Source organism: Schistocerca piceifrons, chromosome 9 (assembly GCF_021461385.2).
Source record: "Schistocerca piceifrons isolate TAMUIC-IGC-003096 chromosome 9, iqSchPice1.1, whole genome shotgun sequence".
In the NCBI taxonomy this organism is placed as follows: domain Eukaryota; kingdom Metazoa; phylum Arthropoda; class Insecta; order Orthoptera; family Acrididae; genus Schistocerca; species Schistocerca piceifrons.
This window is the reverse complement of record NC_060146.1, coordinates 158,289,393-158,866,108: the sequence shown is the minus strand read 5'-3', so window position 1 is coordinate 158,866,108 and position 576,716 is coordinate 158,289,393. Positions and strand designations below refer to the sequence as shown.

General features: G+C 42.1%; 3 protein-coding genes across 6 annotated transcripts in view; 1 reads left to right on the top strand and 2 right to left on the bottom strand.

Moving 5' to 3' along the window:
- Nucleotides 1–231,633: 231,633 nt before the first annotated feature.
- On the bottom strand, nt 231,634–453,822 carry LOC124716796 (thyroid adenoma-associated protein homolog). Its single transcript, XM_047243345.1, is given in 29 exon segments — nt 231,634–231,938; nt 236,808–236,982; nt 241,117–241,364; nt 249,554–249,704; nt 250,892–251,176; nt 261,034–261,215; nt 294,654–295,008; nt 299,721–299,912; nt 306,630–306,716; nt 306,780–306,962; nt 315,348–315,584; nt 317,057–317,326; nt 323,374–323,552; nt 332,475–332,611; nt 339,716–339,884; nt 341,523–341,706; nt 348,449–348,616; nt 358,737–358,931; nt 365,068–365,223; nt 373,753–374,139; nt 379,920–380,104; nt 395,508–395,773; nt 413,610–413,785; nt 427,981–428,154; nt 433,777–433,954; nt 434,035–434,256; nt 438,530–438,654; nt 443,116–443,213; nt 453,498–453,822. Coding segments are annotated over 29 exon segments (5,685 nt in total). The 5' UTR covers nt 453,613–453,822; the 3' UTR covers nt 231,634–231,732.
- Nucleotides 453,823–454,127: 305 nt separating this feature from the next.
- Nucleotides 454,128–518,976, top strand: LOC124717350 (DNA repair protein XRCC1-like). Of its 2 annotated transcripts, XM_047244178.1 has the most exons (14): nt 454,128–454,409; nt 454,515–454,712; nt 454,804–454,935; nt 459,833–460,082; nt 466,028–466,172; nt 476,850–477,025; nt 479,821–480,049; nt 484,450–484,563; nt 485,324–485,386; nt 487,049–487,138; nt 487,218–487,304; nt 496,057–496,317; nt 509,217–509,283; nt 518,679–518,976. In XM_047244178.1, the coding sequence occupies exons 1-14, from the start codon at nt 454,359–454,361 to the stop codon at nt 518,781–518,783; spliced, it is 1,968 nt and encodes a 655-aa protein (XP_047100134.1). In that variant the 5' UTR covers nt 454,128–454,358; the 3' UTR covers nt 518,784–518,976. The 2 variants fall into 2 exon arrangements, with proteins under 2 accessions (XP_047100134.1, XP_047100135.1); XM_047244179.1 differs by lacking the exon at nt 454,128–454,409 and having other exon boundaries at nt 454,586–454,712; nt 454,785–454,935.
- Nucleotides 518,977–539,591: 20,615 nt separating this feature from the next.
- Nucleotides 539,592–576,716, bottom strand: part of LOC124717125 (histone deacetylase 8-like) — a 71,496-nt gene continuing 34,371 nt past the window's right edge. For all 3 annotated transcript variants that reach the window (XM_047243858.1, XM_047243860.1, XM_047243859.1), the window contains 5 exons: nt 571,190–571,382; nt 568,868–569,043; nt 557,753–557,847; nt 553,209–553,314; nt 539,592–539,991 (listed from right to left, as the gene is read on the bottom strand). In XM_047243858.1, coding sequence (XP_047099814.1) covers nt 539,936–539,991; nt 553,209–553,314; nt 557,753–557,847; nt 568,868–569,043; nt 571,190–571,382 — 626 coding nt within the window. In that variant the 3' untranslated portion in view covers nt 539,592–539,935. The remainder of the gene's footprint in view (nt 539,992–553,208; nt 553,315–557,752; nt 557,848–568,867; nt 569,044–571,189; nt 571,383–576,716) is intronic.

Sequence of the window (576,716 nt, the reverse complement as noted above, 5' to 3'; positions counted from 1 at the left end):
TCAAAAATATCACTTAGTCATACCAGCAGCAATAAATCTTTGGTTTTTAGATAAACCGTTTTTTATAAAAAGGTTGAGTTTTATTCGTAAAATTTCCATCGCTTTGAAACATTGTGTTACAATAGAAAACGGGATAAGCGATCAGCGCTATTTTAATAACAATGCCGACAGAAACGACCAACAACCACGTGGTACAAGAAATGGTACAGCGACGCCGAGACAATACCGTAACTGTTACCATGTGGCCCGGTCTACTACACTGAAGAGCCAAAGAAAATGACACACCTACCTAATATCGTGTAGGGCCCCCGCAAACACGCAGAAGTGCCGCAACATGACGTGGTCTGGACTCCACTTCTGTCTGAAGTACTGCCGGAGGGAACTGACACCATTAATCCTGCAGGGCTGTCCATAAATCCGTAACAGTACGAGGGAGTGGAACTCTCTTCTGAACAGCACGTTGCAAGGCATCCCAGGTATGCTCAATAATGTTCATGTCTGGGAAGTCTGTTGGCCAGCAGAAGTGTTTAAAATCAGAAGAGTGTTCCTGGAGACACTCTGTAGCAATTCTACACGTGTAGGGTGTGGCAGTGCCCGGCTGCAGTTCTCCAAGTCCGTCTGAATGCACAATGGACATGAATGGATGCAGGTGATCAGACATGATGCTTACGTCCGTGTCACCTGTCAGAGACGTATCTAGACGTATCAGGGGTCCCACATCACAGCAACTGCACACGCCGCACACCATTACAAAGTCTTCACCAGCTTGTTTCAAATGGCTCTGAGCACTATGGGACTTAACATCTATGGTCATCAGTCCCTAGAACTTAGAACTACTTAAACCTAACTAACCTAAGGACAGCACGCAACACCCAGCCATCACGAGGCAGAGAAAATCCCTGACCCCGCCGGGAATCGAACCCGGGAACCCGGGCGTGGGAAGCGAGAACGCTACCGCACGACCACGAGATACGGGCTTCACCAGCTTGAACAGTCCTTTGCTGATATGCAGGGTACATGGACTCATGAGGCTCTCTCCGCACTCGTACACAATTTGAAACGAGACTCGTCCGACCAGGCAACATGTTTCCACTCATCAACAGTCCAATGTCGGTGTCGACGGGCACAGGCGAGGCGTAAAGCTTTGTGCACTGCACCCACACCACGTTCAAACTCACTTAAATTTTGATAACCTGCAGTAGCTAAGCTAACAACTGCGCCAGACACTTGTTACTCATATAGGCGTCGCATACAGCAGCGCCGTATACTGGCTGTTTACATACGTCTGTATTTGAATACGCATGGCTATACCAGTATCTTTGGCGCTTCAGTGTAGATGGTACTGCCGGCTGGAGTGGCCGAGCGCTTCTAGGCGCTACAGTCTGGAACCGCGCGACGGCTACCGTCGCAGGCTCGAATCCTGCCTCGAGCATGGATGTGTGTGATGTTCTTAGGTTAGTTAGGTTTAAGTAATTCTAACTTCTAGGGGACTGATGACCTCAGAAGTCCCATAGTCCCATATTGTTCAGAGCCATTTGAGCAGAATTTTTTTTTTTTTTTTTTTACGAAAAGAATACAAAATGGCTTATCTGCTGTCTGTGTCTATATAATACACCTTTATCTGCTTGTAGCCCTTGAAAACGGACACGTCATCAGCTCGAGAAAACGGGTCCTACACACTCACTTCTCACTATTTCGCACTGATTGCTCTTAATGCCCAAATAATTGTATGTTCCTCGATTACATCATATCTGAGCAGAATTTCAAAAAAATTTGAATCAATCGGAGAATACAATTTTTTTTATATATACAGCCACTTATGACGTTTCGAGAAAAGCATGAAATGGTGCACCAAGAATTTTTTTTACGAGGGTTGGAACTTACGTACTGTCAGCTATTTATCCTCAACCGATACAAAAAGAGTTTCATTTTTGCAGCTGTTACTGTCCTTCAGAGTAGCCACCAGCGTTGTGTAGAATCCGTTGCCAGTTCTGTTGATGCTGCGAATGGAGCTGTCTACCACCTGTCGAATCTCTGGAACAGTTCTGAAGCGAATACCACGAAGTGGTTCCTTCGTCTTCGGAATCAAATCAAAGTCACAAGGACTTACGCCGTATTACTGTTCGTTTTTGGAGCATCACCTGCGACCAGCTTTGCGAAAGAAGCGGCGACACTTTCTGCGCAACACACCCATCATTTTTCAGGACTATGCGCGGGCGCATACAGCGCAAGCTGTAGCTGCTCTGTTCGGTCGATGGGACTGGGAAGTACTGTACCATCTACCATACTCCCCGGACTTAAGTCCTTGTGACTTTGATTTGATTCCGAAGATGAAGGAACCATTTCGTGGCATTCGCTTCAGAACTGTTCCAAAGATTAGATTCGACAGGCAGAACAGGCTCTGATAACGGTATACTACGCCTTCCACATAGCTGGCAAGGGGATCTACACAACGCTGGTGACTACTTTGAAGGACAGTAACAGGTGCAAACATGTAACTCTTTTGTATCGGTTGTGAATAAATAGTTGCCACTATTTAAGTTCCAACCCTCGTTTTCGACTGTTTAATTTGATAGTTTGAGTCATTGTATCTTGATGCTGAGGGAGACAAAATTTTTCAATTTTTGTTCGATTTCTACATTTATTACGGGAAATACTAGAAACAAGCTACCGAAAATCGGTTATTTCAGAAACCGGTTATTTTGAGAGGTTTCAAGAGTCAGGTTAGATTGGCGTTGAAGAAAACCGAATCAACCGAAAAGCGGTTGTTTCAACGACACCCGCCATCCCTAGTGTGTAGCGCTGCCGTGCCAGCCGCCCAATAAAAGTTCGTCTTTTAACAGTGCGCGAAAGATTAAGTGCTGTTCTAACGCACGTGACAGAGATTCTGGAGAAATTTAAAGACTGTAGATGTTTGTGGGTCACATCGTGTAGGCAAAATAGGAATAGAGACTGCAAGAAATTACGCCCTTGTTTCATTTTTGAAATGAAACCGTAATGTTTTTGTGTAGCACATAAAGAGAGTAAAACACACATATTTTATGAATAAAATATCAGCCAACCTTCTGTATTTCGGTTTATGGTTTTATTTAAAATCCGAAATACAGATAGATTACCTTTTAGATTTTATTTCCAGTATGTATCGGAACTGGAAGCTAAAAACCGAAATATAGACAGTAAATGGTTTATTGTTCAGAAAATATATACTTGCTTCATTGTTAAGTGTTAAAAAACCCAGCCTACATCCTAGCCTTCTGGTATAAAGAAATATAGGCCTTTTCTTAGAGCTCATTATTAGCTACTCATGGCTCATACCATATACGAAACCGAGCGAGGTGGCGCAGTGGTTAGCACACTGGACTCGCATTCGGGAGGACGACGGTTCAATCCCGCGTCCAGACATCCTGATTTAGGTTTTCCGTGATTTCCCTAAGTCGCTGCACACAAATGCCGGGATGCTTCCTTTGAAAGGGCACAGCCGACTTCCATCCCCGTCCTTCCCTAAACCGATGAGACCGATGACCTCGCTGTCTGGTTTCCTCCACCGCAACCCAAATACGAGTATTTTAGCGATGCCACTCTATTTTACTGACTCTTTAGCAAACATAATTTGTGGCTTTCAAGCTTAACAAATTTACATTTGTATTAACAAACGTGCTATACTTCTCCTGTTGAGCCTTTGTACATTTCTTTTAAACTTATTTATTTTATGTATGCATTTTTTGCCAATCCTTTGTAGGACACTACCGATTCTTGTTTTGACGTTGGCTTACCGGTGATTTGAATGTTTTTCACTTCTGAAGTGAAAGTGAAGTGAGCGTATGGCATCGCTGGCCAGGAGTCCCCCATTCGGGGAAGTTCTGCCGCCAAGTGCAAGTCTTATTTGAGTCGACGCCACATTGGGCAACTTGCGCGTCGGAGAGGGGGAGCAAACGATGGTGAGGACAACACAACACCCAGTCCCTGAGCGGAGAAAATCTCAAACCCGGCCGGGAATCGAACCTGGGCCCGCTTGAATGGGAGGTGAGTACGTTACCACCCAGCTAAGCAGGCGGACTTCACTTCTGAAGATGGCAGTTTAAACTGCTGAAGCCAGTAAAGTGAACCAAATAAAGCTTTGCTCGCGCAGCTGACGATTGACTTCTTTGCCTTTTTCTAAATATCCTGGAACTGCTTAGGTACCGTCGTGAACAAAATCCTAAAATTATTAATTTTGCTGTCTGGGAAGCAAAATAAATGACAGTGGCCATAATGGAGAGGACATAAAATGCAGACTGGTAGCAGCTAGGAAAGCGTTCCTGAAAAGGAGAAGTTAACATCGAATAAAAATTTGTGTCCGGAATTCTTTTCTGAAGGCAATTTTCGGGAGTGTGGCCTTGCACGGAATTGAAACGAAGACGGCAGGCAGCTCACGTGCACCCCTAGACTGCGAGGTCGCAAGTTCAATCTATAGTAAGGCTCTTTAGAAAGGGTTGTGTTAACAGTTGCGACAGGAAAAATATTAGCTGCTAATGACTCGCAGTGTGCAAAAGGAGGGTGGCAGAAAATGGGTGTCCAGGAGGTGCAGGGACCAACCTTCTATGGGATGTACGTATTACACTTCACGAAATGGATGTCGATATTCAAAATATATTCAAAACAAACCATTAATTTGCACCAGGAGCACCGAATGACTATAAAGGTTCGCCCTATCGAGATCGAAGGAGAACTCGGGAGTTATAAACAGTGCAGGACGTTCAGCTAAGTTCAATGATAGTTAAATCAAGACCCTACGCTGTCGACAGGCGTTGATATACATCAACAGGGATAGTTGAAAATGTGTGCCCCGACTGGGACTAGAACCCGGGATCTCCTGCTTAAATGGCAGACGCTCTATCCGTCTGAGCGATCGAGGGCACAGACGATAGTGCGACTGCAGGGACTTATCCCTTGCACGCTTCTCGTGAGACCCACATTCCCAACTTAATGTCCACACACTACATTCGTAGTGCCCCTGCCCATTACACACATTACTGGCGGCGGAGAATCTTACCGAGTCCCGTAAGAGTTCGGGCAATGCGTGTGCATCCAGCACAGAAGAAGAAGGTCAATGGCCGGTTAGCCTTAACTATATGAAGATGGTATCTGTTCTTTCGGACATGTCCGAAAGAACAGATACCATCTTCACATAGTTCAGCTAAGTATTCACTCTTAAAGAATGGATATGCAATCATACTGGCGTAAAAATAAACGAGCGGGGGAGAAAAGCAGAAGCATTTCGGAAGAGTGTCAGAATCCTGATATGGAGCAAGGATGTACCCCATATCAGTAAAAAGGTTATATACGGGTCATACTATGACCCATTCCTGACATATGCATCAGAAACGTGGGTTATGAAAGGAAGAGAGAAAAGCAAAGTACAAGCTAGAAGCTGAAATTCTTGAGAAACAGTATTGGAGTGACAAAGATAGACAGGTTAAGAAATGAGGGGATCAGAGAGTTAATGAAGTTGGAACCATTACAGAAGGAGATAGAGAAATGAAGCCTGAGATGGTATGAACACGTTAAGAGAATGGAGGAGAAGAGGGTATCCAGGAGGATACACGAGATGAAACTGGAAGGAAAGAGACCAAGAGGAAGACCGAGAGACAGATGGCTGAAAGGAGTGGAGGAATGCGTCCAGAAGAAAGGAGAAGACTGGACCAAGGTGAAGACGGAGAGATAGTGGCAAGACAGAAGACGACGGAGAGGCCTATGTTCCATACAGACCCGGCCAGAGGCTGGAAACTGTCCAATGATGACTGGTGTAACGGGGTGATCAGAAATGATGGATCGTGATGGCATGCAACCGAATGTGAAACAGTCTGCTGTGGAGCCATCGTGAAACTGGCTGTGCTTCAAGACGTAGCTGCAGTCAGTGCGATAATATGTTTTACAGGCACGGAAGAAAACAATCATCGAGAGGCTGAATTTGTCCAGTGGTTCCAGGTGGTATCAACAGCAATGTTACAGACTTTTCAGGAGTAATAGTTTGCTCCAAAGGAGGATGATTTCTATACGCAGACTGGAATCAAGCCCAAGAAAGTTATTTTGACCAACTATTGGCTAAAGGCAGTGCTCATACCATAGCTCCAGTTCTCTTACGCCCATTATCCCACTCTTCGTTGCTGTGACGTAAATATTCCCTACTGCTCCAGTAAGATCACGAACACGAGAAATAATCATACGGGACAGAGCACCTCCAACTTCTCGGAGCACAATATAAAGCTTTCCAACCAGTTTACCGTCCAGATTAACAGTTGGCATACTTGTACACTAATGCGTTAAGGCATTGACAGTAATTGATTTTAATACTACACTGTGGGTGCCTCTAATTTCCGGGGTTCCTTTGATTTGCATTTCTGCTTCAAATCCCGATTGGTCGCAGTCGAAAACAAATTCCTTCCTGTGCATCACCAAGTTGACGCTTTGTTTGAAATTTCATTATCTTACTTCTTCAAAATCCTGTAGCACTATTTGAAGTTATCGAACCGTCGACTGCTTCTCCTGAAACCACTGTATTCTATGTTGCGCGCAGTTTCATGTCCATAACGTAGTAGGTCACTATTATTTATTCGAAATCTGTCTATAATCGTTTTTTTTTTACTATGGTGCGGCTGATCTTGGTTCAAATGGCTCAGAGCACTATGGGACTGAGGTCATCAGTCCCCTAGAACTTAGAATTACTTAAACCTAACTAACCTAAGGACATCACACAGATACATGCGCGAGGCAGGATTTGAACCTGCGACCGTAGCGGTCACGCGGTTCCAGACTGAAGTGGCTAGAACCGCTCGGCCACACTGGCCGGCTGCGGCTGATCTTCCACACACGTAATTATGTGTAGTACCCGCTATTTAGACAACGACTGTCCTTTACTACGTTTCATTGCAGACGCGATCTGTCGCTCCCTGTCCAACAAAGATAATGAAATACATCTCTCGACAACAGTTTCAGTACCACTTTCACTTGTTAATCACGTGTCGTCATCGTTGTTCTCCTCATGTACAATGTCCTCACAGTCGAGCGTATACGACACCACACATTCCACTGACTCATCTTGCAGAAACGCTAATATTTCATGTGCCGCCTTTTTCTGACGCAGCTAAATTCCTTGGTTTCCTACGTGACGAAACGTCAACTTCGGTAACTGTTGTAGATATAATGCTATGTTTGGTTTGTTTACTGCTGCCTTCGCTCTGCTTTGTATTAACACCGCTAGCATTGTAGCACTGTTGTGAGTTACTCGTTGACTATAAGCTGCTCAAATACACTCCGTATCTCATGCTGTGTTCACCAGTGGATACCTCCAGTGCCGCCTTCTATTGTGGTTGCATGGCAGACCATATGTGTGCCGTCGAATGTCTTTTGCGAGCCGGCGCTCAAGGGGCTCCTTGTCAGACAAAAAGAGTACAACAGTGACTAACTTTTGACAATACAGCGAAACAATTTCATTTTTTGCTTGAGCGTAAACTCGGTCTTGCCCGTAATTCAAAAGTAATCTTAGAAGAATGCAGTTACGGGAACATTACTTCCAGTAATAGAATCTACGAATCTTACTTATTAACAGTTTCAGACAGAGGTATATTTGACAATAAGGTGGACGTAGGAGTTTTAAAGAGTAACAGATTCTACGCTCTCGGTTATGACCCATAAATGGTCGATGGGATTCATGACAGGTGATCTGGGAGACCAAACCACTCGCTGAATTTTCCTGAATGTTCCTCAAACCAAACGAACCACGTACACTTGTGACCACGGAACATGGCGCATCGTTGTTTGGGAACATGAAATCCATGAATGGCTGCAAATAGTCTCCAGGTAGACGAACCGAACCGTTTAGAGACAACGATCGTTTCCGTTGGACGAGAGGATCCACTCCATTCCATGTAAACACAGGTCGCAGAATTATGGAAACACCACCAGTTTGTACAGTGCCATGTTGACAACTTAGGTTCATGGCTTTCTCGGGTCTGCGCCACATTCGAACTCTAGTATGAGCTCTTACCAATTGAAATCAGGATTCGTTTGACCAGGTCACGGTTTTCCAGTCGTCTTGGGCCCAAACGATATGGTCACGAGCCCAGGAGAGGCGCTGCAGTCGATGTCTCGCAGTTAAAGAAACTCGCGACGGGCGGCTGCTACCATAGCCCATTAACGCTTAACTTCGCCGCACTTTACTAACGGACATGTTCGTCGTACATTCCACATCGATTTCTGAGGTTATTTAACGCAGTGTTGCTTGTCTGTTAGCACTGACAACTCTACGCAAACGCCGCTGCTCTCGGTCGATAAATGAAGACCGTCGGCCACTGCGTTAATTGTGTTGAGAGGTAATGCCTGAAATGTGCTATTCTCGGCACACTCTTGGCACTGTGGATCCTGCAATATTGAATTCCCCTAACGATTTCCGAAACAGAATGTCCCAAGCGTCTAGGTGTGTCTACTATTCCGCGTTCAAACTCCGTTAATTCGCATCGTGCGGCCATAACCACGTCAGAAACCTTTTGACATGAATCACCTGAGTACAAATGACAGCTTCTCCCATTCATTGCCGTTTTATACCTTGTGTACGCGATGTTACCGCCATCTTTATATGTGCATATCACTATACTATAAGTTTTATCAGCTCAGTGTATGTCTCTTATGTAACAAGTGTTGGAAGAAAAAAATGTATGCTCGCTGGACAGTATGCTCGCTGGGCAGCTAATCTGACTTTATTTGTCAATTTTGAAAACTGCTGCAACTAAAATAAACATTTCTGCTCACTGTCGTGACGCCGTGGTCTTCATTTTCCTGTGGCCAACGAGGTATCTGTTGTTTACAACAGTCAGGAATTTCATTTGTTGAAGAACCGCACGGTGCTTTAATATACACCCTCCAGCACACTCTTCGACCTTTCCTCATTCACTTTTTTCAGGTTTTGTGGAAATTCGTTCGGAGTGAATTTAATTTCCCTCGGTCGTGGCAGGAAATGCCGTTTATTGTGCAGTGGTGCCCTCAGACGGTACAACAGCGCGCAATATATTGACTGAGTGTCAATATTTTTAAAGCTCTGGAGTCTCCTTCCATATTTTCATAAACAGCCAATACTGCTCGCGGACTGTCAATATTTATTGTGCAATTCTCAGCTTACCGCTCTCTGCGCACTTGCGGCATTCAATCGCTCGGAGTTGGCGTAGATGCGTGTCGCCCCGCTCACCCTCCAAGATGGCTTACCTGGAACAAAAAGAAATACAAATTAGGAACAACTTATTGGCAGCCCTTAAGTCGAGAGAGAGAGAGACATTCGTCTTCCGCACAGCATTATATTATTAGCGTATTATGCAAGGTGGGAATTTCAGACCAGCTGTGTGACTCCAGTGAAGGGTTGCTAGGACACAGAACACATCACGTTGTTGTCAAAGGACAGAAATCTTCAGACGCAGAAGTAACTTCGGGTGTACTCTAATGGAGCGTGGTAGGACTATCACTTTTCACAATACGCTCTATATATAGGACGTTTCACTGAATGTGTTTGCCTCTGTAAGTTACGAAGTAATAGGCGACGGAAATATTTATTGCGGTAGTCACCCTAAGAAACGTTACACTGTCTGCGGAGCTATGAACATAGTTTATTGTGTTATTATCCAAAGAGTTACAGCAAAAAGATACAATTTTTAAATAGAACAATACTTGTTTCTATTATGCACTGGAGTCAGTAACACCAGAATGCCATACTGTAGGGCGTATTATGATAAACGTCAGTACTTATCAGACTGATAACTGTTGATGTCTATCATAATACGTCCTGTACTATGACATTCGTCTGCAGCATGATATATGAAATGTAAATGTCGTATTGCTTTTTTTATATTCCCTGGATGATGGTTGGAAACGGAAGCCACTCGGAATAAATGTGTAAAATTCAATATCGTACCGTTAAAATACATTTCTCAAAACAGTTATTGTACTGAAATGATTATACTCACACTACCAAAATAGTTAAAACATATCAGATTCACTGACCTTTTATTGTTTCTTTAAACAGTTTTATGAAAGTAGATACTTCAATACTTACAGCAACATTATTGTTACTATTGTTAATTATATACATACGTTATGCCCATATGATTCGTTTACAAGCTGACTAACTCGAAAACTACTCAAACGTACCATCAATGCCATCAACATAATCCACAATGTCAGCGTCTGAAGTTAAATTTTCATAAAGGTGTCTGGCATCCCCTGGAATGAGATGCATTATCGATTATATGGCCCGCAACTTCGGTAGTGATACATACGGCTTTACGATTTGGCCATAAACGTACCAAGAATGGTGTTAGGTCTGGCGAAGGCTTAGCGCGGCCTGCAGTACGCCTCTGAATATTTACTTCAACGACATTCTCATCGAAGTTCTTGTTCATGAACATTGACTAAGGTTTGTCCTCATTTATCTTTATTTAACAAACTTCCAAACAATTATCTTTGTATATAAACATGGTATCTGTTCTTGCAGCTCTCGAAGAATGAAATTATAATGAAATCCAGACTTTTAGCTGCTTACAGGCGTTGATAAATAACAACGGGGACAGCTGAAAATGTGTGTCCCGACCGGGACTCGAACCCCGGATCTCCTGCGTACATGGCAGACGCTCTACCTGACTGACCCACCGCGGACACAAAGAACAGTGCGACTGCAGGGACTTATTTCCAGCACACTCCTCGTGAGACCCAGACTTCCAACTTCCTGTCCACACACAACATTTGCAGTGCCACTGCTCACTATACTAATTACTCGCAGCAGTGCATCTACCGATTCCCGTAAGAGTTTGGGCAATGTGAGTGCATCCGCACTGAAGAACATCATTGGCCGGTGGCCTTATCTATATGAAGATGGTATCTGTTCTTTAAGGTACAACATGGGCATACTAACTTCAAAACTACTGCTTTCAATATTTTCTGTCGAACACGAAGACACCAAGGGCTTCCTGTGGAAATCTCTATGACAACAGCAAACAATAACACACAAGAAAACATACTCCTCGTAATTACCAGTTAATTAATTCCAGTTAATTAATTCCAGTACGTAAACAAGCAAAACATGTGACATTCTTACATGAATTTCTTTCCATGTTGCACTCCATTGTAGTTGGTTGAGACCTTTCCAGACAGCAACACATTATGAAATGGAGTTGGTTCTCTTTTGCATGACATACTACACATATTACATCACAGTCTGCAGCTGAGAACCAGAAATCTGAAAAATGGTAGTTGGTCTCCAATTGCATGACTACGTCCAATTGTCTGTTTCATTGGTCTGCTTCTGTGTTCTAAAGCAGAACACAGCAGAACGCCTGGAAATATTTGGAACAGCAGTGATTAAAGTAGAACGCTGTGGAACAAACCAAAGTAGGCACTGGGTACAAAATATCCCGGGCCATTGGGCATCTTTGATGGCTCCTGTTATTTAGCTTTATAAATTTCAAGGTCTTCTAACAAGCTGAAAATACGACCTTCTTGCACCCTATGGATAATACGCGTATTATTCTCAGTGCTCCCTACAGAATGACCAGCTTCTGATAAATGCAATCCCAAGGTTCGTTACGTGGCTGTGAACGCTACTTAAACTGAGCGTTAAAAGGGCGTCCGGTGTCGCCGATGTAATATTTATCATAGCTGAGCCACAAGATTTGTCATACGGCCTTTTCAGTTTATGTTTTACTGGCAATTTTAAGATGTTGTTAATTTCAAAGCCATATCTAACATCAGATTTTCTGAAACATTTCTCTACTTGCTGTGACATTTTGCCGTTAAATTTCATAGGAATGGTTCTCGTTCTTCCTTTATTGGCTGTAGTTTCTGGGTGAGTGTGCGTCTGCAAGCTGTTTATTATTTGTTTCTCTAGCCTGCTGTTAAGTTCGCGTGACATCATTTGCAGAAAAACCATTAGTTACTGCAGTTTTCTATACACTACTAAAATCTTTACGTACTTCGGCTTCGGGTAAAGGTAGACGATGGTGCCGGTGAATCACTGAAGTGAGGAAGGCTTTTTTTATATATCATGGAGGATAGCGTGAACTACGTCTATCTGTACAGGTAGGTTTTCTGAAAATAGAGAATTTATGTTTGTTGTCAACTTTCTTAACAGTAAGGTCAAGGTGTGTGGAGTTCTCTTTAACAACTTCCAAAGTAAAAATTTATTTTGGGTGCTGCCTGTTGCTTGGGCAAACGCGTTAACTTCACTAGTGTCACCCTCTATCAGCGATAAAATATAGTCAGCATACCGTTTATAATAAATCATTTTTTTCTTTTAACTGTGGAAACTTGTTAAAAAATTTACATTCTAAATCGTTCACAAAAATATCCGTTGAAGTACCAGCTAGACTATTACCCATCCCAAGCCCATGTTTTTGATAATATATCTTGTCAATGAAGGTGAAAAAATGTAAGCTAAAAGAAAATTAAATTAGTTCTGTAGACTCTGCAGTATTTATCTTGTTATGGCTTAGCAGATTACGTCTAATAATTTCAGTACTTTCTTTCACCGGGAAATTACTGTAGAGGACTTTTACATCCAAAGACGCTAATGTCGCATTATTTGCTATATCAACAATGGACAGTCAAAGAAACTGATACACCAGCCTAATATCGTGTAGGGCCCTGGCGAGCACCCAGAAGTGCCGCAACACGACGTGGCATGGACTCGACTAATGTCTGAAGTATTGCTGGAGGGAACTGACACTATGAATCCTGCAGGGCTGTTCATAAATCCGTAAAAGTACGACGGGGTGGAGATCTCCTCTAAACAGCACGTTGCAAGGCATCCCAGATATGCTCAATAATTTTCATGTCTGGTGAGTTTGGTGTCCAGCGGAAGTGTTCCTGCAGCCACTCTGTAGCAATTCTGCACGTGTGGAGTGTCGCATTATCCTGCTGCAATTGGCCAAGTCCGTCGGAATGCACAATGGACCTCAACGGATGCAGGTGGTCAAACAGGATGCTGACGTACGTGTCACTTGTCATAGTCGTATCTAGACGTAACAGCGGTCCCATGTCACTCCAACTACACACACCCCACACCATTACAGAGCCTCCACCAGCTTGAACAGCCTCCTGCTGAAGTGCACGGTCCATGGATTTATGAGGTTCTCTCCATACCCGTACACGTCCATACGCTCGATTCAATTTGAAACGAGACTCGTCCGATGAGGCAACATGTTTCCAGTCATCAACAGTCCACTGTCGTGCTGTCATCAAGGGTACACGAGTAGGCGTTCGGCTCCGAAAGCCCGTATCGATGATGTTTCCTTGAATGGTTCGCTCGCTGAGACTCTGAAATCTGTAGCAGTTTTCGGAAGGGTTGCACTTCTGTCACGTCGAACGATTCTCTTCAGTCGTCGTTGCTTCCGTTCTTGCTGTTTTACAAGGTTCCTGATATTCACGGTACACTCGTGAAATGGTCGTAAGAGAAAATCGCCACTTCATCTCTACCTCGGAGTTACTGTATCCGATCGCTCGTGCGCCGACTATAACACCACGTTCAAAATCACTTAAATCTTGATAACCTGCCACTGTAGAAGCAGTAAACGGTCTAACAACTTCGCCAGACACTTGTCCTATATAGGTGTTGCCGACCGCAGCGTCGTATTCTGCCTATTTATACATCTCTGTATGTGAATACGCATGCCTGTTTGTTTGGCGCTTCAGTGTACATCCGTGATTAATATTTAATTTTAATTTTTAACTTTTTTATTTTTTATTGTAATTTTTTATTTTTTTAATTTAATTTTTAATTTTAATTTAATTAATTAATATTCATTTTTTCTGCGTTGCGCGCATGTGCAAGTAGACCTGAGAGGTAAACCGCCCTCAACTAGCAATACGTGGCGCTCCATAGGGGCCGTTTAAGTTGGCATTTGCCTCACTGTTCTTCATTGTATAAAAAATCCGCTCCCGGTAGCTGAGTGGTCAGCACGGCAGAATGTCAATCCTAATGGCCCGGGTTCGATTCCCGGATGGGTCGGAGATTTTCTCCGCTCAGGGACTGGGTGTTGTGTTGTCCTTACTATCATTTCATCCCCATCGACGCGCAAGTCGCCGAAGTGGCGTCAAATCGAAAGACTTGCACCAGGCGAGCGGTCTACCCGACGGGAGGCCTTAGTCACACGGCATTTAGTGTAAGAAGACCAGCGAATAGGAGATATATACATGAGTGTGTTTTGTGGGAAAGTGAAGTCAGCCAGTCAGCAGCTAACAGCTCCCCCCCCCCCCCTCCTTCTCCCCCCCCCCCCCTCGCACCCCGGTGATGCAGGGCGCCACAGAAGCGGGTAGTAAGTACCGCTGCGCCAGCCCTTTGCGTCTGTCTGCACCGCCGACCGCAGACGACGTTCGTTGGTCTTGGACCCATTCCCAGTGTTTACCCGCAGCTGTTTACCTTCCCACGCGTTTTTATTCCACAAAAATGGAAACATCTCCGGGCACTGCTGCTCCCGCAGCGGTAGAGAAAAGCAGAACGCGTGTCACGGCATCCTCCACTCTCAAATCCAGCGGTTAGAGGAACTGTGTGAATCTATTAGACAAGGCCGTAGCCGGCCGCTGTGGCCAAGCTGTTCTAGGCGCTTCAGTGCGGAACCGCGCTGCTGCTACAGTAGCAGGTTCGAATCCTGCCTCGGGCATGGATGTGTGTGATGTCCTTAGGTTAGTTAACAATAAGTAGTTAACAATAAGTATAGGGGACTGATGACCTCAGATGTTAAGTCCCATAGTGCTTAGAGCCACTTGAACCATTTTTGAACCAATCTGGCTTCCGGAAAAATCTTAGCACGACGACAGCTCTTATAAAAGTGACTGACGAACTGAAACAAGCTATGGACAAATAAGAGGCAACTATTATGTGCTTTTTTTATTTCAGCTAAGCTACAGACACTTTCAACTTTGGTATTCAATGCTACCCTCAAAACTCAAAACTTTTCTTCAAATACTGTACAGTGATTTCACTTATACCTTAAATACTGTCAACAGTGTGCAATGATCGGAACAAAGAGGGCACAAAGCGAGAATGTAGTATCAGGGATCCCGCAAGGTTAAGTATTTGGTCCACTACTTTTGTAAGATGAGCACGTCATTCTGATTTTTGTAAGTTATCGACGTGCGTGTCAGAGAGAGCTGGTTATGTTCCTGTTAAACAATCTTTGGTCTCGTTGTAATACAGCCTTTGCCCCTGAGCAGTGTGACACATTCTTAGTTGAAATGATGGACTATTCAATGGTGCTGTGTTGACTTGTGATTGTATCTATTAGATGAAAAAAGATTTATTGTAAAGGGCAGCAAGGATGAATATTGGAAGGCGAAAAGAATATAAATTTTGAATGACTTTATCATTACCGAAGAAAATAAGTTTGAGGTAAGACTGCAGCACTTCTCAGCTAATTTTTTTAGAATGATTATGGCTAGTTAACTTGCTCAGAGCTGAGATAGACCACCCCACTTCCCAGAATCATGCACTGAGAGTTTAGGTGATTAAGCTGCTCGGTTTTTTATAGAAATGCTCTGTTACCATTGAACCCTTTTCAAATCACTGTTTACTTTTTTTAAACATAGTATTGTTCAGACCAATGTTATGTGTGAAGATCACGTGATATTTTATTCTGTCTTTTTCAATAGGACTTCATTCTAAAAGCGTTGTCTTGGAATTCCATTTCATAGGAATAGTTACTCTCTCCGTTCCACTGTTTAAAGAAGATTTACATTACGCATTACGAAATTGCACCATGTGGTATGCAACAGGTACAATGTTGTTTGTAACTTTGATTTAAAAATAGAAATGGAGCTTAGCCGCTGCCTGATTGCTGTTGTGCTTTCGAGAAATTTGCAACAATGTTGTCAAGATGCCAGATAAGTGGAAATTTTGATTAGGGCCAGATAATTGCTTTACTTCAGCTGTGCATTTAATATAAAGACAAGTTGTATTCAGACCAGTTACAGTTCAATTCAAATTATGTTCTGTTTAGTCAATGGTTAGCATACGAATTTAAGATGGGTAACAGTTTGTGGGTACATAGTTTTGGTAGTATGTAGACTTTTATAGAGTGGGAGGTAAATTTGTGATAAATTTCATACAGAAATATATAGTGGTGGAGGGCCTTACTCTTTTGTCACTATATGTTAGTGATGGGTCGACTATTATCTGCTGTTGCAAATATCATTTATACGCTGATTACCTTCAGCTATATCTAAGTACAAGCCCAACAAATCTGAGTACAGCCATCCAGAAAGTTAATGTTGACTTACTTGCGTTATCAGAATGGGAGCAGAAAAGAGGTTTGAAAGATAATCCATCTAAAATGCAAGCAATCTCAGCCGCTCACAAAATATGTATTACTCCTCGGATCAAAGAATCTTTTTCATCCTTAATCTTAAAGAGCACGGAAATCATCTTCTCTTCTGCTGCAAAGAATCTGAAATAATTCTGGACTATCACCTAGATTGGACTCAAAACTCAATTGCAATCCGTAAGATGTCAGCATCACTTAATTCATTACAGACATACAAAAAAGTATTTCCTCTCTCCCAATCATTGATTGTGGTCATCCTATTCTCCAAGGACTTTCGTATGAGAGCTCACGTCGGCTTAAACTGGCGATGATCGCCTGTGTGTGATACATTTGTGATGTACGTTATTTCGACAGTATCACTCCCGCCTATGATCAATTATCACGCCGATAAGTGTAGAGATTATTATTATTCCCTGTGTTTGCTATATCGTCTTCTCAAACAATGCACTCCTATTTAACTTCAATACTTACACTGCCATCTGAACAACACAACGGAAATACTCGTCCCCAACAAAATAAAATTCTCTCTGCACTATTATACAATACTGATACGTTCTCTAAGCCATATTCTATATCAGCGATCCGACTTTGAAACAATCTCCCTATAAATATTAGAGGCATTAAAATCCTTTCAATCCTCACAAGACAGCTAAAGGCTCACCTTATATTACAACAGCTCTCTCTTCTTTCAGCAGCTCACTCTCGTCCAACCTCCCCCACCCATCACTCTCCCCCCCCCCCTTTTCTACGGAGTTCTCTATTGAAATTCTCTTCTTCAATATCAGCCAATGTCACTTTCAATCCAATCCTCTCCTCTTTCATTATCCCTTCCACTTCGACTAATACCAAACAAGGCTTCAATAGTTTTGAACTAATCAATGTAATTCTCAATACCTGCATTATTATTATTAATATTGCAAATTATTACTTTGTCAATAATGCAAATTATTGAGTTTTACGTAATAATTAATTAATATCATTCTTAATTTCTCCACTACTTCATCATAATCAACATTATCATTATCATCAGCAGCAGCAGCATTAGCATCATTATTATCATTATTGTTATTATTATTCCTATTTTTATTTTATTAATAACGCAAATTATTATTATTGTGATTGTTACGTAATATTTTTGCAAGTGTTCTTTAAATTATTATTATTATTGTGATTGTTATATAATACACTGAAGCTAAAAACAACTGGTACAGTCACGCGTATTCAAATACAGAGATATGCAAACAGGCAGAATACGGCGCTGCGGTCGGCAACGCCAATATAACAAGTGTATGGTGCAGTTGTTAGATCGGTAACTGCGGCTACAGTTATCAAGATTTAAGTGAGTTTTAACATGGTATTATAGTCGGCGCACGAATGATGGGACACAGCATCTCCGAGATAGCGACGAAGTAGAGATTTACCCGTACGACCATTTCGTGAGTGTATCGTGAATATCAGGAATCTGGTGAAACATCAAATTTCCGACATCGCTGCGGCTGGAAAAAAATCCTGCAAGAACGGGACCAACATCGACCGAAGAGAATCGTTCAACGTGACAGAAGTGCAGCCTTTCGGCACATTACTGTAGATTTAAGTGCTGGACCATCAACAAGTGTCAGAGTGCGCACCATTCAACAAAACATCATCGATATGAGCTTTCGGAGCCGAAAGCCCACTCGTGTACCCTTGATGACTGCACGACGCAAAGCTTTACGTCTCGCCTGGGCCCGTGAACACCGACATTGGACTTTTGATGACTGGAAACATGCTGCCTGGCAGGACGAGTCTCGCTTCAAATTGAATCGAGAGGATGAACATGTAGGGGTATGGAGACAACCTCATGAATCCATGGACCCTGCATGCCAGCAGAGGACTGTTCAAGCTGGTGGAGGCTCTATAATGGTGCGGGGCGTGTGCAGTTGGAGTGATATTTAAACAACGTTCCAAGGGGCTTTTCTGACAGTTTCACACGATGATATGAATTTTCTGCGCGTTGTACTCAAGTGATGAGTGTGTTGGCGGTGTTACTGTCAGTAACATCTGAAACATCAAAATCACCGTTTTAACTTTTTTGCATTTTTTATTAATGGTGTCTCGAAATGTTTCGTACAGAAAGGGCATATAGGGTGTTCCACAATTTATGTTACACACTTCTAGAGGTTGTAGAGGGGACTTAGATAAAGTTTTGCATAGGAACCCACGTCCGGAAACGGTTCGTTTCCACATTACAAGGAAAACAAGATTTACATTTTCATTCCTTTGCTGTGATATTACAATGGCTGTCCGATACGACGACCACGAATTTCCCATAAACCGTGACCAGCATATGTGGTATATGATTAATCACTTCTGCTACGGCCATGATCCGTGCAACCAGGTCTTCCTCCAACCGGAGAGGGGTCTCCTAAACAAGACTCTTCATGTGACCCCACAAGAAAAAGTCCAAAGGTATTAAATCTGGGGTTGTCGGTGGCCAAGCACCTCGACCGATCCACTTGTCTCTGTAGTCTAATTTCACATGATTTCGGGCGCGAACTGCAAAACGTACTGCCACAATTCACGCCGAATGTCCACTGGCACATCTTCCAAGAACTCGCCCACCACTTGATGCAGGAAAATCAGGTCCCTCCTCGCACTCATGAAAGGGCGGAGGGGGGGGGGGGGGGGAGGGTGTACAGCCCAATCCCATTGCAGATACTTGCCCAGACATTAACGCTGAGGGTGTGTTTAAATCTTCGTGTACTCGTGGCTTTGAGGTTTTCTTTATCCTAAATACGGCTATTTCAAGCGTTCAAAACTCCTTGCCCCTTGAAATGCGCTTCGTCGTTGAACAAAATTCGCCTTGGAAATTAAGGAAAATCCACACAACGGTTCAAAAACCAAGTACGGAAATTGACACGTGGAGCCTCTGTTCGTGCAGAAGAGCCAAACAGATGAGTGAGACACATGCGAGTCCCGTGCCATACTCGTCGATGGATTCTTTTCAAGTTGATGAAGTACTTCCTCTTCTATTGCGGTAATGCGCCGCCGTCTTTTAGCACCACAGTTTGCAGTATCGCTTTCTCGCAGCCGTTATTGTTTTCTGGCAAACACGGGAGGAGATGAAGTCACACCATTTGGAAAGTACTCCTAGTGCAGACATTGAGCTTCTCTTCCATTACGGTAAGCTTCACCGCAAATTAACAGCACACGGGTGTAGGCTGATCTGCGAACGTGTACTCAGCCATTTTGTTGCTGCAGTACTGGTCATCGTAACGTCACCAGGAAGCACGGAAATGAGGCAGACAGGAACAGAGGGCATCACGTGACATCACCTTATCGTTCCATCCACGAGTGTGCATAGCCTACCATAAGAGGCGAACTCCGTAGGAAATACCTAGCGCGCTATTGAGAAGCTCTTGTTTCCCTTGTAACATGGAAACGAAACGTTGCCGGAATGGGTTCCTATGTAAACTTGATCTACTAACTCGCCTCTAGAATCCGTAGATGAGTGTAACATGAATTGTGAAACACCCACACTCATGCTCATAAGTTAAGGATAATGCTGATACATAGCGAATCAACGCTCTGGTGGGCGGTTTGCAGGTTAAAATCACCTCGGGGTATGACTATGCGGTGCATTTGACCTGCGGTCGTCGCAGGGTGGCGCTGGCAGCAGTCCACATACGCAGAGGTGTGTTTGTGCATGTCAGAGTACGGTGCAGCGAGTAAGTGTGCACACGTTTTCAGACGTGCTAATAGTAACTGTGTGTTTAAAATGGCTCAAAGAACACATACTGATGACGTTATGAGGGGTAGAATACTAGGGCGACTGGAGGCTGGTCAAACACAGCAGGTCGTAGCACGGGCCCTCCGTGTGCCACAAAGTGCGATCTCAAGATTATGGCAACGATTCAGGCAGACAGGAAACGTGTCCAGGCGTTACAGTACGGGACGTCCACAGTGTACAACAACGCAAGAAGACCGATATCTCACCATCAGTGCCCGCAGACGGCCACGGAGTACTGCAGGTAGCCTCGCTCGGGACCTTGCCGCAGGCACTGGAACAGTTGTCTCCAGACACACAGTCTACAGACGACTGAACAGACGTGGTTTATTCGCCAGGAGACCTTCAAGGTGCATTCCACTGACCCCTGGTCACAGGGGAGCCTGTAAAGCCTGGTGTCATTGGAACAGTGGTCCCAGGTTATGTTCACGGACGAGTCCAAGTATAGTCTGAACAGTGATTCTCGCCGGGTTTTCATCTGGCGTGAACCAGGAACCAGATACCAACCCCTTAATGTCCTTGAAAGGGACCTGTATGGGGGTCGTGGTTTGATGGTGTGGGGTGGGATTAAGATTGGTGCACTACACCCCTGCATGTTGTAAGACGTGTATATTTCTATTGTCAAACCACAATTTATGAAAGATGTTTATATTTTATTAATAGGATTAAGTAGGAATAATTAATATTTGTCATGTTGGAAATAATTGTGCTAGTATGGAATGTGTGCACCAAAGTATTGTTAGCAAGAGAGACCGCAATTTAAAAAGGACGGGAGAGACCGCGTATGGATACATTTGAAGAAAAGAGCGGGAAAGACCGCGCATTCATACATTTTGTAATCGTCTGCACCAGAAAGCATTGTATGCAGGAGAGACCGCACTTTAGCGTTCGTAGGAAGTCAGTAGTAAGCGAGATGTGAAGCGAGTTGGTAGCAGGTCTGAAGCGAGAGGTTGAGAGGAGTAGTGTACCTGCCAGCCACCAGTTATGGTTTACAAGCGATTATAAACGGATGTACAGAGACATCAACTAACTATTATCATAAGTGGAACTAATATTATTGAATTATTTTCTTTGCGAAACTCAAGACTACTGAAGGTATGTTTGCGCATTGCTAGTTGTAAGATTATTGTAAAATCATTTCATTCAGAATATAATTAATTTTTGCCAGGAATATTGCAGTACTGATTGTAATCCATCTCAAAAATCATCAACGTAAAACTTCGCAAAATTTTATTGTTGTCAAGAAAAAGTTTAACTGTGAATTACGTAACTTCAGTCAAATTAATTAAAGAATAACGTCAGCTTTGCTATTAAAGAAAAATGTCAGCTTTGATAATAAATACAGCCACTTATTAAGACAGCCCAGCAGTAGCTAATGGAGTATAGTAAAACAGAGTAAGTATATTCATGTCGCAGTTCGATGTAGCAGTCAGATGGCGATCCAGTAACAGTAAAAAAGGTAAGGAACAGTTTTGGGTTATTGCAGGTAACGTCTGAGGGCCACGACGACGACACATTCTATGTTTCGTCGAAATAATCAGAAAATAACTTTTAATAAGCAGCATTTAAATTTGTATGCGAAGATTGAGAAAGAGAATTAATTTCAAAGGGAAGATTTCATTTGTTATTATTAAGCAAGAGGTAGAAATCCTAAGGGAAGGTTTCATAGGTTATTGTAAAAAGGAAGGTTGCGTAACAAAAGAGATATAGAGGAGACGGGAAGGTTTCAATATCTTTGACAGAGGAACTGTAGCCGGTCAGGTGTATCGGGACGTCATTTTGCACCAGTATGTCCGCCTTTTCAGTGGTGCAATGGGTCCCACCTTCCTCCTGATAGATGATAATGCACGGCCCCACCGAGCTGCCGTCGTGGAGGAGTACCTTGAAACAGAAGATATCAGGCGAATGGAGTGGCCTGCCTGTTCTCCAGACCTAAATCCCATCGAGCACGTCTGGAATGCTCTCGGTCGACGTATCGCTGCACGTCTTCAAACCCCTACGACACTTCAGGACCTCCGACAGGCACTGGTGCAAGAATGGGAGGCTATACCCCAGCAGCTGCTCGACCACCTGATCCAGAGTATGCCAACCCGTTGTGCGGCCTGTGTACATGTGCATGGTGATCATGTCCCATACTGATGTCGGGGTACATGTGCAGGAAACAGTGGCGTTTTGTAGCACATGTGTTTCGGGACGGTTTTCTCGACTTATCACTAATATCGTGGACTTACAGATCTGTGTCGTGTGTGTTCCCTATGTGCCTATGCTATTAGCGCCAGTTTTGTGTAGTGCCAAGCTTTGTGGCACCACATTCTGCAATTATCCTTAATTTATGAGCATGAGTAGATAGCATTATGAAAGTGTATTTTTGAACCGCTGTCATGCAGACGCGGACTCCTGCCGTTTTGCTTTACATCGGCCTAGGAGCTTCAGTTTACAACGAGCGTTCATTCTAGAAATTTATTTTCCGCTAAAGCAGACGGACTGGCAACGCCAAGACCTGCTCGTTCACCGTCAGCTGGAGTGTAATGAAGCGAGAGCAGCAGTCGCCGGAACAAAGCCGTTTTGTGCACAGCGGAAACACGCGCTGCCTGGTCCGAGGGGCGGGGAGCTAATTACGGAACCTGGGAATCTCGGAAAATTAATCGCGCTTAATGAGACGAAATTAATCTGACGACGGAACTCTAGAGCCCAAGGCGAAAGAAGAGGTCTCGTTAATTAAGTCAGGACTTGGCAGCAGGTACACATGTGTGTATACATAGCAATACCACTCTCCCTGCGGATAAACTTACAGCAGAGTGTATATGTACAGAAATTTATACAAACAATCACAACCACGTGGCAAACAGAGAAACTTCCTGACGACTGGAAATGTGCCCTTACCCATCCACTGCACAAGAAAGGAAATAGGGCGAACGTGAACAACTACAGAGTAGTCTCCCTATTACAAGTCACCTACAAAATTTTTTCTGCGTGCTTGCCCCAGAGAACGCAAGAACAGTTAGAACACAAAATTGGTGAGTAGCAAGCAGGCTTCCGCTCCAGTCGTTCACGCACAGAACAAATCTGCTTTCTGAAAACAATTTGAAAATACATCGCTATCAGGAATACTCCAATCATTTGCACTTTCACAGATTTTAAGAAAGTATACGATTCTGTTGACAGTCCTTGTTCAACATCTTAGAAGAACAGAGACTCAACCCAATAACACTGCGAATATTCAAACAGACATTGCCTGGCACAAAAATTGAAAGTTAAATTCATGGGTGAAGTCTCTCACCCCGTCACTATAAAAACTGGAGTACGCTAAGGCGACTTATTATCAGCACTATTGTTCAACCTAGTCACGGGCAAAGAAATGAGGGAATGGGGAAAACAACTGTAAATCCAGGGACACTGAGAACCAACACGACTAGGACTATCCCGGAACGGGACAGAAATCTCAAACCTAGCTTTCGCACACGACCTGGCCGTATCTCTGATAACAAAGCAACAGCAGCCACACAAATAGAAATATTATGAGAATGCGCAGATAAAGTTTGCCTGCAAATCTGTTTTCAGTAGTCTGCATACTTCTGCTCAAAATTAATTATTCAAAAATTACACACAAAATATGGCTAGATAAGCAGAGTTAAACGTTTGTAATATCTTGTTGAAACGCTCGAAGCCACAGGAGGAAAAAAATCCACAGAAGAGTCGACTAGAAACAATGAAGAGAGCTTGCGGCAGAACACAAGACACATACAGTAAGAGACGCATGTTCATTCAAACAAGGGATCAGTGTACAGGTGCTGGCAGATTGAGTACGGGAGTCCTTTCTTTTCAATAAAAGAAAAGGGAATTTTTTCCTAAATGCGTGAGCTATGGATGGCAATGGGTCTTCACAAAGCCGTGCACGGGCCCTGGGTTGGCGACACATCAGATTTTTCCAGTACGTGCCGCTATCCCACGGCTTGTTCACGTGCTCGACGAACAAACAACCTTTCTGCCGACGGGGTGACGCTTAGGGAAGCGTCGCTTGCCTAGGCAGAGCTCCTACAGCAGCCAATCAGAAAGGTCCAGGAGATCACGTGTGAGCGTCCACCGCGCCGAGCTGCGTGGACGAGGCGTGTGGATCGCTCTCTTTTACTGACAGGCCCCCGACGAGATCAGACGCATTGGCCGGTTGCCTCCGTGCACAATCTGTTTGCGCCTTAGGGCCGCTAAACTCACATAATGTACCCCGGCTAGGTCAATTAGTTTTTTCAATAAACGGGAGGCATTTTGCCGACCGGAGTTGAAAAATTAACACTTGTTCTTTTTTAGACCCCACTTCCACCTCAGCCACATCCTGATGTGTACATCAGACACTACAACACAGTAATCAAGCCTGAAATACTGTATGCAGGCGAGACACTAACACTCCATACGAAAAGCGACACAGAAAGCATACTGAACGAAGAACGCAAAATCATAAGAAAAATTCTCGGCCCAAAGATGACAGGAGAGAGATACAGAAATCCACAGAGAAGATGTCAAACGTAGCAGATGTCAGAAGAAGAAGGTCAAACTTCTATGGGCACATCAGCAGGCTATCACCAAAAAGACTCACCAACTGAAATCTAACTTACATATACGGGGCCAAGTCAACAGACCATGGATCACATAAGTCAAACTTGACCCATAAAAAGTACAAATCGATCCAATAGAACATCAAGACAGAAACATATACAGAGGCAAGACATACAAATGCAATGTTAGGTCAGACACTGAAGTCCCAAAGAAACCAGGGACAAATTGGACTGTGGACAGAAAGAGACTCCATGGAGAATTATGAAGGAATAGTGGAAAATCAGAAAGAATGTTCATACGAGGCAGAATACGTCGCGTGATCCTACAGGGTCTCAACGTAAATAATAAGAAAATGAGCAGCACAAAGGAAAACAAACAGAAATGGCATGGGGCTGGTCGAATTCTGCAGAAACCATGCCATGGAATCAAAGTCGACGTACAACAAGAGAAGACCAAGTGAGCTCAAAACTTGGAAACATCCTGACTGGAAAAAAGGAGATTGGCAACTGGATCATGTCTGTATGGATAAAAGTCACCACATGGAAATCTATAATGTGAGTTTTCTAAGAGGGACAGGTACTGGATCAGATCATTACCTGATAAAAATAAAAATTAATGTCAGTCTGTTGACAAAGAAAAAATCCAACCCCAAGAAGAAGACAACCTACGACGCTCATAAATTGATAAATAACAAGGAATACGAAGGACAAACTAGGAATATAAAAAAACATATGATCTGGAGGAAATAATTTTCCAGTTGAAACTAACAGCAGAACAGGTAGCTCTAATAATCCATGGAAAAACCACCATGGTTGAACGAAGAACGTGATAAAAGAGTGGTAGATATAAACCAAGCGTGGTTAAAATTTCAATCATAAAACAAGAATCACAGTTGAAATTCACAGAGCAAGGAAAGAAAACTCAAAAAATAATAAGAAGAGTTAAACGGCAATATCAAAAAGATATACTTCTAATGATAGAAACAAATAGCGAGAATACAAACTCATCGTTAAGGAGGGACGTTCATATAACTAGAACGCTTGGACAATAGGTTTCTACAGTACCAATGATGAAATCGCATCGCAAGTACCTGAAAAATAATTAAATGTGTGACGCGATTTTCCTGCCACGCCCACTTTTTGAAGTAACATTTCCATATTACCTCAGTGAACAACGATTTCGTGGATTATATTGCAAAGGAGAGGCTTCCAAATTGTATCCTGGATGTTGTCAAGAGATAGATAATTTGGCAATGGAAGGGTTTGTGAGAGGGGTTCAAATGGCTCTGAGCACGATGGGACTTAACTGCTGTGGTCATCAGTCCCCTAGAACTTAGAACTACTTAAACCTAACTAACCTAAGAATATCACACACATCCATGCCCGAGGCAGGATTCGAACCTGCGACCAACGCGGTAGCGCGGTTCCAGACTGTAGCGCCTAGAACCTTTCGGCCTCATCGGCCGGCAGGCAGGAATTAACAGAGTTTGAGCACGACATGATAGTTGGAGGCAAAAGCATGGGACATTCCATTTCGGAATCGTTAGGGAATTCAATATTCCGAGATCCACAGTGTGCCGAGAATACCAAACTTGAGGCATCACCTCACACCACAGATAACGCAGTGGGAGACGGCCTTCACTTAACGACCGAGAGCAGCGGCGTTTGTGTAGAGATGTCACTGCTAACAGACAAGCAACACTATGTGAAATAACCACAGATATCAATATGGGACGTACGACCAACGTGTACGTTAGGACAGTGAAATTTGGCCTCAATGGGCTATGGCAGCAGACGACCGACTTGAGTGCCTTTGCTAACAGCGCGACATCGCCTGCAGCGCCTCTGTTGGGCTCGTGATTATACTCGTTGGAGCCCCAACGACTGAGAAACCGTGGCCTGATCGAGTCTCGATTTCAGTTGGTAGTGTTTTCCTTTGACGCTTATTTCGTGAGATATTTGGCCCGGTCACGATCACTGGACCACCCTGTATAATTAAAATATGGCTATCCGGCCACTGACCTTCTTGTGTGAGCGCACACGCTATGCCCCAACTCGTACGGGACTTGGTAGATTAATCTGCCACGAGTAATGAATGTGATGCGCAAACATCTATTAGGCGCACTGCGAATGTAGTGGTGTGGACAAGTTGGGAATGTGGGTCTCCAGGGGAACTTCCAAGGTATAAGTCCCTGCAGGCGCACTATCCTCTGTGCCCTCGGTGGCCCAGATGGATGTCCGCCTCCGGTAGCTGAGTGGTCTGCGCGACAGAATGTCAATCCTAAGGGCCCGGTTTCGATTCCCGGCTGGGTCGGAGACTTTCTCTGCTCGGGGACTGGGTGTTGTGTTGTTCTAATCATCATCATTTCATCCTCATCAACGCGCAAGTCGCCGAAGTGGCGTCAAATCGAAAGACTTGCACGCGGCGAACGGCGAATGGTCTATCCGACGGGAGGCCCTAGTCATACGACATTTACACTTTCACGGTAGCTCATCGTGTTCGGTCAGAGGGTTAGCTGCCCACTGTAATAATAAAAAGGAAAACTGACTGAGTTAAGCGATCAACGACGAACTTAAACTGGTGTCTTACGACGTCCGCCCCGAGCAGATACAAGGAACGAAAGCGAAAAAATTATATATATATTTTAAATTGATAGAGCGCCTGCCATGTAAGCAGGAGATCCCGGGTTTGAATCCTGGTCGGGCACACATTTTCAACATGTCTCCGATGATGTATATCAACGCCTGTTTGCAGCTAGGGTGTCGATTTAATTATCATTTCAAACTAAATTTAAGTTTCGACAAAAGTGGAGGAAAGTGTTTTTGTTACGTTGCATTGAAGCACCTTCAGTTCAAAACTTCTTCAGGTTGAAAATTATTAATCACAAACATTACAAATGACACCACGACAGTAGCTATGGATTTTCAATGCTTAGCAGGATCTTTTCAGTCTACATTTCAGTGTTGTTTTACATAAAAGTTTCTCAAGTTTAAAATAGATTTATTCTGTACTGAAGGAAGTATGCCGGCCGGAGTGGCCGAGCGGTTCTAGGCGCTACAGTCTCGAACCCCGCGACCGCTACGGTCGCAGGTTCGAATCCTGCCTCGGGTACGGATGTGTGTGATGTCCTTAGGTTAGTTAGGTTTAAATAGGTCTAAGTTCTAGGGGACTGATGACCTCAGAAGTTAAGTCCCACAGTGCTCAGAGCCATTTGAACCATTTGAAGAAAGTGTGTCTTGCTGCGGTAACGGAAGTAATACATTCGTAGGATCCATATTGTCCATATGCAGTGTATGTCGCTATTTCAAATTGGTTATGACTTCTATTGTGTGCTCTCCTCCCCCTTGTTTGCTTGACAACTTACTATATCGGTTCCAGTTATTCAAAATTAAACACTTTGTGGTAAGAGCTTAGCTCTGCAGTGCTCAGTGAAATCAGCACTGGACTTACTGCACGAGAGTGTCCGTAGCAGCAACTAGCTGAACAATTTGAAACATCACGCCGCCCAGAGTAAGCTGCACACGACTTCCGACAACTGCAAATGGCGAAGTGAATGAGGTGGGACGAAGAATGGAGAATTGCGAATACATATTTATATACACAAATGAGTTTTAATTGTCAGGGCCAGCTCTGAAGATTATGTGACAAACGCCGACCACTAAGTCTACAACACCCGAAACAGCGCAGCCGTCCAAATACAGCGAGCAAAGGGAACTGGCAGACAATGGAATGTGGGCGGCAGCGGTACCGATCTCTGCAAAGAGTTGCCATCCGAGACGAGGAGGCTAGAAGGAGAAAATGAGTTTAAAACAGAATCTGAAAAAGTTATGTTTCTGCAATGTTTTCACTCTGTACGTGATTTTGTCAGCTCATGTTACATAGAGTCAATCGCGTAGAACATGCCCCGCAAATATTCCGCAAATGGAAAGTGTTATTGTTGTACGGTTTTTACAGACTGGGTTGATAGACAGGCGTTCGTAACGTTAGCCAATACACAGTGTCTAACAATACACTGAAGACACAAATAAACTTGTGGACCTGCCTAAAATCGTTTAGGGCACCCACGAGCACGGATAAGTGCCGCAACACGACGTGGCATTGGCTCGACTAATGTGTGAAGTAGTGCTGGAGGGAACTGACACCGTGAAACCTGCAAGGCTTTCCATAAACCCCGTAAGAGTAAGTGGTGGTTGAGATCTGTTCTGAACAGCACGAGCCGGCTAGAGTGGCCGAGCGGTTCTAGGCGCTACAGTCTGGAACTGCGCGACCGCTACGCTCGCAGGTTCGAATCCTGCCTCGGGCATGGATGTGTGTGATGTCCTTAGGTTAGTTAGGTTTAAGTAGTTCTAAGTTCTAGGGGACTGACGACCGCAGTAGTTAAGTCCCATAGTGTTCAGAGCCATTTGAACCATTTGAACAGCCCGTTGCAAGACATCCCATATTGTTCATGTCTGTGGAATTTGGTGGCCAGCGGAAGTGTTTAAACTCAGAAGAGTGTTCCTGCACCCACTCTGTAGGAATTCTGGGTGTGTGGGATGTCACATTGTCCTGCTGGAATTGCCCAAGTCCGTCGGAATGCACAATCGACATGAATGGATGCAGGTGATCAGACAGAATGCTTACGCACGTGTCACTTATCGAGTCGTTTCTAGACATATCAGGGGTCCTATATCACTCCAATTGCCCACGCCTCACACCATTACATAGCCACCACCAGCTTGAACAGTCCCCTGCTGATATGGAGGGTCAATGGATTCGTGAAGTTGTCTTCATCCGCTCGATACAATTTGAAACGAGACTCGTCTGACCAGGCAACATGTTTCCGGTCATCAACAGTCCAGTGTCGGTGTTGACAGGCCCAGGCGAGGAGTAAAACGTAAGTCTCGTGAAGTCAACAAGGGTACACGGGTGGGCCTTCGGCTCCCAAAGCCCATTTCGATGATGTTTCGTTGAATGGTTCCCACGCTGACACTTGTCGATGGCCCAGCACTGAAATCTGCAGCAATTTGCGGAAGGGCTGCACATCTGTCACGCTGAACGATTCTCTTCAGTCGTCGTTGGTCCCGTTCTTGCAGGATCTTTTTCCGGCCGCAACGACGTCGGAGATTTGATGTTTCACCGGATTCCTGATATTCACGGTACACTCGTGAAATTGTCGTACGGAAAAATCCCCACTTCATCGCTACCTCGGAGATGCTGTGTCCCATTGCTCGTGCGCCGACTGGAACCCAACGTTCAAACTCACTTAAATCTTGCTTACCTGTCATTGTAGCAGCAATAACCGTACTAACAAATGCGCCAGACACTTGTCTTATATAGGCGTTGCCGACCGCAGCGCCGTATTGTCCCTGTTTACATATCTCTGTATTTGAATACGCATTCCTATACCAGTTTCTTTGGCGCTTCAGTGTACTTAGTAGGTGTATTTTTTGTGCAAACATCCACTTTTTTTAATGCCTATTGACATTAACAGACTAAAAGTAGGGTGAATTAGAATGTCAGTGGTGTTTATTGGAAGAGTCTAGTGAGAGTCGTTTATGAGATATCGTACTGTGCAAAGTTTCCACACTGACACTTGTTTCTGCCATTCGACCTGTGTATTTGCTAGCTGCCGTGTTGTTATGTTTGCCTACAGTGTGCTTGTGTCTTCCTTGAGTGCACTGCGACTTGGTAGTCAAAAAAAAAAAAATGGTTCAAATGGCTCTGAGCACTATGGGACTTAACATCTGAGGTCATCAGTCCCCTACACTTAGAACTACTTGAACGTAACTAACCTAATGACATCACACACATCCATGCCCGAGGCAGGATTCGAACCCGCGATCGTAGCAGCCGCGTGGTTCCGGACTGAAGCGCCTAGAACCACTCGGCCACACCGGCCGGCACTTGGTAGTCAGTTATGTAACAGTCCAAGCACTATGTTGCGAGAGGACGGTGGGATTTACCAGCGCAGAAAAATCCGACATGCTCATGGTGTACGGAAAGTGTAGGAAGAATGTAGTTCGTTCGTCTACGGTGCGTGACGCAAGTTTTCGTAACAGACCTCAGCCATCTCGGTAATTACTTATGAACCTCTACAACCAGTTAGGTGGAAGTGGTAATGTAACGGTCCGCAGCTCGTGGTCGTGCGGTAGCGTTCTCGCTTCCCGCGTCCGGGTTCCCGGGTTCGATTCCCGGCGGGGTCAGGGATTTTCTCTGCCTCGTGATGACTGGGTGTTGTGTGATGTTCTTAGGTTAGTTAGGTTTAGGTAGTTCAAAGTTCTAGGGGACTGATGACCATAGATGTTAAGTCCCATAGTGCTCAGAGCCATTTGAACCTTTTTTTTGTTTTATTTTTATTTTTTTTGTAGTGTAACGCCAAGACAGGGTAAGAGAAGGAAAGAAGTGACTATAGAAGAGGGGGCAATTAATGTTGTTGCTGATGTTACAGTTGGGCTGCACGTTAACTCCCGCGCAATCGCAGGAGTAAGTGGCATCAGTCAAGCAAGTGTTCTACGCATTCTCCATAGGCATATGTTCCAACCCCACCACATCTCTCCATCAAGAGGTGCAGGGAAACAATTATGAGAATCGTGTTAAATTCTGTACATGGGCATTAAGACAGGATGATCCAGACATGTCATATATCTTGGATAGCGATGAAGCTATATTTACCTATCATGACGAAGTAAACCGCCGAAACATGTACTATTGTACTGCTTGTGATCATGTTTCCAAGTTACTGCTATGTTAGTGACAATTTGTGAACAGTGACCAGGAGAGGGACGGAATTGGAGGCACCACAAGGCATCACTATGAGACTGCCACGCCAGAAGAAAAAAGTGAGTGGCCGTTAAAAAACATTTTCGTGCAAACATCAGTCCAGCTTCCTAAGTGACAGCTCCCCTTACTAAGTTTCCTCTTCTTCCACAGGACGACCACAGAATTTACGAAAAGACTGTGTCCTTAGAGTCCTTAGAAAATGTAGTCCATCAACAAAGGAGGTGGCTTACAAAACACTCGTTCGACCTATACTTGAGTATTGCTCATCAGTGTGGGATCCGTACCAGGTTGGGTTGACAGAGGAGATAGAAAAGATCCAATGAAGAGCGGCGCGTTTCGTCACAGGGTTATTTGGTAAGCGTGATAGCGTTACGGAGATGTTTAGCAAACTCAAGTGGCAGACTCTGCAAGAGAGGCGCTCTGCATCGCGGTGAAGCTTGCTGTCCAGTTTTCGAGAGGGTGCGTTTCTGGATGAGGTATCGAATATATTGCTTCCCCCTACTTATACCTCCCGAGGAGACCAACAGTGTAAAATTAGAGAGATTCGAGCGCGCACGGAGGCTTTCCGGCAGTCGTTCTTCCCGCGAACCATACGCGACTGGAACAGGAAAGGGAGGTAATGACAGTGGCACGTAAAGTGCCCTCCACCACGCACCGTTGGGTGGCTTGTGGAGTATAAATGTAGATGTAGAACATCAGTATGGCCTTATTTTAAAGTTGTTTTCGTAATGCCATTTAGCCTGAAGCTGAGGTTTACCTCGAAACATGTCGCTAAATAAATAATACAATAGTTGACGAAGTTTGTGACTGGTAGAGGTAATTTAAAAACACCTCTACATATTTCTTGAGACAGTGACGGTCAAAAAATAGTCAAAATGGCTTCTAATACTATTGGTCTGTTGACAATGCGCGTTGTCTTTTTCAGGTGGCACTTCAGCATCTGTGGAGTGTAAACGTGTGGTGGGGGATAGCGAACCATCAGCTCATAGGCCCGTTTTTCATACAGAGAACAATGAACCTTCACAAGTGTTGCAGCATGCGAACAGACCATCTTCCACGGATGCTAAAAGTCGTTCCTCTGCAGACTAGGACAAACATGATGGTTGTCCAGTCCACAGTGCAGAAGTACTACGGCATGTCTTCAGGAATTGGTTCCAAGCATTGGATGTATAGGACCTTTACTTTGGCCGGCCAGTTCTCCGTATTTGACACCTGTGGACTTTTCTCTATGAGGAGAGCTGGAAGACGCTGTCTACAAGGACACAGCAACTACGCTCAATGTGCAACGACGTATTACTGCAGCATGCTCGGACATCCCGGCTGGTATGCTGCCACGTGGGCAGCAGTCGTTCCATTCCTGACCGAAAGTGTGTACTGTCGCCGGCGGTGCTCATTTGAACACAACCTGTGATGGTCAGTTGTCCGGTTACTGGTCAGAAATCACATAACAGTTGTATCCACATGTGCTGTTCTTTAGTGTGTGCTACCATAGGTACTATACTAGTGTCGGTGGGAGAACTTCTCAGAATACGATACCCCGTAAACGACTCGCACTAGAATGCTACGCCGCGCGGGGAAGCCGCGCGGTGTTAGGCGTCTTGTCACGGTCGGCGCGGCTGCCCCCATCGGAGGTTCCAGTCCTTCCTAGGGCATGGGTGTGTGTCTCGTCCATAGCGTAAGTTAGTTTAAGTACTGTGTAAGCTTAGGGACCGATGACCTATGCAGTTTGGTCCCATGAAACCTTGTTGTTGTTGTTGTCTTCAGTCCTGAGACGGGTTTGATGCAGCTCTCCATGCTACTCTATCCTGTGCAAGCTTCTTCATCTCCCAGTACTTACTGCAACCTACATCCTTCTGAATCTGCCTAGTGTATTCATCTCTTGGACTCCCTCTACGATTTTTACCCTCCACGCTGCCCTCCAACGCTAAATTTGTGATCCCTTGATGCCTCACAACATGTCCTACCAACCGGACCCTTCTTCTTGTCAAGTTGTGCCACAAACTTCTCTTCTCCCCAATTCTATTCAATACCTCCTCATTAGTTATGTGATCTACCCATCTAATCTTCAGCATTCTTCTGCAGCACTACATTTCGAAAGCTTCTATTCTCTTCTTGTCCAAACTATTTATCGTCCATGTTTCACTTCCGTACATGGCTACACTCCAAACAAATACTTTCAGAGCCAACTTCCTGACACTTACATCTATACTCGATGTTAACAAATTTCTCTTCTTCAGAAACGCATTCGTTGCCATTTCCAGTCTACATTTTATATCCTCTCTACTTCGACCACCATTAGTTATTTTGCTCCCCAAATAGCAAAACTCCTTTACTACTTTAAATGTCTCATTTCCTAATCTAATTCCCTCAGAATCACCCGACTTAATTCGACTACATTCCATTATCCTCGTTTTGCTTTTGTTGATGTTCATCTTATATCCTCCTGTCCATTCCGTTCAACTGCTCTTCCAAGTCCTTTGCTGGTTCTGACGGAATTACAATGTCATCGGCGAACCTCAAAGTTTTTATTTCTTCTCCATGGATTTTAATACGTACTCCGAACTTTTCTTTTGTTTCCTTCACTGCTTGCTCAATATACAGATTGAATAACATCGGGGAGAGGCTACAACCCTGTCTCACTCCCTTCCCAATCACTGCTTCCCTTTCATGCCCTCGACTCTTATAACTGCCATCTGGTTTCTTCTGTACAAATTCTAAGTAGCCTTTCGCTCCCTGTATTTTACCCATGCCACCTTTAGAATTTGAAAGAGAGTATTCCAATCAACATTGTCAAAAGCTTTCTGTAAGTCGACAAATGCTACAAACGTAGGTTTGCCTTTCCTTAATCTGTTTCCTAAGATAAGTCGTAGGATCAGTATTGCCTCACGTGTTCCAACATTTCTGCGGAATCCAAACTGATCCTCGCCGAGGTCGGCTTCTACCAGTTTTTCCAGTCGTCTGTAAAGAATTCGCGTTAGTATTTTGCAGCTGTGACTTATTAAACTGATAGTTCGGTAATTTTCACTTCTGTCAACACCTGCTTTCTTTGGGATTGGAATTATTATATTCTTCTTGAAGTCTGTGGGTATTTCGCCTGTCTCATACATCTTGCTCACCAGATGGTAGAGTTTTGTCATGACTGGCTCTCCCGAGGCCGTCAGTAGTTCTAATGGAATGTTGTCTACTCCCGGGGCTTTGTTTCGACTCAGGTCTCTCAGTGCTCTGTCAATCTCTTCACGCAGTATCTTATCTCCCATTTCATATTCATCTACATCCTCTTCCATTTCCATAATATTGTCCGCAAGTACATCGCCCTTGTATAGACCCTCTATATACTCCTTCCACCTTTCTGCTTTCCCTTCTTTGCTTAGAACTGGGTTTCCATCTGAGCTCCTGATATTCATACAAGTGGCTCTCTTTTCTCCAAAGGTCTCTTTAATTTTGCTGTAGGCAGTATTTATCTTACCCCTAGTGAGATAAGCCTCTACATCCTTACATTTGTGTTCTAGCCATCCCTGCTTAGCCAATTTGCACTTCCTGTCAATCTCATTTTTGAGACGTTTGTATTCCTTTTTGCCTGCTTCACATACTGCATTTTTATACGTTCTCCTTTCATCAATTAAACTCAATATTTCATCTGTTACCCAAGGAGTTCTACTAGCCCTCGTCTTTTTACCTACTTGATCCTCTGCTGCCTTCACTACTTCATCCCTCAGAGCTACCCATTCTTCTTCTACTGTATTTCTTTCCCCCATTTCTGTCAATTGTTCCCCTATGCTGTCCCTGAAACTCTGTACAACCTCTGGTTTAGTCAGTTTATCCAGGTCCCATCTCCTTAAATTCCCACCTTTTTGCAGTTTCTTCAGTTTTAATCTACAGTTCATAACCAATAGATTGTGGTCAGAGTCCACATCTGCCCCTGGAAATGTCTTACAGTTTAAAACCTTGTTCCTAAATCTCTCTTTTACCATTATATAATCTATCTGATACCTTCTAGTATCTCCAGGATTCTTCCATGTATACAACCTTCTTTTATGATTCTTGAACCAAGTGTTAACTATGATTAAGTTATGCTCTGTGCAAAATTCTACCAGACGGCTTCCTCTTTCATTTCTCTCCCCCAATCCATATTCACCCACTATGTTTCCTTCTCTCCCTTTTCCTACTCTCGAATTCCAGTCACCCATGACTATTAAATTTTCGTCTCCCTTCACTACCTGAATAATTTCTTTTATGTCATCATACATTTCATCAATTTCTTCATCATGTGCAGAGCTAGTTGGCATATAAACTTGTACTACTGTAGTAGGCATGGGCTTCGTGTCTATCTTGGCCACAATAATGCGCTCACTATGCTGTTGGTAGTAGCTTACCCGCACTAGTATTTTTTTATTCATTATTAAACCTACTCTTGCATTACCCCTATTTGATTTTGTATTTATGACCTTACCACAAATTAATCAAATTAAGAATCCTGCCACAAACACCACTGACGTTCTACTTCACCCTACTTTTAGTTAATGTCAATAGGCATTGTTCCATTTTAGAAAGTGTTTGCACAAAAATACACTTTGCTTGCATTATTACAGTCTGTTGATTGGCTAACAATACAAGCCCGGTTTCATTCTGTGAAAGCCGCACATCAATAGCGCTTTCCATTTCCGCAATATCTGCGGTGCAGGTTTTAGGTAATTCACCGTGTGTAGAGGCTGTTTCGGACTGAACAGCTTCTCTGTAATGTACAACGTAATAAGAGAAAGTAATACTTGCTTAAATAGATACACGTAAGTAACGTTACGCTTTCTGCGGAGTTACAGTCTGTGACTTACAGGCATAGCTTATTTAGTTATTTTCCAGAAAGTTATAGCATCGAACTACAATTCTTTTCAATATAATATCATAGGTAAAACGTTTGAGCAACGTGAAACTAGACTACCTTTAAATTACACAGCCGTAATTTTTCTGAATTTTCACAGCCAAAACAAAGAGTGGATAACGGACAAATAGAGTACCACATTTACCACCGTGACGCCTAGTTTTTAAAAATAAACCTTTAATAGCTTGAAAGTAATCACGGTAGTTAATAAAAACGTAGTTACTGATTTGAGAGTAAACTGAAATATTTCACCTACAGCTGCAGCTAAAAAGTAATGCTTCCGAATTTTTTCCGTGTAAACTCTTAAAGCTGATTAAATAAAACAAACGCTGTTAACATTCTAGATCTTTATTCTTCATGACTACATATTTATTCCTCAACGAAGGCACCCTGGCGACAAACACATTTTTCCTAACGAGAGACCAGTTTATCGATACTGTCACAGTAGAATGTTTGACTTTGTTGACGGAACCACGGCCTCCCCTCTGCGTGCGCCACTTCATCGCTACCAAACTGGAGTCCTCGAAGATGTTCTCAAAGTTTTGGAAATGGATGAAAATCGGATGGGACCGTATGGACGATGATCGATGGCAGTGAACCCAAGATGTCGCATTGCTGCAGATGTCTCAACGCTCGTGCTTCGTCTGGCATAGCCATTCTGAAGGAGAGGGTGCTCCACGTGTCGAAGAATACTTCGACTTCGACACTCGACTACAGCACTCTGTCTCTCACACACTGCCATAGTTACTTCTCACATCGCTGTGTTACACACTACAATCCGGAGCCCTCTAGCGGCAGAGGGCAACGTGTATGTAGGCATGAAGCATAAAGATGCAGAATATTAATAACGTTTGTTCTTTTTTAAAAAAATTCAGGCTTTTCACTTAAAAGATTCGGAGGTACTACTTTTTATGGTCCGCAGCTCGTGGTCTCGCGGTAGCGTTCTCGCTTCCTGCGCACGGGGTCCCGGCTTCGATTTCCGGCCCGGTCAGGGATTTTTCCTGCCTCGAGATGACTGGATGTTGTTGTGTCGCCTTCATCATCATCATTCATCCCCGTTAGGATCGGAGGAAGGCAATGACAAACCACCTCCACCAGGACCTTGCTTTGTACGGCGGTGCGGGTCTCCCGCATCGTCCCCTACGCTCCTCGGATATGGGACCTCATCATGATCACTTTTCAGGACGCCCAAGTACGTAAATGAAGTGTCAGAAAGTTAACTCTTTAAGGCTTAGCCAATTTGCACATAAAAAGTTGCATTGCTATGGTATTTCACTGTGAAAAATATTTCCTCCCAATAAAGAACAAAATCTAATTTACGAGAAATTGGCTCTGAGCACTATGGGACTTAGCATCCGAGGTCATCAGTCCCCTAAACTGACAACTACTTAAACCTAACTAACCTAAGGACATCACACACATACATGCCCGAGGCAGGATTCGAACCTGCGATCGTAGCAGCAGCGCGGTTCCGGACTGAAGCGCCTAGAATCGCTCGGCTACATGACTTCGAGCATCATTCAGAGCCGCACTGTATGTTTTTCTTATCTACACTGGCGGAAAAAAATCGCAGCACCAAAAGCAAATTAATTAAATTTTGGAAATACATTTGTCTAGGTAACATACGTAAGTGATTAACTCTACAAGATCACAGGTTAACGTAGGCGCGAGGCAAGTCATTACGAATGTGAAATACTGGTCCAGCAATAACCGGTTAAACCACCAGAATGTTGTGTGCAAACGTGCATGCGTTGCATTGTAATGGTGCTGGATGTCAGTTTAGGGGCTGGAGTTTCCTACCTGTTGCACTTGATCGGTCAATACAGAGACGGTTATTGCTGGCTGTGGATGGCGCAGGAGTTGTCCGATGACGTCCCACATGTACCCGATTGGAGACAGATCTGGTGATCGAACAGGCCAGGGCAACATGTCGACACTCTGTTGGGTTACAACAGTGATACATGGGCGAGCGTTATCCTGTTGGAAACCACCCCCTGGAATGCTACACTACTGGCCCTTAAAATTGCTACACCGCGAAGATGACGTGCGACAGAAGCGAAATTTAACCGACAGGAAGAACGTGCCGTGATATGCAGATGATTAGCTTTTCAGAGCATTCACACAAGGTTGGCGCCGGTGGCGACACCTACAACGCACTGAAATGACGAAAGTTTCCAACCGATTTCGGATACACAAACAGCAGTTCACCGGCGTTGCCTGGTGAAGCGTTGTTTTGATACCTCTTTTAAGGAGGGGAAATGTGTACCATCACGTTTCCGACTTTGATAAAGGTCGGACTGTAGCCTATCGCGATTGCGGTTTATCGTATCGCGACATTACTGCTCGCGTTGGTCGAGATCCAATGACTGTTAGCAGAATATGGAATCGGTGGGTTCAGGAGGGTAAAACGGTACGCCGTGCTGGATCCATACGGCCCCGTGTGACTACCAGTCGCGATGACAGGAATCTTATCCGCATGGCTGTAACGGATCGTGCAGCCACGTCTCGATCCCTGAGTCAACAAATGGGGACGTTTGCAGGACAACAACCATCTGCACGAACAGTTCGACGACGTTTGCAGCAGCATGGACTATCAGTTCGGAGACCGTGGCTGCGGTTGCCCTTGACGCTCCATCACAGACAGGAGCGCCTGCGATGGTGTACTCAACGTCGAACCTGTGTGCACGAATGGCAAAACGTCATTTTTTTCCAGGCTCGGTTTACAGCATCATGATGGTCGCATCCGTGTTTGGCGACATCGCGGTGATCGCACATTGGAAGCGTGTATTCGTCATCGCCATACTGGCCTATCACCCGGCGTGATGGTATGGGGTGCCATTGGTTACATGTCTCGGTCACCTTTTGTTCGCATTGACGGTACTTTGAACAGTGGACGTTACATTTCAGATGTGTTACGACCCGTGACTCCACCTTTCATTCGATCCCTGCGAAACCCTACGTTTCAGCTGGATAATGCACGACCGCATGTTGCAGGTCCTGTACGGGCCTTTCCGGATACAGAAAATGTTCGACTGCTGGCCTGGCCAGCACACTCTCCAGATGTCTCACCAACTGAAAACGTGTGGTCAATGGTGGGCGAGCAACTGGCTGGTCACAACACGCCAGTCACTACTCTCGATGAACTGTGGTATCGTGTTGAAGCTGCATGGGCAGCTGTACCTGTACACGCCATCCAAGCTCTGTTTGACTCAATGCCCAGGCGTATCAAGGCCATTATTACGGCCAGAGGTGATTGTTCTGGGTACTGATTTCTCGAGATCTATGCACCCAAACTGCGTGAAAATGTAATCACATGTCAGTTCTAGTATAATATATTTGTCCAATGAATACCCGTTTATCATCTGCATTTCTTCTTGGTGTAGCAATTTTAATGGCCAGTAGTGTATAAATATTCATATTTTATAGCTGCATAACCTTTTTCTCCCAGCGTTTGAGATCGAGCTATGGAGTACGGTGCGGAATGGAACTGTCGGAACGGCGCCGCAGTCTGCGACAGCCTGGTGTGTGTGTGTGTGTGTGTGTGTGTGTGTGTGTGTGTGTGTGTGTGTGTGTGTGTGTGCGTGCGTGTGTGCGGTCGCCGCTATCCAAGCAGACAAACACTGCCTCGCCCCTCACCGCCTCGCCAGCCGAAATGCAACGCAAATATTTACGAGCGCAGCGCCGGCGCCGAACTCAGCCCTGAGCTGTGGATGCGCCCAGATGCCCTGCGGACCAGTAGGGAATGCAGGCCCGCTACCCCCGCTGCAATTCGTCCAGCGGCAGAGCACCGTAGGAGCCAAACACCGGCCTCCACGGTCCTCGCTACTGCGTTACTTTCCTCCCCCGCGCACTGCTGTACTGCCTGTGCTCCATTGCAGCACGCGCTGTCACACCGTGGCACTCCACGTCAGCTAATTCCCATGGTGGGCGTCATGTAGTGTAACACACCGTGTTGCCAACCCCATCCTCCCGAGGACGTGACCAGCGTGCGGGCGGCAGCGCAAGGCCGGAACAAAGGATGAGTCGATAATGAATCAGAAATCTGAGGTATTCCCCATTCGGAATACTTCCACAAGATCACATGTAGACGTTGTTTATTTGACCAAGTAAACATCGAAACGAACAATCTGCTATTTCCGATTCATATATATATATATATATATATATATATATATATATATATATACTCCGTCTACAGGCCACAAGTGGCCTATCGGGACCATCCGACCGCCGTGTCATCCTCCGAGGAGGATGCGGACAGAAGGGGCACGGGGTCAGCACACCGCTCTCCCGGTCGTTTTGATGGTATTCTTGACCGAAGACGCTACTATTCGGTCGAGTAGCTCCTCAATTGGTATCACGGGGCTGAGTGCACCCCGAAAAATGGCAACAGCGCATGGCGGCCTGGATGGTCACCCATCCAAGTGCCCACCACGCCCAACAGCGCTTAACTTCGGTGATCTCACGGGAACCGGTGTATCTACTGCGTCAATGCCGTTGCCTTCCGATTCAGTATAGCAAAAGAAAATAAACGTTCTCCAGAAATGTCCTCTTAGTATTGTGAAGGAGAAGTTCAACGAAACGAAAATACACTCCTGGAAATGGAAAAAAGAACACATTGACACCGGTGTGTCAGACCCACCATACTTGCTCCGGACACTGCGAGAGGGCTGTACAAGCAATGATCACACGCACGGCACAGCGGACACACCAGGAACCGCGGTGTTGGCCGTCGAATGGCGCTAGCTGCGCAGCATTTGTGCACCGCCGCCGTCAGTGTCAGCCAGTTTGCCGTGGCATACGGAGCTCCATCGCAGTCTTTAACACTGGTAGCATGCCGCGACAGCGTGGACGTGAACCGTATGTGCAGTTGACGGACTTTGAGCGAGGGCGTATAGTGGGCATGCGGGAGGCCGGGTGGACGTACCGCCGAATTGCTCAACACGTGGGGCGTGAGGTCTCCACAGTACATCGATGTTGTCGCCAGTGGTCGGCGGAAGGTGCACGTGCCAGTCGACCTGGGACCGGACCGCAGCGACGCACGGATGCACGCCAAGACCGTAGGATCCTACGCAGTGCCGTAGGGGACCGCACCGCCACTTCCCAGCAAATTAGGGACACTGTTGCTCCTCGGGTATCGGCGAGGACCATTCGCAACCGTCTCCATGAAGCTGGGCTACGGTCCCGCACACCGTTAGGCCGTCTTCCGCTCACGCCCCAACATCGTGCAGCCCGCCTCCAGTGGTGTCGCGACAGGCGTGAATGGAGGGACGAATGGAGACGTGTCGTCTTCAGCGATGAGAGTCGCTTCTGCCTTGGTGCCAATTATGGTCGTATGCGTGTTTGGCGCCGTGCAGGTGAGCGCCACAATCAGGACTGCATACGACCGAGGCACACAGGGCCAACACCCGGCATCATGGTGTGGGGAGCGATCTCCTACACTGGCCGTACACCACTGGTGATCGTCGAGGGGACACTGAATAGTGCACGGTACATCCGAACCGTCATCGAACCCATCGTTCTACCATTCCTAGACCGGCAAGGGAACTTGCTGTTCCAACAGGACAACGCACGTCCGCATGTATCCCGTGCCACCCAACGTGCTCTAGAAGGTGTAAGTCAACTACCCTGGCCAGCAAGATCTCCGGATCTGTCCCCCATTGAGCATGTTTGGGACTGGATGAAGCGTCGTCTCACGCGGTCTGCACGTCCAGCACGAACGCTGGTCCAACTGAGGCGCCAGGTGGAAATGGCATGGCAAGCCGTTCCACAGGACTACATCCAGCATCTCTACGATCGTCTCCATGGGAGAATAGCAGCCTGCATCGCTGCGAAAGGTGGATATACACTGTACTAGTGCCGACATTGTGCATGCTCTGTTGCCAGTGTCTATGTGCCTGTGGTTCTGTCAGTGTGATCATGTGATGTATCTGACCCCAGGAATGTGTCAATAAAGTTTCCCCTTCCTGGGACAATGAATTCACGCTGTTCTTATTTCAATTTCCAGGAGTGTACATGGTGTAGCAAACGGAAACATCCGATTTGGCACGTCTGTATTTCCGAATCTAGTAAACATAGAGAATGAGATTTTCACTCTGCAGTGGAGTGTTCGGTGATATGAGACCTCCTGGCAGATTAAAACTGTGTGCCGGACTGAGACTGCAACTTGCCTTTCGCTGGCATGTGCTCTACCAACTGAGCTACCCAAGCACGACTCACGAACCGTTTTCACAGCTTCAATTCTGCCAGTACCTCGTCTCCTACCTTCCAAATATCACAGAAGCTCTCCTGCGAACCCCGCAGAACTAGCACTCCCGGAAGAAAGGATACTGCGGAGACATGGCTTAGCCGCAGCCTGGGGGATGTTTCCAGAATGAGATTTTCACTCTGCAGCGGAGTGTGCGCTGATATGAAACCTCCTGGCTGATTAAAACTGTGCGCCGGACCGAGACTCGAACTCGGGAACTTTGCCTTTCACACGCAAGTGCTCTAATTAACATATACAACGAATTTTGTTTTTCGATGAACGGGAAACTCAATGAGTTCTTTTTCATACCTTCTCAAAGGCGTTCAATATGCTCCCCTTGAGTTGCATGGCATATGTCAGTACGGTATTCAGATTGTTCCCACACTGCAGCGAGCATGTCTTGATTTACAGCTTCCACAGCTGCTGTTATGCAAGGTCCCAGGAAAAACATGCTGCACTGCAAAATTACTCGAATTCGGAGTAACAAACAAACAGTCAAGAACACCAACCAGACACAACCAAGGACCCCCAGCTGAACACCGTCAATCACGTAAACTACGGAAACTTAGAAGCTAACCTACGGCTTAGCAGACTAGAAAACAAGAATATATTTCAAACAGTTCCTCGCTATGTAATGCGAACTGAGCATGAAAACGGGGATAAAATCTGCTTCCCAACTACAGAACAAACTGACAGGATGATCCTAAGAGTTGAAAATCTGCCAACGAACCCCAAAGAACTACGACGGTAATCCCAAAAGTAAGGTCTCCTATTTTTTTATAAGTACAGAACTCTGTTTGTGTGGCAGTTGGTCACACTGTTATGAAGATTGCTTCACGTGATGTGTGTAAACATGCGCACACCGCGCTGAGGCGCTCAGTCTTGGCTTGGCAGCCGTTGAGAATGGAGCTCCCGTTGGATGTTACCGCCAAGTGCGAATTGTGCGCAGTTATTCGGTTTTTGAACGCAAAGGGCACTGCGCCGATTGAAATCCACCGCCAATTTACGGACGTGATTGATCAGTCGTGGATGGATGTCAAAAATGTTCGTAAGTGGTGTAGAGAGTTTGCAGCTGGTCGTACCGAAATTCACGACGAACAAAGGAGCGGGAGACCGTCAATTTCTGGGGAGACAGTGTTGAAGGTTGAGCGAAGCATGCCTGAAGATCGGCGGATCACCCTGTATGATCTCTGCACGTTGCTTCCTGAGGTTTCCCGAAGCACCGCCCACAGAGTTTTAACGGAAACATTGAACTACCGGAAGGCGTGCCCAAGATGGCTGCCACGCATGCTGACTGAGGACCATATGCGGCAAAGAGTTCCCGGGCATTTCTTTACCGCCTTGCAGCCGAACAGGACAACTTTCTGGACTCAATTGTCACAGGTGACGAAACCTGGGCATACCACTTTGCACCTGAGACCAAGCAACCATCACACCAGTGGCGGCATCCTTCTTCGCCAAAGCCGCGGAAATTCAAACAAACACAGTCTGCCGGTAAAGTCATGACAACCGCTTTTAGGATCGGAAAAGGGTATTGTTGGTCGAATTTATGCCCACTGGGACCACAATTAACGCTGACAGGTACTGTGAGACTCAGAAAAAACTCGAACGGGCAATTCAGAACCGGAGAAGAGGAATGTTGAGCAAGCGCGTACACATTCTCCATGACAACGCTCGCCCACCCATCGCTCGGCAAACCGTTGCTGTCCCGCAACATTGTCAGTGGAACATAATCAGCCAACCACCCTATAGTCCTGACTTGGCGCCCAGTTACTATCACCTGTTCCCTAAGTTAAAAGAATGTTTGGCCGGAAAGCGATTCAGCTCCGACGACGAGGTGAAAGAAGAGGTTCGTAACTTTCTGAACAGCATGGCGGCGACCTGGTACGACATGGGCATACAAAAACTGCCACAACGTCTACAAAAATGCATCGACAGAAATGGTGACTATGTCGAAAAATAGCTAAATGTTGAAGGTGTAAACTGGTGTAAACCATTGTAGAAATAAACAGGTCTATGTACTTACAAAAATAGGAGACCTTGCTTTTGGGATTACGCTCGTATGTAAGCTTCTAGGGGAGGCATGTGCGCGAATGGGAGAGGGCCTACACCTAGGGAAAATATACAAGGACTTCGTGAGAGCACATGGACGTGTGTTTCTGGATTTTAAAGAAACCACACCCAAGTGTTTTTCCTTCACTAGATATGCCTTATGCAGGTAATACAGCCTAACTGCCAGGGCAGACCCTAGTAAACATGGAACTGGGTAAGCTCTTAGAAGAAACAAAAGCAGACATCGCCTGCGTTCAGAAACCTTTTCTGCGAGGCGGGAAGATTTCAGGGCTCCCCTTACATTACATCACAATAGCAGGAACACCAAACGCGAAAGCCACGATAATGGTAGTCAGTTTTGCTCTGAACACATCACCACTGCAGAAATAACAGATTGACAGGATGTATGGCTCATGTCGTCTATTTACGCTCAGTACTCGCACGATATAGATCCTTTCTTATACAAAATAAAAGACATTGCACGACACTCAGAAAGAAAAAGGCTCCTCTTTTTAACCGATATCAACGCAAAATCCCCCTAGTGGAAATCAGATAGAACTGACGACAGTGGACAACTAGTGGTTGACGTTGTAAATGAATGCAACCTCTTCATACTGAATGGGAAGGGTCAGTCACGTACCTACCGCGGAGAGGCCGATGGTGTAAGTAACATAGACATTTCTCTAAGGAACGCAAAATCTGTTCCACTAGTCAACACATGGAGGGTACTGGATAGAGCCACACACAGCGACCACAACGCAGTCATCATAACCACAGACAGATGTGTCCATACACATAACATGGACCATGAACAACAGCATTTACTCATAGGAAGAGCAGACTGGCAAAAAGTTCGAGGTATTGTTCAGGCGTCGTCACCAAACACTGTTAAAGGCAGTATAGATTACAAAATGCATGTATTGACAGCGGTCCTACAAAGAGCACAGGAAGCAGCTATACCAGGGCAAAATCTGTATGGGGGCAGAAATAACCGTGGTTGACAGAAGTGGCAAGATTAAGGAAGGATTCACGGGGCAAAAGAAAGTACTACCAACAAGTAAAGACAGCTCCTGAAAGGCAGATAAGACTTGATCTGTAATGCGACGCTAAACAGAAATACCAAAAACAACTAAAGAAAACAAGGCAAGGCTACAAAACCAAGCTACAGAACGACATCTGGGGTCAACATTTCAAAACAGAAACAGAAGATGGTCGGTTGGTTGGTTTAAAAGAGGGGGGGAAGGGACCACACTGCTAGGTCATCGGCCCCTTGTTCCGAATAAAACAATGCCACAAGGGTGAGAATAAAACAAGTGAGACCGATGACACAAAACGGAGAGAAAGGAAAAACCACAAGAACGACGGAAGGGCAACAAAGACTTAAATGGACAAAAGGGGAAAAGAAAACCACAGAAATGCAAGAAACGGGTAGAAGAGATTAAAACGACAAAACAGATTACCATGGCTGGCTGACCATGAGAATAAAAAGGAGAAGCCAGCCACTCTGCAAGACATTAAAAGCTCCACCCTAAAAGCACTAGGGTGGAGGACACAGAGGGACAAAGGATATGCGCTAAAATTTAGATCAAATGATAAAACCCACCCTCACGAATAAAACGTAAAACTAAATCAGCCAATGAGGCGCTGTCACATAAAACTAGCGGCAACGAATTCGGTAACCGAAGATTTCGTCGCACGGCAGTCAGAGTGGGACAGTGCACCAGAATGTGGGCCACTGTCAACCGGGCGCCGCACCGACACTGAGGCGGGTCTTCACGGCGCAGGAGGCAGCCGTGTGTCACCCAAGCGCGGCCAGTGCGGAGCCGGCAGAGAACCACAGACTCCCTGCGAGAGGCCCGCATGGAGGACTTCCACACATTCGTGGTCCCCTTAATGACACACAGTTTGTTGTGCGTACTGAGACTATGCCATTCCGTCTCCCAAAGCTGAAAAACGTGGCGGTGCAAAAACGAACGCAGTCAGCTATGGGAATGACTTCCTCCTTAAGTGGTTTCCGTGTAGCCTGTTTGTCCAGCCTGTCAGCAAGTTCGTTGTCTGGGAATCCGACGTGTCCTGGAGTGCACACAAACCTACTGAACGATCGGACCGTTCCAGGGCATAGATGGACTCCTGGAAGGTCGCTACCAAAGGATGGCGAGGGTAGCACTGGTAGATAGCTTGTAGGCTGCTCAAGGAGTCAGTACTCAGAAGAAACGACTCCCCAGGGCATGAACGGATGTGCTCGAGAGCACGAGATACAGCCAGCAGCTCTGTAGTAAAAAAACACTGCAGCCATCAGGCGAGGAATGCTGTTTAATAAAGCCGACGTGACCATCAGCCACTGACGGCTCGGAGCCGTCAGTGTAAATCACTTCATGGCCACGGTGCATGTCAAAAATCGAGAGGAAGTGACAGCGGAGAGCTGCGGGGTGAACTGAGTACTTAGGAACATGTGAAAGGTCCAGGCGAAGCCGCGGCCTAGGTGAACACCATGGAGGTGTACGCGAATGGACCTCGGGTATAGGTGGTAAAGGCAAGGACTCCAGTTCAGAAAGAAGGTATCGGACGCGAACTGAAATTGTAAGCCCTGACCTGGGTCGCCGATGCGGAACACCGACAGTTCTGTCAACACTAAAATAAACTGACGGCACAGTGACCAGAGCATGGAGAAGCACAGCAGAATATCTTCTGAACAGGCTCCTCCCAGATGACGACCCTACACAAGACGAGCGACACCACGCTGACCTAAGAGACAGCATGAGGCAACCATAGATCAGTGACAGTGTAACCACGCCATTCTCACAAGCGGAAGTCGCGACGGCATTCAGCAGGCTTAAAAACCGAAAAGCACCCGGCCCAGACAAAACACTTTCAGAAACATTAAAACAAAAAGTAACACAAATCACACCTTTTCTTACTAACATGTTCAACGAGGTACTATTAACAGGCAGAATTCCAAACCTCTGGAAAACTGCTACTGTAGGAAATCACAAGACAAAGAGCCAGCAGACCCCAAAACGTACCGACTGATCTGCCTCTTAAACACTCTCGCCAAAGTACAGGAAAGGCTGCCGTGTGACCGCTTACAAACGCACAGAAGCCTCCTCAGGTTAACGCCCCATCAATTCGGCTTCAGGGAAGGTAGATCAATAGAAGACGCCGTCAGACAAGCTTTGGCAGTTACAAATAGCATCAGTGACAAATACGGGTCGTCATACAAATCGCTTTTGACAATCTGTGGCGGCCGTCCCTCTTCGCCAGGTTAAGGGAAATGAGGCTATCAGCTTCCCTCTACAATAGCCTCCTCGACTACTGCAGAGGCAGAGTGGAGGGCTGGTACACGCAAGGTTGTCAAGAGAATAACGAAGGGATGCCCACAGGGCTCCAGCTGCGGACCAATCTTCTGGGATATCGCAATAGAGCCTTTGCTGAACACCCTGGACGGTGACGACAGGGTAACAGGTGTGGTGGCGCACGCAGATGGCCTGCTCGTAGTGGTCTCAGCCAACTCGAGAGCAGCACTAGAGACAAAAGGCACGCAACTGCTTCAGAAACTTAACAATTGGTGCCAAGAAAATAAAAATCGCTCCCAACAAAACTATATATTTACGGCTCGGAGGAACACTACAGAGGAATCCAATTCTAAAATTAGACAATAGAAGCATACACAGGAAGCAAGCCACACGTTATCTAGGACTGCATATTGACGAAAAACAGACTTTTAACTATCATATCGACAATTGTCAAAGCCTCCAAGACTATGCACAAAGTAGCAAGACTAAACAAAATTCAGTAAAAATTACCTATTAAGACGATAAGGACCTATCACACTGCGATATTTGAATCCATCGCATGCTTCGCCACAAGTGCGTAGGCTCACAGATTGAACATACAGACTAACGAGACAATTGCAAGACGAGGTCAATGTAGTGTACTTTTGAGAATAGGCGGAGCCTTCAGCACCACATCACTAGAGGCACTTTGCGTTGTGATGGAGATCTGTCCTATAGACATAATAATACGGTATAGAGCTGCACTTTACTGGCTTAAGAGGGACAGGCTGGATAAAGTCACCGAAATTACTGGAACCAACACTATGAATAAAACACAAATGAAACAATGGCGGATTGAAACATGACAGAGAGAGTGGGACGCATCCGACAAGGGTCGCCGACGTACGCGAAAGATTACAACTGAAACATATCGACCCAAGACGGGTAATGGTCCTTTTCCTGACAGGCCACGATCCTTATCCGGTACATTTAAGGCGCATGGGACCAACTAACGATAAAGTGCGCTTGCGGAGAAGCTGGGACACCAGAACATGTCACACTGCTATGCAATCCGCTGGCACGACAGTGGCATCGCCAGAATAATACGTAATCCCGATGACTGGAACACAATAAAGAGCGTAGCAGATATTGTATCGAACATACTGCATGAAGAATATAAGCGCAAAAATCCATATGGAAGGAAGCGTAGATAAGCACAAACCACACAACAAACAACATGGGAGATCACAAGCACGGCCACAGGTTCCGAAGCCGAGGAAGGAACCAACGCAAAAAATGGTTCAAATGGCTCTGAGCACTATGGGACTCAACTGCTGAGGTCATTAGTCCCCTAGAACTTAGAACTAGTTAAACCTAACTAACCTAAGGACGTCACAAACATTCATGCCCGAGGCAGGATTCGAACCTGCGACCGTAGCGGTCTTGCGGTTCCAGACTGCAGCGCCTTTAACCGCACGGCCACTTCGGCCGAACCAACGCACTAAGTGAACATGACTCAGAGGGGATCAACACGTAAGGGACCCAAATCAAGAACGCATGACACTGCATGCCACAACACAGTCACAAACAACAGAAAAGGCAGTAACAATCATAAAACAAACAAACACCGACACCACATACTACGACTCTAGTTATAACGTAACGTCGCTTGGAAGGCGACGGCTCGAATACCTTTTATTTCGAGGCTCCTACTCCCTAACGACATACTGCATAGTGTTTAAGGTATACTGCACACAAGCAATAATGTATTGTTCGTCTTATTATGTGTAGACAGAAGTATATTCTGTTCTCTATTTAAAGCTACAATGAATTAATTTTATACATCAGATGTATTTTCTGTATAAAGTATGTATAAAACTAAAAAAAGAAATGTATTAAGTTACTTAAGAAATAATGCATTCAAGTAGCAATGAAATGCATTCTACTAACAAATATACAAACAGAAGTGTATTTCTCACGTAAAGCTAAAATTCATGTATTCCACGTATCAAATGCTCAGTCAGTATTTAATTTGTATAATACCAGGCGTGCGTATATAAGTTATCACATAGAATATACCGCAACTACCAATAATAGGACAAACAAACAGCTGCTGAATATCATGTAGTGTACTGACTTGCAACACTCACAATAATATACCAATACACGTAGACACAGTAAACATGCATAAGCACACACCATTTCAGATGAGAATAGCTCGAGGTTCTATAGAGACCTCTTCTCATCTGAAATAGGTAGAAATAGGCCATTCCCAACCAACATGCTACACTATTTGATCAAAAGTATCCAGACATCCCCACAAACATCGTTTCTCACATTAGGTAGATTGTGCTGCCACCTACTGCCAAGTACTCAATATCGGCGACCTCAGTAGTCATTAGACATAGTGAGAGAGCGGAATGGGGCGCTCCGCGCAACTCATGGACTTCGAACGTGGTTGGGTGATTGGGTGTCACTTGTGTCATACGTCTGTATGCGAGACTTCCACGCTCCTAAAGATCCCTAGGTCCACTGATGTGATAGTGGAGTGGAAACGTGAAGGGACACGTACAGCACAAAAGCGTACAGGCCGACCTCATCTGTTGACTGACAGAGACCACTGACAGTTGAAGAGGGTCATAATGTGTAATAGGCAGACATCTATCCAGACTATCACACAGGAATTCCAAACTGCATCAGGACCTACTGCAAGTACTGTGACAGTTAGGCGGGAGTGAGAAAACTTGGATTTCATGGTCGAGCGGCTGGTCATAAGCCACACAACACGTAAATGCCAAACGATGCCTCGATTGGTGTAAGGAGCGTAAACACTGGACGATTTAACAGTGGAAAAACGTTGTGTGGAGTGACGAATCCCATGGCAGAGTGTGGGTATGGCGAATGCCCGGTGAACGTCATCTGCCATCGTGTGTAGTGCCAACAGTAAAATGCGGAGGCGGTGGTGTTATGGTGTGGCCATGTTTTTCATGGAGTAGGCTTGCACCCCTTGTTGTTTTGCGTGGCATTATCACAGTACAGGCCTACATTGATGTTCTGAGCACTAAGCACCTTCTTGCTTCCCACTGTTGAAGAGCAGTTCGAGGATGGCGATTGCATCTTTCAACACGATCGAGCACCTGTTCATAATGCACGGCCTGTGGTGGAGTGGTTAGACGATAATAACATCCCTGTAATGGGCTGGCCTGCACAAAATCCTGACCTGAATCCTATAGAACACCTTAAGAATGTTTTGGAACGCCGGCTTCCCGCCAGGAGTCACCGACCCACATCAATACCTCTACTCCATGAAGAATGGGCTGCCATTCCCCAAGAAACCTTCCAGCACCTGATTGAACGTATGCCTGCGAGAGTGGAAGCTGTCATCGAGGCAAAGGGTGGGCCAACACCATATTGAATTCCAGCATTACTGACGCAGGGCGCCACGAACTTGTAAGTCATTTTCAGCCAGGTGTCCGGATACTTTTGATCACACAGTGTACATAGGCTATATTACACAAGCAGATACAGTATATCACTTCCCTCTACATATTGCACATTATTTTCACCACACTCATTGTATTACATTTTTCTTTTTACTTTTCTTTGACATTTGTATTGTATAAATTATATTCTTATCAACTAGGCAGAAACAAATGATATAGAACCATTTTAACAATTTTTAGCACTCAATTCGCTGTAACTTTAGAGAAATTTTTATATATTTTGTTCTTTATATTATTTAAAAAAGCCTTAACAACTGTCTACCAATAACATTGTAATAATGAGAAGTGTTTGTTACTGAATTTAGAAGCATCCGACCCACCTTACATTTCAAGGTGGTGGGTTAATCTGTACTGTTAATGAAGTAAATAAATAAAGTCCCAGTTCATGCATTGTTGTTGGTAACTGAGCCACATAAACAGAGTCTTTTGTAAAGCCCCACAAGAAATCACATACAGTCAGGTCCGGTGACCTTCGAGGGAAGTAATGTGAGGCTGAATCATTTGGTCCAGTGCAACCGATCCATCGTTCAGTAATCCTTTGATATAAAAACTCCAGCAGTTCCAGATGTCAGTGTGGCTGTGGCCCAAACCTGTTGGTAAATGAAGTCGTTCGAATCAGACTGAAACTGTGGGAAAACAAAGTTCTCAGGCATATCGAGATATGTGCTTCCTGTAACAGTGTTCTCGGCAAACAGAAACGGACAATACATTTTTCCCGTGCAACTGCAAAAAATACATTAAATTTTGGATAGTCCCTCTCATGTTGTGAACTTCTTGTGGTTGTTCCGTACCCCACACTCCCACATTTATAACGGTTCACCTTTCCATTTAAATGGTATGTTGCCTCGTCACGAAACACTAAGCGTGGAAGGAAACTGCCGTCCTCCATCTCGCCGAGAACTAAATTACAAGACTCCACACGTTGTTGTTTCTCACCTTCACGAACAGCTTGCAAGAGCTGAATTTTGTACGGTTTTGTGTGTAAACGTCAACGCACGCCACACAGCCAATGGGGCATATTGAGCTGTCGAGCTGCACGGCGAACGGATTTCTATGGACTCCTTGTGAAACTATGGCGGATGCGTTCGACGTCTGTGTCAGACACTAGGGGACGGTCCGGCGATTTTCCTTTCGACAAACAACCTGTTTCTCGGAATTGTTCGTGCCATCGTCTAATTCTCTGTGCTGTAGGAGGATCCACGCCATACCCAGTACGAAAGTCACGCTGAACAGTTATTACTGACCCGCACTGCGCAAAACGTAGAACACGAAACACTTTCTGTTGTCCCGACTCCATTTTTACTAGAACTGAAGTGGACACACACTGCTACTACCCATGCAAAACTCGAGAGTTTGCTCTTTCCAATAGTACGTTGTACACGCACATATCTCAAATAGCATAATAGTTTGTTTTTTTTTAAATCGGATGACTCTTATGTACCTGTAGGTTCTTGAGAGAGTAGATTACGTTTTCTTGATTAATGAAAAGTCTGTCTTCAAAACTAAGTAAGTATTCAAAGTTCTATCTCACGAGCAGCGCCATTTGTCCACGGCGCAGAACACGAAGACCCGGAGCAGAGATCGCGGCAGCCGTCATGGCGGCGAAGGCGACGGCCGATCCGAGGCGGCGTCCAGACGGTGATGGTACATCAGTCGCTGGCTGGCCAAGAGGGAACTGGCTCTAGCACAGCCTTTCTGTTTGTTCTGTTGTAATGGATTGTCACCGGACTGTGCCCGACCGACTTCAGAATCCGCTGGGTGTTCAAGAAAGCGAGGGTTTGGAGTGTGTGTGTGTGTGTGTGTGTTTTTGAAAGTGTTTGCGCTGTGTGTGTGTGTGTGTCCCTGAATTGGCGCGTGAGTGTTAATTTTGGATGTTTATATGAAAATTCAGGAGGTTCACGGCTAAATTTTGGGTTAGGTAGTGGGACGATTTTTGTTATTTTTCAAAAAGTTTGATGGTTTGTCCTTTATGAGGGGGTTGTCCTATGAATTCTCTGATTTGTGTGTTGTGAACGTATCTGTCAGCACCTGTAATGACTTAGGAAATTGCCAGCCGCTGTGGTCGAACGGTTCTAGGCACTTCAGTCCGGAACCACACTGCTGCTACAGTCGAAGGTTCGTATCCTGCCTCGGGCATGGATGTGTGTGATGTCCTTAATTAGGTTTAAGTAGTTCTAAGTCTAGGGGACTGGTGACCTCAGATGCTAAGTACCATAGTGCTTAGAGCCATTTGAACCATCTAATAAGAACAGCTCTAGCAGTGAACTGTTCACAGTAAGTGACTCTGTGGCCTACCTTTCCATTCATAACGAGTCCTACTCCTGTTACACCATTTTGTGCTTCTGTTGATATTTGCCTACACTCATCTGACCATAAATCCTTGTCTTCTTTCCGTTTCACTTCACTGACCCTCACTGTAACTAGACTGAGCCTTAACATTTCCCTTTTCAGGAACTGTAGCTTCCCTAGCACGTTCAAACTTCTGACATTCCACGTCCTGAATCGTAGAATGCTACGGTCGCAGGTTCGAATCCTGCCTCGGGCATCGATGTATGTGATGTCCTTAGGTTAGTCAAGTTTAAGTAGTTCTAAGGCTAGGGGACTGATGACCTCAGATGCTAAGTCCCATAGTGCTTAGAGCCATTTGAACCATCTGCACTCGGAAAATTTTGTTCTGTGACCGTTGTAGACGCATGAGGGGGCTGTCTGGAGGCCATCGACCATACTTCCGAGCCACACAAATGAACGGAAGTACGGTTGGCGCTAGAGGCGCATGTTGCAATTCAATGTTAACCCTTCACCCTTGAGAAGGTGGTACAGTTGTGATAAGAGCGCGCAACTTTTGTTATCTGTTTACGTTACGTGCTGTTGCCATGCAGGGCGCCCGATCTCCGGGCCGAGGTAGGAAAGGCTCTAGCCGGCTCCGCGCTGGCATAAATAGTGGCGCGACGGGACTTTTTTTTTTTCCTCCTTTATTGTGATTTCACGCCTCAGCTTAGGCCGGTCGGCGGCGGCATACAAACGCCGCTCTTCGGCCAAAAGACACAACATAAATACATGGAAGGCATAGAAAAAAAAAAAAAATGGTAAACACAAGATGAACACTGCACAAGAAATCAGAAGTCGTTCGACGGAAGACACTGTAATGAAGGGTGGCACCAGTTGAAAAACAGATGAAGACGTCCAGGTGGAGACATGAACGTAGTAGAAAACACTGAAGAAAATACTGTACACAAACGGAGACACTGACGCACAGAAAACAATGGCGACGATCATCGGCGAAGCACTTACACTGACGAAAAGGGGGAGGGGGGCTGCCTCCAGATCAAAGGGTGAGGTAGGAGGGCGGGAAGGGGGGTGGAGCCAGTGGGAGAAAGAGGGAGAGTGGGTTGAGGAGAGAGGGGGAAGTTTGAAGCCCGGGGAGAGGGGTGGAAGTGGGAGACGTGGGGGAGAGCAGGGGGAAAAGGAAGGTGAGGAGGGAGAGAGGGAGCCCTGGGGGAAAAAGAGGGGTAACAGGAGGGGAGAGTCAGAGGTGGTAGCAGGGGAACATGGAAGGGACAAGGACATCTTCAGGGAGGGGGAGTTGGCTGAAGCCAGCTTAGGAAAGGGTATGAAGGGTGTGAAGATGGAGAGCAGGTGGGATGCAAGAATACAGGCACGGCAGCGGGCGGGAATGGGCGAGGATGGGAGAGACAAGCGGGTGTGGGGGATCGAGCTTGTTGGAGGCGTAAATGATCCGTATCCGTTCGAGGAAAAGGAGAAGGTGCGGGTAGGGAATCAAGTCGTATAGGATCCACGTCAAGGATGGGAGACAGGTGTGATAGGCAAGGCGGGGCGCGTGGTGTTCAAGGATTTGGAGGGACTAATAGTAGGTGGGAGGAGCAGAGATCCAGGCCAGATGGGCATAGCAGAGGATGGGGCGGATGAGGGATTTATAAGTGTGGAGGATCGTGGAGGGGTCCAGACCTCATGTGCAGCCAGAAAGGAGTTTGAGGAGGCGGAGTCGGGAACGTGCCTCAGCTTGGATCGTCCAGAGATGGGGGTTCTAGGAAAGGCCACAATCAAGAGTGACACCAAGGTACTTGAGGGTTGGGGTTAGGTGAATGGGACGGCCATAGATGGACACATAAAAATCAAGGAGGCGGAAGGAAGGGGTGGTTTTGCCTACAATGATTGCCTGGGTTTTGGAAGGATTTACCTTGAGCAGCCACTGGCTACACCAAGTGGTGAACCGGTCAATATGGGATTGAAGAAGGTGCTGGGGGCATTGCAGGGTGGGGGCGAGGGCAAGGAAGGCAGTGTCATCGGCGTACTGGAGAAGGTGGATGGGGGGTGAAGGCGGCGGCATGTCTGCCGTATATAGACGTAGAGAAGAGGGGAGAGGACGGAACCTTGGGGCACACCGGCGGAGGGATAGAAGGTGTACGAATCCATGTTATGGATGGTGACATAGGAAAGACGGTGTGAAAGAAAGGAGGCGATGAAACGGACGTAGTGAATAGGAAGGCCTTAGGTTTGGAGCTTGAAGAGGAGGAGACGGAAGGTTACAATTTTCCTATTGGCTGTCGAAGTTGCGGCGGATGGCGCAAGAGCTGCACGTGTGAAGCGGCCCCTGTTCCTCTCTTCTGCGCCCTCTGGTTGGTTACCGAGAGGCCCTCTGGAGGCTGACTAGGACGCAGCGGAATGTAGCCTGAGCGCAGGGGCTGAGCTGACGATAACCCGCTAAGTATAGATGCGTTGCGGGTTAGCGGCGTCCAAGGCGAAGTCCAGAAACATCTCAAAATCAGGTGACAATTTCAGAACGTTTTGACGAGGAGCAAACCGCCACTCTAATCATAATTTGCATATAAGTTTCATTTTAAGTATCTAAAGATTCAACGGTGAACCGTGATTTATTTTCAAAGAGTATTCTTAAGAATTTATTTTTTTTACTAGCGATTCATCAAGAACATTAACACATTTAATCACACTATGTAAGCATGGAGGTAGTTGCCAGGGAGTAACTGATGAAATCATAACCAAATTCCTTTTAACAATTGGGAATTTTATTCACCTTAGTAGTCCCTAAAAGCATTGTTTTTAAAGAAGCATTTAAAATTATAATCAGAAAGCATCCTCTACATATCAAAGTTGCAATTTATTCAGAGGCAGAAGGAAACAAGTTTTGACTGTATGAGCTTTCGGGAAGAGAACCTTGCCGCTCCATTTTGACACGGCCGTAACTACGACCGATCACAACAGCCTCTGAAAGACTACACTGGTGCAAATCTGCAACAAACCAGATATCTTTAAACTAAGAGTTTTAACAATTTACAAACGCACACAAACTATGCACCCCCAGTAGGAGGGATGGGAATGGTACAAAACACTAACAATTAAAATATTAACCTTGCCACCGAAGGTGCAACTTGATTTTAACTTCTAAGAAAAGTCTTACGGTGAAAGGGTGGCAACTTTATATACTAAAATGATCATTTAAATAAAAGCCCATGAAATGCAATCTTATATAAAATTCTACAAGGTTGGCCAAACACTAGTTAAGATGCTCTACAGTACGCAGATACCGCCTCTCAAGATCATAGGCAATAAAATCAAAGTTTCCAAAGATCAAAACATATTTCAGGTATTAGGCCGTTACACTCCAAGCAATAAATTCGTTAACACACCAAATCCGACAAACATGGCAGAGGCAGCTAAAAAATGGTTCAAATGGCTCTGAGCACTATGGGACTTAACTTCTGAGGTCATCAGTCCCCTAGAACTTAGAACTACTTAAACCTAACTAACCTAAGGAGATCACACACATCCAAGCCCGAGGCAGGATTCGAACCTGCGACCGTAGCGGTCGCGCGGTTCCAGACCGTAGCGCCTAGAACCGCTCGGCCACACTGGCCGGCAGAGGCAGCTATTAACGTACGGTAGATTGATAGGGAGATTACCGAACAATCCGAACCGCAGGTTGCTCTAACCCGCCCCTACTCCACAATGGAAAAACGGACCACCCAATTTATAAACAAACACCATCCCGCGGGTGGGTAAACGGAGAAGAATAGTGGGACGACTCCAAAGCGAAACGGCTGGTGACCTCACCAAGAAAACAAGTAGAATTTAAGAAGAGTAACTCAAACAATATATCACCAATCACTTAACTTCTAATAAACTGAGATTTCTCGAGAAGACCTGGCGCAGCACCCCCAAATAGCTCTCCCGAACCGTCCGCTGCCAGCCGCTTCAACGGACGCAGGAAGGCGCGCCGATCTACCGTCTCACGACGTCGCGGCTCGCACCGGCCAGACCGATGTCGTGGGTTGACTCCTGTTGCTCTCGTGTCGACCGCGAAGTCACTACCCCTCGCTATACGCCGCGGCCCACTGGACTCAAGTGGCGACCTCACATGCGCCGACGCTCAGGACGGACAAGTCATCTTGTGTCTCAGTGCGCGACCGACCAACCGATCGATCCAACCGCCAATGACCCTTGCCCTTAGCAAACTCGAGCAGACTGGCGGCCTAACGCACAGACTCAGATGCAGGAACTAAGCCCCGACCGGGTGACCACTCGCTGAGTTCTCTTCTGGCGGAGTGGAAAGATTCTCATTTGCCGGCCTTAAAGGTTGATCCGAACGACAGACATACTAGCACTCCGAACGACAGACAGACACTAACTGCCTAACAAAAGCGGACGAGAGACAGACTAGCAAGCTGGGGACGAGAGTCTGACCCAGACTGACCGACTGGCGAGCTCATAGCGCCCCTTAAATGCACGTGAACAGGCAACCTTTCCCTTTCCCACCAGAGGGAGACACCAAAGCTGCGATTGCCACAGCGGCGCCACCGCCAGAAACGGAGGGCGACTACTTCACACTACGTGCAGCGGCGCACTCTTCAAAACAGCAATTTTTGCCATGGCTCAAACAGCGAATCAAAGAATCTAAATAATCACATAAACGAAAGAAGCTTTGTAATAATAAATCACTACATACGGAGGAACCGAAATGTGTAAACAGATCCTGGTTGCCGTTATTTTTAGCGGAATTAAGAAATTGTTCAAAACGGAGGCGGCTGTTAAAAAGATTCAAGTTAAAGCGCAGCGTCTTGAGGAGCGCATGAGAACAGAACATCCCGTCGTCCCAACGGTCGAGGCTGCGCCCAACAGGCGACAGCTAGCCGCTTTACCACCCAGCAAGTTGGCACCGGAACCACTTTTTTCAGCCGTTGACGCACTAGTGTGACGTACCGACCAGCTAACAAGATTCCTGACCATCACCACTCCAGCGCAATTGTGCAACGTCTTCTTGGAAGTCCACCAGCCGCCGTCTCGCCCGCGACGTCCTACTGTTCATAGGTACGCTCCGCCATGCAACAGTAAGGCTTAACGGTTCGTCACTCGGGCACAGTCCAATAATGTTGCTCGGATTCGAGTTAATGGTCTACCTGTAGACAAACAGTAGGAACGTTAAACACGACTCTCTGAGTGTTCGGTAAGATGCATATTAACTGACGTCCCAGGGAAGCAATCGGCACAGGGTAGTGGTAGACCTACACGCCACTGGACGGTATTAAGTCACAACACAATATTTCCTGAACCACTGCATGGGGGCTTAATTAAAAAGAAAGAGGACTAATATTAATGAATAAATGCAATAAGTTTAGTACCTGTGTGACCGGTTACGAAGTCTCGTAACCGGTTGGCCCTGACTAGTATTAGAGCGCAATCTGACTGCATAAAATAAAAATAAAGAATGACAAGGAATTTCCATTAACTCAATTGATTAATTGAGTCCCCTGCAACTATAAAAGCTACGAAACAACAAAGCACTAGTGTAACTGTTCTGTGTGTGGTAGTGTGACTCAACTTACATGTATCTGGTTCGGTTCTTTCTCAATACGACAAAATATTTTAAACACCATTTACAATGAACTAATTGAAAAACCAGAAATACTATAACTGCACATAGAAACCAGAATTACGAGTCTAATAAATGAACACGAGCCAGATGCTTTGTTGACTGTACCTGTGAGCAAGATGGATTGTCATTTAAGAAAACTGTAATACCTTTTTACCTCATTATATATTGACGAAAATATTCCATTACAAAAAAAATGGTTCAAATGGCTCTGAGCACTATGGGACTTAACTTCTAAGGTCATCATCCTGGCCGTGCGGTTAAAGGCGCTGCAGTCTGGAACCGCAAGACCGCTACGGTCGCAGGTTCGAATCCTGCCTCGGGCATGGATGTTTGTGATGTCCTTAGGTTAGTTAGGTTTAACTAGTTCTAAGTTCTAGGGGACTAATGACCTCAGCAGTTGAGTCCCATAGTGCTCAGAGCCATTTGAACCATTTTTTTCTAAGGTCATCAGTCCCAAAGAACTTAGGACTATTTAAACCTAACTAACGTAAGGACATCACACACATCCATGCCCGAGGCAGGATTCGAACCTGCGACCGTAGCGGTGGGGCGGTTCCAGACTGTAGCGCCTAGAACCGTCGGCCACTCCGGCTGGCTATTCCATTACACCAGCATCGTAACTCAAAAGCCCATCTCCTTTCTCAAACATATTCTGACAACTGCAACTTATTCCATCTATACACACACCAAACGACCAGCGTCTACTCTCTCGCCCAACAGAACAACAACTGTCCTCGACATCCTCTGAACTACTACCGCCCACTGGAGGCGGCGAAATAATAATCTTTGGCGCAATCTCGGCGCTGTGACTCAGTGTAGCCACCTTTCACCACAACAGCCCAAGGATTAAAAAAAAGGTTTACTGCGCTTCACGTAAGATAAATACTCATTGGTGAAGTGTGGAGTTTAACAAGTTGTAAAGACAAAACGAAAAAAACTACACGGAAGAGCCAAAGAAACTGGTACACCTGCCTACTATCGTGTAGGGCCCCGCGATCACGCAGAAGAGCCGCAACACGACGTGGCATGGACTCTACTAATGTCTGAAGCAGTGCTGGAGAGAACTGACACCATGAATCCTGCAGGGCTGTCCACAAATCCGTAAGAGTACGAGGGGGTGGAGATCTCTCCCGAACAGCACGTTGCAAGGCATCCCAGATATGCTCAATAATGTTCATGTCTGGGGAGTTTGGTGGTCAGCGGAAGTGTTTAAACTCAGAAGAGTGTTCCTGGAGCCATTCTGTAGCAATTCTGGACGTTTGGGGTATCGCAATTTCATGCTGGAATCGCCCAAGTGTTCTGGCGCAACCACAAGCGCCGGAGCGAAGATGCGGCTTTTCGCGGATGATGCTGTAGTATACAGAGGAGTTGCAGCATTAGAAAATTGCAGCGAAATGCAGGAAGATCTGCAGCGGATAGGCACTTGGTGCAGCGAGTGGCAACTGACACTTAACATAGACAAATTTAATGTATTGCGAATACATAGAAAGAAGGATCCTTTATTGTATGATTATATGATAGCGGAACAAACACTGGTAGCAGTTACTTCTGTAAAATATCTGGGAGTATGCGGGCGGAACGATTTGAAGTGGAATGATCATATAAAATTAATTGTTGGTAAGGCGGGTGCCAGGTTGAGATTCATTGGGAGAGTCCTTAGAAAATGTAGTCCAACAAAGGAGGTGGCTTACAAAACACTCGTTCGACCTATACTTGAGTATTTCTCATCAGTATGGGATCCGTACCAGGTCGGGTTGACAGAGGAGATAGAGAAGATCCAAAGAAGAGCGGCGCGTTTCGTCACAGGGTTCTTTGGTAAGCGTGATAGCGTTACGGAGATGTTTAGCAAACTCAAGTGGCAGACTCTGCAAGCGAGGCGCTCTGCATCGCGGTGTGGCTTTCTGTCCAGGTTTCGAGACGGTGCGTTTCTGGATGAGGTATCGAATATATTGCTTCCCCCTGCTTATACCTCCCGAGGAGATCACGAATGTAAAATTAGAGAGATTCGAGCGCGCACGGAGGCTTTCCGGCAGTCGTTTTTCCCGCGAACCATACGCGACTGGAACAGGAAAGGGAGGTAACGACAGTGGCACGCGCCAAGAACGACACCTGGAAGTAGTGAATATAAGCGCCGCTCCTGGTAGCCTTGGTCGCTCAGATCGGCCCGTTCTGCAACGAACATTCGTGCTACGCCATCAGATTGTCGTGATCCGTATCAAGTGCTTACCTGGACTTCGCGTCTAGCAAGAACTTTACCGTTTCCGTGTCGCCTCTCGCTAGAGACATTTACTGTGATCAGGGTTAAGTATTGTCAATTTGCTTTCTAGAAATAAAATTGCGGATGTTATTTGTTTGAATTGTTGTATAGCATTCCGAGAATGCAACATCCTACAAGCAAAGAGTGGGCAAGACCCCACACCATGTACATCGGAATGTACAGTGGACATGAATGGATGCAGTTGATTCGGGACGCTTACGTACGTGTCACCCGTCAGAATCGCATGTAGACGATCAGAGTTCATATATCACTCCAACTGAACACGTCCCACACCATTAGAGGTCCTCCACCAGCTTGAACAATCCCCTGCTGACATGCAGGGTCCATGGATTCATAAGGTTGTCCCCATGCCCGTACACGTCCATCCGCACGATACAATTTGAAACGAGACTCGACCGACCAGGCAACATGGTTCAGTCATCAACAGTCCAATGTCGGTGTTCTCGGGCCCAGGCGAGGAGTTAAACTTTGTGTCGTGCAATCATCAGGGGTACACGTGTGGGCCTTCGGCTCCGAAGGCCCACATCAATGTCGTTTCATTGAATGGTTCGCACGCTGATGGCCCAGCATTGAACTCTGCAGAAGTCTGCGGAAGAGTTGCACTTTTGTCACGGTGAACGATTCTCTTCAGTCGTCGTTGGTCCCGTTCTTGCAGGATCTTATTCCGGCCGCAGCGATGTCGGAGATCTGATGTTTTACCGGATTCCTGATATTTACGGTGCACTCGTGAAATTGCTGATACTGTCTTACTTATGTTGAACGAGTACTATAACTGCACATGCTATTGGCTTCCAGCACACAAGACACGAGGAATTGGAGGGTGCACACTTAACACAGGCAGTAATATAGCCACATGGATGAGATATTGCACCCACATCATGGTGGAAGCAAATTTTACGCAGACGAGTTCACTGAACCACTTGCTGTTCAGATGACACTACTTTATTCAGAATGTCTGTCTTAAGTTTAATACCTAACACATTGTTTGGTGTAATTATAGCGTTTTTCCTTCGACAGATAGTATCCACAAAGTCAGTGTCCTTTACATGAATCAGAAGTATATACACTCCTGGAAATTGAAATAAGAACACCGTGAATTCATTGTCCCAGGAAGGGGAAACTTTATTGACACATTCCTGGGGTCAGATACATCACATGATCACACTGACAGAACCACAGGCACATAGACACAGGCAACAGAGCATGCACAATGTCGGCACTAGTACAGTGTATATCCACCTTTCGCAGCAATGCAGGCTGCTATTCTCCCATGGAGACGATCGTAGAGATGCTGGATGTAGTCCTGTGGAACGGCTTGCCATGCCATTTCCACCTGGCGCCTCAGTTGGACCAGCGTTCGTGTTGGACGTGCAGACCGCGTGAGACGACGCTTCATCCAGTCCCAAACATGCTCAATGGGGGACAGATCCGGAGATCTTGCTGGCCAGGGTAGTTGACTTACACCTTCTAGAGCACGTTGGGTGGCACGGGATACATGCGGACGTGCATTGTCCTGTTGGAACAGCAAGTTCCCTTGCCGGTCTAGGAATGGTAGAACGATGGGTTCGATGACGGTTTGGATGTACCGTGCACTATTCAGTGTCCCCTCGACGATCACCAGTGGTGTACGGCCAGTGTAGGAGATCGCTCCCCACACCATGATGCCGGGTGTTGGCCCTGTGTGCCTCGGTCGTATGCAGTCCTGATTGTGGCGCTCACCTGCACGGCGCCAAACACGCATACGACCATCATTGGCACCAAGGCAGAAGCGACTCTCATCGCTGAAGACGACACGTCTCCATTCGTCCCTCCATTCACGCCTGTCGCGACACCACTGGAGGCGGGCTGCACGATGTTGGGGCGTGAGCGGAAGACGGCCTAACGGTGTGCGGGACCGTAGCCCAGCTTCATGGAGACGGTTGCGAATGGTCCTCGCCGATACCCCAGGAGCAACAGTGGGAAGTGGCGGTGCGGTCCCCTACGGCACTGCGTAGGATCCTACGGTCTTGGCGTGCATCCGTGCGTCGCTGCGGTCCGGTCCCAGGTCGACGGGCACGTGCACCTTCCGCCGACCACTGGCGACAACATCGATGCACTGTGGAGACCTCACGCCCCACGTGTTGAAAGACTGCGATGGAGCTCCGTATGCCACGGCAAACTGGCTGACACTGACGGCGGCGGTGCACAAATGCTGCGCAGCTAGCGCCATTCGACGGCCAACACCGCGGTTCCTGGTGCGTCCGCTGTGCCGTGCGTGTGATCATTGCTTGTACAGTCCTCTCGCAGTGTCCGGAGCAAGTATGGTGGGTCTGACACACCGGTGTCAAGGTGTTCTTTTTTCCATTTCCAGGAGTGTATTTGGAGGCCCATAGAGTGTGTGCTGTCCGTGGGTCATTCTTCTCGTACCAGTGCTTCAAATCACCACCACAATGACAACACACTGCTTCATCAGAATTACCAGTGTAAAAGTAACCTGCTTCACTTAGCTCATCTGGTCGCTGCCTAGTAGCAAGAGGCCACTCATCGAATGACATTAATCTAGCCTCCTGCGTGCTGTATTTAGAGCACACTGGCCCTGACATGATTTCAGCAGTACTGCATTGAGTCTTTTCTTCTGGTAAAGGATTTGGATGTATGTCCGGAGTTTCCTGTGAACAGAGGTTTTAAATTCCTTTGCACAGTGCTTACTTGCTGGAGTTACACCTTGAAAATGGCAGTGTGTCGAAATGTCGGCGGTTGTCTACGGCGTCACTCGGCTGCATTCCCGTAGGTTATTTGAACACTGTATACACCGGGAGAAACTCAGGCCTCATAAACCATCAGTTGTCTAACGCAACGCAGAAAAATGCTGCCTGACACACGCAAGGCTTGAATCCTGAGCCCCATGCGCTAAAGTCGCACACGTAGGCACAGAACCACACCGACGTGAATACTAGATTTTCGTTTAGGTATAAATGGAAATGTCGTGTGGCTAGGGCCTCCCGTCGGGTAGACCGTTCGCCTGGTGCAGGTCTTTCGATTTGACGCCACTTCGGCGACCTGCGTGTCGATGGGGATGAAATGATGATGATTAGGACAACACAACACCCAGTCCCTGAGCGGAGAAAATTTCCGACCCAGCCGGGAATCGAACCCGGGCCCTTAGGATTGACAGTCTGTCACGCTGACCACTCAGCTACCGGGGCGGACTTCGTTTAGGTAATCAGTTGCGATACGCTCAACCGCTGCACATGCGGTGAGGTGTGTGTTCTGGTGGCATCAGATGCTCAACATCTGTCATCCACTTTTCGGATACTCTCCGAAATTTGCTGACCCTGTGTCGTTATCTAAGTTACTTGTGTCTCAGCGTCGTCTAAGTCGCTTCGGTAGTTAATCACGGTGTATAATATACAGTGAGGGGAAAAATTGCAAAACCAAAAAATAATTAATGTAGAGTAAAGAAATTTCTGGACTATATTTGTCTTGCTAACATGTATACGTGATTAACATTGCAAGATCACAGGTTTGCAACTGTGAAACGGTGGTATCTACATCTACATCCATACTCCGCAAGCCACCTGACGGTGTGTGGCGGAGGGTACTTTGAGTATCTCTATCGGTTCTCCCTTCTATTCCAGTCTCGTATTGCAAGATCACAGGTTTGCAACTGTGAAACGGTGGTATCTACATCTACATCCATACTCCGCAAGCCACCTGACGGTGTGTGGCGGAGGGTACTTTGAGTATCTCTATCGGTTCTCCCTTCTATTCCAGTCTCGTATTGTTCGTGGGAAGAAAGGTTGTCGATATGCCTCTGTTTGGGCTCTAATGTCTCTGACTTTATCCTCATCGCCTCTTCGCGAAATATACATAGGAGGGAGAAATATACTGCTCGACTCCTCGGTGATGTTCTTGAAACTTCAACAAAAGGCCGTACCGAGTTACTGTGCGTCTCTCTTGCAGTCTCGTATTGTTCGTGGAAAGAAAGATTGTCGATATGCCTCTGTTTGGGCTCTAATGTCTCTGACTTTATGCTCATCGTCTCTTCGCGAAATATACATATGAGGGAGCAATATACTGCTCGACTCCTCGGTGAAGGTATGTTCTTGAAACTTCAACAAAAGGCCGTACCGAGTTACTGAGCGTCTCTCTTGCAGAGTCTTCCACTGGAGTTTATCTATCATCTCCGTAACGCTTTCGCGATTACTAAATGATCCTGTAACGAAGCGCACTGCTCTCCGTTGGATCTTCTCTATCTCTTCTATCAACCCCATCTGGTACGGATCCCACACCAATGAGCAGTATTCAAGCAGTGGGCGAACTTCCTTTGGTTTCGGACTGCATTTCCTCAGGATTCTTCCAATGAATCTCAGTCTGGCATCTGCTTTACCGACGATCAACTTTATATGATCGTTGCATTTTAAATCACTCCCAATGCCTACTCCCAGATAATTTATGGAATTAACTGCTTGCAGTTGATGACCTGCTATATTGTAGCTAAATGATAAAGGGTCTTTCTTTCTATGTATTCGCAGCACATTACACTTGTCTTCATTGAGATTCAATTGCCATTCCATGAACCATCGTTGCAGATCCTCCTGCATTTCACTACAATTTTACATTGTTACAACCTCTCGATATACTACAGCATCATCCGCAAAAAGCCTCAGTGAACTTCCGTTGTTATCCACAAGGTCATTTATATATACTGCGCATAGCAACGGTCCTACGACACTCCCCTGCGGCACACCCGAAATCACTCTCACTTCGGAAGACTTCTCTCCATTGAGAATGACATTAACAACCGGTGTAACTGCCAGAATGTTAAATGCATGCGTGCATGCATTGTATGGTACAGGTGGCGGATGTCAGTTTGTGGTATGGAGTTTCATGCCTGTTGCACTGAGTCGATCAGTACAGGGACTGTTAATGCTGGCTGTGGATGGCGCTGGAGTTGTCGTCCGATTATGTCTCATATGAGCTCGATTAGAATCTGCAACTGGTGATCGAGCAGGCCTAGCCTACATGTCGACACTCGGTAGAGAACATGTTGGGTTACAACAGCGGTATGTGGACAAGCGTTATCCTGTTGGAAAACACTCCCTGGTATCGTGTTCACGAATGGCAGCACAAGTAGAATCACAAGAGTGACGCAGAATTTTGCGTACAGCGTGCGTGGGATAACCACGAGAACGCTCCTGTTGTGATACGAAATCCACCGAGGGCCATATCTTCAGGTGTGTGCCCAGAAATGGCGGTTACAGGCACTCAGCTGGCCTTCTTCTAACCAATACATGGACGTCACTTCCACCGAGGTACAACCAACACTCATCAGAAAATACAAGAGACCTCCACCCTGCCCTCCAATGAGCTGTCGGCTGACATCACTGACGTCACAAATGGTGGTTGTTTGGGGTGAGTGGAATGCACAGGGAGCCATTTCGGAACTGTCCTACAAGTAACCGAGTTGTAACAGTTTGTTGTGTCATTGTGGTGCCCACTGCTGTTGAAATTGCTGCTGCAGATGCAGTATGAGACGCCACCGCCATACGCCGAACACGATGGTCTTCCCTCTAGGTAGTAGGCCGTCCGGACCACCGCTGCCATCAATTATGGACAGTGGCTACATTCTTGCCAAGTCTTTCTGCAGTATCACAGAAGGAAACTCCAGCTTCTTGTAGCCCTGTTGCATGACCCTGTTCAAACTCAGTGACATGTTGATAATGGCGCCTTTGCCACGTTAAAAGCATTCTATACTAACAAGGGAACCTACCCATCGCACCCCCCTCAGATTTAGTTATAAGTTGGCAGAGTGGACAGGCCTTGAAAAACTGAATACAGATCAATCGAGAAAACAGGAAGAAGTTGTGTGGAACTATTAAAAAAATAATCAAAATATACAAACTGAGTAGCCCACGCGCAAGATAGGCAACATCAAGGACAGTGTGAGCTCAGTAGCGCCGTGGTCCCGTGGTTAGGGAGAGCAGCTGCTGAATGAGAAGTCCTTGGTTCAAGTCTTCCCTCGAGTGAAAAGTTTGCTTTCTTTATTTTCGCAAAGTTATGATCTGTTCGTTCGTTCATTGACGTCTCTGTTCACTGTGATAAGTTTAGTGTCTGTGTTTTGCGACCGCACCGTGTAATGGTACTTGAATTACGCAACCATTACGGCACCTCACCTAAACCTCTCGATACCAGCAGTATTCTACAGTATTTCTGTAGAGTACTTGACATATTTCTGAGACAACATTCAGATTTGATTTCATTTCTGATACATCGTTATGTTTATATTCCAATGATATTATTCTTATGTGTAATCTTTCTTTTGTCACTATGATCTTTGACGTACTTGTAACTCTGATTTTTGGGCGCGTAAGGGACAGTTAGTTAGTTGTTAACTTGTTAGAGAGTCGGACCTTGAGAAAGTCAAGTCTTGGACGTCGTGTTGGAAAGACGCGTATTGTAGTCCGCTTATAAAATGTGAACTTTAACAGTGACTGTGAGGAAGATGTTTTCAAGTATGTTTTGTATTGTGAAGTGATGTTTCTGTGTCACCTGATATTGCAATAAAAGCAATTAAAAGGAAGTGTAACTTAAATTCGGAGTGCTGATTACTTTTTTTACATCTCCATTGTCCAGCAAAAGTGTAATCTTCAAGAATGTTTTGTGAAGCGCATCTACAAAACTTTTGAATATAGCAGGATAAAACCTTGGCCTCATAACCACCTAGATTTTCAACGATTGAGCCATGATAATACGAGACCAGCGTGGGAAACACAAAAAGATTAGTGCCTAATTTTTTCATTATTACTTGAAATAACTATTAACTGTGCTCTAATGACACTTGCCACATAATATGACTGTTGTTACCCGAAAATGCAGTATTTATCAGTAACACCACAATCGTTATTAAATGCTGACCTTTGTTGTGGTAGGGTTGTTAGAATTGCGACGGTCTACACACGGAAAAATTTGAAAACGTTAAAAACATATGTTTTGACAGAGAACATGGAAAACTGTGCGACTGTGAAACTGTTGCATTCATTTGTTGCAGTTTATGTGACAAATTCTTATGTTTTCATCACTTTTTTGGGAGTGATTGTCACATCCACAAGAAAACCTAAATCGGGCAAGGTAGAAGAATCTTTTCTCCCATTCGCCAAGTGTACGAGTTAGGTGGGTAGACAACATATTCCTGTCATGTGACGCAGATGCCGTCACCAGTGTCGTATAGAATATATCAGACGTGTTTTCCTGTGGAGGAATCGGTTGACCTATGACCTTGCGATCAAATGTTTTCGGTTCCCGTTGGAGAGGCACGTCCTTTCGTTTACTAATCGCACGGTTTTGCGGTGCGGTCGCAAAACACAGACACTAAACTTATTACAGTGAAAATAAAGAAAGTAAACTTTTCACTCGAGGGAAGAGTTGAACCAAGGACGCCGGCCGCGGTGGTCTAGCGGTTCTAGGCGCTCAGTCCGGAACCGCGCGACTGCTACGGTCGCAGGTTCGAATCCTGCCTCGGGCATGGATGTGTGTGATGTCCTTAGGTTAGTTAGGTTTAAGTAGTTCTAAGTTCTAGGGGACTGATGACTACAGATGTTAAGTCCCATAGTGCTCAGAGCCTTTTGAACCATTTTTTTGAACCAAGGACCTCTGGTTCCGCAGCTGCTCACGCTATCCACGGGACGACGGCGCTCCTGATCTCACACTATCACTATGGACTACTCAGTTTGTATATTTTGCCTCTTTTTTCATATTGCACAAAACTTCTTCCTGTTTTCTCGATTGACCTGTGTTCAGTTTTTCAAGGCCTATCCACTGTGCCAACTTATAACTAAATCTGAGGAGGGTGCGATGGGGAGGTTACCTTGTAAGATCAATTGACTACGCCCAATATCAAAGGTGACTAACGCTCACGACCGTTACAGCGCGTATTTAAAGCAAACCTGATTTGCATCCACATAGTGGCGATACTTGTTTTGTAAAAAAATTACGCTAACGGAAACTGCTCAGGAATTTTGGAGATTGTGTTCATTTTCCATGTAAGAACGATCTTTTCCGATATTCTGCTCGCAAAGTGCCTCTGTGATTTCTTCCTCTTTCCTCGAATGAAGAAACGGTTGTGCAGCAGGCATTTATAGAACGACGAGCAAGTGATTTTCGAACATTTACTGACCGGCTAAAAAGCAGACTTTCGAAACCAAAGTACCCACCGAGTCATCCATTGTTAGGAAAAATTTCTTGGATCTCAGAGAGGTCACAGTTCGTGGTGATGGACGGTTAATCATCTAGAAGAACAGAACTGATATCTGGCGTTCCGCAAGGTAGTGTCATAGGCCCTCTGCTGTTCCTGATTTACATAAATGATCTAGGGGAAAATTTGAGCAGCCCCCTTAGATTGTTTGCAGATGACGCTGTGATTTACAGTATAGTAAAATCATCAGACGATCAATTCCAATTACAAAATGATCTAGAGAGAATGGTGCGAAAAGTGGCAGTTGGCACTAAACAAAGAAAAGTGCGAGGTCATCCACATGGGTACTAAAAGAAATCCGATAAATTTTGGGTATACGATAAATCGCACAAATCTAAGGGCTGTCAATTCGACAAAATACCTAGGAATTACAATTACGTGCATTTCAAATTGGAAAGACCACATAGATAATATTGTGCGGAAGGCGAAACAAAGACTGCGCTTTGTTGGCAGAACACTTAGAAGATCCGACAAACACACTAAAGAGGCTGCCTACATTACGCTTGTCCGTCCTCTGCTGGAATATTGCTGCTCGGTGTGGGATCCTTACCAGGTAGGATTGACGGAGGACATCGAAAAAGTGCAAAGAAGGGCAGCTCGTTTCGTGTTATCGCGCAGTAGGGGTGAGAGTGTCACTGATATGATAGGCGAGTTGAGGTGGCAGTCACTGAAACAAAGGCAGTTTTCTTTGCGGCGAGATCTGTTTACGGAATTTCAGTCACCAACTTTCTCTTCCGAATGCGAAAATATTTTGTTGACACCCACCTACGAAGGGAGAAATTATCATCATAATAAAATAAGAGAAACCAGAACTCGAACGGAAAGATTTAGGTGTTCCTTTTTCCCACGCGCCATTCGAGAGTGGAATGGTAGAGAAGTAGTATGAAAATGGTTCGATGAACCCTCTGCCAGACACTTAAGTGTGAATTGCAGAGTAACCAGGTAGTTGTAGATGTAGGGCGAACTTGTGGAGAAGGACCGTATCGTGAAGTCTCACTGTCGCACCTCTATCTTTTTCGAGGTAATAATCAAAAATGTGTGGAAATGGCTTTGCCACGCTGGTAACACCTGTTCTCATCAGATAGTCGAAATTAAGCGCTGTCGGGCTCGGATAGCACTTGGATGGGTGACCGCCCGAGTATCCCGAGCGCTCTTGCCAAATGGGGTGCACTCGGCCTTTCTGAGGTCGACTGAGAAGTAGCGGCTCCGGTCACGAAAGCTGACAACAGCCGGGAGAGCGATATGCTGTCCACATACCCCTGCACAACCGCATCCAGTACGCCTAACGCCTGAGGATGACACGGCGGCCATCCGAGGCCAGTTCAAGCAGGGAGGGAGGGAGGGGGAGGGAGAGAGAGGGGGAGGAGGGAGGGAGAGAGACAGAACCAAAGATGTGTCTGAGTATCCTCAAAGTTGTGTCTACGGCATTTGCAAGTTAATTAAGTTTCCCATGCTGGATGTGTATATTACTGTAAGGCCATCAAACCAGTCTCAGGACTGAAGACCACAATAACAACAACATCTGGCATATCGAACGCAAAATAAATAAAATAGGACGTGACGTACGAATGCCACGAGCAGGGTTTCACATGACGAGTGTGATGGACGTTGCGTGCTCGTTTTCGCGACTCTATTTTAGACGTGAAGTGCGCGTCTGTATCGGCTGCCATTGAGTGCGAGATAGCGTGACTATGGGTCACAGATACGGAGCCGTTAGCCTCGGACACTGACCCGCAACTAGGGGCCAGGTCGCTCAACTCGAGACCACATGCGACTGCCCACGCTCAGCTACATACTGTACGAACTCCGTACAGTGCACGGCGGAGGGTACTTCGCACCGATATTATTGATTTTGTGTCCCTTCCCGCTCACGTATTGAGCGAGGGAAAAATTACTGTCTACGCGCCTCTGTGCGTACCATACTCTCTATTTAGTACACGAGAGTTTGGATCCAGACAGGTTGCTCGATTGAGAAGGGTACTTATACATTCACTAGTTAAATAGTACAATGCTTTGAATAATGATACGAGTGTCATTCAGGAATTAAAGAGACAAATAGGTCTCCAGAAAAAGCGTTCATTTTTACAAAACAATCCTTTTTCTACTTTTCAACATAATCCCCTTCAACATTTATGCACTTGCTCCAACGGGCTACAAGATTTTTTTTACTCCGGCTGCAAAGAACTCTTTACCTTGGTGTTTGAACCAATTTCCCACAAACTTTTTCACGTCCTCGTTGTCCTGGAACCTCTTCCTAAGTAATGTCTCCTTCATTACACCAAACAAATGGAAATCACTAGGTGCTAAATCAGGACGTGCGTTGTCTTGCTGCAGAATCACATCACTCCTATGAGATCCACGACGCCTCTCTCTCATGGCTGACTTCAGCTTGTTTCAAAGCAAATCCGAATAGTATTGGCTGTTCATTGTACGCTGCTCGTCGAGATAATCACAAAAAACTGGACCTTCAGCATCCCAAAACACCGTCAACATTTTTCCTGCTCATGCTTGGGTTTTGAATTTTTCCTTGACAGGTGAGTTAGTTTGCTTCCACTCCTTGCTTTGTCTTCTTGATTCTGGCTCATAATAGTGAACCCAAGTTTTATCACAAGTTAAAATTTTGTCGACGAAGTGCTCACCTTCTCGCTCGTACTGTTCCGTTAGCTCTGTGCACACTGTCAACCATGTCTCCTTGCATAGCCGCGTCAAATTCTTTGGGACCCATCTTGCACATGTTTTGCGGTACTTCAGCTTGTTACAGGTTATGAACTGCACCAGTACTAACTTGAACCTTGTCAATTATCAATTTCACAATCACACGGCGGCCGGCGCGAATAATGTCATCAATTCGACTTTCAAGTGAGGGAGTTGAAACTGCAACTGGTCGGCCAGAACGGTGTTCGTCAGTCACTGAGTCGCGATCATTTTCAAACTGCTCTACCCACTTGTAAAAATTTGCACGATTCATACAACCTTCACCATCAACTTGAGACATTCTACACTATATATTCACTAGTTTCTCGCCTTCAGCAAGTAAAAAACGAACAACAGAGCGTTGTTAGCTAATGTGGTCGTTTCAAGCGGAGTAGTCGTCCTGAAATGTATTTTTGAGGTTATAAACAAAACACTGTTGATATATCAACTGATCAGGGCTCATCACAGTGATGCCAACTAAAAGCCATAAAAGTACTAAACTTGCCCTACTAACAGATTTTTCCTAGACCAATTTGTCTCTTTAATTATTGAATGACCCTCGTATATCGCCAACTGGCATTTTTTGTGACCTCTCCATGGCCTTTGATTGTGTGGATCTTGATACTCTCTTGGAAAAATTCAAGTTTTATGAACTGATGGCTCTACACACAGATGGTATGAATCATACTTGACAAACGGAATGCAAAAGGATGTGCTCAGTAATTCAAACAGTGTCCGAAAGGTTGAAAATTTTAGTGGCCGGGGTAAAATCACAAAGGGAGTCCCACATGGTTCAATTTTGGGTCCACTCCTATTCCTCATATACAGGGTGTACATTTTAAGTTGACAAACCAGAATAATTCGAAAAATAAGCTTCACACGAAAAAATGTGTAAAATCCAGAGTTGATTATTTTCGAGGGGGACATCTGCTGGAGCTAAAATTAGCCTGCCACCCCAGCCTTTTGGGCGTGAGGCGTGAGGTAACTTTCACATGGGAACCCCCATTTTTTATTGCAGAATCAGATTCTACATAAAAAACTACCTACATTTTGTCCTAAACATTTGTTTTGATTCTTGATAGTTGGCGTTGTTATTCACGAAAATCCATGTTCTCATTTTTGTGTGGAAAATGATCACGGATAAATGAGAAATACTTATTTACGTCGTAAATTTTGATTCGCTAAAACTAAAACTATCCCTCTCTTCCCATAGTGCGGAGTTTGAGAGGAATTAGAGTTTTACAAATGTTGACCCAAATATTCCTCTCTCTCATATGGTATAATGTGGTATAATGTTTGGCACGTCTACTCAAACCGAGCGAGTCGACGCAGCGGTTAGCCCACCGGGCTCGCATTCAGGGGGATGACGGTTCAAACCCGTACTAAGGCCATCCTGATTTAGGTTTCACGTGATTTCCCCAAATCGTTTCAGGCAGATACCGGAGTCGTTGCTTTGAAAGGGCACGGCCCATTTTCTTCCCCAACCTTCCCTAATCCGATGGCACCAATGACCTCGCCATTTGGTCTGCACCCCCAAATCAACCAATCAACCACATCCACTTAGTTGGCAGCAGACCTGGGTTCAAGTCCCGGGCCTGGCACGAATTTCAATTCATTGCTTCAGCTTGTATCCTTATCTAAGACGAAATTGAGGCTCATACGTCTCCACGAAAGTGTAATTCCATTAGAAAAATACACTACTGGCCATTAAAATTGCTACACCAAGAAGAAATGCAGATGATAAGCAGGTATTAATTGAACAAGTATATTATACTACAACTGACATGTGATTACATTTTCAAGCAATTTGGGTGCATAGATCCTGAGAAATGAGTATCCAGAACAACCACCTCTGAATGACGGCCTTGATACGCCTGGGCATTGAGTCAAACACAGCTTGGATGGCGTGTACTGGTACAGCTGCCCACGCAGCTTCAACAGGATACCACAGTTCATCAAGAGTAGTGACTGGCGTATTGTGACGAGCAAGTTGCTCGGCCACCATTGGCCAGACGTTTTCAATTGGTGAGAGATCTGGAGAATGTGCTGGCCAGGGCAGCAGTCGAACATTTTCTGTATCCAGAAAGGCCCGTACAGCAGCTGCAACATGCGGTCGTGCATTATCCTGATGAAATGTAGGGTTTCGCAGGGATCGAATGAAGGGTAGAGCCACGGGTCGAAACACATCTGAAATGTAACGAAGTGCTGTCAATGCGAACAAGAGATGACCGAGACGTGTAACCAATGGCACCCCATACCATCACGAAGGGTGATACACCAGTATGGCGATGACGAATACGCGCTTCCGATGTGCGATGTCGCCAAACACGGATGCGACCATCACGGTGCTGTAAACAGAACCTGGACTCATCCGAAAAAATGACGTTTTGCCATTCTAGCACCGAGATTCGTCGTTGAATACACCGTCGCAGGCGCTCCTGTCAGTGATGTAGCGTCAAGGGTAACCGCAGAGCTGATAGTCAATGCTGCTGCAAACGTGGTCGAACTGTTCGTGCAGATGGTTGTTGTCTTGCAAACGTCCCCACTTGTTGACTCAGGGATGGAGACGTGGCTGCACGATCGGTTACAGCCATGCGGTTAAGATGCCTGTCATCTCGACTGCTAGTGATATGAGACCGTTGGGATCCAGCACGGAGATCCGTATTACCCTCCTGAACCCACCGATTCCATATTCCGCTAACAGTCATTGGATATCGACCAACGCGAGCAGCAATGTCGCGATACGTTAAACCGCAATCGCGATAGGCTACAATTCGACCTTTATCAAAGTCGGAAACGTGATGGTACGCATTTCTCCTCCTTACACGAGGCATCACAATAATGTTTCACCACGCAACGCTGGTCAACTGCTGTTTGTGTATGAGAAATCGGTTGGAAACTTTCCTTATGTCAGCATTTTTTAGGTGTCGCCACCGGCGCCAACCTTGTGTGAATGCTCTGAAAAGCTAATCATTTGCGTACCACAGCATCTTCTTCCTGCCGGTTAAATTTCGCGTCTGTAGCACGTCATCTTCGTGGTGTATCAATTTTAATGGCCAGTAGTGTGTTCTACTTTCTTGACCGAAACACAACTGAACCCCTTTGTTTTTATCTCTCAGAAAACTTAATTTTAACCCGTGAGACACTTTGGGAACCAGTCATAAAAAGACGTAGATCTACTTTCTTGACCGAAACACAACTGAACCCCTTTGTTTTTATCTCTCAGAAAACTTAATTTTAACCCGTGCCACACTTTGGGAACCAGTCATAAAAAGACATCGCCGCGAATAGGGGCGCGCAACGTCCCGCAAGCGAACAGTTTCGAAGTGTCTGGGTGGCCCGAAACAACAGGGGCCCCTTCGCGAAGCGCTGCCGCTGCGGACAAGTTTAGTCCTCCCGCTGCCGCAGCCGTGCCAGGACCGCTGCTTCCACCGGCTCTTTGCTTTTTATTTATTCCGGGGCAGCGTGTGTGCTGGAGAAAGGGGACGCTTTGAGGGGCTAGGTGTGCGGGGTCTTCCAGCTGCCACCGCGCCTGGAGTGGCCCAGCCCTTCCCGGCTCCCCAGCTAATCGCGACCGCGGCTGCGGCTTACGGCGCCTGCCCCAAGTGCTCGCTACCCTCCCACACATACACACGCCAGTCTGCCCTTAGTTCAACCGCACACATACTCACACACACACACGTTGAGCGGTGATGAATGCGATCTTGAGGGCACTACAGCACGTAAGTTGAAATCACGCTGCCATGTTCTTCATCCGCATTGAGAACCTCAATTCCCTTCATGCTGTGCTCCTCACATTTTTTTTTCTTTGTCTTCCAAATTCCCTGTGGTTCGATGCGGACCGCCACGACTTCCTCTCCGATCCCAACCTCTTCATCTCTCAGAGTAGCACTTGCAGCCTACTACGGCAAGTGAAAGAGAGAGGAAGCGACAGGTGTTTATATGTTATGACAATCGCCTCCTCTCGAAAATTTCCTTCCTTCGTACCTCCTCTGTGTTGCCACCGATGACGTGTCTCTGATCTCATTTGTACTAAGACTGCAGTACACGTGAGGTGAACACGTGAGGTGAACACTCAAAACACAATAACCACCACCCTACAAACATGAAACAAGAAATGAAAATAACTAGACTAAACAACCATGGCAAATACCTTATAAAAATCAAGAAAACTTCCACATTCAGAAAGACATCGCGGAAAACAAACGTGTGATAAATGAGAAAACACACATCAGCACAGGCTCCCTACTACACTTAATTAAAGAAAAGACAAGATAAAATGGTCCCTCTCAGACAAACAGCCACAAAAAAAGAAGAAGCACACCAAAATAAATATTATATCACACCAAAACACACACACACACTCACACACATGGCCGGCCGCGGTGGTCTAGCGGTTCTAGGCGCGCAGTCCGGAACCGCGCGAATGCTACGGTCGCAGGTTCGAATCCTGCCTCGGGCATGGATGTGTGTGATGTCCTTAGGTTAGTTAGGTTTAAGTAGTTCTAAGTTCTAGGGGACTGATGACCACAGATGTTAAGTCCCATAGTGCTCAGAGCCATTTGAACCATTTTCACACACATGCATACACAAACAGTTCACAGATACTTCGGAAATTACTCTCGAAAGTTGACAACAACATTCGATCTTTGGCAAGAACATCGGACAGTCGGCAACACAAACCAAAACACTGCATCAAAACAAAGTGTTCAGTTCCTAGTGCTGTGAAATGTGGCACTTACAAGAAGAGGAACGGCACCAAAAACGGAACAGAAACATACTATGTAGAAAATCGTCCACGCAACCTGTAAGTAGAATTTAAAATATTACTACATTATAGCAAAAACCAGCCACCAGAACTGTTTATAATCTATAGGTACATAGCCCCAAAACCTAAACTAAATAGTAAAAATATTTACGTATTCCGGGCCACTAAAGATGCTTTGCAGAGAATAAAGCCGAAACGCGTTGGCACGAAAAGTGTGTTTCATTCAGCTGTAGTTAGACGGTCCAAAAAGTAAAAATTATCACTATACCGTGATATTACACGCAACTGAGGAAGACAGGCCTACAAAAGTTGAAGAATTATAGTCCACTTTATGAATCACAAACAGTTTCCACTCTTCACACTTTCCCAGAGAATAATGAAGTGCGTGTCTGTGTAATTACTATAAAACTAATTCTCAGTTACATGTCCAAAATCCAGAGATTGCTAATTAAATCCTTGACCAATACCGACCACAGCAGACATGACTGTCCTCTCAGACTGCTGATCGAACTCTTACATTCAATTCAAGGATTGCTAATTAAGTGTTGACCGATACCGACCACAGCAGACAACATGTCTGTCCCCCTAGACTGCCGGACAAGCTCTGATCTCACAGCCGAACCACTTCGCCCACCATCCAAGATAGGCGCGACCCGAAGATCTCCGAAATGCTTCGTCTGCCATTTCATTTACCAATTGTTTATTATTCTGCTGGCAGTTAATAATTTTGAAATAGTGGAATGATAGTGTGGTACTGAGAGACGCTTTTGTGTCAAATGCAAGTAAATTCACTGTTCATTTTTTCTACTATTAATAACAGAAGTTTACGATTTTGGCCCGCTAATTTCGAAGACAGCAGCTAGCCGCGAAGAAGGACAACAATTTAGGCGGTCTTCCTCACGATACCCATACCGAATAAACCATCTGTCACCGGTACCTCACGCCACATTACGTCATCTTCCCATTGCTGCCTTCTCAGCTGCTCTAAGAAGAGCTTCCTGTAGCTGAATATGATGGCTGTAAAGCCAGAATAATTGCATTATGTCCTCAGTTATTCGTTGCTTATATTCCAGTTTCCGTCTTCCCCTACACTTTGTACCCTCCACAGCTGCCTCTAGAATCATGAAAGTTATCCCGTGATGTCTTAACATAAGTCCTGTCATCCTGTCACGTCCTCTTGTCAATATTTTCCGCATGTCTCTTTCTTCGTCGATTCTGCAGACAAACCCACCACTCCCTTCTTTATCAGTCCACCTAACTTTCAACGTCCTTCTATAGCATCCATCATATGTTTAGCTTCTCTACTTTTCCGGTTTTCCAATTGCAGGGCTCGCTCTAGCGTTTACATAAAGACAAATTGCCGCCACTTTTATACATATGTATTTAAATTTTGATAAAAGTACGTGTTTAGAAAGAAACTTGTAATGTGTAAGCTAAACTTGATAATCAAACAGTATAAAACAGTGGATATTAATTAAGTAATATCCGTCCCTAGCCACAAATTGTTAACCGTATAATTTTTGGCGTTTTTAAAAGCCATTATTTTGAAAATAAAACAAGCTAACATCAGTTAAGCTAAAATCACAAATAAAGCACTTTTTCTTACTTTTTAGCACATTTTTTAAAATTTACTTGGTCAGCAGTTTCACGCTAAAGTGCCAAAGTGGCCAAATCATTCAGACGATTTTGTGCAGTAGTCGAATGCAAAAAGTTGATAGTTAATTCTAACTTAGAGAGCCTGCTTTCACAACTTCTGACAATTGTTGGTATCGTTAGCAATATTCTTGAAGCAATAGTAAGATCTGAGGCAAAATTTTGCTTTGTAGTTGAGCTCAGTATTCGAGACAGCGAGGCTGCAGTCCCCCGTGAAACGCAAATCCAATTAGGTTCCAGCAAACGCGGAAGAACACGTAGTGCAATGTTTCTCGTTGGTTAGGAAACCAGTTGAGGGCCTGCAACCAACCTGTGTGCTTGATAGCTTCACTGGACCTACACCTGGAGTTACGGTCTTGGGAGCGATTTCGTATGACAGCAGGAGCACCCTGACTGAATGCAAATTTGATTCGACCCGCTGTGCTGCCAACAGGATAACGCTCGCCCACTTAGCGCTGTTGTAACCTGCCATTCATCGACGGTCGAATCTCGATGGTCCCATTCCCACTGCAGTCATAACAGAGGATGTCGTTGCGTCAACACGTGAACACGTAGGGTGGTCTGCTGCGGAGCTCCATATTCAACAATGTACGGATAACGGTTTGCTCCGAAAAACTTATGCGTGCACTTATGAAATCGTGCTTCATCACTTGCGATGATTGGAATCGGTCTAAGAAACTACTGTTGATGTTATTCAACAGGCACGTGCAACAGTCTACACGTTTCTGGATGTCATCCTCGCGCAACTGCTGCACACATCTTATAACATGGGAACACCTACAGCCGAACTGTCGATGTGGTTTATTACCAGTTTCGGTGGTTCAGTACACCATCTTCAAGCCTTAACTGTGCTGATGGGGTTAACTCCAATCGTATACACGAGTCCTTCAGTGGTTACTACTAACTGACTGGTTGGTAATTGGTGGTTGGAGACGCAACATCACTGTTAAGTCCACGCAAACCAGTTCATAGATGTTGCCCACTAATGGAATCGTGTATACGATTGGAGGCAGCCCCCTCATGTCAGTTAAGGCCTGAAGATGGCGTACCTACTGAATCACCGAAACTAGTAACCGTATAATAAACAACATCGGAAGAACGGCTGTAAGTGTTCCAGTTTATTAAATAAGCAAACGGCGGAAGTCCCTCAAACTTTCAGTCAGAAGGATGGACATACAGAAATCCACACTATTTTTCAGTACCCACTGGCAGCTCCTCCTACGTACATGCGCCTCTTGGGTCAGTTTATGTGTAGATTTCTTTGGGCTCCAATTCTTCTACGAATATCTGCAATAACTTGCGGCGTGCGAACTGAAGAAATTCGTTTTACATTTTGCACTGATCCGTAGGTGCGCCAATTTTAATACCGGCTCTGTATTGCTCTCTTTGCTGGTGGTCTTCTATCCGGATACTTGGCCCCGAAAATTTAACGAGATTCCTTAATCGATTCTGGTTTCACATTGTTGTTGTTGTTGTTGTGGTCTTCAATCCTGAGACTGGTTTGATGCAGCTCTCCATGCTACAATATCTTGTGAAAGCTTCTTCATCTCCGGGTACCTACTGCAACCTACATCCTTCTGAATCTGTTTAGTGTATTCATCTCTTGGTCTCCCTTTACGATTTTTACCCTCCACGCTGCCCTCCAATACTAAATTGGTGATCCCTTGATGCCTCAGAATATGTGCTACCAACCGATCCCTTCTTCTAGTCAAGTTGTGCCACAAATTTCTCTTCTCCCCAATTCTATTCAATACCTCCTCATTAGTTATGTGATCTACCCATCTAATCTTCAGCATTCTTCTGTAGCACCACATTTCGGCCGGCCGGAGTGGCCGTGCGGTTCTAGGCGCTACAGTCTGGAACCAAGCGACCGCTACGGTCGCAGGTTCGAATCCTGCCTCGGGCATGGATGTGTGTGATGTCCTTAGGTTAGTTAGGTTTAATTAGCTCTAAGTTCTAGGCGACTGATGACCTCATAGTGCTCAGAGCAATTGAACCATTTTGAACCACATTTCGAAAGCTTCTATTCTCTTCTTGTGTAAACTATTTATCGTCCACGTTTCACTTCCATACATGGCTACACTCCATACAAATACTCTCAGAAACGACTTCCTGACATTTAAATCTACACTCGATGTTAACAAATTTCTCTTCTTCAGAAACGCTTTCCTTGCCATTGCCAGTCCACATTTTATATCCTCTCTACTTCGACCATCATCAGTTATTTTACTCCCCAAAAAGTAAAACTCATTTACTACTTTAAGCGCTTCATTTCCTAATGTAATTCCCGCAGCATCACCCGATTTAATTTGACTACATTCCATTATCCTCGTATTGCTTTTATTGATGTTCGTCTTACATTCCCCTTTCAAGACACTGTCCATTCCGTTCAGCTGCTCTTCCAGGTCCTTTGCTGTCTCTGACAGAATTACAATGTCATCGGCGAACCTCAAAGTTTTTATTTCTTCTCCATCGATTTTAATACCTACTCCGAATTTTTCTTTTGTTTCCTTTATTGCTTGCTCAATATACAGATTAAATAGCATCGGGGAAAAGCTAAAACTCTGTCTCACCCCCTTCCCAACCACTGCTTCCCTTTCATGTTCCTCGACTCTTATAACTGCCATCTGGTTTCTATACAAATTGTTAATAGCCTTTCGGTGCCACCTTCAGAATTTGAAAGAAAGTGTTCCAGTCAACATTGTCAAAAGCATTCTCTAAGTCTACAAATGCTAGAAACGTAGGTTTGCCTTTCCTCAATCTGGCTCCTAAGATAAGTCGTAGGGTCAGTATTGCCTCACGTGTTCTAGTATTTCTACGGAATCCAAACTGATCTTCCCAGAGGTCGGCTTCTACCAGTTTTTCCATTCGTCTGTAAAGAATTCGCGTTAGTATTTTGCAGCTGTGGCTTATTGAACTGATAGTTCGGTAATTTTCACATCTGTCAACACCTGCTTTCTTCATGATTGGAATTATTATATTCTTCTCGACGTCTGAGGGTATTTCGCCTGTCATACATCTTGCTCACCAGATGGTAGAGTTTTGTCAGGACTGGCTCTCCCAAGGCCGTCAGTAGTTCTAATGGAATGTTGTCTACTCCCAGGGCTTTGTTTCGACACAGGTCTTTCAGTGTTCTGTCAAACTCCTCACGCATTATCATATCTCCCATTTCATCTTCATCTACATCCTCTTCCATTTCCATAATATTGTCCTCAAGTACATCGCCCTTGTATAGACCCTCTATATACTCCTTCCACCTTTCTGCTCTCCATTCTTTGCTTGGGACTGGGTTTCCATCTGAGCTCTTGATATTCATACAAGTGGTTCTCTTTTCTCCAAAGGTCTCTTTAATTTTGCTGTAGGCAGTATCTATCTTACTCCTCGTGAGATAAACCTCTACATCCTTACATTTGTCCTCTAGCCATCCCTACTTAGCCATTTTGCACTTCCCGTCGATCTCATTTTTGAGACTTTTGAATTGCTTTTTGCCTGCTTCATTTACTGCATTTTTATATTTTCTCCTTTCATCGATTAAATTCAATATTTCATTTGTTACCCAAGGAGTTCTACTAGCCCTCGTCTTTTTACCTACTTGATCCTCTGCTGCCTTCACAACTTCATCCCTCAAAGCTACCCATTCTTCTTCTACTGTATTTCTTTCCCTCATTCCTGTCAATTGTTCCCTTATGCTCTCCCTGCAATTCTGTACAACCTCTGGTTTAGTCAGTTTATCCAGGTCCCATCTCCTTAAATTCCCACCTTTTTGCAGTTTCTTCAGTTTTAGTCTACAGTTCATAACCAATATATTGTGGTCAGAGTCCACATCTGCCCCTGGAAATGTCTTACAATTTAAAACCTCGTTCCTAAATATCTGTCTTACCATTATCCAATCTATCTGAAACCTGTCAGTATCTCCAGGCTTCTTCCATGTATACAGCCTTGTTTTATGATTCTTGGACCAAGTGTTAGCAATGATTAAGTTGTGCTCTGTGCAAAATTCTACCAGGCGGCTTCCTCTTTCATTTCTTAGCCCCAACCCATATTCACCTACTACGTTTCCTTCTCTCCCTTTTCCTACTACCGAATTCCAGTCACCCATGACTATTAAATTTTCGTCTCCCTTCACAATCTGAATAATTCATCATACATTTCTTCAATTTCTTCGTCATCTGCAGAGCAGATAAGACTGATAACAATAGATTATTGCGTAAAACTGTCCATTGTTGTAGCTGTTTACTTCAGTAGTCGAAATATTGCATTCGGATCCAGAGGGATCTTTTTAACTGCGCCACCCTGTCGAATGAAGCAGACATAACGCCTGTAAAATACCAACTTGATCCCCGAGAGTTGAGCTGCAGCTTCAAAGCTCATCGTTCCCTGACGGAAGGGCTGAATAACGCGGCAGGGGGGGGGGGGGGGGGTCTTGAGCCGGTCGTGTTGAGCCAGCCAGCCACGTTGAGCGCTCAGCGCGCCTCCGCCTGTGGTTCCCCCCCCCCCCCCCCCCCCCCAGCTCTCGAGCGTAATTAGGGCGGCATTCATCATGGCATTAGCGCGTCTGTCCCTGTCCCCCTCACACACCCACACCCCACAACGACCCACGCACCACCACAGCCAGCTGCGCGCTGTTATCGCAGCGATCCGTGGCGGCGCGGTTCACGAGGTGACTACAGTCTGGAAGAGAGTACTGCACAACTTCCTCTGCAGACATCTCGCACTTGGGTGAGTCAAAAAAAAAAATTAAAATAAGGGCGTATCCTCCATGAATGTAACGGACGCACAACATAGCGATGGAAATGATACCGCTGATGGTGTCGCTAAAGCGGAGTCACCAAATACAGTTTTCCGTAATTCCTTACCGAAAGAAGACGAACTAAACATTCCAGAATTCGAAACCAGAACAGCTGTCAACATGAGTGACATAAAAGTGGACTACTGGCCATTAAAATTGTTACACCACGTAGATGACGTGCTACAGACGCGAAATTTAACCGACGGGAAGAAGATGCTGTGATATGCAAATTATTAGCTTTTCAGAGCATTCACACAAGGTTGGCGCCGGTGCCTACACCTACAACGTGCTAACATGAGGAAAGTTTCCAACCGATTTCTCATACACAAACAGCAGTTGACCGGCGTTGTCTGGTGAAACGTTGTTGTGATGCCTCGTGTAAGGAGGTGAAATGCGTAACATCACGTTTCCGACTTTGATAAAGGTCGGATTGTAGCCTATCGCGGTTACGGTTTATCGTATCGCGACATTGCTGCCCGCGTTGGTCGAGATCCAATGACTGTTAGCAGAATATGGATCCGTGGGTTCAGTAGGGTAATACGGAACGCCGTGCTGGATCCTAACGGCCTCGTATCACTAGCAGTCGAGATGACAGCCATCTTATCCGCACGTCTCGATCCCTGAGTCAACAGATGGGGACGTTTGCAAGACCACAACCATCTGCATGAATAGTTCGACGACGTTTGCAGCAGCATGGACCATCAGCTCGGAGACCATAGCTGCGGTTACCCTTGACGCTACATCACAGACAAGAGTGCATGCGATGGTGTGCCCGACGACGAACCTGGGTGCACGATTGGCAAAACGTCATTTTTTCAGATGAATCCAGGTTCTGTTTACAGCATCGTGATGGTCGCATCCGTGTTTGGAGACATCGCGGTCAACGCACATTGGATGCGTGTATTCGTCATCGCCATACTGCCGTATCACCCGGCGTGATGTTATGGGGTGCCATTGCTTACACGTCTCGGTCACCTCTCGTTCGCATTGACTGCTTTTGAACAGTGGACGTTACATTCCAGATGTGTTACGACCTGTGGCTCTACCCTTCATTCGATCCTTGCAAAACCCTGAATTTCAGCAGGATAATGCACGACCGCATGTTGCAGGTCCACGGGCCTTTCTGAATACAGAAAATGCTCGACTGCTGCCCTGGCCAGCACATTCTCCAGATCTCTCACCAATTGAAAACGTCTGCTCAATGATGGCCGAGCACCTGGCTCGTCACAATACGCCAGTCACTACTCTTGATGAACTGTGGTATCGTGTTGAAGCTGCATGGGCAGCTGTAGCTGTACACGCCATCCAAGCTCTGTTTGACTCAATGCCCAGGCGTATCAAGGCCGTTATTACGGGCAGAGGTGGTTGTTCTGTGTACTGATTTCTCAGGATCTATGCACTCAAATTGTGTGAAAATGTAATGACATGTCAGTTCCAGTATAATATATTTGTCCAATGAATACCTGTTTATCATCTGCATTGCTTCTTGGCGTAACAATTTTAATGGCCAGTAGTGTATGTTTTCCTAGGCAGCTTTAACAATTAATGAACGTTGTTGTGATGCCTCGTGTAAGGAGGAGAAATGCGTAACATCACGTTTCCGACTTGGATAATGGTCGGATTCTAGCCTATCGCGATTGTGGTTTATCGTATCGCGACATGGCTGCTCGCGTTGGTCGAGATCCAATGACTGTTAGCAGAATATGGAATCGGTGGGTTCAGGAGTGTAATACGGAACGCCGTGCTGGATCCGAACGGCCTCGTATCACTAGCAGTTGAGATGACAGCCATCTTATCCGCATGGCTGTATCGGATCGTGCAGCCACGTCTCGATCCCTGAGTCAACAGATGGGGACGTTTGCAAGACAACGATCATATGCACGAACAGTTCAACGACGTTTGCAGCAGCATGGACTATCAGCTCGGAGACCGTGGCTGCGGTTACCCTTGACGCTGCATTACAGACAGGAGCGCCTGCGATGGTGTACTCAACGATAAATCTGGGTGCACGAATGGCAAAACGTCATTTTTTCGGATGAATCCAGGTTCTGTTTACAGCATCATGATGGTCACATTCGTGTTTAGCGACCTCGCAGTGAACGCACATTGGAAGCGTGTATTCGTCATCGCCATACTGGCGTATCACCCGGCGTGATGGTATGGGGTGCCATTGGTTACACGTCTCGGTCACCTCTTGTTCGCACTGACGGCACTTAGAAGAGTGGACGTTACATTTCAGATGTGTTTCGACCCGTGGCTCTACCCTTCATTCGATTCCTGCGAAACCCTACATTTCTGCAGGATAATGCACGACCGTATGTTGATACAGAAAAGTTCGACTGCTGCCCTGGCCAGCACATTCTCCAGATCTCTCACCAATTGAAAACGTCTGGTCAATGGTGACCGAGTAACTGGCTCGTCAAAATACGCCAGTCACTACTCTTGATGAACTGCGGTATCGTGTTGAAGCTGCATGGGCAGCTGTACCTGTACACGCCATCCAAGCTCTGTTTGACTCAATGCCCAGGCGTATCCAGGCCATTATTACGGCCAGAGTTGGTTGTTCTGGATACTGACTTCTCAGGATCTATGTCCGTTTATCATCTGCATTTCTTCTTGGTGTAGCAATTTTAATGGCCAGTAGTGTAAGTAGGCGAAGGCCTATTAGATAAGTGAATATCGTACCTCGAGTAACCAGAAGAAAATTGTCCTCCACCATTTGAGGGATTTTCTGGCAAAATGGTACGACGCGCAGTAGTGGTCTGCTTTGTCTACGGCTCCCATATTTGCCGTGTAGTCACAAATCATTGATCGCTTTTGACGCGACAATAGGGCCATGTACACGGGCCTCGCGTCCCGAAAGGATTAAAACAAACAAAGTGGCCACTAAATTCTCGGGTGTGAGCTATCAGAACTACATGAAGAGGAAAGAAGCCTGCCTTCAACGTCTTTTCTACAGTTCATAGCTGTCAAAATTAATGGCCATTTTTCGAACAGCGGTTCTAATAGCTTTTTATGTGTGGCACTAATAAGAAATGACACATGTCTTGCGCAGACAATAAGAGAGTTAAAATATTCATTGAAAATGCAACCAGAAGAGTACAATAGGTCAAAGTATTCACACAAACACGAACTTCTTCTCCTTCCAAGTACTCCTCTTGGCACTTGTAGCTGTACCAGTAACTCACACTGCCATTACGAATAAAAAATGGTTCAAATGGCTCTGAGCACCATGGAACTTAACATCTGAGGTTATCAGTCCCCTAGAACTTAAGACAACTTAAACCTAACTAACCTAAGGACATCACACACATCCATGCCCGAGGCAGGATTCGAACCTGCGACCGTAGCGGTCGCACGGCTCCAGACTGAAGCGCCTAGAACCATACGGCCACGCCGGCCGGCTTACGAATAAACACACGATGAAAACGCAACAAATACGAGGTGTGTTTTTTAAGTAAGTACCGTTTTGAGATTAAAAAAAGGCTTGCCATGATATCTCAATAATTTTATTTTTACATGAAAGCCTGCACCTTAATCTACTTTTCTACAAAATTGCCGTCAATATTGTGGCACTTGTCATAGCGTTGTACCAGTTTTTGAATACCCTCCTCATAGAAGTCTTTCGCCCGACTTGTTAACCACTGCATCACCACTGTTTTGACTTCGTCATGGAAGAACCCTGGAGATACTAAAAGGTATCAGATAGATTATATAATGGTAAGACAGAGATTTAGGAACCAGGTTTTAAATTGTAAGACATTTCCAGGGGCAGATGTGGACTCTGACCACAATCTATTGGTTATGACCTGTAGATTAAAACTGAAGAAACTGCAAAAAGGTGGGAATTTAAGGAGATGGGACCTGGATAAACTGACTAAACCAGAGGTTGTACAGAGATTCAGGGAGAGCATAAGGGAGAAATTGACAGGAATGGGGGAAATAAATACAGTAGAAGAAGAATGGGTAGCTTTGAGGGATGAAGTAGTGAAGGCAGCAGAGGATCAAGTAGGTAAAAAGACTAGGGCTAGTAGAAATCCTTGGGTAACAGAAAAAATATTGAATTTAATTGATGAAAGGAGAAAATATAAAAATGCAGTAAGTGAAACAGGCAAAAAGGAATACAAACGTCTCAAAAATGAGATCGACAGGAAGTGCAAAATGGCTAAGCAGGGATGGCTAGAAGACAAATTTAAGGATGTAGAGGCCTATCTCACTAGGGGTAAGATAGATACCGCCTACAGGAAAATTAAAGAGACCTTTGGAGATAAGAGAACGACTTGTATGAATATCAAGAGCTCAGATGGAAACCCAGTTCTAAGCAAAGAAGGGAAAGCAGAAAGGTGGAAGGAGTATATAGAGGGTCTATACAAGGGCGATGTACTTGAGGACAATATTATGGAAATGGAAGAGGATGTAGATGAAGATGAAATGGGAGATATGATACTGTGTGAAGAGTTTGACAGAGCACTGAAAGACCTGAGTCGAAACAAGACCCCCGGAGTAGACAATATTCCATTGGAACTACTGACGGCCGTGGGAGAGCCAGTCCTGACAAAACTCTACCAACTGGTGAGCAAGATGTATGAAACAGGCGAAATACCCTCAGACTTCAAGAAGAATATATTAATTCCAATCCCAAAGAAAGCAGGTGTTGACAGATGTGAAAATTACCGAACTATCAGCTTAATAAGTCACAGCTGCAAAATACTAACACGAATTCTTTACAGACGAATGGAAAAACTAGTAGAAGCCAACCTTGGGGAAGATCAGTTTGGATTCCGTAGAAACACTGGAACACGTGAGGCAATACTGACCTTACGACTTATCTTAGAGGAAAGATTAAGGAAAGGCAAACCTACGTTTCTAGCATTTGTAGACTTAGAGAAAGCTTTTGACAATGTTGACTGGAATGCTCTCTTTCAAATTCTAAAGGTGGCAGGGGTAAAATACAGGGAGCGAAAGGCTATTTACAATTTGTACAGAAACCAGATGGCTGTTATAAGAGTCGAGGGACATGAAAGGGAAGCAGTGGTTGGGAAGGGAGTAAGACAGGGTTGTAGCCTCTCCCCGATGTTGTTCAATCTGTATATTGAGCAAGCAGTAAAGGAAACAAAAGAAAAATTCGGAGTAGGTATTAAAATTCATGTAGAAGAAATAAAAGCTTTGAGGTTCGCCTATGACATTGTAATTCTGTCAGAGACAGCAAAGGACTTGGAAGAGCAGTTGAATGGAATGGACAGTGTCTTGAAAGGAGGATATAAGATGAACATCAACAAAAGCAAAACAAGGATAATGGAATGTAGTCTAATTAAGTCGGGTGATGCTGAGGGAATTAGATTAGGAAATGAGGCACTTAATGTAGTAAAGGAGTTTTGCTATTTGGGGAGCAAAATAACTGATGATGGTCGAAGTAGAGAGGATATAAAATGTAGGCTGGCAATGGCAAGGAAAGTGTTTCTGAAGAAGAGAAATTTGTTAACATCGAGAATAGATTTAAGTGTCAGGAAGTCATTTCTGAAAGTATTCGTATGGAGTGTAGCCATGTATGGAAGTGAAACATGGACGATAAATAGTTTGGACAAGAAGAGAATAGAAGCTTTCGAAATGTGGTGCTACAGAAGAATGCTGAAGATTAGATGGGTAGATCACATAACTAATGAGGAAGTATTGAATAGGATTGGGGAGAAGAGAAGTTTGTGGCACAACTTGACCAGAAGGAGGGATCGGTTGGTAGGACATGTTCTGAGGCATCAAGGGATCACCAATTTAGTATTGGAGGGCAGCGTGGAGGGTAAAAATCGTAGAGGGAGACCAAGAGATGAATACACTAAGCAGATTCAGAAGGATGTAGGTTGCAGTAGGTACTGGGAGATGAAAAAGCTTGCACAGGATAGAGTAGCATGGAGACCTGCACCAAACCAGTCTCAGGACTGAAGACCACAACAACACAACATCGTTTTGAAGACGCCTAGGTGTTTCTTCAAGTGCAGTAACAGATGGTAGTCACTGGGCGCAAGATCGGGGCTGTACGGAGGATGATCTAGAGTTTCCCATCGAAAAGATGAGATGAGATCTTTGGTCTGATTCTCCACATGCGGACGGGCATTGTCTTGCAGCAAAACGATGCCCTTGCTCAACTTCCCACGTCTTTTGTTCCGAATTGAACGCCGCAGATCGTGCAACGTCGTACAGTAAGCTGCTGCATTAATTGTCTCATTACGAGGCAGAAATTCCACAACCAATACTCCTTTAGAAATTGTTTGCTTAAACTTCATTTTTCTGGGTGAATTTGAATGTCGCCATTCCATGGACTGTTGCTTTGATTCTGATGTGACGTAGGCCAAACATGTTTCATCGCCCATAACAATTTGGCTTAAGAAATCATCACCGTCGTTGTGGTACCGCTCAAGGAAAGTCAGTGCACTGTCTAAACGTTTGGTTTTGTGCACATCCGTCAACATTTTCGGCACCCAATGTGCGCACAATTTTCGGTATAAAGTGCTCGGTCACAGTGCCATACAAAACACTATGAGAAACATTAGGAAAGTCATCCCGCAAGGAGGAAATCGTGAAGCGTCTGTTTTCTCTCACCTTATTGTCCACTTCCTGCACCAAACTTTCATTAACGACCGAAGGACGTGTAAACAAACGGCGGTCTACTGAGATCACGTGGCAATGCAAGGCGAATGTTGACAACATGCGCAGAACGCAATGCTTACTCCGGACATATTTCTACTCTATACTCCGTACTCGGCCTCTGGAGCTGGAATTAGCGCTGGAACGGTCGCGGCGACGCGGCGCAGAGGATGCGTGAGACAAAGCAGCCAGCAGTCATGAGGGAGACTTCGTCAGCCGCCCCCAGCCGCATCACCTCGCTGCTTCGCACGCTGCAGCACAAACAGAACAAAGCAGAACAGACGCCCCAGCACAGAAAGAGTTGTCCTCTTCCGCCAGTCCCAGTGGCAACAAACGGGCTGCCTCTTTGGAACAGCTAGTAACACATCGTATTACGAACACTCCCAAGAACATCACGTGCTTTGACGAGCACGTGGCCGGCCGTACAAGGCCAGAAACAAAGGATGAGTCGAGAGTAATTAATAAATATGGAACCAGGTGACAAGATTCGGAACTTTTGACGAGGAACAAACCGCTGCTCTATCCATAATATGCGATCAATTTTATTTTGAAGTATCCAAAGATTCAGTTGCGAATTAAAGCGTCTAAATAATTACAGAACCGAAAGAAACCTTGTATCAATAATTCCCTGCGTACAGAGAAACCGAAATCTGTAATCCGATCTCGGCTGCCGTCATTTTGAAAGGAATTAATATAGTACGTCGCGGGAAGATGCCATTCATTTTGATCCTACATGTAGTTATGAGGGGAATTCTGAGATTTTCAAAATGAAACTGATCACAAATTTTTGGCAAGATGTATTCATACTGAAAATGTATGTACATAATAAAAATCATAACCTTCATGGCCCGTAGTAAATATTTTTTTAATGGATGGTTTTCTAGGCATCTCACCACGAAGATCGGTGTAAGGCGACAAAATAAATTTGATATCATCAAAAATTTTATTATACATTTTATTCTCAAGTAATTTAAAATAAAAGTTTGTATTGAGTGTACCGACCGCTGTGATTGCTTCGAAACTAGTCCACTTAAGGTCCGGTTTTTCATCGTAATTTGTTTTACACACAACCCAGTTATTGTTCATTTTACTTCCTCTCCCTAGTTTCGCGGTAGCAGAACTTTTTTGTGTCAGTCCTTTTATAATGCGCTGCTTCAAGCCTTTGTAATGTTTCTTACTCTGTCAACACCAATGCAGTTTTCTTTCTCCTATTCTATGGTGGCGGCCGTTGTGGCCGAGCGATTCTAGACGCTTCAGTCTGGAACCGCGCGACCGCTACGGTCGCAGGTTCGAATCCTGCCTCGGGCATGGATGTGTATGATGTCCTTAAGTTAGTTAGGTTTAAGTGTGTAAGTAGGCTGTTTATGTTTTCTCTATGTAAGTAGGCTGTTTGTTTTCTTATTGGCAACGTTACGTAGCGCTCAAAATGAAATCACTGGCTGTGCTGTGTGCAGTCTGTGTCTGCTTTGCATTGTTGTAATACTCGCCATTGTAGTGTTGGGCAGCGGCAGCTGGCTGTGAACAGCGCGTAGCGTTGCGCAGTTGGAGGTGAGCCGCCAGCAGTGGTGGATGTGGGGAGAGAGATGGCGGGGTTTTGTAATTTTTCATGAACTGCTATATTTATATATGATGATATCAAGGTAAATACATTGTTTGTTCACTATTAATATCTTTCATTTGCTAACTATCCCTATCAGTAGTTAGTGCCTTCCATAGTTTGAATCTTTTATTTAGCTGGCAGTAGTGGCGCTCGCTGTATTGCAGTAGCTTGAGCAGCGAAGATTTTTGTGAGGTAAGTGATTTGTGAAAGGCATAGTCTAATGTTAGTCAGGGCCATTCTTTTGTAGGGAATTTTGAAAGTCAGATTGCGTTGCGCTAACAAAATATTGTGTGTCAGTTTAAGCACAGCCATGTATAAATAGTACAAAAGGGGACGTTTCATATGGAAACTCCGCCATCTCTCTCCCCACATCCACCACTGCTGGCGGCTCACCTCCAACTGCGCAACGCTACGCGCTGTTCACAGCCAGCTGCCGCTGCCCAACACTTCAATGGCGAGTATTACAACAATGCAAAGCAGACACAGACTGCACACAGCACAGCCAGTGATTTCATTTTGAGCGCTACGTAACGTTGCCAATAAGAAAACAAACAGCCTACTTACATAGAGAAAACATAAACAGCCTACTTACAAGTGGTTCTAAGTTCTAGAGGACAACATCTGTCCTCTAGTCCAATAGTGCTCAGAGCCATTTTTTTATTCTCTGGTGTTTCGGTACAATGTTTCCAAACGACGTACAGGTCCCTGCTTGAGTTGGAACACCTGCCTCAGATGTAATTTCTGTGGCTACAGATTCAGTAGGAGTGTTTAGTTCTGAGTTGCCATACCCATCCATAATGTTTGTTCCGTTAGGATGCTTGTCCGTAATTTCTAGGCATCATCTGCAGATAAATAAATTGTCAAAAAAGGTTTTACGAGTGTCCATTTTACCCCGTAGAAAATATGGCGTCTTTCCCGGTACTGGCGTTAGCTGGTACTTGAAATACGTGTCCAGTATGGCAGCAAACGGTAATTAAGTGGACGCACACAAATTCCAAAATACAGAGAAAATGATGAACAGATCGTCAGAATTTGTAATAACGTACAGAAATCACGACTATTGTTTTTAAATATTATTATAATATGCGATTATTTTACAGTGTATATTTTCAAACATACCACAGTTCTTTGGCTCCTAAACACGAAAAATATCCTTTACAACTCCACCCACTGCTAGCCCCTCAAGACTTGTATTCGAGAAAACAGTACACTCGTTGGTGCTGTACTCTCTTGACACAGTGAAGTAGCGTGAGCAAGCACGCATCACACCCCGATTACAATATTCCCCGGATGCACTCTAAATTTTTCAAAATGGCGTCGGCCTTTAAGAAAATTCAAGTTTAAACGGAGCGACCTGAAGGGCGCACGGACACAGAACACCCCGCCAACCAAACGGCCGCGGCTCCACCAGGCTAGGAACCGGCGAGATCGATGGCCCAGCAGGCGACAGCTAGCTGCTTGGTCACCCAGCAAGTTGGCATTGGAACTACTTTTTTCAGCCGTAGACACACTAGTGTGAGGTACCGAACAGCTAACAAGAATCCTGACCATCACCACTCGAGCCCGTTGTGGAACGTCTTCCTGGAAGGTCCACCAACCGCCGTCTCGTCCGCGACGGCCTACTGTCAGGTTGTGAGGTAACGGGCGAGTTGTGGCGCCCTGGAAATATTGTTGTTGTTGTTGTTGTTGTGGTCTTCAGTCCTGAGAATGGTTTGATGCAGCTCTCCATGCTACTCTATCCTGTGCAAGCTGCTTCATCTCCCAGTACGTACTGCAGCCTACATCCCTCTGAACCTGTTTAGTGTATTCATCTCTTGGTCTCCCTCTACGATTTTTACCCTCCACGCTGCCCTCCAATACTAAATTGGTGATCCCTTGATGCCTCAGACATGTCCTACCAACCGATCAATTTGTGCGACAGACTCCTCTTCTCCCCAATTCTATTCAATACTTCATCATTAGTTATGTGATCTACCCATCTAATCTTCAGCATTTTTCTGTAGCACCACATTTCGGAAGCTTCTACTCTCTTCTTGTCCAAACTATGTATCGTCCATGTTTCACTTCCATACGTGGCTACACTCCATACAAATACTTTAACAAATGACTTCCTGACACCTAAATCTATACTCGATGTTATCAAATTTCTCTTCTTCAGAAACGCTTTCCTTGCCATTGCCAGTCTACATATCAGTTATTTTGCTCCCGAAATAGCAAAACTACTTAAGTGTCTCATTTCCTAATCTAATTCTCTCAGCATCACCCGAGTTAACTCGACTACATTCCATTATCCTCGTTTTGCTTTTGTTGATGTTCATGTTATACCCTCCTTTCAAGACACTGTCCATTCCGTTCAACTGCTCTTCCAAGTCCTTTATTATATGTTCGGAATTGGGGCGGCCGCACAGGACTCTCGTCAGAGCCGGAGCCCGGCAGCAAACACGTGGTGGCAAACGTTAGCCGGACGAGAGGGGTAGCCCCAGCCCATGGTCCAGCCGCGTGGCTGGGAAATCCGCTGTGACGAGGACGGTGCTTTGTGACAATGAAGGAGGCACGCCGGGAGTGTCAAAGATGGCGGACTTTGTGAAACCTTAATGGCACACATTTCACAGTTCGTACAGAAATTAATGATAGCCACATGAATCATGATACCTCAAAAAGAAACACGTACATTACTATTATTTTCACTACGATTCTAATGGTGTAATCAATTTTCAATACCTTTATTAGTTTAAAGTTTAGTATCTGACGGTAAATTGTACAAGTAGCACCCAGCAACGAATTTCAAAAATGGCTCTGAGCACTATGGGACTTAACATCTGAGGTCATCACTCCCCTAGAACTTAGAACTACTTAAACCTAACTATCCTGAGGACATCACACACATCCATGCCCGAGGCAGGATTCGAACCTGCGACCGTAGTGGTCGAGCGGTTCCAGACTGAAGCGCCTAGAACCGCTCGGCCACACCGGCCGGCCAACGAATTTCCAAAATATAAACGCTTCACCGGAATTTGTCGATCGCCGTGCCTTTAGAAAGCTAATAGAGTAAACCTAAAATGATATGAATTACAGGCATGTAACTTGAATAGTGCACGAGTTATTGGAGGTCAAAGTGGCCGATTACTATCGATCGCCTCAGGCCATAAGTACTCCACAGTTACACGAAAAAAAGGTAGCAGCATGCTTGCAAATATATTTATTCATCTGTCTTTATTTATATCCGATATATACTATTCACGAAGAAATTGGTTAAATATTTAATGTGTTTTAGGAAGCAAGGAAACATTAGGCTACTGGCCTACCTTTTGCTACTTTTCTTTTGATATATGTCTATTTAATTTGTTTATGTATCTAATAACGTGTGTTAGAGCGTGTTTATGGTCCAGCCGTAGGAATATTTATTTAATTTCAAGTATTAAAATGTAAATCCAGTATTTCGTATGTGCTTCAATATGTGTGTGGGTGCGTTGGTTTGAAGACAGGGCGGGAGCGCTCTAGCCAGTCACAGCGATCGTTGCAAAAAGGACACGTAGAGAGGCTGTATGGAAGGGGAGAGGAGGATCGTTTCCGGGGAGGACACGAGGTAGTTGGAGAGTGTCGCACGGGACACGAGAAGGGCTGGACGCGACGACGTGGCGGACGCACGGTCGCGAGAGAGACTTGGAGGGTGGGGCGGTTTGCGCTTGGTGCCGGCAGATAGAAATGCTTGGAGTGCCGACTGATGCACTTGTGAGAGTTCCGTGGCTTCTACAGTGGAGACGTAGTGTGCGTTTAGAAATGAATATCTCGCGAGCTGTGTTGTTGTTCATAACTAATTACGTGCTGTAGCAATCTATTGTTCCCCTATTATTCAACTTATATTTTATTTTATTGCTGGACCATCGACACCAATAAGTGTTTTGCAGAAGTATACCGCATTCTCAAAAGTACTTCTACTATCGCACTCATCATTTAAAGTCGTTAAGATAGTACCTGCAGATTTTAATTAATTGCTGAAGGTTGGCAGGGGGTAAAATACAGGGAGCGAAAGGCTATTTACAATTTGTACAGAAACCAGATGGCAGTTATAAGAGTCGAGCGACATGAAAGGGAAGCAGTGGTTGGGAAGGGAGTGAGAGAGGGTTGTAGCCTCTCCCCGATGTTATTCAATCTGTATATTGAGCAAGCAGTGAAGGAAACAAAAGAAAAATTCGGAGTAGGTATTAAAGTCCATGGAGAAGAAATAAAAACGTTGAGGTTCGCCGATGACATTGTAATTCTGTCAGAGACAGCAATGGACTTGGAAGAGCAGTTGAACGGAATGGACAGTGTCTTTAAGAAGGATATAAGATGAACATCAACAAAAGCAAAACAAGGATAATGGAATGTAGTCGAATTAAATCGGGTGATCCTGAGGGTATTAGATTAGGAAAAGAGACACTTAAAGAAGTAAAGGAGTTTTGCTATTTGGGGAGCAAAATAACTGATGATGGTCGAAGTAGAGAGGATATAAAATGTAGACTGGCATGGCAAGAAAAGCGTTTCTGAAGAAGAGAAATTTGTTAACATTGAGTATAGATTTAAGTGTCAGGAAGTCGTTTCTGTAAGTATTTGTATGGAACGTAGCCGTCTATGGATGTGAAACGTGGATGATAAATAGTTTAGACAATAAGAGAATAGAAGCTTTCGAAATGTGGTGCTACAGATGAATGCTGAAGATTAGATGGGTAGATCACATAACTAATGAGGAGGTATTGAATAGGATTGGGGAGAAGTTTGTGGCACAACTTAACTAGAAGAAGGGATCGGTTGGGAGGACATGTTCTGAGACATCAAGGGCCACCAATTTAGTACTGGAGGGCAGCGTGGAGGGTAAAAATCGTAGAGAGAGACCAAGAGATGAATACACTAAGCAGATTCAGATGGATGTAGGCTGCAGTAGGTACTGGGAAATGAAGAAGCTTGCACAGGATAGAGTAGCATGGAGAGCTGCATCAAACCAGTCTCAGGAATGAAGACCACAACAACAACAACTGTAGTCTCAGCAGTATTTGGCCTGTAATGCGGCAACTACGTATCCCAACCCCTAGACAACGAAACCAGCCAAAACTTTTAATAGTGCTACGTTGAGTCGGAGGGTGCGTAGTATTAATGAAAGCCCGCAAGATACTCTCCGCCACGCGACGGTAAAGCTTAACGGTTCGTACCTTTGGGCATAGTTCAGTAATGGTGTTCGGATTCGATCGCCGTTTCGGCCGTTTCACGATCGCGAGTATTTCACGATACTATGGGACAGCAGCAGCGCCAGCTGGTCGGTGAGGTTCACCGAATTCTGCCGCCACCACTAGTTCCCATGGATCAGGATTCTCTCCTTGAAGTGTTCTCAGTTAAACTTATGCTGCTGTAGTGAATGCCATCTGTATACGTCATTCTGGACTGTGTCTGTGTCGGTGGAGGTTCCCTCGGTAAAGGATACATTATGCTGTGCTAATTGCAGAATCTATGTCTTTGCACTACGTTCTAAGTCTGTTATTTGTGTTGCAATTTCCACCACCTTCCCCCCAGTATCGATTCAAATCAGTGGCTTCCTCCAAGGTAGGGTCATAGTCTACACCTTCTGACGTTATGATTCGGTATGAATATAGGGGAGATATATTGCCTGACTGTTCATGGAATATACTTAAATTTCTTCGTGATGCACTATGTTCCTCTTGTAACGTGTGCTAATGTTGTTTGAAGAGTATCCCCGCAAACGTTCTGGCACTTACAGATAGAACTCTTGGGGGAACGTGACGTCCTTGCTTGGAGATCCTCATTCTCTTCTATTAATCCTAGCTGGTAAGGGTTTCAGCGTAACGAGCAATGCTCTTAAGAGTCGGTGGTGTCTTTTGTGAGCCCCTTTCTTCGTAGATGAATTATGTTTTCACAGAATTCTTCCAGCGATTCATATTCCGGCATCTACTCTTACTGTAACCTGTGTTATGTGATCGTTGCAATTTTGGTTGTTCCGGAAAGCTACTCCTACGTATTTAATAATTTTTATAACTGTTTCCATTGATTTAACCCCAAAAGAGTTATGGAACAGTAGGGCAAGTATCCGCCAAATTATGTGTCATACGTTACAGTTATTTATGTTCGGAGATTCGGTAAATCTTTGATAGACATTTCAACATGAGAAATATTTCTGTTGAAATATACATCACTTTTAATGAGAGAGATATAAGATGAGCTATGTGAAGAGAAAGAAGAAAACATTAGAAGCTGAGTGTTTTACTTTACTCACTGTCTACGTGTACGGGCACAGTGCGCCCGCCCCTTGTGGAAGCGTAGTGTGTTTATTATTGTTACTATAATAAAGTTCTAATTATAACGAAGTTGTAGTCTAATCTACGGAAGAAGTTACTGGTGACAGAGAGAAGCAAAACGTGAAACTGCGTTTGATGATTCAAAAGTAAGGTTAAGTTCAGAACGATATGGTTATTGAATTATGAAGCATCAGCTTTCTACTTCAGATACGTGTGTGGAGGACGGCACACTTTACTTGTCAACGACCTAAATAAAAACATGGGTAGAATAATAACATGACATCCCAGTGGACTATCGATTATCTCGCTCACCAACTGGGATGAGCTGTTATCATTTAGGCTGCCTGGGCTGCGAAAACTGTGGAAGTCAGTTCAGGTGAGGCAGTGAAAGCTCCATCTTCTGGTGCCAGTGTCGATAACACAAGATGTACAACTAGGCCTATAATAACAGTTTGGGAAAATAATACGAGTTACAGAAATTCCCAGTACTTTGATTAAAAAGACATGAATGCAGTTCTCCACCTCTACACACGCAAAGAGTAATGACGGGAATAAATGAAAGCTTCAGGAATGTGGTTGATATTGAGGGTGACGTGATGTGAACAATGAGGTTGGCTGACGGCGTTGCTGTACTCAGCGAAGGTGTGGAAGAATTACAGGCCCCACTGAATGGAATGAACTGTCTAATGAGTATGGACCTTGATGGACCCTGAAGAAAGATGAAGGTAATGAGGAGTAGATGTAATAAGATCAGTGATAAAGTTACCATCGAAATCACGATGGGCGAAGCGAGAACGTCATAAAAGGCAGACTAATGGAGGCAAAAAGGGCATTCCTGGTCACAAGAAGTGCACTAGGTGCGCCAGCATGATCCAATGGTATATGTATAATACACAGTGACATTTTAGGATATAGCAACTTATCTTATTTCAAAAGATACACAACCAAAAATAGTTTACATACAATACTGGTCATTACAATTGCTACACCAAGAAGAAATGCATATGATAAACGGGTACTCATTGGACAAATATATTATATTAGACATGTGATTAGATTTTCACGCAGTTTGGGTGCATAGACCCTGAGAAATCAGTACCCAGAACAACCACCTCTGGCCTGTAATAACGGCCTTGATACGCCTGGGCGTTGAGTCAGAGCTTGGATGCTGTCTACAGGTACAGCTGCCCATGCAGCTTCAACACGATACCACAGTTCATCAAGAGTAGTAACTGGCGTATTGTGGGGAGCCAGTTGCTTGGCCACCATTGACCAGACGATTGCAGTTGGTGAGAGATCTGGAAAATGTGGGGGCCAGAAAGGCCCGTTCAGGACTTGCAACATGCGGTCGTGCATTATCCTGCTGAAATGTAGGGTTTCGCAACGATCGAATGAAGGGTAGAGCAACGGGTAGTCACACATCTGAACTGTAACGTCCACTGTTCAAAGTGCCTTCAATGTGAACAAGAGGTGACCGAGACGTGTAACCAATGGCACCCCATATCATCATGCCGGGTGATACGCCAGTATGGCGATGACGAATACACACTTCCAATGTGCGTTCACCACGATGTCGCCAAACACGGATGCGACCATCACGATGCTGTAAACAGAACCTGGATTCATGCGACAAAATGACATTTTGCCATTCGTGTACACACGTTCGTCATTGAGTACACCTGCGCAGGCGCTGCTGTCTGTGATGCAGTGTCAAGGGTAACCGCAGCTATGGTCTCCGAACTGATAGTCCATGCTGCTGCAAACGTCGTCGAACTGTTCGTGCAGATGGTTGTTGTCTTGCAAACGTCCCCATCTGTTGACTCATGAATCGAAACGTGGCTGCACCATCCGTTACAGCCATGCGGATAAGATGCCTGTCATCTCGACTGCTAGTGATACGAGGCCGTTGGGATCCAGCACGGCGATCCGTATTACCCTCCTGAATCCACCGATTCCATATTCTACTAACAGTCATTGGATCTCGACCAACGCGGGCAGCAATGTCTCGATACGATAAACCGCAATCGCAACAGGCTACAATCCGACCTTTATCGAAGTCGGAAACGTGACGGTACGCATTTCTCCTCCTCACACGAGGCATCACAACAACGTTTCACCATGCACCGCCGGTCAACTGCTGTTTGTGTTAGAGAAATCGCTTGGAAACTTTCCTCATGTCAGCACGTTGTAGGTGTCGCCACCGGCGCCAACCTTGTGTGAATGCTCTGAAAAGCTAATCATTTGCATATCACAGCACAATCTTCATGTCGGTTAAATTTCGCGTCTGTAGCACGTCATCTTCGTGGTGTAGCAATTCTAATGGCCAGTAGTGTATTTTATGTTAGTTTTGACAGAAATTATTTATTTGTGAAAGGTAATGTCCTTTAAGTACTGGCACAAGTTCTGGAACACTCGTTGAACCTCTGCACGAAGTTTGTTATCATTCTCTCCAACGTGTTATGGAATGTAGCACGAATCTCTCGTTCAAATCAAATGGCTCTAAGCACTATCGGACTTAACATCTGAGGTCATCAGTCCCCTAGAACTTAGAACTACGTAAACCTAACTAACCTAAGGACATCACACACATCCATGCCCGAGGCAGGATTCGAACCTGCAACCGTAGCGAATAATGGAAGACGCTGATCGCAAATGCTGTTCCGCGATGAACCGGTTGACATAGGAGAGGAATTCCAATGGTAAACAAAAAATTCATCAAATAAAATAACGGTAAATACACTACTGGACATTAAAACTGCTACACCACGAAAATGACGTGCTACAGACGCGAATTTCAACCGACAGGAAGAAGATGCTGTGATATGCAAATGATTAGCTTTTCAGGGCATTCACACAAGGTTGGCGCTGGTGGCGACACCTACAACGTGCTGACATGAGGAAAGTTTCCAAACGATTTCTCATACACAAACAGCAGTTGACCGGCGTCGTCTGCTGAAACTTTGTTGTGATGACTCGTGTAAGGAGGAGAAATGCGTACCATCACGTTTCCGACGTTAATAAAGGTCGAATTGTAGCCTATCGCAATTGCGGTTTATCGTATCGCGACATTGCTGCTCGCGTTGGTCGAGATCCCAGTGAATATGGAATCAGTGCGTTCAGGAGGGTAATATGGAAACCGTGCTGCATCCCAACGGCCTCGTATCACTAGCAGGCGAGATGACAAGCATCTTATCCGCATGGCTGTAACAGACCGTGCAGCCACGGCTCGATCCCTGAGTCACCAGATGGGGACGTTTGCAAGACAACGTCCATCTGCACGAACAGTTCGACGATGTTTGCAGCAGCATGGACTAACAGCTCGGAGACCACGGCTGCGGTTACGCTTGACGCTGCATCACAGACAGGAGCACCTGCGATGGTGTACTCAACGACGAACCTGGGTGCACGAATGCAAAACGTCATTTTTTCGGATGAATCCAGGTTCTGTTTACTGCATCATGATGGTCGCATCCGCGTTTGACGACATCGCGGTGAACGCACATTGGAAGCGTGTATTTTTCATAGCCATACTGGCGTGTCACCCGGCGTGATGGTATGGGGTGCCATCAGTTATACGTCTCGGTCACCTCTTGTGCGCATTGACTGCTTTTGAACAGTGGACGTTACATTTCAGATGTGTTACGACCCGTGGCTCTACCCTTCATTCGATCCTTGCGAAATCCTACATTTCAGCAGGATAATGCACGACCGCATGTTGCACGGGCCTTTCTGGATACAGAAAATGTTCGACTGCTGCCCTGGCCAGCACATTCTCCAGATCTCTCACCAATTGAAAACGTCTGGTCAATGATGGCCGAGCACCTGGCTCATCACAATACGCCAGTCACGCTACTCGTGATGAACTGTGGTATCGTGTTGAAGCTGCATGGGCAGCTGTAGCCGTACACGCCATCCAAGCTCTGTTTGACTCAATGCCTAGGCGTATCAAGGCCGTTATTACCGACAGAGGTGGTTGCTCTGGGTACTGATTTCTATGCACCCAAATCGCGTGAAAATGTAATCGCATGTCAGTTCTAGTATAATATATTTGTCCAATGAATAACTGTTTATCATCTGCATTTCTTCTTGGTGTAGCAATTTTAATGGCCAGTAGTGTAGAATAAATAGAAGAAAGCATACGAAAGATCGTATTTGTCGGATTTGGATTTTCGAGGGGTAGCCATGAAGCTTTAATTACTACCTCGAGAAAATACATTTCCAGAATGTTGTACATTCACGGGTAGCCTCGTGGCAGACGCTGATATTCGTAATACATTAGGCTGGTGCATAAGTTCGTAGTGTTTTTGTTTTGCTTGTTGCTATTACGACTGCAATGGATTTATTTATCGATTGTAATTTGTTATTTGTAGTTCAGTGTTATTAGAATTTACTTATGGTCACTTAGTCGTTTGGAGATAGTGAATGGAGCTGTGGACGCTAGAAATGGAGTGCCATGTGAAGAAATCGGAACATTCCCAACATATTCCTCTGTTTGAGTTCAACAGAGGGGTGACAGCAGCGGAAGCAGACAGAAACATTTGCTTTGTGATGGGGATAATGCCACTGGACATAGCACGGTAAGAAAGTGGTTTTCTCGTTTTAAGAAGGATCGTTTGGAATTAATGACTCTCCACGTTCAGGAAGAACTTCGGTGTTCTATGAAGCTCTTTTAAATGCATTAACCTACAGTGATCTACTTCAGTGTACTTGAGAAATGGGAAATGTGATGATTTGTGTTTTCACCAACGAGCGACATTTGCATGTAACGAGGAAGGTTCAAAATCCGATATATGGGTATCGCATGCTCTAAGCCAAAATCACAACAATCAGCAGGTGGATATATGTGCATCTCTGCTTGCTCATCGTCAATTGTCTCGTCTACATCACCGACTATTCCTATCCTGTACTATTACTGGTGACGAGCAATACTGTCTTCATGCTAACATAAGAAAAGAAAAGAATAGTTGAGCCAAAGAAAGTAGCAACTCTTCGTACAAAGACATGCGCGCATACACGTAAGCGGCTGTTGGTAAAAGGTTGCAGATGACATGATATTCGCTAAGTAGAAAGAGCAGAAAGAAAGAGCACAGAAAATACGTCACAAACAGCGCCAATAAATAAGGTAGTATGAAAGTATCAATAGAAAACTATATTCCAAAAGATGAATTGTAAAAATGTAAAAACGTTTTAGTGTGTTTTTACAACCATGCCACTTTTCTGCACGTTTTAGATTAAAAAACCCCACTGATGATGGTGATATTTGTGCCGAAACTAGTTTGGGATAATAGAGAAATAAACGAATAACATGGTGTTTTGCATCAAGGCGGACTCAATTTCTGATATTACTGTTTTTCTATGCAAACATGAACCAAATGGAAGACTTCCAAGATAATATTATTATCATCTCCCTTGCTTATATTGTAACGTCCCCTTAGAAAAATCAATGAATTACTGTGCTGATAAACCCCTTACGTTATTTGATTTTCAAACAGTTGAGCAAAACCGAACGCGCTCAGACATTTCTCTCTTTACTTATTCTGATCATCACTAAACTGACACACAATATTTTTATCGCAACGCAATCTTACTTTCAATAATCCCTACAAAAGAATGGCCCTGACTAACAATAACCTATACCTTTCATGAATCACTTACCTCACAAAAATCTTCCTTATTCGAACTACTGCAATACAGCGAGCGCCAATACTGCCAGCTAACTAAAGGATTCTAAATACTGAAGGCACTAACTACTGATAGGCATAGTTAGCAAATGAAAGATTTTGATAAAGAACAAACAATGTATTTACCTTAATAGTGTTCAAAAGTCATAATATAGGTATACCAGTTGATGACATCCAAGCCGGCCGGAGTGACCGTGCGGTTCTAGGCGCTATAGTCTGGAGCCGCAAGACCTCTACGGTCGCAGGTTCGAATCCTGCCTCGGGCATGGATGAGTGTGATGTCCTTAGGCTAGTTAAGTTTAAGTAGTTCTAAGTTCTAGGGGACTGATGACCTCAGAAGTTGAGTCCCATAGTGCTCAGAGCCATTTGAACCATGACATCCAGTCTTACAAATTTACTGTCTCTGATGGACACACGTCCAGATCATCCGCTCTCAAAACTCCGCCATCTCTCTCCCCACATCCACCACTGCTGGCAAGCTCACCTCCAACTGCGCAACGCTACGCGCTGTTCACATCCAACTGTCCAACACTACAATAGCGACTATTCCAACAATGCCACCCAGCCACAGACTGCACACAGCGCAGCCAGTGATTTTCATTCAGAGCGCTACGTGGCGTTACCAATATAAAAACCTAAACAGCCTACTTACAATACGGTACAGGATTCTACAGCAAGTGTCCGAAGCTCGTGGTCTTGCGGTAGCGTTCTCGCTTCCCGCGCCCGGGTTCCCGGGTTCGATTCCCGGCGGGGTCAGGGATTTTCGTTGCCTCGTGATGACTGGGTGTTCTGTGATGTCCTTAGGTAAGTTAGGTTTAAGTAGTTCTAAATTCTAGGGGACTGATGACCATAGATATTAAGTCCCATAGTGCTCAGAGCCATTTTTCTACAGCAAGTGGTTCCTGTTGCCTCCTCCCCCCCCCCCCTCCTCTTGTCGGCGGACGCCTATGTGAGGAAAAGTGAAGCCAGCTACCTGCAAGCGCAGGGACTGTACGTATTAAGATGGGAAGTTGGCCCCTACTCTCATATCTCTGGCTACGGCACGGCTCTTACGAAGACTGAGCCTTGAGCAGCGGCTGAGTGGAGCCTCATCTCGCAACTCTTGTCCCCAGAGGTGTGTGTGTGTGTGTGTGTGTGTGTGTGTGTGTGAGAGAGAGAGAGAGAGAGAGAGAGAGAGAGAGAGAGAGAGACCCTTCCACTCCCCCTCCCCCCCCCCCCCTTCCCCGTCCGAGACACCAAGTTGGGCGGCGCCTCTCAGCTGCGACGAGTTTCGCCAACTTGGCGGCGAGACCGCAGCCGCGGCTCCGGCGCGGCAGCTGCTGCTCGCCTGCCCATGTCTGCCCCTCCAGATGCAAAACGTCGCGGCTCATTCCGTATTCAGCGCAAAATTCCCGCGAATAAACAGGGCGCTTGCCGCTCGCCTGCACTGCTCCTAACCTCGCGTCGCCCAGCTCAGCTCAGCTCGGAACACGGCAGCCGGCTTCCGCTCGCGTAGCCCTCCCCCGCTTACCACCCACTCCTAAAGCCTCGAGAACCTACTGTATGCATAAAGCCCGCTGCTACTGCTGCAGCCTCGCCCAGCAGCCGCAACGAACACTGTATCCACTGCGCACCTAGCTCTCCCGCAGTTGGCGATCTTCCGCCGGTGCCTGCTTTGTTGGAAGACGAAGCAGATAGGGGAGGGGGTCTTTCACAAAGATGGACGATTATTAATACAGGTGGTGCAGATGACATAGCAATAGGAAGTGAGACGGAAGAAGACGCAAAGACACAACTCGACAACGTAAGTAAGGTAGCCGTGTAAGTAGGCTGTTTAGGTTTTTATGTTGGTAACATCACGTAGCGCTCTGTATGAAAATCACTGACTGTGCTGTGTGCAGTCTGAGGCTGGTCGGCATTGTTGCAATATTTTTTATTGTAGTGTTGGGCAGCTGGATGTGAACAGCGCGTAGCGTTGCGCAGTTGGAGGTGAGCCGCTAGCAGTTGGTGGATGTGGAGAGAGAGATGGGTGTTACAGAAAGGTACGGCCAAACTTTCAGGAAACATTCCTCACACACAAATAAAGAAAAGATGTTGTGTGGACATGTGTCCGGAAATGCTTAATTTCCATGTTAGAGCTCATTTTAGTTTCGTCAGAGTCTCGATTCACCGCCAGTTGGCCCAATTGAAGGAAGGTAATGACTTCGGCCTCTGTAGGATCACAGGTAGCCCCTTCGTAGGCTGCATGTTCCTCTTCTTCTCACAGAACCTCTTCATTCTTTCTCTTCCCTCCCGCTCTTCTCCCGAGATCTTCAGTTTCCGTTTCTCCTGGCGGCTCCACTGGTAACATTCTAATCTTTTCCTGTATTTTTCTCTGTCACTGATCTCAGGCATATTGGTCGGTGTATATTTGATCCTCCAATTTTGCTTTCCTTCGACCTTGATCCCCAATTCCAACCAGTCCTTCCGAAGTTCAACAACCCACTTGGTTCCTGTCTTTCCCCTTGTTCTCCTTGTTGTTTCCCACACTCTCTTCGTGATTCTGTCCATACTCATCCTAACTACATCTCCAGCAAACCATGCCCTTTAAGTCTGATTTCCCCGGATATTGTTCTCAGGTTCCGATACAATTCTTCCCTAGGTCTTCGCATCCACCTCTCTCCACATCTTTTGGGACATAGTATTTTTCTCAGTATCTTTCTCTCTTGTTTCTCTAGTTGTTCTGCCCCATTTCTTCCTAGTGTCATCGTCTCAGCAGCATATAATACTGCATTCCTCACTGTTGCCTTGTAGTGGCTTATCTTTGCTTCTGTGGATATATTCTTTTTATTGTATATCTCTCTCGTCATGCAGAAGGCTGTCCTCATCTTATTTATCCTCTCTGTTATTCCCTCCTTGCTCCCGTTCCTTCCTGTTATAAATTCTCCCAGGTATTTAAATTTGTCCACCATGTGCATAGTGCCTTCCGGTGTTTCCCAGTCTGCAGTGGTATTTAATGTCTTTGTCTTGTTATAGACGATCCTCAGTCCCACCTTTCCGGCTGTAAGTAGGCTGCTAGGCTGTTTAGAAGACGCAAAGACACAACTCGACAACTTAAGTATGGTAGCCCTGTAAGTAGGCTAGCTCTGTATGAAAATGACTGACTGTGCTGTGTGCAGTCTGAGGCTGGTCGGCATTGTTGCAATATTTGCTATTGTAGTGTTGGACAGTTGGATGTGAACAGCGCATAGTGTTGCGCAGTTGGAGGTGAGCCGCCAGCAGTGGTGATGTGGGGAGAGAGATGGCAGAATTTTAAGAGCGGAAGATCTGGACATGTGTCCGCCAGAAAGAGTAAATTTTTAATACTGGATATCATGAACTAATAGATATATGATGACTTTGGAACATTATTAAGGTAAATACATTGTTTGTTCTCTATCAAAATCTTTCATTCATATGAAACGTCCCCTTAGAAAAATTAATGAATTACTGTGCCGGTAAACCTCTTAGATTATTTGATTTTCAAACAGCTGAGCAGAACTGAACGTATTCAGACATTTCGCTCTTTACATATTCTGATCAACACTAAAGTGACACATAATATTTTTAGCGCAACGCAATCTCACTTTCAAAAATCCGCAGTACAGAATGGCCCTGACTAACAATAAACTATACCTTTCGTGAATCACTTACCTCACAAAAATCTTCGTTACTCGAACTACTGCAATACAGCGAGCGCCATTACTGCCAGCTAAATAAAAGATTCTAACTACTGAAGGCACTAACTACTGATAGGCACAGTTAGCAAATGAAAGATTTTGATAGAGAACAAACAATGTACTTACCTTAACAGTGTTCAAAAGTCATAATATATATATCAGTTCGTGACATCCAGTCTTACAAATTTACTGTCTCTGATGGACACACGTCCAGATCATCCGCTCTCAAAACTCCGCCATCTCACTCCCCACATCCACCACTGCTGGCGGCTCACCTCCAACTCCGCAACGCCACGCGCTGTTAACATCCAACTGCCCAACACTACAACGGCGAATATACCAACAATGCCAACCAGGCAGAGACTGCACACAGCACAGCCAGTGATTTTCATACAGAGCCCTAGGTGACGTTACCAATATAAAAACCTAAACAACCTACTTACACAACGGATACATTCGTCGCTTGTCCCACATTGATTTCTGCGTTTATTTTACGCAGTGTTGCTTGTCTGTTAGCACTGAAAAAAAAGTTCAAATGTGTGTGAAATCTTATGGGACTTAACTGCTAAGCTCATCAGTCTCTAAGCTTACACACTACTTAACCTAAATTATCCTAAGGACAGACACACATACCCATGCCCGAGGGAGGACTCGAACCTCCGCTGGGACCAGCCGCACGGTCCATGACTGCAGCGCCTTAGACCACTAGTTAGCACTGACAATTCAAAGCAAACGCCGCTGCTCTCGGTCGTTAAGTGAAGCTCATCGCCCACTGCGTTGTCCGTGGTGAGAAGTAATGCCTGAACTTTGGTATTCCCGGCACACTCTTGACACTGTAGGTCTTGGAATTTTGAATTCCCTAACGATTTCCGAAATGGAAAGTCCCATGTGTAAAGCCCCAACTATCATTCCGCTTTCAGAATATGTTAATACCCGTCGTGCGGGTACACTCATCGGACACCGTTTCACATGACTCAACGTGAGTGCAAATGACACCTCCATCAATGCACTGCCCTTTTATATCTTGTGTACGCGATACTACCGCCATCTGCATCTGTACAAGTAGCTGTCACATGAATTTTGTCACCTTGGTATATGTTTCTCTCATGGTCTGTGCAGCCATTCATCCCTTTTTCGTTTTTACTTTCACTTCCCAGTAACAGCACGTTAATAACAAGATGGTTGGAAACTTGTCCTCGGATCAAAGAAACTGGTTTCTGAAGTGTTATCGGAAATGTGGAAACATGAAATAAGTGCATAGACGAAGGCGGGTAGAGTTTTATACTACACCACCTTCACGTGTACCAATAACGAAATTACGGGACAAATTTGAGAGCGAAGGAAGTATCTGTTATCTGAATGTGTGGCTGGAACGAAAGCAGTTGTGCACGAAAGAGGGTTTGAAATCCTATACGGAAAAGAAATCCTATACGGGAGGTTGCGCGTGAATCAGGTGTAAGCAAATCAAGAGGTTGCCGCATTTTAAAGCCAGCCAAGAGGAACAATACATCCCGGGTTGCTTTGCGTGATGAATGTGCACGGTCCGGATAGGCCCCTCAAATTTTGGTAATGGATTTCCAACAATGAACAACTGACTGATGTCATTGTTTGGTGTGATGAGGCGACGTTTAAATTAAATGGAACCACCAATCGCCATAGCTGTGTGTTTTGTGCATGAGATTTCAGGATATGTCGGACTGATTCCATATTTTTTAGATTTCCAGAAGGCTTTTGACACTGTTCTTCAGAAGCGACTTGTAATCAGATTGCGTGCTTATGGACTATCGTCACAGTTGTGCGACGAGATTCGTGATTTTCTGTCAGAGTGGTCACAGTCAACAGTAACTGACGGAAAGTCATCGAATGAAACAGAAGTAATATCTCACGTTCCCCAAGGAAGTGTTGTAGGCCATCGGCTGTTCCTGATCTCTGCCTAAACGATTTAGGAGACACTCTGAAGAGTACTCTTAGATTGTTCACGGATGACGCTGTCATTTACTGTCTTATAAAGTCATCAGATGCTCAAAACAAATTGGAAAACAATTCAGACAAGCTATCTTTATGGTACGAAAAGCGGCAATTGACTTTAAATAATGAAAAGTGTGAAGTCATCCACATGAGTACTGAAAGGAATCCGCTAAACATCGATTATGCGATAAACTATACAAAAATCTAAATGCTGTAAATTCAACTAAATACAATGAGCTTCTTAAAAAGAACGGCTCGCTATAATACTTCGAAAAGTTCTCGAAACACGCCACCTGGAGTTGTTAATCGACAGCAAAATTCAAACGTAAATAACTTGCAAAGTAATTGAGTTAAAAATCTCAAAGTTTCAATGAATAGTTTAAAGCTGCATTCGGTGCACATTTACTGTAAAAGAACCGAAAGAATGAATAATTTCTTCATCTTTGCCAAAATTAGTGTGGCACGGCTCCACATGTTATGCTCACTGAGAAAGCTCCCCAGCAATAATTCTTCGGTTCACCGCACTACAGCAGAAAGCCCCCACACTACGCGCGGGAACTGCTTAATTCTCACTGGCTGTCGATCTGAACGGCCAATTAGAAAAGCTCCTGTTCTCAAACACCAGCAGCAGTCCCTAGCTCATCCAGAACAGTTGCAGAAAATAAATATAAAACAACTTTATAGAACCTAATTTAAATAAGAGCAAAAGGAAATCCTAATTATTCCCAGAATACAAAAGCACGCACACTCATGGTTGCCATATCTAGCTGAGACATTGTCGAGTCACTCTGAAATTGGGGTTGTAGAAATGAACCAAAAAAATTGTTTAATATAATTACTTTTTATTTAGAACACAATTACATGGAACTTGCGGCAGAAGTAGTTGGTACACCATATTTTACAGAAGATTTCACCTTTTTCAAAAAGTCTTTTTCTCCATTTTACGTGTTATAAAACATCATGCAAGCCAGTTAGCAGTTAAATTGGCACTGTAAGATTGTGGCCGGCCAGAGTGGCCGAGCGGTTCTAGGCGCTACAGTCTTGAACCGCGCGACCGCTACGGTCGCAGGTTCGAATCCTGCCTCGGGCATGGATGTGTGTGATGTCCTTAGGTTAGTTAGGTTTAAGTAGTTCTAAGTTATAGGGGACTAGTGACCTCAGATGTTAAGTCCCATAGTGCTCAGAGCCATTTGAACCATTTTTGTAAGATTTTGTAAGCGTGTAAAGTCAGGTGCGGGCACGCCAGTCAGGAACGACAGAGCACAGAAGGCTGTGAGTAGACAACCAATCGCACGCTGACCGGACCTCGTTCCAGGACGACAACGCGACAGCAAAATGGTTCAAATGGCTCTGAGCACTATGGGACTTAACATCTGAGGTCATCAGTCCCCTAGAACTTAGAACTACGTAAACCTAACTAACCGATGGACATGACACACATCCATGCCCGAGGCAGTCGCGCGGTTTCGGACTAAGCGCTTAGAACCGCTCGGTCACCGTGGCCGGCAACGCGACAGGGGAGGCTCCTATGTGAAGAGGACATAAACGCTACGACCGACTGGTAACGGCCCAGTTCTATAGCAGCGTCAACTCTTTTCACTTCACTTGTACTCTCTATGTAGCACAGACTTGGAACTGTTATATACTGAAGAAGATTTATTATTTGGTACGTTGCTTTTTGCTTGTGACACAGCTGTGTAATTGCAAAAGTTAAGTATTGTAATTATGTATTTATATTGTGTATTAAACTGGGGACCTAGAAACGACAGAGAGGCTTTGTTCGATTGTAGTCCTCAGTAGTTTACAACCCCACAGCAGGCCACAGCAGTCCACCAGCCCCACGGGCGCCCCACACCGAACCCAGCGTTACCGTGCGCATCGGTCCCCAGTGGACTCGAACCTGCGACCGTAGCGATCGCGCGATTCGAGACTGAAGAGCCTAGAACCGCTCGGCCACAACGGCCGGCTTGTGAGTACCGCAGAATGTAAGTATTAGTAGGCATCCCTCTGGTGGAGACAGACGTATTTATGTGATCGACACGAACAGTGTAATTTGGAATAGTAAGTGTACATTGCACAGGCGGTGTTATATTTAATAATGTGACAAAGGATAAAATTCAAGAAATATACAGGCAAATCTTCATCAGTTATTTACTCATCAGGAACCCACAATGGTAATCAAAATTTCAGTCGCAAGAATGTACCTCTAGACGCAAGACTTGGAGCCGACAAGAAGAGAAAATGAAGAAAGTAAAAAGTTTTTCTTTTGTATATCTTACGCCTCTCGAAGCTTTTGAAAATAATGAAGAGACTAAGAGAAATTTAATGCTGATGTGTGGGAGGGTAATATTACAATACGCAAAAGCGAAATGAAAGTAGACAGTAAACTTCGCTCACCTGGTGCTCCACAGCTGGAACCCACAGCCGACCTGCAACACACAAAGTTTCTCGTCAGTGCGCTGTCCTCAGCATTCCGCATATACACTACAAGCTACACACCACACACTCTTATTCGCCCAGTCTTTCCATTCGCTCAGTCGTTACAAATGGAAGACAACTAAATGATCCGTACGCTCGAGTGAACTGACAACCCCCACGCCTTCGCAGTTGGGCCGCTACTAGCGTGGCTGGCAATGAGTGTTCACGGATGGACCCAAATACACTAAACTCCTCCCGCAAAGGCCATGAGGGCCCAAAGGTACCGACCGGCCGCCGTGTCATCCTCAGACCACAGGCGTCACGGGATGCAGATATGGAGGGGCATGTGTTCAGCACACCGCTCTCCCGGCCGTATGTCAGTTTCCGAGACCGGAGCCGCTACTTCTCAGCCAAGTAGCTCCTCAGTTTGCCTCACAAGGGCTCAGTGCGCCCCGCTTGCCAACAGCGCTCGGCAGACTGGATGGTCACCCATCCAAGTGCTAGCCCAGCCCTAGAGCGCTTAACTTCGGTGATCTGACGGATGGACCCATATACACTGACGAAAAAAAATCGTAGCACCAAGAAGAAGTTGAGCGACGTGAACGAAAGATGATAGGCGAGTTTCTTCATCTGAAACACGTATAATTTCGCGCCAGTCGCATAAGAGTGGCGTAGGTATAACCACTATGAAGAAGCAAATTAGATTTGATTTACCGGGTGATCAAAAAGTCAGTATAAATTTGAAAACCACGGAATAATGTAGATATAGAGGTAAAAATTGACACACATGCTTGGAATGACATGGGGATTTATTAGAACCAACAAAAATACAAAGTTCACAAAATGTCCGACAGATGGCGCTGGACAGCAAAACGTGAGTGACTGCGCATGACAATCGTGTATAAAAGAAGTTGTAGTGAGAGATGGAATCAGATGCGCCAGCAGTCGCAGCATGTTGACGTTACCTGAAAAGGCGCTTTTAGTGAAGCTGTATTATCAGAATGGGGAATGTGCTAGTTCAGCGTTACGATCCTATCGCTGTAGGAAGGGGATTCGAACGGGTCAAGGTCCGCTGACAAATGCACCTGTGGCGAGAATGATTTCGAAGTTCGAAGCCACGGGTTGTTTAGACGATGGACCCCGTAGTGGCCGACCGAGCACAAGGCGTAATGCTGCTGAGACAGTTCAGGAAGAAATGGGTTCGTCTATGCACGGGGAAGTCAGCGCTCGTGCAGTCACACGTCGCACCGGCATTCCAAACACTACTGTTTGGTTGGCACTTAGGCGTACACTCCGATGCTATCCGTACAAAATCCATCGGCATTGTGAAGCGGAGGGCATTTCCGGTGTAAGCGTTTCAAAAGATGGCGGAAGATGACGATTGGTTGAGTAACGTGTTGTGGACCGACGAAGCTCATTTCACGCTCCGAGGGTATGTCAACGCCCACAACTGCAGAATTTGGGCAACCGAAAATCCTAGAACTGTCGTGGAAACTCCATTGCACAACAAGAAAGTCACGGTATGGTTTGGATTTACCGCATCTACCGTTATCGGGCCTTTTTTCTTCAAGGAAATGCGTGGTTTTGTACCGGTAACTGCTACCGTGACGGGTGAGAGGTACACCGATATGTTACGGAATCGCATCATCCCCAGCCTGGCTGATAAACACCTGCTGGAGCGTACGATGTTTATGCAGGATGGCGCTCCACCCAATATTGCTAGACGCGTGAAAGATCTCTCTCTTTTGGTGACGATAGTGTGCTCAGCCGCCACTTCCGTCATGCTTGGCCTCCCAGGTCCCCAGACCTCAGTCCGTGCGATTATTGGCTTTGGGGTTACCTGAAGTCGCAAGTGCATCGTGACCGACCGACATCTCTCGGGATGCTGAAAGACTACATCCGACGCCAATGCCTCACCCATAACTCCGGACATGCTTTACAGTGCTGTTCACAACATTATTATTATTGTTGAGGAATGATGGTGGACATATTGAGCATTCCCTGTAAAGAACATCATCTTTGTCTTATTTTGTTATGCTAATTATTGCTATTCTGATCAGATGAAACGCCATCTGTAGGACATTTTTTGAACTATTGTAATTTTTGGTTCTAATAAAACTCCATGTCATTCCAAGCATGTGTGTCAATTCGTACCTCTCTATCTACATTATTCCGTGATTTATTCAGTTTTCAAATTTATACTGACGTTTTGATCACCCGGTATATAGACGCTCATGAGCGTTAGTTTCTTTTGAGATTCGACTTGGTGATTTGCGGTTAGTCAAGAATGCCTTTAAGGCCACAAAGACGGTATTGCCAGCACCTCGCTGAGTTTCGAACGAGGTCGTGTAAAAGGGCTACGAGAAGCTGGATGTTCCTGAAAGACTTGGCAGGAATGTAGCCACTGTAGATGATTCTTGGTAGCGGCGGTCACGAGATTCTACAGTCGCAAGAAGACTGGGCCCCAGACGGCCATGTGGCACTACTGAGAGGGAAGACCATCGCGTTCGGCGTATAGCTCTGGTGCATCGTACTGCATCTGCAGCAGCAAATTAGCATCAGTTGGCACCACAGTGACACAACGAACTGTTGCAAATCGGTTACTTCAAAGACAATTCCGAGCCAGACGGCCTCTAGCGTGAATTCCACTGGCCGCAAAACAATCACCATTTCCGACTTCAGTGGTGCCATGCGAGAGTTCATCTTAGAATACGTGATCTGCAAGTTAGCGCCAAGTATAACACTAAACCACTAGCGTTACACTCTGGGAAGATTTATACACTACTGGCAAATAAAATTGCTACAACACGAAGATGACATGCCACAGACGCGTAATTTAACCGACAGGAAGGAGATGCTGCGATATGCAAATGATTAGCTTTTCAGAGCATTCACACAAGGTTGGTGCCGGTGGCGACACCTACAACGTGCTCACATGAGGAAAGTTTCCAACCGATTTCTCATACACAAACAGCAGTTGACCAGCGGTGCCTGGTGAAACGTTGTTGTGATGCCTCGTGTAAGGAGGAGAAATGCGTACCATCACGTTTCCGACTTTGATAAAGGTCGGATTGTAGCCTATCGCGGTTGCGGTTTATCGTATCGCGACATTGCTGCTCGCGTTGGTCGAGATCCAATGACTCTTAGCAGAATATGGAATCGGTGGGTTCAGGAGGGTAATACGGAACGCCGTGTTAGATCACAACGGCCTCATATCTCTAGCAATCGAGATGACAGGCATCTTATCCGCATAGCTGTAACGGATCGTGCAGCCCACGTCTCGTTCCCTGAGTCAACAGATGGGGACGTTTGCAAGACAACAACCATCTGCACGAACAGTTCGACCACGTTTGCAGCACCACGGACTATCAGCTCGGAGGCCATGGCTGCGGTTACGTTTGACGCTGCATCACAGACAGGAGCGCCTGCGATGGTGTACTCAACGACGAACCTGGGTGCACGAATGCAAAACGTCATTTTTTCGGATGAATCCAGGTTCTGTTTACAGCATCATGATGGTCGCACCCGTGTTTGGCGACATCGCGGTGAACGCACATTGGAAGCGTGTACTCATCATCGCCATACTGGCGTATCACCCGGAGTTATGGTATGGAGTGCCATTGGTTGCACGTCTTGGTCACTTCTTGTTCGCATTGACGGCACTTTGAACAGTGGACGTTACATTTCAGATGTGTTACGACTCGTGGCTCTACCCTTCATTCAATCCCTGCGAAGCCCTACATTTCAGCAGGATAATGCACGACCGCATTTTGCAGGTCCACGGGCCTTTCTGGATACAGAAAATGGTCGACTGCTGCCCTGGCCAGCACATTCTTCAGATCTCTCACCAACTGAAAACGTCTGGTCAATCGTGGCCGAGCAACTGGCGCGTCACAATACGCCAGTCACTACTCTTGATGAACTGTGGTATCGTGTTGAAGCTGCATGGGCAGCTGTACCTTGTACACGCCATCCAAGCTCTGTTTGAGTCAATGCCCAGGCGTATCAAGGCCGTTATTACGGCCAGAAGTGGTTGTTCTGGGTACTGTTTTCTCAGGATCTATGCACCCAAATTGGGTGAAAATGTAATCACATCTCAGTTCTAGTATAATATGTTTGTCCAATGAATATCCGTTTATCAACTGCATTTCTTCTTGGTGTAGCAATTTTAATGGCCAGTAGTGTATGTTTTCCTAGGCAGCTTTAACAATTAATTCCGTCTTTAAGCGGAGTTGCAGTTCACACACCAGTCCGCGTGTTGCCACCTCGAAAATCGATCGTAGACTGCGTTGGGTTAACATAATATCGCACAAATACGTCATCTGAGGCAATTTTTCAACCTGCTGGGCCCTCTTTACATTAGATCAGATTTTATACACGAGTTCATGAGTAATTTTCTTGGAAAGCGATCGCAATGATTTGGCACAAACAACACACTATGCTGTTACGGTCCTTGTACAACAACTTCGTCAGTTCCGTTCTTACGTTATTGTCTCTGAGCACTATGGGACTTAACATCGGAGGTCATCAGTCCCCTAGAACTTAGAACTATTTAAACCTAACTAACCTACGGACAACACACACATCCATGCTCGAGGCAAGATTCGAACCTGCGACCGTAGCGGTCGTGTGGTTTGCAGACTGAAGCGCCTAGAACCGCTCGGCCACTTCGGTCGGCGTTCTTACGTTGTTGTCGAGTGTACTGTGCAAATACGTGTACTGTAGGGGCGGGAGGGCCCTAGTCAGTAGCTGCTCGCACCTTTTATGCCAGAAGGTCTGCTGGTTGGTTGCCACTGAGAGGAACAAGGCCCCGTGCCTACTCTTAGGTAGACGGGTTGGCGCATCTCCTGTGCTCTGTTGAGACTTCTCTGTGTGTCGCAGGACAAGGGATTCTCAGCTTTCCCCGTCGGTAGGGCACTTGCTGAGTCAGTACATGTTAGGATTTTGTCAGCTTGTAAACCGGATGCGCGAAGATTATATTCGTGAAAGCCTAATAATAATTCAAGAGTCAATGCCGAAGCTTCCGTAGGTATCAGGACGAATTGTACCGACCATATTTGATCGTTTGGCCAATGACTCCAATGGTCAATGAGGTAATGTGGGATCAGGTACTCTGTATAATGACTTGAAGAGCAGAAGGAGCAACCATCTCTGTTGGGGTTTAATTAACAGAGAGGAAAAGGGGAGGTAGATCTCTTAAGCCCTGGTTAGTATTCTATCTAGGAGAAGGTACTCTTGATTTAAAACAGTCCCACAGGGTAGGTGTTGTGTGGTGGGCTGGTTACCCATCCATATAAAAAAAAACCCTTAACTCATGTCTCCAAGGAATAAGATGGATAGTTCTCAAAGTCAATGACAAGGCTGTGATAAACAAAAATGACTTGGTGTTAGGTACTTGGAATATGACAGGTTTTAATACAGAGGAATTAGAGCTTACAGAAATATTCAAACAAAGAAATTTAAACATTGCTGTAATAACAGAAACAAAGAAGAAACAGAGAGGAACAAAGGATTTAAATAATTATACAAAATCCAGGGTGGAGTAATGACAGTATTATGAAAAGGATGGAGAGCTACTCTTACTTACACACACACACACACACACACACACACACACACACACACACACACACAGACATACTCGACAACCAGAGACAGTGGTCTTGTATGTGTGTTGTGTTTATGTGTGTATCTTACGTAATTTGGAAGAAGGCCATTTGGCTGAAAGCTGACTTGCCTAACAGTCTTTCTGTTTTGCCTATATGTGGCTCACCGTCCTTGATACATCATGAGTAGTGCTAAATAATTATACATTAATATACAGTGAAATTGAACAAACAAAACAAGCAATGAGTGCAGTAGGCATTCTTACAGATGAAAACTGGAAAAGAAAAATAAATTTTTATGACTACATATATGAAAGGATAGTAATTTTTAGATTCAGAACTGATAGAGGACATTTGTATGTTGTAGGAGTATATGCACCCGAAGATTCTGAAATATTTTATAAAGAGCTGCAAAAGCAAGTAAATAAATATAATAAAACTAATAATTTTAAATATTGGGAGACTTACATGCAAGAATTGCAAAAGTACTAATAGTAGATACAGTAGGCACATTTTATGAAATAACTTTAAATGAAAATGCAAGACATTAAGAGATTTTACTACATTCTGTCAGCTAAAAATTACAAATACCTTCTTCAGAAAGAAAGACATAAATAAATGTATCTGGAACACTCAATGCTCACACTCAGTAATTGACTGTGTAATAGCTATTAAAAAGTAAGCTCTCATATTCGAGAGACTCATGTTTTGCGGAAATAATATAGGCTTTTATCACTTTCTAGTTACTTTAAAGATTGAAATGTGGGCAAGATGGAGGAAACAAACAAATGTAAAGAAAATGCAAAGCCAAAACTTGAAATATAAAGTTCATCTTGCACAGGAAGAAGGCATAAGGAACTTGTATCAACAAAGACTTACACAGTAATGCTGAAAATAGCTAATGAGGCACAAGAGAAAAGTAAAGTATCAAACTGGGAAAGGGGTCTGAAAATATTGAACATAGAAATAGCTAACAATATTAAAGAAAAACAAAATGTTTAAAACACCTGTTTACAAACAAGAACAAATGAAACCTGGGAAATATATAAACAGAAAAGAAATAAAACAAAGAATTTAATAAAAAGATACCATAGAGAATACTGGGAAAGATTCATAACTAATGTTGAACATGACGTTCATGGAAGACAGAATATAGCCTTTAAACTTATGAAGCATATGAGTAAAACAGAGAAACCATTAATATAATGACAGAATATCAGTGGATACACCATCACAGAAATATGTGGTATGATGAAGATAGTGAAGGAAGTTATTCTATAAAAACTGATAGCAGCTCTGTAGATAAAATAGACATAAAAGAATCAAAAGCAGCCTTAAATGTAACAAAAAATAGAAAAGCTACTGGCCTAGAAGGCATTAATGCCGAATTAATCAGATATGGAAAAATGATTCTAGACTTCTGCTTCCTCCATTTTTTTAAATGTGTGTTTGGAGAACTGTTCTGTACCTGAAGAATGGAACACAGCTAAAGTTATTTCTATATTTAAAAAAGACAATAGGAAAGACACAGGAAATTATAGAGGAACAAGTTTACTAAATGCAGGATATAAAATTTTTGGGAAAATTCTTAAGCAAAGGCTCTCTCAGATGCAATGATCTCAGCAGAACAATCAGGGCTTAGAAAAGAGAATGGTCATGTAATGACAATATATTTATAATAAGACAAATTATTGGAAAATGTTGGGAATTTGGCTTAGAAATGAATTTAACATTTGTTGATTATGAAAAAGCCTTTGATAAGGTAAAAAGACCCCTTTTGTGGAAAATATTGGAAATAAAAGGTTTTCCAAACATCTTATTAATACCATAAAGAGTTTACACAAAAATAAAGAAGTAGTTATAAGTTCAGGTTTGGAAATGTCAGATGAAATTTTAGTAAATCAAGGTGTTCAACAACGGTGCATTCTACCACCCACTTTATTTAATTCATATAGTGATGACCTAGTTATGAAGTGGAAAGATGAAATACACTTAGGAATTAAAATTGGATCTTACTTACCATCCAATTCCCTGTTCTACTCTGATGAGCAGGTAATTATACAGAAAACAGAATATAATGAACAAAGAGCAGTATTTAGATTGAGCCAAAATACGATATATTACAATGTAACTATATCTGCAAATAAGACAGAGAATGACTTCAAAGGAAAGAATCCAATCAGATCGAAAATAATAATAAATGAGAAAGTTTTAGAACAAGTATCCCACTTCAGTTACGGTATCTTGGAAGTGATATTGGTTTTAACTATGACAGAGACATTGAGAAGAAGGTTAATAAATATCAAGCTAACTGTGAACAGCTGAAAGAACTTGGTAAAGAGAAACAAGAAAGAAACACAAATGAGATTCCACAAAGTTACGGCTGTACCTACTCTTGTATATGGTTCCGAATAATGGACAACAACAGAAAAAGAAAAAACCACGTATACAAGCAGAAGAGATGAAGTAAATGAGATATATAAGAGTCTGTGATAAAAGGGATAAAATAAGGAATGAAACAATAAGATCATATTTAAAAATCTTTTCACTTAATGATATGATGTCATTGATCTTAATGATTTTACGTGCGGCAACAAGTTGTGCCTCTGGGTAGTCACCTCCGACCACAGTTTGGCAGTGGCCATTCGTTCAGATTGATAGTTGGTTGGTGATCATACCCATGTAGAATGCTGTTCAGTAATTACATCAGAGCTGATATATGTCACAACTTCTTTCACAGATGACCCAGCCTCTAATAGGATGTGACTGGGGTTGTTTGTGGTGGGGTTTCCACTGTGGTATGACCCATGTGGCAAGAGGCTGGGAGTAGCTGTGATGTAAGGATGGACTAGGATGGTGTTTGGATTGAGTGAGCAATGAAATGCCACTTAAGGAGTGGGAAGGATTGTGGGTTGGATGTTCCCCATTCCCAGGCATGGTGACAAGTAATTGACTGATTCAATGTAGATGCCACAAATTCCTCTCTAGTGCCAAGCTCTTCACCTCAGAGTACCACTTCTCCCTAAGGGGCTCACAGTTTTTTTGTGCGTTCATGCATGGCATACATCCCAGGCTACATTTCCTTCCTCGTGCTCCTTCCTCCCTATCCTCATTCCTTTCCCTCTTTGCATCCTTCCCCCATCTTGGTGTTGTTCCTTATGTCAACCTGGCTACCCACCTGACTTTTTGGTGTTCCTTCCAGATTTTTTCCCTTGCATTTTCCTTTTCATCCTGTGTTTGTAGAATTTTCGGTCCCCTTTTCGGGTTTGAGCTCCACTTCTGAATTTTCTCTCTCTAGTTTTAACCATTTGGGGAGGAACTCACTCCAAAGCATCTCTACAGTGTGTGGCGTCCTCTTCCCCCCTACTACTTCCCCTCTTCCTTCACTGCCGGAGCCCCCAACCCCCCTGCCCCTCACCCCTCTCCCTCCCCTCTCCTTCCCCTCTTCCTTCCCTGCCATAGACCCCCCCCCGCCTCCCAACCCCTCCCTCCCCAGTAGGTCACCAGCTTGTGCAGCCAGTCCTTGTCGTTGGGTTGTTATGCATCCGTTTGGTTGAGCCCCCTGACAACACAAGGATAACACTTCTGTTACCTGAGCTGTTGCCTTCCCATGTATGTCTAGGAGTGGGTGCTTGTCATTCTGGAACATTGCAACTCTGGGCATTGGTAGCTGCACTAGATAGCCCTTGCTGTGGTGGCCTTGGGGAGAGCACCTGATTGGAGTGTATGGTATCAGGATGGATGCTTTGCAGATGAAACATATTAAGCTCAAAAAAACTGTCCGCTCTTCTACAACTGTCTCTTCACTTGGTAATGGATCATTTACTGCTGCTTCTTATGATACTGTGGCCTTCCCTTCCCTGGCTACACCCTGGCAGGAGGGCCAGGATCACCAGCTTGAGGTGAAACACTTTCACTTTCCCCACTACCTGGTGTGCACTGGGACTGATGGGGACACACACCCTGCCACCAAGCCATTATTTTTTGCGGAAAACATCAAAAGACAAGTTTGGCAAAATGGAGTCTCATTAAGCTGCAATCGGGTCTGCTGTTGATCAACTTCTTCTGCCACCCAGTCTGGAGCCCTTCATGCTTGTGACCACCTTAGCAACATCCTGGTGTCCATTACGCCTCGCCAATCTATGAGTATGGGTCAGGGGGTTAGTTTTCATAAGGACCTTATCCTTCAAATTGATGAGGAACTCTAGCCCAATTTGGAATGACGGGACATTCGTTTTGTTCAGCGTGTTCAGATAGGTCGTAAGGACGCTCACACTGAAACAGGTGCCTTTATTTTTGCATTTGAGGGAGATACTCTCCTGGAGAATGTCGAGGTTATATATTATTGGTGTGGCTGCAGCTGTACATCCCACACCCGTAAGGTGTGCATTTCGGGCACATTTCTTCCTGCTGTATGGCGGACCCAATATGCAGTGAATGTGGACACCCACTTCATGAGACAAGCCCCTGTGTTCCGCTGCCTGTGTGTGTTAATTCTTACAACCATCAACCTCTACACTCTTCAGATTGCCTGGTTTATAAGGAGAAAAAGTCCCTTCATTGTTTATCCTATACTGAGGCTCGTCAGAAATTTGACCGACTTCACCCTGTGTCGATAACATCTAACATTCCCCCTCCTTCCTCTTTTCCCAGTCTCGCCCACTCTCCTTTCCCCCTCCCCTGTTGTTTCCATGCCCTCCCCTGTGGGTATCACTCCCTCTCCCCATCCGGAGAAGTGTTTCTTTTCTTCAGTGCCTGCCAGTGATGGGTGTCTGGACACCTCACCCTAGCATCTCCCAGAATGGAGGCCTGGTGTCACAACTCGGCTGAGGGACCCACAGTCTGTGCACCTCAAGATCGCCTACTCTCTTTCAGTTCCAGATCTCTCCCTCCATTCCCTATAGAGGTCTCAGGACAAGACTGCCTCCCCCCTCTCCCCCCCCCCCCTCCCTGGTGACCCTGGAGGTGCCATCTCCCTCCTTGCAACCTGGGTGCCACCTCTTATTTATGGATGTCATTGAGTCCTTGTTGGTGATGGATGGACCAGATAGCATGATTGGCTCCACACTCCGCTGCAAAGTGAAAATCTCAATCTGGCGTCTGTATTTGTTTACATCAGGTTTATTCTCGTGATTAACAAAGTATAGCAACGAATACGTTGATAAACCAAAAACGATTTGAACTTGACAGCGCTCGGAAATCTTCTAACCCTGGGAGGTGAATTTTAAGACGGTCTTTTTTTTCTATTTGGTATTTTGCATTGCTCTGCTTTAGGAACTTGATTTCAGAGGATCTGTCTTGAGATGTAGATATGAAAGAAATGGAAGAGATACAGTACCTGAGGTAGCCGTGTCAGTGCTAAAACCAACAGGCTTGAGTTACAAAACACGGTGAAAGATTTACAAAAGAAAAGACGTGACCGCCAAAGGTAGATAAACAATCAATAGCAGCTGAGGAGAGATGCAACCGACCACGAGGGTAGAGTAAAGTGTGCACTGAGGTGAGAAAAGCGATGGGATGCCTCCTAATGTAGTGTCGGACCTCCTTTGGAACGGCGTAGTTCAGTAACTTGACGTGGCATGGACTCAACAAACCACTGGAAGTCTCCTGCAGCAATATTGAACCATCCTGCCCCTATAGCCGTGCAGAATTGCGAAAGTGTTTCTAGTGCAGGATTCTGTGCATGAACTGAACTCTCGATTATGTCCCATAGATGTTCGATGGGATTCATGTCGGGCGATCTGGGTGGCCAAATCTTCGCTTAAATCTCCCAGAATGTTCTCAGAGCAATCGCAAACAATTGTGGGCCAGTGACATGGCACACTGTTATACATAAAAGTTCCATCATTGTTTGTGAACATGAAGTTCATGACTGGCTGAAAACGGTCTGTAAGTGGCTGAGCATTCAGAGATCCCAGTCCATTCCGTGTAAACACAACCCACACCATTATGGAGCAACCACCAGCTTGCACAGTGCCATGTTGACAACTTGGGTTTACACTACAACCGAACTCCACCATCAGCTCTTTCCAACTGGACGTGGCATGGTCTCAACAAACCATTGGAAGTCTCCTGCAGAAATATTGAACCATCCTGCCTATATAGCCATCTAGAATTGCGAAAGTGTTTCTAGTGCACGATTCTGTGCATGAACTGAACCGTCGATTATGTCCCATTCATGTCGCGCGATCTGGGTGGCCAAATCATTCGCTCCAATTGCCCAGAATGTTCGTCAACCCAATCGCGAACAACTGGGGGCCAGTGACATGGTGAATTGCCATCCATAAAAGTCCATCACTGTTAGTGAACGTGAAGTCCATTACTGGCTGAAAATGGTCTGTAAGTAGCTGAACATCCAGAGGTCCCAGTTCATTCTCTGCAAATACAACGCACACCATTATGGAGCAACCAACAGCTCGCACAGTGCCATGTTGACAACTTGGGTCTGCGCTACAATCTAACTCTACCATCAGCTCTTTCCAACTGAAGTAGGGTTTCATCTGACCAGGCCACGGTTTCCCAATCGTCGCGAGTCCAACCGATATGGTCACAAGGCCAAGAGAGGCGCTGGAGGCAACGTCGTGCTGTTAGCAAAGCCACTCGCGTCTGTCGTCGGACGCAAAGGAGAAGAAATAGGTGGACTTGCTGCCTCTTATCATCCCATTCAGTGCCGTTTCCTCAAACATATTCCTCGCACTTCAAACACACATCAGGTTTGCTCAAAATGACGCTGAGTACAGAAAGCTGGCTGAAGCCAGAGATAAATTCTGCCGAAATTTTTACAAAGGTACAGACGGTGTTTAGAAAGGATAGATTGCATGCAACCGGTGGTGGAGTGTTCGTCGCCGTTAGTAGTAGTTTATCCTGTAGTGAAGTAGAAGTGGATAGTTCCTGTGAATTATTATGGGTGGAGGTTACACTCAACAACCGAACTAGGTTAGTAATTGGCTCCTTTTACCGACCTCCCGACTCAGCAGCATTAGTGGCAGAACAACTGAGAGAAAATTTGGAACACATTTCACATAAATTTTCTCAGCATGTTATAGTCTTAGGTGGAGATTTCAATTTACCAGATATAGTCTGGGACACTCAGATGTTTAGGACGGGTGGTAGGGACAGAGCATCGAGTGACATTATACTGAGTGCACTATCCGAAAATTACCTCGAGCAATTAAACAGAGAACCGACTCGTGGAGATAACATCTTGGACCTACTGATAACAAACAGACCCGAACTTTTCGAATCTGTATGTGCAGAACAGGGAATCAGTGATCATAAGGCCGTGGCAGCGTCCCTGAATATGGAAGTTAATAGGAATATAAAAAAAGGGAGGAAGGTTTATCTGTTTAGCAAGAGTAATAGACGACAGATTTCAGACTACCTAACAGATCAAAGCGAAAATTTCTGTTCCGACACTGACAATGTTGAGTGTTTATGGAAAAAGTTCAAGGCAATCGTAAAATGCGTTTTAGACAAGTACGTGCCGAGTAAAACTGTGAGGGACGGAAAAAACCCACCGTGGTACAACTACAAAGTTAGGAAACTATTGCGAAAGCAAAGAGAGCTTCACTCCAAGTTTAAACGCAGCCAAAACCTCTCAGACAAACAGAAGCTAAACGATGTCAAAGTTAGCGTAAGGAGGGCTATGCGTGAAGCGTTCAGTGAATTCGAAAGTAAAATTCTATGTACCGACTTGACAGAAAATCCTAGGAAGTTCTGGTCTTACGTTAAATCAGTAAGTGGCTCGAAACAGCATATCCAGACACTCCGGGATGATGAAGGCATTGAAACAGAGGATGACACGCGTAAAGCTGAAATACTAAACACCTTTTTCCAAAGCTGTTTCACAGAGGAAGACCGCACTGCACTTCCTTCTCTAAATCCTCGCACAAACGAAAAAATGGCTGACATCGAAATAAGTGTCCAAGGAATAGAAAAGCAACTGGAATCACTCAACAGAGGAAAGTCCACTGGTCCTGACGGGATACCAATTCGATTCTACACAGAGTACGCGAAAGAACTTGCCCCCCTTCTAACAGCCGTGTACCGCAAGTCTCTCGAGGAACGGAAAGTTCCAAATGATTGGAGAAGAGCACAGGTAGTCCCAGTCTGCAAGAAGGGTCGTCGAGCAGATGCGCAAAACTATAGACCTATATCTCTGACGTCGATCTGTTGTAGAATTTTAGAACATGTTTTTTGCTCGAGTATCATGTCGTTTTTCGAAACCCAGAATCTACTATGTAGGAATCAACATGGATTCCGGAAACAGCGATCGTGTGAGACCCAACTCGCTTTATTTGTTCATGAGACCCAGAAAATATTAGATACAGGCTCCCAGGTAGATGCTATTTTTCTTGACTTCCGGAAGGCGTTCGATACAGTTCCTCACTGTCGCCTGATAAACAAAGTAAGAGCCTACGGAATATCAGACCAGCTGTGTGGCTGGATTGAAGAGTTTTTAGCAAACAGAACACAGCATGTTGTTATCAATGGAGAAACGTCTACGGACGTTAAAGTAACCTCTGGCGTGCCACAGGGGAGTGTTATGGGACCATTGCTTTTCACAATATATATATAAATGACCTAGTAGATAGTGTCGGAAGTTCCATGCGGCTTTTCGCGGATGATGCTGTAGTATACAGAGAAGTTGCAGCATTAGAAAATTGTAGCGAAATGCAGGAAGATCTGCAGCGGATAGGCACTTGGTGCAGGGAGTGGCAACTGACCCTTAACATAGACAAATGTAATGTATTGCGAATACATAGGAAGAAGGATCCTTTATTGTATGATTATATGATAGCGGAACAAACACTGGTAGCAGTTACTTCTGTAAAATATCTGGGAGTATGCGTGCGGAACGATTTGAAGTGGAATGATCATATAAAATTAATTGTTGGTAAGGCGGGTACCAGGTTGAGATTCATTGGGAGAGTCCTTAGAAAATGTAGTCCATCAACAAAGGAGGTGGCTTACAAAACACTCATTCGACATATACTTGAGTATTGCTCATCAGTGTGGGATCCGTACCAGATCGGGTTGACGGAGGAGATACAGAAGATCCAAAGAAGAGCGGCGCGTTTCGTCACAGGGTTATTTAGTAACCGTGATAGCGTTACGGAGATGTTTAACAAATTCGAGTGGCAGACTCTGCAAGAGAGGCGCTCTGCATCGCGGTGTAGCTTGCTCGTCAGGTTTCGAGAGGATGCGTTTCTGGATGAGGTATCGAATATATTGCTTCCCCCTACTTATACCTCCCGAGGAGATCACGAATGTAAAATTAGAGAGATTAGAGCGCGCACCGAGGCTTTCAGACAGTCGTTCTACCCGCGAACCATACGCGACTGGAACAGGAAAGGGAGGTAATGACAGTGGAACGTAAAGTGCCCTCCGCCACACACCGTTGGGTGACTTGCGGAGTATAAATGTAGATGTAGTCTGAAAACAACGATGTAGTGTTCAGTGTGTGAATACGCAGGTAATTAAAACAAGAATGGATATGGAAATATTGAACATGGAACTATTCTGTGGTGTACTACTTCATTTGCAATTATCTTCAGGGGACTACTGAAGCAAGTCAATATTTTCTATTTCAGACATTGGTGCAGCCTCCAATGTTTCTTCTATTTACACTACTTTGCATGGAACATGCGAAGCACAATTGTCTGTCTCAAATTAATTGTAAATTTGTGTCTGTGAAGTTTATGGTTTTTTTTTTATTCCCATGTATCCTCATCCTCCGATATCTGAGAAACTCTCTCTCTGGTCTTGCTTCACTTGTTTTCTGCCTCGGGCATGGATGTGTGTGATGTCCTTAGGTTAGTTAGGTTTAAGTAGTTCTAAGTCTACGGGACTGATTACCTCAGATGTTAAGTCCCATAGTGCTTAGAGCCATTTGAACCAGTTGCTATCCTATCCTTTGACTTTGGTCACGTCAGTGTGATATACACAAACACACATCACAGAAGAAGGAGAGAGAAAAAGAGAGAGAGAGAGAGAGAGAGAGAGAGGGAGGGAGGGAGGGAGGGAGAGAGAGAGAGGGGGGGGAGGGAGGGAGGGAGGGAGGGAGGGGGAGGTTACGTAGAGTCGAGTGTGCTGCAGCGGCCGTTAAGAGCGCGATGATGGGCGACTGCGTTAATTGCAGCAGCAGTGCTGACCGGCAGTCGCGTAACGGTCGCGTGTCAGCCATTACGGCTAAACTGCGACGATTCGTTTTGAGTGCCCGCCACGAGGGGCCGATGTGTGCTCAGTGCAGTCTATAGCAAGCGCTGGCAGGGAAGGGGAACGAGCCAGGCTCCCGTCAGCCTAATGTCAGGTTCCTCACACACGCGCGACCCGCTATACCCAGAGGTCTTTGCTTAAACTGCATTTGGTAGAAGCACTTTTAGTCATCCGTCGATCAGTTCCACACGTCATCAGTCTGATTTTCTGCAGCTACTAACGAATCTTTTACGCTCATGCTCATAAATTAAGGATAATTGCAGAATGTGGTGCCACACAACGTGACACTACGCAAAACTGGCGCTAATAGCATAGGCACATAGGGAACACACACGAGACAGATCTGTAAAGCCACGGTATTGGTGACAAGTTGAGAAAACCTTCCCGAAACACATGTGCTACAAAACGCTACTGTTTCCTGCGGATGTACCCCGAAATCAATATGGGATATGATCACCATTCACACGTACACAGGCCGCACAACGGGTTTGCATACTCTGCATCAGGTGGTCGTGCAGCTGCTGGTGTATAGCCTCCCATTCTTGCACCAGTGCCTGTCGGAGCTCCTGAAGTGTCGTAGGGGTTTGAAGACGTGCAGCGATACGTCGACCGAGAGCATCCCAGACGTGCTCGATGGGGTTTAGGTCTGGAGAACAGGCAGGCCACTCTATTTGCCTGATATCTTCTGCTTCAAGGTACTCCTCCACTATGGCAGCTCGGTGGAGCTGTGGGTTATCATCCATCAGGAGGAAGGTGGGACCCATTGAACCCCTAAAATGGTGCAAAATGACGTCCCGATACACCTGACCTGTTACAGTTCCTCTGTCAAAGACATACAGTGGTGTGCGCGCACCAATCATAATCCCACCCCACACCATCAAACCACGACCTCCATACAGTTCCCTTTCAAGGACATTAAGGGGTTGGTATCTGGTTCCTGGTTCACGCCAGTTGAAAACCCTGCGAGAATCACTGTTCAGACTATACCTGGACTCGTCCGTGAAAGTAACCTGGGAACACTGTTCCAATGACCATGTACTGTGTTCTTGACACCAGGCTTTACGGGCTCTCTTGTGACCGGGGGTCAGTGGAATGCACGTTGCAGGTCTCCGGGCGAATAAACCATGTCTGTTCAGTCGTCTGTAGACTGTGTGTCTGGAGACAACTGTTCCAGTGGCTGCGGTAAGGTCCCGAGCAAGGCTACCTGCAGTACTCCGTGGCCGTCTGCGGGCACTGATGGTGGGATATCGGTCTTCTTGTGGTGTTGTACACTGTCGACGTCTCGTACTGTAGCGCCTGGGCAGGTTTCCTGTCTGCTGGAATCGTTGCCATAATCTTGAGATCACACTTTGTGGCACATCGAGGTCCCGTGCTACCACCTGCTGTGTTTGACCAGCCTCCAGTCGCCCTCGTAACGTCATCAATATGTGTTCTTTGACCCATTTTCAACACACAGTCACCATTAGCACGTCTGAAAACGTCTGCACACTTACTCGCTGCACCGTACCCTGACATGCACCAACACACCTCTGCATATGTGGACTGCTGCCAGCGCCACCGTGCGACGACCACAGGAATAATGCACCGCATGGTCATACCCCGAGGTGATTTAAACCCACATACCGCCCACCAGAGCGTTGTTTCACCATGTATCAGCATTATCCTTAATATATGAGCATGAGTGTACATCGTCTCTATTTCGATCATCTTCATTTACAAGGAAATTAGATAAGTTATTTTTTAATTTTTAATAATTTCTCCGTCTCGGTCGCATTTCTATAAAATTCTGACACGCTAATTCTCAAACCACACATCTAAAATTACAAAGTACATGTCTCACAATAATGTGTACATACAGGACGGATGTCCATATTACAGGTACTCATATGCTTATGGGCATACCTCAGTATTAACTGTAATTATTCATACAATATAGTGCCAAAATGCACAGCAAAATAGACACTGGGCAACAAGTATTCTCTTGATTTTAGCCCCGTTGCTACTGACTGACACGACCAAAGTGACAAATATCACTGTCGCGGATTCCAGTAGTAAGGGAGGAAATGCAGCACTACATTCAAGTTGTACACTGAACCGCCAAAGAAACTGGAATATGCATGAGTATTCAAATACAGAGCTATGTAAACAGAGAGAATACGGCGCTGTGATCGGCGACGCCTATACAGGGTGTTACAAAAAGGTACGGCCAAACTTTCAGGAAACATTCCTCACACACAAATAAAGAAAAGATGTTATGTGGACATGTGCCCGGAAACGCTTAATTTCCATGTTAGAGCTCATTTTAGTTTCGTCAGTATGTACTGTACTTCCTCGATTCACCGCCATGATTTCATACGGGATACTCTACCTGTGCTGCTAGAACATGTGCCTTTACAAGTACGACACAACATGTGGTTCATGCACGATGGAGCTCCTGCACATTTCAGTCGAAGTGTTCGTACGCTTCTCAGCAACAGATTCGGTGACCGATGGATTGGTAGAGGCGGACCAATTCCATGGCCTCCACGCTCTCCTGACCTCAACCCTCTTGACTTTCATTTATGGGGGCATTTGAAAGCTCTTGTCTACGCAACCCCGGTACCAAATGTAGAGACTCTTCGTGCTCGTATTGTGGACGGCTGTGGTACAATACGCCATTCTCCAGGGCTGCATCAGCGCGTCAGGGATTCCATGCGACGGAGGGTGGATGCATGTATCCTCGCTAACGGAGGACATTTTGAACATTTCCTGTAACAAAGTGTTTGAAGTCACGCGGGTACGTTCTGTTGCTGTGTGTATCCATTCCATGATTAATGTGATTTGAAGAGAAGTAATAAAATGAAATCTAACATGGAAAGTAAGCGTTTCCGGACACATGTCCATATAACATATTTTCTTTCTTTGTGTGTGAGGAATGTTTCCTGAAAGTTTGGCCGTACCTTTTTGTAACACTCTGTATATGAGAACAAGTGTCTGGCGCAGTTGTTAGATCGTTTACTGCTGCTAAAATGGCAGGTTATCAAGATTAGTGGTGTTATAGTCGGGCACGAGCGATGGGACACAGCATCTCCGAGGTAGCTCTAAAGTGGAGATTCCCCCGTACGACCACTTCACAAGAGTGCCGTGAATATCAGCAATCCAGTAAAACATCATATCTCCGACATCACTGCGGCCGGAAAAAGATCCTGTGAGACGGGACCAACGACGACTGAAGAGAATCGTTCAATGTAACAGAATCGTTCACTGTAACAGAACTGCAACCCTTCTGCAAATTGCTGCACTTCCATCAAGAAATGTCGGCGTGCGAACGATTCAACGAAACATCATCGACACGGGCTTTAGGAGCCGAAGGTCCACTCGTGTACCCTTGATGACTGAACGACACAAAGCTTTACGCCTCGCCCGGGCCCCTCAAGTCAATGCCGACATAGGATTGTTGATGACTGGATACATGTTGCCTGGTCGGACGAGTCTCGTTTCAAAATGTATCGAGTGCATGGACGTATACGCGTATGGAGACAACCTCATGACTCCATGGACCCTGTGTGTCAGCAGGGGCCTGTTCAAACTGGTAGAGGCTCTGTAACGGTGTGGGGCGTGCGCAATTGGAGTGATATGGGATCACTGATACGTCGAGATACGACTCTGGCAGGTGACACGTACTTAAGCATCCTGTCTGATCACCTGCACCCATTCATATCCACTTCGCATTCCGACGCACTTGGGCAATTCCAGGATCACAGTGCGACACTCCACACGTCCATAATTCCTACAGAGAGGCCCCAGGAACACTCTTCTGAGTTTAAATACTTTCGCTGGTCAGCAAAGTCCCCAGACATGAACATTATTGAGCATATCTAGGACGCCTTGCAACGTGCTGTTCAGAAGAGATGTCCAACCCGTGATACTCTTACGGATTTATGGACAGCCCTGCAGGATTCATGGTGTCACTTCCCTCCGGCACTACTTCAGACATTAGTCGCTTCCATGCCACGTCCTGTTTGGGCTCTTCTGCGTGCTCGCGAGGGGCCTACACGATATTAGGCAGGTGTACCAGTCTCTTTGGCTCTTCAGTGTAGCTAGTAGCTGTCCAGGGAACACGGCGGCAGCACTGGCGCAATCGGTTATTCAAACAGCGACAGGCTGGCGACGGACGGTACGCAGACTACGAGGTCTGTGTAAAAAATTCCGTAACATTTCTAAATTTCGATCGAGTGGTGTGTTCGAGCGAAATGCGTTTCGCATCCCTGCACACGCTCGTGTTTAATGTTAACTGCCGGAAGTTTCATTGTTGTATGTCCGTTAGTTATTGTTCAGTGCTGTACTAAGTAGAATGTTGCGTCGCAACGAAACTCAAGAAACCGGTCCAGAGACAGACCAAATGATGCGGGGAGCCCACGGTGATGAATGCTTAAGCCGTACACGGCTTTACAGATGCTTCACACGGTTTAAAAATGCCAGGACCCTCGCTCACGACGCCCTTCAACGCTTTCCGACGACGGTCATGTCAGGAACGTCAAAAAAATTGTGCATGCCAATCGAAGACTGAGATTTTAGTTGGATCATCTCGTGAAATCCTGACCAGCAGTTTGGAATGCATCGTGTTGCTGTCAAGTTCGTCCCACGGCTGATGAGTCAAGGCCCAGACCTTCGCCTCTTAATCTGTGAGGAGCTTTTGGATCGCTCAAATGAGAACTAGATGCTCCTTAAGAGAATCGTAACTGGTGGTGATGCCTGGGTCAGTGGTTATGATGATGAGGCAAAGGTTCAGTCTTCAGAATGGGCCAGGAAAGGTTCCCCAATGCCGTCAGGTTAGATCAAATGTCAAAGCCATCCTGACACTTTTCTTTGACTTTGAAGGAGTAGTTCATCCTGAATTCGTGCCGCAGGGATAAACTGTTTTAATCAATGGTATTATGGGGGCGTCTCGCGACGACTGCGAGAAGATGTGAGAAGGAAACGGCCTGGAATGAGGTGAGACAAGTCATGCCTCTTGTATCACGATAACGCAGCCGGACGTTCATCCCTGCTGGTGAGTAACTATTACACAAAAAACGAAATCACTGTGCCTCTCATCCGTACTCTCCGTCCGCCCCGGTAGCTGAGTGGTCAGCGTGACAAACTGTCAATCCTAAGGGCCCGGGTTCGATTCCCGGCTGGGTCGGAGATTTTTTCCGCTCAGGGACTGGGTGTTGTGTTGTCCTAATCATCATCATTTCATCCCCATCGACGCGCAGGTCGCCGAACTGGCGTCAAATCGAAAGACCTGCACCAGGCGAACGGTCTACCCGACGGGAGGCCCTAGCCACACGACATTTCCATTATCCGTACTCTTCAGACCTGAACGGTGCGCACTTTTTTTATTTGAAAACCCCATTGAAAGGAGGATGATTTGCAACGATGGACGAGAAAGAAGAAAATTCGAAGACGGTGCTTCGCGCGATCCAGCAAGGGGCGTGCCAAGTCTGCTTCCGGAAGTGGAATCGGCGATGGGAACGGTGCATCAATCGTGGAGGAGAGTATTTCGAAAGACACCGTGCACAGTAAGTAAAAGGTAGCGTGGACAAATTCTGTGGACGAAGTTCCGGAGTTTTTTGAACAGGCCTCGTATACACATATGAAGATGGAATACGGTCAGCAGCGTATGACCCAGGTCCCTACGGCAGCGGGTCACAGTTACACAAGTGCATCACGAGTTGCCCCAAATATAGTAGTGTACACTGCCTTGCCGGCGACGTGCTTCAGAGGGACTGTTCGGCAACTTGGTGAGTGCTAGGAACCAGAGGAGAACACGTTAGGTAGTCGTTAGGGAGGCTATCCTTGTGCCGTGCGTCGCCACACTGAGGCCTTACAATATTTAGAGCCGTGTCGGGAACGAGACTGAACTGCCTGAAGATAGTCTCAGGACCGCGAAGTAGTAAGCAGCTGATTGTTAGAGCTGAGTGAGCCGCATACAGTAGTTATCGCGCATTGAACAGATGAGTTACAGTCAGTAGTGCCAGAAGTTAACTGTCACTGAACTTTGCTATTAGGAGTTTAATCCAACCTGAGAGTCCTCAAGAATTATACAGACTTGATGGTGTCTCTGAACACCCTCTTAGCTTGTAGATTCTTTACAGTGGAGTTCTACCAGCTGCCCACGTGAAAGTCGCCCTTCGATGCCATCGATCGAGGTACGCCCTTGCAATTAAGATGTGTCCTCCTTACTCCCTCTCGGGACATGGTATTACCTGTAGTAGTCAACAGGACAGCGAGGTAGTTGTCGCCCTTATACATACGCGCATGCGCATATGGCTGCCTACTAGTTTTCTATAGTGCTGCCGCAACCACTGACATTTACAAATAACATTTTAAAAACTGAAGAAATGTCGATTTTACACTATAGGAAATGTTGACAATTTTGTTTTACAAAATAATGTAGCATCCAATTGAAAAAAATCAGTTTTACGTTACAGGTTTTTTTTTACAAAGTATGCTGCTCATTACTGTACATTATCTACATACTGATTAAAAATAAAATAAGGCGAAAGACATAAAACAGTTCAGCTTTACAATTTGTGCATTGCTCATATATACAGGGTGAGACACCTAACGTTACCGCTGGATATATTTCGTAAACCACGTAAAATGTTAATTATATCCGGAGATATTGTAACCTAAAGTTGACGCTTGACTACCACTCCTCCGCTGTTCGATCGTGTGTATCGGAGAGCACCGAATTACGTAGGGATCCAAATGGAACGGTGATGGACCTTAGGTACAGAAGAGACTGGAACAGCATATTACGTCCACATGCTAACGCCTTTTTATTGGTCTTTTTCACTGACGCACATGTACATTAGCATGAGGGGTGAGGTACACGTACATACGTGGTTTCAGTTTTCAATTACGGAGTGGAATAGAGTGTGTCCCGACATGTCAGGCCCATAGATGTTCAATGTGGTGACCATCATTTGCTGCATACAATTGCAATCTCTGGCGTAATGAATGTCGTACACGCCGCAGTACATCTGGTGTAATGTCGGCGCAGGCTGCCACAATACGTTGTTTCATATCCTCTGGAGTTGTAGGCACATCACGGTACACATTCTCCTTTAACGTACCCCACAGAAAGAAGTCCAGAGGTGTAAGATCAGGAGAACGGGCTGGCCAATTTATGCGTCCTCCACGTCCTATGAAACATCCGTCGAACATCCTGTCAAGGGTCAGCGAGTGTTAATTGCGGATTGTGCAGGTGCACCATCATACTGATACCACACACGTCGACGCGTTTCCAGTGGGACATTTTCGAGCAACGTTGGCAGATCATTCTGTAGAAACGCGATGTATGTTGCAGTGCTCTCCGATACACACGATCGAACAGCGGAGGAGTGGTAGTCAAGCGTCAACTTTAGGTTACAATATCTCCAGATGTAATTAACATTTTACAATGCAACAAACGGCACTGATTACGTATTTCTTTATATGTTCACATGTGCTAACAAAACTAACGTGGTTCCATTTTAAAAAACGTAGGTTTGTGTTAAAAAACATACTTCCGTGCATTTTTGTATGGTTTGTATTAAACAATTACACTAGCCCCTCTCCTCACGTTCGGTCTGTGGAATCGGTTCGTCAGTGTTTGATGTGGTTTACGAAATATATCCAGCGGTAACGTTAGGTGACTCACCCTGTATATAATAATCGTAGGTAAAAGTGTTACATAAAATGCCAGTATTGCATCATTAAGTAGGGCTACATTACAAAAAAGCATGTTACAAATAACAGGCGCCTTCACGAGGCCTGCAGATATTGGTCATACACATTTGAACAAGTATGTCAAACGATTATTCTCTCAATACTGAACACCTGCGGGGCTACCACACCGTGGTAGCATGACTTGAATATGCATCGTCATTTATTTTCCCGCCCGAACAGCAGAACTCATCGACTACTTTTGGTGCCTCATTTCCTAATCTAATTCCCTCAGCATCGCATGACTGAATTCGAGTACATCCCGTTACTCTTCCTGGAATTTTAGCGACATTCACCTTATAATCCATTTTCAAAACACTATCCATCTCGCTCAAAAGTTTTCTCTCTTCAAACTTCTCCTTGCTTTCCTTTACTGCTTGCTCCATGTACGTATTGAATAACACGAGAGATAGAGCACAACACTCGCTCACTCCCCTTCGTGTCCCACGTACTGCGCCCCTTTCATGTCATTCGACTACAGTAACTGCCGTCTTGTTTCTGCACTATCGCCTTACGTACTGTATACCTGCTAACTTGAGAGAGTATTGTAGAGCAGTGTAAGATGATTTGATAATCCTCACACTGCCTAGAATAATGAATTGAAAGGCTACATTGTAGTCCCACGGTCGTGGGTCAAATTAAGTAAAGTGATTAAGGGAAAATATCTCTACTGATCGGTCGATTCCGTGGCAACTAAATTGTTAAGGTCCCAACGTATTGTGACGAAGTTAACTGAAAAATCCAACGCATTTCATAGCGTCTTTAGCGCATGTTAACAGACCGTGAAGGTATAAGAGTGTGAAGAAAACTTTCAGCTTACGTCTCCTCTTGAGGCGATTTTCCGCCAGCTCAGTTTTGTTTGTAGGATTACCTCTAAAGATTAAAACGAATTGTCGTTCTGTGTGTATTTCAGTTGCAACTGTAGAGTGTCCCACATAAAGCCGACACCCATCACGTACCCGTTAGTTGAACTGCTTGTGAAGTGGCAACACTGTTTCGAAAGTTGGCTACATTGCACTCTATCGGAAAATTGGGTGCAGCTGTGTGTCAGTTGTGAGAAGCTCGTATAGTTGAGCTGTTACAGAAATGGGGCAATTTACGTTAGAACAGCGAAATGATATTGTGGAATATTAAATAAAGACAGGGTCCATGAAGGAATGTAAACAAAAGTTTCACGCGAAGTATTCTGGAACAAAAACTCCCCAGACCAGGAGTATTCAAGATCTGTACAAGGAATGGAGGACTGTACGATCCGTTCAGAATGTGCAGACAATAGGCGACCGACAATGGGAATCTCTGAAACTACAGACAGGATTCGCAAGGACATACGAGATGTCGGTAAGGAGGTTATCGCAGCTGGTCAGTGTACCTCGTACATCGTGCCATTGTGTACTGAAAGATATGAAATAAAAAGCCTATAATGTGAGCATGGCGCAAAAGTTCGAATCTGAGGATTAGGAAAAAAAAATTTATTATTCTATGTGGTTGTTAACATCAGTTGCTAACGGTTACTTGGACCCCTTGCTTTACTTCATGTCAGATGAGGCCTGGTTTGATTTCACAGGTTATGTAAACTCTCGAGATGCAGATACTGATCGCAGGACAACCCACATATTCTGCATGAAGAACCTCTCCACTCAGACAAGAAAAGTGTTTGGTGTGCGTTGTCCAGCATGCGCTTCATTTTGCCCATACTTTTTAGTTACACCTTAAGCTGTGCCAGATATCTATGACTCTTCCCATCTACATTTAACAGCTGCAGATAAGCTGTATGCAGTATTCCAACAAGATGGACGAACTGCTCACACAACCAACCAAAGTATCTCCCACATCACCGTTCACCACCTTGGCTTTGTGCGACGTCCCGTGTTCACCTTGCCCCTTATTCGCTTCCTGAAGGCATTACTCCAACCTCACTCCATCGCCATCAGTTTCACGACCTTGTATGGAACTTCGCGGTAGTACCTTTTTGTACACTGATGGCTCTCGGACTGACCGTGGTGTCGAGTGTGCCTTCGTCATTGCCACCGACGTTTCTCGGTCTCTGCTCCCGAAACACTGCTCAGTATTTACAGCAGAGGTCTTCGCCCTGTATCTAGCCATGCAGTATATCCGGCGATACAGGCTTTCCAATAGCGTCATTTGTGCCGGCTTTCTCGGTAACCCTCAAAGCCTCTGTGTGCTGTACACCATCCGTCCATTAGGGCAATAGGTCCAGGAAATCTGTCACTTGTTCACTCTTGGTGGAGTCAGCGTGATGTTTATGTGGGTCCCTGGTCATGTCGGTCTGACAGGAAGCGAGGCCACTGACGCTGCTGCCAAGGTTGCAGTCCTCATACCTCAGCCCCATAGTTCTTCCATTCCCTCCGATAATCCCTGTATTGCCATCTGTCAGCAGGTGGTGTCACTTTGGCATCACCTTCATGGGAACATGCTCCGGGTTATTAAGGCTCTCCCAGCGGCTTGGACGACCTCCTCTCCGCCATTTCCCCGTGAGAAGATCATTTTAGCTAGGTTGCATATCGGGCACTTTCTTTTTAGCCATCGTCCACTGTTAAGTGGCGTTCGCCCACTTCTTTGCGCTCATTGCGCACAGCCTTTGACGATCCGCCATTTCCTGACGGAATCAGCCTTTTTTTATGGACTTACGTTCTCGTTTGTGTTTGCCGTATGAGTTAGCGGTCGCTTTAACGAATGACACGCGAGCTGTCAACCGCGTTTTAGTTTTTAACTGTCGTAACAATATGGCGAAAAACACTTAATTTTTAGTTGAGAACCTCCGTTTCTCTTTGACGTATTTTGTCGACATTTCTCCACGTCGCTGCTTTTAGTTGTCTTCTCTTCCGTCGATAGGGATTAGCGCGTAGTCGTTTTTAACTCCTGTCTTTGTCTTCGTGTTCTGACATGGGCGTATATGGCCCTAGTTGTTTTTGCGCCCTAAAACATAACAAAATAAACAAAAGCAACATCACCAGCGTGTTCCCTGAAGAGAGACTTGTCAGCAGATGTCTCTGGCCTCCAAGGTCCCCAAACCTGACATCGTGTGAATTTTATTTATGGGACACACTGAGAAGCACAGTGTAAGCTGACAATCCTCGCACAATAGGCGATCTTAAACTGAACATCACCAGAGAAATAAACGACATCACTCCTGCAGAGTTACAGCGTATTGCTGGTTGTGTCATCAACGGACTCAGAGATGCATGGATGTCGCAGCACGCCATTTCTACTCTGAAGAGCCAAAAACCCTGGCAGACCCGCCCAATATCGCCTAGTCCCCCGTGAGCACGCAAAAATGCTGCAACTCGACGTGTCACGGATCAGACAAACGTCTGAAGTAGTGCTGGAGGGAACTGACACCATGAATCCTGCAGGGCTACTGCAATTCACGTTCTTAAATTTAAGAGCCTGTATTCTACTGCCGAAAGTATATCTTTGATGTGCGTGCTTTTCACAATCGAGCAGCTCAATTACGAGGTCAATAAGAAACGGCAGCAAAAGCAACTATGCGCAAAACAAAACTGAAAGGAAGCGTTCGATAGTGTCTCACCAGGAACCTCGAGTGCAATGTCGCAAAAGGCCACTGAAGTTTACGGCATTCGATGCCTCACATATTGTCTACGATGCAACCACAATATTGGCTGGTAATGGCAACAGGGGGCGGGACTGGTGGTATCTGACAGTGGGCACAGCATGAGGCTCCGGAGCGTAGCTGAACTGCTTAGTCGACGAGTAACTCACAACAGTGCTACAGGGCTAGTGGTGTTGATACAAAGCAGAGCAAAGGGAACAATCCATTACATCTGCAACAACAATTGCCGCAGTTGACATTTCGTCAGAAAGGAACCCGAGAAATATCGCAGAGTGAGAAAGAAGTGGAAGATGAAATAAAAAATGGTTCAAATGGCTCTGAGCACTATGGGACTCAACTTCTGAGGTCATCAGTCCCCTAGAACTTAGAAGTACTTAAACCTAACTAACCTAAGAACAGCACACACATCCATGCCCGAGGCAGGATTTGAACCTGCGACCGCAGCAGTCGCGCGGTTCCGGACTGAAGCGCCTAGAACCGCTCGGCCACCAAGGCCGGCAAAGATGAAATATTAGCGCGCAAGATGAGTCAGATGAATTTGTGGCGTCGTATACGCTCGACTGTGCTCTCAAAGTACATGAGGAATACAGGGATGATGATTTGTGATTAATAAGAGGAAGTGATGTTGAAAGCAATATGACCGTGTAGTGCATAAGAAAAAAAAAAGATATTCAAGAGAGGAAAAGGCGCAATTGCTAGAAAAACTGGTGTTTACGCGCTTCGAGGGTGATCGGTATAATTTACTGGATGCGTATGACAGTGATCTAGTACGTTATGCACATCAAACTGAGCGCGAAATAGATTGCAGCCATTTGTAGGAGAGCAGTGGATGGTTGCATAGTTTCAGACAGTGATACAGAACTGGAAGACGTAAGATAACGAAATTTCAAACAAAGCGTCAATTTAACGATGCGCAACAAACTACGGAATCGGCCCGAAAATTTGTAGATGAGATAAACCAACTTATCCCATAGTTCAGGAAGGGATTTGTTTTCAACTCTGAGTAATCGGGATTTGAAGAGGACAACATATGAAAGGAACCCTGGAAACTAGAGGTACCAAGACAGTTGTATCGAGATCAGCTAATATCACTGCCTCAACGCATTCACATACAGTTAGGCCGACTGTTAATCTAGATGATATATTGCCTGGATAGATATTTATTGTGCTGCAAGAAATGGGGGGAGGGGGGGGGGGGATGCTCTGTCCCCTACGATTCTTTTTACAAGGGCCGTAGGGAATATTTACGTCACAGCAGAGTGGGTAAATGGGGGCAAGAGAACTACAGCTATGGTATGAGCACTGCTATTGGCCAATAGCTAGTCAAAATAACATGGTTTTGCTTGATTGCTCGTCATCATCTGGATATCAGATCTCTTTAGTGCAAAATATCCTTTCTGAAAAATGTGTGACATTGCAATTCATACCATCTGGAATCACTGGACAAATTCAGCCTCTGGATATTTGTCTTTATTCCGCGCCTATGAAACATACGAGGCTTGGAACTTAAATAGTGGCAACTATTTATTCACAAGCGATACAAAAGAGTTACATGTTTGTACCTGTCACTGTCCTTCAAAGTAGTCACCATTACTTTCGCAAAGCTCTTCGCAGGTGATGCTCCAAAAAGGAATAGTAATACTGTGCATTGACGGTCTGCCGTGGAGGAACGTAATGCGTTAGGATAACACCATCAAAGTCGTACACGAGAATCACCGTAACTTAAGACCGCTCTATTCGCACCATCAACAGAACACCTTCCGCATCGCTGGCATCGGGTTCTACACAACACTGGTAACTACTTCGAAGGACAGTAACAGGTGCAAACATGTGACTCTTTTGTATCGGTTGTGAATAAATAGTTGCTACTATTTAAGTTCCAACCCTCGTATTATCGCACTATCTGCAGTTATGCCTTATAGGGTAGCCAGTTTCACGATATGCTCCACGACACACTGTTTTGCATTCAGCTGCATGCCATCACGTTACATCAGTTCTCATCACCCTGTTACACCAATATGATTGTCTATGCATTCTTTTTGAGTAGATACCTAGCTGAACATTCTGCACGGTTTGTAACTCCCAGGGATTACGCCTTGCATCTTGATGTGTGAACCTTTGCGATCACTGTGGCGCGCCATTTTTCATTCGGTGTTCATGGTGCAATTTAGTTTTTCGTTTTTAACATTTCTCGAATGTCGACAATATCCATTTTGTGAAGAGGAATACATATACCCCATAGAAGGATGATCCCTGCACCTCGGCCGACCGTTGTGGTCGAGCGGTTCTAGGCGCTTCAGTTTGGAGCCGCGCGACCGTTTCGGTCGGAGGTCCGAATCCTGTCTCGGGCATGGATGTGTGTGATGTCCTTAGGTTAGTTAGGTTTAAGTACAGTACTGCCCATTAAAATTGCTACACCACGAAGATGGCGTGCTACAGACGCGAAATTTAACCGACAGGAAGAAGAGACTGTGATATGCAAATTATTAGCTTTTCAGAGCATTCACACAAGGTTGGCGTCGGTGGCGACACCTACAATGTGCTAACATGAGGAAAGTTTCCAACCTATATCTCGTACACAAACAGCAGTTGACAGGCGTTGCCTGGTGAAATGGTTCAAATGGCTCGGAGCACTATGGGACTTAAAATCTGAGGTCATCAGTCCCCTAGAACTTAGAACTACTTAAACCTGACTAACCTAAGGGTATCACACACATCCATGCCCGAGGCAGGATTCGAACCTGCGACCGTAGCAGTCTCGCGGTTCCGGACTGAAGGCCTAGAACGGCACGGCCACCGCGGCCGGCGTTGCCAGGTGAAACGTTGTTGTGATGCCTCGTGTAAGGAGGAGAAATGCGTACAATCACGTTTCCGACTTTGATAAAGGTTGGATTGTAGCCTATCGCGGTTGCGGTTTATCATATCGCGACATTGCTGCTCGCGTTGGACGAGATCCAATGACCGGCAGCAGAATATGGAATCGGTGCGTTCAGGAGGGTAATACGGAACGCCGTGCTGGATCCCAACGGCCTCGTTTCACTAGCAGTCGAGATGACAGGCATCTTATCCGCATGGCTGTAACGGATCGTGCAGCCACGTCCCGATCCCTGAGTCAACAGATGGGGACGTTTGCAAGACAACAACCATCAGCACGAACAGTTCGAAGACATTTGCAACAGCATGGACTGTCGGCTCGGAGACCATGGCTGTGGTTATCCTTGACGCTGCATCACAGACAGGAGCGCCTGCGATGGTGTACTCAACGACGACCCTGAGTGCACGAATGGCAAAACGTCATTTTTTCGGATGAATCCAGGTTCGTTTTACAGCATCATGATGGTCGCTTCCGTGTTTGGCGACATCGCGGTGAACGCATATTGGAACCGTGAATTCGTCATCGCCATACTGGCGTATCACCCGGCGTGATGGTATGGGGTGCCATTTGTTACACGTCTCGGTCACCTCTTGTTCTCATTGACGGCACTTTGAACAGTGGACGTTACATATCAGATGTGTTACGACCCGTGGTTTTCCCTTCATTCGCTCCCTGTGAAACCCTACATTTCAGCAGAATAATGCACGACAGCATCTTGCAGGTCCTGTACGGGCCTTTCTGGATACAGAAAACATTCGACTGCTGCCCTGGACAGCACATTCTCCAGATCTCTCACCAATTGAAAGCGTCTGGTTATTGGTGGCCGAACAACTGGCTCGTTACAATACGCCAGTCACTACTCTTGATGAACTGTGGTAACGTGTTGAAGTTGCGTGGGCAGCTGTACCTGTGCACACTATCCAAGCTTTGTTGGTTGACTCAATGCCCAGGCGTATCAAGGCTGTTACTACGGTCAGAGGTGGTTGTTGTGAGTACTAATTTCTCAGGATCTATGCACCCAAATTGCGTGAAAATGTAATCACATATCAGTTCTAGTATAATATATTTGTCCAATGAATACCCGCTTATAATCTGCATTTCTTCTTGGTGTAGCAATTTTAATGGCCAGTAGTGTAGTTCTAAGTTCTAGGGGACTGATGACCTCAGATGTTAAGTCCCATAGTGCTCAGAGCCATTTGAACCTGCACGTCGCGGACACTGACTTTCTGTCGTCCTCCTGATGCACATGGAGAGTCATTAGCAGCTAATATTCTGCCTGTCATAGCTGTTAACACAACACTTTCAGATGAGCCTTACAAAAGACTGAACTGCGACCTCGCACTCAAGGGCACCCCTTTCAGTAGGCTGTATGTAACCCGGTCAGCTCTGAGCAGAGCTGCACCAGCCGCCTGCGCATTCTGAGGCGGAAGGGACACTCACAAAGCTCTCTCTTTGTAATGGAGCCCTGCTCGACAAATTGCTTAATGGCAGCGCTATTCGCCCGCGACAAAGCCTCACTCCTGTCCCCGACATTAACATTCATTGCAGCACGTTTACTGTCCGAAGTCGCGCCACAACCACCGTATCCACTTGGCCTCTTCTCCTGCAGTCATATGCTAGTCTACTTCGATGCAAACACTTTGTTTATATACGAACATGGTATCTGTTCTTTCGGAAATGTCTATGAGAATGATGGGCAGAGGCACTATGAATATAGTGCGGGACAATAAGTTGCGAATGTAGGTTCACGGGAGGCGTGCCGGAGATACGTCACTGCAGTCGCACTATCTTCTGTGTCCTCGGTGGCTCAGATCGATAGAGTGTCTGCCATGTAAGCAGGAGATCCCGGGTTCGAGTCGCGGTCGAGGCACTCCGTTTCAACTGTCACCGTTCACTTATATCAACGCCTGTATGGAGCTAAGGGTATTCATTTCATTGTAACTATATTTGTTCTCGCCAAACTGTAGTTCCATTAAAATTACTTGTTAGTTGACACTTCACGTGTTGGAGCTGGTTTCCTCCAATCAGAGCGCTCAGCGTCACGGCCGAACCGTTCGCCGTTGCCACACTGCCACAGCAATTGGTCAGTTCGCTTCCCGTTCCTTGTCCGGCATTCTTCCTTGATGTTGGAACCCGAATGCCCTTTTGTTTCGCATTCCATTACACACAATAATCACATTAGAAACACGCACTCAAACACCAATGCTACTGAAATACACACGTTCCATACGCAACAGTAACCAAACACTAGTCGATACTTCCGCAGAAGACGCGATTCAGCATCACATACAGTTTCATAATCACAGAGATCGGCTTACATTCGATGATACGCCTCGTACGGCATTGAATGAAGCCTAGTTTTTGAAGGCTGCATAGCATTGTTGCGATTCGGTCACCAGTCATAAATATAACCAGGGGCGGTGTCAAGGGGGGGGGGGGGGGAGTATCAAATTACACTGGATAAAATGACTTGAAATCAGCAAATATATTACTTCAACAGATTCAATCTTTTTTTGTAATTATATAGCGGTATGGGTTGCAATTATTACATTTCAAAACACATTTTAACCAAAGATAAGACCAGCAAATTGCTTACAATCTAAACCAATAAATATCATTTAACTCAAAATGGGCGTCTGGTTATTTGTTAATATACATTGGACGTATATTAGCCGGCCGCGGTGGTCTCGCGGTTAAGGCGCTCAGTCCGGAACCGCGCGACTGCTACGGTCGCAGGTTCGAATCCTGCCTCGGGCATGGATGTGTGTGATGTCCTTAGGTTAGTTAGATTTAAGTAGTTCTAAGTTCTAGGGCACTGATGACCACAGATGTTAAGTACCATAGTGCTCAGAGCCATTTGAACCATTTTGATGTATATTAATGAAAGGAGAGCTAAAACTATGGAAGAAAAACTGGGCTGATGAAAGTAAAAAACCTGAAACAGCAACTGAAGCTTTAAAGAACTGTGACAAGCAGTTTTTCCCAAATGTATATGTTTTACTTCAAATATTTGGGACTATTCCTGTCACCACAAGCACGTCTGAACAAAGCTTGTCTACTTTGAGAAGAATAAAGACTTACTTGCGTAACACAATGGGGCAGGTGAGACTAAACGTATTGGCTCTTGCAAATATCCATAAAGAAATAGATATGGACGTTGAAAATATCATTGACATATGCAGTAAAAAGGAACAGAGACGAATGAGCATGACAAATTGGGCAGAAGACGGAAATGTCCCGTGAATTATGTTACAGAATTTTTCTATATTCATCTAAAGTTCATGTTTTTACATTCATGCCATCTTCTCTATCTAGAAAATTAATGAAAACTTATTTCCTGTAAGTTGACCTTTTTTATAGTTTATGTAATTTATAAAATCTCCAATGTAAAAATAAATTTTTTTTTTTTACCCTGAACATCAAAACAGTTATGAAAAACTACTTTAAGGAACACCAAATTTCACCAACTTGTCTGTGGAGGACCAAAACTCTCCTTTTGTTAAGCGATATTCCATTCCCCTAAACCCCCTCCCACCCATTAGCCTTCCTCCCCCCCCTCGACCGACTTCTAGAATCGGCCCTGAGTATAACTACTCAACCCGGTGCTGGGGCGTAGCACAACGGTTAACATATAAACCTAACGAAAGTTTGAATCCCATCATATATAGCGAAACTCTTTTCAGTCCTAATTCTAAATCTAAAGACTTTGACTGTTATTTTTATTCAGTTAATCGGTTTAAATGTATTTTTTTATTTCTAATTCTCCGCCGCTCCATCATTTCCATAACTTTTGACTTTTTAAATTGCTCTTATTTTTCTTCCTAACATTCCTTTTTCGTTTTAAATCTGCCTGTATCCCTCATAATCTGCAACCAAGTGCCAACCAGTACTGCTCATCGGTTGAAGCGCCTAGAACCGCTCGGCCACACCGGCCGGCTTAATTGTTATCAAATCGCTGCATTGGATCTGCAAAGGACCAGTACCTCGGCCGGCCCGTTCCCCGGAATTGACGCCTTTAGACTTTTTTCTGTGGGAAAAGCTTAAGATGCTGTCTACAAGGACATACCAACTACATCTCGTGATATGCAACGACGTATTAAAGCAACGTGCTCGGATGTCTCCGCTGAAACGCTAGCACGTGTGCAGTAGTCGTTCCATTCTAGACTTGAATCGTGTATTGCCGCTGCTGGTGGTCATTTTGAGCACAACCTGTAGTGGTCAGTTGTCTCGTTACTGGTCAGACTCCACTTAACTAGTGTATGCACTTGTTGTATAGTGTGTGCTACCATAGGCATTGTACAAGTGTTGGTGTGGAATCTTTTCAAAATACGATATCTCGTAAACGTCTCGCTCTAGAAACCCTCAGCCGGCCGCTGTGGCCGAGCGGTTCTAGGCGCTTCAGTCCGAAACCGCGCTGCTGCTACGGTCGCAGGTTCGAATCCTGCCTCGGGCATGGATGCGTGTGATGTCCTTAGGTTAGTTAGGTTTAAGTAGTTCTAAGCCTAGGGCTTAGAGCTCAGAGCCATTTGAACCATTTAGAAACCTTCCACAAACAGCAGTGACATTCTAATTTACACTACTTTTAGTTTGTTAATGTCAACAGGCACTGCTCAATTTAAAAAGAGTGTGTTTGCTCAAAAATGCACTTTTTGAGTTTTATTACAATCTTCTCATTGGCTAATAATACGAGCCCCTGACTACCAATCCATTCCGTGAAAACTGCAATAAATACCACTTTCGATTTCCGCAATATTTGCGGTGCAAGTTTTAGGCGATCCTCCCTGTATGCCAATTTTTAAACGGTGATTCGATTAGTTTTACGCTTATGTGCAATGCAGTGCTTGCTACATTTTACACTCCTCAGGTGTCATTGCTCTGCCTTTCTGTTGTGAGCTTCTTACTCAGAATGCCATTTGCAACATGAGCGTCGGTCATTAAAGATATTCGAGTTTTACTTTACACAGCGACTGCACTCTGAAATTGCGCAATTACGGCTGTGATGTCAATATTCGACGACTCTTTAAGGACGTGCTAACTCACGGCTTGACATATGTTTACTGCGTGACGTCTTTGAAAACACGTGTGTGGATATTGTCGCAGCTAAACACTCCCCTATATTGAGCGCTGTCGTCAGCGTTTCCTGCCAATCACCTTTCCAGCACAGTCTACGGTGTTGGGTGACGCTATGGGAGGCGAGAATGTGGTTGTTTGCTGTACTCTATGCTGCTGTCTATGAGAAAGAATGGTAAACACTTGTCTACTGGCAGCCACACATGGTGTTTACAAACTCTTCGCTACTGAGCTATCTTTTCTTTATCCTCGTATCGTGTGACCAGATCACATCAGCCGACGTTAAACAGATCAGAAAATGAGACACTAGACACCGCAGGCGAGTTTTGCAACTTGGGGAGTAAAATAAAAGACAACAGCGACAATAAGACGATACAAAACGCAGACTGGCAATAACAAGAAACGAGTACCTGAAACAGAGAAATCTTATTAAACATCTACTTTGGATAAAAATGTTTGGATATCTTCTCTTAAACTATTTGTTTTGAGTGTATTATAGTCTGATATGGAACTTAAACGATGAAATGTAACAACTAGGAGCCCTTCCGCTTCTTTAACATTTACTAACACCAGATTCTCGCTCACACTGGTTACTAAAAAGCTATGGGCAAATATGCGTAATACGGATAATACTACACTTCCGGAATTTTTATGATGAAATAAATTTGTACAGAGAATTCCTTATGCCTCAGCTAGATACTGTAATTGGTAGAACTGTTTAAAACCATGCTATTTACTTAGAAACAATTGAAATATGGTTACGATCGTTAGCTGTGACACATATTACCTAATATTATTTGCAACTAAAAAACCGAATTATATTAATATATGAGTCTTACTACCTAACTGCAAAGTCTGTGTGAAATAAAATTACTGTTATTAACAGGAAGGCTACTTGAAAATATCTGAACAAACTACTTCAGCGAACTGCCAGACTGTTTTTCGAAAGATTGTTATTACTGAGCCGGCCGGAGTGGCCGAGCGGTTCTAGACGCTTCAGTCTGGAACCGCGCGACTGCTACGGTCGCAGGTTCGAATCCTGCCTCGGGCATCGATGTGTGTGATGCCCTTAGGTTAGTTAGATTTAAGTAGTTCTAAGTTCTAAAACTTATGACCTCACATGTTAAGTCCCATAGTGCTCAGAGCCATTTGAACAATTTGTTATTACTGAAATGAAGTACATTTTTACTGAAGCTAGGAAACAAGCTAGGAAAACTATATTCTATATTATTCAAGTAATCCACAAAAATACAATATGTATTTTTACATTTAAATATCTGATTATTTTCTTTGTAAGTGTGGCTGTCCTGTAACGAGATACATTTACTGTGTATTGACATTTTATTTTACGATTCGTTCTATGTCATTTTTTGTTCTGATGCATGTCAGAGTTCATTGTATTTCATTAATTTTCTGTTTTTTACAATCACCGACATTGTAGCAAAATGTAATAAGGCCCAGACGCGATCATTGTTGTAGGCCGGCACCTGGTCAAAGATCTTTAAAAGAACATTTTCATCATGCAGTATAAAAATATCTTTGTGACAAGTTACTTGGTAATATCTCGATGAACGTTACTTGACCAGCTTCTCAACATTTTGTATAAGTAATGCTTACATTCTTGATCTTATCTTTAGTACTGCTCTGTATACATTTAGAATTCGGATGTTTGCTTTTAAATTCCTGTCTCATATATGTACATTCATGGCTTGCACTACACATTTTAAGTAATGACTAACGCAATATGGTGGCTTAAACTATTTTAACCCTTGTAAGTATTCATGTTGTTTTGCACTTCTTTATTAAAAAACTGTTAACATTTCCTGCATATTAAATATAATTATTTGTATCTTTGGATAGCGTCCGTGAAGAAGTTCAAGCCGAAACCGGTAGAATTTGGGTTTAAAATGAAAATAGCTGATGGTTCAAATATGTATTTTATAAATTACTTAACGGTCCAAAAATATTTGTTTTTTCTTACGGGAAATTTTCCAATTAAACTGCAAATAGTTAAGATAACAAGGGAATGGATACTCTTGAATGTGGTTCTGCAGATGAATGTCGAATGCATGGATCAGGCGACTGATGAGGAGGTACTGAATGGAATCGGTGAGAAAATGAAATTTATGGCACAATCTAACTAGACGAAAGGACAGGCTGATGGGACACATCTTTAGCCATCAAGAGATATTAAATGAAACAACAAGTTTACTGTTACCAGTCACTGTTTATTTATCTCCACGACGCTTTTCAAAGGTTTAAACCTCTACCATCAGGTAGAGTTACATGTGTTAATATAACATTTGTGAGTGTGTTGTGTTACGATTTTTTGGAGGAACTTGTGGCACTGTCTAGTGGAGAAACAAAACACTATTTCAGAACATGGTTTTGGGTTTCTTTTCACAAAACTATATGTACAACTTCTGGCGCAAATTGCACATCCATCTGAATATTTTAAGCATTAACCAATGTATTACCGCAGTTATGTATTAGGCAGTGATTACATGTAACAGATATAATCTTAAGACCCCTTGCATAGTAAAGTTTGCTCTCATAAAATCACTCTTTCCACCCTCTCCGTCCCTCTCACTTTCTCTTTCTCTTCCTCCCCCTCTGGTTCCAGCCTTTCCTATTTATCTATGAATCCCAACCAAAACTGTTATTTGTATATAATTTTACCACTGTAGCCAATATGATTATTGTACTTAAAGTTTGTAACACTTCACATGATGGTATAAATGAGTATAAAGTTTAAGCTATTTTAACTTGTCAAAATCGGATTTACATACCACCTAAAGTATTTATTGCAACGAATGTATTCAACAACTCAAACAACACCTCCAAATCCTTTAAAAATTTATTATGTAGTAATGTCGTTAGGATGTATATTCTTTGGACTTTGTGACAATGCTTTCTCTTTTGCACCCAATAGATTCCGACGCCATATTTGTTTACAAATTATGACAGTACACATGTGATGTGTTACGACTGTGAAAGGAACCTGTGACCACTGGATGTACTTTATTTTCCTTTTTTATGTTTACCGCTAGATACACGTTTAATTTTTTGTCCAAAGAAACCCAAAACCCTGGTCCGGGAAAAGTGTTTTGTTTCTACACTAGACAGTGCCACAAGTTCCTCCAAAAAGCCGTAACACAACACACACACACAAATGTCATATTAACAAATTTAAATGCACCTGATGATGGAGGTTTAAACCTTTGAAACACGTCGTGGAGATAAATAAACAGTGATTGATACCAGTAAACTTGTTGTTTCATTTAATAACAGTCACGGTAAAGCCTAACTAATATGTTCTCATTTAAAACATCAAGAGATAGATAATTTGGCAATGGAAGGGTTTGTGAGAGGGGTTCAAATGGCTCTGAGCACTATGGGACTTAACATGTGAGGTCATCAGTCCCCTAGACTTAGAGCTACTTAAACCTAACTAACCTAACGACATCACACATATCCATGCCCGAGGCAGGATTCGAACCTGCGGCCCCCGGGGCTCAGGTACGGGCTTAGTGACCCCGGGGTCTTGAGCTGGGGACTGGTCAGCGCCGCCAGTCTCCTGTCACCGTAACCCCCGGACATGCTTCAGCGACCACCGTATGGCGCGGCGGTGGAATGTTGTGTGCTGCAGGGAATGGTAATCTTGGCTTGACCGCCTGGATTGCGAGGAAGGTAAACATCTATAAAAAAAACTCTCAATCTTACGGTGTGCTGCACGCCTGCAAGATGCATGGCTGTTGGGGTGGAACAGTCGCAAGCGGGCAACCTCTGGGGCACCTGCCGCACCCCAGTTGTATAAGGCTTACTCAGGCACGCGGGGCTCTGTCTGAGCGGATGTTTAGTTCCCTAGCTGCTCGTGGGACCGCAATGGACCCTTCGACCTCTCCGTTTCCCCCTACCAGTCGTTTGGGTGGGCCACTGGTAGGAAAACACACCCCATCGAAAAAGCGGCTTCGCGCTGCGAGTCCTCCAGCGCCTGGTGTTATTAGAGATTTATCAGACTATCGTAACAGAGCACATGCTGGTAACCAGAATGTGTTTTTGATTGTCAAACGGAAGGAGGGTAGCTTTGAGAGAGTTTCTCCCTTTTACATCCACAAGGGTCTTGAGGGAATTGCAGGAACACTGAAATCTGTGAAGCGACTGCGCAGTGGGACTCTGTTAGTTGAGACTTCTAGTTCCCGTCAAGTCGCTTCTCTTCGGAAAGCCACCTGTCTCGGACAGTACGTTATCGAGACTGAGCTCCACTCCACTTTGAACTATAGTAAGGGTGTTGTGACATGTAGGGACTTGGTGGATATCCCCACAGACGAGTTGAAATCTGAGTGGGCTGATGAAGGTATTGTTGACGTGCAGCATATTATGTATGAAACGAGTCGATGGGGACCTAGTCACATCCGACTCGTTTATTCTCACGTTCAGTTGCCCGAGACTCCCAGAGCATGTTAAAGTGGGTTTCTTACGTTTGCCAGTACGGCCATATTTCCCCAACCCAATGCGCCGTTTTCAATGTCAGCGCTTTGGGCATACTACGTTGGGGTGCAATGGGATAGCCACTTGTGGTAAATGTGGTCAGCCTGCCCATGAAGGAGCCGATTGTTCATCGCCTGTGAAGTGCGTGAATTGCTCTGGGAGTCACCCTGTCTGGAGTCGGGTCTGCCCCATCTATCTCGAGGAACGGAAGATACAGGAGATCAAAACATCCAAGCGGATCCGCTATGGTGAGGCCAAGAAGCTCTTTAAGGCCATGCAGCCGCCTGTGTTTACAACATCTCTCGCTTCCGCTCTGAAGAAACCGGTAGAGTTGGCCACTGTTGCTACGCAAACGGAGGTTGCTAGTGTCAGCACTAATACCTGCGTTTGCCAGTGCACTTCGTGGTTGCTGACATTGTGGTACTTCCTGCCCCTCCCCATATGGCGCCTTCTGCCAAGGCGAGTAAAGCTCCAACTGTTGACAACGTTCTGCATTCCAAGCCCCCCAAGAACAAAGACGCCGAAGGTGAAGGTTTTGCCACCTGAGGAGACTAGTCAGGGTCGGTCCGATGACGAGGCCATCGTACTGTCTGACATCTCCCTTGGGTCGTCAACGGAGCTGATGGACATTGATGTCGACCAGGGCCGATCTTCTCGCCCCAGGAATAAATCTCCGGCCAGTACGGGCTCTCCTCCAATGCACAGAGGCAGGGTGAAAGTTCAGCCACCCTGATCACTGGCTCCCATATTACAGTGGAACCTGAATGGGTTCAGGACGCATGTGGCCGAATTACAACTCCTTGTACAAGGGTGCCCCTTGTGCTTATGTCTCCAAGAGACACATTTTCGGGCCACTGATGCTCCTTCTTTACGGCGCTATACCGTATATCGAAAAGATGATCTGATGGGGGCAAGGGCAAAGGGTGGTGTTGTGGTTTTTGTCCGTGACATGCACCACTCATCTGAGCTCCCTCTCGTCACGGACTTGCAAGCAGTTGCAGTTGACCTTCTTGTGGGGCGGAGGCTCACAGTCTGTTCAGTTTACTTACCGCCTCAGGATGCAATAGACTCTGAGGCTCTCACAGACCTCATTAGCCAACTCCCTCGCCCATTTCTCCTTCTGGGGGACTTCAATGCTCATAATGTCTTATGCGGCTCTACGACTACTTGCCACAGGGGTCGCGTTCTGGAAAGCCTCATGATGTCCGAAGACCTGTGCATCCTCAACTCTGGTGCTCCCACTCATTTCTGTACTGCTTCTGGGTCGTCGTCAGCTATTGACCTTTCCTTTTGCTCTCCAGCACTGGCGGATTCTGCTCTGTGGGAGGTTGCTGCTGACCTACATTCTAGTGACCACTTCCCCCTTTGGATTCGCCTCCTGGATGAGGCTGTGGCATTACCAGTGCCGCCTCGGTGGCACCTCTGCATAGCTGACTCGACACTTTTCAGCCATCTGGCTGTTTTGGAACACCGTGTCAGCGTCCACGAATGGGTCGACCATGTTACAGCTGTCATCTCCCATGCTGCTGAATTGTCGATCCCACGGTCCTCAGGTCATCCCAAGAGGCGTCCTGTCCCTTGGTGGACCACTGAGTGCCGCTCAGCCATCCGAGCCCGCCGTGCAGCTCTGCGCCGCTTCAAGTGCCGTCCCTCAGCTGACAATCTTGCGGCCTTTCGGGTGGCAAGGGCCAAGGGGCGGCGAGTGATTAAAGAGAGCAAACGACAGTCATGGCAATCGTTCTTGAACTCCATCTCCCGCTCCACTAGTTCTACGAAAGTATGGGAAGCCATCAGGGGGATTTCCGGGAAACGCAGCCAACTACCTGTCACGGCATTGTTCCATCAGGGATGTCTTCTCACGGCGCCGAGAGACATTGCCCAGACACTGGCCATGTATTTTGCGGAATCTACCGCTACTATTAACTGTGATCCAATTTTCTGCCGCTACCGCACTGCCATCGAGAGGGGTCACTTGGACTTCCGGTCTCGAAATTCTGAAACCCTACAACTACCCCTTCACAATGTGGGAACTTGATTTGGCGCTGTCTGTGGCTCATGATACTGCACCCGGTCATGATCAAATCCGGTACAGCATGCTGCAGCAGTTGTTGCTGCCATCCAAGGAAGTTCTCCCGAATTGTTTTAATATGATATGGTTATCATTCCCCTCCTCAAACCGGGAAAAGACCGAATGCATCCCAGTAGTTATCGGAGTATTGCTTTGACGAGCTGTGTCGGGAAGACGTTGGAACGCATGGTCAACCGTCGCCTGGTTTGGCTGCTCGAGACCAGGCAGCTCCTTAGCCACTCTCAGTGTGGCTTTCGGAGATGTCGTTCAACTATAGACAACTTAACCCTGCTTGAGGCGGCCATCCAGCAGGCCTTCCCACGTAACCAGCATTGTCTAGGTGTATTCCTTGACATTAATAAGGCGTATGACACTACTTGGCGCCGCCTTATCCTCAATCAACTCCATCAGTGGGGCTTTCGTGGCCATCTCCCCATCTTCATTCGGTCCTTTCTTTCCCACTGCCTCTTTCGATATCGGGTTGGTAATGTGCTATCTAATTTGTACGTGCAGGAGAATGGTGTTCCTCAGGGAAGCGTTTTGCAATCGCCATTAACAGTATCACGTCCACTATCCGGAGTCTGGCCCACTGCTCCTTGTTTGTGGACGATTTTGCTGTTTTCTGTTCTTCCTCCAGTCTTGTCACTGCTAGTCGGCAGCTGCAGCTTACGATAAAGCGATTAGAGGCATGGACTTCGAAGACGAGTTTTACCTTTTCTGCAGACAAATGTGTGTGTGTTCATTTTAATCGTTCTCGACGTTTTTTTAATTCCCCTGAATTGCGTCTGACGGACACCATTCGTCCTTTTAGCGACACTGTAAGGTTGCTGGGCCTCACTTTTGATTCCAAGTTGTCGTGGTTGCCGCACCTTAAAGACCTCAAGGTGCGGGCCCTGAAGGCGCTGAATATTTTGAAGTGTCTGAGCCATCGCTCCTGGGGAACAGATCGGGCGCGTCTGCTGCAGATTTATAGGGCTTTCGTCCGGTCGCGTCTTGACTGTGGATGCACCGTATAGGGGTCAGCGAGGCCTTCTTCTCTGAAGATTCTTGACGCAGTACACTATGAGGGTATCAGGCTGGCCACTGGTGCCTTCCATACCAGTCCCATTCCCAGCCTGTGTGCTGAGGCAGGGGAACCGCCGCTCGCCATCCGGCAGAAACTCCTCATGGTGCGACGGGTGTGTCAATTCCTTGCCTGTCCTACCTCCCCTACGTACCCTACTGTTGCCCGACCGCCTACGGAACGTCTCTTTTCCAGTCGTCCCAGGGCAACGAGACCATTTGGGATTCGTGCCAAGCATTTGCTTGAGTCCCTTGGTGTGGAGCGTGTGGCAACCCAACTCCAGGGTTTTACCCGCCTGCCTCCCTGGTTGCTCCAGAGGCCCAGCGTCGTTTTAGACTTGCCAGAGTACCGGAGGAGCTGCAGTCCTGCGTTTGTTTTTACCTCCTTATTTTACGATATTTTAAACCAGCATCCCGACCATGTACCAGTATTTACGAATGGCTCTAAACAGGGGGGACTCTGTTGGTTGTGCTGTTGTTTTCCCTGATCGAATCGTCAAGTTACGGCTTCCTGCGGCGTTTACCACCTTTGATGCCGAATTGTTTGCGATCTTGCGGACATTGGAGCGGATGAGATGTGTTCCCAGTCTTAAGTTTCTCATCTGTTCTGACTCCCTGAGTGCCCTTCAGACCATGCAACACTTGTACCCAGCGGATACGGTCGTCCAGAATATCCATGATGCCCTACTCCACCTGCAACGGCAGGGGAAGGAGGTTTCTTTCTGCTGGGTGCCGGGGCACGTGGGTATTAGGGGAAACGAACTGGCGGATGTGGCTGCCAAAGGTGCATGTTCCCTCCCTCACGTTGTTGAATGTGCCGTCCCCCTCCATGCTGTTACCTCCCTTTTGCGTTTTCGTGTTATGCGTCAATGGGAAGAGGAGTGGCTGGCAGTCGGTGGAAATAAGCTGCGTCTGGTCAAGGCCACGACGCGGCCATGGCGTACGTCCTACCAGGCATGCAGGCGGGATGAGGTTCTCCTCACTCGCCTCCGCATCGGGCACAGTCCCTTAACGCATGGTTTTTTACTCTGGCGGGAGGACCCCCCAATCTGCAGTGCTTGTGGCGTCCAGACACATTTTACTTGACTGTCTTTTATTCTCTGACCAGAGAGCGGTGGTTTCCTTGCCACCTTATTTGCCCACTATTTTGCAAAATGGCTCTGAGCGCTATGTGACTTAACTTCTGAGGTCATCAGTCACCTAGAACTTAGAACTACTTAAATCTAACTAACCTAAGGACATCACACACATCCATGTCCGAGGCAGGATTCGAACCTGCGACCGTAGTGGTCACGCGGTTCCAGACTGAAGCGCCTAGAACCGCACGGCCACACCGGTCGGCTCCACTATTTTGCAGGACGACACAAAGACTGTGGTTAAGGTCTTACGGTTTTGTGTCCTGTCCAATTTGTTGCCTCGGATTTTAGTGAGAGGATTTTAATGTGCTGCTGGGTGAGTGGTTCACCCAGGTTTTAGGTAAGAGGTCCGCCAGTCACGATTACCTACTTGTTTCACTTCGATTTCTGTTCTCTTTTCCTTGTGTTTCCTTTCCTTTTTTAGTGCGTTTCTTCTCCCCTTGTTTACCCTCTGTATGTGAGGAATTGGAACTGCGTCAGGTCTGTGTCTTTTAGCCGTTCTCCTTGTTCGCTGTCCGTCTTCGTCCCTTCACCGCATGTGTTCCTGTTTCTATGCGTTTGGGCGCTGATGACCCAGCTGTTTAGCGCCCGAAAACCTCAAACCACACACACACTCGAGCCTGCGACCGTAGCGGTCGCGCGGTTGCAGACTGAAGCGCCTAGAACCGCTCGGCCATCATGGCTGGCCGTGAGAGGGGGGGAAGGGAAGAGGGGTGAGGAGTGAAAATTGTCGTGGAAATTGGCGGCTTGCCTACGGTAAGTGAGGTCCAGTGGGTGTAGGTTGCGGCAGTTCATACAGAGTTGAAGAGTCTTGCACGGGATGGACATGTATACCACCCACATGGGAAGAAAACGTCATTATATTTCTTATTCCTACTCCGTCACATTCACAATAGGATCATATTATGTACTATGCATTCTGTGGAGATGGCTCGTGAATGATCGGTGATTAAATCTCACGCAGATTATGGAACTATGGTTTCCTGCTACTATTTGTATTTACACTGAGCTGATAAAAGTCAAATGGGATACCTCATAAAATCGAGACGGGGCTTCTTTTGGCCGACGTAGTGCAGCAACCATACATGGCATGGACTCAACAAGTCGTTGGAAGTCCCCTGCAGAAATACTGAACCATGCTGCCTCTATAGCCGTCCATAATTGCGGACGTTCTGTTAGCGCAGGGTTTTGTGCACGAACTGACCTCTCCACTATGTCCTATAAATGTACAGTGGGATTCACGTTCGGCGAGGTAGGAGGCAAAATCATTTGCTCGAATTGTCTATAATGTTCTTCAGGACAATCGTGAACGATTATGGCCCGATGGCACTTTTGGGAACATCAAGTCCATGAATGACTGCAGATGGCTTCTAATTAGCCGAACGCAACCACTTCCTGTCAGCGACCGGTTCAGTTGGACCAGAGGACCCAGCCCATTCCATGTAAACACAGCCCACACCATTATGGTGTCAGCACCAGCTCGCACAATGCCTTGTTGACAACTTGGATTCATGACTTTGTGGAGTCTCCGCCACACTCGAACACTACCATCAGCTCTTACCAACTGAAATCGGGACTCATCTGACCAGGTCACGATTTCCCAATCGTCTAGGGTCCTACCGACAACGTCACAAGGCCAGGAGAGGCGCTGCAGGTGATGTCGTGCTGTTAGCAAAGACACTCGCGTCGGTCGTCTGCTGCCGTAGCCCACCAACGCCAAATTTCGCCGCTCTGTCATAACGGATACGTTCGTCGTATGTCCCACATTGATTTCTGTGGTTATTCCACGCAGTGTTGCTTGTCTGTTAGCACTGACAACTCTACACAAACGCCGCTGCTCTCGGTCGCTAAGTGAAGGCCGTCGGCCACTGCGTTGCCCATAGTGAGAGGTAACGCCTGAGTTCGTCATATGTCCCACGTTGATTTCTGTGGCTATTCCACGCAGTGTTGCTTGTCTGTTAGCACTGACAACTCTACGCAAACGCCACTGCTCTCGGTCGCTAAGTGAAGGCCGTCGGCCACTGGGTTGTCCATAGTGAGAGGAAACGCCTGAGTTCGTCATATGTCCCACGTTGATTTCTGTGGCTATTCCACGCAGTGTTGCTTGTCTGTTAGCACTGACAACTCTACGCAAACGCCGCTGCACTCGGTCGCTAAGTGAAGGCCGTCGGCCACTGGGTTGTCCATAGTGAGAGGAAACGCCTGAGTTCGTCATATGTCCCACGTTGATTTCTGTGGCTATTCCACGCAGTGTTGCTTGTCTGTTAGCACTGACAACTCTACGGAAACGCCACTGCTCTCGGTCGCTAAGTGAAGGCCGTCGGCCACTGGGTTGTCCATAGTGAGAGGTAACGCCTGAGTTCGTCATATGTCCCACGTTGATTTCTGTGGTTATTCCACGCAGTGTTGCTTGTCTGTTAGCACTGACAACTCTACACAAACGCCACTGCTCTCGGTCGCTAAGTGAAGGCCGTCGGCCACTGCGTTGCCCATAGTGAGAGGTAACGCCTGAGTTCGTCATACGTCCCACGTTGATTTCTGTGGCTATTCCACGCAGTGTTGCTTGTCTGTTAGCACTGACAACTCTACGCAAACGCCACTGCTCTCGGTCGCTAAGTGAAGGCCGTCGGCCACTGGGTTGTCCATAGTGAGAGGTAACGCCTGAGTTCGTCATATGTCCCACGTTGATTTTTGTGGCTATTCCACGCAGTGTTGCTTGTCTGTTAGCACTGACAACTCTACGCAAACGCCGCTGCTCTCGGTCGCTAAGTGAAGGCCGTCGGCCACTGGGTTGTCCATAGTGAGAGGAAACGCCTGAGTTCGTCATATGTCCCACGTTGATTTCTGTGGCTATTCCACGCAGTGTTGCTTGTCTGTTAGCACTGACAACTCTACGCAAACGCCACTGCTCTCGGTCGCTAAGTGAAGGCCGTCGGCCACTGGGTTGTCCATAGTGAGAGGTAACGCCTGAGTTCGTCATATGTCCCACGTTGATTTCTGTGGCTATTCCACGCAGTGTTGCTTGTCTGTTAGCACTGACAACTCTACGCAAACGCCGCTGCTCTCGGTCGCTAAGTGAAGGCCACCGGCCACTGGGTTGTCCATAGTGAGAGGAAACGCCTGAGTTCGTCATATGTCCCACGTTGATTTCTGTGGTTATTTCATGCAGTGTTGCTTGTCTGTTAGCACTGACAATTCTACGCAAACTCCGCTGCTCTCGGTCGCTAAGTGAAGGCCGTCGGCCACTGGGTTGTCCATAGTGAGAGGTAACGCCTGAGTTCGTCATATGTCCCACGTTGATTTCTGTGGTTATTTCATGCAGTGTTGCTTGTCTGTTAGCACTGACAATTCTACGCAAACTCCGCTGCTCTCGGTCGCTAAGTGAAGGCCGTCGGCCACTGCGTTGTCCATAGTGAGAGGTAATGCATGGAATTTGGTATTCTCGGCACTCTATAGACCCTGTGGATCTCGGACTGTTGAATTCCCTAACAATTGCCGAAATGTAATGTCCCATGCGTCTAGCTCCAACTACAGTTCCACGTTCAAAGGCTGTTAATTCCGATCGCGCAGCCATAATCACGTTGTAAACCTTTTCACATCAGTCACCTGGGTGCAAATGACGGCTCCCTCAAAGCACTGCCCTTTTATACCTTGCGTGTGCGCTAATACCACAGTCTGTATGCGTGCATTCCCCTATCCCACGACTCTTGCAACCTGAATGTATATCAGTCCTGTAATGTCATAGACACCAAAAACATGTATTTTGCGCCACCCTGTATTTTATTCGGCTGGTCCCGGGGGAGGTTCGAGTCCTCCCTCGGGCATGGGTGTGTGTGTTTGTCCTTAGGATAATTTATGTTAAGTAGTGTGTAAGCTTAGCAACTGATGACCTTAGCTGTTAAGTCCCATAAGATTTCACACACATTTAAACTTTTTTTTTGTACTTTATTAGCAAAACGCGTTCCGACAGCATTCTGCTGTCATCAGACGCATTTTCATGCGCTTCTATGTTGCCATTAATATGATGTGAGGTTATCTCACTTCATATTACTTACTAGGTGTACAACATTGCTTCCGCCGTTTCTGATAGGTGACGTCAACGGTAAGTAGCGGTCGAAAATAACAGATCGCAGACGTCAGGCAGTTAGCTTGGACCTCGGTCAACATAACCTCATTCAAACATTAGTCGATGTGTGTCTGCATCATAAAATTGTTCTTGATTGAAAATGTCAGTTTACGAGCCTAATTCTCGTCATTTGCGGGGAGGTGTTAATGTTTTGTTTCAATATGAAGGAAACAGCAGCTGAGTCTCATCGAATGCTCTCAAGTACGCATGGTAAGGACGCTAGTAGTGAAAGAACGTGTCGTGATTGGTTTCAACGCTTCAAGAACGCTGATTTTAACGTCGTAGACCGGCATATTGGTGGAAGAGAGAATGTTTTCGAAGATGCAGAATTGGAGACATTGCTGAGTGAAGACTCGTGTCAAACTAAAGAAGAATTGGCACGATTAGTGACACAGCAAGCCATTTCAAAACGTCTCAATGCTATGGGCATGATTCAGAAAGAAGGAACTTGGGTCCCGTGTGAGCTGAAACCAAGAGGCGTTGAACGGCGTTTGTGTGTTTGTGAACAGTTGCTTCAGGAGCAAAAACGGAAGGGATTTCTGCATCGCATTGTGACGGGGGACGAAAAATGTGTTCATTACGATAACCCTAAACGCAAAAAATCATGGCGATATCCCGGCCATGCTTCCATGCCAACGGCCAAACCGAATAATCACGTTTCCAAGATCATGCTCCGCATTTGGTGGGACCACTTTGGCGTCATGTACTATGAGGTGTTAAATGAAACAATCACAGGTGCTCGTTATCGAATGCAATTAATGCGAGCAGAGCATTAAAAGACAAACGGTCGCAATAAGCGAGAGACACGATAAAGTGATTTTACAGCACGACAACACTCGACCCCACGTTTCAAAAGAGGTCAAAACGTACTTGGAAACGTTAAAACGGGAAGACCTACCCCACCCGCCGTATTCTCCAGACATTGCTCGCTCTGTCACTTACTTATATCAATGGCGCATGGCCTGGCTGACAAACACTTCAGATGAAGAAGTCACAAATTGGATCGATTCGTGGATCGCTTTAAAAGATGAACAATTTTTTCGACGCGGGATTCGTACACTGCCCGAAAGATGGGAGAAAGTAGGGACAAGCGATGGAAAATACTTTGAATGATACATGTGTAACCAATTTGTTTTATTAAAACCTCAAATGTTGGGAAAAAACGGCGGAAGCAAAGTTGTACACCTTGTACAATGTAAAAGTAACTGTAAATGCACCTGATGTAGGCAGCGACATGCCGAAACATGTCGAGCTAATAAAATATTTGTAACAAGTGTCTGTTGCAATATAAATATATCATCTCCTAAAAATATTGGAATACCTTCCCAGTTTTCTGAAAACAAATTAGTCATGTTCAAATAGAGATACTTTTGTTTTTCATTCTCCACAAATGTTAGATTTGGCGCTTGGGCCGTTTTCCGTTTCCAAATCTTAAGGTACCGAACGTGTGCGGGGGCCTTATCGGGGGACCATGGATCCCGTCAGACTCACTGCGTGGGATGATGTGGGAGAGTGGATGGGAGGGTGAGTTAAGGTGAGAGGGAGGGAGTGAGAGAGAGAGGGAGAAGTTGCCCCAGAGGGGTTTAACAGCCTCAATTTTCCGGTCGGTAAAGCGGTAAGGCGTATAATATACACCTGCAGACTGCGTGCTGTGACGTAACGACTTGCCAAATCCGCCTGCAGGTCAGCCCGGACCTATCCCGACCCTCACTCAAGCTCTTTCCATTTTTGCTGGGGATGGAAGCTCCTCTCCACGTTGTTTCCGGGTCTGGAAATTAAATGCGACGTTTTAAAACTCCGCCTTCTGCTGAACGCAACATATTTTCTTCTGTTTTTTGCCCAGACCTGTTTCGAAAACAATGCGCCATCTGCAGTGTGTCTCGTTTTTTTGTAAAAAATAATATACGTACTTCGTAGTTCGTTTATTGTTTTACGCCAACACTCCATTTTTATGTTTCACTTTCTTTTGTTTGCTCACCTGAAACTACTTAAGGTTGTCTCGCATTTACGCTTTTTTGTGTTTACAGCACGTAGGCTGCAAAGTAGGCTAGAGAATTTGCTTAAATACGGCAAAAGCGTAAATACAGAACATTCACCACTAAGAATTTTTAGCACCACTGCTTCACCGAGCGAGTTGGCGCAGTGGTTAGCACACTGGACTCGCATTCCCGAAGGACGACAGTTCAATCCTGTGTCCGGCCATGCTGATTTAGGATTTCCGTGATTTCCCTAAATAACTTCAGGCAAATGCCAGGATGGTTCCTCTGAAAGGGCACAGCCGACTTCCTTCCCTAATCCGATGAGACTGATGACCTTGCAGTTTGGTCTCCTCCCCCAAATCAACCCAACCCACTAGTAATTTAGACTAGAAAACTCGTAATTCCGAAACTAAATACCGGCACGGTAGCTCAGCGTGTTCGGTCAGAGGGATACTTGCTCTACATCTACATCTACATTTATACATACTCCGCAAGCCACCCAACGGTGTGTGGCGGAGGGCACTTTACGTGCCACTGTCATTACCTCCCTTTCCTGTTCCAGTCGCGTATGGTTCGCGGGAAGAACGACTGCCGGAAAGCCTCCATGCGCACTCTCTGTAATAAAAAAAAAATTTAAAAAAATCTGTGTAAAGGAATCAACGACCAACTTCAAGTGATGTCTTGTGATGTCCGCCCAGACCAAACGCAACGAACTACATCGAAAAAAAGGGAAGAGGGGGTAGCGTCTCTGGTTCGTAGCCACAATGTCCTCAGCCCCAGGTTCGAGCCCCGCCACCGTTTAAATTTTTATTAATAATCAGCACTGGCGAGCGAAGATTTCCGGCAGAAGAAATCATCCCTCATTCTGCCAACGGCCTTGTCGAAGAGGGCGGAGGAGCGGACAGATGTTCAGGGCAATCTCTTGCCTTGATGTGGGAAACTGCTCCTAAAAGCGGAAGAATCAGCAATGATGAACGGAACGAGGATGCAGAAGGCAATGGATACCACTGCATTAAAGTCTTATGTTGTATGTCCACAGGACATATGGCCAGTAATTGAAGAAGTGTCGTCATGGTCTCTCCAATTGACAAAAGATTCCGGAATAGTCGCCCATTCGGACCTCATGGAGGGGATTGCAAGTGGGGAAGTGAATATGAGAAAAAGATTGATGAACAAACGGAGGATAATGTTCTACGAGTCGGGGCCTGGAATGGCAGGAGCTTGAACGTGCTAGGGAAGCTAGAAAATCTGAAAAAGTGAATGCTAAGGCTCAATCTAGATATTATGGGAGTCAGTGAAATGAAATGGAAAGAAGACAAGGATTTCTGGTCAGATGAGTATAGGATAATATAACTGTAGCAGACAACGGTATAACGGGCGTAGTATTCGTTATGAATAGGAAGGTAGGGCAGAGTGTGTCACTGAACAGTTCAGTGATAGCGTTGTTCTCATCAGAATCGACAGCAAACCAACGCCGGCAACGATAGTCGTAAGCTGAAGATGAAAAGAGCTATAAAATATATGAGGATACTGAAAAGCTAATGCAGTAAACAAAGGCAGACGAAAATCTAATAGTCATGGGGGACTGGTATGCGGTTGTGGGAGGAGTAGAAGAAAGAGTTCCGGTAGAATATGGGCTTGGTACTAGGAATGAGAAAGGAGAAGACAAACTGAGTTCTGTAATAGATTTCAGCTATTAATAGCCCCAGCCCATACTATGTTCAACAATCACAAGCAGAGGAAGTATACTTGGAAAAAGCTGGAAGATACGGGAAGATTTCAGTTAGATTACGTTATGGTCAGGAGAGTTGGGTTGGGTTGTTTGGGGGAAGAGACCAAACAGCGAGGTCATCGGTCTCGTCGGATTAGGGAAGGACGGGAAAGGAAGTCGGCCGTGCCCTATCAGAGGAACCATCCCGGCATTTGCCTGGAGCGATTTAGGGAAATCACGAAAAACCTAAATCAGGATGGCCGGACGTGGGATTGAACCGTCGTCCTCCCGAATCATGGTCAGGAGAGAGTCTGAAATCAGAGACTGGATTATAAGGCGCATTTAGTAGCAGACATAGACATCCAGTCTTACAAATTTCCTTTTTCTGACGGACACACGTCCAGATCGTCCGTTCTCAAAACTCTAGCACCTCTCTCCCCACATCCACCACTGCTGGCGGCTCACCTCCAACTGCATAACGCAACGTGCTGTTCACATCCAACTGCCCAACACTACATTAGCGAATATTCCAACAATGCCAACCAGCCACAGGCTGCACACAGCACAGTCAGTGATTTTCATACAGAGCGCTACGTAGCGTTACCAACATAAAAACCTAAACAGCCTACTTACAGATCCACGCGCCTTTCCTGGGCCACGTCAGTTGGACCGCAGACGACTGGAAAACCTTGGCCTTATCATATGAGTTCCGATTTCAGTTGGTAAGAACTTATGGTAGCGTTCGAGCGTGGTGCAGACCGCTCGAAGCTATGAACCTAGGTTGTCAAAAAGGCACTCTGCAAGCTGGTGGTATCTCCACAATGGCGTGGACTGTGCAGGCATCACTGACTCTAATTGGATGGTTGGTTGGATGGTTTGGGGAAGTAGACCAGACAGCGTGGTCATCGGTCTCATCGGATTAGGGAAGGATGGGGAGGGAAGTCGGCCGTGCCCTTTCAGAGGAACCATCCCGGCATTTGCCTGGAGTGATTTAGGGAAATCACGGAAAACCTAAATCAGGATGGCCGGACGCGGGATTGAACCGTCGTCCTTCCGAATGCGAGTCCAGTGTCTAACCACTGCGCCACCGCGCTCGGTCTAAATGGTTATATTCGGCTATTTGGAGACCATAGGCACCCATTCATCGATTACATGTGTCCAGAGGAGTATGGAATTTTTATTGATGACCGTGTGCCATGACGCTGGGCCACAATTTGTCACGATTGGTTTGAAGAACATTCTGGACAACTCGAGTGAATGATTTGGCCAACCAGATCGGCCGACATGAGTCCACTCGAACATTTATGGAACGTAATCGAGAGGTCAGTTCGTGCACAAATTCCTGCACCGGCAACACTTTCGCAATTATGGACGGCTATAGACGCAGCATGGCCCAGTATTTCTGCAGGGGACTTCCAACGGCTTGTTGAGTCCGTGCCACGTTGAGTTGCTTGCTCTATGCAGGGCAAAAGGAGGTCCCACAGATATTAGGAGGTATCACACGACTTTTATGATCTTGGAGTACATATGCATCCGCAATGAAGAACTGTGTGGGAAAAAGCTACACAAAAATTCAGTCAGGTCTTGTTGAGATTGCTAAGTGGTGCAAAGAGTGGCAAGCTACTTATAAATATTAAGAAATATAAAATTTCGCACTTTACATATCCAAAAACAGCATAATACCCTTAGGCTACAATATCAATGATCTGAGCTAGTATCGGTCACTCATACAAAACACTTTGTAGGAATGTGAACTACTGTGTAGCTGGTCCTGGCGGAGGCTCGAGTCCTCCCTCGGGCATGGGTGTGTGTGTTTGTCCTTAGGATAATTTAGGTTAAGTAGTGTGTAATCTTAGGATCTGATGACCTTAGTAGTTAAGTCACATAAGATTTCACACACATTTGAACATTTGAATGTGAAATATTTAGGTTCAGTCGTACAGGATATGATAGGCTTCCAGTCATTGGGAGAACATTAGGAAAATATACACAGCCGACAAAAGACGTTACTTACAAAATACTTGTGTGACTAGTTTACATCCACTATATACGTATTCAGCAAGCCACTGTAAGGTGCGTGGCGGAGGGCTACTTTCTTTCCCGTTCCATTCGCAAACAGGGCGACATCTACATCTACGTGATTACTCTGCTATTCGCAATAAAGTGCTTGGCAGAGGGTTCAATGAACGACCTTCAAGCTGTCTCTCTACGGTTCCATTCTCGAACGGCACGCGGGAAAAACGAGCACTTAAATTTTTCTGTGCGAGCTCTGATTTCCCTTATTTTATCTCCTTGTGTAGGTGGATGCCAACAGAACGTTTTCGCAATCGGAGGAGAAAACTGATGATTGAAATTTCATGAGAAGATCCCGTCACAACGAAAAACGCCTTTGTTTTAACGATTGCCACTCCAATTCACGTATCATGTCTGTGACACTATCTCCCCTATTTCGCGATAATACAAAACGAGCTGCCCTTCTTTGTACTTTTTCGATATCATCCGTCAGTCCCACCTGATGCGGATCCCACACCGCACAGCAATACTCCAGAATAGGGCGGACAAGCGTGGTGTAAGCAATCTCTTGAGTAGACCTGTTGCACCTTCTAAGTGTTCTGCCAATGAATCGCAGTCTTTGGTCTGCTCTACCCACAATATTATCTATTTGATCGTTCCAATTTAGGTTATTTATAATTGTAATCCATAAGTATTTAGTTGAATATACAGCCTTCAGATTTATGTGACATATCGCGTAATCGAAATTTAGCTGATTTCTTTTAATACCCGTCTGAATAACTTCACACTTTTCTTTATTCAGAGTCAACTGCCACTTTTCGCACCGTACAGATAGCTTATCTAAATCATTTTGCAAGAGAAATGATTGTCTCTAACCCTCCGTACGAGCCGTAATTCTTGAAAGGTGCGTGTGTAAATTTTCGTAGGAATTTTTCTTGTTTTGGGTGTCTAGAATCGTACTCATCATGTTTGAATTGCTTAGACAAGTGCGCGCAGCCGCGGCAAAGAAGGTGCGCTGCAGAAAGTAACAGTTGGCGGAGCTAGGCAAAGTTCTGAGCTCTCCTCAATACATAAAAACCACCATCAATGAGGGATGTCCAGTCTGTGTTAAAATCACGAACTGTCACCACTTTACCGATTAAAATATCCTGCTACAACACACTGGACGCTCGTAGCTTGTGCTGTCAGTTGCTACGTTTACTATTGTAAAGAAGTAAGATTGATTTCAGGTGTGCCGCCAGGGAGTGTCGTAGGACCGTTGCTATTCACAATATATATAAATGGCCTTCTGCATAACATAGGAAGTTCACTGAGGCTTTTTGCGGATGATGCTGTAGTATATCGAGAGGTTGTAACAACTGAAAATTATACTGAAATGCAGGAGGATCTGCAACGAATTGACGCATGGAGCAGGGAATGGAAATTGAATCTCAATGTAGACAAGTGTAATGTGCTGCGAATACATAGAAAGAAAGATCCTTTATCATTTAGCTACAATACAGCAGGTCAGCAACTGGAAGCAGTTAATTCCATAAATTATCTGGGAGTAGGCATTAGGAGTTATTTAAAATGGAATGACCATATAAAATTAATCGTCGGTAAAGCAGATGCCAGACTGAGATTCATTGGAAGAATGCTAAGGAAATGCAGTCCGAAAAAAGGAAGTGGGTTACAGTACACTTGTTCGCCCACTGCTTGAATACTGCTCACCGGTGTGGGACCCGTACCAGATAGGGTTGATAGAAGAGATAGAGAAGATCCAACGAAGAGAAGTGCGCTTCGTAACAGGATCATTTACTAATCGCGAAAGCGTTACGGAGATGGTAGATAAGCTCCAGTGGAAGACTCTGCAAGAGAGACGCTCAGTAACTTGGTACGGGCTTTTGTTGAAGTTTCGAGAACATACCTTCACCGAGGTATATCGCTCCATCCTACGTATATCTCGCGAAGAGACCTTGAGGATAAAATCAGAGAAATTAGAGCCCACACAGAGGCATATCGACTATCTTTCTTTCCAAGAACAATACGAGACTGGAATAGAAGGGAGAACCGATAGAGGTACTGAAGGTACGCTCCGCCACGCACCGTAAGGTTGCTTGCGGAGTATGGATATAGATGTAGATTGTGTTGGTGACGCACACACATAAGCGTGTCGGCTTACAGATCCAATACTTTCCTGGATAACACAGACATTCATCATTGATGATGGTTTGTATCAATTAAGGAGGGCTGAGAACTGCGCCCAGCCAAGTCAGCTGCTACTCTACAGCATTCTGTAACTATTTCCTGTATCATACGACATAGCAATTATATACACTAGGAGATGCAGATTAAAAGCTGCGAACCAGTTCTGTGGATCTCTAATCGACTTAAATAAATACAGCTGCAGCGGACTATTGGAAGTTCCATTCAGTTATAGTAGTTTTAATACCGGTGTTTAAACATCTATTGCACTTTATAAATTGTCAGCCAATCATGTATAACTATTTTAGCTGTTGCTGCCACAGTTTTAAAATTATCTGTAACGCTTCACCCATGGGAGAGCAACGTAGAGATGCTGAAGAAACTGAACTGGCAGACACCCCAGTTACCTCCCGAAGGCTAATTACTAAGCTTCAAGAACGAGGTTTAAGTGAGGAATTTAGCAATAAACCACCACCGCCTATGTATCGCTCCAGCAGAGATCGGGAGGACAAGACCGGCACTGTCCACAGTACGCACAGAAGCGTTTAAGCGGTGGTTCTCCCTCGTGCTCCCAAATGAAACCCTAAAATACACTACTGGCCATTAAAATTGCTACACCACGAAGATGACGTGCTACAGACGCGAGATTTAACCGACAGGAAGAAGATGCTGTGATATGCAAATGATTAGCTTTTCAGAGCATTCACACAAGGTTGGCGCCGGTGGCGACACCTACAACGTGCTGACATGAGAAAGGTTTCCAATCGATTTCTCATACACAAACAGCAGTTGTCCGACGTTGCCTGGTGAAACGTTGTTGTGATGCCTCGTGTAACAAGGAGAAATGCGTATAATCACGTTTCCAACTTTGATAAAGGTCGGATTGTAGCCTATCGCGATTGCGTTTTATCGTATCGCGACATTACTGCTCGCGTTGGTCGAGATCCAATGACTGTTAGCACAATATGTAATCGGTGGGTTCAGAAGGGTAATAGGGAACGCCGTGCTGGATCCCAACGGCCTCGTATCACTAGCAGTCGAGATGACAGGCATCTTACCCGCATGGCTGTAACGGATCGTGCAGCCACGTCTCGATCCCCGAGTCAACAGATGGGGACGTTTGCAAGACAACAACCATCTGCTCGAACAGTTCGACGACGTTTGCAGCAGCATGGACTATCAGCTCGGAGACCGTGGCTGCGGTTACCCTTGACGCCGCATCACACACAGGAGCGCCAGCGATGGTGTACTCAACGGCGAACCTGGATGCACGAATGGCAAAACGTCATTTTTTCGGATGAATCCAGGTTCTGTTTACAGCATCATGATGGCCGCATCTATGTTTGGCGACATCGCGCTGAACGCACATTGGAAGCGTGTATTCGTCATCGCCATACTGGCGTATCACCCAGCGTGTTGGTACGGGGTGTAATTGGTTACACGTCTCGGTCACCTCTTGTTCGCATTGACACTTTGAACAGTGGACGTTACGTTTCAGATGTGTTACGACCCGTGGCTCTACCCTTCATTCGATCCCAGCGAATCCCTACATTTCAGGAGGATAATGCACGACCACATGTTGCACGTCCTGTACGGGCCTTTCTGGATACAGAAAATGTTCGACTGCTGCCCTGGCGAGCACATTCTCCAGATCTCTCACCAATTGAAAACGTCTGGTCTTTGATGGCCGAACAACTGGTTTGTCACAATACGCCAGTCACTACTCTTGATGAACTGTGGTATCGTGTTGAAGCTGCATGGGCAGCTGTACCTGTACACTCCATCCAAGCTCTGTTTGACTCAATGACCAGGCGTATCAAGGCCGTTGTTAGGTCCAGAGGTGATTGTTCTGGGTACTGATTTCTCAGGATCTATGCACCAAAATTGCGTGAAAATGTAATCGCATGTCAGTCCTAGTATAATATATCTGTCCAATGAATACCCGTTTATCATCTGCATTTCTTCTTGCTGTAGCAATTTTAATGGCCCGTAGTATATTTGTGCAATGGAAAGTGCGCTCCGCCATCCACTTCACCCTGGTTTGCAGAGCACGTATGTAGATGAAGATGTTGGACTCCCCCCCACCCCTTGCCTATGACAGCAGCCAATCACGCGCGCAGCCAGCCACGAGCTAGCAGACAAGAGAGCGTCGTTGGCGGCAGGCTGTTGCCGCCGGCCCACTGGGCTGCCAACCCCATGCGCCGTCCAATTTTCTGGTAGATAAAGCGCGGCGCCCCTCGATGCTACGGCGTCGCGTCGCCTCCCCTTCCCTCCCTCCCTTCCCCCACCCAGCGCTTCCCATGAGATCCACACGGGCGGAAAGATACGGGTGGCCGCGGAGAGGTTTCTACGTTTTTTTTTTGTAGCGGCGACAGACGCGTAGCAGTGTATGTGGCGGGACGTTCGGGGACCACTGTTGCGCCTGCGTGCCTTTCGCTTCGGAGGCTGCAGTTCGAATGTAGCGGCCGGTTGATCTAGTAATTACCATTATCTGCTCACAACGTTCCAATTACAACTAGATAATAGCATCTACAAAGCCGCTAATTATTTGATTGCCTCCAGAAGGCCGTGAAGCACACCGAAGCCTGCGAAACACGAAAGCAAAACACTATGACTGCATGGACGCTCCCACCAGGACTCCATATTGCAGCTGAAAGCGTCTCCTTGGCCACAGACTTCGAGGCGGACTGAAATATTCAAATGTCAGCTGTAGGGTACGAAAAAGAGTTACACAATGTCTCTCTATATAAATAAAAATCGATTACGGACATACGAAAGATCACCACATCTTCACTTGAGAACAGCTCGTCCGATTTGGCAGATTTTTTTTGGACAAGTTTTGCATGAAAGAAAATTTTTGGAATATCCGCCGGAAAAGTCGAAAATTTGGATGATTTTTTTGTATGAAAATATCAATAAAAGAAACGCGACAGTCGGTTTGACAGTTCTGCTGTCACATGTTTTCACAACAACAAAAAAAAAAAAAGGACGTTCATTTTTACAGTTCTGCTGCCGCATGTTTTCATACAACAAATTCTACACTGTCTGTTCACTATATTTCTTCCTTCTGTCTTCAGATCATTCTGAATCACTCTTTTTAGCTATCCTGCCTTGGAATCCTTCCTTTTTCAGTACTTTTTCTCGAAAGGCTTCTCTGTTGTTTATACCTTCTATTCATGTATTGTTTGTTTCTAAATCATTTTTTACCTCGCTGACCCAGTTTGTTGTAGACTTCTTACTCCACAAATATTTGAAAATTGCATTCGAAATAGATGTCCAAAAACATGTGTCTTCTTTTTCTTATTACGTTTGAAATATTTTCTATATTTTGGAGTATTTCAGCATTACTTCGTAATTTCCAATCTTCTACTGTTTTATGGACCTAATATTTTCCTTATAATTCGCCATTCTAGTACTTCTACTTTATCTACATTATAGTTTAATGCCATGCATTCGCTTGCATACAGGCATTCTGACTTCACTAATGTGTTGTAATGCCTTATTTCTGTATTTTTGGATAGACACTTTTTATTATAGAGGTCTTTGGTGATACAATTTGCTTTCGCAATTTTATGTAACTTTCTTCTATCACAGTTTTTCTCCAAAGCTTTTTCTTGGATTGTCTTCCCTAGATATTTGAATTTTCTTGGCCTGTCTATTTGGCTAATATTTGTTTTCAAAAATTTTAGAGCATCCTTAACGTTTGTTACAAATGTTGTTTTTTCTGCAGAAATTTTTAAGCCAGTTCTGCTGGCTATTTCTTCCAGGAGATTTATTTGTGTTATACAAGATGCCACATTATCGGAAAGTATAGCAAAATAATCTGCAAATGCAGGACAGTCGATTTCGATCTTTTTGCTTCCTCTTCCTAACCTTATAGGTGAGATGTTCGGTGAAAATTGAAGTAGAAACAACGCAGAAGTGAAAATCTGAGGAGCAGGAAAAAAAAGAGTTCATTATTGTAACTGGCTATTAACATCGGTTGCTAACGTTTACTTGGACCCTTCGCTTATTTCATGTCGGATGACACCTGGTTTCATATGTCAGGTTATGTAAACTCCCAGAGTTACAGGTAATGGTCGCAGGACAACCCACACATTCTGCATGAAGAACCTCACCACTCAGAAAAGTCAGGTGTCTGGTTTGCATTGTCCGGCATTCACATTATTGGCTGCATATTTTTCAGATACACCTTAAACAGTGCCAGATATCTAGAGATCTTCGGCCGGCCGGAGTGGCTGAGCGGTTCTTGGCGCTACAGTCAGGAACCGCGCGACCGCTGCGGTCGCAGGTTCGAATCCTGCCTCGGGCATGGATGTGTGTGACGTCCTTAGGTTAGTTAGGTTGAAGTAGTTCTAAGTTCTAGGGGACTGATGACCTCCGAAGTTAAGTCCCATAGTGCTCAGAGCCATTTGAACCATTTTTCTAGAGATCTTCGACCCTTCGTATGCACAATTAACAGATGCAGAGAAACTGTATGCAGAATTCCAACGAGAAGGAGCAATTGCTCACACATCCAACGAAAGTCTGATCCGTGTCACCAACGTATTAACATCGTGTGATTTTCACTTATGGGGCACACTAAAAAGCAAAGTATATGCTGACAATCCTCACATAACAGACGACCTTAAACGGAATATTACCAGAGAAATTAACCAAACCACGCCTGCATAATCAATGTATTGCTGAGAAGATCACCGGACGAAGTGAGCACTGCCTGGATTCCCATGGCCACCACTTCCAGCATCTATTATAAACAGGTAACTTCATGTTTTTCAACGTTCTGTCATCTAGGGTGAAATATTTCACATACAGCAATTAATTGAGGACGTAGTTTGCAAGTGCTACTCTGAAATGAAGAGGTTGGCACAGGAAAGGAATTCGTGGCGGGCCACATCAAGCCAGTCAGAAGACTGATGAATAAAAAAAAGATTATCTATTCATTTTTAGTTAGTTCATTGTTACTTGAATCTCGGGCATGAGGCGTATCGAGACATGCTACACTAAACGATGTTCTTGTTTACTTGCATATGAAACTTCCTGGCAGATTAAAACTGTGTGCCGGACCGAGACTCGAACTCGGGAACTTTGCCGTTCGCGGGCAAGTGCTCGACCAACTGAGCTACCCAAGCACGACTCACGCCCTGTCCTCACAGCTTTACTTCTGCCAGTATCTCGCCTCCTACCTTCCAAACTTTACAGAAGCTCTCCTGCGAACCTTGCAGAACTAGCACTCCTGAAAGAAAGGATATTTCGGAGACATGGCTTAGCCACAGCCTGGGGGATGTTTCCAGAATGAGATTTTCACTCTGCAGCGGAGTGTGCGCTGATATGAAGCTTCTGTAAAATTTGGAAGGTAGGAGGCGAGGTACTGGCAGAAGTAAAGCTGTGAGGACGGGGCGTGAGTCGTGGTTGGGTAGCTCAGATGGCAGAGCACTTGCCCGCGAAAGGCAGGGGTCCCGAGTTCGAGTCTCGGTCCGGCACACAGTTTTAATCTGCCAGGAAGTTTCATATCAGTGCACACTCCGCTGCAGAGTGAAAAATCTCATTCTACTTGCATATGGTTGTCGTCTTAGTGTTATGGAAGTTTACCCAGTGTCGTTCGGAACGCTACGAGGTGTTCTTTCATGAAGCACCCTCCAAAGATGTCCTTCCAGGTGTGCTCTGATTACTGTTGTTGTTATTCTGGGATTTTTGCTTTGTCATTTTCGGCACTTGTCTTCCGTCTCTAGCAGTCAGTTTTGGCGGACTACCTGTCCTAGGCTGAGTCATGTTGATGGTCCTCGTTATATAGCACTGGATGACTCACCACACTGCCGACGGATTTCTGTGTACGGCTTCGCCAGTTTCTTTACAAGTCTCTTTTTGTTCATGCAAGATAATTGTTCTCTCCTCTGGGGTAGTCTTTTGTCTCCCCCCCCCCCCCCCCATGTGGACTGTGCCCACTCGTAGCTAAACTTCCTTGTGTACTGTATGACAGCAGACACGAATGTCGAGTTCTGAAGGTACAAACGTCAACATTTCCACTGTTTCCTTTGTTCACTGCTGTACCATAGACCATATTTGTATACTTAGGTCACAAGGTAATGTAACGTTGCTGTTCAAATGTGTGTGAAATCTTATAGGACTTAACTGCTAAGGTTATCAGTCCCTAAGCTTACACACTACTTAACCTAAATTATGCTCAGAACAAACACACACACCCATGCCCGAGGGAGGATTCGAACCTCCGCCGGAACCAGCCGCACAGTCCATGACTGCAGCGCCTTAGACCGCTCGGCTAATCGCGCGCGGCTGTAACGTTGTTACCAGAATAATACAGAAGTATTCTTATCATTCGAGTACTGTGTATGGTTGGTTGGGTTATTTGGGGGAGGAGACCAAACAGTGAGGTCATCAGTCTCGTCGGATTAGGGAAGGACGGGGAAGGAAGTTGGCTGTGCCCTTTCAAAGGAACCATCCCAGCATTTTCATGGAGCGATCTTAGGGAAATCACGGAAAACCTAAATCAGGATGACCGGACGCGGGATTGAACCGTCGTCCTCCCGAATGCGAGTCCAATGTTCTAACCACTGGTACTGTGTATGTGTTTACAACAAATGATAAGCACCAATGGAATCGCAAAAGAATAAAGAATTACGACTTCTGTGTTGTTTAATTCCATAGATTTGAATACTTCTGTCGGCCTCTGTACATAGACATCTAAAAGTAACAGTTGCATACAGTCGTTTTGAAACGTAATGTTGACCAGAAATATCACACTGTCTCTTACATGAAAAAATACTCAAGCGGGAAAAAATCGCAACACCCAAAATAAATAATGTGCAGTAATGATATGTTGGGAATAGAGTCATGTAAATTACATATTTAAGTGATTAGCATTGACTTCACGATTTTTTTTTTTTTTTGGATGGGGTGACGATGATGTCTTCCACTGGCTTGGCTGTTGTTTTGTTTCTGGGTCATAACCATACCACCATGACCCATCCCCAGTAATGACTTTTGACAGTCAATCGCTTTCAAACAGTTGCTTCGATGCACGTCATTTTTCAGCTCGACATTCCTTTTGATTGTCAGTCAGAACCCGAGGGCAAACTAGGCACCAACCCTTCTCATTTCCAAATCTTCCATTACAATTCCCTGAACCGAGCTCCAAGATAACCCGCTAGTCTCTGGCAGTTGATCAATTATCTGCCGACGGTCTGTGAGCACAAGCTCTCGAATTTTTTCAATATATCGTCGATTCGGGCAGTTGATGGACTCCAGAACGAGGTTTGTCATCAACCGACATGTCGCCGTTTGTTTTTAAATCGGGCAGACCACTAGGGCACTTGAGTTTTCCCCATGGCATCAGAGTAAGCTGTTTTCAACCTTAAAACAGTTTGAGCAGAAAGCAAAGTTCACAGCTGCACGTTGTTGACTTAAACTTGCCATCATAAAAAACAAAACAGCGCTAACAAAAACAGGCAATGCAGATGAACAGAACAAGCCAGGTCGACAACGCAGGCGGCAATGACCTGGCAATGAGTTGCGCTATACACACCTAGCGGCATAAATGCGTATTACACAAGCTCCGTCCACGGCAATATTATCCCCGTTTTATATATATATATATATATATATATATATATATATATATATATATATATATATATATACCCCCTCGTATTTAAAGCAAACCAGACTTGCATCCTCGTAGTTGCTACTAGCGCCCCTCTTACGCGACTTGCGCGAGATTTGAATAGATAGCATCTTTCAGATGACCAAATTTCCTTGATGTCGCACAACTCCTTGGTGTTGCGATTTTTTCCGTCAGTGTAACCACGAAGAATTGAATGTGAAATTTCAACACTTGACTTTTCCTACAGTATATGACGTTTGCGTAATTGCGAATTGTTCTTAGGTTAGTTAGGTTTAAGTAGTTCTAAGTTCTAGGGGACTGATGACCACTGATGTTAAGTCCCATAGTGCTCAGAGCCATTTGACTGATGGCCTGAGATGTTTAGTCCCATAGAGCTCAGAGGCATTTGAACGTTAATTTCAATACAGCAGGAGCAGAGCTCTGCCACAGTAACAGTCTCTAAGTTCGACTCTGTCTGCGCAAGCCTGTAGTCGACAAAAATCATCTCCTTTGCAACTCTGCGAAGACGATGAGTCAGGGTATCCTGCTCTGCACTGTGCGCTTCGTAAACATCAGGAGATGCATCTGCGTTCCGTCTGAGACTCCGTTTCTAAGGCAGATAAGACAGCAATAGTTTTGCGTTCGAGACTCAATGGATAAAAATTCCATAGCTTGATGTTCCTTAATTCACTTCCTGAAAACTTTTGGTGCTTGTAAAGGCGCCGTCAGACCTCTGTATTTATTGCTTAATACTGAATATTGGCCCTGACAAGGAGCACCTTGATTGCGAGGCCGCAAGTTCAGTCTTTAGTAAGGCTCCTTAGAAAGTGCTGTGTTAACAATTACGACAGGAAAAATATTAGCTGCCAATAACTCAGCACATGCATCGGGGCCATAGAAAATGAGTGTCTAGGAGGTGCAGAGACCAACCTTCTGTGGGATGTATGTACTACACTTCACAAAACGGACATCGTCGTCATTCAAGAAATGTTGAAAACAAACCAGTAACTTGCACCATGAACACCGAATGGTGCGCCACGGTGATCACCGAGGTTAATCATATTGGCGTAACAGGGTGGTGAAAACTGATGGGATGTGATGGCATGCAACCGAATGTGAAACAGTCTGTCGCGGGGCTTATTGTGAAACTAGCTACCCTTTAAGTCATTGCTGCAGATTATGCGATAATATGTTTTATAGACACGGAAATGGAAATGAACGTTTGGCGTTACTGGCAGGGAGGCCCCTTACGGGAGAGGTCCGGCCGCCTTGGTGCAGGTCTTATTACATTCGACGCCAGACTGGGCGACCTGCGCGCCGGATGGGGATGAAATGATGATGAAGACAACACAACACCCAGTCTCTGAGCGGAGAAAATCCCCGACCCAGCCAGGAATTGAACCCAGCCCCTTAGGACGGCAGTCCGTCACGCTGACCATTCAGCTATCGGGGAGAACTTATAGACACAGAAAAAACAAATATCGAGAGGATGAATTTGTTCAGTTGTTCCAGATGGTATGAATTCCAATGTCATACACTTTTCAGTAGGTATACCTTTATCTAAAGGAGTATGATTTCTATACGCAGACAAGGAATCAAACAAAAGCAAGTTATTTTAATTACCTGTTGGCTAAGAGCAGAGCTCATGCCGTAGTTCTAGATCTCTTACGCCCATTTACTCACTCTTTCTTGCTGTGACGTATATATTCCCTACTGCCCGCGCAAGACCACGCACACGTCAAAGAATCGTTGGGGGTAGGGTACATCAGCTCCTCGCGCCACAATAAATAACTTTCCAGCCACTTTACCATCCAGAGTAGCGCTCGGAATAATTGTATATGAAGCGTTAAGCTGGTGATGTTAACTGATCTTAACGCAACTCTCATGGTACCACTAATTTCCAGGGTTCCTTTCGTACGCATTTCCTCTTCAAATCCCGACTGGTCGGAGTTGAAAACAAATTCCTTGCTGAACGATGGGATAAGTTTATCTCGTCTACAAATCTTCAGGCCGATTCCGCAGTTTGTTGTACATCGTTTCGTTGGCGCTTTGTTTGTAATGTCGGTGTCTTACGCCTTCCAGTACTATAGCATTGTTTGAAGTTGTGTAACCATGCACTGCTTTCGTTGAAATCCCTGTAATCTTTGTCGCGTTCAGTTTGATGTGCATAGCGTACTAGATCACTATCATGCACACCCTGGAAATTGTATCGCGCACCCTCGGAACGCACAAACACCAGTTTTTGTAACAAGTGCGCCTTGTGCTCCATTGAGTATCTGTCGTTATTCTTATGCGCTACGCCACCATATTACTGGGGACTTACTCGAAATTTGTTAATAATAGCTTTTTTACTATGCTGCGCATGGAATTCCATGTCCGTAACTATGTTTAGTACCCGCTCCTTGGACAACGATTGCCCTTTACAACGCATCACTGGAGACGGGCAAGCACGATTAACTACATGACTCGACACCTGTTTGGTTCAAATGGCTCTGAGCACTATGGGACTTAACATCTAAGGTAATCAGTCCCCTAGAACTTAGAACTACTTAAACCTAACTAACCTAAGGACAACACATACATCCATGCCCGAGGCAGGATTCAAACCTGCGACCGTAGCAATCGCGCGGTTCCGGACTGAAGCGCCTAGAACCGCTCAGCCACAGCGGCCGGCCTCGACACCTCTTTCAACATCACTTTCACTTGTTAAGCACGTACTGTAATCATGGTACTCCTCACGTAGATTGCTCACACAGTCGAGCGTATATGACACCACGCATTCCACTGACTCATCTTCACGTGCCACTTCTTTCTCACTCTGCGAAATTCCTCGAGTTCCTTTCTGACGAAATGTAAACTCCGGAAACTGGTGTTGTGGATATAATGCAGTGTTGCACTGTTTATCGTTGCTACAGCACTGCTTTGCACCAGCACTGTAACACTGTTGTGACTTAAGTTACTTGTCGACTAGCAGCTCCGTACGCTCACGTTGTGTTCAGCGCTGGATAACCAGTGCCGCCTCCTGTTGCCTAGCGGCCAGTATTGTGATAGTACGGTAGACAATATGTAGGTCATTGGTCTTTTGAGACCTCGCACTCAAGGGGTCGCTTGTCAGTATAATGAGCGTCAAAGATTCACTGCCAGCCGCGGTGGTCTAGCGGTTCTAGGCGCTCAGTCCGGAACCGCGCGACTGCTACGGTCGTAGGTTCGAATCCTGCCTCGGGCATGGATGTGTGTGATGTCCTTAGGTTAGTTAGGTTTAAGTAGTTCTAAGTTCTAGGGGACTGATGACCACAGATGTTAAGTCCCATAGTGCTCAAAGCCATTTTTTTGAAAGATTCACTCATGAAAACATGAGGGAACTGTGGTGGAACAAAAGAAAGATTATCATAACTCTTACGCGTTGATGGTCCAACATTACTGGAAATGGTTGTCCTTGTGCATAAGTGTCTGCAGAAGGGGGGAGGGTGGAGGGAGAAAGCAAGAGGGGGCAGCTGCCTGTTATACCTCCACCAGAACCCCGCTATTCTGGAGCACAGAGTTTCTGTTTATTGCGAAAATCTCATACATTTATGTAAGAAGTGATTTTCCGTGATTCCGCTAGAGCTCTAACTCTGAATCCAGTGAGACAATCCTATGGCTTTAGCTACTGCTGTGGAACTTAACGTTTGTTTGTTGGTTCGACGTACCTGCTATAACAAATATTCTGTGGCTAGCCACCAATTCTCTGGCATACAATACTTTTATTTGTGTCGAATATGCAATTCTGCAGCTCGTGGTCTTTCGGTAGCGTTCTCGCCTCCTGCGCACGGGGTCCCGGGTTCGATTCCCGGCTGGGTCAGGGATTTTTCCTGCTTCGAGATGACTGGGTGATGTTGTGTCGTCTTTATCATCAACATTCGTCCCCATTACGGTCGGAGGAAGGCAATGGCAATCCACCTCCGCTAGGACCTTGCCTAATACAGCGGTGCGGGTCTCCAGCATCGTCCCCTACGTTCCTCGGACTATGGGACATTATTCATTCATACAGTTTAGTTCTGGTGGCTTAACACATCTTGAAGCTGACAACTCATTTATATCAAAAATGGAAATTTTAGAGTCCTGTTCCTCGCCCCTCCCCCCTTCCCCCCCCCTCGATAAATTTTGCGGTAGCTAAAACACAAAATACTACAATGAGAGACGGAATTCCATGAAATCAAGCACTTATCTGTTACGTTACGATACCTCGCTACTGGCAATTCTTTCGAGGACTTGAAATTTCAGCTCAAAGTATCTGAAACACAGTCATAAAAAACAGTGACATACAATAATAAGCGCAGTAAGGGATAAGACCAAACTATTGGCATTATGCACGATTGTAGATCCTTACTTCATGTGTCTCCATTTTCAAGATCCAGCAACTTACTGCTGTTAGCACATTTAAATACCATTGTTCAGAAGAAGCAGACACAGAATGCAGCCGAAGTCAAACAATCAAAAGTACAGTTACCGACTAATGCAGAAGATTGTGGAGTATTCGTAGGACGTTAATTTCAATATGGCAGGAAGGGAATTCTGCCACAGTAAGCCTCTAAAGCTTATAGATGGAGTCGCGAACATTGCCCGTCGATTTTAGGCTTGTTCTATGCACCTACGTCACATATTCTTTGACAGCCAATGAAAGCTCAGTATTGTTCTGAGCGCTCTGCTTCGAATGCCGTACCTAATGCGAGCATTAAACATGATCGTATCGAGTTGTTTAGTGAATTTCGATTCTATTTACTGTGAGTTGTCATCGCTAATTGTGATGGTAAGTGATAAATCAGCGCGCGGCTCGTAAATATCTGGGAGATATGTCTGCCTTCCTTCTAAGAGACTTGTTTTCTAAGGCAGGTAACACAACAGCTTCCCCGTTCGAGATTCAATAAAGAAAAATTTTTAAAAAGTTAGTGTTCCTGAGTTCACTTCCTGAAAATTTTTGGTGCTTTGCAAAGGCGCCGTCACACGCTCAATATTTATTGCGCAATACTGAGTATTTCGTCTGAGGTCGACACTGATGATTTGCGCTTTATGTTGAAGGAGACTGCAGAGATTTAGAAATACTGGCCTTCCGATCCTCTACAATAATGCGTGTTAACTCTTTTTCTGGTTCGTAGATAGCTTCCAGCACTACGGAAAGTAAAACCCAACGAGTATATGGACAGTATCTTTTATGTGTAACTAAGATTTAACGAAGTTCAACAATTCGTTGAAAGATTCCTCGTTTATCACTAGAAAATTCCGTCAGTGTTCTGGCTCTGTTGTTAAGTTCTCTCAGCATGTTAGCATGGCAGTGTGTAGAACGCATTGGTTCAAATGGCTCTGAACACTATGGGACTTAACATCTGAGGTCATTAGTCCCCTAGAACTTAGAACTACTTAAACCTGACTAACCTAAGGACATCACACACATCCATGCCCGAGGCAGGATTCGAACCTGCGACCGTAGCGGTCGCGCGGTTCCAGACCGAAGCGCCTAGAACCGCTCGGCCACTCTGGCCGGCTTAGAACGCATTCCGAGCCACTTTGTTGGTTAGTATAATGTAAGTATGTTCTAAAATATACGCTTTTTATTGCAAATAATGTATTTGCTGCAGCTCTTGTTGCATAGGCCAACATTTGGAATGTTTGCCCTATGGCCAGAAATCTTAAATGTGACTGTCAATCGGTTCTAGGCGCACAGTCCGGAACCGCGCGACTGCTACGGTCGCAGGTTCGAATCCTGCCCCGGGCATGGATGTGTGTGATGTCCTTAGGTTAGTTAGGTTTAAGTAATTCTAAGTTCTAGGGGACTGATGACCACAGTAGTTAAGTCCCATAGTGCTCAGAGCCATTTGAACCATTTTTTGACTGTCAATCTACGTCATAAAGTAAACACTGGAAGTTTTTGCTATTATGAAACTTTGGATAAAGGGTATATACGTATCTCTTAGTCTTATGGACTGCCTCTTGCCTGTATCTTGCCGGTAAATACATTTTTCAATGATGATGAGGCTTAGAAAAGATCTTTTCTCCCATTCAAACGAAATTACGAAACGAATCTCGATCCTGGAATCTATGAGGATGAAGTACGTTTATGTCAGAGTGACGGTAGCCAATACGACGACGACGAAGTGGATATTATGCAGGCGCAAACGGTGAGTACACACCATAACTATATTCAGTTTAAAAGCGAAAATATAATGGAGGTTCATTTGTGTTAACGAATAACTGTTACTAATATGTATCGACTTACTTCGAACACAAGAGAATACATTAGGAAACGTGGTCTCACCGGATGGAGGAACTACCAACCAGATAGAACACGTCTTGGTGGACCGGCGCTATATCCATAGAGTCATGGACATTAGGTAGTATAGAGGAGCCGAATGTGAATCAGTCCACTTCCTCGCTGTGTGTAGACTTTAACTAACGTTCACCTATACGTATAGGAATATGGAGGAGAGATTAGAACATGCTTTGGATGTTGGGAAACCGCGAGAAAGTACAATTAAAGAACAATATGCTATAGAAATTAAAAACCGTTTTGAGGCCCCAGAAATTCTAGAAGCAAGAGAGAACGTACACAAAACGCGGGAAGAAATAAAAATCGCGGTACATAGTGCAGCGGAGTCTACGTCGGGAAGAAAGAAGAGAATGAAGAAAACAGAATGGTTCAACGAGACATGCCAGATAGCTACAGAAAAAAAAGCTGAGGGAAGGGTGACTGGCTGGCAGGGACAATGAGCAGAAAAAGTAACATTTTCTTAACATCAGAAGTGAGACAATGCACATCATGAGACGGAGAAGAGAATATCTAACCAGTTTATTAGAAAAAGCTGAGGCAGAGAGCCACAAAAAAATTCCGGACATTTTTCCAGAGCACCAAAAGTATCAAACGTGGATTTCAGAGCCCAACCTGTTTCATTACAGAAAAAAAGCGGCAACTTGATAAATGACAAGGAGAGAATTGTAGAAAGATGGAGGGAATAATTCTGAAGACGCTTGAATCATCTAGACCGAGATGAGATGATACCCACAGACGCCACGGAGGGAAGGAAATATGAAGAAAAATGTGAAGTGACTAAAGAAGATGTGAAGATTGCAATAAAAAAACTCAGAAGCAACAAGGCCCCAGGGAAGGACTCAATAACAAGAGAATCAATCAAAGACGAGGTAAGAGTTTGCACTTACAGATATGTATATAAACTGATCTAGTTGATATGGAAGAATGAGACAATGCCAGGAGAATGGAAAATGGCCATAATATGCCTCATATACAAGAAGGGAAACAAAATGTAACGTGGTAACTACAAAGGTTTCAGCTTGCTGAATGTAACCTACAAGGTTTTGTCCATAACCGTCCTCAGAATATTACAACCATCCATAGAGAACAACATACATGAACACCAAGCTGGCTTTCGACAAAACCGATCAACAACAGATCACTTTTCCACCCTAAGACAATCGTTTGAAAAACACTGGGAATATGATAAAAATATCTATGGCGCGTTTGTCGGTTTTCAATGTGAATACGGCAGCATCCGTAGGAGTAGTCTATACAATGCACTGCGTTGCTTCAGAATCCCTGAGAAGCTAACGAGAATGGTGCAGACTTGTGTGAATGGGCCACGGATGCAGTGCGTTTTCGAGAAGTCACGTCACAAACGTTTGAGATTGAGACAGGTCTCAAGCGAGGGGATGCTCTCATGTGTTGCATTCAGTATCATCTTAGAGGAAATAATAAGGGAATGTAGGCAACAGGAATGGACTGGAGTACAGATGGATGGTTATTTTAATTGCCTCGCATATGCAGATGATACACTACTCATGAACTCTCTTGAACCTCATGCCACCTATCTTAATAAATTCTTGCTGCTCTTATCTGCTTCGTAATTTCATGAACTCCGGTTTATCTTGAAACCTTCTGGCAGATTAAAACTGCGTGCCGGACCGAGTCTCGAACTCGGGACCTTTGCCTTTCACGGGCAAGTGCTCTACCATCTGAGCTACGCAAGCACGACTCACGCCCCGTCCTCACAGCTTTACTTCCACCAGTACCTCGTCTCCTACTTTCCAAATTTTACAAACTCGCAGGAGAGCTTCTGTGAAGTATGGAAGGTAGGAGACGAGGTACTGGCGGAAGTAAAGCTGTGAGGACGGGGCGTGAGTCGGGCTTGGGTAGCTGAGATGGCAGAGAACTTGCCCGCGAAAGGCAAAGTTCCCGAGTTCGAGTCTCTGTCCGGCACACAGCTTTAATCTGCCGGGAAGTTTCAAAAATCGGATATTTCAAACGCTTTAAACTGGCACTGAAAAAGACGAAAACCAGTCGTTTCATCGATAGCTGCCTTCCCGCCCCCGCTCTCGGGTCCTCCTGCCTGGCCTCCAAGCGGCCAGCCCCCAGACGACGGCTGCGGTCGTAGCAGTACGGCCTCCTCCGCCGCCTCCTCCGCCCCCGCAAGGCGGCCGCCGGAAGCGGCGCAGCCCCGCAAGTGCCTAGTGCCTGCCTCACTCACTCGCCGCAGGGGCGCTCCGATACGCCGCCTCGGATGTCGTCGCCCAAGGTCGGTTCACACTCCGCGTCACGTGACATTACACCACCTCACCGGCCCAAATGTTACTCATCCCTCAATAGTGCGCAGTCGTCCCTCAGTTGCTTGTAAACAACCGATTGGCCGCATTTTTACAGGTGCTCGAAATTTAGCGCCAACATCAATGTGAGATGCTTTTAACAGTTTCCACAACGAAACTCTGTCTCGAAATCTGGCAAAAAACTCGGAGAGATTCTGGTCGTAGCAATAACACGACGCAATCAATACATTCACTGCGCGATAACAATGGCGATGTTACTGATGACAGCGCCATTAAAGCAGAGTTGCTAAGCATGGTTTTCCGAAATTCGTTCATAAAAGAAGATGAAGTGAGTAGCTTAGAAGCATAACTCACATGCTCCAGAAACATAAATTTTCACAAATGACTAAAAACGTGTTTTACATGCGTCGTGCTGATGTCCCATATACAGGGTGTTACAAAAAGGTACGGCCAAACTTTCAGGAAACATTCCTCCCACACAAATAAAGGAAAGATGTTATGTGAACATGTGTCCGGAAACGCTTAGTTTCCATGTTAGAGCTCATTTTAGCTTCGTCAGTATGTACTGTACTTCCTCGATTCACCGCCAGTTGGCCCAATTGACTTCGGTGCTTGTGTTGACATGCGCCTCATTGCTCTACAGTACTAGCATCAAGCACATCAGTACGTAGCATCAACAGGTTAGTGTTCATCACGAACGTGGTTTTGCAGTCAGTGCAATGTTTACATATGCGGAGTTGGCAGATGCCCATTTGATGTATGGATTAGCACGGGGCAATAGCCGTGGCGCTGTACGTTTGTATCGAGACAGATTTCCAGAACGAAGGTGTCCCGACAGGAAGCCGTTCGAAGCAAGTGATCGGCGTCTTAGGGAGCACGGAACATTCTAGCCTATGACTCGCGACTGGGGAAGACCTAGAACGACGAGGACACCTGCAATGGACGAGGCAATTCTTCGTGCAGTTGACGATAACCCTAATGTCAGCGTCAGAGAAGTTGCTGCTGTACAAGGTAACGTTAACCACGTCACTGTATGGGGAGTGCTACGGGAGAACCAGTTGTTTCCGTACCATGTACAGCGTGTGCAGGCACTATCAGCAGCTGATTGGCCTCCACGGGTACACTTCTGCGAATGGCTCATCCGACAATGTGTCAATCCTCATTTCAGTGCAAATGTTCTCTTTACGGATGGGGCTTCATTCCAACGTGATCAAATTGTAAATTTTCACAATCAACATATATGGGCTCACGAGAATCCGCACGCAATTGTGCAATCATGTCATCAACACAGATTTTCTGTGAATGTTTAGGCAGGCATTGTTGGTGATATCTTGATTGGGCCCCATGTTCTTCCACCTACGCTCAATGGAGCCCGTTATCATGATTTCATACGGGATACTCTACCTGTGCTGCTAAAACATGCGCCTTTACAAGTACGACACAACATGTGGTTCATGCACGATGGAGCTCCTGCACATTTCAGTCGAAGTGTTCGTACGCTTCTCAACAACAGATTCGGTGACCGATGGATTGGTAGAGGCGCACCAATTCCATGACCTCCACGCTCTCCTGACCTCAACCCTCTTGACTTTCATTTATGGGGGCATTTGAAAGCTCTTGTCTACGCAATCCCGGTACCAAATGTAGAGACTCTTCGTGCTCGTATTGTGGACGGCTGTGGTACAATATGCCATTCTCCAGGGCTGCATCAGTGCATCAAGGATTCCATGCGACGGAGGTTGGATGCATGTATCCTCGGTAACGGAGGACATTTTGAACATTTCCTGTAACAAAGTGTTTGAAGTCACGCTGGTACGTTCTGTTGCTGTGTGTTTCCATTCCATGATTAATGTGATTTGAAGAGAAGTAATAAAATGAGCTCTAACATGGAAAGTAAGCGTTTCCGGACACATGTCCACATAACATATTTTCTTTCTTTGTGTGTGGGGAATGTTTCCTGAAAGTTTGGCCGTACCTTTTTGTAACACCCTGTATTGACATCAGTATGTGCAAGACCAATGGCTATAAATCATTATGTATAGTTCAGATTATGTTTGCTTATTGAGAAATTACAATTATTTATGGTTATATTATGGATCATGTGAGTTTTGTTAATGAGCTATGGAACATGTAAGTTTTGACAATCCCCATTTTGGATCTCGGAAGTTTTGGTACTGAGCTGTTTGGACGATGTTGGTATCGCGGAAACTATCGTGTTGCGTCTCGATATGCAACACTTTTTGGTTCCGACCGCAAGCCACTTTCTCTTCTACAGTGTATTATTATATTCCCCAAAATAACTGAACAGAACAGAAAATACACTTCACTGGCATCAATATTTACTACTACACAAGAAAATGGCGCCGAGTGAGCTAATCGCTGATTGGTCAAGATGAGGTACTGGGCAAATCACAAGATCCCGCAGATCATGGGACTTTTGAAACTAACCACGAAGTTTAACACCGGTTTTCTCAAGGATCTTGTTCCAAATGTGAATAACTGTTTCGTGAATTATGTTCTATGTATAAAGCTATGTGAGAATATGTCGGCATCTCAATTTTCATTATTTTGGAGCATGTGAGTTATGACTCTAACCTACACAAGTAAATATTCCAGAATTCGAATCATCATCATCATTTACGTGTTCTTGAGAACGGTTTTGAAGTTTATGCCGGTTTTCCGTACACAGTAGGCAGGACAGCTGGGGCATAATACTTTGAATACTCCACTGTCGTTGTATGTTTGCATATTTGATTTTATGCTATGGACGAATAAGTTTCCTAATTTATTACTAGTTGAGAATGCGACTGTTACATTTTTTTTAAGGTTAGTGATTTTTTGTGATATGGGACCCAGGTATGGGATACCGGGTAATATTTTCTCTTCTGTCACAGTGTGGCCATTCGTTGTCTTACTTTTGTGTATCTGTCTGTCTAAATTGTCAATTGTTTTGGCTGTATAGCCACTGCTTACGCCAATGCTCTTTATTGTATTTCGCAAGCCACTGATATTTCAGCAATTTTAAAGACCTAATCTTAAGTTCTTTCCTGCATATGTCAATTGTTTAATAATTATATCTTTAGCACTACGAATAAATTCATCTTTGATCACACCATGCACAAAAGCATCTGTGAGGTCTTTTCAAACATCTGTATGCAAATGTGCCTCTTGAATGAAGTGACGTGTACGAAAACGAAGGAGAAAAGAATGTATGCTGGTGCTAAAACGCTGGAAACGCTTTTCTTGGACTATGTGGTAAGTTTACACTGATCAACTTTTCCACTATTTCGCACATATTTTTCGCGTTTGACTCAGGAAATTCATAACCTAACAGCAAACCTTTTCGTGACAGGGATATGCATTTCACCTCATTCAAGTGAAAAAATTAAGCATTTTCTAAGACAAATTACACCTGATGATGGACCCACAATGTCCGAAACGCATCATGTACTTAATAAAACACGAGAAGTTTTGACTGAAGGCGTTTGTTAATTCATATTCCAGTGTATTGAATACAGTAACGTTTGGAGCTGGGAAATTTAGATATAATTAAGCAGTAGAAGCTCCGGCCGTGTGAGGGCGGGCATTATCTTGCTGAAAAGTAAGCCCAGGATGGCTTGCCACGCAGGGCGACACAATTGGGCGTAGAACATCGTCAACGTACGGCTGTGCTGTAAGGGTGCTGCAGATGAAAACAGTTAGCTCGTCATCGGAGCTCAGTACGACACAGCACTCATGACTGACAATTCTATTTCAGTTAATTTTTAGTAAACTTTTTAAAAATATAATAAAATAAAATTGCATTGCTTTGAAATATTACATTATTATAGAAAATGCGAAAAGCGATCATTACTATTTTACACTACTGATCATTAAAATTGCTACACCAAGAAGAAATGCAGGTGATAAGCTGGTAATCATTGGACAAATATATTATACTAGAACTGACATGTGATTACATTTTCACACAATATGGGTGCATAGATCCTGAGAAATCAGTACCCAGAACAACCACCTCTGGACTTAATAACGGCCTCGATACGCCTGGGCATCGAGTCAAACAGAGAATGGATGGCGTGTACAGGTACAGCTGCCCATGCAGCTTCAGCACGATACCACAGTTCATCAAGACTAGTGACTGGCGTATTGTGACGAGCCAGTTGCTCGGCCACCATTGACCAGACGTTTTCAATTGGTGAGAGATCTGGAGAATGTGCTGGCCAGGGCAGCAGTCGAACATTTTCTGTATCCAGAAAGGCCCGTACAGGACCTGCAACATGCTGAAATGTAGGGTTTCGTAGGGATCGAATGAAGGGTGGAGCCACGGGTCGTAACACATCTGAAATGTTACGTCCACTGTTCAAAGTGCCGTCAGTGCGAACAAGAGGTGACCGACACGTGTAACCAATGGCACCCCATACCATCACGCCGGGTGTTACGCCAGTATGGCGATGACGAATACACGCTTCCAATGTGCGTTCACCGCGATAACACGAAACACGGATGCGGCCATCATGATGCTGTAAACAGAACTTGGATTCATCCGAAAAAATGACGTTTTGCCATTCGTGCACCCACGTTCGTCGTTGAGTACACCATCGCAGGCACTCCTGTATGTGACGCAGCGTCAAGGGTAAACGCAGCCATGGTCTCCGAGCTGATAGTCCGTGGTGCTGCAAACGTCGTCGAACTGTTGGTGCAGATGGTTGTTGTCTTGCAATCGTCCCCATCTGTTGACTCAGGGATCGAGATGCGGCTGCACGATTCGTTACAGCCATGCGGATAAGATGCCTGTCATCTCGACTGCTAGTGGTACGAGGCCGTTGCGATCCAGCACGGCGGTCTGCATTACCCTCCTGAACCCACTGATTCCATATTCTGCTAACAGTCATTGGATCTCGACTAACGCGAGCAGCAGTGTCGCGATGCGATAAACGGCAATCGCGATAGGCTACAATCCGACCTTTATCAAAGTCGGAAATGTGATGGTACGCATTTCTCCTCCTTACACGAGGCATTACAACAACGTTTCACCAGGCAACGCCGGTCAAGTGCCGTTTGTGTACGAGAAATCGGTTGGAAACTTTCCTCATGTCAGCACTTTGTAGGTGTCGCCACCGGCGCCAACCTTGTGTGAATGCTTTGAAAAGCTAATCATTTGCATATCACAGCATCTTCTTCCTGTCGGTTAAATTTCGCATCTGTAGCACGTCATCTTCGTGGTGTAGCAATTTTAATGGCCAGTAGTGTAATAACACTGCCGACAGAAAAGAGAAACAAACACTTGACGTCTGAACTGGTACAGCATTCGTGTGAAACAGTGGCCCTGTTGCCGTGTGTCGTGGCCGTCACCTGGTCTACACGGTAAATCCTCACTGTCGTGGTCGGACATCTTTAGTAGTGCGCAACGGCACCAACCCTAGTCTGTATTTTTACTAACTGATGTGGCAATGAAGTACAACGCCTCATTTGCTTCACAAAATTGAAGATTTATCTGCCTTTTCTACGAAATAATAAAAGAGGGAAGAAATTATGGTAAGTGTAGTAAATTAAAAACTTAACAACAAGTCATTCATAGCAGACAAAAATAGAAAGTAGTTGATTTGCTATCTGTGTCTGCATAATATACACTGAAGAGCCAAAGAAACAGGTATAGGCATGCATATTCAAATATAAAGATGCGTAAACCGGCAGAATACGACGCTGCGATCGGCAACACCTTTACAATACTAGTGTTTGGTGCAATTGTTAGATCGGTTACTGCTGCTACAACGGCAGGTTATCAAGATTTAAGTGAGTTTGAACGTGGTGTTAGTCGGCGCACGAGCGAGGTAACGATGAAGTGGGGATTTTCCAGTACGACCATTTCACAAGAGTACCCTGAATGTCAGGAATCCGGTAAAACATCAAATCTCCGGCATTGCTGCAGCCAGTAAAAGATCCTGCAAGAACGGGAGCAACGACGACTTAAGAGAATAATTCAGCGTGAAGAAGAGCAATCCTTCCGCAAATTGCTCCAGATTTCAATGTCCATAAACAAGTGTCAGCGTGCGAACCATTCAACGAAACATCTACACTCCTGGAAATTGAAATAAGAACACCGTGAATTCATTGTCCCAGGAAGGGGAAACTTTATTGACACATTCCTGGGGTCAGATACATCACATGATCACACTGACAGAACCACAGGCACATAGACACAGGCAACAGAGCATGCACAATGTCGGCACTAGTACAGTGTATATCCACCTTTCGCAGCAATGCAGGCTGCTATTCTCCCATGGAGACGATCGTAGAGATGCTGGATGTAGTCCTGTGGAACGGCTTGCCATGCCATTTCCACCTGGCGCCTCAGTTGGACCAGCGTTCGTGCTGGACGTGCAGACCGCGTGAGACGACGCTTCATCCAGTCCCAAACATGCTCAATGGGGGACAGATCCGGAGATCTTGCTGGCCAGGGTAGTTGACTTACACCTTCTAGAGCACGTTGGGTGGCACAGGATACATGCGGACGTGCATTGTCCTGTTGGAACAGCAAGTTCCCTTGCCGGTCTAGGAATGGTAGAACGATGGGTTCGATGACGGTTTGGATGTACCGTGCACTATTCAGTGTCCCCTCGACGATCACCAGTGGTGTACGGCCAGTGTAGGAGATCGTTCCCCACACCATGATGCCGGGTGTTGGCCCTGTGTGCATCGGTCGTATGCAGTCCTGATTGTGGCGCTCACCTGCACGGCGCCAAACACGCATACGACCATCATTGGCACCAAGGCAGAAGCGACTCTCATCGCTGAAGACGACACGTCTCCATTCGTCCCTCCATTCACGCCTGTCGCGACACCACTGGAGGCGGCCTGCACGATGTTGGGGCGTGAGCGGAAGACGGCCTAACGGTGTGCGGGACCGTAGCCCAGCTTCATGGAGACGGTTGCGAATGGTCCTCGCCGATACCCCAGGAGCAACAGTGTCCCTAATTTGCTGGGAAGTGGCGGTGCGGTCCCCTACGGCACTGCGTAGGATCCTACGGTCTTGGCGTGCATCCGTGCGTCGCTGCGGTCCGGTCCCAAGTCGACGGGCACGTGCACCTTCCGCCGACCACTGGCGACAACATCGATGTACTGTGGAGACCTCACGCCCCACGTGTTGAGCAATTCGGCGGTACGTCCACCCGGCCTTCCGCATGCCCACTATACGCCCTCGCTCAAAGTCCGTCAACTGCACATACGGTTCACGTCCACGCTGTCACGGCATGCTACCAGTGTTAAAGGTTGCGATGGAGCTCCGTATGCCACGGCAAACTGGCTGACACTGACGGCGGCGGTGCACAAATGCTGCGCAGCTAGCGCCATTCGACGGCCAACACCGCGGTTGCTGGTGTGTCCGCTGTGCCGTGCGTGTGATCATTGCTTGTACAGCCCTCTCGCTGTGTCCGGAGCAAGTATGGTGGGTCTGACACACCGGTGTCAATGTGTTCTTTTTTCCATTTCCAGGAGTGTATATGGGCTTTCGGAGCCGAAGGCGCACTCGCGTACCCTTGATGACTGCACGACACAAAGCTTTACGCCTAGCCTGGGCCCGTCAACACCGACATAGAACTGTTGATGACTGGAAACACGTTGCCTGGGGCGTACGAGTCTCGTTTCAAATTGTATCGAGCGGATGGACGCGTACGGGTATGGAGACAACCTCCTGAATGCATTGACCCTGCATATCAGCAGGGCACTGTTCAAGCTGGTGTAGGCTCTGTAATGGTGTGGGGCGTGTGCAGTTGGAGTGATTTGGGACTCCAGATACGTCTAGGTACGACTCTAACAAGTGACACGTATGTAAGCATCCTCTCTCATCAGCTGCATCCTTTCATGTCCATTGTGCATTCCGACGGACATGGGCAATTCCAACAGGACAGTGCGTCACGCCACACGTCCAGAATTGCTACAGACTGGATCCAGGAACACTCTTCTGAGTTTAAACATTCCGCTGGCCACCAAACTTACCAGACATGAACATTATTGAGCACGTCTTGGATGCCTTGCAACGTGATGTTCAGAAGAGATCTCCACCCCATCGTACTCTTACGGATTCGTGGACAGCCTTGCAGCATTCATGGAGTCAGTTCCCTCCAGCACTACTTCAAACATTAGTCAAGTGCATGCCACATCGTCTTGTGGCGTGCTCGCGGGGGCACTACACGATATTAGGCAAGTGCACCATTTTCTTTGGCTCTTCAGTGTATAATATGCCTTTATCTGTTTGCAATCATTGAGAACGGACAAATTAACACGAAAAACAGAGTCGTTCAGCTTTAGTCTTCACCCTTTAGTGCTGATTATTTCTAATGCCCAAAGAGTGGTATGATCCCCGATTCCAATATGATTTTTGAGCAGTTTTTAAAAAAATTAAGAGGAGAATAAAAACTAAAACTAAACGCAGTGCGAACAGGTCTTGGAAGACCCTAACGGTACTGACCGACCGCTGTGTCATCCTCAGCCTATAGGCGTCACTGGATGCCGATATGTAGGGGCATGTGGTCAGCACACCGATCTCCCGGCCATCTGACAGTTTCCGAGACCGGAGCCGCTACTTCTCAGTCAAGTAGCTCCTCAGTTTGCCTCACAAGGGTTGAGTGCACCCTGCTTGCCAAAGCTCGTCAGACAGGACGGTCACCGATCCAAGTGCTAGCCAAGCCCGACAGCGCTTAACTTCAATGATCTGACGGGAACCGGTGTTACTGCGGCAAGACCGTTGGCAAGAGGAGAACACTGGTGATTTTTCTCTAGTATTCAGTCAGTTACCAATTCTGTAGAAATGTAGCGAAAGGTGAAAAGACTAAGTTCTCTTTTATTTGCCTATTTAATTTAATATTCTGATCTTATGTATTTTGTAACTGAGAGTCACAATTTTTCGGTCTTTGTTCTATTTCTACGTTTATTACAGGAAATAATACGAATAAAAATACGATATTCAGTTATTTTGAGCGGTTTTAACAGTGATGTGGAAAAAACCGATATCATCGAAATCCGGTTGTTTCACCGATCACCGCCATCCCAAGGCGGTCGGGCGGTTCTGTCCCCCGCTTCATGATATGAAGTGAGTTTTCTGAACCATGGGCTTTTGATGTTGATAGCTGTTGATTTTTACCTTTTCTTGGTTCCATATTCTGCTTTTCTTATTGCGGACAAATGCACTTTCACATTTCAATTTTTCAACTGCTCAATTTGAACTATGACACCCTGCTTATTGCGGGTAACAGTATTTTATTTCGAGAAGATTGAGTCCCCCTCCGTCCCGCGTCAGGGCTTAAATGTTTTAATGTCTTGTATTTCATATTAGTTGTCACAGGGCATACATTATTAGGATATATGTCCGTTTTTTTTATCATAATGTCAATTGTGTGTTTCCTATCTGGCAGACATACACCTGAAGATCTGATATGGAATGACGAAACCGGTCGTGTACCCTCTACCAGGCCTTAAATGTGATTTTCAGAGTATGCAGGTAGAAGTAGACGTAAATTTCATATACAGATGGAAGCGGTTTATTTCAGAAACATGGATTACTTCAGCTGCGAATGCTCTCAACAGAAAACTACACTCATGCTCGTAAATTAGGGATAATGCTGATACATGGTGAAACAATGCTCTGGTGGGCGGTTTGTGGGCTTAAATCATCTCGGGGTATGACCATGCGGTGCATTTGACCTGTGGTCGTCGCACGGTGGCGCTGGCAGCAGTCCACATACGCAGACGTGTGTTGGTGCATGTCAGAGTACGGTGCAGCGAGTAAGTGTGCAGACGTTTTCAGACGTGCTAATGGTGACTGTGTGTTGAAAATGGCTCAAAGAACACATATTGATGACGTTATGAGGGGTAGAACACTAGGGCGACTGGAGGCTGGTCAAACTCAGCGGGTCGTAGTAGGGGCTTCCGTGTACCAGAAAGTGTGATCTCAAGATTAGGACAACGATTTTAGCAGACAGGAAACGTGTCCTGGCGCTACAGTACGGGACGCCCACAGGGTACAACACCACAAGAAGACCGATATCTCACCATCAGTGCCCGCAGACGGCCACGGAGTACTGCAGGTAGCCTCGCTCGGGACCTTACCGCAGCCACTTGAACAGTTGTCTCCAGACATACAGTCTACAGACGACTGAACAGACATGGTTTATTCGCCCCGAGACCTGCAAGGTGCATTCCACTGACCCCTGGTCACAGGAGAGCCCGTAAAGCCTGGTGTCAAGAACACAGTACATGGTCATTGGAACAGTGGTTGGTTGGTTGGTTTGGGGAAGGAGACCAGACAGCGAGGTCATCGGTCTCATCGGATTAGGGAAGGACGGGGAAGGAAGTCGGCCGTGCCCTTTGAAAGGAACCATTCCGGCATTTGCCTGGAGCGATTTAGGGAAATCACGGAAAACCTAAATCAGGATGGCCGGACGCGCGATTGAACCGTCGTCCCCCCGAATGCGAGTCCAGATTGGAACAGTGGTCCTGGGTTATGTTCACGGACGAGTCCAGGTAGAGTCTGAACAGTGATTATCGCCGGGCTTTCATCTGGCGTGAACCAGGAACCAGATACCAACCCCTTAATGTCTTTTAAATGGACCAGTGTGAAGGTTGTGGTTTGATGGTGTGGGGTGGGATTGTGGTTGGTGCACGTACACCCTTCCATGTCTTTGACAGAGGAACTGTAACAGGTCAGGTGTATCGGGACGTCATTTTGCACCAGTATGTCCGCCTTTTCAGGGGTGCAGTGGGTCCCACCTTCCACCTGATGGATGATAACGGACGGCCCCACCGAGCTGCCGTCGTGGAGGAGTACCTTGAAACAGAAGATATCAGGCGAATGGAGTGGCCTGCCTGTTCTCCAGACCTAAACCCCATCGAGCACGTCTGGGATGCTCTCGGTCGACGTATCGCTGCACGTCTTCAAACCCCTACGACACTTTAGGTGCCCCGACAAGCACTTGCGCAAGAATGTCAGGCTATACCCCAGCAGCTGCTCGACCACCTGATCCACAGTATACCAACCTGTTGTGCGGCCTGTGTACGTGTGCATGGTGATCATATCCCATATTGATGTCGGGGTACATGCGCACGAAACAGTGGCGTTTAGTAGTACATGCATTTCGGGACGGTTTTCTCAACTTATAATCAATACAGTGGATTTACAGATCTGTGTCGTGTGTGTTCCCTATGTGCCTATGCTATTAGCGCCAGTTTTGTGTAGTGTTGCGTTGTGTGGCACCACATTCTGCAATTATCCTTCACTTATGGGCATGAGTGCATTTGTAACTGGACTCGAAATTTAATAGAGGTTTCTGTTTTTGTACCTCTGTGATGTGATAAATAGGAGAACACTTCTGTGCATTTTTGTTGCATCTGCAGGCGCATGGCTGTCCGTGTGTTATCGCGCCAACTGTATAAGAGGCGGAAGCAGTGTTTGCGGCGTCGGTGTGACATACGGCTCTTACGAGATCCCGGCAGCCCACGCCGGACGGGCACAGAGCATGAAGCGTTTCCGTGGGCCAGTGGGCGGGAGGTGCGGCCGGCCCTCTGAGGGCAGGAAGAGGGAATTAGAGGAGCGCAGTCCCCCCTCCACCACACACCGCAGCGGCGCTTGAGGAGCCAACAAGTTGTATTGCACCACCAGTGCTGCCACTCTAGCGGATCCAACCGAGCCCGCTGACACTGTATCACGAAGTATACACTACTGTCCATTAAAATTTTTACACCAAGAAGAAATGCAGATGATAAAGGGGTATTCATTGGACAAATATATTATACTAGAACTGATATGTGATTACATTTTCACGCAATTTGGGTGCATACATCCTGAGAAATCAGTACCCAGAACAACCACCTCTGGCCGTAATAACGGCCTTGATACGCCTGGGCATTGAGTCGAACAGAGCTTGGATGGCGTGTACAGGTACAGCTGCCCATGCAGCTTCAACACGATACCGCAGTTCATCAAGAGTAGTGCCTGGCGTATTGTGACGAGCCAGTTGCTCGGCCACCATTGACCAGACGTTTTCAATTGGTGAGAGATCTGGAGAATGTGCTGGCCAGGACAGCAGTCGAACATTTTCTGTATCCAGAAAGGCCCGTACAGGACTTGCAACATGCGGTCGTGCATTATCCTGCTGAAATGTAGGGTTTCGTAGGGATCGAATGAAGGGTGGAGCCACGGGTCGTAACACATCTGAAACGTTACGTCCACTGTTCAAAGTGCCGTCAGTGCGAACAAGAGGTGACCGACACGTGTAACCAATGGCACCCCATACCATCACGCCGGGTGATAAGCCAGTATGGCGATGACGAATACACGCTTCCAATGTGCGTTCTCCGCGATGTCGCCAAACACGGATGCGACTATCATAACGCTGTAAACAGAATCTGGATTCATCCGAAAAAATGACGTTTTGCCATTCGTGCACTGTCTCTGATGCAGGGGTAACCGCAGCCATAGTCTCCGAGCTGATAGTCCATGCTGCTGCAAACGTCGTCGTACTGTTCGTGCAGATGGTTGTAGTCTTGCAAACATCCCCACAGGGATCGACGTGGCTGCACGATCCCTTACAGCCATGAGGATAAGATGCCTGTCATCTCAACTGCTAGTGATACGAAGCCGTTCGGGTCCAGCACGGCGTTCCGTATTACCCTCCTGAACCCACCGATTCCATATTCTGCTAACAGTCATTGGATCTCGACCAACGCGAGCAGCAATTTCTCGATATGGTAAATCGCAATCGCGATACGCTACAATCCGACCTTTATCAAAGTCGGAAACGTGATGGTACGCATTTCTCCTCCTTACACGAGGCATCACAACAACGTTTCACCAGGCACCGCTGGTCAACTGCTGTTTGTGTATGAGAAATAGGTTGGGAACTTTTCTCATGTCAGCACGTTGTAGGTGTCGCCACTGGCGCCAAGCTTGTGTGAATGCTCTGAAAAGCTAATCCTTTACATATCACAGCATCTTCTTCGTGTCAGTTAAATTTCGCATCTGTAGCACTTAATCTTCGTGGTGTAGTAATTTGAATGGCCAGTAGTGTAAATGAGGCGCTGATAATGGCGTCTTTGTCGGCTTCGAGGCATATTCGACTAACATCGAGAGGCCACGTATTTAAAGCAAACCTGTTCTGTATCCTCAGAATACTTCCACATGTCTTCAACCATGGGTTGGCCGTTGAGTCTGGTCGTGAGTCGTGCACGGGTAGCCAAATGGTAAGGCGACCGCTCGCGATTAGCGGGAAATCCGGGTTCGAGTCCCGGTCCGGTACAAATGTTCATTGTCGTCATTCCATTCAGATGATGGTAGTCCTTACTCGGAATCGCGAATTCATTTTATGTGTTTCGTAACGGCTGAGGTCGCCGCAGTGGCATTTCCTTTGCACATGCATGCATGTCCAACGGAAATTTGCATCGTAGCCAGAATAACACAGGCACTGCAACATCTGAGAAAATTTCCAGAAAACTGGCACACGTATCACTCGATATTTGGAAGTTACCGTGACAATAAGACACCCTTAACACCCCTTATGGCTGAGGATGTGGGACGAAAAGACATGACATAAACGCAAACCTCAGGAACCAGTTTCAAACAAATTTACGTGTGCCAGTTTTCGTGGAAATTCTCTCAGATTTACATAGATAAGTCGGTATGTTACTCCCGTTGCATATACCTCCAGCTCTAGTGTTGAAGCGTTATCAGTAAGTATGGTGATCCCAAAAACTGTGGATTTCATACTAAGATCGATCGTTATTGAGCATTTATATAAGGTGTTCGCAAATTCCCGTTACAAATTTCTAGGATTTGTGGAGGGGAATAATATTTTGAAGAGGAACCCATGTCCGAAAACGTACGGTTTCCGTTCTACGACTGTTTCAATTCAGATGTTTAACGCATCCACTGCTGCTTGAGGAGTATATAATATACATTTAAGAGCCAAAGAAACTGGTACACCTGCCTAATACCGTGTAGGGCCCCCAAGAGGACGCAGTAGTGCCGCAGCACGATGTGGCATGGACCCGACTAATGTCTGAAGTAGTGCAGGAGGGGACTGACGTCATGAATCCTGCAGGGCTGTCCATAAATCTGTAAAAGCACGAGGGGTGGAGATCTCTCCTAAACAGGACGTTGCAAGGCGTCCCAGATACTCTCAATAATGCTCATATAAGGGGAGTTTGGTGACCAGCGGAAGTGTTTGAACTCGGAAGAGTGTTCCTGGAGCCACTTTGTAGCAATTCTGTACTTGTGGGGTGTCGCATTGTCTTGCTGGGATTGCCCAAGTCCGTCGGAATGCACAATGGACATGAATGGATGCAGATGATCAGACAGGAAGCTTACATACGTGTCACCAGTCAGAGTCGTATCTAGACATATCACAGGTCTCATATGACTCCAACTGCACACGCCTCACATCATTACAGAGCCTTCACCAGCTTGAGCAGTCCCCTGCTAAAATGCAGGGTACATAGATTCATGAGATTGTCTCCATACCCTACACGCCCATCCGCACGATACAATTTGAAACGAGACTCGTTCGACCAGGTAACATGTTTCTAGTCATAGACAGTCCAATGTCGGTGTTGACGGGTCCAGGCAAGGGTACACGAGTGGACCTTCGGCTCCGAAAACCCATATCGATGATGTTTCGTTGAATGGTTCGCACGCTGACACTTGTTGATGGCCCAGCACTGAAATCTACTGCAATTTGCGGAAGAGTTGCACTTCTGTCACGCTGAACGATTCTCTTCAACCGTCGTTGGTCCCGAGCTTGTACGATCTTTTTCCGGCCGCACGGATGTCGGAGATTTGATGTTTTACCGGATTCCTGATATTCACGGTACACTCGTGAAATCGTCGTGCGGGAAAATCCCCACTTCATCACTACCTCGGAGATGCTGTGTACCATTGCCTCGTCGCCGACTATAACAACACGTGAAAACCCACTTAAATCTTGATAACCTGCCACTGTAGCAGCAGTAACCGATCTAACAACTGCGCCAGACACTTGTCTTATATAGGCGTTGCCGACCGCAGCGCCGTAATCTACCTACTTACATACATCTGTATTTGAATACGCATGTCTAGACCAGTTTCTTTGACTCTTCAGATCTGTATAAAAATACTGTGGGCGTGAGATACCGCTACTTGTGGGGGTGACGGTGGGAAGGGTTCACATGTACGAGGGTAAGTCAATTATTATCCGCAAAGTACTTATAAAATTGTATTGTAATCAAATAGGAAACTTACAAAACATCGTTTTTCGACATAGTCTCCTTGCGTTTGAACGCACTTGGTCCATCGTTGTACAAGCTTCCTGATGCCCTCATAAAAGAAGGTTCTTGGTTGAGCTGCGAACCAGAAATGCAACGCTTCTTTCACTGCTTCGTCCGAGGCAAATCGATGGCCCCTTAATGCCTGTCTGAGTGGACCAAACAAGTGATAGAAGGGGCAAGATCGGGACTTTGTGAAGGATGATCCAGTACTTCAAATCTGAGTTTCTGAAGCGTTTCAGCAGTGTGGGCAGCAGTATGCGGACGGGCATTGTCGTGCAACAACACAACACCTTTTGACAGCAATCCTCGGCGTTTGCTTCGAATTGCAGGCTGATATTACTGCCTGGCAGTAAACATCTCACTGTAACGTACACTGTTTACTGTTGTGCCCTTTTCCCCATAATGTTCCAGTACTGGACCTTGTGCGTCCCGAAAAACCGTAAGCAACAGTTTTCCTGCGGACGGTTGGGCCTGGAACTTTTTCTTGCACGGCGAATTTGGATGTTTCCATTCCATAGTCGCCCGTTTACTCTCCGGCTCGTAATGATGGATCCATGTTTCGTCACCAGTAATGATCCTGTCTAAGAAGTTGTCCCCATCGTTACCATAGCGATCCAAATGTTTTTGGCATATGTCCAAGCGCGTTGGTTTATGCAACTGCGAGAGTTGTTTTGGGACCCATCTTGCACAAACTTTATGAAACTCAAGTCTGTTGTCGATGATTTCGTAGGCAGAACCGTGACTAATTTGCAGACGATGTGCCACTTCGTCAATAGTTAATCGTATGTCTAAGAGAATCATTTCACGTGAACGCTCAATGGTTTCTTCATTTGTAGCGGTAAACGGTCGTCCGGCTCCTTCATCGTGCATAACACTTGTGCGACCATTTCGGAATTTTTCAATCCAGTCGCAGACACTCCGTTGTGGAAAACAATGTTCCGTACTCTTACCGAAAGTCTTCGATGAATTTCGGCCCCTGACACGCCTTCCGGCCACAAAAAACGGATCACTGAACGTTGCTCTTCTTTGGTGCAAACAGACAGCGGAGCAGCCATGATTAACAGCACGGCAGCGATAACGAAACTAACCTAGCAGCTTGAAAATTGCGAAGATATAACAACAAATAAACAGAGCATGCGTCATCAACGTAAAACGACAGTACTACCAAAATAAACAAAAATATAGCTAAATTGCGGGTAATAATTGACTTACCCTCGTAGAACGTAACGAAAACGGCCTGTTGATGTTTCTTTTCTGTTGTTAGTGGATGGGGAATACTTTAAAAGTATGAAATGCAATAAGTCTGTTATTTGGGTCGTTCAGTGCATCGACCATACCGTGAGAATGAGCACCGTAGCGAGTCAATAATTTTACCAGCACGTTTCGGGTCAAAAGATCACGCTGCACGGATCAACGTCACGGCTGCGCTGTTTAACGTACTCTTCGAGCCGCGCAGCGTGAAGCAGCGGAGAATCCGACGGCTGCAAGCGGTTGCGTTTTTCCTCGAAACGACAAATGGTTACTGACAGAAATGCATTTCGTCAGAAGTGAGATGAAACTGCACGGCGAAATTCGCTAGAGATACAGCTGACATGTATCTGAAAAGGTGTGTGATAAATGTTAAAATGTATGTGAGATAGAGATATGTGTAAAATACGTGTGACATATGTGTTGGCGGGCGAAGCCTCGGGCAAAAAGGTACAGTGCGTTTAAAATTAGTTGCGACTTTTGACGTTAGGCTCAGTTGAGGGTGGGGGTGGGGCTTGACGCTGTCGCCCAGGTAACACCAGTGGCGAGCCGGCTTTCTCTCCCACGCCGACAGCGGCTTTTTTTTTCGCTTGGTAAAGCGCCTCTGTTGCCATACCGTGGATAAACATTACCATGTGGTGTTGCGCAGTGCATGCATCTACGTTCGTCGTCTCTCGTTGAAGGGTACTTTCTGGCGCTGAAGTGTTCTGCTATCGTCAGGTGTTGTGAACGAGTATTCTTGTGTTGGCGTTGCTTTGATAATAACAGTGCAGCATGTCTGAACACAAGATTCGCAGTAAAAGAGGTCGTCCAGGAACACGTTTACCGGCTGCGAAGGTAATGCTCTGCTGCAAAGTATTTCTCCGAATTCGACAATACTAATGGACGATGCACATCCAATCTGTTGTGATAGATGAAGCTCCAACAATGCAGTGGAGGAAAGCAGATATTTTATTCTGTGTAGATAGAAATGGCCTACTGGATAAAGTTGAATGTAGCATGTATAAGGCAGAGTTAATGGAACTTGTAGTGGTGTACAAGAAATTTACGGACAGTGAGGTTGAAATGCTGACGAAAGAAGTCATTGTAAATGTTACACCGCAGGACTGGTCTCGAGTTGTCAGCGGTACCAAGGAGGTAGTTGAGGAGACGTGAATTCATAACGGACTGTGATGAGTTTTGAGTAATACGTAACTTCTCTTGTGCCATGTTAAAATCTGCGTCTTTTATCTAACCACAGCAAAGTTTACAAATATTCATGTCACTAGCACTGAAATTGTGACAGAATCCTAAAACAGTGCGTTATTAAACTAGCAACTGAGAACAACCAGGTTAATAGTTACGAGGAAGCCCATTCTCATTATACTGTTGCAAAACCCGCAGCAATTTTCATTTCACCAGATATTTATGGACCTTAAAAGTTACAATATTCCATCTAAAAAACTGTAGTTTCTTGAATATAGCGGTAGATATGGAAGTTTCGCGTATCACTCATATAGCAAAATACTCTCCTCTTTGCGTGCTATCATTTGCCAAAATTTTGTTTTGATATCTGAGATCGTTTGTGAAATACAAGGGATTTATGAATGTTTAAGTCTCGTTTGTTTACTGGCGCGTGCGTTCTTGATGGAGCCCTTTACATAGATTCCATTTTCTCGACGTTGGAGACAGATAGCGATATCCTTCAAAGCTTAAAGATTAATTCAATATGTTATCCAAATTTCATACGCCACAACATATGATCTAACACGCACCAAACGCATAATAATAGTGACCCATGTTTTTTACTGCAAACTTTAAGAATTTCGTGCAGTAGTTTACCTAATATTGAAGTATCACAATAATTGGCTGGTTCAAATGGCTCTGAGCACTATGGGACCTAACATCTGTGGTCATCAGTCCCCTAGAACTTAGAACTACGTAAACCTAACCAACCTAAGGACATCACACACATCCATGCCCGAGGCAGGATTCGAACCTGCGACCGTAGCAGTCGCGCGGTTTCACAATAATTATGACCATTAACAAAATGATAAGCAGTTCATCATGAAGCTGACGAATGAAGCTATAAGTTGTGCGAGAATCAGAGTTCATTCCGGAATAATTTCTTTAGAATCGTTTGAGACAGATCGCAGATCGGCCGGCTTGCGCGGCGTGCGGTTCACGCTGTCACGCGAACTACCGCAGTCAGCAGGCAACTACGCTACCGATAACGCGCTCCGTACGGAACTGTCAGAAGTCGCTACTAATTTTAAGCACACTACAAATGTACATGTAAATATCATCACGAACAATCCAGGTAACAGTTGTGAATGTCCCACTAAGAACATAACATTTGAATGTGTCTGCTTTGTGTAGGTGAACTCACTCAGAAAGACAAACGGGCAAGGGGCATTGCAAAACATGCCGGACACAACTGGTGTTCCATATTAATGACCTGGCAAACAATTTGAATAACAGCTTGTGTTTCGTAGATGCTGCAGTTATGTGTAATGAAGAACTTTCTGATATCCCGGTACCCGATATTAGTTGACGGTGCGTATCTAGTGGCTCCAAGGGGCAACAAACCTTTCAATATTTCGTACCATTATTAACCGAATTTAAACATTTGAAATGCTGCCGCATTCTACTCATTAAGAGATGTAATCTTATGTTAAATGTTTAACACAGTAATACAGGTACTGTTATAGGCCCTCTGCTGTTCCTTATCTATATAAACGATTTAGTAGACAATCTGAGCAGCCATCTGAGGTTGTTTGGAGATGATGCTGTCGTTTATCGTCTAATAACGTCATCAGAAGATCAGAACAAATTGTAAAACGACTTAGGAAAGATACCTGTACGGTGCGAAAATTGGCAACTGGCCCTAAAAAATGAAAAGTGAGAGCCGGCCGAAGTGGCCGTGCGGTTAAAGGCGCTGCAGTCTGGAACCGCAAGACCGCTACGGTCGCAGGTTCGAATCCTGCCTCTGGCATGGATGTTTGTGATGTCCTTAGGTTAGTTAGGTTTAACTAGTTCTAAGTTCTAGGGGACTAATGACCACGGCAGTTGAGTCCCATAGTGCTCAGAGCCATTTGAACCATTTTTGAAAAGTGAGGTCATCACATGGGTGCTGAAACGATCCGTTAAAGTTCGGTTACACGATAAATCAGTCAAATCTAAAGGCCGTAAATTCAACTAAATACCCAGGAATTACAAATACGAACCAACTTCAGTTTGAAAGAACACAGAACCAACGATTGCCTTTTACTGGCAGAATACTTAGAAGATGCAATAGATCTAAAGAGACTACACCACGCTTGTCCGTCCTCTTTTGGAGTACTGCTGCGCAGTGTGGGATCCTTACCAAATGCGATTAACGAAGTACATCGAGGACGTTCAAAGAAGAGCAGTACGTTTCGTATTATTAAGAAATAGGAGAAGAGAGTGTCACGGATACGATACAGGATTTGGGACGTAAATCACTAAAACAGAGGCCATGTTTTTCATTGCGGCGGGATCTTCTCACGACATTTCAATCATCAACTTTCTTCTCCGATTGCGAAAATATTTTGTTGACCGGCCTACATAGGTAGAAACGATCATCATAATAAAACAAGGGGAATCAGAGCTCGCATGGAGAGATATGTGTTCGTTTTTTTTCACGTTGTGTTAGAGAGTGTAATAATAGAGGATTAGTGTGAAGTCACGCAAGTCTGATTTGCAGAGTAAAGATGTAGATGTAGATGTAGAAACTGCAAACGAGATCTGTTCACGAAATTGTGGAACTTATTCCACAAAATTTTTCTACGCTTACCTTTTACTTATTGCACATGGTCTCCTCCGAAATACTCTCCTCCACAATTGATACACCGCTCCCACCGCCGTTTCCGCTTACGGAAGCGATATCGCTGGATCACGCGAAGCGCCATCTGGGAATTTTCTTTTATCTCCTCTGTCGCCGCAAATCTTCGTCCTTTCAACTGGGTTTTCAACTTTGGTAATAAAATAAAAGTCCACGGGGGCCAGCTCTGGAGAATACGGACGATGAGCGAACACAGTGATTTCGTTTTTTGTGCAATGTTCACGCACCAACAGGGATGAATGTGCGGATGCGTTATTGTGATACAACAGCCATGAATTGTCTCGCCACATTTCAGGCCGTTTCCTTCTCATACTTTCTCGCAGACGTCACAAAACGTCCCGATAGCACCATCGATTAATAGTTTGTCCCTGTGGTACGAATTCATGATGAACTGAACCATCGAAGTCAAAGAAAACTGTCAGAATGCCTTTGACATTTGACCTGACTTGACGAGCTTCTTTTTGGTCTTGGAGAACTTTCTTCGATCCATTGTGAAGATTGAACCTTGGCCTCAACATCATAACCGAAGACCCAGGTCTTATCATCAGTTATGAATCTCTTAAGGAAAATGTCATTTGAGCGATCGAAAAGCTCTTCACATATTGCGAGGCGAAGGTCCTTCTGGTCTTGACTCATGATCCATGAGACGAACTTGGCGGCAACACGATGTGTCAGGATTTCATGATATGATCCAACTGAAATGTTATATTCGTCTGCAATCTCTCGAATAGTCAGTGTTCCATTGGCATGCACAATTTCCTTGATTGTCGGTAGAGGCCGAAGGGCGTCCTGAACGGGGGTCATCTTTAACTTCCGTCTGGCCAGTTTTGAACCATGTGAATTATTCGTAACACCGAATACGGCTTAAGCACTTATCACCGTAGGCTCCCTGCATCATTTGGTGTGTCTCTCTGTAAAGGGTTTCTTGAGTTCACACAAAATTTAGTGCAGACGCGTTGCTCCTCTAACTCTGCCATCTCGAAATTCGCAAACTGTTCGACACAATGTTCTTCTCAATAGAGCACTGAACAATAACTAACAGACATACAACAATAAAACTTTCGCAGTTACACACTAAACTCAGGCGTGTGCAGTGATGACAACCGCATTCCGCTCCAACAATGGCCAAGCAAAACTTCCCACCTCACTTCGTACGCCTCATTTTCTCCATAATAACTAACAGAACAGCAACAGTATCGGTCGGAAACAAACTCTCAGAGAAATTCTCTCCTGCCGCTGGAGTAGCGCAAGACGCTGTCCTCCCACCCACGCTCTACAGTTTATATACCGCTGACATCCCTCGCCCCAGCAAGTGGAACGAACATTTCGCACTCTACGCGGACGACACCGCCTACTGGTGCACGGCGCACTCGGCAGAGGAAGCGAAGAGTGTAATAGCATCCTACACACCCCAGCTAGAACAGTGGATGGCCAAATGGCGCATTAAACCTAATCCCACAAAAAGCCAGCTGCTACTTTTCAGACACCGTAACCTAACGCAAAGCGCCAGACTAAAACATAACGACCTTTACATAACCCTATGGCAAAAGAGAGTAAACCCTGTCCAGAGTGCAAAATACCTAGGGATGACTCTAGACTCTGCTTTATCATGGAAGCACCACACAGAAAACGTCATACGCAAATGCAAACAAACCATGAATCTCGTAAAGTTAATCAGCTCAAAATTCTGCGGCGCCAGCCCTGACGCAGTGCTACACACCTACAGAACATTTGTCCGACCAATCCTCGAGTACGGTGCCTGTCTGTGGACGGCCTCCAGGGCACAGTATGGAAGAATTTCCGCATTCGACCGCCGTAACCTGAGGTTAGCAGGGACGCTGCACTACACAGTACCAACGATCTAGTCTATGCGGACACCAACACCCGCCCTATATTAGACAAGATAACTCCGGAAGTAGCCAAATACGGCCGGAACAGAGTAAGAATGGAAGGGATAATGAAAGACATAATATGCAGCCCAATTTACGAATTTAGAATCACCCAATTTAGATACCCCTACCCCTCAGACTTCATTGCCCATGCAATACAACGAACATACCCCAATAACAAGGAGCTTACAGAAAAAATTAGAAAAAGAAGACTGCAGTAAATACAGTGAAGTGAAGTGTCCCATCAACTCCCTCCAACCCTCTCCAACCACCCCAGTGAAGTGAAGGGAAACGACTCTCCACATATTCACATGACTATCCCCCCAACTCACACTAGTTTAGGAATAGAGTTTATCAATCATCAATCAATCAGTTAGTCACACTCGAACGATATAGCATATAACATAGGCATAATTCATGATCTAGAACAAAAACTCTACAAAGAGATAAAGTAATCCATCACTAGAACATCAACTAAATAAAAAAAACCTAGCGTATGAAACTCTCAGAGATTAGCAGATGATAATCCAGTGTCATCCCGACGGGGGTTTTCGTGGTTTCCCCCAGTTGTAAGGCGAATGCCGGGATGTGGAACTTCACCACTTAGATATAAGAAAATCTAACTACAAAATGGCATGAGCCAACAAACGTAACATCCAAGTAGGCAGGATTTCCCAATGAAACAAATAAACGATGTCCCAACAGTATCAAACATCCCCAGGCTGAGAAGGACCTGAGTCCTCAGCAACCGCCACTACCCGAGAGGGTGTGTCATCATAAAAAACACCATTGGCGCGAAATTACGAGGTAGCGTAACTCGCTTCGCGCCAACTACACAGGCGACATTCATGTAGTATTTGAGAATGAGAGAACCTAGCAACTTCCAATAACCTTTGCGCATAATTTCTAAACTTGACGAAACTTTTCCCCGCTGACGCGCCCACAAAATGGCTCTGAGCACTATGGGACTTAACATCGATGGTCATCAGTCCCCTAGAACTTAGAAATACTTAAACCTAACTAACCTAAGGACAGCACACAGCACCCAGCCATCACGAGGCAGAGAAAATCCCTGACCCAGCCGGGAATCGAACCCGGGAACCCGGGCGTGGGAAACGAGAACGCTACCGCACGACCACGATATGCGGGCGAAAAAATTTATCACTTAATACATTTTCGCTGTTCGCGCAGTAGAACAGCAGCCTCAACCATGACATTTTAACTTACAACTTATTTAGTACTAATCCTATTTGCAACACATTTTGCATACAGTATCTACTTACATCACTTAATGTACCTGCAATTTACCTGTATCACTGTACACAGTTCAGGAGATGTGGCGTCATTAACACTGAAATGCGCCATAAACGTACTTTTGATTAAAACGTAGCGCAAAGTACCCAGACAATACTTACAGACTTAACAACAAACATTAAACATAACTTGAAACCGTCTCTAAACTTTTTTCGCTTACAGTCACACAAAAGAACAAATGAAGAATTTCTCGTTTACCAAATTTTCGTTGTTCATGCAGCAGAAGCATAACGCCTTAATTTGTTATTTCATTAGTACTAACACTATTCGCTTCCTGCACTGAAGAGCCAAAGAAATCGATACACCTACCTAATACAGTGCAGGGGACCCGCAAGCACGCAGAAGTGCCGCAACAAGACGTGGCATGGACTAGGCTAATGTCTGAAGTTGTTAGGAGGGAATTGACACCATGAATCCTACAGGGCTGTTCATAAATCCGTAAGGGTGCGCGGGGGTGGAGACCTCTTCTGAACAGGACGTTGCAAGGCGTCCCACATATGCTCAATAATGTTCATGTCTGGGGAGTTTTGTGGCTAGCGGAAGTGTTTAAACTCGGAAGAGTGTTCCTGGAGCCACTCTGTAGCAATTCTGGACGTGTGGGATGTCGCATTGTCCTGCTGGAATTTCCCATGTCCGTCGGAATGCACAATCCATATCACTCCAGCCGCACACGCCCCACAACATTACAAAGCCTCCACCAGCTTGCACAGTCCCCTGCTGACATACAGGGTCCCTGGGTTGATGAGGTTGTCTCCATACCAGTACACGTCCATTCGCTCGATACAATTTGAAAACAAGACTCGTCCGACCAGGAAACATTTCCAGTCATCGACAATCCAATGTCAGTGCTGACGGGCCCAGGCGAGGTGTAAAGCTTTGCCGTGCAGTCATCAAGGATACGCGAGTGGGCATTCGGCTCCGAAAGCCCAAATCGATGATGTTTCGTTGAATGGTTCGTACTCTGACACTTGTGATGGCCCAACATTGAAATCTGCACCAGTTTGCAGAAGTCTGCACTTCTGTCAGGATGAACGATTCTCTTGAGTCGTCCCGTTTTTGCAAGATCTTTTCCGGCCGCAGCGATGTCGGAGACTTGATGTTTTACCGGATTCCTGATATTCACGGTACACTCGTGAAATGGTCGTACGGGAGAATCCCCACTTTATCGCTACATCGGAGATGCTATGTCCCATCGCTCGTGCGCCGACTATAACGCCATGTTCAAACTCACTTAAATCTTGATAACCTGTCATTGTATCAGCCGTAACCGATCTAACAACTGTGCCAGACACTACTCTTATATAGGCGTTGCCGACCGCAGCGCCGTATTCTGCCTGTTTACATATCATTGTATTTGAATACGCATGCCTATACCAGTTTCTTTGGCGCTTCACTGTGTTTGCAGACAGTCTCGAAACGCACCACTGATGGCCTCCCAAAATTATGTTACTGTATAACATATAGTTTAGGACGAAAGCGAGCTTCTCAAAAACAGTTATGAAATCGGTTGTATAAATGTTTACAGAAATAAAGAGAAATGTGTTGAAAATAGTTCACGTATGACTCAACCACATATGACATACATATGCCAAACATTCGAGCAGTACTCAACGATAGGTCACACTAGCGTTCTATATTCGGTCTCCTTTCCAGATGAACCACACTTTCCCAAAATTTCCCCAAAAACCCGAAGTCGGCCATTTGCCTTCCCTGTTACAATCGGTACACGCTCATTCCAATTCACATCGCTCTGCAGCGTTATGCCTAGATATTTAATGGAGGTGACTGTCTCAAACAGCATACAACTACACTACTGGTCATTAAAATTGCTACACCACGAAGATGACGTGCTACAGACGCGAAATTTAACCGACAGGAAGAATCTGCTGTGATATGCAAATGATTAACTTTTCAGAGCATTCACACAAGGTTGGCGCCGGTGGCGACACCTACAAAGTGCTGACATGAGGAAAGTTACCAACCGATTTCTCATACACAAACAGCACTTGACCGGCGTTGTCTGGTGAAACGTTGTTGTGATGCCTCGTATAAGGAGGAGAAATGCGTACCAACACGTTTCCGACTTTGACAAAGGTCGGATTGTAGCCTATCGCGATTGCGGTTTATCGTATCGCGACATTGCTGCTCGCGTTGGTCGAGATCCAATGACTGTTAGCAGAATATGGAATCGGTGGCTTCAGGAGGGTAATGCGGAACGCCGTGCTGGATCCCAACGGCCTCGTATCACCAGCAGTCGAGATGACAGGCATCTTATCCGCATGGCTGTAACGGATCGTGCAGCCACGTCCCGATCCCTGAGTCAACAGATGGGGACGTTTGCAAGACAACAACCATCTGCACGAACAGTTCGACGACGTTTGCAGCATGATGGACTATCAGCTCGGAGGCTATGGCTGCGGTTACCCTTGACGCTGCATCACAGACAGGATGGCAAAACGTCATTTTTTCGGATGAATCCAGGTTCTGTTTACAGCATCATGATGGTCGCATCCGTGTCTGGTGAGGTCGTGGTGAACGCACATTGGAAGCGTGTATTCGTCATCGCGATACTGGCGTATCACCTGGCGTGATGGTATGGGGTGCCATTGGTTACACGTCTCGGACACCCTTTATTCGAACCCTGCGGAACCCTACTTTTCAGCGGATAATGCACGACCGCATGTTGCAGGTCCTGTACGGGCCTTTCTGGATACAGAAAAGTTCGACTGCTGTCCTGGCCAGCACATTCTCCAGATCTCTCACCAACTGAAAACGTCTGGTCAATAGTGGCCGAGCAACTGGCTCGTCACAATACGCCAGTCACTACTCTTGATGAACTGTGGTATCGTGTTGAAGCTGTACACGCCATCCAAGCTCTGTTTGACTCAATGCCCTGGCGTATCAAGGCCGTTATTACGGCCAGAGGTGGTTGTTCTGGGTACTGATCTCTCAAATTGCGTGGAAATGTAATCACATGTCAGTTCTAGTATAATATATTTGTCCAATGAATACCCATTTATCATCTGCATTTCTTCTTGGTGTAGCAATTTTAATGGCCATTAGTATATTACTGTATTCGATCATTATGGATTTGTTTTCCCTACCCATCTGCATTAACTTTCATTTTTTTCTAGATTTAGAGCTTGCTGCCATTCATCATACCAACTAGAAATTTTGTCTAAGTCTTGTTGTATCTTCCTACAGTCGCTCAACTTCCACAACTTGGCGTATACCACAGCATCATCAACAAATATTCGCAGATTGCTGCACATCCTATCCGCCAGATGGTTTATGTATACAGAAAATAATAGCGTTTCTATCACAACTTTCTAGGGCACTCCTGACGAAACCCTCATCTCTGATGAACACTCGCCGTCGGGGACAACATGCTGGGTTCTGTTACTTAAGAAGTCCGCATATCCGGGAACATGTTCCGTAGGCGCAACGGTCTGGAACCGCGCGACCGCTACGGTCGCAGGTTCGAATCCTGCCTCAGGCATGGATGTGTGTGGTGCCCTTAGGTTAGTTAGGTTTAAGCAGTTCTAAGTTCTAGGGGACTGATGACCTCAGAGGTTAAGTCCCATAGTGCTCAGAGCCATTTGAACCATGTTACATATGCTTGGACCTCCGTTAACAGTCTACAGTGTGGCACCGTGTCAAATGCTTTACGTAAATCTACGAATATGGAATCCGCCTGTTGCCCTTCATCCATAGTTTGCAGGATACCACGTCAGAAAAGGGCAAGCTGAGTTTCGCATGAGCGACGCTTTCCCAATCCGTGTTGATTTGTGGACGGAATCTTTCCCCTCTCAAGGAAATTTGTTGCATTCGAACTGAGAATATGTTCAAGTATTCTACAGCAAACCGATGTTATGGTTATAGGTCTGTAATTCTGCGGGTCCGTTCTTTTACCCTTCTTATATACAGGTGTCACCTGCTCTTTTCTCCAGTCGCTTGGCACTTCGCGCTGGGCGAGAGGTTCGCGATAAACGCAAGCTAAGCTAAGCTATCATTTCAATAAAAGAATCGTTCAAATGATAGATGTAGACTGCCCAGGCGTCCCGTTTTTGCTGGACGAATCCTCGATTTTCGTGAATGTCCTAGTGTCCCGAGAAAATCATTCGGAACAGATAAATGTCCGGTTTCTAGTCGAGAAACAAAAGGCATGCAATAATATCTCTGATTAATTAAACGCCGGCCGGTGTGGCCGAGCGGTTCTAAGCGCTTTAGTCTGGAACCGCGCGACCGCTACGGTCGCAGGTTCGAATCCTGCCTCCGGCATGGATGTGTGTGATGTCCTTAGGTTAGTTAGGTTTAAGTAGTTCTAAGTCTAGGGGACTGATGACCTCTGATGTTAAGTCCCATAGTGCTCAGAGCCATTTGAACCATTAATTAAACGTCTGTGAAAAGCAAGTTCCCTAGAAATAGAACGTTGCAGAAATATACATTTTCACAATAACACCAATAGAACCACCGCATTTGTAACACCTATAGAACCACCGCATTTGGTTTGAATCTTCTCATGCCTAAAGAAAGAGATATGTCATCTACCCCGCCTCTAACTTGCCGACTGTCCACTTTGTGCCCCTCGAGACTATTAAGACCAAAACCAAGGGACGTATAAAGGAGCATTACTTACACCAGTTGTTCTAACGGGACTGCAGCCACATGGAAATTAATTTTGAGAAGAACGTGAACGATGCGAGGTGTGTAATCAGTGCTAATTGAATATTGTTTGGCATGTGTGCACGTTTTTCCTAACAGTCTGCACTCAAGCGAAATGTTAAATTTTAGCATGAAATGTTATTTGTATCTGATTAGTAATGTTACACAGTTTTTACAATTAACGAATTGTATCTAAATACGTAAGTAAGTGACTAATCATTCCATAAAATACATCCAGGCTGTTAAAATAAAAAGGCATATACCTGCCTTTTTTATTTCTGAAGAAAAGAATTTTATCTATATGTAAAGTGCCTGCATGTTCCTTTCCAATTCACAAAATGAAGATACGTTCTTGCTATGGGTTTTTCAGCTGCTGCATCGTCATACGCGTATTATCGCTTTCGAAATAACACGATAACTGACAAGAAATGTAAACGTAAGTGTAGTAATGAAGTTAGGTATAAAGTATGAACACAAGTGTCCCGCTTTTTTCTCTCTGAAATGTGGTCAGCCTAGCTCTATGGAGCATATGACTATCTCTCAATACCGCGGAAGGCGCCTAGCGGCGTGAGGACAGGGAGGCACGAGGTATGTCTGGCGCACAGACGGCGCAGCTGACGTTCCTCGCGGCAGTGTTGGCAACACCGCGCCGCGCCGTTCAGCTGTTGGGACGGCCGTCAGAGCTCACGTCAAGTCACTGCCATGACCCGCGACCCCTCCCTCCCCTACAATAACTTCACAAGCTGGCATATGCAATGCGAGGCCAGTCATAAGGCATACACTTCGTGACAAGGCTAGAGCTTGTTACACGTTCCCACGCTGCTTCCACAAAAAAAGTTCCCTGCGTGAAATTATGGATCCGATATAACGCCTCACCAACTACAGGCGTAACATAGCAGCCGTAACAAGCTGCCACCTGCCCGCACAGACTGCAAACGCTCACTTCGGAACCTGTTCGTCAGGCCCCGCCCCCACGCCCCGTTACTTTCGCATCTGAAATACCACCTCGCACTACTAGCGCCCTTAGTGTCTGAAACGAGCAAAGGCGGAAAAGAAAGTGGATCGTACGCAGCAGAGCAGCTAGCGTTCTGTGGTTGCTGCTCCGACGCTCCAATCGATGCCAGGGCCTGCTGCGCGAAGTAAGGTTATGTGTGGCCAGAGACACTGTGTTTGTGGGTGCGGGAAGACGAGTTAACTGGTGCTGGCTGGAATCCGGAAGAAGCGTAAAGCGAGGTGGGACGGCGACTTACCTGCGCAGAGAGTAGCCGCCGGCCGCTTCGGCGCTGGCGCAGCATCCGCAGTGGAAGGCTGCAGCGATCACCACAAATCACCGGCGAGGGCGAGTCGTCGCGACGGGCGTCTTGTCAACGCGACAGGGGGGCGAACCGGGTCCGGAGCCGCACGCGCGGCCTCGCGAACGTCACTCCGGAGCTGAGGAAGCCGGCGGCGACGGGTCGCGCGCGGCGCGGCCGAAATAAAATCCACGGCAACCCTTTGCCGGCCACAAAAACTGCTCCGGCCGAGCGGAGACGTCCCGAACACACGCGCACCGACACCCACACACGGGCGCAGGCGCAGCTGCCGGCGACGCGCGCGCCATCTCGCAGCCACCGCGTGAGGCTCGGCTGGAAAACAGCTGAACGCCAGTGAATGAATGGCGGAGGGGAGATGCAGACGGAGCGCGCTTACTTATTGATGCAGCAGGGACCAAAGCGTGCGGAATATACTATCAGACAGGGGTGGAACTGGCAATAAAAGTACTCCGCACTTCCGAAACTGATTCCTGAAATATGGAGGCTGGGTGCAATAATGACTTGTTCGCACAAGAGTTGGAGAGCCTTTCAAAAATATTTACTGGTACCAGCGGTTTATAAGTGTTCGACGTATTAGCATTTTTCTATTGGGTTAAGTTCGGTTATCAGCTAAATACTTTTCGCCTAATTGCTTAAGAGTCTTTCGACGTTGTTGTTTGAATTATTTGATCAATATAACTACTTTCGTTAACGTTCTTTGCATGTGGCATGAAATTGTTCTTAGTAGCACAGTAACGTTATCGAGTGAAATATCGAGTGAAAATACTATTTACTTAGAACCATATACCGCTACAACGCTAATGAATTATAATTTACTCATGTTGTTGGGGCGATCTAATGATGTTATTCATAATATTAGAAGCCAAGATCGCTTGCTGTGAAATAATTTATTTCATAATCAGTTTCGACCGTAACTAGCTCTCATTCTCAGTTCTACAGTGTACGGGCCGAACAACGTTAATGTAGTAATCTGCACGATCGTACACCAATTATACACAGGGAACCATATTATCTGAATAATAAAAATTATACGCCTCTCAGAAATATAATAACGGTATTCATCAGTCTCGTCGGCATACTGAGAACATACTCCAGTTGTAATAACAAAGCTCCACACTGGTTTGTCAAATATATGAAAGGAAAAAATTACATTAAATAAGGAGTATAACTATTACTAACACAGGCTCAAATGAACGTAGGTTGCAGTAGGCAGAAGATGGAGTAGCGTGGAGAGCTGTACCTTCGAGCTGAAAACCACAACAGTCAATTGTAAACTTGCAAAGAACATCTATAAATGATTCGTCTGTTCAAGTTTCGAAGTCCAGAGACAACAAAAATAATCAAAGATCTAAACTGCACATAAAATACAACAAGATTTACGTCCCACACAACAAATTTAGACGTTATAATTAATACAATAATTTATTGGAGTTGCAAATATCTAGCAGTTAGTTGTGTTATAAAACATTAACTTTTTCGCACGCAGTTGTATTTATGAACAATGTGACCATGGATACGGACTACTCAACAACAAACGAATTACAAAGATATTTTATTAGATCAAGAGTACTTCCGATTGCGGCACCGATACTGAGAAACATCTTGCGAATTACAATAAATCGTTTACAATTTTTCTCTTTATCACAGCAAGGTGAACAAGTGGAATTTAATTGCTAACGATGAGTAGTGGTGCTAATTGTTGCTCGTACCTACAAGGTAGACAGCACTGAACGAGCGCTTGTTTAAAAATGCTGCCACAAAAATTTACCTTTGTCGACTAGTTTAAATTTTATGCTTCGGTTTAAAATCATAATCATATCGTAATTATTGTGGGTATTTGTTCGTTAAATAGCTGATGGGCGTTCTAATGTACCAATGGTACACGTTACTACGAGCGCAAACAAAGTTGAAACGGCGCGGTGGCTGATGAAGAGCGACCGTTAAGGCATTTCCCATTTACAGTCGCTCCCATCAGCCACCGCGCCGATTGTCAACTTCGTTTGCGCGAATATTGTAGATGACGCCTAAAATTTCGATGTAGCTTTCTCTGATGTTAAAAACCGTTGTAAAATTGTCAACCTCCTCAAACTTCTGTTATCATAAAGTAGCCTTATAGTGAAAATGATCGTTGTTACAGTAAAAATACATTCACGGAATAGCTGCAGTGTTCTTTGGAAAATAGTTTAATTCGAAATACGTCTGTAGTAAAAAAAAATATAAGACCTGAGATGTACACGGCTTGAGCACTGAAGTGCCATATTTTTAATTGCCAGAAGCATCCAGTCTGACTAAAGCATTATCCAGTGAATGTTAGTATTTTCTAAAGTGTTCCCTAGGCCTTTTTAGGGCAATTTCATCCACAAGACAGAGCCGCAGTATAAATATAGTTACTGTTGAATCATCTAGTAGTATAACAAACTACTGTGGGTTGGGCAAAGCCAAGGATATTAAAGAAAATACTTTTAGTGTTTTCCATCAAACATTGGAACCTTATAAGTAAAAAAAATATGAACTTCTCATATTAATTCAGGAACATGAAAGGTACGTCCCAAAAGAATTTTAGCAGACTTGTTGTGCATATCACAACATCAAATGGAAAACACTGAAGTCGAACAATTTCATCTTTAGTGGATGCATAATAGTATCATACTTTTGTAGGACCAATAAAAAGAATGAGGAAATGGCTGTATATGTAAAAAGTGTAGTTAAGTCCCATGTCTTTCAGGTTAACAAATATTGTGTTGAACAGCTTTCTGAATCCTGTGCCACAACAATGGATAGGGCAACACACAAACTTGTATGAGAGTTTACAGGTCACTGGCAGGAAGTCTCATAAGCTCCATAAAGCAGTTAAAAACAACTTTAATAAGGTCATGCAAGTCTAACTGGAGAGTCACTGTATGTGTAGATTTTAATGTTAAGATAGTAGTGATCAGGGGACATAAGAGTTGTTAATGTCCAGCTTTGCTTTATTTTCTGCAACAGAAATTCCTTACAAGGATTGAAGGGCTTAGTACAACAGCCAATGACAGTCTATTTTTAGGCTCAACAGCCAGTGGTGATTTAGCTGTAAAACCAATAGCTAATGGTTTCTCTGACCACAATGGTAAAATGTTAACAACAGGACATACTGACTGGTTAGGTACAGATCATAGAAGTATTGTATCACAGAATCATAAACAATGACCTAACCACAGTGCTTAGAGATAAAGTATGGGAAGAATCCTCTCTATTTGAGCTAGCCCCCATACAAGTGCATAGTGGCATCACATGGTAAGCCCCTTGACTATCTGCGGTTATAAAGCTGTGTCTAGGGCCTGGTGAGTTGCATGCTGCAAGTCAATCCTGGTCAGGCTCTTGATCTGGTCCATCCACCACAATGGAGCACGTCCTCTAGGTCTTTGGCTGACAATTTTTCTCTCCATGATTGTTCTTTCCATAAACTCGTCTTTTGTGGCAATGTGACCATAACATTTTAGCTGATTTTGGTTGACAAGAGTCGACAGTCTTGTTCTGATGCCAAGCTGCCTCAGGATCAGTTCATTAGTTTGCGTGCTGTCCATGATATTTGAAGCAATCATATAAAGCACCACATTTCCAAAGCATCAGTTTGCCATCATCATCATCAAAATTTCTGCTGCATGGACCACGACAGAGAAAATTTAATTTCAGACAAGGCTACGTGATGGAGGTGTGCTTCCAGATGAGAGCAAGTTGAAAACAGATCCTAAATACTCAAAGCGACTGACAACCTCAGAGCGAGCAGTTCGTATGATGTCAGCTTTGTTGTCATTATGGGGCTGTACAATCATCACTTTGGTCTGTATATTGCTAACTTCAAGACAATATACTTTGCTTCATTTAGCCAGCCTTTGCTTAATGGTTTCCAGTTGATTTTTTTCTTTTGCATTATCAGAGTGTCATCTACATGCTGAGATGATAAATTTTTCTGTCACTTACAAATATGGCATCATACAGGTTTTCAAGAACCTCCCACATAAGCGCTCACTATATGCATTGAACAATAATGGAGAGAGAATGCAATCTTGTCTCATGCTGGCATTAGTAGAAAACATGTCTTGGATGGTGTTATTAAATCTTACTGTCGCTGTATTCAAAAAATACAGTTGCCAGATCAAGTATACCAGGTGTCCCAGCATAACCACTGGGTGAGAATAGTCCATAGCTTTGAACATTTCACTTTGTCAAATCTTTCTTGTATTCTACAAAGTGTATGAAAGCCTTTATATTATACTCCTTCACCTTTTCTATGAGCTGCTGGATGTTTAGGATCTGCTCATGAGTTCTCTTGCACGGAAGAAACTCGATTTCTTCATCTAATATTTACAGAAGTAAGAACATCTTCACAGCCTCTCATTCAACATAGTGAGCACGATTTTACTGAAATGGGATATAAGGGCTATTGTTGTATAAATCAAAAAGTCAAGTGGAGAACTTCCCATGACCAAGGGTATCAAAGTGAAGTGGCACCATTAGTCTGGCCAGTTTCCAAACATCCAGATCTTCTGACATGTCCTGCAGGAGGATTTATAAAATGGAGAGGGTAGATTAAATATTTGATCCTTTCTTAAACATATTTCTGCAGCTCCGTAAGTCTTGTTTTCCCGTAAAACAAATAAGGGTAAAAACAAACAGAAGAAATGATAAGGTAAAGATAACACCTGGAATTAAAGTATCTTGTGCTACCAAGAGAGTGCTGTATCCATTTCAGGTGAGAAGCTGTAGTTGATAACCCATTACCACCAGTGTGGTAAAATTCTTCAGTCTGTTATTAAAAGCAAAACCCATGCACTTTGCCAAAAAAAAATGAAGCACTGCAAGAATAAGGGAAAATTATTTGGAATAGCATTAAATTAAACAGGAAACAAACAAAATTAGTGAACCAAACAAAACTGAGCTTCCATAAAATAACAAACTAATCCATTATTGTTTTTCTGCAAGCATGGGAACAGAGCTTAAAATTCCAGTAAGATGGATCCATAAATAGTTTTGACTAAAATGATGACACTTCCAAATCACTGGTCTCCAAATTCAATGACATCTTCCTCAAGGTGACTAAACAACTAAATACAGATGTGCTAGATCTACTTGAGCAGACACTGCATGTGCCGACAATGGATATTGGTTTCAAAAATACAACCACTTCAGAAGATTACAGAATTCACTTAAGAAGATAACAGAATTCATGATGTCACCAAACAGCAGTATTGGTGTTTCTAGCTGAATACTGAAATCTTGTGCTGACTTCATAAGATTACTGTTAAGCTATCTTTATAGTCAGTCTATGACTCAGGGAATATTTCTTGACAGACTTAAATATGCTTTAGGAACACCCATCTAGAAAACTGGAGATAAGCAACCCAAGTATATTTACAGACCTGTATCAGAATTCTACTCTTTCGAAAATGTTTGACAAAGTGGCCTGTGATAAAATACTGATTCATTAAACAGAACAGGTCTTGATAACTGCCTCTCACTTTGGCTTTTGTAGAAAATTCTGCACACAATATATTTTGTGACTTTGTCAAAAGCCTTTGATTATGTGGACACAAAATTCTGCTTGGCAAAGTAGAGAGTTATGACATTAACAGCATCCCTCTTGCATAGATGGAGTCTTACTTTGATAACAGAAATGAGAGTGTCTCTTTAACAAACTAAGTCTCTGCATGAACTTTAACAAACTAAGTCTCTGCATGAACTAACCTCAGACTAGGGGAATGTAACATGTGGACTGCCATAGGGGTTGGTACCCTGCCCACTCTTTTTTCTAACCTATGCAAACGATCTCTCAACAATTTTAAAAAGGCAGTTCAAAAAATGTAAATTTGCCAATGACACAAGTGTAGGTCTACTAATAGAGGAGCTCAACTCTACTGTAGGAAAGGCAGCTCAGATGATAATTGAACTGGCCTAGAACTGGTTCACAGCTAAATTTTCAAGTTTTAAAATCACAAAGACTCATACTACGTGATTTTAAACAAGTCTAAATGAAGGGAGTTAAAAGAGTTGAAGAGTCCCAAAGTGTAAATGACTTCCTCTCATCAGAAAAAGGAAGGAGAATTAGTGTTTAAAGTACTGTCAACAGTGTGATCACTAGAGATGGAGCACACATTCAGATTAGGGAAGGATGGGGAAGGAAATTGGCTGTGCCCTTATCAAAGGAATCATCTCGGCATTTGCCTGGAGTGATTTAGAATTTAGAGAAATCATGGAAAACCTGACTCTAGATGGCCAGATGGGGATTCGAATGATTATCCTTCCAAATTCGAATCCAGAGAGCTGACAATTGCCTCAGCCACATTGCGTAGTCTCTCACCAGAGATAGATATTAACGGTCATTTACTGAATGGGGCACAGTGTGTAAAATTCCTTGGAGTCCAGCTGGATAGCAAATTACAGTACAGTCAACATATGGATAAACTAATCAAAGAGCACAGTTCAGCGTGTTGTTCTCTTAAAACCTCCTCTGATTGCACTGGCTTATTTTGCATGTTTTGATTCCCTGTTATCTTATGGAATTACCTTCTGGAGAAGTGCGCCTAAAGGAAATAAAGTGTCTATTCAGGAGAAAGGTGTATAAACTAGGCAACAGAACATCTAGCAGGACCATTTTTAAAGATCTTGGAATTTTTACACTCTCTTCCACATATATGAGGGTCATTTAATAAACAATGCACCGGTTGGTATGACTGTGGATTGTTTGCTGCAATGACAATGAAAATTACATCAGATGTAGTTGGGAGCTCGGGGAAGAAGTACTTTTTTTCTGTGCACTCTGATATAAAATTGATGAGAGATAGAAATGGACCCCACAAGGATCTTGGGTGCTATGACTGTTGAAGACCAAAGGTTGTACATCTAGATTGAAACTTTATGCGGCGAAAGCCCGAGAGAAATCCACAGAGCATTAAGTGAAGTTTGTGATGAGCACACAGTGGACTGTAGTATAGTTTCATGGTAGGTTAATCTTTTTCGTAGTGCTCGTATGAGCATACACAATAATCCAAAACCCAAAAGGCCAAAAAGTCAATAGATGAATGAAGTGTGAAATTTGAGGCAGATGCTTCTGAAGGAGTTTGCAATGCGAGTTGTGAGGAACTTTCTAAAGCCATGGGAATTCTCCCAAGCATCAATATTCTGAAATCTGACAAATGATTTGAAGAAAAGAATTTCGGCAAAGTGGCTCCCACACTGTGACTGTTGAAGAGAAGCAGAAGTACCTGAACACTGCAATCTTTCTCAAACAATGATCTGACCATGAAGCTAATGGATTATTGTGTCGAACTGTCACTGTCGATGAAACGTGAATTAGAGGCTTCTGTCAAACTGTCACTGTTGATGAAATGTGAATTAGAAGCTTTAAACTAGAGCTGAAATCACAGTCTAGTGAGTGGAGAGCTTCTTATTCTCCATGCACCAAAATTTTTTGATGCACTCAGTCGAAGCTCAAGCAAATAATGATTTTTGCTTATGATCACCAGGAATCATCATGGCAGGTATGGTCCCATGTGGAACAAGTATCACAGCAGTGTATTCCATAAATTCATGCAAAACCTGCGCAGAAAAACACACAAAACCCGACCGCAGTTGCTCGAGACTAGGCCTCTCATTCTCCATGGCAATGCTTGCCTGCATATCAGCAATGCTGTAGCCCAAAAACTGAACACATACAAATGATAAGTGTTGCTGCATCCGCCCTGCAGCCACAAGACTTTGACTTGTTCCCAAAGTTGAAAAAACCTATGCATGAATGTCGATCTCTTTCTCTGGAAGAGCTCTCTACCAGCGTTACCCGAGCCATTCGATAGATGAACAGTACTGGTGTCCTGGATGGAATAACAGAGCTCCCGAGATATTGGGTTTAAGTCATAGAGAAGCGAGGAGAATATACTGAAGGAGAGTAAAGAGATATTGAACAAAAAAAAAAAAAGTAAACATATAAGTAAAAAAATAAGTGTACATTATTTATGAAATATCCCTCATATTATTTACTTATTAATAGTTTTTGTTGCTGATAAATTCAATTTCAACTGAACTGTGATACACACAGTCACAATAAAAGATATGAAAATAGTTTTCATGTAGATCTGCCTCTTTGTCCAGAATTCAGACTGGAGTTATGTACTCCAGTGGTAACATATTCAACAGGCTTGCATCTAACATAAAGCAAGAAATTGGGAACCCTACCAATTCAAAAGAAAATTAGAAACGCATCTCATTAACCCCTATTTTTACCAATAATCTGAATAACAAGATCTAGTGATTGAATAGTTCTGCTAGTTACAAGGTGAGTAGCAGCGTACCTTATAAAGCTGCATGACATGCAGTAATGTACTGTAAATAGGACTCATGATTTACTGATGGAAGTAAATCATCTTGAAAAATACCATTGTAATCAAGTAAATATTGAGCTGCTAATAGCAGACGAACAGCAACTCTTTCACGAGGTGACACTCTTTTCAAAGTAGCAGCTTAATTTTTTACAATGGTTTTGTCTCGCATTAATGTGTACCTCGGTTCATTCCACATCTCTGAAGGTTTTGCTTGTTGATGAGATTTACAGAACACAATGAATGAATTCAGTCCTTACTGCTGTCCCTTATTCAGGCACATATATTTTCAATAGCTTGCCTCTGACCATAAATATGTTCAGCAGCTAACACTGAATTATTTAAGGTGGGCACTGTGATGATGAATTACTTTTTAAAAGGTACAATTCTCACATTCAGCTGTTAAAATTATCTACATTACTGTATAAAGATATGTCATTGTCTAACATTATTACAAAAAATCTAGAAATGTACTTGACCCGTTCACTTCAAATTTTGATATGATACTCTAATGAACATTTGGAGAGCCATAGGTTATATATTCTTAATGCATATTATGCATAAATACATATGCAAAATATAAAGGGGAAACCTTCTTACAACAAATCTCAAAAAGTTACTCAGCAATTTACTTCAATTTTACAGGTTCTCAAATAAACATTTAAATAGACATAGACTGTATATTTTTTTAAACAACAATGCTCAGATGTTCTGTTAAAACCAACAGCAAGAAATAAAATGCTCTGCTGTCAAAATGTGTGGTTTTGTTTTCTTTCTCACAATCAAGTTTTAAATACGACAGTGAGGCATTTAAATCATTAGGCAAATTGTTTCTCCCATACATGACACAATACTGTCTTACTTTCTTCCTCGCAGTCAGTTTTCACAGAAAACTGGTTCATTGGCTTATTAGAATACGAGTATAGAATCTGAATTTGCAATAAAGTACAGAAGGCTCAAAATAACAACAGACAAGGGGGGGGGGGGAGAAGAGATGCACAGGGAGGGATGGGGGGGGGGGGGGAGAAATGGACAGAGTGGGGGAAGGAGGAGAGGAACAGAGAGAAGAGAAAGGAGGAAATTGACAGAAATAGGGGTGAGAAGAAGGAAATGGACAAGAGTGAGAGGAGATGGATGGAGAAAGGTTGGAGAAGGAGATTAGGGCATATATTCACATATATCCAGCCCCCCCCCTCCTTCCCTGGGGTGGAATGTGCACACCCCACCTGCGTGTCATGATATCCAAGCGAAAGTGGAGAAAGGTTTTCTAAATGTCTTCAGATTGTGTAACTGAGGTGGGGCTTGGGTATCAGCCTAGTATTCATCTAGTAGGATGTGGGAAACTACTTGAAAACCAAATCCAGATTGGTCAGTACACTGTCCCTCGTCATTTACCCACTGGGAACACTCAATCCAGGGCCGTCCCAGAAGTGGCACTAATGTCCGGGCAGGATAATACCAGAGGGAGAAATGATTTACACTATCACTCACTAAGCGTTAGCATGGCATAGAGTAACTAACTGTGAGCTTTCTGTCCTGTTTGATTCAGGATCACACCTTTTCAACAGTGTACCAGCAATTATAAAGAAGTGTAGCAAACTAATGAAGTATAGTTTAAGAGTAGCCAGAAGGATTTAACGGTGACCACCTCATCCAACACCATTGGTGAAGTTCTCAGCAGCACCAATTGAAGTTTTTATTATAAAACTTAAGCCAAAACACAACTGATAATACTTGATGACGGCACAACCTGGAGCACTAACGGCGCCCGTGTAAGTTGGAGCTCCAAAATATGTTCATTTGTGACTGTGATTGGCTTCAGTAGCCTTGGTATTATTCTATGCAGTTAAGTTTGTATACTTTTAAATACTTGTGGACATTTTTTTAAATTAATGTAAAGATGAAAAAATATATAAAAAATGTCTTTTTACCACAAGTGTGATGCAATTTAGTGGTATGTGTTCTCACCTAGGATATTTCGAAGGAACACAAGCATATCAGTTCTTTTGCATTTTTAATTTCATATCAACTTTCACAGCTTTGATGACGATTTTAATGAATCTTCAGATTGAGCAAGTTATCTAGTAGAGCAACACTTTCCACTCAGTTGCAAGTTGGTCCAGTACTGCACTCAGTATGGAAGAGCACACTGGCGGTTTCTCATTTTATAGTGCACCCAAACGTAATGGGAATGGCCCTCAACAGCACTATCTGATTATGCGAAAGACATACATTGACAAAATAGAACATTATGATTAGTCCCCATGACAATATTAAATGCTGCCTGCTGGCAGTAGCCACAATACTGGGCTACTACAAATGATCCAAATGTTTTGAAAGCTCTATATTTTCCAAAGTATTATGTGCACAAATACAACTGATGCATGAATAGAACTGTTAACTCACCACATTTGCATTTTGAATTCTACAAATGTTCTACGAATGTCCTTCTGGTCACTCAACACATGTCCAAGTGAATGTCAAGTTTGTTCCATACCTTATGTAGCAACATTGTGTCAATAGTCATCACAGCAGGATTGATGCATTCTCTGAGTGGTTCCAGTGTTCTTGGCAGTGTGGATATGTAAACATGGTCCAAATGTACCCTCAAAAAGAAAAAGGTCACAAGGCATTAGGTCAGGCGGGCTGCAAGAACAGAAACACATCATCTTCATCACTACACTCATGCCAGTGATGCAGAAGTTCATCTTTTAGGTAGCGGCAATCATCAGTGTTCCTCTGAGAGGGTGCCCTGCCTTCTTGGAACATGAAATTCTTGGATTCAGCGGTCAGTTTTGGAATCAATCACAATTGCAAAATATCAGAGTACGTGGTACACACAATAATTTTCTCAAGAAGAAAAATAGCCCATAAGCTTTATCTGTTAAACTGCACAGAAAACATTAACCTTCAGCAAGTCTCACTCGTGTGCTACAATTTAATAGACTTTCAGTATCCCTCTCTCTCCCACTGTGACAACTAACCTCTGCACATAATGGAAGGTTGTTTCATTGCTGAATGTCAGCTTGGAGGTGAAATGCTTTTTTCTTTGTTTGTAGTGATTTTGTAAAGGCAATGTACTGGTAATGCCAGCTGGTGGGCACAACGCGTACTCTGTGTAAGTTTACAGTTCTAGTCTTGCATCTGCTGAATATTTACATGCAATACATTGGAAAATATAGAACTTCAAAAGTGAATGAATCATTTATTGTAGCCCTGTATTTTGGCTCGTGTATTTAGATTTCACATGACTACAGCTTATACAAGTGCATGATAGAAACTGTAGCAGGACTTGTACATCACATAATATAAGCCCTGTATTACATTCAACTTACGCAGTCACAAATGCAGTAACATCACTAATATAATTAGACCTTTTTAACTCAATTTTTTTACTGTGTAAATAATGACAATGAGAAAGCTGTGAGAGTTGGTTGCAATTGCAGTTCTTAAATTGATAATTGCATAACGTATGTACTTAAAAAAGCTTTCAGACAAATGTTTTTTAAATGCTATAACTTCCAGAATTGAAATTTCTTGGATGTTATGTTATGGTTACATACTAAGTACTGATGTAAAAGGGGAGGGAGAGGGGGAGGGGGAGGGAGGGATACTGTGACTTCTTCCCAGAACCTCAATCGAGCAAGGTGGCGCATTAGTTAGCATGCTAGACTCGCATTCAAGCCTATGTCTGCCCAACCTGATTTACGTTTTCTGTGATTTCCTCAAATTGCTTCATGCAAATGCCGGGATGGTTCCTTTGATAGGGCACGGTCAATTTCCTTTCCCATCTTTCCCTCATCTGATGGGACTGATGACCTTGCTATTTGGTCCCCTCCCCCAAATCAACCAACCAACCAGAGCCAAAGCCTGGAGCTGCGCACGTGCTAAAATGCCGTTCCACAATGTGGAGCTCTTGCTGGAGCTGTGCAGGCAGGTCAAGACAGCACCGATGCAAAGTGGAGATGGCATTTACAGAAAGACAAGAACACATTTTTTGTCAGGAAAAGTTATCATTTGTTCACATTAGAATAAGCAGCTAAGACAAAGACTAGTGGAATGTTTTACATAGAGTGCAGAATTATACTTAGCTGAAATACAGACACAATGAAGTCGTGAAGAGTGGTATTTTATAGCTTTTGAAACATAGCTCTGGAGAAAGGTGTAAGAAATGGAAAGACAAAATAAAGAACAAAGAGTTATTGAAAAGAAGGAATGGACAAATAAAATTACCAGGCCAATCAAAAGTAGGAAAGTAATTTGAATGGACTTTTGCAGAGAACAAACTACTTTGTAATAAAAGGCACTTAAGAAAGAACAATGAATGGATGAAGTATTGGAGAGTGAAGATAATACTTCCTAATACTTGACAGTAGACACCATATTACTCAAAGGAGGACAGCAGAAATTAAAGAATGGAGGAAATTGGGTGTGCAGAGGAAGCCCCCCCCCCCCCCCCCCCCAACAGCTGAAAATGTATGATAATGATGACAGCTACAGTAAATACTGCCAAATTATTACCCATTCTCAAATAAGTTTTCAGGATAGATTATACATATATTCTAAAGTTCATATGTAACAGTAAAATAAACCGTGTTTAAATAAAGAATTCACTGTCTGACAGTTGCAGACTGCTTGAGAAAAGAGGAAGATTCCTACTACTGTTAGGAATCCATACAGCAAATGAAATATACAACACACACAGTAATTTACAAAATCTTTTATACAAATTGCATGATACAATGAATGATTTGCTATTTGTCAAACAGCTTAATGGCAGACTAATGATTCTGATACATGAAGCACAAGGAAACAGGTATAGACACAAGGAGTGCACATTATATAACACTTAAAGATATATATGACACACATTAACTATATGCACAGTTTTCACAACTCAGATATGCACAATGAACTAAAACATATTTTTATCAAGTCTTAACAACACAAGCATCCACAGAATTGAAGGATCTCACTGAAATGCTGAAGATACATATCACAGAAAGAAAATGGGAACAATATTTCTAGTGGTAAATTAACACAAATAATACAATAATAATATGAAACATTCAATTACAAAAGTGTTCTGTACAAATTTTCAATATGACATTTGCTAGGCCAAATGTAAGATGATTATTTTACAAAACTACACATCAATCCTCATGGTAATACATGTAAATGGCTAAATATTGAGCATATATGTTACAACATGACATTTTTACATGGAAGTATTTCATGAAGATTAAGCAAACCCAGTAAAAAAGAAAAATGTACAAATATACAAAAATATAAATAAACAACAGACTATTAATATAGCTGATCAATTTAAATTAAGACATAAATAACAAACAAAATCAGAAATAAATTTGCATTAGACTCAGTCATAACTCATCTCGTCTAGAAAGAATGACTAAAAACTGGTTTACGTAAAATCACAGCAGCAGTTTACTGAATGAAACACAGATGACAAGCAACATGGCTGACAAATCAGTCCCACCATTATTTACAAAACAGTTGCCAATAAAAAGCTACCTTAAGAACTACTTAAATATCAAAATCACATAACAACATACTGTAAAAAAATGCAAGTACATTAAAAATATAGCAATTCTTCCCTTTACAAAATGCTTCAAAAACAACTGTCGCCCAGTGACCTCTGATTGGACATCATTCCTAAGATAACATCGTGACAGTGCTCTCTCTCTCTCTCTCTCTCTCTCTCTCTCTCTCTCTCTCTCTCTCACACACACACACACACACACACACACACACACGCACACACACACACCACACACAATTTTTGCTACAGCACTCTACATAAGAGATCCATTTTTCTGAGTACGGGCGATGTTCTAGTATTTCAGATTTCTAGACCCACTTGCTGTGAATGACTGTATTATCTTACTAACATAACAAGGCAAGTGAGGGAGACAATGTGCAGGGTACCATGGAATGCTCCAGCTGACAGTACAATCCTGTCGCATCTATAGCACGTCCTTTGGAGGACACACATAAAACCTTTAGTGTCAATTTCCTTGTTAGTTAGGTACAATACATAGCCACTGTAGTGTTCATTACATTCGGCACAAAGCAGACACAACAATTTTTAAATTAAGAATCGACGGTAAAAGTTTCCCGAGCATGTATGAGGGCTGTTTTCTCTCTGTACAGAACTCATCACACACCTGCTTTCTTATGTGTACATCACTATACCTCCAGGATAAGCCTTTAAAAATGTCTGCACCTGGTCTTCTCACCTTTTCTCTTGGCAGCTGCACTCCTCACTACCGTTTCTTTAATTGTTATTATGTTCTATCTACACATCTTGTGTTTTGGCAAAAAATCAAACAATGGAAAATTCAGGATGAAATGTAACAATATTAGAGAAGGAAAGTTGCTACTCACTATATAGTGGAGATGCTGAGTCGTGATAGGCACAACAAAAAGATTCCCAACAAAAAGATTCACACAAGTATAGCTTTTGGCCATTAAGGCCTTTGTCAGCAATAGACACACATCATGCACTGGTGCTGCTGCTAGCAGCATGGTTTCAGTTATCTGAGACTGCAGATGTGTGTGTGCAAGTGGTGCGTTTGTGTGTGTGTGTGTGTGTGTGTGTGTGTGTGTGTGCATTGGTGACAAAGGCCTTAATGGCTGGAAGCTATACTTAGGTGAATCTTTTTGTAGTGGGACTCAGCATCTCCGTTATATGGTGAGTAGCAACTTTCCTCCTCTAATATTGTTACATCTTGTGTTTGTGTTTTTAAATGACCTCTTTATTTATTTTTATTTTGAAAGCATCAGCTTGTTAACTGAATTTTTATAACTATAGCTACATTTTTAGAACTTGAATATACTTCCTAGTTTGTGAAATTACACACCTCAATAATTTCAAATGAACACACACGATAAAGAATGAAGCTCACATCACCATTGATTAATAATTAAGAAGTTGTTTTGTTTAAAATACACTTCAAACAGAACATTTTCTTCACAGTCCCTTGTCATTTAACAATTACTGAAACAGTTGTGACTTCCTGTTTACAGTCACTGTACTGTCTTGACGATAAGCGAGTGGTTATCTCTGTATGTACATTACATGAGAGCCCATTGCACCCCGTCAGAGTACTAACGTATGTTGGACGCATCTGTGTCTTGCTTGTCACCAGGTTGGGTGAGCGACAGAGGGAACACCACAAGGTGCTCTCACATGTGTTTGTTACATTAGTTCTCATAACCAGCTGAATTCTGGTTTAAAATATTTCAACTGAAACATTTACACATTACTTTTGATACGCACAAATAAACTAGTAAACACAATGGCGAAAGTATATATTGGCAGTATACAATTAGACAGCTGATAGTTTTCTTATCAAATGATACAAGAAACAAGCAAAACTCATTCAAACATCTATTATGCTCTTTCAAGTCAACCTCTGTAGTCTGCTTAGAATGTAACTTTACTTATCACAAAATGCTAAAAGCGCCAAAATGTCTGAAAATGAATCCATACTTTAAGTGACACAGACAACATTGACTTACAAATTGTGCAAATTGGATTACACTTTAAAATCGAAATATTTATTGACTTACAATTTCTTAGCTGTTTAACACACACATTGTGACTAAAATAATGTAGTTCTCAAATTGGAAATTGTGACACAATGAAACTACTAGCTACAGACTTTCCAGGAAGTGAAAACTGTTTGCTTGTCTGGCACTAGAAACTGGCATCTTGCCTTCTGTTAACACTACTCTTGCCGATTGTGCTACTTGGGGATCAAGACACCAGACTGTGACTCGTCCCTGGATAAGATGAGTCGGTACGAGCACTTCCCCCAAAGGTGGACTTCCAAGTTCAAGTTCGAGTCCTGATCTGGCACAGAAGAAAGGTGGTAATAATGCCCACTACACTGTGGAATGAAAGATTCTCTGTACAATGAGGGTACTTAGCTACTGCAGTGTCAATTACAAGCAGCGTAAAGCAAACACAGCAAGTATTACATTACAAAGTGACAGCAATAGTATTACACGAAAAAATGAGTGCCAGAGGGAGTAGACACATGAATAAAGAAATGGATTGCTTAAAAATGAAAGGAGATAATTAAACTGTAAAAAGTTAGCACAGAATAAAACAACCACGTAAAGGAAAACCGTTGCCTGGTAAAGGAAAAAGGACCCTAAATGGAGAGAGGGATATGCTAACGACAGCAAAAACGTCACTGAACGTGAAAGAACTCAACAAAGACCAAAAATGCATCACCATATTGCAAAATGAGATACAGTTTCTGTAAACAGGCAAATTGGGCAATGAAAGAATGTGCAGGTAATGAACAGACAGTAAAACTAAACTGAGAGATAGTCATTAAACAGACTGTTAATATCACTGAAAAGCAAAATAGACTGCAAAGCAAAGAAAAAACAGTGACCATACAACAAAAATTTGTCTGAAAACAAGGGAAAGGTATCCCAGATGAGAGAGAAGTCCATTCGACCATGGAAGCAGACAGCCAAACAATTAAAGGATGAAACCACATGAAAATTACATCCTGGGGTCTGTGTGAGCTTCCCTTCCTTTATAGCCTTCCCCGTCTTATCCCTCTCTGCTTCCTGAGGGGAAGGAACTACTAGTTCTGATAGCTAGGATACTGGTGACAGTTCATACATGTTTGTAAGCAGTACTGCTGGAAGTAACTGCCAGCCAGCCACTCTGTCTTATAATTTATTGATACATATACATAATATGGCAAATCAAATACAATAAAATTACAAATGATACATTAAATCACAGATGCAGTTCTTAAGATTTACCACATTTAAATAAATAAATGTTTGAGCAACAAAGTTTACACATAGCATTCAGAATAAACAATACAAATTATACGTACAATACATCCGTAAAAAAGTTTTGGCCTCATTTACATTTGGCAGTGGTTGGTAAAACAAATGTTGTACAACTATGATTAAACTACATTGTAAAATGTTTGTAAAATGTTATAAGACAAACAACTACACGATTAACTACACAGCATGCAACAACTTAACACCTGCACACATTCTGGAGGATCAGAAGTTGCACCACACATTTCTCAATGATGATGTGAAGTAGACTTGATGTGTAGCACTTCACATGTAATCACATACAAAACGCTGCGAGTGGTCGGTCTGTGCAAACATTCTGCTGAATCCGACCGACAACTTGTGCTTTTCTGATGGTTACAGCATGGCAAGGAAAACAGTAAACGTAACGTATTGAAACATTTCCGAGAAGAAAAAAGCTATAGTTTACATTTTCTCAAAGACAAAGAAACCGCTTTTGACTGAGCTACTTACAAAATGGTAGTTGGTTCAGCAAGCATTCTGCAGCAGTTTCACAAACAGGGAAAAAACTTCGGAATGAAAAGAGGGAGAAAAACAGGATGTAAAGCACACAGTACTGTATCAGTGTTCTGCATATTGTCCTCACTCAGCATTACATGTCACAAAAATCGAGTTAAACAATTATTTGCGTACCACATATCGATTTTTTTTTCCACATACGGTAAACAGTACACAGCTATTGTTAGAAGCCATTTGGAAACATTTGATTTCACACAAAGAAAAAAAAAAAAAAAAGAGCTCACTGTACCAAAAATGAAGACAGCTAATTATTTCAGTTTTCAAACAGCTTTTCTGCTTTACCTTTGCACATGCATACTCACACAGAATGACATATTTGCAGTTATATGTTCACTTTATTTTTATCTAATAATTCTCTCACAGTCGCCATGCCGCCACCCGCCACCCTAGATCTGTGGTGTCTCCCCCAGGAGGTCTGCAAGCACTTCGCGCACGCAGCGGGCACGGTACTTGGTGAGGTATACTTTAGCGGTGCCCGGAGGAGCCACAAAGTGGTCACACACAGTAGGAGGCTGGACCTCCTCATTCTCAAATGGAGCTGGTGGCGGCTTGATCACGAGGCCCAAAAACTCATAAAGTGTGCTGAAAATGCCTGCAGAAAGAAATGGCCAAAGTTACTTAGACAATTAAAAGATTAATAAAAGAATAAGAAGGAAAAATGTAGTGTGTTCTCAATCACTACTGGATAGTGTAACAGTAAATCTGTGACCAGAAATATGCTTAACGCTATTGATAGCATTCTTGCTTATTTCAGTTGTATGCATGTCAGCCTGTTGTCTGGTGATTGTTTCTATTCTAACATTAAATCTCCTAGTGATACAGACATCCTCAATGGCTATAGATTATTTGTTAGTTGAGTTCTGAACATGATCAGGCTAATGTCTACACAACTAAAATTACCCTGGAGGTAAATTCTGGATCAGTAAACAAACACAAAAACTTTGAATGTTGGATTTGATTTGGAGGTTAAATACATCTTCACCTACATCATGGACACAAAGTAAATTTTCCTGCAGTTAGTGAAAGGATTACAGTCAATAATTGAACAGAACATAAAGCTATGTATAGATAATGCACATTTCCTGCTCTTGAACAGTTTTAAAAACATACATGAACAAAAGTTTTGCATCATCCTAATATGTTGAGCAGGTGTGTTGCCATTGTGAATGTTCCCTTACTGACTGGAAGCTCATCCCTTGACATTGTCTGTAAACATACATACAGCCACCATGAGTATTACTTATGGGTAGAACGCCACACTCAAACGGATTGCAACATTTCAGGTGAAAGTAAAGTATCAATTGGTGACTAGATCCCCATGGTGGGACCCAATCACCAATGTTTTTGTGACAATGTCATCCCAACACATGATAGCTTGTGTGCTCATCTTGCTGTTACCATGAACATGTTTCTTCGGCATGCTAAGATCGCCAGACTGGCGTGGCCTGCCTCTTTCCTGGACATATACCCAATCGAACATGTGTGGATTGAGTACAATGAGTTGTTTTTTGATGTTGACAACACCCAGTACTTTGTGTGACTTATGCAGAACTGCCATTCAAGAGTAAGACAATTTCGACCAGGCCTGGCTCGATGTTCCCACTGATGGTATGCCGACACGGAATGAGAGCCAAGAATGCCTTGAAGTCAAATTTTGTTTTCTGTGTGATGAACTTCGAAATAAAGGGGTGATGCAAAACATTGTTAATGTATGTATATTGTAAAGATATTCATACATTTTCTCTAGTAAACTGCAGCTACAGTGCATTTCTGTATAACTTTTTATCTTTGGCAACAATGAGATCAAGAGGGTTATAAGGGTTATGTTGTTGTTGTTGTTGTTGTTGTGGTCTTCAGTCTGAAGATCAGTTTGATGCAGCGCTCTATGCTAGTCTATCCCATGCAAGCCTCTTCATCTATGTTTAACCACTACTGCTTACAACCATGGGACACTGCCTAGTGTGGTCTTCAGTCTCCTATAACTGTGGTCTGGGGATAGCGTCTCTGCTGGTACTTTAAACGTTCTGAGCCCCATGTCTGATCCTAGTCACTGTTCAAATTTTGAATAAAAGCCACCATCAATAGTAGCCAAAGACCTCCAGTATAAGGACTCATACTCCTTCTGCCAACAGCCTTGTCAAAAGAGGATGGAGGTGCAGACAGAGTTTCATGTTAATCTTTGGTCACAGCTGTGGGAAACTGCTCCTAAAAGATGTAAGAATCAGCAGTGATCAACAGCAAGAAGATGCAGAAAGCACTTGAAACCACCACATTAAAGACATAAAATGTGTATCAACAAGACATTTGGCATGTAATTGTAAAAGTGTCATAATGATCTCTACATTGGCAAAAGATTCTGGATTTGTCCTCCATTTGGATCTCCGGGATGGGCTGCCATGGTAGAGACAATCATCAAAAAAAGATTTAATAACCAACAAAAGGGTGAAAATCTTGTATGTTTGGTGCTCCGCAGCTTATAGGTATTTGTTAAATGACCTTGCTGTACACCATGAGCTGCACATAAAATATTTTATTTCTAGACTAGTATTCAGCCATACAGTCCATCATCAGTGGTATATATTTTGTACATCCATATCAACTGACATGTCGTTGATGTATGAAATCTTTATGGTGTTAAAACTGAGGTGGATCTCTGTGGTACACATGTCAACAAGTGTACATGTTATTTCTGCCAAATGTTAAATAGCCATACTCCTTGGTCACATTGGATACTACTGTTACATGACGAAAACATGGAACTGACCATCAACTAGAACATGTACACAGGACAACCTGTATACCACAGAGATCCACATGAATTTTAACATACAGATTTCATTCTTGACACACACATTATTTAACACAGACACACACAATTGATGATGGACTATAAGCCCGAATACTGGTCTGGTAAGTAAATATTTGTTACAAGTAACTCATGGTGTACAGAAAGATGTCTTTTACCTACGAAAGGGTAACACATCCTATGAGTTGGAGCATGGATTGTCAGAAGTTTGAAAGTGGTGCAGAATCCAGAAAATCTTGAAAGGATCAATATAGATACAGTGAGGATTAGTGAAGAGAAATGGAAAGATGATAACGGTTTTCGATCAGACGATTATTGGGTAACCTATTAAAAATTGCTCTTGTTGGAGCACAAAAAGGCGAATATGTTCCTCTGTAAAGGCCTTAGGCAGAAAAAAAATTGTAATGTGAACATATTCTAGCTCTTTAAGCAAAGAACATTCTAAATACTTTTTTTCCAGACTCTCTTGTAGTAAATCCTTCATACTCATCATCTCCCTCTCACTGCTACTGTATGTCTCTCTCTAGCACTGTCACCTTTTTCTCCCATTGATTATTTTATACAATACCTCATTGTCACTGTCTCCTTTCTCAATTACACTGTCTTCTTTAGTGTTCCCTCCTCATTATCATTGTCTCCACCAAACCCCCCAGCAGCTCAAAAATTCTCTGAGGTCCAACTTCTCCCCCCCCCCCCCCCCCAATACCAACGTGTTAAAAAGTTTGGTCCTCTTCCATATCTAGTTTAAGTTTGCCAGTCTGGGAGGGTCCAGAACCCCCACGAGCTTATCTGCAATCTCCACTCATCTTTATTTTTCATTTCCACTGCCTCCTCTCTCTTTTGCTCCCATTGCTTCTATCTCTATTCTTCTCCCTTCCACTTTTACTGCCACTGTCTCTCACTGATCTTAACTATATCCTTGCTCTTTGGCTCAGCATACCCTGCTGTAGCAGGGAAAATAAGAGAACCAGTGGAGAAATGCTCCTTCCAGAGCACAAAAAGGTAAATATATTCCTCTTTAAAAGCCTCTGACAGAAAATTGAGGAACCAGCTGCCTCAATCCTCATTCCATCATACTCAGCAAAAATTATGTCATGCTAACATAATTGCACTTTTTTGTCCTGAAAGAGAGTAGTTTTTTGTGCTGAAAGAGAGTAGCAGAGATATAGTGACAGTGGAAGAGAGAGGAGACAGAGATGATGGGGGAGGAGAAAGTGGGAGTGAAAGAGAGGTGGATGAAGGCCTTCATCCACCTCTCTTTCACTCCCACTTTCTCCTCCCCCATCATCTCTGTCTCCTCTCTCTTCCACTGTCACTATATCTCTGCTACTCTCTTTCAGCACAAAAAACTACTCTCTTTCAGGACAAAAAAGTGCAATTATGTTAGCATGACATAATTTTTGCTGAGTATGATGGAATGAGGATTGAGGCAGCTGGTTCCTCAATTTTCTGTCAGAGGCTTTTAAAGAGGAATATATTTGCCTTTTTGTGCTCTGGAAGGAGCATTTCTCCACTGGTTCTCTTATTTTCCCTGCTACAGCAGGGTATGCTGATTATATAAAACAAATTCCGTATGTCAGTAAAGTTTTGATAGTTTGTTTATATACTTCAACAGATTTATATAATTTGGAACATATAAACAACAAATAAGTATGCACAGTATAAAGTTAATACAAAATCATTTGCTATACATTTTTTTCTGGTTACTTTGCTCGTTGATTACAATTCAGCAAAAATGCCCGACTTGTGATTTATACTTTAAAAGAGTAGAAATGATAGAAATACTATACGGAATTTGAGTTATATTGGCAAAAAAATGGCAAATAGAAAGAAAGTTTTATGACCTCGGAACCTTAGAATGCTTGTCATGTGTTCACTACATCATTTAAAACTAGATTTACATCTCACACTGGATATTATGCACTTAGTTTATGTCCATAAGTACAGTAAATTTGAACCTCTGGATCTTGGTAAAGGATACCACAGATTTGGTTCAAATTCTGATAAATGTTCATGAACAGAAATTATAGGCATGGCAATGCCCACAACTGGTGCTTTTGGTACCCAAAAGCACGATTCATCAGGTGTATCTTGATATCGAAGACAGATTTTAAAAAACGGGGAAAATGGCTTTTTTAGATGAATGTCTAAAGAATGCAGAGTTAAAAGTTGATCCATTTGGTATTGTTATTTATTTAGATAACTGTGGCTGATGGTGCAGAAATGGCTAAATTGGCTTTTGTGGTTTTCTGCAAAATGATAGCTCCGAACCTATGGCTCTAAATAACTGATAATGATACTGAAGTTCCCCAAGAACACCATCTTAAGAGCGTACAGTAAAAATTTCGACAATCTGCCACGAATAGAGATTATAGAAGGGGGCATCCTCACAGCTGGCACTCTTCGTATCTGAAATTTATAGTTTTTCGAGGTTTTCTCAGATACTGCCCATGAGCAAAAGGTTACTTTATAAGCTGCTTGAAGTTCAACCCTAGGCCACACCAAATGCAAAAGAACCTACCGATTTGCTAGAGGTCCTGACAGCACAAGCAGAAGATGAAAAGACAGAGAATGTAGAGAAGGATACTGACGAGTGATTCAGTACAGATACAGGTACATGACAATCTGATAATTGGAGCTTGACCGGCGACTGACCTTCGGGCAGGAACCACCACTTGGCCAGCCAGCCCCGCATGCAGGGGTCCTGCTTGCGCAGCAGCAGCTCACGGCCAGTGCGGTCTGCTACGATGCGCAGGTGAGAGCATGCCAGCTCGCACAGTGCCGCGCCCTCGCGGAACTCGTTCGATTCGCTCTGCTCGAAAATGCCTTCCTGGAAAATTGTAATGCCACATTGTGTTTAAGATTGTTATTTGTCTGTTTATTCACAACATGCTTCATTACATACTATTTGTAATACTGCAAGTATGCATTTTATTTCTCTCTCTCTCTCTCTCTCTCTCTCTCTCTCTCTCTCTCTCTCTCTCTGTGTGTGTGTGTGTGTGTGTGTGTGTGTGTGTGTGTGTGTGTGTGTGTAGTGTGGTGGTGAGATAAGGAAAAGGATGAAACCCGGTGTTGGCACAAAGCCTACTCCTTGCGAATAGCATCAACAGGGCCACAAAGCTTAACACCACCATGTGACAGACAGATCGCCATCAACAGCATCACATGCACTCACTTCATGAGACACTGTGGAGAGCTTTGGTATTTAAACCAGGACATTGGTGCACAGTCTGGTGATCAGAAAATCTAAGCCACCACCTCTCCTCCCCCGTTTTGGCCAAATAATAGCAGTGAACATTTTTTCCACCACCAGTATTCAACCGGCTCACACCCGGGTCAAGTGTCACCGCACAAGCGTGCCTTAGCGGCCTCAGCCACTGAGTCTGTTGTTTAAGACTATTCTGTACAATAATTTTACATACTTTACAGATTAAACAATGAGAAAATAGTCATTGAGAGTAGGGACAAACATGTTACTGACATCAAGTTCTGATAGCTATTACAATATACTGTACAAGTCCCTCACGAGGAAACACTCTTCGCAAAAACTGTTTATTCTATTTAATAGTTGATACCTTTTTGGCCCGTGGACCTATTTTCACTGCCTCTTGGATTTAGACACAATTATTCCAGTGATTTTCCAACTGTTAGAAGTTTATTACCTATAGCCTGTGCAATCAATGTCTCAATTTTGCACAAGTCTTTTCTGAGGAGTTTACACACTCCCCATCTATGACTGCACCCATTACAGAAGACTATTAATGTTATCACATGCCTCCAAAATATCCACTAATATAGTTAAAATCAAGATAAAAGGAAAATTAATAAGTATACGGGAGAAGACCAATTTGGATTTAGAGAATGCAGAGGAACAAGAGAGGTAATTTTGGCCTTGTGCATGTTATTGGAGAGAAGGAGGGATATGAATAGAACAACTTACCTTACCGTCACTGACTTGGAAAAAACTTTTGGCAATGTGAACTGAGAACTACTCTTTAGAGGTACGGAAAGCATAGGACTTGTGTGGAAGAATGGAAGAATGATCAGTCAACTGTACCAGAACTGAAGCACAAAAATGAACATCAATAACATAGAGAAAGAGAGCGAGAAAAGGAGTCAAGGATGGTGCCTACCCCCACATTTATTTAATGTGTTCATTGTGGAAGCTATTCGGATCCTGAAAGATAAGACAAAAGAAATAAAAGCCAATGGTGAAAGGATACAAAGTATTAGATCTGCTGATAACATGACAGTTGCAACCTCCAAAAAAGAAATGAAAAGAATGTTGCAAGTCTTATTACATTATGCTCTAGAATGTGTATGTGTAGGTATTAGTGACCATTTTCCATTCAGTTAGGATTTACAGTTTTATTGCCAATTCTTTAAGTTACAAGCTCTCACTACTCCTGGAAATTCCTTTTATTTCATGACTCCATGAGTGTTTTGTGCCTTGCTGTTTCATTATTCATTAACATCCAGTATATCAAAGATCCTCACAGGAACATGTTCAAGACTGCTGTCACTGGAATGTAATATCAATAGGTTTTAATAGGAATGATCCTTCACATAGCTAACTGGATGCCCTTCATGCTAAGGCCACCATTGACTTTAAGCTTAACACTACAAGAAAGTACGCAAAGTGTTAATCCACACTAAACTTTGTAAAAAAAAAAAAAAAAAAGCTAGATATCAAAACTGATATAGAAAACACACACATTAAAATATGGATATGTATTTTTATTTTTTATCACGTTAAAAAACCCTCCTCTGCTTTTGTGTAAATGACAAATTCACAGGTACGTGATAAATTCTGAAGCACACACTTCACACCGCCACACTCACAACTTTGCAGTGGAAAGCAGATCTGGAGCCTGAGAACGTACGGACAGTAATGGAGGTTCCCGAGGTTGAGAGATGGCATGAGCCCCCTCTCATATTTCTACCTTACTCTGAATAATTCGATTTTCCTCCCTAATTGCATGTGGTGAAAAGTCGCTATTCCTTCACGCGCGGACTTCCCACGCAGCGTCTCTCGTCACCCAGGTGGTCTGGTGACAGGCGGATTCTGTTGATCTGGAAAGGGTTAAGCCGATGGGTGTGAGGGAGTCAAGTGGATGCTTTCCAGACGCCGACATTGTCACAAGAGCGGCGGCAAAACGTCCACAGGGGCCTGACGTAGCGGCTGGGCTAGAGATTCCGTTACTTCGCAGAAACTTAGTGAAAACACTTTCTGGTGGGCTACCAGCGAGGCGTGGGAATGACTTGTGTTCCCAGGCAGTCTTGGCAGGCAAATTCCCACGGTTTCTGCAAAATCATAACTGTGATCGGCTTGCTCAGGGAATAGCTCCGTGACATAGCAAAATCGGCGCAGAAATTGGCGCCAAGTATTTCCATTGGTGGAATAGTACTGCGTCGGCAATAGAGGGGAATTTTCTGCCAGTTTTCGAGTTTCTGATTGGAATGTTTAACGACGACCACTGTCGTGGGGGCGGGAATGTGCTGTGTTCAGCTTATACGGGTGCTCTTTAGGGAGTCGGCTCTCGCCTTTCAGTCGGAGTAGGTTACAAGACTGAGCTCTCGCTGCTCTGGACAGCCTGCCTTCCGTTGGCTGTCTAATAGACTTTGATTTGATTGTAACTGTTTGACAAAGTTGCTGAAGTTTCAACTTCAATGTAACTCTCCGAGTACAGTTGGCAATTGAACGTTCTGCGTACAAGCGGCCTATGTTGTCCGTCTTGAGCAGTTTTGGCTAAAGTTGACTGTACCGGAGTTACTGGGGGACTTCTCTTGTTAAAATCACTCACTGTACCGTCAGTGATTATGTAGCAAGCCTTCTTCGTCTCCCTCAGAGGCGTATTTGTGTTGCTAGGAAGTCTTTAGTCTGGAACAACCAGACCGGGAGAATTTGTTTCGGGCTATACTCGCGACATCATCACCAGCACGACGGGACGTCGAAGCAAACAGCCATCACCTCCGGTATGCCAGGTCATGTCCTTGCAGTGAAGAAGACAGCTTGGTAATGTATGTCCGCAGCACTGGCAAATCAGGGAATTTTGCTAGGTGATAATCAGAGCTCAGCAGAGTGCACCTGTTTGTCTTTTCTAACTTCGTTCTGTCTTGGGTGTTCATTGTCTGAGTTATCGCTACTGTAGCAGCAACTAATGTTGTGTTGGCTGGGTGTTTCTCTTAAGATCTGAGTTGCAAGGAACTGGCTCCGCATACCACTTGGTCGTAAATGTCACAATCTAATTTATGGACAACTTCACCTTCACAGCATTTATTTGAGTATCCAATTTGATGTATTGTAAATGTTTCATGTGTTTTGTTTATTATTTTGAGTTTAGTCATAATAAATCAAATTGTTATTTTGGACAGAACTTTCATTCTGTTAATCGGTAGAGCAACCCTTTCATTTCTCACTACATTAATGAAACTTTCCTTTATCTAATTAATTTCTATCCAATTAAATTATTGCAGGTGCCAAACTCTTTTCTACTCCACATGCAGGGTCGATTACAGTCAGTTCACGTTTCTTCTTAATCCACGTGCAACAGCAAAAATCGGACTTAGAAAAGGGGGGGCTTAGAGCATCATTTCCATATGAAGATTCTAGAAGAATTTAGTTTTAAATACACTGCTAGCCCCGGCACCTCGCAAGGTCACCAGAGACAGAAGTGATCAAGCCAAAAATGTTGCACTCTTCCCGACCTGTCAGTATGCCACTCCACAACCAATTCTTTTTGAAGCAGAACCTCTAGGGAGACTTTGATAATTCCTCGGAGCCTTCCAGACTATCCTGACTTTTCCAGTAAATTCAATTTGTCCAATTACTCCCAATTTCAGATGTTTCCAACCAGGATGTACCCAGCTCCAGATTAGGTAAGATAGTGCACGAGAAAACTGAGGTTCGACGTGCAAGTCCCGGCTCGGCGCACAGCCTCGACCTCCGTGCTGCAGGGCTCACCTCATCGGGGACGTCGCGGACAATCTCGGTGGAGGAGCCGAGTGCCCAGGCGCACAGCAGTGCAGCCAGGTGGTGCGGTTCCAGGATTCCACTCTGCACGATCCACTCCATCAGCGCCTCGCGTGCCCAGTGCGCCACCACCGGCGTGCGCCGCCCGGGCACCAGTGCCGACACCTGCCGCCGCACATCTGCGTCGTCGTCGTCCACGAGCTGCATCGTGGCCGTCCACACACTGCACGTTGCTGATGCTGTGTGAATAGAAACCTGAGGTGTAGTGAAGTGGAATAACACTGCCTACTCACATACCACTTATCACGAGACTGGTCGATGATACACACTCATTCTCTACTGAAGAATGTGACGCATCACATTTGTAAACAACACAATTCAATAAAGCTTCTCATACAATAACATTTTTTACATCTATATTTATAATGCTGATGTTATTCATGTGACATTTACATGTTATTAATATGAAATGTTGTTGTTGTTGTGGTCTTCAGTCCTGAGACTGGTTTGATGCAGCTCTCCATGCTACTCTATCCTGTGCACGCGTCTTCATATCCCAGTGCCTACTGCAACCTACATCCTTCTGAATCTGCTCAGTGTATTCGTCTCTTGGTCTCCCTCTACGATTTTTACCCTCCACGCTGTCCTCCAATGCTAAATTTGTGATCCCTTGATGTCTCAAAACATGCCCTACCAACCTATCCCTTCTTCTAGTCAAGTTGTGCCACAAACTTCTCTTCTCACCAATCCTATTCAATACCTCCTCATTAGTTACGCGATCTACCCACCTTATCTTCAGCATTCTTCTGTAGCACCACATTTCGAAAGCTTCTATTCTCTTCTTGGTCAAACTAGTTATCGTCCATATTTCACTTCCATACATGGCTACACTCCATACAAATACTTTCAGAAACGACTTCCTGACACTTAAATCTATACTCGATGTTAACAAATTTCTCTTCTTCAGAAACGATTTCCTTGCCATTGCCAGTCTACATTTTATATCCTCTCTACTTCGACCATCATCAGTTATTTTACTACCTAAATAGCAAAACTCCTTTACTACTTTAAGTGTCTCATTTCCTAATCTAATTCCCTCAGCATCACCCGATTTAATTTGACTACATTCCATTATCCTCGTTTTGCTTTTGTTGATGTTCATCTTATATCCTCCTTTCAACACACTGTTCATTCTGTTCAACTGCTTTTCCAAGTCCTTTGCTGTCTCTGACAGAATTACAATGTCAAAGTTTTTACTTCTTCTCCATGAATTTTAATACCTACTCCGAATTTTTCTTTTGTTTCCTTTACTGCTTGCTCAATATACAGATTGAATAACATCGGGGAGAGGCTACAACGCTGTCTCACTCCTTTCCCAACCACTGCTTCCCTTTCATGCCCCTCAACTCTTATAACTGCCATCTGGTTTTTTACCCCTGCCACCTTCAGAATTTGAAAGAGAGTATTCCAGTTAACATTGTCAAAAGCTTTCTCTAAGTCTACAAATGCCAGAAACGTAGGTTTGCCTTTTCTTAATCTTTCTTCTAAGATAAGTCGTAAGGTTAGTATTGCCTCACGTGTTCCAACATTTCTACGGAATCCAAACTGATCTTCCCCGAGGTCCGCTTCTACCAGTTTTTCCATTCGTCTGTAAACAATTCGCATTAGTATTTTGCAGCTGTGACTTATTAAACTGATAGTTCGGTAATTTTCACATCTGTCAACACCTGCTTTCTTTGGGATTGGAATTATTATATTCTTCTTCTGAGGGTATTTCGCCTGTCTCATACATCTTGCTCACCAGATGGTAGAGTTTTGTCATGACTGTCTCTCCCAAGGCCATCAGTGGTTCTAATGGAATGTTGTCTACTCCCGGGGCCTTGTTTCGACTCTGGTCTTTCAGTGCTCTGTCAATCTCTTCACGCAGTATATTATCTCCCATTTCGTCTTCATCTACATCCTCTTCCATTTCCATAATATTGTCCTCAAGTACATCGCCCTTGTATAAACCCTCTATATACTCCTTCCACCTTTCTGCCTTCCCTTCTTTGCTTAGAACTGGGTTGCCATCTGAGCTCTTGAGATTCGTACAAGTGGTTCTCTTCTCTCCAAAGGTCTCTTTAATTTTCCTGTAGGCAGTATCTATCTTACCCCTAGTGAGACAAGCCCCTACATCCTTACATTTGTCCTCTAGCCAGCCCTGCTTAGCCATTTTGCACTTCCTGTCGATCTCATTTTTGAGACGTTTGTATTCCTTTTTGCCTGCTTCATTTACTGCATTTTTATATTTTCTCCTTTCATCAATTAAATTCAATATTTCTTCTGTTACCCAAGGATTTCTATTAGCCCTCGTCTTTTTACCTACTTGATCGTCTGCTGCCTTCACTACTTCATCCCTCAGAGCTACCCATTCTTCTTCTACTGTATTTCTTTCTCCCATTCCTGTCAACTGTTTCCTTATGCTCTCCCTCAAACTCTCTACAACCTCTGGTTCTTTCAGTTTATCCAGGTCCCATCTCCTTAAATTCCCACCTTTTTGCAGTTTCTTCAGTTTCAATCTGCAGTTCATAACCAATAGATTGTGGTCAGAATCCACATCTGCCCCTGGAAATGTCTTACAACTTAAAACCTGGTTCCTAAATCTCTGTCTTACCATTATATAATCTGTCTGATACCTTTTAGTATCTCCAGGATTCTTCCAGGTATATAACCTTCTTTTATGATTCTTGAACCAAGTGCTAGCTATGATTAAGTTATGCTCTGTGCAAAATTCTACAAGGTGGCTTCCTCTTTCATTTCTTCCCCCCAATCCATATTCACCTACTATGTTTCCTTCTCTCCCTTTTCCTACTGACGAATTCCAGTCACCCATGACTATTAAATTTTCGTCTCCCTTCACTACCTGAATAATTTCTTTTATCTCGTCATACATTTCATCTATTTCTTCATCATCTGCAGAGCTAGTTGGCATATAAACTTGTACTACTGTAGTAGGCATGGGCTTTGTGTCTATCTTGGCCACAATAATGCGTTCACTATGCTGTTTGTAGTAGCTTACCCGCACTTCTATTTTTTTATTCATTATTAAACCTACTCCTGCATTACCCCTATTTGATTTTGTATTTGTAACCCTGTAATCACCTGACCAAAAGTCTTGTTCCTCCTGCCACCGAACTTCACTAATTCCCACTATATCTAACTTTAACCTATCCATTTCCCTTTTAAAATTTTCTAATCTACCTGCCCGATTAAGGGATCTGACATTCCACGCTCCGATCCGTAGAATGCCAGTTTTCTTTCTCCTGATAACGACGTCCTCTTGAGTAGTCCCCGCCCGGAGATCCGAATGGGGGACTATTTTACCTCCGGAATATTTTACCCAAGAGGACGCCATCATCATTTAATCATACAGTAAAGCTGCATGTCCTCGTGAAAAATTACGGCTGTAGTTTCCCCCTGCTTTCAGCCGTTCGCAGTACCAGAACAGCAAGGCCGTTTTGGTTAATGTTACAAGGCCAGATCAGTCAATCATCCAGACTGTTGCCCCTGCAATTACTGAAAAGGCTGCTGCCCCTCTTCAAGAACCACACGTTTGTCTGGCCTCTCAACAGATACCCCTCCGTTGTGGTTGCACCTACGGTACGGCCATCTGTATCGCTGAGGCACGCAAGCCTCCCCACCAACGGCAAGGTCCATGGTTCATGGTTCATGGGGGGGGATATGAAATGTATAAAAAATTATTTGCACATAAAAAATATTATTTCAATATTTTTGTATCTCTTTCTTGTCTCAATGCCCTGGCAGTTATTACTGTAATTATAATTATAATAATTATCATTATTATTAGTATTATTATTCAGTACTGAAAAGTTATGAAATAACAGATTAAAAATAAGTAGTAAATGAACTTCTTTTCTGTTGAAAGTTAACGCTGAAACCACTGCAGTAGTTTTGTAATGTAATATCTTTTAAGTTATGTTACTAAAGGGAAAAGTAATTTTTGACTTATTAAAATAGGAGAGTGTTGGACGTTGTTGACAGTAATAGCACTTTATCTTGTCTCTCTTTCCTTCATTTAGATATGTAATCCATATACTATATCTATATCAAATAGTAAAATTTTTTTACAATCTGTATATAATCCCTATATTTTTTTTTATTGATTTATTAAACCTGCTGAGATCAGTGTCATCAGACTCACTCTTACATCTAACCAGGCATTCTAAATGTTCTGCTTTACATTAATTACAACAAGCATGTTGTAAGTTGCATATAAATATATAGAAATTGCTATCGCATAAATAGTATGGAAATGCAGTTTACATTAGTTCATATGAAGTAAAACAAGTTACAAGTGCTTGCAGCAATGGACACGAGAGAAGAAATGAAGATACGGGAAAAGAAAGTGGCGTAGCATGACTTACTGATAAATAAAAGAGAAAGAAGCATAACTGAGAGAAGATGGGAGCATTTGACATTGAACTGTGTGCAGAGTGCTCGGTAGCTCATTACAGAAGTGACTGGCAACAACAAATAAGGAGTTTCTGGACATTTTTGTTTTACGAATGGCCACACAGTGAGACACTGTGTTGCGATAATGATGAAGTGGCAGGCACTTGACCTTTGATGAGAGGTACTGTGGTGGGTGTGTACTGAAGAGTCGATGATGATGATGTTTGGTTTGTAGGGCACTCAACTGCGTTGTCATCAGTGCCCATACAAAGCTCCAATTTTTTACTCAGTCCAATCTAGCCACTGCCATGAATGATGATGATGATGATGATGATGATGATGATGATGATGATGACAACACAAACACACAGTCCCTGGGCAGAGAAAAATCCCCAACCTGGCCGGGAACCGAACCCGGGACCCTGTGATCCAGAGGCAGCAATGCTAGCCACTAGACCACGAGCTGTGGACTGAAGAGCTGATGATGTAGACACAGTGTGTGATAGTCACATATACACTGATCAGCCAGAACATTACGACTACCGGCCAACTATTGATACAAACCAGTCCTGGTGATAACAGCGTCACCTGGCAAGGAATGACTGTTAGTCAGACACACACAGTGCGTGTAGTATCAGTGAGTCTGCTGTCTGTGAGCAGATTGGGGAAGTTGTGTCATCTATCTGAGTGTGACAGAGGACAGACTGTGATGGCTCGGAGGCTCGGCACAAGCATTTCGCGAACTGCATGACTTGTCGGGTGTTCGAGGAATGCTGTGGCAAGTGTCTTTAAAACATGGCGAAACCAAGGTGAAACACGTTCAGATGTCATGTGGTTGGGCAGTGAGACATAACAGTCTAATTGAAACTTATTTAAACACACAAATTTTAACCATAAACAGTAGTTTCTGACATAGAGGTGTATGCAAATATGTACTTATGGAAAAGTTACGAAGAAAATAATTACGGAATCTTAATTACACTAATGTGTAGAAGTCCATTAATTGGTAGGAACATTTTATATGGTATGAATCTTCTGTAATTAGTAAATATAACAAGTGTATTGTTAACATTTGATACTTAAGCGTTTATACACGCTTAAATTAATGTGCACGCTAGAATTCACTCATGTTTAATATATAGGAGTCAAGGTAATTATTGAAATGTGTCACTGGTTTTAGGACGAAAGATTTAATTGTAGCCGGCCAGAGGGGCCGAGCGGTTCTAGGCGCTACAGTCTGGAACTGCACGACCGCTACGGTCGCAGGTTCGAATCCTGCCTCAGGCATGGATGAGTGTGATGTCCTTAGGTTAGTTAGGTTTTAGTTCTAAGTTCTAGGGGACTGATGACCTCAGAAGATAAGTCCCATAGTGCACAGAGCCATCTGAGCATTTAATTGTAACTTTGCTGAAGAGCACATCTTGTAACAATACCTAGAATTAGGATTGTTTAAAAATATATACATATATACATATACATATATATATAGTGAGAGCCATGTTGGTATGGGGGAGTCAGTACTTTGTGTGAAGTTGGACAGAAAGCATTTAGCTTGTTGAGTAAGATTGATTTCATTATTGTAAAGACGTTACTACTTATTTGAGTTTTGTAAAGATGCTTTGATTTTCTTTGAGATCATAATAAACACTCTGTTAAAACATTATACTTGATTAAATATTCATTTAACTTTCTAGTTAACTTTTACAGTAGCTGTCTAAGAATCCAGGACTGTGGCTGCGACAGATTACGATGAGTAAAAAATAAATAATAAACAAATAAATAAAAACCCCAATATTATTTTTAACAACTAGCTAGTAACTTTATAGCAGCCACCTCTCATTACAGTTGTTGGAGGTCCTAGGCTGGGCAGACTGGTAAAACAGGATAGGTGGTGAACTATGGCAGAACTAACATCAGACTTTAATGCTGGCAGAGTACAAGTGCACTAAACACTCCTAACGATGGGCCTCCACAGCCAATGACACATGCATGTGCAAATATTAATACCACAACATCGGCAACTACGACTGAAATGAGCACGTGGTCATAGGCACTGGCCTTTAGCACAGCGGCAGAGCCAAGTTGGTGGCAGCTCCATTATGCACTGCCTCTCTGTCCATATCCCACCATCACTGGTCCCACATGCTCTGGCCATCTCCTCCCGTCCCATGGAGCTTGTGCAGGACATCATGATGGCCGAGGAGTATCGAACACTGGTTGAAGACCACATATAACCCTTCATGATGATCATGGTTCCCTAAGGCAGTGGCATTTTTCAGCAAGATAATGTGCTATGTTAAAAGGCCAGGAGTATGATGAAGTGGTTAGAGGAACACAGTGACAAGTTCCAGTTGATGTGCTGACCACCAAATTTGTCAGATCTGAGCCATAGAACACATCTCAGATGTGACAATGTGGCATCAGAGCTCATCGCACCTTCCCAGGAATTAAGTAACTTGTATGTGCAGATGTGGTGCCACCTCTCTCAGTGACCTACCAAGGCCTCATCATTGCTTCCATGTCATGACACATCACCATTGTCACTTGTGCCAAAGGTGGAGATACTGGTTCTTGGGTAGGTAGGTGGTCATACAATGTTCTGGCTGATCAGTGTACAATGCAATGACACAGTCACCATATCCCTGTCAGTCTACTGTACAATTATGCAGTGACATTGAATCGACGATACTCCACTGTGAGGTTAGAGACCACGCTGTGAGTACATATAATCACACAGCTGCTGAGGATCCTACCACATTGTGCCTGCATGCAACAAGAGTGTTTCGCTAAATGTTACAGCCATATTACACTATGAAAAGAGTACAGCAATATAAATAGAACAGTTTGCTGCTCAGCACACAGAAGATGCACTGAGTGACAGACAGGCACATTTAAAAGAACATTTTGAAGTAGACTATGGCACATTATTAAGCTTAAGTGCTTTGTCAGATGTATAAATGAATTTTCACTGTAATCAAGTAAACATTATGCTACAAATAGCAGATAAACATCAGCTGCATAGTAAAACTGTGGAAGCAAAGCTTTCTTCAAAGAAATAGATATCTTACTGATTTATTTGATTGAATTCTGATGACAAGAGCATGAACAGCATTGAGCACTTTTTTTTACCAATTGTTTACAGTTAACTAAATGAATACCCAGCCACATATTTACCACAGTTCTATTAGTCTTTCTCCACCCTCCCCCTCGCTCTGTTCATCTCCTCTGCCCATCTCCTCCAACCACCCTCTCTGTCCATCTCCTCCAACCATTCCCGGCCCCACATGCTCTGGCTATCTCCTCCTCTCTGTCAATGTTCCTCCGCACTCTGTGTCCATCTGTGCCTTCCTCCTCTATCCTCCTCCTCCTCTCCCCTCCATCTCCACCTGCCCCATCTATCTCCCTCCTCCCCCACTCTCAGTCCATCTCCCCCCTCTCCCTGTCTATCTCCTCTTTCCTCCCTCTGTCTAACTCCTCCTCCCCCAAATTCTTTAGTCAATGTGCACCTCGATTCATTCCCCATCCCCGAGGGTTATTGTTCTTGATGAGATCTATGGAACATGATGGATGAATGAATGAATGAATTAATATATCAACTAGACACACCCACACTAATAACAACAGGGTCATACTATGAGGACATTTTCCTAAACACAGCAACCTGCTCATTGTGAGCTTCACTGCAGTTTGTGTACTGTATAAACAGAAAACAAGACACTACTCAAAGTACCATCTTCTTGAGAGCATCCACAGTCCCAAATTTTTTAACTTAGAATGTTTTGTGGATAAACAGTGCAGCAAAATTCTAGCAGTAAACACTAACGGGAAACCAGATTGCCCTACAGTGTTGCTGTGACAAAACAAACTTTATGACCATCTGTCGAGCATGAGGCTTAAGTACAAAAGGCATGAGGGTCAAGAAAGGATGACATGACAGAAGTTATTGTAGCTACCATATTACTCAAACTGGACTTACACGGAAGCCTACAATTCTGTTCTGGGAAGATGAGCAGACCACGGTATTTGTACAGCAGGTACGCAGCAGTCCTCCTGTTCTCTAGTCGCTGACTACCAATGGAGTACTTCATCAGCAACGAGCATAATCCTCTTGTTACATTTGATGGCACCTGTAAGGGAACACACAATTTAATAATATTGGAATGTACACTGAGGTGGCAAAAGTCAACACTTGTGTCGCCCATTCGTCGGTGCACCTTGCAGCGACTATCGTTTCTTGTGGCTGCTTTGCGACGTACTGACCTTGCTCTGGCCCCTCGCTCTTTGGATGACACCACACTATCTACATTATTTTTCACAATAGTGATGGATGATATAATGAAACAAGTGATAAGAGAGATAGAATGCAGATTAGAAATGTTTGCTGATGACTTGATAATGTGGAGGAATAATGAGGAGGAAGTCCAGAAGGAAATAGAGGTATTGGAATAGGTTGTGCAATAATATGGCCTAAGATTCAGTACAAAGGAGTATGAGCTGGTGGTCACAATATCTGAACACAATACACTTACAGTAAACATGACACTGGTTGGGGAGCACCTGAATACAATTCCCTGGAGACTATAACACAGGAAAATGGAAGAAATGACAAAGAGATAAGTGAACAAGAACGGTATATTGATATCGTTATAATAAGTGCGAGAGGAATGATGAAGGACAAAGTACGAAGGTGATCTAGTAAGTGTACTCTATACCATTCTGTCATACACTGTTTAAACCTAGGGCACAAAGGACAGGGAAAAAAGGTAAGGGCTGAGCAAGTAAGGTGAAATTTTTGAAAGGAAGACTGGTGTAAAAAAATTTTGTAAGATGAGAAATGAAAGTATAAGGACGATAAGACAGGAGGAATCCCTACAAGAGGAGATTGTGGAAATAAAATTAAAAACCGCTTGAAGAAAATGAAGGAGATAAGGACAGGTGGGAAGGCTGAGGGGCAAGCATCTGGAAGGGAGAAGAAGGCTGGGCCAAAGAGCCGGTGAGAATAATGGGGAAAGTGGAGGGGATTGTGTTGCACACAGACCCTGCCAGTGGCAGAGTGGCAGGGAGTTGTACAACACGATGATGCCTGAAATTTCGGCCACTATCTTCCAGTCATCAACAGAATGAACCAAGAGGGGGTGGACTCTGCATCTCTAGGTTCACTCCACAGATTCCCAGAAAGTACATCGGCCAAATATTGTTGGAAGAGATGGAATTTACATGCTACATATTTAAAATATAACGGATTACTCATTAGGATGCAGAACACTGAAAATGTATTTGAGGTCGGTCAAGATAATTTTTACAGCACTCTCACCTGCACTGCAGCAGCCACCAACCCCGCATAAGTTGCCATGGCAGCCGCAAGCGCAGCCCGTCCCGTGGCAAAATGGTCCACGCGCGCGACATCGAGCAGCGTGATGGTAGCAGCGAGGGCGTGACGACTAGTGGGGGCAGGTGGGAGGTGCCGTAGCACCAGCAGTGCTGCAGCACGCGTCTCATCTGGCGACTCCCGCGCCCTCCGCCGCGTCGCCCTCCCGCGGCCTGCCGGGATACCCGCAAGCTCCGAGATGCGGGTGGCAACTGCTGGCCAGCCACGGACCTGTGTGCAATACTGAGGTTCACTCTCAGACATTTGGGAGTAATATATTTTACATGGGGATGGCTTAAAGGTGTTAAATATTTGAAGAGCCCATATTTAAGAACTGCCAATGAAATAAAGCTTTATACACTACCACTTTTGATCGACCGATAGGTGTCAGGTACCCCGTATAGTAATGTATAGAAAACACACAGGATATGTTTGACCATCTAACTATCAATGTAACAATGTGTGATGATAATCATCACATATCTTGCATTGATAGTGTGTCAGCCCAGATGTCCCTATATTTAGCTGATGAGTTGGTGTCATCTGTCGTCAACAGCTGGCAGTGCAAAAAAGTTCTACTTGCCAGACTGCAACTGCTGAGTATGTAGTCTGAAGAGGCATTGGCAGAGAAAATAGAACATAGTGATTTTGTGAAAGTTACTGACTGATTTTCACAAATGGGCTAGTTTCAAACTTGGAAGAAACACAGTTCATTCAGTTTTGTATCATCAACAATATCCCAACTTATATTACTCTAGTATACCAGCAAGAAGTAGTTAACAATGTAGGAAATTCTAACTTTTAGGTGTGCATTTTGATGGAAACTGGACGTGGAAAAACTGTACATTTGACCTGCTAAAACATTTAAGTTTGTCTACTTTTGCAATAAGAATAAATGCCATTCTTGGAAATATAAAAATCAGTAAGTTAAGTTATTTTGCATATTTTCATTCACTGACCTCTTATAGGTGCAACTCTCTTCACTTAGGCAAAACATATGCACTGCGCAAAAGAAAGCAGTCAGAATTATGTGTGTTCACATATTTATATCTTGCAAGACTCTCTACAAATAGCTACAAATTTTAATCACAGTCTTACAGTACATTAATTCATTTATGAATATCATTATCAACAATCTACTTGAGTTTGAGAGCAACAGAGATATTCAAATGGAAATAAAATGTGTCACACAGAGCAGAAGTGGTTTCAAATGTAAATTAAAGATGTTTCTCCTTAACAGTTCCTTCTATACCAAAGAGCAGTTCTAGAATAGGAATGATTAGTCATTTTTGCAGAAAAAAAACCTGTAAGTAGCAAAGTCTCCCACTGTGTTTTTTGTCTGTATGTGAAGGCTAACCTCAGGAACTGCTTTAGGGATTTTGCTATGGTTTCCGTTTACAGATAGACTGAATCACAGGGAAGGTTTGTCTAAGTAATTTATAACTGCTAAGCCAGACAAGTCATCTGGACATACAAGGTGTCATCAAAAATTATGGTGAATGAACTTTTTAGCAGCAACTGCTGATGCTACAACCATATGATGTACTTCTGTAACTTTGAAGACTGTTTACAACTGGTACCCGTGATTTAAAAGCAGAAATGAGTTAGTAGAAGATGAACGATGTTTGGGACGTCAATTAACTTCAAAAACATAAGGAAATGTGGCAAAAATTGTTTTTTTAAACAGTGAATAACTATTCAAGAGCTTAATGAAGAAGTTAGCAACTCACATGGGCTTGTGAAAAGCATTTTAACTGATAATTTTCAAATGAGAAGAGGGAGTACAAAATTAGTTCCCAGACTTTTGAGGGACGAGCAGAAGAAAAATCGTATGTCAATTCGCATGGAGTTGAAGGAGTTCAATCATTTGGACTGGATTTGATGTCCAAAATTGTAACTAGAGATGAAACTTGGGTCTCATGAGTGTGACCCTGAGAGGAAAGTTCAGATTCCCAATGAAAACCAGTGAATCTCCTTGCCCTATAAAGACAAGTCAGTCAAAATGGAATATCAAAGTCATGCTCATTTTTTTTTCCAATAGTGAGGGAATAGAGCAATCAGATTTTGTTCCAAAGGGAACAAGTGTAAATGTCAAATTTTACAAGGGTGTACTGCAATGTCTGCAAAACGATGTATGAGGAAAGAGACCAGAAAAATGGGCGAACGGCTTCCTTCTTCATCACGACAATGTGCCGTGCCATACCTCGCTTTTGAATCGCAAGTTTTTGGCTGGAAAAAGTGTTCCTGCCTGTCCACATCTGCCTTACTCACCAGATTTACCACCCTGCGACTTCTGGCTCTTCTCAAAAATTAAAATATTGCTTGACACCATTCCTATCATTGAGAGGATCACAACGGAGTAGCTGAACGCCCTTCCAAAAGAAGCCTTCCACAAGTGCTTCCAGTCATGGACTCAACAATGGGATAAGTGCATTGCTAGCCAGAACAGTAATTTGAAGGAGATTAAATCAAGTGCCATGTCAGCTTATTACTTTGTTGCTAATAAAATCATTCAACATATTTTTTGATCACACCTCATAGGTAGGTAGTGTTGCCCATGTGAAGCCAGGGTCAGCTGCTAGTACATATTGTTGCTTTGACACATTCCACAGCATAATGTTTATCGCAAATGTGATGTATGGTAAAATTAAGTGAGTAAGTGATCACGTAAGTAAGCAGTGCAGATGCTCACAGCCCTTGAGTATGTACTTGGGTTCCCATATTGAGGGGTTGAATTCCTATGATTTCCTTGTCTTTTTGTTAGTGTGTACCTTGAATCATCCTTCCTATCTCACTGATGACATCTATGGAACACACTGTTAATAAATGAATGGAAATATACAGTCAACAACAGGCAAGATCTACCATGTTCATATTTATGCTGTACATAAATTAAACAGTTTTGTGTATTTCGCCAAACCAGAATACAAGAGATTTTGAGGTCATAGTAAAATAAGATGTTTATTGTATATCCTCCACCAGCTGTTAATGGATTCACTGACAGGGGAAGGGTGTGGGAGGGGTCTCGCTGATTTGGTTTTAACTGTGTTAGTAGAAGCCCACCTTAACTTCCTAGAATATCTCACCTGAGTGTGCTGTATGAAATTATAAAGATTTTTGAGTAGAGTGTGAGAAATTTTTTTTAGCAACAATGGTCGAGTCAGGTGCAGGGAGCAATGGCCAAGTACACTGATGCAATGCACCAACTCTGGCTCAATTCTCACTGCTGCTGTGTTTTTTTTTAATTTTATTTACTCCTTGCAATGTTAAACTATTAATTATAAAATTTTAAATATATTTAAACTGTTCAATTAATATACATAAAATTAACACATCAGGATAGTCATGATTAATTAATGCATTTCAACAGTGAAAATACATAATTGGATGAAGTTTTCAATGAAAGTAAAACTTCCGAAATTCTAGCCAATAATTATCTGCTTTTATTTATTATTAGAAGTTACATCACATTTTTATAATTATCAATGAAACATTTAAAACAAATATTGTTCACACAATGCACATTTTATGAAAGCAAGAACATTTTACCGAAATACACTTCATTGGAAAGCACATCTCACTCGAATTTTTAAATGAATGACTTTCGTCTGTCAGTTTTGATGCAAGCCAAGCACACAAAATCACTGAGGTGAAAACAAACTGATTCTGCACCATCAAATGTGTTTTAACGCGTCTTCTCTTGGCAATAATTCTCATTGTTGTTGTTGTAGCAATTCAGTAGCACTTTGTAGCCTTTTAATTATATTATTGACTTGGTGGTAGAGACATACATCACAGGGCTGGGAAGAGGAGTACATTTGGGCAGAATGATCTCCATAGTACACATTACCTCACTTTCAGCATTGATTAATGTGCCATCGTGCATCATATGCTTGGCCGCCCCACAAATCCACCATCACAAGGAATTTTTTTGCAGCAATGTATGGTTTTAATATCATTTCCAAGAAATCTGAATACAGCTCTTTTGTTAGCTTTCCTGACTTGCAGCAAATAATGACAGCACTCTTAAATTATTTTTCTAATTTCTTGAAAGTACCAGAATCTGAGGATCAAATTTATTGTCAACTATTGCATACATAAAAATACAGAGGTTAACAATTTCCCTGAAGCAGTGAAATTACTATGCTATGTAAGAGTTGGTGGTTTTGGAAAGATTGAGTTTTTTCACCAAACTGATTTTAGCATCCTTGTACTCCAGTGTCTTGTTATACATTGATTCATGAGGCTGAAGTGTGACATCCTATGTCTTGTCTGTATGCAAAACTCCTCTGCTGCTTCCATCGTTTCTTCCAAAGAGGCAAAATCATTTTTGCCAATGAATTTGACAAACTTTTGCTGTCTTACTGAATGTTTACATTTCAAGATTTTTACCCAGGTACCACTAGCAAGAAATTGAAATTTATCTGACAAACCTGGAAATGCGCTGCTGTTACCTATTCTTATAATGTTCTCATTGTCACCTATTCCTAACAGCCTTATGTACCCTGAAACATTGCCCATGTTTTGGTGTTGATGAATGCAATTTTGTCATTTCTAGTGCCGGCTTGTTCTGTTCCTTTCCCTTAAATCTGAAGACTTTTTTTCCTATTTTGTGATTGGGAATCATGATTTTAATGATGGAATTTCCGTTTTGCGCGAGCATCAGCAAAACTGATGACTTTCTTTTATCTGCCAAGGACACCAAAGTACAAAAGAACTATTTGTTAGGATTATAATTAATAGTCGTTCATGTATGCACTTGAAGAATGGATCTGTTACAAATAAAATAGGACTGCATATAGTAAAAGTGTATGAGCAAAGAGAGAGGTTGGTACATCCTTAATGTCCCTCACAAAGAGAGAGGGTCAGAGAGAGAGAGAATGAGAAAATCCACACACCTCTTCATAAAGATTTTCATCATCATATTCAGTGTATAAGATCAAATCATCATCATTTACTATGATATTATCTTTCATAATGTCAATAAACTGATCTGCAGATCCTGGAGCCATACTTATTGCTACAGGACATATGGATGCAGGAAGATTGTCAGTGATCACATTTTATAGGGTTCAGCAGGTAAAAACGGAACCCTTATAGAATCAGTTTGTTACCCATCTGTTACAATGCCTTTTTCTCAGGTACGGGCCAGACAAATCAAGTTTAAATTTATGACACAATCAAGGTCTATGGGCCTTTAGGGATGTGAAAAATCTGAAGTCAATGCAAGTAAAAGGTACAGCTATTTATGTCACATATTTTGATACTTACAAAGTCACCCATCAAAACCTATAGGGCACTCCCCGTTGCACTGTATAATGAATCCAGACCTATTGGAACTTTTGCTCAGTTAACCAACTATACTATATTGATTTACTCTCATACTTCAATGTCACACTATGTAAATTAGCTGGCAAGTAATTAACAGCAAATGCTGTTAAAAGAAATTAATGTTATTCTTATTATTTTTACTATTCAATTTCAAATGCAGACAAAACATACATTTCTATTTACACTTTTATTTACTTTACTATCGATTTGTAATCGATACTGCAACACAATGGGAAGTTTCCAGTTTTTGTATGTGCAACATGTGTAACCTCTGTTATTGGATATTATTACCAAAAATCTTCACATCATTACATAATTTCAAAAGGCATCCTATGAGCTTCATCTTATATATAATGTACAAAAATGAGAGTTGTTATCTTAATATTATTTTAACTTATCTAATGTTCTGAAACAAACTACTTGTCTTATATTATGTTTTATGTGATGCCAATCGAGGCAGTACTGTCCCGCCAAGCCCAGATTGTTTTCAGATTTGTATATACTGTTCCTAAGTTGGTCTGAGTTAATATCCCGAGAAGCTCTTTGGAAACAACACAAACAACAGTTCTTATGTATCAATGTAATATTTTGGATTTTGTGAAAGCAAGCATGAATTAATGCAGAAGGATAAATAAACAATGATTTTTAACAGAAAAACTACTGACTCAAAGCTCGGTCATTTAAGGACCAGAAGCTCATACATGATATTGCACAATGTTATTTCGCTGTTGGACATAGTCTTTTGAAAGTCAAGTGAGCTTTCTGTATTTATGTTTGATGCACTATCTCTTCGACTTACAAATACATTGCTGCACCATAATTTTCATTTTATGTCGTGTCCACGAGGCTTAAATCTGAAAAAGCTAAATCGAGGTTGGTGCATCACGGAAACTGTGAAATTTGGCAAGAAGCAAGCAATACAACTAATGGAAAAATATGAAAACCCTTAATTTGTAATTATATCACATGAAAAAGAATATTCTGTCTGTCTCTCTGCCTGTTCAGCTGTTAAGACACCTTTTTCTTCAGGGGTGCACGTATCAAGCTGAAATTTGTGTCACTGAGGTCTACAATGCTTTGGCAGAGTATAACATTTAAGGTTGTAAGTCAATGCAATTGAAAGATATCGATATTTATGTCACATATTCTGATAACTTGCAAACTCACTCATAAAAACCTATAGGTTACTTTCCAATGACCTATAATCATGATATTTGGCAAGAAGCAAGGTTTTGCAGTACAAGTAAATGGAAAAACCCAAGATTTACTAAACTGTAATTATATCACATACACTGAGGTGACAAAAGTCATGGGGTAGTGATATGCAGGTGGCAGTATCACGTACACAAGGTATTAAATGGTAGTGCATTGGTGAAGCTGTCATTTGTACTCAAATGAATCATGTGAATATGTTTTCAACATGACTATGGCAACACAACAGGAATTAAGAGACTTTGAACGTGGAATGGTATTTAGAGCTACACATATGTGACATTCCATTTTGGAAATTGTTATGGAATTCTGTATTCCGAGATTCACAGTGTCAAGAGTATGCCGAGAATACCAAGTTTCCGGCATTGTCTCTCACCACAGATAATTCAGTGGCCAACAGCCTTCACTTAATGGCTGAGAGTGGCAGCATTTGCATAGAGTTGTCAGTGTTAAGAGACAAGCAACACTGCGTGAAATAACAACAGAAATCAGTGTGGGATGTATGATGTATGTATCCGTTAGTACAGTGTGGCAAAAATTGGTGTTAATGGGCTATGGCACCAGACAACTGATGTGAGTGTCTCTGCTAGCAGCACATTGCCTCCAGTGCCTCTCCTGGGCTTGTGACCCTTTTGGTTCAACCCTAGATGACTTGAAAACCGTGACCTGGTCTGATGAGTCCCAGTTTCAGTTGGTAAGAGCTGACACTAGGGTTCAGGTGTGGCGCACACCCCACAAAGCCACGGACCCAAGCTGTCAACAACGCACTGCGCAGGCAGGTGGTGGCTCCATTATGGTGTGGGCTGTGTTTACATGGAAAGGACGGGAAATCATTTCAAAAATCTTTATCAAATGTTGTAATTCTGATATTTTCACCACTGGTAGAAAATTCCTGTTGGGTTTCCATGTTCCAATAAAATTATAAGGTTTTATAGAAAATCACAGCAGACAGGTGATGAGGCGCTGTTCACAACTGTAAAGATCGATGGAAAAATGTTGGATAACAGGCATGGTAAAAGCTGCCTACAGGGGTTTGAAACAGCTGCCAGAGCCACGTGCTCTGAAAGCATGACAGAGAACATAAAAAGGATACAGTGCAGGTGTGACAACAACAGAACATTGCTACTGAATGACAATAGAAATCACAAGCCATCAGACGTGTTATTTGAAACAATTTCTGTTTAAAAATGTTAATTAATTAATCATAACTACATCAAATGCATTAATTTTACATCTATAAATTGAGCTGTTTAAATATATTTAAATTTTATAAATAACAGTTTAACACTGCGAGGAATTAAAAAAAAATGGCAGCATTGAGAACTGAAACTAAGCCTACAAACCAACAGTTCATCTAGCTGACCACTGTGCCACATCTCTGATTTATCCACTGTAGCTAAAAAAAAAATCCCTCACGTTATACTTGAAGGTCCTTATCTTTTTCTCTGACCCACTCAGGTGAGATATTGCAAGAACTTGAAGGGGGCATTCATCTATTTCTACTCACACAGTTTCAGCCCACACAGAGTCCCGTCCCACACCCTCCGTTTGTGAATTTCCCAATTTCTAAAATTTCTAAAGTCATAATTCACATCATTTCACACCGAAGAATGCTCTTTTAAAAACCTCCCCCCCCCCCCCCCCCCAATCATCCTTCAGTTCCACCCAAGTGATTTACATATCTACAGTGTCCTCTGTTCTTTTATTATGTCTTTCCAGACATGTCACACGAGTAGTATCATTACCAGTTAAACTGTTTGAAAAGGAAGAAAAAAGAAGGGCAGTAAAGTATTGAAAAACTGAATTACAGACTCAGACCAAATGGCTTACAGCTAAATACATTTGAATACATTATGTAGTAACTCATCAAAGGTTAAATATTCAAAATATTAAATCAATTGTAAGATACACTCCACTCAAAGTAAGAACTAACAAAACCACTGGTGCAGATAAGCTAGACATTCACTAGTTTGCACTTTCAGATGGTAAATCTTATATTCAGTTTACTGGGGTGAATACAACAGTGTGCTGATAAGTAATGCCTCTGAATTTCTTATTCTGTTTTCAATATCAGTTGAGATATCACATGTCACGCATATTACTCGGTCGACCTTCCAGCTTCACTGATGGAAGTTGCAACCATCTGCCACCAGAGGGCTCCAAATTCTAGCACATAACATGACTCTGTGTAAAGTAACTATGTCAGTGTTTGAGAAACAGCTTGTTATAATTGAGTTTCTAACCACAGAAAACTTCATCCACACATGGACTATCCTCTCCTTCAGCATGTTAATGCCAGACCACACATGAATGCTGTGACATCTGCAACAATCCGATGCCTTGGGTTCACTGCCATCGATCATCCTCCTTACCATCCCGAATTGGGCCTATCCAATAATTAAAAAAAGCTAAGATTTCAACCTGATAGTGATGAAGCAGTAAAAGGAGAGATGCGGTTGTGGTTCTGTCAAGAAAGTTAAACATTCTACAGTGATGGTACAACGAACTGGTCTGTTGTTGGGAGAGCTGTGTTTGCTGCTAGGTGACTATGTTGACAAACAAATATGTAGTCATGAGGAATAAGGAAATAGAATGTTAATATTTCTTTTTCAATTAGAAAAAAGGAGGCATTGCTTTTCAGTCTGCCCTCATATTTTTAATCTCATATCTGCAATTTAATAGTTCTTCAGTTAACTGTTGCCTTCCGTTTCATTGACCAGAGAGAAGTGTCCACTGTCAGTGCCTCTCCAGCCATGTTCAGCTGTATTTCCACCCAAGTGCTGTATGCATCCACTGACAAGTTTATACCTAACTCTCCATGCTAGTCTATTTTGGGCAAGTCTCATCATCTCTGGTAACTATTACAACCACCCATTTGAATCTGCTTACTGCATTTGAATCTTGGTCTCCATCTAAAATTTTTATCCCCTACCCTTTCCTCGATTACCACATTCACGATTCCTCGATGACTCAAAATGTTTCGTCAACCTACTTCTGCCAAGTTGTGCCAGAACACTCTTTTATTCCTCTTTTGATTCAGTGCCTCATCATTAGTTACCTGATCTATGTATTTAATCTTCAGAGTTCTTCTCAAGCACCATATTTCAAAAGCTTCTGTTCTCTTATTGTCTGAACTGTTTATTGTCCACATTTCACTTCTGCGTAAAACTGCACACAGACAAAAACTTTCAGCAAAGTCTAACTACTACTTAAATTTATGTTTGATGTTGACATATTTCTCTCTTTCGGGAAGACTTGTCTCTTACAAATCTAATTTTTTCAGCACTGCTCGATTAGTCTGTCAGCACACTGTTTAACTTTTGTTTATGTTCATCTCAAAGACACTGTTCATTTAGTTCACCTGATTTTCAAACAATTTATACGGCACAAAATGTTAATAAACATTACCGTCTGGGCAACTAACATCCTTTTCCTCTGTCCTCACCACAGCAGATGTTATTAACAGCAATGTACATTAGGTGGCACGTGGTCCGATGTCTATGTTCTCGAGATAACATCTGTGCCATTACTGTACTGACACGTACCTCGTGGGCTGACAGCTTCACAGGGACAATTTCAAACTCCAGTTCTTCCTCATTTTCCACTTCGTAAAGGTAGTCTTCGAATACATTCCGTAGCAGGAAATTCAGAGTGACTTCGATCACATCGTACGAGGGGTGGTTGAGCAGCCGGAGAAGAGTCATCTGGATGTCACTGCTGTCCAGCACTGCAGAGGGGGAGAAGGAAAAATATTTTACAAACATTCTCAGCGTACTATACACTCCACGGTGTGCTAAGTCGGTGTCATTCTGGGTGACGCCCTATCGGAACTTGCTCGCTCAGACTATCACACGGTGGAGTGTCACATCCTGTAGTTTAACTTCTGGGGTCATACATAATTCCCCTCTATGCTAAAGAAAAACCGATTCTGGACTATTACATTTATTTATTTTTGAATAAATGATAGTAATATGTTTTTAATCATGACCGGTTCCAATCGTAGGAGGTCATGATTAAAATTGTGTTACTGTGATTTGTACTGAGATGGAATTTTCAGTCACATTGCTGTCTTCGCCACTTGAGCTACACGAGGTAAATACTTATGTATAAAAGAGATTTAATAAATCTTAGGTAATTACAATTTGGAAATGAATGTGAAAAGGTTGTTTTCATTCAGTTTCATATCTGAAGGAAATTTTATGCAGTTATTTGCCATAGAAGAAAATTCTTCTTTAACTTTTAAACACAATAAATACCAAAGATCATACACGATACAGAATGTAATCTCACAGTCAGTCAATATTTGTATAGGCTCTTTAATTTTGTAAGCCTGCAAGAGCATATGATAATTTTGCACTCTAAAATCTAACATCGCCACCTATATGCATACCCACTTTATTAGAGCAATACAAGTGTTTGTCGTACACTGTTCCTTTAGTCAAACTGTCGGTCACCGTGTCACACACTTTAATGAACACAAACTTGATTCTTGTCCTAATAATGTTTTTCCCTGAGAAAGTGGAGACAGATAACTATATGTTTAGTTCTCAGATGATTGCAGTCTGCACATGCCAGCTTTATTGTACTTAAGATTGTTGCAGAGTATGACTAGTATTATTTCCTCATCAACTGAGTTCAGTCTGTAGCTGCTGGAGCCACAGAGCATCCTCAGCAGACGACTTTGTCGCTACTTAATCTGCTACTATTTGCTATTCACACAAATTCCACACAATATTGTCTCTCTGGAACAGAAAAAAAGTATCCAGTAAAGGATCTCCTATCTGTAGGATCATTGGCCTGGTCTGTATCACAATATACAATTATTTCCATGAAGTCTTCTTTAGTGAAATATAGTTGCAGATCCTTGGTACCCTGAAGATAACTGAGAACCCATCTCACACTCAGCTAGTGTCGGTTCTGTGGAAGATTGCAGTATTGACTTAAACTTGTTTACAACGTATAAAATACCTGGACTTGTCACTTGTGCAACATCCTATCACTTGCCTGTAGGATATGTTGTCTCTTCTTTCAGTACAATTTTATCAAATTTTGCATTTACTTACATGGGAGTTCAAACAGATTGACAGTCTAACGTTCCAAAGACACCCAATACTTCAATAACATGATTCTTTCAATCTAGCTTAATTATGTCCATATCACGGTTTTGCATTATGTTCACACAAACATTGCTTCGCTTCACCAGTATCTTTCATACAAAATTTTATTTCATTTCTAGTATGTTTCACTGAAGGTTAGCAAAAATTAGTATAGTCTACCCACACAGTGAGGAATAACATTACACTAGTCTGCATTTTAAAACTTTTTGTCAGATGACCTGCTGAAAGTAGGTGTTCTTGATTCAATTTTTTATGCTGATTCTAGAAATAAATGTCATTTTTGTCGATCATGTCAGGTTTTTACACAAAATAAGAAATAATATTTTGACGATTTTTCACTTCTGAGCCCACAAATATATTCTAACACCTTTTCACACAAGGTGAGTTTTTAATCAAAACACAGTTAAAAAATGAAATACATTTAAAAAATACTCCTCAGAACTCATATAATTTGTTTCATGACTGCCTTGTTGACAAGAATTTTTAAAATTTCTCTTCTTTGACTTTCTTGTAGATCCTTCTACATGGTGACTGTCCCCCTTCAACATCCAACAGTAGTCAGCAATCATAGTCGTTGTCCAGTGCCACTGGTACCTTCTCTCTATCTCCTTAACATCACGGTGAATATGTTCACACTGCTCTTCAATATAATGTCCCAAATTTTCCGGAAAGTACTCGATATGTGAGTGTAGAAAGTGGACTTTCACACTCATTTTACAACACATATTTTTGAAATTTAACAACTTTTTTCAACAGTGGCCTTGTAATTAGGATCTTTGTTATTCCATAGAAAGTTCTCAGTGACTGATTGGAAGGTGACATTTTTCTGTTTTTTTCATTGTCTTCTCAGAATCTCCATCCTTCATCAATTTCCTTGAAAACTAAAAAAAATTCCAGCTTTCAATTTGTCGTGTGGTGAAGGGAAATTTCTTGGGTGCTTGATGCAGTGTCCATCCTGTGGTAGAGCTTTTACAGATTACTTCATCAAGCCCAGTTTTATATGTAGAGGTGGAAGGAAGACTTTTTTTAGTTTTTGTTTTACAAGTGGTTCGTGCAGGATATTTTTAGCTACGGGTACAAAATTTCTCCGCTCTGACCAAACTCCCACACTCCAATAGCTTTGCCTTAACTGACTGTCCCATTCGCATAGAAAGCAAGGCATTTTTTGCAAACCCAGCTTATTGTCCCAGTAGTAATCTGATAACTTTGAAGTCACCACAGATAAGCCAAGGGTGTTTCTCATACTGGATACTTGTTAAGAGGATCTTCACGTTCTTTTATACGTCGCTTTCAATTGAACTGAATGCGCCACAAGAATCGGCCCATACACATTTCCATTATGCAGTAACATGCCTTTCAGGCTCTTCATTGGCAAGTCTAGAAAAGTCTCCACTTTGTAGGCTCACATTCAATACCACACAAGTGTATTAAGTCATTTATGTTACTGCAGTAAACCAAGGACTCTTTCTGTGAGAATAAATGAACTAATTCTCTCTCTTTAGGTCTATACCGTAAGTAATGCATTCCTGGTTCCAGAAGATTCTTACTTTTTAACCAGAGCCAAGTGGTTCCGCAGATACGTATGAGAGCATTAAGTTCACCCTGAGAGAAAAGTTATGAATAAAGTTGCATTCTGGCTGGTGGACATCACTATCATCTTCGGTAATTGCATCAACTTCATTTTCTTCTTCATCTTCTGCCACGTTCTCTACAACAGTTGGAGGAAGAGGTGCACTCAGATCTTCTCCATGTGCAAACTGCTCTACTCAATGCTTGGATACACAATTTGTTATTTTTCAAACTGCACCCTAAACATTAACTACGCAGAAGTAACAGTCATTAAGGTGATTTTTTAGGCTCTCTCCACACCACTGGAATCACAAATGGCAAGCACGTTTTCTTTCCCTCTGTCCAAAATCTTAACCTTTCCACACAATAACAGCAAGCTCTCTCCGATACCCAGCCCTTGTCCTCTTGCCAGGAGAGTACAGAGTAGTCATTCAATTCTCAAAACCATTTTAGTTCACGAACATTTTAAAACCTGTTTCAGGACTCCTTGCCACTGTCTGAGTGAATGGTTTTTAATTTCTTTTCAAGTTCATTTTCTATTAGGTTTCTGTCTGATAGCTTCCATTGGACCACACGTCAGTGTGAGTAAACTGTAATGGTCGTGGAGCTCTTGAAGAGGCATCATTGAATAACACTCCAGTTCATTTCGCTTCGATACATGTTATCCATGTGACAGGTTCTTTACCATTAGCAGGAGATAAATTTACACCCTTGGCATGATGTGGTAATTTATTTACATCTTCAAAATTCAAATGTCCCATTTGGTGGCACCACAGGGTAACAGAATCTAAATTCATTTTAGATTAGCATTCATTTCTCTGTGTGTGTTTAGTAAATACAAATAATTTACCAATGTCGCTCAACACACAAACATTCTCTCCCTGTTTTATACACCTAGGAGCCAAAACATCATGACCACCAAGCAGGTAGCTTGTTTATCCATCTCTGGAACAAAATACATCACTTTCTGCATATCAGGCATCCGTAGGTTTTTGGAGGTATGTGGCACTAAACGTCTATGGGCCGCTGATTTTTGTATGCAGATGGGTTCCATAGGATTTACATCAGATGAATTTGATCACTGAGACATGAATGTGAGTTCACTATAATGCTCCTCAGAAACCTCTGTAACACAGTTCTAGTTTTCTAGTTCAGAGACACGGACGATTGTACTGCTGAAAGGTGACATCGCCGTTGGGGAAGCATTGAGTGCATTTAGTGCCTAGTGATAGTTTCACTGCCTTCCTACCTCTTTCTGCAGATGCTAATGACAGTAGCACTTGAACATTTGACCAGCTTCGCCGTTTTCGAGGTCCTCATTCACAGGCTCGGTGTAGTAACAATCTGCCCTTTGCCAAAGTCGCTTATCTCAATAGATTTCCCCATTTGCAGCCTATATCTTCACTGGAGTGATTCCCTGCCTGTCTCTGCTCTGCTTTTACTTTTGTTACTGTGTCATTTGGCCACAATGCCACCATGCGGCATCAAATGTTGTGGTAAACAATGGTCCTAATGTTTTGGCTTATCAGTGTACATTCATCACTATTCAGTATAAAATTGACATTCCCATACTTTCTACAGGAAGTGGAGTCCTGCTGGTAACAGTATTGGTACATATCGGTGGGCTCCATACCTCATACATCCAGTCACAACGACGTCTTGTGTGCACTGAGGCATGTAAGTCTACATAACATATTTGAATGTGAAGCAGCTGTAAAAGCTACAATGGAAGTTTCGTATTCTTCTTTTCTGCATTATGTGGTGCTGTGGAGCACGTGATCATATTCGTTGCAATTGAAGCACCGTGGTCCCTTATTGCCTTTCGCTGTGTTTTGCTTCTGCCTTTGTTTTCCTTGAACATGCCTTTTTCCTTTGAATAATAATACGCACTCTGGGCCTGTTACTTCTTGCAAAAGGTTTAACTGAAATGATTTTTAATCCTGAGCTTTCTATTTTCATTATCATTGGTTTATTTAAGATAAAGTAGCCAATGTTAATGCCCCAATCCATGCAGCATTGATATCGAGAAATTCATTAATTTATGATCAGTTGACATGATTCCGTTCACATAATCTTCAATACTTTTAGATGATTCCAATGAAGTGATAGTAAGGACCCTCAGAAGTGCCACCCCTCTGTTTAAACCACTGTCATCGAAAACTTGCTTCAGTTTCTCTCAAACATCCTTAGCTGTAGACGAATCTTGTCTGTTCTTGTAATTGATTGGACGAATAATAAAACCAGCTTCAATCTTGTCCTGAATTCTTTCTTTTGATTAGTGTTGGTACCACACACAGTCCAAGAGTCAATCACGACTAAATATGTTTGCACTGAGGACTTCCAACTAACATAATTATCATGCCCATTAAGTTTCTGAAAGTGGAATTGATTTAGACTGCAACTTGACATCTATATGAAAAAATATGAAGAGTAACAGACCACGTACATGACAGTTGAAATTATGTTGTTTGTGCAAACTCGAAAGACACGTTGGAGACTTTTAACTGGGATTTTGATCATTATTACAATGGTAAATGCAAAACACTTCACAAGTTTTCTACCATGAAGGAAATTTTATACAGTTATTTGCAACAAAAGAAAATCTCTCTTATCTTTTAAACACAACAACGAAAAAGTGTAACTTTACTGACACCAAGGATGATATGTCATAAAGAATGTAATCTCGCAGTCAAGGAATATTTATATATGCTTTGAGGAAACTGTACAATAATTTTCCATTCTAATATGTAATTATGCTGAACAAGTGAGGGATCAGAGGAAAAGGGATTAGCACACTTTGTTGGGAGTGGAGCACTGCTGTGCCAGTCAGAGCGTCAAATTTAACTGATGGCCAGTGGCCACGAGGAGATACTGTCATTTTGTTCCCATCCCCTTCGTTCACTATTTGATCATCACATAGTGCAAAAAATTTACTTTGTCAGGTTAACCTGTTTTCTTCAAGCAGTGTAAAACACAAACAGTGAAATAATGAAATATTTATAAAGTCACAAAAGGAAATAAGATATGTTGGCATATTATGGAAACATCTGACAAATATTCAAATATTAGAAATTTTATTAGAATTAAACAAGGATTAATAGACCTATGCTGAATCTACCAATGACCATAAAAAATTTAAACAATTTCTGAAGTTGAACACTATCTCAGTCACTGATAACACTAAAGCAATTCTGTGAACAACAAATGATTTAAAGCAAGTAAAAATAATTATAATTTGCCACTGACAGAATATCGTTCTTTTTAATCTATAAGTAATACACTTTGGTGATCTTGCAAAGCTTAACAAATAAACCAAAAAAATGCTGTAGCAGATGGAAAGTTAAATGCGAGTATAGCAGTCTGAATGATATCAGAAACTGAAAATAAGTAAACTTCTTAATCAACTTTTCTATGTTTATTTCAAAACTATTTAGTTTTCTTCTATCCCATACAGTTTTTCTTTTTTTCTTTTTTTCTCTCTCTTTTTTTTCCATAATTGAAAACGGTTTACTTTCTTTTTAGTTACAGGAAATTTGTAAGAACAGCAAGCTAGGTACACGAAAATGTCTTCTTCTTACGAGTGTTGTAGCCAGGCAAAACAAAAACAATAAAGTGTACACATTTGGCGAGATCAAAGATATTTTACTTCTGTGACTAAAGATATCTTGCTTCAACACTTGTAGGGAAAAAAATAAAAATTGCTCCCACCACTATATATCAAACTGAGCTTCATGAAGCACCTACATCTACATCTACAGTTTGTGGCAGGAAGTACTTGTATACCCCTATCACTTCCCCTCTATCCTCGTTCAGTTGCAAAAGGTTTGTGGGAAGAAACACTGTAGAGTGGAAATGGAAAATTTTCCAAGTGCTATTTTTCAAAAACTGTGTTCTCGGTGCTGTTGTGTCCTTGGTATTCTGATTCATGTCCCTGGACTTGGTCCAGGTGCCAAACCACAGGGAAAGCGTTTCAAACATGCATTTGTAGATGGCAAATTGTCATTGTGCCAGGCTGCGCTTCCCTCTGGAGTTCCACAATTTAAAAGATGTGGGAAACGTATTTTGTTGATTATACATCTACTAGTTAAAAACACGATGCAGTACTTCCGTACTTTTATTACTGCTTCAGTATTACTGGCACTTGAAACAAAAACTTGCTCCTGCTAATGTGTCAAATACTGACATGTCTGATTCCAGAGCTATGTACAAACTACAAGCAGATTTTTGCAAAGAAGGAATCAGCAAACAGTCGCTGTTAATAATGCTATCTATTTACACAAATAGCACTGTTAACCACCCTTGAACTGACAGGTTCATCTTCTGATGGGTATTTGTGTTTATATTACATTTACTGTGGTTTGCACTAGCTGCTGACTGTTTTCTTGCAACAATTGATGTAAGCAACAAAAATGTAATATAAACATAAACAGCCACCTGAAGATGAACCTATTGGTTTGTAACAGGGATGGGATTATTTGCGTAAATAAATAGTATTATTACCAGTGGCTGGTTGCTTTTCTTTTATTTGCAAGAATCAACTAGTAGAAACTTTCTTATTGGTGCCTAGAACCAGTCAGACATCTTGTATGGAACTTAGAAAGTTCTTAATAAACTATTTATTTTCTAATTTGTCTATTTATTGTGGTGATGGTGTGAGTAACATAACTGTATGGTATCAGAACAATTTCTCAATTTTTTGGAGACAAATCAGTTATGTACAAAAAGAGATGCATTGTTTATATATGATGTGACTTACAAAATGAAAGTGCTGGCAGGTCGACAGACACACAAACAAACACAAACATACACACAAAATTCAAGCTTTCGCAACAAACTGTTGCCTCATCAGGAAAGAGGGAAGGAGAGGGAAAAGACGAAAGGATGTGGGTTTTAAGGGAGAGGGTAAGGAGTCATTCCAATCCCGGGAGCGGAAAGACTTACCTTAGGGCGAAAAAAGGACGGGTATACACTCGCGCACACCCACACATATCCATCCACACATATACAGACACAAGCAGACATATTTAAAGGCAAAGTTGAACTCTTTGTCTTTAAATAAATATGTCTGCTTGTGTCTGTATATGTGTGGATGGATATGTGTGGGTGTGCGCAAGTGTATACCCGTCCTTTTTTCCCCCTAAGGTAAGTCTTTCCGCTCCTGGGATTGGAATGACTCCTTACCCTCTCCCTTAAAACCCACATCCTTTCATCTTTTCCCTCTCCTTCCCTCTTTCCTGATGAGGCAACAGTTTGTTGCGAAAGCTTGAATTTTGTGTGTGTGTTTGTGTTTGTTTGTGTGTCTGTCGACCTGCCAGCACTTTCATTTGGTTGGTAAGTCACATCATCTTTGTTTTTAGATATATATTTCCACCATGGAATGTTTCCCTCTATTATAACTATATATATATAGCAAATGCCAAATTTGGCACTAAGAATGTTTTCCATTTCCTCTCCTCAACTGTTGGTAAGCCTCCAGATGGGATCAAATATCTCCAATTTAACCTTGACACTGTTTTTGCAAGACATATGTATCAGGAAGCAAAATATTTGCCAACTCCTCTAGGAAAGTAGCCTCTCAGAATTTTAGCAGTAAAACACACTGCAATGCAGAACACCTCTCTTGCAGTCCGACCACCAGAGTTGCTCTAACATCTCTGTGGCACTTTTCTGCTTACTGAATAAACCTGTAATGAAATGCAATGATCTTCTCAGGACCTTCTCTATTTTCTCTATCGATCACATCTGGTACGGATTCTTGACTAGCAAACAATATTCAAGTATTAGTCAAATGACGATTTGTAAGCTACCTCCTTTGTGAATGGAGTACACTTTCCGAGTGTTCTTTCAGTGAATCTCAGTCTGGCAGCTGCCTTACCTCCAATTACTTTTTGTCATTGTTCCACTTTAAACTGCTTTGTATGCATACTCCTACACATTTAGTGGATTTGCCAGCTTCCAATGATTGTTCTGCAATCGTGTAGTCATACAACAATGGGTCTTCCTGCTTATTTATGGGCAAAACATAGTACTTTTTAATATCGATCCCTGCAATGAGAGTCAATTCTCTGCACGTCTTTCTGAATTTTGCTTCAATTTCCTAGCAGTGCAGCTCCTCTGTATACGACAGCATCATCCGCCAAAAGCCTCGCTGGACATAGTATGTTGTCCATTAGGTCATTTACACGTGCTGTGAAAAGTAATGGTCCTACAGAACTTTCTTGAGTTATGCTCAAAGTTATTTTTATGTCAGAATATTTGTCTCCATTGAGAATGACATGCTGTGTTCTGTTTGCTAGAAAATCTTCAGTTCAGTCACATAGTCCAATATTCCATACACTCAGGATTGTATCGAACACCTTTGGAAGTGAGGAACACAGCATCAACCTGGATGCCAGTATCTACTTCTTTCTGAGTCTCGTGGACAGACGTCACATGATCATTATTTATGGCAACTTTGTTGATTCCAAAAGAGATTTTTGGACTCCAAGAATGTAATAATTTGGAAATATGTTTGAAAGTTCTACACCTGCCTCATGTCAGAGAATAGGCCCGTATTTCTGTTTGTCGACCTTTCAAAAACGAGAATGACCTGCATCCTTTTTAAACCACCGACATCACCCCAATCAGAGGTAGCGAGGTGAAGCTTGTCAACTGTGCCCAACACAGCACCCAGATGTTTACAGGATGTGGCTAACTCCTCCACCAGTACACGACAGGTCCAGTACCTATCCACCTTTATGATGTTTGCCTATCCCAGAAGGAATATAACATTAACTCAAGTAGTTGCTGGATGCAATATAAGTGCTACTGTTTTGCTACTTCTGGTTTTTACTACATTCCCAACTCAGATTACTAAATAAAAATTCACTAAAATTTATGCAAAAACTTACAGTAAGTTAGTATCATTAGCCAACATAGTAAAACACACAGCTATTAGTCACTTCTTTGCAGAAGCATTTGAGAAGAAAAACCAAACTAAGTCATTTGTTTCAATAGAAACTGCTACTGCTGCTGGCATATCTGTTCAATTCTGCTGCTGTGAATACAATGAGTGTTTGTAAGGGCTCTTTTGCAAAATGGTTCATGCTTCCACAACCTTTCTGTAATATCCCCCTTTGTCAGTCAAGAGAACATGAAAGCTGGAACTTTTCTTGGGCCTAAATACACAAACTGATGACAAATCACATATTTGAGACTAAAATGCTTCCAAATTACAAACACTGGCGAGAAAAAGTTGGAAAATTTCATTAAGTTGGGTTGTGACATCAATTCCCACTCCTCCAAAGATTGACTATTTCTACATAAGAGTAAATAGAAGGCCGAATGCTTTCATCAGGACATTAGAGAGATAGAGAAGAGGTACCACGGAAAATGGAATCAAAGTGCGATGGCTGACTACCGCTAAATACTGAAGACAGCCAGTAAAAATAAAGGTTCTGCAAGGAAATGAAAAATGACAAACTCTGAATATTAAATGTAACACAAAACACACAATGATGGCAACATAACAGGTTGTAGTATTTTTAGCACATGCTGCAAAAAATAAAATAATAATTTTAAAAATACAGACTTTCCTTAAAATTTTATTTTTGTGCTTTGACTATTCAAATTTTTAAAATATCTAACAGTGGAAAGTCCAGAATACAAATAACAACAATATGGAAAGGATAGATTGCTACTCACCGTGAAGAGGTGGTTCTGAGCCACAGGCAAGCACAGTCACAGGTACAGAGCTGCTAAAATATTACAGCTTCAGGACAAAGTCCTTCTTCTGATATAGATGTTACATGTAGAAAAAAGTGATATCTGAATTCTATGTTCATGAACAGCATCTGTTCCTTGCTCCTGTATCCACTAAAGACCTACACAACGTGCAAACGAAGCCATAACAGGGAGGATATTCCTCATCTCAGGATACCATGAGAGGAAGTCGAAACACCGGCAGAGAATGTGATTTTGATGCTCCAGTCCCAGGTGGTACTCAGTCAGAAGGGGAGTGCACCTTCGTGCTCAGATGATGGGTAGTAAGTGACTGGAGAGACAAGACGCAAGAGGTCTGTTTCTGGACAAATTGGTGAGGATAATTTCAATCTGCAAAGACCAATGAAATCCTCAGCATATTTGGAGAGGGACTGGTCGTAACAGCAGATGCAACAATCACAGGCGACTAGGCTGCACAGAAGGGACTTGTTGGTGTGGAATAGGTGGCAAGTTTCAAAGTGAAGATATTGCTGGTGGTTAAGAAGGCTTCTGTGGGCAGAGGTACTGACAGAGGTTGACATCAAAGGTGGCTTGTTGGGCTGAGGAGAATCAAATAAAGTGACTGAAGGGAAAAGTGGGGTGTTCTGATCCGCAGTCCAGATCATAAAGATTTCATCAATTAATATGAACCATGCAAGCAATTTGGGACTCTGGGTGGTTAAGCAGGATCTCTGTAGATGGCCTAGGAACAGTTTGGCACAGGATGGTGCCATGTGGGTGCCAATGACTGTTACATGGATTTGATTGTAAGTGATGCCTTCAAAGGAGAAGTTATGAAGGGGGAAGATATCATTGGCCCTGGTGGAAGGAAATTTTAGGTTGTAGGTTTGGAATCAATAAGATGTTGGGAAAGTAGAGTTCAACAGCAGCAAAGCTATGGGCATTGGGGATGTTAGTGCAGAAGGAGATGACACTGACAGTAATAAGCAGGGTGCCTGTTGGTATAGGAAGAGAAACTGTGGAGAGTCAATGGAGGAAATGGTTGCTGTCTTTTATTAATATAGAAAGGTAGTTACAGTAATAGGCTGAAGGTGTTGACCCACATAACCAGAGGTACTCTCCGTGGGGACATATTAACAGGCCACAACAAAGTGTCCTGGGTGGATGTGTTTCTGGACTTTTGGAAGAATGTAGATGGCAGTAGTGCAGGGAATGGTGGAGGTGAAGAGAGAAACTAATTTGGGAGAAGTTCTGGAGTTTGGGCCTAGAGATTTGAAAATGGGTTGGAGATCCTGCAGGATTTGTGGTGAGGGGCCAATGTGGCAGGGTCTGCAGGAGATTTGGGCAATGATGGTCAGGCAAGATTCAAGGTTAGGAAATTCTGGAATGTCAACTAGGGGTGATTTGCAGGTAGTGGCAGTGGATTACAGTTGACGGATGGGGGAGTAAACAGAGTCAGGTAGGGTTCAATATCGAATATGGGTTGAGTCTAACTGCAAAGACTGATATTTCTGTGGAACGGGCTTTTGGAAGACATATCTGTTTAGGTTCTGGATTCTGTATGGTAAGAGTTTCAATGTGAGAGATGAGATACAAGAATTTGGGATTGCGGAGCAGGAGAATATTATGGATGGAAAGGAGGTATTGCAAGGAGGTTTGGGCCTGATTTACATGATTTTGCTATGAACTGGCTGAATCTGAACAGATGGAGGTCACTGTGAAAGGAGGGATTGCAGCTGGGTAATTTGATGGTAAGATCATTGGGGGGGGGGGGGAGGGGGGGGGGATTCCACAAGGTAGGCAACAACACTGGAAGGGTATGTGGGACTGGAGTCCAGTTACGGATACAGAAAACGTTCTGTATTGGTGCAGACAGAAGTAGAAGAAAAAAATGGATGAAGTACAGGAAATAAAGGTAAAACCTGAGGGAGTAGGGCCAATACTAAAAGAGAAAATGAACTGAGGTTGATATGAAAACACAATGATATCAAACACAAAAATAAACTAACAGACGATAATAGTGGGATGCAGGTCATATGATGGATATGTGTGAAGACAGAGGGCAGAAGGGGTACTTGGATTAGCTGAGATCAGTATGTGGATGCTGGAATAAATAGAGGGAGAGAGAGAGAGAGAGAGAGAGAGAGAGAGAGAGAGAGAGAGAGAGAGAGAGGATAGCGCAAGGGGGAGGAAGGGCATTTAGGTGCAGAGTGAAACGAAGTTCATGTGGCACAGCAAGATACAGAAAAACATATGAAAATATGTGAGAGTGAAGGAGAAAGTGTGATCAATTTGGAGGCCCAGGTATAATAGTATTGGTGAGAAGAATGTGGGACACGAGATGCTACACCTGCAATCCACACAGACAACAGCCACACAGTTGAGTCTTGTGTACAGATGAGACTGTCGATACAGGGTGGCTTGTAAGTCAAAGTGTGTACAGTGCGGAAGGCGACAATAAAATATAGGAAAGAAGAGAAAGGAAAGGACTGGCACTGTGTAAAGTAGTGCATTAGAGAATAGTAACAACAGAAAACACCACTTGGTTGGGGGATGGAAGGAAAGCCGTTAAGTTAAATTAAGTAATGGAAAGTCCAGGATGAAACAACAGTAATATGGAAAGGTACATTGCTACTCACCACATTGAGAATGTGCTGAGTTGCAGACACACACAATGAAAGAGGCTGCTAAAATACTCAAGCTTTCAGATAAAGTCCTTCTTTCAAAACAGAACACACACACACACACACACACACACACACACGCACACACACACACACACACACACACACGACTATTGTCTCCAGGCAATTGTGTATGATGTGAGCAGTGGACTGATGTGATGGGTGGTAGGGGTAAGGATGATGCACGGGGTGGAGAGGGAGAGACATGGCAGGGTGGGGAGGGGGAGACATGGCAGGGTGGGGAGGGGGAGAGATGGCAGGGTGGGGAGGGGGAGAGATGGCAGGGTGGGGAGGGGGAGAGATGGCAGGGTGGGGAGGGGGAGAGATGGCAGGGTGGGGAGGGGGAGAGATGGCAGGGTGGGGAGGGGGAGAGATGGCAGGGTGGGGAGGGGGCGAGATGGCAGGGTGGGGAGGGGGCGAGATGGCAGGGTGGGGAGGGGGCGAGATGGCAGGGTGGGGAGGGGGCGAGATGGCAGGGTGGGGAGGGGGCGAGATGGCAGGGTGGGGAGGGGGCGAGATGGCAGGGTGGGGAGGGGAGAAGCTGTGCTGCCTGTGGGAGCATGCATGGAGCAAAGGCTCCACAGGGCTGCTCCGGCTACCTGCAGGGAGGCTCAGCAAGACCTTCACAGGATCGACAACTGCTGCAGAGACTAACAACTGACGACCCTAATATAAATTAAGCACAGCATATTTCACATAAATAGGCAGAGAGATTCAAAACTGTTTGTGTGGTGTCACCGCCAGACACCACACTTGCTAGGTGGTAGCTTTAAATCGGCCGTGGTCCATTAGTACATGTCGGACCCGCGTGTCGCCACTTTCAGTGATAGCAGACCGAGCGCCACCAACGGCAGGTCTAGAGAGACTGACTAGCACTCACCCCAGTTGTACGGACGACTTTGCTAGCGACTACACTGACGAAGCCTTTCTCTCATTTGCCGAGAGATAGTTAGAATAGCCTTCAGCTAAGTCCATGGCAACGACCTAGCAAGGCGCCATTAGCATTATATTGCATTTATCTAGAGAGAGGAGTCTCACTTGTATCATCAAGAACGCTGTATACAAATGATGGATTACAGTTAAGTATTCCAGCAGCTACGTACTTTTCTTTATAGCATTCATTACGTATCCTGTTTCAGACGTCACGCCATCCTTCGTGAGCTTATAGCGTGCATTGCGGTCCCCTCAAACCACACTGTGTCGGCACTTCTGTCGACACATCAGTTTGATTACACTATTGGTGAAAACAAATGAAATCGGCAACAACCATAAGATACCCAGGAGTGACTGTCTGGAGTGACCTAAAGAGAAATGAGTACATCAAATTAGTCCTTTTCATTTTTTAATTGGTTTTTTGCATGGGAAATACTATAAACTGCGACCTATTACAAAGACTATATACGTCTAATAGTTGTTACAAATATGATCTTAAATATTCATTTTGTGATCACACAAGATTTCTCAGATGTTTTGTGGCTGGGGTTTTTAAAAATGAATCATTTCCTTTACTGAGGGGGAAATCTCATGCCAATTTTGAATATAAATGAACAAGCTCTATTAGCAGAAGTTCTGTTCATTTCCTCATCTAGAAAAACTGTGCAGATGTTAAGGGTAGTTGGAACGCCCAATCCCGGCGATGTTAAATTTAGCAAATTGGCTTCCCTGTATTTCAGGAACCATTGTAGCCATTGACCTGAAACTTTTATATACTCCCTGAAAATCTGAATAATCTACTCGAACTGCTTCTGAGATTTAGGGAAAAATGCAACAGAAAATATAAATTTTCAAGAACGACTTCTAAAGCTTTAAAAGACTGTAACTCACTTAATATATGCTTTTTTTTTTTAATTTTTAGTCACTCAGAAGCACCATGCACCATACTGTATATCATCCTCTTGATCTTTTTCCAAGTTTTTTCTTCTTTTCTTCCTTCTGGACTCCTTAGTGGCCAACTGTGCTGCATACTCTAATTGAACAATGCGAACCTTGTCCATCCATTCAAGTTCTCTGATGCAGCTTGCTCCAGGAGTAATTCCCATATGCTGCAGCACTTTCACCCTACCAATGCTGCCATCATTAAAAGCAATAACAGCATCATTGACTCCCCACTTTAGTGTCTTCATTCGAACAAAACCATTTTTTGGTAAGTGAGTTCATATAAGATTATCGAATGACTCATTGTGATTTTGAGTCTGACCATGCACACACTTCTTCAGTAATTCAGGATTTGTCAGGTCTCTGCAAATAGGTTTTAAGATATCCATGACTGCTGCTGGGATGGAATGTTTATGGCTGTATGAACTGTTTGAGTACTGGGCATTGTGGTAATTGCACCATGTTTCAGGTCCAGGAGGGCAAGGGTGGTGTACTGGTTTTTCATCAGTTGACAGTCTGTGGAAGAAGGTAGCCCATACTGCCTGCTTCATTTTCAACAAATCCTCAGTATTATTTCTAATGACCATCCCATAATACTGTTGTAGTTCATCAATCATTTTGTCTATCAGTCTGCCTCTTATGGTTTTACCATCACAGAGTTTCTTGTCTCTCCAACTTTCTTTCAACTTCCTCAACCTGAAGCCCATCCTCTTCTGGACATGACCAACACAGTCCCGTTTTGTGATAACGTTCTCACCATAAGGCTGAATGGCTACTACACTGTTATATGCTTTTGAGTCTCCATCACCTAAGAACTTAGTGTAACACACTGCCCTTTCGTTCACAGATTGACTAAAAATTTCAATAGCTGCAGAGGCCTCCATACCACCACTTGTTCCTTCATAATTCCTGTCACAGTTATGCCCTTCTTCATTCCCTGATTTACACTTATAACAATGTTTGGTTAAAATCCGGAAATCTATTACCTTTCCAGTATCCACACTGGTCACTGTAGCAACAGAACTCTTAGAACTGTAGCCGCACTTCTGTCAAGTGCCATCAAAAGCTACTGGTATGTCAGTCATACCATCATTTATTTCAACAGCTTCATTTGCAACATCCTTCATTGACTCACATGCAACAAACAGATTCCACAGCAGCTCTAATAAATCCTGCATACTTGTCGATTTTACAAGGTGGGTGTGGCATATTCATCACGGCACACATTGTTTCTGCTGCAGTGTGTCCTTTGCCAATAGCTCTCAATCCATAAACCACCTAACATTTACTTCAAAATAATTACCTTTACACTTATCAGAATTACAAAATGAATGAGTATATTTATAATTGCGCAATTAAATGATTAATTTCCTGGCTAGTCCATTTGATACTTCTCTGTCTTCATGTAAACTAACTGGCCCTCCACACATTTTACAACACAGACATTCACCTAACATCCTTGTTAGGATGTGTAAATCTATCAGAATATGATCTAACCCAACATTTACATCACTTTCGTTTTGAGGAAACTGTGTATCACAATGTTTTATTTTAATCTTCAAATCACTAATGGGCGTTTCTCTGGATACTGATGAATTTGCCTGTATTTCATTGTCTGGAACTACATATGCCACATGTTGAAAACAATGTTTCCCTTTATTCGAAAATCTATTACCATGAAACCTATATTTGTTAAAAACACTTTTCTTTGGTGCCATACTTTACTTTTTGAAAGATTTACCAATCTATTCATCACTTTTCCTCGGAATATTGAGAGATTTACCATTCACCACTTTTCCTTGGAATAATGTTAGCACTTCGACATATAATGCATGTTTATACTATGAAATGATACAATACTGTTTTTGACGGTGCTACCAATACAAATATGTAATTTAACCTTTATAACACAGCAATCCATAGCCTTCTATATAAAAAATTACCAATTTTATTAGATCTTAAAGCAATGCACATAAAAATTTTAACACTTTTAACCAGTGTAGATTATATTAAAAAAAAATACAATACTTACCAAGTGAGTTTATAAGTGATATATATACCATTTTATTCGAAAAATTGCAAATTTTATAATTAAATAAAAATTCGAAAATGTGAAAAAAAAGTTTTTTCCGTTCTAAAAATAACTCCCCTTAAAAGTTGAATTATTTTGTGGGAAGATTTGGTGACGAGGGGGGAGGGGGGGGGGGGGAGCGGGGGTTGTTTCGTGTGTTTTGTTATTTTTCTGACATATTCTGCATGAGTTTCATGCCATCTAAGGAATGTTAAAGTAGTGATTGGCATCATGCCGTGTGGAATGGTTGGCGGCGTAAAGAATCTTCTGTATGAAACAAGATGTCATGGAATACTAATATCCATAAGATTAACACTGTAAATACTGATGCAGATACTACTTTTTTCTGCTTTGGAAGTTTGGAGTTTGTTCAAACAAGATGTACATAACTGATTAATTCCTAATCACACTTGAAATCAAAGGCATAATAAAAGCCTTCATACAAATCAGAATTGCTGAGTTTCGGTTTTGATATAAGTTGAATCCTTTCACAGACATAATAAGAGTTTATTAATGAGTTGACAGCTCAAAGCAGAAGATCAGCACTGAGGTAATTTGTAACTGAATGAACCCTCACAATTTCCTGAAAACAAAATGCCTGTGTGTTCCCAATAACAGTTATACTGCTTTTAGTAAATTTTCCATTAAAATCAGTCTACAAACATTGTGTGTAGCACAAGTGAAGAAAAAACCAATTTGATCAGCATATGAGATACAGTCACAATCACAATAAGGAGGATGCAATATTCGTATATGATTAAGTGGAGGTAAGTATCCACAACTGAAACACATCTGATTAACACTCATTATTAATTCTCTAGAGAACTTTTAATCATTGAACCGAAGTTTACGTGGAACAGTCTTTCATATCAATGCATACCAAATCCCTTAATAGATATAGATAAATCTCAGTACTCTTTACAACAGATATTAATTTTTTCTTTTATCCACAGATTGAGGCCCGATTTAGGAACTGATGAGTAATACGAAATTTTGACATTACTGCAGACTTCACTAATCGATTTATGTCGTAGTTCAATAAGTCAAATAACACTTTGGGAATCTGATGCAGCTGCTATGTTCTGATCTCCTGTTTGTCTACAACATATCAGTACTTCTTTTACGCCTACTGCTGAGGAGAGGTCTGAGAGGATAAACAGTTTGAACTGCGATAGTTGTGGGCATGTTCAGGATATTGTTCAAAAACTAAATACTGCTTTATTTACCATCAGAACAGTTGCTGAAATAAGTGATAGTTCAACATGACTAGCTATCTACTTTGCTTATTTTCATTCGCTTTATGACCTTTGGGGTAACTCTTCTCATTCAAAAAGGGAAGTTCAGCTCAGAAATGGACGAGTTGAGCAATATATGGTGTAAGTTTGCGAACCTTTTGGGGACGCCCTGTTCAGTAATTTCAGAATTCTGACACTGGAACACATATTTTCGTTGATGTCACTTGTTGTCAACAATATCAGCTTATTCCCACAAGTTCCCCCCATGAACCATGGACCTTGCCGTTGGTGGGGAGGCTTGCGTGCCTCAGCGATACAGATAGCCGTACCATAGGTACAACCACAACGGAGGGGTATCTGTTGAGAGGCCAGACAAACGTGTTTTTTTTTTTTTTTTTTTTTTGTAGTTTTAGGGCGCAAAACTTCTATGGTCATTAGCGCCCAGCCCGTGACGTAGGAAACAGGAAAAAACGAAATTTAAAATCAGCAGCAAGGGGAACAAAGTCATAAAATTTGAGAAACTAAAGGCAGAAGGAATGCTTAAAAATCCACTATAGAAAGGGGTTGGTTGTCCCCAAAAAAAAAAATCAAATGACTGACGTCATTTCACTGTCACTAATAAACTGTAGAACGCGGTCAGCTGAGCGCGTGTCATCTGCTAAAATCAACGATAGATCAGGCGATAGCTGTAGACGGGAGCGTAACGGATTAAAATAGGGGCATTCAATTAAAAGGTGTCTGACCGTCCACAGCTGAGAGCAGTGGGGACATCCCCACCGCCAGACAAACGTGTGGTTCCTGAAGAGGGGCAGCAGCCTTTTCAGTAGTTGCCAGGGCAACAGTCTGGATGATTGACTGATCTGGCCTTGTAACAATAACCAAAACGGCCTTGCTGTGCTGGTACTGCGAACGGCTGAAAGCAAGGGGAAACTACGGCCGTAATTTTTCCCGAGGGCATGCAGCTTTACTGTATGATTAAATGATGATGGCGTCCTCTTGGGTAAAATTTTCCGGAGGTAAAATAGTCCCCCATTCGGATCTCCGGGCAGGGACTACTCAAGAGGATGTCATTATCAGGAGAAAGAAAACTGGCGTTCTACGGTTCGGAGCGTGGAATGTCAGATCCCTTAATCGGGCAGGTAGGTTAGAAAATTTAAAAAGGGAAATGGATAGGTTAAAGTTAGATATTGTGGGAATTAGTGAAGTTCGGTGGCAGGAGGAACAAGACTTTTGGTCAGGTGACTACAGGGTTATAAACACAAAGTCAAATAGGGGTAATGCAGGAGTAGGTTTAATAATGAATAGGAAAATAGGAATGCGGGTAAGCTACTACAAACAGCATAGTGAACGCATTATTGTGGCCAAGATAGATACGAAGCCCACACCTACTACAGTGGTACAAGTTTATATGCCAACTAGCTCTGCAGATGACGAAGAAATTGAAGAAATGTATGATGAAATAAAAGAAATTATTCAGATAGTGAAGGGAGACGAAAATTTAATAGTCATGGGTGACTGGAATTCGAGTGTAGGAAAAGGGAGAGAAGGAAACGTAGTAGGTGAATATGGATTGGGGCTAAGAAATGAAAGAGGAAGCCGCCTGATAGAATTTTGCACAGAGCACAACTTAATCATAGCTAACACTTGGTTTAAGAATCATGATAGAAGGTTGTATACATGGAAGAACCCTGGAGATACTAAAAGGTATCAGATAGATTATATAATGGTAAGACAGAGATTTAGGAACCAGGTTTTAAATTGTAAGTCATTTCCAGGGGCAGATGTGGACTCTGACCACAATCTATTGGTTATGACCTGTAGATTAAAACTGAAGAAACTGCAAAAATGTGGGAATTTAAGGAGATGGGACCTGGATAAACTAAAAGAAACAGAGGTTGTACAGAGATTCAGGGAGAGAATAAGGGAGCAATTGACAGGAATGGGGGAAATAAATACAGTAGAAGAAGAATGGGTAGCTCTGAGGGATGAAGTAGTGAAGGCAGCAGACGATCAAGTAGGTAAAAAGAAGAGGGTTATTAGAACTCCTTGGGTAACAGAAGAAATATTGAATTTAATTGATGAAAGGAGAAAATATAAAAATGCAGTAAATGAAGCAGGCAAAAAGGAATACAAACGTCTCAAAAAAGAGATTGACAGGAAGTGCAAAATGGCTAAGCAGGGATGGCTAGAGGACAAATGTAAGAATGTAGAGCCTTATCTCACTAGGGGTAAGATAGATACTGCCTACAGGAAAATTAAAGAGACCTTTGGAGATAAGAGAACCACATGTATGAACAGCAAGAGCTCAGATGGAAACCCAGTTCTAAGCAAAGAAGGGAAAGCAGAAAGGTGGAAGGAGTATATAGAGAGTCTATACAAGGGCGATGCACTTGAGGACAATATTATGGAAATAGAAGAGGATGTAGATGAAGATGAAATGGGAGATACGATACTGCGTGAAGAGTTTGACAGAGCACTGAAGGACCTGAGTCGAAACAAGGTCCCCGGAGTAGACAACATTCCATTGGAACTACTGACGGCCTTGGGAGAGCCAGTCCTGACAAAACTCTACCATCTGGTGAGCAAGATGTATGAAACAGGCGAAATACCCTCAGACTTCAAGAAGAATATAATAATTCCAATCCCAAAGAAAGCAGGTGTTGACAGATGTGAAAATTACCGAACAATCAGTTTAATAAGCCACAGCTGCAAAGTACTAACACGAATTCTTTACAGACGAATGGAAAAACTAGTAGAAGCCGACCTCGGGGAAGATCAGTTTGGATTCCGTAGAAATACTGGAACACGTGAGGCAATACTGACCTTACGACTTATCTTAGAAGAAAGATTAAGGAAAGGCAAACCTACATTTCTAGCATTTGTAGACTTAGAGAAAGCTTTTGACAATGTTGACTGGAATACTCTGTTTCAAATTCTAAAGGTGGCAGGGGTAAAATACAGGGAGCGAAAGGCTATTTACAACTTGTACAGAAACCAGATGGCAGTTATAAGAGTTGAGGGACATGAAAGGGAAGCAGTGGTTGGGAAGGGAGTAAGACAGGGTTGCAGCCTCTCCCCGATGTTATTCAATCTCTATATTGAGCAAGTAGTAAAGGAAACAAAAGAAAAATTCGGAGTAGGTATTAAAATCCATGGAGAAGAAATAAAAACTTTGAGGTTCGCCGATGACATTGTAATTCTGTCAGAGACAGCAAAGGACTTGGAAGAGCAGTTGAACGGAATGGACAGTTTCTTGAAAGGAGGATATAAGATGAACATCAACAAAAGCAAAACGAGGATAATGGAATGTAGTCAAATTAAATCGGGTGATGCTGAGGGGATTAGATTAGGAAATGAGACACTTAAAGTAGTAAAGGAGTTTTGCTATTTAGGGAGTAAAATAACTGATGATGTTCGAAGTAGAGAGGATATAAAATGTAGACTGGCAATGGCAAGGAAAGCGTTTCTGAAGAAGAGAAATTTGTTAACATCGAGTATAGATTTAAGTGTCAGGAAGTTATTTCTGAAAGTATTTGTATGGAGTGTAGCCATGTATGGAAGTGAAACATGGACGGTAAATAGTTTGGACAAGAAGAGAATAGAAGCTTTTGAAATGTGGTGCTACAGAAGAATGCTGAAGATTAGATGGGTAGATCACATAACTAATGAGGAAGTATTGAATAGGATTGGGGAGAAGAGAAGTTTGTGGCACAACTTGACTAGAAGAAGGGATCGGTTGGTAGGACATGTTCTGAGGCATCAAGGGATCAACAATTTAGTATTGGAGGGCAGTGTGGAGGGTAAAAATCATAGGGGGAGACCAAGAGATGAATACACTAAGCAGATTCAGAATGATGTAGGTTGCAGTAGGTACTGGGAGATGAAGAAGCTTGCACAGGATAGAGTAGCATGGAGAGCTGCATCAAACCAGTCTCAGGACTGAAGACCACAACAACAACAACAACAACAACAACCCACAAGTTAGCAGCTTTCACTCAGTTAATACTACGCAAACATGCAATCTGCATTTGGAACGCTCCTCCTTCACTCTTGTGCAGAAAGGTGTGCAGTATTTTGCTGCATCCATTTTCAATAAGCTGCCACAAGAATTCAAAAAAGCTTTGCAGTAATCTACCCCCTTTCAAACCTAAACCGAAGTGTTTTCTCATGGCACACTCCTTGTTTTCTGCCAAGGAACTCACGGAAAAATTAAAAAATAAGCTAGTTCCTGTGTTATGTTGTTGATTGTGTTTATTTAAACTTATGATTTCTCATCTGCATAGGATCAATATACATTTCATTTTATCTATTATTACTCTTCCATTATAATTTCATGTACTGACATGTTCCATGACCATGGAGACTTGCTCCTCAATCTCGTCTTACAGAACAAGACATATAAAAAATATTAAAGCAGCACAACCAACTGGTCCACTGTGTGCTATTTTAGAAGGACTTGTTTATGTTAATAATTCCTTACAAGGAGAGGTCCCCAGAAATGGAATCGATTTTTTGAAACCATCCATAAGTTGGTGTAGGTTAAGATCCCAGGTACCACACCATGCAGCCATTCACCCTGGTGGACCCTCGGTTGCGAGTAATCAGGAGGAGGGCGAGGGAATCGGAATTTTACAATGATGCTCAGTAATGTTAAAGAGAGTAGTACTTTGTTGATTGATTGTGTGGTGTAATAGATGGAATACTGCCTTCATGTGCAGAATGTTGTGGGTTTAAATCTCGTCAGACACTATAAACTTTTTTATTTTTAAATCTTTATCAAAATGATTTTGATAATTATTCTTATTCAGTTACTTCATTTAAATGTGATTTTTTATTTCCAATCCTTTGCCACATCATTTTAATCATCATATAATATTTTTCATTTGTTCTCATTTTTTCTTTATATCATTCTTTTTTCTCTCAGAATTTTTGGGAATGTGAATTCAATTATATTTATCTATTATGATATTTAAATATTTGACAATGCCGAGAATTTTTGGGACTGTGAATTCAATTATATTTATCTATTGTAATATTTAAATATTTGACAATGCTGATCTATTGGTTAAAAAACAAGAGACAAAATAATCTATTTATATGGGCTATGCAATCGTGTCAAAAATGAATTTTACATTACAAGATGTGCACTTTTTAAATGGTAATTGACATGTAAACATTACCTAAGTGCCTATTGCACTACCGACAAACATGAAGATGTGTATGAAAGAAGGGATTATAAGTAAAACAAAATTTACGCAAAATGAGGAATAGAAATAATGAATGCAATAGAATGGACGAAAAAACAGAAAGAAATTAAATAGAAATTAATACATAAAATTAAGTAAAATCACATGAACAAAGGTTTCAAGTAGAAAAAGAATGACAGGAAGAAAAATGAGAGCAAACGAAGAAGTTGATATGATGATCAAAATGATGTGAGAAAGGAAATGAAATAAAAAATTACCTTTAAACCAATTAACTGAACAAAAATAATGATCAAAGTAGTTTTGATAAAAATTTAAAAATAAAGAAAAATTTTAAGTACCTGGCATGATTTGTACTAATGCCCTTCAACGTGTAAAGGCCTTACCCTAGCCACCTTCAACGTGTGAAGGGCTTATTCTAGCCAGTACACAACACAACCTGTCAGTATAATGCTACTTTCTTAATGCTACTGAGCATTATGCAAAACTATGATTTCTTTTGCTTGCAAATGAGGCCCCACCAGAGTGAATGGCTGCAGATGTGATACCCGAAATGGTTTCAAAAAGTCATTCCCACTGCTTGTGACCATTCCTTGCTACATGACCTGTAGAAAAAGCAAATGGCAGTCTGAGATTCAACTGAAGAATCTTAGGGAAAAGAACTCATCAATGAAAGTGGTGGCTCACAGAACACTCATACAACTGTTTCTTGAGCACTGTCCATCTGTCTGGCACCCTTACTGAGCAGGATTAACAGAAGAGATGGAGAAGACCTGGTGAAGAGTGGTACCTTTTGTCACGGGACCATTTGGTATGCCTGAGAGTGCTGCAGAGTGACTCAACAAACTTCAGTGGGAGACACTACAAAAGACACAACCTATATCATGGACAGGTTAACTGTCAAAATTCTGTGAGCTCACATTTTCAGCAAGAAGTTACTTTCTCCTATGTGTCTTGTAAAATGACTGCAACGTGAAAATCAGAGAAATTGCTCCTCATAAGTAAGTTTATCAAAACCTGATACGTGAATGGAACAGGGAAGAGGGTAAATGGCAGTAGCTCCCAACTTACAGAGAGCAACTGTAGGTTTCGTTTCTTCACACCCCAAGCATATGTTCCCATTAGCACTGCTCACTTCCGAGAACGCAAGAAAATTCTGGTCATATGTACAACTGATTATAATTAAAGTTAAACTTTCAAAACCCTGTAGAAATAACACCACTGGTCTGAATGACGTCACATTGCAACAGAATATTATTGGAGAAGGGGGAAAACGAATGGCACAAGAAAAACAATAGTGTTAAAATTGATCAATAGATGGCGCTGTATGCGCCAGAACATGTAAATGAAAACACCTGTGATGCACAGGACCAATTTAAGTTAGTATAAACACACCAGGTACACAGTGTTTCCTCCTTTCGCTTCTGCGATGTTTGCCTACACAGTGTTTCCTCCTTTCGCTTCTGCGATGTTTGCCATGACTGTCTCAATGCAGGATTGCACTCTGCTTGTAAAGCTGTATTACACGAAAGATGACTGTGCACATGTCGCTCTGCAGAAGTTCCAGACAGTGAAGGGTTTGAAAAAAAGGCGTTGGTCTGATGACTGCTGTGGGTCTGGAGTAAAAGATTCAGAAATTTGAAAAGACGGGTTCTTTAGGTGTGCAACCTGGTAGAGGGAAGAAACAAACTGATTCGACGTCAGTGGAAGCAGTGGCCATAGTAATAGAAGAGGAGATGAGTGGTGGTGTGCTAATGTGTAGTGCACGAAGAATTGCCCGAACATTGGGCATACATGCGAGCACAGTGCGTAAAATCCTATGAAGCATCCTCCTTTACTATCCATTCAAAATTACCCATGTGCGTGAGTTGCTTCCTGTTGACCTGCCAGCAAGAGAGACCTTTGCTGTAGAATTTCTTGTTTGCATGGAAGTGGACAATGACTGGCTGTGGAAGATTTGTGGACAGATGAAGCCCACTTCCATCTGACAGCATCTGTCTCAATACACAGAATTGTCAAATATGGACAACAGAAAATCCATACACAAATCAACCAGTAACGCTTCATCCAGGAAAGGTCACTGTGTGGTGCGGGTTTACGGCATAATTTATCATAGGGCCATATTTTTTTCGAAGAGACAGGTGCTTTGGGTCCTGTTATGTGTACTGTCACTGGTAAGCGCTACGAGTGTCTTTTGTGCAACCATGTCATTCCAGCTCTCCAACAGCGTGGATGTGTGGATGGGATCATTTTAATGCAAGATGGCACATCTCCGCACATTGCAAATCCAGTTAAGCAGGTGCTCAGCTGCCATTTCAGAAATGCCTGAATTATCAGCCGCCATTTCCCTACAGCCTGGCCGTCCCGATCACCTGATCTTAATCCGTGTGACTTCTGCCTGTGGGGCTATGTGAAAGATGCACAACACACACTCAACGTGACCCTGGAAACACTTCGATCAGTTGTGGAACATGCTGTTTTTTTATTTCAACTTGTTGCAGAAAACAGTGGACTGCATAGTGAATATGTTTTGTGCCAGTCACACGGAAATTAATAATCTGATTTGATTTTGGTTGATGCTTTTTATGCGGTTTTTGGCCTCAGGACAGTTAAAAACTGATTTTTCCCATCCGATGTGATATGACCTTGCCTTGGTGGATGGGCTTATGTAACTAATAGTATCACAGCTGTACACCCAACCCATGCACACTGAGTGGTACAGTTTGTTTAATGTCAAATGTACACCTTAGGCATTGTTGTATGTTTCATTTGTCACTTTAGTCGACCACTATTAAATTATGATGCTTACAGTGCCATCTACTGCTATACTTTGTAACTATTTGTTTTGCTTCTGGTATACGTTTTCCCTCTTCTCCGATAATATTCCATTGCAATTTGACATCATTCTGACCAGTGGTGTTATTTCTACAGTGGTTTGAAAGTTTAACTTTAATTATAATCACCCTGTAAAACTGCTAAGTTGGTCTACGGCTTATATCCAGTCCCTTGTTGACCAGTCTGGTGTGGCAGTTGAAGACAGCAAAATTAAACACGAAGTTTCAAATTTCACATTCAAGAAATCATTCACACAGGAGAATCGTACAAACGTACCATTTTTTGAACATCGAACAGACTCCTGTATGGGCGACATAGCAGTAAGCATCCATGGTGTAGAGAAACAACTAAAACAGTTAAAAACAAGTAAATTACCAGGTCTGGATGGAATCCCAGTTTGGTTTCTCAAAGAGTATTCTATAGCATTGATCCGGTACCTAGCTTGCATTTATCATGAATCTCTAACCCACTGCAAATTCCCAAGTGACTGGTAAAAAAAATCACACGTGACTCCTCTACATAAGCACGTCAAAAGAACAGACCCCCAAAATTACATCCCCAACATCGATTTGCTGCTGAATCCTTGAACATATTCTCAGTTTGAATATAACACATTTTCTTGAGACTGAGAATATTATGACCATGGATCAGCATGGTTTTAGAAAGCATTGCTTGTGCAAAACTCAGCTTGCCCTTTCCTCACATGATATACTATGAACTATATTTTTAGATTTCCGGAAAGCATCTGACACGGCGCCCCATTGCATGCTGTTAAAGAAGATATGAGCATAGTGAATAGGTTCACAGATATGAGAGTGGTTCAAAGACTTCTTAAGTTATAGAATCCAGTATGTTGGCCTCGACGGCAAGTGTCTATCAAGACAAGGATACTGTCAGGAGTGCCCCAGAGAAGTGTGATAGGACTGCTGTTATTCTCCATATATGTAAATGATTTGGCGGACAAGGTGGGTAGCAATCTGTGTTGTTTGATGCTGTGGTATATGGTATGGTGTCAAAGATGAGTGACTGAAAGAGGATACAAGAATACTCAGACAAAATTTCTAGTTGGTGTGATGAATGTCAGATAGCTCTTAATGCAGAAAAAAGCAAGTTAATGCGGATGAGTAGGGAAAACAAACCGTAATGTTCGGACAGAGCATTAGTAGTGTGCTGCTCGACAGAGTTATGTTGTTTAAATATCTGGGCGCAATGTTGCAAAGTGATATGAAATGGAATGAGCGTGTGAGGATTGAGCTAAGGAAGGCGAATGATCGGCTTTGGTTTATTGGGAGAATTCTAGGAAAGTGTGGTTCATCTGTAAAGGAGACTGCATATAGGATGCTAGTGTGACCTATTTTTGAGTGTTGTTTGAGTATCTGGGATCTCTACCAGGTCGCATTAAAGGAAGACATCAAAGTGATTCTGAGGCAGTGTGCTAGATTTGCAAGGTGCTAGATTTGTTACTGGTAGGATTGAACAACATGCAAGTGTTATGGACATGCTTCAGGAAATCAAATGTAAAGGAAGGTAACATTCTTTTTGAGGAACACTATTGAGAAAATTTAGGGAACCAGCAGAATGATTCTACTGCCTCCAACATACATTGCACCTAAGGACCACAAAGATAAGATAGGAGAAATTTGGGCTCACACAAAGGCATACTGACAGTCATTTTTCCCTCTCTCTATTTGCGAGTGGAACAGGAAAAGAAATGCTAGTAGTGGTAGGGGTACCCACTGCCATGTGCTGTAAGGTGGATTGCAGGGTATCTATGTAGATGTAGATGTAGATGCTAATTTACTGCTCTGTAAGACCTGATGTGGTGTGCGTACTGTAAGACCTTCAGTACACACACCATCAGATTATTTGACTTGTTGCTCTAATGAAGTAGGCAAGTGTCAGCAATATGTCTCGTGGTCTTATCGTGGTGTGTTTATCTTCTGCCGTTCGGTCAGATGATAGAAATGCCACTTGCACGCTTAGAGTAGCAGATTGACGGTGACCAACTTTAAACAGAACTTGATTAATTATCACACACATTTATTAAAATAATAAAAAGGATAGACATTACGTAACTTGATTCTGGATGCTCTTTACAACTGACAATCTGAAGTTCCTTTGGTCTTGGTACGTTAATCTTATTCTCACATATCTCTGATACTTGACAAAGTGTCTATACATTTATCTTCATGGCTATGTACAGCAGTATGATAATCTTCTTGGGTGCAGACTGAAACTTGACTATAGACTGGTACAGACTAATGCAGACAAATGCAGACTGACCAATCGAAGGTCTGTACACTCGTTATAATACCTCGCGCATTCAGGTATCACTGCGCGAGTGTGATCCGCTAGGAGAAAAGGTTCTACGTTAGCAGAAATCTCATTGGCTGCGTTACATATTAATACACGGATCAGCGGAAGCAGAATTTGGTCCGTCTCTAAGGCAGCGCCATCTCGTAGTGCGGAGACAGACGAGCGCTGCGCCTGCGCTGTTGTGCTTAGCGGGGCGCGCTGTAGTGGGAAAGTTGTGTATGCGCTGACTACGCGGAACTATGTACACAACACCTGACATATTTAAGAAGATACAGGCAACACTGTATATCAACCATACAGTTTAGAAATATAATGGAAGGAAACATTCCACGTGGGAAAAATTATATATAAAAACAAAGATGAGGTGACTTACCGAACAAAAGCGCTGGCAGGTCGATAGACACACAAACAAACACAAACATACACACAAAATTCAAGCTTTCGCAACAAACTGTTGCCTCATCAGGAAAGAGGGAAGGAGAGGGGAAGACGAAAGGAAGTGGGTTTTAAGGGAGAGGGTAAGGAGTCATTCCAATCCCGGGAGCGGAAAGACTTACCTTAGGGGGAAAAAAGGACAGGTATACACTCGCACACACGCACATATCCATCCACACATACAGACACAAGCAGACATACAGTTTAGAAACATACAGTAAATCCCCAATTCCATAAAGAATCAACCACCCATGTATAAAATGGCTTCAAACACCTGACTACAAATGAATCGACACATTAAATATTTCACTTTAAGCACCAGTGAGAAAAAACATAGGAAAGCTTTGAAATTATCCTTAAGGTTTGTTGGAAGGCATGAAGTGCTCTCATTATCACACTCTGGATGAATAAAGTCTGCGTAATCTGCATTCCATTTTATGCAAAAGCTAGTTTTTCACACAACTCGTGAACTTTGTATCGCTCAATGTTGTAATTCTGCAGGTACATTCAGTGCTCTGAGTATATATGGATACCGCCTGCAAACTGTGTTGTGAATACAGCTAGTCATACAGAAATAAGAAATTGAAACATGATGTCAGATGCCTGATGCTGCTGTTTTACTGCATGAACACCTGAAATGTACTGAGCAGTAAACTTTTTTCCTTTCATCATTTTGTGTGGGGTGTCAGTGAAAAAGTTTGTAACAGTTTGAAATTATGCATAAAGTTTTCTGAAAGTCTTAAGTGCTCTGATTCTCAAATACTGGACAAATAATGTTTGGGCATTTGCATGCCATCAATTACACTGGCTGAAAACAAATACACAGGTATACTTGTTCTGTTGGGTTAAACTTTTAGCATAAGGTTATACGTCTCAATGAATAGATTACCACAACATTTTGAATTTTTAAATTTGGTCAATAACCATGAGAAATGTCCCTGCAAACCATTAAACAGCCAACCTGCAACAGGATCAGGTTCCACAATAGTTGCTTAGGTGTCTCTCAGATTCTCTCTTACATAACTGCAGATATTAGGCCCTTATATTGTTGACAAGTTATTCTCAGGTTCTTTCCAATTAAAAAGATGCATAGTATTCCAGAATGAGATTTTCATTCTGCAGCGGAGTGTGCGCTGATATGAAACTTCCTGGCAGATTAAAACTGTGTGCCCGACCGAGACTTGAACTCGGGACATTTGCCTTTCGCAGGCAAGTGCTCTACCAACTAAGCTACCGAAGCACGACTCACGCCCGGTACTCAGAGCTTTACTTCTGCCAGTATCTCGTCTCCTACCTTCCAAACTTTACAGAAGCTCTCCTGCGATACTGGCAGAAGTAAAGCTGTGAGTACCGGGCGGTGAATCGTGCTTCGGTAGCTCAGTTGGTAGAGCACTTGCCCGCGAAAGGCAAAAGTCCCGAGTTCGAGTCTCGGTCAGGCACACAGTTATAATCTGCCAGGAAGTTTCATATCAGCGTACACTCCGCTGCAGAGTGAAAATCTCATTCTGGAAACATCCCCCAGACTGTGGCTAAGCCATATCTCCGCAATATCCTTTCTTTCAGGAGTGCTAGTTCTGCAAGGTTTGCAGGAGAGCTTCTGTAAAGTTTGGAAGGTAGGAGACGAGATACTGGCAGAAGTAAAGCTGTGAGTACCTTGCGTGAGTCGTGCTTCGGTAGCTCAGTTGGTAGAGCACTTGCCCACGAAAGGCAAAGGTCCCGAGTTCGAGTCTCGGTCGGGCACACAGTTTTAATCTACCAGGAAGTTTCTTGCATAGTATTGTCATACTCTATGCCATTTAGTTTTGCTGTGGTGAAAACTAATAAAGTAATTCTTTTAAAGCAATCCAAAATACGTAAGGGTATTCTGCAATAGCAGAATAAAAACTAGTACATCCACGAGTGAAATACGACACTCTTCAAAAATTCATACATGTTGCAGACCCACAATCGTTCATGGGTCCACCTGATAAGTAAACAGTTATGAAAACACACTTGACATCTTAGTAGCAACAAATAATCCTCAGCTAATAACGAACATCAAAATGAATAAAGGGATTAGTGAACACAGGGTTGTCAAAGCAAGAGCGAATACCGTAACTTCCAAACCCACCAAAAATAAATGAAAAATATATCTATTCAAAAAAGCAGATAAAAATTTGCTTGATGCCTTCCTGAGAGACAATCTCTGCTCCTTCCAAATTAACAATGCAAGGGTAGACCAAATGTGGCTTGAATTCAAAGAAATAGAATAGATAGCAATTGAGAGATTTATACCAAATAAATTAACAAGCGACGGAGCTGATCCCCCATGGTACACAAAACAGGTCAGAACATTGGTGCAGAAACAACGAAGAAAAGCATGTCAATTTTAAGTAACACAAAATCCCCAATACTAGCGATCTTTTACAGAAACTCGAAAATTTCACAACAAAACTTTGCTGCTAAAGCAGAGTTACTAAGCACAGCCTTAAGAAATCCTTTACCAAACAAGACAAAGTAAGTATTCCAGAATTTGAGACAAGAAGAGCTGCCAACTCGAGGAACTTAGAAGTAGATATCCTCCGAGAGTGGTGAAGCAACTTAAATCACTTAATAAAAGCAAGTCTTTTGGTCTACACTGTATACCAATTAGGTTCCTTTCAGAGTATGCTGATGTAATAGTTCCATACTTAAAAGTCTTATGCAACAGCTCGCTCAATGAAAGATCCATACCTGAAGACTGGAAAGTTGCACAGGTCACACCAATGAAGGACAATAGGAGTAATCCCTTACATTATGGGCCCAAATCATTAATGTCGAGATGCAGCTGGATTTTGGAAAATATATTGTGTCTGAACATCAGGAATTACACTGAAGACAATGGTCTATTGACACACAGTGAACATGGATTTATTAAACACTGTTCTTGTGAAACACAACTAGCTCTTTGCTCACACAAAGTGCAGAGTGCTATCCAGAAGGGACTTCAAATTCATTCCATATTTCTAGATTTCCAGAAGGCTTATGAAGCATGCCTCACATGTGGCTTGTAATGAAATTGGGTGCTTATGGAATACCGTCTCAGTTATGCGACTGGATTTATGATTTCGTACCAGAAGAGTCACAGTTCATAGTAACTGACAGTTACTAACATAGTAAAACAGAAGTGATTTCTGTTATTCCCAAGGTAGTGTTATAGGCCCACTGTTATTACTTATTTATATAAATGATTTAGGAGACAATGTGAGCATCTGTCTCAGGCTGTTTGCAGATGATGCTGTCAGTAATTGTCTAGTAAAGGCATTGTAGAAGATCAAACCAATTGCAAAATGATTTTGACAAGATATCTGCGTGTTGCAAAAATTGGCAACTGAGCCTAAATAATGAACAGTGTGATATCATTCACATGAGTGCTAAATGGAATCCGTTAAACTTGGGTTACATGAAATCATTCAAATCTAAAGGTCGTAAATTGAACTAAATACCTAAGAACAACAAATAAAAACAACTTAAATTGGTAAGAACACATAGAAAATGGTGTGAGGAAGGTGAAACAAAGATTGCATTTTATTACAAAAGCACTTACAAGATGCAACAAATCTACTAAAGAGACTGCCTACAATATGCTTGTCTGTCCTCTTTTGGAGTGCTGCTGTGCAGTGTGGGAACCTTTAGGATTAACAGAGTACATCGAGAAAGTTCAAAGAATGGCAGTATGTTTTTTATTATTGATAAACAGGGGAGAGAGTGTCATTGACAAGATACAGAATTTGGGGTGCAAATTATTAAAACAAAAGTGTTTTACATTGCTTCGGGATCTTCTCATGAGATGTCAGTCACCAACTTTCTCCTCCGAATGCGAAATTATTTTGTTGACACCGAACTACATAGCGGGAAACAATCATCATCGTAAAATGAGAGAAATGAGAGCTCACACAGAAGAACATAGGTGTTCATATTTTCCAGGCGTTGTTGGACAGTAGAATAACAGAGAATTATTGTGACAGTGGTTCGATGAATCCTCCATCAGGCACTTAAGTGTGATTTGTTGAGTAAGCACGACGACATAGATGTAAATGTAAATATGAGGAGTTAAAGGTAAACAGAGCTTGGTAAGTGTATAGTGAGAAACTTTGCTTCCTACCGGAGAGGTACAGCAGTAGACTGGTGGCTGCCTTCTCGTACTGTGGCACACCTGGCGACCAAGAGGGCAGATCCTCGTCGTCCCGCCCACTCCCATCCACACGCTCCTCGCGGTCGCGTTCGAGTCCCAGTGCAGCAGACAGCTCTCGGCGCAGATCCGAGCGGAAACACGCGTCGACACTTGTGCTGACCCGGGACACTGCGGCCTGCAGGAGGGAGAGGCGCGCCGAGTCGGCGGTCGGGCAGAGACAAGGCGCACGTGTTGGCTCCGTGGAGCGCAGCCGACTTGTCAGCCGGCCAGCAAAGCCATCCTCGGATGCCATCTCTGCAGGAGTCGCCGAGACAAGGTAGGCGAGCTGGGGGGTTAATGCACAGGTCACAGTTCTCAGTTGAAAACTGGTAAAAGTCAAAAAAGTATTTATGACTGGCAGTGGCTGAGTGAGGGCTGGTGGGGTGCCTCCAATCCTTTTCAATCTGTTACTAGATAAGACCACCAAAACATGGCAGACAAGTGTCCCTGGAAAACAATGGGAACAAACAACACAAGTATCAATGTGAAATGTCTTGCCTCTGCTTGTGAGCCAGCAACAATTGCCAGGACTTCCACTGAAGCTTCTTGAGACTGCTGCCAAAATTGGCCTCCGAACATTCTTTGAGGAAACAACACAGTATGTGGATGTCATCCTTTGGTTTCTGATGGTACAAATTTGGCCTGTTTGCAGAAGGGAGGGGAATAAAATAAATAAAAGCGGAGCCAGTTACCTCCCATTTTTGGAAAACAAAAATCTTACTTCAAAAGAATCTATACTGATTATTGTCAGGTTATGCTGATCTGTGTGCTCCATTTGTTGGTTTTGAGATTGCTGTTCTGCTTCCAGTCTTTTCAAAATTTCCCTGTCACAGCACGCTGCAAGACACGGAGCAGAATAACAGCCTTAAAACCAGCAAACGAAGCACGCTTGTAGAGCAGCAGTTACAAACTTTGCCACTGATGCCTCTCAAAAGTTAAAGTAGAAACTTCTGTGGTATTATAAAATTGGGTTTATGAAGTTGCACATAGATGGGTGTGACCTGAAAATCCTCAACTTAACATTACGCACAGCTGAGGACGACAGAACAACAAAAGTTAAAGACGAATCCACATTTTGTACAAACAGGCAGGACCTGCTCTCATAATACACCTAACCTTTTCAAATTAGCATGGCTAATTTCAGTATAAGCTCACATCTCCAGTCTCAGTCTATCTAGAATTCACCTGCCAATTTCTGTTTCAATTTCCATCTCCCAAGTCATTAATTTCCATCTCTCAAGTCATTATCTCTTGATCTACACTTCAAAAGGCTTTGCTTTTTTCGAGTCCAGTTTTACAATATTTTTGTCAATTCTTTTGATTTAATCTCAAATGCAGGAAACAGTGGACCCACTTTCCGGACACCGTCATGTCGTAAACTGCGTTGGTGTTGCCCTCACGTGTTTCTCAGGTGTTCTGCTGTTCCTTCTCACCCATTTTCAGCACAATGTAAGAATACAGAATTTCACAGTGGTAACATTCCATAAAATGTTCTCAGGTTTCCATTTGCATTGAGTGGTTCCGATGCTGCACTCTTTTGGATGAGTACTCCCTGGCTGTTGTCCTGTGGAAGAGGCCATTTCCGTTGGCTCACCAATATGCATTTTCACACACTGGCTGCTGGCTGTGAAGGCAATGTGAATTTTGAAGAACAATATTAGTTGAGTGAAATCAAACAAAGTTCTCAACTGAAATAAATGAACAAATTTCAATTTTCTGCGGTGTAAATACCACCAGCTGAAAAATGTTCCTGTCAGAGCACAAAAAGGTGAATATGCTCGAAGAGACTGCTGAAAACTGGGGAACAAGCTGCCTCAATTATCATTCCACCTTCCTCGCCAAAAATTTTGGCATGCAAACATATTCTCTCTCTTTTAACATAGAAAACACTAAATTGTTTTACTCACTCTCTCAAATTCTGGACATCCCTCTCACTGCTACCATCTATGCTTGTCTCTCCCCTACTGTCTCCTTTTTTTCTCATTAGCACTTTTCCTATCTGTCTGTCCTGCTGTCACTGTCTTTTTCCCTTTCTCTATCTCTTCCTTACCGATGTCTCCTCCTCTGCACTTTCACAGTCTCTCTATCCCACTGCCATTGTCTTTGTCCCATTCCCCCCCCCCCCCCCCCTCGATGCCACCATCTCTTTTTTTCTCACTTACAGTCTGTCATCTTTCCCTTCAACCATCATTGTCTCCTCTCAACACATGTCCTCGGGGATGGTTTGCTCGGGATTTTGATCCTTACTCCGGGAAACTCTAACATGTGTGTACTGGTGATGGGAGAATGTGGGCAAAGTCTTTTGTTAAAAATCAAACAGTTATGGTTCCAAAGTTAATTTTCATCCTGAGGTTTTTATGTGTATGTGGCTGACATAAAGCTTTGGCAGCTGGTACAGTGTAGTGCATTTGACAGTTTTACATAGTCTGATGATGCCTACCAATGGCAAAATACGTCATCAAATAAAAATAACTTTGCAACTATGGCCGTTTTATTTTTATTATAACCACGAAAACTGGTTGGTGTATCAACCAGCTAATGATAGAATGAAATGCATACTACGAATTCTTTTGTGTCAAAGTCTGCTCGGCTGAGGTGGAGGTGGGATGTGGCCAGAAACCCAATCCTATGTATGGGCTCCACCATCTCTCTCTTCCATTTCCATTGTCTCCTATCTCTTTTGCTACCACTGCTACTATCTCCATCCACCCCTCTTTCTGTTTTACTGCCACTGTCTCCCACTGAACATCACTATCTCCTCTCTCTTTGGCCCCCATTCATCTCGCTTTCTCTCTCACTGCCACTTTCTCTCTCCCATCATCACCATCTCCCCTCTCTTTCCCTTCCCCCATCACTGCCTCTCTGCTACTCTCTTTCAGCATAAAAAAGCGTGAACATGTTCGCATGCCAAAATTTTTGGTGAGGACAGCAGAATGAGACAACTGGTTCCCCTCTCTTCTGTTGGAGTCTTTTACAGAGGAGCATATTCGCCTTTTTTGTGCTCTGAGAGGAGCATTTTTCAGCTGGTTCCCTTATTTTCCCTGTTACAGCAGGTTGTGCTGCCTATATAAAACAAATTCTGTATGTTAGTTACGTTTTGGTAGCTTATTTATATATTGAGACACATTTACATACTATGACACACACAAACAACAAGTACGTAGGTGTAATGTAAGGTTAATACAAAATCATCTCCCATCCACTCAAGTTCACTTTACATAAAAATGTACAACGTGTTTAGGCTACACCTACAGAAGACCAAAAAATGCTTTTGATTTGCAAGTACAAAGAATTTTGTGAGATAAAATAATTTTTTGTAACATACTTATGCCACCAAGCAGTGCTATCGAATAATTTCCAGGTCAAGACAGCACATATCGGTGGGAAGTGCCCATTATACAAAGACAGAGTCAGTGTTTTATTGGTATTAAATAAATAAATAAATAAAAGTTGCTGACTAAATGCATAATTTGGTGGCCCTTGCATGACTCCAGAACCTTTGCCATCTGTTCACTATGTCAGCTAAAACTACATCGTTTATGCCTCAGTAAAAATTTCGATGATTTGCCTTTAATAGAAACGACAGCAGTGGCCGTACTCACAACTGGTACTTTTGGTACACAAAAATTCATGGTTTTTGGGGTGTATCTTGCTAAGGGATAAAGATTTTTGAAAACAGAGAAATAGCATTTCTAGATAAATGTTTCAAGAGTGTAGAATTACAATTTCAGCCATTTGCTATGGTTAGTTATTTAGATTAACGCAGCCTATGGAGCAAAAAAGGCTAAAAACTGGTTTTGCCATTTTCTAAATAAGTACATTAACTTTGGACCTCCAGATTTCGGTAACAGATACCGACATCAGAAAAAGTTTTGAAGTTCCCTGAGAATATCATCTCAAGAACATATGGCAAATATTTTGGCAATTTTCCAGTCAGCCCCACACCAGCTATTTTTTGTACTCAAAAATCATGGTTTATCAAGGATTCCTCAGGAACACCCTATGGTGTTTTTGTAAGCAATCTAAGGCCTAGCCTAGACCACACCAAATGCAAAAAGACCCAACTGATTTTCTCACTTTTCCTGGGATGGAGGAATTGAGTAATGTTCAAATTTTGACCCAGTACTACAGGACAGTGACAGCATGTCCAAGCTTCCGATAGGTATACAAACAGTTGCCAGGCCACAGGTTATCCAAAATACTTGAACCCTTATTTCTGTGATCAATATAACTTGATATATGACCTATAGAAAAATCGCATCTTTGTTTGTGACCCTGTTGTGCACAAACCAATTTTGTAATAGAAAATATATTTTTGTTAAGTGAAAGAAAATAACAAACTGTAGTACAATAAATACTGCAAAGTTATTCTGCAGTATAAATTTAACTTTGCAAACTTATGTTATGATATTACTGTTACAAAAATATAAATGTATATGTAGCACAAGCCACAAGAAACTTGTTACATGGAGACGGATTTGTATGATTTTTCCATAAACATTTATACGAAGAATTTAAGTTAAAGATATTAGTGTCAAATTGATGCATCCTGCTATCAACATAAGTACTGGTGTAACAGTATGAATTAAGATTTTCTTCTCATCTCGTAGAGAAGACACTGAGCATGTGACAGGTACACTTGAAAGTTCAAATTTTCCACTGTTTAAATACTGGTATATACATATATATTAGTTAAATTTGTAATTTAACACAACTGACAAAATCACTGGCATCAAGTGCTGTGTTATAGAACAAGAACCATAAAAATGCACCAGCTTATCATACTACCTCTACATTACTAATTTTGAATACTTTGGATGAGACGGGAATATAAAAAGCAGAAAAAAAACTACATTTCTGCCAGTCTGTGAGTTTTTAACAACATACCGACAGTCAGATGATGACTGCTGATACGAATGTTGATGCAATGCATAAAAATGGAATTGTTGGATTCAATAAATTTAGATAACAGTTGGGGAATGAGTAAGACGGCCTTACCTGCAGCAGCACACCGTGTCGATAGTTGAGTTCATCCTCTGGCATCTCTCGCAGCTCGCTGAACAGTCGGTCCACAGTGTCCTCGAACACATCCGGCGTAATTAGTGGAACGAGGGCCTGAGCAGCCAGGACGCGCGTCTTGTACACTGAGCTGCGTGCGCAGTCCAGCACAAACGGAACATATGCAGAAAGCTGCAAATCACATCAGCAGAAACTCAGTGCTGTAGACATAGCGGTATTTAGCCAGCACAAAATATCCGTACATATGTTTGTGTGTGTGTGTGTGTGTGTGTGTGTGTGTGTGTGTGTGTGGCACATATTGTGTTTTTATGAAATGTGCACATGTGTTTGATTAAAATTCCTTGGTAGTTGACGACTGTCACTTGCCACTACAGTACTGTCACATTGCCGGCCATTGCTCAGTTATGTGTGAAAACATATGTGGTGGAACACTTCACAAATGCTGTTAATGTGTAACACAGGACAATGTTGAAAACGGCTGCTGCGAGGTATGTTGGGACATGCGAGATGTTCTGTCGACAGCTGATTTTAAGTGGTCAATGACTGAACTGCGGTGGGCAATGCATTTTGTATCCCTGAATTTAAACTCGTGCCCTCAGCTAACCTCAACCTCGTGATATGCTGTGTACCTGAGAAAACAGCAATCAACAATCTGTGGCAGCAGAAATCACAATCGCTTTGTTCATGGCGATTAAAGCTAACCAAGGAGCAAATTCAAAACAGAAAAAAATCATTTCGATGCTAAAAACAAACTGCAATTTCTCACTATTGTTGGTTACCTGAAAGTATCATCATACCGGCTTCACGAGCTGCCACATTACCAATTGATAAGCAGTCCTAGTTCACACTTGGTTACTGATTACAGGTGAAAAAGAACAAATAAAAAAGTCAGTATAATGATGAAAATTAGGTGGCAAAGAATTAGAAAAAAATTACATTAAAATCAATTAACTGAATAAAAATAATAATCAAAATCTTCTGATTAGATTTAGAAAGAAAGAAAAAAATCACTGCATTTGACGAGATTCGGACCTACAAGCTTCAACACAGCACTATGCTACAACAGTGAACTAAGCTGATAACTACAACAATGAACTAAGCTAATATATTTGTGACTGTGGTCACCCAGTTGCAATGATGAATTGCAGCCTTCAAAAATTCAACTTCACATAATTTTCTGCAAGGCTAATCTTGGTAATAATGCTAACTGTATGTGCGGCTGAAATGCATGTTGCGCAGAATTATCGAGTAGCGTTAGTCAGTGCTGAGTGTGAAATATATATTTCATTAACATCATTGACTCAGAGAGTGTGTGTGTGTGTGTGTGTGTTTGTTTTTTGGCTTGGTTATCATTTGTGATGAAATATGATTCAGGATCCAGACACATCAAGAAATAATGCTGAACAAGGAACTGAAAGTGGATTGATCAATTGCCATGGTAGTTTGGCAACAGCGTATGGTTTGGGCAAAATGTTGAGCACTCTGATTGGAGGAAGCCAGCACCAACCAGTGAAGTGTCAACTATTAAGTAATTTTAATCAGAATATAGCTCGAGATTGGATTTGTCCGAAAGTTAGCACAGTTTTCAGTCCCACCCGTGTTCCTGTTGTTGATCTGACACCACCAGGAGGAGTCGAGTGACCGATGCAACTGAAAACACTGCCGAGCTTACAAATGACGCCTTGTACAGTGTACACACATTTTATTGTGTGCATTCATGGCCTTTCATCAGTAACATTACCAGATGCTAAGTATGTTTTGCTTGCAGATAATATGAACATTTTAATAAATAGCATATCACATATGGTGTTAGAAAAGTCAGTTAAAGTTATCACAAACATTAATTAATGGTTCCTAGCCAATTCTTTGTCACAAAATCAGGAAGAGTAAGCACGACTCATGTTCTGAGGGCTCCATACAAACTTAATTTTGAAATATGTCACATAAATTGCTGTATCTATTGATTGCATTGACTTAGAAGGTTCAGTTTTTTTACACAACTAATGGACTGTGGACACAAAATAAATTTCAACTTGATACTTCTATCCATTCCTGAGAAAAGGGGGTTCAAACAGTTGGACAGACACACAGACAATAGAGTTCCATTTTTAGAGATTGAGATATGGAACCCTAAAAAAACATTACATGCACTTCAGAATTTTTATGAGGCTTCCCTCCAGTATATGCCTAAAATATGATGACAAGCAGATACGAGTTATTGCCCATGTTAAAATGTTGGCATTACAGCTTGACAAAAATTTGACAGGGAGGAGTATACCACAGAACTGCTGAAGCACCTAAGCAAACCTTTATTTGGGACACAGATACTGTCAGACACAAGCGACACAAAACAACAGGAGCACTTTGTTTATTTTCATCTCATAATGTCAGTCTCTCATTTCTTCAGTGTAACTCGTCCAGCAAAGTTCAAGATTTGTGAGTCCTAACGTGTGTTGTATGAATTAGTTGTGGTGTGAACTCAAGAATAGCCTGGAGAAGCCTGTTCAAGGAACTGGAACTAATACTTCCCAGTATATTTATTTTTTAATGAAACTCTGACATTATTAATGTATCTCTTCTTCAAACCGACAGCTCATTACGTGGAATAAATACTAGATAATTGAATAATATTTGTAAATATCTAATGTCAGTTACTTTGGTCCTGAAAGGCATCCATTATTCAGAGAATAAATTTTCAATTATGTGTCAACAACCATAAAAGAATTAACTGTAAGGAACAATTAAATGAAAATGAGTCACCATAAGTGTTAATACATTTATACCACTGAGAAACAAGCCAGTTTTCTTCATGGAAAAATGTTTGCTGTTGCCGACAGAACCATTATGGTGCCCAGGTATGCATGTGGGCATACGTGTTGGCAAGACACTACTGTGTGCGGCTAGCAAGCATGCGGGGAGATTGGACAGGTTTGTGTGACCTTGTTGCAATGGTGACAGACACCTCACCCAATGACTCACTGTTCTTTTGCTCACTGCCAGGTCTCCACAGACATTCTGCATGCACCTACGAATACTGTGGCACAATGGTTTTCAACCAAAAGAAACTCAATGACAGTTCTCTGCTTGGAATGCATCTCCATTACAGATGTTGTTTTGGAGGTTATGTATAGCGCTTCCACCTATTGGAACTCTATGAAACCGTACCCCCGAAGCAGGAATAAAGATTCCAATATGTCCCACAGCAAATTCCATAGTTTTTCAACCAAAATTGGCAGAGAAAAAACAAGTGTTGTATTACTTACTGAATATCCCTTGTATATACAACATTAATAAAATAAATGACAAATTACAACAGCAAATGCAAAATAATGTTGTATGGAAGTTCTTGCAGAGTGTAAATACTTTAGGATTAAATAAGACGACTCACTGAAAAGCAGAATCACAGAGTTGTCAATAGGCACACACAAAAAGAAGGGAACTTGCTAGATTCGGATTTTATCCTCTGACGAGCTCGAGTAACATCATGCATGCACGCGCGCGCGCCCACACACGCACATGCACACACGCACACACGCACACACACACACACACACACACACACACACACACACACACACACACACACACACACCAATGCCTCTAATGGTGCCAATGATCTTTGGTAGCAGTATACTGGTTGTGATGGAGATAGTGTCGGGTGTTGTAGGTAGAGGGAGAGGGACAGGGAGGGGGAAGGCAAGGAGAGGGACTAGGGATTGGTGCCTAGCGGCTCAGAGGGATGCGTGGCAGGTACATGGGGCTGGCATGACTGTAGAAGCTGGTGGGATGTGGGATGAAGGTAAGGTGTGGTGGTATGAACTGGAAGGGAGTTACAGTGTGGAGGAAGCATAAACTGTTGTGTGGAGGGTGTGTGGACAGAAAGTTACCGGAGACTGATGCCAGGATGACTACAGAAGCAGAGGATGTGTTGTAAGGATAACTTCCGTCTGGTGGTGGAGGGAAGGATCCAGCTTGCTTGTCAAGCAGCCATTGAAACTGAGCATATTGTGTTCAGTTGCATGTTGAACCACAGGGGAGTCAACTTTGTTCTTGACACCAGTTTGGCAGTGGCCATTCATCCTGGTGGACTGCTGGTTGGTAGTCGTACCAACATAAAAGGCTGTGCAGTGTTTGTAGCAAAGTTGGTATATGACATGCCTGCTTGCACAGGTGGTCTGGCCTCTGACGGAGAAGGAGATGCTGGGTGGGAGCTCTGGGCTGGTATCGCACCTTGGTTTGCTACTGGGATACGATTCCTGTGGCAAGGGGTTAGGACTGAAATAGTGATGGACTAGGATGTTACGTAGATTGGGTGGGCGAAGGAACATTACTTTAGGTGGGGTGGGAAGTATTTTGGATAGGATGTCCCTCATTTCAGTGCAGGATGAAAGATAATAATAGCCCTGGGGAAGAACATAGTTCAGTTGTTCCAGTTCAGTGTGATACTGGATGACAAATAGGGTAGGGGTGCCACTTTGTAACCGATTCTTGGGGGTAGTCGTAGGATTGGGAGAGTGTGAGGATACAGCACGGCGAACCTGTTTGCAGACACAGTTGTGGGGGGGGGGGGGGGGGGGGGGAGGTATTGCCTGTCTGTGAAGGTCTTTGTGAGGCCTGCAAGGGAGTTCTCGTTACTGCAGGCACATGCTAGTCTGTACTGGAGGGATTTTTTGGTGTGGAAGGTATGGTATATGTCAAAATGCACATAGTGTTGGTGGTTAGCACGATTAATGTGGACAGGGGTGAGGATGGAGCCATCAGAGAGTTGGAGGTCAATATTCAGCGAGGTGGCGCATTACGTACAGGAGGACCAGATGAAATGGATGGCAGATAAGGTGTTTTAATGAACCTGAATCATACTAGGGGCTGGGAAGTCTGAGAGGCTAGGAAGGTTTCCTCTATACGGTCCATAAACAGGATGGCATAGGAAGGTGCCACCCAGAGCTAATCATCCTCCCTGTAGATAGAGGCTCCACAACTATTGTGATGAGTCAGTGATTACCTGACAGAAGGCCTTCAACAACTATCTGACTCTTCAACCTACAAGCTCTGCCAGAGTGATCCCCTCCCAGAAGTCTGGCTTAACCTCCAATCCCTACTGAACGCCACAGACACTCTCCAGAACCTCTCACCTGAGTCTGTTCCCTCCTCACCCAAAGAACACCCTGCACACACTCCCCAAAATCTACAGACCAAAAAAGCCTTGTCCCCACATTCAAGCTGGCTATTGTGCTCCCACTGACAGATTTTCTCTTGTTGATCAACATCTCCAACCAACTGCCCGAAGCCCAGTCTCCCACATTGAAGATACTAACTACTTCCTTCACTGACTTTCGACCATCCTCATCCCTTTACCTCCTGGATCCCTACTAGTCACTGTTGATGTCATCTCCCTCTGCTCCAGTATCCCTCATGGCCGGGGCCTTCATACTATTGAACACTACCTCTCCCAATGTCCTTCAAACTCCTAACCCACCAACGCATTGCTTATACACATTACCAACTACATCCTAAGCCACAACAACTTTTCCTGTGAAGGGAAGGTTTACAAATAAATCCACGGCACAGCTGTGGGTGCCCGTAAGGCACCCTCGTATGGTACCTATTTATGGTTCATCTGGAGGAAACTTTCCTAGCCTCCAAAAACTCCCAACCCCGTGTCTGGTTTACATTCATTAATGATATCTCATGATCTGGACTCGGGGCTAAGACACCTTTTCCACATTCCTCCATAACCTCGATATCTGGCCCCCCTCTACCTGATGCACCACATTCCTGGATGTTGACCTCCACCTCTCTGTCCACATTAAACTCACTAAATACCAGCAGTAGCTGCATACTGACAACTGCATCTCACTTCCACATGCGGATACGAAACTCATTGAAACATTTCGACAAGACGACACCACCACTCGGCTGATAACCCGAGAAGAATTCATTGTTGATTTAACCGTCCACCTATCACTGGTCGGCCCCCACTTTGGTCGCAGACTTTGAGAGCATCAGTACTAAGTAACAGGAGGACGTTACGCGGCTTGCGTTCTGCGAGTACTAACAGCGAGAGAAGTACTTGTATGTAGGAGGCGAAGGAAGCACAAGAATGAAGTGAGGTGAAGTTGACTTACTTTCTTTTCAGAAATAAAGAGTTCAATTAATCTTCACATGATCAGTCAAATCAGTGACAGCATTCTCCGTACGTGCTTGAACATCATCCTGCAAAATGATGGTCAGGTCCTGCAGAAATTGTCATCATTTCTGTCTCTATGCTGTTCATTTTTGGAACACAACCTCCGACCAGCTTAGAAACAGAAGCGATGACACTTTCTGCAGGACCTGCCCATCATTTTGCAGGACAGTGCTCAAGCACATACAGTGCGAGCAGTTACTGATTTGTTTGACTTATGGGGCTGCTAAGTACTATACCACCTACTGCACTCCTGATTTAAGCCCTCGTGAGTTCAACTCGTTTTCTAAACTGAAGGAAACACTTCACGGTATTCACTTCAGAACTGCTACAAATTCATCAGGCAATAAACCACACCGCTCGAACTGTCAACAAAACTGGCACAGCTGAGTATCCTACGACTTCCACATCACTGGCAATCGGCTTTACACAATGCCGATGACTACCTTGAAGGTCAGTAAAACTTTGAAACACGTATCTATTTTGTACGAGCTGTAAATAAATAGTTGCCACTATTAAAGTTCCAACCCTAAAGCAGCCTACTGTCTTCTGATTCACTGAAAAATGTCCTACTGTGGCATAACATACGTTGCAGGTCCCATAATAAAGAAACTACTACACTAAGTCATGCAGTCATACTAACAAACAAATGACACACGCACAGCTCGCAAACTGACCAGTTTGCAGGATTTCGAGGTACAAACCTGTAGGTTGGAGTCGGTGCCCTCCAGTGAGGACGGGTAGAGGCGGGCGAGCAGCAGCAGCAGTGCGGGGGTCTCCGCCCCGCAGCCCTGCCGCCGCCCCTTGCTGGCAGCCCCCGGGCCTCGGGCCGCCTCCAGGGAGAGGCAGAAGGCGTCGCGACCCGGGCGGTCCGCCTCGCGCAGCAGCACGTCGTACAGCCTGGGGAAGCGCTGGAAGAACACGCGGCCCGTCATTCGGTTGCGCGCACTCGGCCGGCGGCCACAGCCCCTCGTGCGCTGCACCCCGAACACCCTCGTCATCAGGGCGGCGAACAGCAGCGTCCCCGAGTTGCGCACCTGCCAGAAGACTGCTGTGACAGTCACAACGTCTCGAGCTGCTCTCACACTTCCACACCACCCCTGACCCTGGGTTAGCACCGAAACCACCACCACCACCACCACCACCACCACAACAACAACAATCACCGCCCATCACCACTGATCCAAGCACACCTAGGCACCCCCTTGCCACTGTGGTGTTTGCACTGTTAGTTAGCATTAGTTAGGTGATACTTCTACATCTGCAAGCAACAGCATCCGATGTCAGAAAGCAATGGTCACTTTTCTTAGTAAGCTGGTATGAGAGATGTTGAATAAAGTGTGGCACCAGCTTTCTGAATCAAGTGCAGTGAGTAAAGAAGTCACATATTGGTGTGTGAGGAAACTACATGCTAGACTTCGAAGTGGCTGTGCAGTATATTTTGGCAGCTATAAAACTTCCACATGGGAGGAGACCTTATTGACTGGCCCTCTTTGGTGCTGTTCATAATTATAAGGTTTAAATTTCAGTGCCCGGACATGATTTCGTTAAAAAAGTGTGATGAAATTCTCAAAACCACTCAAAAACAGTCATCCTCGAAGTTTTTGAGATACCAGAGCACTATTACACACAAAACATTTTGACTGTTTTGACACAGGTACTGGTAGCTCAGTACATCTTTTAATTAAAGTCTCTGGTTTGATTCTTGCTGTGGCAATATATGTTTTTTTTTTTTATTTTTATTTAGATTCTATATTTATTATCAAATGGAAATGTTAATAGATACTCAATTTTTTTTATTAAAAATAACATTTTTATTCTTAATTAATAACTGCACCAAAATAAAACAAATTTTTATTTCCAGAGACTGAACAGGATTGGTGACGTATATCTTTTTTTTCCATTTTGTAAGTCTGCATCAAACTTTAATCTATTTTCATGCAATTCATAGCTAATAAAAATAATTCAGGTCTGAGTTGCCAGAGCTGGCGGTCAAGGTGCATGAGGTGTGCTGCGCTTGTGTGAAGTACCTCCCCCATCGCCAAGGCCGTGGTCATTACATTTTCTCATTACAAAGGCATGGTGTGCACTTGTACTATTCCAAAAGCTTCCACAGTCACTGCTGTCTACTACAAGCAGGTCCAGGGTCCACTGATGAAGCATCACAACCCAAAGGAGAGGAAAGAAACTGTTGGGTGGTGAAAGCTTCATCACGATAATTCCAGGTATTACACTGCCCGACATGTGATAGTTTTCGATCAGAAAATGCTTTTCTACATATTTGGGGCTGTGTGACTTTTTCACTATCCTACTGCCAAAAAGGACCTAGCCGGATGTCTTTCTGATAATTAAATGGAAGTGTCAGAGGAGACTTCGAAGTGTCTTCCAGGAGTGGCAATGGATGTGGGACTGTCGCATCACACCGGGTAGTGAGTATACTGAAGATGACAAAAGTTTACATATAAAAACGTCTGAAATAAAGTTTTCAAAAATGAGGGACAGTGTTTATTGAACATCTCTCATTTGTTAAGAGTTCAGTGAACTAGGGAAAATAAGCTAAAGCTTCATCCTAAAGAAAGTGAGCACAACATTGCAATATAGACAAGACAGGAAACAAGTTAGGCTTCAAGATAAAATGGGAATATACCAGATACATGGAAGATGGTTGATGTAAGAAAAACATAAAACTATGACAGTAATTCTCATTATTATTCAGTATTTCTGCCTTTTACACTGGTTTGACAGAATGAAGGAAAAGACAGAAGACAAAAGATACAAGAAAATATATCTACATGTGGTGAAGAGAAAAATAAACCTGTCTGAGCTCTAAACTGGGAGAGGCATGGCAAAAGGGAGCAGCCACAACTAAGGAGGAGGAAACACTGAGTGGACCGGAAGGAGTGACATGTCGCAAATGGATCACTGTCGTCATTCAGGCATTCCTGTGCCTGGTGTTCATTGTTTCCACTACGTTCTGGCTATTAGGGGAGCCTGCTCACATATACATGCTTTACACAAGTCTCAGCCTTTCCTATGCCAGTTGTTTATAATTAAAGTGCAGCTACTCACTGAGATCCATTGTGGGCTGTAAACATTGCACGGCAGCGAAAGAAGGAAGTGCAATAGATAAATTGTCACACAATTGTTTGATGTTTTCTGTTTATGCTTCTCAGAAAGCACTAACTTCATGTGTGGAACCCAATATTCATTCTTTCGGAACATGTATTTCAGAGGATCATCTCAGAAAGCTGGTTGTCCTTGTCACAAACAGTTGTAGTTGTGTGTAGCAACATATTTAAAATGGCTCTCTTCTGGACTGGGCAGTGAAATGCCGGCACGCCGAGCGCATATGTATGCTCACGGTATACGGTGTGGCCGAACTACCCACTTTGTTAGACCGAAACATCTAAAATCGGCACTTTCCCTCTCTCTCTCTCTCTGTCTCAACAGTGAACCAAGTTTTCGGATGCACATTTTGCATGGGATCAACGAACAGCCCCAGAGCTTCAGTACCAATGTCCAGACTGTAACTGTGTCGTCAACATATCGACAAAGTGAAGAATGGCAAAACGAATCAAAATGATGCATTAAGAAGTTGGCCACTGCTGGGGACATTGGAGAACTCACATCATTGTTGGTCATTTGATTGTTTTGTAGAGCTTTACCCACTTCCTTCCCTGTTTTGCTCTTCAGGAAATTGTTTTTTCCACTGGACTTGCCTGTTTCTGTCACTGTTTCTGTATGTTAATGGAAACGCACTGACAGAAATGGAGAGTGTTACATCATGACCACTTTATCCGAGTGCCACCAGACTGCTGTTGCAGTATTTTTGTGTCCATGAGGCATGTCGATTAAAACACCTCAAGTCGAATCTTAGACTAGCACACAGTTTTAATCTGCCAGGAAGTTTCATATAAGTGCACACTCCTCTGCTGAGTGAAAATTCATTCTGGAATCAATACACCAGGGTGCTGATAAACCATGTCTCTGCAGTATGCTTTCTTCCAAGAGTGCTAGTCTGGTAAGTTACAGAGGAGAACTTCTGCGAGTTTTGGAAGGTAAGAGATGAGTTACTGGCAGAAGTAATGCTGTGAGGATGGACCACGAGTTGTGCTCACGTACCTCAGTCAGTAGAGCACTTGCCCATAACAGGCAAGGGTCCTGGGTTCAATTCCCGTTCTAGCAAATAGTTTTAATTTACTAACAGGTTTGATATCTGTGCACATTCTGCTGAAGAGTGAAAAATCATTGTGGAGTGATTCGATAAACCCTCTGCCGGGTCTGCAGAGAAGTCGTGTAGATGTAGGTGAGACAGCTTTGTTTCAAGTATGGCAATAAATTCCTAAGGGCGATGTTCAGCAGGTGTGTAGAGGTCACACATCATACTGAAGCTGATGCCGGGCATCAGTTCAGAATGAAATCATCTAATACCTGCTGTATGATGAACACCTCCACAAAGTTTCATAAATATATGAGACTGGCACTTCATGGTGTATCCTTCAAAATTTCTGTCAGTGTGACATCCTATATACTGCAAATGAGATTGCTCTTTATTCAACTGCTCCCTCTATAAGTTGTGCAAAAAACAAGGGTGTTCTGTGAATGCAGAAGTGTACAGTGAGCATGCTAGTAACTCAATTCCATCACGATTTATAGTCACTATCAGTTTCTGGTATTGAGTAGTCACACCAGCTATCCCCAAAATGCTATATCCAACAACCCGACTGAATCCAGTGACTGATCACTGACTCCAGACAATTCGCCTCAGGTCTGACTTAGTGAAAAAATAACTTTCTTCCTGATAAATAGCTTGCAGCCGCTTTAAAAACAATAATAATTATATTATTTCATTAAATGGTTTGACCGCATGTTCACAGACTAAAAATATCATACGGCAGAAGAAAGAATAAATAATAAAAAGCAAGGAGGGAATCCAATCTAGGGTTTATGCAGGTTAATATTTAGAACAAATTAAATATGTCAACTGGTAATGTTAATAATACGATTTATGAAAGGGGCCTTTTTTTATAAATAACACTAGCTGGCTGCTGTTTTCTCTTTTTTGAGGGAATTAACTTGTACTTTCACACAGCCCGAATCCCACCAGCATTAAGATTAGGGAACAGTGTCCAGTCGACAACAATGTCGGATTGGGGAAAATGTGGGCGAAGAAACGATTTATTTCTTTTTGGAAGAATCTCGTAGGCACCTGTCTTAAGTGACTGCGTAGAAACGAAAGTTTGAAACAGGGGAGAAACTCGTATAAAATGCCAGAAACAAAATGTTTTAGTGCAGTGAGATGGTGATTTAAGAAAGGTTAACACGAAGAAGCAAACACACAGATTAACAATCATATTTTGTGTAGGCAGCGATGGACAGCTTGCAGGTACTGAAGAAACTTCACTGTATGATTACAGAACTGTAATTCTTGTATAGTAGGAACAGTCAGTATTCAAGGATATGACATGAATGATCATTTGAAGCAAACAGGCTTCTCATGGATATATGCCCTACTCTGAGTGGTTTCCAAGATAGAATACATTTAATGTATATTGTTATTTTTTCCCCACAATATTGAAATATATTGTTGTTGTGGTCTTCAGTCCTGAGACTGGTTTGATGCAGCTCTCCATGCTACTCTATCCTGTGCAAGCTTCTTCATCTCCCCGTACCTACTGCAACCTACATCCTTCTGAATCTGCTTAGTGTATTGATCTCTTGGTCTTCCTCTACGATTTTTACCCTCCACGCTGCCCTCCAATGCTAAATTTGTGATCCCTTGATGCCTCAAAACATGTCCTACCAACTGATCCCTTCTTCTAGTCAAGTTGTGCCACAAACTTCTCTTCTCCCCAATCCTATTCAATACCTCCTCATTAGTTACGTGATCTACCCACCTTATCTTCAGCATTCTTCTGTAGCACCACATTTCGAAAGCTTCTATTCTCTTCCTGTCCAAACTGGTTATCGTCCATGTTTCACTTCCATACATGGCTACACTCCACACAAATACTTTCAGAAATGACTTCCTAACACTTAAATCAATACTCGATGTTAACAAATTTCTCTTCTTCAGAAACGCTTTCCTTGCCATTGCCAGTCTACATTTTGTATCCTCTCTACTTCGACCATCATCAGTTATTTTGCTCCCCAAATAGCAAAATTCCTTTACTACTTTAAGTGTCTCATTTCCTGATCTAATACCCTCAACATCACCCGACTTAGTTCGACTACATTCCATTATCCTCGTTTTGCTTTTGTTGATGTTCATCTTATATCCCCCTTTCAAGACACTGTCCATTCCGTTCAACTGCTCTTCCAAGTCCTTTGCTGTCTCTGACAGAATTACAATGTCATCGGCGAACCTCAAAGTTTTTATTTCTTCTCCATGGATTTTAATACCTACTCCGAATTTTTCTTTTGTTTCCTTTACTGCTTGCTCGATATACAGATTGAATAACATCGGGGAGAGGCTACAACCCTGTCTCACTCCTTTCCCAACCACTGCTTCCCTTTCATGCCCCTCAACTCTTATAACTGCCATCTGGTTTCTGTACAAATTGTAAATAGCCTTTCGCTCCCTGTATTTTATCCCTGCCACCTTCAGAATTTGAAAGAGAGTATTCCAGTTAACGTTGTCAAAAGCTTTCTCTAAGTCTACAAATGCTAGAAACGTAGGTTTGCCTTTTCTTAATCTTTCTTCTAAGATAAGTCGTAAGGTTAGTATTGCCTCACGTGTTCCAACATTTCTACGGAATCCAAACTGATCTTCCCCGAGGTCCGCTTCTACCAGTTTTCCCATTTGTCTGTAAAGAATTCGCGTTAGTATTTTGCAGCTGTGACTTATTAAACTGATAGTTCGGTAATTTTCACATCTGTCAACACCTGCTTTCTTTGGGATTGGAATTATTATATTCTTCTTGAAGTCTGTGGGTATTTCGCCTGTCTCATACATCTTGCTCACCAGATGGTAGAGTTTTTTCATGACAAGCTCTCCCAAGGCCATCAGTAGTTCTAATGGAATGTTGTCTACTCCCGGGGCCTTGTTTCGACTCTGGTCTTTCAGTGCTCTGTCAAACCCTTCACGCAGTATCTTATCTCCCATTTCAACTTCATCTACATCCTATTCCATTTCTATAATATTGTCCTCAAGTACATCGCCCTTGTATAAACCCTCTATATACTCCTTCCACCTTTCTGCCTTCCCTTCTTTGCTTAGAACTGGGTTGCCATCTGAGCTCTTGATATTCATACAAGTGGTTCTCTTCTCTCCACAGGTCTCTTTAATTTTCCTGTAGGCAGTATCTATCTTACCCCTAGTGAGACAAGCCCCTACATCCTTACATTTGTCCTCCAGCCATCCCTGCTTAGCCATTTTGCACTTCCTGTCAATCTCATTTTTGAGACGTTTGTATTCCTTTTTGCCTGCTTCATTTACTGCATTTTTATATTTTCTCCTTTCATCAATTAAAATCAATATTTCTTCTGTTACCCAAGGACTTCTATTACCCCTCGTCTTTTTACCTACTTGATCCTCTGCTGCCTTCACTACTTCATCCCTCAGAGCTACCTATTCTTCTTCTACTGTATTTCTTTCCCCCATTCCTGTCAATTGTTCCCTTATGCTTTCCCTGAAACTCTGTACAACTTCTGGTTCTTTCAGTTTATCCAGGTCCCATCTCCTTAAATTCCCGCCTTTTTGCAGTTTCTTCAGTTTCAATCTGCAGTTCATAACCAATATATTGTGGTCAGAATCCACGTCTGCCCCTGGAAATGTCTTACAATTTAAAACCTGGTTCCTAAATCTCTGTCTTACCATTATGTAATCTATCTGATACCTTTTAGTATCTCCAGGATTCTTCCAGGTATACAACCTTCTTTCATGATTCTTGAACCAAGTGTTAGCTATGATTAAGTTATGCTCTGTGCAAAATTCTACAAGGCGGCTTCCTCTTTCATTTCTTCCCCCCAATCCATATTCACCTACTATGTTTCCTTCTCTCCCTTTTCCTACTGACGAATTTCAGTCACCCATGACTATTAAATTTTCGTCTCCCTTCACTACCTGAATAATTTCTTTTATCTCGTCATACATTTCATCTATTTCTTCATCATCTGCAGAGCTAGTTGGCATATAAACTTGTACTACTGTAGTAGGCATGGGTTTTGTGTCTATCTTGGCCATAATAATGCGTTCACTATGCTGTTTGTAGTAGCTAACCCGCACTCCTATTTTTTTATTGATTATTAAACCTACTCGTGCATTACCCCTATTTGATTTTGTATTTATAACCCTGTAATCACCTGACCAAAAGTCTTGTTCCTCCTGCCACCGAACTTCACTAATTCCCACTATATCTAACTTTAACCTATCCATTTCCCTTTTAAAATTTTCTAACCTAACTGCCCGATTAAGGGATCTGACATTCCACGCTCCGATCCGTAGAATGCCAGTTTTCTTTCTCCTGATAACGACGCCCTCTTGAGTAGTCCCCGCCCGGAGATCCGAATGGGGGACTATTTTACCTCCGGAATATTTTACCCAAGAGGACACCATCATCATTTAATCATACAGTAAAGCTGCATGTCCTCGGGAAAAATTGAAATATATACTGTTATTTATTTTTCACAATATTGAGTACACTGTGATGTTACACATATACATATGTACAACATACAGTAAACATTACAATGTGTTTTAGAAAGTATCAAAATAAAAATATGTTTTTTTAACACTACATCTTTATGCAGTATCATAGAATGGTATTCTTCAACAGCAGCAGAAGCACAACCAATACAGGGGCTGTAAATATACACCGTTTCTGCATATTCTTCATTAGTACAGATGTGTGACACATACAAACAAGAGTTAACTGATGCTTGTTGCTGATACCCTCTCAATCCCTCACACTACTTCACTCACAACACACCGCACACAGTTGCAACTTCAGTGGACTAGCTTAATGGCAGATAGACATCCCGAGCAAAGAGGCTGAAAGCAACAAGACGGGTCAGGCTAGAATATAACATCAAAGAGGGTGGTTAAGACACATATGTGAATGCCGCAAGCCCAAAAGCAAATTTACAATAAATGTGTTCTATTGCGGAAACCATTCTGAATAGGGCATTTGTGCATTTGATGTTCCTTAATTCAAATGAATATTCCTGCCATATCCAGGAATATTGACTATTTCTCCTGGGGCACCCAGTATATATTCTAAAGATGACCTTATGGTAGACTGAACCCTTTTCTAATAAAGAATATGTACAACTGTCTAATCGTACAGTGAAGTTTGTTGCAAATGTTAATGTGAAGACAAGCTGCATTATGCAACACTAGATTTATTTAGTAACTACTGCGCCACGACCAGAGATCCCTTAGCAGGGTTGAAAGCACAACAGACGGGGACCGGAGAACTTACAGCCCAGTCACCGCTGTGGAAGGCACCGAGGGCTGCTTCGAAGCCCGACGTGACGTGCGGCGTGACCAGCTCCCCGAGCTGCGAGTTGCGGAACAGCGCCCGCAGGATATTGAGGGCGTGCGTCCGCGCCTCCGGGACAGAGCCGTCATCCAGTGCAAGTCCCAGCAGGATATCCATTGAGTCCTGGAAGCTGCGGGCACCGCAGCCGCGTGCCTGCGCCTCCGTGCTGACCAGTGCCTGTACATAGTGGGGGAGGCGTGTCGAGACGGTACAGAGTTTGACAGAATTAAATTTTGGGAAACTTCCCACGTGCATTGAAAACTGTGAAAATTTCTGTGCGCCAATTGTCTATAAATAACCGAGCGTGTGTTGAGGTAATTGTATCGTCCAATTTAATAATAACTGAAATGAACAAAAATGTGCAAGTAGAATGAGATTTTCACTCTGCAGGGGAGTGTGTGCTGATATGAAACTTCCTGGCAGATTAAAACATTGTGCCTGACTGAGACACAAACTCGGGACTTTTGCGGGCAAGTGCTCTACCAACTGAGCTGCCCAAGAATGACACACACCCTGTCCTCACAGCCATAATTCCACCAGCACCTCGTCTCCTACATTCCGAGTTTGAGTCTCGGTCTGGCACACAGTTTTAATCTGCCAGGAAATTTCAGTGTGCATGTAGTCCACACTCAGACAATATCTTTTATATCTTCTGATAGTCTTGTGAATGAAAACATGGTCCAGGTAGGCTGTATTATTTTTTTATTATCTATGTGACTGGCCAGTTTTGACGTTTGGTCATTTTCAAGCATCCATCTTAAGCTTCCAGCTTCATTTTACATTATAATGTATTACTGGTACGTGTCAAGAGGAATACATCTTACATCTGTGTGTAGCTGGCGAAAAAACAATATACCATGGTACACAGTTAAATCTACTGACCTGAAGCTGGAAGCTTAAGATATCTGCTTGAAAATTACCAAACATCAAAATTGGCTAATCACAATAGATATTTAAAAAATAACACACCCTACTCGGACCATGTTTTCATTCACAAAACACGCTGAGGCTGTGGACCACTACATAAACAAAATTTTACAATTCTGATAGTTGTTTTGTGTTTTTTATTTTGTTTGGATGACAAGCAGTGGGCAGAATCAGTCAGCAAAAATCCTGACATAACAGCAGGTGCCACACAGAATTACTGATTTCCCTCAGAGTGCTGAGGGGAATCTTAGAAAACTCCATTCCATATGTTTGTATACATAGTTAGTACGAGTCTAGCTCTCGTTTCTGAAAGAACATCAGATGAGAAATTGTTAAGCATTAATGCAGGCAACTGAGAAACAATTCTTTGAAAACTGAGAAAACAACAGAAGGTAAAAACACAATCACTTAATTATTTCTGAATCTGAATGACGCGCACAATTCACAAGGAAAGTGTGACATCCTGATGTAAATGCAGTAGATATGCAATGATATACTATCTCCAGTCCTGTATGAAGTGACCAAAATGGCTAACTGGCAGCACAAAAAAATGGGATGTCTTCAGTGATATTGTGAACTATATAGAATTCCACATTCAAAACAAAAAGGAACACAAGCAAAATATGACGGTTAAATTTTTAATGAAGATTCATGGGTGTCCCCATAGAGGCAGCCGGTATTAAGAAATGCAATAGGTCTACAGCCGAAGCCTTCCTGCCTACCTGCACCATGAAGGGCAGCCCAGCACTGCGGCGCGTGGCGTCGCCTGCCCCCTCGCGGACGTCGGTGAGCAGCTGCCGCAGCCACTGTGGCGGCAACCGGTGCAGCCCGTCCCCGCCCTCGCTGCGGGGCTCGCCACTCCACAGCCGCCGGCACAGACTGCTGAAGCCGACGTACGCCTGCTCAAACGCGCCGCGGTGCTTCGTCTCGGAGAGCAGCTTCGTCAGGTGGGCGCCGATCGCCAGCAGCTGTGCTTCCTTCACGAGCCCGCCCTCGGCCGATTCCCTGAGTGTAGCCCGAACAAATTCTCACGATGACACGGAAGACGTGCACAAAATATGGGGATAAATGATTTGGAGTATCAAAAAATCTCAAACCATTTTTACACACATCACAAATGTTCAGACCGTGCACCCTCTGCGGCACTACCAGACACACACCACTGCCCACCCGTAGCTTGCAAGTCAAATAAGCTGTTGGCTGTGATCTGATGCAACTGCACTGTTCAATACTTCGACTGTGTTGTTACTGTGGGGTAACACTGGTATGCAGCATCAGAGAGATGTGATGAAAGTTTATTTTATTATTGTTCAATGAAACAGTGATTTAGGTAATAATAAGTAAATATATTTTATCATTGTTTAACTAAACTAGATGAAACTGTGCTTTTGCTAATCCATGTTTACTTTAGTAACACAAAGGAGTTATTCTTTACGTGTGTACAAAGCGCGCCGCACGTCCACTTGCGTTACAAAAAACAGTGCGCCCAGTCAAGGGTTAAGGATCATAAAGTTTCATACAACCTACCTGAGGGTGTAGGATAATCTAACACTGGTAGACCTCTTTTGCTAAATTATAAACAATACTATATAAGGGATTTAATTAAATGTAGTTAAAAGTGCATCCATTTCAAATTAAGCTACCACAAAAATCATATCTATATGACATTATCAAGAGGTAAGAAGCAAGAAGTAGGTATTAGGGAGCTGATTTTTATGGTTCCATACCTCAGTCAGTAAAATCAGAACCCTTATAGGTTCAGTTTGTTCTCCATCAGCTTGTCAGTCTGTCAGACTGTTAAGAACTAGAATGGGGAAATGTATCTAGTTAAAATTTATACCACATACTAAAGTTTATGATCCCCAGCTGGTGTAAAAAATTTAAGCTTTGACATCAATGTGAACAATAAGGCCATTTATGTCACATATTTTATTATTCAAAAACTCACTCATCAAAACCCATAGGGTATTTTCCGTTGATCTAGAATCATGAAATTTGCCAAGAAGCAATATGTTTTGCTGAAGAAGTACATGAAAAAATCTGAAAGTTGACAATTTGTTATTATATCACATGAAAAAATGTTTTTTTGAGACATTATCTGACTGACTGTACGTCTGTCCATCTGTCTGTTAAGAGTGCCATGACACGCAAGCACGATTCTTATGCAATTGCAGCACCATGGGTAGGTGGTGGCCCTGTAGGGCATTTGACCGTGAGCCATTGACAGAAATCACTATTGATGGATCTCTTTGATAATAAAATATTGTCAACCAATGTAAATAAAAATCCTGAAGAGGTTTTGGTCATTTATAAAATCAATAGGCAGTTTGAACTGTTCTATTCATTCTATAAGTGACCATACCATACCAAAATGGAAGATAACAGAGAGAAGGCCAAAGTACTGCTGAATTTGGTCTTCTGAAATTGTTTCACCATGGAAGATTATAAAACTGTCCTTCTTCCAATCACTGTACCAAAGTTGAGAAGGCAGATAACAAGATAATCAATTGTAGAATAGAAAAGCAATTACAATCATTTTGTAGTGGTAAATCATCAGGACCACATCTGATAACTATAAGATTCTACAAAGATTTTGCAAAATCACATGCTCCCCTTCTAATAGCAGTTTATCGTAGATCGCTGATGCAACGAAGGGTACCTAGCGACCAGAACAAAGTGCACGTCATTCTCATTTTCAGGGTGGTTCCTAAGACAGATGGACATAATTATTTGCCTATATCTTTGATGTTAATCTGTTGTAGAATTATGGAACATCTTTTATGCTCAAGAACTATGAAGTTTAGGTGAACAAAATTCTCCTCTATGAAAATCCACACAGATTCTGCAGAGAGAGATATTCCATGAAACTCAGCTCGCCCAGTTCCTCCATGAGTTTCACAGTGCTGTAGACAATGGCGCTCAGATTGAAGTCATGTCCTTGACTCCAGGAAAGTTTCTGATGGCATCCCACACTGTTATTTAATGAAACAAATATGAGTTTAACATGTCTTTGACCATATTAGCAACTGGAATCAAGGCTTCCTCACAGATAGAACACAACACATCACTCTTAACGGAACAAAACTGAGAGATGTCATGGTAATTTCTGGAATACCCCAAGGAAGTGTGATAGGACCGTTACTGTTTACAATGCATATAAAAGATCTAATAGAAAGTGTTGTAAGCTCTTTAAGACTGTTTGGAGATGATGCAGTCATCTCTAAAAAAAATAGCACTAACAGAAGACAGTATTTATATGCAGAATGACCTACTGGTGATTGATGACTGGTGCAGGCTCTGGAAGTTGACCCTGACTGTAAATAAATGTAACATATTGCGTGTACATAGGAAAGGAAATCCACTACTTACAACTACACTATTGATGAGAAATTGCTGGAAATATTATCTACCATAAAATAACTTGGACTAACTATACAGGGCAAGCGTAAGTGGAATGACTACACAAAACAAATAGCCATAAAAAGCAGATGTCAGACAGAGATTCATAGGAAGAACCTTATGGATATGTATCTCATCCAGAAAGGAAGTGGCTTACAAGGTACATGTTTGATTGATACTTGAGTACTGTTCATCAATACAGGACCCTTGTCGGGTAGGACTGACAAAAGACATAGAGAAGATCCAACGAAGAGTGGTGTATTTCACTATGCGTTCATTTAACCTGCATGAGAGCATTACAGAGTCCAGTGGTAGGAGTCATAAAAAACTTTAGTGGATAGGGCTAATAACATCTGTGAGCCAATTTATTTGCTAGATGAATTAAGCCATTTGCGAACGGCTTTCAAGAGAAATGGGTACACTGACAACGAAATAGATCGAGCACTCCACCCTAGAAGAAAAGTGTCCAAAAATACACGACAACAACAACCGTTGGCTGGAAAAGTTTGGGAAAGCTATTTGAATACCACAACATGCTAACTATATACTGAATGCTTATTATTTTTTTTAGTAGCTGCTATCACGATCAGTTGGTTAGTTTTTGAGAGAAGAATTAGCCAGTTTGGTGACAATTTGTGCAGTTGTCATTGTGGCCATCTCACTGATAGAATTATCTTTTATATTTACTACACAGAACCTTCATGCTTTATCCTAATGAAGTCCATTCTATCAGCATGAACAGAAACTGATGCACTTATAATTTTGAAGATTCCTAGTCATAAAATTTTCAACCAAGCCAATTAATTCTGAAAGAAATATTTTATTTTCACACATTTAATGATGGAAAGAGAGAGAGAGAGAGAGAGAGAGAGAGAGAGAGAGAGAGAGAGAGACAGACAGACAAGGATGGTAATATTATTATGAAAAACTCAGCACATTTTTCTCTCTCACCACTGTAACGGGAGTTCTTAGGTGATATGAAATTATGATTCACTATTGAATCAGTCCGACATTGGTTATTTGATTAAGCTAAAAGATTTTTTGTAATTCCTTCTTGTTCAAATTGCATATAAACTAAGTTACAACTGGCTGGTTTGGCTCTTGCCGATGTCTGAGAATAACGAGAAGAGAGAATGCAAGGAAATGGAAATGATAGAAGCATACCAATAAAGTGGACGATTAATGCTCTACTACACGGACTCCAATCACCAAATCTTGTCACAACAACAAAATAATAAAGTCAAAAGAATTTCCATTTGACACAGCCATTTCCACTCATAAAAATGTCTTTCTATGAAGCCCTTGCAATGGCGTACCCACCTAGGTAAAAAGCACTCTGTTAACTTGATGTGTCAGACTGGGATAAAACCACAAGCTTTTGATGGTGGATGCTGCTGTTGAAAGTGGGAGACTTTATTCAAAACCAAAAATCCCTCCTGAGGTATATCCTCCAAGTACCTCTTTCCTTCCACATCTAAACATTCACATGTTGGCCCAGTAGGGTGCTCAGTAACTCCCCATTATTATATTTGCAACAGAAGTGTGTTTACAGTGTTCATATATTACCATTCGATAAGTATCTCTTGCTAGATTACATCCACCTCAAACTAGGCAATTTAAATGATGACAAATAAAAATATGTAACAAAAGTTGATTCCCACCATTTGAAGATACTATATACCAAACTATGATGGTAGCTGTCCTTTTATTATTGAGCAGATTTTTCATGTGACACAAATAAACTGTCTGTGAATATGCTGTTTTCTCTAAGGGTCAGAGCATATTATTTCCACCATCTTCCAGGGATGATGAATGGAGGACCGAGAAACAGTTTCACATCACAAGTCATGGGATGTTCCTTTTGTTTCCGCACACAAGCTCACATGATCAGTCAAACTGATGATTATTGTTCTTTCATTTTTCAAACAATTCATTTGGATATCCTCAACAACTATGTTTACCAGACAATTATATCTTGTGCTAGGTGCAAATGCTTCACCTAGAGACAGCAAATAAATGAAATACTTGTTGGACTGCCACAATTTTTTCTCAGAAGAAGTGTAAAAAGTGAAGGTTAACATTTTATTACAAGAAACCAAAAGAAAAAAACTCAATGATCAATAACTTTTATTTCTTCTTAATTTTGTCTAAGACAGTGCACACATAGATTGTGTGGCCTCGTGCACAGGATGCAAGCGGAGCTTGCAATTTGCGGCATTGTTCCCACAGTTGATCAGGGTCCTTTGGCTTGGAGCTGAGTGGTGGGTCTCAACTGACACTCTGTGACACTCTTGGCTGTAGATTTCTAGACTTTGGTTCTCTGGTGAGGATTTGTAGGACTCACCTTGATAGGTCATGGGTGCACTACACATTTTTATTTATTTATTTATTTATTTTTTGAAGTTGGTAATTTGAGATTCTCGGGTGAACATTCGCCAGTCGATACGCAGGAAAGGGAAGTCAGACTGTATTCAGAGTAAAGACACTTTGACTGTGAAAATTTTATCAGTAAATTGTCGAAGTGTTTGAAAAAAAAAAACTTACCGGATTACTGCCCTCCAGGGAAGTTGTCAGGCTCAAGTTGTTCTTGGGACTAAGAGCTGGATGAAACCTTAAGTAGAAAGCTCTGAGACTGCCTTCATCACAAATTCTTTTATCATGTCGTTTCACTTTAAATCACTCTGTGTGCATTGGTCCTGATATTTAATGGATATGAATCTGCTTCCAGTGCTTGTTTGGTATAATTCAATTGCACAATAATCAGTCCTCCTGGAAATTTGGGTGCAGTACGTCACATTTATTTAAGTTGAGGCTAAATTGGCAATCCTTGCAGCAAGTCTTGATCTTCAGCATGTACTCTTGTATAAAGCTAAAATTTTCTAATGTTGTGACTTCTCCGTATAAAATAGCACTGTCCACGTACGGCCTCTGTGAGCTTCTAGCGTTATCGACCTAGGTCATTAACATATAATCACGGTCCTACACAGTTCCTCAGTGTGTGCCTGAAGTTACTTTTATGCTGGACGATTTAACTTAATTAAAAATCATGTGTTCTGTTCTGTTTGCTAGGAACTCTTTGATCTAATCAGAAAGCTAGTTCAATATTCCATAACTCCTATTTTGTTCGTAGGTGCCACTGTGGAAAGAACAGTATTGGACACCTATCGGAAGATGAAGAACACAGCATAGAGCTGGGTGACAGTATTTATTGTATTCTATGCCTCATGAACAAAGAGAGTGATCTGGGTTTCACACAATCACAGCTCATACAGGTCATATTGATTCACACAGAGGATGTTTTTTTCTCACATGAGATGTGTTCTAAAACTCAAGAGAGCTACAGTTTGTGCATACTTTTGATGACCCTTCTTAAAAAGAGGAATGTGTCACGCAGTTTTCACATGTATAGCATTGCTTCATTTCTCCAAAGACCTTCAGTAGATTGCTGCCAGAAGAGGGGTGAGTTATTTTGCATATTCTATGTACAATTGTACCAGGTAAAGGTCTTTCTGCTATTGTGTGATTAAAAAAGAAACACACACACACACACACACACACACACACACACACACACAATTCCACAGTCACTTACCTAGACATCTGTCAATGTCTGTAAATGTCACCTTCTGTAATCTCAAACCACTCACCCTGAGGCCACGGGCGCTCTCTCGGCGATGTCCCCAAGCAGCAGCGAGACCTCCTTGACGGTGCGCCACGAGCAGAGCAGCAACATCTGGGCCGAGCAGTTGACGTTCCGGAAAGTCACAGGGGAATCCTGTTCGGCACTCTGCTGCTGCAGCCGCCGCAGCAGGTCTTCGGCTGCAGATAAGGGGGCGTCACAATAATATAAGTACCTCTCACAGTGATAACGGAGGTGTAAGGTCTTCTCTTACATCTGACTGGGCATCCCTCATATGTTACACTAAATGCATTATGACAGCAAACATGTTTCAAGATTTCTTCAATTTAACACAGAGTTTAACAGTTAGTAATACTAGAAACAATAATACATCAACAAAAATAATGAATTTTTGAAAATATAATTTAATTAGATAGATAAAAAAGTCTAATTACCAAACGGTGCCAGGAAAACACACGACAAAAGGTATTAGTCCACAAGTTTTCGGAGCTAGTGGCTCCTTCTTCTGGCAGAAGGGTTGAAGAAGAAGTAAAAGGGGCGAAGGAAGAGGACTGGTGAAGTTTAGGAAATGGGTAAATTTCAGAAAAGTCACCCAGAACCCTGGGTCAGGGAAGTCTTACTGGATGAGATGAGAAGGACAGACTGATTGTCGAGGATTGCACTGGGTAAAATTTGTACACGTGAGAGCTTAAAGGTGGAAGACAGGGTAATATGCAAGAAACATATTACTGCCAAAACATCGTGCACAAGTTAGTAAGAGTGAAAAGCTAAATGCATTGTGTGTGAAAGAGGTGGGAGGGGGACGACAAAAAATAGATCAGAAAAGGAAAGATGTAGAAACCTAAAATGGAGAGAAGAAAGGATTAGTTATTGAGAAGAAATGGTGAGACCAAAGGAATTAACATAAATTAAGGACAGAGAACATGTTGTAACACAAGTTCCCAACTGGGGAGTTCTGAGAAACTAATGTCTGGGGGAAGAATCCAGAAGGCACGCACATCTACATCTACATCCATACTCCACAAGCCACCTGACAGTGTGTGGCGGAGGGTACCTTGTGTACCTCTATCGGTTCTCCCTTCTATTCCAGTCTCGTATTGCTTGTGGAAAAAAGGATTGTCGGTATGCCTCTGTGTGGGCTCTAATCTCTCTGATTTTATCCTCACGGTCTCTTCGCGAGATATACGTAGGAGGGAGCAATATACTGCTTGAATCCTCAGAGAAGGTATGTTCTCGAAACTTCAACAAAAGCCCGTACCGAGCTACTGAGCGTCTCCCCTGCAGTCTTCCACTGGAGTTTATCTATCATTTCCGTAACGCTTTCGCGATTACTAAATGATCCTGTAACGAAGCGCGCTGCTCTCTGTTGGATCTACTCTCTCTCTTTTATCAACCCTATCTGGTACAGATCCCACACTGCTGAGCAGTATTCAAGCAGTGGGCAAACAAGCGTACTGTAACCTACTTCCTTTGTTTTCGGATTGCATTTCCTTAGGATTCTTCCAATGAATCTCAGTCTGGCATCTGCTTTAACGACAATCAATTTTATATGATCATTCCATTTTAAATCACTCCTAATGCGTACTCCCAGATAATTTATGGAATTAACTGCTTCCAATTGCTGACCTGATATATTGTAGTTAAATGATAAGGGATCTTTCTTTCTTTGTATTCGCAGCACATTACACTTGTCTACATTGATATTCAATTGCCATTCCCTGCACCATGCGTCAATTCGCTGCAGATCCTCCTGCATTTCAGTATAATTCTCCATTGTTACAACCTCTCGATATACCACAGCATCATCCACAAAAAGCCTCAGTAAACTTCCAATGTCATCCACAAGGTCATTTATGTGTATTGTGAATAGCAACGGTCCTACGACACTCCCCTGCGGCACACCTGAAATCACTCTTACTTCGGAAGACTTCTCTCCATTGAGAATGGCGTGCTGCGTTCTGTTATCTAGGAACTCTTCAATCCAATCACACAATTGGTCTGATAGTCCATATGCTCTTACTTTGTTCATTAAATGACTGTGGGGAACTGTCATGACACAGGCACTGAGGTCTTCATTGTTTGGTTTTAGAGCACGCTCTGCAACAGGATATTGTCTGTTGGCAGAATACACCTTCTGCCTATGCCTATTAAACCTAACTGATAACTTGGTGGTGATCATGCCAATGTAAACGGCCAAATACAGTTTAAGAACAGCTGGTATATGATGTGTCATTTCACAGGTGGCTCTTCCCTTGATAGTATATGTTTTGCCACCAGTTACAGAGTTGATACAGGTTGTGGTAGTACGGTGCATAGGGCAAGTCACACAGGAGATGGTCACGGAGCCAGGAGCCATAGGGTAGGGAGATGGTGGAGCATAGGGTATGACAAGGATATTGTGGAGATTTGGAGAGTGACAAAGAGCTATTCTAGGTATGTTGGGCAAAACGTCAGGCAGAATGGACATCATTTGAGGACAGGATTTTAGGAAGTGATAGCCTCGTCGAAGTAAATGATCAATACATTCAAGGTCAGGATAATACTGAGTGACAAGTGGTGTACTCCAAGTTGTTTTCTAGAGGATCAGCATTATCAGGACTGGATGCGGTGTATTGCTGTGATCTGAACAAATATGTTTGCCTCAAATGCCAAAGCTGTATGGGAGGGAATGTTTGACATGAAAAGGACGGCAACTGTCAAAATGCAAGTATTGCTGTTTGTTGGTAGGTGGGAACTGGCACTACAACATGTCCTCGGTTCTCGCCACCCACTTGGTCTTAATTTAATTTCTTCGGTCTTGGCATTTCTTCACAGTAACTATTCCTTCCTTCACTCCCTTTTAGTCTTCTACATCTTTTATTTTATGATGTGTCTATTTTTCATCACTTCCTCCTATCTCTGTCACATAATATGCACCTAGCTTTTCACTCCTATTAACTCATGCATGATGCTTTGGTGGTACAGTGAAACCTCTATATAACGTTTTTCCAAGGGACCACAAATTCTGAACACTGTGTAGAGGAAAACACTATAAAGAGGAGGGCTTCCAAATAATAATTATAGGGCATTACTGAAGATAGGGATACCACTAATCAGCTTTGACAAATGGTGCCACAGATGGCATTTTACATTTTCACAATACCGTAATATGATATTCATTGCAAATGGTCAATGTATCAAATGATTAGTATTTTGTAATTAAAACATGGGGCCCGGTAGGTGGACGTGTAAAAGTAAATGGATCAGTTTGTACTGTAAAAAGTTATAACAGATTCATAAGATATGACATCATTGTCCAAAGCTGACAGGTGGTATCCCGTTCCTCAGTTGATCCAATTATAGAATATGAGTCAAATTTTATTTATGATATACTGCACATATTACATAAAAACACAGTAAGTGGTACAGATTAAAAAAGAATTAGTTACAAAAAAATTACTTTAATAATTAAATTATGAAATGGAACTTAAATTTGAACAAAACTCTAGGAATCTAAGCAATCTGAAAATCACAGACCTATGATTTTTTTAAAATATTCAAGCAAGCATATTTCTTTTCTGTTTCTCCTTGACTGTATGGCAATCATTTATTGCTCATTCTGTCCTCAAGTCTATAGGCCATCATATATCTCCTAAATGTCTCAAAGGCTTCAGCTGCCTTAGTATATGAGGGCACATGGTCATCTTCCTTGTCACTGTCACTTTCACTACCACTATTATTCTCCAAGCTTCTCTCTGCAGTCACCTCCTCAATACTTTGTACTCCTGTGGTAGCCACGTTGTCATCCACAGCCACGAAGTCCTCAAAGTGCAGAATCACTACCTATTAATTCCTGAAACTCTTGCAAATCACTTGCAACATCTTCCACAGGAGCTGCCATCTCATTCTCACAGAATCCGCTTTTGTGAAACAGTTTTTAATAGTTTCAGCACTGACTTCCCTCCATGAGTACATAATTAAATTCATTGTCTGTAAAATATTCAGCTTCAGTTGTGAGCTCTGCTGGCTTCCTGGTTTTCTTTGGTCCCTCAAATTCAAGGCCTTTTTTACAAGGGCTGTCCGATATTTAACCTGAAGGGCGTGTAGTATTCCGAAGTCCAAAGGTTGCAGGTGGCTGGTGCAGTTGGGTGGCAGGAAAATTACTTTCACATTTCTCAGAAAGGATATGTCTGGTGGATGGGCCTCACATCTATCCACAAACAGCAGCACTTTTCTTGCAACACTCCCCATTTTGGCGTCAAATTCTCTGAGAAAACAAAAATATATCACTCATCATCCATGCCTTGGCATTGTTTGTATATTTGCACGGAAACGTAGAAATGTTTTTAAAGCGCCTCGGATTTTTTGGCTTCCCTATAACCAAAGGTTTCAGTTTTTCACTGCCATCGGCGTTTATACACAACAAAACGGTAAGATGTTTCTTGCTCTTCTTACTGCCATGGCAATTTTCCCCACGAAAAGTAAATGTCTTATCCAGCATTAAACTGAGAAACATGCCAGTTTCGTCAGTGTTATGAGTGTCATGCAGTTTGTAGCCATGTATCAGATTAGGGAGAGTCTGCATCCACTGAGTTACAGTTGGTTTGTCCACACTTTTACTTTCCCCACATTCCGCTTTGTATACAACACCATGATGCTGTCAAAATTTATCAATCCATGCATTGGACACCTTAAAATTTTCCATTCGTAACTGCAGTGATATTTGAAGCACCTTCTCCTTCAGAATAGTTCAGTTTATAGGAATGTTTGCAGTGCATGCTTGCTGAAACCAAGCTAATAAAACTTCCTCCATTTCGTCGTAAGTTGATGGTTTCACAAGCATACGTTTCGAATTTCCACAATTCTCAAACCCTTCGATTATCGACGATCTGTTTTTCATAGTAGTGTTGAGTGTTGAGGGGGCCAGTTCAAATTGCTTCGCTAGCTCCACGTGACTCACACCAGGAGATGCCTCCACTTTTTTAATAGCAGAAAACTTCTCTTCCTGAGAAATGTTCTTCCACTTTTCACTCATGTTCACTGATGAAAGCTTAAAAAATAAAGTTATATCGAAGACACACTCTCACTAGACACACAAACTGTTTGCTGCTCAGCTCACACAACATGCTATGAATACAAAGCATCGACTGAAATGGCACCAGAAAGATTGCAAGCAGAACGTGCGTCACATGTCATGTGACCGGGTTCTGCCACTGACATATGAAACACGCTGAGCACAAGCTTCCTGAGCCGGTGCAAATTGTGAATCCACAGCACAAAAATCTGTGTGTCTACATCCAGTCACTTAAACGTTATAAAGAGGTAAATAATTGACCAGGGTTCCAAAAATATGAGCGTTATATGGAGAAAATTGTAATATAGAGGAAACTTAGTAAAGAGGAAAATTTAACATTGTTTATAAGGGTTTTTAGTCGGGACCGAAAAAAACGGACTTAATATAGAGGAAAACATTATATGGAGGAACATTATAAAGAGGTTTCACTGTAATCTTTTTCTCGCGTATTACCCTATCTCCCATCTTTAAGCTCTCATGTTTTCAAATCTCATCTGGTGCAGTCCCCAACAATCAGTCCCTCCTTCTCATCTCAACTGTTAAGTCTCCCCTGACCTGGGGTTTGGGGTGACTTTCCTGGATTCTACCCCTTTTTCTAGATAACACTAGTTCTTTTCCTTCGTCCCACAGCCTGAAGAAGGAGCCACTGTCTCCAAAAGCTTGCAAACATTGATACCTTTTATGTGTGTCACTTCTTGCCACAGCTTGATGAGTAGAAACAATAACAGCAATACAAGAAAAAAGTAACTGTTTATATATCTCTGTGGTGAATAGAATATAGGAGATGAGTTTCAGGCAGGTAGACTGAGACTCTCAGCTGTGGCAGCAATGAATTTGACAGGAAAGATGGCAGCATTTTCAGTAGCTGCCTATGTAGCTCTCCTCAAAAGTACATTAATACGTAAGTACATAAATACATAAAAGTACATTAATACATAAGGGTTCTAAAAAATGAACAGCACATGGTAACATATGTTTATTTCAAGTGAAATGAGATAAAAATGCAACTGTGCTTCTGGCTTGTGGCTTCACAATAGTCACAACTGGAGGAGGTATAATATAAGGAAGTATAAAAGTAATGAGGTGTGGAGGTGCGCGCGTGCATGTACGCACACACACACACACACACACACACACACACACACACAGTACAGTGTAGCTTCTTCCAGACAGCAGCAATGTTTTTGTTTTATGAGGTGTGTTCGAAAAATTACGGAACTTTGTCCACAAAACTTTTCTATGCTTACCTTCCCGGAAGCTGTCTTGGTATGCCTCTTGTTGAATTGTGTGAGACACCATCGCAAAATTTCTTTCATCTCACATATCGTTGCAAATCTTTGTCCTTTCAACTTTGGAAACAAGAAAAAGTCCACAGGTCTGGAGAGTAAGGAGAATGAGCCAACATAGCGATTCCGTTTCTTGCGCAAAAGTCATGCATTAACAGGGATGAATGTGCAGGTGCGTTTTCATGATGCAAGAACCATGAATTGTCTCGTCACATTTCAGGCTGTTTCCTCCTCACATTTTCTCCCAGGCGTCACAGCACGCACCGATATCCTTCAAAGGCAAAAGAAACCATCAGCATGGCTTTTACATTTGACCTGACCTGACAGGCTTTTTTTGGTCATGGAGAACCCTCCGACCCATTATGAAGAGTGATCCTTGGTCTCAACATCATAACTGTAGATCCAAGTCTCATCATCAGCTACAATTCTTCTAAGGATCATCTTGTTCTCGTTTGCATGATCCAAAAGCTCTTCACATATTGCAAGGTGAAGGTCTTTCTGGTCTTGAATCATGAGCTGTGGGACGAACTTGGCCGCAACATGATGCATTCCAAGATGCAGTGTCGGGATTTTATGACTCGATCCAACTGAAATGTTACATTCTTCTGCAATCTCTTGGACAGTCATTTGACTGGCATGCATAATTTAGTTGACATTCCTGACATGAGTATCACAGGGTGTTCTGAATGAGAGTCATCTTAACTTTAGTACGGCCATTTTTAAACTGTGTGAAACATTCATAGCACCAAATATAGCTTATGTACTCATTACCGTAGGCTTCCTGTATCATTTGGTGTGTGTGTGTGTGTGTGTGTGTGTGTGTGTGTGTGTGTGTGTGTGTGCGTGTGTGTGTCCACGCGCGCGCGTGTGTAAAGATATTGTTGAGTTTCACAGAAAATTTAATGCAAACACGTTGCTCCTTACTTTGCCATCTCGAAATTCACAATCTGTGTCACACAGTGTTCTACACAATACAGCACTGAACAACAACTAACAGACATGCAACAATGGAACTACTGGCAATTACACATTAAACACAGACATGTGCAGCGATGCCAAATACATTTCAGTCAGACACACCATTGGCATGAAATTAAGGATATTACGGAATTTTTTGTTCAGAATTCATATGGATGGGCACAGCTAGATACTAGATAAGCAAGACCTTGTGTTGTGACTATTATGTATCAGGTGCTTAACCTCTGATGTGAGCTACTAGGTTGCATGTACGCTGAGGATCCAATGAAGTAGACATAGGGTGTGGCTGTCACATAAACTTGTGGACAGAATATAATAACGAGCTAAGAAGGAAAGGTCCCGAGCAGTGGAGTTGACTTTTTGAAATCACCTATATGCTGACGTAGGTTAAGATCCCAAGTTTCACACCCTGTAACCATTCACCCTGCAGGGTCCTCATTTGTGAGTAGTTAATGAAGGAAAAAAGTTCAGAATTTCATGTCATGCAATTTAGCTTTAAGAAGGCCACGTACAACAAACTCCTTGGGCAATATTACGGTGGAGGTACTAGCCTCATGTGTCAGAGCTTGTGGGTTCAAATCTCGTCAATTGTGTTGAAATTTTTATTTTTACATCTTTATCAAAAAGACTGATCATAGTTTTCATTCAATTAATTGGATTAAATGCAACTTTTTTAAAATTTTCATTGCTGTATCACACCATTTTAATCAACGTATTAACTTTTACAATTGCTTCCTATCATTCTTTTTTCAGTTGGGGTCTTTGTGCAAGTGAATTTAATTATTTTTATTTGTCTATAAGAATATTTAAATATTTGAAACTGCCAATTTACTGGTTGAAAAACAAAAGCTGGAATAATGTATTTAAATTGACCGTGCAAAAAGAGGTCCATTTTTTTGGATGGTTAACATCATAAACTCATTTAAAACATTAATCCTTATTTCACTGTCGACAAAACAATGCAGATAAAGATTTAAGTGAAAGAATGGATTATAAATAAAACAAAATTTAAGCAAAATGAGGATAAAAATATAGAATGATAAATCGGAAGAAGTTACATCAAAGTTAATACGTAAAAATAATTAATATCACAAGCACAAAAATTCCAAGGGGAAAAAGAATGATAGGAAGAAGAAATGAAAGCAACTGTAAAAGTTGATATGTTGATTAAAATGATGTGACGAAGATAAAAAATAAAAAAAAAATACATTTAATTCAGTTACCTGAATAAAAATAATGATCAATATCATTTTAATAAAGATTTAAAAATAAAAAAAATTTCAAGGCATCTAACCAAATTCAAAACCTCAATGTCTTAAATGTGAGGCCAATAGTTTAAGCATTATGTTGCACAAGGAGTCTATTGTACTTTTTTTTTTTTTTTAAACTGAAGCGGATCACGAAAAATTCTGAAATATTATTTTCGTTGGTTACTCACAATTGAGGGTCCACTAGGGTGAATGGCTGCACGGCGTGAAGCTTGGGACAGCAATGTTTGTAACCATATAGATGACTTCATAAACTTAATTCCACCACAGCAGACCGCTCCTTGTGAGGGGACAGGTCATCACTCACCTACAACATGCACCAAGTTGCACGTAGGCACACAGAAAGTATATACTGGCCACAAATGAGCAGAGGAGTAGGGGCTCAAGTTGCTCTGTGATGGAAACTAACCAACCCTGAGCTGCAGTGAAGGTGTGATGCCTCGTATGTGGTAGCAGATCATGTTACATATTTATAGCTGCATCTGCAAAAATGTCTGCAGAGTGCATTTGGTGTACCTGGTGTGAAATCCATGGGTAGGTGTCCCTCAGGTGATGAACTGTTCACCACTTCTTCCACAGCCTTGCAGGCCTCAAAGGCGAGCTCAATCATGTATTGCATAAACTCCTGCCAGTCTGGATCACTGTTCACTTCCCTGCGAAAAGGGCCAAACGAACAGTTAAATGTCACTTCTGTAACATGAAATTACAAGGCTGAAATAAACCGTCCAATAAATAATATAATGTCTGATACACAATAAATTATGACAGTGGTGGAAGGGAATTAGGTATTTGCACTGAACCAAAGACACATTTAAAATAAAAACACATTTACTAACTTTCTATGTCATTTACACTGGCTACAGGAGCATTTCACGTGGTTATCATTTTCACAACAGTTATCAAAATCTGCAAATACAAGCATCAGTACCTAACATAGCATTCTGTGTGTAAAAGAGTGTAAATTTGTGGCCAATTTATTTTCAGTTCTGTGACATATTAGTTCCATTGCCACAAACACAATACATGTAATAACTTTTGTATCAAATAAAACAGACAGTTTAGAAAAAGACTATAAAACTTACAAGAGGGATAACCAAAAAATTTTGAATATTGTCTTTAAACCTTAAGGTTGCTTAAATAAACGTTTGGCTATTCACAAGTACATGCCTGTAGTCCCCGTACATATTGAAACCCTCTTTCTACAGTACTCTAGCCAGACCAAAATGACCCGACCCATTTGTAAAGTGGAGTATCTTGTGGAAATATGTTTTCTGTATTTGAAATGGAACAATGCTAATGTGTGTCGACTAAGTGGAAGTGTACTGCAACAACGCATCATCACATGACAGTGGAAAGGTGGGGTACAACATTCTGACCACAACAAAAGTCGCCACCCACTCACATCCACTGTAAAAATTCTGGTGACCCAAGACAGCAGTACAAATGTTGCAGCTTTGTAAGACTGATCCAGATGATTTCTTTAGCCACACAATCACTGCAACTCGCCACATACAGGAGGCACTGAGTCAGGCCAGCACAGCGAAAAAGACAGCTAAAATAATTAACCTTTCTGACAAAGTCATTCTTCCAGGCTAGACTGCTTCTCATTACATACAGGAGGCACTGAGTCACAGAAAGGCACAATGAACAAGAGTACAGAAACAATTATGAGCTGTGCACGCTCCCATATTAATACTGGGATTTAAGTGCATGCTCAGCTCCTACCAGAGGTATGTCTGCTGTGTGTTGAATGGGGAACACACCTAGGCCTACCAGAGAGTCGCAGCATTCCCCTACCTGTGTGGATACAAATCACACTCCAGAGTTCGACTGGTCCCATTCCTGTTGCCTCGGTTGGTGGACATGCCCACGTACACTGTTCGTAATTCTCTGTCCTGATGCAGGAATAACAGTGAGCACCTCGCAGATAAGTGTCCACTGAGTTTCAGTTGGTGTTCTTCTTGTAAGTTGTCCCAGTTTATACTGCTGATGCCTTTTATGTGGAGCAGAATCCCATTAGTAAGAACATACCCAAGTTAAACAATGACTATGTGATAACAGTTAGGGTTGCGACCCGCCCCAGTTTTTATGGGATGTCCCATATTTTACAGCTGAAATTTGTGTCCCATATTATTCACCTTCCTCCTGTTAAATTCGATGAGCTCTAGATTCGTATAAAAGAGGATATTTTAAGTTTGAGGTCCTGTTGGCCAGCAAATCACAATATTCTGTTTAATACTATTGCGAAGTCTATAGTTGAATAGCTGAACTTATGGAACAAAAGGAAATTGCCTCATTCACAGTGTTTGTGGTTAAACAACATTGTTGGAGACTGCTCAGTCTTTCCTTCTCATCCCGACTGTTAAGTCTCCCCTGGTCCGAGATTCTGGCCAACCTTTCCGAACTCCACCCATTTTCTCCACCCCACCAGTCCATTTCTTTCACCCCTCTTCTTTCTCCTTGAAGCCAATGGATATGAAAGCCTGCAAATGTAAATACCTTTATATGTGTGTACTCTTAGTACCACTCGTTGAGCAGATTTTTTATCTATCTGATTAGATTATATTTTCATGAAATACTACTGGAAACATTTCTAAACTGATGACTATCGACTTGAGGAGGAGAGCAGAGAGAAGACACTTTAAGGTTAATTTTCCATTATTATTTCTTGCACTATTCTAGTTAATGATGTAAGACCTTTAACTCCACTGCTGGATATCTAACATCTATATTTTCTGACATACTACTCGCAGTTCTTCAACATTTCCAATCATGTCCCTTATTTTTGTTAAATATCCCTTATTTGTGAGCTAGTGCTCCTTATTTCATTGTTGTAAAGATGCCAACCCTAATAAGAGCTGCTTATGAGAGATTTCTGTGTGTATTTTCCTAAGTTTTATGTTGTTGTTGTTGTGGTCTTCAGTCCTGAGACTGGTTTGATGCAGCTCTCCATGCTACTCTATCCTGTGCAAGCTTCTTCATCTCCCCGTACCTACTGCAACCTACATCCTTCTGAATCTGCTTAGTGTATTCATCTCTTGGTCTCCCTCTACGATTTTCACCCTCCATGCTGCCCTCCAATACTAAATTGGTGATCCCTTGATGCCTCAGAACACGTCCTACCAACCGATCCCTTCTTCTAGTCAAGTTGTGCCACAAACTTCTCTTCCCCCAATCCTATTCAACACCTCCTCATTAGTTACGTGATCTACCTATCTAATCTTCAGCTTTCTTCTACAGCACCACATTTTGAAAGCTTCTATTCTCTTCTTGTCTAAATTATTTATCGTCCATGTTTCACTTCCATACATGGCTACACGCCATACAAATACTTTCAGAAACGACTTCCTGACACTTTAATCAATACCCGATGTTAACAAATTTCTCTTCTTCAGAAACGCTTTCCTTGCCATTGCCAGTCTACATTTTGTATCCTCTCTACTTCGACCATCATCAGTTATTTTGCTCCCCAAATAGCAAAATTCCTTTACTACTTTAAGTATCTCATTTCCTGATCTAATACCCTCAACATCACCCGACTTAGTTCGACTACATTCCATTATCCTTGTTTTGCTTTTGTTGATGTTCATCTTATACCCTCCTTTCAAGACACTGTCCATTCCATTCAACTGCTCTTCCAAGTCCTTTGCTGCCTCTGACAGAATTACAATGTCATCGGCAAACCTCAAAGTTTTTATTTCTTCTCCATGGATTTTAATACCTACACCGAATTTTTCTTTTGTTTCCTTCACAGCTTGCTCAATATACAGATTGAATAACATCGGGGAGAGGCTACAACCCTGCCTCACTCCCTTCCCAACCACTGCTTCCCTTTCATGCCCCTCAACTCTTATAACTGCAATTTGGTTTCTATACAAATTGTAAATAGCCTTTCGCTCCCTGTATTTGACCCCTGTCACCTTCATAATTTGAAAGAGAGTATTCCAGTCAACATTGTCAAAAGCTTTCTCTAAGTCTACAAACGCTTGAAACATAGGTTTGCCTTTCCTTAATCTATTTTCTAAGATAAGTCGTAGGGTCACTATTGCCTCACGTGTTCCAACATTTCTACGGAATCCAAATTGATCTTCCCAGAGGTCGGCTTCTACTAGTTTTTCCATTCGTCTGTAAAGAATTCGCGTTAGTATTTTGCAGCCGTGACTTATTAAACTGATAGTTCGGTAATTTTCACATCTGTCAATACCTGCTTTCTTTGGGATTATTATATTCTTCTTGAAGTCTGTGGGTATTTCGCCTGTCTCGTACATCTTGCTCACCAGATGGTAGAGTTTTGTCATGACTGGCTCTCCTAAGGCCATCAGTAGTTCTAATGGAATGTTGTCTACTCCCGGGGCCTTGTTTCGACTCAGGTCTTTCAGTGCTCTGTCAAACTCTTCACGCAGCATCATATCTCCCATTTCATCTTCATCTACATCCTATTCCATTTCCATAATATTGTCCTCAAGTACATCGCCCTTGTATAGACCCTCTATATACTCCTTCCACCTTTCTGCTTTCCCTTCTTTGCTTTGAACTGGGTTTCCATCTGAGCTCTTGATATTCATACAAGTGGTTCTCTTTTCTCCAAAGGTCTCTTTAATTTTCCTGTAGGCAGTATCTATCTTACCTCTAGTGAGATAAGCCTCTACATCCTTACATTTATCCTCTAACCATCCCTGCTTAGCCATTTTGCACTTCCTGTCGATCTCATTTTTGAGGCGTTTGTATTCCTTTTTGCCTGCTTCATTTACTGCACTTTTATATTTTCTCCTTTCATCAATTAAAATCAATATTTCTTCTGTTACCCAAGGGTTTCTACTAGCCCTCGTCTTTTTGCCAACTTGATTGTCTGCTGCCTTCACTACTTCATCCCTCAAAGCTACCCATTTTTCTTCTACTGTATTTCTTTCCCCCATTCCTGCCATTTGTTCCCTTACGCTCTCCCTGAAACTCTGTACAACCTCTGGTTTAGTCAGTTTATCCTGGTCCCATCTCCTTAAATTCCCACATTTTTTGCAGTTTCTTCAGTTTTAATCTACAGTTCATAACGAATAGATTGTGGTCAGAGTCCACATCTGCCCCTGGAAATGTCTTACAATTTAAAACCTGGTTCCTAAATCTCTGTCTTACCATTATATAATCTATCTGATACCTTGTAGTACCTCCAGGGTTCTTCCATGTATACAACCTCCTTTCATGATTCTTGAACCAAGTGTTACCTATGATTAAGTTATGCTCTGCACAAAATTCTACCAGGCGGCTTCCTCTTTCATTTCTTACCACCAATCCATATTCACCTACTACATTTGCTTCTCTCCCTATTCCTACTACCGAATTCCAGTCACCCATGACTATTAAATTTTCGTCTCCCTTCACTATCTGAATAATTTCTTTTATTTCATCATACATTTTTTTCAATTTCTTCGTCATCTGCAGAGCTAGTTGGCATATAAACTTGTACTACTGTAGTAGGCGTGGGCTTCGTGTCTATCTTGGCCACAATAATGTGTTCACTATGCTGTTTGTAGTAGCTTACCCGCATTGCTATTTTTTTATTCATTATTAAACCTACTCCTGCATTACCCCTATTTGACTTTGTATTTATAACCCTGTATTCGCCTGACCTAAAGTCTTGTTCCTCCTGCCACCGAACTTCACTAATTACCACTATATCTAACTTTAACCTATCCATTTCCCTTTTTAAATTTTCTAATCTACCTGCCCGATTAAGGGACCTGACATTCCACGCTCTGATCCATAGAACACCAGATTTCTTTCTCCTGATAACAACGTCCTCTTGAGTAGTCCCCGCCCGGAGATCCGAATGGGGGACTATTTTACCTCTGGAATATTTTACCCAAGAGGACGCCATCATCATTAACCACACAGTAAAGCTGCATGCCCTCGGGAAAAATGACGGCTGTAGTTTCCCCTTGCTTTCAACCGTTCGCAGTACCAGCACAGCAAGGCCGTTTTGGTTAGTGTTACAAGGCCAGATCAGTCAATCATCCGGACTGTTGCCCCTGCAACTACTGAAAAGGCTGCTGCTCCTCTTCAGGAACCACGCTTTTTTCTGGCCTCTTAACAGATACCCCTCCATTGTGGTTGCACCTACGGTATGGCTATCTGTATCACTGAGGCACACAAGCCTCCCCACCAACGGCAAGGTCCATGGTTCATGTGGGGCTAAGTTTGATATCTTTAAAATTTCTTGTTGATTACTTTAATCTGGAAATATTTCCCTTTATCTGCACTACTAGTGCATTCTTTTCTAGTTTTAAGTACCTTTCAAATTTTTTAATTATTCTCTGCTAGACTCAATCTAAAAACACTTGCTTTCACTTGCACTACTCGTGTGCGCACTTTCAGACTTTAGATACCTTTAAAATGTTTTTGTCAGTTTACTTTTATGTAGAAAAATTTGTCTCTACATGCACTACAAGTGCATGCATTTTCTAATTTCAGGTACCTTTAACTTTTTATTGTCAGTTAATGTCAAAACATACAGTGTGTGTCGTAGTTTATTTAGTTATGTAGACTGTACTCTATTAAACTACTTGTAGGTTCAAAGGACTCAGACGTTTGTCGTCATTTCTTCTGTCATGACAGAGCCCATGTGCTATTTGCCACTTACATGGTATGTAACTTTAATGTATTTTCTATTTGTATGTTTTATAATCTGTTGTGAGTTGAGCAACCATTCCGCGTTTGGGGCCAGCTCAAGCCAGTTACTGTGAATTTGTTAATAAGCACCTATCAGGCCAATTACTTTTTATTTGTCCGTACTCTGTTTTGTGAATAATTATTACGCTCTTTGATTTGCTAATGCTCATCTTCCAATTTTAAAGCCACTGTAGCAGTATATGTTAGCTCATATATTTGGTTATATGGGAAGTTCCTTTCATGATTAAAATGTGTGCACAGTGTGGTCTTTGCAACATCGATTTATAAGTGACCAAAAAAAGTACCGAGATCCAGTAATTGTCTCTGAGGTCATTTTCTAATGCTATAGAATTCAGTGAGTTTTGGTCAATATTAAAACTCTCTGTGTAATTGACCCTTGCTCTCCACCATTCCAGATTAAGTCCTTGGACTACTACTTTGAAAGAAGGAGTTTGTCTCAAAGATTAATTATTTTAGCAATCCTTTTCAATGGACATGTCTGCAACTCAACACTTTCTATAGGTAGGGAATAGCAATCTATCCTTTCCATATTGTTGTTTTTCTACCCTGGACTTTCCCTTTTTTAAATTAATATATTTATGACACTGGAAAGTTCTGAAATACAAACAGGGGATGGAGTAAAGGTAGCCACCAAGCACTGCACAGTGGATCAATTGATTGATTGGCACATAGAAGGTCACTGTAAGCTGCATGATTTTTCCTGTTTCTGCAGTTGTCAACCACTCAGAGCATTACTATCAAGTGAATTGTGGGAACATTTACTCCTATGACATTTAACATTAATATCATGTTACACATAATGCAATGGCTGCTGTGAAAGTGCTACAAAACTGGTCACAACTTCTTTGTTAGCGATGCAGATAAAGAAAATTGTGCTTCAGCTGAATTGCAGTGATTACTTCCGTATGCAGATGTTTCTGAACCCTCCCTCCAAAGCACTGGCCAGCCTTTCTATCTGCTTGTAGTTCACACGTAAAACACTACATACAGCCGTTTTTAGTTCAGAATGTTGTGCTCTCTGACACTGCTACCGAATTCAAGCACGACGACAACAGCAGCATTCCGGTCCTCACCTGAAGTCGACACCCTGCAGGAGGTGCCGTATGCAGAACAGTGGCCCGTACATAGGGTGGGTCGCAGAAGCTTCCAACAGGTTTCTGTTGGCGGCATTAACCAAATCTATCAGGCGGTCCTGCAGCAATTTCACTATGGCCAGAATCATATCTTCATATGTAGAGTCACCTGCGGAACAACAAATAATGTTTACAAAAAAGGAGAGAGAGAATAGAGGTTACTGGAAAACAGATTAATCCTAAAATTTAACAGGAGATGCTTATTTTCTCTTTACGTGTTTAATTCTTTCATCACAAGAACTGTGAGGATTTTGAAAGGAAAAACAGCTGGAATTACAGTGAAAAGAATTGGCAATCAATGCTTATGATTTGCAGATGATACTGCCCTAAGAGTTGATAGTAAGAAACATATCCTGAATATCCTTTCTAAATTTTCAACAATACAGAAAAAGACATTATATATTACACTATGAGACCAAGATGCTGCTGTGTTCGATTATATTTTTACTACAACAGGCGTATATTGGTATGACTGCCATTTTCAGGTTGTATCGGGTGGTCTTGATATCTATACAATATCGCTGCCTTAGTTGCCGTCACTACTGTATAAGTTTGCTGCTTTGATGTTGGTGTAGCTACAGTACTTGTTAAATTTTAGCTGGAACAGTTATTTCTGAAGTTGTTGAATTATGAAAGTTTATTTCATAACAGCATTACTTGACAGATGTCTTGGCAGTTGACTCAGAGAAGTGTCTTGGGATGCTTACTGCTCATGTTTTATATTAATGACCTCGTGGATAATATTAATAGTAACCTCAGACTGTTTGCAGATGATGCAGTTATCTATGGTGAAGTACTGCCTGAAAGATGCTGCATAAATACTCAGTCAGATCCAGATAAAATTTCAAAGTGGTGGAAAGATTGGCGACTTGCTTTAAATATTCAGAAATGTAAAACTGTGCACTTGACAAAACAAAAACAAATATGAAACCCTATGACTATAATATCAGTGAGTCACTGTTGGAATCAGACAACTTATACAAATAGTTGAGTGTAACACTTGGTAGGGATATGAAATGGAATGATCACATAGGCTCAGCTGGGTGTAAAGCAGGAGGTAGACTTTATTTATTGGAAAAATAGTGGGGAAGTGCAATCAGTCTATAAAGGAGATCACTTGTGTGACCAGTTCTAGAATATTGCTTGAGTGTGTGTGATCCATACAGAACAGGACTAACATGGGATACTGAATGTATACAGAGAAAGGCAGGACAAATGGTCACAGGTTTGTTTGATCCATAGGAGTGTTACAGAGATACAAAGGAACAGAAGTGGAAGACTCTTGAAGATAGATGTAAACTACCCTGAGAAAGTCTATTAACAAAGTTTGAAGAACCTGCTTTAGACGATGATTCTAGGAATATACTACAACCCCCAACGTACTGCTCACATAGGGATCACGAGGACAAGATTAGAATAATTACAGAGTGCATAGAGGCTTTAAACAATCATTCTTCCCATGCTCCATATGTGAATGGGACGGGAAGGAACCCTAATAACTCATACAATGGGAGGTACCCTCTGCCATGCACTTTCGGTGCCTTACAGAGCACGGATGTAGAAGTAGATGTCTAAAAGTAAAATACATTCTATTGTCAATAATATAATGTACCAAACACTGTTAAATTTTATGTCCCTATTACAGATGGTTTCAAGCATTTCAGGGGGAGGCTCTCCAGATTCATGTAGAATACCTCCACACTAGTGACCCTAACATTAGGAGATGCCACCTCAGCAAAGCACATACGGTCCAGGGGTAGCGGGCTCTCCGACCCAGACTCCAAGTCCACCGCCCTCCGCACGGCAGACGGGCGCGTCGTGAACCTGGCGAGTGTCGCCAGCAGGTAGGCGGCCGTCACCGAGTCTGGGGGGCGAGAGCTCTCGCAGAGGGTGAGCCCTGCCCGCAGCAGCGTGAGGCACTGCGTCTCGTCCTGCAATGACACGTCACACAGTGCAAAAGTGAACTGCCGGAGCCTAAAAACTGAGAGGGGCGGTCACGCAGGGGCTGTAGCACTCTAGTTATGCTCAGGAAGATGAACAGGAGGAGGGAGGGAGATTGCTATTTAAGGGGGAAGTAACGGATTTGGGTCCAAAAAAAGCTATTTTGCAAAAAAATTATTTTCTTAACCTACTGAGTTTAATCTATGTTGTGTAGTTTCAGCTCTCTGAGACTGCAGATGTGTGTGTGTGTGTGTGTGTGTGTGTGTGTGTGTGTGTGTTATGTGCCTATCGTGATTCAGCACCTCCACTACATGGTGAGTAGCAGCTTTCCTTCTCTCGTACTGTTACATTCCATCCTGGATTTTCCATTGTTTGATAATGATAGGAGCATTAGAAAAGCCTTTAAAACATTAAACTGTTTAACTCTGCACTGGCAGACACTCCCACCTTTTCTGGCATTTGGGAAACTGCTTGCTTCCGCAAAATTTTTGAGAGTGACATCGGTCATTTAGGATTAGGTCTGGACCGTGAGCAAGATGTTTGTTAACTTTCAGGGCTTCCAGCATAACATAAGGTATCACACCAAATATCTTCAAGTCAAAAAGAAAATAAGGTATTGGAAATATATGCAGTTCACCAAATATCTTCAAGTCAAAAAGAAAATAAGGTATTGGAAATATATGCAGTTTTCCATACCCAAGAGGGTACTGTGGCCATTGCCATTGCAATGGTAGCCCATGTTTGTTTTTCTGATTTATGGGGACATTTTCTACACGTCTTCACATCCTAGTATCTAAAAGAATACCAAGTGGCTGCAGCAGAGCATTTTGAATCAGACTTTTGTATCAGCCCTAACCCAAGAAAACAGAGTTTAAAATAATATTACTTAATTAATTCAAAATTGTCACAAAGGGATGGAATGTTGGATAATAGCTTCGTCCATAATAGTGATTAGAAATCAGTTTTATCTGTTACATTATGCATGTGTTTTGGAAGCGACTAACTCTTATTTGGGTAAACAGCTTGGCACTTTCCCAGCGAGTAGTGTGGCTACTTTTCTGATAGGACAACATGTTGTTGGCATTTGTGACCCACAGCAGAAACTATCAAACTGGAATAAATAACAAGAAACCATGTTTGTACGCCAGAAGACAGTGTTTAAACATTAATATTGTCAAAAATTATTACTATCCTCGTGGGTGCCCAACAAGAATAATACATATAACATATTACATGAGACAACTTTTTTTTTTTTTTTTTTTAAATATATTTTTGGTAAAACAAAATGGGACAAATTTCCTCCATCAGTCTCACTGACAACAATGGCGATGCATATTAGAGGTAATATGACCACTTCTCAACAGGCGGCAGCAGTGTTCTGGACAAAAAATATGCAGTGGCTATTCTGTCATCCTTGCCACTTCACCACACCTTCCACTACCGATCTTACTATTAACTGGTAACCTAAATAAATTATTTTATAACAACAAAAACAATCAATTACTGACAAAATTATTTAAATGGGTAGATAAAAAATCTACACACCAAGTGGTGGCAGAACACACACATAAAAGACTATTGTAATTGGCAAGCTTTCGGAGCCAGTGGCTCCTTCTTCAGGCAGAAGAGTTGAAAGGGAAGGAAGAGGGGTGAAGAAAAGGACTGGAGAGGTTTGGGAAAAGGGCTAGATTTCGGGAAAGTCACCTAGAACTGCAGGCCGGAAGAGACTTACTGTTTGGGATGAGAAGGAATAACCCAAACGGTAAGTCTCCCCTGGCCTGCAGTTCTGGGTGACTTTCCTGAAATCTATCCTTTTTTCTAGACCTCTCCAGTCCTTTTTCTTCACTCCTCTTCCTTCCCCTTCAACTCTTCTGCCTGAAGAAGGAGCCATTGCCTCCGAAAGATTGCCAATTACAACCGTCTTTTATGTGTGTGTTCTGCTGCCGCTTGGTGAGTAGATTTTTTATCTATCCAATTAAATAAATTATTTTGTTATATTAATGACAGAAACGGTAATATGAGACATGATCACGAAAGTTTACTAAATGTTTTGAATGTTATTTTTTGTTTACTCATTGCATTGTATTACAACAGCCTTAATTTGATTTCAAATTACTCGCTACAAACATGTACAAAATTTGAAGATGACCATTTGTATAATGTGCAAACACACACGTCCATATAATTTCCATTTGAGATTCATACCATTGTGGCTGATCAGTGCTAGCTGGTCACACTCATGAGTTGTCAGCACTGAAAGACATACAGTAAAATATTAGCCCCCCTCACTTCTATTAACGCCGGCCGCAGTAGCCACACTACATACCACTCTGCCCCTAACGTAAGCAGCAACCTTTACTTAGCTTAAAGCCGATTCAACGTCAATTAAAGTGAAGCATATCTTAAAATGTTACTGTCTCAGCGAATATTTTTGTTTCTTAGTGAGAAAGAAAAATGCACTGTTAAATCTCTTAGCATTAGTTGTTTTTGAATTCTCTGTAGACTGCTATAAGCACATTGCTAGTATTATAAAATATGGCTGAGAACGGTGGGATGCATGTGGTCTGTGGGCCATAGTTTGATGGCCACTGACATAGAGGAAGTGTCGTGTCACAGACAGGTGCAACAGGGGCAGAAAAAAAGTTAGAAATTTTCAGCTTTCTGACTAAGTCTGTCTTCAAAAATAGAAAACTCACTCACACTCCCAAAAGTACAATTCTCACTGCATTTCAGGTGAGCAGCAATGGTTGGGTAGTGGGGTAAGGAGGCAGCATGGGGTGGAGAGGAGGAGGGATAGCAGGGCAAGGGTGGGGAAGATGCTGTAGTACTGCCTGATGGAGTGGGGATAGAAAAGAGTTGGTAGGTATAGCATCTGGAAGCTGTGCAGGGAAGGGGGATGGGCTAAGGGGCAAGGAAAAGGGAAAAGGGCAACAGAGAAAAGGGGAAAGATTACGCAGGTGTGGTAGAGGAGTGGAAGCAGGGAAGGAGATATGTAGGTGGAGCGAAGGTCGAGGCAGGGGACATTAGGTGAATGAAGGATATGTTATACGGAGAGCTCCTATCTGTGCAGTTCTGAAAAGTTGGTGTTGGTGGGAAGAATACAGATGGCACAGGCTGTGAAGCAGTCATTAAAGTGAAGCATATTGTGTTGGGCAGCATGTTCAGCAATAGGAGGATTCAGCTGTCTCAGCCTCAGTTTGGCAGTGGCCATTCTTGCAGACAGACGCCTTGTCGGTTGTTATGCCCATGTAGAATGTAAACCAAATGGCTGCATCCGCAAGTGGCCTGCCTTTTATGGGGTAGGAGATGCCTGTGACCAGAATGGGGTAGGTGGCAGTGGGTGGATGTACTGGACAGGCCTTGAATCTCGATCTACTGCAGAGATACAAGCCACGAGGCCAGGATTTGGGAGCTGGGGTGGAGTAGAGATGCACGAAGATATCCTAGGTTCAGGGGGGTGGTGGAATATCACTGTGGGAGGGGTGGAGTGAATAACAGGGATCATATATCTTCCCCCCTCCCTGCCTTACACCTCTTCTGTACCCCCATGACCCACTCCAGCAAGATTGCTGCTAACCTCGAACACAGTTGCAGTCATACCTCAGGATCCAGAGGTGACAGAGGCCATGCGTGTGTGAGTTTTCGGCTTCCAATGAAGGACTTACAAAACGGAAGAGCTTCTAGCATTCAATTTCATTGTGCATGCCTGCGTTTCGAAGGCTCCTCTAGGTAGTGAGATGAAGTCTATCCATTCCATATCACTGTTTTTCCATCACGGACTTTTCACTGTTTACATTCATATTCTATGTCAACAAATTTGTCTTCTTCAGAAATGATTTTCTCATCCATAGCTGCATCACCAACAACTGTTGCAAAATCGATGTTGTTGCCACTGCAGGTCAACAAGCTGTAGCTGCGATACGAGACTGTTCTTGCTGACAGGTTGTGGAATTAATACAATCAAAGCCCTTCGTAGTCATAGTCGAAATTTTCTGCATGCGCCGCTTCATGATTGTTGTGATCACCATGAAACTTTTGCATTAAATCTAACGCAAAGGTCCACATATTTCACATGTTTTGTTGTTTGACCACGTATAGTGCTAGTAGCTTGCAGCTCTCTTTGTGTTGCTCTGATGTTTTTGGTTTAACAGCAATATTTCATTATTTTTTGTGATATTTCACAAACAAGCAATGTAAGGGATAGTTTGTGTGTTTGTAGTTTTCTGCCTAATGGAGCAGACACAGTACTCTATAACCTCAAAAAGACGACTACTGTGCAAGAGATGCAGACAAACACAAACGCAAACAGCACACAAAATAATTAGGTCAATATTTGCACTTTACAGTGACAATAAATTCTTGAAACTCACTGTGGTAAGCATGAAAGAATACGTAACTGGTACAGAGTTTCATTATTTAAATAACAGATTACAGTTACAGGGTTTCCAAAAACATCAATTACGATGTATGCAATTAAGTCACACATTTCTACTTCCCAGACAGTTACAAGTTCCGGTTACATCAGCAGCTAAACATATTACAAAATTTACATAGCAAAAATCAAAACAATGGAAAATCGAGGATGGAAGGTAACGATATTGTGAAAAGGAAAGTTGCTCCTCACCATACAGCAGAGATGCTGAGTCGCAGATAGGAACTATGAAAAGACTGTCACAAATATAGCTTTCAGCCAGTAAGGCCTTCGTTAAAATTAGACAACCACACACACACACACACACACACACACACACACACACACACACACACACACACACGTAAACACACACACAAATGCAACTCACACATATACGACTGCAGTCTCAGGCAGAGGCCACACTATGAGCAGCAGCACCAGTGCATGATGGGAGTGGTGATGGGTTGTTGTGTGGAGGAGGCTGGGGCGGGGAGGAGGAGGGGGGAGGGATAGTAGGGTACGGTGGCAGACAGTGACGTGCTTTTGGGGAGCGTGTAGGAGGAGGTGGAAAGAGGGTAGAGCAGCTATGTGCAGTCAGGAGGTCAGACAGAGGAGAGACGAGCTGTGGGAAGGGGGATAGCATAAAAGGAGAGAAGTAAAAAGACTGGGTGCAATGGACGAATGAGGGTAGTGTACCACTGGAATGGGAACAGAGAAGGGGCTGGATGGGAGAGGACAATGACTAACAAAGATTGAGGCCAGGAGTGTTACGGAAACGTAGGATATATTACAGGGAAAGTTCCCACCTGTGCAGTTCAGAAAAGCTGGTGTTGGTGGGAAGGTTCCATATGGCACAGGCTGTGAAGTGGTCTTTGAAATGAAAGATGACATGTTTGGCAGCATGCTCAGGAGCAAGGTGGTCCAATTGTTTCTTGGCCACAGTTTGTCTGTGGCCATTTATGCAGACAGCTTGTTGGTTGTCATGCCCACATAGAATGCAGCACAGTGGTTGCACCTCAGCTTGTAGATCACATGACTGGTTTCACAGGTAGCCCTGCCTTTGATGAGACAGATAATGTTTCTGATCAGACTGGAGTAGGTGGTGGTGGGAGGATGTCTAGGACAGGTCTTGCATCTAGTTCTATTACAGGAATATGAGACAAGAGATAAGGAGATGGGAGCGGGTGTTGTGTAGCAATGGACGATTATATAGTGTAGGTTAAGTGGATAGTGGAATTCCACTGTCGGAGGGCTGAGAGAGATAGTGGGCAGGGCGTTTCTCCTTTCAGTGCACGACAAGAGGTAGTTGAAACCCTGGTGGAGCATGTAATTCAGTTGCTCCAGTCCTGGGTGGTACTGAGTTATGAGGGTAACACTCCATTGTGGCCAGATGGTGGGAATTTGGGGAGACTGGAAATATAAGGCGTGGGAGATTTGTTTTTGTGTAAGGTTGGGAGGATGATTACATTTTGTGAACACTTCAGTGAGACCCTCGGTATATTTCGAGGAGGATTGCTCGTCACTGCAGATGTAACGGTCACAGGTAGCTAGACTGTACAGAAGGGATTTCTTGGTACGGAACGGATGACAGCTGTTAAAGTGGAGGTTTGCTGGTGGTTAGTAGGTTTGACATGGACGGAGGTAATGATGTAGTCATCTTTGAGGTGGAGGTCAACATCTGGGAAGGTGGCTTGTCGGGTTGAGTACGACCAGGTGAAGAAAATGGGGGAGAAGTTGTGAGGTTCTGGAGGAACGTACAAAGGGTGTCCTCACCCTCGATCCAAATTGGCAAGATGTCATCAATGAATCTGAACCAGTTGTGGGATTTAGGATTCTGGGTGTTTAGGAAGAATTCCTCTAGATGGCTCACGAATAGGTCGGCATAGGATGGTGCCATGCGAGTGCCCACAGCAGGATCTGTTAGTAGGTAACGCCTAATTCACATAACTATTTTTAGATAGCAAAAAAGAGTCCCCGAAAATTGTTCTGATGCCTATTATGTATATACATCATACATAAAGCGCAAAAATGAAAGTGGGGTATACGACACATAATGCTCACATTTTCCCACATTTTTGCAAAGTCCCTTGGAAAGTGTAAAAGTGGGGTTTCACTGTATTTTTCTTGCCCTCTCATTTCAAACTCATTTACAGCTACATTTTTTGATTACCATAAAAAGCTCGAGCAACGTAGCTGACAAACTGCGCAGGCCCCTCTCAGTGTCGACACGTGTGAGGGTCGAAAACGTATGAGGTGTCCATGGGAAGTAAAATTCTCCTGTGGGTGCTGCTCTGGCCTGTGCAATGTGTGACACTCACCTCCAACTGCAGTGCCTGCGGCGGGTACTTGGTAATGAGGCGGTACGCCAGCAGCTTATTGTTCTCGTACGTGTCCTTGAGGCACTCCAGCAACGTCACGCCGTTGCAGGGCAGCCACATGTCTGCCGGGGTCCTCTCACCCATTATCTCGGTGCACAGTGTCAGGATCTGAAATGGAGGCATCTATTACACACGTGCCACACTTTTAGGCACGGTGAGGCTGACAACCGACTGAACAAAACTGCAGCTCTACGATTTAAAAACTGTCATTCGAGCTCTACGGCGGTGACCCTAAAACTCTGTCGACTAAACTCCTGCACTTCAACTCGGGGTGACGACGTGAGATATCATTCGCTGAAATGAATGCTGCTCCACATACTTGCATTATTTTGTACTAAAAGTAACAGTTTTATTACCTATTATTATTCTAGTTAGGATATCGGTTGTGTTTACATACTATTACGAACTATTACACTTGTGATAGCACTTTAATTACACTGCCTGTGAAGAGAGCTTCCTGTAACAGTGATGTAACGCCAGGTCTATACAAATATCTTGATATTTCAAAGTATCACTGTTTGTTTTTACTTATCATTAACACCTGACTTCCTCTTGGCATAATCTAAATTTACACAGAGCATTAGATACAGGAAAAATTCTACTGGTCTAAAGTTACCCTAAATGAAAGTGTAACTTTGTACCAGTATCAAAATAGAAATTTTACTGTAACTAGTCTTTTATCACAGACTCATTATATTTCTTGAAAGAAGTATTTTTCCTACAACAGTCTGTTTTCTTTTCTAAACATACACTTCACTTCAAGTCACTGGCACTAAGCAAATTTCTCCTTTATGGGGCATTGCTGAGCAACCTAAAGGCAAAAACAAAAAGGAATAATAATAATTATAGGCAGTTTCAAACAAACTAGAAGTCACGAGAAACATGCCACAGTTAATTACGTAACACAAAAGTTATGTTACATGCATCAGTTTGTCTGCACATCACGAACTACACAGTAGTGTAGAAATGATTGAAACATCACAGTGTCGACTACAAGAAGTGTAAAACATCATAGATATGGGAGCTGCTTGCATGAAAGTCAGCATTTAATGTAATTAACACCAAGTCAAACAATGTAAAACCCAGTATGGAATAATGGCAATATTATGAAAAGGACAGACTGCTACTCACCATATAGTGGGGATGTTGAATCACAGACAGGTACAACAAAAAGATTGCGAAACATGTGAGCACTTAGCCAAAAGGCTTCTAAAGTAGAGAACACATATATTAACATATGCACAACTCACACACGTGACCATTGTCTCTCCAGAGGAATGGTGGCCATGTGCGAATGAGTTGTACCTGTTTGAATGTTTGTGCATTGTCTACTTTAGAAGAAGGTCTTTTTGGCCAAATGCTCATGTGTTTAGCTGTCTTTTTTTTGTGCCTGTCTGTGACTCAGCATCTCCACAATATCATGAGTAGCAATCTGTCCTTTCCATAATACTGTCATGTTAGTACAAATTACACCAAGTGTTAAAGTGCAAACAGATGGTTCACATACCGGCTTGGCTTTTGTGACATCTTACTAGTGACACTCTGACACTGCCATATAGATCATGGCAAATGGTCAGTCTTCACTGCCATTTTTGTGACATAACTGGAGATGTATTTTGTGAGTTGTTTGCTTGTATGTCAGGACAAATGTTTTGAAGGCACGTACGAGGTGCGTTAGAAAAGTCCGTGCAAAAATAAAAACTATTTACCTGTTTGGGGTAAACCTTTTTTATTTTTCGACATAGTCTCCTTTTAGACTTAGACACTTCGTCCAATGCTGTTCTAATTTGTTGATCCCTTCCGAATAATAGTAATTGTCCAAGTCTGCAAAATAGCTATTAGTTGCTGCAATCACCTCCTCGTTTGAATAAAATCTTTGTCCCGCCAGCCATTTCTTCAAATTGGGGAACAAATAGTAGTCCGAGGGAGCCAAGTATGGAGAATGGGAGAGGGGGGTTGAGGGTGAAATGAGTTGGAATCCTATTTCCATTAATTTTGTGACCACAACTGCTGAGATGTGTGCTGGTGCACTGTCATGATGGAAAAGAACTTCTTTGCGGTCCAATCGCCGGTGTTTTTCTTGCAGCTTCGTTTGCAAACAGTCAAATAACGATGAATAATATGCACCTGTAATAGTTTTACCCTTTTCCAGATTGTCGATGAGGATTATCCCTTTTGGTGAACATTCTCCCATGGTAACCCATTGTTTAGATGGTTGTTTGGTCTCAGGAGTATAGTAATGTATCCATGTTTCATCCACAGTGAAGAAACAATGCTTTAAATCCTGAGGATTCTTCCTGAACAGCTGCAAACCATCCTTGCAACTCTTCACACGATTCCGTTTTTGGTCAAGTGCGAGCAATCGCGGAACCCATCTCCCGGATAGCTTTCTCATGTCCAAATGTTTACGCAAAATATTATTTACCCATTCATTCAAGATGCCCACAGCACTAGCAATCACAAACACCTTAACTCTTCTGTCATCCATCACCATATCATGGATTTTATCAATGATTTCTGGAGTCGTAACCTCCACAGGGCATCCAGAACGTTCAGCATCACTTGTGCCCATATGGCCACTTCGAAAATTTTGAAACCACTTATAAACTGTTCTAATCGAAGTTGCAGAGTCACTGTAATGTTCATCAAGCTTCTCTTTATTCTCCTGAGGCATTTTGCCTTTCATAAAGTAATGTTTAATCACCACATGAAATTATTTTTTGTCCATTTTTTGAAAATCACTCGACTTCCTTGATTCACACGAATGCCAAACACAAAGAAATAGACCAATATGGCTGAAACTTGGTGTGCGTTCTTTCCAAAGATGCTACTAACTAAACATGACTTCAATATGTGCCGTTGGTGCCATCTCTCGAACTTTCCACGGACTTTTCAAACGCCCCTCGTATACTAGGATGTAGGCATAACATTTCTCCTCATTTTACCTCTGGGCTGCTTGATAATCCACAACAGAAGTGAAATTAGCTAAATGCCTATGACAAAGTGTTTGCTGCAGAAAAATGATTTCTTTCAGCAAATATTGTACCATTTCAGTGACACCATTTGACACACTGTAAAAGGACCACAGCATCACTTTTCATGTGAGGAAATGCTTAGAAAGCACAGTGCCCTGGAAATTCATAAATATGTTAATGTTTGGTCACAACAAGTACGAAGTGAAAAATATGAATGCCTTGTTCATGTGGAGCAATGCAGATGAAAATTTTCCTGAAATCAAACCCTGTAAAGTCCGAAATAAACTGCAAAACAAATTAGAAAAAAATTGGCAACTGACACTAAATAATGAAAAGTGTGAGGTTGTCCACATGAATGCTAAAAGCAGTTTGTTAAACTTCAGTTACACGATAAATCAATCAAATTTAAATGCCTTAAATTCAACTAAATACCTTGGAATTACAATTACAAACAACTTAAATTGGAAAGAATACACAGAAAATGTCATGGGGAAGGCAAACCAAAGACTACATGTTACTGGCAGAACACTTAGAAGGTGCAACAGATCTACTAAAGAGACTGCCTACACTATGCTTGTCCATCCGCTTTTGGAGTGCTGCTTTGCAGTGTCGCAGTGTGGGATGCTTTCCAGATAGGAGTAACAGTACACTACTGAAATTCACAGAAGGGCAGCACATTTTATATTATTGACTAACAGGGGAGAAAGTATCCCAGACATGTCACAGGACTTGGAATGAACATAATTAAAAAAAGGCATTTCTTGTTGTGGAAGGATCTTCTCATGAAATTTCAATCATCAACTTTCTCCTCTGGATGTAAAAATATTTTGGAGACACCGACCTGCATGGGGAGAAATGATAATCATAATAAAATAAGGAAAATCAGAGATTGCACAGAAAGATACAGATGTCCATTTTTTCCGCTTGCTGCTCAAGAGTGGAATAATAGTGAATTATTGTGAAGGTGGGATTGACGGAGGACATCGACAGGGTGCAAAAAAGGGCAGCTCGCTTTGTATTATCATGTAACAGGGGAGAGAGTGTGGCAGATATGATACGCGAGTTGGGATGGAAGTCATTAAAGCAAAGACGTTTTTCGTCGCGGCGAGATCTATTTACGAAATTTCAGTCACCAACTTTCTCTTCTGAATGCAAAAATATTTTGTTGAACCCAATCTACATAGGTAGGAATGATCATCAAAATAAAATAAGAGAAATCAGAGCTCGAACAGAAAGGTTTAGGTGTTTGTTTTTCCCGCGCACTGTTCAGGAGTGGAATGGTAGGGAGATAGTATGATTGTGGTTCGATGAACCCTCTGCCAAGCACTTAAATGTGAATTGCAGAGTAATCATGTAGATGCAGATGTAGATGTAGATGATTAACTCTCTGCCAGGCATTTACAGGGATAAGTGTGATTTGCAGAGTAGCCATGTAGATGAACCTCACAGGTATCTCACCTGGTCCAGTTGACCTTCCGCTGTTGAGCGATTTTAGTTGGCTTTCTATACCACAATCGATTACCTCAATATCTGCCATTTTGGTTTTTATACAATTATTGAAAGGAGAAGCCACAGTATGATCTTTAGTAGTGAAAGAGTTTCTCAAGACAGATTTCATTATTTTAGCATTCTATCTGTAATTTTTCATTTCGGTACCAGTACATTCACTAAGTAAGTGAATGGATTTATTTATTTATGAATAACTTTTCTGCTACCAGTCACAATTTTCTTTTATTTATATTTTGCAGGCTGCATATTGGGAATGATTCCCATTTTCGAGTGTGTGTTTCTCTGTGTACTATGCCATTTTACATAATTTTTTGGTAGCTATAGGTGAAATTTTGAAAGAACTTTTAGTTAGCTTTTTCTATGGACCATTTGCACACAGTCTCGGAATGAAATGAAACGAAATGTCATGTGGCTAGGGCCTCCCATTGAGTACACCGGTTGCCTGGTGCAAATCTTTTGAGCTGACGCCACTTCGGTGGCTTGCGCTTAGATGGGGATGAGATGATGATGAGGAACACAATACAACACCCAGTCCCTGAGTGGAGAAAATCTCCAACCCAGCCGGGAATCGAACCCAGCCCCCTTGGCATGGCATTCCGTCATGCTGACCTCTCAGCTATCGAGGTGGACATCTCAGACTCATCAAACATCCCCCCCCCCCCCCCCCCTGGTCCCATTCTTCTGTGCACAGCATGCATTCAGAATTACTTAAGTAATGAAACATTTACAACAACTTTTTAGATGTAGCAGACAAAGATAATGTTGCAGGTCTTCCACAGAGTTTAATGCATTTAGTACAGAGGGTATTTGTCTTAATCATAATTTGCTTATATTTATTTTACAATGGTGCTTATTTCTATGTGTTACTATTTTTATTTAAGTGTAGAGTTGAAGCATCTGAAGAAATTCACTGATTCACTTTCAAGTTTTTCATTTCATATTTTATCTTCATATCTTCTATAATGTGAATACAGCTCCAGTTTTTCTAAGATATCCATTTTCTGCCATTTATTTAGTCAGTATGGTGCTTTGACCTTTTGCTCTACTTTTCCAAATGAGTGTTCTGATTATGTATGTGTGTGGCTACTTTCAAAGTTGCGTGTCTGTTGTGTGTACAGGCTTTTAAGGTGCTATGCGTACCTGGTATTAAAATTTTGGTCTGTTTGTCCTAGATAGAACATGGAACACTGCAGGCATTATTTTGCATATTTCAGAGTCTGAGTGTGGGAGATGATTACATGTTGTATTATGTATTATTTTTGTTGTTGTTTATTACCTGTAGAAAGTCCAATTTTTACTTTGCGACTGTTGAAAATATTTGCAATGTTTTGTGATCTATTGCCAATGTATGGGATGCTAGATATGCATTTGTTTTTGTCTTTCTTTTGTGGTGCAGTTCGTATCTGGTCTTTCTTCTCTTTGTCTATGGCTGTCTCAACCATGCAAGCAGTATAACCATTGGCAACTGCAATCTGTTTCACTACATTTACATTTCACTATGAGGTATTTTAGTTGCCCTATGTGGTACTGACCTGTATCCTGGCTGTTTATGGATGTTTGGGTGACATGAGGTTGCAGGGCTTGTGGTGTCAATCACTTTATTTTTCCTATAAATTTTGGCTGTGCATGTGTTGCTGTGTCTTGCAATATTTAGGTACAGATAGTTGATACTTTTCTTTTGTTCATGTTCTACGGTAAGTCTAAATTTCTCATGCAGATTACTCAAGCAATTTAAAATCCCTGTCACGTGTTTCACATCCCATTTCACTAACAGTAGGCTTATTCCATGTCAAGTGTCCTAGTTTAGAAGACGCTCACAGCTTGACCATCTTCAATTTTGATGAAATTTGTACAGTATGTACCTGAGGGCCCTACATGAAATTATGCCACGTTTCAGGCTCACCTGCAACTTGGTTGAGGTGCTAGAGCCGCTTTTGTGAGGACCACTTTTACCGAGACCGAACAGTCGCAAAGAAATCTTCAAGTTTGGCATTCCACTGTTCCTAATGTAAAATGGCTAGACTCTTGCTTCTGTGTATAGTGGTACAACCTTTTGTGCTCTATACACAAATGATGGAAGTAGAACTCAGAAAGCAATGCATTTGGCATAATCTCAGTTCAAAGTGGGCAACATATCATGTCACGAGAAATTTGTACATGCTTAAGTGAGGCGTAAGTAGTGGAGAAAGTGCGCTATGGATCTGGTCTTTTGCCAAACTACTGTCTGTCTGGGTGTTTAATACCAGGTGATCAAAAAGTCAGTATAAATTTGAAAACTTAATAAACCACGGAATAATGTAGATAGAGAGGTAAAAATTGACACACATGCTTGGAATGACATGGGGTTTTATTAGAACAAAAAAAAGTGCACAAAATGTCTGACAGACGGTGCCGGACAGCAAAACGTCAGTGACTGCACGTGACAATCGTGTAATGAGAGAGAGAATGAGATGCGCGCCAGCAGTCGCAGCATGTTGACATTACCTGAAAAGACGCTTTTAGTGAAGCTGTATTATCAGAATGGGGAACGTGCTAGTTCAGCATTACGATCCCATCGCCATAGGAAGGGGATTCGCGCGGGTAAAGGTCCGTTGACAAATGCAGCTGTGGCGAGAATGATTTTGAAGTTTGAAGCCACGGGCTATTTAGACGATAGACCCTGTCGTGGCCGACTGAGCACAAGGTGTAATGCTGCTGAGACAGTTCAGGAAGAAATGGAGACTGTAGCGGGTTCGTCTATGCACGGGGAACTCAGCGCTCGTGCAGTCACACGTCGCACCGGCATTCCATACACTACTGTTTGGTTGGCACTGAGGCGTATCCTCCGATGCTATCCATACAAAATCCATCGGCATCACGAACGGTTACCTAGCGATTTAGTGAAGCGGAGGGCATTTGCGGTGTGGGTGTTTCAAAAGATGGCGGAGATGACGATTGGTTGAGTAACGTGTCGTGGACTGACGAAGCTCATTTCACGCTCCGTGGGTCTGTCAACGCCCACTACTGCAGAATTTGGGCTATCAAAAATCGTAGAACTGTCGTGGAAACTCTATTGCACGACAAGAAAGTCACGGTATGGGTCAGATTTACCACATCTACCGTTATCGGGCCTTTTTTCTTTGAGGAAATGTATGATTCTGGTTTTGTACCTGCTACTGTGACGGGTGAGAGGTACGCTGATAAACACCTGCTGGAAAGTACGATGTTTATGCAGGATGGCGCTCCACCCCATATTGCTAGACGCATGAAAGATCTCTTGCATGTGTCGTTTGGTGATGATCGTGTGCTCAGCTGCCACTTTCGTCATGCTTGGTCTCCCAGGTCCCCACACCTCAGTCCATGCGATTATTGGCTTTGGTGTTACCTGAAGTCACAAGTGTATCGTGATCGACCAACATCTCTAGGGATGCTGAAAGACAACATCCGATGCCAATGCCTCACCATAACTCCGGACATGCTTTACAGTGCTGTTCACAACATTATTCCTCAACTACAGCTATTGTTGAGGAATGATGGTGGACATATTGAGCATTTCCTGTAAAGAACATCATCTTCGCTTTGTCTTACTTTGTTATGCTAATTATTGTTATTCTGATCAGATGAAGCACCATCTGTCATTCCAAGCATGTGTGTTAATTTGTACCTCTCTATCTACATTATTCTGTGATTTATGCAGTTTTCAAATTTATACTGACTTTTTGATCACCCGGTATATCATAAATTTGGGCCTGGCTTGTATAATTCATTACTGTACTACCATCCTGTACATTTGCTAAAAAACCATGAATGTATCAAAATATACCCATGTTCAAAGTCGTGTGTCAAAATGGACACCTACCACATTACGTTCATTAACACCATTCAACAGAGCACATTTCATTCTATTAAAATAACTTATTTTCATTTTGGTGTCTCTTTGGGCAAGGTGCAAAAATTGCACCTAAACTACTGAATTTTTTTGTAATTTGAGAAAAATTCTTGTGTTGGGCCATCGTGGCTATGTCACAACCAATCTCAGCGACTGGTAGCAAAAGGCTATTTACAGTTCGTACAGAAATCAGATGGCAGTTGTAAGAGTCAAGGGGTATGAAAGGGAAGCAGTGGTTGGGAAAGGAGTGAGACAGGGTTGTAGCCTATCCCTGATGTTATTCAATCTATACACTGAGCGAGTAATAAAGGAGACAAAAGAAAAATTTGGAGTAGGAATTAAAACCCATGGAGAAGAATTAAAAACTTAAGAGGTTTGCCGATGATATTGTAATTCTGTCAGAGACAGTAGAGGACCTGGAAGAGCAATTGAACAGAATGGACAATGTCTTGAAAGGAGACTATGAGATGAACATCAACAAACATAAAATGAGGATAATGGAATGTAGTTGAATTAAATCAGGTGATTCTGAGGAAATCAGATTAGGAAATAAAATACTTAAAGTAGTAGATGAGTTTTGCTATTTGAGGAGCATAATAACTGATGATGTTCGAAGTAGGGAGAATATAAAATGTAGACTGGCAATGGCAAGAAAAGCATTTCTGAAGAACAGAAATATGTTGACATCGTGTATAAAGTTAAGTGTCAGGAAGTCTTTTCTCAAAATATTTGTATGGAGTGTAGCCATGTATGGAAGTGAAACATGGACGATAAATAGTACAGGCAAGAAGAGAATAGAAGCTTTCGAAATGTGGTGCTACAGAAGAATTCTGAAGATTAGATAGGTAGATCATGTAATTAATGAGGAGGTATGGAATAGAATTGGGGAGAAGAGAAATTTGCGGCACAACTTGTCTACAAGAAGGGATTGGTTGGTAGGACATGTTCTGAGGCATCAAGGGATCACCAATTTAGTACTGGAGGGCTGTGTGGAGGGTAAGAATCATAGAGGGAGACCAAGAGATGAGTATACTAAGCAGATTCAGAAGGGTCTAGGGCGCAGTAGAGATTAAAAAGCTTGCACAGGAAAGAGCAGCATCGAGAGCTGCATCAAACAAGTCTCTGGATTGAAGACCGACAACCAACCATGGGAAAAACAACACTCAATTTGGCAAAAACAGCACTGAACTGGCAAAACATTATGGAATTTGGAAAAAAAAAACATTAATTTGGCAACACAATGGATCTGATAATAACAGAGAAATTGGCAAACACAAAACATAAATTGGCAAACAGTAACTTGCAAAAAATTATGGAATTTGGAAAAGAAATAATAAATTTGGCAAAACACCACCAAATTTGGTAAAAAAACACCAAATATGGTAACAACAAATTTAGGTAAAAGTAACACCAATTCTGGCAAAAAATAACACTGACATTTTAAAAAAATAACGCCAATTTTGGCCATACAATAAAATGATTTCTTCTCGTCCCTAAGTATACAAGATGCCAACTGGGATGTAATTATTGCCAGTGTAAGATTTCAGACAATAGTCTGATCTCAAAACCTAGTCACATAATAAACAAACAGTTTAATGGTTTGTTTGCTCTAAAAATGTCTTATCAAGTATATGGTTGCTGTAGAGCATCCAAAAAGCAACTGTAAATAAATACATTAAATAAAAGTCTACGTAGAAAGTCACTGTCTTAAAACTATCCACAATGCACCTTCATGTGGGGAGAAACTGGTCACATGTCTTACATCAGAAGGTGCATTAACATTCAAGTTTCCATTCCTCAGAGAGTAAGTACCTGTGGGCACACATAAAAAATTGTTTGGCAGCAGAAACGACTGCGAGAAGTCCGACATGTGTACCTGAAGAGCGGAGCCCCGCCGGCTGAAGTTAGCTCCCGGAAAGATGCTGGAGAAGCTGAACTCGACAAGCCACTGGAGGAAGAGTGAGGCAGTCGCCAGAGCCTTCTCTGCCTCCACTGCCCCCTCGCCGGACTTCTCAGCTGCCTTCGCCTGGCGCTCCAGAGACTGCCAGGAGTCCCTCAGTCGCTCCAACAGCTAGAAACGGGAAACCACAGGACAATATTCGGCACGCCCAAGAGAAGAAAATCTTACACAAACTCAATGATACAGGAGCAAACCGTGATCGTGATGCACAATGTGTGGTGCAAACACCTGATAAATCCTTCTCCTCAGCTTGAAACAGTACAAGACAAACTGCACTATCAGTAATTTACCTTATTTGTTCAATTAGTAACAATTTAAGACACTCATGCCTCTAATTTTTCAATTTATCAACAAGAATCTCAGAAACTCTATGGTTAAAAGTTTGCTTCAGTAAGACCTCAAAGCAATGCGTTTCAGAATTAACGCACATTATTTTGCAGAGTGATTGTTACAACCAGTAGAACATCCTAAAATGCCATAAAATCACAGAACATACTCAAACAAAAATTCAGAGTGCAATATGTATTAGCCATAACACTAGTGCTAAATATCGTCCATCCATTCATGTATGTATTATATGTAGAAAAAATAAAGAATTTCTCATCAGGGGGTATATGCGGACAAGAAAAAATTCCCTGGATTTCCCAGTTGAAAATACCCTTCTTATCAGGTGAAAATACAATGTACCTCTGGTGAAAGCAAATTTTTTTCCATGTTAAGTGACAGTATATCATACCAATCACAGCTGATATTCAGAGCATAGTACACCTGATGTAATCAGCTAACACCAACATAACTGTTAAGTAGCACGAACACGCAAGTAGGAAAATTTAATGGTTTAAATTAATATACATACTGTATAGCTACAAGAAAAGATAAGCTTTCACATATAGTATTAGGCATTCAAAAATTTTTGCAGTTTTTTTTCTGGGGTGTAGTCAAGCATGGTTCCACGAGCACAGCTTAAATTGCAGCAGCTGAATATTTCTGACAAGAACAATCATAAATTTTACTATTGTGCAGTGCACCTAAGATTTCATGGGTTACCTGGCCCAACACATGTTCCATCAAGCACTTTAACTTTTCCACAGAAAGGCCAATTACAGGTGAAATTGCTCAAGAACTCACTTCACAATTGTTTTTCTTTCTTTTTTAGGATAATTATACTTCTTGCCATTGTTATTTCATAATTTGTAATTGATGAAAGAGTTAAAATAAATATTAAACATTAACCTTTAAACTTGGTCTTTTTTAGCGTGTGTTACCCTTTAAGATATATCAAACACAAATGTGCCAGTAAAATTTTAAATAACAGGACAAAACACTGGTCTTCTGGGCTTGAAATTTTTCTAAGCGGCTGGTTCTCAATCAAGTTTTGAATGAGAGACAATGCTCCATGATTTAAGAAATTCATCACACATTCTCACATGTAAGATAATTCATTTTGTGTAAAAGAAAATTTTCTTTGAAAGTAGCGCTTCTCAAACCACCATTCGCATTTTATTTTCCCACAACCTGTTAGAAATGTAAACAGTTGTGACGTCACCCCCACTAAAGGGAGGCCCACAGGAAAGACGCATTGATAGCAGTCTGTTGTTGCGAAGTATTGCACAGTCTTTGATACGTTCTGCTGTCGGTAGATGCTTGTGTGTGCACTGTGTTTTGCTGTAAATGGCACATTTTCTTTGCAACTAAAGTTTTATTTTGGTGTTATTCACTTGCTTATGTTTTATTGCTGCAGTATTATTCTCAGTAGCAGCCTAAAGGAAAATTCTTTGGTAGAGTATCAGTTCTTACCAGTCAAAATTACAAAAATTTAACTGAACACTAAAACACTGAAAAATTCCTAATTCTAAAAATTCCTGGGTTTTTCTTGGATTTATGAATAATTCCTTGCCACCTGAAAATTTTCAGTTTATTTTTGAAATATTCCACTCTACAAATAAATTTTAGATTATACACAGTTGAAGTTGTAAATTCATTAAAGTTACCCCCACTATATGACCCTATATGCAAACAGTTAGATAAATATGGAAGACATACTATGCATACATGTATCACCTAACATAATCTTCCAGTAAATTGGTAATATTTGCCACTGTAGATTTTTGATGTTGAGATATCTAACAAATGTATATCACAAGCTACTGTAACTAGCATAATCTAAGTTCTGCTTAGTCACAGGTTTTTACTTTAACTAGAAGAATATTCTGAAGATCTAATATTGTTTTTACTAAAAAGAATTTTAACAAAGTACTTGAAGATGGCCTAAGACCAAAATTGTGCAATACCATGAATATAATCTAAAAGGTAACAGTTGCAGGCAGTATGGACTCATTTAAACCCAAGTTCAAAGAAACTCACTTTCTATATTTCTGCAACTATTATTTATTTACACACAAACCAGTTCAACTTTTCTCATTTTATTTATTTATTTTTTATAATGAAATACTTCTGTTTCTCAGAACTATATAACTACATAACTAATAACTCTGTACATACAATAAAGGAAAGGCAAACACTTATCTTTAGTAGACAACAGAACACAGTATTAACGACTAGGATTCGAGCCCTGCCTCTGGCTCACAGGTCAAACCTCATTTTATCTGAGACTGTGTCATTCAGTTATCGCCTGACAATGGCCTCAGAAGCTGAGGATGAATTTGTGAGTATATAAGTATTAGCTTCAGACTATAGACAAACTGTTTAGCTATTTTATAACAACAAAAATAATCAATTATAATATACTGTAAATGGAGAGCAGCATCAAACCAGTCTCAGGACTGAAGACCACAACAACAACAACTGTAAATGGATAGATAAAAAAAATCTACGCACCAAACAGCAGCAGGCATTCACACAAAATGATTTAACTTTTACAAGCTTTCAGAGCCAGTGTCTGCTTCTTCTGGCAGAAGAGTTGAAGGAGAAAGAAGAGGGGTGAAGGAAAAGAACTGGAAAGGTTTGGAGAAAGGGGTATAGTTCAGAAAAGTCACCCAGAACCCCAGGTCAGGAGACACTTGTCAGACAGGATGAGAAGAAAAAACTGAATGTTGGGGACTGCACAGGACGAGGTTTGAAAACCTAAGGGCTTAAAGGTGGAAGACAGGGTAACGTGCAAGACAGAGATTACTGCTATAACATCGTGCACAAGTTAGTAAGAGTGAAAAACTAAATGCATTCTACGTAACAGAGGTGGTAGGCAGGTTGGCGAAAAATAGACAAGTCAGAAAATGAAAGAGAAGAAAACTAAAATGGAGTGAAGAAAGGAGTAGTTACTGTGGATAAATGCTGAGACGGAAGGACTAATGTGCAATAGTATTGAAGGAAATTGACGGAGATCCGAAATGTGAAATAATTTGGGTGAAGGTCATGGTTAAAGCAGGCTCAAACATGGTAATTGGATGTCTCTATAGGCCCCCTGGCTCAGCAGCTGTTGTGGCAGAGCACCTGAAGGAAAATTTGGAAAATATTTCGAGTAGATTTCGCGACCATGTTATAGTTCTGGGTGGGGATTTTAATTAGCTGGATATAGACTGGGAGACCCAAAAGTTTGTAACAGGTGGCAGGGACAAAGAATCCAGTGAAATTTTTTTAAGTGCATTATCTGACAACTACCTTGAGCAGTTAAACAGAGAACCGACTTGTGGCGATAACATATTAGACCTTCTGGTGACAAACAGACCCAAACTACTTGAAACAGTTAACGCAGAATAGGGAATCAGCGAACATAAAGCGGTTACTGCATCGATGATTTCAGCCGTAAATAGAAATATTAAAAAAGGTAGGAAGATTTTTCTGTTTAGCAAAAGTGACAAAAAGCAGATTTCAGAGTACTTGATGGCTCAACACAAAAGTTTTGTCTCAAGTACAGATAGTGTTGAGGATCAGTGGACAAAGCTCAAAACCATAGTACAATATGCATTAGATGAGTATGTGCCAAGCAAGATCGTAAGAGATGGAAAAGAGCCACCGTGGTAAAACAACCAAGTTAGAAAACTGCTGCGGAAGCAATGGGAACTTCACAGCAAACATAAACATAGCCAAAGCCTTGCAGACAAACAAAAATTACGCGAAGCGAAATGCAGTCTGAGGAGGGGGCTATGCGAGAGGCGTTCAATGAATTCAAAAGTAAAGTTCTACGTACTGACTTGGCAGAAAATCCTAAGAAATTTTGGTCTTATGTCAAAGCAGTAGGTGGATCAAAACAAAATGTCCAGACACTCTGTGACCAAAATGGTACTGAAACAGAGGATGACAGACTAAAGGTCGAAATACTAAAGGTCTTTTTCCAAAGATGTTTCACAGAGGAAGACTGCACTGTAGTTCCTTCTCTAGATTGTCGCACAGTTGACAAAATGGTAGATATTGAAATAGACGACAGAGGGATAGAGAAACAATTAAAATCACTCAAAAGAGGAAAGGCCGCTGGACCTGAAGGGATACCAGTTCGATTTTACACAGAGCACGCGAAGGAACTTGCCCCCCTTCTTGCAGCGGTGTACCGTAGGTCTCTAGAAGAGCGTAGTGTTCCAAAGGATTGGAAAAGGACACAGGTCACCCCCATTTTCAAGAAGGGACATCGAACAGAGGTGCAGAACTATAGACCTATATCTCTAACGTCTATCAGGTGTAGAATTTTGGAACACGTATTATGTTCGAGAATAATGACTTTTCTGGAGACTAGAAATCTACTCTGTAGGAATCAGCGTGGGTTTTGAAAAAGACGATCGTGTGAAACCCAGCTCACGCTATTCATCCATAAGACTCAGAGGGCCATAGACACGGGTTCCCAAGTAGATGCCGTGTTTCTTGACTTCCACAACGCGTTCGATACAGTTCCCCACAGTCGTTTAATGAACAAAGTAAGATCATATGGACTATCAGACCAATTGTGTGATTGGATTGAAGAGTTCCTAGATAACAGAACGCAGCATGTCATTCTCAATGGAGAGAAGTCTTCCGAAGTAAGAGTGATTTCAGGTGCGCCGCAGGGGAGTGTTGTAGGACCGTTGCTATTCGTAATATACATAAATGACCTTGTGGATAACATCGGAAGTTCACTGAGGCTTTTTGTGGATGATGCTGCGGTATATCGAGAGGTTGTAACAATGGAAAATTGTACTGAAATGCAGGAGGATCTGCAACAAATTGACATGGTGCAGGGAATGGCAATTGAATATCAATGTAGACAAGTGTAATGTGCTGCGAATGCATAAAAAGAAAGATCCTTTATCATTTAGCTACAATATAGCAGGTCAGCAACTGGAAGCAGTTAATTCCATAAATTATCTGAGAGCAGGCATTAGGAGTGATTTAAAATGGGATGATCATATAAAGTTGATCGTCGGTAAATCAGATGCCAGACTGAGATTCATTGGAAGAATCCTAAGGAAATGCAATCCGAAAACAAAGGAAGTACGTTACAGTACACTTCTTCACCCACTGCTTCAATATTGCTCACCAGTGTGGGATCTGTACCAGATAGGGTTGATAGAAGAGATAGAGCAGATCCAATGGAGAGCAGCTTGCTTCGTTACAGGATCATTTAGTAATCGCGAAAGCGTTACGCAGGTAACAGATGAACTCAAGTGGAAGATTCTGCAACAGAGGCGCTCAGTACCTCGGTATGGGCTTTTGTTGAAGTTTCGAGAACATACCTTCACCGAGGAGTCAAGCAGTATATTGCTCCCTCCTACGTATACCTCGTGAAGAGACCACGAGGATAAAATCAGAGAGATTAGAGTCCGCACGGAGGCATACTGACAATCTTTCTTTCCACGAACAATACGAGACTGCAATAGAAGGGAGAACCGATAGAGGTACACAAAGTACGCTAAGCCACACACCGACAGGTGGCTTGCGGAGTATGGATGTAGATGTAGATGTAAATTAAGGCCAGGTGGGTGGTGAGAACCAAGGACTTGTACCACAATGTGCTTTACTGTTCAGTTCTAAGAGTGTACATTCTACCTATAGTGAAAGGAAAGATTATTAAAGTAAAATTAGAGAAATCTGAACTCACGCGGAAATTTACTAACAGTTGCTCTTCCTGCACATAATTTGTGAGTGGAACAGCACAGAGGGAAAGTGCTCATGGTACACAAAATGCTCTCTGGCTTTCAGAATGCAGATGTAGATGCAGAAGAAGAGTTTGACATTTAGCTCAGTGTTGTCCGTCATCCAACGTGATGGTCAGAAAGCAGAGGCTGCCACCGACCACATGACCACGTACTCGGGGGCTCACCTTTTTGATGAGGGCGAGACCCCGCTGGCGCGCAGACGGCTCCTGCACGTTCACGTTGTGCCGTAGGAAGGTCCGAACCAGCTGCAGCTCCGCAGGCGAGAACGGCTCCGTTGACCTGTGGCCCTCGACTAACAGAGAGAGAGCCGACATCCTCGTCTGCATCAGAAAGCAAAATGTCTAGTTGATGGACAAATATATGAAAATGATTACAACATGATAGAAATAAATAAATAAATAAACGCCAACTGAGTACATGCATCAGCTTGGTGTGAGCCTTTGTATTTGATGCCAGTTCAGTGGGTTTCCTATCAGTCTCAGTGCTTACTTTACAAGGTAGTCTCACAATGCTGTGCAGATGCCATTCCAGAAATTTCCACCACAGAAAAATCTGAGGAGGTCACTGAGAATCAAGACCAGGACTGCCTGCGATGTCAACCAGAGGACAGTGGAGGTGGTTCATCATGACATAATGACCACACAAACCCTATTTAAAATGAGACCTACGACAGAAAATCAATGTTAGTACAAAGCTCGTACACACTGCTGTTTGAGTGTTGTCATCAGCCATTCAGTGTCCACTGCTGAAGTACATCTCTACGCATTTACGTTTATCTATACTCACGTGTGTTGCTTGTAGTGGGTAAAGACCACTAGTATCACAGCTGTCTTTTTCTGCCAAGTGACATCAGGTAAATATGCATAGTTTTATACCTCAAATACATTTCAACACACTCACATCAGACCAGTTTATTCATGAGAATGCAGTTCCAAAATGCAGTGTGTTAAGTTTAACACTATTTGCAATAGCTATCAACGGCATCTCAGTCAGTCACAGTCAGGAACCCTTGTTAGGCGTTCATTCTTTGTGGATAATTTTGTAATTTTCTATTGTTTATCTGCTCTTAAATCAACAATTCACCAAGTACAGGTGATCACCACAAGGCTAAAAAATGTGTGAACACAACTGGTTTTACGTTCTATTCAGAGAAAACTGGGTAAATTGTAACCACATTTGAGTTTTAAGCAACCAGAGCTCAAAATGGTCGACAGTGTTTTAAATTTCAAGGAACTAACATGGATGCTGCACTTTGGAGGGGCATAAAATCATTAAACATTTGGAAATGTCTCAGAGGAAAGACACGGTGTGCAGACAGGTCCATCTCCAGCAGTTTATTGGAACACTTGTGAGATCCCCACAAGATTATGGCAGCATTGTTCATATATCGGAATGAGCCTCCTACCTCGAGACGCCATATGCTGTCCACTACAGAGGTATCATGCTGTCAACAGAGGCCTGTCAGCCCGGACCAGTGTCGAGTTTAGGCTAGTAAACCACCACTACAAATATGCTAACACATCTTTGAAGTGAGGCAAGGTCTGAAAATACTAGCACTGCCTCAGCTGTTGGCAGTTAGCGAACTATGTACAGTAAAACCCCTATTTTAAGTTTTTGTGTAGCCCAGACTTTAAAAACACAAAACAAGGAAAATGCAGAACTGAGGAAATTGTTAAAACCCCCACAAAATATAAGCAAAAACAAATATAATTGGCATATATGATTAAAAATCACAATCCTCTATAATACTCTGCATAAAATCTGTCTAAGTGAAGGAAATTAAAAGTAAAATACAATGTCTATACAATAATTTGTGGCAATGAATTTCATCAGTTCTTGAAAAATCACAGACGTGTATCAGCAAGTAAGAAGTCCTCAAAAAATTTACCCTGCAACCTTGCAGTAGTTGTATCATAATTGTGCAGTGAAGCTAAATGTTGCGAAGTTGTGTTGGCAACACCAATCGTGGATTATGTCAACATATCCTCTTACACATCGCTCCTCTCCACACAAAGGCCTAAAATATTTCCTTAATTCCGATACCACCTGTAGAGTGTCATCACTTTCTTGAGTCACTTTTAACTTGTCAGTCATATTGAACGTCAACAGGAAGAAAAATGAGAGAAGCGAGCCATGGGGTAAGAACTTAAAATCAAGGTAAACCTTACTAGGAAGAAATGTACAACCGAGGAATTTTTAACATTGATCTTATGGGTTTTTCAGAGGAGCTACAAATTTATGGCGAAAAACATAAAATTGGAGACTGTAAAATTGAAGTTCCTCTGTTATGTGTTTGTGGGAAGACTGTTAGACACAGAAAAAACGGAAAACTAATACACTGAAGTGGGTACTTATTAAGATACCGTAAAATGAGGTAATCAGATCAAAAAGAGCATTTTTTTCCCCATCCATTTACTCTTGTGATATGAGAATAAAAATTCAGTAAATTAATTTCACAACCCTGATAATGATATATTCATGTTTTACGTTATTTTTGGTTTATAATTACAGTTATTATTTTAAGTTAATTGCTGACTGGTGTCACCTCCCCTGTGGAGGCGAATCCGATCACCATTGTATTTTGTATGCAGGAACAGAATCAGATGTCCAGTGGAGTGAATCTGATCACTATTCTGATTTCTTAAAAATATACTGCTGTACTTGCAACAAAATTTTACAATTTCTAGACTAAACAAATTTTTACAAGCACATTAAACTTGAGATTTTTGCTATAAAAACACTTGCATTCACAAAAACTGGCAAACAAATATTAAGTTTTAGTTATTGAATGTCACAATCAATGTGAAAAGTATTTACTTAATGTCAATCATCTATCCCTTCAAAAATTAATTTACCTTGCCTTCTATGTTCTGGAACAAATTTTTAAAATAATTTGGCCTCTTTCTACCACATTTGCATCACCAGTTTCTGGAAATACTAAATAAACATTACCATCAAGAACTTTCTTTCTCCCAAACGTCATTTCATAGGTGTCATTAGACATGCTTTCAATTTTACCAATAAAAAAACCAGACCTTTTTTTCATAGGAAATTTTACTACTGTGAAATTGTTTTTATAAATACATGCCAATCTTTACTCTTCTCCTTGTCCATTTCTTCATTTTCATTTGACTCATGCTGTTCTAGATCACTGTTACATGTTCTGGATAGGGAGTCCCTTATGGCAGCCCTGTCACTATCATTTTCATTGAAGTCACCGAGTTAATACTAAACGCTTTGTTTGGCGCGGCTTTTCTTTTGTTTAGTTAGAGCGAGCGTTTTTGGATTGCATTTCAAATGATGTAAAAGTGCTATGGTCATAAGTGCCCATTCTGTGGCTTGGTGAAGGGTAAAAAGCTGATATTTAAATCAGCAGCAATGGAGGTGAAACTCAAAGAAAGAGGGAAACTAAAAACGACAGGAAATCTTAGAAAGTTGCTATCGAAGGGTGTGTTGTTTTCCCCAAAACGAGCTTCAAATGACCGATGTCATCTCACTAACACTGATAAATTCAAGAACATGATTGGCTGAGCGCGTGTCATCTGCTAAAAGTGAAAATATATGACGACAGCTGTAAACAGGCATGTAGCAGATTAAAATAGGGGTACTGAAGTTAAAGATGTCTCACCATCCACGATTGAGAACAATGGGGGAAAACGGGGGAGGATCGCCACATAAAAGATGTCAACGGCTAAAAAGATAGTGCCCAACCCAGAGTCTAGTTAAAATTACCTCCCCTCGATGACAAGACCAGGAGGAAGAGGTCCAAGAACAGGGAAGAGATTTTATGTCCCGTAATTTATTATCCTGTAGTGCAGACCAATGTGTGTGCCATAAAAGAGCAACATGATGACATAAAACACTCTGTACATTGGCAAAGGGAACCATGCAAACAGCAGGCCAAGGAAGAGAGACAACAGCTTTTGCCGCTATATTGGCTGCCTCGTTTCCACATACACCAACATGCCCTGGGATCCAGAGGAATGCCACAGAGATGCCCCCCAAGTGGAGCCCATGGAGGCAACCCTGAATTCGATGGACCTGAGAGTGGACGGGATAAAGAGCTTGGAGGTTGAAAAGAGAGCTGAGTGAATCTGAGCATATAATATACTATATCCCCTGATGGCAACGGATGTACTGGACAGCCTGGAGAACAGCGTCAAGTTCTGCAGTAAAAACCGAATACTGGTTGGGAAGCCGAAATGTAATGGGGGTTTCGTCAATAATATAGGCACTCCCAAAACCAAAGGTGATCTTGGAGATGTCAGTATAGATAATTGTGGCATCCTCCATTTGTGCACATATAGCAGCAAATGCCCAATGATAAACTATATGGGGGGGGGGGATACTATCCTTGGGAAGCTGACAAAGATCACGGAGAAGGCAGGTCCAAGGGTGAAGCCAAGGTGGTGCTGTACCCCCATTTGTCAAGAAAGTTTTAGGAAATTGGAAGGAAAGTGAATGTAGCTGTTGATGAAAGCAGACTCCTGGTGATAGTAGAGAGGAAGGGCTGTCTGCATATCCAAAATCCAAGGAGGTGTCGAAAAAAAGGGCACAGGTTGGATGAGCAGGCACGGAAGCCAGATGACTAGCGTAATGACTCAGAAGGACAGCTCGCCAACTGGACAATGGAGGTTCAGCAGTCTCAGCGTAAAGGGTCTCCACGAGGTTAGTGTAACAAGCTCCAAACGCTACAGGCAGAATCTAGACGCCAAAGAATAGACGGCGATGCAGAGGAGTAAACTATGCTTCCACAGTCCAATTTCAAGCGCACTAAGGTGCAATATAGGCGGAGGAAGATGACTCTGTCTGTTCCCCAGGGGGTACCACTCAGAATACGAACGGTGTTGAGGGATCGTAGACAGCGACCCGAAAGGTACGAAACACAGGAAGACCAGTACAGCTTTCTGTCAAACACAAGTCCCAAGAATTTGGTGACATCTGCAAACGAAAATTCAACAGGGCCTAGATGTAGGGAAGGCGGATGAAACTCCGCAAGAATTAACACAGACAGTCTTACTGGGAGAAAGTCGGAAGCCGGTTTCGATGCTCCACGAGTGGGTGTGATCGAAACATCCTCGAAGAGATCATTCAGGAACACTGGTCTGTTGAGAGCTGTAGTAAATCGCAAAATCATTGACAAAGAGGGAGCCCGAGACACTGGGAAGGAGACAATCCATAATTGGATTTATGACGATGGCAAACAGTACTAGAGATGGGCAAAACTGTTCTTTTCAGAGATCGGATCAGAACTGTTCACTCCCTGAAATGAATTAGCTCTTTTTCATGACTCACCACTCATTCACAACAGAAAATAAATGGAAGGCACATTGCCCTTTAAACTTGGTTTATTCCAGGACTATACCTGTATTTTGATCTTATTTGATCCTATTTTGAAGTAACACAGATAATGAGTAAGAATTTTGTATTGTTTATTGAAATTTCCACGATAGGACAAAGTTTTTGATTATTGATTTATTTTGCACTATCGTGGTTTTTTGGGTGATCGGAAAATGTTGTAACTTGAGATTTACATTAACAATATATTTGGCTATAATGTATTAAAATTTCATTAACCTCGTACAAATACATCGCAAGCCATATATTTTTAAAGTGAACATTTCCTTCCAAAGACGCCTAAAATCGCAAAATCCGTACTACAATAAGAAAAAAATATATAAATTTGACTGTAAGACCAAAGTGCTGCATATAGCCTTCCGCAGAATAAAACAAGGAAAAATTGGTGTATCACTTTTGCTATACGTTTATCGGTTCGCTCGTAATTAAAGTGTAAATTCGAGTGACCATAATAAAAAATCCTATAGTAAGAGGAGCCATCAGGAACCTAATCTGATAAGTTTAAACAAATAAAAATAAAATAAAAACAAATGATGTATACATAACATAATTATGTAATATACATAACGGTATTACTACGAAGAACACTATCCAGTAGAGACGAACTCCGATGCAGAGGCGCTGAGTCAAGCAGGTCGAGCCGCGAGCTGTATTACTGCGCGAGCTAAGACCCCAGAGACCAGAGCGACACCTGAGTTGCTTTGCTCAACGCTCTGGCAGAGTCGAGAACGGTGGGGTGAGCGTTGAGCGGGCGAGTTCCGAGGGTGGGGGGAGCGGTGAACGACCACCACTCACCCGCTTGGAGACAAATCGTCCGCTCTCTTGCGAGCAGGTTGTTGCAAGTAGTTCTTATGTTCTCCGCTAGGAGGCTCTCTGTCCTGTTGCTCGCATCAACTGCCCAGAGGGCAGGACGTGCGACTGAAACGATCGCTGACGGAGTTCAGGTGCGCCAGACACTGCACGCCGCAGAGGAAGCACAGAGACGGCACGGCATGCGTGAAACACAAAATCCAATGGGGCACTGCACAATGCAGGCAGTCAAGGCAGAAGCAGGGCAGAGGCCGGCGCTGGCTGTGTTGTGTGGCGCGCAGTGTGCTCTGACCAGCAGAGGCCCCACTGGTCTGCTCCGACTCTCTCTCTCTCTCTCTCTCTCTCTCTCTCTCTCTCTCTCTCTCTCTCTCTCTCTGCTGTGGGAAACGTTTGGAGCTACCGTTCTTTTTTTCTGAATCACTGATTGTTCACTCCTTTGAAAGATTCAACTCTATGAATTAGTTCAGGAGTGGATCCCCCATCTCTAAACAGTACAGCATGGAGCTTAGGGGCACCCCATTTTCTTGGGAGAAGGTACGGAATAGAGTAGTGTTCACCTGCAATTGCGTGCGTGCTTTTGTTTGTGTTTGTGTTTGTGTGTGTGTGTGTGTGTGTGTGTGTGTGTGTGTGTGTGTGTGGAGACGTGGTGCCAACTCCCTACAGTAACCTACCAAGGCCTCTGGACATACCGGCCGTAAGGTAGGTGGTCATAATGTTCTAGCTGATCAGTGAATATATATCTTCTGCTTGTTTAGTTGTTCTCTGAACTTTGATTATCATTGTTGCCACAAATGCATCACAAATAGTGATACCAGTTTCAATGTGAACATCTCCAAAGAGATTATGTCTATTGGTAGCCATTAGATCCTATATATTACCATCATGAATGGGGTTTATCTGTTCTAGGTAGTTTTCATAGAAGACATTTAGTAATGTTTCAAAGGATCATGCCCACCACTAAAAAAACTGTAATTTTCCCGATTGATTGTTGGATGACTGAAGTCTCCACCAATGCTTACAGCATGATTGGGGCATGTATGTATAACTGAATTTAGGTTTTCTCTAAAGTTTTTGGTTACATCAGAATATGTGTCTGGTGGGCAACAGAAGGACCCAGTTACCACTTTATTCCTACCCTTGATGCTGAATCTTGCCCACACAATCTCACAAGCGGCTCCAATATCTATGTCAGTGGATTTGGGTGTCTTGACTACTGCGACAAATACACCACCATTTCCCATTTGCCTATTCTTTTGATATACACTTCAATTTTCCCCGTAAATCTCATTGCTATCAATTTCAGGTTTCAACCAGTTCTCCATACCTAGTATTACGTGAGAGTCATTGCTTTTCAGAAGTGCTTCGAACTCGAGCACTTCGTTGTGAATGCTTTGGCAGTTAAGCACTAGGAAATACTCTCACCTGTGGGAGGCATTTCTTTCCCTCTTACAGTGACACTTCTGGGTTACCTGGACTGGATGGAGAGTCGCCTAATCTAAAAAACTGTTGCGTGCGCCCTGCCTACCTAGGTATCAGTCTCTGACGTGTAGTGCACCCTACAGTTTTCTATCCCATGGCACAAGGCCAGGAAGTCGCAGCCTCGCTTTTCACAGAACCGTCAAAGTCGTTGGTCGAGTCCTTTCACTTGACTCAGAACCCAGAGGCTGCGATCAATTCTGGGGACAATGCTGCAAATTGTGACCTTAGTTGAAACTCTACATGTAATTCTGGTCTTCTCAACCTTTTCTGTCAATCGCTGCAAAAATCCAAGTACGACGTCGGAGCCCAACGACATATATCTTTTGTTCGAGCATGTGCCACAATCAGTATTTGCTTGCACCCTGTTCCTCAATGGCTTCCAGAATAGCCTTTTCAATACATTGAATGAGGCCCCCAGGCATATATACTGACTGCACCTGGTGTCCTTTCTTGTCCCTTGCTGCCATTTCCCTAAGATGTATCCCGAAGATCCTTCAAACAAAAAACTGTGCCCAGAGGTTGGAAGAAATCACAAGTGACACCCACCTACAAGAAGGGCAACAGAAGTGAACTACAGAACTATTGTCCAACATCCTCGACATACATTTGCTGTAGAATCTGAGAGCATATGCCAAACTCAAATGTAAAGAGGAATATCTAAGAGACTGACCTATTTCATGCTAACCAGCACAGATTTCAAATACACTGATCATGTGAAACCTGACTTGCACTTTTCTCATATGACAGATCATGGCAGTCAGGTAGATGCAGTATTTGTTGACTTCTGAAAGGCATTTGACTTGATACCACCCATACACTTATTATCAAAAGTACAATCATCTTGAATACTGAATGAGATTTAAAACTGGATTGAGGAGGTATGAAGGACACAGCAAGATATCTTGGACGCAGAGTCATCAACGGTTAGAGAATACAGCCAATGCATAGCTGACAAGGGACAGCAGATATGCTGCAAATGTTTGAAGGCAAGACTGACAAGTACTCGCAGTCTCCTTTATCGCCCTAAGTTTATTTGGGGAGTCCATGATGGACCACTCAGAGTTCCAGACATCTAACAATGATGGTGTAGGAGTAAACTCAATGTCAATTTCTGAAACTCCCATTTCCAAACTCGGCATCCTGGTAACCAAATTTGCCAAGTGCATTATACAAGAACTGTTGGCAACTTTCCCTCCACTTACCTCCTCATTCTCGTGCAGCAGTGCATCCTCGAGGGCTCCGTAGGACAGTACGCCCTTCCAGAGACCTGGACGGCCGGCACCCTCACGCAGCCGCGCATCCAGTGCACCTTGCCGGTGCGCCACGCGCAGCCACGCCAGTGCTGCCCGCGCACTTCCACCGGCCTCTGCACCGTCTGCACCTCCGCCGATGGCGGCGAAGGCCGCCGGGCAGGCTCGCGCTGCCGCCGCCACCAACCGCTCCGCGCCGGCTGCCGCTCCGTCGGGCACCTCGAGCGACGGCAGCAGCGGACGCACCCACGTGCGCACCCACACCTGTTCTGCCTCCTCTCCACAGCCGCGGCTTTCCTCCCAATGCTTCAGCATCAGTGCCTCGTATGCCGATATCACCTGCGGCAGTGTCACCGGTGGCCACAGTGTCAGTACAGAAATGGAAAGTCCTCAGGAAAACTTAAATTACGTAACGAGTACAGTCAAGACTAGAGCTAACTAATACAGAACATCGTACAACTGCACAGCTACTGTGACAGCCACCTATCCACATTCTGTGCTGAATACACAGTGTAGCCACCCAGTTCTACATTTTTGTACAATGCATATTTTGAATAAGTTAAACAATGGAAACTCCAGATTGGAATATTGAGGTGTAACATGTCATTCACAGAATGACATGTTCCATGTCCTCAGTATCCACTGGCCAATGCGGGATGTTCATCCGTTAAGCAGGAAGCACCCCCCCCCCCCCCCCCCTTTCAGGAGGTTTTTTGACAGTTTGTGAGTTTGTGCAGGTCGGAATTGTAGAGATCCTGTCCTGTTCGCAGCGCAGGCCACGAGCTGGTGATACTACCTGCTGATTGGAGTTGTCTGCTCATTAAGAGAAGTTAGAGTTGTACATTATAGGTAACACATTGAGTTCAATTTCTCTAAGAGCATTATTCCACTGGAACAAGAAAATCCTCTTTTGGCATCTTTGATACAACAGATCAAAATCCCCACAGGAGGAGCCGTGTCACGATTCAAGTGCACTGAATAGCAGAACCCTTACAGCACTGATATTGAACAGTGATTGTGGAAAAAAGTGAGAGGAGCAAGAAACCTAGCAAGGCATGGAAGTTACAGATAGACTACAGGAATGTTTCAACGGCCTATTCCTAACACCTGTGTTAGGGAAATAAAAGACCAAGGAAACATTCTAATATCAACAACACGAGGAAAAGAAAAAGATTGTTACCCACCATAAGATGCCACATTAAACCGAAGACAGGCACAATGAAGAGACACTTCCACATTAGCTTTCAGCCAAAGGTTTCTTCAGAATAGGAAACACAACATTTATTCACACAAACAAACACACCTCTCACACACACATGTATGCCATCTCTGGCAAATCAGACTGGAATGAAACCGTCACTTGGAATGAAAGCAGCAATCTGGAGGGGGCAGGGAAGGGGAAGTGATAGTAGAGTATGGGTGAGCGGAAAGAAGAGCACTTTCTGGTGGAGCAGGCAGGAAATGCAAGTTGTACAACAATTTTGCTTCCACCGTTTGCCGATAGGTGGCAACAACGGTAAGTAGCAGTCGAAAGAAACAGATCACAGACATCAGGCAGTTAGCTTGGACCTCGGTCAACATAACCTTATTCAAACATTAGTCGATTTGTGTCCGCATCATAAAGTTGTTCTTGATTGAAAATGTCAGTTTACGAGTCTAATTCTTGGTATTTGTGGGAGGTGTTACTGTTTTATTTCAATATGAAGAAAACAGCAGCTGAGTCTCATCGAATTCTCTCAAGTATGCATAGTAAGGACGCTATTAGTGAAAGAACGTGTCGTGAGTGGTTTCAACACTTCAAGAACAGTGATTTTAACATCTTAGACTGGCACAGTGGTGGAAGAGAGAATGGTTTCAAAGATGTGGAATTGGAGACATTGGTGAGTGAAGACTCATATCAGACAAGAAGAATTGGCACGGTTAGTGGGAGTGACACAGCAACCCATCTCAAAACGTCTCAAGGCTATGGGCATGATTCAGAAAGAAGGAACTTGGGTCCCATGTGGGCTGAAACCAAGAGACATTGAATGGCATTTGTGTGTTTGTGAACAGTTGCTTCAGCGGCAAAAACGGAATGGATTTCTGCATCGCATTGTGACCAGGGACGAAAAATGGGTTCATTACAATAACCCTAAATGCAAAAAATCATGGTAATATCCCAGCCATGCTTCCATGTCGACGGCTAAACCGAATATTCACGGCTCCAAGATCATGCTCTGCATTTGGTGGGACCAGCTCAGTGTCGTGTACTATGAAGTGTTAAAACCAAGTGAAACAATCACAGGTGCTCATTATTGAACGCAATAAATGCATTTGAGCAGAACATTAAAAGACAAACGGCCGCAATACTGCGAGAGGCAAGATAAAGTGATTTTGCAGCACGGCAACGCTCAATCCCACGTTGCAAAAGAGGTCAAAACGTACTTGGAAGCGTTAAAATGGGAAGGCCTACCCCACCCGCCATATTCTCCAGACATTACTCCCTCTGACTATCACCTGTTTAGATTAATGGCGCATGGCCTGGCTGACCAACACTTTCAATCTCACGAAGAAGTCACAAATTGGATTGATTCATGGATTGCTTCAAAAGACAAACAATTTTTTCAACATGGGTTTCGTACACTGCCTGAAAGATGGGAGAAAATAGTGGCCAGCGACAGAAAATACCTTGATTGATACATGTGTAACCAACTTGTTTCATTAAAGCCTCAAAAGTTTGGGAAAAAAACGTCGGAAGCAAAGCTGTACACCTTGTACATGGAAGCATAACAAGACAGTCACCAGGCACAGTGTCAGTAGTCTGTGGGGCAGGAGGCAGGAAGGGGGGGGGGGGGGGGGGGAGCAGAAAAGGAGAAAGGGAAAGACAGGCAGGTGGCAGGTGCTTTGGTAGAGGGTGACACACAATGAGGGTGAGAGACATGAGTGGAGAGGAGGTGATAGGACAGAGGGGGTGGAAACTGTTGGATGGAGGGGTGAGGACAGTAGGTTACCATAGGTTCGATTCTTCAGGTTGGCTAAGTTGTTTTGTAGGGGGGGAACATACACATAGTCTTATATGAAACCCCAGAGAAAGAAATCCAGTGGCATCAAGCCTGGAGATCAGTGAAAGTAGCCATTTTATCTGTGTACTGAGCTGGTACTCCTGGTGGTGAAATGACGTTCTGATGTACTGTGTGAATCAAACTTCAGGTTGTTTGCTACAAAATGATGCATCTACTGATTCTGCAAGACATCTCAAAAAATTTCTGTAATATTCCAAAGTTTTAAAGTCCTTTTTGAGCCCCCCAGTGTAAAAAGATGTGTAATTATTGCAGCAGAGCTGATATATGACATGGCTGCTTTCACAGGTAGCCCGGCCTCTGATGGGGTATGAGATGATGATCACGCGTGTCAGAGGTGTGGTTGTTTGTGTCTATGAATGTATGTGTGTTTTCTTTTCTGAATAAGGCTTTGGCCTTTAGCTAAATGTGTAAGCCGTTTCTCTATGCTTGTATGCAACTCAACATGTCATCCTTTGTACTAGTTCGCTCTGAAGGAGACACTGCCAGAAAGCTTAGTGGAATTTGTGATCTCCCTTACATTGACAATGACCAAAGAAACAGCATACCGTAACTATAACTCAATTCTTACAAATGAAGTTCGGTTTGTTCCTTAATCGAACATTTAATTGCTTTGCTTATTGTTATTTTGCCCCAAGTTTGGATACATTTTTAGTGGCGTGAGATGCAAACAGTGTCTCAGGCTACAAATCCGTGCAGGATGAAATCCAACCCCTGAAGAGCATCTTGAACTGAACGGATATTACTGGCAACAGATTTGCAAGACGTTGCACATGAAATCAAGGTGCAGGTGTGCAGTCATGAATATGAGGGTGGCACTTTCCTCAAGAAACACAGTGCAAAGTGGTCTTCCAGTCTGCTAAGAAAGCAGGTGCCTTTCTCAGTTCTGTGAAGGACGACTCTTCAATTCCAAATGCGAGTGTGTACCAGGTTCCTCATGGGTATTGGAGCACTTCATGTATTGGTCAAACAACATGAAGTGTTTGTGGCAGATGCACTGAACATCGGCAGTACACTGGCTTGTTACATCTGGACAAGGCAGCAGTGGCAGAACGGTGGATATATACGTGCCACTCTAGAGACTACAAGGCCACAGAGATTGGATTAGTAGATCACTTAACAAACTGTGATCATGGTTTTAATTTGGACATGACATGAGACCTGGATCTCACTAAAATTAAATCACACAGAAGTTCCCACAGTGTTGCCGTCATCAAAGATACATAAGAGTGCAGACTCAAACATCTGAGTGCTTTCTCAACCACCCATGGGGCCACCAAAACAGAATTTCCACGGGTGCATGACAGAAATTTAATGTGTTATCCAATACACTGTGAAAAGGTGAAAATGCATGCTTATAACTCTCTTGCTTTAAAGGCTCCTGTTTGCTATTTATGCCTACTGGCTGTTGCAATTGTCATGCCCACCTCAAAAGGATGAAACTGATTTTTACATGTGTCTACTTTGCACTCATATTTCATCTTGCTGTAAGATCAGCTGAGGGATATGAGACGGCTCTAGAGTGGGTATGGTGAATGTGGAAACAGTTCGAAAGGCACCGGGCTACTACTATTAGTACTACGTCATGCCTAAATGGCTGAAGACCAGTACCAAAAACAGAAATAATAGGACAACATTTCTACCTGTGTGCATCGAACTAGGGAAAAGTTCCTTCATTATCCATGCAATTAATGATACATAACAGACATGAGAAAACATGCTTGTATGAGGTGATACCAAAAGTATGGTCTCCACTTTTTAAAAAAATATAAAGAAGCGTTTATGTACAATAAATTGTGCATAGTTTGAAGCTTGAACATTTTTCTATTTTTTGACATAATTGCCATTTTGATCGCTACATTTCTGGAAATGCTACAGCAGTTTTTGCCTATGACATACCAGCCTGCTGCCATGCTACTGTAGAAGTGTCAAACCTCATCTTTCCCCTGTGCATTCAAACCAAGTGTTCTTTCAACTTGGGAAACAAGTGGTAGTCACTGGGTGCTAAGTCTGGACTATAGGATGGATGAGTGATTATGTCCCATCCACAATGCCGCAGAAGATCCACAGTTTGACAGGCAATGTGGGGCCAAGCATTGTCGTGGAGAAGGCTTCTGCCCTTGCTCAAAATTCCTCTTCTTCGGTTCTCAATCACCCATCTGAGTCTTTTTAATGTCTGACAATACCTGTTGGCATTTATTGTTGTCCAGGAGCCGTGAAGTCGACGAACAATATCCGCTTCCAATACCGAGACACAACTGCAACAACTTTACTGGCAGACTGTGTTATTTCGAATTTTCGCAGCTCGGGTGAATCTGAATGTCGCCACTGTCGTGCTTGTTGTTTCATCTCGGGTGTGAAATGGAAAGCCCAGGTTCCATCGACTGAGACTATCGAATCCAAAACAGTGATGTTTTCATCTGGACAGCATTGAAGAAATTGGCAGCAAGCTTCAACGTGTTGCCATTTGTGGTCTTCTGTCAGCATTCTCGGGACCCATCTTGTGCATACCTGAAGTTTCAACACTTTGCTCAAAGTCTAGTGAACGGTGCTTCAAGAAATCTCAGGAACAACATTGCAGAACTATACCGCCATCTCAAAGCACAATTTGTTCAACTTCTGTGACAGTCTCTTCGGGAATTGGTGGTCTCCCGCTTCTTTCCTCATCACAGATTTCAGTACGGCCGCTGAAAACTCTCTACACCATTTGTGGACATTTTAGACACCCATTCAAGACTCTTCATACACTACTGACATCTGTCAACGAATGTCGATCAGTTTAATGCCTTTTGCACTAAAAAACTGGATAACTGTGTGAACTTCACACCTGGCTGTAGTGGCTAACAGGAGCTCTATAAAAACCGGCTGCCAAGCCGAGGCTAAAATCCCCAGCGGATGTGCAATGGTTTCTGTAGAGAAAGGAGGGAGCAAGGAAAAAAACAGTGTGGCCAACAGCCATGCAAACAAGCGGCCCCAGTACTTTGGAGACCTTGCTTTCGGGATTACCCTCATTTAGCAATTTGACCCAGAGCCAAACAGAGAGAGGAAGGTGAGGCTTACGTGTGGTGCGAGCGTCCTGTCCTGGAGTGCAGCCAGCAGGTCTTCTGGCAGGGTGGGGGCCGCAGCCAGCAGTGGCAGGCAGCCGGACTCCGCGCAGACGGCGGCCAGCGCGAGGTAGCGGCTCTTGCGGTCCGCAGGCGTCTCCAGCACTGCCCGTCTCACCCTCTCCAGCACGGTAGGCACCTCTGCAACACCGTCAATCCCACGCTTACTCCTCAGCACCCGCTACTTGACGCAATTCTCTGCATTTGTAATGCAGAGGGGAGAGACTCAGCTGGTCATATTATTTCTCTTGTCTGTAGTTCGGATATCACATGTACAAAGCCCTATTTTCTGTTTCCCCTCAGTTAAGTTAAGCATTTTACACTCATTTCAGGTTACAACAGTAAATTCAATTATATTTTTCATTTTTTGTGAAAAACATTGATTCCTTCACAACATAAAAAGAAATAATTTGTCTTGTAAACATGCTATATCTCTTCATTTTATGTATCTATAACAATGACAGGATGATACTCAAACTTGGAAAAAAATCCCTGCGAATTCCAGGCATGGGGAGGTTGATAATGCCATAAGAAGCCCCTGAGAAATTTAACGGTAGGGGGTGGGGTGGGGGGAGTGTACTTTGAGGATCTCACAACAGTGACTTTTCTTTCCTCTCAGCTGTAGTTCCAAGCACAGCATTTAAACATCAACATAATTTATATGGACTAATATTCAAATAATTAACTCACTTTAAAATATTAAGTATTTTAAAATTTGTGATTTATAAAGCTCCATAAAATTAAATTACAATGTTCAGTTAAAACACAGAATCCCTTGAAATTTTACACAATTACTGAGATTTCCCTGATTTTTCCAGGTAAAATGCAATTCCCACCGAATTCCAGGTTTTCCAGAAAACTTGCCGCCATGAGCAATGTCTGTGTTTGTCGTTAAGTCATTTCCTCTGCAGTTCCAATGTCATCTGAAGATGCCATATGGAGACAAAAGCTGGATCTCTATTATTTAAATAGTTGTAGAAACTGTTCTCAGGCCAGACATCAGATGTCGTCGTGAAATTCACTTGGACAGGGTGCTTATAAATTAGTTATACAGAAGTAATCTTTAAGTATGACAAAGGTAAGTAACTTACAGAAATGTTTGATACAGCACAGAGCATAATATATATCTTCAACAATAAATACTAGAAGGTACAGTCTTGAAACATTAAATGGTATTTTATGGAACCAACAAATTAGAAAGAAAACAAAACAATTATGAGAAACAAATAAGAAGTATGAACGGTTAAATCTCAATTAATGAAAAGACAGATGGCAGTTGAGCTGCACTTTTGTAGACAGTGTGCAGTCCAGGCAGAAAATGATCAGAAACGAAGTCATCAGAAAGAAAATGGATGTCACAATTCGAGTTCCTGATTTCTTGGAAGAAACGGAACTCATATGGTGCAGACATATGAACAGCAGATCATAGAATGGAAACTACTAGCAATGAAGAAATAGGAAAACCACAGACCACATGGATACAAGACATTAACTAGAAGAAGAAATACAGAAAAAAATTTATGGACACACAGGCATAAATGGAAAATGAAAATTAAATTTGATGTATAATCTTAGGTTACCAGAAAATGTGAATATACTGGAAAACAAAGAATAATAATAATTTACAAAGTATCAGGACAGCACTTCCTTTTCAGTATTATTGTCATCATCTGCCAACCACTGACTGAAAATTAAGTTAAAATTACTATCAAATAAAAATCAATATACATATCATCAAAACTATCAGCTTGAATGCTAAACAACAATTGTGTATACTACCTGAAAGTGACTCTGACAAACTAAATGTAGGCAGGCAGGAGTCGGTTGATTATGTGTTTTTGGTTGGCTGCTGTATTTCTTCAATTAATTTAACCTGCAGCCACAGTGCTCAACCAACACTGTCATGGCCAAATGAAGTTACTATCTGCTTCATAGGAGACTAACTGTTTCGCCCTTCATCATCCAAGCTAATGGAACTCATTAATCCGCATTTAATTTAAAAAAAGTTATTCCATTAATTTCCCAATTACAATACCAATACCACCACCACCCCCACCATCTTAAAATCAGCCACTCACACACAAGCAGAGAAAATGCAATTACAGAAAATACCCTTCTCATGTTATACGGTTTACTAGCCCTTCAGTAAGGAATCCCAACTGCAACTTTAATTCCTGTAAACAACACGGTCTAATTGAAAATGACTTTGGGTTCCATCTATGCAGTAAATCTGTAGCTACTGTATCTGCTACAGGCAATGAAAGTTTATATACACCTTGTATAGAAACAACTAGTGGAGAAGTGGAAGAAGTGATCAACAGGAGAACTGACTCAGCATACAGAAGTCGGAATAACCTTCAGTGAAATAAAAAGCAAGGACAGAAACATTAAGAATGTAATGGGAATTCCACTGTTAAGAATATAGGAGAGAGCTGATAGGTGGAAAGAGTACACCAAAGGTCTGTATGAAGGGGAGGACTTGCCTGATGACATGACAGAATAAGAAATTGGAGTTTAGACAGATGACACAGGGGATCCATTAGTCGAGTGAGAACTTAAAAAGGCACAGGAAGACTTGAGATCAAGTAAGACAGATGAGATAGACAACATTCTGTCAGAATATCTAAAATGATTTGGGGAAATGGCAACAAAATGACAATTAAAGTTGTTGCGCAGAACATACCATCAGACTTTAGGAAAAATAGCATCCACTCAAGTCCAAACAGAACACCAGCAGATAAATGCGAGAACTAGTGCACAATCAGCTTTAACAGCTCACGCATCTGAGCTGCTGGCAAGGATAATAATATACAGAAGAATAGAAAAGAAAATTGAGGATTGGTTAGATGATGATCAGTTTGACTTTAGGAAAGGTCAAGGCACCAGAGGAGTTCTGACATTCGGCTTGATAATGGAAGCGAGACTGAAGAAAAATCAAGTCTTGTTTATTGGGTATGCTAACCTAGAAGAAGCATTCAACAATGTAAAATAGCACAAGATGTTTGAAGTTATGAGCAAAATAGGAGTAGGCTATAGGGTAAGACTTGTAACATACAATACGTACTGCAAACAAGAGGGAACAATAAGACTGGGAGACCTAGAATGAAATGCTCAGATGACAAAGGGTATAAGAAATGGATTGAGGTTGCCACAAGTTACCCCTAGTGAAATGCCCTAATATTTCCCCGATTTCCAGACAAGTTTAGCATTTTTCCCTTACAAATTTCTAGATAACAAGGCTAACGACTTAAGCTGTAAAAAAGTAAGGACTTCCATATTTCTAAACGTGTGAGCAAAAATCTTAAGTACTAAAATCAACATCTTTTGTAATAAACTGTTTTTAGATGGAGAAGGCATGCAAAATGGTACATATATTTCATTAGGACCACTAATGTTATTTTATTTCAATAAAATGAAACATTTCCTTAGAGTCACAATACAGATTTAAAATATCTTCACTGATTTCAGAAGTGACCTCAGAAAAAAGTGAGCCTCTTCAAAGAAGTGAATACGGCAGAGAAAGTTGTGTAAACCAGCACTATAGGTGATTGCGAATAAAATGTTGGTTTCACTATGTTTGTTATTGGTGGTTATTACCTACTGTGTTATGTCTATTATTTTACAGGTATTATGTGATTTTTCTGTCAAGAAATACACGAGTACATAGCATACAAACTGTTAGCGACTGCCACAATATTCTGCTTCTTATCATCCGTACTTTCTAACATATAAACTACTTTCAAAGTGTCAAAAATGTACCAGAATAATAAAATGTCTATAAAATGTCACACTGTACAATGTACTTGCAGTGAGACAGTCGTAATTCCTGAAATCCACCAACCGTGGCCCCTGGCCTGCCGAGGAGCGCTACAGTCTGGGGTCCATGGGTAACCACAAAATCCACCACATTGTGCCATACAAAAACAGACTTGGCTTGCGGACAGATCGGTGAGACGAGATCCGACGGGCAGGACCTCCACATTAGTGGGAAATGATGAGCTTCAGATTGGCAGGCATGACCCTTTAGAGATACCCACAGAAATGGTTTGCAGTTTCGGCCTGTCACGGAAGTCCACTTGTGTGGCCAGCTATTCACGTGTCACATACACCATGTCTCAAAAAGAGTTTATGCGATAAATATCGACAACAGTGAAACACTGGTAATGGAATGTAGTGAAATTAAATCAAGTGATGCTGTGGAAACTAGATTAGGGTGTAAGACAATGAAAGAATAGTAGATGAATTTTACTATTTGGGCAGCAAAGTAAAAGGCAGTGACCAACAAAGAGATGTTAAATGCAGAGTAGCAATAGCAAAAGGAAGTTTCTGAAGAAATTATATATGAGGCTATCTTTTCCAACAGTATTTTTCTGGACTGTAGCCCTGCACAGAAGTGAAATATAGAAGCTCTGGAAATTTGAATTACCTTTGGTGTGACGTCATAAGCGAGTGACTGCGTGTGAGATCACTCTCCAAGTTTTTATATATTTTTAGGTTTCAGATACATATTTTAACGGTTTTTGTGATAATATTTACTATATAAGTGACTTATTAGTGGTTTCTTCATTCACCTCTGCCTTTCTTGTGTTGTGACCTGATATTTGTGAGTGTTTCGTATCGAGCAATGTAACCTCTTACCTGTGTTTACATTCTGCGCTGACCATTGCAGCTGTAGCGGCGCATCGAAAGCTAAGTACTAATTAATTGTTTGTGTATAGTGGTTTATTTAGGAACTTTAGTAGTCTTCAACTGGAGTTTATGTTTTCTGGTGAAATAATTTCAGAAGAACCTTTTGCGAACTGTTTTCAGCTTCATTACTGTGTCATTATACATTTGATTCTCTTTCTGTAGTACCGTATTTACTCGAATCTAAGCCGCACTCAAATCTAAGCCGCACCTGAAAAAATGAGACTCGAAATCAAGGAAAACAAATTTCCCGAATCTAAGCCGCACCTGAAATTTGAGCCTCGAAATTCCAAGGGAGAAAAAAGTTTTAGCCCGCACATCCAAATCGGAACAAAGTTGGTCCACTGTAATATGAGACACAATTTAGGTCGAATGAATGACGATACAGCTACAGTAGTTTGGTTCGAGTCTTAAGCTTTACCATGTAACCACTGCTATGCGTCAGGTGCTCCGTCCGTATTTTTACAGGTACCATTCCTTTTTCACGTGCTTCGTCTGGTGTGAATTGATTGCTTATTTTTCTTTGATCTGGTAAGTGCCGTTCTCTTTGTTATAGCTGTAGCTGAAAATGCATAACTATACTGTGTCATGCATTGTTTGTGGCATTCTGATAGTAAGTGTTTACGACCTGTCGCCGCTCGTTTTTTTTTTTTTTTTTTTTTAAATAAACAATAACAAAAAAAGAGGAATCGTCTCATTAGCGAAACAATGGCAAGAGACTGCTTGCTATTACTTACACTGCTACTTTCTTTGATAATGATCAACAAGAACCAAATAATAGACTGCGTATGATAGAAGATGTTCTGAACGAGAGATTAGCGAAAATTTTTCTCCGGTTGAAAATCTTTGCAGACGCCTCTTTAGTACCTAGTACATTACATTCTGCACAGAAATTAGTCATCTTAGATTTAAAAATCTTGTCAATTGCCGTGTTTCATTTCTGACTGTACCACTATTAGGCATAAGAGCAATATGAATATAAACATGACATGATATGTATATTAATCCGCGTTTGCTGTTGTCTCACTCTAGTTTCGTAGTTTATTAGGCAGACAGGATTTAAATGAGATAGCAGCAAACACGAAAGAATACATGGCAAAATGTTTATACTCGTACGGTATTATTCTTATGGTGAAAAGAATACTGCATGCGATTCACAATTCATAAAAGCTCTTATTAGCAACGATCTCTTGTCACAGGTAGGAAAAAATTCAGAACGTAGAGTTGGCCATATTGACAAACATCCCAAACAATCTTGCCAGTCGGATTTTCGTAGTACATTGAAATGCTGCTACATTCGAAGATGAACAACACGGAATTTGTATTTATTTCGTTGGATAATGTATGAAAATGCAGTAGTCGAAACTCGGGGGCGGTGAAAAAAAGCTCGTCTTCCACCTTTTTTTTTTATTTTTTAAATTTACTGACGCAGAGGTTTTGTCACCAGTATTTATCTTTGTGCCTGCAAAGCATGCCAGTGTAGCGCTACATAATTCGACGGCAGAAGTTATTTGAGGCGGCACCTGCCAACATTTTTCAGAACTTCCGCTTACTTTGCACTCGATTCTAAGCCGTAGGTGGGTTTTTGGATTACAAAAACCGGAAAAAAAGTGCAGCTTAGATTCGAGTAAATACGGTAGTCTTTTGTTATATTCACATTTGTTGTTTATTAATACTGTTAATAATAGTAGTTACTTCCCTTGTAAAGTAAGTTTGTGATTACTGTAATCAGGTTTTTAACATCATCTTATTGTAGTAGCAGAACTTAGAAAAAGTAAAATTTTACCATGCGTGAGAAGTGTGGGCTTTGCCGTAGGTTGGTGAGTAGTGGATTGCAGTGTGAGACTTGTTCGAAGTATTTTCATTGGGGGGAATGCAGTGGGGAAGCCAGTGGGCATTCTGGTGAGATCCTCTCCTGGAACTGCAGGTTATGTAGCAGGAGTAAGTTAATAGAGGAGCAGGAGTGTAAGATCTGTGTCCTGCAGGTGCAGTTGAAAAACGCACAAGAGGAGCTAGATAGGATGAGGAGGGAGAAGGGGGTTGGGGAATGGGAGCTGGCTGTTGGCAAGAGATCTCCTAGGAGAAGAAGATTTTCGGATAGTTTTACTATTGGTGTTTACAATAGATATGACCAACTGTCAGAGTCTAGTGGACAGGAATCTCTAGTAGCTATAGATGTAGGAAGTATGCAGCAGACCTCAGTAGTTACGGTGGCTAGAACAGTTGCAAAGTCGGAGAGGAAGAAGAAGGTTCTGCTGTTAGGTAGTTCTCATGGCAGAGGTGTAGGCCAGCAATTGCAGGAAGTGCTGGGGAGCATGTACCAGGTCACCAGCATTGTGAAGCCTGATGCACGATTGGCTCAGGTGACTGTTAACATAGGGTGCTTATGTAGGGATTTTACTAAAGAGGATCAGGTAGTGATTGTGGGTGGGGCTGGTAATAGTATTGATAGGGATGGGGAGTATGACATAGATGGTGACCTGGAAAAGATAGCCACTCAGACTGGCAACACGAATGTGCATTTCGTGGAACTGTTTCAGCATCACCTCATCTTAATACAGCCGTCAGGCGTAATAACATGAGACTTGGGGTGCGCTGATGACAGAAAGCATGGGTCACATTTCAGTGGTGTCGGTGGAGTCTATCAGCAGGGCAGGTTTCACTAGACATGGCCTGCACCTCAACAGGTATGGGAAGGGGAGGTTGGCAAAGCTTATAGGTGACAGCATAGTTGGGGTTGGTGGGATCACTCATGGGAAAATTCCTGTAGTAGTGGGTGTTAGAGCTGCACCTTTTTTAGATTGAAGTCAGCTGACAGGTATTCCTGCTTAAGGGAAGTCTCTCTAACAAAGGAACCACTTTTGACAAAGCTTAGGTATCTGACTAATGAGGGAATTAGTATATTTCATCAAAATATACAAGGTATTAGAGATAAAGTTAGTGAACTGCGTATAGATGTTGACTCTTAAATTATTGGTATATCTGAACACTTCTTAAATAAGGAGATAATTCAGAGGCTTCCTTTACCAGCATACAGGTTGGCTGGCAGCTTTTCGAGGAGCTCTTTGCGGTGTGGGGGAGTAGCAATCTATGTGAGAAACGGCATCCCATTTGAGTCAATTGATGTTTCAAAGTACTGCACTGAAAAGGAGTTTGAACGTTGTGCAGGTGTGGTTAAATTTAACGGAGCTAAACTTCTAACTGTTGTTATTTATAGATCCCCTGACTCCGATTTCACAACATTTTTGCTAAAGCTAGAGGAGGTTCTTGGTTCACTTTATAGGAAATACAAAAAGTCAGTTATATGTGGTGACTTCAATATTAATTGCATAAGTGATTGTGCAAGGAAGAGGATGCTAGTAGACTTCCTTAATTCATATAATCTTATGCAAACCGTATTCTTTCCAACGAGAGTGCAAGGGAACAGCAGAACAACCATAGACAACATTTTTGTTCATTCCTCATTACTGTTAGCAAAAAGGTGAATGGCCTTTCAGATCATGATGCACAAATTTTAACTCTAAAAGATTTTTGTGCTGCAACATGTGTTCAATATAGTCATCAGCTGTTTAGGAAAGCTGATCCAGTTGCTGTAGAGACCTTTGTAAATCTTATTAAGGAACAAGAGTGGCAAGATGTTTATAGCACTGATACAATAGACGATAAATATAATGCTTTTCTCAAGACTTTTCTCGTGCTCTTTGAAAGTTGCTTTCCGTTAGAACGTTCAAAACAGGGTACTAGCACAAAGAGGCAGCCTGGGTGGCTGACTAGAGGGATAAGAATATCTTGTAGAACAAAGTGGCAATTATATCAAAATGTTAGAAACAGTCAAAATCTAAATGCAGCAGCCCATTACAAACAGTATTGTAAGGTGCTTAAAAATGTTATTAGTAAGCAAAAAGTATGTGGTATGCAGATAGAATAGCTAAGTCTCAGGATAAAATTAAAACCATATGGTAAGTCGTAAAGGAAGTGGCTGGTCTGCAGAGAGAGGTCGAGGATATAGAATCAGTGCATAGTGAGAATGTCCGTGTTACTGATAAGTCGCATATATGTACAGTATTTAATAATCACTTTCTGAATATAGCAGGTGAACTAAATAGAAACCTAGTCCCAACAGGGAATCATATAGCGCTCTTAGAAAAAAGTGTTCCGAGACTGTTACCTGAAATGCTCCTCCATGATACTGACAAGAGGGAGATTGAGTTAATAATTAAATCACTAAAGACCAAGAACTCTCATGGATATGATGGGGTATCTAGCAGAATACTGAAGTATTGTTCTATGTGTGTTAGCCCAGTACTTAGCCATATCCGTAACTTTTCCTTTAGGAGTGGTCGGTTTCCTGACCGATTAAAGTACTCGGTAGTGAAGCCACTTTATAAAAAGGGAGACATGGATAATGTTGACAATTTTAGACCTATTTCTATGCCATCGGTGTTTGCTAAAGTTATCGAGAAGGTTGTATATACAAGGTTACTGGAGCATTTAAATTCACATAATTTGCTGTCAAATGTTCAGTTTGGTTTTAGAGATGGTTTAACAACTGAAACTGCTATATTCTCTTTTCTCTGTGAGGTTTTGGACAGATTAAATAAAAGGTTGCGAACGCTAGGTGTTTTCTTTGATTTAACGAAGGCTTTTGACTGTGTTGACCACAAAATATTACTGCAGAAGGACCATTATGGAGTAAGGGGAGTAGCTTACAACTGGTTCGCCTCTTACGTTAAGAACAGAAAGCAGAAGGTAATTCCCCGCAATATTGAGAGTGGTAGTGATGTTCAGTCCCCATGGGGCACCGTTAAGTGGGGCGTTTCCCAAGGGTCAGTGCTGGGGCCACAGCTGTTTCTTATTTATATAAATGATATGCCTTCTAGTATTACAGGTGATTCAAAAATATTTCTGTTTGCTGATGACACCAGCTTAATAGTGAAGGATAGTGAAGATCATGAAATAAGTTCGTGGTTTGTGGAAAATAATTTGATGCTAAATCACAGTAAGACTCAGTTTTTACAGTTTCTAACTCACAATTCAACAAGAACCGATATTTTGATCAGACAGAATGGGCATGTTATAAGCGAGACGGAACAGTTCAAGTTCCTAGGCGTTCGGATAGATAGTAAGCTGTTGTGGAAAGCCCATGTCCAGGATCTTGTTCAGAAACTAAATGCTGCCTTATTCACCATTAGAACAGTATCTGAAATAAGTGACACTTCAACACAAAAAGCAGTCTACTTCGCATATTTTCAAACGTTTATGTTGTATGGTATTATTTTTTGGGGTAATTCTTCAAATTCAAAAAGGGTATTTTTGGCTCAAAAACGGGCTGTTCGAGCTATATGTGGTGTAAGTTCAAGAACCTCTCGTCGACCCCTATTCAATAGTCTGGGAATATTTTCTTTAATATTGTTTGTTGTTAGCAATATTAGCCTATTCCCAAGAGTTAGCAGCTTTCACTCAGTTAATACTAGGCATAAATCCAATCTGCATGTGGAATGCACTTCCTTGACTCTTGTGCAGAAAGGAGTGCAGTATTCTGCTGCATCCATTTTCAATAAGCTACCACAAGAACTCAAAAATCTTAGCAGTAGCCCAAACTCTTTTAAGTCTAAACTGAAGAGTTTCCTGATGGCTCACGCCTTCTATTCTGTCTAGGAGCTCCTGGAGGAGCTAAAAAAATTAAGCAAATTCCAGTGTTACATTGTTGATTTTCTCTATTTAAACTTACGACTTGTCACCTGAATATGTTTTTTTTATGTTTCATTTTATCTGTTTCTAATATCATGTTATAATTTCATGTATTGACTCGTTCCATGACCATGGAGACTTCTCCTTAATTTGGTCCCACGGAACAATAAATAAATAAATTTGTTACAGTAAGAGGCTGCTAAATATTAGATGAATAGGCTGGAATCAATTTGGGTAGAGAAGAAGTATTTGCATGCAAATGTTGGAGTTGCAAGCTCACCTGAAAAGCAGAGCAGCTCACATAATACTATGCACAGAAAGCTGGTTGAAGGCAGAAATTGATAGCAGTGGGATTTTTGGGGAAAATTTAAATGTATATTGAACGGATAAGCAAATGGGAAATGGAAGTGGTGTGTTTGTCGCAGTAGCCAAGAAACTCAAATCTACTGAGAAAGAAATTGAAGCTGCATGTGAGACTGTTAAGATAGGAGTCAATATCAGGGGTGGGCATAAAAGATAACTGGATTATTCTATCGCCCACCATACTCATCTCCTGAGGTAATTGAACCCTCAGTTCACTTGTACTTAAGTTTCTCAATCTTACTGTAACCATTGGTGGAGATTACTAACATCCAACAATTAATTGGGAAAATTACAGTTTTGTTAGTGGTGGGCATGATAAGACATCTTGTGAACCATTACTAAATGCTTTCTCTGAAAACAACCCAGAATAGATAGTTTGGAACCCCACTCATGATGGAAATATATGGGATCTAATAGCAGCAAATAGACCTGACCTCATTGAGGAGGTCAACAAGGAAACCAGCATTAGTGAAGATGACACGGATGTGGCAACAGTGATTAGCAAAGTACAAGGGACAACTAAATCAAGCAAAGATATACATGTTCAATAAACTACGTAAAAAATCAGTAGATTTGTATCTCAATGAGGAATTTGAAACTTTCTGCACAGGGAGGAAAATGTAGGGGAACCATGGCTCAAGTTTAAAAGAATAGTTGACCATGCATCGGATAGACAAGTACACAGTAGAACAGTTCATAATGGGAGGGACCCTCCTTGGTATATAGTCACTGTAACGAAACTTGTACAGAAACAGAGATTGCTGCATAATAGGTGTAAAACAAAGCATAGGGATATGGATGGAGAAATGCTAAATGAAACACGTTTGGCTGTCAAGAGGGCAATGTGTGAAGTCTTCAGTGACTACCATTGCAGAATATTGTCAAACGATCTTTCAAAAAACCCAAAGAAGTTCTGGTCACTTGTAAAGGCTGTTGGTGGCACCAAAGTTAGGGTCCAGTGCCCAGCAAATAAGACAGGAACTGAAAGTAATGATAGCAAAATAAAAGTTGAAATGCTTAATTCTGTTTTCAAATGTTCCTTTACAAAGGAATGCCAAGCAGCAGTGCCACAACTTAATCCTCGTGGCATCGAAAAGATGAGTGAAATAAGTATTTGTGTCAGCACTGTTGAAAAACAGCTGAAATCATTAAAACTGAACAAGGCTCCAGGGCCCGATGGAATCCCTATTGGACTCTATACAGAATTTGTGGCTGAATTAACTCCTATTTTGACTACAATCTACTGTAGATCTATCAAACAAAAGAGTGCCCAGTTCTTGGAAAAAAGCACAGATCACACACATCTACAAGCAGAGTAGTAGAAGTGATCCACAAAACTACTGTCCAATATTCTTGACACTGATTCGTTGTAGAATCTTAAGACAGATTCTGAGCTCAAACTTAATGAAGTATCTCTAACAGACTGTCCTCCATGCCAACCAGCAAGGATTCCAAAAACATCCATCATGTGAAACTGAATTCACACTTTTCTCACGACATACTGAATGCTTTGGATCAAGGCAGGCAGGTAGACGCAGTATTTCTTCATTTCTAAAAAGTGTTTGACTTAGTTTCACACCTATGCTTATTATGAAAAATTTGATCATATGAGGTATCAAGTGAAATTTGTGACCGAACTAAGGACTTTTTAGTGGGGAGGACGCGTCGTGTTATCTTGGATGGTGAGTCGTCGTGCCCCAGGGAAGTCTGTTGGGATCCCTGCTGTTCATGTTGTATTTTAATAGTAACCTGAGGCTTTTTGCAGATGATGCAGCCATCTATAATGATGTACTGTCTGAAGGAAGCTGCATAAATATTCAGTCACATCTTGATAAGATTTCAAAGTGGTGCAAAGATTGGCAACTTGCTTTAAATGTTCAAAAATGTAGAACTGTGAACTTCACTAAATGAAAAAAGATAGTATCCTATGACCATAATATCAATGAGTCATTGCTGGAATGGGCCAACCCATGCAAATACTCGAGTGTAATACTTTGTAGGGATATGAAATTGAATGATCACACAGGTTGTCATGGGCAAAGCAGATGGTAGACTGCAGTTAACTGGTAGAATACTGGGGAAGTTCAATCAGTCTACAAAGTAAATTACTTACAAATCACTCGTATGACCAGTTCTAGAGTGCAGGGAGTGTCAAAAACAACTTCACAAATTTTGAATGATATAGAAATATACTGAGCTAACTTAAAGAATTGGTAGATGTGAAATTTTGTACCAAACATCATCAAGCGTGCGTTCTGGAGATTTGAGCGTGCACGGAGGCTTTCCGGCAGTCGTTCTTCCCGCGAACCATACGCGACTGGAACAGGAAAGGGAGGTAATGACAGAGGTATGTAAAGTGCCCTCCGCCACACACCGTTGGGTGGCTTGTGGAGTATAAATGTGGATGTAGATGTAGAAGTTTCGTTCACATGGTGCATCGGTACCACATTCCACAACCAGGAGCACCAGTGCAGTGCACAGTTAAAATGGCTACTTTCACTGGTGCGGAGCATGCTCGTTGTGTGTTTTGGTTTTGTGAAATGAACTCTGCAATAACTGATCAATGAAGGTGACCGAGATTAGACAGTTTACTACCAGCAACATGATGCACCACCTCATTTCCTAATGGAAGTTCAAGGTTCCCTCAATAATCATTTCCCAGGTCTGTGGATTGGTCGTGAAGGGCCAATAAAATGGTCATCTCACTCCCCAGACTTGACACCACTGAATTCCTTTGTCTTGGGTTTCACTGAAGACAATGCTTATGTTCCCTACCAAACAATTCAGAAAACACAAAAAATCTAATTTACGCTGCTGTTACACCAGATTTTCTGCAATGAGTGTGGGAAGTTATTGATTACCAGTGGGATGTTGCCACATCACAAATGGTAGTCACATCAAACCAAAATGACACTTGACACGTTTGTGTGAAACCTGAGGTTGTTTGCTACAAAATGACATATCTACTGATTCTGTAAAATATTTCAATAAATTTCTATATCATTCAGAAGTTGTAAAGGCCTTTTTGACTCTACCTGTACTGATCAAGTGTGTGGGACCTAGGACTAACAGAGGATATTGAACATATACAGAGAAGGGCAACACAAATGGTCAAAGATTTGTTTGATCTGTGGGAGAGTGCTACAAAGATATTGACTCTTGAAGGTATACATAAAGTATCCTGAGAAAGTCTACTAACAAAGTTTTGAGAACAGACTTTAAATGACAGCTCTAAGTATCATTAACATAGGGATAATGAGGATAAGATTAGAAGGATAAGATTAGAATAATCACAACATCCACAGACGCATTCACCCCGTGCTCCATACATGAATGGAATGAGAAGACACCCTAACAACTGGTACGATTGGGCGTACCATCTGCCATGTACTTCACAGTGTGGATGTAGATGTAGACTAAAAGAAGTGATCATATTATAAAACACATCCTGAAGCACCAAGGAATTACTTGTAGGAAACACTGCAACCAGCCACATTTTTTTTTTTTTTTTTTTCCTCAAATGATTTTATTATACCGTTACTAGTTTTGGACATGAATCAGTTGCAAGTTTTATATCTGTGTCCTAAAATACAATAAAGTTTTTGTGATGGCATATTTTTACTCTTGTATATGCTGTATACATTGTACTTACTTCAAGAAAAGCCCTCCTTTACATATTACGAGGAGGTTCAATTTTCTGTTACGGTGAATGCAGATCAATGAACTGACCTGAACAGAAAATGGCAGATACATTTGTTTATATCAGCCGCTGATCTGATGTGCTAAAGAACATGATATGTGTACAGAAATGGTAGATTTCTGGAGTTGCTGCAAAGATACTTCCACACAGTACACATAATTTTATCCGGTCAGACATTTAATTATTTAGCTCTGAAAGATTCTAATAATGGCCAATGGAGAATATTTCTCTCTGTAAATTAATTATTATTTCTAGCATTTCAATTATGGGAGTTGTATGAAATGTTGTAGGTAGATTTGGTTTTTTATTTCTAGTTGACTATCTGGTATGCAATCAGGTTTACAAACACATTCATAATAAACATGACTGCATACTGAATGGTCAACTACAATTAAAAAAACACAAATCTATCTCCAAAATTCTATACAACTGCTATAATCAGAAACTATAGAAACAATAATTAATTAACAGAGAGAAAATTCTTCACTCACCATTACCATCATCTTTCAAACCTAAACAATTAAATATCTAACTGTATAAAACTAACTGTACTATAAAGAAGTATCTTTGCAGTGTGTGTCATATCTGTACATGCATCATGTTGTTTGGCACATCAAATCAGCACCCAACGTAAACAATGTATCTGTCATCATCTATTTAGTTCAGTTCACTGATCAGCATGGATTGTAAAATAAAATCAAACCTTTATCTTACAATATGTAAAATAGGCCTTTTCAAGAAGTTTGTAAAATTTATAGAGCATACATAAGTGCAAAACTAAGTAAACAGAACATTTTTTTATGTTTTAGGACACACAGGTAAAATTTGCAAAGAAGTCAATGCCACCACACGATGATGAGCTCAGGCGTGAAACTAGTAATGGCACAATAAAATCATTTCAAAATAACTTGTGGCTGGTTGCAGTTCGTTTCCTACAGAGGCTTAACTACGGAAAGCAGGTTCAAATGCACACAGGCTTCAGCAGTTATTCAGAGATGAAGCGTCTCGCACAGGATAGACTAGGGTGGAGAGCTGCATCACACCAGTCTTCGGACTGAAGACCAAGACGACAAGAACAATGCTTTCAGACGTGGTCGGGCAGACCTGGTGCAGTGGCAGCTGCCTGTACGAGGCTGTGGAGGGCGAGGCGCACGGCGTGGCGCACGCTGTCTGCACAGTGCTCCAGGTGCGTCCAGAGGAAATCCAGAAGAGGCAGGGGTCTGTCCGGCCCCGCCGGCTCCCCCGGGACCAGGCCTGCCAGGGCCTGTGTGACCGCATCGGGTGCCGCGTCGGCGTGCTGCCACAGCTGCCGACACAGGAGCTGCACAGTGCGAGCCCCCGCCAGCACCACTGCGGAGTCCGAAGGGGCCCTGCAAACGAGTGCTCACTATTTCATCTTGTCACAATGAAAATGTAAATCTTAACTATTCTACTTTAAGAGGGTGGATAAAATACAAATAAACTGTATTAACAAAAATATTTCTTCTTTACAATTAATTCAAATTTGCTGTCCTTCCCCTTCCACTCATCTCATCCACAATTTTATATTTGTAGAAGGCTTTTGACACCAGTCTTCACTCGTGACTTTTAGTTAAATTGCGTGCCTATGGAGTGTTCTCTGAGTTGTGTGGCTGGATTTGTGATTTTCTGTCAGAAAGATCACTATTCGTAATAACTGATGGAAAGTTATTGAGTAAAATAGAAGTATATCTGATGTTTGCCAAAGAAGTGTTAGGGGCCTGCTGTTGTCCCTGATCTACGTAAACAATTTAGGAGAAAATCTGAGCAGCCCTCTTAGAGATTGTGTCATGAAGACGTTATGATCCGGCTGCATACCCGAGAAGAATATTATCAATTATTACGCCGGGAAAGCCTTCGTAGCCACATCAGAAGCCTCTACGGGGAGGAGATGGTGGAACGTGTGAAGAAGTTTGATAAACTTCGTAAGAGGAAAGGCAAGTTGCTGAGTGCCCTCGCCTTCTTGCTGAGATGCCGCGATGGAAGAGTAATACCTAAGTTTGCTAGATTTGTGCATTTTATTGATACGAAAACGGCCAACAACATCAAGAAGCGTGCCAGTTTCGCCTTAGTCAAGGAGCGCATTCGCTTCACTAGAAGACAACTGGATCTCATATCCAAGGATTTACTTTTCTTGCACTTGGAGTTATCGTCGCTGCTGTCGGACGCATCCTTGGAATGGGTGGATAGTTCTTCTTGGGCACTATCAGATTGGACGCATAGGAGCGCCATCATGAAACAGTCTTCGAAGTTTCAACGGCTTTCTTCTCAACCCACAACATCTGATGACGACACCCGTCGACGGACAGTGATTAACCTCACGGGTAAAGAATTGGACGACGCCACGCTGTCAGTGTTGGAGAAAGGCCTGAATTTTGCCCCTACACCGAGGAATGTGCCTATCACCGAAATCATCTGCGCAGTCGAACAATAAGTGTCCAGTTTTTCGGAGGACCAAGCTGAAGAGATTAGGCAAGAGGTCTCACGTAACATCTCCTCTCTCGAAAGGGCAGCCGTGCGGTCCATTAGAGAAGACGAAGATCTGATAGTTCTACCAGCAGACAAAGGCAACGCAATGGTTCTTCTGTCGCGTGATGACTATCTGGGAAAGATGGATCTCTTACTTGAAGACTCAGCATACAGAACATTGCAGGACGACCCAACTGAACGGATAAAACGGAAGACGCTTTCACTGCTGAAGAAGAGTTCTTTACCTGACGACGTTCTTAAAAAACTTCGTCCTGGTGCTGCCGTGCCACCGAGATTATACGGTCTACCGAAGATTCATAAGAAAGGGGTCCCGCTTCGCCCGATCGTGAGTAATTTGGGTGCTCCTACCTACAATCTAGCCAAGTATTTAGCATCTGTTCTTGGCCCTCACGTCGGTAAATGCGAACATCACATTTCCAATTCTATGGTGTTTATTCAGAGATTGAAGTCCTTGTCTCTTAGTCCCTCGGATTTACTTGTGAGCTTTGATGTCGTGTCGCTTTTTACCCGGGTTCCTCTGGAAGAATCCTTGCAATTAATTGGTGAGAAACTGGATGAGGAAACAACCAGGCTTTGTCGCCACGTGCTAACGTCGACGTACTTTTTATTTAATGACAAATATTTTGAACAGACTGACGGAGTGGCTATGGGGAGCCCATTGTCCCCAATAGTCACCAATCTTTTTATGGAAGATTTTGAGGACATGGCGCTGAAGACGGCGTCCTTAAAACCAACTTGTTTTTGGAGGTACGTTGACGATACGTTTATGGTGTGGCCCCATGGGAGAGAAGCTCTTGACCGCCTCCTAGATCATTTTAATTCCCTGCATCCTAGCATCAAGTTTACCATGGAGGTGGAAAGTGATGGGAAGCTTCCGTTTCTGGATGTTCTGGTGTACAGAAAGGATGATGGGACACTGGGACACAGTGTTTATCGAAAGCCTACGCACACGGACCGTTACCTGCATGCTTCTAGCTGTCATCCATCGTTCCAGCGTACGGGGGTCCTGCGGACGTTGGCGAGAAGAGCTTATGCCATTTCAGATGGAGAAAGCTTGACACAAGAATTGGACCATCTTAAGGTTGTGTTCAAGCAGAATGGCTATACGGATAAACAGATCCGTCGTGCTTTCCAGTATGGACCTTCGCCTGAACCACCAGAAGATACCTGCAAATCGGTGGCCTTTCTGCCTTTTGCTGGCAGCATTTCCTCGAAGATAGGAAGAATTCTGAAAAGATACCATATCAAAAGTATTTTTCGTCCGCCAGCCAAGATTAGAGCGCTCCTTGGCTCTGTAAAGGATGACCTGGGTTTGAGGAAGCCCGGTGTGTACAAGATCCCTTGCCACTGTGGGAAGGCTTATATTGGGCAGACAATCCGGACCATTCAGGACTGATGTGTTGAGCATCAGCGGCACACACGGCTGCTTCAACCTGAGAAGTCTGCAGTGGCGGAGCACTGTCTCACCGAAGGACACAGAATGCTCTATGACAAGACACAAATGGTTGCCCCTGCATCTCGCTATTGGGACTGTGTTTTAAAAGAATCTATAGAGATTCGTTTATCTGACAATTTTCTTAATAGAGACAAGGGCTATCTTTTAAGTAAGACTTGGGACCCGGTGTTATCTGACATCAAAAAACAACGGTCTGTGTTTCGATCGTCGGAATAAAAAGTTTTTTTAATTTTTGACAGCAATATCTCGATTTCGCCTATTTCCACCACTGGCGGCGCGGTATGTTTACTGCGCTAGAGGGCAGTTACGGCACCTTCTCGCGCACGCGTTGTGGGTCTTCTGCTGGCCTATATAGGGGCCGCAGCTTGCGCTAGGAAGTCAGTTCCGGCGAGTTCGTGCACCAGCACTCTCACCTGAAGATGGCGGCCAGATGGACCGCAGAAATATTGTGTCATGAAGACGTTATGATCCGGCTGCATACCCGAGAAGAATATTATCAATTATTATGCCGGGAAAGCCTTCGTAGCCAAATTCCAAAATGATTTAGACAAGCTATCTGTATGATACAAAAAGTGGCAATTGACAGTGAATCATGAAAAGTGTGAAGTCATCCATATGAGCACTAAAAAGAATTCGCTAAATTTTAGCTACAAGATAAATCATACAAATTTAAAGGCTGTAGCCTCAACCAAACACTTAGAGATTATGATTACGAATAACTAAAATTGGAATGATAACACAGCTAATATTGTGGGGAAAGAACACTAAAGACTATGAATAATTGGCAGAACACTTAGAAAATATAACAGGTCTAGTAAAGAGACTGTTTCTACCATGCTTGTTCACCAGCTCTGTAGTGTTACTGCACAGTGTGTGATCCACATCAGACAGGACTGACAGAAGACATTCAAAATAGGGGAGAGAGTGCCAAGGATATGATACACAAATTGGGGTGACAGTCATTGCAAAATGGCAGTTTTCGTTGCAGCAGGACCTTCTTGTGAATTTCTATCACCAACCTTCTCCTCAGAGTGTGATAACATTTTGTTGTCACCCATCTACATAAGGAGATATGATCATCATAATAAAATAAGAGAAACTGGAGCTCGCACAGAAAGATTTAAGTGTTCATTTTTCTCGTGCACTGTTCGAGAGTGAAACAGTAGAGAAAAATCTTATGGGTGGTGCAATAAACCCTCTGCCAGGCACTTAACTGTGAATTGCAGAGTAATCTCACAGACACAGATTAGATGTGGATGTGGATCTTATCAATCTGCTTCTACCACAGTCCAACTAGTATTTTCACACGTTTTTCGAAGAACGTATGAGGAAGCAATCTGAAGTAATCACACAAATTGTAGCACTTCTCCTTGAGCTATAAAGTGTCATTTACCGGGTACGAAACAAATGTGCGGAAGTGACGAGTCTCACCCATATCGTGCAAATATTGTGTGTTGCCACCTCAGAGGGTTCACAATTTGGGAGATTTCAATTTTGGGAAATTACCCATATGTATTATTGGTGGTCTGTCAGTAGTGGTTTATCTTGTAGTGAAGTCGAAGTAGATACTCAGTGCGAATTGGTATGGGTGGAGGTTATACTTAACAGCCGAACTAACTTAATAATTGGGTCCTTCTACCGACCCCCAGACTCCGATGATATAGTTGCTGAACAGTTCGGAGAAAATTTGAGTCTCGTAACAAATAAATACCCCACTCATACGGTTATAGTTGGTGGGGACTTCAACCTTCCCTCGATATGTTGGAAAAAATACTTGTTCAAAACCGGTGGTAGGCAGAAAACATCTTCCGAGATTGTCCTAAATGCTTTCTCCGAAAATTATTTCGAGCAGTTAGTCCACAAACCCACGCAAATTGTACATGGTTGTGAAAACACACTTGACCTCTTAGCCACAAACAATCCAGAGCTAATAGAGAGCATCATGACTGATACAGGGATTAGTGATCACAAGGTCGTTGTAGCTAGGCTCAATACAGTTTCTTCCAAGTCCACCACAAATAAACGCAAAATAATTTTATTTAAAAAAGTGGATAAAGCGTCACTAGAAGCCTTCCTAAGAGACAATCTCCATTCCTTCCAAACTAACTATGCAAATGTAGACGAGACGTGGCTCAAATTCAAAGATATAGTAGCAACAGCAATTGAGAGATTCATACCTCATAAACTGGTAAGAGATGGAACTGATCCCCCATGGTACACAAAACAGGTCCGAACGCTGTTGCAGAGGCAATGGAAAAAGCAAGCAAAGTTCAGAAGAACGCGAAATCCCGAAGATTGGCTAAAATTTACAGATGCGCGAAATTTGGCACGGACTTCAATGCGAGATGCCTTTAATAGGTTCCACAACGAAACATTGTCTCGAAATTTGGTAGAAAATCTGAAGAAATTCTGGTCGTATGTAAAGTACACAAGTGGCAAGACGCAGTCAATACCTTCGCTACGCAGTGCCGATGGTACTGTTACCGACGACTGTGCCGCATCATCTTGCTGATGTCTAATCTCGGTCACCTTCATTGATCAGTTATTGCAGAGTTAGGATTGAACGCAGTTTTCCGAAATTCCTTCACCGGGGAAAACGAATGGAACATTCCAGAATTTGAAACACGAACAGCTGCTAGCATGTGTTTCTTAGAAGTAGATACCTTAGGGGTTGCGAAGCAACTCAAATCGCTTGATACGGGCAAGTCTTCAGGTCCAGATTGTATACCGATTAGGTTCCTTTCAGATTACGCTGATACAATAGCTCCCTACTTAGCAATCATATACAACCGCTCCCTCACCGATAGATCTGCACCTACAGATTGGAAAATTCCGCAGGTCACACCAGTGTTTAAGAAGGGTAGAAGGAGTAATCCATCGAACTACAGACCTATATCATTGACGTCGGTTTGCAGTAGGGTTTTGGAGCATATACTGTATTCAAACATTATGAATCACCTCGAAGGTAACGATCTATTGATATGTAATCAACATGGTTTCAGAAAACATTGTTCTTGTGCAACACAGATAGCTCTTTACTCACACGAAGTAATGGCCGCAATCGACAGAGGATCTCAGGTTGATTCCGTATTTCTGGATTTCCAGAAAGCTTTTGACACCATTCCTCACAAGCGACTTCTAATCAATCTGCGGGCCTATGGGGTATCGTCTCAGTTGTTGCGACTGGATTCGTGATTTCCTGTCAGGAAGGTCGCAGTTCGTAGTAATAGACGGCAAATCATCGAGTAAAACTGAAGCGATATCAGGTGTTCCCCGGGAAGCGTCCTGGGACCTCTGCTGTTCCTGATCTATATAAATGACCTGGGTGACAATCTGAGCAGTTCTCTTAGGTCGTTCGCAGATGATGCTGTAATTTACCGTCTAGTAAGGTCATCCGAAGACCAGTATCAGTTGCAAAGCGATTTAGAAAAGATAGCTATTTGGTGATGCAGGTGGCAGTTGACACTAAATAATGAAAAGTGTGAGGTGATCCACATGAGTTCCAAAAGAAACCCGTTGGAATTTGATTACTCGATAAATAGTACAATTCTCAAGGCTGTCAATTCAACTAAGTATCTGGGTGTTAAAATCACGAACAACTTCAGTTGGAAAGACCACATAGATAATATTGTGGGGAAGGCGAGCCAAAGGTTGCGTTTCATTGGCAGGACACTTAGAAGATGCAACAAGTCCACTAAAGAGACAGCTTACACTACACTCGTTCGTCCTCTGTTAGAATATTATGCTGCGCAGTGTGGGATCCTTACCAGGTGGGATTGACGGAGGACATCGAAAGGGTGCAAGAAAGGGCAGCTCGTTTTGTATTATCACGCAATAGGGGAGAGAGTGTGGCAGATATGATACGAGAGTTGGGATGGAAGTCATTAAAGCAAAGACGTTTTTCGTCGCGGCGAGATCTATTTACGAAATTTCAGTCACCAACTTTCTCTTCCGAATGCAAAAATATTTTGTTGAGCCCAACCTACATAGGGAGGAATGATCATCAAAATAAAATGAGAGAAATCAGAGCTCGAACAGAAAGGTTTAGGTGTTCATTTTTCCCGCGTGCTGTTCGGGAGTGGAATGGTAGAGAGATAGTATGATTGTGGTTCGATGAACCCTCTGCCAAGCACTTAAATGTGAATTGCAGAGTAGTCATGTAGATGTAGATGTAGATGTATTAAAAGGTGAAGATAAAGGTAGAGTCTGTGGTGCAAGCCCGTGACTAAACTACTGACCTGACTGCAGGTAATGTGCAGCCTATCTGTTTGCCATGGGACTAGGATGGGGAGGGGTAGCGGGCCTCTCAGCCCAGTTGCCTTTAATCCCCAGGAAAGACCGTTGGTGGTAATCTGAAAGCAGGCCGAGTGGACCTGTGCCATCCCAGATGGGCTAGAATGAGGAAAAATCCCTGCTCTTATCTCAGACTGAACACAGGACCTTCAGGGACAGAGTCTGGCGCTCTACCACCAGACTGCCACAAAAACTTCCTATACACAGTGCAGAAGCATATTTCACTGTCTACAAATGAGCAAGTGCAGGTTGAATGAACTATATTATCTAATTTAAAAATAACTGAAATGGAGAACAATGTGCAAGTAGCCCAGGAAACATTGTTGTTTACACATACATAACATTTTTATATATTCTGATATTCATTTTGTGGTTTACAGTAAACCCAGAGTCTTTAAAGAATCGAACTCTCAAGTATAAAATGGCTTCAAACTTCTGATTTCTTTACAGTGAGTTAAAGTGTTAAACATTGGTGTTCAGTTAGTAAGTGAGAGAAAGGTTAAAAAAAAGGTCTGAAATTATAGTTTGTAGGAAGTTGCTACACACCCTTATTATGCAACACTGGATCAATATAGTATGGGTAGTTTGCACTCCAGTTTAAGTAAAAGCAAGTTTTTACACACTTCAATGTTTACCCTGTTATATTTCGTCACCTATGTATCGTACAAAGACATAATTTTGCAGGTACACAGAGTGATATATGTAAATACTGTCTGCAAAGTGTCTTGCACATAGAATCAGCAGAAAAGAATAAATAAATTAAAATGTTATTCGTGGGGTTCAAGTTTTACTGCACGCCATTTTAAGCAGGACCTAATTTTTGATGCATTTGATACATGTACGTACTGTCTGCAAAGTGTGTTGCGAATAGTGTCTATAGTAAAGAAGTAATAAATTAAAATGTGATGTCTGATGCTGAACATTTACTGCACAAATGGTGGAAATGTAGTAAATGATAAATAATAAATGATAAACTTTTTTCCATTCACTATTTTGAGGAGGCTGTCACCAAGAAAACGTTTTATGAAGGTATGAAATTGTGTGTCAAGTTCGTTGAAAGTTGGTAAGTGTATTCAGTCTCAAATACTGGAAGAATAAATTTTGCGGATTTCTGAGCCATTAGTTACACTGCCTCAAGACGAACACAACATTTCTATGTCGAATACTCCGGGCTTCTGCCAGTTGATCTCCTCGTTCTCGCATGATATTATGACAGCATGACTCGCTGTCTTCTTCAGATGCTCCCTGAAACTGCTCTTTCGACGGATCGGGTCCAGTATTTATACCTGGACAGTGCTACGTGCTCAATCTTCGGTCAGCACAGAGTCAAGCACTCTGTCTGCAGTCCACGACCGTCAGTGGCAGCTCTAAACCACTAGTATTTCGACTACCATCCACACGTGGCTTGGTAGTCCTCTGGTGTGATGTCTGTCATCTGATACTCCATTTTCAGTCCGTGTCAGATCAGCCGCTCCATCTGTGGTCCACACCCAGCAATATTAGCTCTATTCCTCCTCTCTTGTCACTGGTGCTCCGAAGGCGGTCTACAGCTAGCTCAGCCATGTCATCTGCTATTGTACCCCTTGTCTGATGCTCAGTGTCGTGTCCATGCAACGCCAGGTGTTCCATCCACTGACTGCTGCTACCTTCAGCATCCTCCGGCTGCCTTGGGCACTGGGTGTGAATTCCTTGCCTGTCGGGGCAGGCCTCCGATGTTGGACCCTGCAGGCCGTCTCCTCCATCAGAACGGCCAGGTGTTTGGTTCTACGTCTGCTAATGTTGGGCCTGTCCACTGATTTGTCGCCTCCAGTTTGTAGTGTCTGGTGCTCTCTCCAAGTGCTGTTTTCTCAATTTCCTCTCCCATTCCTACTCCTCACAGACTCTCAATGTCGTCTCTGCTCTGTTTTCAGAAGCTTTAGTGCTGGGATCCAAGTGGTGCTGAACTGGTATCCCATGTCACCGTTGACGAGATTCTGTAACCTTGATTTCAAAGGAGTCTTTTATGACACTGTCCCGATATCTCGGAGTCTGTGTCACAATCTTAGTGTCACTGTAGTTTATCAAGTGAATGAGTTCTAGGCAGTGGTCTATTATTGCTGATTTGGTCACCTACATAAGTCTGGTATGCCTCTCGTGCTATTTACACTTGATTTCCACCTTCCTGGTGGTCTGGCCAATGTATGACATCCCACACTGAAATTGTACATTGTAAATTCCTGGCTTCTGTAGTACCAAATCATCCTTCATATTCCCCAGCAGTGTCCCAAATTCAGTAGGTGGCCAAATAAGCATTTGATGTTCTGTTTCACGAGAATTCTGCTGATTTTGGCAGAGACGGATCAGTGTATGGCCGATATGCCACCTCTCCCATCTCTACTTGTTCTTCTTTTGGGACCTCTGGTGAAGTGCCTTCCGAATATCTCTGAAAGAGCATCCATTTTTACAGAACACCTATTGTAAGGGTTCTATTTCTACCACCAAGCTGTTGGGATCTGGAAGGGGCTGTGCTCGATGGACTAGAGTTTTGAGCACACTGTTCTTTTGTGCCAGATGATGGCAACTATTAGCTTGTAGATTAAACTGGTGTAGTATGATTGTGGTACATGCTATGAACAAATGTGCCATCTGACTTCCTCTTGACTGGCACAGCCAGGAATAGTAGTAATCCACCCTTCTCCAGTTCTGTGGTGAATTTTGTATTAGGATGGTGTGAATTCAGATTTTTCAGGAAATCACTGAGCTTCTCCCTGCTATGGGGCCAAAAGACAAGGTGTCATCTACATTCGTAAAAACACATTTGGGTTGATTATGTGGCTGGTGTAAGTGCCTTCTCTTCATATCTTTCCATAAAAAGGTTGACCAACACTGCTGATAGAGAGCTGCCAATTCTTCTGTTTGCATGTAAAATTGACTCCCATACAGGAAGTACGTTGACATGAGTATGCACCTAAACAAGACCAGGAGAGCTCCATCACTCATTCCCCCAATGAGACAGAGGGAGACATTCAGTGGAACCTGGGTGACCAGGGACATCAAGTTGAAACTGAACAAAATGTCAGGGTCTATGATGTATGGTTGTCTAAGATGTAAGAAGTCCTCCAAGATCAGAATGTGGTAGTCACGTTTTCCCACATGAGTTGAAAGCATATTCTTCAGGAACGTAGCTGTGAGGTAGGTAGCCATGCCAGTGTTCCTGACAATCGGTCATAGAGGTATCCCATCCTTGTGAACTTTACCAGCAGAATGGCTGACACTTAGGCAACTCTGGAAATATGACAGCATTGTGGCGATCTCAGCAGACAAGGGGGAATCCACAAGGCAGATTATGATAAAAAGGTGTGAAAACTTCTGGAGGATCCGGCATATAGAACAGTAGGGAGTGACCCCATGGACAAAACAGACAAAAACACCAGGGCTCTTCTGAAGGAGAAGGGTCTTCCTCAAAAGCTCACAAAGAAGCTTCGGTCAAAAACGCCAGTGCCAGCCAGACTGTATGGACTGCCCAAAGTTTACAAGGATCAGGTATCTCCATGACTGTCAGCAAGACTGGTAGCTACCTACTCTACAGCTATGTACCTCAAAAAATGTGCTTTCACCAAATGTGTACATGTGTACACTATATATGGAACTCTGAGGACTTAATATGTCCTACACAGCCATACATCACAGATCCTGATATGATCACTTTTGATGTGGTGTCCCTGTTCACTCAGGTTGCACTGAGTGAATTCCTTGGTCTTACAGAAGAAAAATTTGATGGGGCAGATAATGGGAAATTGTCGTAAATGAATGCTTCAAGATCAGCTTTTGACACCATTCCTCACAAGTGACTTCTAACTAAATTGCATGCTTATGGAGTATTGTCTTGGTTGTGGGACTAGATTTGTTATTTCCTGTTAGAAAAGTCACAGTTCATAATAACTGATGGAATGTCGTTGAGTAAAACATAAGTAATATCTGGCATTGCCCAAGGAAGTGTTATAGGCCCTGTGTTGCTCCTAATATACATAAATAATTTAGGAGACAATCTGAGCAGTCCTCTTAGATTGTTTGCAGATGATGCTGTCATTTACCACCATATACTGTGATCAGATGATCAAAAGGAATTGCAAAACGATTTAGAAAAGACATTTTTATGGTGCGAAACATGACAACTGACTCTAAATCATGAAAAGTATAAAGTCATACATGTGAGCACTAAAAAGAATCCACTAAGTTTCTGTTACACGATAAATCACACAAATCTATAGGCTGTAAACTCAACTAACTGCTTACAGACTACAATTACAAATAACACACATAATGTTGTGGGAAAGGCAAACCAAAAACGGTCACTTCTTGGCAGAACACTTAGAAAATGTACCACATCTACTAAATAGACCCCGTAAACTAACCTTGTCCGCCTTCTTCTAGAGTACTGCACTTCAGCCGATCAGTTGGAATTGATGCAGGACATCAAAAAAATTCAAAGAAGGTGTGAAAGCCTACATTGTATGATCAAAGAAGGGCAGCTCATTTTGTGTTATCCCGAAATAGGAGGGAGAGTGCCACGGACATGACAAACGAATTAGGGTGGCAGTCATTAAAACAATGGCGTTTTTCACTGTGGTACGGCCTTCTTATAAAATTTCAATAACCACCTTTCTCCTCAGAGTGTGAAAGTATTTTCTTGGTGCCCCCTACATAGGGAGGAATGATCACCATAATAAAATAAGAGAAATCAGAGCTTGCATGGAAAGATTTAAGTGTTCATTTTTCCCGCATGTCATTCAAGAGTGGAACAGCAAAGAAGTAGCTTAAAGGTGGCCATGCACTTAATCATGAATTGCAGAGTGATCATGCAAATGTAGACGCAGATGTAGAGGATTGCTAAGTTGGGTGCAGATAGTGGCTGGAGCACCAGTTAGCTATAAACGTAGAAAAATGTAAGTTAATTGCAGATGAGAAGGAAAAACAAATCTGTAATGTTCAGACACAGCATTAATAGTGTCCTGCTTGATACAGTCACGTCATTTAACTATCTGGGTATAACACTGCAAAGCGATATGAAACGGAAAGAGCATATGAGTACTGAGGTAGGGAAGGCAAATGGTCAACTTCAAGTTATTGGGAGAATTTTAAGAAAGAGTGGTTCACTTGTAAAGGAGACCGAATATAGAACACTGGTGTGACCTATTCTTGACTACTGCTCAATTGTTCGAAATCCGTACCAGGTCCGATTAAAGGAACACATGAAAGCAATTCATAGGTGGGCTGCTAGATTTGTTACTAGTAGGTTTGAGTAACACGCAAGTGTTATAGACATGCTTCAAGAACTCAAATGGGAATCCCTGGAGGGAAAGCGACATTCTTTTTGAGGAACACTATTGAGAAAACTTATAGAACCGGTACTTGAAGCCGACTACGGAACAGTTCTACTGTCTTCAACATACACTGAGTGTAAGGACCACAAAGATGAGATATGAGAAATTAGGGCTCATATGAGACATATACACAGTTGTTTTTGCCTCGCTCTATTTCTGAGTGGAACAGAAAAGGAAATGACTAGTAGTGTTACAGGGCACAGGGGTACCGTCCACCACTTACCATACTACAGAGTATCTATGCAGATGTAGAGGTAAATGTGTTATTACTCTTAGTTTCATGTACTGACTTGTCCCATGACCAGGAAGACATGCTCTTCAATTTGATCCCCTGGAACATGACATATAAAATATAAAAGTCATCTGTGATGTGTTGTGTGTCAAATTGCAACTTGTTGAACTTCCTGCTCGTCATTCGGCGACCTCAGAACCCGACAAAGTTAAACTTTACGGAGTACCCAGCTGTTCCAGATAGCTGATAGAAAACTTCCCTAAACTGACTGAAAACTTCCTTACATGTTTCAGGTTTCTGACTGATTTCCAGGCAGAACTGAGCCCCTAATTCAAATGCAGCCTTGAAATGCCAGTGCTGGTGCACTGGCACACACAGTGCTGGTGCAGGGCAAAGAGGCAGGGGGGGGGGGGGGGGGGGGTGAGAGGCACGGTGGACCACTTTCCCAACACACTCATTTCCTTTCGTAACTGTTTACAATGATTTTTCACATAGGATCACAAAAAGGTTCTTTCCCTCAAGTGCGGTAATAAATGACAATGATTTGCAAAAGCATCATAGCTGTTACTCATGACAACCTCTGTCATGACAAGTGGTGTGGCAGCTGAGTGCCCATTGCAACTGGCGTCTGGCACTGGATGTGAGGATGACGATGCACGCTGCAGTTACTGGTGACCCCATGCCCCACCCTCCCCATCCTGTGACCCCTACCACAGAAGCTTGAACTCATCACACATCTAGTGGGTGGATAATCCAGAAAAGGTTGTTCGTATTTCACAATCTTTACACTATGTGATAATTTTCTGTTTTAAGTATGTCTATTACAAAAACAAAGATTTTCTTATTGCTAATATGAGTAAAAAGTTGATTTACGTGAATTTATTTGCTCACTTGTGTGAGTAACAACACAGTTTTTACACACTGGTGTTACTGTAAGATAACACAGTTTTCATATGAAACTTACTGCTCTGTCACAATTGTTCGTGTTCCTCAGACTTTTTTTTTCTAATTTTTTTAATTTATTTTATTACCAGTATGTGTGCACGAATGTTAACCTATACAGAAGATAAACAGTAGCTTTATTAGTAAGCAGAAGTTTTTTCAAAGTAGTAACTTTGCTGGAAATTTACTAGGTTACATTTAGTTGGTGTATCACAAATAGTACAGTGATAGTTCATTGTTAATGGACGTACAGGTACAGTTTCTAGATGTTCCTCAACTTGTTCGACATGCTTGAAAGTTCTGCTTTATTCATTGGATCTACAGAACGCGATGAATGAATGACTCAAATTTACCGTCTTCTCTACAGCAGAGTCCCCACTGTATGCTGATGGCAACAGCTGTGGTTACTGTCAGTACAAAAGATTTTAACATCATTAAAAATGCCTCCCTTTCTTTCACTGTACTAATGAAAACAGGAAAAGAAAGCTTTATAACAAATCATTTCTGTTATTAATTGCTGGAGCGCTAATCAAATCTCAGATATTTTGTGCTGGTACTCTTAATATACTAACCAGAAGGTTACTACTCAAACTGTCCTGCTAAGTACCTTTTTACACAGAACAGAATCAGGCATGAGTCACAGAATTCTTTGCCTTGTTGTTCCACATTCACAATAAAACAGTCTTCTTTCACAGAGGGATAGCAGCCGACAGTAGTGCTCCCACCTGTGGCTGTGGTGCAGTCACACCATAAGACACTGGTAATGCACGCACACATCTACAGTTATGTGTGCACTCCACAGGCCAGCTTACTGTATGTGCTGAAAGGTACTTCGATTGCCACTATCTTTCACCCCTTCCATGTTCCGTTAACGAATGCTGCATCAGCAGACCGACTGTCTTTCAGCTTCCAAATGAGCGCCGATTTCTTTGATTTTCTTGTCGTTCTCATTTCGTGACACATATGTGGGAAGTAATAGGTTGCCACATTCTTTTTGGAAGTACACTTTTGCAATTCTGTCAGTTAACGTATCCATGAGCATCACGACTCTGTCGCACCTTCTGTCACTGGAGTTTGTCAGGCTTCTTCGTAAGGCTTTAACTCGTACTTAACAATCCCATGATGAAATGCACGCCTCTTCGTTAGGTTTTCTCTGTCTCTACTATTAATGCAATGTCAAAACACTCCCAGGACGCTGAGGAGCACTCGAGAACTGACATTATCTGATCAAATATTCCATTTTATTGTGCGCTCTTAAACTGTCTTAAATTGCGTCGAATGAATGTTCATTTGACTGAAAGAGACATCAAGCCTTTACTTGCAGTATGTCAATGCACATATTTTGTTAGTGAACCCAAGACAACGAAACAAACCTTTGTTGATGTCCAGACAAGGAGGCTGTGAATGCTGTCAGAAATAGGATTTAACAGAAGAGAAAGATACTGTTTCTGTAGTGACTCCCCAGAATTTATAAAATAAGTGGAACAGAGCCTATTTGAGGCAGTAGTTGCTATAATGGTTGAGAGTGCTAGCTGATCACCACTTTGACTATTTCCATTGACTAATTAAATCTTAAAGTCGGTAGTCTGCATAAAAACAGGTTCAGTAACTTATAAGTGGCTTCAGATGTAGTATTGGTGCTGCTGACAACATAAAACTCTATCAAAACAATGCAAAATGTAACACTGCTGCTTATCCTTCACGTGTGTAAACTGCGTACTATATAGTGATTTAAGGACACTATTTTCTAAATTTATTATTTATCTCAGGAAAGGATATATGCTTTCTTGGACAAACTACTTAAACAAATGTTCTTTTATGTTGGTTCATAAAATAATTGCACAACTAACTATAGTGGCTGTAGTGGAGGAATGGGAGTGGCTGGTGTTGCTAGTATATGCCAACGTTCTATTGCTTGTGATAAATTGTGATATGTGTATTACCTTGGTGACATTGACTCTAAAAGTTTCAAACATATTCAAGAATTGAAGCCCTGAGGTGATGGTGTAGTGCAGAAATTTGAGTGTATTGGACATATACAGAAATGAATGGGGCGAATACTTCAGCAACTGAAAGCTTTGTACAAAAACTCAGTGATGGTAAAGGGTTGGATGGGAAGGGGAGGTTAACTTGACAGTATAACTAACAAAACACAGAGCTATTAGGAAGCATTGATGAAATGAAGAAGGCTATTTAGGCTCTATTTTTCATACTTTTTCAACTGATGAAAGTCTCTATCATTACTTGCGTCCCAATGGGGAAAACAGTTGGTGTTTATACAGCAAGTGATTGCTAAATGGTGAAGTCTACACTCACAAACATTGTCTGCCCAACGCAGTAATGGAGGTAATAAAACATATTTTTAGAATTTTAGCAGCATCTGAACTGTTGCAAAATTGTGTCTATGGAAAAACTAAAAACCCCAATGAAAGTATAAATAGTGTTAAGATGATCAAGAATCCTCAAGACTGTGTTTATTGGAATACGAACGCTTCACTTTGATGTGTATGATGCTTTTGCTACTTTCAATTTGAATTGGAATGATAATAAATCCTGTTTGGATTACCTTTTCTAGTGCATTCCAGGTCCATGGGATGGATTATCTTTATCTTCTGCAAACTCCTCCTCCAGCTTCCCATTTGGCCTCCTCCTCTTTACTCTGGCTTGTATTCCTAAGATATTTCCAGGCCTGTCAGCAGCCTGAAGACGTTCCTCGTCCAAAGCAAGCATTGTTCGTACAATGTCAAAACCTACTGTCATTCCCATATTTCAAAATACTTTGCACCTTGCAACATTGCTGTCATTGAAAGTAGTAACAGCATCACACACAACAAAGTAAAGTGTTTCTATTCCAATAAACATGCGATGGGACACGCAGTTTTGGGTGGCTTTCCTGAAATCTACCCACTTTCCTAGAACTTTCCAGGCCTTTCCCTTCACCCCTCTTCCTTCCCCTTCAACCCTCCTGCCTGAAGGAGGAGCCACTGTCTCAAAAAGCTTGCCTAATTACAGCCATCTTTTATGTGTGTTCTGCTACCACTTGGTGAGTAGATTTTTTATCTATGCAATAAAATTATTTAATGCAAATTTTGTCATTCAATTCCCAAAAGTTTTATTTTTTCATACAAATTAAATGTTTTCTCAGGATCTACCAAACCAAATTGCTTCAAATTTTTAGGAAGTGTTACACAGTTTCTTCTACATAACTTAACACAACCTTTTTCCAAAAACCTGTATATTGTTGAATTTATAATCAAAACAATGTCACAAAAAAGCAGTGAATTTTCATTATAATAGAAAAAAAATTTATCTCTAACAAATGAATTCAGATTTCTAAAAATCTCTGTGTTAAGATGTAGCCAATACTGCAATAAATAACCTACAAAAATTTCAACTTCCTAGCTCAAACACTTGCTGAGAAAACGTGTAATTTATAAGCGCTATAACAACAATGGAAAGACAGGGCTTTCTGAACTCCCTTAAAACTGTAACTCACAGTGAATGATGTTTTCTGTTTCTTTCTACACACAGAAATACATTTTGTACTTAAAGTTGTAATGATACTGTTCGGCCAGAGACATTGGGTGAGAGAGCCAAGTGGAAATGGACAATAGATACCTCTGGTAAAGAAACAAGCACTGATTATGTACTTCATTTATTCCTATCAGTATGTGGCACCTTTTTCTGTTGCATACCACAAAGTTTACTAATCTTCTTCTATGTACCCCTGTATTGAGTTAAATATATGGTATTTAACTGAAATGTGGACGTCAAACTTATTTAGAAAAGCACACCTCATTGATTCCTGTGTACTGTGTTCGAATATTTGTGTCTCTCTGTTGACAGCCAGTAAAGAAAGGATTACTGACGAATTGTTTGAAGATAGAACGACTGGACACATTAGGTGGTCTTCTGTTACTTATTTGAATATCTCTAAGTCGAACCACCCTGAGATCAAATTGCTGATCATTTCATTTCATTTCTTGTGTGGATCTTTACAAAAGATAATATTAAGCTGATCGGTCCGTTACTGTATAGTGACATTGGCAGTTGTTTCCATGGCCTGATTGTCTTCGGCCTCACAATATTATTGGACAGCGATGTAAATGGATGCTTCATTTGCATCTGTTACCAGTAATAATTAATTTCATTTTCTCAAATTTGTTGCATACGTTTGCTGTCTATGGACGTTTCTCTTGCCCATCATGGAAGCGTACAACAATCAGTAATTTTCTGTATTGTGACATACTGACAAAACTTTGCTTAATATTATCTCCCAGAATTCTTTCATGCACTACAAATTCACAAAAGGAGAGAGAGAGAGAGAGAGAGAGAGAGAGAGAGAGAGAGAGAGAGAGAGGGGGAGAGAGAGAGAGAGAGAGATGTTTCAAAATTGACTCCTTCTCACGTACCTGTTAATGGTGTCCAGGATAGCGTCATAAATTCTGACGATGACACGCGGACCATCAGGGGCGGTGGGTGCCGGCTGCAGCAGCTGGGGTGCCGGGAGGCTGCTGAGGAGGCCAGCCGCGATGCTCAGCCCGGCCACGCCACCACCACCGCCACCACTCTCCACCTGCTCCAGGTACTGTGGGACAACGTGGGCACACACTGTACGTCTGTAGTCTTCCACAACCCAAGTCAGAATACTATAAAACTCATCCGCACTATACAACAACTGCTGCTTGGACTACGGGATGCAGCAGAACCTACCGAGCTGTCAGGCTAGGTTGGTGTTGGTGTGTGTGTGTGTGTGTGTGTGTGTGTGTGTGTGTGTGTGTGTGTGCGTGGGGGGGGGGGGGGGGGGTGTGTGACAGCTGCATATGGCCTCCCTCTTTTTCACTGGTGGCCCCATTTCGGTAACAGACAGTTCGGATTGGAGCACATTGGGGCACTGCACTGTGTTTGAACTTTGAAAGCAATTGATCTGTGATTGCAAATTGGAGAGCTTTATGGGGACAGTTTGACATTCTGCACGACACTGCCGTTCCAGATGTGAACGCGATTCGGGCCCGGGTTCAGCAATTGGAGGAAACTGTTGGTACACTAAGAAGATATATGCGTGGCTAAAGCAGATCCATCAGAATACCAGAAATTGTGCAGCCGGTAGGAGCAGTAGTTAGGCAATCACCAAGGCTTTCTGCTCCAAGACGTGCTGTCGCACTGGGATTTTAGACCGCAGTTTGACATGGATTCCGCATTTTGATTCAAATTTACATTCCTTCAAAATAATGACAATTCAAAAATTGAGCCCAGCAGACTACAGTGACTGCCAAAATCTGTGTGAGCAAATGCTTACAGATCCCTCTGGAGCTAGCTTCCCTCAGTAGCCACAAGGCATATTTTCACCTCAATGGGATTGTGAATAAACAAAATTTTTCACTATGGGATTAGATTAGATTAATACTTGTTCCATAGATCATGAATACGACACTTCGTAATGATGTGGAACGTGTCAGGTTAATAAAAGATGTCTGTACAAGATATTACATTACACAAAATATTGCATGACACTAATGTTTAAGTTGATTATTTTTTCCCCTCCCTTAATTTATATCTAAAAATTCAGCCAATGAGTAGAAGGAGTTGTCATCTAGAAATTCTTTTAATTTATTTTTAAATGTTGGTTGGCTGAAAATAGTTCCTGAATTATTCACAAAAAACTGCTACACTCCCCTAAACTAACAGTGCAATGTGCTGTACTGCACTGTGAATTCCAGATGTTATGTTTCAATATTGCAAAATTTTCTGCAGCACAGAATGGAAGAAACTGTTGAAGAAGAGAGATTAAGGGACTTGTGGTTCTGGTAGGCTGGGACTACAGCTCAAACAGCCCAAAATTCATTTAATGTTTTGACAGACTTATTTTTAGGACGTATTTTCTCTTTGAGAGGTGATGTGAGGTGGCCTGCATGGTCACCAGACTTGATCATTTGTGATTTCTTTCTTTAGTGATACCTGAAGGAACAGATGTTTAAAAATTGTCCTCACATCCTACCATAGCTAAGGGAGCAGATTATTGAAGAAGTGAACGCCATACCTCGCAATATACGTAAACAAACTGTTCAAAACCTCAGACATCATCTCCAAAAGTGTACTGCTGCTAAAGGCTGCCATTTTGAGGACTTTTATCCAAAACCCCATTTTCTTTCTTATAACTCCTCAAAACTGCTTCATATGTTCTACTGCACCCTGTCTGGTCTCGGTCGGGGTAGGTAATTCTGCGCAGTTAGGCTGGGCCACTAGGTCACGTTTACACTTGTCCAATACCAAAGATCATTATGGTTAGAGTTAAATCAAGATATTGCTTCTTTTCTTTATATAAAATCTTCCATCATCTGAAAAGATGGCCACATGCTCCTTTAAAAGTTTTGGAAAGCAGTATCATACCAACTGAAGCACCCAATTTTTTCAACTCATATAATTATCATCTCATTAAAGATACTTGTAAGCTCTTTTCACTTAGACATATAGTGACTAGCAGCTCACAAAACAAACATGAATGCTTTTCCCCCCCAAACAGAACTATTTGTGTATGTTTTTCATGACAATAGTAGATCTGTACGAGACAAACTCAGTGATATAACTCCTATGTGGGTAGATTGCTGCCACAGCCAAATGGCCAATGTTGCTGCCTCTGTTGCAGAAGGACCTGAGTTCAATTCCAGTACTTCCAAACAGTTTTTAATGAGGTAAGGAGGCCTGGTATGGGGTCCACCCAGCCTCATGAGGCCAAATGAGGAACTGCTTGTATAAAAATGGAGCATCATCATCCGCACTCATCTATAGGCAATAATTTCTGGAAGGATTGGCAATATGGCGATCATGTGTCCAATTATCATACATCACTCCTCATAATGCCTTGCAGGCAACAGTCAGCAAGTCAGAACCGGTCCAAAGCCTAATCCCTGAGTGGATAGGTATGACTAAAGCACAGAATGTTATACCATCATCGCACCTGTTTGAATGGAAAGTTAACCCCACTCTCCACAACAACTTACTTGACCAGGTGGAGAGACAAAATTATGCTTCAGAACTGGACTTAATGCAGACTGACAAAGTTTTTTTACTGAAGAGAATGTTATTTTGCTGGAGGTCGTTCAGTCCACGTTATAACCCGCTCAGGTACCTCACCTTGACAACAAATGTTTCTCACAAGTGTGGCATAACCATGAAATATTGTGTCAGCCACCTCTGCAACTCTCGTTTCTGTGGAGATTGGGGGATTGGTGCAAATCTCCAGCTGGCACAGCATTCAAACAACAGCAAAAATGCCAGTAAAAATACCCATATTCTGTGTCTAGTCTGTAATTTCTTTTCTGAACAAAAAAGAGAAATGCATTACTGAATTTTCCTCGCACAGCTCTGCCAGTCTGGCGCAAAAAATAACTGTTTCAATTCCAAAACAAAGTTTATTCACAAATCTTGGTAATGTACCCATTCATCTATAATTTTTAAAATAAAATTTTCGATATGATAATGATTATTTTACCACATATTTTTGTTTTTCATATGTACATAATTATTTACAAAATATGAACAAATGTACTCGTTTTAAGCACTTATAGAACCACAAATATTCACAAACAGTTCACTTGTGTATGATACACCATGAAGCATTTGTGCATATCAAGGGAAATTTTACATTTGGTACATTCAAATCATGATTTTACTGTTTGCCCACAATCATAATGGACTTCATATCTTCTAAAAGGAGCAGTTGTCTACATAGTCAGCATTATTTTTACTGAAAAATGTCCCTAGGTCCTGGCTTGAACCCTTTGTGGATTTTCAGCCTTGCTAGACCATCCTTAACAGATGTAGTCAGGGAAGGCCAAATTCTTCAATCGCCTCTCTGCTACAATGAGCCGGAACATAGTCAACTTCATCCTCTCAAATGCTACGTTCAACATATGCTGAAACATACTCACATTCAATGCTGCTATGTCATGAAAATATACGGTTATTATAAGTGCTTGAAGTGATTTCATAAATTCACAATACTCAAATAGAAAGACACAAAAGTTTTGTAATGTTGCAGCTCCACTTCAGATTTCTGCCAAAAGAACGCAGCAGTGAGCAGTTGCACAAGACAGTGACAAACACCAAGATAGTGTATGTTGTGCTCAAAATGCGTTCACGTCAGTCTGCTGCAACAGTGCAACGACACTTCAGAACAAAGTCCAACAAGGATACACCAACTGCCAATTCAATTGGCGGACTATGCACAATTTAAAGCTTCAGGATGCCTCTGCAAAGGAAAATCAACAAGTCGTCCGAAAGTGAGAGAAGGAACGGTTAACCACGTGCAGGCGAGTTTCGCACCTAGCACACAGATGGAAAGAGTAGGCAGAGAGCTGAACATACCACAACCTGCTCTTGGAAGATCTTAAGGAAATGATGGAAGCTGAAGCTTTCTTACTGCTTGCAGTTGCTACAAGTCCTGACCCCTGATGACAAAGTCGGATGCCTAACAACTTACGGAAGAGGATAGGTTTCACAATGTGCGAATCTGGGGGACAGAGAACCCCCTTGCTATGGTGCAGCACATTCGAGATTCACCAAAAGTTAATGTTTTCTGTGAAGTCTCACAGTTTGAAGTTTATGGTCGCTTTTTCTTCTGCAAAAAGGTTGTTACAGGTCACATGTATCTGGAAATGCTCGAAAGCTGACTCATGCCATAACTGGAGACTGACAGTGTGGACTTAATCTACCAACACGATGGTGCTCCACCCCACTCCCATCACGATGTTTATAAATTCTTAAAAAGGAAACCGACAAAACTGATGGATTGATCATGGTGGGGTTAATGATCAGCAATTCGTCCGCACTCTCATGACCTATTCACATGTGACTCTCTTTTTGTGGGCTTATGTGGAAGATTCAGTGTTTATGCCACCTCTACAGAAAATCCTATCGGAACTACGAGGTTGTATCACAGCGCTTTTGAACAGGTTGACAGAGACATGCTATGCTGAACATGGAAAGAACTTGATCATCAACTTGATACCTGCAAAATCTATAGGGTGGGGGGCTACATATGGAGCACTTGTAGTATGTCAGAAAACGCTTTTTGAGTTTTTTTATGTGTGTGTGCGAATCCCCCTGAAACCATGTCAAATAATATAGTTACGCAGATCTGTGAAACAGCTTCAATCTTTTATAATAACATTGTGGAAATAATGTCTTCTTATACCCCTTGACATGTTTCAGTAGAATATGTGTATCAACTCTATGCATTCCTTGGCTGTAATCAATCAAACAAAAAGGCCTTAGCTTTCTTTTTCCAGTTTTAAGCATCTCCTGGTACTCTGGCCTCTCACGAAGCTTTGACAAAAGGTGTACATTTTGTGTAGCAACCTGTCTTACAGCACGGCTATTACTGGCTGACGCAAATGTTAGTCCCCCCTTCCACAAGCCAGTTCAGCTGAATTGAGGTGGCATCTTTCCTTGTCACTCTTACAGCAAAAATCACACGAGTGCTCCTGTCTTATATTTCTCTGAAGCAGATGGGGGAGCTGTAACACTTGTTGATGTAAATACTTCCCTGCTTTCCAAACAGAGGTTCGCACATTCTGAGCACAACTTTTTGACTTGCTGGAAATTTGACAGCCTTATCACTAGCTCCAGTACATATATTCAGATTATGTAAGTATTCATTTTTTGAAGAACATACTGTGTGCAGTGAGATTATGCTAAGCTGGTCACCTGAAATATTTCCTGAACCGTCTGAAATACTGAATCCATTTTCACTTAAATGAGTTGTTAGAAAGTGCTCACTAAACAACATTAGTCTCTTTTTACAGGAATGTTATTTACAGAGATATTGATACCAATTTTTTCTTTTTCAAATGGAACTATAGTACAGTGACTAAGCAAATGTCATGGGATAGACAGCTAATATCGCGTAGGGCCTCCTCTGGCCCTGCGGATTCCAGTGAGATGCCGTGGAAGTGGATCTACATGTCCCTGGTACCCTCTGAAAACAGCTCACACCAAATTGTTTGCAGATCAGCAGCCAATGCTGGTCTGTTTGTGGGTACAGGATCCACGGTACAGAGCTTGCATTCCATGAAATCCCAGACATGTTCAATGGGAACAAATCTGGGCTCCAAATTGGCCATCTCCGTCTTGGGTCTTACACTGCATTTTCCTGGAACTATTCCTGGGTGATGTGGGAGCAATGCTACTGTACGTCCCACAGGGAGATGACTGAAATGAAATAATAAGAAACAGCAAACAAAGACAAGGGTTTATTATGACCACCAACTTCTGACACACTAACACGCATAAGCCTTAAACATGTAGGAATAAATGTAGCGGGATGTGAAGACTATCCTACTGATAGCCCCTAATGACAGAGGTTGGGCATTCACCATTGTTGACTGACAGGTAGGTCTCGGGGTATTGCCGAATAGTCATGGGTCCTGCTGCTGATGGGCTGCTAAGAGCCAGTGCACAAACTGGCCCAGAGCTCCGGTGGAGTGAACTGCCAACAAGTTGGCTTGCTCCGAGCCATATAGGCAGGGTGTGGAGAAATTCATGCTGATCCAGTTCTGCACATGTGACATAGGTCCTTGGCACTGAGGACCTCTAGTGGCACTTGTCCTGCCATCTTTCGCCCTTGTTGTGATCGATGCAGTCTGGGGAGGCAACGCCTTGAACATATGCAAACCTGTGATGCTTTGGTGTCTGAGGGGTTGCCGATCCCTTTAGATAAAAGGTAAGTACATGGCAGCAATGGCGGTGTGTTATCATCTAGAAACACTGCAAAACTGTCAGGGTGCTGAAAGGTCAAAAATGGATGAATATGGTCCCCAAGCAGCCCAACATGCTGCGGACTATTCAGAGTCCCTTCCAGAATAACTAGGGGAGCCATTCCACACCAGGAAAATGCACAACAGACCATACCAGACACACCTTCTTGGCAGGCAGTGTAGCTGCCCTCCGTCAACCTGCTCTTGTCAACTTCTTTGATGGAAGATATAAAGTTGTTATCCACTGTATATTCTCGGCTTTAGTTACACCCATACATCAGATGGAGCAGCCACAAATATCTTCACTGTAAAGGCGATTAAATTTTGGGTTTTCATAATAATTAAGATTAACTTTTTGGCTCAGTTAATCACCCTTCATTTGTTGCTGTGTTACCGAAGACAATATAGTTAGTAACAGCTTTGGATGTTAGTTATTTTTCACCAATATAAAGGACGTTATGGAAATCACTTTAGTTTTTTATTAACAACATTCAATAATAATTAAATGACCATGAATGATTGCACTTTGTATAGAGGGAAAAGGAGGGTTGATCCTACAACTACTCTCAGCAATTACGGCAACTAAAATGTCCGCCATTTTTATAGTTTGTCACTCAAAGATATTATAGCAAGGACTACAATATAATAATGGAATAAGATTGATCCTCTTCACAACCTTGCAGAATACGATAGTGGGATCTACCAGGTTTCCCAATAAGGAGATACACAAGGGCACATGGAAGTCACCTGATGGTGGAACCATTAACCATGTACTGATAGATCAGAGGCATAATTTAACTTGTCGGCTGTTCGAACCTTTCATGATCCTAATGTGGGTTCAGATCATTTTCTTGCAATGGGCAAGATAAGAGCAAGGATATCAAATGCTTAGAAAGAAAGACATACTAGGAAAGAACGGTACAATATTGTAGCACTGCAATTATCAGAAACTTGTGAATCATACTGTCAGAAAGTTTCTCAGACCCTGGAACACGGACAAGGAACAATCCAAGACAATAATGACATAGAAAAAAAAATGGGTGACTATAAAAAGAGCTATAGACATTTCAGCTAAGGCAACACTATGGATGAAGAGTGTAAGAGAGTGACTGAAGAAAAGAACACAGCATACCAAAAGACATTACAGGCCAACTGCACAAGAAGCTTGCTGGAGGATTATCGAGAGGAAAGGAGGATCAAAAAGATGACACATCGCCAAATGAAAAAGGAATGGACTAAGACTGAAATAGAATGTATAGAATTGCCCAAGAAGAAGAATGAAACAACGAAGTTCGTTATAAAAGTAAACAATGTTAGAAGACAATTTGCTCCAATAACCAGCTTGTTTAGAGATGAAGAAGGAAACACAATAAGTGAGAGTAAATGGACTCTGGAAAAATGGAGAAGATACTCTGACAACCAGCTGAATCGAGAAATAGAGCAAGCAGAGGATATCTCTAATGATGGTGAGCAAGGATTGGATGATGAACAGCCATGGGATGGCCTAGGGTTAGAGAACATTAAAAGAGCTTTAAGGAAACTGAAGAATAACAAGGCTCCCGGCACTGATAGCATTCCTGCAGAATTGCTAAAATGTGGAGGAGCAACATTAGAGCAGTCCCTGTTTGAACGTATCACTCTCATATGGGAACAGGAAAGGATACCAGATGAATGGAATTAAGGAATATTATGTCCCATACATAAAAAGGGCAACCAAATGGAGTTTAGAAACTACTGTGGAATCACCCTTCTGAATCTGGGGTACAAGGTGTTATCTAATATTATTTTTGATTGGCTACTCCCACAGGTCGATAAAGAAATTGGATTAGACCAAAGTGGATTTCGACGAGGAAGGTCAACAATAGACCACAGTTTCAACCTGCACCAAATTTTGGAGAAGACTGTTGAATATAGAATTGGAACGCATCACTTCTCTATTGACTTTAAGTATGCATATGACAGCATCAATAGAAATCAGTTGTTTCATGCCTTACAGGAGATGGGGATACATGGAAAGCTCCTGAGAATGGTTAAAATGATGTTGTCCGATGTAAGAAGCCGCATTAGAGTTCGAGGAAATTACTCAGACCCCATGGAAATAAAAAAATGGGCTACGTCAAGGAGATGCATTAGCATGCTTATTATTTAATATAGCACTCGAAAAGGTGATTAGGGAACCAGGCCTACAGACAAGGGGCAGCATCATCTACAAGTCAGCGCAGATTTTAGCATATGCAGATGACACAGACATCATAGCATAGACAGTACCAGCACTGAAAGAGGCTTTTAAAGCCTTAAGTCAAGCAAGTAAGAAGATGTGTCTTATGATAAATGAAGATAAAACTAAATACATGGTCTGTGGCAAAGCATATCAATCCAATATGCCATAAACTTTCAGTGTGAATAAATACACATTTGAAAGAATTGATGGCTTCAAGTATCTTGGTTCCACAGTCACTAGTTTTAATTACACCTCAACTGATTAAGATTAGCCTCATATTAGCAAATAAGGCACATTTTGCCTTGAGTAATTTATTATGGTTAAGACTTCTCAGCTGCCCAACAAAATTCACTTTTTATAAAACCTTTAGTAGACCACTTCTCACTTATGCTTCAGAAACATGGCCTCGACAGAAACCAATGCAAGGCTGCTCGATGGATTTGATAGGAAAGTTTTGAGAATAATAATTGGCCCTGTGTATGACAGAACAATGGAGGAAAAGGTACAATGCAGAATTTACACTATATATGCCGATGCTCCTGTAACAAAAATCATACGATCAGGAAGAATAAGATGGGCAGGTCATGTGGCTAGAATGGGGGACTCGGAGGTGAAGAAGATTCTCTTAGGTAATCCAGGAGGGCAAAGAGGGTGAGGTCGACCTCGAACAAGATGGTTGGATGGAGTGGGAGAAAACCTACGGAAGCTTGGACGCAGAAACTGGAGGAGGGTAGCATGTGACTGTTACGGATGGCGAAAGCCCGTTGGGAAGGCCAAGGTTCATCCTGGACTGTAGCGCCACAAAACACGAAGAAGAAGAAAAAGAAGAAGAGTATGGTCCATTACTATACTTTGATACAGTCATTCAAATTGCGTAAGCTTTTATTTTCACAAAGCTAAGTATCCAGTCCCATTCTTATATTCAATTTACCGTCCCTTCGTATAGCCCACAGATCCAATTATCAGTTATTTGGCATGTACTAGAATTTAATACTGAACAGTACTTTTTCTTGTGCATACAATTCCTCAGATGTTCTCAGCCCATGACCTACAGCATAAGCTTGTCCTGTATAAATTAACAATAGTCAATTTTCTTGCAATCTAACAAAAGCACCCAGATCCCTTATCACACGGAAATGGCCGTTATATTGCACGCTGCAGCTACGTACACTTATTCAGAGTGCAGAAAACAAGACAAGAGAGCGACCAATACCCGCGCATGGTTTATATAGTAGAATTTAGAAACAAAAGTAGCGGTGTTAAACCCTCTTTGATTTCTCTGAAGCACAAGGGCCTTATTCTGATGAGAGATTACATATTGAAAATTGTAATTAAAACGTTTTCAAGGCTATTAACTATTACCTATATTACTGATCACCTTTCCCCTAAATGAAAATAAGCCTGGTAATATTGTTCTTAATTAAAAGAGTGGTTATAGCAGGATCCATCAAATCGTGTGGTCTGCACCACACACAGTGCCTGCTATCAGCACAGTGGAGTTGAAATTGTGATTCTTCCGACGATATCAAGTTACGCCACTGTCTCAGTGTCCATTCCTGGTGATTGGCAACAAATGCAAGCCCGCTGGGTTAACAGCGGCATCTGTGTGCAGCGCCAACTCCTGTGTCCCACAGAACTTGCGTTCCTACGGGTTGCCCACTGGGAGACGCGTCTAGCACGTCCAGTGTTGAACTGAGTTGTGAATTTTGCACTGTTGCCTTCTGTCACTATTGACAATCTGTCATAGATGTCATCTGTCGTCGTCATCACAGGTGGCTGGATGGCCGGTAGTTGGTCTGTTGTGGACTGTGACACCGTCATTCAACCATTCACAATACACCCTGGACACAGATGAATGTGTGAAGCCGAATTCCTACACCACTACCGAAATCGTAATTTCCATCCGTCTGGTACCGACCACCGTACCTGGCATCATCTCATGACGACCTTGCATGTTAACACAAATCACCTGCACAAAAACTTCTTGGAAGGTCTCCTATACAAATGCACCTGGCACAGGGGCAGTGTGGTGGGTATACAATACACCTGCACCATCTGTGCTCCACTATCCCATGACACTTGCTAGGTCAGTGTTATTTCTGCTGCTTATATCATAGTTCTAAAAGACACAATGTCAATGATATTTTGTCCTTGAAAATCCAATTACTAGTTCCAGACTAATTACAATATTTAGAACTTAGGATTTGTGTGTTTTGAACATGAAACCGACTGATATTTCATGCTTAAGCTCATCAGTTTGTACCCAAATACAGAAATATGTTACATCAGATGATGGAGAAACAGTGTGTTAAACTGCAAATGTGGTACACAATGGGCACAGAGGAAATGCAGCTTTCATTCTGCCTGTGTAGTTCACGTGTGTAGAGTTCTGGTTAGCTTGAAAAAAATACATGTCTCACAAACAAAAAGAAAAAAGATGTGCTACTACTTTACACAGACTGCAGTAGGAACACAAAGAGAACAGCTAAGATGTGCGCACAAAGATATTCCAACAGAAAGTATCCAGAAAGTACGACACATCAGCGAATGTTATTGGAATGGTGCTGGAATACTACACAGAGAGTAATGAGTAAGCCTGCAGTGAGCAGAGACAGATGTTCTGGAACCTGTTGCTCATAGTCCACATTATTCAGAAACTAATAGTCAGATTTTAAAGAGTGGGATGCCATTGAATTTGCTTCTTTTAGGAGAGCATTTCTAGCACCAGAAATTACTACTGATATCTATGTAATTAATACAGGGTGGTGCAGTTAAAAGTAGACTGCCTACCCTTTTGAGTTTTGAAATATAGTAAACAGCTAGAATAATGGACAGTTTTATGCAACAGGTGATTTCTAGCATTCTGCTGTTAACCTTCCAGTTTGTTTCATCAGTGAAAATAGATGTTTCTCTTTGTGGTCTTACAAAGAAAGAACTGAAACTGTGGAAGCACATGTGTAAACAGGTCCGATTAAGAAAACTCATGAAATTTTTGGAGTCAAGTATCCAGATAGAGGACTACCGGCTAAGAGTGCAATACAGAGTCTGTATAAAAATTGGCACACCAACAGATCTGTGCAAAATGTAAAACGACAATGAATTCTTCCGTTTGCAAAGCAGAAGTATTTGTAGACATTTTCCAAAGAATTATTCAGACCCAAAGAAGTAAACATGTAAATTGGCTCAACAGCATAAGTAGGGGGAGATGCCAGCGGATACTGAAAAGTCTTAATTCTAAGCTGTATTATGTGACAGTTGTGCTGCAATTAGGGGACAATGACAATCATAAACATACAGATTACTGCACATTGCTTTTGAATAACACCCATGATGGTTCATTAGACTCTTTCCATTACATCATGAGTGATAAAGCACGGTTTAATCTTTCTGGTCATGTGAATTCACAGAAGACAAAGTACTGGGCAATGGAGAACCCTAATATTGTGTGTCAGCAACCACTCCACGATGAAAAAAATCGGTGTCAGGTGTGGTAGAACAGGAGTGTGCATCATTGGAATCGTATTTGTTGACTACCCTTAACACAGTTGCATTTATGGAAATTCTTGACACATTTTGTCCTCAACTCACTGAATATGAAAGACAATACTGCTTCTTCCAGCAAGATGGGGTAACATGCCTCACATCTAAGGTGTCCCTGGAACAAGTCCATGATGCCTTCACTGAGGAACGAACAGTCAGCAAACATTTATGACCATCACATTCGCCAGTTCTAGCAACATGTGATTTCTTCCTGTAGCGACACTTGAAGAGCAAAATCAATTAAATAAGTTCACACACAATACAGGAACTGAAAGACAACATCAATATCTGAATTTACACTAGGTGTATCTGAATATGTTGAGGTATTGAAAGACATGTATCGATGTTGCAAGGGGTCACGTTCACCATCTTCTATAAATGTATTTTTCACTGAATTTTTCATTGTAAGTAAATGATCAGTCCATTTCAGTTCTTTGTTTTTGTAATTTCATTGCATTTCCTTTATACTTACATGGGCTATGTTCCTCTGCAGCACCCTGTATAACAATGATAAGAGACTAGCTCATTTAGCGAGAACTTTCTTGCTCTTACATTGGGTAAAAACAAAATTAAGATACCTTAAACTCTTTCAGAACAATCTGATGTGAATAGCTTACCTTGAATCACTCTGTATATCCTTATGATAAATCCAGCTTTCTATCATGGAATGTAAATTCTATCACACTTCCATCAATGCTCATGTTTTGGCCCAGAGCATATACTCTACGAAAGATTACAGGCGATTCCGAATTGATTTTTCTTATCTTCCTCAATTTATCATCTACTATTTATGGTGAACCAGTAACAAAGTGGAAATATCTGGTGATAGTTGTGAACATCTCTGTGGCAGTGTTTCAGTGAAAACTGGTGTCTCAATTAATATTTTTTTGACCAGTTATCTTGAATAAAGAGCTTCCTTATTTGGGAGAGCAAAGTGTATCTTCAATTTGTCCACTGTAGTGTAAACCCAGCTTGCATTCTCATCTGATTCAGAAGCCAATGTGTTGGCTGCATAAGAGTTAGTCTGTCATGTAATCAACTCACAAAACTGTGGTGTCAGAAATTCATTTCCAGAATTGTGACCCAGGTGTCATAGAATTGTAGCTTTTATTTCATACGGTCTCCAATGAAATGTCTGTTAAAAACATTCCCAGAAATCACTATCCTGTTCACGTGTAATGCCATGTTGATTCTGCAGCAAAAATCAGCACTTACTACAAAAAAATTGAGTGTTTTTATTCTGACTCTCAATTGTATCTACTAGTAGAAATAGTAGAAAATTAAAAAGAGGTCAATAAGTAGAAGTATCTGTCCTTGTAATCTTGCGCAGTATCTTCTTTCCCTTCCCATTCACCTATCTTCTCAGGTTTTCAAATTTGTTGTTAAATTCCTCACAATCCAGAACTGCTGTTTCTCTCACAAGACTTTTCTGTTTATTTTTTCAGTTGTCCACTATCCTGTACTTGGAAGAGTACATGAGAAATCATTACAGAACCTAAATGTTCATAGAAAGCTGAATGTCTGTAGACTTCAATAAGCATCAAAATGATTCCATCTCACCATAAGTCACACCGATTCTCTCCATCCATGTTTTTCAGATCGACAACCACTTTCAGGTGAGCTTCATGAAATTCATCACTAACAGCAGGGCAACTGTGACGAAAATCTGCAATCCGACTGTGAATAGTCTTTTCCGAAAGTGACTGATAAGCTACAGTCAAATGACGTGATTCGAATAACTGTCATCGAGTTACACTTTTATGAAAATGTAATAAATGATTTTATGAAAACCTAGACACTAAATTTTCAGTTTTCTGCTTACTGTTTCTTTAAATGCTCATTGTAAACAAACTAATTGGCTAATTTCTGAGCTGCTATTATTTTAACAACAATAGTAATGTGGTGTCTACAAAGCACTATCTAGTCAACCTGAATGAGACCCTTGTAGGTTTTAATAAAGTTAGCGGAATCACATTACAGACTTATGCACTGTTCAACAAAGTTATCACTAGTAGACAAACTGGTGAGGACTAATCATGCAATGGAACTCTGTACTCTAAGAATATAATCTCCATACTGACAAAAAATTAGACAGAGGGGGCACAGATAATGGGAATGGCACAAAGGCTACTGCATATGACTGACACATGAGGAGAGGGGAGCAAAGAAGAGTGAAGAGAGGAGGGGGGAGGGGATAGTAGGAGAAGGGAGGGGAACGGAGGAGAGGGGGTGACGAGGGGAGGGGAGGGGAGGGGAGGAGCTTACCTGGGTCCAGCTATTCTCGTCGCCCAGCACCGTCCCCAGAAGCACCAGCACGAGGCCGCAGTTTGACTTTGTGTCCATGGGGGTCTCTTCACGCTCCAGCAAGCTCATAATGCTTGCCTTTATGGTGGGCAGGACACTTTCTGCACATCCGAAGCCATCATTACTGTGATCATCCTGGGGAGAGGGACATAAGGTATGATGTCAAACTGAAGAAACCTCGAACAAATACAAGATACTTGCGCTCGTAATCGTCCTAAAAGTTGAGTGAGACACTTAAAGCACATATACACACTTAATGCACATACAGATTGAAAGCGTGAAAAATGTAGAAGGTGTGTGTGGAGGGGGGGACCAAACTTTTGAGACAGTACTATGATGAATAAGACCACTTGAGCTGTACGATAAATCATTATTTCTGAGCCAACTAGTTTTGCGCACGTCTTTACAGTCATAGCTGTGTGTAAACGAGGGAAAAAATTAATTAAGATCCTGTTCCAGTTAAAATGTAATTGTACTATACACAAAGTTATATAGGAAAAATTATGTGCTCACATTCACAATTTATTCCACACAATAAACAGTAGATGACTCAACATTCTTTCTCCCATTGTGCTCAAACTGTTTAACTGTCAGGAGGTCGGTAGCCCCATTTAAAATAAAGCGGAATTTAGGGATCATTAACCTGGTACAGGAAAACTAGAATAAAAATAAGGTGGTAAATCAAATGGATGTCAAAGATAAAATAAATGATATATGTAGGGGATGAAAGCTAACTTCACATTAGCAAGGTAAAATAAATCTCAAAGAGGAGCTTTTGTGACTGTACGATAAGTCAAGTTCAGATAAATTGCTGCATAAGAAACAAACCATCATCTAAACAAACGGACTGGAAAAGGATAACACAAAATCCTATGTAGACATATCCATGGGTTAACATCATCGTGACAACACAAAGTCCACAGTGGTGACCATTTCTGCAAATGAGAGGAAAACTTTCCCTTTAGCCGGTTCTCTTTTGCGACAAGCTCCAGATCCTAGTGCCCTATTCATCTCTCTTTCTCAGAGTAACCACTTATCGTGAAATAATATTCAAATGACCGAGTTGTTCCTCAGAGCAATGTGGCTCACAGATTATTTTAGCCCGGCCTGACAAAGTTCTAACCCCTACTGTTTTCTGCTCAGCACAGTGATTGGAATTTTTTGTAGGTATCTATCTGTGTGAGAGGGCTTTTTGAATAGTGAGCCTCTGATTATGTCTCCAGCATTAGCAGCTGAAACATCCAGCACAGAAAGATGCCTCAGACCACGGCCTTACGCCCACACGAGAAACAGTCCCTGAGGAAGCAAATACCAGCCACAAATGCCTACACTGTGTGATTAACAGATGGTTCTGTGCCTGTGTCTAGTTTCTTGAGAGCTATTATTGTACGGTTTGTCGATACAAATCGAAGTGGCTCTGGGCTAAAATGTCAGCATTGACGGCAGTGTGATAGAATTTACATAATCTTTATAATCTGATATATTGTCTATTCATACATAAATTCTTATAATCTACATTTCACACTTGCTGAGTTAGTTTCTTCCTAGCTTTCTGCCTATTTTTACTCAGAAAGTTATTGTAGCAGTCAAAGATCACTTGAAATTCTAAAGTGGTTTCTAGAATCATATCTTGTACAGTGTCCTTACTGTTTCATGAAATAAATCCTATTGTGTACTGACACTATGTCTTATCTCACAAGACACACCAGAGGAGGGCAAACCCTGTGTTCATACTATTTGTAGATTTAGGAAAACCCTTTGATAGTGATGACTAGATACACCCTTTGACATTCTGAAGCTAACAAGAATAAAATACAGGGAGCAAAATATTATGTACGACTTGGACTGAAACCAGACTGCTGTTGTAAGAGTTGCAGGGCATGAAGGAAAAGCAGTGGGCGAGAGGGCAGTGAGACAGGGTTGCAGCCTATGTAAATTTAGTTTAAAAAAAGAGAGAGAGAGAGAGAGAGAGAGAGAGAGAGAGAGAGAGAGAGAGAGAGAGAGAGAGTTTTGGAAAGTGGAGAAGAAAATAATTTGCCAAAGGCACTGTAATTGAAAGAAACCTTTAGTGCTTGGAAGAACAGTTTATAGAATGGCTATAGTGTCGAAAAAGGTTATAAGGTGATCAACAATGAAAGTAAACAAGTTTCAAGGAGTGTAGTTGAATTAAATTTGGTGATGATGCAAGAATTTGATTACAGAATGAGACAATGAAAGCAGTTCACAAAACTGGTACGTGAAAATAAACACAGGCTGCTGATGGCAAGAATGTTTCTGAAAATGAGAAATTTGTTAAAATCGAATATTCTAAATTTAAATCTTAGTACATTCTTTTACTACAAAAATATATCTGAAATGTAGTCAGTGAAATATGGCTAAACGTTACCCATGAGATGGAACTGAACATTTTGAAATAATCGAAAATTCTGTATGAAATAGTCACAACATTATAAAATGAAGATGGAAAATCCAGGATGTAATAATGACAATAAAATGAAAAGGATAGATAACTACTCACAATACAACAGAGATGTTGAGTCATAGACAGGCATAACAAAATTACTACTAAACATATAAGCTTTTGGCCAGAAGGCCTTCTTCTGAAAGAGACTGGCTGACTGGCTGCCGAGGAAAGACTGTGAGCAACTGTGAATGATGAAAGAAGGAATCTGAGAGGTGGGGGTAAGGTGGAAGCTGGGAGTGGGATGGATAGCAGGGTAAGAGTGGGAAATGGCAAAGTGCTGCTTGTGGGAGCATACAGGGATGAGGTGGAGAGAGGCAGCGAAGTGCAGTCGGGATATTAACAGAGGGATAGTGGAGGAGGGTTATGTGTGTGTGTATGTGTGTGTGTGTGTGTGTGTGGGGGGGGGGGGGGGGGGGGGGGGGGGGAAGTATACAGACTATGGGCTCATTAGTAGAATAGAAGGCATTGTAATGCTGAAGTGGAAACAGGGAAGGGGATAGGTGGGTGAAGGGCAGTGAGTAACGTAGGTTGAGGCCAGGGACATACGGGAAACATTGCAGCAAGATTTACCACCTACATAATTCAGGAAAGCTGGTGTTGGTAGGAAGGATCCAGATGTCGCAGGCTGTGAAGCAGTCACTGATGTGATAGACACTGCGTTGGGCAGCTTTCTCGGCAACTGTGGGTGGTCCAGTTGTTTCTTGTTCACAGTTTGCCAGTGGCCATTTGTGCAAACAGCAAATTGTTGGTTGTCATGTCCACGTAGAACGCAGCACAGTGGTTGCTGCTTATCTTGTAGATCATGACTGGTTACTCCGGTAGCTCTGCCTTTGATGGCATATGTGATGCTTGTGACCGGACTGGAGTATGTAGTGGCGGGAGGATGTATGAGACAGGTCTTGCATCTACATTTATTATAGTGATATGAGCCATGTGGCAAGGGTCTGGGAGCAGGGGCTGTGTATGGATGGACAAGGATATTGTGTAGGTTCAGTGAAGGGTGGAATACGACTGAGGTGCCAGTTCATGTGGCACAGGGAGGTACAGAAAACAAAATGTGTGAGTGGCACAGGAAGAGTGACCAATCTCAAGGTCTACTAGGACTAATGATATCAGAGGGCAGTAATGTGGGACACGAGGTGCTGTACCAACAATCTGCATGGCCACGTCGCAGTCTGTTGTGCGTAGACGAGGTGGTTGATACAGTGTGGCTCATAAGTCAGAGCTTGTGCTGCTGATTGGGAGGTGGCTCGTAAAACACAGGAAAGAAGAGAAAGAAAAGGGTGGGTACTCAGTAACATAATGCAACAGAAAATAATAAGAAAGAAAAATAGCACTGATTTATGGGATGGGAGACACCATTAGGCAAAATCAAAAATGGAAAATCCAAACGGAATAATGACGATATTATGAAAAGAATAGACTGCTACTCGCCATATAGTGGATGGTAAAGCACTACGTGTAGGAGCATACAGGGCTATGGTGGGGAGTGGTCACTACTGATATCACCTCCCTTTCTACCAACATCCTTAATGCCCATCACCTTGACACTATCTAACACTACCTTTCCCAACGCCCAATGGATTCCGAACCTACAAACTCCTCTCTGGTCACCATTACCAACTATATCCCCTCCTACAAATCTTCACCTTTGAAGCCCTCAGAAATAGCCTACAAATAAATCCATGATATCCAGAAAGAGATTTTCACAGCTTTGGCAGCTGCCACCCATACTATACTAAGAAGCCACACTCCTCGATGTTGACCTCCACCCAAAAAATGGTTACATCAGTACCTCCGTCCATGTCAAAGTTACCAACCACTAGCAATGCCTCAACTTCAACAGCTGCCACCCATTCTATACTAAGAAGTCCCTTCAATACAGTATAGCCACCTGTGGGCATTATATCTGTAGTGAAAAGCAGTCCCTCTCCAAATGTACTAAGGGTCTTAATGAGCCCTTCACAGACTGAAAATGCCTTCCACACCTTGTACAGAAACAGTTCCCCTGTGTCTTATCTCTCCATTCTCTCACCACCTCCTGAAGTCCCATTGTATGGCCACGAAGGAGCATTCCCATCTTGATTCTGTACCACCCAGGACTGTAGCAACTGGATCACATTCTTCGACAGGGTTCCAAATCTCTGAAATGGGGAATGTCCTCCCACCCACCTCTCCCACAGTGGTATTCCGCTTCCCGCTGAACTTACAAATATCCTCTTCCATCCCTATTCCACCTCTGCTCCTAATCCCTAGCTTCATGGCACACATCCCTGCAATAGACCTAGATTCAAGACTTGTCCCATATGTCCTCCCACCACCACTTATTCCAGTCCAGTCACAAGCACCACCTATCCCATGAAAGGCAGGGCTACCTGTGAAAACAATCATGTGACTACAAGCTAAGCTGCAATCAATGTGCTTCACTGTATGTGGAAACAACAACCAACAAGCTGGCTGTCTGCATGACCAACTGAAGCTAAGACGCAGCTGGCCATCCAATTGGTGAGTGCACCGCCCAACACAATGCTCTTCATGTCAGTGACTGTTCGACAGCCTTCCTACCGACACCAGCTTTTCTGAATTGCACAGACGGAAACTCTCAGTGTAATAAATCCTATGTTCTCACAACCCCTCTAGCCTCAGCCTTCATTAGTTATTATCCTACACCCACCTATCCCTTCTCTGTTCCCACTCCAGCACTACACACCCAAACTCTTCCCAACCCCCCCCCCCCCCCCAGCCTTTTCCTCCCCACCCAGCTCCCAGAGATGGCTTATCCCATCATTTCCAGCTGATTGCAGTCTGGCCATGGCAGTCAGAGACAGTGGTCATGTGTGTGCAAGTTACGCGCGTGTTTGTGTGTATATGGGTGTGTGTAAATTTACTTCAAAGCAACATCTCCACTGTTAGGTATGTAAATCACGTAACTAACAAAAAAGTAATAAAAGTAACTGGGGAGAAATGAAATGTATGGCACAAAATGACAAAAGAAGTGACTGGCTGACAGGACACATCATGAGCTTTTCAGGAACTGTCAATTTGGCAACCGAGGGAAGTGTGGGTGGAGGGAGGGGTTCAATCTGTGGAGAAAGACCAGGCTTAAATACAGTAAGCAGGTTCAAATCGGTGTAAGTGCTGTAGTTATGCGGAAATGAAGAGGCTCACACAAGATAGAGTAGCATGGAGAGGGCATCAACCCAGTATACAGTATACTACAACAGCAACAACATCGTAACACTGTTACTTGCGTGAGAAAGACATTATAAACAAGACAGTCACACAGCACTCACCTCAGTCTGGATATCGGACACTTGCCCGCCCGGGTGGTCGTTTGCGGAATCCTTGCGGTCCCGTTCTCCACAGTCCTTCAGTGGCACCTGCCAGCCCTGCAGGAGGGCGATGGTACACCGTGTGCACAGGTGTGCATAGCCAAACACCTCGCTCGAAGTGGCAGGTGACAGGTCCTTCCTGGAAGAAGGTGTATTACACGGGTGAAGAAGCCTGGAATCAGATCGACACTATAGAAGGTGCAAGCACGGAGCTCTCACCCTAATTCGGTGACACAGAGGTGCAGTGAAGTGGCGAGGAAAGTGGCAGTGGCGGCGAGTGTGCGGCCCTCGACGGCAGACGGGAAGTTCTCCAGGGCAGCCAGCAGACAGGCGGCGAGTCGACCCACCTGCACCGGGCAGTCGAGCTCCGCCTGCAGGGCGTCGCGCAGGCCCGACGATAGGAAGTGCAGGTGGATGCCATCGGGTATGCCCTGCAGCGCCCTGTAACCGTCACCTCACTGTCGAATACACTGTTACGCGATCTGACTCGTCATGTGCACAGTCGATGTGGCCCGTCAGACATCTGGAGAAGATCAGACAGTAAGCATGTGAAGTGGTGTTACTGAAGAATGATAAAAATTAAGTGTGCAGATAATGTACAAAACTGAGAAGAGCTCGGAATCACACTTGATGAAGAATATAAAAAAGTCTGAAGTCTTGGTACCTGTGCTCAATGCAACACACAAAATTTGCAAGGAAGAGTTGAAGTGCAAGTATCTCTTCATCCACATAGTTTGCATTTGCTGCCTTGAGTTTCATACTGTTTTGAGATCTACCTGAAGCGGGAACAGATAATGTAAACAGTTGTGTGTGATTGTGAACGAAAATAAAATAAAAATTGTATTCTTCTTTCAAACTTCCTTTAATGAAGTTCGTAGGTGCTGATACCAGAGCTAACTATCCAGGGACTGTAAGAAGTGGGTAGAACTCACACAACCCTACCTGCTGAGGTGGAGATAGGAGTTCCATGGGGCGGATGATGTGGAAGAAACAGCTCCATAACATCTAAGAACTTAAAATGTCAAAGATAATAAATGTATTGTATAGTTAATTATCAAGTTGAATATCAGATCTGTTATGTGCATAATACATAGAGGCAGTATATGAGTTGGTAGCTGTCCTAATTTATCATGTACTGAATTGTAATTTTGAAGATAATAAAAGAAGGTGAATTGCATATCACTTCTTACTGATATGGTGGAGTGAATGAAAACGAGAAGTTAATTTTCTGTAGCTTTACCTGCAGCTTGCAAGGAGGCAAAGCCTGAGCCAAGTTGGAGGGAGAAGGCACACACATTTGGGTTACAGACTAAATGGACCCTGATTAATAATACTTAATGGCGACCAAATTTTTAGTAAGCAACATTCATTGTATATAAAAGGAGTGTTCAGGAGGCAACTTATTTGAGTGTTTCATGCACGAGGTGAAGTATAATGTACCACAATGCAGCCCGAGTCAACTTGAAACGCTTCAATGCTCATGTGCGGAAACTATACTATGATACTGGAACTCAGCTTCATTTTTAAGATATAACAAACATTTTCCTTTATAAGGTATCTCTATGTGATAAAAAGGCTGCTTGGAGAAGGATATATTCAGACAGATGCACTTTGTGTACCACCAAAAAATTTGACCAACTGTGAGAGTTTAAAGGAGATGAGTCTCTTGTAGCTGTAGAGATAGAAAGCAAACAGCAGACTGCAACAGTTAAGAGGCCTAAGTCAGTTTTGAATTCACATAGAAAGGAGGAGGTTCAGTTGTAGGCCAATAGTTGTAGGAAGTGTTAGGGAGTGAGAACAAGGTCATCAGCATTGCAAAGCCTAGTGTAGGGTTGACTCAGGTGACTGATACCATAGGTGAGTTACACAGGAACTTTAAAAAAGAGGATCAGGTTATGGGTAGGACTAGGAATAAGATAGAAATGGTCAAGGAGGATGACATAGGTGGTGCCCTGGAAAATATAGCTGTTCCAACTGGTGACACAAATGCATGCCTTGTGCAGCTGTTTCAGTGTTATGATTGGCCTCATCTTAATACAGCTGTTAGGCATATAAAATGGGGCTCGAGAAGGTACTGATGACGGAGGGTTTGGCTCACATTCCAGTGGTTCCAGTTGAATTTATTGATAGATCGGGCTTCTCTAGGTGTGGTCTGGACCTCAAGAGGTATGGGAAGGGGAGGTTGGCAAAGCTTATAGGTGACAGTGTAGTGAGGAGTGGGGGATCACTTGTGGGAAACTTCCTGTAGTAATTGCTGTTAGGGCTGCATGTTTTTTGGATTGAAGTCAGCTGATTGGTACCCTGCTTTAGGGAAGTCTCTCTAACAAAGAAACCACCTTCAAAAATAGGTCAGGCATCTAAGTAATCCAGCAATTAGCATATTTCTTCAAAGTATAAGATATATTAGAGATAAAGTTAGTGAATTGCTTGTTGTTGTTGTTGTTGACTCCAACATTACTGGTGTTACCAAAGCACCACTTGGACAATGTAACAATTCAAAGACTTCCTACATCAGGATACAGATTAACTGGCTATTTTTCAACGAGCTCTTCGCCGAGTGGGGAATGGCCAGGTACATGAAAAATGGCATTCCTTTTGAATCCACTGATGCACCAAAGCACTGCAATGAATAGATCACTGAATACTGTGCAGGAAAGTTCAATTTAGTGAAATTACAGTTTTAATAACAGTTATCTATCATCCCCTAAGTGTCCACGCTAAAAAGAGTTCTTGGTTTATTTTATAGAATGTACTAAAAATTTGCTGTGTGTACTGACATGAACATTAATTTTCTAAGTGACTGTGCAAGGAAAAGAATGTTGGAAGATCTCCTAAATTCATATGATCTGTGCATACTGTATTCTTTCCAACCAGAGTGCAGGGGAACAGTGGCATAGCTATAGACAATATTTTTGGTTATTCTTAATTACCAAAAGGGTAAATGGCCTTTCAGTTGTTGATGCACAAATTTTAACACTAACACGAATTTATGCACAGGCACATGTTAAATACAGTTACAAACTATTAAGAAATGTTAGCTCAGTGACACAGACTATTTTAAACCCCATCAAAGAACAAGAGTTGCAGGTAATTTATGGTGCAAATAAGATAGGCAATAAATACACTATGAGATGAAAAGTATCAAGACACTTGGCTCAAAATGACTTACAAGTTCATGGCACCTTCCATCAGTAAAGCTGGAATTCAATAGGGTGTTGGCCCACCCTTAGCCTTGATGACAGCTTCCACTCTCTCAGGCATAAGTTCAATCAGATGCTGGAAGGTTTCTTGGGGAATGGCAGACAATTCTTCATGGAGTGCTGACTGAGGATAGGTATCGATGTCGGTCGGCGAGGCCTGGCATGATATCGGCATTCCAAAACATCCCTTTCTATAAGATTCAGGTCAGAACTCTGTACAGGCCAGTCCATTACAGGGAAGTTATTGTCACATAACCACTCGGCCACAGTCCGTGCATTATGAACAGGTACTCAATCATGTTGAAAGATGTGATCACCATCCCTGAATTGCTCTTCAATACTAGGAAGCAAAAAGGTGCTTAAAACATCAACGTAGACCTGTGCTGTGTTAGTGCCACACAAAACAACAAGGGGTGCAAGCCTCCTCCATGAAAAAGTCGGCCACACCATAACACCACTGCCTCCAAATTTTACTGTTGGCACTACACACATTGGCAGATGATTTTCACAGGGCATTCACCACACCCACACCCCGCCATCGGATCGCCAAATTGTGTACCGTGATTCGTCACTCCACACAACGTTTTACCACTATTCAATCATCCAATGTTTATGCTCCTTATGCCAAGCGAGGTGTCATTTGTCATTTACCAGCTTGATGTGTGGTTCATGAGTATCCGCTCGATCATGAAATCCAAGTTTTCTCACCTTCCGTCTAACTGTCATAGTACTTGCAGTGGATCCTGATGCAGCTTGGAATTCCTGTGTGATGGTCTGGATAGACGTCTGCCTATTACACATTACGACCCTCTTCAACTGTCGGCAGTATCTGTCAGTCAACAGACGAGGTCAGCCTGTACGCTTTTGTGCTGCAGGTGTCCCTTCACATTTCCACTTCACTATCACTTCAGAAACAGTGGACCTAGGGATGTTTAGGAGCGTGAAAATCTCGTGTACAGACATATGACACAAGTGACACCCAATCACCTGACGATGTTCAAAGTCCGTGAGTATCGCGTAGTGCCCCATTCTGCTCTCTCATCATGTCTAATGACTACTGAGGTTGCAGATATGGAGTACCTTGCAGTATTTACGAATAAATAAATAAATCTGCATCACTAATGACTCCTTAAGCTGCATGTCGTTTTATCGGAAGCCATAACATTCAGTTGTCACCTAATTAATAGTCTACAAAGCAAAAAAACAATTTGTGAATATCTATATAAAAAACTAATAGTTGCAGTGTATCGAGAAAGTGTTCCCTTCTTTTTTATTCCAATATATGTACTAAAAATGTAAACAAAATTATGCCTAAAGCTTAGCTGGCCTAAATTTGCCATTTCAGAACTTTAAATTTTTGTAGAATGACTTAATTTCTAAATGCCACTTCAGACTATGATAAGTGTGAAACAGAATAGTAAAACTTACAGGTGTAGCATTTATTGCACAGATTAACTTTTTTAAAGAGCAATAAAAATTAATCCTATCATAGAAACTATCTGATGTGACCTCACCTCAAAGCGGCATTTTTCATGGGATTCTTCGGTTCTGCCTGCAGATATATGTAAGAGAGTAATTTCGCAAGCAGCAATGTTATTTTGTCTTGTTTCCATTCCTTCTTCAAGTATTTATCACATATCTGAAAATGCAGTAAAAATATCAGTTAAGAAACAAACATGCAATTTCACATTTGTTTAACACTTCATGTGATAGGCAGGGAAAAAATACTAAAAAATATAGTGGTTGTGAAAAGAATGTTACTGAATCAATTATGAATAAGAAATATTTCATCTGTTGCCAAACAATCCAGTTACAGGGTCAACAACAATGTATGTGGATCAATTTGACAAAATCATGAGCGGGGCCAGAAGTTCATTGCACCCTTTTTCTTTTCACTGGCATCAGGTTTAAGAATTGTTGGAAAAAATCACTATAGTGTGGAGCTGTAAGGAAAGACACAATTATTTGAAGGTTCTGGTTTCACAAGTGTTTTTATTTTTGTCTTCAATTTTTTTAGTGCATCCCTTAAACTTACCACATGCAGGAAGAAGTAGTTCAGTAGCATACACGGCAAGCCACAAGGCACAACTTTTTTTAAGACAGTAGGCAAAACAACCATAGAGCTAGCAATGTGTAGGAAACAAATGTGAAGGGACTTGCATACTGAAATAACTCAGTTATTGATCAATTATTATTGTACCCTGAGTTTCTGTAGACAAAGTCTCTATGCCATTTTTTTTCTCCCCGAGTTGGCTCAAAGTCTCACAAAAGGGTTTCAAGTATGCAACTGTCTTGATTTGATTACATTATTATTACTGTTATTATTATTATTATTATTATTAATTATTTAATGTTAATCTATATCGACATCGTACATGGACTGGAAAAGTTTTTAAACATGTTAGCTATTATTTCTTGTTTTTAGGGAAATGGTTTGTACAGTAGTTTCTAAACAAAAGAAGCGTGCACTAAATGAAAGTGGCTGAAGAAGACTGGAGTTATAAATGACCTCACCTGAAAAGTCAGGAAATGCAATCTAACAGTCAGCTGCTCAGGCTCAATGAAACTGTGACAGCTGCCATTGTCTGTTCTTCAGTTTTAATATTGTGGAGTCCATTACCTATTTCCACCAGGATGTTTGTAGATTTGACAGATGCACAGTAAACATGTTTATGACAACCCAGGTTTCCTAAAGAACTTGTGCCTGCTCCTTACCATTTCCAGATGAAAATGCAATTTGCTCTGCAGAGGCAAAAAAGTATTACAGCAGGATAGGTAGCTACACTGAAACTAGTGTTGGTCAACATGAGTTTTTAGAGTTCCTACAGATGGTACGTCTAATAGAATGAATTCCTCCATACCTACCAGCATGGATTTAGCAAATATCGGTCATGCAAAACCTGACTCGCACTTTTCTCATGCGACAACGTGAAAGTCATTGATAAATGCTGTCTGACAGATGCAATATTTCTTAATTTACAAAAACATTTGTTCCAGTAACACAGCAACATATTCTGTCATACAGACTATCAAATAAAATTAATTATCTAGGTGTTTTCTAGGTAGGGAGGAAGCAGCAATTTATCATGAATGGAGAATCACAGACAGATGTAGAAGCACCCAACCTGTCCCTCCCCACAGAAGGAACTAATAGTTTTCAGTGGTAATTTCTAGGATACTGTTCTGTGTTTCATTTACTGACAAAAAATCAAAGGGAGAAACTAGAACTGTGATTTGCAACAAGGTACTATGCTAGCATCTCTTGAGGTGCAAATTTGCACATATTTGTCATAAGTACTACCACATATGATGTTAGAGTAACATATAATCAAGTGTAGCTAGGAACAATTACATCCAAAGTTATTTCAAGTAATTAACTAGAGGACAATTACACTGGGTGAACATTAACAAAGCCAACAACCTGCAGGGAAGGAGTCCTGACTATAAATGGAGGAAAAAGATCCTATGAACATGTGCCCAGAAATGCATCAATTCCATAGTACTGGTGCTGATGAATGAATGTTCCTCTGACCACGTGGCTGCGTGTTCCTTGTGTTGCGGGCAGTGTGACTAACGCAGTGTACTGTATTCAGCAGAATGGTCTGGTATTCATGTCACGAACAAGCCAAGACGGTGTTTATGTATGGCCAAGCAGATGGAACTGGTCAAGAGGCAGCAAGGCTAAACCAAAACACGTACCCACGCAGGCACCAGCCACAACACACAACATTTCAAGACCTTTTTGGGCATCTGTGTGATCACGGGTCCTTTCAGACAGATGATCACGCAGGGAGGTGGTGGACTGTGTGGTTGTGGTGGTGGTGATGGTGGTTAGTGTTTAACATCCCGTTGACAACGAGGTCATTAGAGACGGAGTGCAAGCTCGGGTTAGGGAAGGATCGCAAAGGAAATCGGCCGTGCCCTTTCAAAGGAACCATCCCGGCATTTGCCTGAATCGATTTAGGGAAATCGCGGAAAACCTAAATCAGGATGGCCGGAGACGGGATTGAACCATCGTCCTCCCGAATGCGAGTCCAGTGTGCTAACTACTGCACCACCTCGCTTGGTGGTGGACTGTGTGTGCATCAAATCTGGAGGACTGGGTGTTCCACACGATACTGAGGCAAACTCTCGTACAAGCTCCTGGCAAGTAGCCTGACAACATGAAGTAAGCCAAAGTATGATTATGTGTGTCCTGTATAACAACCACTACTATTCCTGTCACCTGCAATCCCATGGAGGCCACTTTGCAAATTTGTTGTGACATGGATGCGATGCAGCTCCGTACTTTGTTCCGGGATGATTTGTTGTTTTTTCAAGCACACAGTCCATTTCCAGACACCTGTTCATAGGACCTATTTTTCTCCATTTCCAGTCAGGAATCTGTCCCTCCAGTTTGTTGGTTTCATTAATGTCACCCTGTGTATACAAACAGCTACTGCTGGTAGTTTGTTCGGATGAAATTTCAGAGATCCCCAGGCATTGGAGGAGTGAGGATTCATGGCTGTGGCAGCAATTTGGTTTGGTTTTGCTTTAGGGTGCAAAAAACAACTGAGATCATATGCGCCCAAGTCAAAACTATAGAACACAAAGACAGAGAGAAGTTAAAAAACGACTATACATCAGTCCCAATTGACATAAGGGAAGACAGCTAAAAACGGGCACGTGGAGGAAAGGCTAAAAAAGATACCATACAGAACTGTTGGTCCAAAACTAAAAATTAAATGGCCTTCGCCGTATTGCTTTGGCAGATAAAAAGTAAAATGTGGTCGATAGTCCACGCGTCATTTGCTAAACGGCCGATAACTCAGGCGGCAAACCCAAGCGGGAACGTAAACGGTTAAAAAATGGGCATTTTGTCAGGAAGTGGCGGACAGTTAAAACTTGAGCCAAATGTGTACAAAGTGATTGTGTAGCGCCACTTATCAAATGACGATGGCTAAAAAGGCAGGGAGGGCCGAGGGGAGGTCATCCAAATGGCTGGGAGAGGCTTAATAAGCCGGAGCTTATTCCAGTGAAGGAAAGACCATTGGAGATGCTAAAGGGACACCACCTCCTGACAAACGGCAACACAGAGATCATCGGAGGGAATACAGAAACTAGCGGGCTGAGTTACAAGGACTGCAGCCTTGGCAGCAGCATCAGCAGCCTCATTTCCTGGCAAACCGACATGACCACATAAACATCACACTGACTCCACCAAGAGTGAGCAAGTGACAGTTTTCCTGCACCTGCTGCACTAAGGGATGGGCGGTGTACAGCGCACAGATTGTGAAGGGCGCTGCGTGACTCTGAGCAGAGGACCCAGTTGAAAAGTCTGTGTGGCGGGATGTACTCTGTCACCTGATACAGGGTAAAGAGCTTGGCTGTAAATACTGAGCAGTGTGCCAGAAGCCAATATCGAAAGACATGGGTGCCAATGGCGAAGGCACACCCAACCCCACGGTCAGTCCGTGAGCCATCAGTGTATACAAAGGTACTATCGCGAAGTTCCATGTGAAGGTCTCGAAACTGAAGGCGATAGAGTGGGGCTGGTGTTGTGTCCTTAGGAAGCGAATGAAGGCCAAGGTTAACATGGGTTGCTTCGTGAAGCCAAGGTGGTGAAAGGTTCACACCCATAAGGAAAATTGCAGGTAGTGCGAAGTTAAGCAAATAGAAATACATTGTCTCTGTTCACCTCTCATCAGTTATGTCACAGAATCATCCTATTGGCTATGTGTAACTGACACAGTGCCAACTTATGAGCAGCAGATAAGCACTGCTGCAACTGCCACTAGGCCTGGTCTAGACTTCAACCACAACATGGACCAACCAAATGAAGCAGTGCAGTTGTTAAACTCCAACCTCATATTTAGGAGGATGGAATTTGCTCTGCCCAGCAATCCTGATTTACACTTTCCCACATCATTTCAAGCAAACACCATGACGTTTCCCTCACGAAGGTCACAGTTGACCATTCCTCATCAAAGCATCCTTATGTGTCCTGCTTATTTTCTCTGTATTATTATGACAAATGCTATGGCACTGTGAGATGATCCCTGATTGAATAAATAAGTAAATTCCGGTAATATCTAGCTTTTGCCTTTATCATTGCACCTACCTTTTTCAGTATTTGAACTTGGTCTTCTACACAACTACTTTCTTCTAATTTCTTAACTTCTTCAGTAAAAATTTTGCCTTCATCACCATCAATTGACTCTGTGAAAACAAAACAGGAATAACAATTACTTTTTTTAAAATTTAGAAGGTGACAACACTATATGAAAACAGACAAAATTTAGTACTTAAAACAATATAGTGCAAACTGAATGAGCTCATACATAAGTATCTCTCAAATTGCATCTCTATTTCGAAAAACGGTGTCTCCAACATGGCACAGGCCACAAAATTCTCACAAATTACGGACTGGTTGTTAGTGTGTGTGTGTGTGTGTGTGTGTGTGTGTGTGTGTGTGTGTAGCTGGTACCCAATAGATGTGTTCCATTTGGTTCAAAATGGGGGAATCTTGTGACAGACTAATTAACAGCATTTCACTGTTAAGCTCCTCAAACCACAATAGCGTGCATCTGGCCTCATGACCATTATCCCACCGGAAGAAGCCGTCGTCGATGGGGAAGCCGTCGGGCACAAACGGATGCAGATGGTCTGCAACAATGTTCTTGTGGTCCACAGTTGTTACAGTGGCTTTTGTTACTAACACAAGTCCAATAGGATCCAAGTAAATATTCCCTACAGCACAATGCTGTCCCATTGGTCCAAATCCGTGGTGCAGTGCACATTTCGAGCAGCTGTTTGTCCAGATGACAGCGTACCCAGACGCAACCCTCGACAGGGTGTAACAAGAAATGTCTTTCACCCAACTGTGATCTAATCTTGATAATCATGTGCACACTGCAATAGCCTAGTAATTGGCTGTTGTAATTATATCGACAAAGGAATGTGCAGGGAGGGTTCATTTGGTATGGAGCCCCACATTCAACAATCTGTGTTCAACAGTTTATTCTGCAGAACTTGTGCCTGAATTAGCACTGCACTCTGTCATCAGATCTGCCACAAAATACTGCCTATCCTGCTTAACAGAGTAGGCAAGCTTCCGACCTCCACATCTTGTCATTTACTTGTGGCTTCACTGCCCTCCAATCACTTCCCATAGATGCTCACGACATCAGCACATGCATGACCAACTTCACCAGGCACTGGGCCGTAAACAGCTTCCACCATAAAAGCCACCGATATCGGTGGATTTCGCCATTTGCATCCAGAATTCTTATTACAATAATTCCCCATTTGTCTCTGCTCCACTTACATCCTTTCCTTACCACACTGTAGGCCTGCAATGCCATAACGTGCACACAGCCCAATAGGGAGCAGTGATCGCAATGTTCCAGTCTATTATAAGGAGAGATCTGCTTATGAAGAAAGACAGCATGTTTTGTCACATAAGATGACAAAGTGGAAACTTTGTGTGTGGGTAATTAGCATGAGAAAGCAAAATCGAACACAGATATTCCAGGGGATAGTACAGTATCTTAGTTGTGTAGTTTAAATTGAATCATTAAATCACTTACCAATCACACTAACCACCGCAAATAAATTAATAAAAGATGGTACAGATCCTCCACTGTACACAAAACAGGTCAGAACTCTGTTGCAGAAGCAATGAAAATGCATGTGAAATTTAAAATAATGTAAAACCCTAACGATTCGAGAAGTTTGATAAAAGTTCGAAATGCACTGCAAACTTCAATACTAGATGCTTTTAATATGAAACTCGCTCTCAAAATTGGGCAGAAAATCCAAAGAGATTTCGGTCATATGTTAAGTACACCAGTGGAAAGACACAACGGCATAGTCCATATCAATTCAGGCAGGCTAGGAAAAAATCTTACCTTCATAGTCTCAGATGTTATTGGTTTTAGCATATGTTAAAATGAAGGAGTGAGACAGGGTTGTAGCCTCTCCCCCACATTATTCAATCTGTATATTGAGCAAGCAGTGAAGGAAACAAACGAAAAATTTGGAGTAGGTATTAAAATCCATGGAGAAGAAATAAAAACTTTGAGGTTCGCTGATGACATTGTAATTCTGTCAGAGACAGCAAAGGACTTGGAAGAGCAGTTGAACAAAATGGACAGTATCTTGAAGGGAGGATATAAGATGAACGTCAACAAAAGCAAAATGAGGATAATGGAATGCAGTCGAATTAAGTCAGGTGATGCTGAGGGAACTAGATTAGGAAATGACGCACTTAAAGTAGTAAAGGAGTTTTGCTATTTGCTGATGATGGTCGAAGTAGAGAGGATATAAAATGTAGACTGTTGATGGCAAGGAAAGCGTTTCTGAAGAAGAGAAATTTGTTAACATCGAGTACAGATTTAAGTGTCAGGAAGTCGTTTCTGAAAGTATTTGTATGCCATGTATGGAAGTGAAACATGGACGATAAATAGTTTGGACAAGAAGAGAATAGAAGCTTTAGAAATGTGGTGCTACAGAAGAATGCTGAAGATTAGATGGGTAGATCACATAACTAATGACGAGGTATTGAATAAGATTGGGGAGAAGAGGAGTTTGTGGCAAAACTTGACTAGAAGAAGGGATCAGTTGGTAGGACATGTTCTGAGGCATCAAGGGATCACCAATTTAGTATTGGAGGGCAACGTGGAGGGTAAAAATCGTAGAGAGAGATCAAGAGATGATTACACTATGCATATTCAGAAGGATGTAGGCTGCAGTACGTACTGGGAGATGATGAAGCTTGCACAGGATAGAGTAGCATGAAGAGCTGCATCAAACCAGTATCAGGACTGAAGACCACAACAACAACAACAACAAAAATGGAGGACTAAGTAAGGAACATATATTTTTTTGTTTTCTCCAAAAAAATTTCTGCTCCGAGATACAGCCCTCCAAAGATGACGCTGCACATACCTTTTTTTAAGATAATTGCTTTATGGCTAGAAAGAAATCACCTATTTGGACTTCTCTGTCAAAGTTCTTTTACTAGCCTATAGCATTCTGAACTTTTTTAATATAATTTATAGAAAAAAATTTTGGTTAGTACCATATAGTTCTACATTCCCTGAAAAAGAGAGCTTCCACTTTTAGGCTGAACAGGTTTTATAAACAATTTTAAGTTTTGCCATACATAAAACCTATTTTATTATCACATAGGCCCTAACAGGCTCATAAAAATCAAAACGTAGCCTTATTTAACATAATTTTAGTTTTGAAAGATGAGTAAGAGACTCATTTTTCAAGCATTTTAAGCGGCTCCAAAATGCCTGTGAAGGGTTCAAAGACTTAAAGGTTTCAATTTATACAACTTCTGTGCACTCTGTTTTGAACTGAAATTAGCCATTCAATGAACTAAAAATGTGTTTCACTGCTTCAATATCCTCCTCTGATGTAGAGTAATGCCTTCCTGTTGAACCAATAGGAACTGCAGCACTTACAATATTCAAAATATTGTGAACAGGAAGCAAGCACTGGTGGCGTTGTTGCTGTCCTTCAGCTGGAAACCTATATCCAGCAGCTGGTCCATGGGGTAGCATAAAGTTCACTACAATTTCATTCAACTCATAACTGGTGTCTATAATCTCTGCAATCCACCAGTCACAGTCATACACACATGCCACAAACATCCCCCTTCTCAGGTTGTGAATCTGAATATAATCCTGCTGTTCCTGGGGTGTTGGCCGAACGAATAAAATTTCTTCTTTCTTGCTCTTTAAAGTGCTTGCAATATGAGTTCGCCCATCACTTTGGAGTCCAAAAATGTGTCTTCTGCATTCCTTTCACAGGAGTAGTTTGTTTGGAGCATTCTTCTTTTTTCTTCTCACAGAATTCTTCGATTTCCTCTTTGGACAAAAGAATGAGGGCTGTGGATGTGTAAGATTTCATGACTCTCATAAAATCCTCAGCATTCTGTATTGCAGCTGTATCTGGTCTGGAAAGGTTATGTTTTGTAGCATGTTGCTTCAGCAAGCCTCCTACATCATCACAAGGTCCCTTCCTGTGACCAGTAGCTCTGTATACCCAGTCAGTTGGCACAAACGACTTAATTCAAACAGCTGGTAACGATTTTTAAAATGATTAGGAGTGCCATCAGAAATAATGATGACCTCCTCTTCCCCTGTTTGCAATTGAAGAATTTTGTGGATTGCTAGCAAAGCATGTGCTGGGTCATGTCCTGTGTCATCACTTATAACTGCAACTCTTGTGGTCTTGTTTTGAAAATATGTCACTCCTGTAAAAATTGAAACCTGGCCATTACTCCAATGATACCCTTGCACTTCTTATGGGAGAATTACAGACCAGTTCTCAGCAAAATTACAGTGAAGCACTAAACATAGTTCTTCAGCCTGTAAACATCCTTTCACTTCTGAACTGTGCTGTTGTTGCAATTTCTTCAGACGCTGGTGTGTTACTGCTTTCACTGACCATTAACAGAGTTCATCAATGTAACTGTCAAAAGGCAACAGTTTTCTTAATTAGTTAATTTTCCTCCCGTGCCTCATATGTAATTTCTCAAGAGTTATCTGCTACGTCTTCTGTAAAGACAGTCCTCCCTTTCCAGGGCAGTAACCACATTCTCGAACCAAACAAGTCTCTCACTTTACATCACAGACTACTAATGACTTCACATGCCCAACTAAGGTGTCATGTGTCACAAGCTCCAGTAAGTTATTCCAAGTTACCACACAAAGTCAAAATTCACACAGTACACACATAAACAGAGATCTCTAGGTGGGTGTGGAACTACTCACTTAGGTCGTAGTGCTTAAAATTTTGATCTTCCAATATGTGAAGTTGGGAAATACGGAAGCGTCCAATCCCGCCCATCTGCTTTGACCCATGACGTCACAAATATGGCGGAAACACAAACAAACACACACACTTTCCACAAGAAGCCTAATGACACTAACGGGACAAGTGCGGGAAATGGGGTGTTTTGGGCGGGGGCAAACTAAATATAAACAAATTTAGACGCCTTGCGTAGCTACAACGTGTAAGTGAAGACAGCCATGCATGAATACCCACCCACCTCCCCAGGGGTCGTAACCCCTGCAACCCATAGAAGATAAAGATGCTTCAGAAGCTGATTAGTGTTTTTTGTCTTTTAAAAAAAAATCTCACGGGATAGAACGAACAGATCAGAAAGATAAATATAATAAACTAAAACAGAAATTGGAGGACACAGATAATTAAAATAAGTAATAAGTGTTTTTTTTTAAAAAAAAAAAAAAAAAAAAAAAAAAAAAAAAAAAAAAAAAAAAAAAAAAAAAATCTCGCGAGATAGAACGAACAGATCAGAAAAGTAAATAAAATAAGATAAAACAGAACTGGAGATAGCCACACTCAAACCAAACTCCGCGCCGTCATGACGTCACACACGACAACACCCTTACGTCACGGGTCAAAGCCGACGCGTGGGATCGGACACTTCTGTTGACCCTGAAGTTGTATAGTTGCTCTTATAAACTGCAAAAGTTTCTTTAATACTGCGAGTCATGTACCTCTTCACTTTCAGAACCTTTTGACCTTCAACTGTTACATTCATAGTGTCTTTTTTGTTGACACTCTGACGAGAACTGTTCCATTTATCTTCCATATAAAATGACTACACTATTTGAACTTGAGTTGCTTCTACAGGATGCCCATAACAGCGATCTGGTATTCCAAAAATGCCTTTTACAGACCTCACATTTTTTGATTTGTCTACCAGGTACGTTGATACTGATGGAATGTGGTTCAAAATTGGTTTCTTCGAAAATGTCTCTGGAATAATAGTTAAAACTTGCATTTTTCACTGTAGGATGTACAATATTCAACAGCTGAATTGATATTTGTGAAAAATTCCTGGCAAGAGGTGCAAGAGTGCTTTGGTTCATTTTCTTCTGAAGATGGAATTTCTACTTTGAAGAGTGTGGTCAGTTTTGCTGTAGAGTATTCATCCATAGCTTTCTTGGCGCACAGAGCTTATGACTCAACTTCACTAACCACGGTTTCTTAACACGACTAACACATACCTCTGTAGTTCACTGATTCAGAGTATTTAATTCTTCCTATATTGATGCAAAGTCTGCATCATCTGCACCACAGGAGGCTTCACCTTGTTCAGATACTATCACTGTTATTATTCTGTCAAAACATTTAGATCACAAAAAGTTGTCACTGGAAACATCTTCACTTTGAAACAGAGTCTTCAAGTGAGAACACTTATTCCCAACCTGAACAAAGTCTGTGTTTTTGATTGTCTTATATATTACTCTTTTATGGATATGCAAATAGTCAGCACACTTCACTCTCCTGTGGCCGCAGACAGAAGACATTTCAAACAGTCCTTTTCACAAAACACCCCTGCAGCTGTGTCAACTGGCAAATTCCTCATGAAAACACTAAACTCACTGGATGGTCTCATATTCCTTAGAAGCCTCTTCAGTAAACAAATTAACACTGAACAACTACAATACACAAACCTGCAATGAACAACCACGACAAAGAAACTGACAAGATACTATAACAAAGTGTAAGAAATATCTGCAACAATGAAAGTGAAAAGAAATAACTGCAACAAAGAAAGTGATAAGAAATAAATACAACAAAGCCAATAGAAATAAACATTGCAACAAAGAAATTAGTATGAAACAACTTCAGTGAAGACGTACATTATCCTTGAAAGTTTTTTTAAAAATAAATAAATAAATAAAACCTGTCCAAATTAAAAGTGGAAGCTCTCCTTTACAGAGAATATAGTACTACACATAGTACTAATCAACAGGAAAAAAATCTTTCTGGATTAGCACTTTTGAAAAAAAATTTGTAAATTATAAAAAAATTTAAAAGGCAACAGTAAAAGAACTTTGGCAGACGTGTCCAAATGGGGGATACCATTGTAATCATAAAGCAATTATCTTTCGAATAAAAAAACTCTAACAAAATATCTAGAACTGTTACAGCGGTACAGCATTTTAAAATTCTTTTACGAAATTCGCATATTCAAAATGGTGTTTGCAGTGTCGTCTATGGAGGCAGGAATTTTTTTGGAGGAAAAAAAAAAAAAAAAATGTTTCTTTCTTACTTCTGAATTTTCACATATGCTAAATTCAATAACATCCGAGACCATGAAGGTAACACCCCTGCCTGAAGTGACACGGATTATGATCAGTCAATTCCTTCACTGCACAATAACAACAGTGATGTTACTGATGACAACATCACTAAAGCAGAGTTACTAAATACAGTTTCCTGAAATTCCTTCACCAAAGAAGATGAAGCAAATATTCCAGAATTCGACCCAGGAACATTTGCCAATTCGAGTAGCTAAGTAGTAGATATCTTCTGTGTAGCAGGGCAGCTTAAATCACTTAACAGGGTTAAGGCCTCTGGTCCTGATTGAATACCAGTCAGGTTCCTCTCAGAGTATGACAATAAAATAGCTCCATATTTAGCAATTATACACAATTGATTGCTCATTGAAAAATCCATATCTAAGGACTGGAAAGTTGCATGAATCACAACAATACCAAAGAAAGAAAATAGGAGTAATCTGATGAATTATAGACTCATATCACTAACACTGGTATGCAATGCAGTTGTGGGACATATACTGTGTTTGAACATTATGAGTTATCTAAAAGGAAACAATTTATTGACAAACGGTCAACATGCATCCACAAAATATTTTTCTTGTGAAATGCAATTAGATCTTTATTCTCGAAAAGTAATGAGAAACAAGGGATGCCAAAGTGATTCCATATTTTTAGATTTCCAGAAGGCTTCTGACACTGTTTCTCACAAGTGATATCAAATTAAATCACATGCATATGGAGTATCGCCTCAGTTGTGTGACTGGAACCATGATTTGCTGTCAGATAGGTCAAAGTTCATAATAATTGACAAAACGCATCAACTAAAACAGAAGTAATATATGACATTCCCCAATGAAGTGGTACAGGCCCTCTGTTGTTCCAGATCTACATAAACGATTTAGGAGACAATCTGAGTAACAACCTTAGATTGTTAGCAGATGATTCTGTCATTTATTGTCTTATAAAGTCATCAGATGATCAAAACAAATTGCAAAACAATCTAGAAAAGATACCTGTATGATGCGAAAAGTGGCAATTGATTCTAAATAATGAAAAATGTGTAGTCATCCAGATGAGTACCAAAAGGAGTATGCTAAATTTTGGTTACATACCACATAAATGTAAAGGCTGTAAATTCAATTATGTACTTAGGAGTTACAATTACAAACAACTTAAGTTAGAATGATCACTTATATCATTTGTGGAGAAAGCAAACCGAAGACTGAGTTATTGACAAAACGCTGAGAAAATGCAACAGGTTTACTAGAGAGACTGCCTGCACTACATTCGCATGTCCTCTACTTTTCAGTTTGGGATCCACATCATATAGGATCAACGGAGAATATAGAAAAAGTTCCAAGAAGGGCATCTCATTTTATACTATTGCGAAACAGAGAGTGAGAGCGCCACCAATATGTTACGTAAATTGGGGTAGCAATCATTAAGCAAAGGCGCTTTTCATTGTGGCATGATCTACTCATGAAGTTTCAATCACCAACTTTCTTCTCAGACTGTGAAAGTATTTTGTTGGTGTCCACCTACATAAGAAGTAATGATTATCATGTCTGCCCAGTTAGCTGTGCGGTCTAAACGCATGGCTTTCTCGGACTGGGAAAGAGCGCCTGGTCCCCAGTACGAATCCGCCCGATGGAACTGTGTCGAGGTCTGGTGAACCGGCCAGTCTGTGGATGGTGTTTAAGCAGTTTTCCATCTGCCTCGGTGACTGTGGGCTGGTTCCCCTTATTCTGCCTCAGCTACACTATGTCGGCGATTGCTACACAAACAAGTTCACCACATACGCGTACACCACCATTACTCTGCCACGCAAACATACGGGTTACACTTATCGGGTGTGAGATGTTTCCTGGTGGGGGAGGGGGGATGAATTACTGTTATTCCCATCTTCGGCTGAGCTATATAGGTCAAGTGAAATTCCGCAGTTCTCCTGTTAGTTTCATTCTGTTGCTTGGATTACTTATTTCACATGTTATTTATGTTTGTTTGTCACTGTAATGAATGACATTATGGTCGCCATATCGTATATGCTTGAAATGGAAGCGTCTTCCATCTTGATGAAGTCACAAGTCAAAGCTTACAGTGGTGTATCTGGATTGCCCCCATCCAATACCATCCACTTATTGAGGTTCTCCTGTTAGTTTCATTCTGTTGCTGGGGTTACTTATTTTACATGTTATTTATCTTTGTTTGTCTTTGTATTGAGTGCATTATGTTTGTCATATCGAATATGCTTGAAATAGTGGTGCCTTCCATATTGATGATGTCACAGGTCAAAGCACCTAGGTCGAATCACAACTTTTGGTTTTGCCAAAAATTCCAGCAGAATTACCCCCCGAAAATACAATTTTTGATACATTTAGCTTCAAAATGCCATACAAATTTAAGAAAAAACAAATGAAACAATTAATAAAATACATTACAGTATATAAGTGCTTTTCAATTAAACAAATTTTCTTACTGTCTGAATGGGTCAACTGAAACTGCAAATACCAGATGTCGGCTTCATCTCACAATGTAATGAAGTTGTGATATGTAATACCATATATGCACAGTCAGAAATAGAACAGAATGCTGATGATCTTTTCCTACACCTAGCTGATGTTTTGAAATGTAAGTTGTGCCAACAGACTGATCTGTAGCATGGCCCAAAGCCTTGGTTACATTTAAAGGTGAGCATGTAATTGTCAATTGCCAAAGTGGATTAGAAGACTTCAGTTAATCCATCCAAACTGTCCAAATTAACGGCATTCTTTGATAAGGAATTATATTCCAGCACAACACTCCTACTAGTTCCCAAGAGAGTTGCAAGAGCAGAGCAATATTCTCAACAAACAGATTCTTGGGCGCTCCTCACTCTAAACCCTTCAGTCCTACCTCTACCTACAGAAAAAAATTTGACTTGCATAACAAAGGTTTAATATTCACGAACGTGATGCAATGCAAAACGAATTCAAGTTTCATGTCCAGTCAGTAAGGACATCAGCTTTTACAACTTTAGCGACGAATAGTACAATGCTAATGTCTTCCACATAAGTTAAAAATTATTTCATCATTCTCACTCCTCCTATTTAGCAGAACAGTTTTTAGAACATCATGTGAAATACAAGAGATTTATAAGAAAGAGGTGCAAAACCAAGTAGTGCAATTTCTGTTTAGATACAACCAAAAATAATTTAATAAATTATTTTACTAAAGAAAGAAAGAGCGGGAGGAGGGGGAGAGGGAGGGAGGGAGAGATAATGAGCATGGTTCCAGCAGACTACATGAAATTACTTTCAGGCATTACATTCTCAGTATGCTAAACCCGAAGACCGACAAGTAAACTTGGTCTTCCCAACTGATTCACGTCAAATGCAGCCTTAACACTACGCACCTGCTTCTAAAATGAAGTCAGCTTTGACGTCCACCGACTCGAACTGCTTCCCTTCGCCTCGTTGTCCTGGTGTATTGCGCCGTTTCCCAGTTACTCGAAGTGTCATAGTGGCCATGCCAAATCCTTGCCCCTTTTATAGGTGTAAATTAAAAATACGCTCGATTTCGACAATTTCCAACAATGATTTCGAACACTATATGTTCGGAAATGTAAGGTTTTACACTAGTTGGTTATTCTACATATTAGAGTCACCACGATCTGCTACAAACAATAAATACGTGCTCCTTATGTTGTAGTACTTCGCTGTAAACAACGCTTAGCTGACCACTTTGTACGTAAGTCGTAAACACTTCCACAGTCTTTCACTAACAAACTACAATGCATCTTCTGCGTAAAGATAAAACACAGGTCTCACAATACTGAGCAGCAAGTCAGCAGGAGACAAATCTTATTCCTTTCTAAAGTACAACACATAGAGTATTGTAGCACTTTTCACAAATTTGTTTTTACATTGTGTATATTTGGTGAGTCCTTTCAAACATTTGAATATAAGCTGATACAATTTCCAACAGTAGGAGTGAGGAACTATTCATATCTTAGGCGCTCAGTGGAACATTTTTCGCGCCAAGATATAACATCATATATCCCTCAAACAGTGTACAATTTGTTGTGGTGGCGTGGTTTGTGTATGTGTTGGGCAATGTTTGTGGCGTGTGTTTGTAAAACAGTGGTATAGATTGTACGCCCGGATGTGAAGTTCAAATTAATGATATTTTAGTTTAATTACTACATTTCATATACAGACAATTGTCGTCACATGAAATTTATTTCTGTTTCTGTCGCAACGCGTGGAATGCCAATATGCCCATGATTAAGTTTGATCGTGTTGTAAGCTGTAGCAGCGAAGATCCCGTAAGTTCTGAAAATACAATCCTTGTTATGTGTGTAAAAGTAGTGGTAGATTTTGTATGTTGTCATATGATTCTTGAGGTAAAACTTTATTCATTTTTACTACAGAATCACCCTGCCAAAAATCTGTTAAGGACTGAAACCTACAAGAAATGGAAATGTAAGAACCCAGGAGAAGACCAGATTTCAGTCGTGTTGCAGCTAGAGAAATCATCACTGATCAGTTCTGTAGATATTGGAAATGAACACTCTGCATTCGTAGAAGTCCTTGTTGCTCGGTCTTCGGGAGACGCAGAAGATTTCAAAGTAAACTCTAAAGCTTGTATTATTGATATCAGACAATGTTCCATACAGTCATAAAGTATGTTTCTGCTGAGGTGTTAACTTTTTTATTTAGGTTCTCCTAGTAGCGTCTTCGTTTATGACACCAATGGAAGCACGAAATGGGGAGCATCCCAACAGGGTCCGAATGTTCAGCCGCGACCAACTTAGCAAACCAGCAGTAGATGAAAGATGGGATCGTGTAAAGGTACGGTTGGAATCACAAATGCAAAACACACACACACACAGTGTGTCACATTTGATGTTTTTTACATTATGGAATAATTTATGTGTAGTGTGCCCAGTAGTGAACAGTGTAGCACTAGACTTTTAAATTATGAAGTTTCCCTGAATTCCTACTACAAAAAAAGCTGCAAATTCCGTATAGAGTCTATCAGGTACTCCTTCAGATCCATGGGCTCTGCATAATTGTAGCAAATTTATCTATTTCTTAATGTCACTGACATATGTATCCCTATTTTTGCCATGGCGTGAGAAGTAAACTGTGGCAGAACTCATGGATGTTTCTTTGTAAATGAATAGGCCTATTTGAATATAGAGGTCACATTCCTGCTTTTGCTTTGCTATCCCTGATTTTGGTTCCTGTGTCAACCATGAGTGTTTCAGGCCGCTGACAGCCTTAACATATGACCATAGTTTCTGTGTGTTTTCTTTCCATAATCTTCCGCGAAGATTGTTGTTCCGTGCATCACGCAATGTGCTGTTAGTTTCACTTTATTTGTCGACTGAAATATCTTGCATGTTACTTATGTTTGTATTCAGGTGTTGTGATTTATCATGTGAGTGCCACCTTGAATATGCTCAAAACAAATGTGCAAGCAGGTAGATGCAGTGTTTCTTGGTTTCTGAAAAGCATTTCACTCAGTACCGCATATACACTTACTGTCAGAAGTACTATCTTATAGGGTATAGAGTGAAATTTGTGACTGGATTGAGGGCTTTTGGTATGGAGGACACAGCATGTTATTTTAGATGGAGACTAACTGTCTGATGTTCAGGTAATTTCAGGTGTGCCCCAGGAAAGTGTGTTGGGATCCTTGCTTTTCATGTTGTATATTAATGACCTTGCTGACAATACTAAATTTTTTTCCCAGATGATGCAGTTATGTATATTTGAGAAAAGCTGCATAAATATTCATCAGATTGGTTGGTTGGTTGATTTTGAAGGGACCAACTAGCGAGGTCATCAGTCCCGTCCAGTCCCACCCAATAAGGGAAAGATGGGGAAGGAAGTCAGCCCTGCCATTTCAAAGGAACCATCTCAGCATTTGCCTGCAGCAGTTTAGGGAAATTACGGAAAACCTAAATCGGGATGGCCGGATGCGGGTTTGAACCATTTTCCTCTCGAATGCGAGTCCAGTGTGATAACCACTGTGCCACCTCGCTCAGTATTCAGTCACATCTTGATAAGATGTCAACCTGGTGCAGAGATTGGCAACTTGCTCTAAATATCCAGAAATGTAAAATTGTGTACTTCACAAAACAAAACAAAAGTAGTATCCCACGACTGCAGCATCAATGAGTCTCTGTTGGAATCGGCCAACTCATACAAATACCTGGGTGTAGCACTTTGTAGGGATGTGAAATGTAATGATCACATAGTTTGTCATGGAAAAAGCACGTGTTAGAATGCAGTTCATTGATAGAATACTGGGGAAGTTAGTCTACAAAAGAGATTGCTTACAAATCACCCCATCCTAGAATATTGCTCAAATGTGTGGGACCCATATCAGATAGGACTAATAGGAGCTACTGAACGTATACAGAGAAGGAAGACAGGAATGGTCACAGGTTTGTGTCGCAGAGATACTGAAACAACTGAAATGGCAGAATCTTGAAGACAGGTGTAAACTATCCCTAGAAAGTTTATTAACAAAGTTTCAAGAACTGACTTTAATCATTGCTCTTGGGATATACTATAATCCCCTATGTATTGCTCACACTGGGTCCTGAGGATAAGATTGGAATAATTACTGCACACACACAGAGGCACTTAAAACATCATTTCTCTTGCACTTCATACATGAATGGAACAGGAAGAAAACCTAATAACTGGTACAGTGGGACGTATCCTCTGCCATGCAGAGTATAGATCCAAATGTAGAACACTGGTGACCACCATGTTGATGATGTCGTGGGTCAAAACATGTTGGTGAGATGCTGTAAACCTGGTAGAATGATGACATCAGTAACTTGACAGAGATAGAAAACTCAAGAAATGGCAAATGGTTGAGGTTTCTAAGAACACAAAAACATTAACAAACTAAAATCCACCAAACTAACAAGATCTCCTTGGGGATAGGGATTTGGATTCTGGGTGTCAGTGCATTAGTGCATTCAAATTTATTAAAATCTTGAGGTATATTAGACCACAGTGGGGAAAATAAGGATATTATAATAATACATCTGTGGAATGCACAATGTAGATAAACATTGTCATGATGTAGTCATTGGTTTTGGTATCTGACAACTGTATTGTCATCTTACGGCCTTATTGAGACTTTGAACTGTGCTGCAGTTCTGTTTGTTATCATATCTTCCATATAAAAAGGAAAGGGGGGTGGGGGTGCTGGAACAGCAGTATCGTGATCTTCAATACAGTTACCTTCTCCATTAAGGATACATAAGTCTAGTAAACATTATGATCTGTGTCACCACCATACAAACAAACACATCACAAGTATTATCACACTTCATAGAATATACCAATAGGCTCATGATGTACACTAGACTCTGTCCATTTATTGCTGCATACTTTGTTTTACACCTCTGATGCAGTTATTGTTTCTTTACAGAGCCTGTGTATCGTGGTCCTTATTTTTATTTACATATTTATCCATGTTTAAGAATTTGCATAGAGTTGATAACATAGTTACTTATTGTATAGCAATAAGGTACATACTATATATTAATGAAAATAAACAATTTTTGAAAATATAATATACTTGAATGGATTAAAAAAATCTACTCACCAAGTGGGAGCAGAAGGAAACACGTATAAAGATTAAAGAAATGTGCAAGCTTTCAGAGTCAGTGGCTCCTTCTTCTGTCAGAAGGGTTGAATAGGAAAGAATGTAAAGAACTGGCAAGTTTTAGGGAATGGGGAGAGTTTGGAAAAGTCACCCAGAACCTTTGGTCAGGAAAGACTGTAGAAAAGTTAGTACAAAAATCGTGAGAACAAACAAAGATTAACAAGAGACCAGAAAAGCAGACCATATGATACAAAAAAATTATATTAGGAAAGAATTACAACAATAAATTGCGATTTGGAAAGTTTGTGGAAGAGTGTGGTTTGGTGAAAAATGGAAACACACAAAAACTGGAATGAATCATATAGAACCAAGGTAAATGATGGGTAGGAAAGAAAAGTGCTGTCAAAGCAAATAAATTGGCAAAAGATGATTGTGAGAAGGCCATGCAGTGTAGTGAACTGTAAACATAAATTTAAAAGCAAATTTGTAAATAACAATGAACCTGTGTAAGTGTGTAGAAATCAGTACTAGAGAAGATGTAACAGCAAGATTTTGGTTGATGTGGGCGGTACAAATAAATAAACAAGCAAACTAGTATGTAAGGTTGAAAACAGATGACTCATTGAACAAGTTAGAAGACAGCAAAGTATGATGAGTGGGTTACATAAGGAGGAAGGATAGCCACAAGAGCTATTATATCAATGAAAATGGTCAATTTTTGCAGGATAATATAAATGGATACATAAAGAAATCTATTCAACACATTGTATTCCATCAAATAAACAAATGTAAATAAGTAAAAGAACACTATACAAGAACAAATGCGTAATTTCTTGAATGAAGGTACAATCAGTCTTACAAATTAATTATTAACTTACATTTTGTGTGAAATAGTCTATGCTACACTGCTGCTGGAAGTATAACAAGTTCTTTTGTATACTCCAAGTAGAATCATGTTGATATCGTGCCATGTCCAGTGGCTGTACCTCTGATGGGTATTTCAGTGGCTTTTCTATCCCAGTCACTTATTTCAGTATGCCATTCTGCATTCATGGGACTATTTAAAGGAGAAACCACAGTATGGTCTTCTTCAGTGAAATAGTGTTGGGGGGGGGGGGGGGGAGGGGGGGAAGAGAGAGAGAGAGAGAGAGAGTGAGTTCAGTATTTCGTCCTTCTCTCTGTCAACCTTTGTTTTGGTGCCACTGTGGTCATAAATTGTAGACAGATGGCTTTGTTCCATTTACTCATTTAACCCTCGAGCAGGTGTGCTGTTTTTCATAATACGAGCAGGTGCCCAGTGTAGTTTGTACATGCGTAAAGAATAGCTGTCTTTATTTTACCAGAGTAAACATGTATGAGCAAAATCACTTTTTAATCTTAGTTTTATTAGACAATGGTAAAATACACTTATGTAATATCAGGTAAAGCATAATTTCATTAAACAGTAATGAAATAAACTTCCATTATGTCACTCTGTTGTCACAGACAGGTGATACCCCACAGTAATGACCCACTCAAAGCATTAAACAGTGCAGTTGCATCGGATCCCAGCCAACCGCTTATTTGATTGCTAATTATCTCACAGACAACTGCATCATTGTAGGATTGTGCTACTAGCTTGTAATCTGGATCATTTTCTTGCATGCAACATAAATTTTTTCTCATCTATCTCGCTGTTTATTTGTATTACCGCTACTCCCTTGGAAGTATGACAACACAATTTATCACTATGTTAACTGAAGCAATAATGAAGGAATAGGTATGGGCTGATAGTTGTGAAACAACAATGAAGTGGTGCAAAAGAATTTTATTTGTGGTTAGGGCACTTTGTACATAGCGACGCCTGCTTGAGAGTTAACATAAGAGCAGCACTTCTTAGGTTTTTTCTATCTTTATAAGCCTAACATTATGTGCATCAGTCTGTTAACTGTTTTTAACAACAGAAATGACATGAGATTTTTTTCCAGTTGCTCAGCAGCTTCCATTGGTCCAGTGGCCTGCCACATCTCCAATTATGAAGAGATGCTGTCACAACTAGAGTGAAGAATGCCCTTCGTGGTACATTTCTGAGAATTTACTGTATCCGAAAGTTAATTCACAACTCTGCCACAGGTCGTATGCCGACAGCCGTTCAATCGACACGTGCAGTATGGTTTGACCTTCTTGAAGCTCCACACATCACAAGAAGAAAAGAGCTCAGATGCAGTGGTCGAACAGCATCAGACAAAACTAGGCAGGTTCGTCATTCGCGAGGAAGACCCTACTGATGATGACATAAGGGTGGGAAGCCTGTTTGCTGTGAAGCACGGGGCAACTGTCGGTGGAGGCCTACTGGGTGGGCCCCACAAGCCGCCTCTGACAGGTGAGGAACCGGTGTGACACAGTTGCTATGTCTCACTCCTTCCTATTTCTGTTAGAAATTACTGTCTATTACCACCGAATTAGATACGCTCCTTATCACTTACACTCTCGTTTTCCTTCCCCATTGTCAAGAAAAAGGTATCAGAGACTAAGACAGAGGACGAATGTACCCGAGTAACTACAGAGTGATCTTTGATTGACAAAATGTGTTTGTTGAAAGTACGATGTTTATTGCCTATGTGGGAAAGATAAAATCATTCTGGATAACCATCTGGCCATCAGAAGAGGAAATCAGCATACATTTACTCAGTGTTGCTTTTTTCAGCTTCATTTAAGGTTGAAACGTTCAGTTTGTGGGGATAGTGCATAGTCTTCAGATCGTATAAAAATTTTCAAGTTTTTCACTAGTAAGAAAGAATGGTAAGCACACAAGCTTTTGTCCAGAAGGCCTTCTTCTGAAATAGATAACATACACACACATTCACACAAACGCAGCTCACACACGACCACTGTCTCTGGTCACTGTGGCCAGACTCTGCTTCTTCCATCATGTGCAGTTGCTCACAGTCCAGCTTTGGCACCCAGAGACAGTGTGTGTGTGTGTGTGTGTGTGTGTGTGTGTGTGTGTGTTTTGTCTATTTCGGAAGAAGTTCTTCTGGCCAGAAGCTTACATGTTCAGCAGTCTTTTTGTTGCGCCTGTCTGCAACTCAACATCTGCACTATATTGTGAGTAGCAATCTTTCCTTTTCATAATATTATCATTATTACATCCTGGATTTCCCATTGTCTGATTTTCACTAGTAAGAAAATGTTTTAGAAAATTAGTTTCACCATCAGTTCATAGTAGAAGATCATGAAATAATTCCTTTCTCTTGACATTATGTTCCTGGGAGACATGTATCTAGTAATGGGCGGTGTACAGAACTTGAGACTTTGAATGCTCATTAAGGACTGACATCATTGATGAGCTTTTAGATAACACCGTGTTTCAGACCTGACTGATGCAGCTGCTGTATGTGAGGTAGGACATTATGAAAAAGCTCAACAACCATTTGACTTGCTGTCAATGGCTCAGTGCCTCATCTACATGGTTAGTGATCACCTTTATGACTTCCATTGTTTTTATTCCGCCCTGGAGTTTCCAGTATCATATCAGTATTGCCAAGAGGTGGATCCGAATTATTTCCTGATCCTCAGTTCATTTACCAAAACCCAATGAATGATGGGAAAAGTAAATTTATTGTTCTCGATTTATGCTGTCCACCTTCTGGAATTTGGTGCACACTTAATGTTTCCATCAGTTCTTGTTATAGGTGACCGTAATGTGTGAGCACCACTCTCACTCCATTCTCACTATTCCAAACATGCTTCAGACTACCGAGAACCCACTTTCACTTTCCTTGTTTACCTCTGCATCCACCTACATACTCTGTAAGCCACCGTATGGTGTGTGGTGAAAAGGGTTCCTTGCATCACTTGTTCCACTTCCAGTGGAGCAAGGGAAAAATTACTGTCAGTATATTTCCATACGAGTCCTTGGAGTCCGTACTCTAGATGTAGGCTAGTCATCTGGCAATCTGTTACGAATGACAGTCCTCTAAAACTTTCTCAGTAGTTAGAAACTAATTCACTGACTCCAAATTCCTTGACATCAGCTGTATTAGGTATAGATTTACTATCCAGTAGCGACTGTTTCTCCATTGTGTTTCACAAAAAAAGTCTCCTTCCCTCTGGGAATTCCCATTTGAGTTTGCAAAGCACCTTCTTACAACCAATCGCATGTTCTCATTCCATTTCGGTGTCACTTGGCAACATCACACACACAGTGTTAATGGACATAACTGTCAAGCAGCACTCTTTCGAATTGCTTCAGTCTCTTCCTTTAATTCAACCTGGTGGGGATCCCAAACACTTGAGCAGTATTCTAGAATGAGTTGTACAAGGTTTCTTATTCTTTCTTCAGTGTCATCAGAGTTTAAGTAATTGTTTATTTCCGTTGGAAACATCACTGATCAGAAATATAGTAACTCATTTCTGGTGAACACTGTTGTTGTTGTTGGGGTAGTGGTGGTGGTGTCTTCACACGCGCACACACACACACACACACACACACACACACACACACACACACACACACAAAAAAAACCACGCACGCACACCCTCTCTCTCTCTCTCTCTCTCTCTCTCTCTCTCTCTCTCTCTCTCCGAGTGTGTGTGTGTGTGTGTGTGTGTGTGTGTGTGTGTGTGTGTGTGTGTGTTCCCTCCAGTACTAAATTGGTGATCCCTTCATATATCAGTATGTGTCATATCAACCAATCCCTTCATTTAGTCAAGTTGTTCCACACATTTATTATCTCACCAGTTCTGTTCAGTACTTCCTCATTAGTTATGTGATCTACCCATCTAATCTTAAGCATTCTTCTGTAACACCACATTTCAAAAGCTGCTGTTATCTTTTTATCTAAACTGTTTATTGTTCATGTTTCATTTCCATACATGGCTACGCACCAGACAAATACCTTCAGAAAAGACATCATAACACTTAAGTCTATATTTGATGTTAACAAATCTCTCATCTTCAGAAACGCCTTTCTTGCCATTGCTAGTCTATATTTTATATCCTCCCTACTTTGGCCATCATCAGTTATTTTACTGCTCAAATAGCAAAACCTGTATACTATTTTAAGTGTCTTGTTTCCTAATCTACTTACCTGAGCAACACCTGGTTTAATTTGAGTACATTCCATCACCCATGTCTTGTTTTTATTGATGTTCATCTTATATTCTCCTTTCAAAACGCTGTCCGTTCTGTTCAAGTGCTCTTTCAAGTCCTTTATCTTATAGATTGGCAAACATCAAAGTTTTTAATTTCTTCTCCTTGAACTTTAATTTCTATCCAAATTTTTCTTTAGTTTCTTTTACTGTTTGCCCAATGTACAGATTGAATAACATCTGGGATGGACTACAACCCTGTCTCTCTCCCTTCTCAAACGCTACTTCCCTTTCATGCCCCTCGACTCTTATTACTGCTGTCTGGTTTCTGTACAAGTTGTAAATAGCCTTTTGGTCCCTGTATTGGACGTCGTGCTATGTTCAGAATTTCAAAGAGACTATTCCACTCAGTATTGTCAAAAGCTTTCTCCAAGTCTACAAATGCTGTAAGTCTAGGCTTGCCTTTCTTTAGCCTATCTTCAAGGATAAGTTCTAGGGTCATGTTCTTACATTTCTCTGAAATCCAATTGATCTTCCCTGCAGTCGGCTTCTACTAGTTTTTCCATTCTTCTGTAAAGAATTCATGTTGGTATTTTGCAACCATGACTTATTAAACAGATAGTTCAATAGTATTCACTTCTGTCAGTAACTGCTTTCTTTGGAATTGGGATCAGTATATTGTTCTTAAAATCTGGGGGTATTTTGCCTGTTTCATACGTGGTACTCACAAGGGAACCTCCCCATCGCACCCCCCTCAGATTTAGTTATAAGTTGGCACAGTGGATAGGCCCAGAAAAACTGAACACAGATCAGTCGAGAAAACAGGAAGAAGTTGTGTGGAACTATGAAAAAAATAAGCAAAATATACAAAATGAGTAGTCGATGTGCAGGATAGGCAACATCAACGATAGCGTAAGCACGGGAATGCCGTGGTTAGCGTGAGCAGCTGCAGAAAGAGAGGTCCTTTGTTCATGTCTTCCCTCGGGCGAAAAGTTTAATTTTTTATTTTCAGACAGTATCAACGTTCATGGCACTCACACATAATCAACTTCGCTCTCCAAAATTCCAGGACATTTTCAGATTTGCTTGGACATATGCAGGATTTGACGGTCTACACAGGGAAAAATTTGAAAACGTTCAAAACATGTTTTGACAGAGCACAGGGAAAACTGCGTGACTGTGAAAATGTTGCATTCATTTATTGCAGTTTATGTGACAAACTCTTATGTTTTCATCACTTTTTTGGGAGTGATTATCACATCCACAAGAAAACCTAAATCAGGCAAGGTAGAAGAATCTCTTTACCCATTCACCAAGTGTACAAGTTAGGTGGGTCGACAACATATTCCTGTCATGTGACGCACATGCCCTCACCAGTGTCATATAGAATATATCAGACGTGTTTTCCTGTGGAGGAATCGGTTGACCTATGACCTTGCGATCAAATGTTTTCGGTTCCCATTGGAGAGGCACGTTCTTTCGTCTACTAATCGCACGGTTTTGTGGTGCGGTCGCAAAACACAGACACTTAACTTATTACAGTGAACAGAGACGTCAATGAACGAATGGACAGATCATAAATTTGCAAAAATAAAGAAATTAAATTTTTCGCTCGGGGGAGAACTTGAACCAAGGACCTCTCGTACCGCAGCTGCTCACGCTAACCATGGGACCATGGCACTCTGAGCTCACAATGTCCTTGATGTTGTCTATCTTGCGCATGGACTACTCGCTTTGTATATTTTGCTTATTTTTTTTTTCATAGTTCCACACAACTTCTTCCTGTTTTCTCGATTGATCCGTGTTCAGTTTTTCAAGGCCTATCCACTGTGCCAACTTATAACTAAATCTGAGGGGGGTGCGATGGGGAGGTTCCCTTGTCAGCAGATGGAATAGTTTTGTCACAGCTGCTTCTGCCAAGGGTGTCAGTAGCTCTGACAGAATGCCATCTATTCCAAGGGTCTTGTTTCGACTTCGATCTTTCAGTGCTCTGTCAAATTATTCTTGCAGTACCATATCTCATCTTCACATACGTCTTCTTCCATTTCCATATTATTTCTTTCAAGTTAGTCTCCCTTGTACAGCCCTTCTCTATACTACTTCCACCTTTCAGCTTTCTCTTCTTTGCTTAGTACTGGTTTTCCATCTGAGCTCTTGATGTTCATACAGTGGCTTCTCTTTTCTCCAGAAGTCTCTTTAATTTGCTGTAGGTGGTATCTATTTTCCCCCCCTAGCAAAATATGCTTCTAAATTCTTTAATTTGTCCTCTAGCCATTCCTGCTTTGTCATGTTGCACTTCCTGTCTATCTCATTTTTTAGACATTTGTATCCCCTTTTGCCTGCTTCATTTGCTGCATTTTTATATTTTCTCCTTTCATCAGTCAAATTCAGTATGTCATGTGTTACTCAAGGATTTCTATTGGGCCTTGTCTTTTTACATATTTGATCCTCTGCTGTCTTCACTATTTCATCTCTTAAAGCTACCCATTCTTCTTTAACTGTATTTGTTTCCTCTTAGTTCTTTCAACTTATCTAGGTCCCATCGCCTTAATTTTCTACCTCTTTTCAATTTCTTCAGTTTTAATCTACAGTTCATAGCCAATAAATTATGGCCAGAGTCCACATCTGCCCTGGAAATGTCTTTAAAATTTGATTCCAAATATGTCTTACCATTATATAATGAATCTGAAACCTTCCAGTGTCTCTCATGCCTCTTCCACATAAACGTTCTTTCATGATTCTTAAACTGAGTTTTAGCGATGATTAACATGGACACAGTAAGAAGGTAAAAAACAGTTTCGACAAGGACCCTTCCATTACGCTTATGAAGTGTGAGGAATGTTGGTCTATTGCCAGACAGATGTCCTGTTACTTCAGCTCCTGACGTCTTGGTTCTCACACTTTGATAAGGTGATAAGGCATATGATCCTAATATGTAGATAAGTGTAGTAATAGAAAAGATCTCTCCTGTGTTCTGCAGTAGTGCTGACAATTTTTTGTGTACATTATGCTACAAAAAAATACAAGAAAAGTGACGTTATTAACTCCCCCTCCCCAAATTGCTACAAATTACTGCGAACTTGGTACATCACTCCACTCCACCACTTTTCTGTAATGGTAGCAGTAAATTTAATTATTTCATGGTCAAATTAATTTAAACAAAGTGTGATCATACAGTGTAATTTCTTGGGGTAACCTGTGACAACACAAGTTAAGTGACATTGCTGTTCACAGGAGCTGCAGCAATTATGGATGCTTCAAAACCCTCTGCTTTAGCTTCAATCGACCGGCCTGGAAGGAAGCACAGTCCCGTTGTCAAAACTGATGGAGAAAGTTCTGCAAAGAAGAAGGAAAATAAGCCAGCTGAGGTTTCGCCCAGGTGAAAAGTCAAAGCTTGTACTCTGTGTTTTGTACGAGCTGTGTGATGATATTGTCACTTACTGTAGCTATTACTGTTTATTTGTTCACGGAATGTGGCATTTTGTCTTCACTTAGACTGTTGTTTATTTATTTTCACTACCAGTTTCTGCTTATGAAGCCATTGACTAGTGAATGCCTGTGTAGAGAAGCATACATATGTGACCAATATGAACATGGCACAGTATGAATTGAGAGACTATCAAATACAGGGCTCGGACAGTCAGTGCAGCAGCAGGCAGCAGCTCTAGCATTTGGCTGATTTGGAGTAATATAGTTTAGTTTCTGTGTTTTCTCACACTTCCATGAAGAAGTGGATTGTATCTGTGTATTTCACTGTGCAAACTAGTGTTTGCCAACGTACATTACATTTTTTCTGTTGTTTAAACCCAGGGCCATTTGTACCACTAGACAAGACTATGTGACCACTTAGGGTGGCAAAATTTTAGGGACAGCAAAGGGTAGAAAAAGTTAATTTCAAATCAAGCAGCGAAAACAATGAGCAAATGGGGAGAAAAAATGAAAAAGAGGAAAAATTAAAATGCTGAATTGTTCTGAAAACCATACGCAACAGTTGCTTAATAAGTCTTTGCTTTGACAAAAGTGGATGCTGGAAAAGATGAGATTTATCCTCATTCGAAAAATATTTCAATAAAAACAGAAATGAAGTAATACCATGATTATTCAGATAACCTTGTTTGATACTTTGGCATGTCCCCCATCAGTATAGCATTATTTCTAAATTCAATGAATTTATTAGTTCATTGTCTTACAGATAAATGAAATAAGTAACTAATGCCAAATTTGGTTGCACCGGTATATTCAGATGAGTTCTAGTTTAAAATGTTCAGCATATTCTTCTTGTTTCAGTTATTTTGGGAAATTTCAAAAGTTGATGACAACTAATAAGAAATTGAGGACATTTGCTTTAAAGGAATTGAGGAGACAGCATGGAAATTGAGGTGTGTCCCCAGAAAATGAGGACATATGGTCATTTTAATTTAATGATTAAAAGTATAATAGGAGATTTGCAATGTTGTTGTGCCTTTGGATGTTGGTCGTGTTGGAGGAGAGGAAATATCAGGGAGCCCAATGGTAGTAAAAAAGATGGGTTTTCATTTTTCAGTTCTCGCATAAGGTACCAAAACACCTAGCAGTAGTCCTGCATAAACCTTAGTGCATATCCTCCTGTGAGGCAGCTTCCTTGTGCACTTTTTCCACCACCAGAACCATCACATTGCATGACGACGTTTAAATCTCATGTTAGTACACAGTATGTAGTTCAGATTGGTGCTTTAGACTTTGCATATTTTCCATACATTAGCTTTCGTGTAAGGAAAGTTTCTAGTAAAAAGTAACTGTTGATGCATCCATTTCCAGTAAAGACATTTGTTTCTGTTTGAAGAGCCCGCAGATCTTTTGGTCCCAGGTTGTATTGTGAATTAAGCAGAGCAGATTTTAATGTTTGTTTATTCTCCTTGGTATATTTTGCATACATTCCAAACTTGGTAATGCCACAGTCAGCTAATTTTCTCTTTTGCAGGGGTCTGTTTGTACTTTCTAAGTTAATCCTGAGTGCTTGCTTATGCTTTTGAGATCTTATTCAATTTTTTTTTTAAAAAAAAGAAAGGTTTTGACCACACACACACACACACACAGTGCAATATGGCTAGGGTCTGTGCTTGTTAGCAGACAGGAGGAGAATTGGCTGCTGTCTGTAACCAGCTGGAAGCTGCATTGACACCTATTGACAAGCTTTGGGCTGTCTTCAAAGCTGTGGCACCACGGGGCTACAGTGATGAGACCTATAACACGTTTGGTACCATTAGAATCCCCTGGTGACCTGGTTGTCACTGTGTCTTCAGATATGCATCATTTGACTGGTCTCTCCTCACTTAGGAGTGGGTGGTGGGTTCGCATGTCACTGAGTAAAGGGCGAAAGGGAATGTCCCGCAGGGCTGGCTTCTTGAGCCTTAGCAACAGATATGAGGTGCTACCCGCAGTTGATAATACTTTTGAGCTAGCACCTGATGCCTCTTCTGTTGGGCCAGCGGCCAATTTTCATGCACAGTCTGTACAAGTTCAGAGGGTGGGTATGCCAGTCATTGGGAGTTCCGACATTAAGTGGTAAGTGAAGCCCATCATGAAAATAGCGTGCAGGGCAGGAAAAAATTCCAGTGTGCACTCAATGTGTTTGCCGTGATGGGGGGAGGGGGCGTTTCATCTGTGATTTGGAGGAAGCTCTGCCAGTGTTTTTTGAGGGCACTGGGGTTGAATGGCTGCAAATAGTGGCACTTGATGGCACCAGTGATGCTTGCCACTTGGGTTCTGAGGCTGTCGTCTGCTCTTTCCAGCAGGTGGCTGATTTGTTGAATGCAACTAGCATCGCAGGCAGGCTGCACGTTAAGTTATTTGTAGCATTGCACCCAGGGTCAATCATGAACCTCTGCTTTGGAGCAGAGTGAAGGTCTAAGCCAGAGGCTCGGATGGCTCTGTAATAGTATCAGATGTGAATTTCTTGAGTTCCGCTGTCAGATGGAGAACTGTTGGGTTCCCCTTAATAGGTCAGGTGTGTACTACACACAGGAAGTGGCTACTAGGTTAATGGTGTACGTGGGGCGTGCAAGTGGTGATTTTTTAGGTTAGAGAACCTCACCGCCCTACCCTTGCGATCAGAGACAAATTTCCTGCCAAAATCGAAATTACATCAGCCACAATGTTCTCAGAGAATGCACCTTCTCACAGAATGTACATAGAAAAGATTAGTATGGAATTAGTAGACTGCAGGGGCTTCCAAGGAAAGGTCCCAGAATTAGTACTGTTTATTGAACATTATGACACTCAGAGAGTATTAAGGACAAAAAGTTGGCTGAAACTGGAAGTGAAAAGGAACCAAATCCTAAGTTCATATTGGAATATTTATTGTCAGGATAATTTAGTCACCAATGGTGCAGCGTATTTATTGCAATAAAAAAACTTGATAGTCTCTAAGGAAGTTATCACAGACTGCGAATGTGAATTAGTCTGGGTGAAGTTAAGTATCAAAGGGCAGTCAAAAATGGTAATCGGATGCTTTTATAGACCACCTAGGTCAGTAGCACTTCAGAGAAAACTTATAGAATATCATTAATAATTTTCTTGATCATTCTGTTGTAATAGGGCGTAAATTCAACTTGACAGGTATAAATTGGGAGAGTCGTGCTACCAAGACTGGTTATTATTCAGAATGTCTTGTCCAAAAATTAATTCAACCAGTGATCGGAGAACCAAATTGAGAATCTAATGTTGTAAACCCCCAGCCACTGTGGCTGAGCGGTTCTAGGTGCTTCAGTCTGGAATCGTGCTGTTGCTACAGTCCCAGGTTCAAATCCTGCCTCAGTCATGGATGTGTGTGATATCCTTAGGTTAGTTAGGTTTAAGTAGTTCTAAGTCTATGGGACCGATGACCTCAGATTTTAAGTCCCATAGTGCTTAGAGCCATTTGAACCATTTTTTTGTTGTAAACCTTCTAGCATCAAACAGACCTCAACTTATCAAACTATTTAACTAAGAGGACGATACCAGTGATCATAAGGCTGTGAAAGCAACAACCAGGTATCACAGGGGGTCTCAATGAGGATAGGAAAATATTTTCGCGTAGCAAGAGTTACAGGATACAAATTGCAGAGTAACTGGGTAGTCAGAATCAAATATTTGGTGCTGAGGACGGGGATGTGGAGGACAAATGGAAAACCATTCCAAAGCATCATTCAATATACCTTAGACAAATATGTTCCGAGCAAGGTCTTAAAGGATGGGAAAGCCCCTTGTGATTTAATAGCCATGTTAGAAAACTGCAACAAAAATGGAGAGAGCTCCAGCACAGATTCAAGAGCAGTCAAAACCTAGCTGAGAAAATCAATAAGCAGTTTAAAATCCTCTATTCATTCACTCAGTGCCTATACTGACACAAAAATGGGAAAAAACAGAAAGAAGGCCGAAATGCTGAGTTCAGGCTTCCAAAAATGGTTCACTGCAGAAGATCGTAATGTGGTCCCTCCTTTTAGTCGTAGTAGGAACGTTGAAATGGCAGATATTGAGGTAGCCAATCATGGAAGAGAAAAGCAGCTTACAATGACTTAGTAGTGGAACGGCATCAGGTCCAGATAAGATACATATAAGATTCTACAAAGATTATGTGAAAGAACTTACTCCCCTGTTAGCAGCAGTTTATCATAGATTATCAGGGCAACAGGAGGTACTTAGAACTGGGAAAATGTGCAGGTCATTCTCATATTCAAGAAGGGTCAAAAGACAGATGCATGTAATAATAAGCTTATATCATTGACATTAACCTGTTGTAGAATTATGAAACATTTTATGCTCAAGTATTATGACATTTTTGGAGAACAAAAATCTCCGTTATAAAAATTGGTATAGGTTTGGCAGATAGAGATCTTGCAAAACTCTACTCGCTGTGTTCCTCCATGTGATCCGTAGCTCTGTAGACAACAGTGCTCAGGTAGATGCTGTGTTCCTTGACTTCATGAAAGCATTTGACACTGTCCTGCTCTGCCATTTAGTGAAAGAAATACAAGCTTACTGAGTATTATACCAGATTTGCAACTGGTACCACCCGAATCACATTGTCTGCCAGGATTTCGACTACCTTTCACAGTGCCCAGAAAAGAGAATTATCCTCCCCACTATCCGCACCTCCACCCGTTCCGCAGTTGTATTCCTCCACCCACTGAAGCTACTGCCCATCTCTGCTTCTCCCTTGCTCCTGACCCCTTACTTCGCATCGCATATGTATAATATGACCTACAGTGTGTTTCACAATGTGTGTTTCCACATTTAGAGGCTGTAGAGGGGACTTACTAGATCAAGTTTCACATAGGAACCCATGTTCGGAAATGTCATCCAACAATGCTACAGAGCATGAAAGTTGTAGGCGCTGGTGTCTGTAAAAAATGTGGAGGGTGATTCTGTGATGATGTTGCAAACTTTCAAGGATGATGGAGACGGATAAATGTATCAGTTTCAAGTCAGGGTCCCTGGTTTGGAAATGAACAATTTGAGAGTTACAAGCGAAAATCATTCAATTCCTCTGACAGTGGAATATATGTACCAGTACCGGTGTTGTTGCTAAGAATGTAGGGTATGTAACTTTGAGAGGTGGTAGCATGAACCAAGACAAGAAAAAATGTCTCTTAAATATCAGCTGTAAAATGCATACCTGAAGGAGCTATCAGCACTTGCTCGTCTTCGCAAGTGTGAAGCACGTTTCCTCTGTTGAACAAGTGCTCATAGCTCTTAAGGTATGCATTTTAGAGTTGGTGTTTACCAGATATTTTTTCTTGTTTTGGTCCACACTACCACCTCTGAAAGTTGCCTACCCTACAATCTTAGCAACAGCTGTACTGGTACACGTATTCCACTGTCAGAGGTATCGGAATGGTTTTCAGTTATAACTTTAGACTCATTCATTTCCAGTATGGGGACCCTTACGTCAAATAGATAAATTTATTCTTCTCCATCTTCCTTGAAAGTTTGTGACATCACCACAGAATAATCCTGTAGATACATACATTTACAGGCTACAGTGCCTATAACTTTGACAATCTGTAGCATTGTTCAATGACTTTTTCATTGTTGGGTTCCTATGTAAAATTTTACCTACTAAGTCACGTCTACAACCTCTAGAAGTGTGTAACATGAATCGTGAAATCTCCTGTAGATGTGAGGTCTTGCCTGTATGTCCTTCCACCATCACCTACTCCAGTCCTGTCCAGTCAAAGTCGGAGCCACCCATGAAAGCAGCCATGTGGTCTACCGATTCAGATGAAACCACTGTGCTGCATTTTATGTGGGTGTGACCATTGACAAACTGACTGCCCATGAGAAAGGACACCTGCGTCTGAGAGACAGCCAGACCATCTGGTTGCCGAGTGTGCCGCCTGACACGTTCTGCTTGAGTTGAACGACTACTTTGCTGCCTGTGTTGTCTGTATTCTTCCCGGTGACTCCAGTTTTTCTAGATGCACCATGGGGACTGTCCTCCGTTGCCGAAAACACCCTGTCCCCACCTGCCTTTGCCCATGCCGCATTCATACTTGAGCCTCCCACACACCTGCTGAGCCACTGCTCACATTTCTTTGCTGCTTGCCCATCTCGCTCCCTCCGCCATTGACTCTGCTATCCCCCTTATAAGGTTACAGATATAGTTACTCCTCGAATATAGATACCTGTACCTTACACATAGCTTGTCTAGCGCAGCACACTGCCATTAGGAGAACCTTCAGTGATCATGAATATGGGTTTGACGCCAACCGATACTGATGGTAGGCAAGGCGAGGAGTGGTGGGGAGTCGTGGTTGGATGCCAGACATGGTTGGACAATATGTGGCCACGTGCTGTGAGAAGTTTGATAAATCCTTGATACATTGCATGTTTGTGGCTGGAATTGAGAACTCGTCAATATTAGAAGCGAGTCATTAGCAAAGACTGGTAGAAGCAATGGTTACCTCAGAAAAGTAATAACAATCTGAAATAAAAGTGAACTTCAGTACTTGTGCATAGAAATGTTGGGAACGTGTACTGTGCATTGTACTAGAGGCAGTAAACTTTTCAGTTCTATGAAGTCAATATTTCCTTTCAAATCATTTTCATGTGTATTGGAACCAACTGAGTGTGAAGATTTTTAATAGCAAGTGTGGTAATTTTGGTAGGGCATGTACTGGCAGGCACACGGTCCAATTTTTAGTCCACAGGTGCATGTTCCTTAGGAGTAAGTTGGCCACGCTAAGCTGTGCCGCATAAACTTTCTCCAATCACTATGGTTATTGAACACAGCTGGTTTTAGAGAGAAACAAGATACTCACTGCAAGCTGTGCAGCATAAGCAATGGTTCGATCGCAGGGCTTGTATCGACACAACTGGTTTTAGAGAGAAACTTGACTGTGATAGATACGAGTAGGCATCTCCCCACCCCACACCTCTCCCGTACCCCCACTCTCAACCTCAGCCGAGATTGCAGCACAGTGTGGGCACGGACGGTGTCGGGCCTTAGAGCCTGGAGATGGGCCACATCCGTGTGAGATGTATGAAAATGTGAGTGTTTTTCTAAATTTGAAGAAGGACTTTGTCCAGTAGCTTAGTCTACTGCACTTTAAATGTGCCTGTTTGACAAGGGCACACGCTATGTTATGGCCTTGCACCTGGGAATAAGCATCTCGGAAACTGTAGTAAGTGCTTGAAGGACCGTGAAACCACAGCTGGGCAAGATGTTGGACATCCACTCCACATCACAGGAAGTGGAGGTCAGAGGCTTGCCCACTCCATAAAGTAGAATAGGTGGTGACATAAGGCAGATCTGATAACGGATTACAATGCCGATATAGGTACACATGTTTTGGAGCACACCGTTTGGTGCACATTGTCAAACCTGGAGTTCTGCAGTTCACGGCCCCGGGTGTTACGATGTTGACCCAACAACATTGATAGTTAAGATTGCAGTGGGCAGGGGATCGTCGAGATTGTACTGTGGGTGTGGTCTGATGAATCATTTTTCTTGTTACACTAATTGTATTGTTGTTTCTGGATACGCAGTCTTCCAGGCAAACAGCTGCTCAAAAGACACACTGCTCCACAGATGCAGGCTGATGGGGCAGTATTGTGCAGTCGGAGGGGAGTTGCTTCTGTGAGACCTGCCATAGTAATCGGAGGCACTGTGGCATCTGTAGAATGTGAGAATATTATTGCACACCAGCTGCATCCCCACCTTCTCGATATCTCCTCCAATGGTGGTGGCATCTTCAAGCAGGATATCTGACCATGTCACAAGACCATAATCGCGCTATAGTGATTTGAGAAGCATAATAGGGAACTGACATTGATGTTTCGGACACCAAATTCTCCTGATCTTAACCCAATGGATCACATCTAGGGCACTATTTGGCACCAGCTTTGTGTCCTCAAACCACCGGCCCGTAATTTGCAGAAACTGCATGACCTGTGCATAAACGTATGATGGTACTTATCACCAAATGCCGTCTGAGGACTTGCTGATTCCATGCCACACAGAATCACTGCTGCACTGTGCTCCAGTGATGAACTCACATGTTACTAAGCAGCTGGTTGTAAAGTCTCATTTCACCAGTTGTAAAATGTAAAACAATTTACTAAGAAATGAAGATATGAAAAATTAAATTACAATAGATTTTTCTGATGAGGACATCAGTTACAATGATAATTCAGCTCTAACGTGATTCCTGTGTTAGTGCTATTCCTCGTAAGGAACATACTTCTCATTCTTGCTTAATATGACAAATTTATATGCATGAATGCTCTATATGTTGACATTTTCAGCCTCAGTTAAGAACAAGATTTTCCAAGAACCAATTTACTGTAGAAGGAAATCTGTTGTTGTAATATGGAAGCCTTGCATATTCTTCTCTCTGCCCTTCTTTCGACAATAGGTGTAGTATAGACTCCTCACCTCATTGTTACCCTAATGCATTCATACTACAGTAGGGGTGACAGTCACAGAACTCGTCAGCAGTACACGTGGTGTCCGTTTCCATAACAATTCGATCAAAGTGCACACATTTTAGAACTGCGTGGCCAGTAAAATAAAATTTTTAACGGTGGAAGAAAAAGTGAATGCGATTCATGAAATTGAGAACAGAGCTAAAAAGGCTGACATGTGTTGTCAACTTGGCCTCATAAATTCCACAGTCCAAATGATTTGAAGAACAACGAAAAGTTGTTACTGCAAAATGTATCTAAAATTACTCAGTTATGAAAAGCTGAATGCAGCGACATGAATGAGGTACTGCGTAAATTGCTTAACCAACAGGGAAGCATCAGTCTACCCATTAGTGGACCTGTACGTATAGTGAAAGCAGGGGAATTTTCCAGAAAGTTAAAAGATGAGGAATTTGTGTGCAGCAGTGGCTGGATTGACAGTCAAGCAATGTCACAGCATTACTTTTGGCAAAGTGAGCAGTGAAGCCAACAGTATGAATATTGAAAGAATTCAACATTGGCTCACCACTGCGTAGCCTACAATTTGTGATTGATATGCAGACTGTGCCATCTTTAATGCAGACAAGACTGGCATTTTCTTTAAACTGACTCCAGACAAAACTCTGAAATTCAAGGGGGGGGGGGGGGGATGTGTTATTGGCAAGTTATCTAAAGAACGAATAACAGTTCTGGTTTCTGGTAACCCAGATGGAACTAAGAAGAAAAAAGTGCCCACAATAGATAAGTCAGAAAATCGTAGCTGTTTTAAGCATGTAAAAAATGTGCCAGTACAGTACAATGCTGATAAAGAAAAAGTTCTAAATGACCTCCAAACTCTTTGGAGCTGAAATAAAGTGTTGGGATCAGGAGGTTATAAGTCAGAAAAGGAAGATACTGGTTCTTGTTGACAACTGTCCAGCATGCCCTGAACTCTCTGCTCTGGAGAATATTAAGCTTGTTTTTCTTCCTGCAAATACTACAATCTTATTTCAGCCCATGGACCAAGAAGTAATTAGGAGTCTGAAATGACATTATCGTTAGTTCGTATTACTGAAAATGATACCATGCATTGAGAAAAATTAGGATTCTTGTATTAGGCTGATGGTGCATAGCCACAGCTTGGAGCTGAATCACAGTCCAAACCGTCAAGAACTGTTTCCGTCATGTGGGAATCACATCTGAAGGAATAAATGCTGCCGTAACTGAAGACATGTAAGATGACACTGATCTGCCACTATCTGCTTTGCTGCCAGAAATCAGCTGTGGTATTCTCAATCATTGTGACTATGAAATGTATGCAAGAATAGATGATGACCTTGTAACAACCAAAATGCAAACTGAAGACGAAATTCAAATGAAGTGAATAATTGGGGACACAGTGACTATAAAATGAGTGAGGTAGATAAAGAAGAGAGGAAGAATAAAGAAATAAAGTGCCTATCCCTATGGCGAGTGATGCTTTAGAAGCCATTAGAGCTGTGAACATGTGTGAAGCTAGGTGAGGAAGCAATAAAATTGCAAATGAAATAATGAACATAGATTATAATTTAGATGGAAAGTGTGTATTGGGCAAATAGACAGCAGAGTAAAATGACTGATTACTTCACTCCTAAGTAAGGACGTTTGTTGTGTACTTGACATAATGCTGTATGGACTGTATTCATGTAACCTTAAGAGTGAGATCTGTATATAAAATAAAACAAGGTTAAATAAATTTTACATGTTCCATTTGCACCACAACAGATTGAAAATACGAATCTTGGTTATGATGACACTGGTTTAGAACAGCATAATTTTCAAGACCCTTTGAACGTTGTTGCCAAGTTTGACTGTATATGGCAATAAACTGAACTTCAGGCACAAGTAGTGCACATTTTTGCATTTATGAGATACTGGTAGTCCACTGCAAGAGCACAATTTTTGGAACAAGTGAGCAATGGTATGAACACAAAAAGTACTAGTTTCCACTGCCACCCACTTACACAGGTGAACCCTCACATTGGCTATAGCCTTCCATAGCCTCAGAGCTTTGAGACTTGTTCGTCTTCGATCATGCTCAGCTGGTGTCATCCACATGTTAATGTTGTCAGTGTTAATGATATTATTAACATTTAATGTTTCACACTTTTAGGGTACAGAAGGCTGCTAAGGAGGCCCACAGAAACGGCGCAGTGGGCGGTGGCACTTCTGACGAGGCCGGGGAGGTGAAGCAGGTTGGCGCCCGCCATGGTCCCACCCCGAAGAGAGTGAAAATGAGCGACGGAGCAGAAATTGCTGCAGGCGTCAGTAAAGCGAGGGACCGTGAAGGTGCGCCTCATCGATTACTCCATGTAATTTTCTGCTGACAGCTGCCACTGAAACATTAGCACTATTAACGACAAATGTTGCTAAAGTATTAGCCTTTGTTTCTTTCTTTTATTGTCATCATCATTCTTCTTTCTCTTTCGTTTCAGGCTGACCAGCTAAGGACTACATTTAAGCCATTGAGGTAGCTCTGTGCCTTTATAAATATTCCATTTCTTCATTTTCCCCCTTCTCCTCTTCTGCTGTCAGTGTTCTTCCTTTATTTTTTTTATCTATAACTATTTTGCTTCTATATTTTGTTCTCTCTTCAATTTCTTGCTTATTTATGCAATTAACTTCTAGGTGATTGTGCATTTTCCTAAGAAAGTTGGGACTACCTTTTAATTTTTTCAAAATAGTCTGATTTTTCTTGTCCCAGCACTCATCCTTTGAATGTGCCCCTGGAAATGTTAATTTGCTTTTCTTACATTGTGTGCTTGACAGCAAATTACGTATACTGAGAAGTAGTATAGCTAATCTATACATTTTATAATTTTATACTTGGATAGAGCAGCAACTGTTAGATGAAATCTTCTTGTAAAAATAAGAAACAGTCAGTCAGTTACAAAATGGAAGGTTTATTAAAACTCCTTTACCATGGTTTCAACATTTATAAAAACATCATCTGACAACTGGATTACGTGTTGTGGCAGAGGTACATTAAAATATAACCGAAGGCGACAGTCAGATATAAAATTTCACCTCCATAATTAATCAGACAATCATAACATAATTGTGTTATTTAGTATTCTGTCCTCATTGTATAGCTAGTGCACAACCACGTTGTACATGTTTTAATTATTTTGTATTATACACACTTCTTTCAGTATATTTTAACATACCTCTGCTGCAACTTGTAATCCAGTTGTCAGTATTTCCTTCTGAAGAAGACATTTTTATAAACATTGAAACCACAGTAAAAGGAGTTTTAATAAACCTTCCATTTTACAAGAACATTTCTCGTATAGACTGCTTTCTCAGTGATAGCAAAGAAATCAGCTATCAACTGTTTACATCTCTTTCACCTTTCTATAAAGTGGTTTCAGCAGTGAGTAATTCACAGTAATAAATAATGCAGTGTGTGAAGAAATTGACTACAACTGAAAAGCACAGAACTCCAGAGACATATTATGCAATGATCTTCATAATCCTACTTAAAATCTCATCACACCAGTAACAGTGTTTATTCATAAATGGTGTGTGATTGGCTTATTCCATCTTCGTTCATTTCCTGTAGTTGCACACGATTTAGTTGTCTCGGAATGCCAGCTTTTGAGAGCTCTGCATATTTATTTGCATCTGGAAATTTTGATTTGACTTGTCGACGACTGACATCAAGTGGTTATTAGGTATTTTGCACGACTCCAGTGGATCGCTAATACTTTCATTCTCACGGGAGACAGGTGTAGACAGCATAACCGTTATTATGAGGGGAGATCAGAAACATACGCCCAATAATTTTATTGCCAAAAAGTTTAATAGGTACCTAAACAAAAAAATTACAAATGAACTAGCAACTTTTACCTACTTGTCCACATAGTCACCAACACACTCAACACATTTATTCCATCGTGGTACCAGTTTCAATATGCCCTGTTTGTAGAAATCCATTTGGTTGGAGTATAGTCATCTGCGAACTGCTGGTTTCACTTTCACATCTGTCACAAAGTGTTGGCCAGCTAGGAATTTCTTCATGAGACCAAACAAAAGAAAGTCCGAGGGTGCAAGGTCCGGACTGTATGGTGGATGCTGGAGCACCTCCCACTCAAATTTGGCAATTTTCTCACGAACAGGGGCATTTGTCATGGAGGGCACAAAGCAACTTACATCCCAGAATGCTGTCATAAGCACTTTTCTAGCGGTCATTTTTAAGTTTTTTCGTATTGGAGAACCAGCGTGTTTCCACTCCATAGAGGCCTGTTTGTTTCGGGCACATCATGGTACACCCAGGACTCCTACCAGTGATGATTCCTTTCAGAAAGTTGTGCCCTTCTGCAGGTTTAACGTGTTAAGTGATCCAAGTTTGTCATCATTCGCTGGCCCTTGTTGTTGTCTGTCTTAGGCACCCAGCGAGCACTAACTTTACGAAATTTCAGCATTTCATGAACAATACCATACACCAAACCATAGGAAATGTTGAACTGCTGTGATAAGGTTCACATTTGCACACACCAGTCATTAAAAATTGCTGCCTCAATGGCTCTGACATTCTGCAGACTTGCAGCTGTTACTGGCACCCAGAGTGTATCAAATCAGCTGGTTCACAAGGCCCTCTCGGAAGAATGCACACAAACTGGAGACATTGCTACAATCCCTACAATCGTCCCCATACATGCCCAGCATGTCCCTGTGAATTTCCCATGACTTATGCCTTTTGGCCCACATCTATCAAATTACACTTTGCCATTCGTTACAAGTTGACAACAGTAACAGGTGCACCGAGTCTGTTTCATAGTTGATGCTTCTGTCACTAGAGCTGTACATGAAAACAAAATACCCTCTGTAGTGCAAACTTCAAACTATATCGTCATTGAAGTTTCAACATTCCAGTTGCAGTATCAGGGTAGAAAAAGAATTGATGTGCTTTGCTTTCAGATCCTTGCTCATACATTGGAGATCTGCAACATAAGTTCCATTCTGCTCAGTGGGTTCTCAGTCTATTTTGGAACCAGTAGTTTTGTAGTTTGTAGTCAATAATCATATAATGTATCACTGTTCCTCCACCAGTGATCAGTTTCTCAGTGTCTTTTGAATTCCAGAGGCACCAACCACAGCCGGCAGCAGGCGACCCGCGGCAGCAGAGCAGGCAGGCCCCAGTGACATCGGGAGGAAGGCGCGCGCCTCAGTCCCCTTCCACCGGCTGCTGAGCGGGGTCACACTGGTCATCAGTGGCTACCAGAACCCACTGAGGGCGAACTTGCGGGAGGCCGCGCTGCAGATGGGAGCCAAGTACCGCCCCGACTGGGGCCCCGGCTGCACACATCTCGTGTAAGACCAGAGACGACGACCCATCGAATTCCCACTTTTGTTAAAGTTTAAGGCTAATGGTGTGCTTCTGGTTGTTCTGCCAAATTGTTGTTTCCATTTACGTACTATATTTCAACGACCGTCACAGCTGTCTCCTTCAGATGCTGCAAGTTTTGCTATCGCATGTAGTCACTGCCCGGTCTTCGACCTGACTGTGAACTATTGTAAGTCATGTGCCAGGGAGCATACGCCCTGAGACATTTGGGAAATCCAGTTAAAATCCAGGATTTGAGGTAACCCATGTTTCTCAGAAACATTCAGCTGCTGCAATGTAAGCTGTGTTTGTAGGTCCTTGCCTAATCATACACTTGGGGTGGGGGGGAAGCCAGCAAAAGTTTTTTCATGACCAATATTATATGTGAAAGCTTAGCTTTTCATGTAGCTGTGCTGTATGTATATTAATTTGAACCATTAATTTTTCCTATTTGTGTGTTTTTGCACTACTTAACAATGACTTTGCTATTGGCTGACTACATCACGTGTCCAATGCTCTGAACATCTGCTGTCATTGGCTGGCAAGATCATGTGACATGAGCTGTGACTGGCTGACAAAAGCATTTGCAATCTCGATTTCAGTGCTTTGGAAGCTACTGTGTTGTATCTGGTGGAATTCTTGTTGCTATATTTGAGGGAATTCCTGTTTATACTTTTGTAATGCAAAAACATGCAGCTCTTTCCAAAAAATATTGTTTTTTTGCTGAGTTTCGTTTCTTAAAGTTCCAGGAAATTCTATGTTGGTGTATAAAAGTTCCACCATTTAAAGTATTGATAAGTTTTACAGCTCCAAGGGAAAGTATATTGCTACTTAACACGGAAAAAATGTACTTCTCATTCAGGAAAAAGTGTATTTTTAATGAGGAAATCCGGTAAAAAGTCAGGAATGCAGCACATTACAGCCGATTTCGATTCCCAGTGTTCCCTAGCCCGTTAGATGCTCTCTTCATGCTCACACTGATATTCTGTGAAGCACAAATTCCATCAGCATTTTCCCACTGTAACAGGTGTGATGGCCAGCAAGATTTTAATAAATTGATAACCGAGCACCAAGTGTTATTTAAATTGGAATGTCTGTACCTATTTGTTAGGACATCCTTATTTTGATAGACTCCTTAATTCTGCCATCCCAGAAACGTGGCATTTGCACCACAATAATGGTTTCGGCTTTCCATTGGTGTCAACTTCTTTTTCAAATATTCTCGATTTTGACTGCATCACCCGTTCAGTTTGATGATGTGAGTATCCATTCCTTTGAAACACTATTCGTAGGTTTTCTAATTCTTCAGCAAGGCTGCCTTGTTTGAAAGTGTTTTAGCTATACAGACTGGAGCCTTTAGAACTGAATTTCTTCGTGAAGGATGGTGACAGCTCGAGGCATGGCGATAGAGGTCAGTGTGAATAGGTTTCCTGCATACATTGTAACCCAGAGAGTCGTTTGTTCTTCCCTTAACTAACACTTCAAGGAAAGGTATTTGGCACCACAAAAACATCAAATCCAGTGTATTCACTCCCTTCGTATAAAATGAAAAGTATACTTTGTAATGTTACAGAAGATGTGAGTCTCCGAAAGCAGGGTATTTACTGCATTCTGTGTGAATATGGCGCGTCTTACTGGAGGCAGACTATCAGAACAGGTGAGGAAAGATGCGAGGAACGCCAGTGACACAACCAATTAAAATAACCAGACAAATCTGCTGTTGCTGAGCATTGCCTCGATTATAATCATAAAATGCAATACGATGAGACCAGTATTGTGATGCAAATGCCAATTTTATGGGTCACCGTAATTAAGAAGTCTGTAGAAATAAAGATGTCAGAAAACCTAATAAACAGGGATGGCGGTTTCAGTTTAAATAATGTTTAGGTCCGCCGCTCAGTTTATTAAAACCTTGCGAGCCACGACATCCATCAGATTTTGAAAAGACTGAGAGAATTTTCATTTAATGAAATATGAATGTGAACTCTGAAAACGAAAAAGCATCAAAGTGCGTAGTGGCTTTCAGGAATTTAACTCTGCTAGAAACATTGGTATGGGACTGACAACAGCTGACAGTCCAGTTAGAGCCCGGACAGCAAGTACACGTAATGGCAAAACTTGCAGCACCTGAAGAAGACGGTTACATCGATTGTCGAAATGTGCATAAATGGAAACAACAATTTGGCAGGACACCCGGAAGCACACTATTAATCAATCACATTCACAAAATCTGATGGATCGGGGTTTAAGATGTTTGCTTTAATAAGTAGTACAAATGCTTGACGTGTGTCACTACGAGAAAGACGTTCTGTATCCCAGAGTTGTAGCCCACGGATTCATTGTGTACACATTCCAGTATGAATGAGGAATGTATTCATTCTTCTAATTTACATGTGGCATAATTAATGGCTGTAATAGCAAAATTTGAGACATTTGGCCTAATACAGAGATGTATAAAAAATAATCATTCTCATGTTGCAACTGCAAATGGGTAAGGAAGCTGGGGATACAATTATGGAACTCCATGTACCTTCTGTCTTGACTCAAGTTTGTTATGTTCACTGGTGGTGTCCTACTGTTTACGAACAGATTTACGATGGAATATCTTATGTTGTTTCTGTAACTGGTATTAACTAGGACTAACGTTTTAAAGGTTAAGCATCATTTTGTGGTTGCAAATTTGACTTTGAATTTAACAATGTAGAAGTGGTGGGTTGACAGAACTGCATTATTATTGCACTGATTCGTGTTTACAAAGTTAATGGTATAGAATTTCTGCACTGGAGCATTCTCAATCATATGTTTTGGCAATTAATTAAGTAATGTTATCCAAAGCTGTGTGGACTGGTAGCGTATGAAACTGTTTCTGTTGATAAACCTTTGGGTTCTAGGGATACAGTATATCTAAATAAAGTCTTGAAATAAAGATGATGTGACTTACCAAATGAAAGTGCTGGCAGGTCGACAGACACACAAACGAACACAAACATACACACAAAATTCAAGCTTTCGCAACAAACTGTTGCCTCATCAGGAAAGAGGGAAGGAGAGGGAAAGACGAAAGGATGTGGGTTTTAAGGGAGAGGGTAAGGAGTCATTCCAATCCCGGGAGCAGAAAGACTTACCTTAGGGGGAAAAAAGGACGGGTATACACTCGCGCGCGCGCACACACACACACACACACACACACACACACACACACACACACACACACACATCCATCCACACATATACAGACACAAGCAGACATATTTAAAGTCTTGGTGATATGTGAATGGTTTGGACTAAAGCACATGATGATGTTCGTAAATTTAGTTGCTTTTTGATGTTAATTAAATGTTCGTGTACATTCAGCAACGAGAGGAGGAGGGGGGTGGGGGGGGGGGGGGAGAAGGTACACATTTATGTGTGCTGTGTAAACTTTGAGTGTGTAAGTTGATCCTCTTTTTCGCCGGTAGTCTTCTTCCATCTTATAGTGAATGCTAATAATGTATAGAAAGTTCTCGTTCAGAATAATGAATTATTTAGGAATAAAGGCAAAAGCACTGCATCGTTGACAGATACACATGCAAAAGGAGCAGAGCTTTACTTTACTAGCTTTTGGAACGGAATTCCTTTCCGAAGCTGTAGGATAAACACACACGCACACGCCTGTCTCCCTACATTGTGCTCAGTCAACTGCCAGCTCTTTCCTGGCCCACAGTTAGTGTGCTGGGGTGAGGTGGCGGTGCCATGTGGGGTGGGGTGAACGATGGAGAGAGGTGGGACAGGGGTTGGGGGGAAGAGTCTGGTGGCTCATGGCAGAGTGGAGAGCTGTCCTTGGGCTGGCTAGGGGTGGGGCACGTCGCAGATGGCTGAGCACTCGATTTCACAGACTAGGGCATGAGATATGGCAGTACACAACTAGTTGACCTTTATTGGGTGGGGCTAACGTAACTCGCTGTCCCCCCACTCCCCACCAAATAGCGTGTGTGTGCATGGGGGGGGGGGGGGGGGGGGCAGGTATGGGCTCGCATGCGTGCACACCACCCCTTTCACATTATCCCTGCCCAACACATGTCAGCTAGTTCTGTACTGCCACCTCACACGTATGCGTATTTCTCCTACAGCATGAGAAATGAATTCCATTCCGAAAGAAAGGAAAGCAAAGTTCTGTATCTTTTGTATGTGTATCTGTTGACAACACAGCACTTCTGCCTTTAGATGAGTCATCTCCTTTATTCCTAAATATATCGTTATAGTGAATTCTGTCTGTCCTTTTAAAATACTGTTGCCGTGTGATGTATATAAGGAGGAATATGCTACGACTTCATACGGTCTTTATAGTTGTCTGTGCTATTTAAATTGTGTGCACATATGGTTTTTTGTATTATTGTAATTTTTACAGGTGTGCATTCCCAAACACTCCAAAATTCAACCAGGTTAAAGGACACGGAAAAATTGTTCGTAAGGATTGGGTAGAGGACTGTCACAGTCAGCGGAAAAGGCTGCCGTGGAGAAGGTTCGTGAAAATGAAACTGAAACTTAGTGAACAGTTGTATTGCAAATAATGGTTAATGTTTTTCTTCTATTGTTTCCCTGTAACAGAAAAATATTGTTTATTAGAAAATTAGTCACTTTCAGTGAACACACATAGTATAAGATATCTCACTGCAACAGATTGTTGACAAATTATGAAATGTATGTGTAGTGACGTAACAAGACTGTTACGCCACTTGAGATAGCCGATTGAAAGGCATGCGTACACACACGCCAACGGGCGTCAAGTCTGGAACAGGATAACTATTGAATGGTAGCAAGAAAAGTACGTAGCTGCTTTATACTTAACTTTAATAATCCTTGTGATACATCTCTCTTGACTATACAAATGCGACTCGTAAGATACATGCACTGTTACAATTGGCGCCTTGCTAGGTCGTAGCCATGGACTTAGCAGAAGGCGATTCTAACTGTCTCTCGGCAAATGAGAGGAAGGCTTCTTCCGTATTGTCACTAGTAATGTCGTCGTACAACTGGGGCGAGTGCTCGTTCGTACATCGAGACCTGCCTTGTGGTGGCGCTAGGTCTGCGATCACACAGTGGCGACACGCGGTTCCGACATGTACTAAATGGACCGCGGCCGATTTAAACTACCACCTAGCAAGTGTGGTGTCTGGCGGTGACACCACAGTATGTGTATGTACAACTACTGCTTACCTCCCTAACTGTAGTTCACATTTAGTGAGAATATGTGCTGTATTGTTTCTCGTATTTTGTTCTAGATATGCCATGGATAAGAAGGACCAGATGGGACCAGAAAGTGACACTGAAGAGGAAAATGATGGGTTTGTAGAGTGTTTCAGATAGTATTAAAAGAATCAATTGACACCTTTGGTGATGTTAACAAAACAAAAGGAAAAAACAGTTTCTTGATCCTTTGCTTGAATTTTTATGTTTTTACAAACAGGATTTGATAGTTTTCACCTACCCTCAGGTGGAAGCTGATTGTCACAGCTGCAGTTAAAATAAGTGGAAAACAGACATGGGTATTAGATAAAACATTGAATTACCATATTCATGAATTCGTATTAAAAATATTTTACACAAAAGTAAACCATTAATTTAAAAAGTGAAGTTGACGATGCTATTACAGTTGTCTAGTTTTGTCAAATATGTGCAAATAAAGTTGTGGTTAAATTTAATTTAACAAAGGGGGAAAATTTTGCTTCTTAATTTGAAACTAAGGTGTTTATATTTGATTATGTGCTTGTATAACACACACAGGATGTTGCTCAGATAATTTTTCATTAGAGAAGCTCAGATTTTTGGATCTCCTGCTACTCTCAATTTTAAATGGACCAATTGCACAGCTCTCCTTACTAGATGTACAAATAATTTTCCAATTGTTCTATAAACTCCACTTTTGGTCGAAGATGTGTTAGTTCTGGTGTTATAAAATATGGTTCAGTATTTTCATAATTTTTAACTTTTTATCATATATGGGGGAAGCGCAATTATTTGTCACTACTGATTGGTTCATGTTGACCACATACAGAAGGGATGTCTTTTTCTTTTTGTAATGTTTCTGGAGAATGTTGTTAGTTATGTCATAATTGTTGTATAGTTATGTGATTGGCAATCTGTATTTCCGGCCACAAGTGTCATACACATCTGCCAGTCTCAAACACAACTTGAGCTGGCAGAGTGATGAGACACTACTTATCAGAAGAGTAGGTGGGATCCAGATCCTTGGTGCAATAGTCAATGTAAGCAATGTTTGGTCAATCGCTTTACTATTCAGGTCCATTTGTAGTGTTTGCATTAAGACTGAAAAAAGAAGCCAATCAGTATGTGGCTTCTTTTGCAACTAAGGTACATTGAATGGAAAATAACTTTTAAAATTTTGCATGAAAAATCCATTTGATAATTTTGGAGAGGGGAACTCGTAGGTGGGTCACACAGAGATACAAGTCACATTGATCTAGATGGCCAAGCCGTGGGGTCACTACTTCCAGTCCACTGAGATATTTCTGAAGGTATCTTTTGAAGAGAGAAAAGGGATATTTTGAATTAAACCACTTAACAACTGGTGCCTATTTTGGTTTCAATAGGGTTGGGAACATTGACTTGACTGGAGTAAGCAAATTCAAGTAGATTCAGGGTGACAAAGTTTGGCAGGTATGACGAGGCTCTCACAGAACAGACTAGTGTCGAGAGCTGCCGTGAACCAGTTTTCGGACTAAAGGTCGCAACACCAACTCCTACAAAAGGAATCAAATTTTAGTCTGGTTGCAGAAGATGTAGTTAATTTAAGAGTTGATGTGGTAATGTCAACTAATCCAAATGGTGGTTCAGAAAGCAGCAAAGGAAGGGACCAGAGATATACTTTCCCCACATTTCAAATCGCAGTTGTGGTCTTTTTTGTGCAAACTTATTTTCCTCCCTACCATTGCAGATAGATATCACAATGTAGTGTCGAAAAGATCCGAGCGACACCTTTTTTTCAGTGTGGAGCTCAGCGAGGACCGACGCACGGCACGTGTGACGTCCCCTTCGCAATCTGAGGAGTCTACCGACGAAGGTGATAATGCAGAGAGGTGAGCTGTCAGGACTGATTTGTGTTTGCAGAAGTATTGTGTATGTGTGCTCTGTTAATCATTTTGCTCATGTTTCCAGAACAGACAAAGTGAGCACACCGCAGCCAAACAACAAGAGGCCGAGCCTTTTCGCACCCCTGGGTGGTGACGGAGCCAAACGAACTAGGTAGGTGAGAATATCACACAGTTAATGTAAGGAACATCGAGTACAGTCCACGAGGCCATCTTCTTTCCCAGCAGCTCGCACTGTGCCGAGGCGTAACCTTTCCATTTGTTCGTTTGTCACGTTCTGTAGAGCCTGTCGAGAGGCGGAACTGTCAGAGATGTGGAATGCATCTGGGCATACATTAACAAAAGAAAAGTCAATTGTAGAAGCTATCTATATCCACAGGGTATTAAAATATTGTAACCCACATAACTCATTCAATATGTTGGCACTCCAATGGGAGGCGTGCACCTGGTCTGACCTGGACCTCATGGTACTGTACACATTTCACAGATTAATAATGTAGAAGTCAAACATGACCACATTTTAATGCAACATAGTCTGTCATATTCTTGGTGCATTCCTTAATTAAGACTTCCTGTCATGATTACTGAAACATGATGTCTTAAAATTTTGGCAAAATATTTCTTCAGCTGTAGGAAGTCGGATAAGTCATTTTACAAATGGTTGTCATGTCTTACATATTCTTAAATGTTCGTTTTACATTTAATTTATCAGAATTACACAAAATGACCGTAATGTTACATCATGTTAATATGGGCATACATTATATATTATATTGCATTATATACTTTTAAATATTTTAAAGAGAATTGTTGTTAGTATCTCTTGATTTTATATCAGATGTTATTTCTGTCTCATGTGATCAACAAATATGAATGGACAATATTATGAAAAGGATACTTGCTACTCACCATATAACGGAGGTGCTGAGTCACAGATAAGCGCAACAAAGAGATTGTCAGAAAATTAGCTTTCGGCCAACAAGGCCTTCATCGGAGGTGGCATGCACCCACGTCTGCCCGTCCCTGACAGTCTTCCCCCCCCCCCCCCCCCCCCCCCCCCCCCCCCCCTCACACACACACGACCAGACTACAGCCTCAGCAGCCAGAGACTACACTCGTGTGTGTGTGTGTGTGTGTGTGTGTGTGTGTGTGTGTGTGTGTGTGTGTGTTCTATCTGCAATGGAGGCCTTGTTGGCTGAAAGTTCATTTTCTGACAGTCTTTTTGTTGTGCCTATCTGAGACTCAGCATCTCTGCCATATGGTCAGTAGCAACTATCCTTTTCATAATGTTGTTGCATTCCATCCTGGATTTCCTATTGTTAATTTTTGCCTCACAATATAGACAGTGTATTGTAGGACAGCCTTTATCTGTGGTGTATCAGATTTTGGTAAATAACTTCTGTTACTGTAAACAAAACGGGAAAACCACTTGTACAAAAGGCAGCTGCAGGAATGATGGAAGGATGGTGTATGTGTCACTGTGCAGAAAACCAGGATGATGCCTTTGTCACCATATTTAGTCCTTGCTGACTTTAGCAACACATTAGGTGCAATATAGAGACGTTCCGACTTGAATGAGTAATAATAATGACAATTATTATCATCATCATCAATTGTTTGTAATGGAAATAGGTTGTGATCAAAATTTTGACTTATATCCACAAAGCAATTATTATTATTGGCACCCACACATATGCCCACAAGCTTTTATCTCACAGTATATAAAACTGTCTATTTCTGCTTCCTTGTAGACTTTTGTCACTATACTATTTAGTTCCATTCGTGCTTGTATCATTTAAATTTAATCAATTAAATTTGAGAGAAAGGTGCTACAATTGTGCTAAATAGCTGATATTTATCTTGTAATAGCAGCTTGATATTTACTCGATTACGAAGGTATTTATAAAGAAAATAGTTGCCTGCATCTGGGAACACAAAATCCAGTGTACAGTACATTACTGCTTGTCAGGGAGTTTTACAGTCAACACTCCTGGCCCAGTAGCTGAAAGAACGTTTCAATCCTTGAATCGGGGGATGCAGATTATTTGTAGAAAGAACGGGTAATGAGGTATGTCAGTAATCTCCTTTTGAATTGCTTGAGGTTACCAGGTTTGTGCTTTATGTTAGTTACGTATAGTTGAATACCTTTACATCAGAGCACATAACTCTACTCTGAATTGGTCCAATCACAGTATATTCTTAATCAGATAAATTGTATGTTTCAGAGACATGTTAAGTCTCAACTTTATCTATAATAATGAGTAGAGGCCGAAGCAATGAATTAAAATTCATGTATGTGCTGATGTGTTTGCCCCTTAATGCCAGGGTGACACAGTTGTTAATGTGTCTGCCTAGAGAGCAGGAGAGCTGTATTTGAATCCTGACCTTGGTACAAATTTTAACTCATTCCTTCAGCCCTTATTCAATACCATACAATATATTCCATTAGAGAAAGAAGTATGTGGTTCAGTTCCTATTTAATAAATACAATGCACAAAGCTACATTAGAATATTTGAGATTTATGTGTTCTACCAAGAGCGGTACCTGCTTCATTCCAGGTAGGAAAAGGTGTTGAGTCAGCCTACTCTGCTTCATCGGATTCAATATTTGGTGGGTGTAGTTCGTGTTGAGACCGTATTACAGTTTCTACCATCAGTTGATCTGATACTTCTGCAATTATAGGGTCTTTACTGTCAGTGGCTGTCCAATCCAAAAACTTCACCTCTCAGCAAATTTCTTATTTCAATTTGAGCACCATTTAACAGTTGAACAACAGCATCATTTTCAGGTGGAATAGTGGAGTCTGTTTCTTTTCTTTTCATCTTTTGGCCTGAGTTTTCGCCAAAAATTCCAAAGAGTAGCAGGCTTAAGTTTATTCCATGCCAAAATAGTTCCAAAAAGGGCATCCTTAATGTTAATTTTTTTAAATTCTCCACTGAACAACTTGAATTAATAAATTCTTGAAGAAAAGGAGCTGTGTAAAAATATTTGAAATTTGTAATTACTCCCTGAGTAATTGGCTGAACGTAGTGTGTGCTAAAAGATAAGTGGTGAATATATTCTCTGAAATCAATTCAGACGTTGGAGGGTGGGGTGTACAGTTATCTAGCAGCAGTACAACCCTATGCATTCAGGCAAACCAAGTTTTTTTTTTTAATTGTCCCTTGCAGTAGGCATAAAATTATGGAAAAGCCAGTTCTTGCAAACAGTTCTGAAACCATCCACAGCATTGGAGTGAGCTCTACAAACCACGGAAAATTTAAAATACCTTTAAAAGCTGTTAGCTTTGTACTTGCCAATAGCATGAGGAGTGAACATGTGGTCACCTGGGGCATTTGAGCACAATGAAACAGTCAACTGACCCTTGTTTTTTTAATCTTTGGTGCACTTTTCATATTTACATATCAAAGTTGAACTAGGCAATCAACACGAAAGTAGGTCTGTTTCGTTGACACTGTATTTTTTACTAACAGTTAAGCTATAATGTTTATCCAAATTGCAAGACATTTCTTTGTATTCTTCAACTGCATTTTGATCTTCTGATTGTAACTCTCCACCTATGTCAAGCTTCCAAATTCCATGAAGATGACCTCTTTTTTAGCATAGATTGTTGGCAAACCAACATTATGCTCTTGTGTAATCTTATTTCTGTTCTCAACTTCTTCTCAGTCCGATTAATGATGTCAGGTTTTCATTTTATCATAAACATAATATGTTTATGTATTACTTCCACTTTGTTTTGAGAGGTGCTTGCTTGAGAAGACTTTTCTGCAACAATAGGCAGTGTTACTGTAATTGTGGTACAGAATAGTGCCAATCATGACTTCACTTTAAAAGCCACTTTTTAATTGCTGTAGACAATTGGTGCATGACAGAAGCTGTTGGACAGGTGACTGAAACTATACAACACAAAATTTTTGGCCACTACCGAGCACATCTGTATTCCACTGAACATGTCTGAAATATTCAGTATGTATAAGGTGATGCCAGATTATTGAACATCATGGACTGTTGGATGCTGGATTAACAGTATTGTAATATTGTACAACATAATATCAGAATTCACATCAGCCAAACTTTATTCCACTTCCACACAAATGGATACCATTTACCATAAAAGCATAGTCTAATAGGTGAGCATGCAATCATCACATAAACATTTGTCTGGCCGAGAGCCCAGACAGCTGGCTTGTATAAGGCTGTTTTGCACATGGCGCAGTGCTTCCTACCCATGTGTGCCAACACTAGGCGACTCCTTTATGCTGGCCATAGAGGCGCACGCTGCTTGATTATGTGCACTCACTGTGTAGTATTACAACAAACACATTGTTCCTAAACTTGTTAACTGGTGTGCACCAATGGACCAATAGACTAGCTTTAAATTTTGAAGGAAAAAAAAAAGAAAAAAACACAACACCTCACTGCCTGTACTGACACTGACTAGTGTACCGACATTCAATATCAAATTGGGCAGAAAGTTCCAAACTCCTGGAGGTATGTGTTGATGAAAACTTAAAGTGGAAAAACCATATAAGAGACAATATAAAAACATTCAGATTCATCTCCTTTTGCTGTAAGAGTAATTGTCAACTTTGAGGATGTGAAAATTAGTAGGTTATCATATTTTGTGTACTTTTCATCAATGATTGCAATGAAATGATGTTCTGAGTAACTTCTCACTAGAAGTGTACATTCACAAAAAAAAAGTAACAAGCAGTGTGGAGTTTACACATTGCAGGCAGTTTTTTGAGCAATTGGGAATATTAACCTCAGATTCACAAAACATTTATCCATTTATGAAATTTGTTGGCAACACTCCATGAAGTTGCAGAATGATAGTGATATTCACAAATGAATATCCACAAATAGATATTTACAAATAAAACACCCAAGAGGAAAGTCTTACCTTTAGTGTAAGTTTACCACAGAAGTGAGTGAATCATGAAGCTGTAAAAATTCCATGACAACCTGTCCGTGGAAAAAATATAGACTAGAAGTGTTTTTAAAATGTGGGTTGAAGTCCTTTTCTCCTTAACAACTTCATCTGTACCATAGAAAAATTCTTGAATTGAAGTAATTAGTCGATTACAGTCTTGTAAGTGACCGGATTGTAATTATATAAGTGTACTTGAAAATTATTTCTGCCTTCTAGTCCAAATTGAATTTGGTTTTTATTGTAAACAACAGAAATATTAAGGAATAAATATATTGAGAAGTGAGTGTAATAATTTCGAGATCCTTAAAATGGCTGCTGCAATAGGTGCAGTTATCTAGTTCAAACAATATTCGTACTCATATATATGTTGTGTACACCATTTTCTTCCTTCAGCCCTTATGAGTTGAGAATCAAAGAAATTACAGACGTTGGATCTGAGTGGGCATTGATTTAAATCAGTGAGGAAGGCTGAAGCTTTGTGCCGGACTGGGATTTGAACATGGGTCTCGTGCTTAGGCAGTTGCTCAGACCACTTAGTCATCCGACACAGTGGTCATCGCAACAGCACAGACTGCTGTAGTGTGCCTCTTGTCAGACCCAAACTCTCAACCTGTCCCACACTGTATTAACGGAGTGCACCTTGCCTATAATCATCATTACTCGCAACATTTTGCAGATTGCCGTAAGGGTTCGAGTGTGGTGTGCATCTGCACTGAAGAAATCATTGGCCGTCCTTGCCATAATTATATATATGTAGTGTCTGTTCTTTCGGACACGTCTGAAAGAACAGACGGCATTTTGATTTTGATCCATCAGTCAATAGTAATTAAGACACAAAAGAATTACAGAGATCGGCTGCGAGTTGACCAGTGACCTCTCCAATGCTGATGCACACGGGGCTCGACCTCTTATGGGGATCGACAAAATGTCCTGAGTAACAAGGGACATTGCATTAGTAGTGTGTGGACAGTTTGAGAATTTGGGTCTGATGGGAGGTGTGCTAGGGCAGCCAGTGCATTGTAATGACCACTGTGTCCAAATGGCTTAGTGGTCAGATCATCTGCGTAGCACTCACAGTCAGTGCTGAATAAATTCTTTGTTTACTTTAGCTGCACTGCTCCAGAAGATTATTCCACAAGGCAGCAAGGAGTGAAAATATGCAAAATGAGACAACTGTCTTGTGCTCAGGCCATCACAGCAAGGGCTGCTTGTAAGGCACAACACATTGAACTAACTAAGGTTTTTGATTAGTCTATCCGTGTCTTTACTCCATTTTTACTTGTCGCTCTCTTGGACCCCGAGAATACACTTTGTGCTTCATTTCTTTTATGACCATTTATGTCTATTTCTGATGCTAAAAGTTCATTTCTGCTTGTTTGAAATTACGTAATATGAGCGTTCCTCTGAGTATGACTTAAACTATCAGCTGTGAATCACTTGTACAGCCACCAGCTGGGTCATGTTTGCTATGGTTGATTAGTATTCTTCTGTCATCAGCAAATATTACAATTTTTGAACTGGCCTATGGATCATAAGATTGTAGAGTTTCATGACCAGAGCTGGTGTCAGAAAAATTCTTTGGGCAGTGCGTCTGCACCACGATGCTATAAAGTCGACAGTGTTTCGTCTACTACTTGTCAGGGTCACTACAGTGGTTTATGGCTACAGCTTTGTAGATGACAGTCACTGCAAAAGTCGTAGCAACTATCTTCATGTCAAAAATGGTAATGAATTAAATTTTCTGAAATATACAAATGAAGATTAAGGTTAGTTCATATATAACCATTTCATGTAGGACGAAGGATGGACACACACCCCGCCATAAAGATATAGCACCAAAAAAAAAGATGGAAAAAAGTTTGTATTTGAAAATTTATTTTACTGTCAGTTGCAACAGTACACAGTAGTGCATTACAAACTACGCCCATTCCGTGGCATCGAGAGTCTCCTCGAGAACCCACAGTGACGTACTGTGACATGACGCTAGATGGCAGTCCTTTTCAGGAGAACATAGTGTGAAGGGTGGCCAAAGTGTGAGATAAGCAGCCATGCAGGATGGATGTTACCTGACTCGAATAGCACTCTTACATAAAGATTGCAGTTCATTGTATAAGGATTGCGTGGCAGTGCTATGAGGAGCTTATGGAAGCGGTGGGAAATGCTGCTCTACCGTACCGAACAGTTGCCTGGTGGGTGGATGCATTCAGGCATGGCAGAGCTGCAGTGGCTGACATGCACTGATTCGGGCGGCCTGTCAGTGTGCATAGGGACTGAGCTTGTACCTAGATTGCCCAATGCTTGGAGACTGACAGAAGATGGATGCTGCAGAAATTACAGCGCCATACTGGTATTGAGAAGACAACAGTCTACAGGATTTCATGCGACGAGCCACACATGAGTAAAGTTGCTGCAAAGTGGGGTGCATCGTGCACTACGGGAAGTGGACATAATGCAAAACATGTCGTGTGCATCTAGTGTGTTACAAGGTGGAGGGAGACAATATGCTTGCAACAGTTGTCATCAAAGTGAATTTTGGGCCAGGGCCTATGGGCTAGAACTGAAATAGCAGTCCATGGAGTGACGCTATCCCGGTTCACCACTCAGCCAGAAATTTTGTTGCAATCCCTCACTTGTGAAGTTAATAGTCATGATAGTCTATGACATTGGGGAATGACATTGTGCCATTCTGTCTCACATGGACAAACTATTAATGGACAGTACTATTGTCAAACTTTCCTGCACCGACACCCATGATGGAAGAGAAAATTTCAAAACATCTGCACACTGCATAATTCTTCAGGATAACATGGGAGCACATACTCCATGCGGAATCAGCTCACATGATGATGGTGGGAAGTATTGGAGCATCCACAATATTCAGCAGACTTATCGCCTTGCGAATATGACCTCATACCAAAACTGAAAGAGTCATTGTGTGGAACACACTTTCCAGAACATGAAGACATCACCAGAGCAGTGATGTGTGAGATCTGACGGTTCGCTTATGGCGAGGCTGCAGGTATACAGTGTCTTTGATAGTGCTGGCAGTGTGTAATGGATTCATTGGGAGATTATTTCGAGAGACTCTTAAAATGTCACACGGCCATGTTCCCGCCCTGTATTATTGTGTACAGTTGCAATTGACTATAAAACACGTTAGAAACAACAAAATTTGTTTTAGAATTATATATTAATACTTTCAGCTGCTGACGGGCATTGATATAGATCAACAGGGACAGGTGAAAATGTGAGCGCCGAGCGGGACTCGAACCCAGGATCTCCTGCTTACATAGCAGATGCTCTATCCATCTGAGCCACCAAGGGCACAGAGTATTGTGCGACTGCAGGGACTCTGTTATCACGCACGTCTCCTGCGAGACCCCCATTCTCACCTTGTGTGTCCACACACTACATTTGTAGTGTCCCTACCCAACGCACTCATTACTTGTGGAAGACAGTCTTACCAAGTCCCGTAAGAGTTCGGGTAATATGTGTGCATCTGCACAGAAGAGGAAGGTCGTGGCTGATATTGCCAGAACTATGTATTTATATGGATATGGTGTCAGTTCTTTTGGACATGTCCGAAAGAACAGATACCATATCCATATAAGTACAAAATATGTTTTGTCTTTTTTGTCGTGCTGTATCTTTATGGCAGTGTGTGTATTCATCCATCTCCCTACATGTAATGTTTACCTGTGAACTGAGCTTCCATTTGCATGTTTCACAATTTTTTAATTTTTTATAATATTCAAGACAAAAAATAGTAGCCAAGACTTTTGTAATGGCCCTCATATTATTTGAAAATGGGTGGTTATTTGAGCAGTCTGTTTGGATTGAGTGACAGGATGAACAGGGAGGGCTATTGGATGCTTTTGCTGCAAATAGTTCATCTTCATTTTTCTCAGTTGTCAGTGGACCCAGACAAGGCTGCATCGGCATCAACCTGACCTGCACGGTTTTCTGCAGATCACCAGTGGCAGCAAAGCAAGGTGGGGGTGAGCAACAAAAGAGGATGCGGCCTCCCCCTTCCTCCTCCACAGCAGAGGACGACGTTTACAACGCAGACACAGATGTCGACGATGATGGTTCGGGTACGCCATCGGACAGTGACCTCCCTCCACTTCCGCAGCTTCCGGACCTCTTCCAGGGAGCGACATTCCGCTTGGGGCCGTCTCTGTTGGAAGACACCGCAGAGAAGCTGAAGAGGTACATCACGGCCTACGGCGGGTGAGTGCAATGTAATTGTGTGGGTTATGGGGAAAAGTCTGGACACCTCTAACGAGAAGAGGACCCAGTGGTGGGAATTGATTTTTTAAAACTGTGTACACGATAATACAGATTAAGATGCCAGGTATCACACCATGCAGCCATTCATTCTGGTGGCCCCTTTTTTGCAAGTAATTGAATTCTCTCTCTCTCTCTCTCTCTCTCTTTTTTTTTTTTTTTTTTTTTTTTTTTTTTTTTTTTTCCCCCCTTGATAGTGTTAAAAAACAAGCATCTTTGACATTTTTTGCGTGAGGTCTTCACATGCAGAGTCATGGGTTCGAACCTCTTCAGCTAAATTAATTATTTTTATTCAGCTAACTGGTTTAAATGTAATTATTTTTTTTTTAAATTCATATTCCTTTGCCAAATCATTTTAATCACTGTATGAAATTATTCATTTGTTCTCATTGTTTCTGTATATCTTTATTTTTCCATTCAGAATTTTCATCAGTGTGAATTTAATTATATTTGTCTATTATAATATTTAAATACTTGAAAATGGCGATATATCAGTTTTAAAAAATCTATTAATATTGACTGTAGAGTAGTGCCAAACATTCATATTTTGTTAGAAGATATACACTTTTTTGGATGACAATCATCATACAAACATTTAAAACATAGCCTACATTCCTATTTCACTGTGGACAAAATAATAAAATAATGCAGATGAAGATTTAAACGAAAGAAGGGATTTTAAGCAAAACAAAATTCAAGTTAAATGAGGAATTGGAATCATGAATCCGATAACATAAATGAAAAGATAGTATGATAAAATGAAAGACATTAAATTGAAATTAATACATAAAATTTATTAAATTCACATGAGCTAAATTATCAAGTGAAAAAAAATTGTCCAAATTAAAAAATTTTCTTTTTACGAATCTTAAAATTCTTTATAATTGTCTTTCCAGTATGCTTAAAAGATGAAAAGCTAAACTGAGTCGTCATTGTCACATTGCCTGCTGTCGCCTTTGTTGTCACACTCATCCTGAAGAAGCTGAAGTTATGTGATATCTGTTGTTACATCTTTGTGTACAGTGTCTCATTAATAGCGATATACTCCTCAGACCCACACATAACACTCACGAAATGTGTTCATTGCGCATACCGGAAAACATAACAAAGAAAAACACAGTTTGTAAAATAAAAACAGGGTTACTCATCATTTGTTTATCACAATGTTTCCAAAGTTAAAATACACATATATACTACTTCTTCTTTTCTTCTCCTTCTTAGTTGTTGCTGTGTTTTCTCCATTCATCCACCAATTATTTCTGTTCCTGGCTTTCGTGGTTCATTCTTCTTTTCTCTGACTCGTATATATTACATCACACAATGTGTATTGATCACACAAAAATGTCATAGCCCTTCTGCTATAGCAAGAACAAACACTATTTATGGAACATAATACTTTATAGAAACACATAAGATACAGTGAAGTACAGGTTGTGCATAGCACTGAACACATTGACTGTACAACAGTGATCAGGTTACAGAATAGGCCGAGCACTCGTTTGCTATCACTTAAATAATACCAACCCAGGTGGCCTCTATAAGTGGGCCTGTGAGCTGTATGAGTGAAGTCATGAGTGAAGGTACATCACTCCTCCCTCCCAGGGGTGGGGAAACCGCTTAATTAAAACCACTAGGCACAGAAATATGCATGCTAACCACAGTAGGCAGAAATCTTAGACAGGGCTGAAATAGTGGTCGCCATGGATGCGGACAGACAGTGTGCCATGTACAGAGATTTGTAATAAGCGTACTCTACAGTGAGCCAATACCGATTTAGGAAGGACCCAACAAAATTGACAGGAGCTTCAGCATTGGCCAGCGAGAAAGAGATGCCTGTGGTGACACCTGTTGCTGAACACAATGGACGCAAATGGTGATAAGCCAAGTAATGTCCCCACCTATACCCGGCCAATATGAGTGCCACTGTGCCATGTCTTCGGTACTGGAGGTCCTCCACTGACTGATATGCAGAAGCCACAGTACATTATGGCATAATGAAGCAGGAATCACAACCCGGGGAGCAGCGTCCTCTGTAGCTAACAGAAGAACCCCATCAAACACAGAAAGGCAGTGCTGGAGGGAGAAGTAATTACGCAAGGAATCTGAGGCAAGGTCGAGGGGTTTTTTCAGCCAACCTTGCTGCACTAAAGAGAGTACACAGTGAAGTACAGGATCTGCAGCAGCAGCTGATGCTGTCGTGGCACTAGTGATTGGGAAACCAATGACCACATTCTTGTTCTCATTATCTAAATAGAAACAAAGCAACTTGTCCTGATCAATGCTGTGTCCGTCTTGATCAGAAGGCAAGATAAGCCATTGGCATTACACCATCGGCTGGTAATGAATGTGATAATGATAACAGGAGATGAAGAGACCCCACCATTGCAGACAATGCACTGCCTTGTCTGGCACTGAAGCCAAAGGGTTAAAAAGAGCAACCAACAGCTTGTGATCCATCATTGTTACGGAGGTAGACAAACAGATGCTGAGGTTCATTCAACATTGTCTGTAGCAGCAAATTGTGACATCATTTTTACTCTCACATCCAAACATTGATATTGAAAACGATATTGAAAATATCATCACAGTCTTCTTCTGTGTTCTCGTCTTTCTTTTTCATTTGGTGTTGGCTTTTCTAATAATGTGGCAACTTCTGTCCTGCTGTAAGGCTTTATCCCCAATGAGGCCAAGCTTCTTCACATCACTCTGCATCCGTAGACTGTAGATTTAATTCACTATTGGCAATTTTCAAACAGTACATCAAAAGCTAAAATAATACAAACATTAAGTACAGAGTGTTCTCGTATATACAGAACTACTCAAATATGTCATGTAAAAGCTGTACACTACAAAAAAGGTGACAATCATACATTGCTTACATTTTGCTTCTGCACAAGTCATAGTTTAAAATCCTTCGACACATATCATGTCATCATCAAAAATATGCCGTTTCACTGGAGAAATACAGTAGCATCGCATGAGTGTTGTTACAGAAGAATGCTGAAGATTAGTTGCGTAGATCACGTAACTAATGAGGAGGTACCGACAGAAGTGGGGAGAAGAGGAATTTGTGGCGCAACTTGACTTGAAGAAGGGATCGGTTGGTAGGACACATCCCGAGGCATCAAGTGATCACCAGTGTAGTACTGGAGGGAAGCATGGAGGGTAAAAATCGGTAGAGGGAGACCAAGAGATGAATACACTAAGCATATCCAGAAGGATGTAGGTTTCAGTAGTTACTCAGGGATGAAACAGCTTGCACAGGATAGAGTAGCATGGAGAGCTGCATACAACCAGTCTCTTGACTGAATACAACAACAACAACAACAACACATATGAGTGTGAAGCTCTGTTCATCATGAGATGATGTAAATTACATGAAATATTACCAGTGTTAACATCATTCACATTAATTTTTACAAATAATGTTCTAGCGCACTGCTAACATGTAAACAAAGGTGATTGGTGCAAAAATACATTCACAAGTCAAGACTTACTTTTTTACTCCTTGGTTCTAGAGCCCTTGAAGGGCCTTGGCCTGCATCACAATATCCTGCCATTCTATCCGATCCATGGCTTTCCGTCTCCATCCTCTTGACACCCAGCTTTTCCATGTCTTCTTCAACTCCATCTACACATGTCTTTGTGGGGCGTCCCCTCCGCCATCTGCCTCCAGCCTTGCCATCAAAAATCCTCTTGCATGCTCTGTCTTCTTCCATTCTGACCACGTGCCCTGCCCACCGCAGTCTTCTTATTTTAATGGTAGTGACAATGTCAGGTTCTTCTAAAAGGTGTTGTAGTTCTGTACGAATGCGCCAACCATCTTGATCATATATTGGGCCATATATTTTACGTAGCACCTTCTGTCCCATATGCTAAGGATCCTTTCCTCATTTACAGTCATGGTCCACGTTTCGGCACCATACATAACAACTGGTCTTATAATTGTTTTGTAAATGAGCATTTTGGATTTTCGTGATAGAAGCGAACTCCTAAGCATGGGTAAAGCGGAAAAGTAGCCTCTGTTACCTGCTGCTATTCTGGCTTTCACCTCACTGCCAATGTCATTTGTCTCTCTGATAGTTGACCCAAGGTACTTGAAGTCTCTCACCCTTTCAAACTCCCTGTTGGCTATCCTGAGATTTGGTAGGTTTTGTTGGTTGGTCATTGCCATATACTTGGTCTTTTCGTCATTGACTGTCAGGCCAAGTTCCCTTGCACCTTTCTCCAGTTGTTGATAGGCATTGCTTAGCACAACAGTGTTTCATGCGAGTAATGCCACGTCGTCAGCATAGGCTAGGTACTGTAGTGAACGATTTAAGAAGGTTCCTCCTTTATTTAACTCTATCTGACTTACGACTTTTTCTAGGCGAAGGTTGAATAGTAATGAAGAGATATTGTCACCCTGTCTAAGTCCCTTCTTCACTTCCACTTCTCTGGAGATTTCACCCTGTATTTTTACTTTACAGTTGGTTTCGCTGAGAGTCATCATAGAAAGTTTAATGAGCTTCTTAAGTATTCCAGCCTCTTCCATTACATTCCACAATGCCACTCTTGAGACGCTATCATAGGCATGTTTAAAGTCAATATAAAGCTGGTGTATGTTAATTTAATCGTAACATTTTTCAAGTAGTATGCGCAATGTGAATATCTGGTCAGTTGTTAACCTATTTCTTCTAAAGCCACTCTGATAGTCTCCAACTCTCTCTTCTACATATGGAGTAAGCCTGCTGGTTAGAATCTTGGAGAAAACTTTGTATGTAGTGTTTAGTAGGGAGATTCCTCAATAGTTCTGGCAGTTTAATTTATCTCCTTTTTTATGTATGGGGCGCATTATAGCTGTTTTCCACTCCTTTGGCATGCTCTCCTCTTGCCATATATTCAGTATTATGTTATGAATTGTTTTACACAGCATTTCCTCACCATATTTGAGAAGTTTGGCCTGGATCTGATCTTCTCCAGGTGCCTTATTGTTTTTCAAGGTCTTAATGGCTTGCATCACTTCCCCCAGTGTAGGTTCTGATGTTAATACCTCTGGTCCATAGTAAGTTAGTTCCACCAGTTCCTCTCGTTCGAACTCTTCTACTTCTGAGTTCAGTAACTCTTGGAAGTATTCTGCCCACCTGTCAAGTATTTTATTACCATCCCACCCGGTCTTTCCTTCTTTTATCTTTTGGTACATTTCATAACTTTGCTTCTCTTCTCCTAGCTGTTCAATTTCTTCCAGTTTTTTCTTTTCTAGTGCTCTTTTCTTCTCTGCAGACCCTTTTCGCTACATGGCGCTTTTCATTATATTTATTCAGGTTTGCTCGAGTTCTTCTCTGCAATAATTTAATTCATGTTATATTAAATTCCTCAATTCTTCTCATACATTCTTCGTCAAACCAATCTTCCTTCCTTTGAGCTTGTTTAGATTCTGAAACCTCTCCAGCTGCCTCGAGGATTGCAGTCTTACATTGTCTCCACATTACTTCTGTATGTTCATTTGATGTGCCGGTCTCATTCTTGATCTCCTCTTCTATTTTCATCTGATATGCTCTCCATATTTCTTCTAACTTCAGTTTTTTAATGTCAAACATCTTTTGTTGTGGCCTTTTTGTTTACTCAATAGTGAGATCCTCTGTGTATATTTAATTCTCACTAGATGGTGGTCTGAATTGCAGTCAGCTCCACGTTGGCCCCTAACATCCATTATGTCCGATCTGTGTCTCCGATCAATCAATATATGGTCTATCTGATTTCTGGTTTGTCCATCTGGTGAAATCCATGTTTCTTTGTGTATTTTTTTGTGTGGGAAACATGTACTGTTGACAGTCATGTTTTTGCTTATAGCAAAATCTACAGCTCTTAGCCCATTGTCATTTGATATTTCCTGGAGGCTATGTCTTCCTATGGTTGGTTGAAAGGCCTCTTGTTTTCCTATTTTTGCTTTCAGGTCTCCTGTCAATATCTTGACATCATGTTTGGGAGCCTAATCATACAGTTGTTCTACCTTGCTATAAAACTCGTCCTTTTGTTGTTCATCTACCTCCTTCGTGGGTGCATGTACATTTATGATTGTAATGTTGAAACATCTTCCCCTTAATCTTAATATGGACATCCATTCATTGATTGGTTGGAAGCACATCACCGCATGTTTCTGTTCTTTAGCAACAACAAAACCTGTTCCAAAGGTATTCATCCTCCTGCCACTATAGTAGATAGTGAAATTTCCCGCGTCCATTATGTCACTCTCCTTCCACCTAATTTCCTGGAGAGCCAATATTTTTATACTGTAGTTGCTTGCTTGTGTTAGCAGTTGACGTAGGGCTCCAGCTTCCTATAGGCTCCGCACATTTCGTGTTCCTGTGTGCATATCTCTTATCCTTTTTTTGTTTGCTGGGGTCATCATGGAAATATCTGTCTGGCTTACTCCTTTGCTAGCATTCGCAACAATTGATGTTTTACAGAGAGAGATTGTTAATCTTCCGCCCAACTGTTTGGGGGGTTGCCCCTTACAGCTCGCAGGGTAGTTGGCTCCATGTTCAGGGGAGCATCCTTAGCCTTTGTAGATCCCTCTACTAACTGCATGGCAGCAGATGATTTGTATCGGGTTTACTCCCTTAGGGAGACTGGCTTTACCACGCCTCTAGAGCCTTCCCTGCTCTATGTTGTAGGATGTTAAGAATGATAAGGGAAAGGGGTAGGCTTAGGATAGGACCAGACAGGAGATAGGTCGTTGTGGGACACACTTCGTCTGGCTCCTCCCCATTGACCTGTCTGGCGTGGGTGGCCCTGCTGGTAGTTACGCTACCGCCGGCATAGCCCTCTCGACCCAGAGCACGCAAACCTCCTCGCCCGCATGGACAGTGCTACGTTAAGGTGGTGTCTCCTGAGGAGGCCCAAGTCAAGACTGCCAGCGCACTAATCGGAGTTGATACATTTCAACAATAACAGTTATAAGCTTCATGTCACAACACCTTTTTACATCAGTTGACAACATACAACTTGTTACGTGATGATATAGGCATAAGGAGCAAAGGGACAGGATAGGAAAATTTATTTATAATAAATTGGCATAAAAATACAAATGTTGTCTGTGCTAAATGTCTCGCAGTGGCTTGGGCACTCCTACAGAACATGGCACCACTATTCTTACATAATACTTTGATTGCGTATATATTGCAACTGCTGAAAGAACATAGAGGGTGCAAAAAGCATGCGAGTGATACGGCCAGGCACAGGTAGTCTTGGCTTGTAAATGTATTTTTGAGCCAAGGGCCTGACCTTACATGTAAACAGAGTGTTAGAACATCGATTTGAAACTATTTATATGAATTCTGTTGACATTGGTAGCATTTCATGTAATTTACATTTCATGACATACAGAGTTTAACACTTATCTGATATTACTGTAAATCTACAGTGACGAGACATACTTTGACGATGACATGTATACATGTCAGAGGATTTTAAAGTCTGACGTGCTGAAGCAAAATTAAGCAGTGATTATTATCATGAGTTTTGCAATGTACTGCTGTCTACATGACATGTTTGTGTAGTTATTTATATATGAGTACATTCTGTGCTTCATTTTTGTGTTATTTTAGCTTTTTCAGTATGACCTGAAGTGGTCCTTGCATGAAGATTCTCTGCAAATATGCTGCCGATATAGTTGCACTATTGGTTGAAGGATGGCATTCACGTATTGTAAAGCCTTTACGGCTCCTTCCATGACCACTAGTGGCATACGTTGGCTCCACATAATGCCACCCCAAAACAGCAGAGAACCTCCACCTTGCTGCACTCGCTGGACAGTGTGTCTAAGGCGATCAGCCTGACCGGGTTGCCTTCAAATACGTCTCTGACGATTGTCTGGTTGAAGGCATATGCGACACTCATCGGTGAAGAAAATGTGATGCCAATCCTGAGTGGTCCGTTCGGTATGTTGTTGGGCCCATCTGTACTGCGCTGCATGCTATCGTGGTTGCAAAGGTGGACCTCTCCATAGGCGTCGGGAGTGAAGTTGTGCATCATGCAGCCTATTGCGCACAATTTGAGTCGTAACATGACATCCTGTGGCTGCACGAACAGCATTATTCAACAAGGTGGCATTGCTGTCAGGGTTCCTCCAAGCCATAATCTGTAGGTTGCAGTCATCCACTGCAGTTGTAACCTTTGGGCGGCGTGATTGAGGCATATCATCGACAGTTCCTGTCTCTCTATATCTCCTCCATATCCAAACAACATATCTTTGCTTCACTCCAAGATGCTGGGACACTTCCCTTGTTGAGAGCCCTTCCTGGCACAAAGTAATAATGCAGACACAGTTGAACCTCTGTACTGACTGTCTAGGCATGGTGGAACTACAGACAACACGAGCCGTGTACGTCCTTCCTGGTAGAACAACTGTAACTGATCGGCTGCTGGACCCCCTCTGTCTAATAGGCATTGCTTATTCATGGTTGTTTGCACCTTTGGGCAGGTTTAGTGACATCTCTAAACAGTCAAAGGCGCTGCGTCTGTGATACAATATCCACAGTCAATGTTGATCTTCAGGAGTTATGGGAACTGGTATGATGCAAAACATTTTTTGGTGTGTGTCCTTTAAAAATTTCAATTCTTGGGGATGTGGCATTATCAAGAATAATGTCTGTGGTTTTTGTGGCATCAGGGCTGAAGTTGCTGTCGTGAACTCATTTGTTATTCTACTGATGCTTAAGGTGATTGTTTCAAGTGAGTCTGATTAATTGGGCGGAATATACGGAGATACTCTAGTATCAAACATAGGCCTTAATTTGAGGGAGATATTTTTGAGAATGTATGTTTGGTGCACATCATTGTATGATAGTGAAACATGGACTGTGGGAAAACTGGAACAGAAAAGCATCTGAGATTTGGTGCTGCAACAGAATGTTGAAAATTAGGTGGGCTGATAAGATAAGGAATAAGATAAGGAGAATAGTTAAGGAGAGAAATGTATGGAAAATACCGACAAGAAGAAGGGACAGGATGGTGGAACGTCTATTAAGACATCACAGAATAACTTTCATGGTATCAGAGATAGCTGTAGTGGTAAAAACTGTAGAGAAAGACAGATATTGGAATATGTCCAACAAATAATGGATGACGTAGGTTGCAATTGCTAATCTGAGCTGAAAAGGTTGGCACAGAAGAGTAATTCGTGGCAGATCACATCAAACCGGTCAGAAGACTGATGAAAAAAGAAATAGTAATAATAATTGATGTTGTATTATGTGGCACATTGTGCGATAAGAGTTCATAAAAGCTCTTCTACTCATTTCCAGAATTACATCACATTCTTGAAGTCCTCCTCTACATTGTGCCTGATGAATATAAGTATTACATCAGTGTGTGTGTATATATCTGTATGCATTAGTCTTAAAGTGAGATGGTTCTTTTTATTTTTTAATTTTTTTTTTTCATAAGCCATCATGTGATGGTGCGGCAGACTGTTATTGAATATTCTTTACACAGACTTCTAACAGTAAAACAGGTTTTTGTTTTGTAGCACATTACCATTTATGCTTGTTAGTTAAGACACCCCCCCACCCCCATGAAACCATGGACCATGCCGTTGGTGGGGAGGCTTGCATGCCTCATTGATACAGATAGCCATACTGTAGGTGCAACCACAATGGAGGGGTATCTGTTGAGAGGCCAGACAAACGTGTGGTTCCTGAAGAGAGGGGGCAGCAGCCTTTTCAGTAGTTGCAGGGGCAACAGTCTGGATGATAGACTGATCTGGCCTTGTGACACTAACCAAAATGGCCTTGCTGTGCTGGTACTGCGAATGGCTGAAAGCAAGAGGAAACTACAGCGTAATTTTTCCTGTGGGCATACAGCTCTACTGTATGGTTACGTGATGATGGTGTCCCCTTGGGTAAAATATTCTGGAGGTAAAATAGTCCTCATTTGGATCTCTGGGCAGGGACTACTCAGGAGAACGTCATTATGAGGAGAAAGAAAACTGGCGTTCTGCGGATCGGAGCGTGGAATGTCAGATCCCTTAATCGGGCAGGTACGTTAGAAAATTTAAAGAGAGAAATGGATAGGTTAAAGTTATAAGTAGTGGGAATTAGTGAAGTTCGATGGTAGTAGGAACAAGACTACTGATCAAGTGAATAAAGGGTTATAAATACAAAATCAAATAGGGGTAATGCAGGAGTAGGAGTGCGGGTAAGCTACTACAAACAGCATAGTTAATGCATTATTGTCGCCAAGATAGACACGAAGCCCAGGCCTACCACAGTAGTACAAGTTTATATGCCAACTAGCTCCGCAGATGACGAAGAGATTGATGAAATGTATTATTCAGATAGTGGAGGGAGACAAAAATTTAATAGTTATTGGTTACTGGAATTCAATAGTAGGAAAAGGAAGAGAAGGAAACATAGTAGGTGAATGTGGAATGGGAGTAAGGAATGAAATAGGAAGCCATCTGGTAGATTTTTGCACAGAGCATAACTTAATCATAGCTAACACTTGGTTCAAGAATCATGGAAGAAGGTTGTATACATGGAAGAGGCCTGGTGACACTGGAAGGTTTTAGATGGATTATATAATGGTAAGACAGAGATTTAGGAACCAGGTTCTAAACAGTAAGACATTTCCATGGACAGATGTGGACTCTGACCACACACTACTGGTTATGAACTGTAGATTAAAACTGAAGAAACTGCAAAGAGGTGGGAATTTAAGGAAATGGGACCTGGATAAACTGACAGAACCATAGGTTGCAGAGTGTTTCAGGGGAGCATTAGGGAACCATTGACAAGACTGGGAGAAAGAAAGACAGTAGAAGAAGAATGGGTAGCTTTAAGAGATGAAATAATGAAGGCAGGAGAGGGTCAAGTAGGTAAAAAGATGAGGGCCAGTAGAAATCCTTGGGTAACAGAAGGTATATTGATTTTAATTGATGAAAGGAGAAAATATAAAAATGCAGTAAATGAAGCAGGCAAATAGGAATACAAACGTGAGATCGACATGAAGTGCAAAATGGCTAAGCAAGGATGACTAGAAGACAGATGTAAGGATGTAGAGGCATATCTTACTAGGGGTAAGATAGATACTGCCTACAGGAAAATTAAAACTGCTTACAGGAAAATTAAAGAGACCTTTGGACAAAAGAAAACCACTTGGGTGAATATCAAGAGCTCAGATGGAAACCCAGTTCTAAGCAAAGAAGGGAAAGCAGAAAGGTGGAAGGAGTGTATACAGGGTCTATACATGGGCCATGTTCTTGAGGACAATATTATAGAAATGGAAGAGAATGTAGATGAAGATGAAATAGGAGATATGATACTGTGTGAAGAGTTTGACAGAGCACAGAAAGACCCTAGTCGAAACAAGGCCATGGGAGTAGACAACATTCCATTAGAACTACTGACAGCCTTGAAGAGCCAGTCCTGACAAAACTCTACCATCTGGTGAGCAAGACGTATGAGACAGGTGAAATACACTCAGACTTCAAGAAGAATATAATAATTCCAGTCCCAAAGAAAGCAGGTGTTGGCAGATGTGAAAATTACCAAACCATCAGTTTAATAAGTCACAGCTGCAAAATACTAACACGAATTCTTTACAGATGAATGGAAAAACTGGTAGAAGCCGACCTCTGGGAAGATCAGTTTGGATTCCGTAGAAATGTTGGAACACGTGAGGCAATACTGACCCTACGACTATCCTAGAAGATAGATTAAGGAAAGGCAAACCTACGTTTCTAGCATTTGTAGGCTTGGAGAAAGCTTTTGACAATGTTGACTGAAATACTCTCTTTCAAATTATGAAGGTGACAGGGGTCAAATACAGGGAGCGAAAGGCTATTTACAATTTGTACAGAAACCAGATGGCAGTTATAAGAGTCGAGGGGCATGAGAGAGAAGCGGTGGTTGGGAAGGGAGTGAGACACGGTTGTAGCCTATCCCCAATGTTATTCAATCTGTGTATTAAGCAAGCAGTAAAGGAAACAAAAGAAAAATTTGGAGTAGTAATTAAAATCCAAGTGAAGAAATAAAGACTTTGAGGTTCGCCAATGACATTGTAATTCTAGAGACAGCAAAGCACCTAGAAGAGCAGTTGAATGGAACGGACAGTGTCTTGAAATGAGGATGTAAGATGAACATCAACAAAAGCAAAACGAGGACAATGGAATGTAGTTGAATTACATCAGGTGATGCTGAGGGAATTAGATTAGGAAATGGGACACTTAAAGTAGTAAATGAAGCAAAATAACTGATGATTGTCAAAATAGAGAGGATATAAAATGTAGACTTTTGATGGAGTGTAGCCATGTATGGAAGTGAAACATATACAATAAATAGTTTAGACAAGAAGAGAATAGAAGCTTTCGAAATGTGGTGCTACAGAAGAATGCTGAAGATTAGATGGGTAGATCAGATAACGAGGAGGTATTGAATAGAATTGGGAGAAGAGAAAATTGTAGCACAACTCGACTAGAAGAAGGGATCGGTTGGTAGGACATGTTCTGAGGCATCTAGGGATCACCAATTTAGTATTGGAGGGTCAAAATCGTTGTGGGAGACCAAGAGATGAATACACTAAGCAGATTCAGAAGGATGTAGGTTGCAGTAGGTACTGGGAGATGAAGAAGCTTGCACAGGATAGAGTAGCATGGAGAGCTGCATCAAACCAGTCTCAGGACTGAAGACCACAACAACAACAACAACAACAGTGAAGACATTATTGTATAGAGAACATAATTTCGTGACTGGCTTCATACAAGATTACGTAATGCTTTGATTCATGATTTGAGAAAGGTATTGTCTCTCGTGCACTACTCAGGATGTAAATAATACTCTACTGTCTTCTCTTTGTTTCAGAGATGTCACCTCGAGAATTGAAAGTGCCAACTATCTTGTAACTGACAGAATAAAAGACTGTGAAAAAGTAAGTACACTGAAGAAACAGTGAGTATGTAATTTACAATTGCTGTAGTCTTTGTGATTACATGGTCAGTACAAAGTGCATAATAATATAAACTGACATACTAAGTTGCTTCTACGTATGATAGCAGTGGGTACAAAGTAAGACTGCATGATAAATACAGAGTAAATTATAGTGTGAAATTCAATGTTTGGTGAATTTGGTTTAATTACTATATGTTCCAGAAATTCAGAGACAGAGTAAAAGCAGTGTCAAGCAAGAACTGTTTAGATTTTACGTTAAATATGTTCAAGATTGGTATGGATTTTAAATAAGGAGACATATGGCTGAACTCTAGTATAATACATTCCTATTTTGGTCAAGTTTGTTCTTGCTGCATTTGTGTGTGGTTTCAGCTTCTGCCTAGTTTCATACGTGTTTATATCATACCATAGTTATGTTTGAAGATTTTTCTTTCTTTTAAATGATGTCATTTGTAAAGTTTAGTACTTAATATGCATATATTCAAACAAGGCAGAGGTAGTATTTTGAGACCAAAAGAGGGGTCTACAGAAATCGCTGCATTCAGCTTTCATCATCACCCTGATAACATTTTTCTGTACTTTAATTGTGGAATTCTCCCAAAAAATTATTCCATACATCAGTAGTGACTGTATACTCCCATCATACATGGTCATCACTGATGAGCAGTTGGTATGGTGAGCGAGAATCGTAACAATGTACCTACAAGTATTCAATTTTTTATTAAGATTTGATAAGGTGCATCACCTACTTCAAATCTTCCGGAATATCCATGCTGCTTAAAAATTTTGTACGACTCACATTTGTGACATTTTTTCCTTCAATGGGGTACAAGGTTTGCAGGATGGAGGTTTTGCATGGTGCAAAACTTAACTGCCACAGTTTTTTCAGAATTTATAATGAGACCATTAGTCCTGAACCACAGTGCTAAGCTACACATAACTGATGTTGCACTTTCCTGCAGATTTTCCTCAGTGTGTGATTTAATTAAGAATATTAGTGTAATTTGCAAAAAGTACTGTGGTTCCATCATTTTAGTAGCAAAGTCATTTACATATAGTGGAAATAGGACACAGCACAGAACTGATCCTTATGGGACTCCATAAGTGATTATCCCCCCCCCCTCCTCCCCCTTATTGCTGCAAAAGGAAGGAATATTGTGTTTCACTGTCTTTATATTTTATGTCTTTTAATCTGTTGATGATTATTGAGATTTGCTTGGATTCACATTTCAAATTGGCGTATAATTCCATAATAATTACTTGTGCAAAAGAATGTCATCATCAGTAACATCAAAGGCTTTACTAAGATCAAGAAATATTGTAGACACGTGTTGCTTTTAGTATTTCATTTAAAAAGGCACAAGTTGCAGATGGGGTTAAGTTTCCAGCCCTTGACCCATGTTGTAAGTCGTCTAAGAAGGCTGTTAATCTTCTAAAGAACACTGTTTTCATAATTTTGTTGAAGCTTGACAAAATTGATGCTGGCCTATAATTAGCAGTTTTATGTTTTGCACCCTTCTTAAGCAGAGGTGTTACTTTTGCAGTTTTAGGTTATTTGGAAACACACCACTCTTGAAAGAGGAATTTATTATGTCTAAAAGTGGTTCCGTTGCACTAGCTTTGATATCATCATCTGGTATCTCATCAGCACTCATTGAATATATATTAGGCTATCCTTCAATAATTTTGACAACTCCTCAGGTTGTGTTGGATATGTGAATAATGTATTTGCTTGAATTTTTCGATGTGACTGTACTGTCTTACTGTCTGGCTGTTTGTCACAATGCGAGTTTATCAACTGCTGCACTATGTTTGAGAAATAATGACTGATGCACTATCTGCTTGTCTGGGTTCAACCAGCTTATTGTCAGCTCTATATTACAATGATTGACTGACCTTGCACACATTTATCATCTTATAATTTGCCAGGTTACTTTAGTTTTCTGCTCAGAATTACACATTAGTTTTTGTTGCCCGCACCCCCTCTCGTATCAGTATTTGTCTGTATTTTTTGAAATAGGTAATAAGATCAGGACTAATACTTCACTTGGAGTGTTGGGACAGTCTCATCTCATTTTGACATAATATCTTTAGCCCTTTTGTGATCCTGAGTTAAATGTTGTTTTCTTGAGAAAAGGTATTTTTTTAAAAAAAGGTTAAATGTGGCCATAAACTTGCTGTATGTATCATTGGTATCATTTAAGATAAATATAGATCAATGTGAAATTACCTCTTTAAGTTAGTGGAGTTGCTGGTTTATATTGAACTGGTCCCTTTTACACTCTCCAATCAAAATACTTTGCAAATCTGATTATCAAGCACTTCACTTATATAAACATGCGAGGAGACAAATACACCGTTTTTGAGGTCATTGGGCCTATTGATGATGATCCTGATTTCCCTTTTAACTCCATGAGTCTACAGTTTCCGTTGAGACTTGTGTTCTCCGTTGCAAGTGCTGGGACCATTCGTTACGTACTGCAGAACTGGTTACCGGCGACAATGTTTCTAATGTGGACAAAGGCGCGCGCGCGCGTGTGCGTGTGTGTGTGTGTTTGTGTAGTGGTATATCCTTTACTAGCCCCCCCCCCCCCCCTCTCTCTCTCTCTCTCTCTCTCTCTCTCTCTCTCTCACACACACACACACACACACACACACACACACACACACAGAGAGAGAGAGAGAGAGAGAGAGAGAGAGAGAGAGAGAGAGAGAAAGTGGGGGAGGGGGTGGGAGATGCCAGCTATTAGGAATCAATTGTAATAATTATGAATTTCCTCCAATAATTAAAACTTACAAATAACATGGCAAAAATTACAATTTTTTGGTGATCTGTAAGTTGAAGCAAATAAAGTGCTCAAAAGGATGCACAAGAGAGAATCATTTTTTACCACTTGAATTCTCTACATTTTTTTCTTTTCATATTTTTGATAGATAGTTGGTATGCTTGTTCTTTGCTGCCCCTTTAAGAATTTTTATTACACCATGCAATAGATGCGTCTGTGATGAAGTCATTGTGATATAGTGCCATTGCTGAAAGGAAGGTGCTGAGTTCGACTTTCCTATTTAAACGAAACTGTAATGAACAAAAAGGAGCTAGTAAGGGTTATTGGACCCGACCACACCCTAAAATCTTGACTGTAGTGACAGACTGATCTATGGCGTAGCCCGAGTTCTGGGTTAGTTTGGAAGGAGATTCTGTGGTTGTGAGTTAAAAGTTGTGGCAACAGATTCGCCTGTGGCGTTACCTAATGTTTACATTCCCAATATATTTAATGGATTTTGGTATATTTGATGAACCTTTCACATAAAAACTGAAATTGCAAGATAAATTCTGAGAACCTGTATCTGATAATGGACATAGATGAGTATTTTGATGCATACTACATACATATTTGTTATATGAACTACAAAAAATGCAGAGGGGGAGGGGGGGTGCGGCGCTACAGCGTAGAGTACAATAGTGACCACCAACACCCCGCCCCTTTCCCCTTGCCAACCTCACAAGAAAGTAATGTAGATTAAATATGCATGTGTTTTTGCAATTTGTAATTGGAGCATGTTTTGAGAACTTTTATTTGTTTCGAGATTGTATATGGTAATTTGTAACTTAATTTATGGCTGAAAGTAATTCAGATTAAATTCTGATCCAAATATCAAAATGATGATTTGTGTGCCTTCGAATATTTTAAAATCACTGATAACTGTTGGCGGTATACTGCAGTGTTGAATATTCTACCTCCTGGGAAATTTGTTTCAATGATGGGGTTGTATTCTCTATTGATGTCTTGCACATGCAGCTTAATTATATATGTCCCTGTAATTGTCACAGATTAAATGCTCTTCATTTCACTAGACTAATTGAAGTATTCGGATATAAACAACTCATCAGAGGCAACCCAAATAATACTGTTGATGTAAAACGAATGTCAATATTCTGTTACTTCTGTTTGTAAATGTGTGTCATATAAGAGGGTCACTCCAAAAGAAATGCATACTATTTTTGTAAAAATGCAGTTTTCATTCTGCACGTGTGAAAGTTTTACAGTGTGTAGATACATCCTTCCCGCTTGTTTTCAAACTTAGTTCAACCTGTTCCCGTGAGTGGCGCCGTCACAGCATGTCTTCAAGATGGCTGCTACACTGGACGTTTGTCAGAAGCAAAGATGGCTGCTACACTGGACGTTTGTCAGAAGCAATGTGCTGTCATAGAATTCCTGTGCTGAGAAAACGAGACAGTGGGAAACATCCACAAGAGGTTGAAAAAGGTGTGTGGAGATGCTGTTGTTGATCGCAGTACAGTTAGTCGGTGGGCAAGCAGGTTACGTGATGAGAGCGGACACAGCAGTATTGAGGATTGTCCTCGCAGTGGCAGGCCTCGTACTGCACACATTCCACACAGTGTGCAGAGAGTTAATGAATTGGTGACTGCTGACAGACGCATCAAAGTCAACGAATGGTAATGCTACGTTGGGATAGGGGAAGGAAGTGTTTGTAGAATAGTGAAAGTGTTGGCGTTAAAAAAGGTTTGTGCCAGATGGGTTCCCAGGATGTTGACAGTGGCTCACAAAGAAACAAGAAAAACAGTATGCAGTGAACTTTTGGAACAGTACAAGAATAGTGGAGATGAATTTCTTGGAAGAATTGTGACAGGTGGTGAAACATGGCGCCATCTTTTCCACTAGAGACGAAGAGGCAATCAATGGAGTGGTATCATGCAAATTCACCCAAGAAAAAAAAAATTCAAAACCACACCTTCTGCTGGAAAAGTTACAGCTGCGGTGTTTTTCAATTCCGAAGGACTCTTGCTTGTGGACATCATGCCAAGTGGAACCGCCATAAATTCTGATGCATATGTGACGACACAAGAAACTTCAAGCTCGACTGAGTTGTGTTCTACCACATCGGCTAAAGCAAGATGTTTTGCTGTTGCACGACAATGCAGGGCCACATGTCAGTCAAAAAACTATGGAAGCAATCACACAACTCCCAACAGATTGGCCCAGAATTTTTTCCGTGTGGGTATACAGGCGCTGGCAGTTGAGAGGGATGGAAATTACATGGAGAAATGAAAATTTTGTTCCTAAAGGATGTATCTGCACACTGTAAAACTTTCAAACATGTAGAGTAAAAGATGGATTTAAAAAAATAGTGGCATTTCTTTTGGAGTGACCGTCATACTGTAGCTTAATTATATCATGGGTTAAAAGACTATGTCAGTTGTGGGTAGTCTCAATTGCCCCACCTTGCATTTTTTCCTTGGGTGTGATTTCATTCTCAACATAAAATATGTGTCATGGGACACAAGCAATATGCTTCCATGGATGTGATACTGAAGTAGTCTTTTTCACTTGCATACTCAATAACATTCTGTACTCACTGTTCTCACATCTGTAAGTTAAAACCCTGATACACACGGTCTTTATGAAGCTCTGTATATGCTCATTAAATGGATCATGGATGAAGAGGAATGTTCAGTATGAGTTGTTGATTTTGACCAGTGACATGGAAAACATGACAAACTCAGTAGACAATGTGGCAACTATAACATGATGTTATTGACAGTTTGTTTCTTCAAACTAACTGAGCTACAGATCAGTCTGTTTGCACAACCAGGCTTTTTTGTAGTATCATCTTCATTGACTTTTCAGTCTGTCTCTACATTTTCGTTTTTTACTTTTACATTTGTTGGCTTCACCAACTAAAAACAAAACCATGAATATATGCATCAAAAGGTATCATGACATCAGTCATTAACATTACTTCACTAGCCAAAGCCGACAGTTTGTACAATCATTCCTCTTGACTCTGCATGCTAACATGGAAATTAATAATTTGTGAGTGGTGTAATGTATTACATGAGAACTTTTATCCTTAAATATAGTTTCACTGTCTTCAGAAAATATGTTTGATTTCATTACTGAGGAAGAGCATTATGCATCTATGTATGAAGGAAGGCAGGTGTTTCCATGAATTTATTGTGTTGCACATACGCTACTAATAAGTTTGACCTGTTACAGTTGCATGCATAATGAGAGGATGTGAGGATACTCTATTACTACTGATTTAAGTTGAGTACATATAAGAATCTGCAACATGCCTCATTTGAAATAATCAAACAAAAATCTTGTTCATTTAATTGGGGACACTCTGGCAATACACTGCCTTGGGCCTTGTATAACTTCACAAAATTTGAAGTCTTCTTCATTTGTGCCATCCAAGAGTCAACACTAAACACAACCTGTAGGGTGTAGTACACCATTGTTGTCTAAATTATATAGCTGAATGATGTAGTGCAGATCCTTTTTTATCGTTAAGTCTCTCTTGTATAACTAATGATACGAAGTATCACTGAAGACTGAAGCATGAATAGCAGAAATGAGTACCATGGACATGCAAAGGATCATGGCAACGAGACCATAGAGACCTCTGTCGGTTTGCATGGTTATAGAACATCCCCACGTCTACTACCCATACATGCCAGTCGAGCTCTTGCGCAAGATTCTATGTTTCGTTGTGATGACAAATTGTAGTCAAGCTTCGTTTAGTGACATATTCGTAAACAAGTTAACATTGAACGCTCTTCTGGTACATACTAAGGATGTGTCGAGGTAATGTGTTCAAAATATCTTGAAATAAATAATGAAGTTATTTCTGGTGGAGTAAAACGTGTGGTGATGGTATCGGGACAAGTAACACACTTTAAGAGACAAACACAGAATTGTTCAAAAATTTAGGAAGTAATACTCGAAAGCATGGCCCTGTATACTGCGCTCCCCCAAATCTACGTGTTTTTCAGTGTGTGTAGCCAGGATTTTCTAGCTGCATATGGTGAAAGAGAAGATTGACACAAACACATGGCTAGCAAAATTCATTCAGATACAGGTAAGCTGAGGGACGCAAACAAGAATTTAACAATTTTTACTAAATCCTCGAAAGATGAAAGTTTGATAACGAACACAAAGTTGTTGAGCACGACTTGAGTTTAGCATGCAGTGACCATCCGGGAAGTTTGTTCAAGAAAATGTTCCCCCGATTTGAAAATAGCCTCTGAGTACGGTTGTTCAAGAACCAAAAAGGGAGTTTTAGTTAAAAGTGTGCCTTCTTTAATTGAGGGAAAGGTAACAAAGTTAATGAAGTGCCAGTCCCTTGCCCTGGCAAAAGATGGCAGTAACGATACGAATGCCGAAAAACTCTACCCAGTAGCTGTGTCACTTTTTGATGCCGAAACTATGCAGATTAACTGTAACTATCTCGAATCGAGAATCCAACGACAACACAGGCAAAGGAATATTCAGTGTTTTGGATAATGAACTAAGATTCGATGGCATAACTATGTAGGTTTCTCATGTGACAATGCAAGTAACTTGACTGGTGTTTCCAAAGGCGTAAGTTCTTTTATTTGTAAAGAAAATACCAATATTCATGTTTGAGGCTGTGATTGTCATCTTGCACACTTAGCTGCTGAAAAGGGCTGTAATGGTCTTCTAAATATCAGTACTGAGCAGTTTTTAACTGACATTTCTTATTACTTGCTAAAGAGTTAAAGGAGGCGAAATGCTTTAAAGCTATGATGACAAGTCTTCGGTGAAAAAAAGAGACAAAATATTGGCGTCTGTTTCTACCGGGCGGTTGTCTGTGCTACAGCGCCCATTAAGGGTCTTAGAACAGTGGAACTCTTTAAAAATGTTCCTCTGTGAATAGTATCCTGATAAGGCCAACTCAAAATTTCTACAAGTTAAGGCACAGTTTGAAAATCCGTCTAATAAACTTTATCTTTTGTTTCTCAGCTCTGTTCTTCCACTTAACAACTTCCTTAAATGTATTCTTCCATCAAGAGGCTGCACTTATTCATAAACTTCATTCAGAATTCAATAATCTTTTCAGTGAACTTTATTGTTCACTTTATGAAAGCATCCACAGTTCCAGAGTCTGATAGTAATTTGCTTCATGCAACATTTTGGTCAGGTAAATAATAGAAAAAGGACAGTGAGTTGGTCATTGGAGCAGACATGAGGGCTTACATTAAAGGCAGTTCCTCTAGAGGAAGCTACATTGAAAATTTTTTATTCAGATGTCATACTGTTCTGTACAAAAATATGTGAGTACATTGTCAACAAATAGCCAAATAAAGATACATTTCTTCAGCGTACTGAAGTTGACGAGAGTTCAGTCTCTGTGCTAATTTGATACATTCTCTTCTGATAAGGATGAGAAGGCTGACAGAATTTAGTATGAGACTTCAGAACTCACTGATGTTTCAGAAATAAGAAAGTACTCTTCACTGAGTAAGCTAATGATAGCTGTTCTTCTAGTACCACATTGTGATTTGCCAATGGATCGAGTTTTTAGTTTGATGAGGAAGAACAATACAGAATTTCATGCTAATATGAACACAGAACTGTTAAGTGCACTGTTAGTGCAGAGGATGCATACGATTTCGAAAGAGCAGCATGTCACCAGTGTACTTTCAGCAAACAGGCGCTACTAGCTGCTATGGGGGCAGCTAGAATATTCCATTCAAAAAATGATTCTTCAGTTGTACTTCAGAAATATGGTGCAGATCAATTGTGTGTCGGTTTTTCAATAATTTCTGATTTAGCGATGCATAAAAAATATCTTGCCACAACCCCCTCCCACTCCTTGCATTATCCGGCGCATTACTTATTGGCTTTCTTAAAATTGTGCATCTCTGCACACATCATTACACGTTCAGAACTTCTCCTTCTCCTTCTTCTTCTTCTGAGGTGGAGGAGGGGATGAGGAGTAGGAGTTGTCAAGCTTATATACTTTCAGTTTACGTTTTTTAATTTTATTATCTCTTAATTCTTTAATTTTTTACATTGTGGAGTAGATGTTCGCAGATTTTTTATGGCTCAATATTCCAATCCTTCATGCGCCACATTAAGACTGAATGAAGGGTAATGTGATTCATTTTTCCTTCTGGTGTTATATTTACAAACATCACTGTTCACTGTTGTTTTCAAACTTCATAGGCAAATAAATTTATGTATTCTTGCAAAAATGTTGTTTGTAATTAACACACAAATCAATTCTGTCGCAAATTTTTAAAATAGTTTATAGTTTATGTACTGCAGTAATGATTTTAAATGGTTTGATTCCTTTCCCTGTCTAGTAGAAGATGTGAGGTAGACAAGTAACCAGGCAGTGCCTAGTTGAAAAACAAAAACATACTTATTTCTGAATTTTGTGTTTTCTTTGTCAGGATCAGATGACTTTATTTTCTCTCGTAGAAAACGATAAGTGCTATAATGCTTCTGCTAAGTAGATCAGTAGATGCATCTCTCGTGCACGGCTGTCGTATTTAAGTTTGTGTGAAAGCTGCAATCACTGATAATTTTTGTCTCATTGCAGTTGAAATTCGACCACAGCAGATGTACAGCAGTGAGGCCAGCGTGGGTGTGGGAGTGCAATGACACTCGCAAGTTCGTGCCCACGGCTCCGTACGAGCTTGAGTAGCCGAAGTAAAGCGAAGCTTCTCATCAGGCTGCAGGCAGTCACTACAGTCACTACCTCATCCAAAAGATCTTACCTGTCATTTTTATTGACAATTGTCTCATTAATTTAAATGGATGAATGTTTTTATTCATATGAGATACTTTAATATTGCAGTGTACTTGATTCCAGTGTTATTAAAAGACTCTTAGATTTGGTCTTCTTTTTTTAATTTCCTTAGTCCCATTAGGAAGAGAACCTACCATTTCATGGATAAGTTTATACAACATCAAAGGTGGGGGGAGACGAAGCTGAAAACAGGGGAGTGTTTTGCACTTTTATGAGTATCTACCAGTAGTACATACAAGGAGAGGTCCCCAGAGGTGGGACTGACATTTTGTAATAGTCTATAGAATGATGTTGGTTAAGGTTCAAGAAATCACATCTTGTCAGCCATTCACCCTGGTGGGCCCTCGTTTGCAAGTAATCAACGTAAAAGATTTTGGAATTTCATGCGATACTCAACACCCTTAAAAATAGTAACACTCTACAGACTAGTTTTATAGTGTAAGGTTAAGCTGCTATCTTTACATGCAAAACGTTGTGGCTTCAAATCTGGTCAAATTTTATGATGGATAAATAAAAGTAATTAAAATTATGTGACAAAGGAAGACAAATGAAAAATGCATGTAAATCAATTAGCTGAATAAAAAATATTCTGTAGATTGCTACTATTTTTAAAGCTGTAGGGAATCATGCAAAATTCCTAAATTTTTTTCATCGGTTACTCGCAAACGAGGGCCCACCAGGTTGGATAGCTGCATGGTGTCACCCTTTAGACCTTAAGCTACATCACCATATAGATCGTTTCAAAAAGCCAGTCCCATTGCGGCGGACCTCTCCTTGTTAAAATTTTGCCTTCTGAGAGTAAGTACTGGTCAAACATGTTATCTGTTTGAAATTTTAGGTTTCTTAAATTATTATTCCTTTTGTTTGAAATAACTTTCAAGAGAATCTTCCATCTCTGTAACCTGTGTACTATTTGTGAAGTGAACCTCCCTAACTGTCACAATTATTCAGTAAAAGTATCCCTCAATAAATTTTGACAGTCATTCTTCACAGTAGACTATTTAAAGATCACTGTACTTTTATTCCAGCAAATCGTATGCAAACCAAATTTCTATAAGAATGTTTCAGTATTTGGTTACTACATTACATTAGCATGATATAAGTTCTTAGCTCGAATACAATGAGGTATCTGGAACAGAATGATATCCTATGTGCCGGCCAGTGTGGTTTCGAAAATCTGGTTAGGGTGAAACCCTAATCATGCTTTTCCCATGTGACACACAAACTGACTAATTGAGGCAAATAGGTGGATGCAGTATTTATCAACTACCAAAAAGTTTTTGACTTGCTGTCGAAGTAGTGAGGCCACTGTGGTCTAAGGGGTTTGCATCTGTGATTACTTGGTGCATAAGTCTCAAGGAATTACTTCTTTAATCGCCATCGTGGTTATTAGATGAAGCAAGCAGTTACTGATTAAGTGCGCACCACACTGTAGAAATTACTTTTTATTCTCTTTGCTTGCATTAACTCTAAATTCACTTTTTATGATTAACTTTGTCATATGTATGAACATCAGTACCATAAAACAAATCAGTAAGTTACACTGACTAGGAGAACTTTCACAAAGTTTGTAAGTGACAGTGATTAACATAGATGTTTGCACAATAAGCAGAAGAGACCACTAACCGAGTAGCAGAGGCGTTGGTTGAGTCGTCAAGTAGCACGCACAGTGGAGAATGAAAACTTTGTTACCTTTTGGTAGATATCCTTTGTCAAGCTAGAGCAAAAATACACACACTGTACTGTCTCCTGTTCTTTGGATATAATTTAATTTTTAATTTAATGTTTGAAAAATAATCTCTAAACTGAGTTAAAATAAATATTTTTATTATCTCTTCTGTATTAGGTTAATTCTTGAAATGAAAATAACATCTTTCTTTTATAGAGAGAGATTTTCTTTCTCATGGTGAACAATATACTTACATTAGAGAGAAATATAAAGAAGGGGTGTTAACATGGTTAAATAAGCTGAAAATACTAGAAATTCTGATGTTACAGATCTGATTTCGTTATGTAAATGTTTTTAACTGAGGAAAACGTTCAAATAATCCAAACGAGATTCTGTGTTCCTACATAAGTTCAGGCCAAAGCCTATCTCTGCTATTTTTAATCAATCAGCTGAAAAAAACTAATTTGAGAAGACAATATTCTTGTCTGCTGCAGAGTTGGAAGAGAAAATGTTTAATTTACTTCACTGTAAGTTGCACGTCCTTCATGCAGCTGAAATAATTTCAGATGCACCACGTAATTGCGGTGTCTGCAGTTAGCCAGCAATGTTCCTTCTGTTGCCGTAGATGGAGCTAAATTCTGAAAAGGGCTGGACTATTTGACATCGAATGCTACCAATACATATTAAATAAGTTCAAAGTGTATGTCTAATATTTGTAACTTTTACATACCTTCTGTTCTACAGAAGTCTTTCTTAATTATACATTTGACCGATCACAGAGGCAGCTACTAACAGAGGGAGACAACATCTTTACTGGTGCTTTTAATAATAATGAATAGCGTGAAGATCTTAGATGATAACTAATTGTTCTTCCTGCAATTAATGTAGTGTACGTATTTTAGTCTCTGGTACATCATATAGTTATTATTATTATTACTGGGCAATATCATCTCTAATATTACAGATGTCACGTAAGTTACATTACACACAATACACTGTACATTATATACACATCATAATTATTCCCACTGATTTTTTACTAAATTTGACGTCCCTTTGTATGGGGACAACACACCTGTGCTCCATTATCATCCCAGGTGGACACACAGTGCCTTGATTGCAGATTGGTAGGTGGACTGGGGGTGGAGGTTGTGTTGGGTGGAGAGGGTAGAGGGAGAAAGAAGCAGGAAGCAAGAGAAGGGGATGGCAACAGGTCTCTGATGGCTCAGAGGGTGGCACCACATGTGTGAGATGAGAATGTGAAAGACAGAGGTGGCAGGTGCACAGGCTAGGCAAGTGATAAATGGGTATCGAAGCCAGTAAGGCGCACCACACGAGAGAGATGATATGGAGGTGTGGATTGGGGAGGGAGGGGGTGTGGGGTGGTAACAGGACAGGGGAAAGTGAAACTGATGGGTAGATCTTGTGGAGACACTGGGATAGTGCAGATTGGGAGGGGGGGGGGGGGGGGGGGGGTATTACAGGAGCAAAGGATATGTTGCGAGGTGTCATGTAACATGGGTTATTGGTGAGAATTACCTATGTTCCACTGAAAATGCTCACGCTGGTGAAAGATGGTCATGTCTCTTACAAATATTTTATGCACTAGGAAAAAATCCACTGTGTGTACCCCAATCTGTGATGTGTGCTCATACTGCCCGGGCAGTAGCGTAACACAACAGAGGCAAGGCTCGACATGGTGAGCGCAGTAGCATTTGCCGGACGTGGATATTTATGCCTTGGTGATGCCCCTTGAAGGTATCATGAACACCCTACTGAAAACAGACATACTCAATTTAAACGCTCAAAACAAATGAAGACTGTAAATCATAGATCTTAAAGTTGAGTTTGGTGTGGTCAAATGTACTGAATTATGTATTTGAAGTTATGAGTAATTGACAATTGGATCTGCCTTCACAACTGATGTAAATAATCGAAACAATGCAGCAGATTATCGCTGAAGACGTGTTCGTCGTTCCATAGCTGGAAATAGTGAGACCCATACTTACAGCATCACTCCACCCAGAGATGAAATTTAGAAGAATAAGTTCACATATGGCTGTGGTATGGAGTGGATGGACCAAGAGAACAAAACAAAAAGGTGACTGTATTTGAAGAACAATTGTAAAAGGTAACTTAGACCACATCAAACTCACAGATCCACCACACAGTGTTCCCCTCATGGTGTTAAAATCAAGTTTCCATGTACACACGTGCAAAAGGGAAACACTGCAGAGGATATCTCCCATGTGTTTAATTCAGAAAAGCTGCAGACAGCACAGATTGTGAAGCAGTCATCAAGCTTGAGCACACTGTACCCGGTAGCGTGTTCTGCCTCTGGGTGATCGACTTTGATCACAGCCACTGTCTGGCAGTGGTCATTTGTCCTGGTAGACAGTTAGTTGGTGCTCATGCTCACGTAAAATGCTGTGCAGGGAGTGCAGCACGACTGGAGTATGACACAGCTGCTTTCAAAGGTAACCCTACCTCTGTTGGAGCAGGAAAAGCCTGTGACAGGACTGGAGTAGGAAATGCTGGATGAATGGTTTATCCGAGTCTTCCACAGGCATAGGATCCCTGTGGCAAGAGGTAGGGAGTGGTCCGCCAGAGCTTTTGTACATATTTGCATAACAAGTGATGGACAACCACAATAATGAAAGCCAAATACTGAACATGAGATATGCAGTTGTTGATCACCAGTTACAGACGCACCATACATTTCGATTACTTTTACACTTTTACTATCGAGCATTGACTTACTGCTATTTTGTGAGCAACACCTGTATGAAGACACACGTCATATAGAAATGACAAAATGGTAAAAAGGTAAGCTGTTACATTTCAGATATCAACATGAAAGACGGAAAAAGTGGTTGATGCAAAGATACAATAGGTGGTGAAGTAAATTCATTTCATTAGAAATTTGCAAAATAGTATATACTATTTTATGGGATGCATGTTTTAATAAGGGTTTTCAAAATTTACCCCAATTTCATAGAGAATTAAAATTTCTAATTAGAATAATAAGCTAACATGTTATTTTAGTAATATTATACACTATCATAAATGAAAAAAAGACTGGAACATTCTGGAATACAAAAATGTTGTATGCAAGTAGCTATTGTAATATTAACTTTTCAGAAAAAGTAAAATGTTTGCTTGAAAGAGAAGGATGGGGACTTTCAATCTCACTGAATTTCAACGTGCCTGTACTATCTAGGTATCATAAATTATGAATATTTCTTTAAATAATATGTTTCCATATGTTCTAAATGTATCTTTGGCATCAGCAGACTGTATTATATTGTGAATAATAAAATGTAGTGAAAAACTGCATGAATAAAAATTCAGCAATTTTGTGTACACATGGTAGATGCTCACAATAAAAGGAAATAGATAGATTGCTTCTCACCATAAAGGTGATACATTGAGCTGCTGACCGGCACACTGTAAAGACTGTCACACTGTAGTGGCTGCATAGTGTTTGTGTAGTGTAGTGCATCAAGGTGTAGAAGTGCGCAAGTTGTACAGTGATTACATCTATGACTTTGTGTCTGTTCTTTGTTTATATATTTATGCCATTGTTTAATTTTGATGTTTGTAGAGGATTCTCAGTGTAAACACTCCAGTCATTAAATGTTGCTTCAGAGTTAATTTCACACAGTGTGCAACATTTTTGGTTACCCCGATGGAAACTAACATTGTAACCGTGTCGCGTCATACCAAACATAAAGCACAAACCAACTGCACCACACATCGCCCACAACTTCATTGCCAATGTCCTTCGAATGTAAAGAGCTAATCTGCATCAACGACGCATTACACTGTGCATGTAGAGCAATGTCGGACCCAGCACCACCAATTAACATGTCCCTGAGCACTTCAGTCAATTGAGTTGCTGTCAAACCACCACCTTTCTGGCAGCAGACCCCATTTTATGGTTCACACAACTCAAAAGTTAATTCGTGCTTGCCTGTGTCACAGCGGACAAAACCAAGTACAGCTACGTCGTAGCCACTGTCGAGATACTGGATATTTTGACCTTACTGCCAAATGCTGACCGATATACATCTCTGAAGAATGCTCTGATCATGTGGCTATCACAGTCTGAAACAAAACTACTCAAAAAATTGCTGGGAAATGGCTCTGAGCACTATGCGACTTAAATTCTGGGGTCATCAGTCGCCTAGAACTTAGAACTAATTTGACCTAACTAACCTAAGGATATCACACACATCCATGCCTGAGGCAGGATTCAAACCTGCGACCGCAGCGGTCGCTCGGTTCCAGACTGCAGCGCCTAGAACCGCACGGCCACTACGGCCGGCAATTGCTGGGAACCGAGGAGTTAGGAGACCGCACTCCCTTGCAGTTGCTGGCAAGGAATGCCGTCAATGAAGATATACTGAGGAATATCTGGCTGTTGCATCTCCCTCCAGATGCACAGAAGATTCTTAGGCCTAGTTTACACGACAACATTGGGTTTCACCACTCATTGTGTGGAATGAGTTGCACGCAGATGGTTTCATATTTGACTGTTGACATGGCAAAACCAGTATACTCTTCAGTTTAGTTGTTTGTGGGTTCCTGAGTTGTGTCTGAAATGAAAGTTTTGGCAGCTGCACGTCGTACGAGTTGTGATGGAGTTTTAAAGCTTGTTGCGTGGAGTCGCTGCATGAGAAAAAAAAAATAAGGAACATGTTTTGATTCGTGACTGGATGAAGAAAAGACGTCAGCTCGGTTGTTCAGCATCCTTGCTGATATAATTTTTACTGGAAGACCCAAGAAGTTCTTTTAATTATCTTTGAATGTCACCAGAACTGTTAGAGATAATTATGCAATAAGGAATAAAGATATTGTAATGCATGAAGCACTATCGCCAGAACTGAAATTACATATCACATTCCATGCATTACAATCGAGAAGATTCGACATGATATAAGATTCGGTTTTAGTTGGTGATGACGTGTTTTCATTAACACCAATAATTATTAACAGTAATAATTATTAACATTAACAACAGAGTCGGCCAACTCGAACGATGGGATTTTAGATTTGTAGACGAGCATTTCTACACCTAGGATTACATTTGCTTGTATTTTTCTTAATTCAGTTGTATATGTGCTCCTAATTCAATAAATTTTGCCCTGCAGCTCAGATATTGTCAAGCTATCTATGTTCTGATCACACGTGACAGTCTCAGGAGCAGCAATATGTTGCTTATTTTCGTAATCAGCATCACTGAAATCCCACAAACACCTATACAAAGCATAGATATCAAAAAAGCGAACATTATTCTCTGTTCCCCACTTCATATTTCAGTTTGTCTACAGTCTGCAAACACACATAACCTCAAAACTCATGTAACAAGTGTCGCCAAAGTTGGAACACGCCGAATGTGTTTAGTTTCACCGACGAGTTGCGCAAACGCGTGGCGCGCATGCACAGTGGCCGGTTGCGCAGTTGCCTGCAACTTAGTGTCGTCATGTAAACTAGGTTTTACAGTCTGCACCAGAGACCTGGCCATGTTAGTGCAGACTGCAGACCGAATCGCAGAAATGTACGTGCCTGCAATGGTAGCACCTGTCACAGCCCACCACCAGATTTTGTTATTGCATCATTCCAGTTGCAGATTACGGAGTTTACCATGAAAGTCACTGCACTGTGAACGTGGCAGTCCAGTGGCATCACTTACCAGGAAAATGAAGCCAATCATCCGTATCTAAGAAGATCCGCTGTTACTACAGAAAGTTCAGACCGGACACAGAAATGCATACTGCCATGTGAGATGGGAAATGTAACAGTAGCTCAGTGATGACAACATCAGGCTTTCCAAACAGCAGCCATCAATTGTTCATCACAGATCACTACATCAAACTCCAGTTCCTGGTAGAGACTGGTGCTGATGTGTGTGCCTACTGATCCACTTGTCTTAGCTCTGACGGTTGTCACCTCTTGGCTGCTAATGGATTCACGATAAAGATATATGGTCTTGTGACATGCATGCTAAACCTAGGCCAACAGTGAAAGATCGAATAGCAATTTGTCATAGTGAATGTGATGCATCCCATAACAGGAGTCAGGTTTCTGTCATTTTATGGTCTACTACCCAACCTCAGCTCAGACGTCGTCAACTACTCAATACTACCACCAACCTGGCCAGTCAAGGTAGTGGACATTGTGTAGATGGTACAGCTGTTTGGATAATCACAGTTGATTTGCCCTACATAGTACTTCCAACAGATCACCAGACAGCTACCAACCTTAGCACCTGTGCACAATTCGACAGTACACTACATTCTCACAACTCCTGCATTACTGATCCATACCTGACCATGCCACTTGACACCTGATAAGCTGAGAGTAGCCAAGCAAGAATTCCCTTCCATGCTTGGGCAGGGCATCTGCATACCTTCTAGTAGCAGCTGCACGGTATGCCTAGATGTCGGTGGTATCTGGGGTAATCATCGTTAGCTAAATGCAAGATAATCCCGGATCGATACTGGGTACTGCACATTGAGGACTTCACATTTAACTTCTGTGTTAAGCATGCCTTTTACACCTTGAATTTGGTGCATGCATATTCTCAAGTTCCAGCGGCCCCAGAAGATACAGCTAAGACCACTGTCACCACCCTTTCGGCCTCTTCCAGTTTACAGAATGCCATGTGAGCTGTGTAATGCCACACAAACACTCCAATGTCTCATGGTCGAAACGATCAGAGACCCAGACTTCTGTTATTTATACATTGATGATGTATTAGTTATGTCTAATTCTGAACAAGAGCATCTGAAACATCTACGTCAGGTATTCGCATGCCTTCATTCACATGGACTTCTTGTCAACTCCTGTAAGTGTGTCTTTGGAATTTCAGAAGTTAGCTTTCTGGGCTACACATTCAATGCACAGGGTAGACACAGGAGTTAGTTACTGTTCGTGAACTGTTTTCTGTATGTCAGCAACTTTTATCATTGTCATGTGCAGAACTGTGCACTGTTATCCAACCCGGTGAAGATTCTTCTACGTGGTTCCCATAGACCAGGTGACAAACTGGTGTGAATAGTGAAGCCAAGACAGCTTTCAGCAATGTAAAGTCTGCTATCGCCAAAGCCGCTCTGTTGGCACACACTGTCCCACAAGGGCCACTCGTCTTAACAGCCGATGCTCAGCGACGGTGATAGGGGCCACACTGCAGCAGCAGGTCAATGATCAGTGGCAACCTTTGGCACTCTGTAGCGAAAAGCTATCTCCTTCACAGCAGAACTGGTCTACATACAACCACGAACTGTACGTGGGATACGGTTCAATAAAACAATTCAGACCCATGTTCGAGTGGAGATACTTCCCTCTCACTCTCATCACTGAGCACAAACCCCCGAAATGAATTTCTTCAGTACCCTGACAAAGCAGCACTCTGACAGCTTCATCATCTGGACTTCACATTCAAGTGCCTGGAGCAAACGTGCTTTTGTATTGTGACGTCTCTGCATTGAAGCCATGAGCCTTCATGACAAGATTTTTGAGAGCAAGCAATTGTGTCACTATACAACCTGTCTGAGCTCGGTGTTTTGTGTTACAGTGCAGTTGGTGAAAAGCATTTTTGTGTGACCTAACACTAACAGGGACTGTAAGACCTTTGTCGACAGTGTACGGTCTGTCAGCATTACAAGATCACTCATCATGTTAGTGCACCCCACGGCATCATGTTTGTTCCATCTAATCAGTGTTTTTAACATTTCCACACTGACATTGTTGGGCTGTTGCCACCATCAGAAGGCTGTACTTACTGTCTGATTGTCACAGACCTACTCATCTGCTCCCTGGACGTATTCAACGTGTCCAATATCACTGCTGAGACTACTGCCATATATTTCTCCGGGGACGGATCGCCCATTTTGGCGTACTGTTATGCATCACTATGGACCATGGCAGGCAATTCACATCTTTTCTATTTGAGGCACTCACCACCAAGTTAGGTACGAAATGCATTTGGACAACTGCTTATCACCCGACAGTGAATGATTTAATAGAACACTCACACCGTCAGCTCAAGGCATCTCTTCGGTCTCACGATTTACAGCATTGGACTGGGACATTACCAATCGTGTTGCTAGGCCTCTGCACAGCCATCAAAGATGATCTGAACACAACCGCGGCTGCGCTGGTCCATGGACAACTAATAAGACTACCTGGTAAGTTCCGGTGCAGCGTGCTGGCAGTATCATCGATGCATCAGACTTCGTCAGCAAGTTATGTGCATAGATGCGACAACTCTGGCCTGTTGCAGCAAGAGACTCATTGCTCGTTCATCTTTGCCGATTTGCTGAGCTCCATTGACGGTTCATTCAGCTTGACACTGTATGTAAACCAATACAACCACCATACGATGATGGGCCATATACTGTGCTCAGCAGGGAGGACATCATGGGAACACAACAGTTTCCATTAACTGCCTAAAACACACTTTTAGTGCTGCTGATACTGGCACACACAAATCACCAACCTCACCACCTATGGACACGTCTGACTCACCCACCACATGCTGCCGCCGACCCGCCAGGGACATTGCTTTCTACAACTGATGAGTCAACAACAGCAACGCCAGTCATCAAGTGATCCAGACACCAGGTCAAGTTTAATCGCAGATATTGATAACACTGGCGGAGAGGGGGGTGGGGGCAAGTTGACGTAGTGGTTGCATTAGTGTTCACACGCACACACACACACAAAAATCACACACAAACAAGCTCACACACCTCATGCACACGACTGCCATCTCTAGCAGCTCGGACCAGGATGGCATTTCAATCCGAGCTGCCGTTTGTTGGTGATATGCCAACTTGGCATTTACATGGTATATGCCTTAAGTGCATAACGAGGAAAGAAAAAAAAATTGATGTGTGGAACTGTATAAAGTTAAGCTACCCCCATCTGCTACGCACCATACTAATCAAAATGTCCTGCATTTTAAACCAGCCGCTGCATAAATTTTAAATAAAAAAATCAATAAGAATAGGGACCAGATATACCTGTTATAAAGAGTCACCCTCATTCTGCCAACGGCCTTGTCAAAAGAGGACAGAATAGTCAACAGAGGCTGAGTGCCCCTCTTGTCCTTGGGGTAGGAAACTGCGAGAACTCGTTAAAAGTTACGCATTCTACTAGTCAGAATGTGGAGTATCAGATCTCTCAATCAGGTGGAGCATTAGAAAATTTAGAAACAGAAATGAGTATTAAAAGTTAGATATAGTGGGAATTAGTGAAATTTGGTGACAGGATGAACAGGAGTTCTGATCAGTTGAACACAGGGTTATAAATACAGAATCAAACACGAGAAATGCAGATTGTGAGTGTGTCTGCCCTAGAGCTTGTGCATCCACCCTATCACAAAACTTTATTAGTCTTTTCAGTGGCAGCAAGATTTTCATCAGAGTGGACACCCACAGTCCACAACAACTTTCATAAAATAATCTCAATAAACCGAAGTTAACCATTTGTCTTCCCTACTGCCATTCTTAGGTGCTTTTTCCATTTCATATTGCTTTGCAACACTATACCTAGATATTTACTTGAGGTGACTGTGTCAAGCAGCACACTACTAACACTGTATTCAAATGTTACGGGATTTTTCTGCTTGCTCATTCATATTAACTTACATTTTTCTGCAGTTAGAGCAAGCTGCCATCTAGAAATTTTGTCTGTCATCTAGTATCACAAACGTGTCGTTCCTGAAGAGGGGCAGCAGCCTTTTCAGTAGTTGCAGGGGCAACAGTCTGGATGATTGACTGATCTGGCCTTGTAACACTAACCAAAACGGCCTTGCTGTGCAGGTACTGCGAACGGCTGAAAGCAAGGGGAAACTACAGCCGTAATTTTTCCCCGAGGACATGCAGCTTTACTGTATGATTAAATGATGATGGCACCCTCTTGGGTAAAATATTCCGGAGGTAAAATAGTCCCCCATTCGGATCTCTGGGTGGGGACTACTCAGGATTACGTCGTTATCAGGAGAAAGAAAACTGGCGTTCTACAGATCGGAGCATGGAATGTCAGATCCCTTAATCGGGCAGGTAGGTTAGAAAATTTAAAAAGGGAAATGGATAGGTTAAAGTTAGATATAGTGGGAATTAGTGAAGTTCAGTGGCATGAGGAACGAGACTTTTGGTCAGGTGAATACAGGGTTATAAATACAAAATCAAATAGGAGTAATGCAGGAGTAGGATTAATAATGAATAAAAAAGTACAAATGCGAGTAAGCTACTACAAACAGCATAGCGAATGCATTATTGTGGCCAAGATAGATACGAACCGCATGCCTACCACAGTAGTACAAGTTTATTTGGCGACTAGCTCCGCAGATGACAAAGAGATTGATGAAATGTATGATGAGATAAAAGAAATTATTCAGGTAGTGAAGGGAGACGAAAATTTAATAGCCATGGGCGACTGGAATTCGACAGTAGGAAAAGGAAGAGAAGGAAACGTAGTAGGTGAATATGGAATGGGGCTAAGAAATGAAAGAGGAGGCCGCCTGGTAGAATTTTGCACAGAGCATAACTTAATCATAGTTAACACTTGGTTCAAGAATCATGAAAGAAGGTTGTATACATGGAAGAACCCTGGAGATACTAAAAGGTTTCAGATTATATAATGGTAAAACAGAGATTTAGGAACCAGGTTTTAAATTGTAAGACATTTCCAGGGGCAGATGTGGACTCTGACCACAATCTATTGGTTATGAACTGTAGATTAAAATTGAAGAAACGGCAAAAAGGTGGGAATTTAAGGATATGGGACCTGGATAAGCTGAAAGAACCATAGGTTGTACAGAGTTTCATGGAGAGCATAAGGGAACAATTGACAGGAATGGGGGAAAGAAATACAGTACAAGAAGAATGGGTAGCTTTGAGGAATGAAATAGTGAAGGCAGCAGAGGATCAAGTAGGTAAAAAGACGAGGACTAGTAGAAATCCTTGGGTAACAGAAAAGATACAGAATTTAATTGATGAAAGGAGAAAATACAAAAATACAGTAAGTGAAGCAGGCAAAAAGGAACACAAACGTCTCAAAAATGAGATCGATAGGAAGTGCAAAATGACTAAGCAGGGATGGCTAGAGGACAAATGTAAGGATGTAGAGGCTTATCTCACAAGGGGGTAAAATAGATACTGCCTACAGGAAAATTAAAGAGACCTTTGGAGAAAAGAGAACCACCTGCATGAATATCAAGAGCTTAGATGGAAACCCAGTTCTAAGCAAAGAAGGGAAAGCAGAAAGGTGGAGGGAGTATATAGAGGGTCTATACTGGGGCGATGTTCTTGAGGACAATATCATGGCAATGGAATAGGATGTAGATGAAGATGAAATGGGAGATATGATACTGTGTGAAGCGCAAAGAGTTTGACAGAGCACTGAAAGACCTAAGTCAAAACAAGGCCCCGGGAGTAGACAATATTCCATTAAAACTACTGATAGCCTTGGGAGAGCCAGTCCTGACAAAACTCTACCATCTGGTGAGCAAGATGTATGAGACAGGCGAAATTCCCTCAGACTTCAAAAAGAACATAATAATTCCAATCCCAAAGAAAACAGGTGTTGACAGACGTGAAATTTATCGAACTATCAGTTTAATAAGTCACAGCTGCAAAGTACTAACGCGAATTCTTTACAGACGAACGGAAAAACTGGTAGAACCGACCTCGGGGAAGATCAGTTTGGATTCCGTAGAAATGTTGGAACACGTGAGGCAATACTGACCCTACGACTTATCTTAGAAGAAAGATTAACGAAAGGCAAACCTACGTTTCTAGCATTTGTAGACTTAGAGAAAGCTTTTGACAATGTTGACTGGAATATTCTCTTTCAAATTCTGAAGTTTGAAGGGGTAAAATACAGGGAGCGAAAGGCTATTTACAATTTGTACAGAAACCAGATGGCAGTTATAAGAGTCGAGGGACATGAAAGGGAAGCAGTGGTGGGGAAGGGAGTGAGACAAGGTTGTAGCCTTTATCTGATGCTATTCCATCTGTATATTGAGCAAGCAGTAAAGGAAACAAAAGAGAAGTTCAGAGTAGGTATTAAAATCCATGGAGAAGAAACAAAAACTTTGAGGTTTGCCGATGACATTGTAATTCTGTCAGAGACAGCAAAGGACTTGGAAGAGGAGTTGAATATAATGGACAGTGTCTTGGAAGGAGGGTATAAGATGATCACCAACAAAAGCAAAACGAGGATAATCGAATGTAGTCGAATTAAGTCGGGTGATGCTGAGGGAATTAGATTAGGAAATGAGACACTTAAAGTAGTAAAGGAATTTTGCTATTTGGGGAGCAAAATAACTGATGATGGTCGAAGTAGAGAGGATATAAAATGTAGGCTGGCAATGGCAAGGAAAGCGTTTCTGAAGAAGAGAAATTTGTTAACATCGGGTATTGATTAAAGTGTCAGGAAGTCGTTTCTGAAAGTATTTGTATGGAGTGTAGCCATGTATGCAAGTGAAACGTTTAGACAAAAAGAGAATAGAAGCTTTCGAAATGTGGTGCTACAGAAGAATGCTGAAGATTAGATGGGTAGATCACATAACTAATGAGGAGGTATCGAATAGAATTGGGGAGAAGAGTAGTTTGTGGCACAACTTGACTAGAAGAAGGGATCGGTTGGTAGGACATGTTCTGAGGCATCAAGGGATCAGCAATTTACTACTGGAGGGCAGCGTGGAGGGTAAAAATCGTAGAGGGAGACCAAGAGGTGAGTACACTAAGCAGATTCAGAAGGATATAGGCTACAGTAGGTACTGGGAGATGATGAAGCTTGTACAGGATAGAGTAATATGGAGAGCTGCATCAAACCAGTCTCAGGACTGAAGACCACAACAACAACATCTATTATCTTACAGTCAGTCAACAATGACACCTGCTCGTACTCCACAGCAAATTCACACAAATGTGATATTGTTTCTGTTTTATGTGGAGTTTTTAAGGTCCTGACAACACAGTAACTGGCTTGTTGGGGTATCTGTATAATGAAACAGTATAAGATTTGTATACGAGTAGGTGATACAATGTATTTTAATTACGTTTTGCATGTAGATATTTGTGATTATGTTTCTTTCTTTGATACATATTAATCATTGTTTAATATTATTCAACATGTTGACTGCCGCAAGGCCACTGGTGGCCACAGCAGAGCCTGTCACCATAGCATGGCAGTGAAAGGTAAATCACTATGCATACAGCAGTCAATCTATTTTTGTATGCAAAATTAAACAGATCGAAATTTGGTGGATAGATATATCAGTTCAGTCAATTCTGTAATTTCAAATTAGAAAAATTCTGTAATTTCAAATTAGAAATAACATTCATTTACATAAATTTTTTTAAATGAAACACAAATAATTAGAATTCAGAAACATGTAGAAAGTGGAATAGAACATTGTTCATCATTCGAAATGTAAACATTCCTTTCATAACGTCTAGCACTATTTTAAAGATATCTTCATGTATGAATTAATAATACTTCAGCAGTGGAATGTTTGTCAGTGATAGCAACAAAAATGCTCGATTGTTTGTTCAGTAATTTGGACATTTCTTATGCCACTGTTTTGATATAAAATTTGAGAATTTTTGTTTAGGAGGAATCAATATGTAAAAAACTAAATTATTTCAAATATTTTCTTTGCCAATGTAGAAGTTACTGACACACATGAAATTATATGAATATTTAATACTTCATTTATTTATTTAGCATTTGGCTTACAGAATTATATTTTACAAGTGCATACAGTTAGGTCGCTACAAGATAAGATACAGTGATATGAATTAGTACAATCAGATACATAGGATACACAAGTACTTGCACTGCAGTTTTTTAGTTTCCTTAATATATTATTTCTAGATTGTCGCTTCTGTCCAGTTAGTTTTAGGTGTTTCCTATACGTTAGGGATCTGTTGAGAATCACACCAAAATATTTGGTGTGTCGATTACATCATAATTTTTTGTTGTGAGAGATTACATTCGATTCTCTGATTGCCATTGTGGTGGTTTGGCATAATGAACTATTGTGGTTCGGGCGAAGTCTCCACTTTTCGTAATATTGGTTGAACTTTTCTAGAATGTTAGTGAGTGTTTTGTTCTCCTACTTCAAATGTGTTGCTATCGCTAGGTTGTCACCATAGCTAAACTTTACAGAATCGGTGACTACGTCTCAGGTGTACAAGTTAAATAAAAGTGGGGCCAGAACCAAGTGATGTGGGAGACAGTTCTAAATGGTAAAGGATTTACCTGTAGTTTCTCCAATGATAACTTTAAACGAGCAGTTTTTAAACAAGTTTTCCATTAGTGTTGTGACCTCTTAACTTGGAATGGTATGATTTAGCTTGTACTTTAATCCATTCAGCCACACAATGTCATACGCTGCTGTGAGGTCAATAAATGTCACTTGGATTTTCTTTTCCATTTAGAAGTCTGCTTGAGTCCAGAAGCAGTGGTCATGTGTGTATGAGCTGTATTTGCAAGAATGTGTTTCTGATTGTTATTTGTTTTCTAAACAGCCAATGCCAGCTCAGTTGTCAGTCACAGTTTTGTAGCAGATTTTTTCCAGTTTGTCTGCAATTTTGACAGTGTATCTGATAACGTGACAATACGTGTTTACATCACATGAAAGGTGATGTTTCATTGTCCATTTGGAAAACTTACCCAGACTTATTTCTACCAGAGAATCAAAGAATATCTTGATGAGCCAACATCAACAAGATTAATATTTTCAAGTCCTATGTACTATTCTCGCCATTAAATTATGTGCTAGACTAAACATGTGTAATTAATGGCACTGTCCTACACTTCACATCTGAAGCGCCTGTCACTGCAAACTCCAGCAGTCATAGAAAGGTGGAAGCTACACTGTCAGGAGACTTATTGTGCTTTATTTTCTTAAACTGAAAAGCATTTTAACTGTAGCATGTAAATTGTGTTACAAAAAACCAAGTTACTATCTGATGATCAATGAAGCAGTTCTCATCTGACTGTTGAAAGAAAATACTGTGTTGCCAGTAACAGCGTAAACTCGGTTATATATCAAACTAATGCCAAACAGTAAAGAATAGTCGATATATGTATCCTGAATGTAGTACCCTGTGATACAGAATGGTTCTACTGAAAAGAAATATTGTGAAATTGACTGGTTTTCTTTAAATTAAGGTTTATTTATTTACAACACCTACATGGTTGTAATTTGCAGTCATTGTAAACAAAACAAAAGACTTGCAATACCATGCTGATTGGCACAGGAAAGTATGAGGATCATGTTGAACTGAATAACATAACATCTTGCAAAGACAAGAAAAATCAGTCTTCGTGAATTTTCCTGTTTTTTGTGTTGATATGTGAAAATGAACCTGCTAGTCCAGGCAAATTAGGAAAAATGAGGGAAAAAATTTATAAAGTTTTGAAACTTCAGGAAAACACTCTTAGGTGACGTAGAAATAAAAAACAAAACAAGCAAGGTAATTAGTTTATGAGTGCTAAAATTTGAAGGTAAAAAAAGTGAAATTAGTTTTAAAACAAACTTTTATTTATACAGAACAATTTTGCTTTATTATCTTTCACTTTAGATTTATGCAACTTGAATTATTGGAATGAAATCATTTTTCATGAAAGTTGAGAATTACTGTAAAACTAATCAACAATTACTTTTGTTGTGATATATTTACAATCATCTGTACAGCATGCAGACAATGAAAATACCACAATATCTATCAAACAAATCCCTGCCCTTTTTTTTTTCCTCATAGAACAATCATCCAAATCATCTGTCAAATCACTGTGAGGCACATTAGTGCAGCTTTGTTCGTGACAGTTTTTGCACATTGTTGTGCAATGTAGGGTAGCCTTCACACATCCGCACTTCCTTCTGCAGCCTTGAGTGTAGCCACATGAAATCAGTAGCAGCACTTTCTCTGGAGCAGGTGGTTGTTTCATGTAAATTGGGGAGAGGGATGAGTGATTCCCTCCAGTCCAGTTTCTGGGATCCAAGTTGTTCCCCAGCCATAGCTGGACTTTTAGGTAAACTTGGTAAGAGTGGAGGCACCCTGCATCAGTAGTGGGTGACAAAGGAGAGAGTATGGCAGAGGAGTTACATATATCTTTAGAACTGTAGTACCTTGTTCTGATGCTACCTTTTCCTTCCTTCCTCAGGATTATGCCTCTGTCGTCTGGACCAAGAGCAATAAGTAGCACAAAAAGATCTACATCTTGACCGACTATAATCACTTGCTGGTAAAATTTTGAGGCATCTATTGCTTTTGCAACAATTTCAACATCTGCATCATCATCCAAAATCCTGTTTTCAATACCAAAACTGCCTAACTTTTGCACAAGCTGTGTAATAAAATTTCCATGTTCAGAGAGCTTTCTAAATATTTGTCAAATAGAACAGCATCATTACCTTTGTAATACATCTGAATATAGGCTATTAAGGTTTTATAAATGTCACCAAAAGTTCCACTCTCAGGTCACACAACATGATGGATAAGAAACCCTCCATTTATAACAAAGAACTTGGATTTGTCATTGTCAATATTCCTTTCAGGTACTTGATTGAAAAGATTGTACAGTGACAACTTTTTCGTTTTCCTCATCAATCCATTGCTGTCAAACAGTGACACTGATAATTCGTACACTATGTGATCAAAAGTATATGGACACCCCTAAAAACATACATTTTTCATATTAGGTGCATTGTGCTGCCACCTACTGCCAGATACTCTATATCACCAACCTCAGTACTCATTAGACTTTGTGAGAGAGCAGAATGGGGTGCTCCGCGGAACTCGTGGACTTCGAACATGGTCAGGTGATTGGGTGTCACTTGTATCATATGTCTGTACGCAAGATTGCCACACTCCTAAACATTCCCAGGTCCACTGTTTCCGATGTGACAGTGAAGTGGAAATGTGAAGGGACACGTACAGCACAAAAGCGTACAGGCCGACCTCATCTGTTGACTGCCGACAGTTGAAGAGTGTTATAATATGTAATAGGCAGACATCTATACAGACCATCACACAGGAATTCCAAACTGCATCAGGATCCACTGCAAGTACTATGACAGTCAGCCTGGCTTGTGTCATATATATACATACATAGATGATGTGACTTACCATACGAAAGCGCTAGCAGGTCGATAGAAACACAAACAGACACATGTTTGTGTTTGTGTTTCTATCGAACTGCCAGCGCTTTTGTATGGTAAGTCACATCATCTTTGTTTTTAAATATATTTTTCCCGCGTGGAATGTTTCCCTCTATTATATATAGTTATAATAGAGGGAAACATTCCACGTAGGAAAAATATATCTAAAAACAAAGATGATGTGACTTACCAAATGAAAGTGCTGGCAGGTCGACAGACACACAAACGAACACAAACATACACACAAAATTCAAGCTTTCGCAACAAACTGTTGCCTCATCAGGAAAGAGGGAAGGAGAGGGAAAGACGAAAGGATGTGGGTTTTAAGGGAGAAGGTAAGGAGTCATTCCAATCCCGGGAGCAGAAAGACTTACCTTAGGGGGAAAAAAGGACAGGTATACACTCGCACACACACACATCTCCATCCACACATATACAGACACAAGCAGACATATTTAAAGGTGCTCAGAGCTTGTGTCTGTATATGTGCGGATGGATATATGTGTGTGTGTGCGCGCGAGTGTATACCCATCCTTTTTTCCCCCTAAGGTAAGTCTTTCCGCTCCCGGGATTGGAATGACTCCTTACCCTCTCCCTTAAAACCCACATCCTTTCGTCTTTCCCTCTCCTTCCCTCTTTCCTCATGAGGCAACAGTTTGTTGCGAAAGCTTGAATTTTGTGTGTATGTTTGTGTTCGTTTGTGTGTCTGTCGACCTGCCAGCACTTTCATTTGGTAAGTCACATCATCTTTGTTTTTAGATATATTTTTCCTACGTGGAATGTTTCCCTCTATTACAACCAATTAAATTATTGACTAGAGTAGCATGTGATGTGACAAAACCCAGGACAGAGCACACAGTGCAGAAATCTTGGTCTTTTGATGGTGTGAGCCGTTCAGGTAAGCTGGGCCAAACGGCCTGTATGGTGCACGTGTTTGACTACTGAGGGAGGGACATTACTGTAGCTTATAGTATTATTTGCAAGTTAGTCTTGCGTGTATCAGTTTGTGAGTTGAGAATTTGAACTGTGAATGGAGCGCAACTGTGATATAATGAACTGTTTATCTGTCTGCAACTGCACTACTTGAACTATTTCAGATACCATCTACCACTGCGTATAGTTTTCAGCTTGTGAGCTGAGAATCTGAACTGTGAATGTAGTGCAACTTACACTGACTGTGATATAACAAACTGTTTATTTGCCTGCAACTGCTCTGCTAGAATTATTTTACATTCCGTCTGTACCATTGTGTGTAGTAAGTGTAGGACCATCGTCACAGCAAAGTAATCTCCTGTATATATAGCAAACAGTGTAATTCAAATGTGTGCTAAACGTACATTAATATCACATAGGTTCACTGCCTTAACTCCCTGTTTCATTACTTAATTTACTCCTGTCTCGTATCAGTATTTCGTCAACCGAATTCTTAGGCCACCTTAATAATCATTATTCGCTTATGTAAGGGAATAATGCCATGGTGTGCAACAAAATCCCTGTGAAACATTATGATCAATATGTTTCTCAAACACTGTCACAAATCTGCTACAAAATACATTTTCTTTCGCATTAGCTTCTTTTAAACCAACGCCATTTCATTTCCCCTTTTGTATTTTATTAATAACGCGTATTCTGCTACCATTCATTCATAATCCTCACTGTTTTGCTTTGTGACACGAGTATCAATGGAAATTACTGAAATGTGGGGTTCAAACTAGGAATGGAAATTTAGATAGATTATGCAATTCTACATCCTGCATAACTTCTGATACAAGGACACTAACACATGTGGATGCACTGTGTTCCATGTAACAGGAGGGGTCTCAGATTTACAGCTTTCACAGTACAACACATTACCACAGCAGATGTATTTAACATACATAAAGCATATTGTTAAATACTACAAGACTGTTATTGAAATGTTACACCAATGAGATTAAAAGTTGTGTTGCGGTAACTAACAAAAAGGTATAACAACAAGATAACTTTTACAAAAGTCTTGTACAATGATACATTTGCTACAAGCAACAGAAGTTACTACTTTACAAAATCGCAACAATTTCTTCTTTACGCACATTTTCATCACCAAGTACTCCAGATAATAAGTGTGTCTTCAGCTGCTCCTTCACAAAACTGGCCAAAACAGCATTCTGTATTACACTTTATGCCACACCCCCAGCAATTTGGAGAGACTTATCTTTTCTCACTGCTCTGACTCTTCTCTTTTAGTTCCACGTGCTTCAGATTTTCTGAAAACACAGGTAATAATTTCATTCCACTGAAAAATACCTAACATAATTATTCCTAAGCCAATAAAGCTGTATTACCTATGGATAAGCCAATGTGACCATTCCATTTCATATCATTACAAATTGTTACACCCAGGTAAATGATGTCAATTGTGTTTCAGTGATATTGTAGTCACTGGATACAAGTGCAAAATTTTAAACTTCTGAACATTAACAGTGAGTTATCAATCACAAAATCTTATAAAGATCTGACTGATTATATGTGCAGTTTTTTTTTTTTTTTTTTTTTTTTTTTTTTTTTTTTTAAACCTATGTTGTTATAGATAGCTGTTTCATCTGCAGAAAGTCTGAGTTTACTATGAACATGGTCTGCAAGGTCATTAATATACTACATGAACAGCAAGGTCTCAACACACTTTCCTGGGGCACACCTGAAGTTTCATTGACATCTGTTGATGACACTCCACCCAAGATAATATGCTGTGGCCTTCATTCCAAGCAATTTCAAATCTGCTCACAGGTCTTGGCTAATATTCCATATAATCACTTCCTTCTGACTGGTTTAATGCAGCCCACCATGAATTTCTCTCTCGTACCAATGTCATCTCAGAGCAGCACTATCACCCAATGTCCTCAATTATTTGTTGGATGTTTTCCTACCTGTCTTTCCCTACAGTTTTATCCTGTATACCTCCCTCCGGTTCCATGGAAGTTATTTCCCAATGTCTTAACACACACTGTTTCATACTGCATCTTCTTCTTGTAAGTATTTTCCACATGTTTATTGTGCAGAGAATCTCTTCATTCATTATCCTACTAGTTTACCTAATTTTCAACATCCTTCTACAGTACCACATCTCAAATGCTTCAACTCTCTTCTGCTCAGGTTTTCCCACAGTCCACTTTTCACTACCATACAATGCTCTGCTCCAAACTTGCATTTCCAGAAATTTCTTCATCAAATTAAGGCCTTGTTAGTACTAGTAGATTTCTTTTGACCAGGATTGCCCTCTTTGCCTGTGCTAGTCTGCGTTTTATGACATTTTCGCTTTATCCGTCATGTGTTACTTTGCTTCCTAGGTAGCAACACTTCTTAACTCTGTGGTCACCAGTTTTTGTGTTAAGTTTTTCACTAATTTAATTTCTGCTATTCCTCATTACTGTCATCTTTTTTATTTCACTGTCAATGCCTATTCTGCATTGATTAGATTGTTCCTTCCATTCAACAGGTCCTGTAATTCTTATTCACTTTCACCGAGAATAGTAATGTCATCAAATTTATCATTGATGTCCATTCACCCAGAATTTTAATCCTATTCTTGGATCTTGACAGATTTAACCGTGTCCAGCCCAAATGTTATGCTGCATTAGGAAAAATTTTAAAATATTATTTCTGACTTGTAAATTCTTCTAGCAACACATTAAACATGATTTGAAATTTTTTTAATTAGTGCAGTTTTTTCTTAATGGGTCCACATGGAGCCAATACACATTATCTTTTATCTTGTTGTGCTGCCATCTAGTGATTTAGTTTACACACTAGAATGCAATGGTGCCTGGAGAACCAGTGGGCTTTTGTGGATACTGCAAAAATATCTGAAGCCTGTACTGGGCCCAAATGGAAAGGGTTAAAAGAATATGAAATTTCCCAGACTGGCAATGTTTCCCAGAAACCAAAATGAACCTCTGTCTCGAAATTTGGAAGGAAATCCTAAGAGATTTCAGTTGTATATAAAGTACACCAGTGACTAGACACAGTCCATAAATTCCACTGTCTGACAGCAATGACATTGTTACCCACAGCAGTACCACGAATGTGGAGTTGTTTAATAAGGTTTTTTGATATTCCCTCAACACAGACGATGTAGAAAATATTCCAGAATCTAAATCAAGAACAGCTGCCAACATTAGCAACATAGAAGTGTAGCAAAGCAACTTTTAATAAAGTCAAGTCTTCCGGACCAGAATACATATCAATTAGGTTCCTTTTAGAGTATGCCAATGGAATAGCTCATTATTTAACAATCTTATACAACTGCTCACGCGATGAAAGAGCTGTACTTACAGATTCGTCACATCAATACACAAGAATAGAAATAGAAATGGAAATAACCTAAATTACAGACCTTTATCGCTGACAATGATTTGCAGTAGGATTTTGAAGCATATACTGTGCTCAAACATTATGAATTATGTTGAAGAAAATGATCTATTGACGCACAGCCAGCAGTGATTCAGAAAACACTATTCTTATGGAACACAACTGGCCCTTTATTCATACGAATTGACGAGTGCTATTGAAAGGGGATTTCAGACTGATTCTATATTTTTAGATTTCGAAAAGGCTTCTGACTCCGCTGCTCACTTCTAATTAAATTGCGAGCTCATGGAATATCTTCTCACTTGCGTGACTGGATTTGTGATTTCCTGTCGCAAAGGTCACCGTTCGTAGTAACTGGTGGAAAGTCATGGGGTAGAACAGATGCGATATCTGGCATTCCCCAAGTAAGTGTTAATAGCACCTCTGCTGATGCTAATATACATAACTGTCTCCCAGACAATGTGAACAGTGTTCTTAGATTGTTTGCACATGATGCTGTCATTTGCCATTTATTGAAGTCACAAGACCATCAAACAAATTTGTAAAATGATATAGGCAAGATATCTATACGGCGTGGAAAATGGCAATCGACTCTAAACAATAAAAAGTGAGGTCATCCATACGAGCACTAAAAGAAAATTGTTAAATTTTGGTTACACAATACATCACACAGAGTTAAATACTGTCAATTTGACTAAATATTTATGAATTACAATTACAAACAACTTAAATTGGAACCATCACATAGAAAATGTTGTGGGGAAGGCAAACCAAAGACTGCAATGTATTGGCAGGAGACTTTGAAGATGCTACAAACCTGTTACACAGACTGGCTTCATTGCACTTGTCCCATGCTCTTCTGGAGTACTGCTGTGAGGTGTGATATCCTTACGAGACAGGATTGACACAGGATACAAACAGGGAGAGCGCATAATATACACAAGGTGGAGTAGTAATTATCAAAACAAAGTCGTTTCTCGTTGTGGCAAGATCTTTTCACAAAATTTCAATCAACAGATTTCTTCTCCAAATGCAAAAATATTTTGACTCCTGCCTACATAAGGAAAAATGATTACCGTAATAAAATAAGTTACAGCTCACACAGAAAGATGTAAGTATTCATTTTTTCTGTGTGCTATTTGAGAATGGAACAGTGGAGAAATAGTCTGAAAGTGGCTTGATGATCCCTTGCCAAGGACTAAAATGTCAGTTGCAGAGTAGTGATGTAGATGCAGATTTCTGTCATAGTTTCTTCGATGTACAGAGTAAAGAGAAGGGGCAAATGACTGCATCCCTGCCATAACATTTTTAATCCGAGCCCTTCCTTCCTGTTGTTTCCTCTTGGTTTTTGTAGATATTTTGTAGTGCCCATTTTTCCCTATAGCTTACTCCTACTTTTCTCAGAATTTTGAACATATTGCAAAAAATGGTTCAAATGGCTCTAAGCACTATGGCACTTAACATCTCTAAGCACTATGGCACTTAACATCTGAGGTCATCAGTCCCCTAAAACTTAGAACTACTTAAACCTAACTAACCTAAGGACATCACACACATCCATGCCCAAGGCAGGATTCGAACCTGCGACCGTAGCAGTCGCGCGGTTCTGGACTGAAGCGCCTAGAACAGCTCGGCCACCGTGGCCGGCGAACATATTGCACTATTCTATATTGCCGAATGCTTATTCTAGGTCAATAAATCCTTTGAACATATCTTTATGTTTCCTAAGTCTTACTTCCATTATGAAGCACAACAACATTAGATTGCCTATCTGGTGCCTTTAATTTTCCAAAGATAAACTGCTCATCAAAAACATTTCTGCCAGAAGGAGGAGCCAGTGGAACCAAAAGCTTGCGAATCTCAGCTCCTTTCTGTGTGTTTTCTGCTGCTGCAGCTTGGTGAGTAGATTTCGTATCTGTCTAACTACATAACATTTTCAAAAATTGATTATTTTCATCAAAATATTAGTGTTAGTAGTTTCAAAAACAGCTAAAATCACTAAATTGAAAAAGACTCCAGGGGCTGATGCCATCCCTGTTGGATTCTGTGAAGAATTTGCAGCCAAGTTAGCTTCCATTTTGACCACAATATACTGCACATGTTTCAGACAAAAAAGTGTGCCTAGTGGTTGGAAGAAACCACACCTTGCACCCTTCTACAAGAAGGTTAGCAGTAGTGGTACACAAAACTACAGCCCAATCTCTTTAATGTGTGTCAGTTGGTAGAATATTGCAATACATTCTGAGTTTGAACACAGAAGTATCTTGAACAGAATGACCTAAATACCAACCATCACATATTTTAAAAAACATTGATCAATTGAAACCAGCTGGCACTTTTCTCACATGATATTCTGAAAGTTGTGGATCAAGATAATAAGGTGGAAGCAGTATTTGTTGACTTCAGAAAAGAATTGGAGTCACTACCATGCCAGAAGCTACTAATAAAAGTATGATTGTGGACGGGGATAGACAAACATAGGTACAAGAAAGTTAACAGTGAAGAAACCTTGGGTGACAGAATATTACTGTTGAGGAATGGAAATGGAAAACACTGCAAGTGCCAAACCTCACATTTGTAAAATAAATGAGATATTAAGAATATTCTATGTGCCATACCAGGAAACTGGTTCTAAGTGATGCTAATTACATTTTTACAAGTTGTTCTTGCTAAATATAGCAACTAGCTGGTATTAGTAAGTCTATTTATTTAAACACATAGTGGTGTTGCAAGTTTAAAACTGACAGATTTATCTTCAGATGGCTGTTCACATTTCTATTACATTTGTTCTCGTTTACATTAGTTGTTGGCTGCTCTTCTTCCAACAAGTAATGTAAACAGCAACAGTTGTGATATAAATGTAAACAGCCATTTGAAGACGAACCTGTCAGTAATGAAACTGGTAACAGCGCTATTTCTGTAAATAAATAGCATTACTAACAGTGGCTGGTTGCTGTTTCCTTCTTCGCAAAAATCATCTTGTGTTTTGTGCACAGCCATGACCTCAAACTGTGTTTTCGACATTATAGCACGAAGAAAGTTTTTGTTCTAAATGTCATTAATACTGAGGCACAACATTTTATTTATGATAATACAAGTACAGAAAAATATTGAGATTCGATTTTTTAATAGGTAGAACTGTAGTCAATAAAAACCATTTCTCATATCTTTTAAATTTTGGAACTCCAGCTGAAAGCGCAGATTGGTACAAAGATCATGCACCATCTATCAATACATGTTTGGAAAGACTTTCTTCATGATTTAGCACCTGAATCACATCTATGGACATTCATCAGAGTACTGAGAACACAGTAACACTGAAAACATGCCTTGTGGGGAAAAAAAAAGATACTTAGAACATTTTCCATTTCCATTCTTCAAATGATTGACAAACAAAGGAAGTACAAAAAGTTCATGGAAAGATAGGAATACAGAAATACAAGTCACTTTGCAATGAAATAAACAGGATGTGCTGGAAAGCTATGGTGAAATGCCTGGAGGAAATATTTGAAGAAATCAAAAAAGAAATGGTTGTCGAAATGCCGGTTCAGCATACAGAAAAATGAAAACAACCTTCAGTGAAATTAAATGCAATGGTGTCAACATTAGAGAGTGCAAATGCAGTTCCTCTGTTAAGTCCAGAGGAGACAGTGGGTAGGTGGAAAGAGTACACTAGAGGTCTTTCAAGGAGGAAGAATATTATGATGACGTGATAAAAGAAAAATAGGAGTCGATATTGAAGACAAAGGTGATTGAGTGTGAGAGAGAATGTTTAACAAAGCTTTGCAATATTTGTGATCAAATACAGCAGAAAGTATGGATAACTACCCCTTGGAATTCCTAAAATCATTGGGGAAGTGGCAAACAAATAACTATTCTGGTTGGTATGTAGAGTCTATATACTGGAAGCAGACCCTTGGAAAACGATCACCCACACAACCCTGAAGATAGCAAGGGTGATAAATAAAAGAACTATTGTATGATCAGCTTGACAGTTTCATGTGCCAAATTTGCTAACAAGAATAATGTACAGAAGAATGGAAAAGAAAATTGAGTATGTAGTTAGACCAAGCTGAAGCAGCAGAAAAAACAAAGGTAATTGGAGTCACTGGCTCCTTCTTCTGGCAGAAGTGTTGGAAGGGGAAGGAAGAGAGGTGAAGGTTTAAAAAATGGGGAGAGTTTGGAGAAGTCACTCAGGGGAGACTTATTGCATGGGATCAGAAGAAAAGATAGGTTTTTGGGGACTGCTCTGGATGGGATTTGAAAACCTGAGAGCTTATAAGTGGAAGTGCACTGTATGTAGTAGAGGTGACAGTCTTTTTGTTGTGCCTATCTGTAACTCAGAATCTCTGCTATATTGTGTGTAGCAACTTTCCTTTTCATAATATTGTCAGAAAATAAAATATATAGAAAACTAAAAGGAGTAAAGAAAAGAATACTTTCTGAGAAGAAATGCTGAGGCTGAAGAAATTAATGTAAATAAAGGCCAGGTGAGTGCGAGAACTGAGGACATCATGTACTGCCAGTTCCCACCTGCGGAGTTCTGAGACACCGGTGTCGGGGGGGAGAATTCATATGGCATGTGTGGTGAAACAGGCACCGAGATCACAACTGAAATGCTGTAAAACATGCTGTGCAACAGAAAGTGTGTTGCCAGTATACATACACCCTCTGTTTATGTCCACTCATTCTGGCAGGCAACTTTGTGATTATGACGCTAAAGTAAAAGGCGGAACAATGTTCATGTAACACTTGGGAGATTACGTGACATTTCATTTCACAGGTGGCTCTCCCTTTGGTAGTATATATTTTACCAGTTACAGGGCTGGTATAGGTGGTGGTAGGAGGGTGCATAGGGCAAGTCTTCTAGTGGGAACAGTCACAGGGGTCAGCAGGGTCATAGGGTCTGATAAAGATATAATAGAGATTTGGGAGGGCAACAAAAAGCTATTCTATGTGTGGTGGGCAAAATGTCAGATAGAATGGACTTCACTTCAGGGAATGATTTCAGGAAATGATAGCCTCGTCGAAGCAGCTGATTATTACACATGTACCAGCTGTTGTGTAAACTTTTTTAGGCTTTTGTAATGGCATGACTACCACAAGATAGGATGAAAGGGCATAGGCAGAGGGTGTTACCGCCAACACACAATATTCTGTTGCACAGCATGCTCTAAAACATGAGAGTCGTGACCTTGGTCCTGTAACATTAAACATGCCATCTCGATTCTTCCACCAGACACCAGTTGCCGAGAACTCCGCAGATGGAAACTGGAGCTACACTTCTACTATATGCAATGCACTTAGCATTCCACTCTTATTAACTCGTGCACAATGTTTTGTCAGTAATCTCTGTCTTACATATTAGCCTATCTTCCACTTTTAACCTCTCAGGTTTTCAAAGCTTGTCGAGTGCAGCTCCCAAAACTCATCCCGTCTAGGTAGTCTCCCCAGTCTGTGTAACTTTCCCAAACTCTTCTCATTTCATAAACCATCACTGCTCTATTACGTATGTTATATATAAGAGCTTTGCAACAACTGCTCGAAAGTAACATGCTCCTAAAATAGCATAAACACCTCGAACTAATTTATGAGCGTGACATGATGTCATAGGAGCAACGACGCATATGACATAATCTGTTACCAAAAAATCATCCGTAAAACACTTGAAAATGGCCTAAGGCTGAAATTGTACAATATTGTACAATTGTACAGGAAATAAAGGAAATGGCAGCTGAAGGCTTCAAGAAAGCATTCAAAAAATGTCCATACATGTTGCCTCCTGCTGCTGCTGCTTCTTGGTGGATAGATATTTTTAATCCATCCAATTACATGACAATAATGTCTGCACAACTCACATTTGTAATAGAGTGTAAATTAATTTAGAGCAGTACTTATGTGTTTTCTTTTGTAAAGAAAAATTTAATGAGTGGAAATAACCTTTCTACGTGCCAGGCTACTTTACAAATGATTTAATGTGTTAAATATTTGCCTTTACGCATCTAAGCAAGAAAAAGGTTGGAAAAGTTTTCAAATTATGTTTAAAGTTTATTGAAGTGATTAAGAGCTGGTATTATGAAACACTGGATGAATAAAAATTGGGTAATTTGTGCTCCAATTTAAGCAAAAGCTAGTCTTTCATGCATCTCAATGTTTATGACATCATGTTTTCCAACTACCTGCCGTACAAGGATATAACTTCGCAGGTACATTCAGTGACATAAGTAGGTACTGTATACAAAACGTGCTGCAACTATATTTGGTAGTACAGAAGTAATAAATCAAAATGTCAAGCCTGATCCTGAAGTTTGCCTGCACTAACAGCAAAAGTGTAGTAAGTAATAAACTTTTTCCTTTCATCAGTTTGTAGGGGGGTTAGGGAAAAAATTTTTTTGAAATTATATGTCAACCTTTTTGAAGTTGCTAAGTGCTCACATTCTCAAATACAGACGAGTGAAATTGCGTGATGTCAGTCATGCTGCCTCAAGACAAAGACACAGTTTCTAATTACACAATGGACAAGTCCAGGATGGAATAACAACAAAATGGATAGATTGGTGTCCACCTGATAGACAAGGCATTGTGTCACAGACGTGCACAATGAAAATACTGCCAAACATTTACACTTTTGGCCAAAATGCCTTCTTTGGAAATAGAAAAAACACATACGAGGGTTGCCCAAAAAGTAATGCACCGCATTTTTTTCTTCAACAATTCTTTATTGAGCATAATGAGAGTTACACACATGAAAGAATGGTGATACACACCCCATTTTTCCACGTAATCTCCATCCCATTCTATGGCACCTCCAGCACAAAACAAGGGTGTTGGTACCAATCTTTGTCCTGGTGGCAGAGCCAGTGCTTGTCTGTGTGAATCACTTCTTTTGCTGATTGACAGATGCAGCACCAACTGCCGAGTCGTAATGTGTCTGTCCTCGCGAATGACAACATCAGCTCGCTGCATCATGTCAGGTGTGACAGCCATGGATGGTCTCCCTGACCACTGCAAATCATGGAGCTCTGCCGCACTGCCTTCTGATGAGCTCACCCTATGTGCCCAGAGACTAACTGTACTTCTATCAACAGCAGATGCTCTACAGACTTTGCCCAAGTGTTTGTGAATATTCCCCAGAGTTTCTTTCTCTGCAGAGAGAAATTCAATGATGGCACATTACTTGTAACGTACATCACATACAGACACCATTTTGTAACTGTCCTGCAGCTACGCTATCTGTCAAACTTGGCGCGCTCACTCAAGAGACTTCAAATAAAACATAAATAACATTTCACTTTCACAGAATTATTTTCGGCTGAGAAAAAAATGTGATCCATTACTTTCTGAACAACTCTTGTATATTCACACAAGCACAGTGGGATGGGTGATGCCTGTGACCGGACTGGAGTAAGTGACAGTTGCGTGGTGGTGCTGGTGAGAAGATATACGGGACAGGTCTTGCATCTAGGTCTCTTGCAGCGATATGAGCCATGAAGCAAAGGGTTGGGAGCAGGTATGGAGTAGGAATGGAAGAGTATGATGGGTAGGTTTGGTGCGCAGCGGAATACCACCATGGGAAGTGTGGGAAGGACAGTGAGTACGATATTCCTCCTCTAAATGGTGAGCAGCAATCGATCCTTTCCATAATATTGTCATTATTCCATCCTGGATTTCCCACTGTTTGGTCTTTCTGTTTTGTAACTGATAAACATAGCTGGTCTTTCAGATGAAGTGCGTATGACATACATCAGCCACGGTCTTTCCTCTTTTGAATACAATGACTTTTTTCATTCTTCTTTTTCAGTATAAGAATTTTTAATAGCTATTTGAAACGCACGAGTGCGAGACGTTTTGACTGTACCGCATTTGGAGATTTTCCGCACCTGCATTGAGAACAATTAAAAGTTTTTGGAACATTGTTTCAAGAAAACAGTGATCTATTAAAACTATAACTTATTTGGCAAAAACAGTCTTGGTCGCATTTAAGTTGTTGATTTTTATTTTTAGATGAGCAGTTTCAATCTTCTAAAAAATGATCATCATCAGATCTACAGTCTTTGGTGACAGTAGGAATAACTTGTGCGCAGCAGGTCTGTCTGTGCTGGCATTGAGAGCACAGAATTCAATCACGGCTATAGCTGACTTAACAATCTCATGTCATTTTTCAGAACAAAGATCTTGCCTATCAATCTTTGTTTCTTTATAACTGCAAAATTTCTGTCACATCTCAAAATGCAGTGTACACTGAAGAAAAACTTTTGTGATGTCTCTTCAAAACATCCTAGACTAAATCGAGGAGACCATGACACATGGCACATGGTACTTGGAACTCCAGAATTAAGCACTGCTCGGCACAAAGACTGTGCACCATCTAGTAATGAATGTTTGAAAACCTTTTCTCCATGCTTTTACACTTCAAGGAATACAGAGAACACAATATCATTGAAAATTCATTTTGTGGCACTATTAACATTTGACATTCCACTCTTCAGTTGACATCAAAATTTGGTATTTCTGCTTTAGGTTAGGTACCCCTCAATTTCAGTTCCCACATCATCCCTGACTGTCTTGTCACTTATTTGGTGACAATTGCTGCTTTGAAATATGAACTGAATTTATTTGGATTTTGAGTGAGATCTTCCAATAAGATTCTGCTGTGGCAGTTGTCAAAGACTTCATGACCTACCATGCTAAACTTTCTTTACAGTGTCAATACTACAGAGTGTCCAGCATATGAAAAGGATAGATCGCTACTAGTCGTACAGAGGAAACATGTAATTGCAGGCAGGAACAAAGGTACATTATAGCTTTTGGCCAAAAGGACACCTTCTGAAATAAAAAGACACACACACACACACACACACACACACACACACACACACACACACACACACACACATATATATTATGTGTGGATGGATATGTGCGTGTGTATACCTGTCCTTTTTTCCCCCTAAGGTAAGTCTTTCCGCTCCCGGGATTGGAATGACTCCTTACCCTCTCCCTTAAAACCCACTTCCTTTCGTCTTCCCCCCCTCCTTCCCTGTTTCCTGATGAGGCAACAGTTTGTTGCGAAAGCTTGAATTTTGTGTGTATGTTTGTGTGTCTATCGACCTGCCAGCGCTTTCGTTCGGTAAGTCACCTCATCTTTGTTTTTATATATAATTTTTCCCACGTGGAATGTTTCCTTCTATTATATATATATATATATATATATATATATATATATATATATATATATATATATATATATATATATATATATATATATATATATATATATAAAAAAAACAAAGATGAGGTGACTTACCGAACAAAAGCGCTGGCAGGTCGATAGACACACAAACAAACACAAACACACACACAAAATTCAAGCTTTCGCAACAAACTGTTGCCTCATCAGGAAAGAGGGAAGAAGAGGGGAAGACGAAGGAAGTGGGTTTTAAGGGAGAGGGTAAGGAGTCATTCCAATCCCGGGAGCGGAAAGACTTACCTTCGGTAAGTCACCTCATCTTTGTTTTTATATATAATTTTTTCCCACGTGGAATGTTTCCTTCCATTATATATATATATATATATATATAAATACAAAGATGAGGTGACTTACCGAACAAAAACGCTGGCAGGTCGATAGACACACAAACAAACACAAACATACACACAAAATTCAAGCTTTCGCAACAAACTGTTGCCTCATCAGGAAAGAGGGAAGAAGAGGGGAAGACGAAGGAAGTGGGTTTTAAGGGAGAGGGTAAGGAGTCATTCCAATCCCGGGAGCGGAAAGACTTACCTTCGGTAAGTCACCTCATCTTTGTTTTTATATATAATTTTTTCCCACGTGGAATGTTTCCTTCCATTATATATATATATATATATATATATATATATAAATACAAAGATGAGGTGACTTACCGAACAAAAACGCTGGCAGGTCGATAGACACACAAACAAACACAAACATACACACAAAATTCAAGCTTTCGCAACAATTGTTGCGAAAGCTTGAATTTTGTGTGTATGTTTGTGTTTGTTTGTGTGTCTATCGACCTGCCAGCGTTTTTGTTCGGTAAGTCACCTCATCTTTGTATTTATATATAATTTTTCCCACGTGGAATGTTTCCTTCCATTATATATATATATATATATATATATATATATTCTTTCAGACCTAAGTCATGATTCTTCTACATATCCCTTTACTGAGGCAAATGCTAAGCCACTCTTTGAGATACAATGCTCCTGTCTCTTCATCTACTTTACTTGACTTGTAAATCTTTCTAATTAGTTTAGTTGTCTTTTGTACTACAGTAATCACTGTTGCTACAACTGGCTCACCACACATTTCAAAGGAACCATAGCGGCATTCAACTTAAATGATTAAGAAAAATCTTGGAAAACCTAAATGTGGACAACCGGGTGGGGGCGATTTCAACCACCTCCCTCCCTAATGTGAATCCAGTGTACCACCACTGCCTTGGGCACCTCAGTAGACAGTCTGTGCCTCCATCGTCAGTGTCAGGGGCTGTCAAGCAGTTGGACTTACTCTGCAATGGTGGCACTAAAAGTTATCACTGAAAGTTTGGGATTTTATACAAATTTAATGCAACTACTTGAAAGGTAAAGTTTTGCCCGAGGTAACACTAGGTCAATTGTGTACATAGTGCTACTATTAAGCTGCAGCTTCCTTCTAGGCTGACCATAGAGATTAGCACATGTTGCCACTATAACAGGGGCAGGACAACAGCAAAGGTTTTGGTCGAGAGCTCGCCAATTATTCAGGCGAGTAGTGTCAGATACATCTTATTTTTGTGGGGGAGTTTGTATAGTCCCAAAAACTCTTGGGAAGATAAATGTCACTCCACACCAATTTTCATCACCTCAAAATGCATAATTTTACTTGTTATCCTTTCTATACAAGGTTTAGCATGGTTCTATATTTTTTAACTGTGAGTTAATCTTGCTTTTTAAAAATTTGTTTTGCTCTAATCAATTTGTTAGTTACAACTGTTTACATGGAATGTTCAAATTACAATGAGTATTAGCATGCAACCTGTGCTCCCACCTTGGAGAACCGACAGATTTGGCAACAGGATGAAGTATGATCGGTACACAAACTCACCTGTTATCTGCTGTACGATGCTGTCAATGTACTCCTTTGTATTATAGTCCTTCCGTAAAGAAGGCTGTATACTGAATTCAAAATACGGTCCATACTCCCCTAGGAACTGCAACATAAATATTTAGAAAATCAACTCCAATGAACTTGGAAGTAGAGTACGTAACAGAAAAAATACATGAATGAAAGAAATAACTGTTACCTTTCAATAATTATGCAAGTGTTCTGGTTCAGGACTAATACTGACTGGATTTCGCAGAGTGTAACAAAAATGTTCAGAGAAAGAGACAGAAGCATACTGACTTTCATTCTACCGCAGAGTGTGCGCCATTTCTGAAACTTACCAACCAATTACAATTGTCCGCCGGACTGGTACACGAACCTACAAACTCAGTTACTTGCAGGAAATGCACTTACTGACCGGACTATCAAGGCATGGCTCACGACTCGCCCGCACAGCTCTAATTTCGCCAGTACTTCTGCCCTAATTTCTGCACTTGGCAGAAGTCCTCCTCTGTATTTCGTCAGACAGAGACTCCTCAAAACTTCCAGGAACAGTTGTCTGCCAAAGTATACATGAGAGGTTCTGTAGAGTTCGGAGACCAGGCATGTAGGATAGGTCATGAAATGCAAGATTCTGGGTTTGAGTCCCAGTGTGGTAAGACAGTGGCAGAGAGGCAGGTGCTACTGCAAGCACAGGGCACACATTGGAGACAGTTCACGTCACTTCTAGTGAGCTTTTGTACATTTGTAGATTAAATCCAGAAGCCCACGAGTTAAAACAGCATTCAACACTAAGGAAAAAAACAAGAACTAACATAGAAAAAACTTAGTTAAACGACAGGAAACAGTATGTAAAAACTTTTATTTGGAGGATTGGCCCATACGGCTCAGACACACGGACAGTGGAGCAGCCAAAACGAAAAAGACTAAAGGTTTCTGAGGCACGGTGTTGATGGAGAATCCTCAAGATTTCATGGACTGAGAGAATGACCAATGAAGAAGTGCTCAACAACACAGGGGACAGAATATCATTGTAAGGGAATATCGAGTAACAGAGTTATTAATATAGATGACAATTGGCTGGGAAGAATGCACCAGGAAGACCAAGACTGCAGTACATAAGGCAGGTACAACGAGATCTGAAACTATCGACGCACACCTGTACTGAGGAGACTTACGGGGGATGGGGAAAACCGGAGGATGAGAACTGCTTCCAACCAGTCTATCTACAGATTGAGAACAAAAGGAAATCATGTTTATATGACAGTGTCAGGTGAAAACTGCCTCAGGAGTCCATCTACTTTCCCATATATAACTGTACTCCAAAGATTTAAAAAAAATATAAATAAAATGAAAAAGTCTTTGCAGAAAAGAGAAGCAGATGTATGAATATCAACAGCCCAGATGGCAAGCCAGCACTCTGCAAAAAGAGAAGGCTGAAAGTTGGAAGAAATATAAAGAATCGACTTCAAGACAATATTATACATAATGAAGATAAAGTAGATGAAGGTGAGACATGACATTACAACAAGAATTTTACAAATACTGAAAGATCTAAGTTGAAACAAGACACCTGAGTTACACAACGTTGCCTCGGAATTATCAAAATCCTTGTGAGAGCAAGTCGTGTCAAAACTATTCCACCTGATACACTAGAAATGTGAGACAGAAGAAATACCCACAGACTTCAAGAAGATTGTAATAACTCAAATTCCAATGGAGGCAGGTACTGACAGATGTCAATATAACTGACCATCAGTTTTATAAGTCATGGCTGGCTGACATTAACACAAATTATGTACAGCCACACTCCAAAAGCACCCTATGGTGTGTGGCAGAGGGTACCTTCTTACCTGCGCCAATTCCCCCTTTCCTGTTTCAGATGCAAACAGTTCACGGGAAGAACAATTATCGGCAAGCCATATGTAGGAGGAAGCAATATACTGGCTGTCTATTCTTGGATTGTATGCTCTCCGAGGTTTAACAGGAAACCACACTGTGATTCAGAATGCCTTTCTCGCAGTATCTGCCACTGGAGTTGGCCGAGCATGTTCATGACACTTTCACCTTACTAAATGAACCTGTAATGAAATAAGCTGTTCTTCTTAAGATCATCTCTAGTCTCTCTATCGATCTTATCTGGTACAGATTCCAGACTGACGAGCAACATTTGAGTATTCAACAAATAAGGGTTTTGTACGCTATCTCTCTTTTGGATGGAATACATTTCCTGAGGAGTCTTCCAACTGATCTTGTTCTAGTGTCTGCCTTACCTGCAATTGGCTTCATGTGGTCATTCCACTTTAAACTGCTCCAAATATATATGTGTAGATATTTTATGGACGTAACTGCTTGCAATGACCGCTCTGAAATCACGTAATCACACAATTATTTACAGACTGATGGAATGACAGGTAGAAGCCTATCTCGGGAAAGATCAGTTTGGGTTCCAGATAGATGTTGGAACAAGTGAGGCAGTACTGAATAAAGATGGGCAAAATCATTCATCCTTGGGAACTAGTTCACTGGTGATCGCTGTTTTTTGTGAACCATTCATTTTTACTCGTTACCGTTCATTGTGCTTGGTATATGGTTTTTATGAAAAACTGAAAATTAATAGCACAGGTGACTGACGGTGGAAGGCGTCAAGAGGGGCACTTGCCTCCCCCCAGGAGTACAGAGTTTTTACTCATAACAGAATTCTCACACACTTGTAATTTTCGTGTTTCTGCAAAACATCTCGTTTACCCAACAGTAGCGTTATGTGGCTGATCGCAATGGAATAATATAAGTGGAGCACCAAAAACTGGCCCCAAGTACACACTGCTCACCAATTACTCACGATCTGTTGACAGCTACGAGCAGAATAGATAAACATGTGATAATTAGGCAGTGAAGAAATAACAAATAAGGTAATGCAAACGACTTCGAAAAAATTGATGACGATTGGTAAGTGACAATGAGCAGTCTAGTACTCAGGGGCAATTTTTCGTGCGCTACCCTTACCACTGAAATAATATTGTAGAAATTATCATATTCTCTTTACAAAATGTGACACCATACACTGGATTACGAAGCGCGGGCTTCATTCGGTTGTAAGTTGGTCTGCCTTCCATAACAATGAACATGCTCTTTTACCTTGGATAAAAAAAAGGACGGAAAATGGCCACTCGTGTGTGCCGTGCCGACGTCCTTTGCATGTCTAATAACAAAGAATCTTGCCTTTTTACAAATATTTATTATGCTGTTTATCATAACAGTGAAGTAAGGTAAGCTGATATGCCTTTTTGTTGCCTGAAAAGATTTATTTATTACATACCACGTAATTTTTATGTAACTTACGTAATTATAAAATACATTTTAATTACCGGCTGTGGACACCGAATAGACTACAAAAAGAACCAGAAGTTCAGAGTTCAAAAAAGATTTGAAACAGATCTAGAACGGGCATGTGAAGCGAACGAAACAAAAAACAACAACTTGATGCTGAACTAACTATGAGCAGTCGGCAGTGGGGCTGCGACAAGTGGCCACGCAATGAAGGATGAGTCCGGCCGAGTAAGACCGAGACTGAGACAGACGGGAACAGGACCAAGGCTGGAACGAGACCGGCCGATGTGCCGTTGCAGGAACGAGACCGACCTACCCTGTTCCCGGGAACTATAAGTAGGAAGCCGCGACTGAAGTGAACTATGAAAGGCCGTTCCTTAGAATTCATTCCTCGCTCATTCCGTTCATCTTGATAAACACACAAACAAACACAAACATACACACAAAATTCTAGCTTTCGCTACCAACAGTTGCTTCGTCAGGAAAGAGGGAAGGAGAGGGAACGATGAAAGGATGTGGGTTTTAAGGGAAAGGGTGTGTGGATGGATATGTGTGTGTGTGCGCGCGAGTGTATACCCATCCTTTTTTCCCCCTAAGGTAAGTCTTTCCGCTCCCGGGATTGGAATGACTCCTTACCCTCTCCCTTAAAACCCACATCCTTTCATCTTTCCCTCTCCTTCCCTCTTTCCTGACGAAGCAACCATTGGTTGCGAAAGCTAGAATTTTGTGTGTATGTTTGTGTGTCTATCGACGTGCCAGTGCTTTCGTTTGGTAAGTCACATCATCTTTGTTATTATGTACTTTGTGTGATTAAAATTTTTGATGTTAGCTACAGTGTTGTTTTATGCTTAAATCCTTTATGAATTTCTTTAAGTTAGTTGATCTCTAAATGGACTAAATCGGATGTAGCAGATCTGAAGTTTAAAAATGTTGAGCACCCTTGATATACAGGATGCCTTGGGTCTGCCATTTGTTTCTTTTGTAACTACAGGTTAGGAATACAGTGTCAGCCAGAACAGTGGAGACAATTTCACTTTTCACATTACATAGAAAGAAAAACATTGAAGACCTAAAAGAGAGAGAGAGAGAGAGAGAGAGAGAGATAATATTGCATTGCTTCTACACAAGGAAGCTGTACAATGTCTGTCAAAGCTGTTAAAGAAAAATAAAAGAGCTCCATCCATATTTTGTGAGCCATTTGTGCACCCACTTACGTCGTGTTCCGGAACTTCAGCTGGTAGTTTGCAGCCAGCAATGGCAGCTGTCAGCGCCGCCCAGCAGCGAGCTGTGTTCGGCAGGTTGTAGCCACCTGGAACATCACAAGTGAGTGGCATCCACTGTTAAACGAGGCTCAGCAATGTGATGCAATTGCAACTACAAACCTACATAAATAAAAATCATTTGTTGCATGTATATGATCACTTGAGAATGGCTCGACTGATTTGGCCTGCTGACCAGCCCCCTCCCCCCCCCCCCCCCCCTTTTTTTGTCAAGACAAGGTTTGTGTGAAACAAAATTTTTGGAAAATCCACCGGAAAAGTCAGAAATTTGCATGGTATTTTTGTGTGAAAACCTCAATAAAGGAAGTGTAATGGTCGATTTGACAGCAAAATCTCGAAAAGCTATTGACCAATTTACTTCAAATTTTTACATGATATTCCAATAAATGTGTAGACAGGCATAAACTACATACATCATTAACACATATAGTGCATAAATATACGTCTGCCAACAAGGTGGAAATGTTTTTTTAAAAATTTTGAGAAGTTCCTGACAGATTTACTTCAAATTTTTACATGATACTTTAATGAATGACTGGACAGACATAGGGTACACACTTCTGTAACATATACTGTATATGGTATAGAAACGTCTGTAAGCGAATGTATTGATAAGTTCTTACCCAATTTGCTTCAGATTTTTACACAATATTCTAATAAACCTTTGGACAGACATAGGCTAAATGTTCTTTAATACGTATCACAATTTTCACAAAATGCTCAAAAAAATATTCAGACAACCATATACTGTATATTTTTTTTAACAACAATGTACAAGTCTTCTGTTAAAATCAACTGCAAGAATGAAAATGAGCTATGTTGTGCTGTGAGATTTGCAGTTTCGTTTTCCTTTCCACAATCAGTTTTAACAATAGCAGGGCACAGAAACATTACACAAATTGTTTCTCTTATAAATATTGCTTCGCTAAAAGACAAATATTTGTAGGTTTGATAGCAGAAGCATTTCTGTTTACACTGTCAACTGACAGCACATGGATGAACAAGATGGAGATAAGAGAACCACTTGTATGAACATCAAGAGCTCAGATGGAAACCCAGTTCTAAGCAAAGAAGGGAAAGCAGAAAGGTGGAAGTAGTATATAGAGGGTCTATACAAGGGTGATGTACTTGAGGACAGTATTATGGAAATGGAAGAGGATGTAGATGAAGATGAAATGGGAGATACAATACTGCGTGAAGAGTTTGACAGAGCACTGAAAGATCTGAGTCGAAACAAGGCCCCGGAGTAGACAACATTCCACTGGAACTACTGACTGCCTTGGGAGAGCCAGTCCTGACAAAACTCTTACCATCTGGTGAGCAAGATGCATGAAACAAGCAAAATACCCTCAGACTTCAAGAAGAATATAATAATTCCAATCCCAAAGAAAGCAGGTGTTGACAGATGTGAAAATTACCGAACAGTCAGTTTAATAAGCCACAGCTGCAAAATACTAACACGAATTCTTTACAGACAAATGGAAAAACTAGTAGAAGCCGACCTGGTGGAAGTTCAGTTTGGATTCCGTAGAAACACTGGAGCACGTGAGGCAATACTGACCTTACGACTTATCTTAGAAAATAGATTAAGGAAAGGCAAACCTACGTTTCTAGCATTTGTAGACTTAGAGAAAGCTTTTGACAATGTTGACTGGAATACTCTCTTTCAAATTCTAAAGGTGACAGGGGTAAAATACAGGGAGCGAAAGGCTATTTACAATTTGTACAGAAACCAGATGGCAGTTATAAGAGTCGAGGGACATGAAAGGGAAGCGTTGTTGGGAAGGGAGTAAGACAAGGTTGTAGCCTCTCCCCGATGTTATTCAATCTGTATATTGAGCAAGCAGTAAAGGAAACAGTATTTGATCTAAAAATTACCAACACATTTTTCAAACATAAGGACATTCATAAATATACTTGGCAACAGAACACCAAAGAACTTCGTTCTATAATAGATTATATTATCATTAGGCAAACAAGTAGTTTCAAGGCAGTAGACGTCAGATCTTATAGAGGAGCCCAGTGTGGATCAGACCACTATCTAGTTAAAATGAAGTCTTTCTGGCCATGGAAGAATGCAAGGAGTGATACAAGTAACATAAATAAAACGAACCAGACTGAGAAAGATGAAAATCTACCTTTTAATATTGACAGCCTACAAGACGAAAGTATCAGAACACTCTTTGCGGCCAGGATGGAAAGGAAACTAGTTGAATCATTTGAAGGAAGTACAGAGGAAATATATGACTATATAAAAGCTAATGTGAAAATCATAGCAACAGAGGTGTTGGGTAAAAAAGATAGCAACCACAACCGTGCAGCAGAGTGGTGGTCAGAGGAACTAGAGGTCCTCATTAGAGAAAAACGAAATGCGTTCCTTCAGTGGTTGAATGATAAAACAGAAGAAACAAGATCAATATACAAGGAAAAGAAGAATGAAGTGACGAAAAAAATAAGGATGGCAAAAAATGAAGCATGGGAAAGAACATGTGCCAAGGTGAATAGCAAATTAGGATTTGGGAGAGCAAAAGAAGCATGGTCAGTATTGAAAGGGCTTCGACAGGATACAAAAAGCAAAACTAATCTCCAACTGATAACACAAAAGGAATGGGAAGAGTATTTCCAAAAATTATTAAATGAGGACAGAGAAGAATATCTAGAAGAAGGAACAGGGGAAGATAAAGGACATGAAGATGATGAGATCCATATTTTAGAAAGTGAAGTACTTCAGGCGTTGAGAACAGGAAAGAATGGTAAATCACCGCGACCAGGCAATATCAATCTGGAGTGTCTGAAATATGGTGGTGACAAAATTGTGAAACTGATAACACAGCTCTTCAACAAAATGATACATGGAGATTCAATACCCAACGAAATGAAGCTAGGTTACATTAATACAATATTTAAGAAAGGGGATCGCAAAATTTGTTCAAACTATCGAGGAATTTGTGTTACAAACACATTAATGAGAATTTTTGCGAAAGTAATTAAAAACAAACTGGAAAAAAATTTTAGAACCCAAGAAGAACAATGTGGATTCACGGCTGGGAGATCATGTGTAGACCATATTTTCACATTACGACAGATTTTGGAAAAACATAGGGAAAAATCAAAAAGTATAGGATTAATTTTCATAGATCTAGAAAAAGCGTATGATACTGTTCCAAGAAAATTACTTTGGAGAGCACTACATATGGCAAACATAAACCCTTCCTTGATTAAAATAATACGACAGATGTATAAAGATAACATTTGCCAAGTGAAAGTTGGTAATAAACTTTCACAGAAATTTAGAACAAGCAAAGGCCTTTTACAGGGCTGTCCCATGTCACCATCATTATTTAAAATCTATATAGATATTAGCCTTAGAACATGGTCTCGTAAATGTAATAGTATGGGATTAGAAATAAGAGATGGAGTTTACCTACATCATTTATTATTTGCTGATGATCAAGTAGTCGTAGCTCAAGATGGGGAGGATGCTAACTATATGTGCAATCAACTAGCAGTAGCATACAAAACTTGGGGTTTGAAGATTAATTACCAAAAAACAGAATACTTGACTAATGATTCAGATGAGCTTTACATTGAAGGAAAGAAAATCAAAAAGATAAACACTTTCTGTTATTTGGGATCCATTTTAGAAATCGAGGGAAAATCAGACTCAGAAATCAATAAAAGAATTAGTAGCGGACGGAGGGTCATTGGGATGCTTAACTCAGTCTTATGGAGCAGGAATGTAATGAGCAGAACTAAAAAATTAATATACAAATCCATATTAGAGAGTGTGGTTCTGTATGGAACGGAGACCTGGACAATTAACATGAAGCACATTAAAAAATTACAAGCTCTAGAGATGGACTTTTGGAGAAGATCGGCAAGAATCTCCAGGAAAGAAAAGATAAGGAACACCGAAGTAATAAGGAGAATGGAAATAAAAGAAAGAATATATGACGTAATGGATAGGAAGAAATTACAGTGGTACGGGCATGTACGACGAATGGAGGAAGCCAGAATACCAAAATTGATACTGGAGTGGGAACTGGAGGGGAGAAGAAGAAGACGACGACCTGTGACCACCTGGCTCCAAAATGTACAGCACACAATGAGGAGAATGGGCGCAGAGGAAGAGGACACGCAAGATCGAAACACCTGGAGAAATATTTTGAGAGTATAGTTTAAGAACGTTTATTGTTTGTATTGTCATTTCCAGGTAAATTATTATGTTGGAGATAAGCCTCTGTAATGAGGAAAAGCTCAAAATAATAATAAAAGTAAAGGAAACAAAAGAAAAATTTGGAGTAGGTATTAAAATCCATGGAGAAGAAATAAAAACTTTGAGGTTCGCCGATGACATTGTAATTCTGTCAGAGACAGCAAAGGACTTGGAAGGGCAGTAGTAAAGAAAAGCTACCATCAAATAAAATGTGTTTCCATTATTACAAAATCAACCAATTACCACATAATTTGTTGTGCATTAACTACAATCAACTGTTTCCTCTGTTTACAACAATATCATAACAATAATTAAATCCAGGTTATTTTCCTTTTCTACAACAGTACTGTAACGAAATTGAAACCCACATTACTTTGTTTCCTGTTACACCAATACTACAATAAGTGTTCAAAACGCCCACCATCATTTGATTTAACATATGCTTCATTATGGAAAATGCAGTTTTGTTGTACTCATTCACACAAATGCACATTTGCCATTATTGTACCGACAACACTAAAAATCCTCTGTGTAAATTTGTCTACATTATTTACTTGCTGGGCATAAATAAGTTCCTTCATATAGCCCCAACAGTACAAATCCAGTGGATTTAAATCAGGACTGCTTGCTGGCCATCAATGATGACCAAAACGCCCCTCCGTCATCCTGGAAATCTTCTATTCAAAAACCTTCATACTTTGTGACCAATGTGAGGTGGAGCGCCATTGTGCGGAGGAACCACGTGTTATGACATGCAGCTAATGGAACATTTTCTAATAAAGTTGGCAGCAATGTCTCCTCTAAAAAGGTTCAGAAATTGCTACCAGTCAATTGTGCAGGTAAAGCATAAGGCCCAATAATGTGACCATCGATTATACCTGCCCATAAATTTACAGGAAAGTGTTGCTGAAAAAGTGTTGCTACTACTTGGCGCGAATTGTGAACCCTCCACGTGTGCATGTTATGGAAATTAGTTATTCTATTGTGAGTGAAACATGCTTCATCTGTGACGAGTATTTTGTTTACAAAATCATGCTGCGTATTTTGTAAGAAAAAACACTCTGAGAATTCTCGTTGTGGAAGGAAATCTTGTTCTTCCAACTCTTGTATGTAATGAATGGAGTAAGACCACAGAGGCTCCTCTTTCAAAGTGCAATGTATGACTGTGCAATACACCCACTAGGCGGGGATTTTTGTGGATGCGGTCCAGAATTTGTTCCTTATCTTCCAATGTACATCCTTCGCGTTGTGAGCCCCTGCCTTCTGTGTAGGGTAGTAAAGAGCCAGTATCTCTCAATCCGTGCAAATTAAATGGGTACTAGTAACAATAAAACGAAATCTTATCAGAACAGACAATACGTTTCACATACAGAATTATAAGTAAAAAGGTAAAAATAGCAACTGTACTTTTGTAGTCGAGTAAAAGTAGAAAATTATGATGATACAAACCTTTTGTCAATAGCAACAAATGTCAATCGTGCAGGAAGTCTTCTCAATAAATTTGTACAGCTGCCCTCACAACACCTTTTGCCTCGCCACAAACTAAATCAATATCACACAGTTCAGTGATTGTAAATTTCGCTTCCATCCTATTGTTTAACTGAATTGCAATAACATTTGCACAGGTAACACAAAGACTGCTGACGATTGGCATATTACAGTGACTCAGCTACTCAGGCTGCTGTTGTCTACCTGTTTGTGACTCACGCTAGCAATTTCAATACGTGCAGCAGTAAATAGCACTAACCAATTGCTTACATAAGTGAACCAGTGTTGCGGGTGGGGTGGAATGGGCACCCTTTAGTGTTTTGATCCTGTTTAATGAATTGTCCTAGTCTACTGTGCACAATGTTTCCGCAAGTCACATCTAATCTGTGTGCATTGTTCAGTGTGTATTTTTCCAAAAACATTGTCCCAAGACGAACTGTGGTTCCCCCTGGTATCCCTTACTGTCAAAGGTTAACTTTCTGGATGTAGGTGACCAACTGTCTCAAAAGTGTTTGACCCTATGACTTACCACTGGTCGTCAATTTTGTTCGAGGTGACGCACACATGGTCTCTTATTTTATTGTTTCTGAAACACATCCATACAATATAGAAATGACAGATTACTATTCACCAAATAGGGCAGGAGTTGAGTTCCAGACAGGCGAAACAAAAAAGACTGTTAATATTCAGCTTTCAGACGAAGACATAAATCTCACACACACACACACACACACACACACACACACACACACACACACACACACACACACAATAATGGAAAGTCGGAATGTCAACAATATTGTGAAAAGGATGGACTGCTACTCACTGTAAAGATGACAAGCTGAGCTGCAGACAGGCAGTGAAAAGACTGTTAGATACAAGCTTTCGGCCAAAGCCTTCCTCAGAAAAGAGGAATGGAGACACATTCATGCAAGCGAGCACACCTCTCTCTCACACACACACCACACACACACACGACCACCACCTCCGGCCACTACAGCCAGAGTGGCCAGAGGTAGTGGTCATGTGCGTGCAAGATGCTTACTCGCATGAATGTGCGTGCATTTCTCTGAAGAAAGCTTTTGCTGAAGGCTCATAAGTAACAGTCTTTTTCACTGTGCCTGTCTGCAACTCAACTTGTCATCTTTACAGTGAGTAGCAATCTATCCTTTCATAAAATACATGAACATTCACACAAGCACAACTCTCTCTCTCTCTCTCTCTCTCTCTCTCTCTCTCTCTCTCTCTCTCTCTCTCATACACACACGCACACGGTCATTGTACCCAGGCACTAGGGACAAACTGCGACTGCAAGATGTGTGCAACAACCTGGTGAGGGTGGCAGGGGTGAGGAGGCAGCATGGGGTGGGAGGGCAGGGAATAGCAGGCTAGGGGTGGGGAACGATGCTGTGCTGCCTGTAGAAGTGTGCAGGGATGTGGTTGGGACAGGAAAGGTGTTACAAGAATGAAGGGTATGTTGTAACGCAAGTTCTTGCCTATGCAATTCAGAAAATCAGGTGTCAGTAGGAAGCATCTAGATGGCACGGGCTGTACAGTAATTACTAAAGTGAAGAACATCACACTGGGCAACATGTCCAACCTGGGTGGTTCATCTCTCTGTCGCAGTTTGGCAGTGGTCATTCATGCAAAGAGATTACTTGTTAACTGTCATGTCTCGTAGAAAGTGGCAAAGTAATTGCAGCTAATTTGTAAATCACATTTCTGCTTTCACAGGTAGCTCTGCCTTTGTTGGGGTAGGAGATGCCTGTCATGTAGGATCATGGTAGGCGGTAATGGGAGGACACATGGGACAGGTCTTACATTTAGGTCTACTGCAGGGATATGAGCCATGAGAAAAGGGGTTGGGACCAGGGCTGGAGTAGAGGTGGACAAGGATATTGTGCAAATTCAGTGTGCTGTGGAATACCATTGTGGGCAGCATATTAGGTAGGACATTCCTCTTTCAAGGACAAGAACAGGTAATTGCAATCCTGGTGGAGAATGTGATTCAGCTGCTCCAGTTCCGGATGGCATCGAGTCACAAGAGCTCCTCCATGGCTGGACAGTGGGTGTGTGGGAGGTGGTAAGTGACTGGAGAGGCAAGGCATGGAAAGTCTGTTTCTGGACAAGGCTGGGAGGGTGATTTGTCTGTGAAGGTCTCAGTGAGAACCTTGGTATATTTCGGAAGGGACTGCTAGTCGCTACAGATGCGATGATCCTGGGTGGCTAGGCAGTATGGAATGGGTGGCAGATGTCAAAATGAAGGTACTGTTAGTGGGTGGTAGGTCTGAAATGGACAGACATACTGATGAAGACATCCTTGATGTAGACATCATCATTGAGAAAAGTGCCTTCCTTGTTGGGTTGGGGAGGAAGTGAACAGGGGAGAATGTTGAGATTCTGGAGGAATTTGAATAGGGTTCCTCACCCTCAGTCCAGTTCACGAAGATGTCATCAATGAATCTGAACCCATTGAGGGGTTTGGGATTCTGGTTGGTTACAAATGATTCCTCTAGGTCGCCCATGAACAGGCTGGCAACAGGTTGGTGCGATGCAAGCACTCATTGCTTTAGCACAAATTTGTTTGTAGGTGATGCCTTTAAAGGATACACAATTATGTGTGAGGAAACAGTCATGGTGACCAGCAAGGAGGTTGTAAGTGCGGAGTCAATTAGGTACTGGGAAAAATAGCATTTAATAGTGTCAAGACCACATGCACTAGGAATGTTAGTGCACAAGGATGTGGCACTGGTAGTACTGTGCAGGGCATTGGTTGGTAAAGGAACAGGAACTGTGGAGAGCTGATGGAGGAAATGGTTGGTGACTTTTACATTGGGAAGTAGATTACGGATAATAAGCTGAAGGTGTTGGTCCGTGACAGCAGTATTTAAGGAGGGCTGGAGATACTGCTGGATTTCTGGATGAAGTCACTGTGGGAAGGTTTGTAGGTGGATGTATCTCACAGCTGGCGGAGCCCCTTCACCAGGTAATCCCTATGGTTCATAGCTACAAAAGTGGAGCTTTGTCGGCAGGTAGGGTTATATAATTGGGATCAGTTTTTAGCAGTTGGATTGTAGTTATTATTGTGGTTGGTTGGTTGGTTTTGGAGGTGGGGGTGGGGGGCAGAGGGGCCCACACAGTGAGGTTATCAGTCCCACTGGCGAACACAGAGGTAGAAGTGTCAGGGCAGCAGGATCAGTATAGAACAGGGAGGGTAAAGGGGGGAGAGGGAGGGGGATAGGAAGAGTGGGGCCGAGGTGCGTGCAGGGGTGTTATTGATGCGCTACATGTGACAGGGCACAGGCACTGTGCCTGACCCATCCCAATCCCAACATAATATCATGATCGTGACACAATGAGGACAACACCAGTGGAAGAAGGACAATAAAAGGGGAAACAAAATGACAGAAAATACCATTAAAAGTTTATTAGACAGAGAGTGGCCACCCAAGAGTCGGCCCCCGATTGAGTGGAAGGTCTTTGACTTTAAATTTTAAATCCACTGCCAGAATGGTCACAGAACTGGGAGTAGGAGGCTTCCCCCAGCCAGACAATTGGTACGCGTGTTATCCAGGATACCCATGTGGCCAGGAACCCAATGGAAATAAACCAAACAAGCAGCACAGTCAAGATTGGCATGAAGGTCGTGGATGGCAGAGGCAGAGGGTGGCAATAGCCTTAAGGCTACTCATAATAAAACTTAAATGAGTGAGGACTGTAATGGCAGTAAACAAGAACAGGGTGAACAGGGTGAAAAGGATGGAGTGGTACTCACTACATAGAGGTGAATTGCAGGCAGACACAGTGAAAAGACTGATAAACTTTTAACTTTCGGACAGAGGAGTCCTCCTTCAGAAGCAGAAAACACACACACACACACACACACACACACACACACACGCACACACACACGCGCGTACTGGTCGGGACTGAGCACCCCACTTGTCTTGTCATTGAATCTATGACTCAACACTTCCTCTATGCAGTAAATAAACACCAGTTCTGTTGTAAACAACCCACACGTGGCATGCCAACAGGAGATGTAAAGACACATCCCTTGTGATCAGCAGATTTAGAGCCATTGCTGTAAAATCAACAGAATCTCAAAACTCCCATAAGAGTGGGTGGAAGTAACAGCAAAACACCACAGGAGTGATTGAGGCTTTCAAGCCCCAGAGGAGATCCATCCGATATGGGGCCAAGAACTAGCCGAGGGGGTGAGGGTGGGTTGGGGGTACAGGTTCGGGAGAGAATGTGGGGAACAGAACAAAGAGGGAAGATGGAAATTGGGCACTGATAACCTCACGGTTGAGTGCCCATAAGCTCCAAACCCACCCAAGATAGAAACTGCAGAAGAGAGAAGCAAAGCAGAGTCCAATCGGTAAACCCATGGGAACTATGTAGAAAAATTGTAAAAGTAAAAGAAATCTTGACTGGCATAACCAGCAAATTTTAACTCTTAAGAATAAATGTGCTGTGCGAGGGGGCGAGGGGGGGGGGGGGGGGGAGGTGGGGGGACAAAAAGATCTATGGGGCATTGAGTATTCAACAACTCTCAGATATGACATACATTGTTCCTCATTTAACAACAAGATGTTTTGTGTACCTGCACCTAATTTTAATTTATTTTCATACTGAAAATATAAAGACTATTTTTATTTTAAAAATTTGACTCAATATCTGTTAATTAACATTTCTACTTGTTAATGAATATAGATATGAAAAGGATAGAGTGATACTGACCGCACAGAGGAAGTGTTGAGTCAGATAAACAAAATGACAAGACCAGTAAGCCTACAGCTGCTCAGTCCCAAGGTGTGTGTGTGTGTGTGTGTGTGTGTGTGTGTTTTTTCTGCTTCTAAAGGAGGACTTTTCTGTCCGAAAGTTAAAAGTTTATCAGTCTTTTCGCTGTGTCTGTCTGCAATTCAACACCTCCTCTATGTGGTGAGTAGCAATCCACCCTTTTCACCTTGTTGTTATTCCGTCCTGGAATGTCCATTGTTAGTTAATAAGTATGGAGTTTAAATAGAAATAAAAATGGTGTAACTCATGAGATTCAATCCAGCGGCTTCACAATTACAAGAGTTCTATGTTATTCTCTTAACTAATGACAATATGTTGGCACAATATGTAAATTTTGTACTTAACAGCACGCGGGACTCTTCTACTCTTCAAAGCCAATTTTTTCAAGTTTTTTACTTTTTGAAATGTACTGTACTGCTTTAGGAAATTGATGTCTGGGCACTGACCTTCAGATCCTACAAGTATGGAGAAAATTGAACAGGGCGGGCAGTCCTCTCTGTGAGGCCTCCCATCAACACCGCCTCAGATCGAAGGGCACCCACCTCCACCGAGGAAGAGTGTCGGCAGCCCTCGGGAGAGCAGCAGGCTGGCGCAGGTAGCGTAGGCCTCAGACGTGAGGTTGAAGGCACAGCCCACGGGGTCACCGTGCAGGCCGTCTGCACCACACTGGACGACTAGCGCATCCGGCTGGTAGGTGTCAAACACCTTCTCTGTCACCCTGCAGAAGGTGGGACGCAGCCAGCACTAACATTTCATCCAAACCTCATCTTTGAACATTGTAAATAAAAATAAAATTAATAAATATTAGAGAAAGGTCCTGCATTATTCCAATAGCAGCACTTTAAGAGTGCCTACTTGCTACATTTTACACTTTTTTGCCAAATATTTTGCTAATAACTTAAATCATTGATGGAGCAAAGGTCAGTTTGAACATCCTAGTGACTTACAGGACATGGTCTGGGTTTGCCGTCGCCTTCCTCTGACCTCTGAACTCACTTATCTGGCCAGATATAGGGAGATCTCCAGCTTGACCCAGAGCTGACAAAGCAATTAGTAACAAAAAAAATCCTTGAACCAACTTAGGAATGAACCCAAATTTTGAATCAAGTGCTCTCGATTAATGGCGTACCTTCAGCTGAATTGTCGATCCCATTCCTCCGTGGGATGTTCGACGACCGACTCAATCGTCTTCTTCAAGTGCCATGGGCCTAGCCGTTAAGTTTAGTGCCTGTCCAACTGACCAGACACTGTTGAGTATTATCAGTGATCTAAGTCTCAGGTAGCTGTGTGTGTGTGACCACATTCTGTGGTAGTGTAGGGGCACCACTTAAGAAAAGTCGATCAGACGCGTTAGGAACATCAGCATCACACCCGACTAAAGCAACATGGCAAATCGTGTTTGTTTGCCTCTGTGCACAGTCTCGAGTATAATTTTGAAACTTAAATATGATGAGATGACTATTGCAGTGAAAATGCCAAGTTTCTCAGGCAGAATGATTAGGCTGTAGATAGAAATAAAGATTTCGGAAACTTAATGAACTCGGGAAGGTGGGTTCAATTTGATCAGGGTCAGGGATCCGACAAGTTATTGAGATCTCCCCAAAATTAATACCCTGAGATGTATGTGTTTCACTGGTAAACAGTGTGGGTTCTGAAAGACAAATTACCGTCAAAGGCTGCCTCGGGTGCCAATAATCAAACAGGACTACAGAAGTGTGACACCAACAATGCTTCACAGTTTGGTCAGAGTTAGGACAGTGAGTATACACAATGGCATCTGAAGAAGATAACATGCAGAAAAATGGAACTGACAACTTGGTTGAACACCAGAAAGTACAATTTCAATATGTTGTAAAAAGCTTACTCACTTAACTACCACTGGGCGAGGGGAGGCAAGGCAGCACAAAGAGGCAACATTAGATTCACAGTGGTAAGTGGGAGGGGGGGGGGGGGGCACCTTCAGATCATCCATTCAACTGTCTAGAGTGGTTTACATAAAACCCTTAAGGCAAATGCTGTGATGGTTTCTTCAAAGGGGCTCATCCTCTATGTACCTTGTTAGCTGAAATTTGCCGAGAACTTCCTCAAAAATAAATATAAGTCCATACCTCAATGACCTGTGCACAGATCTGAAGTGTTGACACAATCGAAATGTCTCACCAGCTCAACGATAGCTCTTACAAAATTTTCACAGTGTCCAAAAACGAACACTGCTGGTGATCTTTACATTTGTGCGATCAACATACCACTCGAAGTGAAATTTGTGCGTGTTTGGAACTTTTGCCAAACCACAGCTTCAGAGGGAAATCTAACGACTGGCTGGTGACTGTGGTGCCACTACTGGTAACAATCTACCAATTAGGGAAAGTACAACTGAGATGTGATACAATGTTGAGGTTTTCCAGCATACTGGGGCTGCATAGTAATCTATGTGGGCAGTGCAGTCTACGGCATATGTTTAACTGAAGTATTTTTTGGAAAGGGGGGGGGCGGGGTGGTAGGTTAAGGAAATAATTCTTTTCTCCTCCAACTTTCATTAACAAAACACCTAAAGTACAGGGAATCAGTCAAAATGGAACATGTGCCTATTTGACATTCCTTCCCCTCCGCCCTCAAATGACTATTTGTGTCACCTTCCCAAATACTGCTTTTATTGTTTTATTGCATAGAGTCCATCTAATGCTGTACAGTATGTGAAATATAAATTACTTTCATTTCATTGACTACCAACACAATTTCATTTATTTTAATGTTTTCTTTTTAAAACCGAAAAATCTAGACCTGCGATGCAAGTAACTAAAATGAAGTATGACTACAGAAATAACAGACAACACAGTATTTCAACCAAGTATTAAAGCTCTTACTTCTGAAAAACATCACAGTAAGTGCTGTCGGATACACCTTCACGCAGAGGAACATTTACTGCATAGTAGCGGCCATTTGAAATGCCAATATCAGTAACGTCCCCACTGCAAGGGTATATGCCAGGCCCATGGTGGTGCAGCGAGAGCGTCATCACCCTGGATGTAGAGGCAAACGCGTTCTGCACGCCGTCACCTGCACAGAGCAACATCCATATAAAAGTGCCATTACTCTCAACACTGCTGTAAATCATTCTTGGTATTAATGTATGGAGACTTTTTCCCCCAGAGCCAATATGCAGTGGTGGGAAATCCAGGGTGAAACATAAAACAATCTGGGGATATAGGTGGTCACCTTTCAAAGTTTCACAAACAACTGCTAGATGGCACTATTGAAATGTGACATTAATATTGCTTTAAAGTTTCTCGTTTGTTATTGTTACAACAAAAACAGCTCAGAAAATGACAGAGCAGTCTGTTTACAGTAAGCATTCAAACACAAGTGTTGTGAACACATGGATATGTCATCTGAAGATTATCACTTTTTAAGAATTTCGTAAAGGCCTATGTGAACAATGCCTCATATTGATTTGTTCAAATCTGGTAATCAATCACCTTAAAAAATGCCTATTTACAATCAGTTTGCAGTATTTCGTCCTGCAGACTTGTGGTGTTCCCAAAAGCAGTGATCCATGTGCAACACGAACAGTCTGATCAGCATGAGTCTTGCTGTGAGACAGAGGTATACTTATGACTATACAAGACTGCCAAACATTCCATTTTACATGAATATTCAGCAGTGAGAAATATTTGTTCTCAATGGAACTTCAAAAACAGGCTTTCGTAAATTTGTATAATGAAATGGCCAAAAAATTGAACCAAAGACATTAAAAATCCTATGTACAACATCAAAAACAGACGATGAAACTTGGGTTCATTTTTGCAAGCCAGGAACTAAGCAGTCACCTGTTTGGTGCTTCGAGATAAACCAGAACTGAAAAAGGGTTCATCTGCAAAGCACTTCTGCAGAAATGAGCAGTGATTTTTTCAGTTACAACAATCGTGTCATGGCTGTTGCTTTAGAAAATCTAAGAATGTTTAATGATGAATGGTATACAACAATTTGTTTGGTACAGGTCATTCATAAAATCAGGCAACACAACCAAAATATAAAATCATTTATTCTATGGGAAAGCTAATCAATTCTTGCTCAGCATATAAAAAAACTATAGTTTGGCAAAAGAAAAATATGGAATTAATGTATTGTTGCCTGTAACCATGTGATTTCTTTTTACTCCCTCATATAAAAAGCAAAAAGTACAGACAGCAATTTTCATCATTTCAAGAAACTGCCAAACGCTTCCAAAACTTTGTCTTGAGTTACTCACATCAGAGTAGAAAAAAGTCTCTCGAATTTGTTTTGTCACAAGTAAACGCGAGTATGAGTTTTAAAAGAGAATATTTTGGGAAACAAAACAATTTGTACAGAAAAGGAGAGGAGTTGCTGAGCAGCAAATAAGCACCAATAAAAGATGATAAACTAACATTTCAGTGAAAACACTGTTGACTCACTGTCAAAGACAGGTATGGAAGGTTACTGGTTTATAGGAGAACAGTACCTAAATTAAATGGAAAACTGTGATGAATGTTAGGTCTAACACAATGAGTGACTCTATAGCAGTTAACAATAGAGGAATGGTTTAAGTCAGCTCTGTTTCTGAGAAAGCCAAGCATCTATCTAGCCATCCATCTATCTAGCTATCTTCAAGATTCAAACTGAGATTACTGGCAACACAACAGGAAAATTTTATTCCCGTATAAAAATTCATACTGCAGATGGTGGTACAATTTATTGTTGTATATTTGATTTAAGAGAAGTGAGGGTAGAAATACGTACATTTGGTCAGGATATCTACCAAATACTTTCAATATATGATCTCCAGAAATTCCTTGTCCTGATTCATGAGAACTCAGGATTTTTTGAGTACTTCAAAGTACTTGCCACGGCACTGGGAGATGAAAGGTATGATTAATATCCGATACTCACTGTGGGGTATAAAAAAACTGAATGCCTTTGGTTATCGTTACAACTTACAGAGATTAAGAAAATGCTGATTTTTGTTCCCATCAAAATTCATCTCAACTCATGGAACACATTCAATTACAATACATATATGTTGATCTACATAAATTGGTTTCAATTGAATTATTTAGTTCTTAAACTGAGCTACACCACTACTGCACAATGTGACTACCTTCACATTTATATCTTACAAACTGGACTAATTTGTGTGTGTGTGTGTGTGTGTGTGTGTGTGTGTGTGTGTGTGTGTGAGTGCGCTCGCTCGCACCGCACGCACAGTGGGGGGAGGGGGGGGATTTGCAAACAGGTTGTTAACAGCATTTGTGGCTAGAGTACAATGTCTAAGGCAATGACAGAGTTGTCACTTATACAAATAATGCACAGAGCATGACCTAAGAATAAAAGTTATGAGATTGCAGTCAAATGGGTGTCATATTAGAATGTTGATGCGAATGTTATTTATTTTGTAAATGTTGCTCTATTGGCTTCTTATGGACAGTAGTTACTGACAGAGTGAAAATTTAAGGATTTGTGTTAATGAAATACACTTCAGAATGGAACTGGTGTGAGTTGTACATTTTGATACATAAAGGAGCAAACGACTTGATAATTAGCTCCAGTTTACCATCGAAATCTCTTATTCAGTGAGAAGTGCTCTCTTGCTATGCATGTATTCACCCCCCTTCCCCACCAAAAAGTTTGATATTTAAACTATTGGCACTAGAGTAGTCTGTTCCATTGCTGCTGGCAGCACACATCAGCCTGCTCGCAGGCAGGTGTGGACATACGGGCTACCCGTAAGGTAGCCTGTCATTCCTGTACACGAATCGCTTAGCCATCCTGCTCATGGGAGTGAGGCAGGGGGGTGTACAGTCGCATACGTTACTGCCAGGCTGGTTGGGTGTCAGCTGTTTGCCCATGCCCAAGCTACAGCAGCCTACACTAAAATGTCAAATGGAAGCAGAGTTAATTTATATGAGCACATAAGTAATCAATCGCAGTCACTTTAGTCTATGAGATTCGATTCTAAAAACTACTGGCCTAAGTAAAGACCACAGGCAATATACTGCCTAGCAGTAGTACGCGACATCTAGCAGAGCTGCTCGATGGATTGCAGGTCGACCTGCGAGTAGCTCCGACCTTCTTACTACTGTGCTGTTTAGCATATCAAAAAGTATCTTACACGAAGAGGACTGCGCAAAAACTATGAGACTCTCAGAAAATACACAACACATTACTGGATACTACATTTCTCCACGTTTTTGAACTCACATTATGAGTGCTCAGTAAAGGCACTGTTTGTGAGTGACGAGTCAAGCGTCAATATGGTAGCCAAATTCTTGCCGAACACATCCTGACATGTCATGGTCAATATCAGCAATCACATTAACCCTCAAGTGGCCATTTTTCATAACATACGCAGGCACGCAGCACACTTTCAACACATGTAAGGAGTGGCTGTCTTTTATGTTATCAAGGTAAGTATGTATGAGCAAAATCATAGTTTAATCTTAGTTTAATTAAGGAATGATAAAATAAACTTATATAATATGAGCTATATCACTGTTTAACTAAGCAATAATGAAGTGAACCTTTATTATTCATTCACTCTGTTGCAACGGACAGGTGTTAACCCACAGTAATGACACACTCAAAGTTATAAACAGCACTGCTACAGATCACAGCCAGCTGCTTACTATATTACCAATTATCTCTTAGACAGCTGCCCCATTGTGGGATTTTACTGCTAGCTCACGATCTGTATCATTTTCTAGCAGGGATCGTAATTTTTTCCCACCTAGCTCTCTGCATATTTTATAGTACTACTGCTCACTTGGATGTATAACACAATTTATTACTGTGTTAACCAAAGCAATAATGAAGGAATACATACGGGCTCACAATTGTGAAACAACAATGGAATGGTGCAAAACAATTTTATTCGTGTCTGGCACACTTAAACATAGGTGCGTCCACTCGAGGGTTAATGATCCTTCCTAGCAACTCTTCCGAATTAAGTAGCAGTGGAGGCAGGAAGACACTATGTTCAACATAACTCCATAAGAAAAGTCACATTCAGTTAAGTCAGGTTGTGACATATAAAGTTGGAAATATTTTATCTTTTATGACTTCCACCCCTGATGATTAATAGTTATTATTCCCAATAATTATACTAATTATCATATTGTGGTGTGTTCTGTACATGTATCCAAATACTTGAAAACTTGAATTAGACTTTGCTCCACCTAAACCTATTATTCAGTAATTTACATTGTGCCAAGTCCAACAGTTAAACCAGTTTACACTTCACGCATGGTCAGCAGAAAAATACTAATAGCTGACTTTCTCACTACCTTACAACTTTGCCAACATCATGTCAGTTAATACACATTTGTGGACATATAACACCATTCATCATAAAGACTGGCATCCCAACTCTACAGACACATACTTTATTTTGCATGAAACTCATTTACTTATGAGGTAATAAACATTACAATTTCCATACCACTGTAATTTCTATTGCCAGTTTTGCCTCTGGGCTTGTTAGATTCTGAACTTTGACACACTTTCGTTGCTCTATTTTCTGGAATCAGGTGACACCCCCTCACTAATTAATATTTTGAATAACTTAGCACTATGTAGACTAATATTCCAAACAGGACATGCACTTGCAATTGAGTTACTCCTAATGAGTATCCATACAGTGATTTCATAATCTTTTTTTCAGTTTTTAGATCTTATATTTTTAGCAAATCAAACATTTATCAATACTTAATAGTCCAATCTACATAACAAAACTTTTTAAATGACTGCACAATTTCCAAAATAACAATTTGTCTACATGCCAGTTTTTAAGTAGTCACATGTCACTCAAAAGTCAGTCAGTCTACACCCAGTCTCGGTCAAGCTAACAAGCGTGCAACATCTATGCTTTCAATAATTGTTCACGTCACAGGTATGCACAGTTTGTTCATGGAAATATATGTACCTGCACTCACAAAAAAATAGTAACATCACGGCCTAAAAACCTCCAAGTTATTTCGCAATTCAAATAAATCAGTATTTAGACTGAACTTTGCTGTAGTTGATAGGAGGTCTGAGCTATTATTGCCTGGTGAGCAAGTTACTGTTGAGTGTCATCAGTTTAATTAATGAGTGAAATAAGAGAGTTATGGTAGTGTACCTTATTCTAAAAGATTACTACAAGACAATACTGTATGTGAACTGGGACGTTTTGTGCCACATTTGAGTACTTCATTTAATGAATACCATTAATTACAGGACAGTGTTCACTAATATTATTAATATTTGTTTTGATACTTTTGTGATTCATATGAGCAGTTCTGCCACTGATCTCCCATTCATTTGAGTGTGCCATCATGATTGTACATGCTAATATTTTCATGAAGTTGGAAAACTGGGCACAGTCCAAGTAGAAACACT

Coding starts and splice junctions, on each gene's coding strand:
- LOC124717350 (XM_047244178.1), top strand. CDS start 454,359: ATGCCCATGATTAAGTTTGATCGTGTTGTAAGCTGTAGCAGCGAAGAT. Junction 454,936..459,832: donor AAAGATGGGATCGTGTAAAG/GTACGGTTGGAA, acceptor ACTCTGCCACAG/GTCGTATGCCGACAGCCGTT. Junction 484,564..485,323: donor AAAAGGCTGCCGTGGAGAAG/GTTCGTGAAAAT, acceptor ATTTTGTTCTAG/ATATGCCATGGATAAGAAGG.